Genomic DNA, 564280 nt, shown 5'->3' on the forward strand with positions numbered 1-564280 from the left:
ACTGTAAACTAGTTCAACCATTGTGGTAGACAGTGTGGCGATTCCTCAAGGATCTAGAACTAGAAATACCATTTGACCCAGCAATCCCATTGCTGAGTATATACCCAAAGGATTATAAATCATGCTGCTATAAAGACACATGCACACGTATGTTTATTGTGGCACTATTCACAATAGCAAAGACTTGGAACCAGCCCAAATGTCCATCAATGATAGACTGGATTAAGAAAATGTGGCACATACACCCCATGGAATACTACAGCCATAAAAAAGGATGAGTTCGTGTCCTTTGTAGGGACATGGATGAAGCTGGAAACCATCATTCTCAGCAAACTATCACAAAGACAGAAAACCAAACACCGCATGTTCTCACTCATAGGTGGGAATTGAACAATGAGAACACTTGCACACAGGGTGGGGAACATCACACACCAGGGCCTAATGTGGGGTGGGGGGAGGGAAGGGATAGCATTAGGAGATAGATATACCTAATGTAAATGACAGTTAATGGGTGCAGCAAACCAACATGGCACATGTATACATACGTAACAAACCTGCACGTTGTGCACATGTACCCTAGAACTTACCCTAGTATAATATAAAAAATAAAAAGAAACACGGATACTCAGGGGCCCATCCTGAGATCTATTGAGTCAGACCCTGGTGCTGTCTGGTGAGGCCCGGGCACTAGGGTATTTTTAAAGCTCCCAGATGATTCTAATGAACAGGTAGAGTTGAAAACCGCTTATCTAAAGAGTATTTGAAAAGAAGTGAATTGGTATTTCCCACCTTCATGCTTCCATTTTCAAATATACTTGTTAAAAATAATAGTATAAAATGAAAATTTCAGGCCAGGTACAGTGGCTTACGCATGTAATACCAGCACTTTGGGAGGCCAAGGCAGATGGATCACCTGAGGTCAGTAGTTCGAGACCAGCCTGGTCAACATGGTGAAACCCCGTCTCTACTAAAAAATACAAAAATTAGCTGGGCGTGATGGCACGTGCCTGTAATCCCAGCTACTCGGGAGGCTGAGGCAGGAGAATTGCTTGAACCCTGGAGGTGGAGGTTGCAGTGAGCTGAGATCGTGCCACTGCACTCCAGCCTGGCGACACAGTGAGATGCTGTCTCAAAAATTAAAAAAAAAAAAAAAAAAAAAAAATTTCATCTCAGCCCTGTTTCCTGGAACCTGCTTCTGTGTCTCCTTCCAGACAGTTTCTAGGTATGTGCTACTATATGCATCCTCCCCTCCTTTTTTTCTTGGCACAAATGGGGCAGTTCGTCACGTGCAATGTTTTGCAACTTTCAGAGCTCATTTCATAGCAGAACACAGCAGCTCATTTTTAATGGCTATATGGTACTCTGTTTTAAGTTATTTAAATTAGTACTTTAGGGGCAGAAGTTTAAGTATTTTGCTATTACAAATAGTGTTACACTGGGTAGTCTTATACATGAGACTGAGTATCTGTGTGTTTTTATGTAGGAAATATTCCTAAAAATGATGGCTGGTTCAAAGGATATTTGCATTTATTAATAACATTTTGATCATTATTGCCCTCCAAAATTGTTCTACTAATCGTATAGTTCCAGCAACATTTTATCAAAGTGCCTCTTTGCCCTCTTGCCAACACTATTTACCAAATTGATCTTTGCTACTTGGATAAATGAAAATGCTCTCTCATTTTTGTTTGTTTTTGTTTTATAGTGGTAAAACACGACATTAAATTTACCACTAACCATTTTTAATTGTATGGTTTAGTAGTGTTAAGTATATTCCACTGTGTAACAGATACCTAGGACGTTTTCATCTTGTAAAATTGAAACTATATTCATTAAACACTAATACCCCCTCCTCCCCAGCCCTTGGCAACCATCTTTCTACTTTGTTTTTATGATTTTGGCTACTTTAGATATAACCTCATGAGTGGAACAGTAATGATATTATCTTTTTGTAGCTGGCTTATTTTACTTAGCCAAGCCAATGTCCTCAAGGTTCATCCATGTTATAGCAGGTGACAGGATTCCCTTCCTTTTTAAGACTGCATGATATTCCATTGTACGTCTATACCACTTTCGCCCAGACTGGAGTGCAGTGGCGTGATCTCAGCTTACTGCAACATCCGCCTCCCAGGTTCAAGCAATTCTCTGCCTCAGCCTCCTGAGTAGCTGGGATTATAGGCACCTGCCACCATGCCTGGCTAATTTTTGTATTTTTAGTAGAGACGGGATTTCACCATCTTGGCCAGGCTGGTCTTGAACTCCTGACCTCGTGATCTGCCCACCTCGGCCTCCCAAAGTGCTAGGATTACAGGTGTGAGCTACCACACCTGGCCTTGGCATTTTTATTTTATTTATTTTGAGACAGGGTCTTGCTCTGTCACCCAGGCTGGAGTACGGTGGTGCAAACTTGGCTCACTACAACCTCCACCTCCCAGGCTCAAGCAATCCTCTCATCTTAGCCTTCCGAATAGCTGGGACCACAGGTATGTGCCACCACACTTGGCTAATTTTTGTGTTTTTTGTAGACAGGGTTTTGTCATGTTGCCCAGGCTGGTCTCGAACTGAGCTCAAGCTATCTGCCTGCCTTGGCCTCCCACAAGTGTTGGGATTACAGACGGGAGCCACTGCGCCCAGCCCGTTTTCAAAGTTGAGTATGACATACATCCATTAATTTATTCTCCTTAAAACATAAATAATTTGTGAGGTTGCTGTTTATTGTTTAAATCTATGACTTTTCTTCTGTATTGTATAACCCTTCGCAGTCTTGTTTGCTTTTTTCCGACAGAACTCATTTCCTCTTAGGCCTTGCAAAGCTGAGTCTGCTACGTTTTGCAGCTAGTGTGTTACACAAATGAGGCAGTTTAGCAAATTGCCTAACAGTATTCATTAGGAAGGTTAACCTGAGTCTGCGTTTGTTTGTTTGTTTTTGAGACAGGGTCTTGCTCTGTTGCACAGGCTGGAGTGCAGTGGTGCGATTACGATCACCGCTCACTGCAGCCTCAGCCTCTGGGGCTCAAGCAGATACTCTGATCTCAGCCTCCCGAGTAGCTGAGATCCTCCCACCTCAGCCTCCTGAGTAGCTGGGACTACAGTAGTCACTAGGCTTGGCTAGTTGTTTTTTTGTTTTGTTTTTGTTTTTGTTTTTAATTTTGTTTTGTAGAGACAGGGTCTCCCTGTGTTGCCCAGACTACTCTCAAACAATCCTCCCACCTCAGCCTCCCAAAGTGCTGGGATTACAGGCGTGAGCCACTGTGCCCAGCCCAGAGTGTACCTTCTGATGTAAAATGAGAATACTGGCTGGGCCTGTAATCCCAGCACTTTGGGAGTCCAAGGCGGGTGGATCACGAGGTCAGGAGATCGAGACTACCCTGGCTACTTGCAGTGAGCTGAGATCGCACCACTGCACTCCAGGTTGGGTGACAGAGCAAGGCTCTGTCTCAAAAAAAGAGAGAATACTATCTCAACTCCTTTGTAGATTCTTGACTCTCTCAGAGGCTTGTTGTAAGGACTGAGAATTTAAAGCACTTAGTACAGTCCCTGGCATATTGTAAGCACTCCATAACTGCCTCTTGCTCAACAAAAAAAGCTTTGGAAATGATGTTCTTTGGTTTCCTTGTGATGTGCAACATGCCATTTCGGCAAAGGCATCAAGCATATGTTAATGATTATTTCCCTGCAATGGTTTTTTGTTGTTTCATGTTTATCATCTTCATTCCTGATTCAAAAATGGATATGTGGAATTGGTCCTATTAGAAACTTCTTAGTTTTGTGAAGAATCTGGAATTCCCACCCCTTGCTGACGGGCTCTGGCACTGAAATCCGCAAATTCAGTCAACCAGACACATGGCTCATGCCCCTCTGCATCATGTTTCATGGACACAGGCAGGAGACTTCCTAATGCCCTGTTGGGGGCTTGCCCTTCGCCCGGTGTAGCCTTACTGCAACCCTGTTGGGTGGGTATCGAGTAGATCATTCCATTTGGGGCCAGGTAAGTCTTTGCTTTTGAGGACTGCCCTGTGTGTTGTAGGATGTGTGGCAGCGTCCCTGGCCTCTAACACTGCATGCCAATAGTTTCCCCTAGTTGTGACAACCAAAAACGGCTCCAGGCATTGCCAAATATTTCCTGGGAAGGAAAATTGCCCCTAGTTGAAAACCACTACGGAAACAGTCCTGGGTATCAAATGATTTACTTAGGCACATTGAGACAAGAACACAGGTCTCTGTATGTCCAAACATGGAGCTACCTGTATTCAATAGTCTTTGTGAACCTGCTATGTACTCGTCATAGAACTCCCAGAGAGCTCAGTGTCTAATGGGGGAAGTCAGGCATGGGAATGGTTTCTGTGCACTGAGCTGAGTTCTGTCCCAAACTGAAGGTCAGAGTAGCACCCCTAAGGGTACAAGCAAGAAAATACTTGGCTTGGCCCGGTGTGGTGGCTCACGCCTGTAATCCCAGCACTTTGGGAGGCCGAGGCAGGCAGATCACGAGGTCAGGAGTTCGAGACCAGCCTGGTCAACATAGTGAAACCTCGTCTCTACTAAAAATACAAAAAATTAGCCAGGTGTGGTGGCAGGCGCCTGTAATCCCAGCTACTCGGGAGACTGAGACAGGAGAATCGCTTGAAACCGGAAGGCGGAGGTTGCAGTGAGCCAAGATCGTGCCGCTGCACTCCAGCCTGGGCAACAAAGTGAAACTCTGTCTCAAAAAAAAAAAAAAAAAAAAAGTAAGAAGAAGAAGAAAAGACTTGGCTTATGGTGGCCTAGGATTCTGAAGACAGCTGCAGTTTGCCAGGAGCGAGAAAGGTGCATACCGTGTAAGGAAGAGTGCCTTTTCCAGTGGGAGAAGAGGGCTGTTAGAATGGGTCAAGCAGAGGTGTGCGGGAGGTGGGGGCAAGATACTGCGAAATTTCACTGAGAGTTCAATGTCAATGGCCTTTTGTACCTAAGTTAGGAATTAGTACTTTATTTTGTCCACCTGAGTATGTTAGGAGATTTGATAGTCTAATACAATACTCCTGGCACTAATCCGGTTGCGGTGAAAGCACTATTTCTGCCGGACCACGAAGTTCTCAAATCCCTCCTGCAGAGCCTGTCTGCAGTTACCGATGGGGCCAGTAGGTGGCGATCTTGCCCCCCTGTTTAGGGAGCTGGGCTGGACTTAAATAGAAGCTTAACTCCTTACTTACTCCAGTGCTATTCAACAAACTTGAAGAGCCGGGCGCAGTGGTTCACGCCTGTAATCCCAGCACTTTGGGAGGCGGAGGCGGGCGGATCACGAGGTCAGCCGATCGAGACCAACCTGGTTAACACAGTGAAACCCCGTCTCTACTAAAAATACAAAAAATTAGCGGGGCGCCGTGGCGGGCGCCTATATAGTCCCAGCTACTCGGGAGGCTGAGGCAGGAGAATGGCGTGAGCCCGGGAGGCGGAGCTTGCAGTGAGCCGAGATAGCGCCACTGCACTCCAGACTGGGCGACAGAGCGAGACTCCGTCTCAAAAAAAAAACCTTGAAGAGCCTACTGTGAGCCTTTGGATACACAGATGAATAAGACACAGGCCCTCATCTGAGGCTCTTTAGTTTTGGAAATTAGAGAAGGGTTTGTTTGTTTGTTTGTTTGTTTGTTTTGAGACGGAGTCTCGCTCTGTCGCCCAGGCTGGAGTGCAGTGGTGCCATCTCGGCTCACTGCAAGCTCTGCCTCCTGGGTTCACGCCATTCTCCTGCCTCAGCCTCCCGAGTAGCTGGGACTACAGGCGCCCGCTACGGCGCCCAGCTAATTTTTTTGTATTTTTTAGTAGAGACGGGGTTTCACCGTGCTCTCCATCTCCTGACCTCATGATCTGCCCGCCTCGGTCTCCCAAAGTGCTGGGATTACAGGCGTGAGGCACCGCGCCCGGCCGAGAAGGGAGGTTTTCTGGTCCTTGGTCTGTACTGGTTATCTATGAGAAGTTACCTGATACCTGAAAGCCAGTGGCAGGCAACATGGCTTGTAGAAGATTAATGTTCCCCGTGGAACCCCAACCCTACCCCCAGGTCCTGGCAGGGCCTTCGGGCTCCTGCAAGGGTGACCGGCTGCAGATCCCACTGCTGATGGAAATTGCGGGCCTGTGTTCTTCCTAGGTCTGGGAGCTCAGAGGCTTTGATGCCTTCTCCTCTCTCCTCTCTCTTCCCTCCTCTCCCAGCATAATCTCAAGGAGCTCAGGATTGAGGAGAACAAATGCCAGGCTTCCGCCTTGGAAGTGGATACTTCCAAGTGGCAGAGGAAGTACAGAGTATTTCAAGAAATTAGCCTGCCAAACAGAAATTTATCCATTCAGCAAAAATTCATCCATTCAGAAAATATGAGTGGCTGCCATGTGCCAGGTACATGACATGTGATCCTGTGTGGTAGCTGTTGCAGATACAATCCTGAACGAACAAAAAACACAGTTCCAGCAATCAAAGTTTACTCAAAAAAGTTTTGTTTACTCAAGGCAAAAAGTTTGTCCGACTAGTGAGGGACAAAAATATTAATCCTCACAAATAAATGTGTAAATACAAACTTCAGTGTGTGAAGGCAGGTTGTACAGAGCTATGAGAGCATGTAATAGGGGCAGCTGACCCATGTGGTGGTGGGACTTCCTCATGGATAGCATGACCATGTAACTTTTTTTTTTTTTGAGACGGAGTCTGGCTCTGTCGCCCAGTCTGGAGTGCAGTGGCCTGATCTCCGCTCACTGCAAGCTCCGCCTCCCGGGTTCACTTCATTCTCCTGCCTCAGCCTCCCGAGTAGCTGGGAGTACAGGCGCCCGCCACGCTAATTTTTTGTATTTTTCATAGAGACGGGATTTCACCGTTTTAGCCAGGATGGTCTCGATCTCTTGACCTCGTGATCTGCCCGCCTCGGCCTCCCAAAGTGCTGGGATTACAGGCGTGAGCCACCGTGCCCAGCATGACCATGTAACTTATTGTCTGAACTGGGATGCTTTTGAGAGGAAGAGGGAGGGAAATTAGTCTGAGATGAATAGGTGTAAAGTGAGGCTATGCTAGTCATGCCAGGACATATGGTCACTCTAGTAATAGAAATCTAAGAATAGGAAGTGATGTTTCAGCCAAAACCTGAAGTTAAGAGTTAATTAGGGGAAGCTAGAGGGTTGGGGGTGCTAGATATGTGAGTTTTCCAGTTAGAGGGAATAGCACGTGCGAAGACCTTTTTGTGCCTTGGGAGGATGATGGAGACCCCACACTGAAAGGTCTATGCAGCTGGAATGCAGAGTGAGGAGAGAGAGCAGTGTAACATGAAGCTAGAGAGGTAGGCAGGAGTAGAGTAGGCAGAGGCTTTGTAAGGCATGTTTGAAATGTCGGTCTTTAATAAGGCAGTAGGTGCCAGGCTTGATGGCTCATGCCTGTAATCCCAGCACTTTGGGAGGCTGAGGCAGGCAGATCCCCTGAGGCCAGGAGTTTGAGACCAGTCTGGCCAACATGGCAAAACCCCGTGTCTACTAAAAGTACAAAAAATTAGCCGGGCGTGGTGGTGGGCACCTGTAGTCCCAGCTACTCGGAAAGCTGAGGTAGGAGAATTGCTTGAACCCGGGAGGCGGAAGCTGCAGTGAGCTGAGATTACACCATTGCACTCCAGCCTGGGCAACAAGAGTGAAACTCTGTCTCAAAAAAAAAAAAAAAGGCAATAGGAAGCCATTAAAGGTGTGAGTGTCTTAGCCTGGGCTGCGATAACTAAATACTAGACTGGGTGGCTTAAACAACAGAAATTGATCTCTTACATTCTAGACTCTGGGAAGTGAAGCATCAAGGGGCCGACCAATTCACTTCCTGGTGAGGGCTGTCTTCCTGGCTTGCAGATGGCCATCTTGCTGTGGCCTCACATGATAGGGGCAGAATGGGGCGAACAAATTCTTTGGTGTCTCTCTTTTTTCTTTTGTGTTTGTTTGTTTTAGAGACAGGGTCTTGCTATGTTGTCCAGGCCATAGTGCAGTGGCTATTCACAGGTGTGATCGCAGCACACTACAGCCTCGAACTCCTGGGCTAAAGTGATCCTCCCACTTCAGCCTCCTGAGTAGCTGGGACTACAGACACGTGCCACTGCACCTGGGTCTTCGGTCTCTCTTTTTTTTTATTTTTTTGAGACAGAGTCTTGCTCTGTCACCCAAGCTGGAGTGCAGTGGCACGATCTCAGCTCACTGCAACCTCCACCTCCTGGGTTTAAGTGATTCTCCTGCCTCAGCCTCCCAAGTAGCTGGGATTACAGGCACGTGCCACCATGCCCAGCTAATTTTTGTACTTTTAGTAGAGACGGGGTTTCCCCATGTTGGCAAGGCTGGTCTAAAACTCCTGACCTCAGGTCGGGCACAGTGGCTCACGCTTGTAATCCCAGTACTTCCGGAGGCTGAGGCAGGTGGATCACGAGGTCAGGAGATTGAGACCATTCTGGCTAACACGTGAAACCCCGTCTCTACGGAATATACAAAAACTTAGCCAGGCGTGGGGGCGGGCGCCTGTAGTCCCAGCTACTCAGGAGGCTGAGGCAGGAGAATGGTGTGAATCTGGGAGGTGGAGCTTGCAGTGAGCCGAGATCGCGCCACTGCACTCCAGCCTGGGCGACAGAGCAAGACTCCGTCTCAAAAAAACAAAACAAAACAAAACAAAACACTCCAGACCTCATGATCCGCCCGCCTCGGCCTCCTGAAGTGTTGGGATTACAGACGTGAGCCACTGTGCCCGGGCAACGGGCTCTTCTTATGAAGGCACTGATCTCACCTGGGTCTGCACCATCATGACCTCATCTAAACCTAATTAGGTGGTGATTAAAGGCCCCATCTTCCAACATACCACACTGGGGATTAGGGAGTCAATATATGAACTTGAAGACTTCACAAATATTCAGTCCATAAGAGTGAATGTGTATGCGTGTGTGTTTTTTTTTTTAATTTTTTTTAATTTTTTTTTTTTTTTTTTTTTTTTTTTTTTTTTTTTGAGGCAGAGTCTCGCTCTGTCGCCCAGGCTGGAGTGCAGTGGCACTATCTCGGCTCACTACAAGCTCCGCCTCCCGGGTTTGCGCCACTCTCCTGCCTTAGCCTCCCGAGTAGCTGAGACTACAGGCGCGCGCCACCACGCTCAGCTAATTTTTTGTATTTTTAGTAGAGATGGGGTTTCACCGTGTTAGCCAGGATGGTCTCGCTCTCCTGACCTTGTGATCCGCCCACCTTGGCCTCCCAAAGTGCTGGGATTACAGGCGTGAGCCACCCCATCCGGCCTTTTTATTTTTTTGAGACGGAGTCTCGCTGTGTCACCCAGGGTGGAGTGCAGTGGCGCCATCTCGGCTCACGGCAAGCTCCACCTCCTCGGGTTCACGCCATTCTCCTGCCTCAGCCTCCCGAGTAGCTGGGACTACAGGCCCCCGCCACCACGCCCGGCTAATTTTTTGTACTTTCAGTAGAGACGAGGTTTCCCCATGTTAGCCAGGATGGTCTCGATCTCCTGACCTCGTGATCCGCTTGCTTCGGCCTCCCAAAGTGCTGGGATTACAGGTGTGAGCCAGCGCGCCCGGCCGTATGTGTGTTTTTAAAAAGGATTTTATTAGGGAAATTTTCACATACTTACCAAAGTAGGAAGAACAGTATAATTAAGCCCCATCTTCCCATCCAGCTCTTAACAATACACAGCCCATCTTATTTCATCTCTTATTAGCCCAACTCATTCCCCTTCCCACTTCCCATTGGATAATTTTGAAGCAAAAACAAGACTTTTTTTTTTTTTTTTCTAAGCAGTCTCACTCTGTTCCCCACCCTGGAGTGCAGTGGTGCAATCTGGGGTCACTGCAACCCCAAGCCTGCAACCTCCAGCCAGGCTCAAATGATCCTCCCATCTCAGCCTCCTGAGTAGCTGGGACTACAGGTGCACACCACCATGCCCAGCTAATTTTTCATCCCATCAGAACAAGTAAACATGTGGGCGCCACGGCTCTTGCGGGTACTGTCTCCCTCATGGTGAACAAGCCTCCTGGTGCTTCGTCCAAGAAAAGGAAGGGTGTCAGCGGAACCACAGTCCTTTTTCATTTATAAACTGCCTCTTCATGTTGCCTGCTCAAGTTTCCACGTAGAATTGCTATCACTGTGGCTCTTTTTCTTTTTCTTTTTTTTTTTTTTGAGACGGAGTCTTGCTCTGTCGCCCAGGCTGGAGTGCAGTGGCGCTATCTCGGCTCACTGCAAGCTCCGCCTCCCGGGTTCACGCTATTCTCCTGCCTCAGCCTCCCGAGTAGCTGGGACTACAGGCGCCCAACACGGCGCCCGGCTAATTTTTTGTATTTTTACAAAATACAAAGTAGAAACGGGGTTTCACCATGTTAGCCAAGATGGTCTCGATCTCCTGACCTCGTGATCCACCCACCTGGGCCTCCCAAAGTGCTGGGATTACAGGCGTAAGCCTCCGCCCCCGGCCCACTGTGGCTCTTTCTAAAAATCCTTCTATTTAACTGGCTCACTGAAATTAGTCATAGGAAACTTGTGATTTGGTGAAGAAGCATTTCTTGTAATAACCAAATGATGGGACGGTTTGCATAGCAACAGTGTTACACTTATGGGGGCCGTCTCTAGAATCCAGGAAGTCTCTGGATCTGAAGGATGAACAGTTCTTCCTGCTCTGAATGAGAGTGGACTCTTCCCCTCACCCCCAACTGAAACCACAAACACCCAGAATCTTCTGGGATTCTGACTTAAGAGTCCTTGTTATAGAAGACCTTGTTGCTATGGAACATGAAACTGTGTGTGTCAGATGGAGAGATTCCCTTAACTTAAGAGCCTTAAATAGCCCTGAAAGTACACCGGGACAGTTTGCCATGTAATTAAAATTAGAAGTGAATATTTTTAGGTGCCCTTGAAGCTTTCTGGGGACTCAAAATTATCAAGAGTCAGGGACAGTCCGGAGGAAGAACGTCTGCAAAAGTGGGTTCCTGGAAGTACAGACAGATGTGGCTTTTTGTAGAACTTGGTGGGGAGCGGTGCCTCGTGAGAGCGGAATGGCCTGGCGTAGCCAGTGCTTCCCGGCAACACGCAGCTCTGCCAGCCTCCAGAAATCCCCCGTTCTGAGCTTGATGCCCTTAGCCTGTCCCCCACCTCCTTCTTCCCCTCCCCTCTAGCCCTTTCACAGGGGTGATTGCTACCACTCTTTTCTTGGGACTAGGCAAGTTTTAGAGGAGTTCCCAACCATTGTCACGAAGCCTGTGTGCTCCCTGGGCTGGATGGCCTGGGCTTGCGTGTGGCCCGAGGGCTCTCCTGGGGCCTTTTCCCCAGTCACCGTCCAAGCCACAGTGCACTCATTGGATGTATGTTCTTAACATAGCTCACTGCTTCTCTTTCTACATTAAAAAAAAATCATTATTGCATTTTGGAAAGCAGTGCTTATCAAAAGCAACTTTTTTTTTTTTTTTTTTTTTTTTTTTTTTTTTTGAGACGGAGTCTCTCTCAGTCGCCCAGGCTGGAGTGCAGTGCCACGCCCGGCCCAAAAGCAACTTTTAAAACCTATTTCATTGTTCCTTTAAATGTTCTCTCCCGCTGAAACTGCCTTGGGGAGGCTAGCAGCTGCTCTTCCATTTCCCCACATCAGGGTATTCTCCACGTCACTGAGTGGAGATGACTCCAGGTATGTTTAAAGACTGGACAATTCACCTGTACTGTGTAGGAAATTACCTCCTTACTTACCTGGTAGAATTGTCAGCAGACATGTTCATCCGATGATAGTACTGCAGTTTTCTATTAATAATTTGCTGACTTTTATCTAACCTGCACTCATGTACAGATTATTAAAAGTTTTAAAATGTAACTGATCAGTATTGATCAATCATTATCTTGACTTTTTTTTACAGTGTATATTTCTTTTTTCTTTTTATTTTTTTGAGACGGAGTCTCGCCCTGTTGCCCTGGCTGGAGTGCAGTGGTGCAATCTCGGCTCACTGCAAGCTCTGCCTCCCGGGTTCACGCCATTCTCCTGCCTCAGCCTCCCGAGTGGCTGGGACTACAGGCGCCCACCACCACGCCCAGCTAATTTTTTGTATTTTTAGTAGAGACGGGGTTTCACCGTGTTAGCCAGGATGGTCTCGATCTCCTGACCTCGTGATCTGCCCACCTCGGCCTCCCGAAGTGCTAACAGGCGTAAGCCACTGAGCCCACCCCCTATAGTGTATATTTCTAATCATATTCTTTAAAGCCAAGAGAACTGGTTGAATGAATGTTTATTTTCCTGAAGGTATTTTTAAGATAAAGCTGCCTAATGGCCTGTAAACTTTGCATATATATGTAGTTTGATACATATTGTCACATTTGAAAATCTTGTGAGTTGTAACTGGTTTTATACAAAATATCGAATAGTGGAAATTGTATAATTACAATCATGTAATTAAACTCCCCCCCCAAAAAATACCAAAATTAGTCGGGCGTGGTGGCATATGCCTATAATCCAAGCTACTCGGGGGGGCTGAGGCAGGAGAACCGCCTGAACTTGGGAGGTGGAGGTTGCAGTGAGCCGAGATCTCACCATTGCATGCCAAGTTGGGCAACAAGAGTGAGACTCCATCTCAAAAAAATTAAAGTTAAGCCTTTAAGGAAAAAGGCTTTACTTTTCACACTTAAAAGAATTATCAGGCCGGGCGCAGTGGCAGGCGCCTGTAGTCCCAGCTACTCGGCAGGAGAATCACTTGAACCCAGGAGGCGGAGGTTGCAGTGAGCTGAGATTGCACCACTGCACTCCTGCCTGGCGACAGAATGAGACTCTGCCTCAATAAAAAAAAGAATTATCAGTATAGTAATTAGTTGGTATCATTAAACATCCAGTGAGTATCACCATCCAGTCAGTAGAGATGGGATTTCACCATGTTGCCCAGCCTGGTCTCAAACTCCTGGGTCCAAGAGATCTGCCCACCTCTGCCTCCCAAAGTGCTGGGATTATAGGCATGAGCCACCACACCAGGACTTTAAAAAAATTTTTTCTTGAATTGAGTAGTGCTTTAGAATTATCCATTAAGCTTCATGTTTATGTTTGCTGTATTTCACACACACATACAAAGTGTTGTTGTTGTTTTAAAGAAGAATGCTGTGTTTCCTTGGGACAGGTGAGGTGAGAGGAGAAACGTAGAAGGAGAAAAGTAGAGAGATGGAACAAAGAGGGCTCTGAGGAATACAAAACCTGCAAGACAAAAGGGAAAAGAGTGGCTGTGGGGGCCGTGGACCCTGAGAAGGTGTTTCCAGGTTCTCCACAGAGGGACCCCAGACCTTGCATCTGCAAGCCCACTTGAGCTCCAGGCTTCTGGAGAGGTCTCCAGAGAGCGGGACTAGAAAGGCAGCCCCAGGAGTGATGATGGTGAGCCTGCCCGGGCCAGAGCAACTCCAGGACAAAAAGCAAAGGGGCCTGGGAAGTTGGAGAAAGTTTCTTTTCATTTTCTCTTTTTCATTTGAGAAAGGCAGCAGAGAGCAGTGGAAAGGACCAAAGGGCCCCGTGTCTGAATTGTAGCACTAGTAGTTGTGTGATACTGGGTTATGATACTCCATTAAATTTTTTTTTTTTTTTACTCTCCTCTAATTTCTTTTACCAGACTCCATTAATTTTTATCTCAGCTTCATTATACAGGTTGAGTATCCCTTATCCAGAAGGGCTTCAGATTTTGTGTGTTTTTTTGTTTTTGTTTTTGGACTTTGGAATATTTGCATGTACATAATGAGATATCTTGGGGATGGGACGAAAGTCTAAACAAGAAATTCATTTGCGTTTCATATACATTTTATACACATAGCCTGAAGATAATTTTATTATGTATTTATGTATATAAACATAAAAATATATGTGTATATTTTTTTTTTTTGAGATGGAATCTCACTCTATCGCAAGGCTGGAGTGCAGTGGCACGATTTTGGCTCACTGCAACCTCCACCTCCTGGGTTCAAGCGATTCTCCTGCCTCAGCCTCCTGAGTAGCTGGGACTACAGGAGTGTGCCATCACACCTGGCAAATTTTTGTATTTTTTAATAGAGACAGGGTTTCGCCATGTTGGCCAGGTTGATCTCGAACTCCTGACCTCAGGTGATCCACCCGCCTAGGCTTCCCAGAGTTCTGGGATTACAGGTGTGAGCCACTACACCTGGCCAATTTTATATTATATTTTAAAACAATTTTGTGGCTGGGCGGAGTGGCTCACACCTGTAATTCCAGCACTTTGGGAGGCTGAGGTGGAGCCCAGCATTTCGAGACCAGCCTGGCCAACATGTTGAAACCCCGTCTCTACTAAAAATACAAAAATTAGTCAGTAGTGGTAGCTGGTGCCTGTAATCCCAGTTATTCGGGAGGCTGAGGCAGGAGAATCTCTTCAGCCTGGGAAGTGCAGTTTGCAGTGAGCCCAGATCGTGACACTGCACTCCAGCTTGGGCAACAGAGTGAGACCCCATCTCCAAAAATTAAAAAAAAAAAAAGAAGCTGAGGTGGGCGGATCACTTGAGCCCAGGAGGTCAAGGCTTTGGTGAGCTGAGATCACACCACTGCACTCCAGCCTGGGTGACAGAGCAAGACCCTGTCTCAAAAAATAAAATAATTTTGTGCATGAAACAAAATTTTGACTTCATTTGACTGAGACCTGTCATATGAGGTCAGGTGTGGAATTTTTCACTTGTGGCATCATGTTGGCACTTAAAAAGTATCAAATTTTGGAGTATTTTGGATTTCAGGTTTTGGATTAGAGATGCTCAGCTCAGCTTGCATGTAAATAATAACAATAGCCAAGCTTTATTATATGCTTACAATAAGCCAGGCCCTATAAACCTTGAAAATACGACTCATTTGGCCAGGCGCGGTGGCTCATGCCTGTAATCCCAGCACTTTGGGAGGCCAAGGCGGGCGGATCACGAGGTCAGGAGATAGAGAACATCTTGGCCAACATGGTGAAACCTCATCTCTACCAAAAATACTAAAAAAAATTAGCTGGGCGTGGTGGCATGCACCTGTAGTCCCAGCTACCTGGGAGGCTGAGGCAGGAGAATCGCTTAAACCTGGGAGGCAGAGGTTGCTGTGAGCACCACTACTCCAGCCTGGCAACACAGCGTGACTGCATCTAAAAAAAAAAAAATATATATATATATATATATATATATATATATATATATATATATACACACACACACACACATACATATATATATATATGTCTTATTTACACCTTACAACAGCCCTCGAAGGTATTATCCACATTTTACAGGTGAGGAAAATAAGGCAGACAGGTTATGTTACTTGCCCATATTCACACAGGGAAACGTAGAGCTGAGACTTGAATCCAGGCAATTGGACTCAGAATCCATGTCCTTACCACTATATTACCATTGCCAAGAGATATAACATTACAGAATTGTTTTATTGGTTATAGATAATTAATGCAAAGTACCTGGAACTGAGTGAGTATAGTCGTCCTTCAGTATGGGGGAGATTGGTTCCAACCCCCCAATACACCAGATATCAAAATCTGCAGATACTGAAGTCCCTTATATAAAATAAGCAGTACTTGCATTTAACCTATGAACATCTTCCTGTATACATTAAATCATTCTAGATTACTCATAATACTTAATACAATGTAAAGTCTATGCAAGTAGTTGTTATACTATTTTTTTATTTGTTTGTTTTTTGAGATGGAGTCTCAGTCTGTCGCCCAGGCTGGAGTACAGTGGCGTGATCTAGGCTCACTGCAACCTCCACCTCCTGGGTTTAAGCAATTCTTCTGCCTCAGTCTCCTGAGTAGCTGGGATTACAGGCGCTTCCCAGAACACCCGGCTAATTTTTGTATATTTAGTCAAGACAGGGTTTCACCATGTTGGCCAGGCTGGTCTCGAACTCCTGACCTCGGGTAATCCACCTGCCTCGGCCTCCCAAAGTGCTGGGATTACAGGCGTGAGCCACTGCACCTGCTCCTGCCTCTTTTCTTCTTAAAAATCTGTTGGAGAAAGCATTTTAGAAGAAAATGAGTCTCTGGTCTCACGTTTCGTCTGATCTCTTGTGGCTATTTTAGGACACTTTATTCCTAGACGGGTAGGTCCTGGAGGCTCATTTTTAGCAGGTTGTGAAGTCTCATGTCCTATGAAGAGAAAATGGGGGGAGGAAGAAAGAAAAACAACAACAAACAAAAGAATAATCCTGGAAAAATTGATATAGGCAACATTACTCTGAAGTCCATACATTAGTAGGCAGGTATGAAAGTGGCTTATGTATATAAATAGGTGGCTGTTATTTTCTTCTGACACTTAAATTGTCTGGCTTCAGTTCACAGGGCATTAAGAAAGCACAGTTTAGTTTTCAGTGAATCCAAATTAGGAAAAATGGGGGAAAAAGAAGAAAAAAATGAAAACAGTATTTTGAAGTCTTGTAGCTAAGAAAAATTAGAATTTGGTTCAAACTGTAGAAAACAATAAAAATTGGCCGGGTGCGGTGGCTCACGCCTGTAATCCCAGCACTTTGGGAGGCCGAGGCGGGCGGATCACGAGGTTAGGAGATCGAGACCATCTTGGCTAACACGGTGAAACCCCATCTCTACTAAAAATACAAAAAATTAGCCGGGCGCGGTGGCGGGCGTCTGTAATCCCAGCTACTCGGGAGGCTGAGGCAGGAGAATGGCATGAACCCGGGAGGTGGAGCTTGCAGTGAGCCGAGATAGCGCCACTGCAGTCCGGCCTGGGCGAAAGAGCGAGACTCCGTCTCCAAAAAAAAAAAAAAAGAAAAGAAAACAATAAAAATTGAAAAAATATTAGGCAAGACTAGAATCTAACAACAGGTGTACTATAGTTTTAAAACATAATTTTTCTCTCTCCAGTTTCCCATTTTTACTAAAGACAAATCATGGTAGGACTGGTTTGCTTTATTACACTTGGCATAATTATTTGTATACAGTGCAGCAAGAATAATCATTTTTTTAATGTAGGCTTTTAAATTGGCTTTGATGGAACTTGTTCCATAGGAGGATTCTCAGATAAGACTTTTTAAAGCCGAACCCAGTCATGGATTACAGGCATGAGCCACCGCACTCGGCCGCTTTTTGAGAAACTTTTACTATAATGGATTATAAAAATAACCACTTTAAGGACAGTATCAATAATTTAATTTTATTATTTTTTTTTGCCCCACCCCCTCTGCCTCTTAATTATTTATTTATTTATTTTTTGAGAGGGAGTCTCGCTCTGTCGCGAGGCTGGAGTTCAGTAGCGCAATCTCAGCTCACTGCAACCTCTGCCTCCCAGGTTCAAGTGATTCTCCTGCCTCAGCCTCCTGCGTAGCCGAGACTACAGGTGCACGCCACCATGACCAGCTAATTTTTGTATTTTTAGTAGAGACAGGGTTTCACCATGTTGGCCAGGCTGGTCTCAAACTCCTGACTTCAAGTGGATCTGCCTTCCTTGGCCTCCCAAAGTGCTGGGATTACAGGCATGAGTCACCGAGCCTGGCCAATTTATTTTTTTCTCCCCTTAATTTGAAATGCTACAGAATGAAAGATGTTTGTTTATTTATTTATTTATTTATTTATTGAGATGGAGTCTTGCTGTGTTGCCCAGGCTGGAGTGCAGTGGCGCGATCTTGGCTCACTGCAACATCCACTTCCTTGGTTCAAGCAATTCTCTGCCTCAGCCTCCCGAGTAGCTGGGATTACAGGTGCTGCCACCACGCCCAGCTAATTTTTGTATTTTTAGTAGAGACGGGGTTTCACCATCTTGGCCAGGCTGGTCTTGAACTCCTGACCTCGTGATCTGCCTGCCTCGGCCTCCCAAAGTGCTGGGATTACAGGCATGAGCTACCACGCCTGGCCTTGGCATTTTTATTTTATTTATTTTGAGACAGGGTCTTGCTCTGTCACCCAGGCTGGAGTGCAGTGGCACTATCTCGGCTCACTGCAAGCTCCGCCTCCCAGGTTCATGCCATTCTCCTTCCTCAGCCTCCTGAGTAGCCAGGACTACAGGCACCCACCACCACGCCTGGCTGATTTTTGTATTTTTAGTAGAGACGGCTCACCATGTTAGCCAGGATAGTCTCGATCTCCTGACCTCGCGATCCACCTGCCTTGGCCTCCCAAAGTGCTGGGATTACAGGCGTGAGCCATTGCTCCTGGCCTTGTTTATTTTTTATTTTTATTTTTTTAAATTGAGACACAGCCCAGGTTGAAGTGGTGAGATCTCGGGTCACTGCAACCTTTGCTTCCTGGGTTCAAGTGATTCTCCTGCCTCAGCCTCCCAAGTAGCTGGGATTACAGGCACTAAGTCCCTATGCTGCACACAGCACAGGAACGCTTGGCCCAGCCCACAAAACTAATTTTTCCTCCTAGGCCTCTGGGCCTGTGATGGGAAGGGATGCTGTGAAGACCTCTGACATGCACTGGAGACATTTTCCCCATTGTCTTGGGGATTAACATTCGGGTCCTCATTACTCATGCAAATTTCTGCAGCCAGCTTGAATTTCTCCTCAGAAAATGGGATTTTTTTTCTATCGCATTGTCAGGCTGCACATTTTCCAAGCTTTTATGCCCTGTTTCCCTTTTAAAACTGAATGCCGCCTGGGCACGGTGGCTCACACCTGTAATCCCAGCACTTTGGGAGGCTGAGGTGGGCAGATCACGAGGTCAGGAGATCGAGATCATCCTGGCTAACACGGTGAAACCCTGTCTCTACTAAAAAATACAAAAAATTAGCCGGGCATGGTGGTGGGCGCCTGTAGTCCCAGCTACTTGGGAGGCTGAGGCAGGAGAATGTGTGAACCTGGGAGGTGGAGCTTGCAGTGAGCCGAGATTGTGCTACTGCACTCCAGCCTGGGCAACAGAGCGAGACTCTGTCTGAAAAAAAAAACAAAACCAAAACTGAATGCCTTTAACAGCACCCAAGTCACCTCTTGAATGCTTTGCTACTTAGAAATTTTTTTCCACCGGATACCCTAAATCATCTCTCTCAAGTTCAAAGTTCCATAAATCTCTAGGGCAGGGGCAAAATGCTGCCAGTCTCTTTGCTAAAACATAACAAGAGTCACCTTTGCTCCAGTTCCCAACAAGTTCCTCATCTCCATCTGAGACCACCTCAGTCTGGACCTTATTGTTCATATCACTATCAACATTTTTTTTTTTTGAGACGGAGTTTCGCTCTTATTGCCCATGCTGGAATGCAATGGTGTGATCTTGGCTCACCACAACCTCCACCTCCTAGGTAAGTGATTCTTCTGCCTCAGCCTCCCGGGTAGCTGAGATTACAAGCATGCACCACCACGCCTGGCTAATTTTGTATTTTTAGTAGAGAAGGGGATTCTCCATGTTGGTCAGGCTGGTCTTGAACTCCCGATGTCAGGTCATCTGCCCGCCTCGGCCCCCCAAAGTGTTGGGATTACAGGTGTGAGCCACCATGCCTGGCCCATTATCAGCATTTTTGTCAAAGCCATTCAACAAGTCTCTAGGAAGTTCCAATCTTTTCCACATTTTTCTCTCTTCTTCTGAGCCCTCTAAATAGTTTCAGCCTCTCCCTGTTACCCAGTTCTGAAGTTGCTTCCACATTTTCAGGTATCTTTTCAGCAACACTCCACTCCTGGTACTAATTTACTGTATTAGTCCATTTTCATGCTGCTGATAAAGACATACCTGAGGCTGGGCAATTTACAAAAAAAAGAAGTTTAATGGGCTTACAGTTCCACATGGCTGGGAGGCTGCACAATCACAGTAGAAAGACAAGGAGGAGCAAGTTACAACTTACGTGGATGGCAGTAGGCAAAAAGAGAACTTGTGCTGAGAAACTCCCATTTTTAAAACCATCAGATCTTTTGAGACCCATTCACTATCACCAGAACAGCACAGGAAAGACCCACCCCCATGATTCAGTCATCTCCCACTGGGTCCCTCCCACATCTTATTGGAGCTACAAGATGAGATCTGGGTGGGGACACAGAGCCAAACATATCACTGCATGTTCTCACTTGTAAGTGGGAGGTAAATGATGAGAACACATTGGCACAAAGAGGGGAACAACAGACACTGGAGCCTACTGGAGGGTGGAAGATGGGAGGAGAGAGAGGATCAGAAAAAATAACTAATACTAGACTTTATACTTGGGTGAAGAAATAATCTGTACAACAAACCGCTGTGACAAGTACAAATTTGCTTATATAACAAATCTGCACATGTACCCCTGAACTTAAAAGGTAAAAAACAAACAAATGAAATCAACCCAATAGTTCCAGAGACTATTGTTTTGGATAAACATAAAAATTTATCTTTCTGGTCTTAAAGCTTGAAACTTATATTTGCTTTATTTGAGTTCCTTCATTAGTAAATGACCTTCAGGCTTCTCCCCCGCAAAAAAAAAAGTATCAATGAACTGAAACTCACCAGATCACTACATCCAGACAATGAGACTTTGGACCCCTCATTCATCATGATTACTTCCTTGGCCCTCCCTACTTCCTGTTTTCTTACACATTACATTTCTTCCCTGCTGTATAAAACCCTTGTTTTAGTTGATCAGGGAGATGGATTTGAGGTTTTGAGCTCCCATCTCCTCAGCTGCAGCACCCGATTAAATCCTTCTTCCTTGGCAATACTTGTCATCTCAGTCATTGGCTTTCTGTGCAGCTAGCTGTAGGACCTAGACTGAACCCCTGATGTTTCAATAACATATTTTGGTTCCCTGACTGGGAACATGTTGCTTGTGGCTCAGCTGCCATGGGTGGAGTCTCAGAAGCCCTCTTATGCAGCTGCCTGACAAATTTTATTTTATTTTATTATTTTATTTTATTTCCTTTGAGATGGAGTCTCACACTGTCACCCAGGCTGTAGTGCAGTGGCACAATCTTGGCTCACTGCAACCTCTGCCTCCCAGTGCTATAGGAGTCAGAAGAAATCACTTGGGCAGATAGCCAGGGTATGGGAATCCTCAGTAAGGCTTTTCTTTTTCTTTTTTAATGAAAAGCTGCCCCAAATCATTTTCTAACAAAGAGCAGCCTGAAACCTGGGAGTTTGCAAGGGTGAATGCCAGCAGGAACTAAGGAGTAGACATGTTCAAGATAGCGACTTCATCTTCCCTTCTCTGCCAGTCATGTGTACTGTAAGGAGCATACCAGATGGTGTCGATCACCTCGCCTCTACTAAAAATATAAAAATTAGCTGGGCGTGATGGTGGGCGCCTATAGTCCCAGCTGCTCAGGCGGCTGAGGCAGGAGAATTGCTTGAACCGGGGAGTCAGAAGTTGCAGCGAGCGAGATCGCACCATTGCACTCCAGCCTGGATAACGAGAGCAAAACTCTGTCTCAAAAAAAAAAAAAGAAAGAAAAAGAAAAAAAAACAGATGGTGTCGATCAACTGGAAAGGCCATTTGCGTAACAAGATTAGGGTGGGGCAACCAGCCTTTCCTGAGCACTATGTAAACGTCATAGCTGATCAAACCAATCTGTGAGCCCTATGTAAATCAAGACACATTAAAACAGTCCACACTAAATCAGACACTGCCTCCTCAAACTGGTGTCTTCACTACCAGCCAGTCCTTTCCATTCGGAGACCTCTTCTTCTATAGAGGAAGCTATTTCTCTTTTCCCTTCTACCTATTAAACCTCTGCTCCTAAACCCCTTGTGTGTGTCTGTGTCCTAAATTTTCCTGGCCCGTGACAATGATAAATATATACCCGAGGGCATATACCCCAGACAATGTAGCCACTTCACCAGGTTCAAGTTATTCTCCTGCCTCAGCCTCCCCAGTAGCTGGACTACAGGCATGCACCATGCCCATCTATTGACCAATATCAGCTGGAAGTGAGTTTCAGTTTCTCTCTGGCCCCACCATGGTCAGCCCCAACCATCCTCCTGATTGCCTTGGAAGAATAGCCTTTGAAATTGAACATCTGCATCCAGATAAGTGAGTATCCTTTGTGGGCCCAGACAGCAGGATTTGCTCCTCTCAATTTGGGAAATTTTTAAAAGAATTTTCATTTGCAGGTTGAACAAGCCCAACTGACTGAGGGAGGGAAACACCCTGACTGTTTTTATGTGGACACTCTTGGGGGCTAGTTTATAATTGTGTGTTGTGTCTGGGCAAGTGAGTGCCTCGTGTGTGTACCAGACAGCGGGATCAGTTCCTCTCAATTTGGGAAATTTCCTAAGGAATTTTTGTTTGCATTTGATCAATCCCAACCAATGAAGAGAGGAAGCACCCTGACTGTTTGAGTTTGGACACTCTTGGGGCTTGTTTTTTGCTGCAGCAGTTGGATTGTGTTTTGGTGATCATTTGTGTGTGTTTTATATAGTCATGAGAAGTTAGAATTTGGTAAACTGATATTCATTTGCAATACTGTTTGGCCCCAGTGTTGTTTGGAATCTGGCGTTTGCTGTTTGGAATCTGGAGTTTGCTGCTGAATGGGAAAGTGGGATGGAGTTGTGTGTATCCAGGCTTTTGTGCTGCTGTTCTAAGCAAGGTTGGGCCTGGCAGGTATGTGATGTTCTCCTTTGTTGCTGTTTGACCCCAATGTTCTTTGGAGTCTGAGGAGGTTTGGCCTTTAAAAATCAAACTGCCATGGAAACTACTATACCCAAAATTTTGATTCACAGCCTTCACTGAATTACCTACTGGGACAAAGTGTAACCATGTAAAACCAGTAAGCTTGTATTGCTATCTCATAGCTATAGTTCCAAGGTAAAAGCTATTGGATCTTTGTTTATGTGTGTATATTCATGTTTAGATGTGTTTATTTGTATGTACCCTTATTGGTATATGTTGTGTCTACCAAATTGGCTTATAAGTAAAACAGCACTCATAAATTAAATAAGTCAAAGCAATTTTCAAGTTCATGTGAGTTAAGTATATTTTTTTGAAACCAGCTGGCTTTAAAATTATTGGTAAAATGAAAATAGAAATGTCTTCAAAATTGTGAGCATACATTTTTGTCTGGATTTTATATTTGTCTCTGGTAGATATTTTGAGGTTTCAGGGTTTGGCATAGAAGGTTATAAAATTATAAACCCAGCCAAAACAAATGATCTTCATGAAAATTTTTTGAAAAGTAGTATTACGGGATCACTGGATGTCAATTTTTCTGGCCAGAAACCTCTGTGGCCAGTGGTGCTTTGCCTGAGTTCTTATCCTGCGTTCAGGAAGAATGAGGTACTCAGGCAAGTGAACCAGACAAAGAGGAGCTTTATTTAGTATTAGAGCAGCTCAGGGGAGACGCACAGTGGGTAGCTCCTTTCTGTTACTCGTTGTCCCAACGTCTGCTGCTCTCAGCAGAGAGGAGGCCCTGGAGAGGACAGCTCCTGTCTGCTACTGGTCATCTTGACGTATGCTGCCCTCAGCAGAGAGGAGGCCCTGGAGAGGATGGCTCCTCTCTGAAGCTGGTCCACGCAATGTCTCTTCTGGTCTCTGAAGCTCTTAGCAGAGAGGGTAGCTCCTTTCTGCCAGCTGGTCATCCCATTGTCTCTAGCTATCAGTAGGGGGAATAGCTCCTCTCTGCATTTGGTCCTCTTGTTGTCTCCCCATCCTCTGCCCTGCTGTGGCTGAGCCCAGGGCTTTTATGTGGCTCAGGGGGAAGGGAGTGTGTGCTGACTGGTCCACAGGAAAAAGCACCATGAGTTCCTCCTCCAATCAGCAGGAATGGCAGCCTGGCCCCCACACTTCAGGCCTGTCCTGGCATGAAGGTGGGGCTTCACTGGGGACTTGCCCCCTTCCACCCAGGAGCCTGTCTGCCTTCCACAGCCATCCATAGTGCCCAGGCTGCTGGCACCAAGGGGCACCTGCAGGCCAGCACCAGTCACTCTCAGCCCCTCTCAACTTCCCTTCCTGCACTCCTCAGTGCCCAAAGTCCAGAGGGGGGCAGGGCAGCAGGGGACTGGCGTGTCAGCACTGCCCTGAGCTTGCACACACCTGGCAGCACTGTGACAGCCCCTGGACTTGGCCCCAAGCCTGCTCCAAGATCAGAGTGGGCACCGGGAGCAGGGAAAGGCCAAGCAGCAGGAGCAGGGAGAGGCCAAGCAGCAGGAGCAGGCACCTCTGAGCCTACAAGGGCAAGGAGGGGGCCTTTTCAGGCCCCCCAAGAGTGCAGGGATGCCTGGGTCTGCAGCCCCAATTTGGGCGGCTGCAGCACCCCACGGCGGGGTGGGGTTCCTGCCTGCTCTGTGGAACTGGAGGCCTGTATCTGCAGCTGTGGACCAAGTTGCTGCAGCTGCACCCAGGAAGGGATGGATCCTGCCTGCTCCTGGCCCCAACAAGAGCACAGGGAGGCTCAGATCTGCAGCGAACACCTGTAGTCCCAGGTACTCAGGAGGCTGAGGCAGGAGAATTGCTTGAACCTAGGAGGCAGAGATTGCAGTGAGCTGAGATTGTGTTACTGTGCTCTAGTCTGGGCAACAAAGCAAGACTCTGTCTCAAAAAAAAAAAAAAGACTTTTGTCAACCACAATCGATGTTTTGCTTTGATTCTTCTCAAAAAGTGACTTACAATCAGCTACAGTCCAGGGCTTGCTTCTTTGGAGGAGTTCATGAAAAGGACTTTTGATTTGCAGGTTTCTGATAACTTTGGGGTTTGTGCCACTGAATTAGAGAGAAAACTTCCAGGACTGTAATTGAAAAGCTGGTGTGTTCATAAAGATTGCTAACTCAATATGAAACAGAGCAAGAGTTGATTGCATGAATTGAAACTGAAACTGAAATAGTTTTTATGGCTTTTTGTTTGAAATATTGCTGATTCTTTTTTTTGTTTGTTTGTTTGTTTGAGACGGAGTTTCCCTCTTGTTGCTCAGGCTGGAGTGCAGTGGCAGATCTTGGCTCACTGCAACCTCTGCCTCCCAGGTTCAAGTGATTCTCCTGCCTCAGCCTCCTGAGTAGCTGGCATTTCAGGCATGCATCACCATGCCCAGCTAATTTTGTATTTTTAGTAGAGACGGGGTTTCTCTATGTTGGTCAGGCTGGTCTCGAACTCCTGACCTCAGGTGGTCCACCCACCTCAGCCTCCCAAACTGCTGGGATTACAGGTGTGAGTGACCACGCCCAGCTATATTGCTGATTCTTTTTGTTTTTTCAGAGTCTGAATAATTTTTCCTTTTGAGCTGTTTATAGCCTTTAAGCATACTTTAAGTGTATTAAGTGGAGTATACTTTTTTTTTTTTTGAGATGGAGTCTCGCTCTGTTGCCCAGGCTGGAGTGCAATGGTGTGATCTTGACTCACTGCAACCTCCACCTCCTGGGTTCAAGCAATTATCCTGCCTCAGCCTCCTGAGTAGCTGGGATTACAGGTGTGCACCACCACTCCCAGCTAATTTTTGTATTTTCAGTATAGATGGGATTTTGCCATGTTGGCCAGGCTGGTCTTGAACTCCTGACCTCAGCTGATCTGCTTGCCTTAGCCTCCCAAAGTGCTAGCCACTGCACCGAGCCAAAGTGCAGTGTACTTTTTTATTTTTTTGAGATGGAGTGTCACTCTGTTGCCCAGGCTAGAGTGTAGTGGCGTGATCTTGGCTCACTGCAACCTCCGCCTCCTGGACCCAAGTGATTCTCCTGCCCCAGCCTCCTGAGTAGCTGGGATTACAGGCGTGCGCCACCATGTCTGGCTAATTTTTGTATTTTTAGTGGAGACAGGGTTTCACCATGTTGGCCAGGCTGGTCTCAAACTCCTGACCTCAAGTGATCCACCAGCCTCAGTCTCCCAAAGTGCTGGGATTACAGACGTGAGCCATCACACCCAGCTGAGTATACTTTTGTAAACAGAATTTGAGTCATATATCTCTCTCTGCCTAATTTCTCCAAAATTTGTAAACTATTTGTGAATATTCTTAATTCATGGCAATGTATATGTTTGCATATACTTAATAACAACATATTTTCAGCCAGGCGCGGTGGCTCACTCCTGTAATCCCAGCACTCTGGGAGGCCGAGGTGGGCGGATCACAAGGTCAGGCGGTCGAGACCATCCTGGCTAACACGGTGAAACCCCATCTCTACTAAAAACACAAAAAATTAGCTGGGCGTGGTGGTGGGCGTCTGTAGTCCCACCTACTCGCAAGGCTGAGGCAGGAGAATGACGTGAACCCAGGAGGCAGAGCTTGCAGTGAGCCAAGATTGTGCCACTGCACTCCAGCCTGGGCAACAGAGTGAGTGTCCATCTCAAAAAAAAAAAAAAAAAAAACCAACAACATATTTTCTTTTGTAACAGGGCACAATTGAAGGAACTGGTTTTATTATTATTATTATTATTATTTTAAAACAGAGCCTTGCTCTGTCACCCAGGCTGGAGTGCAGTGGCATGATCTTGGCTCACTGCAAGCTCCACCTCCTGGGTTCACGCCATTCTCCTGCCTTAGCCTCCCGAATAGCTGGGACCACAGGTGCCCACCACCACGCCTGGCTAATTTTTTTTTTTTTTTGTATTTTTAGGAGAGACAGGGTTTCACCATGTTAGCCAGGATGGTCTCGATCTCCTGACCTCATGATCCACCCACCTCGGCCTCCCAAAGTGCTGGGATTACAGGTGTGAGCCACCGCACCTGGCCAGGAACTGGTTATTTTCTCAGGGCTTTGACTGAAATGGTCTTGTGAGATGTTCCAGCAAAGCTGATTTGGGAGAGTCTATATGGACAATGATTCTTGCTGCACTGTGTGTGGGTAATCGGGTCGATTATATGGGACTGCAGCTTATTTTGCAGGTAGATTGGTCCTGCTGTGATTTGTCTTTGGTGGAAGCAGTGGACTGTAGAGAGATATCATGTGTCAGAAGAAACTCTACATTAGATTAACCTTTGATCCCTGGATGGCTACATGGTCACCCATGGTGTGGAGCTGCCTATGACACCCCTCCTCATTATGAAGCAGCCAGAAAGATAGACAACCAGATTCCTCATGACTGAGGAATTGATCAATAGAAAGGGGGCACTGAAACCAACCCAATAGTCCCATAGACTGTTCTTTTGGATAAACATAGAAATTGACCTTTCTGATCTTAAAGCTTGAACCTTATATTTGTTCTACTTGAGTTCCTTCCTCAGGAAAGGACGCTTAGGCCTTTAAAAAAAAAAAAAAGTAAACTGAAACTCATCAGATCATTACATTTGGATAGACTTTGGACCCCTCATTCATCGCGATTGCTTTCTTACCCTTCTCTAGTTCCTGTTTGCTTACACATTGTTACATTTCTTCCCTGCTATATAAACCCTTTGTTTTCGTCAGTCAGGGAGATGAATTTGAGGCTGAGCTCCCATATCCTGGGCTGCAGCACCCGATTAAAGCCTTCTTCCTTGGCAATACTTGTCATCTCAGTCATTGGCTTTCAGTGTGGCAAGCAGCAGGACCTGGACTGAACCCCTGGTGTTTTGGTAACACAAAAAGAAGATGGCTGACTGGAGGCATCTTGCACTTGCCTCCTCCACAAAGAAGAACCAAAATAGCAAATAGATAATAATACTTTGAATCAAGCATCTAAGGGAGACCACTGGAACTCAACAGGGAAGTGACAGGAAACACCTGAGGCACAGGAGGAGAGGGAAGCGAGACAGCCAGCTCTGCAGGCCAGGATTGGCTGGGAGGCCAAGGAGTTTCCCCAGTGTGGGAAAGTGTAAATGAGAGATCCCTAGTGATCCACATTCCCACCTGAAACCCGAGACATGGGAGAACCTCGTGATCCTTGCAGGCCCTGAGAATAGTGTAGGAGCTGCCTGGAGACTGTGTGACGTCAGTGCTCTAGAGAGGGAGCTCACACTGGGTCCCACACCCCTCCTCCATGACCCCTAAGCAGCTGCAGCATGGGACCATTTTTAGAGCTAAGCACCTATCAGACTGCATTCTGTCCTGGGGCCCAACAGCCCTTGCATCTCCACATCTCTGGAGCCTCACTGACATCCACCTGTGTCCACCTGGAGGGCTGAAGCAGCAGACGTGGTTGGACCCAGTAGAGGTTCCCTCTAATGTGGTTGCTCTAGCACACAGTATCTTGCACCCTAGGGAACAGGTAGTATAGCACACCAGGGAAGCTGCCCCTGGGGCAAACAGAGCCAAAGCACAAAGTCCCTAGAGCCTGAGGGAGATGGGTTAATGGACACAAACATACAGTTAAATAGAAGGAATAAGTTCCAATATTCCACAGCAGAGTAGGGTGACTATAATTTGCAACAATATATTGTCTATTTCAAAATAGCTAGAAGAGAGGACTTTAAAGGTTCCCAACACATAGAAATGATAAATACTTGAAGTGATTGTGAGAAACCCTCACCTGTCCAAAATCAAAGAATGGACTCAGAGACACGAAATGCAGCAGAAGCGAGACTTAATGGCGGTCTTGCAAGATCAGGTGTCCGGTAGGCAGGCATACCCGGGGCAGTTACAACAGGTAATTTATCTCCTAGCACGCAAGGCCCTCCCCCAGCTCCTCATTGGTCGAGTACTATGGGGTTACAATCTTCCTGGACATCGCCTAAGTTTCATTATCCCCTTATAAGGTTATACCCCAGTCCCCTTCCTCACTTAAGTTTCAATTTCCCAATAATGAAACTTTCTTCCCTTTTATGGGCTGACCCCTCCTCTACATACTGTTCTCTTATCGTGACTTTCTAGGTGCATGAGTCGTTCAGTTTGTCACATCTGCAGGCTGGCTGCCAGTACACACAGATTTATCATGCCTTGAAAATAGACCATTTAAAATATTCTCTCACAAATTCCCTCCTCTGTTGTATTTACTTTCCTCAGTCTCATTTTTATCTAAACCCTTTTGGTCCTGAAATTGCTCTAGAAGTCATTTACTTTCTTCCTCATAGGAGAGTGAGTTTAATTTGGTTTCTAATAGTAGTAGGTTATTTTTCTGGTAAATCATGGGCATTTGTTTATTAATAGCTGTTTCAGGCCGGGCGCGGTGGCTCATGCCTGTAATCCCAGCACTTTGGGAGGCTGAGGCAGGCGGATCACTTGAGGTCAGGCCAACATAACAGCACCCCATCTCTACTAAAAATACAAAAATCAGCCTGGCATGGTGGTGCACACCTGTAATCGTAGCTACTCCAGAGGCTGAGGCAGGAGAATTGCTTGAACCCAAGAGGCAGAGGTTGCAGTGAGCTGAGATCGTGCTACTGCACTCCAGCCTGGGCGATAGAAGGAGACTCCAAAAAAAAAAAAAAAAGAAAAGAAAAAATAGATGTTTCAGTTAATCTCTGTGCTAGTCCCCTCACACAAAGGATAATACAACATCCCACTGCTAAGACTCCTGCTACAATTATGAGAGATGTAAGGATTGAAGCTACCATGTACCATGCCTTTCCTTTTTTTTTTTTTTTTTTTTTTTTTGAGATGGAGTTTCACTGTAGCCCAGGCTGGAGTGCAGTGGTGCAAACTCAGCTCACTGCAATCTCTGCCTCCCGGGTTCAAGCGATTCTCCTGCCTCAGCCTTCCAAGTACCTGGGTCTACAGGCACACACCACCATGCCCGGCTAATTTTTGTATTTTTAATAGGACAGTTTCATCATATTGGCCAGGCTGGTCTCAAACTTCTGAACTTATGATCCGCCCGACTCGGCCTCCCAAAGTGCTGGGATTATAGGCATGAGCCACCATGCCTGGCCACCTTTCCTTTTTTTTTTTTTTTTTTGAGACAGAGTCTCACTCAGTCGCCCAGGCTGAAGTGCAGTGACGCGATCTTGGCTCACTGCAAGCTCTGCCTCCTGGGTTCAAGCCATTCTCCTCCTGAGTAGCTCCTCCTCTCCTCAGCCTCCCGAGTAGCTGGGACTACAGGCACCTGCCACCATGCCCTGCTAATTTTTTTGTATTTTTAGTAGAGACGGGGTTTCACCATGTTAGGCAGGATGGTCTCGATCTCCTGACCTCGTGATCCACCCGCCTCGGCCTCCCAAAGTGCTGGGATTACAGGTGTGAGCCACCGGGCCTGGCCCACCTTTCCATTTTTTAAACCATCTTTCTAGCCAGTCTATAAATGGGTCATCAATCCCAGCATTTTCTGCCAGTTTGTTGGCTAGGGTTGTTAGCCCTTGTAATGCCTTTGTGATAGTTCTATCTGGGGCAGTATTATTGGGAATGAAAGTACAACATTTTCCACCTAGCATAACACATACACCTCCTTTTTCTGCTAATATCATATCTAATGCAAACCTGTTTTCCTAGGCTGGTGGCATCTAACTGGCTAGCCACCCCCTTGAGGGCATCTTGAGTATAATGAATGTCTGTTGATTATAATAGATGTAATTAATCCAATCTACTTTTTTGTTAATAGTTGACCAGCAGAAGAGTGCTGACTCAAACCCCACAGCTATTTGGTTTTGGGCCTTGAATTAATTAGGCACCTCCCTGGGGACTCACTGTGTCAATGTAGATATTGGGATTAAAGGAATTTGTTAAATGTCTCCGGTTTTGGTGGCCATGTGAATTTTCAGGTATCTTATGGAATGCCAGGGTAAAGGGAACAGCCAGTTGGACTAAAGCACAAGTACCGGCCCAATTGGACCGTAACAGGTTATGGAGGTTCCTCTTCTCACAGTACCACCAGACATCAGCCCAGGGTATATGGAGAACTGAGTAATTGCCATTGCCTGACTCACCAGTGATGTTTAGGATGTGGGTACAAGTCAAGAGTTCTCCCATGGACTTATTGAACTCAGCCTCCTGCCTGGAGAGACAAGAGGAGTGGTTTATACTCCCTATAGAGAATGAGGGGATTGCTGTGGGATCCGACCTCTGCAATGCAGGAAAGAGCAATGACAGACTCTTACAAGTCTCATCTCCCCATGCATTCTTGTCCTGGTATAGAGCCAACATGCAATGCATTCCTTCAGGATTGGTATCCCATCCTAGGGGAAACGGAACCACCTGTGCTTGTGGTCATCCTGCAGCACACATGTAGCAGTTACTCTTGTTGAGGGCTTGTACCAAAAATTTGACCTATTTGACCCAGGCATTCACATCTGCTTACCCTGTCTCAATTTCTTTCGCCTTTTTCCCCCTTCTTTCCTTCCTTCCTTCCTTCCTTCTGTCCTTCCTTTTTCTTTCTTTTCTTTCCTTCTTTCCTTTCTTTTTTTTGAGATAGAGTCTCGCTCTGTTGCCCAGGCTGGAGTGCAGTGGCACAATCACGGCTTACTGCAACCTCTGCCTCCCAGGTTCAAGCTATCCTCCTGCCTCAGCCCCACTAGTAGCTGGGATTACAGGCACATGCCACCATGCCCGGCTAATTTTTGTATTTTTAATAGGGACGGGTTTTCACCATGTTGGCCAGGCTGGTCTCAAACTCCGGGCCTCAGGTGATCCACCCGCCTTGGCCTCCCAAAGTGCTGGGATTACAGGTGTGAGCCACCGCACATGGCCCCCGTCTCAATTTCTAAGGTTTGCCTTAAATCCTTCAATTATTTATATTCTTTTAGGATTATTGTTGGGTGAACTAGAGTGTTTGTTGGGGTCTGGAGTTGGAGTGGTCCCAGGCAAATGAGAGGTTGAGTTCTCGACTAACTTGAGGATAAATCGACCTAAAGGATCCCTCCCTATAATATCTGCCCCTAACCCATATACTCAAGATGCTACCTCTGGCTTTTGGTTTTAAATGACTGGGTTGTCAATAAAGATGAGTATAGCATTACATTGTAGATTCTGACAATTATTTGGTGGGGAGCCCTTGGACAGTTGTATTTTATTATTTAGGGCCCTCCAAGATGGGGTTACCTACCCCATATTGACAGTCCAACCCTGGTATTTGGTGGTCCAGCAGACATCATCCCAGCTAGGTCAGGGACTTGCCCTACGGTAGCCTTTGTCTGGTTCAGGGCAGAGATATACTTATCTGCCTGTGAAAGCTGCCTCTGGTTTTCTAAACTTCTACAGGATAAAATTTGGCAGGCATCAAACCATAGTTTGGGGTGCTATTGTTCTAGTCACATTAATCACCAATTTGATCGGGTAGGAAGGGGTCTCCTGCCAATTTCCATTTCGACCTTCCACCCTTTGTATACTAAGCCATCCCAACCACATTAATTTCCAAAAGTAGGGCCTTCCCATGGTCTTCTTTGTAAGTTTTTTTTCAGAGTCAACTTTAAAGATTTCTCGGGTAACTGATACACTTTCCACTGGTCTTTCTTCCTCCCTTCTGGGGTTTCTTTTACCAGTCTCTTGACTCATGTATAGTGAGTCCACCCCCGTTCAGCTTTTCATACAGCTGTCTTGGTGGTCAGGAGCACTTGATAGGGAACTTCCCAGCTGGGTTGGAGCATATCTTCTTTCCAAGTCTTAATCAGCACCAAGTCATTGGATTGGAAGTGGTGAACTGTGAACTCAAGAGGCAGGGTTTGAGTTAGAAGTCCTCTTAACCTAAGGGATGACAAGGTGGAGTATATGGCCAGTATATAATTTCTTAAGAATTGGTCCTTGGTTTTCATAGTAGGAAGATCTGTAGCCCTGCCCAAATATTGGAGTCGGTATAATAACTCATATGGGGACAGTCCCAAGTCTGTTTTTGGGGGCTGTCTTTACCCTAAGGAGTGCTACTGGAAGACATTTGGTCCAAGGAATTTTAGTTTAGTTTAGTTTTTTTTTGTTTTTGTTTTTGAGATGGAGTCTCACTCTGTCGCCAAGGCTGGAGTGCATTGGCACTATCTCGGCTCACTGCAAGCTCTGCCTCCTGGGTTCACGCCATACTCCTGCCTCAGTCTCCCAAGTAGCTGGGACTACAGGCGCCCACCACCACGCCTGGCTAATTTTTTGTATTTTTTAGTAGAGATAGGGTTTCACCGTGTTAACCAGGATGGTCTCAATCTCCTGACCTTGTGATCCACCTGCCTCGGCTTCCCAAAGTGCTGGGATTACAGGCATGAGCCACTGTGCCCGGCCAAATTTTAGTTTTTAAGATTAGTTTGGTAATATGCTTTTTGAGAGTTTGATTCATTCTTTCTACGTTTCCAGAGGAAGGGGGATGCCAAAGGGTGTGATAATCCCATGTAATTTGTAAACCTTCCGTAATTCCCCTTAATACCCTTGAGGTAAAATGGCTCCCATTGTCTGAATCAGTATTTTCTACCAAGCCAAATCAGGGTATAATCTGCTCTAAGATTATTTTGATCACATTCGTGGCAGTGGCTGTTGGAAGGGGAAAGGCTTCCACCCTGCTGGAAAGGTAATCTGCTATCACCAGCAAATACTTTAGTTTTCCTACTTCAGGCATTTCTGTGAAATCTACTTGAATGCTCTGGAATGGTCTCAGTCTGGGAGGTCTTCCTCCTGTGGCCTGTTTTCTAATTACCTTTTTGTTTGTCCTTTGACAAGTTACACAACTTCCACATATTTGTTTAGTGAGGGTGTCGATCCAGTTATTCCTAAGTATTCCATCACACAGAGCCTGGGGTTCCCAATGACTCCCTTTGCATAATATAGACATTAGTTCTCTCATCAGGGGTTTACTTATCATTTCTCTCCCATCAGGAAGTACCCATTTCCCATCTTTAGTTCGAGTGACCCTCTATCCTGTCTAATTCTTCTTTCTTCTCTCTGGTAAGCTGGGGTCTTCATACTACCTTAGGGATGTCTGGGATCAGGCTAAATAGTCTAATTTCTTTCTCCAGGGAGGCTTGCTTAGCAGTTTCATCTGCAAGCCTGTTTTCTGCAGCTTCTATAGTGTTTCCTTTCTGATGACCATTTATTTTTATTTTTTTTTATTTATTTATTTTTGAGATGGAGTCTCTCGTCTCCCAGGCTGAAGTGCAATGGCATGATCTCAGCTCACTGCAACCTCCACCTCCCAGGTTCAAGTGATTCTCCTGCCTCAGTCTCCTGAGTAGCTGGGATTACAGATATCTGCCACCAAGCCTGGCTAATTTTTGTATTTTTAGTAGAGACAGAGTTTTGCCATGTTGGCCAGGCTGGTCTCGAACTCCTGACCTCAGGTGATCCACCCACCTCGGCCTCCCAAAGTACTGGGATTACAGGTGTGAGCCACCACGCCCAGCCTGTCTGATGACCATTTATATGAACTATGGTTACTTCTGCTGGAAGAAGGAGGTTTCTAAAACCTGTCTGACCAGTTCCCCAAGTACCAATTCTTTTCCCTTGCTATTTATTAGGCCCTGCTCTGTCCAGATTTTTCCAAAACTGTGTACCACCCCATAGGCATATTTAGAATCAGTATATATGGCGCCTTCTTGGCCTTCAAGGAGCTTTATGGCCTGGTTAAGAGCATATAATTCACAAGTTTGGGCGGACCAGCCATTAGGTAATCTACCTTCCTCACATAAGGAGTGTTTATTTTTATTAATGACAGCATGACTGTTACGTTTCTTGGCATCTATCACTCTGGATGACACATCCACAAACAGGCTTATCCTACCATGTAGTGGAGCTTCTCTAAGGTCTGGGCTAACTTTGATTTGGTATTCTATGATATCTAAGGCAGTTATGGACTGATGCCTCTTTGTTCTTCTCTCCTTTCCATAAGAAACTGGCTGGATCCAGGCAAGTATCTGTTGTTATGACCAAATCATCTTTTTCTAGTAACATGGCTTCATATTTTAGAATCCAAGAATCCATTAACCATCTCTTGGCTTTTTGATTTAATATATTCCTGACCCGATGTGGGGTGCTCACTGTTAGGGCCCCAGCAAAGGTTAACTTTAGACTCTTGTCTGCCAGCAGGGCTGTGGCAGCTACTACTTGCACACATTTGGGCCATCCTCAAGAGACAGGATTGAGAAGCTTGGAGACAAAAGCAACAGGTTGCCTCTTCCCTCCCCAGGTTTGAGTGAGCACCCCAAGAGCCACACCCTGGTCTACTGTTACAAATAGATGGAATGGTTTCTCTAAAGATGGGAGGGCCAGGACCGGGGCTGTAAGGAGGGCCTGCTTTAGCTCTTTTGTGTCTGGAATTGGTGGGTTCTTGATCTCACTGACTTCAAGAATGAAGCCACAGACCCTTGCGGTGAGTGTTACAGTTCTTAAAGCCAGTGTGTCTGGAGTTTGTTCCTTCTGATGTTTGGATGTGTTTGGAGTTTCTTCCTTCTGGTGGGTTCGTGGTCTCGCTGGCTCAGGAGTGAAGCTGCAGACCTTCACGGTGAGTGCTACAGTTCACAAAGGCAGTGCGGACCCAAAGAGTGAGCAGCAGCAAGATTTATTGCAAAGAGCAAAAGAACAAAGCTTCCACAGTGTGAAAGGGGACCCGAGCAGGTTGCCACTGCTGGCTCGGGCAGCCTGCTTTTATTCCCTTATCTGGCCCCACCTACATCCTGCTGATTGGTCCATTTTGACAGGGTGCTGATTGGTGTGTTTACAATCCCTGAGCTAGACACAAAAGTTCTCCAAGTCCCCACAGAGCACTGATTGGTGCATTTACAAACCTTGAGCTAGACACAGGGTGCTGACTGGTGTGTTTACAAACCTTGAGCTAGACACAGAGTGCTATTGGTGTATTTACAATCCCTTAGCTAGACATAAAGATCCTCCAAGTCCCCACCAGATTAGCTAGACACAGGGTGCTGATTGGTGTGTTTACAAACCTTGAGCTAGACACAGAGTCCTGATTGGTGTATTTACAATCCCTTAGCTAGACATAAAGATTCTCCAAGTCCCCACCAGATTAGCTAGACACAGGGTGCTGATTGGCGCATTTACAATCCTCTAGCTAGACATAAAAGTTCTCCAAGTCCCCACCAGATTAGGTAGACATAGAGCACTGATTGGTGCATTTACAAACCTTTAGCTAGACACAGAGTGCTGATTCATGCATTTACAATCCTTTAGCTAGATGTAAAAGTTCTCCAAGTCCCCACCAGATTAGCTAGATACAGAGTGCTAATTGATGCATCCACAAACTCTGAGCCAGACACAGAGTGCTGATTGGTGCATATACAATCCTCCTGCTAGACATAAAAGTTCTCCAAGTCCCCACCCGACTCAGGAGCCCAGCTGGCTTTGCCTAGTGGATCCCTCACTGGGGCGGCGGGTGCACGCCTGCATTCCTCAGCCCTTGGGCGGTCGATGGGACCAGGCACTGCAGAGCAGGGGGTGGCACCTGTCGGGGAGGCTCAGGCCATGCGGGAGCCTACTGCAGGGTGGGGGCTTGGGCATGGCGGGCTGCCAGTCCTGAGCCCTGCCCTGCGGGGAGGTGGCTGAGGCCCAGAGAGAATTTGAGCATGGCACAGGCGGGCCAGCAGTGCTGGGGGACCTGGCGCCCCCTCCACGGCTGCTGGCCCGGGTGCTAAGCCCCTCACTGCCTGGGGCCGGTGGCGCTGGCCGGCTGCTCCGAATGCGGGGCCTGCCAAGCCTGTGCCCACCTGGAACTCGCCCTGGCCCATGAGTGCCACATGCAGCCCCGGTTCCCGCCCACGCCTCTCCCTCCACACCTCCCTGAAAGCAGAGGGAGCTGGCTTCGGCCTCGACCAGCCCAGAGAGGGGCTCCCATAGTGCAGCTGCAGGCTGAAGGGCTCCTCAAGCACGGCCAGTGAGGCCGAGGAGGTGCAGAGAGCCAGCGAGGGCTGCCAGCACGCCATCACCTCTCACTTTCACTGCCTGAATTTCCTCTGGGGACTACTGCAAGGGATCAGGTTCCTCTTCTTGTGACTTGAGATACAGGATCTTTGTCTTTTGAGCACATGAGTCAATCCATAACCTCCAGTAGCCAGTTAAACCTAAAAATTTTCAGAGTTCTTTCTTTGTCTTAGGCAGAGGCCCATTATTCCTGGTATTCTTTCTGGGTTTATTCTCCACCTCCCTTCATTAATCAGGTGTCCTAAATATTTAACTTATTTTTCTACAAACTGCAATTTGTTCTTAGAGATTTGCAACCCCCTTTCTCCTAGGGAATTAAGCAAGCTTATGGTGGTTTCTGATACTTTGGTCTTCCTCTCCCTAGAAATTAAAAGATCATCTACATATTGTAATAACTTGGTTCCCCTGGAAGGTTGGAATTCTTTCAGGACTTTTTCTAAGATTTGACCAAATAAGTTTGAGGCGTCTGTGAAGCCTTGTGGCAGCACAGTCCAGCAGTACTGTTGTTTTCTCCCAGTTATGGGATTTTCCCATTCAAAGGCAAGGAGATCCCTACTCCTAAAGTCTAGGGGACATCTTTTCTTTCCTGCTCCTCTGTTAGGAGGCCCATCATTACTTTTATTTGTCCTTCCTCTATTCCTAATCCTAAACCCAATCTCACAATCAGGTCTCAACTCAGGAGGTTAGTTGCCTGCTTCAGGAACATATAAGAGTGACCCCTCTATTTGTTCTGGTCCTAATCTAATTAACATTTTCTTGAATATCAGAACCTGAAATCCCTCCCCTTTTACCCCTGATACTGTCAATTTTTCCTTAGAGTCCTATACCCCTTGGTTGATTAATTAGGAAGGAGAGAGACAGCCCAGTATCAAGCAAAAAACTTCTTCCCCATCGGGTCCCACCCTCAAATTTATCAAGAGTTCCTGGTGGGACCTACTTACAAGGAACCCCTGACTCCCTAATCTTCATCAAAAGTCATACAGTGGATTACTTCTCTTCCTTTTTCCATTCTGGACATTCTCTTTTAAAATGTCCTGGTTTTCCACACTTGTAACATCCACTTACAGTCTTAGGAGTTTTTACTTGTATTTCTCTTCTGTCTTTTTGCTGAAACCTAGTATTTTCTTGTCTCCTCTGAGAGGGGTCTTGATCTAACTTCTTCCTGACTACCTCCTCTGCAGTGGAAACCATTATTTTTGCTTTTTGTTTCTGTTTCTCCTCTTCTCTTCTCACAAAGATCTTTTTGAGCTTCCCTCAGTAATTCCTCAATTGATTTTTCATTCCAACCATCAATCTTTTGTAATTTTTTTGTAATGTCAGGCTAGCTCTTAGTTACAAAGTTAACATTCAAAAGGCCTTGCCCTACTGGGGCCTCCAGATCTAATCCAGAGTATTTTCTCATCTGATCTCTGAGCCTCTGCAGGAATGCAGAGGGAGTTTCCTCTTTTTCTTGTTGAATCTTTGAGACATTTTGTGTCCTAGAAGTGAATTAGTTGATCCCTTTAATTATTAGTTCCCTGAGGTCCTGCATTTGGGCCTGGTCCCTGGGATCATTATTATCCCATTCGGGATTGACATTTGGAAATTTTTTGTTTGGCTGGCAAGACTCCTTTCCTCGGAGGATGTTGCCTCTTCCAGATGGTCATTGCCACCCTCCTAATCATTGCTCTTTCTTCTCCTGTGAATAAGATATTCATGATAGACATTATTTCAGTCCAGGTATAAAAGCTGGTCCTAGGAATTGGTACAACTGGTCTGCTAAATGAAGGGGATCCTCTAGGAGTGGTTTCATTACCTTCTTGAAATTCCTAACTTCAGTACTTGTAAGAGGAGCGTTTACAAAGCCAATCTCTTTCTGTCCTGTGGGAACTTCCCTAAGAGGGAACATGCTAGATGTTTGCTGTTTGGAGGGGATAGGGAAGTTCTCAATATCTCTTTTACATTATTCTAATTCTTTTCTTAAATTTGGATAAGGATCTAAAGGAGCAGTTGGTTCAGCTCCCCCATGGTCTCCAGGTCTTTCTTTCTCTAACTCTCCTGCTGCCCCTTGATCTCCCTGTCCCCTATTTTGTGAGACATATGGAGGGGGCACCCATGATAGGGGGTCCCAGGGCTTTTCACTGGGCAAGGGCTTTTTACTAGGCTCTTTTTCTTCTTCTTTGAGGGGGGAACATGGGGGCTAATTCCTTGATCCCACAGACAGCATAACCTATCTTCTCCTGTGCAGATGGGGTTTTATCATTCACATAGAGAATTAAAGGTTGGCACACCCAATCCTCATCTGAGCCAACCTTAGGCCAAAAGACTGAAGGCTTATGAATGGGGTCTTTGGGTTAGGTAAAACAGCAATACTTTATCAACTTTTGCTTTTCCTTGTCCCTGGCTGCAGAGTTGTCCCTCCAAACCTGCAACATTCATTCACCCCAAAGGACTATCTGGGGGAATGTCAGAGGGAGTCTCTTTGGCTCCCTCTTTCCTTTGTCCCTAGGCCTAGAATTTCTGTTTCCCATTTTTGGCCAGTCTCTGTGTCTGGGCCTTTCCCTATGTACTCAACTCTCCTACTGGAGGTTTCTTGCACACCCTGAGAATCGCTTCATCTGTCTCCTGCCGATTCCCTCGCAGGAGAATGGAACTGTGGATTGGGACTCCGTGTTTGCTTTGTATCTAGGGTATGTCTCAGTCACACACACTCAACCTCCAAAAATGCCCAACCACCAAGGTGGTACTTACAGTCTGGTTTTCCTACCTTGGCTCATGCACAAGGTTGCCTAGTTGCCATAGTGTCTGCTTTTCTCCCTATGTCACCTCTGCTGCCTGCTGAATAACAATCTCAGGTTTGTCTATGGCCTGTGTGGGGAGCTGGGACACCTGCACAGAGCGGGCCACCTAAAATTGGGTGAGATGTGTCTCCCCTCTTGGCTGGAGTCCCATTCCATGCAGGCACAGAGATCCTGGATGAGCCCCCAAGTTTGTGAGAAACCCTCACCTGTCCAAAATCAAATAATGGACTCAGAGACAGGAAGTGCTGCAGAAGCAAGACTTTTAATGGCAATCTTGCAAGATCAGGTGTCTGGTAGGCAGGCACATCTGGGGCAGTTACAGCAGGTAATTTATCTCCTAGCATGCAAGTCTTTCCCCCAGTTCCTTACTGGTTGAGTACTACAGGGTTACAATCTTCCCAGACGTCACCTAAGTTTCATTATCCCCTTATAAGGTTATACTCTGGTCCCCTTCCCTGCTTATGTTTCAACTTCCCAATAATGAAACTTTCTCCCCTTTTATGGGCTGACCCTTCTTCTACATCTTGTTCTCTTATGATGATTTTCTAGGTGCATGAGCCATTCAGTTTGTCACATCTGCAGGGTGGCTGCTAGTACATAGATTTATCATGCCTTGAAAATGAACCATTTAAATGTTTTTTCACAATGGTATATACCCTAAATGCCCTGACTTGATCATTACATATGCTATGCATATAACAAAATACCACATGCACCCCATAAAAATGTACAAATATTATATATCAATAAAAAATTTAAAAAAAAGAAAAAGGGAGAAAGATGTTGAATCTACAACCACACTTTACAATCTAAGGAAGTAGAAAAAGAAAAACAAATGGAAGCAGAAAGAAAGAAATGAAGACTAGAGCAGAGATAAATGAAATAAGAAATAGAGAGAACAATAGAGAGAATCAATAAAACCAAAAGTTGTTTCTTTGAAAAGATCAACAAAAGGCCAGGCTCGATGGCTCACGCCTGTAATCCCAGCACTTTGGGAGGCTGAGGTGGGCGGATCACGAGGTCAAGAGATTGAGACCATCCTAGCCAATATGGTGAAACCCATCTCCACTAAAAATACAAAAATTAGCTGGGCATGGTGGTGTGTGCCTGTAGTCCCAGCTACTTGGGAGGCTGAGGCAGGAGAATCACTTGAACCTGGGAGGTGGAGGTTGCAGTGAGCCAAGATAGTGCCACTGCACTCCAGCCTGGCGACAGAGAGGGACTCTGTCTCAAAAAAAAAAAAAAGTTCAACAAAATTAACAAACCTTAGGCCAGATGCAGTGGCTTACACCTGTAATCCCAGCACTTGGGAGGCCAAGGCAGGCAGATCACCTGAACTCAGGAGTTTGATAACAGCCTGATCAACATGGTGAAACCCTGTCTCTACTAAAAATATAAAAATTAGCTGGGCATGGTGGTGCATGCCTGTAATCTCAGCTACTCAGGAGGCTGAGGCAGGAGAATCACTTGAACCCGGGAGGTGGAGGTTACAGTGAGCTAAGATCATGCCATTGACTCCACCCTGGGCAACAAGAGTGAAACTCTATCTAAAAACATAAAAATAAAAATAAAATAAAATTAATGGTGGTCCACACCTGTAATCCCAGATACTCAAGAGGCTGAGGTGGGAGGATCGCTTGAGCCTGGCTGGTTGAGGCTGCAGTGAGCTGTGCCACTGCACTACAGCCAGGGTGACAGAGTGAGACCTTGTCTCAAAAAAAAAAAAAAGAAAAAAAGGCCAGGCGTGGTGGCTCATGCCTGTAATCCCAGCACTTTGGGAGGCCAAGCTGGGTGGATCACCTGAGGTCAGGAGTTCGAGATCAGCCTGGCCAACATAGTGAAACCCCGTTTCTACTAAAAATACAAAAATTAGCCAGGTGTGGTGGCAGGTGCCTATAATTCCAGCTACTTGGGAAGCCTGAGGCAGGAGAATCACTTGAACCCAGAGGTGGAGGCTGCACTGAGCCGAGATCACGCGATTGCACTCCAGCCTGGGCAACAAGAGTGAAACTCCATCTCAAAAAAAAAAAAAAAGAAAAGAAATGCCTAGAATAGGCAAATTAATACAGACAGAAAGTGGATGAGAGCTTACCAGGAGCCAGAGGGAAGGTGCAATGGTTAGTTGTTGCCTCACAAGTACAGAATTTCTGTTTGGGGTGATGAAAAAGTTTTGGAACTAGTCAGTAGTGATGGTTGTACATTATGAATGTAATTAATGCCACTTAAGAATGGTTAATGTGCACATGTACCCTAAAACTTAAAATATAATTAAAAAAAAAAAACAAAAAAGAATGGTTAAAATGGGCCGGGTGTGGTGGCTCATGCTTGTAGTCCCAGCACTTTGGGAGGCCGAGGCAAGTGGATTATGAGATCAGGAGATCGAGACCATCCTGGCTAACATGGTGAAACCCCGTCTCTACTAAAAATACAAAAAAAGTTAGCCGGGCGTGGTGGTGGGTGCCTGTAGTCCCAGCTACTCGAGAGGCTGAGGCAGGAGAATGGCGTGAACCTGGGAGGCAGAGGTTGCATTGAGCCGAGATCGCGCCGCTGCACTCCAGCCTGGGTGACAGTGCGAGGCTCCGTCTCAAAAAAAAAAAAAAAAAAGAATGGTTAAAATGGCAAATTTTATGTTATACATATTTCATCACACAAAACAAAGACACTTTGGCAGCTGTAAAGAAACAAGACTAGCCGGGCACGGTGGCTCACACCTGTAATCCCAGCACTTTGGGAGGCCAAGGCAGGTGGATCACGAGTTCAGGAGATTGAGACCATCCTGGCTAACACGGTGAAACCCCGTCTCTACTAAAAATACAAAAAATTAGCCGGGCGTGGTGGCGGGCGCCTGTAGTCCCAGCTACTCGGGAGGCTGAGGCAGGAGAATGGCGTTAACCCGGGAGGTGGAGCTTGCATTGAGCCGAGATCGCACCACTGCACTCCAGCCTGGGCGACAGAGCGAGACTCCGTCTCAAAAAAAAAAAAAAAAAGAAACAAGACTATAGGTTAAGGTTACTGAAGTAATCCAGGCTAAAGATCATCTTCTGTTTGTCCTTCCAGGTGCACACTGCCCTCTTCCTTGCTTTGTGCTCCAGGATGCTGACCTGTGTTGACTGATTAGCAGATTCTTAGGCCCTCTGGCTTCTGGTTGAATTTGACCAATGTGGAGCACTGGCAAGTGATCCGAGAGTGAGAGGAAAGTGACAGCAGGGTAGTTCCCTGGCTCCCAATCTTCAGGTTGCTGTGGGCTGCTGTATCCCTTGACCAAAGGTCACAGCTCCTGTCAGGCAGCCTTCTCCACAAAGCTCTGTCTCTGTATTGTATTAATAGTAATGGCTTGGCCGGGCGCGGTGGCTCATGCCTGTAATCCCTGCACTTTGGGAGGCCAAGGTGGGTGGATCATCTGAAGTCAGGAGTTTGAGACCAGCTGGCCAACATGATGAAACTCCGTCTCTACTAAAAATACAAAAAAAATTAGCCAGGCCTGGTGGCCGGCGCCTGTAATCCCAGCTACTCGGGAGGCTGGGGCAGAAGGGTCGCTTGAACCCGGGAGGCAGAAGTTGCAGTGAGCCAAGATCATGCCACTGTACTCCAGCCTGGGCGACAAGAGCGAAAATCTGTCTCAGAAAATAATAATAATAATAATAAAATAGTAATGGCTCCCTCCGCCATTCCTCCTAGGGGAAAAATGGCCCCAACTAGTCTAAGGCAGGGGGTAGACAGCACGGTCCATTTGTGTGTTTTCCTTTGTGTGTTTTCCTACATGAGTTTATTAGTTTAATAATTCCTTTATTAAGCTTTCATCAAATTACCCAGTTTGACCGTGCTGTCTATTTCCTGCCTTAGACTAGGATGGAAAGAGAGCACTAAATCTATGTGGAGGTAGAGCCTTGAGGTTTTGGTAGGTTGGATGGTTTGGCAAACTTGGCCCCTGGCTCTCAGAAAAGTTCTCATAAACTGGGGGAGACAAGACACATAGCTTAGAAAAAACACAAGATTCACACTTATAGCAAGTAATCATAGTGAAGTCCAGTATAGGCTCAATTTGCAAAGTGGCTGATAGCAGGTGCTTAATGCATTAATTCATCTGTTTTCCTGTGTTGGGGACAGAATTGACTCTTCTTCAAGTAGGAGAGAGGTTGGAAGTGTTTGGCTAGTTTCCACAGAAGACTCAGAATACTCAAGTGTCCCGAGAAACAGTGGAAATAGAGGTTCTTGGAAATGATCCCAGAAAACAGGTCTAATCAACTGGGTGAAGTGTCAGGATCCAGACAGTGACTTATAATGGCTCAACCTCCAAACCAGTGATCCTGAGATAAATGGGAACACCCAGCTGTGGTTGTGTGCCTACCTCAGGGTTTTTGAAGCAATACCCTGTTACATCCATCAGCTGTCCTCCTGAACCTGTTCCCTCCCTGAAGCCATGTGTGGAGCAAAAAGAGTATATTTCTCCATTACAGGCCCTGCCTCACTTATCTCCTCCATACTACTTCCCCACTTTCCTTGTTTTCCCCAAAGGCCTCTCTCCCACTCTGGCTCTCCCAGCTACACATATCAAACCTACCTCTCTGCCAGGAGGCAGGGTGTCTGTGGTAGAGGAGTGACCCACACATTTGAGATTTTCCCGGGTCACACTGGAAACCCTGGATTCCTGCCTGGTTTATTTCCCTTGGATTCAATCCATAAAACCCTGATTGGTGTGTAACTCCCATAACATGATCCTTATCTCTTGGGCCCAGGACCCATCATCTGAGGCCTGCCAGCTGTTTCAGCCCAGGCTTTCGTGCCAAGCTCTCGAATAGATGTGGCCAGTAAAATACAGTCTCCTTTTTTTTTTTTTATTTAAAGGCAAAACTCAAAAAATGTTAGCTATTATTATTATTACTAGATTTAAAAAGTACCAATATGCTCATATAATAAATATGAGCTGGGCATGGTGGCTCACGCCTGTAATCCCAGCACTTTGGGAGGCCGAGGCAGGCGGATCACCTGATCGGGAGTTCGAGACCAGCCTGACTAACATGGAGAAACCCCGTCTCTACTAAAAATAGAAAATTAGCCGGGCATGGTGGCACATGCATGTAGTCCCAGCTACTCGGGAGGCTGAGACAGGAGAATCGCTTGAACCTGGGAGGCATAAGTTGCAGTGAGCTGAGATCGCACCATTGCACTCCAGCCTGGGTGAAAAGAGTGAAACTCTGTCTCAAAAGTAAATAAATAAGTATGACCCACTTCACCAAATTTGAGTCTAAAAGGATGGTCACATTTCTCCTCTCTCTTTTTTTTTGAGATGGAGTCTCACTGTGTCACCCAGGCTGGAATACAGTGGTGCAGTCTCGGCTCACTGCAACCTCTGCCTCTTAGGTTCAAACGATTCTCCTGCCTCAGCCTCCTGAGTAGCTGGGATTACAGGCATGCACCACCACGCTCAGCTAATTTTTTTGTATTTTTAGTAGAGATGGGTTTTCAGCATGTTGGTCAAGCTGGTCTTGAACTCCTGACCTGATGATCTGCCTGCCTTGGCCTCCCAAAGTGCTGGGATTACAGGCGTGAGCCACTGCACCTGACCTCTCCTCTCTCTTTTTAAAAAATTCAAAGTTCAGTTTATTTTTATACCTGTTTTACTTTATTTTATTTATTCCTTACATAAGTAATATGTGCACCCAGAAAAATTCTAAGAAAGTCAAAAGGCCTGCCACTTTTCCCAACCCCCAAGTTTCCCTCTCCACAGATGCCCCTCTTACCAACTTCTTCCATGGACTTGAAGAGAGTCTATGCAATTACAGACACTGATATGTTTTTCCTTGTACAAATACAAGTTATATATTTTGGAGAGTGTCAATTCTTATTGAGTTGCCTAATTCTTCCATTTAATTACTCCCAAACCTATTGAGGTATGTGTGTACTTTCCTTTTTTTTCTTTTCTTTCTTTTTTCTCTTTTTTTGAGACAGAGTCTCACTGTGTCACCCAGGCTGGAGTGCAGTGGCATGATCTTGGCTCACTGCAGCCTTGACCTCCTGGACTCAAGCAGTCCACCTGCGTTGGCCTCCCAACAGGCATTAGCCACCGCACCTGGTGAGGTATAGTTTTCTTTCTTTTTTTTTTTGAGATGGAGTTTCGCTCTTGTTGCCCAGGCTGGAGTGCAATAGAATGATCTCGGCTCACCGCAACCTCCACCTCCCAGGTTCAAGCGATTCTTCTGCCTCAGCCTCCCTAGTAGCTGGGATTACAGGCACCTGCCACCATTCCCGGCTAATTTTTGTATTTTTAATAGAGACAGGGTTTCTCCTTTATTGGTCAGGCTGGTATCAAACTCCCGACCTCAGGTGATCTGCCCGCCTTGGCCTCCCAAAGTGCTGGGATTATAGGCATGAGCCACCATGCTCAGGGAAGTATAGTTTTCATAAGGTAAAATTCATCCATTTTAACTTTACAGTTTGATAGATGTTGGCAATCGTATACTGTCATGCAACTGTCACTACAATTAAGATATAAAATGTTTCCATCACCCTAAAAAGTTACTTCCTGCCCTATTACAATTCAATCCCCTCACCTAACAGCTCTAGGCAACCACTGACCTGCTTTCTGACACTGTAGTTTTGCTTTTCCTAGAATTTCTTATAAATGGAATCCCACGATATATTTTTTTATGCTTGACTACTTTCACTTAGCATAACGTTTTTGAGATTCAGCCACATTGTTGTACATATCAAGTCTCATTTCTTTTTAGTACAGAGTAGTATTCCATAATAAAGAAATTGTTCATTCACTTACCAGTTGATGGATATTTGGTTTGTTTCCAGTTTGGCCCTATTATGAATAATGCTGCCGTAAAAATTTGCATACCAAGTCTTTAAGTAAGCATGTGTTCTCTTTTGTTCTTGGGTAAATACCTGAGAGTAGGATTGCTGGGTCATATGGTAAATAAAGTATTGTTACTTTCATAAGACACTGCCAAACTATTTCCCAAGTGTCTATACTATTTTGCAAATCTCACCTACAATGTTTTAGAGCTCTAGTTTGCCTCATTCATTGTAACAGCTGGAATGTAACTGCTGGTGGAAAAGAGCAATAAAGCAAATGTGGCAAATGCTAACAATTGGTGAATATAGAGTATGTGGATGTTCATTTTATTATTAATCCCATTTCTTTTTTTGAGACAAGTTCTCATTTTGTTGCCTAGGCTGGAGTTCAGTGGTGTGGTCATGGCTCCCTGAAGCCTCAACTGCCCAGGCTCAGAGGATACTCCTGCCTTAGCCTCTGAAGTAGCTGGGACTATTGATGCATACCACCATGCCTGGCTAATTTTTTGTACTTTTAGTAGAGACGGGGTTTCACCATGTTGGCCAGGCTGGTCTCGAACCCCTCACCTCAGGTGATCAGCCCGCCTTGGCCTCCCAAACTGCTGGGATTACAGGCGTGAGCCACTGCACCTGGCCTACATTACTAATTTAAAAATTGTGGCAAAATATATATAAAACATAAAATTTATCATTTTAAGTGTACAATTCAGTGCATCAGTTACATTCACAATGTTGTACAATCATCACTGCTATCTAGTTTCAAAACTTTTAATCACCTCAAACAGAAACTCTGTACTTATTAGGCAATAACTCTCTATTCACCCCTTGCACTAACCACTTGCAAGCTGTGGTCTACTTTCGGTATATGTGAATTTGCCTATTCTAGATATTTCATGTAACTGGAATCATACAATATTTGTCCTTTTATGTTTGACTTCTTTCACTTGGAATAATGTTTTCAAGGTTTATCCATGTTGTAACATGTATCAGAGCTTCATTCATCCCTTTGTATGGCTGAGTAATATTCCGTTGTTGAGTATACACCACATTTGGTTTATCCAGTCATCTGGTGATGGAGACTTCTGTTGTTTCCACTTTTTGGCTATTGTGAGCAAAGATGCTATGAATATTCACATACAAGTATCTGACTGAATCTTTGTTTTTAATTCTTTTGGGTATATACATAGGAGTAAAGTTGCTGGGTCATAAGGTAATTCTATGTTGAGCTCTTTGGGGAACCATCAGACTGTTTTCGATAGCAGTTGCACCATTTACATTTCCACCAACAATGCAGAAGGGCTCCAATTTCTCCACATCTTTGCTAACATTTGTCTTTTTCCTTTAAGAAAAAAAATAGCTATCCTAGTAGGCATAAAGTGACCTCTCACTGTGTTTTTGATTTGCATTTCCCTAGACTAAGGATGTCAAACACATTGTGCTTATTGGCCAGTTGTATATCTTCTTTGAAAAAATGTTTATTCAAGTCATTTGCCCTTTTTATTTATTTATTTTTGAGACGGAGTCTTGTTCTGTCACCCAGGCTGGAGTGCAGTGGCGCGATCTCAGCTCACAGCAAGCTCCACCTCCTGGGTTCACGCCATTCTCCTGCCTCAGCCTCCTGAGTAGCTGGGACTACAGGCACCCGCCACCATGCCCGGCTAATTTTTTGTATTTTTCGTAGAGACAGGGTTTCACCGTGCTAGCCAGGATGGTCTCGACCTCCTGACCTCGTGATCCGCTTGCCTCGGCCTCCCAAAGTGCTGGGATTACAGGTGTGAGCCACTGCGCTGGGCCTTCTTTTTCTTTTTCTTAAGTTATAGGAATATGGTACATTCATGTAATGAAATAGTACACAGCTATTCCAAAAATGTACTAATATGGTACACTCTCTGAGACAAATTTAAAAAGCAAGGTATAGTCTGGGTACAATGGCTCATACCTGTAATCCCAACACTTTAGGAGGCTGAAGCAGGAGGATTGCTTGAGCCCAGGAGTTGAAGATAAGCCTGGGCAACATAATGGTATCTCATACCTATTTAAGAAAAAAAAAAAGCAAGGTATAAAATAATATGGAAACCCACACACCTACAGTGAACTCATTTTCGACAAAGGTGCCAAGAACATACACTGGGAAAAGACAGTCTCTTCAACAAACGGTGCTGAAAAAACTGAATATCCATATGCAGAAGAAGGAAACTAGACCTGTATCTCTCACCATATATAAAAATCAAATTAAAATGGATTAAAAACTTAAGTCTAATACCTCAAACTATGAAACTACTACAAGAAAACATTGGGAAAAATATCCAGGACATTGAACTGGGCAAAAATTTCTTGAATAGCAACCCCAGAAGCACAGGCAACCAAAGCAAAAATGGACAAATGGGATAATGTCAAGTTAAAAGGCTTTTGCACAGCAAAGAATATGCTCAACAAAGTTAAGAGACAACTTACAGAATGGGATAAAATATTTTCGAACTACCCAGGTGACAAGGGAATAATAACCAGAATATATATGAAGCTCCAACAACTCTATAGGGAAAAAAATCCAATAATCTGATCAAAAAATGGCAAAAGATTTGAATACACACTTCTCAAATTAAGACATACAAATGGCAGACAGCCACATGAAAAGGTGCTCAACATCACTGATCATCAGAGAAATGCAAATCAAAACTACAATGAGATATAATCTCACCCCAGTTGAAATGGCTTATATCGGTAAGGCCATAACAAATACAGGCAATAACAAATGCTGGTGAGGATGTGGAGAAAAGGGAACCACTTTACCACTGTTGGTGGGAATGTAAATTAGTACAACCACTATGGGGAACAGTTTGAAGGTTCCTCAAAACACTAAAAATTGAGCTACCATATGACCCAGCAATCCCACTGCTGGGTACCTGAAAGAAAGGAAATCAGTGTATCAAAGATATCTGCACCAGGCACGGTGGCTCATGCCTGTAATCCTAGCGCTTTGGGAGGCCAAGACAGGTGGATCACCTGAGGTCAGGAGTTTGAGACCAGCCTGGCCAACATGGTGAAACCCTGTCTCTACTAAAAATACAAAAATTAGCCAGGCGTGGTGGTGGATGCCTGTAATCCCCGCTACTTGGCAGGCTGAGGCAGGGAGAATTGCTTGAACCTGGGAGGTGGAGGTTGCAGTGAGCAAAGATCTCATGACTGCACTCCAGCCTGGGAGACAGTGAGACTCTGTCTCAAAAAAAAAAAGGCGATATCTGCACTCCTATGTTTGTTGCAGCACTCTTTATAATAGCCAAGATTTGCAAGCAACCTAAGTATCCATCAACAGATGAATGAATAAAGAAAATGTGGTACATATATACAATGGAGTACTATTCAGTCATAAAAAAGAATAAGGTCCTGTCATTTGCAACAACATGAATGGAATGGGAGATCATTATGTTAAGTGAAATAAGCCATGCACAGAAAGACAAACATCACATGTTCTCACTTATTTGTGGTATAAGTGAGAACAAAACAATTGAACTCGTGGACATAAAGAGTAGAATGATGGTTACCAGAGGCTGGGAAGGGTAGTGAGGGGCTGGCTAGGGGAGGTGGTGATGGTTCATCAGTACAACAAAACAGAAAGAATGAATAAGACCTATTATTTGATAGTACAACAGGGTGCCTATAGTCAATAATAACTTAATTGCATATTTTAAAATAATGTAAAGAGAGTAATTAGATTGTTAGTAACTCAAAGGATAAATGCTTGAGGGGATGAATACCCATGTTCCATGAGGTACTTATTTCACATTGCATGCTTGTATTGAAACATCTCATGTACCCCATAAAAATATATGCTTACTATGTACCCACAAAAATTAAAAATGAAATTTTAAAAAATTTTCTTTTTTCTTTTTTCAAGACAAGGTCTCACTCTGTCACCCAAGCTGGAGTGCAATGGCGTGATCTTGGCTCACTGCCATCTCTACATCCTGGACTCAAATGATCCTCCTGCCTCAGCCTCCCAACTAGCTGGGACTACAGGCAAGCACCGCTATGCTTGGCTAATTTTTATATTTTTGTAGAGACAGGTCTTGCCATGTTGGCCAGGCTGGTCTCGAACTCCTGGACTCAAGTAATCTGCCTGCCTCAGCCCCCCAAAGTGCTGGGATTACAGGCGTGAGCCACCACGCCCAGCCCCCAAAAAAATTTTAATTAAAAAAAAATATGAAGGCTGGGCACGGTGGCTCACGCCTGTAATCCCAGCACTTTAGGAGGCCAAGACAGGTGGATCACGAGGTCAGGAGATTGAGACCATCCTGGCTAACACGGCGAAACCCCATCTCTACTAAAAATACAAAAAAATTAGCTGGGCGTGGTGGCGGGCGCCTGTAGTCCCAGCTACTTGGGAGGCTGAGGCAGGAGAATGGCGTGAACCCGGGAGGCGGAGCTTGCAGTGAGCCAAGATCACGCCACTGCACTCCAGGCTGGGCAACTGAGCGAGACTCTGTCTCAAAAAAAAAAAAATATGGAAACATGCTACCGCTTAAGAAGTTATATACAAACATACCCTTTTATGCATAGATGATATTAGAAAGGGTATGTAGGAGACAGGTCATTGCAGTGCCTCTGGAAGGAGAACACTGAGGACAGCAGTGGGAGACAGTTAATTTTATCAGTTTACCTCTTCTTCTTCAAAAAAAATTTTTTTTTTGGGGGGACAGAATTTTGCTCTTGTTGCCTAGGCTGGAGTGCAAATGGCACAGTCTCGGCTCACTGCAAACTCTGCCTCCCGGGTTCAGGCGATTCTCCTTCCTCAGCCTCCCAAGTAGCTGGGATTACAGGTGCCCTCCACCACGCCTGGCTACTTTTGGTATTTTTAGTAGAGACGGGGTTTCACCATGTTGGCCTGGCTGGTCTCGAACTCCTGACCTCAGATGATCTGCCCACCTCCGCCTCCCAAAGTGCTGGGATTACAGGTGTGAGCCACCGCACCCGGCCTATTCTCTTTAAGTTTTTTTTACCATTCACTTCAATTTCACGTGTATGCGTGTGTGTGTGTGCACATATATGTTAGTAATGGAAAAAACACCATTTTTCCTTTCTTCTGATTAATTTCAGAAGACTTTCTGGACAAGGAAAGGATAATTCTAAAGTATTCAGAAGAGACAGGTTTTTCCTAGCTATGGGAGAGGGGAGAGGCTTAGGACAGGGCTTCAGAATAAGTTTTGAGGGTCATCAAAAATGGTAGAACAGGCCGGGCGCAGTGGTTCACGCCTGTAATCCTAGCACTTTGGGAGGCCGACGCGGGTGGATCACCTGAGGTCGGGAGTTTGAGACCAGCCTGACCAACATGGAGAAATCCCATCTCTACTAAAAATACAAAATTAGCCGGGTGTGTGGCACATGCCTGTAATCCCAGCTACTCGGGAGGCTGAGGTAGAAGAATAGCTTGAACCTGGGAGGCGGAGGTTGCGGTGAGCTGAGATCGTGCCATTGCACTCCAGCCTGGGCAACAAGAGTGAAACTTCGTCTCAAAAAACAAAACAAAACAAAACAAAAGTAGAACAGGCAGCTTCAAAACCCCAGTCTTCCACTAGGGCAATGATTAAGCTGCAAAAACTGTCAGAATCTACTTTTTTGGAATTCTGGAATCTAATAATAAAAAACCTGACAACAACCAGAGGAATTCTTTTCTTTTCTTTCTTTCTTTTTCTTTTTTTTTTGAGACAGAGTTTTGCTCTTGTTGCCCAGGCTGGAGTGCAATGGTGTGATGTCATCTCACTGCAACCTCTGCCTCCTGGGTTCAAGCTATTCTCCTGTCTTAGCCTCCCGAGTAGCTGGGATTACAGGCATGCACCACCACGCCAGGCTAATTTTGTATTTTCAGTAGAGACGGGGTTTCTCCATGTTGGTCAGGCTGATCTCAAACTCCCAACCTCAGGTGATCCTCCCGCCTCGGCCTCCCAAAGTGCTTGGATTACAGGCCGGGCGCGGTGGCTCACGCCTGTAATCCCAGCACTTTGGGAGGCCAAGGCAGGCGGATCACGAGGTCAGGAGATCGAGACCATCCTGGCTAACATGGTGAAACCTCACCTCTACTAAAAATACAAAAAATTAGCCGGGCGTGGTGGCAGGAGCCTGTAATCCCGGCTAATCAGGAGGCTGAGGTAGGGGAATCACTTGAAACCAGGAGGTGAAGGTTGCAGTGAGCCGAGATCGTGCCACTGCACTCCAGCTGGGCAACAGAGCGAGACTCTGTCTCAGAAAAAAAAAAAAAAGAAGAAGAAGAAGAACCAGCATTAAAGAGGTGGAAAGAAGGGGAAGAAAATCTCACAAAGGCACAGCCAGAAATATCAAGAAAAAAACAAGACAGTAAAATACCGGGGAAACGATGAGTTTGGGAGGAATGCAGGATCCCAGGGTAGGGAACCGGAAGCAGAGAAGTCAATTAGTGACAGAGCACATGTAAAAAAAAAAAGACTTCAATCCAAGATATTTCAATACATTTATTATTACTTTTAAACATTTACTCATTATAAGAATAATTTTAAAATTCTGCCATTCAGAGACAAATTCCATTAGCATCTTGGTATATTTCCTTCCAATCTTCTTTCTCTACGTGGTTTTCTTGCATATTTTTTCCCTACAAAAATTTTACAAACATTCTTCCCATCTGAATTGCCTCCACATTTTTAGTCAACAAATTTGAGACCATACTATACATATCGTCTCATATCCTACATTTTGAAACTTAACATAATATTCTGAGCATTTCTTATGCCATTAAAAAGCATTATTTATTGGATGCAAAGCATTCCAAAATGTATCTATCAGTTTTAAAACAACATGAGAGAAAATTTAAAATACTTCTAAGTTTATGCCTATAATCTCACCCACACCATCAATTGATTTCACATTTTAGTGCTTCTTTTCAACTTCAGTCTTTAGGAACATTATTGCTTTTAGATATTTGAGGTAATAGGAAAGGTATGGTTTTGAATATTGTTTTTCTTTCACATTATTTTGGAAACATAGTTTCACGTTTCTTCATATTCTGATAGATGCAAGCTGTTCTGTGATGTTAGTTCAATGTTTGTTGCGATGTTAAATTCAGTAATTATCCATCAGTGGGTTGTTTCCAGCTGTCTTTTTTTTTTTTTTGAGACAGAGCCTCACTCTGTCACCCAGGCTGGAGTGCAGTGGCTTGATCTCCACTCACTGCAACCTCTGCCCCCCAGGTTCAAGCGATTCTCCTACCTCAGCCTCCGGAGTCGCTGGGATTATGGGTGCGCACCACCACGCCCGGCTAATTTTTGTATTTTTAGTAGAGACAGGGTCTCAACATGTTGGCCAAGCTGGTCTCAAATTCCTGACCTCAAATGATCCACCCACTTCAGCCTCCCAAAGTGCTGGGATTACAGGCGTGAGCCACCGCCCGTAGCCTTCCAGCTTTCTATTATTTTAAGTCCCACTGACTTAATATGTGACTTAAAATATGACTTTCAAATATATATATATTTTTTGTTTGTTTTGTTTTGTTTTCAGATGGAGTGTCACTCTGTCCCCCAGGCTGGAGTGCAATGGTGTTATCTCGGCTCACTACAACATCTGCCTCCCAGGTTCAAGCAATTCTCCTGCCTCAACCTCCGGAGTAGCTGGGACCACAGGAGCAGGCCACCACGTTCAGCTGATTTTTGTATTTTTAGTAGAGATGGGGTTTCACCATGTTGGCCAGGCTGGTCTCGAACTCCTGACCTCAAGTGATCCACCCACCTCGGCCTCCTAAAGTGTTGGGAATACAGGCATGAGCCACCTCACCTGGCCTAAAATATACATTTTAATAATGGTGACATAATTTGGTAGCCAAAGAAACTGCTTTGAATGTTCCAGGCTATTGGGCCATTGATGGGGAATTAAAGTAGATTGAAATTTAATCAGTTGATATTACTTTGTAAGGCTAATTTTTTTCCTTTTTGAAATGATTTCATTAATAGCTGACATATTTATTTTGCAACAAGCTACTTACAATAAAGGAATAATAGTCTATTTATGTATTACTTGTGATTGACCCTTTACTGCAAATAACAAATGCCACTAAATGCAAGCATTTACAAAAGGTTTACAGTCCAGTCTACAATCATCAGAAACCTGCTCTACAAATCACTGCTTTTTTAAAAAAGTATTTAATCATTTTTTTAATTGACAAGTAAAATTGTGGATATTCATGGGGCAAATAGTGATGTTTTGATACATTATAATGTATACTGATCAGATTGGGGCAATTAACATCCATCATCTGGAACATTTATCATTTCTTTGCATTGGGAACATTCAATTTTTTAAAAAAGCTGGTTTTCATGGGGAAGAAAACCACACTTATTAATATTTTCTGTGTCTAGTCAAGTACTCTTTATATATAATTAACAGTCTCAGCTGGGTGCAGTGGCTCATCCCTATAACCCTAGCACTTTGGGAGGCCAAAGAGGGAGGATTATTTGAGCCAGGAGTTCAAGACCAGCCTTGGCAACATAGCGAGAACTTATCTCAAAAAAAAAAAAAAAAAAAAGCTGATGTGGTGACACATGCCTGTCATCCTAATTACTTGAGTGGGTGGATTGCTTGAGCCCAGGAGGTCAAGGGTGCAGTGAGCCGTGGTTGCACCACTGCACTCCAGCCTAGGCTGGACAGAGTCTTGCTCTGTTGGGATCTCCACTCACTGCAGCCTCCACCTGCTGGGTTCAAGTGATTCTCCTGCCTCAGCCTCCCAAGTAGCTGAGATTACAGGCATGTGCCGCCACACCTGGCTGATTTTTGTATTTTTAGTAGAGATGGGGTTTCACCACGTTGCCCAAGCTGGTCTCGAACTCCTGACCTCAGGTGATCCACCTGCCTCGGTCTCCCAAAGTGCTAGGATTACAGGCTTGGGCCACCTCACCTGGCCTTTTTTTTTTTTTTTTTTTTTAGTCTTCCCAGACACTGATAATAGATAGGCATCTTTCAAGCTGATCCCCACTCGAGTTTATAGGTGGTTTGACAGCTGCCTCTCCTCAACGTTGCATCTGTTATGATGGTTTAATTGTTGAGTCAGAGCCAGTGAACATTTATATTTCCTACCAACTACCTTGAAGTAAATATCTTGGGAGCTGCTGACCTGGAAAGGTTGTGAGAAGGCTCCTGGCTTCTTCTTTGTCTCACTTAACATTTATTTTAAGGTCAAAGCAATATCTGCACACTACTTTCTCTTTGGTCCTCCAGATACAGTGAGCCCCTTGGTCCAGTCCTCTCCATGTCCCATATGTAGTTTCACCCTAGATCAGATTTTGTGTCTTGGTTCTCAGACCAAAACGGGAACACTGCATGATTGTTTTCTGGAGCCCATCCATCGTGGATGCCAGCCTTGTCTCCACATAGGAGTTGAAGCTCCTTTTGTATTGTATTTCCTGAATCACCACTAAGCGAATACAGTCTTTTCTCATCTAGGCTGAGGATGTTGAAAATGCTCAGCCTTCTATAGAAATTCTTAAGTTCTCATTAACACATTTCACAAAAGGAAATGAGTATTATTTGACATGGTTCAGATGGTGTTTTAATGGTCAGCATTTGAATAAATACTTGCATTATAATTTGTCCCTTTAAAAAAGTTGTAGCTGAATGTAACTTATTAAATGTTCAGTGGAATGTAAAAATATATATATATTAATACATACAGATTTTTTTTTCTTTTGGATTATTTCACTGCGTTGAATTCCTAGGTGAGACACTGGGTCAAAGCATACCAGCTCTTGCTAAATGTTGCCTAAGTGTGTTTCTACAAGGATTATATCAGTTTACTTGGCCACTAGCCAGGTGTGATTGCACCTGTTTCCCAAAGCTTTGACTGGCATTAGGTATTTAATTGCTGCTTAGCTATTAATTGGGACCACACTATACATACAGTCTTTAATTTGCATTTCCTTAATTACTAAGAAAGTTGAGTCTTTTAAAAAAATGTTTATTGTTTGTATTTCCTCTTAGGTGCCTACTCAATTCAAAGCAACAGACATATTTTGAGTGCCCACTATGTGCCAGGTAGTATGTGCTACCCTCAAGGATGAGTGACCTAGTGAAAATGACCATTTGGGATAGGGTGAGGGAGCCAGAATAGTACAGAAAATATATGACTGACTGTCCTCCACAAGTAGAAGCACAATACTGGCAGGCAGTTTGGGCAAAGTTTTTTGAATGAAAGACAAAGAAGGAAGGGCCTGACTCTGAAATATATTAGGCTTTTGCAGGGCAAGTGACTTTAGAGCTAGAGCTAGAGTTAAGATTTGTCCAGGTGAGAAAATGATGTATGGGGGGAGAGGGAAAGATGCGTAGAGAGGTAAAGGGGTAAGTATGTAGAGTTGTCCATTATGGCTACAATGCGGAATGCTGGGGGGAGAGGGAAAGATGCGTAGAGAGGCAAAGGGGTAAGTATGTAGAGTTGTCCATTATGGCTACAATGCGGAATGCTGGGGCTGAGGGATGGTGGGATTTTGGCTGGAAATGAATGGTCAGGGCTAAACTCAGGAATCTGATCTTTGTCCTGAGGATTATTTTTGTTCTTAATGAGGAATGACATGAGCTCATGTGTTTTAGAAAGACCTTTCTGGCAGCAAATGAGAGGCAGATTTGGAGACACTGGAGTGTATGAAATGAGCTTATTTGTATCCTTAGCCATTTACCAAGGGTCGAAGATAAGACTATGAATAAGATTTTTGTGTAGTATGCACATTAACCCTTTATCTGACCTACTTAAAACAACATTTCAGGCCAGGCACAGTGGCTCACGCCTGTAATCCCAGAACTTTGGGAGGCCGAGGCGTGTGGATCAACTGAGGTCGGGAGTTCGAGATCAGCCTGGCCAACATGGCAAAATCCCGTCTCTACTAAAAATACAAAAATTAGCCAGGCGTGGTGTTGCACGCCTGTAATCCCAGCTACTCTGGAGGCTGAGGAAGGAGAATCGCTTGAAGCCGGGAGGTGGAGGTTGCAGTGAGCCGAGATCGCTCCACTGTACTCCAGCCTGTGCAACAGGAGCGAGACTCCATCGCAAAAAACAAACAAACAAACAAACAAAAAAAGAAGGTAAAAATGTCGCTTTTTTTGTAAATAATTACTGATGCTTACTCAACTCTTTACATTGTATAATGCTCTTTATTTATTTATTTTTAAATTGAGACAGAGTCTCACTCTGTTGCCCAGACTGGTCTTGAACTCCTGGCCTCAAGTGATCCTCCTGCCTTGGCCTCCCAAAGTGCTAGGATTACAGGCATAAGCCATCATGCCCCGCCAATGCTCTTTAACATATATTATTTCATTTGATCCTCATAAACATCCTTCTGAAGTAGTTATCTCCATTGTACAGATGAGAAAGCTGAGGCCATGATATGTTTGATGATGTCTTCGCCAAGGTTACCTAGGTAGTAGGTGGCAGAGATAAAATCTGAATATAGGCATTCTGATGACCATGCCACCTCCAGAAGAAATGACAGGACTTTGTGTCCTATAGAAGAATATAACTTGACCTCACAATTTCTAGCCTGAAAAATTATATAAATAGTGGCTGGAAAAATCAGCCTATTTTGGAGGTAGATAACAAATTCTTTTTGGGGTGTGTATTGCTAAGGATGCTAGCAGAACATACCAGTAGAGATGTCCAACAGGCAGTTGGAAATAGGGAGAGAAAGAAGTTGGGTTGAGAACCCATAGACACAGAAGGCAGCTACTTGGCACCATGTAATACAAGTGATTGGTGTTCTATAAACTTCCAAAGCCTGCTCAGTTATTCATCTGCTCACACCATCCCATGCTTACTGCTTCTTCCTCTATGTTGAGGCTTTCAGGAGGGCTACTGGGGAAAAAAAAACAAAACAAAACCAGTGACCACACAAAAGATAGGCTTGGAGTATTTATCCTGGAGAATAAATAATGTCACTCAGGTTTACATGCCAAGGATTTCATCCATTCAATCACTTGCGCAACAAATATTACCTGGGTTATGCTCAGGGTTAGGAGAATGATGAAAAAAACAGACATATTCCGGCAGTGGCTCATGTCTGTAATCTTAGCACTTTGGGAAGCTGAAGTGGGCAGATCACTTGAGGTCAGGGGTTCAAGACTACCCTGGCCAACATGGCGAAACCTGTCTCTACTAAAAACACAAAAATTAGCAAGGCGTGGTGGCACACATCTGTAGTCCCAGCACTCAGGAGACTGAGGTACGAGAATCGCTTGAACTCAGGAGGCAGAGGTTGCGGTGAGCCAAGATCAGGCCACTGCACTCCAGCCTGGGCGACAGAGCAAGACTCTGTCTCACAATAAAAAATTTTAAAAAATAGACATAGTCCCTGCATTCATGGAGCTCAAGAACTAGTAGGAAAAACAGGCATTGATCAAGAAATCACAAAAACAACTAATTATAAACTCTCACTGAAGAAAAGAAATACCATGCTCTGAGAATAGTTTATATAAAATAAGGGTACCAGACCAAGTCCAAGGGTCAAGGAATGTTTCCTCTAGAATATAATTTCTGAAGATTTTTCCTCTTTTTTCTTTTTTGAGACAGAGTCTCGCTCTGTTGCCCTGGCTGGAGTGCAGTGACACAATCTCTGCTCAGTGCAACCCACGCCTGCCAGATTCAAGCAATTCTCCCTGCCTCAGCCTGCCAAGTAGCTGGAATTACAGGTATCCGCCACTACACCTAGCTAATTTTTGTATTTTTAGTAGAGATGGGGTTTCACCATGTGGGCCAGGCTGGTCTTGAACTCCTGACCTCAGGTGATCTGCCCACCTCAGCCTCCCAAAGTGCTGGGATAACAGGCGTGAGCCACTGCACCCAGCTTTTTTTTTTTTTTTTTTTTTTTGAGACAGAGTCTCACTCCAGGCTGGAGTGCAGTGGTGTGATCACAGCTCAGTGGCACGATCACAGCTCACTGCAGCCTTGACCTCCCTGGCTCAAGTGATCCTCCCTCCTCAGTCCCTGAGTAGCTGGGACCACAGGTGGGCGCTACCATGCCCAGCTATTTTTTGTACTTTTTGTAGAGATGGATTTTCACCATGTTGCCCAGGCTGGTCTCAAATTCCTGGGCTCAAGCAATCCCCCCACCTCAGCTTCCTACAGTACTGGGATTACAGGCGTGAGCCACCGTGCCCAGCCCCGAGTGTTCTTCTTTCCCTCTTCCACATACACCTCCTCCAAGCCTCACCATTAAACCTCACAGGGAAAGACAATGTTAAATATCTTCACAGAGAAATCCAGGACTGAGTATATATTCTCCATATGCATTTGTAAACCTCCCATAATGACTCACCTTGCCATTTCCATGTGTCTAGTCCACAGTATCATTTTATCTACATTATCTGGCTTGCATACTAATCCCAACCTTGTGACATAAGCAGGCGAGTATGACTATATGCATTTTTTTCTGAAGTAGAATGTGACAAAGGCTAGGTAACTTGCCTAAAATCACATGGCTCATTAATGGGGGTGCTGGGACTTGAACTTGGGTCTTGTAAGACCTAGATGGCATTATTCTTGTAATATTCATTCTTTTATTTATTCATTCATCCATAGACATGTATTGATCACCTTTTGATTAGCTGTCAGGCTATATATGGAGCCATCAGGAACCACTGAAGGTTTTTTTTTTTTTTTTTTTTGAGACGGAGTCTCACTCTGTCGCCCAGGCTGGAGTGCAGTGGCACGATCTCTGCTCACTGCAAGCTCTGCCCCCCAGGTTCACGCCATTCTCCTGCCTCAGCCTCCCGAGTAGCTGGGACTACAGGCACCCGCCACCACGCCCGGCTAATTTTTTGTATTTTTTAGTAGAGACGGGGTCTGACGGTGTTAGCCAGGATGGTCTCGATCTCCTGACCTCATGATCTGCCCGCCTCGGCCTCCCAAGGTGCTGGGATTACAGGCGTGAACCGTGCCCGGCCGAACCACTGAAGGTTTTTAAGCAGGAAAGCAGAGCTGTTTTCTGGATAAGCAAACAGAAAGTAGTGGTTTTCCAAGTACAGTCTGAGACAACCTATAGGACCAGAATCTCTGCAGTTGAGGCTCAGGAATCTGGTAATCAGCCAGGTATAGGAACTCTTTTCTGATTGCAATGCAGTGAAGAGCAGAAGCACTGTATTAGAGAAAGAGGCAGTGCAACCAGGTAACGTGACCAGGTGAGAAGTGATGAGGTACAGAGACAAAGAGATGCACTTTTGAGTCACTTAGATGGCACTGATAGGACTTCCACTACACCCTCGCATAGACAGTGGCTGAGGTTCAGGAAATAGAGCTGGGGTTCCTACTTGGATCCTCTGGCTCTAGAGCTTTACTGCACATAGCCATTTATACCCACATCTTGATTTTAATTATTTTATATCTATGTTTCTTAGCACTTTTTGCAAATTTCCACCTTATCTCAAACTGCCCTCAAGCCTTGTATTTCTCCTTCGCTTTCATAAAACCTAGGAAAGAAATAAGGGACAGCCAAGTAAAACTTTTAAAAGTTTTAGAACATTTATTTCTTTGGGGCTGGTTACACAGGCGAGAAAGGAGTAGATTTGGTTAGGGAGAGAAAACAACAGGCCTTGGGGAGATACACTGGCTCTCCCCCTCCCTAAACCCTAAGAGGCCTCCAGGAAACCTGAAGACAATAATTCCAGAAGCCCAGAGGGTGACCCCATTTCCTCTCTCCATGGTTATTACTGTCAGTCTGGAGCAGTTCAGGAATTCAGGAAACTATAAAGAAACCACAACAGCCTCAACAACCCAAACATCAACATCAACAACCTCAACAATAAAACTCCTTAAAATTCATCTCCTTCCACCCACTCACAACCGCAGACTCGAAGCTAGGAGGTGGAAGGGACTACAGAAGCTCTGCGTTGCCCAGGTTAGTATTTGCTCATCACAGGCCTGGGTTTCCCAGGATCTCAGGGAGCCTGGAAACTGACGCCTCCATTTCTGGGTGGGAGCACCAAAGCCTAAGGACACCTTTCCTCTCTTCTCACTGCTAAGCAGGTCAAGATTAAAGCAAACCGAGGCAAAGGCCACGGTTGACAGTGCCAAGGGAACCCGCAAGGCCGCACGGGATGGGGTGGACGTTTTACGGGAGAAAAGGCTGGGGAAGTGGGCGGGCGATGGCCTACGACGGGACTTGGGGCGGGGTGTGCGAAACGCCTGGCAGGCGGGCCCTTGAGTATGACCAATCAGAATGCGGACTGCGTCCCAGGGGCGGAGCAGAGGCATATCTTGGTCGAGATTGGATAGCGGCGGGGCGCAGGAAAGAGGTCGCGCGCCGCCCGGGCAGGCAGCTTTTCAAGTCCGCGTTATATATCGCAGTGGCTGCGCCCGGGATAGCTGGCTGCGCCGCCGCGCACGTGCCTAGGTCCGACGCCCTCCTCCCTTTGCCCAGGAGTTCCTTCTGTCCCGGCTCTGTTCCGTCTCGCCCCGAGGTTCACGCCATCCTCGGAGCCCCAGCCTTTCACCCAGCGCCTCCAAGCTTTGGACCTTGACTTCTGCAAAACTAGATGGTCACAGCCATGAATGTCTCACATGAAGTAAATCAGCTGTTCCAGCCCTATAACTTCGAGCTGTCCAAGGACATGAGGCCCTTTTTCGAGGAGTATTGGTGAGACTTCGGGAGAGGGAAAGGCCATGCCAGGGCCCCGGGGCCGGGGCGCGAGGGGGTGGCATTGAATGCCCACAATGATTTTCTTACAGAGCAGAGTTATGGGACTCCCTCGTACTGGCTTCACACTACCTTTGTCCGAGGTGCAGGTAGTATGTGGCACCTCAAAGAGATTAGAGCTGAAAGCAAGCAAGCAGAAATAAGAGGATGAGGGAGAACGTGGAAACATACAGAAGTCAAAGAGAGCGTGTAGTGAGAAGGGTCTTGGAGGCGTGAGGTTGATCTGAAGCCTTACTAGATGACTTCCCCGTCCTTTGTGGCTGTGTGTGCGCGCGTGTGTGCACAGTGCAGGGCCCGGGGGACAGCCTGCCCTTTACAATTATCCCATCGTTCCCCAGGTGCTCCACCGTTCCTGCTATGGAGAAGGAGGCGAAGTCAGAGAGCTCTTCCAAGCTTTCCCCAGGAAGAGCTCTCTGGCTTTGCCTTAAAGCTCCCCAGAGGTTTTGGGGGCTGACTTTATGCTCCAACCAATTTGCCATACCCCAGCCAGGGAGAAGCTATTGCCACATTCTTCTTACGCCACAGCCCTGGGCTGCTTCTAGGAGCCCCAACCAGGGAGAAGCTATTGCCACACTTCTTACACCACAGCCCTGGGCTGCTTCTAGGCGCGGGCCAGACAGCCATCACCCACCTCTAACCCCACTGAGAGAGCAATAATCACAGAAACCTTGGACATAGCTCCTGCCCTGTGCTAGATACTTTGTATACGTTAATACCCCCAGGAGAGATGTAGTATTCGCGCTCTACAAATGAGGAAGCCAAGGCTCAGAGAATTAAGTTGGTTTTTCCAATGTCACATAGCTAGTAAGTGGCAGAACTGAGACTCCAACCCAGAGCACTCACCTGGAGAGATGAGTGGGCATTTCTCTAATCAGCACCCACCCATGAGCCCATCCCTCTGCCTTCTGCTTGCCAGGGCAACCTCATTCCCCATAGCCCTGATCTACCTGCTTCTCATCCCTGTGGGGCAGAACTACATGAAGGAACGCAAGGGCTTCAACCTGCAAGGGCCTCTCATCCTCTGGTCCTTCTGCCTTGCAATCTTCAGGTAAGACCCCATCCCACTCCCTGCCTCTTCTCTAGATCTTAGACCACCATTCTATCCCTTAAAGCTTTCCCGATTGCATCAACCTCCATCCTGTCCCCAAGTTGCCCTGTAACACTCTCCCCATCTCATTCTCAGCTTTAGTTCCCCTCCCAGCCTTCACCCTCTTCTGTTATATTATCCTGTTTTCCTTCTCTTTTAGACCCCTACCTGGTGGTCTCTGCTTTGTCCCTCTTGCCTTCATAGAGTCTGTACTCGCAACTAATTTCTCCAGCCTCTAATAGTGTCACCTCCTAACACCCTCTCTCAAGACCCTCCAATAACTTCCCCATATTTTCTCCCCCAAACTCCTTCAGTCTTCCCCTATCCCTCTACACATCTCCTCCCAGGCTCCTAACCCCTCCCAAGAACCCCATTCCTTAACTCAACTTTCAGTCCCATCCCCCTGCATTCCCTGATCTTTCTCCAGCCCTCATCTCCTCTAGACTACTGATTGGATCTACCAGATTGGCTTCAGGATCTCAGGAGCTTTGACCCACCCCCTGTGGACAGGTGGGGAGGTGGTAGAGCTTGGAACACAGTAACCTGGCCAAGCCGGGGGAAGGGTGGATTATTGGTGCCTGGGGTGACACTTACACCATCTTCCTTTGTCCCATTTCAGTATCCTGGGGGCAGTGAGGATGTGGGGCGTTATGGGGACTGTGCTACTTACCGGGGGCCTAAAGCAAACCGTGTGCTTCACCAACTTCGTCAATAATTCCACAGTCAAATTCTGGTCCTGGGTCTTTCTTCTCAGCAAGGTCATAGAACTCGGTGAGTGGCAAAGCTTTGTCTTTCTGGTGCCTTGTGAACTGCATCCTTCCTCAGGGCCCTCCCTTCACCCATCCCATGGAGGGTCTCTTTCCTACCCTTGGGTCCCAATAATACCTCTCACCCAAGCCCCTCTACAGATTCTCTGCCACAAAGACCCCCTTCCCTCCCCTGAGAATTTCTCCCGTGTCCCTACATCCAGTGCAGAGGGTGGTCCCAGCACTGGGTGGTATGCCAACTATGACTCTCCATCTCCCAGGAGACACAGCCTTCATCATCCTGCGTAAGCGGCCACTCATCTTTATTCACTGGTACCACCACAGCACAGTGCTCGTGTACACAAGCTTTGGATACAAGAACAAAGTGCCTGCAGGAGGCTGGTTCGCCACCATGAACTTTGGTGTTCATGCCATCATGTACACCTACTACACTCTGAAGGCTGCCAACGTGAAGCCCCCCAAGATGCTGCCCATGCTCATCACCAGCTTGCAGATCTTGCAGATGTTTGTAGGAGCCATCGTCAGCATCCTCACGTACATCTGGAGGCAGGATCAGGGATGCCACACCACGATGGAACACTTATTCTGGTCCTTCATCTTGTATATGACCTATTTCATCCTCTTTGCCCACTTCTTCCGCCAGACCTACATCAGGCCCAAGGTCAAAGCCAAGACCAAGAGCCAGTGAAGGTTTGGAGAGAACAATGAAGCTCCAGGCTCTCTCTTCTCCAGGGCACCAAGAGGCTGGGCTTAGTTTTGGGAGAATGATTAGGTTGCCTTACCTGCATGGTTTCCCCAGAGGATGTGTGCCCCAAGGTGGCTGGAATTTTTGACAGACAAGAAGGGTGACCCTGGGATGGGGGTGTGGTCTGTTACTTTAATGTTTCTGTTTTTAATGTGAAGGCCAAGCAGGCCCTGGGATGGGAGTGGGGCGGAGGAGGGTCCCAAGAGCTGATTATTTAATTTCTATCCAGAAATCTTTCTTCTTCTTGCTCTGTTTTTTTAAATTAAAGATTTCAACAAAATTTTGAGAGTTGGGGGATTTGGGGGAAAAGGGCTGCTGTGATGGCAGGAGGCTGCTACCAAGGGGATGATCTGCAGGTGGGACGCCTGAGGGTGTGTGGAAGGGTGAGAGGCACACACACAGACACTGAAAGAATCCTAGGCCTGGTAGGCACTTAACAAATGTCTGTTACAGACCAGAATTTTATTGCTGTTAGAGACCCAAGCCCCTCATAGGAACAGTGAGAAACAGGTGCAGAAAGGCGGAGTAACTTTATCTAAAGTCATAGGCTCCCTCAATAGCAGAGCTGACACCTACAAGGAAGCGTTGGAGACCAGATCTACCAGCTAGCCTCCCTGAGACCACGAGGTGGCGCCGCAGCACCGGCTGTGGCCGATGCCAGCCAGGTAGCCGGTTTCCCACGTCCCCCGCACGCACGCACCTCTTTGCTGCAGGAATCCCGGGCTGCCCCGACCTGGAGTAGGGGGAGGGTGGTGAGTGGGACTGAATCCCTAGAAGCCTGGACCCTCACTTCGTTCCTGTACATCCAGCTCGCCTGTAGACAGTGGGGGAGGATGAAGGGAAGAGGACTCAAGCGCAACTCTGAATCATCACGCCTTCGACAGTCCGCGCACGTTTATTTCATTTATCTTTGAAAACGAGGGAGGGGAAGCCTGGAGAAGGCGGGATGGGCCAAGGGTGAGTTGGCCCCCGGGGAGCTGGTCCCTGTTCCTGGCTTTAGTCCCAGGGGCGCGGTCTGTGTGTAGGGCCTAGTCCACCCCTCAGGGCTGGGAGGGGAAGGCCCTCTCCTGAGCCGGTGCCCCCCAGCTGCCCAAACACCCCTTTCAGACCCTGGGGCGGGAGCAAGCCAGTCAAAATGACCCCAGTCCGCGGAGGCTGTGAATCGTTGCCCCCGCCCTCGGGGATGATCTACGGGCGGGGCCGCTCATACGGGCCTTTCCACGGCGTACTGGCACGGACTAAGGTTGGCTGCCGGGGGCGGCCCGTGCACAGCGGGGTAGCTGAAGGAGGCGTGCTGTTTGGCTTTGAGCCGCAGGCTGGCCAGGCTCGAGTTACACGGGTCCCGATAGACGTAGGGGGAAGAGGCGGCAGCCGCGGCGGCGGCGGCGGCCGAGGCATAAGGGCAGGACACGGCCCCGGAGGACACGGCGGCCGGAGCCAGCCCGGGGGGGCCCCCGCCCAGGCCCTGCAGGGCCCCAGGCCCTGGCACGGTGCCCGGGGCAGCCGCGGCGGAGGGCACCATGGAGGCGGCGATGGAGCTGGGTGGCGAGAAGACGGGCTGCGAAGCCAGAGGCCCCACGTTGACCGAGTTGAAGGCGAATGGAAAGGTCTTGGCGGCGAGCGGCGGGGCAAGCGCCTTGGGCGGCCAGTTGCCGTACGAGTAGCCGGGGTACACCTCCTCGTAGGGCGGCACCAGCCCCCCGAGCGGCGCCGCGAAGCTGCCTTTGCATAGCTCGGCCTGCTGGCTGCGCTCGCGCTTCCGCCATTTGGCGCGCCGGTTCTTGAACCACACCTGCGGGCACGGGAGAAAGGCGGTCAGGGCCCGGGGCCGGGTCCCAGCGGCTGAAGGGCGGGCCACCCCGACGGGGCTTCCAGCCGGGGCCATGCGGTCAATAAACGAGATGAGGTGGCTAGAGACGGGGTGGGAGGGAAGGAGCGCACGGAGTCCGGGGTCGGAGAACAGAAGGCGCGGGCGGCAGGACCGAGTCATCGGCGCCAGGGTCTGGCGGGACAGTAGGATGGGGTTGAGGAGGGGTGGTGAGGGGAAGGAGAGACGGTGTCAGGGCCGAAGAAGCGCGCGGTCCGAGTAGTAGGGAGCAGTGGGAGCAGAGGCTGGAGGTTGGCGAGCAAGAGACCGCGTGGGGCTGCGGCCGGGAGCCAGGGTCCGGGATCCGGGGTCCGAGGGAGGGGGCAGGTGGGGTGGAACCGCTGGCCGCCGGGTCGCAGGCTGAGCGCGGAGGGCCCGCGCGGGTGCGAGTCGCGGGTCTGGAGAGCATACCCGCACGCGGGCCTCGGTGAGGTTGGTCCACACGGCGATCTCCTCGCGCGTGCTCATGTCGGGGTAGCGGTTCCTCTGGAAGGTCGCCTCTAGCTCCTGTAGCTGCTGGCTGGTGAAGTGCGTGCGCTGCCGCCGCTGCTTCTTTTTCAGCGAACCGTCCTCTGGGGAGCCGCCGGGCAGCGAAGCCGAGGCCTTTTCTGAGTCTGGGGGCCAGAGTGGGGGCAGGTCACAGAGCGCCCAAGCCAGCGCATATTCTCCGGCTCGGGGACCTCCTAAGCCACTCGCTGGCTCCCACCGGGGCTGCCCAGCCGGGGTCCCACCCGCACTGGGGATGAAGCTGTTATGTCCTGCACCCCCGGAAGGGGGCGCGCTTACCGCTGTGCTCCTGGCCCTTGCAGCCGTGCTCTGGGAGCTGGGGGTGCGGAGTGCCAGCGTCTGACAGCGACAGGGCAGGGCTCCGGGCCTCTGCCTCGCTGAGCAGGCCGAACTCCATGGAGGGAGGGCTCTGGAGGCGAGAGAAGACACAGACCAGGGTAATGGGGGTAAAATCTCCGGCTTAGCTAGGTCCCAGCAGCGTTTCCCCGTAAATTCCCTGGCGCCTTTCTCAACCCCAGCCGTAAAGCTGGGGCTGCGTGGGGCTCCTTAGGATAGAATCGGGAAATAGCATCCTAAGGACGCAGAGGTGCATGCTGAGAGGTTCTCTGCATAGATATATAAACTAGACTTCGTTTCGTTTACTGCTGGGAACTAGAACTGTGCCAGGTATACAGTTGGGGTTCAATATTTATTGAATTAATAAAAATGTAGACTATAGGCCGGGCGCAGTGGCTCACGCCTGTAATCCCAGCACTTTGGGAGGCCAAGGCGGGTGGATCACCTGAGGTCAGGAGTTCGAGACCAGCCTGGCCAACATGGTAAAATCCCGTCCCTACTAAAAATACAAAAATTGCTGGGCGGGGTGGCACGTACCTGTAATCTCAGCTACTCGGGAGGCTGAGGCAGGAGAATCGCTTGAACCTGGGAGGCGGAGGTTGCAGCGAGCCGAGATGGTGCTACTGCACTCCAGCCTGGGTGACAGAGCAAGATGCTGTCTCAAAAAACAACAACAACAAAATCTACACTATAGCACACTACATACCCTATACTACATCTGCAAAAACTTAAAATCCTTCTCACCTGAATGCTTAGTATCCCCCTATACTCATACATGGTCCTCAGCCAATCATACCTGAGACACAGACCAGATGTCTGTTACCCATTCTCCTTAGGACAGATTGTATTTTGAACCAGACCTGATATTTCTCCCTTAAGAATAATGTATACTTACTGTGAGCCTTTACCTCATTCTCTCTCCCCTCACAAGAATACGTCAAGTATGATCATCCTTTTTCTGCTGAGGAAACTGTAACTTGAAGGAACTTGATGAGGCTCACAGAGCTTGTAAGCAGTGGGATTGAGATCTGAACTAGGTCTGTGAGACTCCTAATGCTTTTTCTTTGTTTGCTTTTTATTTTTCTTTTATTATTATTTTATTTTTCTGATCCAGTCAACTCAGAACGCTTGTTTTCTCACACTGTGCTTTCTGGGGCCTTCCCTTGAGATTCGCTCAGGGACTCAGCTGCGGTTCTAGCCTGGCCTTGCTTGGGTCGGCTTCAGCTAGGGCAGCGCTGCTTTGATCTGTTTCGTTTATGACTTCTTTCTTTTTTTTTTTCCTTCTTTTTTTTTTTTTGAGATGGAGTCTCGCTTTGTTGCCCAGGCTGGAGTGCAGTGGTATGATCTCGGCTCACTGCAACCTCCACCTCCAGGGTTCAAGCTATTCTCCTGCCTCAGCCTCCCATGTAGCTGGGACTACAGGCACGTGCCACCACGCCCGGCTAATTTTTGTATTTTTAGTAGAGACGGGGTTTCACCATGTTGGCTAGGCTGGTCTCGAACTCCTCATCGCTGGTGATATGCCTGCCTCGGCCTCCCAAAGTGCTGGAATTACAGGTGTGAGCCACCATGCCCGGCCTGTTTTGTTTATTATTTCTGAAGAGATTTCATTTGAAAGAAGGTAACAAGATCAAACACAAGTATAAAAACCACTGGGTGCTTGGGCCGGGCCTGGTCTCATGCCTGCACCGACACACACTGCATCCCACCAGTGACTGCTCCACTCATGGACAGCCTCTACCAAGCCTGCTCCAGGCCATAGGCAGGAGCTTCATTAGACCACCTTCCTACTCATACTTCCTTTCCCAAACCTAGCCTCACATTGCCCAGGAGCCTCCCAGGGTCCTTCTCCAAGTTTCCCCCGCAGGGTCCCCTTTTCTGCCTGCTCTCCCAGGACCCCTCTGCTGGGAGGAAGGGAAATGGGCAATACTGGGGCTCAAGACTCTGGGTGCCTTTTGGTTGGAGGAGAACAGAAGGAGGCTAGGGACAGAGGGAAGGGGTAGAGAGCTGAGTGGGAGGGGCCTCTCTGCCTCTCTCACCCCTTCCCCATTAACAGGGGCTTAATGCAGGCTGCACAGGATGGCATTAATGTGGTGGATTAGCCTAGATTGAGATGTGTGTCACTTGGCTGCTCTGGATTTATTAGGAGCCTTTCTCAGGGAGGTGCAGATGGGCAGCAGCCTGTATTTGCACATGGTAATGCCCCCTTCAACAGCTCAGAGATCACAGCTGTGCCCCCACTCCCCACCCCACCTCTCAAGCCAGGTTGGGAGTGGAACCGAGGTCAAGGCAGGAGGTTGAGAAAGAGTCCCTGCTCTTTCCACAGGCAGAGGGGTCTAGATCTTGGACCTTTTATTGGGTGTGAAGAGACAGGGCTGGAGGGAACCCAGGACAGGAGAAAAGTCAGGCCAGAACTGGAGGTGTGCTCAGCTTACTTCCCCTTCCAGGTCGGGTCAGGTCAGGGGGTTTGGAGCTGGAAAACTTTGGCCAACAATGCTCTGATGGAAGGGAGATGTCCCTGAGAAGGAACTATGGTAGCCTTGGCTGGGAAGATGAGGGAGGAAGGGTTAGAACTGAGAGTTGGAAAAAGGGGTGCTCTGAAGTCTCCCCTTACTTCATACCCAAGATGCCCTTGAAATGCAAATCATCCCCCTGACTTTTCCAGAGGCCATGGAAGCAACATGGAGCTGGGAAAAAAACCCAGAGAGGGGTTTACCTGTGGGAAAAGCAGTCCCACCCTTGCCACCTAGCCTTCCAGTCAGCTTTGGCTCCCGACTTGCAGTTTTCCAAATTACCCTGTCCCCAGCGTTCCATACCTGCATCTTGCTTTCACTTTATTTCAGCAGAGGGAGGCAGGGTGAGAAGGGATATGGGCGAGGAAAAGCCGAGGCCAGAAAGCCGAGTTCAGGCTGCGTGTTCCCAGAGACAGACAGACACATGTGCAGACACACACAGGCCCCCACTCAGACATAATAAGCACTTGGACTTGGAGCTAGGGGCACACAAACACACACTCTCCCACACATGCGCTGCCACATCCAGGCAGACAGACACGTACCGTCACACAGTCTCCTCTCTGTGACAGGGACAGCTGCCGGGGCTGTTTTGGAGCTAGCCATTATTACCCTTCCCCCACCCCACCCCCACCGCCTCCCTGGCCCCTCTGAACCTCAGCTCTCAGTCCCAGGAGCTAAGGACTCTGTGTGGGGGAGGAGCAGGCCAAGGGGCCAGGGGAGTGTTCTGCACTGGATGCTGCTGAGTGAGGAGAAGGCATGAGAATGCTGGAGCTAGAGGATGGGGTGGGGAGGAGGGGCAGAAAGTGCCCAGGCCCCTCTCAGGAAAGTCATCTGGTATAGCCCAAAGAAATTAGGTTTAGAGTCAGCAGATCTAGATTCACGTCCTGGCTGTACAACTTACTAGCTGTGTGTCCTCGGCAAGTTACTTTACCTCTCTGAGCACATTTCTTCATCTCCGAAAGGAAGTTCATGATCCCTTCCCTACTTGCCTTCAGTGTTGTTATAAGGTTTAGATAAAAACATAAACATGTAAATATGAGTAGGGATAAAACTCTACCTGAGTAGTTTTTTTTCCTCACTCATTAAACAAATGTTTATTTAGCACATTCTATGAGCTGGGCATTGAGTTAGGCACTGAGGGTGGAGTGGTGGCTAAGATCTCATCCCTGTGTCTGCCCTTCCTTGAGTGAGTCATCTGCCCAGACTCTGTATCCTCCAGTGAGGTGTTTCCCTGGTGAATGAAGGTGAGTACGCTGCATTACTGAGAGATAGGCAACACATGCTGCGAACACTCTGTCCTGAGCATAGATGACCCAGTCAACAAGGTAACAGCAAAATGGGCAGAGTAACCCAAGCTGGGAGCCACTTTGGGGACAAGGGGACTGGTAGAGGAAAGAATGAAGCCTTTAGGCTCTTGCATGGGCTAGTAACAGCAGAGAGAGGAGCCACAGCTGAGAAGGGACCTGACCGTGAAACTGAAGAGAGAAGGAAAGAACAGTAAAGCCAGGCAGGCAATAGAGAGATGGAAGGGTGGGGGCATAGACCTCTAGCCGACTCACGTCCGGGTGGGCTGGTCAGGCAAAGGCTGGGGGCGCCAAGCTGTTGTCTGAGCTGGAGACAGGCTGGCTGAAGATTAAGCTCCCCCAAACTGCTGGAGGTCAGGAAGCTAGGGAGTTGGGACTGAGGCCAGGGACTTCGCCTCACTCAGTGGATAGGGAAGAACAAGCAGTAGGTCTGGAAGCCGCAGGATTGGTTGATGCTAGTAAGAAATGCCCAGGCAGGGACAGAGAGAGTCAGAAGATAACAGTGATGGTGAGTCCAGCTCTGGAAGGGGGCTGCCGGCCCCACCCCTAGACTTTTTGCCACACCCTGCTAGGGATGTGAGGGATGTGTGGCCCAGTCCCACTGGTATCAGGGTGGCAATCCCAGGCACAGGGAGTACAGAGGGCCTACAGGTATGCTCTGATTCTGTAGTACAGGCTGGAATTACAGGAAGCCTGGTCATGGACTGCAGCAAGAATGAAATATCCAGGACATATGAAGGTGGAGAGCAGATCCCAGGCCAGGGAGGCCACAGTGGGGAGGCCATGGTTTCCAAGAGACACAACCCCATGGCAATAAGTCAGCTGTCATGTGGACCCACTTAAGTCCTGAAGCCAGAGAGGTAGACCAGGGACATAGTGAGAGCCCACAATCGGTTGCAATAATAATGCCTGAGGCTGGAGGCATAACCTGGAACTCAAATAGGAGAAAACCTTTCTCTTTCAGGGGCTAAATGGAGAGGAGATGAGAGGAGCTGGAGTTGTGATGTTTTCATCTTATAAACATGAAACTGAAGTGAGGTCCTTAAGTGGACATGGCTGCATGTTCATTAGGGACGCTGAGCACCCAGACTCTATGGTTTGCTGAACTGCAGTGTGCAAATGGGAGCAAATCGAGACACATTTGCAGCAAAGATTTGAAGCACTCAAGTTATTAAGGGACGATTCGGGGATCAGAGAAATGACTCCACAGTCTTCCTGCTCTTCCTTGCTTCCTTCCTTCAGCAAGTATTAGGTGTTAAGAGGGATCCCAAGAACAGTAAGGCAGAGACCCTATCTTGTAGGAGTCTGCAGTGTAGGGAGGCAAACAGAGCACAGGATGGAAAGATGGACCGCATGGGTCTGACTCCCAGACTGTGGGAGATCAGAGAGAGGGAAGCCCATGGAAGGTGGTACCAAGTGTTGGGAGCTCAGAGAATATAGGCATGTGACTGAATTGGGAGTTCAAGAGGCAGAGAAGGGGTATGGCATTCTAAATAATCAGCAGTGTTGGGAATAAGCTGGCAGGCCGGGAGGGCAGTGGTGAGCCTAGGTTAGTCAGAGTCTCAGTGTAGGCCACGGGAGATCTGCAGAGAGAAACGAGTCAAACCGAGGGGGCCTCCAATGGGGGACAAGGGGCAGTGGTTCAGATTTGACAAAGTCTAGGCTACAGTATGTCCAGCTTTTTCATCAAAAACCCCTAAGATTCACACTGAGCAACAGCCCTGAATAAAGAAAAAAACCCTAAGACCAGTCAAAAACAACATCTACTAGAAAACAGAAGCATGACCTGAAACAGCTGCCACTAGTATGAAATTGTTTTGAGGTCACCAGCTTTATGTTAAAAATGCAAACAAATTTTTCGTTCTATTCCATACTTTAGTCATGGAATATGAAATATTTTAATATAAAAATAAAGCTTTTTTTAATATAAAACCCCCCAATCTTCAAGTGATATCGCCACACCAGGAAGATGGGCCCTGTTTAGACTGTGTGTCATGCCTCCTCCACTCCCGTACTGCCCTCCTCCCCCCCCCCCCCACTATGAGAAGCAATGCACCAAGCAGTAGGGGTCACTGGAGGCTTGTATCCAGGGGTGTGACAAAAAACAGCATCTTTGTGACCTTTATTTGACCATGGTGAGCAGAAAGGGTTGGGCAGGGAAGAAATAGGAAAGGAGAAACTATTAACTGAAAGGTGTAAAAAAGGCCCCGGGGCAGGACAATGGGAAAGGAGAGATAGAGTTTTGAAAGTTATTCCTCTCTGTCTTCCCCCAACTCTTACCCCACTGATGATCTTTTCCTTTTCCTCCCCATCATTCTTTTCATGAGTCCCTGGCAGTGGCCATGGACACCCTAGACACCCCAAAGCTCAGGACCTAATGGATCCTTCAGGTTAGTTTAGGAGGCGTCATTTAGTGTGAATGGAGAAGAAAAGATTCTACTGGCCCCATCCTTCAGTCACCACAAGTCAGCTCTAGCCTGCTGCGTTTGCCCTCCCGTCCTGAACCTGAGTCCTGGGCCAATGTTCCCATCCCTGAGCAGGAGGCAGGCAGAGATATTTGGCCTGGTAGACAGGCTGAGCATTTGGGGAGCTCCCCAGAGTTCTCAGACAGAGGCAGGGGTAGTGGCCAGCATCTGAAGTCCGCGATAGGGTGGCCCGTCTGTCATTAAGATCCCTCCTATGGCTGCATCAGGGATGAGATTAGGCTGCTCTAAGTCTCAGCCCCACTTTTCCAAACAAAGATTCTGCAGCTTGGGCATAATAATAGCAGTGCTTCTTATTTCTATGATGCTCCTCCATTTGCAGAGGGCCTTCACAGACATAATTTCATTTAACTCGCACAACTGCCCTGCATGGCTGGAGTGCCTATCCCCATTACACCTCTAAGAAGGCAGGATGCAAGGTTACACAGTTTGAAGATATTTGAAGAGATTCAAACCATCTAGTTCTGCTCTTTCCATGCCTCACTCCCTCCACCCTGTAGCCATTTGTGACTCTGACATGTGCTGATCCTTCCAAACCCTGAAGGATTCCATTTCTACTTCCTGCCTCTACCATCTCTCTGGAAATGAGCTCTGGAAGTATGCTGCCCACTGTGTGCCAAAGAACATTTTTCTATTCATCCTGAGCTTGCATCACTCCAGTTCTAAAAGGCCCCCTCATCTCCAGTTTCAAGATTTGGGGAGCAAGCAATCCTTCTGCATATCTAGGTCTTTTATTATGCTGTAGATTTCCATCCTGTCTCACCTTCCAGAGGACTAAACTTTGAAATTTGCCCTCGCCAGCAACCCCTGGCTCCCCATTCTGCCAATCATTCTCTGACCCTACTCTAGGCCCATGACATTCTTCCTAAGAGCCAGTGACCAGGCATGCGTTCAGTTACAAGGCTTTATGCAAGGGTGGGAAAAGGTTCTGTCTTTTGTTTCCAATCACCTTCATTATGATACCACCTCTTTGGCCTTTTTGGCAAAAGCCAACTTTGAGCTAAAGTCTTCAGGGAACCATCTGTAATGCTTTCCCTGTTCCTTTCCTGACACAGAGCCCTTCATTTCACCTATAATTTCAGTGATTTTATGGGAGCACAGCAATGGGAGCACAAGCCCCTGAAAAGTGTATCAGAATGTGATGGGGATAATTGTGGTGTGTCTTTATATTGATCAAAATAGGGCAAATGAAAAACAAAAGTTGAGAATCCTAGCCAGTAATAAGCAAACTTTAGAACTGAGGAATGGACATGGGAGTGTGGGGAATACGTATTATATGTCACTCACAGGTGAAGGGTAAGAAAGGTTGAAACCACTGTTTAGATTACTCATTGCTAAATACAATGCCTTGCACTTGTCCTTGTGAAAACTCAGTCCCCAGCTGGGCTATCTCGCTCACTTATATGGACTCGTTCTCCCTGTTCTGTCCTCTTCAGCATAATTGAGCTGTGGTTAGAATTGGGGTCAGGGTGGATGGTCACTGTATGGGCCCAGCAGAGTCAGGGCTGTATCCCAGCTGCAGGGAAAGTAAATCCGGCTGTTAGGTAGGGCCAAGACATCCTTCCCAACCAGACTGAGAGGGCCAGATAGCCCCCTGTTGGACTCCAGAGTCTGGATTCCATGAGCCTCCTTCCCACCTCCGCTCAGCCACCAGAGTGGTGTTGGGACTGGTAGGGCTGAGGAAGCAAAAGGGAAACAGGACCACAGGGTTTGCTTTGCTAATGGGGCTGTAGTTTTCTCTTCTGGCCTGGGCTCCTGCCCACTGTAGGGAAGGAACCATTGGTCGGCTGATACTCCAGCAAGGAGTCTGGGGGGTGTCTGGTTAATTGTATTGGAATTAGGGGGCAACTGAGGCTGCCAGGGGCTTGTACCCAGCTCCTTCCTGTTTTCCCATTGCCTTTTGTCACCTATTCCTTCCTTTCCTGGTCTTGATTCCCACTAGCAGGCTCCTCATTGGCCTTCTGTCCTCAAATTTGGATTCTGGAAGTACAGAGTGATGCTCTGATCTATTCTGAATTGAAGGGGGCATGTGTCCCAGCCCACCTCACCCCAAGGCCAGGCTGCAGCCTTTACTCTCGCTCCCTGCTCACAGCTTCGCAGCCCGAAGGAGCTGAAACAAGTTTGCAAAGTGTGAGCTAGGATTTGAGGTGACCCACCGCAGCCGACCCCATCGCACACGCAGCAGCTGGGCAGGCGCTGCTGGGTAGATGGACATGCCACCCAGCCAGGGACATTCTGTCCACCACTGCCAGACACAACTCCCGCTCCGGAGAGACCCACTTCGCTACCCGGACATTCTGTCCGCTCCGAGCCCCATGCACCGCGGACATTCTGTCCGATTCTGAGGCGGCCTCAAGTCAGGACCCTTCTGGGCCCAGACACCCCAAGCCAGATCCACTATACCCGCCGCCTGGTCACTCTGATCCGCACAGCGGCCATCTGACTCAGTCGCGGCCGGGCTCTCACAACACAGCTCCTATTCCAACTGCGGAGCAGCTGGGAAGAGAAGCGTGTGCGACCAGGCGCACCCCGGCTCCCAGCCCCAGGAGTCTGAGCCTAGGCCGAGGGGCATCGGGCACCGTCAACTGCCCCCACACTGGGGGCCGCCCCGCCAGCTCCCCCGCTGGCCAGGGCCTCTGTAACCCCTTTCGCTCCCTGGCCGCCTGCCCCGTGCCCTGGGATTCCAGGGCGCTTTCTGGTAATGGTTTCCAGACTCCCTACTCCCTGCCTCGCGAAGCCCCTATCCTGGTTTCAAGTCTCCGGCTTCGTTCCGGATCCTCTGAGTCTCCCCCTTCCCTATCCCCTGGTTCTTACCCTGAGTTTCCCTTTTCCCAAGTCCTGGCCCCAGGTCTGCAGTCCGCCCTCCCATTCTCGACCTGTTCCCGAGGCACCGGAGTTCAGCTGCCCCAGGTCTCGTTTTAGGGATTCCAAGGTCCAGCAATAGCTCCTCGGCCCCATGAGCCCCTGTCCTTAGAATGGTCAAACACTCACAGTGCGTCCTGCAACAGGCAGACTCCCAGTAGCGGCGGCTGCGGCGGCGATCTAGAGGGCAGGCAGGGGCCAGGGGCCGGGCACCCGGCCGGAGTGGGGGCCGCCCCCCTGCTCCCGGGCCGCCTCTCCGCTCGGGCGCTCCTGGACTCTTGGAGGGAGTGAGCCTCACCGCGTACTGCCACCCCCAGCCGGCGCCCATTCACTTTATGGCAGACCAGGGCGCCCCCAGCCCGCCGCGGCGAGCCGCGCGCGTCAGGCCCCGCCCCTTTCCAGCTGCGCTGCTGGGGCTCCGCCCTTTCCAGCTGTGGATCTCCAGGCCCCGCCTTTGGGGGAGGGGTCTGGCCGGCGAGACGCCAAGAACACCGCCCTCTGGCCAATCAGAAGCGCTCTTCAGCAACTCGGCCGCGCCCCTCCCCACGTGGCAGAGACCGCGCTCCGGCTAGGACGCTTAGGCAGAGCCAAGTGGGCGAGAGTAGAGTGGTCCCGGTAGCCACGGGTAAAAGGGATCGGCTGGCAGCGAAGTGGGTTGGGCCGCTACCCCGAGGAAAGTGGATCGGCGCCAGGTGGGAAGGCGCACGGGGCCGCCGGGTCTCAGCGCTCAGACTTCTCTGCCACTCAAGTTTCGCCGATTTTCTCCACTTGTCGCTGTCCGTCTCTCCTCCCTTTTGTCTCTGTTCCAATCCTCCCACGTCTCGCCTTTCTTTCCTCTTCTTTCTCCTCAGCCGCTTCGCTCCTGCTGTTTACCATTCTCCTTCCTCTGCCACTTTAAAAGACTCATTTCTCTTTCTCTCTGCTCCTCTTTCCTCATATCTTTCCTCTTCTTCATTTCCCCCTTCTTCTCCAAGGAAGGTGACTTCGTGGAGACAGCAGGGTTTGGAATGATACAAACCAAAGTAGTATTCCAACGCTGCCACGAACTGCACCATCACTGAGTGAACTTGGACGAGTAACTATCATCTCCCTCCCCGCGCAAAACAATTAAGAGGAGGTTCCTGCTGGATCTCAGGGCTTGGGCTGGGCACTCCAAAGGCATTGCCTTTCAGTCTGTACCCTTGTCTTGCTTAGGCTGTGCTCTCCCTCCTTCAGCAGGGCTGGTTTCCCGCTGGTGGTACCAGGTTAAGTCCTGTGGGCAAGGTGTGGCCTTGGTGCCTGCTGGTTAGGAATTTGCAAGGGACAGGACAGATGACCAAGGAACATCCTGGCAGACTGTGACTTCGGCCCTCTCTGACTTAGGCCTCAATTTCCAGGAAACAGGCTCCTTCTCTTCTCCCAGTTAGGCTATGTTGCTTGGGTGCTCCTAAGAGCCTAAGCCCAGGCCGGACACGGTGGCTCATGCCTGTAATCCCAGCACTTTGGGAGGCCGAGGCGGGCGGATCACAAGGTCAGGAGATTGAGACCATCCTGGCTAACACGGTGAAACCCCATCTCTACTAAAAAATACAAAAAATTAGCCAGGCTTGGTGGCGGGTGCCTGTAGTCTCAGCTACTGGGGAGGCTGAGGCAGAAGAATGGCGTGAACCCAGGAGGCGGAGCTTGCAGTGAGCTGAGATCGCGCCACTGCACTCCAGACTGGGCGACAGAGCAAGACTCTGTCTCAAAAAAAAAAAAAAAAAAAAAGAGCCTAAGCCCAGTCACACACAATATGCCCCTAAGGCAAATCTGAGCAGTCATGTCTTGACTGTTCAGTGACTCCCATTGCCCTTAGGATAAAGGTCAAGCTCCCTAGCCTGGCATACAAGACCTTCAGGACCTGACCTTGTCTTCATCTCCAATTTCCTAGTAGTGTCCTGCACACCTCTGGCCCTTCCTGTGAAAGTAACCCATCTTTATATTGTCAATTCCTACTCCTCCAATGTTCCACTCAAGCCTTATTTTCTCTGGGAAGCCTTTTCTGAACTCTCAGTTTAGCCCCTTGCTCTCATGACCCTCAGTGTATACCTTCTATTACACCACCCACCATATTGAAGGGATCAGCTTATGTGTTGTTTGCTATGATAATAAAATTTAGGAGGGTAAGGACCATGTCTATTATTCCCAGGCATAATGTAGAATCTCAATAAATGTCACACTGAAATCTATGAGGAAGATGTTCTGCCTGGTAAGATGATGATTAGTGGTTAGGAGGGACTAGGGAATTGTCATCTCTCTCCTCCCCATCTCTATTGCACAATCACATGCTTTTAGAATGATGAATTTCTGGAGGTATGTAGAAGTAGATATTGGCGAGCAGAAATTTTTGGCCCACTTAGAGGATTTTCCAATCGGCTTTCCAGGACCTCTCAATCTGAGACAGGCCCAGGACACCAACTCTCAGTTTTCAAATGAAGAGGAAAATGGCTCTGAGGTAATGTGGAAAGAGGTGCTATGATGGTATATCCTCTTTCCCTGACTCTCTGGGTGATAGAGGCTAGATCTTCAGCTGGACCCACCGACCAGAAGCCCAATGTGCAGGTGTAGGAAGTTACTGAGGGGTTCTTCACGTCTGATATCTGATGGGTGCTTTACACTAGAGCATCGTGGCCAGGTGTGGTGGCTCACACCTGTAATCTCAACACTTTGGGAGGCTGAGGCGGGTGGATCACCTGAGGTCAGGAGTTCGAGACCAGCCTGTCCAACATGGTGAAACCCCATCTCTACTAAAAATACAAAAATTAGCCTGGTGTGGTGGCAGATGCCTGTAATCCCAGCTACTTGGGAGGCTGAGGCAGGAGAATCACTTGAACCCAGGAGGTGGAGGTTGCAGTGAGCCAAGATCACAGCACTGCACTCCATCCTGGATGACAAAGCAAGACTCTCTCAAAACAAACAAACAAACAAAAAACAAAAAAACAAAACAAAACAAAAAAATAGCACATCGTAGCACACGGATGGTCTTTGGATGTCTGGTTTTGAGACTGCTTTCCTATGTGGTTAGTTATAGAGCTTCCCTGGACTTGGGTCGTCCATAATTGGGAGGATGTATGGAAAGAATTAGGTATTTTTTTTTCACTGCCTCCCAGCAGCTTCTCCAGGTCTGCAGGGACACTGGGGCTCTAGTGTCCCAAATAGGCTGGGAATTTCATGATTCAGTCTCCTAGGAGAAAACCCATCCTCTTGTCCTCTTCTCACGCATTCTCACTTCCAGGTAATACAGGTAATTCTAAATAGCTTAGTAACCTCTATCATCTCTTGCAAGGGGAGGAGGCAGCTGGGGGCAAGACAGTGAAAACAGGTGGGCATCCAACCCTCAGGCCCCTTAGCGTTTCTAAGGCAAACAAGAAAGACTTCTGTTTCCTATCACTGATGAGGTGGGCTAAGCTGTGTATTTAGCCTGGTGGATAAGGCCCGTCAAAGGCTTGGTATGAAAGGCAGACCGGGAGTCAAAGCCCGATATACTAAGGCATAAGAGGTGACAAAAGGCGATGAAAAGAGTTGGCCTGGGGGTGAGGAGACCCAGGGGTTCGTCTCTCTGCTCTGCTATTTACTAATTATGTGAACATGGGCCCAGCCTTCCACCCTGGGGCTGTTTCCTATAATGTAAAATGAAGAGACTTAAATTAGATATCCAGGGCTTCTGCTACGTCCCATTTTCTCTATTTCTGGATGATGGGAGTGGGGCAGAGGACGCTGAAACAGAGTTGGGACGTGACAGACATAACTGTGAGAAGCCACGACAGGGAAGGTGGACAAGAGGGCGAGGAGAGCAGGGTGTGGAATAGATCGCTGGACTTGTTTTTAGAATGAAGGGAGCCCAGAGCTGCCTCGAAAAGGAGTGATTCCTCAAGGGGCATGGTCTTGGCCCAGGTAACTTTGATAATACGTGGACGGGGAGTAGGGATGCCCGCTCAAGTTCTCAAAGCGGACCCCGCCCCTTTCCAGCCAATTGTAGCCTTTCTCCCCATAATGCCCAGCAGCCACTGCCAAACCGCGCACTGCAACCGAACTCTACCTAACTCCACCTCTCTAGCCGCCCAGCCCAGTTCCTCATTTTTTATTGGTTTTTTAAACTGTCACTCAGAGAGTACTCGTATCCGTTGGTTGTCCCCTAACATACCCTTTCTTTCCCTTGTAATCTCGCCTCTTTAGGCACTACCCGCCTCCTGAAGCCAATTTCCTTTACTCGATTGGATAGTCGGAATGCTACTTTTCACGGTGCAAAGCTATGATTGGCTGCGCGCGGCAGGGCTCGCGCAGTTACCAGGCAGCGGGCTAGACTGAGGCTAGTTACCACGTCAGTGAGCTGACAGGGAAGGTACCCGGCTCTACTGCCCGTCCCGGCCGACTCATCCTGGCGGACTGTGCAGTCCCACCCTGACTTCGGCCTCAATTTCCAGGAAACAGGCTCCTTCTCTTCTCTCATCTGCTACCAGAGCCGGGAGAGCTGCTCGGAGGCGCCTCCGGGGTGCGGGCTGGACATGAGCAGCGGCTGCCGGTCCTGGGACTAGGCCCCGCCATTTTGGATCCGCTGACAGGTCAGTGAGGTCTCTTCCTAGAGTTCCGGTGTCGTGAAGGCCGCCCTGACATCGCAATAGGGAATTAGTGGGAAGGGCCCTTAAATTGGGCGAGCCAAGGTGGGCTAAGGACGCAGCGGACAGGAATAAGACGAGGGAAGGGTTGTTGTGGGAGGGAACAGGGAGGTATGCAGGGGCAAAGGTCATGCCTCTGCCGCAGGAGGGGCGATTTCTGCTCTCATTACTGATCCTTTGCAGGTGCCCAAATCTTCTGTTTTCCCAGGCTTGACCTAGTATTTAGCTTCTCCTTTCCAGCGCTTTCTGCATCCTGAAGAGCCCAGTACTCAAAAGCTGAAAGCAAACCTAAGGAGCATTGTGTCTACTTTTATGGGTTTTCAGACTTTAGATGTGAAAGTCTCTCTAGATTCTGTACAGCGTCTACTTCTTTGTGATTGCCTCACTAATACAAAGGAACTGCTTCATTAATACTGAATGATGAACTAGTGCACCCTAGAATCAGGTTGTCAGCAGAGGGACGTGTGGAAGGCTTGAGGTTATAGCAGCACAGGGAACTGGGCTATGAGAAGGCTTCCCTCTTACAGGACAGCTCAGCTGCCAGTCTGGGTCTGTATGTAAACACTAGACTTATCTTCTGGGCCTGTTTGTTCCTTTATACAATCTTTCACAGGCATTCTTTTGTAGTGTATGTTTTTGTTGACATTTTTCTCTCAGATCTTCACTAAGGAGATGAGGCTTAATCATAAGGAAACCACTCTATTATGACATATTTGACTGACAGCAGAGAGAGATTTGAATACTGGCAAAGTTTGGTATTGTCGGCCTATTATGTTTAGTGGGCAAAAAGAGTCATGAGAGATTTTCAGCCAATTGTAGGGTCAGAGCCCCAGAGTGAATGATGGAACATAACCCTAGAGAGTAGTTTATGGCACTGTGATGACCTTTGATAAACTGCTGTGTTGTAAAGCTATAAAAGTCCACCAAGGGTAACGAATGCTTATAGAAATAAGGAATAGTGTAGATGGTGTTTTTTAATGCACAATGTGGAAACTTGTGCATTAATTCAGGTATAAAAGGCACTCTAGGCCCTGTGGAGGATACAAATGGAAAGGTCTGCTTTGGGACTGCTCAGTTAATGCACTTCTTAAAAGTAGTAGCATGTATGTGCAGTGGCCTAGCTAGAGCATGTAGTAGGTTAAGAGCAGGATCAACCTAATACCTTTTGGTATGTAGTGGGCACTCAATAAACGTTATCTCTATCTGGGATTAGTTTCAGTATGTGATCAGGACTTGTGGCCTGCTTTTGGCCCTGGCAGTCAGGAACACTTTGCACTTTTGCATGATGAGGTAGTAACAAGGAGGATCAAAACCTCATAGTGTCAGAAGAGAAAACTATTTAGGATCTTGGAATGACTAACTCAGTTTTTCCTACCTTTGTCCTTATGAAATTGAAATTTCATAATTTCCCGTTTCCCTTCCTACCTTCGTCCTTATGAAATTGAAATTTTTGTGTGTGTTGGGAGAAGGGGGATGGCATTATTTATGCTTCACGTGTGTTGATTTAGATGGAAATGGTACAGGAAACTATTTGCATTTTAACTTGCTGATCTAAGTTGTAGAATTCCTCCCCTCTCCCCGCCCCCAAAAAAGTAGTTGAACGCAGCAAATGAAATGACATACCTCAGGAGGTACCCAGGTTTGATGATCCTGCCTTGCTCACTTGGGCCATTGCGCTGTTGAGTTGATATGCTTTGCATAACAGGCAATCTAGTCTCTGGGTAGGCAGTGTGATCAATCCAGGATCCAGTCATCCTCAGTTGAGCCTAAGGGTGACTATAGAGGCATCAAAACGTTTTCTCTTTCTCTCTCTTTCCTTTTTTTAATTCTAAATGTCATTTCTAGATAGGAATAATTTTCTAGATAGGAATAATTCCCACTCCTACCCACAAATCAGAAAATTCATCCTTCAAATACAAGTCCCAAGCTTGTATTTGAGCTTCTTTTTAATGGTGTTTGTAGACAGTATGTTCCAGTCTTGACAGTGATGCTCATTGGCACAGTGGGAACTCAGGCTATAGACATATCTCCTCAGTAGCTGGGCACCAATCCCAGTTTCAGCTCAGAGTTCTCAAAGTTCCACTACTATTTTATTTCCCTCTTTTCCAGAAGTCAGGATGACTGCCATTTTCACATAATAACCTCATTGATAGGGTACTTAGACTGGCTGCTGTGGGCAGCTAAAGAGGAAGAAGACACAGCTCTTGCTTTTGAGGAGACTCTATTTATAGAGTACTCACTGCAAGGATCACCCTAATCTTTGTATGACACTTCTCATTGATTGATCACACACTATATCCCTGTGGCTCTGTGTGACTGATTAGAATGATTCTGTTGTTGGGTTAATGGTGGGATTGAATTTAAGGGTGTATGTTTTTGTTGACATTTTATCCTCAGGCTAGAAGAGCTATGTAAATATAATGAGCTGCTGTTTAGCTGTTACTCTTTTTTTTTTTTTTTTAATATTTCAGTATGTTCAACTGCAGTTGTTTAACTAAATGAAAATATAATAAAGCAGTGTGCTGATTTGGAACCCCAATAATAATAGAGGTGATCATAGAAGTGATTATTTGTTCTAGTAGTAGTGGAAATTACCATAGATGCAATAGTAGTGTAAATGATCATGGAAGTATGATGGCAAAGTAATGGTTTGCCAATCATATAAACCAGGGGTTACGAGCTCATGTGCCTAAATGCCAGGCAGGTAATGTAAATGGGTTAATTGAGTCCCATGGGAATGTATTAGGATTAGTGGGGACTGTTGTGTACTGGACAACCCATGCCTTTATTTTTTTTTTTTGTCTTCAATTTTAATTTCTTTTTATTGAGACAGGGTCTTGCTCTGTCACCCCGGCTGGAGTGCAGAGGAGCGATCACAGCTCACTGCAGCCTTGACCTCTGGGCTCAAGTGATCTTCCTACCTCAGCCTCCCAAGTAGCTGGGACCACAGATGTGCGCCATCATGCCCAGCTAATTTTTTAATATTTTGTAGAGACAAGGTCTCACTGTATTGCTCAGGCTGGTTTCGAACTCCTAGACTCAAGCAGTCCTCCCACTTTTGCCTCCCAAAGTGCTGGGATTTTAGGAATGAACCACCATGCTCAACCCATTCCTTTATTTAGAAGAGCCAACTGCTCCTTTTTCAGCAGATTGTTACTGTTTTAGAATGCAGGCACAGAATGACCACTCTTTCTATTTTTCAGGAGAAACTGGAAATTTAGATCATTGTGTTTTCTAATTGTTGGAAACTAGTTAAAAGTATTTTTAAGCCTTTTTCAGGCCAAACAAAATATGTCTGTGGACTGGATTCTGCCCAATGGTTACTGGATGATGACCCTCAATAAACAAAATGGGCAGGCCTTATGAGACTTAATCACTGCAGTTCTCTATGCATAATCACATAGACTTTTTTTCTTTGTCCTACTCTGCCAGCTGTCACCTTTATACCTTGGGTGCCCTGAGTGGCTAAAAGATGGAGTGAGATAGAGAAGGTTTGTTTTATTTTTCATCTCCAAGCTGGCAGAAGGGACAGCTTTGGACATATTAGTAGCTTACCTTGTAAACGGTTTTTGAGATACTCTCAGAATCTCCACAGGGGGAGGAGATGGCATGCTAGAGCTGAGGTACCCTGGTCACCCGATTATCAGGTCTGGGAGGATTTTCCAGTGATGCATTGTCAGGGCACCAGCTTTTTTCCCAGTTTAACCTTCTTTTACTTCCACCCTTTAAGTAAATTTCTTGAGCTCAGTAAGTTGTTTCCTAGTTTAGTAACTTTGGTTATTCTCAATAAAGCACAGAACTATGATGTGTTCCTAGGCCAGCTCTGGAAATATTAAAAGCTCTGCATCTTTATTGTTTCTCTGGCTTTTTTTTTTTTTTTCTCTGATGGAGTCTTGCTCTGTTGCCCAGGCTGGAGTGCAGTGGTGTGATCTTGGCTCACTGCAACCTCCGCCTCCTGGGTTCAAGCAATTCTCCTGCCTTAGCCTCCCAAGTAGCTGGGACTACAGGTGCGTGCCACCACACCCAGCTAATTTTTGTATTTTTAGTAGAGATGTAGTTTCACCATATTGGCCAGGCTGGTCTTGAACTCTTGACTTCGTGATCCGCCCGCCTCGGCCTCCCAAAGTGCTGGGATTATGGGTGTGAGCCAATGCGCCCAGCCTTCTCTGGCTTTTAAAGGGATTGAGTGAACATAAACCTTAGAAGGGCCTATTGCTGGTCCTTCAGCTCCCTACTACCATCTACCTTTTCAGAAAGTCCATCAGTTTTCTTGGTTTGCCCAGCTCTGTATTAGACACAAAGGCATCATGAAAAAGAAAAACAAAATTGCGCTTTTGCCTTTGGAGAATTTATTTGCTAGTTGGATAAGAATAATTTTTTTTTGAGACAAGTCTCTCTCTGCCACCCAAGCTGGAATGCAGTGGTGTGAGATCTCGGCTCACTGCAACCTTTGCCTCTCAGGCTGAAGTGATCCTCCCATCTCAGCCTCCTGAGTAGCTGGGACTATAGGTGCGTGCCACCACGCCTGCCTGATTTTTGTGTTTTTTGTAGACACAGGATTTTACTATGTTGCCCAGAGTCCAGTGGTGTCATCATAGCCCATTGCAGCCTTGATTTTTTTGGCTCAACTGATCCTCTTACCTTAGGCTCCCTAGTGGCTGGGACTACAGGCATGTATCACTATGTCCCACTAATTTTTTTTTTTTTTTAAATTTATGTTGCCTAGGCTGGTCTCTGACTCCTGAGCTCAACCATTCCTCCTGCTTTGGCCTCCTAAAGTGCTGGGATTAAAGATGAGAGCTACTGCACCTGGCCAAGGAAATGTTTAAAAGTGATTAAGAGGCCGGGCGTGGTAGCTCATGCCTGTAATGCCAGCACTTTGGGAAGTCAAGGGAGGCAGATCACCTGAGGTCAGGAGTTAAAGGCCAGCCTGGCCAACATGGTGAAACGCTGTCTCTACTAAAAATATAAAAATTAGCTAGGCGTGGTGGTGGGCGCCTGTAATCCCAGCTACTCGGGAGGCTGAGGCAGGAGAATCACTTGAACCCTGGAGGTGGAGGTTGCAGTGAGCCGAGATTGCGCCACTGCACTCCAGCCTAGACGACAAGAGCGAAACTCCGTCTCAAAACAAACAACCAAACAAACACAAAACCAAACCCCATAAAAGTGATTAAGAAAAAAAAACCACTTAAACACTAGTGTACTAAAACAGCTATTTAGAGCCAAAGAAAATAAGACATATATGAAGAATTGACAGTTACATTAAAAATTATATATTTCACAAAAATGTGAATGTGCAAATAACACTTAAGGAGATGTCAGGAAGATAGACGTGAAAAAAGAAGCATTATGATATGGCTGGTAGGTAAATGTGGGTTCTTTTTACCTGTATGGAAGGTTTGTAACTTCTGGTAGAGAAGCAAATATATATTATCAAAAAAAGGTTTGCCAGTGTGGCTCAGAGTTATTGTCTTCTATGAAGTCATTTTTCTCATGAGGTGGATGTGTGCTGTACCACTCTTGAAGAGTCAGTCTTGATGTTATTTCATTTGTTCATCCAGTATTTATTGATCATTTTTCTTACTATGTGTCAGGCTTTGGAGATAAAAAGGTAAATAAATCATGGTCTTTCCCCCTGAGATAGAGCCTGATAGTCCCATGGTGGTGATACACTAAATAAATAATTATAAATTAGTATAAGATGTGTTTATTTTTATTTTCATTTATTTATTTGAGGCAGAGTCTCACTCTGTCACCCAGGCTGGAGTACAGTGGCACGATCATACCGCAAGGCAACCTGGAACTCCTGGGCTCAAGTGATCCTCCTGCCTTAGCCTCCCAAGTAGCTGGGACAACAGGTGTGCGCCACCACACCTGGCCAATTTTTCTTTATGTTTTGTAGAGACAGGGTCTCACCATGTTGCCTAAGCTGGTCTTGAACTTCTAGGCTCAACTGATGCTCCCTCCTTGGCCTCCCAAAGTGCTGGGATCACAGACATCAGCCACTGTGCCCAGCCAAGATACGTTTAGAGATAACTACAAAGTGCTGTGGGTGGCCGGGCATGGTAGTTCATGCCTATAATCCCAGCACTTTGAGAGGCCGAGGCAGGCAGATCACTTGAGGTCAGGAGTTTGAGACCAGGAGTTTGAGACCAGCCTGGCCAACATGGTGAAACCCCAACTCTACTAAAAATACTCTGCTAAAAAAGTGGAAAAAAGGGCTGGGCGCAGTGGCTCACACCTGTAATCCCAGCACTTTGGGAGGCCGAGGTGGGCAGATCACCTGAGGCCGGGAGTTTGAGACCAGCCTGACCAACACGGAGAAACCTCGTCTCTACTAAAAATACAAAATTGGCCCGGCATGGTGGCGCATGAATGTAATCCCAGCTGCTGGGAGGTTGAGGCAGGAGAATCGCTTAAACCTGGGAGGCAGAGGTTACGGTGAGCCGAGATTGTGCCATTGCACTCCAGCCTGGGCAACAAGGGGGAAACGCTGTCTCACAAAAAAAAAAAAAAAAAAAAAAAGTGGAAAAATAAATAAATAAATAAATAAATAAGTGGTTTTAAGATTGTTCTTAGAACCACTGTGATATTCTGACTCCCTCATTGACTTTTGGATGGAATGAGTAAGGGTTTATCAGGTGGACAAGAGTGAGAAAAAACATTCAGAATAGAAAGGGAGCTTCATATGCAAAGGCAAAGAGGCAGCAAAGACCATGACTTTAAAAAGTAGGAATGATGTGGCGTGGTGGCCCACACCTATAATCCCAGCATTTTGGGAGGCCAAGGCAGGCAGATTGCTTTGAGCTCTGGAGTTTGAGACCAGCCTGGGCAACATGGCAAAATGTTGTCTCTACAAAAAATACAAAAAAATTAGCCAGGCATGGTGACTCATGCCTGTAGTTCCAGCTACTTGGGAGGCTGAGGTGGGAGGATCGCTTGAGCCTGGGAAGCAGATACTGCAGTGAGTCAAGATTGTACCACTGCACTCCAGCCTGGGTGACAGAATGAGACCCTGTTTCAAAAAAAAAAAAAAAAAGGAACTTTTTAACTTTTTAGGGTCTTTTATTTTATTTTATTATTATTATTTTTTGAGCCGGCGTCTTGCTCTGCTGCCCAGGCTGGAGACCAGTGATGCAATCTTGGCTTACTGCAACCTCCACCTCCTGGGTTCAAGCAATCCTCCTGCCTCAGCCTCCTGAGTAGCTGGGATTACAGGCCCCTGCCATCATGCCCAGCTAATTTTTGTATTTTTAGTAGAGTGGGGGTTTCAGCATGCTGGCCAGGCTGGTCTCAAACTCCTGACCTCAGTTGATCTGCCTGCTTTGGCCTCCCAAAGTGCTGGGATTACAAGCATGAGCCACTGCCCCCAGCCGAGGGGCTATTTTAGACAAAGAATATGTGTAGCTTATATGGGGCACCAATGGCTGCCACCCAGCTTGAAAAACAACATCACCAAAACTGAGGCTGCATGTATGTATGCCCTTCCCTGTTAGTTCCCCCACACTCCCTGCCCCTTGCCACTATTCTCAATTTTTTTGTGTGAGCTTCTCTGGGGTATAGTCCTAGAAGTGGAATTGCTGAAATATAGGATATGAAGTGCTTTAGCTTTGTAAGATAATGCCAAATTGTTATTCAAATTCATATTAATTTAGATACATACCAGCCACTTGGTCTGCATTTTTTACCAACTTAAAAACAATTTTTTTTTTTGAGACAGGGTCTTACTCTGTTGTCCAGGCTGGAGTACAGTGGTGTGATCGTGGCTCACTGCAGCCTTGACCTCCTAGGCTCAAGTGATCCTCCCACTTCAGCCTCTCAAGTAGCTGGGACTACAGGCACATGCCACCATGCCCTACTAATTTTTAAATTTTTTGTAGAGATGGAGTTTTGCTATGATGCCCAGGCTGTTCTCAAACTCCTTGGCTCAAGTGATCCTCCTGCATCGGCCTCCTAAAATGCTGGATTATAGGCGTGAGCACCTGGCCTTTTAAGTATTATCAGATTTAAAGTGTTTTGCTATTTCAGGAATGTAAAGTGGCATATCATTATAATCTTATTTTGTAATTTTCCTGATTATTAATGAAGCTAATAATCTTTTCATATATTTATTTGCTGTTTATGTTTCCTATTCTGTGAAACACCTATTCATGTCTGTTGCCAATTTTGGGGAGGGGTTATATGTCTAGTTCTTATAGTTTTGTAGCAGTTATTGTATACTCTGGATATTACTCCTTTATATTAGTTATATGTGCCTCAAATATTTTCTTCTGGTTTGTGCCTTATCTTTTCCCTCTTTTTTATGTTGTCTTTTGAACAGGCATTTTTAATTTTAACATGGTTGAATTCACCAATTTTTTAAAGAGGTTTTGCTTTTTGTTTCTTGTTTAGGTACTTCTCCCTTATGCTGAGTTTATAAAAATACTGTCCTGTAGCCAGGTGCTGTGGCACACACCTGTTGTCCCAGCTACCCAAGAGGCTGTTGTGGAAGGATTGCTTGAGCCTAGGAGTTTGAGTCCAGCCTGGGCAACATAGCAAGACCCTATCTCTAAAAAAAAATCAAAAAGAAAATATTCTCATATATTAGCTTCTAAGAGATTTCAAGTTTTGCTTTTCATATTTAAATAACCTGAGATATATTTTTGGTATTCCATTAAATAAGAATACAATTTATTGTTTCTTTTTCTCCTGCTTTTGTTGGATATAGACAGAGTTGCCAAGTGATACAGTGACTCCTCTTTGGATCCTGTTGAGGTAACTGGGATGCCACAAAGCACTAGGGGAATGTTCTAGACCCAGCTTTAAATGGACAGTGGTTTCAAGGGTACATGTTACTCAGAGTCTCTGGGCCAGTGGCTTATCTGGCTAAGGGTGTTAGTTGGTATTTATTTAGTTGTTCCCTCTCTTATTTATTTTTTTCTATTAATTTTTCATTTGTGTGGGTACATAATGAATGTATTTCTCTTGTTATTTCTGACACAAGATAAATCTTAAGTTCGTTTCTACTATACTTTTATGAGGTTTCTGCAGGGCTTTATGACCTTGTGACAAGGGATTTCTTGGCCATTGGCTACCAGGCAGCAAGTGGTTCATCAGTTTCCCATCTGAAGCTGAAGGGCACAACTGTTTGGAGATTCCCTGAGTGAGGGGACATACTCAGAGACCTAGAAGGAGATTAGGCAGCTCTGCATAGTACTTGAAAATAATTCCTCTTCATTCCCTAGATGTTTCTTTTTTTTTGAGACAGAGTCTCACTCTGTTGCCCAGGTTGGAATGCAGTGGTGTGATCTCGGCTCACTGTAACCTCCACCTCCTGGGTTCAAGTGATTCTCCTGCCTCAGCCTCCCAAGCAGCTGGGATTACAGGTGTGTGTCACCACACCTGGCTAATTTTTGTATTTTTAGTTGAGGCGGGGTTTCACCATGTTGGCCAGGCTGGTCTTGAACTCCCAACCTCAGGTGATCTGCCCACCTCAGCCTCCCAAAGTGCTGGGATTATAGGCGTGAACCACTGCGCCCAGCCCTAGATGTTTCTTTTTTACAATGATTTTTTGCTTAGACCTTTGCTGTCTTAGAAAGTGGTTACTTCTTTTCTAAAGGGCTTATTCATTTTTAGTCAATCAGCTGATTAAAATTTAAAAGTAGTTAATAGGTAATATATGTTTGTGACACAAAATTCAAAAGGTAAAAAAGAATATACAGAGAAAAGTTAGTCTTCCTTTCACTCCTCCACCACTCAGTTCCATAGTCATCCAGTTTCTTTCCCTGGAGGCCGTAACCTCTTAGCATTTTCTTACAAGTCCTTCCAGAGACCTAGAGCATATTCATCTTGCCTACATAATTTAAGGAAAGGGAAATACCAGGAGAGATTTAATCTTTTCTCTTCTGATACTTTAAATCATTTTTGAATATATCTTTCTTCTATTTCTAAGTTCTCCTCCTCCTCAGAAGAGAGCGTGGTTGTACATTCATATCATTGACACTTCTCAGAAGAGAACATTGTTGTGTTCCTAGAGCATTTGGAAAGCAGATAGTCTTCTGAGATTAACCTAGTTTTTTAAATTGTCATTAATATAAATCTTGTGTTGGATTCCCTTGTGGACTGGGGAGCTGTCATGGGCATGGACACATTATTATTATTATTTTAAGACAGAGTCTCGCTCTGTTGCCCAGGCTTGAGTGCAGTGGCACGAACGCGGTTCACTGCAGCCTCAATCTACCGGCCTCAAGCAATCCTCCCACCTCAGCCTCCCTAGCAACTGGGACTACAGGTGTGCACCACCACACCTGGCTAATTTTTGTATTTTTTATAGAGACGGGGTTCACCATGTTGCCAAGGCTGGTCTCGAACTCCTGGGCTCAAATGATCTGCCCACCTCAGCCTTCCAAAGTGTTAGGGATTACAGGTGTGAGCCACTGCGCATGGCCCCTGGACAAAATTTGTACCAGTTTCTTTTTCCTTTATCATGGTGGTTTTCATGCTTTTCACTTTCTTGGGGGGCCTCATCTTATGCAAAATATGCAAATTGAGCTACTTGCTAGGTACATTTCTTTCTCTATTATCTCTGGCTGTGTCTCAGTTTTTGTATCTATTCCACTAAACTGTATAAATGCCTCAAGGACATAAATTATATACCTCTTATCATTATTAATGTTTAATTATATTGATAGTACAGTAATACATTCTCTTTGTAAAAAAAAAATTTTTTTTTTTGGGGGATGGAGTCTGGCTCTGTTGCCCAGGCTGGAGTACAGTGGCATGATCTCGGCTCACTTTAACCTCTGCCTCCCAGGTTCAAGCGATTCTTCTGCCTCAGCCACTCGAGTAGCTGGGATTACAGGCGCTCTCCACCACACCTGCCCAATTTTTGTATTTTGAGTGGAGATGGGTTTCACCATGTTGGCCAGGTTGGTCTCGAGCTCAGGTGATCTACCCGCCTTGACACTCCTGAAGTGCTGGGATTACAGGCATGAGCCACAGTGCCCGACCTTCTTGTAAAAAGTTAAAATATTACAGATCCAGCCTGGGCAACAAAGTGAGACCCCATCTCTACAAAAAGTACAAAAATTAGTTGGGTGTGGTGGTGTGCGCCTGAAGTCCCTGCTACTCAGGAGGCTAAGGCAGGAGGATTGCTTGAGCCCAAGAGTTCAAGTCTGCAGTGAGGCATGACAGTGCCACAGGACTCCAACCTGGGTGACAGAGTGAGACCTTGTCTCAAAAAAACCCCAAAAGACAAAACCATTACAGATAAGGCTCAAGTATCCTCTGATTGCACCCTGTTTTCACAGCACCTTCTCTAGGAATAATTATGGTTATAAGTTTGGGTATATTAGCACAGACCTTTTATTTTATATTTACCTATCATATTAATGCTTTCTTGCTGTCAGTTAATATGAGTTTTCAGAACTTTTCAAAGGTCTTGTCACTGTCACTGTCCAGTTTTCTGGAGCTGACTGGGCAGATTGGATGCAGTCATTTGTTTATATTTATATTTATATATTTTTAGAGATAGTGTCTTGCTCTGTGACCCAGGCTGGAGTGCAGTTGTGGGGTCATAGCTCACTGCAGCCTCGAACTCCTGAGCTCAAGTGATCCTCCCGCCTCAGCCTCCCCAGTAACTAGAACTACAGGTGTATGCCACCATGCCTGGCTAATTTTTTAGTTTTGTTTTTTTGGTAGAGACTGGGTCTCACTGTTTGCCCAGGCTGGTCTCAACTCCTGGGCTCAACTGATTCTCCTGCCTTGGATTCCCAAAGTGCTGGGATTGCAGGTGTGAGCCACTTCACCTGGTCTGGATGCAGCCTTTACGCTGACATTGCAACTGTGGTTCTAAACCAACACTATGCTTCCAACAACCTTTATTCTTTTCTTTAACTTGAATCTTTAAATTCAAGTTAAATTTTTATTGAGTAGATTAAAAAGAACAAAGGGAAGACTATATATTTAGGAGAGAGCGAGAGAGAGTGTCTCGATATGCTGCCCAGGCTGGTCTTAAATTCCTGGGCTCAAGCAATCCTCCCGCCTCGTCCTCCCAAAGTGCTAGGATTATAGGCATGAGCCACCATGTCTGGCCAGAAATATTGTTTTTAACAAGCTGACATTACAGTTGTATCTGTGTACTTAAAGGCATCATAGGACTTTGGGAACAATTGACTTTGAAGAATTTGACATGCTTCCTGAGGATTGTTGAGGTGCCTTTGAAAAGTGTTCTGGATTGACTCACTTTGAGTTGTATCTTGAACTACCTTGAACTTCTAAAGACCCCCAGGAGAGCCAGATAGTTGGATTCATAACATAAGATGGACTTCATCTCATTTTAGTATTACAGATTTTTTTTTTTTTTTTTTTTTTTGAGGTGGAGTTTCACTCTTGTTGCCCAGGCTGGAGTGCAATGGGGCAATCTTGGCTCACACAACCTCTGCCTCCCAGGTCCAAGCAATTCTCCCATCTCAGCCTCCCGGGTAGCTGAGATTACAGGCATGCGCCACCTCGCCTGGCTAATTTTTTGCGTTTTTAGTGGAGAGAGGGTTTCTCCATGTTGGTCAGGCTGGTCTTGAGCTCCCAAACTCAGGTGATCCACCTGCCTCTGCCTCTCAAAGTGCTGGGATTACAGGCCTGAGCCACTGCACCTGGCTAACAGATTTTATGAGTATAGAAAATCTTGGTACTGGTCAGGTGCAGTGGCTCACGCCTGTAATCCCAGCCAGCACTTTGGGAGGCCCAGGCGGGCGGATTACCTGAGGTCTGGAGCTCGAGACCAGCCTGACCAACACAGAGAAACCCCGTCTCTTCTAAAAAATATACAAAATTAGCCAGATATGGTGGTGCATGCCTGTAATCCCAGCTACTCAGGAGGCTGAGGCAGGAGAATTGCTTGAACTCGGGAGGCAGAGGTTGTGGTGAGCCAGGATCACGCCATTGCACTCCAGCCTGGGCAACAAGAGTGAAACTCTGCCTCAAAAAAAAAAAAAAAAAAAAAAAAGAAAGAAAGAAAGAAAGAAAATCTTGGTACTGAAAAGTTAAATCACAATTCTAACCTTATCAGGTACTGATTTTTAAACTTGGGTATGCTTTGGGTAACCAAATATTAACCAGACTATTATCTTAACTGTTTCGGTAGGTTTGCCAAGATGGTGGATAAGAATATTTACATCATTCAAGGGGAGATTAACATTGTGGTTGGGGCCATCAAACGAAATGCCCGATGGAGCACCCATACACCACTGGTAAGTGGGAAATGGATAAATAGCCTGGTCACTAAGTTTTTATAGGGGATCTGTTGGCATGGTTAAAAGAGTAATCAAATTCCTAGTAATAATGAGAATAGTAGGAATTCAGAGTTGTTCTTGATATCTTGTTTTTTTGTATCCCAACTAGCATCAGATATATAGGCTATCTTTTTTTCTCTGGGACCCAAAAGATGACACCATTCTTCTTCTAAATATTTTTGTAAACAGCTTAAGCTAGTCCTGTGCTTGGGACCTCTTTAGTATGCCTAAAAGTATCAGAAAGATTCCTTATTTTCTAATTCTTTAGGGCTATAATTAGCTATCAAATTTATTTAAATCAGCGTAGTTATTGATACATAGAACATGACTTAGTGATGGTACTCCTTCTTGGGGGTTCAGCAAACTTCCATATATAGAGTAGGCCATATCTTACCAATCAGATGAGTAAGAAACTTACCTGTTATACAGTTGGCTTTCTTTGCTATATATGTTTGAGGATTTTTTTTTGTAGAATTGTGTAAAACAATTTTTGGCCCAGTTGTAAAAGCAAGTTTAGAAATTGCCAACTTGGGAGTTTATATGAACATAGTTGGTAAGTGCATTTGGAAATTTCTCAAGTTCTTTCATAAAAATGTATTGATTTAAAAGTGAGAATGGCATCAGGAATATCTTTGAAATGAATATGTATGATGACATAGTGGGTATGAAAAGGGAGAGAAGACAGAATAATACACATATAAAGGACCTGGCAATCTGTAGTAGCTTGAGTGTTATGGTGATGATATAGATTAGCACTTAAGAATTCACTATTTTATATAAGCCCAGAGTATCTCTACGAAATAAGAGATTAGGGTACAGAAAAATATGAACTATGGCTAATTTTCTTTTCCTCAGAAGGAAAACTTAAATGATTTTCTGATTGGATTCATAGAAAGAGCCCTTGATCTGTCCTTTATTTTCCTTTTCCTCTTTTGGCCCAATAATGACTTACTTTAATCTATGTGTTCTACAGGATGAAGAACGGGATCCTCTGCTGCATAGTTTCGGTCATCTAAAGGAGGTTTTAAACAGTATAACAGGTAAGTCTCCATATGTATGTGGATTACTAATCTTGGTAAAAAATATGTGTTTGATTTATTGAAAGGATAGACAAACTTTTTGTATAAAGGACTTTATAGTAAATAATTTAGGCTTTGTGGGCCATACACAACTGTGCAACTACTTAACTCTGCCTTTGTAGCTCAAAAGCAGCCATAGATAATATATAAATGAATGAGAAATATATATTTTCTTTTTGTTTATTTTATAGAGACAGGGTCTTGCTATGTTGCCCAGGCTGGTTTCAAATGCCTGAGCTCAAGCAATCCTCCTGTCTTGGCCTCTCAAAGTGTTGGGATTCCAGGCTTGAGCCACTGTGCCTGGCCTATATTTTCCTTTGTGTTTTTTTTTTTTTTTTTTTGAGGTAGAGTCTCTGTTGCCCAGGCTGGAGTGCAGTGTCATGAACTCAGCTCACTGCAACCTCTGCCTCCTGGGTTTAAGCCAGTCTCCTGCCTCAGCCTCCTAAGTAGCTGGGATTACAGGCGCGTGCCACCACACCCGCCTAATTTTTGTATTTTTAGTAGAGACGGGGTTTCACCATGTTGGCCAGGCTGGTCTCAAACTCCTGGCCTCAGGTGATCCACTGCCTCGGCCTCTGAAAGTGCTGGGATTACAGGAATGAGCCACTGCGCCTGGCCTATATTTTCTTTAAAAAAAAGAATCTGCAAGCCAGATTTGGCCCATGGGTGCAGTTTTCCAATCCTTGGTTTATTGCATTGGTTTCAGTCTTCATGATCTTTCAATCTTCATGTGTTCTAGAATCATTTGTCCCTTTGTTTGCCCCCTATTTTCCTAATCACGGTAACCTTATATAATATATTCATATGTTTAGAATTTTCAAAGCCATTTTCACATTTATTACCTTATTGAACTTTTATACAACCCTGTGAGGGAGGCATGGCAGCTATTGTCCCCTTTTTGTGAAAGAAGTTAAAGCCCAGAGGAGTTTAAAGTGATTTAGCTGAGGTCACACTAATCCTAAGAGGTGGAGTCAAAACTAGAATTCAGGCCTCTGTTGCCTGGTTTAGGGCTCTTTGCTCTATATTGCTTCTGTACATGTGATTAGAAGAGAATGTACACATTAAGTACCTTATATTTGTGTGTGTGTGTGTTTATTTTATGTATATACATACACACACACACACACACACACACACACAGGCAGGAAAGGAGGAAAGTGTCAAAACCAAGGGGATGTAGATACAGACTGAAAGGGAAAGCCTCAGAGCTATGTTCCTTTGTTGACCACAAAGGGCTCCTGCAGTGTATAACCCTGGAATGCTTTTGGCTAGTGACATATGTCAGACTGTAATTGGATAGTGTTTAGGCTTCTGCAAATTAAACAAACAATAAGAAAATTTCTTCTTTTCATTAGAAATATGGGAGAAGATCTGGAGAAAAATTCTATTTTACTTTCCTAAACATGGGCTAAAGTTATCTAAGAGTTCCCTACATATTTTCTTTCTTTCTTTCTTTCTTTTTTTTTTTTTTTTTGAAACAGTGTGTCTCTCTGTTGCCTAGGCTGGAGTGCAGTGGTGTGATCTCGGCTCACTGCAACTGCAACTTCCGTCTCCCAGATTCAAGCGATTTTCGTGCCTCAGCCTCCCAAGTAGCTGGGATTACAGACGTGCACCACCACACCCGGCTAATTTTTGTATTTTTACTAGAGACGGAGTTTCACCATGTTGACCAGGCTGGTCTCAGACTCCTGACCTCAGATGATCCACTTGCCTTGGCCTCCTAAAGTGCTAGGATTACAGATGTGAGCCACCGTGCTCAGCCCATATTTTCTTTTTGTGCAGTGGCGGGATCTCAGCTCACTGTAACTTCTGCTTCTTGGATTCAAGCAAGTCTTCTGCCTCAGCCTCCTGAGTAACTGGGATTATAGGCGTGTGCCACTATGCCTGGCTAATTTTTGTATTTTTAGTAGAGATGATGTTTCACCGTTTTGGCCAGGCTGGTGTTGAACTTCTGACCTCAAGTGATCCGCCCACCTTGGCCTCCCAACCGTATTTTCTTTAAAGGAGCAAATTTCACTCAATTGAAACAGCTTGGAAATGTTAGCTAAGAAGGATCAAGTATAGAGGAGGCAATTGTTGACTAGTTAGCAGGGCAAATGCTGCTACTAGGTGGCATGTTCTTATTTTATGGCCTGTACCGACTGGTACTTGAGTGCTTTAGAATGTTGGCTACTTGCACAGATTTTTTTTTTTTTAATTTTACAGATAAAGCTTACATATCCCAATTAGAAAGGAAATATAATGAATGGAGATTTACAGTTCTTTTTGTTTGGTTTTGAATTCAGAGTACTGTCTTCTTAAGAGATATTAAGAGGATCAAACAAGTTAATATAATTGGAAACACTTGGTAAACATCTTATACACAGTGAAGGATTGTTGTTATAAGTGACTGGGAATACCCTAAAATGACTGAGATCACCCTGGCCTTGTAGGCCTTTTGGTCATTCTGCAAACCTTGAGGAGCTGAGGTGGTGCTGCTATCCTGACAGAGCCACATTTCCTGCCTGCTACTGAATCCAGATCCCATGCTTATTTTCTTCATGCTAACATGTCCCAAGATTTTACCTCAGAGACCATACCTGTGGTGAATGATGCAGTCTAGGAATTGTAGACTATTTAAGAGCTATCAAAGTTGAGTCTGACGCCTGATTTCCTTATGTCCTTGGGTCAGAAATCCAGCCAGATTATCTGCTCTTGGAACTAGTAAAACCAGAGTGTGTTCAGGAGCCATTTCTCTCATTGGTGGTAGGAACATCTCTGGGTGTTGCTAAGCTTTCCCCTGGAGTGAGAGGGAAGGGAGTAGTGTTTTCCAAGGCCAACAGCTGTGGCATGTCTTGAAATGGTGCCTGCCAAGGTTGCTACATTGTTCTTGGTTTTTAGCATATTACCTGCCTGAGAAAATGACAGAATAGACCTAAAATAGAGCATTTATGGTCTTCATATTGCTTCTGACCCCACACACAGTGCTGGCTCCCAGGAGCAGGTTTATGGGTCAGCTGTCCCTGTGGTCCTGGACTCTGCAACCCATGACTAATTTCTTGTTTCTTTTACGGAAACAAACAGATTTTTCTGATTGGCAGTGTCAGGAGGACTGCTTTCCTGGAAGCTTATTAATGGTAGGAGGCTGGGAAAGGGTTTTTAACTTGGAGAGAAAACTGAAGGGAATGTGCTTGTGTTAGATGACCAGTTAAGGTGTACCACTTAGATTGGAGGAGGGATAGCAGGAATTCTAGGACTTCTACCCAGGTTCTCATGAAACTGACTTGGACATGGTCCTTTTTTGCAAAGGGTTTCTGTTTGCATTTTTCTAGGCTTTCTGCTGGCTTGATTGGTAAGACTATCACTGTTGGAAATGGGTGGTTCATTGGACATTGTCAGTAAACCAAAATGATTTTTTTTTCCTCTTTTTGTAGAAAGAATCTTTAAAATGTATAAGTACTACCTACACTACTCCTCCAGGAATATTATCTCATTATTGTGAAGGAAATAAGTCCTTTTCTCCAGTAAGGTTGGCTAAGTCCATACTAGTTTTTCTCACAGATGTATGTCATTGGACCACATTTACAGTCAGTATTTGCCTAAACTGTATGATGACTACAAGGTCTATAGCATTTAGAGTAATAAGATATTCTAATAATACCAAATTTGAAAAGAGGGTTGCTCTTGGAAGAAAAAGGGTGTCCAAGAGCAAAGTTTGCATACTGTTACTTTGGATAAAGCTTTAGCTTACCACCAGTGAGAGAGACTTGACTGCTGTCCCTCATTTGGTCTTGAAGTCCTCTCAGGACTCCTTTTAGATTATTCTGAAGGAGTTAAAACAGATGTGTGGTTACCAGGGGCTGGGAGGGGGTATGGAGAGTGACTGCTAATGGCTACAGGGTTCCTTTTTGGGGTAATGAAAATGTTCTAGAATTAGATAGTAGTGATGGTTGCACAACTTTGTGAGTATACAAGAAATCACTGAATTGTATACTTGAAAAGGGTAATTTTATAGTATGTGAATCATATCTCAGTTTATAAAGGAGGCAAATGTAGGCTGCAGAAGTGATGGATTTGCCAGTTTTTTTCTCAGGTCTCAGCGCTGTGGAGGGAAGTCTCTGTAGTCACTGCTGTGCTTTGGACCCATTACCCAGCAAAGGCAGCATAAGGCTCTGTTCAGCTTCTGGCCCAGTTTGTCCTTTTATGTCTCTCTCATTAACTCAAGGAAGCACATGGCTTTTATATTTAAATTTATTCAAACTGTAATCTTTGACATTTGAGTTAGCTTTTAGTACAGTTTTGCATTTATAGTAATATATATTATGTATTTTCTCTATCCCCAAAGAATCCGTTTTAATCTTTTCCGGATGCAAATTTCAGCCTGTCTTGTCCCATCTCCCCTCTCTTGCTCTCTTTCCCCTCCCCCCACGGAGTGTGTTTGATCAGGTGTGGCAGGAATATCCACTGTCAAGCTGCGCCCTTTATATTAGTCAATATTATCCTTCTCCCCCCTCCCTGTCTGTCTGCCCCTTTGGGCTTTCCCAGTTGATTTATAATTTTGGAATTCTCATTGGAGTCTGTAATACAGTTTGTTCATTATTTAACCAAAACCTGTTTAATGAGCAGAGAGAGGCAATGTAAATGTTAGGCATGTTGCAGTGATGTACCTTTGTGCTTCTCAGAGCGGGTGGGTAGTTAACTCTGTGCTGCCTGCAGGGCTGGGGTGTCCTGGCCTTAGGGGCAGAAGGGCCACTGCCTCTCTCTTACATCTGCCCAAGCCCTGCCATGGGTTTAGATTCCAAAGACACATTTCCTTTTATTCTTCTAGGAATCTTTTGGGGCTCTTGCATATGGGAGTTATCTTCAGTCTCGCAGCTAGACCTTGTGGTAGGATCTGTGGCATGGGATGGGGCATGGAAGGGAAAGTGAAATATCAGGATACTTGATATTGCTCTTGGTTTTAGATCTGACAAGAGTAGACAGTTTATAGGAATGCTTCTAGCCAATATGGTCTGTGGTCTTTGATCTCTTTGTTCCCAGACTAGATAAGTTCTTGCAAGCCTTAGTTCCCTTCATCCAGTATAGCTTTATGGAAAGGGCTATAGTCATTTGTGAGTTGTGGTGTTTGGTTGTAGTCATTTGCCTCCAGATATAGTCTGTCTTTGTCCTTGGTCTTTAAACTTAGATCATTACAAAGAGATTCTTTTCCAGAAAATTTTTGGTTTAAAGCAGGAGAGGAACAGTCTAAAAGTATCACAACCAGGCTAGGTGCAGTGACCCACATCTGTAATCTAGCACTTCGGGTGGCCAAGACAGCAGGATTACTTGAGGCTGGGAGTTCGAGACCAGCATGGGCAACATACCAAGATTCCCCCCATCTCTACAAAAATAAAAATAAAAAAAATTAGTTGGGTATGGTGGCGTACAACTGTAGTTCCAGCTACTTAGGCTGAGGCGAGAGGATCACTTGAGCCCAGGAGTTCGAGGTTACGGTGACCCATGATTGCGCCACTGTACTCCAGCCTGAGTGACAAGAGTGAGACCCTTTCAATGAATGAATGAATGAATAAATGAATGAAAGAAAGTATCACAACCAAAATCTTCTCTTATGGGATCATCTTTTAATGACTTACTTTAAAGCCTTCAGGGCCAGGGCTTGAGGAAGACTTCTTAGGGTGTGCGTGTGTCTATGTGCGTGTGAGGGTGTGGTGGTGAGGAGTTTGCCTTTGGAGATTTAGTCCCAGGTCTTTTTAGCTCTGAGGACCTAATGTCCAGTTTTGGTTATCAGGACTGGGGGTTCTCAGTGTAAGACTAAGGTGGAGGGCCGGGCGCGGTGGCTCACGCCTGTAATCCCAGCACTTTGGGAGGCCGAGGCGGGCGGATCACGAGGTCAGGAGATTGAGACCATCCTGGCGAACACGGTGAAACCCCGTCTCTACTAAAAAAATACAAAAAATTAGTCGGGCATGGTGGCAGGCGCCTGTAGTCCCAGCTACTCGGGAGGCTGAGGCAGGAGAATGGCCTGAACCCGGGAGGCGCAGCTTGCAGTGAGCCGAGATCGCGCCACTGCACTCCAGCCTGGGTGACAGAGCGATACTCTGTCTCAAAAAAAAAAAAGACTAAGGTGGTCTTGAGGCCCAGTATAGGTACCCATATTAACTATAACATTGTTCTAGCTTCTTAGACCTTTTCTTTTGGGGATTCTCCAAGATTTGGATTCCTTCAGGGCCTAGCTTATTGAGTTGCTTCTAACTGATATTTATTGACTATCTGGTATGTGCCAGGCATTTTTCTTAGGTACTTAGGAAGTGGGTCTATAATGGTAAACAATCAGTCAGACTTCCTGCCCTCATAGCCACTGGTTTGACAGGACTAATGACTCTAGCTGATCATTCCAAAGCTAACATTTTGTAGCCTCTACTTTATGCTATATGGTCCCTATCAGGCATGGAATGGATGACCATGAGTGAGAGCAATCTGCTGCCAGCTTTTCTTATTCCTGCTCTTTCCTTAAGGAACAAGCCAAAGAAATAAGTAAAAACAATAGCTCATATTTGCTTATTTGGCTTTCACATGTAAAGCTGTTATGGCCAGAGTTTAGCTATTCCCAAAGACATTGGTGGGTTGCATAGCGTAATTCTGGGGGATAGGATATTTCTTTACAGAGCTTACTGGGACAGCAGGTTATGGCGTGCTTGAGTTTAAGAGGGAGAAGCACGTGCCAGGAGAAAGTGGATGTGTCAGGAGTTTATTTAAGTATAGTTTATCCTGGACAAACACACCTGTAGGGTACTGTCTGTCTCAAGCTTTGTGAATTCAGAGTCTGAGCTAGGAGGTTTGAGTCCATCTAACCTCCAGAGGTTTGCAGAGAACATTTAAACAGAGTCTGGAAGCCAACCTGGGAGGAACTATGACTTAACACCTGTCTGGCCTGGGCCTCTTAGCAGTAGCCGCTTAGGTAGAAAAGAAACTGTTTGAGAATGCCTGATACCTCAAGTTTAATCTGTTTCATTTGGAAAATGGGGAGGTGTAGAGAAAAGAGATTTTAGTAGTCATTGTCAGGAAAAAGATTGAATAAGAGTATATTATATGTGCCAGGCATGGTGGCTCACACCTGTAATCCCAGCACTTTGGGAGGCTAAGGCGGGTGGATGACTTGAAGTCAGCAGTTCGAGACCAGCCTGGCCAACATGGTGAAACCCTGTCTCTACTAAAAATACAAAAATTAGCCAGGTGCAGTGGCGCATGCCTGTAGTCCCAGCTACTCAGGAGGCTGAAGCAAGTGAATTGCTTGAACCCAGGAGGTGAGATTGCAGTGAGCTGAGATCGTGCCACTGCACTCCAGCCTGGGTGGCAGATCAAGACTCCATCTCAACAACAACAACAACAAAAGCGAGTATGTTATATGAAAAAAATTTGCTGGAGTCCTATTGATTAAGTGCCTACTTTTATTTTTTCCTACAGGGGTCTATAGTTTAGGGAGTAAGTAATATATCATTATTAATCAGCATGAGAAGAAGGTTGAATGGGTCATCAGCTTTTGTTCCACTTGGAATTGAGCTTGTGAATTGTTCAAGGCCTAAGTAGAAACTAAAAGAACCAAATGTGATAAAATTTGGCAGACAAATTTTGTGAAAGGCTGAGTGTTAGGAAAGGCAATGGGCACACTTAAAAGTATCCATTTCCTGTGCCCTGTTTTACTTTCTTGGTTTATAATATAAAACTATAATTGAGTAATACATTAGAATGTGACTTGAATTTGAGTCAGACTGACTTTGGCACCTTAGAATCTCTGTAACTTGAGTGGCCACAGACTTGTAGACATTTCAGCACAGTTAGAGTGAATAAAGGTACTGTGATTCTTTTTTTCCCCAGGGACTATTCATATTAAAAGGGTAGCTCCAAGAGGCCTATATTTTGATGACTTGATTTTGCCATTTCTTTTTACTGGGGCCTTCCCCAGATGATTTATGAATGCTCTTCATTTGACACTTTTAAACCAAGAAGTTCTTCCAAACATTTGTTTGTACTCAAGGTTAGAAAATGAAGACTCTTGAGAAGAAACAGCTCTGCATAATCTGTCTTCTCATGGGTTCAGCTCTCTCTTTTTCTCTTCCTCATACCCAGGCACACTTAGCCATCAGAACTAGTTTGCTGGCTGTTGAGGGGGCACATTTTCTACTGCATGTATCAGAAAAGGAATTGTGTAAAAAGAGGAAAAAGCATTCTTAATAGTTTAGCTCTCAAAAACAGAGAAACCTAATTTCTTTGTAGCAAAGGTTAGGGGGCAGTGTAACAGTGTGGTTTGTGGTGGATATCAAAGTTGCTGGCGTTTTTATTGCATTTGTCCTCTTTAGCACAGCTACCTCTTGAGGCCTGAAACTTCTGAGTATATGCCCAACTTACCATGACAGCAGTCAGATAAGTAAAAAGAAAGCCAGCTGCTGTTTTTTTTTTCAAACAAGGAGGCAGGCAGAGTCCCTTCCTGCTTTTCCACCCATTCAAACTCAGGACAAGTGCCAAAAGGGTTTCAGAAGAAGCCAAATGCTTGAAATTCAATGTGTTGTTTTGATTAGGAGAGATAGTGAAGAGTTTGTCTCAGCCTTGCCCCCCTCTGACTATCTCTCTATGTTCATAGATACTTAGTTGATAACCCAGTTTCTGAAGTGATAGTGGATATGTTTATGGAAAGGGTGAGTACATTTGTCTTTTCTCTCCTGGCATCTGTTAGAAGATGGAGTTGGCTATAGAGCAAAATGGAGATAAGATCATTTCAGCTCAGATCACTTCATTAAGAAAGGGTAATAGATGGAGAGCAATGACTACTTTAGGCTCTCAGTTTTACTCTAGGAAACCAGGAGATAATTTGCACCTCACCAGTTTAGGGGCCTTTATTCCTTTCCTTTATTCTTTGAAGATCCTAAAGAACTTAGATGGACAAGCACTTCTGGCTGTCTGTTGGCTGGGTTCTCATGGCATGTCTCTTCTGTAACATCAGCATTCTGTTACCACTGTTACCACTGTAGGTCGAGTTGTGAAGGGCTGCCACATGTGCACAGATCACAACTGACCTTTCCTTGTTCCACGCTTATTGAGCAATTACTTGCCCGTTTGTGGAACTCACATTATTGTCTTGCATTTCTGGCCCAGTGTGAAGTGGGGGCATCCAGGAAGTGGCCTAATGGACTGTACATCAGAGGGCAATAAATTGGCATATGATTTGGTGGAAAGGCAGGGCCAGATGTAGTGTGGGAGCTAGGGTTTTTCTGCAGTCAGCCATGCAGCTTGCTTCCAGGTGTCCTGGAAAGCAGCTTGGGAACTAGAGGGTAAGAGTAGTTGAGGACATTCACTGGGGAAGAAAAGGATCAAAAGCACTTCAGTGTTATCTGGGATTGGCCCTGAATTGAAAAAAAATCCTCTAAAAGTAGAGGGACAAATGAGATTTCCCTGACACTGACAGGGACTTTTCCACAGATTATTTTTTGTTTTCAAGTAAAGTGAGTTATTTTAAGAAAAAAAATCTAAAATTTGAGAGACCCTTGACAAGAGGATGTAGAATGAGAAAGCCTCATTCCAAATGAGTTTTTGCATTTAAGAAAACTGGTACCAAATTGATTAAATGAAATGAGAGCTGATATGGTATTACAACTGCCCTGGGCTACAGTGGTGTTTTTCAGACTGTAGGTTGCTTTGCATTAGTGAATTACATCACTGTAATGGGTTGCATGGCATTCTCTCCAATTTTTTTTTTTTTTGAGACGGAATCTTGCTCTGTCACCGCGGCTAGAGTGCAGTGGCGCGATCTCAGCTCACTGCCAGCTCTGCCTTCCGCGTTCACGCCATTCTCCTGCCTCAGCCTCCCAAGTAGCTGGGACTACAGGCGGCCGCCACCACGCCCGGCTAATTTTTTGTATTTTTAGTAGAGATGGCGTTTCACCGTGTTAGCCAGGATGGTCTTGATCTCCTGACCTCATGATCCGCCCGTCTTGGCCTCCCAAAGTGCTGGGATTACAGGCGTGAACCACTGCGCCCGGCCTTTTTTTTTTTTTGAGATGGAGTCTAGCTCCGTCACCCAGGCTGGAGTGTAGTGGCACAATCTTGGCTCACTACAACCTCCGCCTCCTGGGTTCAAGCAATTCTCCTGCCTCAGCCTCCTGAGTAGCTGGGATTACAGGCACGGGCCACCACGCCCAGCTAATTTTTGTATTTTTGGTAGAGACAGGGTTTCACCATGTTGGCCAGGTTGGTCTCGAACTCCTGACCTCATGATCTGCCCACCTCGGCCTCCCAAAGTGCTGGGATTACAAGTGTGAGCCACCGTGCCCGGACTGCTCTCCAGTTTTTTATGATGAAAAATGTTAAACTTAGCAAAAATTGAAAGAATACCATAATGATTACCCATATTTCACATTTAGAGTCAAAATTACTAACATTTAGGCATATTTGCTTTATCCGTATATGTGTATTATCATTTTTTTCATGATCCATTTGAAAATAAATTGCAAACATGTTGACATTTCACCCCTAAATACTTCAGCATGAATCCTAAATAAAGATGTTCTCCTACATAATACCATTATCACAACTAAGAAACAATAATAATTTGCCAATTCTAGTTAATATCCAGTTCATATTAAACATTTTCCGTTTGTCCCCAAACTTTTATAGCTATAGTTGGTTTTAGAAACCAAAATCCAAGCACAATTCTCATTTCATTAGGTAGTTATGTCTTTTTAGACGTTTTATTTTATTTATTTTAGAGATGGGGGTCTCACTGTGTCACTTAGGGTGGAGTGCAGTGGTACGATCATAGCTCCCAGCAGCTCAAGCGATCCTCCTGCCTCAGCCTCCTGAGTAGCTGGGACTACAGGCGCATGCCACCATGCCTAGCTAATTTTTTATTTTATTTTATTTTATTATTATTATTTTTTTTTTTTGAGATGGAGTCTTGCTCTTTCGCCCAGGCTGGACTGCAGTGGCGCTATCTCGGCTCACTGCAAGCTCCGCCTCCTGGGTACATGCCATTCTCCTGCCTCAGCCTCCCAAGTAGCTGGGACTACAGGCGCCCGCCACTGCGCCCAGCTAATTTTTTGTATTTTTAGTAGAGATGGGGTTTCACTGTGTTAGCCAAGATGGTCTCAATCTCCTGACCTCGTGATCTGCCCGCCTCGGCCTCCCCAAGTGCTGGAATTACAGGCGTGAGCCACTGCACCTGGCCCATGCCTAGCTAATTTTTAAAATTTTTTGTAGAGACAGGATCTTGCTGTGTTTCCCAGGCTGTTCTCAAGCTCTTGGCCTCAAGCAATCCTCCCACCTTAACCTCCCAAAGTGTTGAGATTACAGGTGTGAGCCACTGCACCTGGCCCTAGGCTTTTAAAAGACAATTTTCTCCACCTTTTTTTTTTTTTTTCTCTTGCATTGGCTTTTTGAGGACACCAGCCCATTTATGTTTAGAATGTTCTACATTCTGGGTTTGTCTGTGTCCTTGTGGTATCATTTAACTTGTTCCTCTTTCCCGTATATTATGTACTAAAAGGATTAAAAGCTTGATTAGATTAAGGTTAAATATTTTTGGCAAGAGTATTTTATAGATGATACTATGTAATTCATATTATTATTATTATTATTATCATCATTACCATTATTTTTTGAGACAGAGTCCTGCTCTGTTCCCCCAGGCTGGAGTACAGTGGTGTGATCTCGGCTCACCACAGTCTCCACCTCCTGGGCTCAAGTGATCCTCCCACCTCAGCCTCCCAAATAGCTGGGACTACAGGTGCATGCCATCGTGCCCAGCCAATTTTTTGTATTCTTTGTAGAGACAGGGTCTTGCCATGTTGCCCAGGCCTGTCTTGAACTCCTGAGCTCAAGTGATCCACCCACCTCAGCCTACCAAGGTACAGGGATTACAGGTGTGAGCTATTGCGCCCAGCCTTATGTCATATTATATCACCACAGGAAGCACATCCTGTCAGGTTGTCCTGCAATTGTTGATTTTTTTTTTTTTAGACGGAGTCTTGCTCTGTCACCCAAGCTGGACTGCAATGGTGTGATCTCAGCTCACTGCAACCTCACTCCCAGGTTCAAGTGATTCTCCTGCCTCAGCCTCCCCAGTAGCTGGGATTACAGGCACCCACCACCGCACATGGCTAATTTTTGTATTGTTAGTAGAGACAGAGTTTCGCCATGTTGGCCAGGCTGGTTTCGAACTCCTGACCTCAGGTGATCTGCCTGCCTTGGCTTCCCAAAATGCTGAGATTACAGGCATGAGCCACTGCACCCGGCCGCAATTGTTGATTTTAACAGTTTTGTTACTTGCTTCTTATGGTGACTGCCATATCTCCTAATTTTGAAATACGTTAATTTTTCTTTTTGTAATTTTAAGTAATCTGTGAAGTAATATTTTTGCACCTTGTAAATATCCTGTCCTCTAATATCCTTTTACCTAATGGTTATCCACTGATTAATATTTGACTGAATCTTTTATTTCACTGGTCACAGAATGATTTTTCTAATTCTGTCTTTTTTTCTACATTTATTAGCTAGCATTTTCTGTAAAGAACTATTTTCCCTCATCAACTGGAGGATAAACCAATTTCTTCTAAAAAGGCAGGATAAATGCTTAATTCATTCCCTTTAATTGGCAGTTTTCAGATTCAGAAGTGAGTGTTGATAATGATCACTAGTGGTGGCAAATGTGGGTCTGCCTCCTCCTAGGGGCTTGTGAATATTTTTTAGTGTTTTACAATTAATTACAGATATGTTTTTTTCCATTGTTATTTTTGGTGCTCACATTATTTCAAGTTTGGCCAGTGTGCGTCCCCTTCAGACTGGTTCCTTTGTCTTTTGACATGACATCTTTGAACACTTCCTTGCTTTCTGGTACAATCAACCAGCAATAAAGGGGAAAAAAGAATAGAATAGAAATTATCAGTGTATCTGGCCGAGCGTGGTAGCTCATGCCTGTAATCCCAGCACTTTGGGAGGCTGAGGTGGGCGCATCATGAGGTCAGGAGTTTGAGACCAGCTTGGCCAACATGGTGAAACCTTGTCTCTACTAAAAATACAAAACTTAGCCAGGCATGGTGGCACGTGCCAGCTACTCAGGAGGCTGAGGCAGGAGAATTGCTTGAACCCAGGAGGCAGAGGTTGCAGTGAGCCGAAGTCGCGCCACTGCACTGCAGCCTGGGCGACAGAGCAAGACTCTGTCTCAAAAAAATAAATAAAATAAAAAATAAAAAAAAGAAATTATCAGTGTATCATACTTAAGAAAGATAAGTATTGTTTTTCGCAACTTGTTTTAGTTAGAAACCTGTATTTTCTGGGTTGTAGCGTAAGCTGTATCTTCTTCTATCCATCATGGTCAAAAAAGTTTGAAAGCACTGGTAGAAAGTTTGTGATGTACTCCTGTTCTAGCACTGGTTTGAATTTGTCTGTCTGCAATGTTATTTCATGGGCAAGGAGTCAAGGAGGATATTGAGTCAGGGTGCCCTTCTCACCATTTTCTTGACATTCTGTGAAGGACTCTCTGAGGCACCTTAGCCCCCTTGACTTTTGGGAATTAGTGGATTCTTCATCCCTATCAACTTTGATTTCAGTAAGACAGTTCTATGTAGATGGTTGTTTCTGGATGAATCAGCTTTTGCCAGGCAGAGATTAATTTGAGCCTATTTGAGTCGTTATAATCCTGGAAAATATTAGAGTAAGTATTCTTCCCCAAGGAAATAAGAATTGTGGAAGTAATTATGACTGATTAGTCACTTTGCACCTTATCCCTTTTATGTGATGCTATACAGATTGTTTAGACATATCATGTTAGACATGGCCACCCTTTTGAATCATCTTGGTGAGCTGAGGGAATCATTTGTCCTCGAAAGACTCCAAAAGAGCATCTTCTCCAGGAACTTTTCTGTTAGTGGAAGTTCAACAAATATTTGTTGATTACTTACTATGTGCCAGGAATGGAACTAGGTTCTAGGGACCTAGTTTTCAAGGAGACTGACACAGTTCCTGTTCTCACAGTTTATGGTCTAGTGGGCTGGTGATTTGAGAAGCTCTGGAATTTGAGCAGACAACTGGGCACTAGTTTGAAGTCTGCCAGTTTCCACATGTAACCTCAGGAAATTGTTGTATGCTTTGGTTTGCTGAAAGAGGTTCTAGGATGGTCAAAAGAATAGCATTGGTGTTGTCCACATTGTCCGTCCCACCCCCACCCTCTGCCCTAGCCCTGCCTGCTTGGCAGTGACCCTGGAAATTCTGTGCATGGCAGCTTCATTAGCTGCTTTTAGGGCCTTGAATGTCTTATAGTTGATTAGTCTATTAAAAAAATTTTTTTCACCTATAATATGTTCTATGATATGATTAGTCTCTTTATATTGGCCTTTGATTAATCAGTCTGTGCATCACAGACTGACCACATCACAGACGGACCACAACTGACCACAGTTGAACCATAGGATAAGTTATCAATGGCTGATTGTTTTTTCTAATAAAATTCAACTTTGCATTTGAGTCCTCTTTGGCTTGGGCTTCTGACACAATTTTTAGGACATTGAAGTCTACAGGTGCAAAACAAAGATTTTTTTTTTTTTTTTTTTTTTTTTGAGAGGGAGTCTCACTCTGTCGCCCAGGCTGGAGTACAGTGGCGTGATCTTTGCTCACTGCAACCTCTGCCTCCCGGGCTCAAGTAATTATCCTGCCTCAGCCTCCTAAGTAGCTAGGATTACAGGCACCCACCACCACGCCAGGCTAATTTTTGTATTTTTAGTAGTGACAGGGTTTCACCATGTTGGCCAGGCTGGTCTTGAACTCCCAACCTCAGGTGATCTGCCCGCCTTGGCCTCCCAAAGTGCTGGGATTACAGGTGTGATCCACCGTGCCAGGACTTTTTTTTTTTTTTTTTTGAGACAGAATCTTGCTCTGTTGCCCAGGCTGGAGTGCAGTGGTGCAATCTCCTGCCCTCAAGTGATCCACCGGCCTCAGCCTCCCAAAGTGCTGGGATTACAGGCATGAGCCACTGCACCCAGCCAAAAACAGATTTTAGTAGCTGTTTACCTTATGTTGCTAAAAGAATGAGGAAAGCTGTTTTTTCCAGCCAGGGTCTAATAGTCCCAGTTCACAAATAACAAAAGTGTTTTTTAGTAGCAGCCTACTACCTTTAGCCCAAGGGTCTCATGTGAGGAAAGTAGTACCAAAACCCTTGTAACTTTGAACAGGATTTAGCTTCATAATCAATAGGACATTTCATCATATATTTGTCTTTTGAATCCCAGAGAACGCACCTAGAAGTAGCCTTTGGGAGCATTGAGACCTCAGAGAGACCGTCCCCTTGTGTAGGAATAGTATTCCTAGGATTTTCAAGGGTAGAAAGAGGTGGTGAGGCAGTGAAACAGTTAAACAGTGGTTAAGAACTCTCTAAAAGAGAAAGTTGGAGTGAATGTTGGAGTACAAATGTAGTCCACAGAAAGACCTGTGACCTGTCATTTGCTTGAATGGCTTATCGTGTTCTGAATTTAAAGTGCAATTCTTTCTCCTTTGCCTCTTTTTTTCTGGGATGAATCTATATCCAAGTTACATTATTTAATACCTACTATAGCTAAATACTTTTTGTGACCAGAATCTGTTGACTCTGATAGGATCCTTGTTCCCTCTGGCCTGGGAAAAAAAGTTCTTGGTTCAGTCCACCTGGACAGAAGCATTGTAGGGAAAATAGTCAAAGGAAAATGGACTTCGGTTCTCAGACTCCAAGTAGGTTTCATTAATCCTCCCAAGTGAGCCAAGACTGCATCTTAATCAGTTTCATTTCAGGGGTTTTAAATAATGTTTCTGGGCTGGGCGTGGTGGCTCACGCCTGTAATCCCAGCACTTTGGGAGGCCGAGGCAAGTGGATCACCTGAGGTTAGGAGTTCTAGACCAGCCTGGCCAACATGGTGAAACCTCGTCTCTATTAAAAATACGAAAATTAGCCGGGCATGGGTGTGAGCACCTGTAATCCCAGCTACTGGGGAGGCTGAGGCAGGAGAATCGCTTGAACCTGGGAGGCGGAGATTGCTGTGAGCTGAGATCGCACCACTGCACTCCAGCCTGGGCAACAGAGGGAGACTCCATCTCCAAAAAAAGGCCTGGCGCGGTGGCTCATGCCTGTAATCCCAGCACTTTGGGAGGCCGAGGCAGGCGGATCACAAGGTCAGGAGATCGAGACCATCCTGGCTAACGCGGTGAAACCCCGTCTCTACTAAAAAAACAAAAAATTAGCTGGGCATGGTGGCGGGCGCCTATAGTCACAGCTACTCAGGAGTCTGAGGCAGGAGAATCACTTGAACCTGGGAGGTGGAGGTTGCCGTGAGCTGAGATTGCACCACTGCACTCCAGCCTGGGCGACAGAGCTAGACTCTGCCTCAAAAAAAAAAAAAAAAAAATGTTTCTGTTGCCAAGGTTCTATAAGGAAGAAAATGAGTAGTGCTTGCCTTTAGTAGAACTGCTTTTTATTTAGAGAATGGGAGATGGTGCCAGGGTCCTAAGTAATCCTGGGTAGGCCGTAGGCTCAATAGTCAACAAAATGGGTTGTGTGCATGTAGTAAAGGAAGGTAGAGAATGGGAAATATTTGGGTTGGTAATAGTCTAACAAAAGCTCCAAAGGGAAGGAAAAAGTTGGCTACTAGAGGTTGTTTTACTGCTATTTAGAATGCGAATTCATCCCTATTTCCTTTTTACCTAATTGGTATCAGGACATTGAATCAAATGAACAGATGGTGAATTTTCTTGAATTTTTATTTTGAAATAATTTCAAATTTAAAGGTGCAAGAATAATAGGTCTCCCATATGTCCTTTTGCTACTTACACACACACACACACACACATACACACGCACACACGTATGTATGTATGTATAGACATAAATTTATTTTTTGGCTGGGCACAGTGGTTCACATATATAATTCCAGCACTTTGGAAGGCCAAGATGAGAGGATCACTTGAGCTCAGGAATTTGAGATTATCCTGGGCAACATAGGTAGACTCCATCTCTACAAAAAATTAAAAAGCCAGGTGTAGTGGCATGTGCCTGCTGTTCCAGCTACTTGGGAGGCTGAGGTAAGAGGATCACTTAAATCTGGGAGGTGAAGGCTGAAGTGAGCTGTGATCATGCCACTGCATTCCACCATGGGTGACAGAGTTAGACCCTGTCTCAAAAAAAGAAAAGTACATAAATAAATAAATTTTTCTAAATCATTTGAGAGTAGGTTATATACATTGTGACTTTTTTTTTTTTTTTTCAGACAGTCTCGCTCTGTCACCCAGGCTGGAGTGCAATAGCGTGATCTCGGCTCGCCTCCCGGGTTCAACCGATTCTCCCTGCCTCAGCCTCCTGAGTAGCTAGGATTACAGGCGCCCGCCACCATGCCCAGCTAATTTTTGTATTTTTAGTAGAGACAGGGTTTCACCATGATGGCCAGGCTGGTCTCGAACTCATGACCACAGGTGATCCGCCCACCTCGGCCTCCCAAAGTGCTAGGATTACAGGCGTGAGCCACCGCACCCAGCCTATCATGATCTTTTATCCCTTAATACTTCAGTGCATATTTCCTAAGAACAAGGATATTCTCTTACTAATATAAGTATAGTTATCAAATTCAAGAAATTTAGCATTGATACAATAATTTACTATTCATATTCCAATTTTGTCAATAAACTTTTATTATTTGTTTTTTTTTCCCCTTCAGCCAAGGATCACAAATTACATTAGTTGTCATGTTTCTTTAGTCTCCTTTAATCTGGGACAGTTCTTTAGCTTCTCTTTATGCTTCATGACATTAGCATTAAAAACATTTTTTTAAAATTTTTTCAGCCAGTGGTTTATGCCTGTAATTCTAGCGTTTTGGGAGGCCAAGGCAGGAGGGTTGCTTGAGGCCAGGAGTTTGAGACCAGCTTTGGCAACATAGTGAGAACTCATTGCTTCAAAAAATAAAAAAAATTAGCTGGGCATGGTGGCATGTGCCTGTAGTCCCAGCTACACAGGAGGCTGAGGTGGGAGGATTGATCGAGCCCAGGATTTGGAGGCTGTGGTGAGCTATGATCATGCCACTGCACTCCAGCCTGGGTGATTAAGAAAACAAACAAAAAAAATTAAACAAAAACACTTTTTTTTTTTTTTTTTTTAGAGTTATGGAGTTATCTGTAACTCCATAACTGTTTACAGAGTCTGGTGATGGGATCGTAGCTTACTGCAGCCTAGAACTCCCAGCCTCAACTGGTCCTCCTGCCTTGGTCTTCCAAAGTGATGGAATTACAGGCATGAGCCACCACAGCCAGCTGACATTGACATTTTTTATAACTACAGACCAGTTCATGTCTGTGTTCTTTCTTTTTAAAAAATTGATCCATAATAATTATACTTATTTATTGGTTACATGTGATATTTTGATACATGAGTACAATGTGTAATGATTGTATTTAGGATATCCATCACCTCAAACATTTGTCATTTCTTTGTGTTGGGAGCATTTCAAATCTTCTCTTATAGCTATTTGGAAATATACAGCAAATTATTGTTAACTATAGTCTCCCTAATTTATTTATTTCTTTCAAGAATATTTCTCATTTTGGGTTTGTCTGATGTTTTCTTATGGTTAGATTCAGGTGGTGTGTGTCTATCGTGAATCTGTAATATATACCACTACTGATATAGGGTCCTTCTCAGGGTATCACAACTGCAGGTGCTGTTCATTGGTGATACTAATTTTGATCATCTGGTCAAGTGTTAATCTGATTTATTTACTGTGTAGATGTTATTTCCCCTTGCAACTAATAAGCAATCTGTAGGGAAACATTTGAAGATCATACTCCTCTTTAAACTTTCCCTCTAATACCTAACATACATTGATAATTCTTGCCTGAACCAATTTCTGGTTGCAGTTATGGTGAAATTTGAGTGGTTGCTTAAAATACTTGTTCTTAGGTGGACACAAACTGTCTTTCTAGCTTGCTTCTGTTCGTTTCTCTTCCTATAAGAAACACAATTGCATACCCTAAAGATCTATTTTTTTTATGTCTAAATCTAATAACTAGAAAGAGTTGAAAATTGGAAAAAGGTTTGGCTCAATGAGGCTTGACTTGGAACTTGGTAATTTCCTAGAATGGCCACATCACCCAGTGGAATTTGTTCTCCACTCAACCAACAGCATAAGTGCTTTTTCTCTAAGCCAGACTGACAACAGCCATGTGAAGTGGATTCTTTTTTTAAAATTTACTCCCTCTTTTAATAAGTGGGATTTGCTATGAATTCATCATTATATTTCAGCTTTTGTTCTCAAATCTATTTTAATAGCTTGATTCATCTTATTAAGAACTTCCACTTAAGCTTTAACAAAATCCATAAAGTTTGGAAATGCCCATTGTCCAGGAGCTTTAAGAGAGAAAAGGTTAGGAGAAACGTTTTCCTATTCTCCTTTTCTATCATTTTTTTCTTTCCTACCCTCTTATTTTTCTGCATTTTTTCCTTGTGCCTTTCCTTTCATTCCTTTGAAGCATGATTAGGATGCATGACTGAGCCTCCAAAAGCAGAGAGAAAAAGAAGTATTGCTTCTTGAGACTCAGGTTTTTTCTTGTTATTACTACGGAGAATAGGCTAATGATATGATAACTATGACCATTACTAATGAATGCCTTATCAGCTATCAGTTGTTTCTTCGAGGGAACCTTGCCCTCAAAAAAAGTGGCTTACGCCTGTAATGACCAGCACTTTGGGAGGGCGACGCAAGAGGATTGCTTGAGCTCAGGAGTTTGAAACCAGCCTGAGTAACTAGTGAGACCTCATCTCTACTAAATTTTTTTTTGTTTTAATTAGCCAGGCATGGTGGCACACACCAGTAGTCCCAGCTACTTGAGAGGCTAAGGCAGGAGGATCTCTTGAACCCCAGAAATCAAGGCTGCAGTGAGTAATAATGGCACCACTGCACTCTAGCCTGGGTGACAGAGGAGTCCCTGTCTTAAAAAAAGAGAGAGAGAGAGAGAGAAATAAGTAGAGACAAAAGAAAACAACTAGAGAGTCAGAAAGAGGAAAGGGGCAGAAGCAAAGAACTTGGGGATGGGGAGGCAAGGGTAGGAGAGAAGGACAGAGAATACAGAACTCCTAAAATAGGAAAATGGGAGTCAGCTCTAACATTTACCTTTACCCAGTCCAGTGTGTGGGTTTTCCCCTTTCAGTAGAATGTTCTATGAGATAGGATGAGATGGGGTGAATGAAATTGTCCCATCCTTGACTCCTTGGATCTGTTTACCTGGAACTGAAGGTTTTACCCTGTAATGTGACTTGATAGCCTGATCCTAGTGGGTTGGGTAGGAAGAGGCTATTAAGTGATGTTTTTTGGCTTGCTAGCATTAACAGAGTTATTTTTAACCTCCCATTTCAATCTCTTCATTGTTCAGGTTCCTCTGCTGGCTACCATGAGAGCAGTCAAAATTAGCAACTATATAAAATGAAGTACCTCTTGTCTCCCCAGTCACTTCCAAAATAAACAGGGAGTAATACTGTCCATATTTTGTCTCACTTTACTCTGAAGGCTAGCAATAGAGGAAGCATGGATTAGTGTGTAGTGATTTCCAGGCTCTGCCCTCTGGACAGATTCCCCTCTGAGTGCTCCAGTTGAGTGACAGGACCATGTGGCAGGAGTGCAGCTGGAAGTATATCATCGGCAGATTTGGGTTGGGTAAATATAGCAGGAGCAGGATGTCAGTGTGGGAGATGGATTGTTCTGGGAAAGGAAGTGTTGTCTTTCGTCTGAGAAACAATTTCCTGCACTTCTGGGACTTTTGCTCTCTTCTTTTTCTTTTTTTTCCCAGGGCAGAGCAGGAGTTGGCAGGGGATGGGTACACTTGCTGAATTCTATCTCTGGATGTCTGCATGTTTCTACATTTGAAGTTGGGAGTAGAGATCAGATCTGTTTCAGCCAGTTAGGAAATGGACCTAATAAATTATCGTACCCATGCCTTAAGTTTCACTTTTTGAAGTTTTAAATTAAAGCACCTATCTGCTTAAAGCCTCTTTTTAAAAAGTTACTGTTCTTTTAGTGAAATAGACGGGTTGAGAGGCAAAAATAATTACGTAAAGAAAATCAACTCTATTGCAAGTCAGACATGAGGCACCAGCTGGCAGGAAACAGCTGGGATATTTCTGGGGGCTAGACTCTTCCACACCAGCACTTAACTCTTCAAGTGATCTCTGTTATCTCAGCTACTTAAGATAGCTACCTACCTTACCAACAATCTGCATAAAATACTAAATCTACTAAATTATGTGATATTTTACAATTGACTAGAACTTTATAATTTATAAAGTGGTTTTTCATTATAGCCTTTCAATTTTAGAATCTATAAAGCACATAAATTATCATCTATAAATTACATTTATATAAATTATCTATAAATTATATTTATATAAATTATTATATTATAACTTAGACTCATATATAATCTATAATAGATTATTTCTATAAACATATTTATAGAAGAGTTGTAAAGAAGTTCTCATCTATCCAATGCCCAGTTTCCCCTATTATTAACATCTTACATTAATATGACACATTTGTCACAATTAATGAACAAATATTGATTCATCATTAATTAAAGTCCATACTTTATTCAGATTTCATTAGGTTTTTACTTAATGGCCTTTTTCTGTTCAAGGATTCCATCTAGGATACCACATCACATTTAGTCATCACATCTTGTTAGGTTCCACTTGGCTGTAACAGTTTGCCTGTATTCTTTTTCTTTTCTTTTTTCTTTCTTTTCTTTTTTTTTTTTTTTTTTTGAGACAGAGTCTCGCTCTGTCGCCCAGGCTGGAGTGCAGTGGCGCGATCTTGGCTCACTGCAAGCTCCGCCTCCCAGGTTCATGCCATTCTCCTGCCTCAGCCTCCCGAGTAGCTGGGACTACAGGCGCCCACCACCACACCCGGCTAATTTTTTTTTTTTTTTGTATTTTTTAGTAGAGATGGGGTTTCACCGTGTTAGCCAGGATGGTCTCAATCTCCTGATCTTGTGATCCACCCGCCTCGGCCTCTCAAAGTGCTGGGATTACAGGTGTGAGCCACCATGCCCGGCTGCCTGTATTCTTTTCAAGTTTCACAAAAACTCACAAGATAGACTGTACCTTTATTAATATTCCCCTTTTACAGATAAAACTCAGGTTCCAGAAAAATTAAGTAACATTTTCAAGGTTATACAGTAAAAGCTTCTTTTAAAGTGTGATTATGATTTGGAAAAAGGCGATGAGGTTATTTATTTGCTTTTCACGTGAATAAGGGCAGACTTACAGCTAACCTTCAGGTGGGCCATTTGCTGAAGAGGAACAAGAGACAGAGGTGAGTCTAGCTTGTTCCTGGACTCTTCTGTCTTGCTGGAGACAAATTAACATTATTATTTTAATCACAGTTATTTTGGGAAAACCCCTTTCTCTTTGATTCTGCTATGTCTACCAAAGGAACTGATGGCAGAAAATCCTGAGTTAGCCTTGTTCCCTGGCAACAGACTTCAGGCTGCTTACTGGTCCCTGTTGTTGGATACCAGGTTCAGTAGGAAAGTCTGCTGAGAGTATAGCATGAACACTAACCCAACTAGCCTATTTCCAGCACATGTGGTGTTAACTATCTGGGAATAGGAACATGAGTTTTTAAATTCCAGTCTCTAATTGGGTAGGCTGAAATTCTGGCTTGGAGTAAGGAGATTCACAGAACTGCAGTGCTAAGAGATAGTAGAAAAATTTAAAAATTCAATAAGACATGGCACTTAACTGACTCTGAATGCTCTGTCCAGAGGGATGAGTAAAGGGGAGAGGTGAGAGGAGGTAAAGTAGCGGGTTACTAATGATCCTAGATACTATTAAAATATTATCACAAGGAGGTGGAAACTATTGAGGTACAAACCATCAGATCTTAAGGTAAGGAGTCACTCATCTTGCCCAGAGAAGTAGTAGTGAAGATAGTACCTGGATCCTAAAAGGTAACTTTTAAAGTACTTCAACCTAAGATGACAGAGGGTAGGCAGTTTATTGATACCCTTAACAACCACTTGTTAGTAGAGCCATTTTAATTAATGGGAAAGGGGATCATTCTCCGTTTATGCTTTTATTATATGTAGCTATGAGCATAGAAGCTGTGTTTGGACCCTCTGGTGACTATTGCCCTCTTCTAGTTGTGTCCAGGCACAGGTAAATTCTTGAGGCCAGGAAGGGCCTGGCTTTATCTCCAAAAGGAAGCTGTGGAAATAGCAATGAGCAAAACAATGAGAAAGAGCTTTAGAAAATTTGCAAATATTGTGTATCTTCATGGCATGATGAAGTGGGATTAGGACAGGGGAGAAAGTATAAACCACCAATTATAGGAGTCTTTAAGGGCTTGGGTGACTGAGGCCTTCTGCTAGGAGGCTGGGAGGTTGTTGATGACAGCAAAGATGTAACAGGTATTGAATACTAGAGGATAGACCTCATACTCTGAAAATGCTTTTGCCTCAACAATTTGAAAGAGAAATATGAAAGACAAAGTGACAATATGAAGAATGACTATTCAAAGTGCTTCTACCAGTAAGTCTTGTCTGTTGGCAAGTTTTAACCTGTAGGTAGGGGAAAAACGTGGGAGGATCTCTTATTCAGAATGCAAAACAGGAGACAGTGAAGTACCTGTGTTTCCAAAGAACTCCGAATTGAGCTGTGGTGGAAGAGGAGGAAATTTCTTACTGTGGTCTTGTATAATGTGAAATCTTTGTGAAGTCTCAATAGATGTTAAGTCTCCAAGGAGGGGAGACTTTTTAGCTGCTAAAGAAGCTTAGGTTCAGTGAGCCTCCAGTGGGAATACAGACATAGACGTCCACTGACATTTCTGCAACCAGTTTTGGTGAGTGGAAAGCAACTAGGTAAGTTTCACTTTTTGCAGGAATCCCAAGTGACCCTTTGTACTATGGACTGAGGTACCTGCTTGTCTCTACAAAAACTATAGAGGAGACACGACAGGCTTTAACTGGAAATTGTTCATGGTTTCTTAGAAGAGAAGCTCATATCCTGTTAAAGCACTTTAGAAAAATAAAGTCAAATTAGAGATAAGAGGATCTTTACTTGCATTTTCAAGAGCTTTTTTAAAAAACTGAAGTGAAATGCATATAACATAAAATTAACCATTTTAAAGTGAAACAATATAGTGGCATTTAGTACATTCACAATGTACTCTATCTAATTCCAAAACATTTTCATCGCCCCAGAAGGAAATCCTGTACCCATTAAGCAGTTGCTCCACACTTTCCCTTCCCCTCCAGCCCCTGGTAGCCATCCATCTGCATTCTGTCTCTGTAAATTTACCTATTCTGGATATTTCATATAAATGGAATCATATAATATGTGACCTTTTATGTCTGGCTTCTTTCTCTTAGCATAATGTTTTTGAGGGTCATCCATGCTGTAACATGAATCAGCACTTCAATTCTTTTTAGGATTGAATAATATTCCATTGTGTGTGTATACCACAATTTGTTCATCCATTCATTCGTTGATGGACATTTGGACCATTTCTTCCTTTTGGCAATTATGAATAGTGCTGCTAGGGACATGTGTATTACGTGTATTTGAGTATCTGTTTTCAATTCCTTTGGATATATACCTAGGACTGGAATTGCTGGGTTGTATGGTAATTCTATGTTTAACTTTTTGAGTAACTGCCAAACAGTTTTCTATAGCAGCTGAACCATATTACATTCCCACCAAGAATGCAAGAGGGTTCCAGTTTTTCCGCATCCTTACCAACACTTGTTATTTGTGTTTGTTTTGTTTTATATAGCTTCAAAAGCTTTTGAGACTGGATAGGACTTTGATGATAAAGCTCCTTTCAGGTCTTATGGATCTTCTGACATGCTTCTCTCCTGAAATAACTGGATGGCTCTTCTGGGCCAAATAAGGTATTGAGGTTTTAGCTTTTATACTAAAGGATTACTTTCTTCCAAAATTTCCAGTAAACAGCGAACACAGATTTTACAGATTTTACAGGTTGCCTAGACAGGGTCGAATTCTGACTTGCCAAAAGAAGAGCGTCAGTTACACTTTGGGTCTTGAAAGTAGATGATGGTATTTCTGGTTTCATTTGCCATCAGAATCCTGGACCAGGCAATAGGCTAGGTCTTGCTGACTATACAGGTAGCTCAGTTTGCTTACACATTACCAGCTTATCTTCCTGCTCACAGAATAACCTTCTGGGGAGGGAGTTAACTCTAATTCCTGATAAATGACTGGCTCTTTTTAAGGTGCTATATAAACTGAATTTGGATGTTACTTTGCCACTACTTACAATGATATTATGTACAGATATTAAAACTCTAATGTTCCCATCTCCTTACTGTGTGGCTGGGTGGTTTCTTATTTTGATGTCTTCTACATCCAACTGTTGAGTTCCTAAGTGTTCTCTTCTTACCCCTCTCTTTTTTAGTCTCTCAGTTTCTACTTCTTGCATCTATATATTTTGTGATTTGTCTAATAGTCACTGTGATTAATGTTTTAGTTTGTTTTTCTTTTGTGAAAATTATTTTCTTCTTGTGAAAGGTGAAAATTAGTTTCTTCTTGTGAAAGGAGAAAACTGGTACAGAAATCTAGGATGCTGGAACTTCTAGCTCTCTCCGTTTTTTCTAGAATTGTAGCTTTCCTTCTTTTTTTTTCTTTGACTGTTTTCTCCAGTTTATATGTTGAGTGGTAGGTTTTTCTAACTTTTAGAAAAAAATTATTTTGCTATTTAATGTGTTTGCTGTATTTCCTTGAAATATTATAAATCAGAATACATTTTAGTGTTTATTGCTGCCATTGGTTGCTTTAAAAAAAAAGGTTGAACCTGTTTTCAAAGTAAACAGAAAATTGTAGCCTCTGCTTACCTTCCTCCTTTCCCCACCACAATACACAGTGTTGTTGGGTTTGCAAATTCATCCTAACCATTTGATCAAAGTCAGGCTTTGAACAAGGCTTTATAGTGAGGTGTGGTGAATGACAGGTATGTCTGGATTTGGCCTTGAGAGATTTGGGGATGTAAAAGCATAAGGGTTTTTTTTTTTTTTTTTTTTTTTTTCTGTCTTTCTTTCTCTTCTCCTAATGTACTGTGGTCTATAATAGGTTGAGTTGTAACATTCATTAAACCACTCCTCGCATTCCCTGTTTTCAAAGCTTATCAGGATGACTTTGATTTAGTTATTTGGAACCAAAAAGGCAGTTTGTGGAGCCTGGTCTGGAGCTGTGTAGCAGTAATATATCAGAGATCAGACTTAGGTCCCAGTGGGATTATTCCTCGGGATTTATTTGCCTGGAAGTACACACAGGAGCCAAATGGTATGTATGGAAAGCTTTGCTGGAATGCAAATTGGACACATTTTGTTGGGACCTGTAGGGGATTTTCACTGCTTCATAATTTTTCAAAGGTTTGTTATACATCAGACAGTCACTGCCTCTTCTTTAAATCTTTAAATCCCCCCTCTTTTTCCTGTTGTAAAGGTCAGATTTTTTTTGACAACTGTGTGCAGGAACAAGATTTGCTAAATCCCTTCATTTTTATTCATACAAATATCGGAATTCAGTGAGCATCAGTTATTCCAGCATTTAGAGGTAAGGAAAACTCAGGGAGAATCTTGTGAATCTCAGCTTTGTGCTAGACATATATCTCTGGGGATAAATTTGCTGCCTCAACTTTAACCCCTTGACTGCTCTGATGTGAGACGACACCCTTACAGTGGCTGCCTTGTATGTGAAACCTACCCTTAACTAACCCCCATTTATGGCTGTAGGATATGTAATATAATTACTGGGAGGGGACTGTGTTGGACTCTTCTGATGGGGCCTTTTTGGCTGTGACAAGCCTTAGATTAGTGTTGGAAGAGAAGGACAATTCATTCCCTCCAGTGGAGCCCCTTCTTTAGGCATATTTAGCTTTTAATGGTATCATAGGCAATAACCACTTTTAATTTGCAGATGATTCTTTCTCAACCAGTAGATGAAATAATGATATCAAATGGTACATTTCCCCATCAAACTTGCTTAGTTTGATGTTATGTTATTATGTTATCTATTGCTGGGTAACAAATTACCCCAACAAATTACCTCTCCTACCCATCTATCGCTGGGTAGCAAATTACCCCCCAAAATGTGGCAGCTTAAAATTAAAAAACAAAAAAAATTTCACACAGTTTCTTTTATTTTCTTTTCTTTCTTTTTTTTTTTTTTTTTGAAATGAGGTCTCACTGTGTTTCCCAGGCTAGTCTCAAACTCCTGGGCTCAAGTGATCCTCCCACCTTGGCCTCCCAAAGTGCTGGGATTACAGGCATGAGCCACTGCACCTGGTCTATTTCACACAATTTCTAAGGGTCAGGAATCTGGGAGCTGCTTAGCTAGTGGTTCTGGCTTAGGGTCTCTCAAGATGTCAGCCAGGGCAGCAGTCATTTGAAGGGGTGGGCTGGAAGATCCATTTCCAAGTTCATTCATGTGGTTGTTGGCCAGAGGCCTCAGTTCCTCACAATGTGGCCTCTCGATAGGACTGCTCACAGCATGGAAACTAGATTCTCCAGAGGTGAATGATCTGAGAGAGAGCAGAAGCCACACTTTGTTTTCTGACCCAACCTCAGAAGTAAACCTCAGGAGTAACCATCACTCCTGCTATATTATATTAGTCACATAGACCAACCTAAATACATAAAGATGTAATCATTGGGGACATCACTGGGAGTCATCTTGGAGGCTGGCCTTGCAGGAAGTTAAATGGAAATTTTTAGATGTTCACTGGGACTTCAAGATTGATTTTTTTAATTTGAAAAATTTTGTTCTCCCCAGTCAGCCCTGTCTCCCTGTCTTCTCCCAAGCCTTTATGTCTCTGAAATTGTCCAATATGTATATGGCAAATATCTCTTTCTCTTCCTTTGCTGTCTCAGCCATAAGCGCTAGTAAAAACTTTCCGTTTTTCTAAAGCAAGCCAGTAAGCATGATCGATCTACCTCCTCTACCCGTTTTGCTGGGACATCCATGGCAGCTGGTCAAAGGAGGCTTCTGCTCATGAGAGCACTTCAACTGGATTCAGATAATCCTTTGTGGTTTCTCCACCTATTTACTACTGATCCTCTAAAATTTGGTGCAAATGAACTAGACTGACTAGAGTTACAGTGTTACCATGTTTTTTTCAGACTGAGATATATAATGATATGATATGAGCTCTTTTTGGATTCTATCCAGGATCTCCAAAATGGAGATAAAGACCTAATGCTCGGGAGTGATTTAAAAACGAAATTACTTGTCACTAGATAGATTCATCTGGTCCTTTGTATACCAGTCAGATAAGAGCCTTAGGAGTTGGCCGCATGTGGTGGCTCACGCCTGTAATTGCAGCATTTTGGAACGCTGAGGCGGGCGGATTGCTTGTGGCCAGGAGTTCGAGACCAGCCTGGCTAACACAGTGAAACCCCATCTCAACTGAAAATACAAAAAAATTATCTGGGTGTGGTGGCACACGTTTGTAATCCCAGCTACTTGGAAGGCTGAGGCATGAGAATCACTTGAACCCAGGAAGCAGAGGTTACAGTGAGCCAAGATCATGCCACTGCACTCCAGTCTGGGTGACAGAGCAAGACTCTGTCTCAGAAAAAAAAAAAAAAAAGCCTTAGGAGTTATTTACTATTCTTCACCTTTCTAGGACAAGCAAGTCGATAGCCACAGTGATGAGGACTGCACAGGCAGACCCTAAAGCTAACCAGGGACACTGTCCTGCCTCTGTGTTTGGTAATCATTCCAGCTATGCAGTTTCATTGATGTCTTTCCCTCCTTGGTACATACCTTACTCTATACCTGATAATAGAAATCCTTGTGAGAATATACTTATTCAGCTCTTGGTGACAGGAGGTGGGTGGAAGTGTGGGGCAGAGAACAGGGGTGAGGTTGTTAAAATGGAGAATCAGTTTACTTTTTCAAAAATTCTGGAAGCCAGACATGGTGGCATGCACCTGTAATCCCAGCTACTTGGGAGGCTAAGGCAAGAGGATCATTTGAGCCCAGGTGTTTGAGACTAGCCTGAGCAACATAGTGAGACCCTATCTCAAAACAAACAAAAATTCCAGAGCATCTTTGGCTTCCTAGGAAATAGCCTAAGGCTGTAAATAAACCCTGGCCTCATATTCCTGTTGTCATTTACTGGCGTAGTAGACAATTCATAACTGGGAAAATCCTTTGGGTGTTTTTTTGATTTAGGTTTTATAGAATCAGAGAGGTTCCAAAATTGTGTTTAACTGATTCTATAGAAGACTATAAAAGTAACAAAGCAGGCAAACAAGAACAAAACCCTTTGTGCCATAAAATCACTATTTAGGCCAGGTGTGGTGGCTCATGCCTGTAATTCCAGCACTTTGAGAGAGGCCTAGGCGGGAGGATTGCTTGAGCACAGGAGCTCAAGACCAGCCTGGGCAACATAGTGGGACCCCGTCTGTACAAAAAAAAATTTTAATTAGCTGGGCGTGGTGGCAAGTGCCTGTAGTCCCAGCTACTCAGGAGGCTGTGACAGGAGGATTGCTTGAGCCCAGGAGGTCAAGACTTCAAGTGAGCCATAATCATGCCACTTTCCAGCCTGGGCAACAGAGTGAGACCCTTTCTCAAGAAAAACACAAAAATCACTGTTTACCTTCTCTAACCCTTATCATTATGTAAACATAATTTAATAGTTTAATCAGTATGCCTTATTATTATTTTTTCCTTTTATTCATTTAGTATCATTTTTTAAAGTATATTTTTATAGGCACTCTAGAACCTTGCTGAAATTGGCTGAGGATACTCTTCAGTGGGGCCAGAAGTTCTTAGCATTATTTCATACAGAATTTTCCATGCATTTACCTAATATATTTATCATCTTTAATGACATTATAAAAATACATTGAACCAGAATGCCATAGATTAACTATCCTTTTTAAATTTTGATTCATTATATGTAGTAGAACCTTATCTCTGTATTGATAACAGTTTTTCTTTTTCTTTTTTATATTTTTAATTTTTAATTTAATTTAAATTTTCAGACAGGGTCTCTGTCGCCCAGGCTGGAGTGCAATAGTGTGATCACAGCTCACTGCAGCCTTGACTGCCTGGGCTTAGGTGATCCTCCATCTCAGCCTCCCTGAGTAGCTGGGACTACAGGTGTGTGCCTCCACTCCTGGCTAATTTCTATATATTAATATTTTGTAGAGATGGGTTTTTGCCATGTTTCCCAGGCTAGTCTCAAACTCCTGGGCTAAAGCAATCCACCTGCCTGAGCCTCCCAAAGTGTTGGGAGTGAGCCACCACACCCAGCCTGCTTTTCTTTTAAATTATTTTCTCGAAGTAATAGTCCCATAAGTAGAGTGGGTTTTGTAGCTATGCTGCATCCTATATTGAGTTTTCTAACTTCTCTTTAATTTTGCTAATTTAATTGACAAGGTGATGATTTTATAATTTGTTTCACATTTCTTTAATTACTAGCATTTTCTCAAGTGTTTTACTGTTTGGGGTTTTTCCTACTGAATTATCTGTTCTTATCTCTTGGCCACTTATTGGACAGAAGTTGGATAGGAACCTTTCGGATTTGTATTACATGTATCAGGTTCTTTCATAGCTGGATAGTGTGTTTTTTATTGCCAAGTCTCTTTTTTTTCTTTCTATTACTATGAGCTATTCACTGCTTGTTTGTTTGTTTGTTTGTTTGTTTTAAATAATACCCAGACTGGTCTGAGACTATGGGCTATTTCAAACCTAAATAGGTAGTGGTATTTTTTTATCCTTACAGAGAAGTGCATCAGCTAGTTTATTTGCATTTGAAGTGCAGAAACGAGAGGTCCTGGCTGAACTTTTGGCATGGGAGCAGTGTGTGTGTGGAGAGCAGGCTGTCCATGATAGGAGGGGAGTTGAGGACAAGGCTGACACCAGGCCTATAAATACCCTAAGGTTTAGCTTTGTACTTTGAAATAGGAATTAGGTCACTTTTATTGTCTTCCCCAGACTTTTTACTGGTTGGCTGTGGAGAAAAGGCATCAGGACTTTTAGAGGAAATGTTACTGTTTCCAGCTCTCAGAAAGGTGGAAAGTGCTGATATTGGTCAGCTCTTACTCTTGTTTTCTCATTTCTGTTAGACTGAGGTGACCAAATGGAAAGCGTGGGAGTGGAGACTTGATATTCGGCTTCCTAAGTAAGAAGTGGAATTCTGAACAGCGAAAGGCCTTGCCTGTATCCCTTTGCCGTGGCACCATGCCTTGGACAGATGGATGGGGAGCTAGTTACCCAGCATCTGTCATTCTCCTTACCATTGACAAAGGTTCTCTTTTACCTTTATCATAGGCTGCTGTGTCCAGTCATTCTAACTGGGCTTTCTGCAGAGGGACCCAAACCCCTAGAACTTTTCTTTTTTTTTTTTTTTTTTTTTTTGAGAGGGAGTCTCGCTCTGTCGCCCAGGCTGGAGTGCAGTGGCACAATCTCAGCTCACTGCAAGCTCCACCTCTCGGGTTCATGCCATTCTCCTGCCCCAGCCTCCTGAGTAGCTGGGACTACAGGCACCCACCACCACGCCCAGCTAATTTTTTGTATTTTTAGTAGAGACGGGGTTTCACTGTGTTAGCCAGGATGGTCTTGATCTCTTGACCTCGTGATCTGCCCGCCTCGGCCTCCCAAAGTGCTGGGATTACAGGCGTGAGCCACCATGCCCGGCCCTAGAACTTTTTCTAAGGTCCTAGTTTCTAGTATTCTCTTTGGCCTTTCCATTTTCTTCTCTAAAATAAGAAAATTCTGGAATCTCTGGGACAAACAGAAAAGAAAAAAAAATTTAATGATAAAAAAAATAAGAAAATTGGACCAAACGATCTCTCAAGTATGATGTATGTATGTACTTGTTAATTAAAGCAGGGCCTTGCTGTGACGCCCAGGCTGGAGTGAGTTGCACAATCATGCAATACTTCACTACAGCCTTGAACTCCTGGGTTCAAGCAATTCTGCTTCAGCCTCTCCAGTAGCTGGGGCTACAGGTGTGTGCCACCATTCTCAGCTACTTTATTTTTTCATATTTTTAGAGATGGGTTCTCGCCAGTTCTGCCCAAGCTGGCCTTGAACTCCTGCCTCAAGTTTTCTTCTCACCTTGGTCTCCTAAAGTGCTGGGATTGCAGGCGTGAGCCACTATGCCTGGCTCAAATGATCTCTAAAGTCCCTAAAGTCCTAAGATTTTTTGGAGTTTGATGTCTTCCCACACAAGTTTGGAAACACTTTCAGAGGGATTCTATTCCATATGAATGTCATTACAATTTTAATGAAAATTTTGATGTAGCAATATTATAGAATATATTTTAAAGAGGTAAATATACACAGTCTTCTGTGCATTTTGAGATAGTCTAACTTTATAATTTTCCTTTGTCTTTCTGTTGTCCAGTTGTCAGTTTTCAGATAAATTCTGCTTCAAACTTGTTATGTAAGCTTCTATTGGGCATTTAGTTTCAAATTACTGTTTCCAAAATCTTTGTATTTCTTTAAATTTTCAATCATTCTTAAAAATAGATTAATATTGCATGAATGTCAAGAGAACCTCTTCTATTTTCATTTTAAAATTTTAATCATTAAAATATACTGCAGTGTCTCTATATTAATTTATCTGAAGATGCATCAGTGTACAGTCAGGTGCTGCATAACAACATTTCGGTCAACAATGGACCCCATACATGATAGTGGGCCCATAAGATTATAATGGAGGTAAAAAAATTCCTATCACTTAGTGATGTTGTAGCCATCATAATGTCATAGTATAACATATCACTCGTGTTTGTGGTGATGCTGTTGTAAACAAACCTGTGCTGCCAGTCATATAAAAGCATAGCACATAAATTATGTACAGTATATAATACTTGATAATAAATGACCATTACTAGTTTATCTATTTCATATATTATATATCATTGTTTTAGAATGTACTCTTTCTACTAATCAAGAAAAAGAGTTAACTATAAAATAGCTTTAGACAGGTCTTTCAGGAGGTATTCCAGAAAGCATTATTATCATAGGAGATGACAGCTTCATGGGTGTTATTGCCCTGAAGACCTTCCATTGGGACAAGCTGTGGAGGTGGAAACCAGTGATATTGATGATCCTGACACTCTGTAGGCCTAGGCCAATGTGAGTGTTTGTGGCTTAGTTTTTAACAAAAAAGTTTAAAAAGTACAAAATAAAAAATTTAAAAATAGAAGAAACCTTATATAATAAAGATATAAGAAAATATTTTGTACAGCTGTAGTATGTGTTTTTTTTTTTTTTTTTTTTTGAGATGGAGTCTCACTCTGTCGCCCAGGCTAGAGTGCAGTGGCGTGATCTCTGCTCACTGCAAGCTCAGCCTCCCGGGTTCATGCCATTCTCCTGCCTCAGCTTCCCGAGTAGCTGGGACTACAGGCACCCACCACCACGCCCAGCTAATTATTTGTATTTTTTAATAGAGACGGGGTTTCACTGTGTTAGCCAGGATGGTCTCGATCTCCTGACCTCATGATCCACCCGCCTCGGCCTCCCAAAGTGCTGGAATTACAGGCATGAGCCACCATGCCCGGGCTGTAGTATGTATGTTTTAAGCTAAGTATTATTATAAAAGTCCAAAAGCTTAAAAAAATTTAAAAGTTATAAGGTAAATTATGGTAAGCTAAGGTTAATTAATGAAGAAAGAAAAATCTTTTTAAAAATAAATTTAATGTAGCCTAAGCATAGTGTTTATAAAGTTTGCAGCAGCATACAGCAATGTCCTAGGCCTTCACATTCACTCACTATTCACTCACTGACTTATCCAGAGCAACTTCCAGTCCTGCAGGGTCCATTCATTCTAAGTACCCAGCACAGGGTTGCCATTTTCTTTTTTTTCTTTTTCTTTTTTTTTTTTTTGAGACAGAGTCTTGCTCCGTCGCCCAGGCTGGAGTGCAGTGGCGCAATCTTGGCTCACTGCAACCTTCGCCTCCTGGGTTCAAGCGATTCTCCTGCCTCAGCCTCCTGAGTAGATGGGACTACAGGCGCCTGTCACCACGCCCGGCTAATTTTTTGTATTTTTAGTAGAGATGGGGTTTCACCGTGTTAGCCAGGATGGTCTCGATTTCCTGACCATCTGCTCACCTCGGCCTCCCAAAGTGCTGGGATTACAGAAGTGAGTCACCATGCCCGGCCCATTTTGTATCTTTTATGCAGTATTTTTACTGTACTTTTTCTGTGTTTAGATATACAAGTCCTTACCATTGTGTTAAAATTGCTTACAGTGTATAGTATTCAGTACAGTAACAGGCTGTACAGGTTTGTAGCCTAGAAGCAATAGGCTGTACCATATAGCCTAGATATGTAGTAGGCTATACCACGTAGGTTTGTGTAAGCATACTCTATGATTTTTGCACAACAATGAAATCACCTAACAATGCATTTCTTAGAATGTATCTCTGTCCTTAAGCAATGAATGCATATCAGTTAAGCCTGTGAGGTAGGCCTGAGGATGTGGAATAGCAGACACCAATATATCCTAATCCCAAGAGGCAACTTCTTTCATCTCTTTTAGTAGATTCTTTTGGAATTTACTCCCATATTTCTAATTAACAAGTGTGTATTGCTGCTTCTTAGTTTTTCAGATTAAAGGATAGAGCTCCACTCATTTGTTTTGTTTCTCTGTCAATATTTACAAGAGTCAAGTTATCTTAGAACTGGAAGAGACTTCAGATCCTCCAGAGAACTAAACTCAAAAACTGTCAAGGGCTTGGCAGATAACTTAAATGAAAAGAATAGGGAGTAGTATGGACTGTGGCAGACTAGAATTCTGTGCCATCTAAGGACATTCAATTCAGTTTTAACTCTGCACATATCAAACAGTTGCAATATATGGACCTTGTTTGGATAGCGATTTATACAACAAACTATCTTTAAAAGTTTATGGCAGTTATAGAAATTGAATAATTACAAATTGAGCACTAACTAAAATTTTTATATTAAAGCAATATTACTCTTTTAGATGTGATGATAATGATATTAAGGTTAAAGATGTATGAAATGATATGATAGGCAAGATTTGCTTCAAAACAATATGGGAATAGAAGGGAATAGAAGGGAAAAAACAAGATAAGCCCTAAGTTGCTAATTATTGAGGCTGGGTTTGGGGTATTTGGGCGTTTGTTAGTCTATTTACATAATTTACATTTATATAATTTTGAAAATTTTCATAAGCTTTTTTTAAAAGACTTATGTGGGTAAAACCTTGTCTCCTTCAAAGAGGAATATTAGAATGAGGAGAAAAGGAATCCAGATTAAGCGAGAATAGAGGCAGTTCTGTTAGCTATACTGATTAAGGGTTGTCACCAGAACCTTACTAGTATATTCCATTGAATAAATATGTATTTGTTATTATACATATTTATTTGTTTGGCATATTCTGTTAAGTTTATTTGTATACTCAAATAAATACTTATATCTTAAGTAGCGGACAATAACATTCATTCCAAAATGTGGTTTCACTTATTCTCAATAAACTCATTTATTGCTATTAAAAAAATAAAACACAACATAATACTAAGCAAAACACATCTATGGACCAGCCCAAATTTGTAAGCTGGCTTTCAGTTTGTGATTTCTGAGTCTATTCTCACCAGCTTGTTTCACAGAAGAAACTAAAACATTAACCAAGGTCACATAGCTTATCAGGGGGAAAGCTAGAACTCAGGTCTCCTGATTCCCCATTCATTGCTGCTGCTTATGAAAAAAACTGCCCAACTGACTTAAATAAGAAAGAAGGGTTATGGTTTTGCCTGGCAATTGTCTCCTGTTTCCTAACCTTGACTATTTTTTTTAGAATATAGGTTTGAGATTTGTCTTCTCTCTTTTTGTAAGATGATAGGGATAAGAGATTCAGCCTTAAACTTCTGGTAGAAATCCAGGTCTAAGGATAGTTATATTTCTTTGAATGATAAAGAATTGTAGGCCAGACGCGGTGGCTCACGCCTGTAATCTCAGCACTTTGGGAGGCCGAGGCGGGTAGATCATGAGGTCAGGAGTTCAAGACCAGCCTGGCCAAGATGGTGAAACCCCATCTCTACTAAAAAGACAAAATTAGCTGGGCGTAGTGGCGGGTGCCTGTAATCCCAGCTACTCAGGAGACTGAGGCAGATAATTGCTTGAACCCGGGAGGTGGAGGTTGCAGTGAGCTGAGATCATGCCACTGCACTCCAGCCTAGGCGACAGAGTGAGACTCTGTCTCAAAAAAAAAAAAAGAATTGTAGGCCAGGCACAGTGGCTCACACCTGTAATTCCAGCACTTTGGGCGGCCAAGGTGGGCGGATCACTTGAGGCTAGAAGTTCGAGATCAAGCTGGCCAATTTAGTGAAATCCCGTCTCTACTAAAAATACAAAAATTAGCTGGACCTGGTGGCGCGTGCCTATAATCCCAGCTACTTGGGAGGCTGAGGCACAAGGATCGTTTGAACCCGGGAGGCAGAGGTTGCAGTGAGCCTACGTTGCACTACTGTACCTCCAGCCTGAGCAACAGAGCGAGACTGTCTCAAAAAAAAAAAAAAGGAAAAAAAAAGGTAATTGTAGCATTTAAGCAAGTTATAAGCATAAGACTTAAGATGAGGCAGGACTGGAAAAATGAACCCCTTGGTTCTATTTGGTCCCCAAGTGACATTTCACTGCCACTAAAAATTGCTGCTGTGTGTGGGCTTTAACATTTATTTTTAAAATTTAATTCTTTTCTCTAAGTCCAGAGCACTAAGCAAGCAGCATAGATGTACAGACTTGCCAGCTATTGGGGATGTGTTGCTAAGCAGCTGTGACAGCCTTCGTAAGATGCTTTGCTGTACAGTTATCACTAGACTTTGCTCCCAGGTCTAATTGGGAAATAAGGATTCAGGCAGTTTTGTTTTATGTATGTTTTGTTAGCATGCTTAATTTAAAAGCCTAATAAACCTGAGCTGACTTTTGAAAAACCATTTCTGTACTAGCAAAGATTCACATAGCAAACATCAGTTGAGGAGAGATTACTAGAAAGCACCAGAAGAAATTAGAATGACTCTTGTAGATAGATTTGAATAGTCTTTCTACTATTCCAGCTTATTCTCTTCTTTTTTACCTTCTTACACTACTCCTTTTGTTTATATATTTTTCCACTCAGACCAAATGGAAGCAGAAGGGAAAGAAATGATCTTATTGAATTCCTTTGGACATAGAATTTGAGTCCTTCTGGACCTTTTCATAACCCCTTTGAAGTATACTCTGTTTTCCTAAAGAACTTGAAAATTTTATAAACCAATCACTCATCAAGTAGTACAAAACTCAGGCCTTTTATGGAATTTTTTTCCTTTCATAGGTAAAAAGTTGTTAGAACAAATACCACTTTGAAATTGATGCAGGTACCTGGAATGAAAGAGTTGAAACTAGTAGTTTTGTTTTTTGTTTTTGGTTTTGGTTTTTTTGAGACAGAGTCTAGCTAGCTCTGTCGCCCAGGCTGGAGTGCAGTGGTGCAATCTCAGCTCACTGCAACCTCCGCCTCCTGGGTTCAAGCGATTCTCCTGCCTCAGCCTCCCGAGTAGCTGGGATTACAGGCGCCCACCACCACGCCCAGCTAATTTTTGTATTTTTAGTAGAGACGGGGTTTCACTGTGTTAGCCAGGCCAGTCTTGAACTCCTGACCTCGTGATCCCCCCGCCTCAGCCTCCCAAAGTGCTGGGATTACAAGCATGAGCCACCATGCCCGGCTGAAACTAATAGTTTTAAAAATGTATTCTAGATGTCGACTAGTAAAGGCTTTGCTGTTATCTATACCTAGGTAATGTTCTAGACTAGATGACAAGTCGAGTCCACACCTGAGTGTTGATTTGGACTTTAAAAAATTAAATAGAAAGTTAAAGCTATTGGCTAAAATTGTGAGTTTATCTCTATATTTGTAGATCCAGTCACACAGTTTAGCATCATATTATATCATGACATTAGTTCTACTTTTAGAAAAGTGTATCTTTTAGCTAGAATATGTGCTCTTTGTAGTCAGGGACCATGCCTTCTAAATCTTTCAGAGATTAATAAATACTCGTATATTTCGTAAGCATTTTGGCCTCTCTTTTTGTCTCTACTCAATATAGGTGGTAATAATACTCTGTATCAGGAACTTTGTATGTATCATCTCATTGAGTTCCCCCAAGGATATTTCAAGGTAATATTATCCCCATTGTATAGAAGAGGAAACAGAGGTTCCAAAAAGTGAAGAACTTGTGTAAGGTCACATACTTAGTAAGTCACAGAAATGGGACTGTAAACCTAGGCCTGTTTCACTGATTATACCTCCTACTCTTACCTCTACATCAAGATCCCTTGAGAGCTTTGGAATTGTCACTAGAAGTCTTGACTATTCTCATCCTCATTTTTGGTAAATATGAAACTCATTTGTTCTGTTGTTCTAGAAAAGCTCTTAATGTTTAAATCAGGATCATGGACTACTATCCCCCTCTTCTAAGAGCTTAGATTAATAGGGGCAGTATAACATAGTGGTTAAGAGTGTATATAGGTTCTAAAGCCATGCAGACTGGCTTTGAATACTGGCTTCACCTTGATGACCTTGGGCAGGTTGCATAACCTTGCTGTACTTTTAAGTGCCTTATGAGGCACTTACCATAAAATGAGGATGGTATGGAATGCTACTCAGCAATAAGAAAGAACTATTGATACATGCAATAACCTAGGTGGATCTCAAAGTCATTCTGCTGAGTAAATGATTCCAGTTACATAGCATTCTGGAAAAGGCAAAACTGTGGTGACCAGGAACAAGCATGATTGCCAGGGGTTGGTGGTGGGGAAAGGGTGTGACTACCATGGGGTAGTATGAGGTGATTGTTGAGGAGATGAAACTGTTCTGTATCCTCATTGTGGTAGTGGTTACATGAGTTAGTACATGTGTTAAAACTCATAGATAATACGCTTCCCCAAGGAATCCATTTACTATACATTAATTTTTTAAAAAAATAAATGTAAAAAGGGCCAGGCGCAGTGGCTCATGCCTGTAATCCCAGCACTTTGGGACGCAGAGGCGGGTGGATTACCTGAGTTCAGGAGTTCGAGACCAGCCTGACCAACATGGAGAAACCCCGTCTCTACTAAAAATACAAAATTAGCAGGGCATGGTGGCACGTGCCTATAATCCCAGCTACTTGGGAGGCTGAGGCAGGAGAATTGCTTGAACCCGGGAGGTGGAGGGGTTGTGGTGAGCCAAGATCACGCTGTTGCACTCCAGCCTGGGCAACAAAAGCGAAACTCCGTCCCAAAAAAATTAAAAAATAAATGTAAAAAATGGGGCAGTAACAAAACCTACACATACCTGTGTAATACCTACTATACAGTACATAACTATATACTAAATTATTTTTATTATTGTTATTTTATCATTGTTATTAAAAGTATGATATTAAATATGGTGACATTCATTTAAGGTAGGATAGAATAAACTTTCACACCATCTGCATGGGTATGGTCAGTAAATGTGAGAAAAATGAGTAACTGTTGAGTCAGGTGGAGTATGTTTTCACATGATTTGGCAGGGGATCTGAGGTTTTCTGGACGGTGGAGGCTTAGGCCTAGTATTTCTGGAGTATCTTGCAACTGACTTCTTGTCTGGCTGCATATACAGTTCCCTTGATAGTATTCTTCAACAAAATAGCTTTGGTCTTAGAAGCCACAGCTCTTTTCACTGGCTTCAGATTAGATCTGAAATTTGGACTGAGCAAACTGGTCAAAGAAGGAGCTGGAAGTGGTTCTCATACTTGGAAGATGGTAGCTGTTCTGTATAACAGCTGTGGCTTCCAGAGCCATTTCCTCCTGCCAGCCATAGTCTCTGGATTAGACAGTGATAGCAGTAGGGCAAGCATTATTCAACAGCTAAAAAAAAAGTTAAGGTCGCAGTGGCATTGTAGTTACACTAGCAGTGAAAAAGAGGTTCTAAAGTGAAACCATGACCTTTCCATCAAGTGGGGTGGTGCTTTTGTAGAGGAACTCACAACCTGAATCAAAACAAGTTAAATAAATGGTAAAAAGGATTCTGACCTTAGAATGCTTGCTATGTTAGTTGGCACTTACTGGTCTGTATATTCATTTTTATCTAATGACGCCAGAATTCAGGAAGCAGGGGGGAAAGGGGAATGTTTGTGGTTCCTGGTACAGGGCATTGGTTTAGCAGTGACTTAACTTTTCCTAATTTCTTTACAACAGTGACACTAAATTTCAAGCAAAGCTCCGTCGTCATTCAGTTTGCTTCTTTTATAGCTTGTTGTACATATGTGACTAAGTTATTGATTGCTGTTGAGGAACATCACTCTTTTGTGGCTTTGAGGAGACAATGCCAAATTCACTAGCCTATTTTTTTATTTTGGTTTTGTGTTTTAGTTCTCGTTAATTATGCTAAGAGTAGTTTGTTAGGACAGTGGTTTAAAATATATAAGAGAATCAGTATTTTCTTTTTTTTTCTTTTTTTTTTTTTTAATATTTATTGATCATTCTTGGGTGTTTCTCGCAGAGGGGGATTTGGCAGGGTCACAGGACAATAGTGGAGGGAAGGTCAGCAGATAAACAAGTGAACAGAGGTCTCTGGTTTTCCTAGGCAGAGGACCCTGCGGCCTTCCGCTGTGTTTGTGTCCCTGGGTACTTGAGATTAGGGAGTGGTGATGACTCTTAATGAGCATGCTGCCTTCAAGCATCTGTTTAACAAAGCACATCTTGCACCACCCTTAATCCATTTAACCCTGAGTGGACGCAGCACATGTTTCAGAGAGCACGGGGTTGGGGGTAAGGTTATAGATTAACAGCATCCCAAGGCAGAAGAATTTTTCTTAGTACAGAACAAAATGGAGTCTCCCATGTCTACTTCTTTCTACACAGACACAGCAACAATCTGATTTCTCTATCTTTTCCCCACATTTCCCCCTTTTCTATTCGACAAAACCGCCATCATCATCATGGCCCGTTCTCAGTGAGCTGTTGGGTGCACCTCCCAGATGGGGCGGCTGCCGGGCGGAGGGGCTCCTCACTTCTCAGACTGGGCGGCTGCCAGGCGGAGGGGCTCCTCACTTCTCAGACGGGGCGGCCGGGCAGAGACGCTCCTCACCTCCCAGACGGGGTCGCGGCCGGGCAGAGGTGCTCCTCACATCCCAGATGGGGCGGCCGGGCAGAGGTGCTCCTCACATCCCAGATGGGGCGGCGGGGCAGAGGCGCTCCCCACATCTCAGACGATGGGCGGCCGGGCAGAGACGCTCCTCACTTCCTAGACGGGATGGCGGCCGGGAAGAGGCGCTCCTCACTTCCCAGACTGGGCAGCCGGGCAGAGGGGCTCCTCACATCCCAGACGATGGGCGGCCAGGCAGAGACGCTCCTCACTTCCCAGAAGGGGTGGCAGCCGGGCAGAGGCTGCAATCTCAGCACTTTGGGAGGCCAAGGCAGGCGGCTGGGAGGTGGAGGTTGTAGCGAGCCGAGATCATGCCACTGCACTCCAGCCTGGGCAACATTGAGCATTGAGTGAACGAGACTCCCTCTGCAATCCGGGCACCTCGGGAGGCCGAGGCTGGCAGATCACTCGCGGTTAGGAGCTGGAGACCAGCCCGGCCAACACAGCGAAACCCCGTCTCCACCAAAAAAATAGGAAAACCAGTCAGGCGTGGCGGCGCGTGCCTGCAATCCCAGGCACTTGGCAGGCTGAGGCAGGAGAATCAGGCAGGGAGGTTGCAGTGAGCCGAGATGGCGGGAGTACAGTCCAGCTTCGGCTTGGCATCAGAGGGAGACCGTGGAAAGGGAGAGGGAGAGGGGAGAGGAGAGAGGGGAGAGGTCAGTATTTTCAAAAATCATCATATAGTACGTGGTTACACAACTCTGAATATACTAAAACACATTGAATTGTATACTTTAAAGGAGTGAATTATATCTCAATATATAAGGGGTGAGTTATAGCTCAATAAAGCTGTTAACAACAAAACAAAAATGCCATACCAAAAAAAAAAATCATCATACTGATCTGTGACCTTCCAATGGAAGGAATTAAACTAAACTTTTCAAAATGGGGCTACTGGCCCTTAGGCAAGGTCCTGAGATTATCCTAAAATTATGGATTTAGAGTATTTAATGACTTTTCTGAAGAGTTCTTAGAATTCATCTACTAAGCAAATAACCATTCATGTAGTTATGATGTAGTCATTGTCAATTTTTACAAGGGAGGAGGATAAGGATCATCACTAAGACTAAAACAATGATTCTGAACTGGGTGATTTTGCCCCCCAGAGGAAGTCTGGCAATATCTGGAGACATTTTTGATTGTCATATCTCAGGCATGCTACTGGTATCTAGTGGATCAAAGCCAGGAGGGATGCTGGTAAACATCCTACAATGCATAGGACAGCCCCCATGATGAAGAATTACGTGGCCCAAACTGTCGTTAGTGCCAAGGTTGAGAAACTCTGGTACAAAATGTACATCTGTGTTTTCTTTCAAGAGTTTTAGCTTTTACATTTAGATCTTTGATCCATTTTGAGCTTTTTTTTTTTTTTTTTGGAGACAGAGTCTCACTCTGTTGCCCAGGCTGGAGTGCAGTAGTACGATCTCAACTCACTGCAACCTCCGCCTCCTGGGTTCAAGTGATTCTCCTGCCTCCACCTCCCAAGTAGCTGGGATTACAGGTGCATGCCACCACACCCAGCTAATTTTTGTATTTTAGGTAGAGATGGGGTTTCACCATGTTGGCCAGGCTGGTCTCAAACTCCTGACCTCAAGTGATCCACCCACCTCGGCCTCCCAAAGTGCTGGGATTACAGGCGTGAGCCACCATGACCAGCTTTAATTTTTGTATATGATATGAGGTAGGGGTCCAGTTCATTGTTTTACATGTGGGTATCGAGTTGTCCCAGCAACATTTGTTGAAAAGGCTATTCCCCATTGCATGGTCTTGGCACCCTTGTCAAAATCAATTGACCATAAATGGCCCTGGTGTAAAATGGCTAATGTCTGTACCTATTTCTCCTAGAAAAAGCCTTACACAGCCTCCCTGAGGTCTTAGAAAATCTTGATGACTTTCTACTGCTATGGCTGCCTAAAGAATAATTCAGGTTGTTTCCATATGAATACTGCTACACCTGAGTGAGAACAGGTTAAGGATTACGGTGTCCGTAAGCCTCCTGTCATATATTCAGGCAGCTCATACCGCGCAGCTTCAGTTCTCCAGGCTAAGGCATGGCATTAAAATTGTGAAGGACTTCAAAAATTTAATCCGACTTTCTACCAAGTACTCTAAATTATCTCAAATATTATTGTTGTTTTATGATAAATCTCAATATACAAAGCAGGTACCCTCTCAGTACTTACTTTTTCAAAAATTTCCTTAGCTATTCTTATCTGAATGTTTTAAATACGTTATTTTGTTTAATTATCAAGCCGAGGAGGTAGGGTTGTGCTATTTTCTTTGTCATTTTACAGATGCAGAAACTGAGGCTTAGAGAAGTTTATTTGCTATGGTCGTACCAGGACTGGGATTTTAATCTAGTTTTTTTTTTACTCCAAAGGCATTGCCTTTAGAGAGCACATAATGAATTATATGTGAAGTCTCCATCTTCACATATAATTAAGTTCTTCTAATAGGAATAAAATAACTGCAAAAATATATCCAAACAGAAAAATGGTACATAAGGTTTAAGCTTAAGCCAATATATACTTACGGGGAAAATCTAAACTATATTTGAGATTCATTGGCCTTTTATAATCTATATTCTGACTTAGAAAGGGGATATGGACCGTTCTTTGAATACTTACTTGTTTTATAGCTAAAGAGGTCCTCACAGTCATGGGCCACATCGTATGTAATTTTGAAAACATTACAACATGCAAAGACTTCGAATGCCGTATGTGGTTCTGGTTGCAGCATCTAAGAAAGAGATATATATATTTTAAATCTGAGAAAATTTCGGAGTGGTAAAAGAAAATACTTTCCAGTCTTAGAATATTAGGATTTAGGAACATAATCTTCAAGGTGAAATTAGGTAAAAGGGGCCGGGCACGGTGGCTCATGCCTGTAATTCTAGCACTTTGGGAAGCCAGGGTAGGTGGATCACTGAGGTCAGGAGTTAAAGACCAGCCTGGCCAACACAGTGAAACCCCATCTCTACTAAAAATACAAAAAAATTAGCCAGGTGCGGTGGCACACGCCAGTAATCTTGCTACTAGGGAGGCTGAGGCAGGAGAATTGCTTGAACCTGGGAGGTGGAGGTTGCAGTGAGCTGAGATTGTGCTACTCCACTCCAGCCTGGGCAACAGAGTGAGACTTCATCTCAAAAAAAAAAAAAAGAAAGAAAGAAAGAAAGAAATTAGGTAAAAGGAAAAGTTCTTCCTTATGTAGTAGTAAGTAAATTTTTAAAATTTTATACAAGCCGGGTGTCGTGGTGCAAGCCTGTAGTCCCAGCTACTCAGAAGCCTGAGACAGGAGGATCGTTTGAGCTCAGGAGTTCAAGACCAGCCTGGGCAACATAGCAAGACGCACATCTCTTAAAAAAAAAAAAAGAAAGAAAGAAAGAAAGAAAAAGAATAAAAAATTAGCTGGGTGTGGTGGTTCATACCAAAATAAAAATTTTATGTAAAACATTGGTTCAAGAAGGATTGAGATCAGGCATTCTGATCTGGGATCCAGGAATGGGCTTCAGGAGATTAATGAACCTTCTGAAATTATATGCAGATTTGTGTGTGTGTGTGTGTGTGTGTGTGTGTGTGTGTGTACTTGATCACCTCAGTGAAATAATATTAAGAGGTGAAATAATATTAAGAGGTACCACTGTACTTCTAATTCTGGGCAAATCTTTCTCCTAGCTATAGAAATTGGAGTCCTGGCCAGATGCAGTGGCTCATCCCTGTGATCCCAGCACTTTGGGAGGCCAAGACAGGCAGATCACTTGAGGTCAGCAGTTCAAGACTAGCCTGGCCAACCTAGTGAAACCCCATAGTGAAAAATACAAAAATTAGCTGGGTATGATGGCACGTGCCTGTAGTCCCAGCTACTTGGGAGGCTGAGGCAGGAGAATCACTTGAACCCAGGAGGCACAGGTTGAAGTGAGCCAAGATCATGCCACTGCACTCCAGGCTGGGCAACAGAGCAAGACTCCATCTCCAAAAAAAAAAGAAAAAAGAAATTGGAGTCCTTTCACTGTGTTTCTTTTGAGACGGAGTTCCGTTCTTGTCGCCCAGGCTGGAGTGCCATGGCGCAAGACTCTGTCTCCAAAAAAGAAATAAAGAAATAAATTCGAGTCCTTTCATTGTGTTTCTTTCCTAAAGAGTCATTTCAATAAATTTGTATTGAATATCTTTTGTATACCAGACACTTGTGGGTGCTTTGTGTAATACAAACATGATCACTTTAAATGAGTGTGAAGTACTGTTCTGGGCAGGTGAAGGGTAAAAGGAGAGCATCCCTCTCAAAATGATGGAAATAGGATGATAGGTTTGGGGGAGAGCAGGGATCTCCAGAGGGAGAGAATGATGAATAGGTAGGTTGGATTCATGTTGTGGATGCCCTTAAATACCAACTGAGCAAGGTTACTATATATATATACAATTAAAGGATACCTAAGCAGAAGCCTGAAGACTTGAGATATAGACTGGGCTTTATCATAATTAGCTGTGTTACCCTTAGGTAAGTGATTTTACCTCTCTTGACCTCAGCTGCACTACTCAAACACACACATAAACACAAATGAGACGGGAAATGAGCTGGGTGTCTGTTTCCTTACAGCTCTAAATTCTGTTATTCCCCTTAATTCATTTTTAATAGAAGTGGGAAATCATTCATTGAAGGTTTCTGAGCATGGGAGTTCTCATCAACAGAATTACTGCTGTTTCACTACTTGGTTGCTCTATTTATTAATGCTCTTTCTTCCACCCTTATGTGATTGCTCTGGGAGGGACTGTCTCTTTATTTGTTTTTTGTTTTTTTGAGATGGAGTTCTGGTCTTGTCGCCCAGGCTGGAGTGCAATGGCGCAATCTTGGATCACTGCACCCTCTGCCTCCCAGGTTCAAGCGATTCTCTGGCCTCAGCCTCCCGAGTAGCTGGGATTACAGGCGCCTGACACCAAGCCTGGCTTATTTTTGTATTTTTAGTAGAGATGGGGTTTTGCCATGTTGGCCAGGTTGGTCTTGATCTCCTGACTGCAGGTGATCTGCCCACCTGGGCCTCCCAAAGTGCTGGGATTACAGGCGTGAGCCACCACACCCAGCCAGGGCTGTCTCTTTAGATAGTTACTGATGTGGCCAAGGAATTGGCCATTATTATTAGCTTATATTATTGAGAACATGGGGATGGTCAGGTATCTATTCTTGAATTAGATCTGAAGCTGGTCTTGTTTCCTCATGTTATCAGTCACTGACCTGTGAACTGGTCCATGTGTCCACAATGTGGGCAGCAGGTAAGTGCTGACATTTTGATGGCCACATCATATTTCAGGGATCTATGAGAAGGTCTGTAATGACCATGGAAAGCCAGCCAAGAATCTCCTTGCCATGGACAAATGGGAGAAGTTACTAAATTTAGCGGACATTAAGCTGTAAATTATTTGAAAGGTGGAAAAGGATTCTATTCAGAGACTATCCAGAATTTCCATTTACTAATCAGGCCTTGTGCTGTAGAGGCTTTCATCCCAGGAAAAGTATTGCTTTCTCTCTTCCTCTTTCCCCACACTTTTGTTCCTGTTATAGTGGGAGGATGGTTTTCAGCTCTTACTATAACATGGACTTCAGTGCATGTTGCTATTAGATGCCAAGAGCCTCAGGATGATAAAATCTGAGGATTCTGATTCTGATTCTGCTATTTAAAAATTAGAATATGAGCTGAGTTTGAATTTTTTAACTACAGAATGATAGAGACATATATGAAATACAGTACATTTTTGCTTTTTGAAAGGAATTGTTATAGTGATGTTCACAAATCACCAACCTTGGCAAAAAAAAAGGTCCCTGTGTGAACCGGTGTAAATCAATAAGAAAAAAGCAGATTTCCCAGCTGGGCGCGGTGGCTCACGCCTGTAATCCCAGCACTTTGGGAGGCCAAGGCAGGCGGATCACAAGGTCAGGAGATTGAGACCATCCTGGCTAACACAGTGAAACCCCATCTCTACTAAAAATACAAAAAAATTAGCCAGGCATGGTGGCGGGTGCCTATAGTCCCAGCTGCTGGGGAGGCTGAGGCAGCAGAATGGCGTGAACCCGGGAGGCAGAGTTGCAACGAGCCGAGATCGCGCCATTGCACTCCAGCCTGACTGAGTGACAGAGCAAGACGCCGTCTCAAAAAAAAACAAAAAAAACAAAAAAACAGATTTCCCAGTAGGAAAATGGGAGAAAGACTTGAACAGACATTCACAATAGAGGATACCTAAATAATCAGTAAACATAAGAAAAGGTGCTCAACTTCATTAGTCATTAGGGAACTTCAAAACCACCATAGAATACTACTACACATAGAGCAAAATAGCAAAAATGAAAAAGATACACAATATCAAGTGATAGCAAGGACGTGGAGTAACTCAGACTTTCATACCCTAAGGGTAAATAGGGTAAATTGGAAAGCTGGCTGCATCTACAAGAGCTGATTTGCCAGCAATTACATTTCTAAGAATATGCCCAGCAGGTAATCATATATATGTTCACCAAAAGATGTTTATGAGAATGTTTATAGCAGTGTTGTTCACAGAAGCTAAAAAAAAAAAAAAAAAAAAAGAGGAAACTGCCCAAATCTCCATCAGAAATAAAATGGATAAGTAAAATGTGGAATATTCTCATAGTGGAATACTATAAATAAATGAGAATTAGTAAACTACAATATCTTACAACACAGATGACTTTCTCCAGCATAATATTGAGTGAAAGAAGCCAATCCATACCCAAAAGACTATAAATCATGCTGCTATAAAGACACATGCACACGTATGTTTATTGCGGCACTATTCCCAATAGCAAAGACTTGGAACCAACCCAAGTGTCCAACAATGATAGACCGGATTAAGAAAATGTGGCACATATACACCATGGAATACTATGCAGCCATAAAAAATGATGAGTTCATGTCCTTTGTAGGGACATGGATGAAATTGGAAATCATCATTCTCAGTAAACTATCGCAAGGACAAAAAACCAAACACCACATGTTCTCACTCATAGGTGGGAATTGAACAATGAAAACACATGGACACAAGAAGGGGAACATCACACTCTGGGGACTGTTGTGGGGTAGGGGGAGGGGGGAGGGATAGCATTAGGAGATACACCTAATGCTAAATGATGAGTTAATGGGTGCAGCACACCAGCATGGCACATGTATACATATGTAACTAACCTGCACATTGTGCACATGTACCCTAAAACTTAAAGTATAATAATAATAAAATTAAAAAAAAAAAGAAGCCAAACCAAAGGAGCTTCTACTTCATGATGCCATTTATGTAAAGTTCAGGCAGAGAAAATCAGTGGTTTAAGAAGTTAGAATAATGATTATCTTTGGAGGGATTGCAACTGGAAGAAGTCATCATTGGGATTTCTGGGTCCTAATAGTGCTCTGTGTCTTGATCTGAGTGCCGACTACATGAGTGGTTAGGTTTGCAAAATTCATTGAGTTATGCACTTAATGGTGTTGTCTTATTAGAGCTGATGGAGGAGAGAGGGCTTCAATTTGCACAACTGAGTAATCAGCTAGGCCCAGTCACTAGGTGAACAACTTACTGCTACCAATCAGCCTTAGAGCAGGAATCAAACTCATGTCTCAGAAAAGTTATTAATTACAGCTTGTCTTGGGACTTCCTTCAGAGTCACTCTTGAATAGCTGAAATAGTAAATGTTAAATCTGTGGATGCAAGTGTGTAAATTATTTTAGTCATCAGCTCTAATAAGATGGCCTTTGGGGAAATGAGTATAAGATCATGAAAATGAAATGGCAAGAAGGAGGTCTACTATTTCTCCTGTAATACTGATTTTTACCCCATCAGGGTCAGTCCCCAGAGGTTGTAAATGTGAAGCTTGTTCTTTTTCTTTAGTAAGCTGAGTTTGTGGCTTTTTAAAGCTTTGCTTCACTGTTCTCATTTGTAAGTGAGATATTGCTTGTTCACCTCCCATAGCTGATGAGGAGATTCTTGTGCACTGTATTTGTTGAGATAAGGCTGGTTTGGAGTTTTGTTTTCATCTTTGTTTTTTAGTTAAATCATAACCTAGTTATGATTTTTGTGTGTCCTTGTTTATGGATCTGGAATTTAATTCATTATTAGTTGTAGAATGAAAGGTAAGATTTTGTTTTACTCTTCTCCTGAATTTTCTCCCCATTCTAGATCTGTTGGCATAAAATTTTAACCAGAAGCTAATTTAGTGATGCTGAGTTAGTCCTAGAAATTAGTTTCAATTCTAGTGTTAATATAGTCTGGGTTTCTAAGTTGTAGAAAAATCTCATTTTTTGGTTCTTGGTTTTCATTTGTATAATTTAGGGAAAATACAACCAACTGTATTTTAAACATATATAGGCCTCATCTTTTCTGTTGGGCTTGAAGAGTTGTACTGGGTATTATGGAACTGGAAAGAAGCCATGTGGATAGTTACGGGATTTAGGTGGATTTGTTGTTGGTAGAAGTGGTGAATTGGAAAAGTGATAGGGTACATATGTTTCACCTTCAAGGCAAGTCTATTCTTACTGTTTGATGTCAGAGTAAAAAGTGTCAGTAGCTGAAAAAGACAAAAGAATCTTGACAGAGTAGGAAAAGTCGTGCCTCATGTTCTATTGATCAAAAGGAGGTTATATTTTCAAACTAGCTTCCTAAGATGAAATTGAAGCTGTACATATGCCCTACTTATCCTTGTTTTTCCTGATTTTTGGTTTTTCAGATTATTCCTATTAAACATGATATGCTGATTAGCACTGAATATTTTAGGTCTGCTACGCCTGTATTAGTTGAGATTCCTCTTAATTTGTGTTAGATCTCTGTTAGGTCATTTCTACTGCTGGCATTCCCTAGAATAGAGGCCTGCATGCACATTTGTATTCTAATGAGTATAAGCACTAGGTGTTCTTGGCACTAAGAAAACCTTGCAGCATCATTAACCTAGGAGAGATTTGGGGTTTACACATTAACTATGGGAGGTTGATCAGTTTGTGGCCTATACACCAAGACTGTTCTTTATCACCCCCAAGCCACATTTGAGCAGGGGTTGAGGAAGGGGTTGATTTTTCTGTTTATTAGAGGTGACATGAGCAGTGGGGCAGCGGCAAAGAGGCCATGTTGCTCTTGCTAAATATACATCCCTGACAGTTGGATAATAGGTTCCAGGAAGTTCAGTGGAAAATTAAAACAAAGCAACATTTATAGCTGATTGAACTTGAAAAGCCATTTTGGTGTTGAATGGCAAATATGTGGACTTCAGCATTCCTGGAGCCTGATGCATCCCGCTGGATGGCCCTGTTCCTGTGTACATGATGGCCTGGGGACTCAGCAGTGTGCAGGGTACTCTCCTTTAGAGGGTGCTTTGAGGAAAGAAGTTTGCTGCCACTTACAGAAGTCCCCTTCCCATACAGTGATATAACACAAGTACCCCATGTCCAGGGAGCATCTTTCTTCTGATGGCTTGAGGACTTATTTATTAAAAGGACAGGAATGTCTGGCAAGAAACAGAGGAGCTCTTAAGTACTGTAAATACTCCTAGTCACTCTGCATCAGGGCTGCAAGTTTAAGCAGATTGCTGTGGTGTATACACATGATTTTAGCATGATAACACTTCTGTTTAATGTCCTTAGTTGTTCTGGGGCCACCACTGGCGTGAGCCTTAAGAAAGGCTAACGCGGCTGTGAAGAAAGGGCTTTATAGTCTGTGTGTGGAGTGGTTAATTTTCTTAGAACTAAAAGAGAAGCTGCAGGGGATGGGAAGGGAAAATGAAGTCATGGTACAGGAAATATAGGTGAAGAGAGAATTGAGCCATTTGCAAGTATCAAGAAAAGTTGCTACACATTCCCATCTTTTTCTCCAGGATGATCTTACGCCATTGCTTCTATGTGTTTGTCTTTTGAGAAGCAAGGCCAGGGTGTCTGATGGGAACTTACGAACCTTGGTTTGCTAAGGGTGATGAGAAAACCTCTGTCATTTGACCCTGTCAGTCCCTTGGTGACTTCATCCAAACCAGCTTGGCTGTCAGGAAAATATGAATTGTGGCTATGGGCCTAATTTCTTCTGTTCCCACTCAAGTGAACTGCCTTTGCTAGCTGTAGAATCAACTATTCCTATGCCCCATGAATTTCCCCAAAGTTGAACTACTCCAGTGGAACTGAGGGTTTATTGGTTCCCTACCATTTCAGGGCATTTCCCCAGCAAATAAGAGTCTTTCATCCCTTGTGTTTTAACTGAAAAACAGAGACCCAGCCATAACAATTCCCTCAGCTCCTCCTTTACTTAATGAAGAGCTTGAGTAGGCCCCACTTTTAAATATCTCTTCTATAAGTATGGTGCATTGTCCACAAACTTAGAAAATGTTAAATCTCGCCGGGCGTGGTGGCTCACGCCTGTAATCCCAGCACTTTGGGAGGTCAAAGCAGGAGGATCACCTGAGGTCAGGAGTTTGAGACCAGCCTGACCAACATGGAGAAACCCTGTCTCTACTAAAAATACAAAATTAGCTGGGCGTGGTGGCGCATGCCTGTAATCCCATCTATTCAATGGAGGCCGAGGCGGGAGAATCGCTTGAACCTCGGGGGTGGAGGTTGCGGTGAGCTGAGATCTTACCATTGCACTCCAGCCTGGGCAACAAGAGCGAAACTCTGTCTCAGAAAAAAAAAAAAAAAGAAAGAAAATGTTAAATCTCTCTCTGCCCTACTCTGCTGTGGGGTTGAGGAACAATCCACTTAATGGGTCTCTTCTCTTTTGCTTAGCTGTAGCCACGGCAGCTCTATGTGTAGGTTGGTTGGCACGCATTTATAAACTTTGGATAACCTGGCACCCAGCCCTTGGTTCACTTATTTTAATGCTACTAAAGTTTAGTTTTCAATTCAATAATCTTTGTTGGTAGGGCCTAACTATTCTAGTTAGCAATTCCCTCCGTTGCAAGGGAATGCTGACAGCTGACCTGCTGTCGTCTATGCAGGTTAAAAGATCTTAGTTAAAAGATCTTAGTTGGAGTAAGCCTATACTTTTGGTGTTCCCAGACTATGAAACTGCTGCAGGTAGAAACAACTGTTTGTTTTGGTTTCTTCAGCAGATAGAGCTTTTCCCATGAGACACTGCTCCTGGTGTTTGCCTCGGGTACCTGTAAAGTCACTGAGGAAGAAACAGATCTTCCAGTGAATTGAGCTTAATTGTGGTCTGTTGCTTTCTCTGTCTGTGTCTCATACTGGCATCATGAGTTTCCTTTCTGAGCCAGTTAAATCTGAGCTGTGCCTTGTCCTGTGGAAATCTAAGGCTTGGCTAGGCTCATCTTGATGGTCTCCAAATGGTGAAATTGGGGCTAAGGTGTGTGGAAATGCACACCTTAGCCCTGTGTGCAGGGCTGTGGTGTCTTATAGATACAGTACTTTCTAGTGAGTGCTCACTTAGGCAGGGCCAAGAAAGTAGTTCTGAATGGGAACTCCAGAGGCCTAATCCAGATATAGCATATTATAGGTGCTAATGAAGAGGAATTGTGCTGCTGAGCAAAGGAAAGCTTTTGTGACTTGAAAGCACGTTCTGTGTATCATGGAGGCTGGGTTATTTTCCCAGCTTTAGGCAAGTGGCACTAACTACAAGTTTCATATTCTTCTGAGTACACATGAGTCGGTACTGCAGTCAGTATACTTCTTTTCCTGAAATAAGAAAGTGATTTACGAGGTGTGGGCCCTTACGTGAAAGAAAACAAAACCAGCCGCTCTGTGGGCCTGTAAAATTCCTGTGCCATCTCAGTGGTGTGGGTTACAGGAGGAGAAGATGGAGAGGGCTAGCTGGCCCTCCCTTGCTGGGGCTCAGCTGCCCCAAATACTTGTGATATTGCAGGTTATTTATGAGCTCGTCTGGACTGGGATTCACTGCCCCACACCCTGGTAGGTGAAGATTTGCAGGCAGAATGTAGAAGCCCTCATTAATCTTCCTGGTCTTGTTGAGGATTTCTTGTCGGCCTGAGCTCCTGTTGGAGAATGAACTGGCTTTTCCACTGAACTACAATGGCTCAGATTAATATTAATCCCCTTAATGCTGCAGTTCATGATATAGTCATTAGGTGACTTGGAACTAATCCTGTCCACCTAACTAGTGTGATTTATTAAATACACATGGAGATCGAGTCTGAATACAGCTAGGCAGAATCAGCAGCAAATAAATACCTCTGTGTATCTGTATTAATGCTGGTTGATTGGGACACAGTTGCAGGCTGGGCTAGGGAGAAACAAGGGCCAAAAGGAGGCTGAGCTCTCTTAATCAACAGTATTTGCCCACCTCTACCCTTTAATTTAGATGGCAGAAACTATTAAACTCTTGGTAACAGTTTTAGGAGCAGTGATGAGAGCATATGTCAGGAACAGGGATTATAAGTAATCCAGTTCTGTGCATGTAAAGTCAAAGAAGAGAAAAAAAGAAACCATATATGCATTTGAAAAAATGTAAAGACATAAGCTCAAACTAAGGAAGAAGAAATCCTTTAAACATATCTTTTTTTTCTGGAGTCAGGATTACGCTCTTTTGCCCAGGCTGGAGTGCAGTGGTGTGAAAATGGCTCACTGCAGCCTCAACCTCCTGGGCTCAAGTGATCCTCCTGTCTCAGCCTCCCAACTAGCGGGACCATAGGTGCACACCACCACACCTGGCTAATTTTTAATTTTTTTTGTAGAGACAGGGATCTTCCTACGTTGTCCAGGCTGGTCTTGAACTCCTGGGCTCAAGCAGTCCTCCCGCCTAGGCCTCCCAAAATGCTGGGATTACAGGTATGAGCCACCGCACCCAGCAACCTATCAATTATTTGAGTGACTTTTCCTCCTATACTTTCTTCCTTTAAGTTTTAAGAGTAACGGTTCAAATGGAGCTTTCTCTACAATTTAACTTCCTTAGCTTCCTTTAAATTCTTAATCAGTAGACACCCTAGGCCAGGCACTGATCTCACTGTTCTATTACTTCTCCTGGCTTCAAGGCTTGAATTTTTCTTTTTGAAATGGGTAAGGAGATGGAGTAGCCATGCCTGCCATATAACAGTTCTCTTCTCTGAGATCCTTGCCCAAGTTAGCAGAAGCATAATTTCTTTGGTAAATAATTGATGTTTATCGTTTCCCTTTCTCAAACCTCCTTTTCTTCCCCTTTCAGCAGAGATGGCATTAATATGAAAAACATCTACCTAGCTGGCTTCATTTAATCAGGCAAGTCTGACATTTGTGAAACCTCTCATTAACATTTTCCCCAAAGAGCACAAAATGGCCTCCCCTCCAAATACAGCCACCTCAAAGTTTAGGCTTCTTTCCATCACCATTGGCAGGCTGTTCTCAGAGATGTTACTTCTCTAAACTCACACTCCTGGCCAACAGCCACTGGTCACATATGGGGGGACCTTCTGTTCAGGTGCTGCCCTATTCCTTGTAAACATCGCTTATTACCAATTTTCCTGGAAATGACAAGAAATCTTTGATAGGAATACTGGAGTATAGGTTTCTTCAGTACTTACATAGGACCTTTCTCCACCAATTCAGAAACATCAGTTGAAGACTACTATGTTCATGGTCCTCTACTTCAGGGGGTCCCCAACCCCCTGGCCACGGACCCGTTAGGAACTGGGCTGCATAGCAGGAGGTAAGTGGTGGGCGAGCAAGCATTACTGCCTGAGCTCTGCCTCCTGTCAGTTAAGCTGCAGCATTAGATTCTCATAGGAGTGTGAACCCTATTGTGAACTGCACACATGAGGGATCTAGGTTGCGTGCTCCTTATGAGAATCTAACTAACACTGTAGAACATCGGTTCCCCAACCTTTTCAGCACCAGGGACTGGTTTCATGGAAGACCATTTTTCCACAGACAGTGGGGCTGGAGGGCAAGGGAGGTGTTTGGGATGAAAGTGTTCGACCTCAGCTCATCAGGCATTAGATTCTCATAAGGAGCACCAACCTAGATCCCTCACATCCCTCACATGTGCAGTTCACAATAGGGTTTGTGCTCCTATGAAAATCTAATGTCGTCGCTAATCTGACAGGAGGCAGAGTTTAAGTGGTAATGCTCACTCGCCCGCTGCTCACCTCCTTCTGTGTGGCCTGGTTCCTAACGGGCCACAGACTGGTAGTGGTCCATGGCCTGGGGGTTGGGGACCCCTGCTGTAGGTAACAGAAAAGCAAAGAAGCCTTGTCCCTTTCTGCTTTCCAGGAGCTTGCAGACTACAATTTAGCAATTCCATAAACTAGAATATGCTATACTAAAGCAACAGAACTCTATAGAAGTTCTAAGAAGGAAGAAATTAATTCTGATAGCAGACTATATAATACTAATACTAGTAATAGTACTAATATAGTACTATTAGTGCTATATCCTCTTACCAATTCATATCAGGATGAGGACAGTAGTCTCTGTCATTTACCTTTCTGTTTTCCTTCCCTCCACTTTTTTTTTTTTTTTTTTTTTTGAGATGGAGTCTCACTCTGTCGCCCAAGCTGGAGTGCAGTGGTGCAATATCAGCTCACTGCAACCTCTGCCTCCCGGGTTCAAGCGATTCTCCTGCCTCAGCCTCCCATGTAGCTGGGATTACAAGCGTGTGCCACCACACCTGGCTAATTTTTGTATTTTTAGTAGAGATGGGATTTCACCGTCTTGGCCAGGCTGGTCTTGAACTTCTGACCTCAGGTGATCCGCCCGCCTTAGCCTCCCAAAGTGCTGGGATTTACAGGCATGAGCCACCGTGCTCGGCCTTCCCTCTACTTTTTGACCTGTCTAGTTTTTGACTGAGTACAGTTTAAGTAAGGACATGGATTGCTTATACTTCTTGGTAATTTTAGTAGTCCTCTTCCTCTTACCTGTTCTCCATCTCATCACAATATTAGTGTCTTTTTAACAAGCATTAGGAACAGAACCACCATTTAGGTCTTCAGTGAGTCACAGATATAAAACTGTGCCACAGTTAACGAGTAGAATACTTGGCATGCCTGACAATCAGAAATCATAGTCATTGAATTTCTGAGCCATATGGCCATTTCCAGTCCTATCCTTTTAGATAGACAGACAGATAGACCAACTGATAAAATAAGACCCAGAAAATTTGAAGTTTGGCTGTGGTCATAAAAGCTAGTGTAGTCTATAGTCTGTAAGCAAGACTTTGGATTATTCTTCTTTGTATATCCAATGGCTAGCAGTGCCAGGCCCACAGAAGGTACAAAATAATATTCACTGAAGGAGAGGATGAGGGATTTGAATGCAGGAAGGCCAGTATTGTTTCAGTAATCCTATAAATGCCATTTTAAATAATTATTTTAAATTCCCTAATAATGGGAGATTATGCTAAACAATCATTTTTAGCTATTCATGAACAACAAAGCAGTGCTCATATTAAGTTTTGGGAAGTGAGTTTTACTAAAACTTAGTAATAATAGTCTTCAGACTCTGTGATTTAGGCTGCCCAGTGCCCCCTTTTTTTTTCTAACTAGCTTTTTAAAAATAACATTTAGTAGTAATATAAGCCAGGCACAGTGGCATGTGTTGGTAGTCCCAGCTACTCCAGAGGCTGAGATGGGAGAATCACTTAGCCCAGAAGTCCAAGTCTAGCCGGGGCAACATAGTGAGACCCTGTATCTAAAAAATAATAATAGCCCATGTCTACATAGACTATTATATAAATTTAGGAAGATACAAAAAAGTTTAAAGATGCTGGGCATGGTGGCTCACGCCTGTAATCCCAGCAGTTTGGGAGGCCAAGGTGGGTGGATCACCTGAGGTCAGGAGTTCGAGACCAACCTGGCCAACGTGGAGAAACCCCATCTTTACTAAAAATACAAAATTAGCCAGGCATGGTGGCACATGCCTGTAATCCTAGCTACTTGAGAAGGCTGAGGCAGGAGAATCGCTTGAACCCAGGAGGCGGAGGTTGCTGTGGCCAAAATCACGTCATTGCACTCCAGCCTGGGCGACAAGAGCAAGACTACATCTTTAAAAAAATAAAAAAGTTTAAAGAGATGGAAACAAGAACCTCCATAGTCCAATCACCCAAAGATAACTATTATTTTATCTTTTTTTAGTGCACGCAAACACAATATCACCCTTAGCAAAATGGGAATCATATTCTATACATTTTTGCCTCTTCTTTTATCATGTTATGGGCATTGTCCCACATCATTACACATTAGAAAATAAGATCTAATGATATTATTCATTGTATGAATGTTACAGAATTTATTTAAGAGCTTCCTGTTGTTGGTTATTTATTTATTTTTTATTTTATTTTATTTATTTATTTATTTATTTTGAGACGGAGTCTCGCCCTGTCACCCAGGCTGGAGTGCAGTGGTGTGATCTCAGCTCACTACAAGCTCTGCCTCCCGGGTTCACGCCATTCTCCTGCCTCAGCCTCCCAAATAGCTGGGACTACAGGTGCCTGCCACCACGCCTGGCTAATTTTTTGTATTTTTAGTAGAGACAAGGTTTCACCGTGGTCTCGATCTCCTGACCTTGTGATCCACCCGCCTCGGCCTCCCAAAGTGCTGGGATTACAGGTGTGAGCCACCATGCCCAGTCTATTTATTTATTTTAAGATAGTGTCTCACTTTGTTGCCTAGGCTAGAAGGCAGTGGTGTGGCTCACTGCACCCTCAACCTCCTGGGCTCAAGTGATTCTCCTGCCTTAGCCCCCCAAGTAGCTGGGACTACAGGTGCGCATCATCACACCCGACTAATTTTTGTATTTTTTTTTTTTGTAGAGACGGGGTTTCGCCATGTTGCCGAGGCTGGTCTTGAACTCCTGGGCTCAAGCGATCCACCTACCTTGGCCTCCCAAAGTGCTGGGATTACAGGCATGAGCCACCGTGCGCAGTGGTTATTTAGATTATTCCCAGTTTTTCAATATTATAAGCAATGTGGTATAAATATCTTGGTACACAAATTTTTGCTTATCACTCTTAAGGATCCTTACAATAAATTCCTTCTATTATTTTTATTTCTCTTTAGGTAATACATGTACATAGTTTTAAAAAGTCAAATTGTGCTGCAAAGTCCAACTTCCCCCCCTTTCAAGGTCCCCTCCCTAAACTCTTTTAGCTGTTTATTCAGTTATTTTCTTTTCTATTTCTAAATAATATGTTGATACTACATTTTTAAATAGGATTTTTACATTTTAAGCATTATCTATTGACTTCCTACTCCTACATGTAGATATAGCACATTTGCAATACCCATCACCCCTATTCTCCTTTCCTCCATCCTCCCAATATAATTATCACCCCATTTGGTTAAACCAGTACTCATTCTTTACCTTATTAAGACCTTATAGCTGGGCACAGTGGCTCATGCCTGTAATCCCAGCATTTTGGGAAGCCAAGACAGGAGGATCTCTTGAGGCTAGAAGTTCAAGACTAGCCTGGTAGGCTGGGCGCAGTGGCTCATGCCTGTAATCCCAGCACTTTGGGAGGCTAAGGCAGATGGATCACGAGGTCAGGAGATCGTGACTATGCTGGCTAACATGGTGAAACCCCGTCTCTACTAAAAATACAAAACAAAATTAGCCGGGCATGGTTGCAGGTGCCAGTAGTCCCAGCTACTCGAGAGGCTGAGGCAGGAGAATGGCATGAACCCGGGAGGCGGAGCTTGCAGTGAGCCGAGATCGCGCCACTGCACTCCAGCCTGGGTGACAGAGTGAGACTCCGTCTCAACAACAACAACAAAAAAGGCTAGCCTGGGTAACATAGCAGGACACCTGTCTCTAAAAAAAAAAAGATCTTTAGTATTATTCATTTGAATTCATTATTCAAGTTTTCCCCTCCTTTTGAAAATATGCTGTTTTCTGTTACTGTTACTGTTTCTTCTCAAATTCTACAAGTTTTAAAAACTGAATATTATTTTTCCACGTGGTCAAACACACAGCTCTTCTCTTCCATTTTTATCTCTTCCTAAAAACTCTTTCTCAGAGCCTCCCATCCTCTTCTTCTATTCTGTATTGGTTACTCTCTAGACCTCAGGCACAGCTGTCCTTCTGGAACTTCCCTTCAGTTTTCTCTAGATCTCCTTTTTCTTGTTTATGCTATGTCCATTTCTTTCTTTTTTCTTTTTCTTTCTTTTTTTTTTTTTTTTTTTTTTTTTTGAGACAGAGTTTCACTCATGTCGCCCAGGCTGGAGTGCAGTGATGTGATCTCGGCTCACTGCAACCTCCGCCTCCCAAGTTCAAGCAATTTTCCTGCCTCTGCCTCCTGAGTAGCTGGGATTACAGGTGCCTGCCACCACACCCAGCTAATTTTTATATTTTTAGTAGAGATGGGGTTTCACCATATTGGCCAGGTTGATCTCAAACTCCTGACCTAAGGTGATGTGCCTCTGCCTTCCAAAGTGCTGGGATTACAGGCGTGAACCACTGCACCTGGCCCATTTCTTTCTTGATTTACTGTCTCACGTTGGTTTTTTATTTTTTATTTTTTACGTCATCCAGTAGCTTCTAGGAAAGGACACCTGGGGATGTATGGTTTTTTTAGACATTGCTTATCTGAAGCTATCTTTTTATTCTATACTGACACTAATTGAAGGTTTTACCGGATATAGAATTCTAGTTTGGAAATAGTTTTCCTTCGAAGCTTGATGGCTCTGCTTCTTTTTCTTCTCATTTCCAGTGTTGATCTTGAGTAGTCTGATGCCATATTGAATCTCAGTCCTTTATATTTAAACTGGAGTTCTTACAATTTCTTTATCCCCATTATTCTGAAACACTTGGTGTGGGTCTCTTTTAGTTATTCTGCTAGGTTCTTAGTAAGGGTCTTTTTGATCTGCAAAATTATATCATTTGATTTTGAGAAATGATCTTATATTAGTTCCTCAATAATTTCCCCTTTTCCCCCTTCTCCATTTTTTCTGTTTTCTCAATTAGTCCCCCTGTTTTCTGTTCCATGTCTCACCTTCTACCTGGTGCCTCCTTCCAGAGCTTGTTTCTTATTGGTACTTCCTTCTAAAGCGACTTGCTCTTCAGCCTTTTCTGCTCTGCTTATATTTCCTTTTCTTCTGCTAAGAATCTGTTAATGAATCTATGCTTGATTTTAGCTGAAAGGCTGAGAAGCAATCTGTTAATGAATCTCAGACAGTTTTCTTTTCACCTCAAGGTCATTTTATTCTACTTATTATATATTTTAGTTTTTAATTCTTTTTTTTTTTAAATGGAGTCTGGCTCTGTCGCCCAGACTGGAGTGCAGTGGTGCAGTCTCGGAGTCTCGGCTCACTACAACCTCCACCTCCTAGATTCAAGTGATTCTCAAGCGTCAGCCTCCCGAGTAGCTGGGATTACAGGTGCGCACCACCACGCCCGGCTAGTTTTTGTATTTTTAGTAGAGATGGGGTTTCACCATGTTGGCCAAGCTGGTCTCAAACTCCTGACCTCAAGTGATCCACCCACCTTGGCCTCCTGAAGTGCTGGGATTATAGGCATAAGCCACGGTGCCCAGCCTATATTTAATTCTTAAACACTCTGAACACCTTGTATTTCTTCATAGCACTTACAATTAGTGTTAAAATCATAACTTATAATTAGTCACAATTATAATTAGTTAATTGTGTGATCCCTTGCCTAATGTCTTTCCCACTACACAGGAAACTCCATGAGGACAAGGATTATGTTGCATTGTTCACCATCATATATCTATTATCTAGCCTGGTAACTGGCACAAAGTTGGCACTCATAAATATTTAATAAGTGTATTAATTTGCATCTTTAATCAATATAATTTATTCTGTCAAGTGGACTGAAATAGGAATTTAACTTTTCCCACCTAACATCCCATTTATTGAATGCTCTTTATCATATATCATATACTACATATTGTCCTACCTATTCTTTTGCCAATAGTATACTGATTTATTTGTTGTAGGATTATAAGACATTTTAAAATGATACTGCAGACTTCCTGAAATTAGTTTTTTGTTTGTTTTTGTTTTGAGACGGAGTCTCGCTCTACTACCCAGGCTGGAGTGTAATGGCACGATCTCAGCTCACTGCAACCTCCACCTCCTGGGCTCAAGCAATATTCCTGTCTCAGCCTCCCGAGTAGTTGGGACCACAGGTGTGTGCCACCACACCTGGCTAATTTTTTGTAGAGACGGGGTTTCGCCATGTTGCCCAAGCTGGCCTTAAACTCCTGAACTCAAGTGATCTGCCCACCTTGGCCTCCCAAAGTGCCAGGATTACAGGTGTGAGTGAGCCACTGCACCCAGCCTGTTTGTTTTTGAGACAGGGTCTTGCTCTGTCACCCAGGCTGGAGTACAGTGGTGCAGTCACAGCTCACTGCAGCCTCAACCTCCTGGGCTCAAGCAATCCTCCCAGCTCAGCCTCCAGAGTAGTTGGGACTACAGGCCTGCAACACCACGCCCAGGTAATTTTTTGTATTTTTTGTAGAGACAGGGTTTCACCATGTTGGCCAAGCTGGTCTTGAACTCCTGGGCTTAGGCAATCCACCCACCTCGGCTTCCCACAGTGCTGGGATTACAGGCGCAAGCCAAGCCACCATGCCTGGCCTCATTAGTTGTTTGAAAAAATATTCTGGCTATCTTCATCTGGTTCTTCTTTCACATGAAGTACAGAGTCACTTATTCAAGTTCTTTTTCAAAGACCTTTAGGATTTTGATTCAAAAACATAAATTAGTATGGAGAGAATTGACATCTTTATAATATATTTGGCCTCCCTAACCAGGAACATGTTATGGCTTCTCCATTTAGTCAAGACTTCTCTGGTGACCTTGGTAAAGTTTGTAGATTCTTCTTTCCCCAGTTTATGTCCATTTCTTGTTAGATTTATTCCTAAATATGTGTATGTTCAATTGCTAAAGGAAATAGGATTTCTCCCCACTATAAATTCCTTTTATCTCACCTAAAACTGGGTAAGTTTTCCTTTATTCCTACAATACAGTTTACATTATATGCCCATGACAAAATACTAGTGTTAGTAGTTCTCCTTACATGTGGTGTCTCATGCCTGTAATTCTAGCACTTTGGGAGGCCGAGGCAGGAGGATCTCTTGAATCCAGGAGTTTGAGACCAGCCTGGGCAACATAGTGAGATCTCATCTCTACAAAAAAAAAAAAAAAAAAAAAAATTGCTGGGTATGGTGGTGCATGTCTGTAGTCCCAGTTTCCTAAGTTAGCTTCATTTTTAATAACAGCCAGCTGTTTCAGCAAGAATCGCTTGAACCCAGGAAGCAGAGGTTGCAGTGAGCTGAGATCACACCACTGTAGTCCAGCCTGGGTGACAGAGCAAGACTGTCTCAAAGTAATAATAATAATAAGAAGAAGACAAAGAAGAGCCAGCCATTTCAATGATCTATTACTATGTAACCATTTCCAAACTTTGTGGCTTAAACCGACAACCATTTTATTATATCACAATTTTGTGGGTTGTCCAGGGCCCAGCTGAACACCTCTTCTCACAGTCTCTCCTGTGGTTGCAGTCAGCTGCGGCTATGGTTTGGATGTCTGGTACCATGTGGCTTCCTTTGACATGATACCTCAATCTCCAGGGCTTTTCCTCATGACCTAGCTCTCCTGCAGGGTAGCTTAGACTGTGTACATGGCAGTTTAGATCTCCAAAATTGAAAAAAAAAAAAAAAAAAAGAAGAAGAAGAAGCTTCAAAGCCTTTTTAGTGCCTGGGCATGGAAGTCCCAGATTGTCATTTTCTCTGCATTCCGTATGTCAAAGCAGTCACAGACGAGATTCAAGGGGAGCAGACACAAGCTGTACCTCTTGATTGGAGGAGGAACATGTGAGGGGTGGCACTGTAAGGGACTACCTTTGGAGATTAACTGCCATAATGGCATTTGTTCATTGGCCCTTGTCTTCTTCCTTTTCTTCTTTTATTCCAGGTAGCTACCCTAGACTTCAGTGTAGACTAAGTTCTTTTAAGCATGTTTGCACTTTTTTTTTCTGTCTTTTTTTTTTTTTTTCCTTTATGTGGAGAACGGGACCTCGCTATATTGCCCAACTCCTGGGCTCAAGTTATCCTCCCATCTCTGCCTCCCTAAGAGCTGGGATTACAGGCATGAGCCACCATGCCTGGCCATAAGCTTGTTTAATCCAGTCAAATTTCAGTACCAAATAACTATATTCATTGTCATAAACAGGAATCTGAAGGGGGTAGCAAGGGAAGCCTTTCTTTTAATGTTTCCATCTTCACATTTGTTTTCCTGGATGAGGTTTAACTCTTATGGACAGAAATACAGAGTTCACTTAAGCATGAAATACCAGACAAAGAGTCAGGTGTAAATTGGCCCTGTTCTTCTGAATCCTGCCTGCCTACTTTCTAGGAAGGCTAGCCTCCCCCTCTTTTCCCCAGCATAAGTCCAACCCCTTCCCTCATTATGGTTTGTCATAAGAACTCTCTCTTATACTGGTGCAAGTGGAAAAAAGAGAGTATTATTCCTTTTCTTTTTTTCACAAAATACTTCTTCCTACCCTGGATTTGCTAACCTCTGGCTTAAATACGCACCAAGCAAAGATGTATAGTCTTCCTCCCTTCCTCTCCCTCCCCTTAGTCTGAAGGAAAGCAGCAGGTGATGGAATGCATAAAGGATGGGGGCAGGGCTAGAGTCTTTTCTCACACACTATGGACGTTGCTCAACAGAATGGGTGTGAAATTTAGTCAGAGCCACAGCATGTGTTTCAGTTTTCCAGGGAATTTCCTCTTCCTAACTGTAGGTTTAACCCTTTCTTCTGTGTAGGGAATGCCAGGGGCTACCCGAGAAATATGAAATGAGTTATTTGTAAGAAGGAAAAAATGCCCGGCTTTTACCAGGCTCCTTTGGGATCTAGGATCTCCAACTTACTTCTTGCTAAATGATTGTGGAAAAAGACATAGACTTTGGAGTTGGATAGACCTGGCTTCATATCCCATCTCTACCATTGGGTGGTCTTGGGCAGTCATTGGTGGCAGTTACTTGATCTTTTTTTTTTATTTGAGACGGAGTTTCGCTCTGTCACCCAGGCTGGAGTGCAGTGGCGCAATCTTGGCTCACTGCAGCCTCCACCTTCCAGGTTCAAGCGATTCTCCTGCCTCAGCCTTCTGAGTAGCTGGGATTACAGGCGCCCGCCACCACGGCTGGCTAATTTTTGTATTTTTTAGTAAAGACAGGGTTTCACCATGTTGGCCAGGCTGATCTCAAACTCTTGACCTCAAGTGATCTGCCTACCTCTGCCTCCCAAAGTGCTGGGATTACAGGCGTGAGCCACTGTACCTGGCTGATCTTTTTGAATCTCCATTTTCTCATCTGCAAAATAATGTAAAAACTTGCCTTATAGTATTCTTGTGAGAATTACATGAGTTGATGTGTACAAGGTGCCTAGTACAATGCATACCCTCTCCGCAGTATGCACTCTACATATGATTATTTTCTTCTCCAGTCTTTACCTCTGGATTCTGAGGCTATCTACTCTTCTTTTGTGCCATGCCATGTTGGGTGTTTGCCATGGTAGCAGCTTTTCACTAAAGTTTGTTGCTTTTCTCCCTGAATCTAATTCCCTAAGTGCGTTACAGGGAGGAGTTATTTCACATGATATGCAGAATCCCTCTTGGGGTCCTCATTAAGCTAAAGGACAAGTCTCTATAAGAATGCTGAGAAGGGCTGGGCCCAGTGGCTCACGCCTGTAATCCCAGCACTTTGGGAGGCCAAGGCAGGCGGATCACGTGAGGTCAGGAGTTCAAGACCAGCCTGGCCAACAATGGTGAAACCCCGTCTCTACTAAAAATGCAAAAATTAGCTAGGCGTGATGGTGGGCACCTGTAATGCCAGCTCCTTGGGAGGCTGAGGCAGGAGAATTGCTTGAACTCAGGAGACGGAGGTTGCAGTGAGCTGAGATTGCTCCACTGCACTCCAGCCTGAGCGACAGAGCAAGACTCCGTCTCAAAAAAAAAAAAAAGAAAAAAGAAAAAAGAAAAAATGCTGAGAAGGACTATAGGGCTTTCCTTGCCCGTCTCATACTGGAACCCATATGAACTTACAAAAGTTTTTTTTGTTTTTGTTTTTTTTTAAGACACAGTCTCACTCTGTCACCCAGGCTGGAGTGCGGTGGCACAATCTTGGCTCACTGCACCCTCCGCCTCCTGAGTTCAAGCGATTCTCGTGCCTCAGCCTCCCGAGTAGGTGGGATTACAGGCACATGCCACCACACCTAACTAATTTTTGTATTTTTAGTAGAGATGGGGTTTTGCCATGTTGGCGAGGCTGGTCTTGAACTCCTGACCTCAAGTGATCCACCTGCCTCGGCCTCCCAAAGTGCTGGGATTATAGGTGTGAGCCACTGCGCCCAGCCTACACTTATAAGAGTTCTAAAATCATACAGTGTTAGAACTGAAATGAAGTATAGAGGTCACCTGGCCTATTTTATACGGAAAGAACTGTGGCTCAGAAAAGGTCATGTCATGCAAGGCCTCATAACGGAGTAGTGGCAGCTCTGGAACTAAAGATCTGTCTTACTTGTCTATTACTATGGTTATAATTTAATTTTTTTGAAGGCTATCTGAGTTCTAAGTGCTCAGGGCCTAATATGCAAGTTTACGCCAAGTATGTAAACTTGCTTCTAAATTGGAATGCTGATCATACTTTTAGCAATGGGGAAGTAAACACTGTTGAAGACATTTCAATATCATTCCCTTGGGGAGTAACAGGGCTTCATTGAGAATATTATAAGCTACCACCTGAAAACCTCATTTTTCTACAAAGGTTGCCCAAGGGGCACTGAGGTGGCAGTTCAGCTGGCTGTTGAGTCTCTGCTCCCAGACTGGTGAGTTGGGAAGCAAACTTGTTTCTTCTGTTCTTTCTTCATTCTCCCAAATAATACCAAGTAGGGGAAGCTCACCCCAAGCCCCCATCTGGCTTTCCTTTTTTTTCAACTTGAGGTATAATTAACATACAATAAAATATGCAGATGTTAGGTGTTCAGTTGGTAAGTTTTGATAATTGTATAAACCATGTAACTAGCATGAATAAAGAATACACAGAACATTTCATCTCCCCAGAAATATCCCCCATGCCTCTTTGAGTCCCCCAACCCCACACATATATACAAAACTATTTTCTATCACTATGGATAAGTTTTGTTTTTGGATTTCATATAAATGGAATCACACAGGATATACTCTTTCATAGCTAGCTTCTTTTAGCTTAGCATGTTTTTGGAATTTATCCATGTTGCATATATCAGTAGTTTTTTTCTGTTTTGCTTTTCTGAGTGGTAGTCAATTGTGTGGATATATAAGGAGAAAAGGTAGAGGTTGGTGAAGGGCTTTCATCTGGCACGTAGCCTGACTACCCTTTGCTCAAGAGCATTTGGACCACCAGAGGCCCCCCTCCTTAAGATTAAGATGTTCACTTACCTGCTTTAAATGTACCACGTCACAGCATATACACTATTATGTAGCTATGTCTTGTAAAAGTCTCTAATCGGCATCCATTAGATGAGCCGAATTCTCCTGGCCAAGCCTTAGCCTCTCAGGGGGCTGGCACCAAACAGGGAGGCTGGAGTAGGGTTTCAAACACCTGTTTCAGCTTTTTAAGTGTCCGATTCAGGCCACTGTGCTCTGGCAGCAGGGATCCTCATGATGTGGCTTCTTCTGTCTCTCCTGCCAAATCCTCAACTTAAAGAACCTAGGCCCTTAGGGGAGGAAAATATAGAGCTGGTGGAGAGGGGAGGGGTGTGCAGCAACATTGAAGAACTGTTTCTTTTAAAGTTAAACGCACATCTACCCTGTGGCTGAGCACTTTCGCTCTTAGGTATTTAGTCAAGAGAAACAAACACATTTACAAAGAGACTTTTATAGGAATGTATACAGCAGTAATAGTAAATAACTGGAAACAACTCAAATATCCTTCAATAAGAGAATGGATAAATTCTTTGGGAGTGAAGGACTTACAGAGGATTCTCTGGCGGCCCTCCTCTCTTTCTAGGAATCATTCTTGTTTCTATCCTTATTTCTTTCTGGATTTTTCTGAATTTGGTTGTGTTTTAAATGCCATGTAATGGAATACCCATTATTTGTAAGTTGATTGAGCATAAAGTATTTTATTATAAAGTGGTCATCCATCACAAGAAGGCATGTGGCTGTAAAAAACATTAACTCTGCACTCTGGGCTGGAATGCAACTTTACCAGAATAATGGAGCTTTTGTATTAAGTGTGCAGTTGGGATAAAACAAGAGACAGACAGACAGACAGTGTTGGGGAAACAGGTGTTGGCTGGGCCCAGCTTCTGTCCCATGTTTTGTGAAATTGTTTTCCAACCCTTTGAGGATTGCTGCTCCAGATTCAGCTGTCTTAAAGGTTCTGTCAGCACCTTTCGAGCAAATAAGGTGTGACTTTTCAGGGTACTGCTGCTTCCATAAGCTTTATTTGTTTACTGTCCAGCTCACAGACATGTCTAGAGACAGCAGTGGCAAGTGATTACCATACTTATCCTAGCTCCATCTATTTTTGATGCTTTTGTTTTCCCCATCAGTAAAATGGGAAATATCCCTTATCATAAAGTTCTTGAGCCTTTTAGCATGAGGGTGGCTGAAACAGCATAAAGACTTCTTAATCTGGCTGGGCACAGTGGCTCATGCCTATAATCCCAGCACTTTGGGAGGCCAAGGAAGGAGGATCACTTGAACCCAGGAGTTCAAAACCAGCCTGGGAAATAATAGCAAGACCTCATCTCTACAAAGAAAAAATTTTTTTTAATTAGCCAAGCGTGGTGGCACACGCTTTAGTCTCAGCTACTTGGGAGGCTGAGGTGGAAGGATTACTTGAGAGGTTGCAGTGAGCCGAGATTGTGCCACTGCACTCCAGCCAGGGTGACAGAGTGAAACCCTCTCTCAAAAAAAAAATAAAAATAAAAAGACCCCTTAGTCTTGTTGTCACTAAGAATTTATGATATGCTGCTGTAGTAACTATTTCCAGCTCTTGGGAAAACATTAACTCTGTACTCTGATAGTACAGTAAGTGAGAGTGAATAAGTAAGGTCCTATACACTGAAGGGATAGGGAAAGGTTACTTATCAGTCCTGTTATTGAGACTGGGGATTGTCTGATTCTTCTCCAGGAGCTTTGACTATTATCTCTTCAGGCTTTTTCATCATCTGTAAACTTTGCTAATGTCAGTTCAGAATTTAGTTCTTTTTAATTTCCTCTTTGTCTTTTTCAGGGCTGGTAGAGAAGACCTGACATAGTTATAATTGATAATAAACGTATAATGCTGCTGTTGAACAATGAAATTTTTTACTAGACTCTGAAAGGAATTTGTATTGAAAAAGCTGCTCCAAGTGTAATGACTGCATAAAGCTGGGGTAAATTGTTCTGTTGTCAAGTATACCAACAGAAGTTTTTAATTTCTCCTGGGCTTTCAGATTGCCTGCTTAAGTTGGGGCTTGGTCTTCTACAGTGCATGCAGAAAACAACAAGGCAGAGTGAAGGGCCACAGTAGCTCTGGTTTGTCTGTATGCTATAGCGAATTGCTTGCCTTTCAATATGTGCCAATTTCCTCTAGAAAGAAGAGAACTAGTATTTAGGGTTGATACGCATCAAACTTGTGCTTTCAGTAAGACAGATGGATCAGTCTGTCCTTGGGTCTCTGAGATATGATTGAGGCCAGTCCCTGTGGGCCTCATTTATCCCTGCCAGCCTTGTTAAAGGGGCCTCACTCTCCCTCTTTGGATTAGGAGGGAACCTAGGTAAACTTGACACTTAATTTGTATGGCAGTACTACAAGCAATAACTAACAATGTTTAGTCACTGGTTAGGAGAAGGAGAGGTGCAGCAGAAACTTCAGTTCTGGGATGGTTGAGTTTTAAATTTTTTTGTTTTGTTTTGTTTTTGAGACGGAGTCTTGCTCTGTCTCCCAGGCTGGAGTGCAGTGGCACAATCTCGGCTCACTGCAAGCTCCGCCTCCCGGGTTCACTCCATTCTCCTGCCTCAGCCTCCCGAGTAGCTGGGACTACAGGCGCCCGCCACCACACCCGGCTAATTTTTTGTATTTTTAGTAGAGATAGGGTTTCACCGTGTTAACCAGGATGGTCTCAATCTCCTGATCTCATGATCCACCTGCCTCGGCCTCCCAAAGTGCTGGGATTACAGGTGTGAGCCACCAAGCCCGGCCGAGTTTTAAATTTTTGTCATCCAAGTCATGCAGTTAATATATCTAGTAGTAAACTTATACAATAGGCCAGGCACAGTGGCTTATGCCTATAATCCCAGCACTTTGGGAGGCTGAGGCAGGAGGATCATTTAAGGCCAGGAGTTCAAGACCAGCCTGGGCAACATAGCAAGACCCCCTATCTACAAAAAATTTTAAAAATTAGCTGGGCATGGTGGCACATGCCAGTAGTCTTAGCCACTCAGGAGTTGGTAGTCTTAGCCACTCAGGAGTCTGAGGCAGAAGGATTGCTTTTGAGCCTAGGAGTTTGAGTTTGCAGTGAGCTATAATTGCACCATGGTACTCCAGCCTGAGCAACAGAGCAAGACTCTGTCTCAAAACAAACAAACAAACAAAAAGCCCCCTGTACCATAGCATGGTATAATATTGAAGAGTATAATACAGTGGCTTTGGAGTCACAATAGACCTGGATTCAAATTTTATCTCTTCCACTTGCTGTGTGACCTTGGGTAAGTCACTTAATCTCTTAGAGCCTCGGTGTCCTTATCTGTAAAGTGAGGACAGTAACACTATTTCCCAGGTTATTGGGAGGATAAAATAAAATTATATATGGTAATTATGTTTAATAATATAATGTAGCTGGCCGGGTGCAGTGGCTCACACCTATAATCCCAGCACTTTGGGAGGCTGAGGCAGGCAGTTCACCTCAGGTTAGGAGTTCAAGACCAGCCTGGCCAACATGGCGAAACCCCGTCTCTACTAAAAATACAAAAATTAGCTGGGTGTGGTAGTACGCGCCTGTAATCCCAGCTACACTCAGGAGGCTGAGGCAGGAGAATCGCTTGAACTCTGGAGGTGGAGGTTGCAGTGAGCTGAAATCACGCCATTGCACTCCAGCCTGGGCAACAAGAGCAAAATTCCATCTCAAAAAAATAAATAAATAAAAATAATATAATGTAGCTGTTGCTGATGTCTGAGGCAAATTAAGGTTGTTGTTCTGGCAATGAAATGGGATTCTTGTGAGGGTGGTAGATAGCAGCTCCTAGCAACAAGTTAATCTGGCTATTTAGCAGGAATGCCCAAGGTAGGAAACTCATTCCTCTTCTAATCAGGATTCATACATCATATTGGACAAAATCATACAATAAACTATTTTCCCATGTGTATGCTGCCTTTAAGTGCCTGTCTTATCTTTTGAAAGTGGAAGCTAAATCTGACCTCAGGCAGACCAGGGTAGTCTCACTCAGCAAGGAGACAATGGCAAAAATGACGATTTCAGGAGCAGAGATTTACGGAAAGCAGCCTGCTCTGAGATACACATGCTGTTAGGGATTTTGACCCTGAAAAAATATATCCTCTTCCTATCCTCTCTCTAAGGAGAGGTTGAGCTGCTATAGGGATGGAGATGGGGGCAAGGTCCTGACAAAGGTGTTCAAGCCAGAGAGCATATATAGATGGCAAAAATAATTTTCTGTCATGGTCATCTTGAATCTTTTTGCACCAGGTATCTAGGGAGGAGGAGTTCTTACATAATCTCTGGGTTAGGTTGGGGCCTCATGAACATGATGTTCCATAAAGTACTTATCAGTGGCAGTTTTGGAGAAAATATAAAATTATGATTTCTAATCCCTGGGGTTTTCAGACTTTAAATGTAACCTCAAGGTGTATACATTCAGGAACTCCTCATGTTTAATCAGAGAGTTAAGGTTTGGGGTTTTGATTCATTAAAAAAAACAGATTGGGGCTGGGCACGGTGTCTCAAGCCTGTAGTCCCATCACTTTGAGGGCCAAGGTGGGTGGACTGCTTGAGCTCAGGAGTTCAAGACCAGCCTGGGCAAGAGAGAGAGAAGAAAAACAGGGTGGGTTGACCTTTGAGGGATTGATCAGCCAGAAAAGTGAACACTTTCCAAAGGGTTTGTTTTTGTTGTTGTTGTCTTTTGAGACAGGGCCTCACTCTGTCGCCCAGACTGGAATGCAGTGGTGCCATCATGGCTCACTCCAGCCATGACATCCCTGGGCTCAAGTGATCCACCCCACACGTCAGCCTCCCTAGTAGTTGGGACTACAGGCGCACGCCACCATACCTGGCTAATTTTTTTTGTTTTTTGTTTTTTGTTTTTTTGTTTGTTTGTTTTTGTTTTGAGACAGAGTCTCGCTGTGTCACCCAGGCTGGAGTGCAGTGGCGCAGTCTTGGCTCACTGCAACCTCTGCCTCCTGGGTTCAAGCGATTCTTCTGCCTCAGCCTCCTGAATAGCTGGGATTACAGGCGTCTGCCATCACGCCCAGCTAATTTTTGTATTTTTAGTAGAGACAGGGTTTCGCCATGTTGGCCAGGCTGGTTTCGAACTCCTGACCTCAAGTGATCTACCCGCCTCTGCCTCCCAAAGTGCTGGGATTACAGGCGTGAGCCACCGCACCCAGCCTTCCCCTATACTTTAAATCATCTCTAGATTACTTGTAATGCCTAACTCAATATAAATACTATGTAAATAATTATACCATATTTAGGGAATAATGACAAGGGAAAAAGTTTGTAGATGTTCAGTACAGATGCAACCATCCACTTAATTTTTCTGAATATTTTTGATCTGTGGTTGATCGTGTACACTGATGTTGGATCCACAGACACAGAGGGTCAACTGTAATTTGCCTTTTTTTTTTTTTTTTTTTTGAAACAGAGTCTTGCTGTGTCACCCAGGCTGGAGTAAAAATGTTATGATCTCGGCTAACTGCAACTTCTGCCTCCCCGGCTCAAGCGATTCTCGTGCCTCAGCTACCAGAGTAGCTGGGATTACAGGTGCGCACCACCATGCCCAACTAATTTTTATATTTTTTGTAGAGACAGTGTTTCACCATGTTGGTCAGGCTGGTATCTAACTTCTGACCTCAAGTGATTCGCCCACCTTTGCCTACCAAAGTGCTGGGATAACAAGCGTGAGCCACCAAGCCCAGCCTAATTTGCCTTTTTCAATGTAAGTGGTTGGTACCATTATCTTCTACTGCTGGCCCTAAGTGGATCTATGGATCCTGATTTTTACCTGGATGCAGCAATGATTAAGCCATAATCATACTTTGTCTCTTAAAAATCATAATGTCAAAGTTCTAGCCCCCTAAGTCTAGAAGCATCCTGAGAAGCTAAGAATGTGTTTGATAAAAAGAAGCAGATCTGAGAAACTGTTGTGTGATAGCTGAGAAAAGAGCCACTGTGAAGAGCTTAGACAAACAAACAGGACTTGCCTTCCCTCCAGGCTAGACTGTCTGCATTCGTGTGCATTTACTTCCAAATGGTACTTTGCATTTAGAATCATAAGTTTTAGGGACCTAAAGGGGCCTTAAAGAATCTAGTTAAATTACTATCACCACCACCACCTTCCCCAGGAAATCCCAATGGATGAGGAGAAACTATGGCCCAGAGAAATGAGGTGTTTTTGCCCAAGGTCACACAGTTAATGACAGAATCAGAATTGGGCCTAGTGCATTTCTTTATTTCATATCTCCTGTTGTATAGGGCAGGGTCTATCTGGGTTTGACCCTTAAGCCCAGGCTAGGAAATACAGGTATGGGACCTGTCCGTTGACAGTGTTTTCTGGAATCCGTTCCTGAACCAAGCCTAAATTCCCACCTGTCCATTCATAGGTCTGGAAAACTTTGAAGCTGATAAACGAAGGTATGGGAGGTTTGGCAGTTATTCCAGAGGCTTCTGGCTTTGCCAAAGTTTAGCTTTGATTATTCTTTGGACCACTACCCCTCTTTTTTTTTTTTTTTTTTTCTTTTTGAAACAGGGTTCCACTCTGTTGCTCAGGGTGGAATGCAATGGTATGATCAGGGCTCACCTCAGCTTCCTGAGTAGCCAGGACCACAGGTGCGCATGCCTGGCTAATTTTTTCATATTTTGTGCAGCTGAAGTCTCACTATGTCGCCCAGGCTGGTCTCGAACTGCTGGGCTCAAGTAATTCTCCCACCTCAGCCTCCCAAAGTGCTGGGATTACAGGTGTAAGCCACCACACCTGGCCTGGACCACTACTCTTGATGTCCTCTAGTGACCAAAAAGAACACAGCTTCTTCCTACTGAGCTTACCATACATCAGACATTTTTGTAGATCGCTATCAATCTTGACTTTTGCAAGAAATATATTCCTGGGGTGTACAGCATAGTCAGAAAAGTAGCATATGAGACCTAACACTTTCTCCTAAAATGGAATGTACAGATATAGACAGAAAAGCCTAAAACCAAAAAGCTTTTGTTGTCTGTCTCTGGATACAGAAATGTTAGAGGGGTAAATGAACTAATTTCTTTTTTTGTCATGCTATGATTTATTAGTCTGTTATACATGATCCATCTTGTGAATGATGGCATTCTGTCTCCAGGAACATGGGCCAATATTTGCAGGATAAAGAACAAGCATGGGAGCAGGCTGGTGACCCTCTAGAAAGCAAGAAGAGAGAAGTAGACTCTGAGGGCAAAAAGGTCGAGACAGGCATTTCTGAAGCCAAATGGTGTTGAAATAACATACCGCAGGCCTTTTTCCTTGTCAGCGTAATCCAATTGAGAATGCCCAACTGCCCCTGATAAGAGTCACTCAGGAGTGAAGAGCTTTGCTACCAGGGAAAGCAGCTTATGTGTGCATTTTGGCTCAGGAATGTGCCAGCCCAATGCTGGCCAAATGAGAAAAGGCTGCTGCGGCCTGGAGAACACAGCCTCCTGGGAGGATGGTGGCTGTTCCCTTGTAGCTTAGGAGAGTATTCTGTTTTGTCCAAGGGCAGTGCTTGAGGCCACATGTTGAGGCCTTTGACATAGATTATCAGAGATGGTAGCAGCTCTGACATGAGAAGAGAAAATAATGTCAAAATTCAGCTGGGCGCAGTGATTCATCCCTGTAATCCCAGCACTTTGGGAGGCCGAGGCGGGCACATCACGAGGTCAGGAGAACGAGACCATCCTGGCTAATACGGTGAAACCCCGTCTCTACTAAAAATACAAAAAATTAGCCAGGCGTGGTGGCTTGCGCCTGTAGTCCCAGCTACTCGGGAGGCTGTGGCAGGAGAATTGCTTGAACCGGAGAGGCGGAGGTTGCAGTGAGCCAAAATTGCACCATTGCACTACAGGCTGGGTGACAGAGCGAGACTTCGTCTCAAAAAAAAAAAAAAAAAAGTCAAGATTCATCCCCGTTTTGGAGAGGTCACTTCATCATTTGGGAAGACAAGAGGTGTGGGACATCTGCAGATTCTCAGACAGACATTGGGCCAAATTGACACTTCTGTTTTAATGTCATAATATGGGGAGTGAAGCACCCTGCCCAGTCGTATTGAGTACAGTATGAGCAGACCACCACCAAGACATCTCCAAAGGGCTTCACTTTGCTTTGGGTTGAAGTGACTCATGAGCCTCTCCAGAAATAATTTAATAATTCTTGTTGTAATTTGTCACTGACTGTCCAGAAATTGGATCCGGATTTGATTCTGGAAGGATCCAAAGTGTTTTCTCCAATGGGGGGTTAGATTTCCCCTCCTTGTGCCCTTTTTCCCCCAGATGACTGGCTCATCTTAGAACATGGACCAGCCACCTTCAGAGCACCCCTCTACCTAATCTGCACTCTGTGTTTACTGGACTGTTTGTGCCTTGAGGTTGACAGTCTTCCAGGGCGGGAATTTTGGCTGCTTGGCTGGGGTGTCAGATGTCTCCTTGGTTGTGAAATTATTCAGCCTGCTTACTATGAGCAGAATCATGGCACTTTTCTCCTGAAGGACTCAGGCAGTTTTCACTCTTCTGGAGAAGATCCAGACAATTGAATCTCAGTTCCCAGCCAGGCTGAACCGTGAGATAGGACACCAGAAACCTTTCTGTTCTAGCCTTGTAGGAAGCAGTAAAGTCGGATGGCTACGAGCAGAGCTTTTGGAGTTGGATGGACCTGGATTTGATTCCTGTTTCCACTACTAGCTAGTGCTATGATCTTAGCTGGTGGGGACATCTCGTTATCCTTTCTAAGCCTCATTTTCATCTTCAAAATGGGGTTAATTATGAAGAGTGAAGGTATGTAAAGTGCATAGCACTTGGCATGGCGCACGTAATAAATGTTAATGAGTACTTTAATAATTCATTTTATTAAAAGGAAGCCTGTTCTTTCTCTGATACCTTGGAGAAAGCTGAAGCCCTCAGAAATTAAAAGTGCTATCCCAAATTGTACCGTAAATATCAACCACCTGTTATCTCAGTATTTATCCTTAACTTGTATTCCTTTTATGGTTTAGGAGTCAAAGGTAGAATTTTTATATATATATTTACTTAAATCTTAAGAAATGAACTGGTGGCCGGGTGCAGTGGCTCATGCCTGTAATCCCAGCACTTTGGGAGGCCGAGGCAGGCAGATCACAAGGTCAGGAGATCAAAACCATCTTGGCCAACATGGTGAAATCCCATCTCTACTAGAAAATACAAAAATTAGCTGGGTGTGGTGGCATGTGCCTGTAGTCCCAGCTACTCGGGAGGCTGAGCCAGGAGAATTACTTGAACCGGGGAGGTGGAGGTTGCAGTGAGCCAAGATCACTCCACTGCACTCTAGCCTGGTGACAGAGCGAGACTTTGTCTCAAAAAAAAAAAAAATAGAAAAAAAAAAAAGAAATGAACTGGTATACAATATAGAGAACACTGGACTGCTGTGACTCTAGAGCTAAAAACTAGAACAATATCTTAGTTATCTTTATTATACACTTTATTCCATGCATTGTACCAAGTATTTTACATGCATCAAATGAGATAATGTGTGTAAATTGCTTAATACTATGCCTGGCACATAGTATATGCTCAGTGAATGTTAGTTGCTATTATTATTTATTTTAAATGTAATTTATTTAAATTATCTAATACCCATTTACAAGTAATAAAATTAGAGACCCAGAACACTTAAGTAATTAAAGTCACATAGCTATTAAGTTGCAGAACTGGGATTTGAATCGTCCACGAAAGCCCATGATTCTACCTAGAGCCCTTAGCTTCTAGTCCTGGTTCCAATACTAACTGGCCTTGTACAAATTACTTAACTTCCCTAAATCTCAGTTACCTCATTATAAATTATTTTCAGGCCCTATTTTAGCTATAATATCCTAGGATTTGGAGGATTTTCCTGAATGATCAGTCAAAAATTATGACTTATTTTTGTAGGGTACGGTTTAATCTCTGAGTAACAGTTCCCTAGAAAACTGATGCAGCCTACAAACTGCTGCTTATACACAAAGAGATATATACAGAAGTTGAAAGTATTTTAAAAATTTTATAACAATGTGACAGTAGTTACATGTATGTTGATTCTAGTAATAAAAAAAATTGGACTTTATGTTTTTAAAATTTTTCTAGTAATTAACTGTATTTTATAAAACTATGGGTCTGCACGGGCTGGGCAAGGTGGCTCACGTCTGTAATCCCAGCACTTTGGGAGGCCGAGGTGGGCGGATCACGAGGTCAGGAGGTCGAGACCATCCTGGCTAACGCGGCGAAACCCCATCTCTACTAAAAATACAAAAAGTTAGCCGGGCATGGTGGTGGGCGCCTGTAGTCCCAGGTACTCGGGGGGCTGAGGCGGAAGAATGGTGCGAACCCAGGAGGCGGAGCTTGCAGTGAGCCAAGATCTCGCCACTGCACTCCAGCCTGGGCGACAGAGCGAGACTCCGCCTCAGAAAAAAAACAAAAACTATGGGTCTGCAGTGGATTGACATAAAGAAAAAAAAACTGCTCTTCATCACAGATAATTTGACAAGCGCTATTCTAGATAACCATCTGAACATCTCACCAGGATTATAAATTCAAATTTGTTTGTTTTTAAATTACATGTTTACAAAAAGTTACCCCTTAAATTAGAAATATCCTTACTAAAGGCTGGACGTGGAGACTCGCGCCTGTAATCACAGCACTTTGGGAGGCTGAGACAGGTGGACCACCTGAGGTCAGGAGTGCAGTTTGAGACCAGCCTGGCCAACATGAAGAAACCCCATCTCTACTAAAAATATAAAAATTAGCTGGGCCTGGTGGTACATGCCTGTAATCCCAGCTACCTGGGAGGCTGAGGGGGAATCGCTTGAACCCAGGAGGCAGAGGTTGCAGTGAACCGAGATCACACCACTGCACTCCAGCCTGGGTGACAGAGCAAGACTCTGTCTCAAAAAGAAAGAAAGAAAGAAAGAAAGAAAGAAATATCCTTACTAGTGATGCCCCACTAGGAGTTCAACTTGCCCCCAACCCCACTTGTTGCAGAGTTGCTCCTGTTAGAGCTTCTCTTATGCTCCTGGCAATCAACACTTGAACCTAGAGAGCAAAACTCTTGTTCTCCCTAGACAAAACTCTTTAAGGAAAGTTAACTTTATATATCATGATTCTCTTTTTTGGAAGAGGTAGGGAAGTGACATGATAATGAAGGTTCCTGGTGGGCTCATTAAAAAGTTTAACCCTTCTAGTTTTTCATCAGTAGGTTTCTATAAAGCACTGACTTACCAAATGAAAGTACTGGAATGAACATATCTTAGCAGTCATAGATTCCAACAATCTTCTTCTTCTTTTTTTTTTTTTTTTTGAGACAGAGTCTCCTTCTGTCACCCAGGCTGGAGTGCAGTGGTGCAGTCTCGGCTCATTGTAGCCTCTGCCTCCCAGGTTGAAGCAATTCTCATGCCTCAGCCTCCAAAGTAGCTGAGATTACAGGCACGTGCCACCACACCAGGCTAATTTTTTTTGTATTTTTATTAGAGACATGGTTTCACTATGTTGGCCAGGCTGATCTGAAACTCCTGACCTCAAGTGATCCACTCACCTCGGCCTCCCAAAGTGCTGGGATTAGAGGTGTGAGCCACTGCGCCCAGCCGATTTCAGCTATCTAATTTGACAGATGAAGGTCTTGGGTATCATATATCTGGCTATTGATAGGAGTGAGACTAGTCCATTGACTGAATTGTATGCTGTGTGAGGGTTACACACAGAGCCTCGGCTGGGTGCGGTGGCTTACACCTGTAATCCCAGCACTTTGGGAGGCCAAGGCAGGCGGATTACCTGAGGTTGGGAGTTTGAGACCAGCCTGACAAACATGGAGAAACCCCGTCTCTACTAAAAATACAAAATTAGCTGGGCGTGGTGGCGCTCATCAGTACAGTGATGAGAGAAACCAAGAAGATCTGAATAATGGAGAGACATACCAAGTTCATGAATTGGTAGGCACAACATAGCAAAGATATCATGTCTCCCCAAATTGATCTATAGACTCAATGCAATTCCTTTCAAACTTCCAACAAGGCAAGTTTGTCTTAAATTGAAATGGAAAGACAAAGGAATTGGAACACTGAATGATATTGGAAAAAAAAAATGAAGTTGGAGGAATCACACCACTGTTATTAAGACTTAGTATAAGCCGGGCATGGTGGCTCACGCCTATAATCCCAGCACTTTGGAAGGCCGAGACGGGTGGATCACCTGAGGTCAGGAGTTCAAGACCAGCCTGGCCAACATGGCAAAATCTCGTCTATACTAAAAATACAAAAATTAGCCAGACGAGGTGGTGTGTGCCTGTAATCCCAACTACTCAGGAGGCAGAGGCATGAGAATCACTTGAACCCGGGAGGTAGAGGTTGCAGTGAGCCGAGATCATGCCACTGCACTCCAGCCTGGGTGACAGAGCGAGACTCTGTCTCAAAAAAAGACTTAGTATATATCGGCCGGGCACAGTGGCTTATGCCTGTAATGCCAGCACTTTGGGAGGCTGAGGCGGACAGATCACAGGGTCAAGAGATCGAGACCATCCTGGCCAACATGGTGAAACCCCGTCTCTACTAAAAGTACAAAAAAATTAACTGGGCATGGTGGCACGTTCCTGTAGTCCCAGCTACTCAGGAGGCTGAGGCAGGAGAATCGCTTGAACCCAGGAGGCAAGGTTGCAGTGAGCCAAGATCGAGCCACTGCACTCTAGCCTGGGTAACAGAGCAAGACTCCATCTCAAAAAAAAAAAGACTTAGTATATATTTATAATAATTAACACAGTGTCGTGTTGTCAGACTTAGACACATAGATCAATGAAACAGAACAGAACCCAGAAGAGACTCACAAAAATATGGCCAATTTAATTTTTATTTTTTGGAACAGGGTCTTACTCTGTCACCCCAGGCTGGAGTGCAGTGGTATGATCACAGTTCACTGCAGCCTCAGCCTCCCAGGCTCAAGCAATCCTCTCACCTCAGCCTCCTGAGTCGCTGGGACTACAGGCACATGCCATCATACCTGGTTAATTTTTTTTTTTTTTTTTGAGACAGGATCTCACTTTGTCACCCAGGCTGGAGTGCAGTGGCACGATCTCAGCTCACTGCAGCCTCTACCTCCTGGGTTCAAGATATTCTTTCACCTCAGCCTCCCCAGTAGCTGGGACTACAGGTGCGCGCCACCATGCCCCACTGATTTTTGTATTTTTTGGTAGAGATGGGGTTTCACCATGTTTGCCAGGCTGGTCTTGAACTCCTGACCTCAGGTGATCCACCCACCTTAGCCTCCCAAAGTGCTGGGATTATAGGCATGAGGTATGAGCCACTGCTCCTGGTCCATGCCTTTTTTTTTTTTTTTTTGAGACAGAGTCTCGCTGTGTTGCCCAGGCTGGAGTGCAGTGGCACGATCTCCGCTCACTGCAAGCTCTGCCTCCCAGGTTCACGCCATTCTCCTGCCTCAGCCTTCCTGAGTAGCTGGGACTACAGGCTCCCGCCACCACGCCTGGCTAATTTTGTGTGTTTTTAGTAGAGACGGCGTTTCACCGTGTTAGCCAGGATGGTCTCGATCTCCTGACCTTGTGATCCGCCTGCCTCGGCCTCCCAAAGTGCTGGGATTACAGGCGTGAGCCACCACGCCTGGCCGTTTTTTTAATTACTTTCTGTAGAGATGATCTCACTATGTTGCCCAGGCTGGTCTCGAACTCCTAGACTCAAGGGATCCACCCACCTCAGTCTTCCAAAGTGCTGGGACCAGTGCCCAACCTGGTCAATTTATTTTTGACAAAGGTGCAAAGACAACTTAATGAGATATGTTGGAAACAGTAGGAAATTCTTAGGCAAAGGAAAAATGAGCCTCAATCTAAACCTCACACCTTATGCAAAAATTAACTGAAAATAGATCATAGGTGAAAAACATAAATCTGTAAACATTTTAGGAGAAAATGGGAGGGTGGAAATCTTTGTGACTTGGAATTAGGCAGAGTCAATTTAGACATTAAACCAAAACACAATCCATAAAATATTAATAAGTTGGACTTCATCAAGAGTAAAAGTGTCTGTTCTATGAAAGATGTTAAGGGAATGAAAAAATAAGCTTAAGACTGGGAGAAAATACTTACAAATAACTGTATCACTACTGAAGGACTTGAATTCAGAATAAAGAAGTCTCCAAACTCAATAGTAAGAAAACAATTTAGTTTAATAATGGATAAAAGACTTGAGCAGACATGTCACCCAAAAGGATATACAGATGGCAAATAAGCACATGAAAAGATGTTCAACATAATTAGTCATTAGAGAAATGCAAATTTAAACCACGTGGAGCTACTATTACATACATACATGAATCGCTTAAGTAAAAACACTGAAATACAAAGTACTGAAGAGGATGTGGAGAAACTAGAATTCTTATTGCTAGTGGGAATACGAAGTGATAAAATGACATTGGAAAAGAGTTTGACAGTAAAGCTAACCACACCTTTACCTTTTGACCCAGGAATCCTACCCCTGGGTACTTACCCTAAAGAAGTGGAAACCTGTGTTCACACAAACACTGATACACAAATGTTTATAGCAGCTCCATTCATAATTGCCCCAAACTGGAGATCCCACATGTCCTTCAACCAGTGAATGGATAAAGAAACTGTGATACATACAGGCAATGAATACTACTCAGCAGTAAAAAGAAACAAGCTATTGATATATGCAATAGCTTGGAAAAATTTCAGTCATCATGTTGAATGAAGGAAGCCAATCTGAAAATTGGCTGTAAAATTACATGCTGTATAAATCATTCATTTAAAGAAAAGAATTAATTTTACCAAATTAGCAAAAAGAGGCTAAATGCACATCACCCTAGAAGTGCGGACCCCATATATAAAACTGCCCTACTCTTTTACCGTGAAGGAAGACGTGAAGCAAGTATATAGTTGTAGCAACTAATTGAAATCACAGAAAATCTGTACCTGTCCCGATTCTCAAAGATTTTTTTCCTCTAGACTTTTATATGTCAAATATACCTCTTGACCACTTTTAAGATAACAAACCAAATTGTACATAATTCATGTTCCTAAAGCAGCAAGACTAGATGACTTTACATTTTTTTATGTGCTTTTTTTTTTTTTGAGTCGGAGTCTTGTTCTGTCACCCAGGCTGGAGTGCAGTGGCGTGACCTCAGCTCACTGAAAGCTCTGCCTCCTGGGTTCACACCATTCTCCTGCCTCAGCCTCCCGAGTAGCTGGGACTACAGGTGCCCACCACCATACCCAGCAAATTTTTTTGTATTTTTAGTAGAGACCGGGTTTCACCATGTTAGCCAGGATGGTCTCGATCTCCTGACCTCGTGATGCGCCCGCCTCGGCCTCCCAAAGTGCTGGGATTACAGGCATGAGCCACCGTGCCCGGCCCTTTTATGTGCTTTTTAAAAGTACGTTATGTATTTCAGTTTTTCACACACACACACACACACACACACACACACGTTCTTCTCTAGGTTTTTTCTGTAAATTTTACATCTCTAGGTGGGGGTAGTAGGGGAAGAGAAGCAGGTTTTTTTTACAGCTGATGTGATCACTGTACAGACAAGCTTGGAAAATGCTACCCAATCTGCCAATTAATTAAAGCATTAATCTGAGGAGCAGCCGGCCCAGGGAATGTTTACCCAGGGAGGAGTGGGGGTGGTAGGAACCGAGTAGGCAGCTCCCTATATTTGCATGAAAATGAAGGTGCTTAGGAAACCCTGCTTCCTTTTGTCTCTAAAGTTGGGGCAGCCTAGATCACATCCCTAAACACTTTTGGTCTCTTTAGGAAGCCTTTTAGGGAGCTGGTCTCTGAAAGATGAAAGCACAGCACAATCTAGAAAAACAAATTTAAATTCTGGGCAGAGTAAGGTAGGGAGTAAGTACAGTGTAGTATTCTTTGACCTAGAATGGAATCTTCTAAATTCAGGAGTAAAATTTCATCTATTTAGGTAGAATAGATGAAGGGGTTTTACAAGTTTTAGAACCACATAGGCTGGGTTCAAATCCCAGCTCTGCATATTAGTTGTGTGATTTGGGACTAATCATGTATCTTATCTGAGCCTTTTCTCATCTGTAAAATAAAGATTATCAATTGCCCCTTCATCTCAGAGCAGTTAGTTCTCTGCTAACTCTAGGCAGGAAACAGGCCGGACAGTGGTTACGAACTTCCAAGATTACAGACTGCCTCCATGACTAAGAGACTGCTCAGCCTTTTGTTCTTGTTAAACTTTTTTCTCAGCAAGGGATTATAAACCTCAGAGTTTTCTCTCACCCTCCTGGAATATGCTGCACTCTTTATCTAAGAGAAGTGACCCTGACCGTAACAGCAAAGGACATAAAGACAGGAGCCCACCTTGGGACCTAAGGGTCGCATTGGCTCTACCCAAGATGACGTTACCTATTTATATCACAGGGGAGGGTGGTGAAATGGGCATGGAAAATTGACTCACAATATTTGATGATGTTGAAAAATTATTGTTAATTTTTAAAAATTGTGATAAAATACATATAATGCAAAATTTACCATTTTAACTGTTTGTTAACTCTTTAAGCATAATATTGTGGGCCAGGCACGGTGGCTCGCGCCTGTAATCCTAGCTCTTTGGGAGGGCAAGGCAGGGACAATTGCTTGAGCTCAGGAGTTCGAGACTAACCTGGGCAACATGGCGTAACCCCATCTCTACTAAAAATACAAAATTAGCCGGGCACGGTGACAGATGCCTGTAGTCCCAGCTACTGAGGAGGCTGAGGGGCTTGAGCCCTGGAGGTGGAGGTTTGCAGTGAGCTGAGATCATGCCACTGCACTCCAAAGCAGGACTCTGTCTGACAAAAAAAAAAAAAAAAGATAATATTGTGTTTTTGTTCTTTTTTTAAGATTCCTAATCTTTTAGATCTACATGCTGAAAATTTTACAGATAAAATGATACAGTGTCTGGGATTTGATTCAAGGTAATCCAGAGGGAAGAAGATTGACCCAACAACAAAGACCTCTAGCCTCATGACATAAACAAGAAACTTTTTCCAGGGTTTAGTTTTCTCTTAGATGATACCTCTTCATTTCTGTGTATTTTCTTGCAGAACTCTCAGAAATTGAGCCCAATGTATTCCTTCGACCTTTTCTGGAAGTGATTCGCTCTGAAGATACCACTGGCCCTATCACTGGACTGGCACTCACCTCTGTCAACAAGTTCCTGTCCTATGCACTCATAGGTAAGAGCTCAGGCTTTGTTGCATGACCACAGCACTTCATTTCCCACCTTTCCTGGGGTGCCCAGGCCTTAGGCAATGAGCTGGTGATAGTGGGAAATTTTTTCCAGTCACCTCTTTTCTTGTAGAAGAGAAATAGGATTGTTGTTGGTTATTCATCATGCTAGCTGACTCACGTTGTACAGGGTGGGAAGGGCAAGAGAAGAAGTTTTCCTTGGCACTCTGGCTTCTCTATGCTTTGGAAAGAGTTAAGGGTATGGTACCTTACTCTTGGAAGTTTGGTTAGGTTTGTTTGTTTGTTTGTTTGTTTGTTTAGTTAGAGATGGAGTCTCGCTCTGTCGCCCAGGCTGGAGTGCAGTGGTGTGATCTCGGCTCACTGCAAGCTCCACCTCCCGGGTTCATGCCAGTCTCCTGCCTCAGCCTCCCGAGGAGCTGGGACTACAGGCGCCCACCACCACGCCCAGCTAATTTTTTGTATTTTTAGTAAAGACAGGGTTTCACCATGTTAGCCAGGATGGTTTCGATCTCCTGACCTCATGATCCGCCCGCCTTGGCCTCCCAAAGTGCTGGGATTACAGGTGTGAGCCACTGTGCCTGGCCTGGTTAGGTTTATTTTTAAAGTTATTTTTTCAGACATAATGCATGCACATTATAAGAAGACAGACAATAGAGATGTTCAAAAGAAAAGTTAATTGTCCTTCCTGTACTTTCTCAATGTTCCTCCTCCTTCTTTAGGCAAATAGTGTGAACAGCCTAGTTTGAATCTTTATGTTTTTCTATGTCTTTATAAATGAAGTACCATTCCTTTTTAAAATGAAATAAGGCCGGGTGCGGTGGCTCACGCCTGTAAGCCTAGCACTTTGGGTGGCCAAGGCGGGTGGATCACGAGGTCAGGAGTTTGAGACCAGCCTGGCCAACATGGTGAAATCCCGTATCTACTAAAAATACAAATATTAGCCAGGCATGGTGGCGGGCTTCTGTAACCCCAGCTACTGGGGAGGCTGAGGCAGGTGAATCACTTGAACCCGGGAGGCGGAGTTTGCAGTGAGCAGAGATCGTGCCACTGTACTCTAACCTGAGCAACAGAGCGAGACTCTGTCTCAAAAAAAAAAAAAAAAAAAAAGAATAGAATAAAATGAAATAAAAATAGGATTATGTGCTACATATTTTCTTTTTTCATTTAATGGTATTAACTTGACCAGGCACAGTGGCTCATGCCTGTAATCCCAGCACTTTTTGAGGCCGAGGCGGACGGATCATGAGGTCAGGAGTTTGAGACCAGCCTAACATGGTGAAACCCCATCTCTACTAAAAATACAAAAATTAGCCAGGCATGGTGGTACGTGCCTGTAATCCCAGCTACTCAGGAGGCTGAGGCAGGGGAATCACTTGAACCTGGGAGGCGGAAGTTACAGTGAGCCGAGATCACACCATTGCACTCCAGCCTGGGTGACAGAGCAAGACTCCGTCTCAAAAAAAAAAAAAAAAAAAAAAAAAGCAAATAGTATTAACTTAAATGTACATGATATAACTATTCATCTGATTTATTCTTTTATATTGTAGAAAATATATATAAAACTTGCCATTTCCATCAGTTTCAGTTTACAATTCATTGGCATTAATTACATTCACAATGTTGTGCAGCCGTCACCACCATCTATTTCCCAAACATTTTTATTACCCCAAATAGAAACTTAACATAATGGGGAGTTAACATTAACCAATAACTCCCCATTTCTCTCTCCCCTCAGCCCCTTGTATGATTTTTTTTAGTAGCTCTATAATTTCCATAGTGTAATATAGATATAACACAATTCATGTGCTCATTCTTAATATTTAAGATTGTTTCCTATTGAAGTCATAAATAATGCTAATATAAGCATCCTTGATCACATGTCCTTATTAATAATTTTTTTAATTTTTATTTTTAGTAGAGATGGGGTTTCACCATTTTGTGCCACCACGCCCGGCTAATTTTTGTATTTTTAGTAGAGACAGGGTTTCACCATATTGGCCAGGCTGGTCTCGAACTCCTGACCTTGTGATCCACCTGCCTCGGCCTCCCAAAGTGCTGGGATTATAGGCATGAGCCACCATGCCCGGCCCCTTATTGCTAATTTTACTCTTGTATGAAAGATTTCTGAACTTGGGATTTCTGGATTAAAGACCACGTGCATATTGCATTTTTATAGCTATTACCAGGTTGCTTCCCCAAAAGGTTACATCATTTATACTTCCACCAGCAGTGATTGAGAATTTCTACTTCCCTACCCTGTCATCAGCACTGAATATTATCAGTTTTATTTGTGCCAACTTGGTAAGTAAAAAATGATATTTTGTTTTTATTTTTTGAGACAGGGTCTTGCTCTGTCACCCAGACTGGAGTGCAGTGGCACAATCACGGCTCACTGCAGCCTTGACCTTCGGGCTCAGGTGATCCTCCTACCTCCGCCTCCCAAGTAGCTGGGACTATAGGCACACGCCACCACACCCAGCTAGTTTTTGTACTTTTAGTAGAAGTGGAGTTTCTCCATGTTGCCCAGGCTGGTCTTGAACTCCTGAGCTCAAGAAATCCACCACCTTGGCCTCCCAAAGTGCTAGGATTACGGATGTGAGCTATTGCACTCAGCCTTTTGTTGCTTTTATTTCCTGGAGGCTGAACATTTGAATTTCCTGTCCTTCACTTCTTTTTTTAATTGAGTTGGGTTTGTTTTTCATGTCAGTTTGTAGGAGTTCTTTGTATGGTAGGAATATTAACCCATTGCCTTTCATAGCATTACAATTATTTGCTCCTAATCTAGGCCAAATATTTCCCTTAATCTGTAGTTTATCTCTAAATTTCTTCATGGTGTCTTTCTTTGGATTTCTTTTTTAGTTGGTCTTGACACTCAATTTGGGAATTCATTTTCCCCGATTGGCAGCCCATGTACAAGGATGAAGAATATAGAAAACAGGCAGCTGTCTTTGTTTCTTAAGCAGGGAGACAAGAAAAGATAAGGCTCAGGCTTTAGCTAGCCAGAAAAGAAAATAGTCTTCAGTTCAGAGCAAGAAAACCCTTTATTCTAGAAATGTTGGATTTGCTTAGCTGATGCATTCAGGATCCTGAGCAGGAATCCTGGGTACCAACTAGCTTCTGAACAGTTGCATCAGCCTCTTCGACACCCTAGTCCCAGCTTCATACTTTTCCTAAACAAAATCAGGCCCAGCCACTTCCAGCCTTGCCCTGAGCACCACCTGCAGGTCATCTTTCTTCACAGCCTCCAGTGGCTGCCGCTGCTGTGACTTTTCCCTCTGCTGTCTTGTTGGTGTTACTCTTTCCCCTTCCTGGACTTGGCAGACAGGCTGGTCATTGGAGACCTCAGGCCAGCTGGTCATTGGAGTTTCCTGTGGTGGGAAAGGAGAATGCTGGAGGTGGTGATTGCAGTGGGCATGAGAAAAGGAGCAGGAAGGAGTGTATGAAAGCCAAGAAAGCAAAGGAGATGGGATTGGCAGATTTCCCTGAAGTTGGTTCCAGAGTAGCCAGAAGAGGAGGACATTTTAAAGAAGGGTTTAGGCTGCTCTTCTAGAAGAAAACTCCTGTCTCTTGCTCCTATGATCCAAGGTTTCAGGGATTATTTTAGATCCTCCAAGGACTAGCCTTTTGTTTGGCCCCATACAGCTGCCAGACCAGAATTTTTGTGCCATGGATTTCATGGGTTGCTAGCAAGCCTTGCCTATGGTTCTTGTCAAAGACCTGTCACTCTAGTCTGCCTTTTTATTTTTATTTTTTGTTGGTTTTTATTGAGACAGTTCGCTCTGTTGCCCAGGTTGGAGTGCACTGGTGTGATCTTGGCTCACTGCAACCTCCATTTCCTGAGTTCAAGCAATTCTCATGCCTCAGCCTCCCAAGTAGCTGGGACCACAGGCATGCACCACCACGCCCAGCTAATTTTTGTATTTTTAGTAGAGATGGGGTCTCGCTGTATTGGCCAGGCTGGTCTCGAACTCCTGAGCTCGGGCAATCTGCCCACCTCAGCCTCCCAAAATGCTGGGATTACAGGCATGAGCCACCGTGCCCAGCCCATAACTGCCTGTTTAGAAAATTAACTTTGCTACTTCATTCAACCTCAGGGGACAAGAACTACAAAGAGATCAGTAGAGCTTAAACCCCGTTAATGGAGTCTCTCTGAATCTATTCTGGTTGGGGGATGGAAGGAGTGTCTGATTCAAAGTAATAATTTAAAAGACACCTTAACAAGAGAGATTACTGAAAGAGAGGAAGAAATGGATCCCCAGGAGCCTTGTGAGATGGGAACAAGGCTACTATTCACTTATCTCTGAAATGCTACACAACACTGAGAAGGACCTGGGTTTCCTATGTGGGCCCTGGTGGCCTGGGTAGGGACTGTCAGGCAGGGCTATGAGATAGAGGCCCTGAGAGTATGGGATTTTTTTGTGCTGATCGGGAGAAACGTGGAGAGGTGGTGTGATAGGAGGAGCTGGGTCACCCCATTTTACTATATGTCATGAAACTGGCTTCCTTCTGCATGACCTCTAAAGTAACTACTCCCAGTGCTGAGTAGAAGGACACTGTAAATAGGACAAAGAAAGTCTTGATGTGGTGTCGGAGGCTAATGAGGACAGAAGAAAAAGAGGAAACATTCACAATTAGTAAAAGACTTCTGGCTTATCATTGCAAGAGAAATGTTTGGGGGCCAGGCACAGTGGCTCACACCTGTAATCCCAGCACTTTGGGGGTCCAGGCAGGCAGATCACTTGAGCCCAGGAGTTCAAGACCAGCCTGGACAATATGGGGAAACCCCATGTCTATAAAAAATACAAAAATTCTCCTGGCATGTTAGCACACATCTGTAGTCCTAGCTACTAAGGAGGCTGAGGTAGGAGGATCACTTGAGCCCCAGAGGTCGAGGCAGCAGTGAGCCATGATTGCACCACTGCACCCCAGCCTGGGCGATAGAGCAAGACCCTGTCTATTTAAAAACAAAAAAAGAAAAAAAAAAAGTTTAGGTTCTCAGCCATCCCCTGAGCTTTAGGCTCAGGAACTCTCTGATTTCAGGTACCAAGAAAGAGAAAATGGGCTGGGCACAGTGGCCCAAGCCTGTAATCCCAGTACTTTGGGAGGCCAAGGTGGGTGAATCACCTGAGGTCAGGAGTTTGTGACCAGCCTGGCCAACATGGTGAAACCCCATCTCTACTAAAAATACAAAAATTGCTGGGTGTGGTGGCAGGCACCTGTAATCCCAGCTACTCAGGAGGCTGAGGCAGGAGAATTGCTTGAACCCAGGAGGCAGAGGTTGCAGTGATCCGAGATCATGCCACTGGACTCCATCCAGCCTGGATGACAGAGTGAGACTCTGTCTCAATTCAAAAGAGAGAGAGAGAAAAAATAACAACAATCTTATAATTCCTGTGACTAAAATTAGGGGGTGTTCCTGCATTACACCATGCCACCTCTGGAGCAACTTTCTCTGTCACTCACAAAGCTTTTTCATATGCCTGCCCTTTCCCCCTACTTAGGCTCCCCCTTTAGAACTAAACAGCTCTGGAAAGGATCCTTCAGAGCAGACCTAGGGCAGGAGCTAGGCAAGACCCTTGATGGTGACAACTTATTTGGCTATTTCTCGTGGCTATTTAATACATGAATGGGAGCTGAGTTCCCTGCTTAATAGCATTTGTGTTCATTTCCAGCGTGGTGCCGGTTGTCTGACCTCTAGCTTCTCCCCTCTTATTCTGTACAGCTGAAATTCTCCCTCCTGCCTAACCCCCAGCTAGTCAGCCTCCAGTCCTGTTTAGTTTATCTTTTTTCTCTCCTAATGCCTGTTAAGCTGGAAACAGGATTCTTGCTCGTCGTCATATTATTTTAAATAAGAATGAAACTAAAGAAGAGGTCTTTGGGCCAGGCATGGTAGCTCACACCTGTAATCCCAGCACTTTGGGAGGCCGAGGCTGGCAGATACCTGAGGTCGGGAGTTCGAGACCAGCCTGACCAACATGGAGAAACCCTGTCTCTACTAAAAATACAAAATTAGCCAGGCATGGCGGCACATGCCTGTAATCCCAGCTACTCAGGAAGCCTCAGGCAGGAGAATAGCTTGAACCTAGGAGACGGAGGTTGCAGTGAGCCAAGATCTCACCATAGCACTCCAGCCTGCCAACAAGAGCGAAACTCCATCTCCAAAAAAAAAAAAAAAAAAAGTCTTCAATCTGCTGTGATGTGGCACTCAGATATGAGTATTGGTGGCAGTGAGTGTTCGTTTCCTCCTCCTGCTCCCCTAATTCAGTTGCGCCTGAACACAAAACTCCAAAAGCAACCAGAGAGAGAAGCTGTGTTGAAAGATGAAAGGAGAAAAGGCCACAAGCTTTGGCCCTACCTGGTTCTTGTTCTGAGTCAAAAACTCTTGTTTCCAGGCCCCTCGTCTATGAAATTAGTAGATTTATACTAGTGATTCCCAGAGTATGGTCCCCTGCTCGGTGGTGTTTAACTTCAACTGGGGTCTTGTTAGAAACAAATTCTCAGGCCCCACTCTGGGCATACAAAATCAAAACTTTGTGGTATGGGTCCAGCAATTGAGAACCACAGTTTTACCCAGTGGATTTTGTGTTGAGCTCGTTAAAACCAGTTATGGGGCCGGGTGCAGTGGCTCACATCTGTAATCCCAGCACTTTGGGAGGCCGAGGCAGGTGGATCACCTGAGGTCAGGAGTTCAAGACCAGCCTAGCCAACATGGCAAAACCCCATCTCTACTAAAAGTACAAAAAAAAATTAGCTGGGCATGGTGGTGGGCGCCTGTAATGCCAGCTACTCGGGAGGCTAAGGCAGGAAAATCTCTTGAACCCAAGAGGCGGAGGTTGCAGTAAGCTGAGATCACGTCATTGCACTCCAGCCTGGGCCACAAAGTGAGACTCTGTCTCAAAAAAAAAAAAAAAAAAAAAAAAAATCAGTTGTGGGCAAAAATTCTCAGGTAGCTCAAGGAGCCACGGGTTAGGGAACTGAAGAGGAAAAACTGTCTCTCAAAGCTAGACAGGCTGCCTTACCTTTTATCTCTCTCCTCTCCACATCACTTAATCTTTCCTTTTTCGCTGGAGCAGATCCCACCCATGAGGGCACAGCAGAGGGCATGGAGAACATGGCAGATGCTGTCACCCATGCTCGTTTTGTGGGCACGGATCCTGCCAGTGATGAAGTTGTCCTGATGAAAATCCTTCAGGTAAGCGACAGGGAAATAGCAATTAGGCTAATGGCCAGGGGCTGGTGCCGCAGACTCTACTTACTCTGCCCACAGCATGAAGCTGTGTTTTGACTCCACTGGGGCTTAGGGGAGCTACTTTGTTTCCAGACAAGCAGCTGGGGTACCCAAAGTAAAAGCTTTTTCTAAGGAAAATCAGTAAAAGCTTTATATGAAGTGATGTCAAATACCAGAAGCCTTAAATACACTTGTACCTCTGGCAGACTGTATTTGTGCCGTCCATCTCTTGGGCTCATGGGCTAGGGCTAGAATGAGTTCTGAAATATGTCAGGGTCATAAAAAGTGAAGAAACAATTCCAAGGACAAGCTTCTTGGAGACCTCTCTACCAAGCTGAGGTGAGGTCAGCATTCTTGCTAACCCCTCTCTCTTACCCTCGAGTACCTCTCAGTACCTTGTTTATCACAGTAATTCCTTTTTCTTCCTGATAGGTTCTACGGACTCTGCTGCTAACCCCAGTGGGTGCCCACCTAACCAATGAATCTGTGTGTGAGATTATGCAGTCTTGCTTCCGGATCTGCTTTGAAATGAGGCTCAGTGGTAGGTGCTTGGATATTAGCCCCTTCACCATTCCTGGGGCCAGTGTCTGAGTATGAATACAGGAGGCTGTCTTCCCAGAGAGATGGAAAATTCAGGACTTCTCCATCATCTATCTCATGCGATCATAGGGGTCTAGAAGAAATGTCTGTACTTGGCTATTGTGAAGCTAGAATAGAGACCTCAGCCCGTTATGCCAGGGCAGGAGTTGGGATGGATCCCAGATTGACTTAGCCCAGGCACCAAATCACCCTCTCTTGGGGTTTCTGGGATTGACACCAACCTGCAACCCCCTAGAACACATCTATACCTCCCCTTTTTTCCCTGACTCAGTAGTGCCACCTAGTGGGCCAGTGAAGTTCTGGCTGCCAGGCTGAGCTGGAGCTGGTTTTAATAAGTTTGGCATAATCCTTGGTAAACAAGGTTTGGAGGGGAGTCTGCTCTGAGAACCCTCTTGATAATAGCACAGCAAGTAATGACACCTGTGTTATTTGTTTTTGCCTGTGCAGAGTTATTGAGAAAATCCGCAGAGCACACTCTCGTAGACATGGTGCAGCTGCTCTTCACAAGGTAAACCTGCTGCTGTTTGCTTCAGCCCGGCTGCCCAGGCCTCTTGAGTCTGCCTGCTTCTACACAGCCACGTCAGGGACCTGGCCAACCCCACAGCCGCATCAGAGGCCACTGGGATTATGGATGGGGGGTAGTTCTCTGGGCCCAGGGTTACTGAGCAAGGGAGAAGGAGGAGGGAGCTGATTTGGCCTCACGGGGAGGCAGAGGGTTATTTAATATAGGCCAGCAGACCTCATTCTGCTTCCCAAATTTGTGTCTGTTTCTGTGCAGGTAGCAGCTGGGAAAGGGAACCCAGAGAGGAAGCCAAACTCAAGGGATCCTGATTTCTGTGGGAGAGGGCCAAAATTAGGGTGACTAGCAATTGTGAATTGCCTGGGACTGTCCTGATTTCAGCACTAAAAGTTCTGCATCCTGGCAAACCCCCCTCAGTCCCAGGCAAACCAAGATGGTTGGTTACCCTTCGGTAAGGCCCTTAGCCTAGGGCCTAGGAGGCCTTTTCATACTAGGCCTGTTTCCTGCACCTCCTTTCAACAGACTCACAGAAGAGCTGAGGCAATGGCTTTAAACCTTCCTCTGGGATTTCCTTTTGCTCTCAAATCTATAGATAATAATCCTTATTATCTACAGACTAGACTGCCCTTGGATCCTGCTGCAAAGAATTTTTTGCTCCTCAGGCTCAAATTTACTGGTTTCAAAACTTCAACCTGCCTGTTAATTCTTCTCTTTTGCCCACTCTCCTAGGGTTTTGATAGACTGCCCTCCCCCCATCTCTTGGCAGCAGTATTTGCCAAGTAAATATAAGCAGGAAGGAATCAGTCTCAGGATAAAAAGAGCCTCCACACTCCAAGGGCACTTACCTTGCTCTCACAACTACCTCCTTTTGTCCATGTCACACATCCCCCGATTCCTGTGGCTCTTTGATGAAGCTCTGAAAAGGATGAAATTAGTCTGCTTCTCTTTTGTAGCCTTTTCTAAGACACAGGGCATGCTCTGGCTCAGAGCACCTTTGGTTTGTGGCTGGCATGGAGGGAGACATTTGTCATTATCCCTAATGACAGTTGATGGATTTTCTATCTTATAGGTTACCTCAGTTTAAAGAAGAACCCAAGAACTATGTGGGGACCAACATGAAGAAGGTATGATCTGAGAGCTGATCTGCTGTCCCTCATCCAAACCTTAATCTCCCAACTTCAGTGCCTTGGGGTAACCTTGCTTAGCAAAGATATGCTTTTGCCTAAACAGGTCTGCTTGGAATCTAGAAGTAGCTCTCACTCCTTTAGTGAGAAATGTATTCTCTTCCAGATATATCCCTTCCTCAGCTTTTCTGCTCTGGCCTATCTCTGAACCACCATGTAAGCTGGTGAGCCAGTTCTTCATGGAAACTGCATGGTACCCATCAGTCTTGGCTAAAAATGTCTGTTGACAAAGATGAAAGTCCTGCCATCCCCTCAAGACTTAGCCTTATCCGCAGGTAGAAGGCCTAGAGAGGCTATGTCCCAAATCCTACCTCAATGCTGAATTAGACTGGGCTCTTGCTTGTGCTAGTCTGTATTGAAGAGATTAGTCAAGTTAAGAACCAAAGGGTTCTTAAACTGCTAGGAGAAGAATAGTGGTCAAAAGAATGGCTTCTTTCTATCTTGAACTGAAGCCCTGGACTTCACGGGCCTCTGATGAGGATTCCGCTTGCAGCCCTAAGAGGGTCTACCTATGGAGATGACCCTTAGCTGTGTGATGCATGCACCTGACCTTCTCCTCTCCCCTGTCATCCATCCCCATTCCTGCCCTGTTCCCTGTTGGTATGTGTCTGAGTTTATTTCACTGTTAAATCGTGCGTTTGCCTGTCTTTCGCAGATATCTCCATGTCTCCTCAACAAACTGGAGCTAAGTAGTGGGGAGCAGACCAAAGCCCTGAACCAGTTAGAGAGGGTACTACTCTTTAAGAACCTCAAGGTCTCTCTCCCTCTCTTTCCCTTCCCCTTTTTATTTCTTTCAATGTTTAGTTTTTATATATAACACCTGGGTCCCATTTCCATTGTGTAGAGCACAACTTACCCCTCCCTAGTAACACAGCACGGCTTTGGAAGAGTTGCACGTGATTGTAGCTTTGCAGTGTTGGGAATTCTCCTGGGGCATCTGGTTGCCTGGATACAGGAGAAGGAAGACTTGAACATCACATAGTTAGCCTAGAAAGCCTGGGGTCTGCTGTTACCTTGTGGGGAGGCTTAAGATCTACCATTTCTAGGGAAACTGTGAGGGACCTTCAAGCAAGACCCTTCCCCCTTCTACCTTATCCTTGTCTCAGAGCTGGCATAGAGAGCTTAAGCACAGTCCTCAGCTCTATCTGGATTACCTGGACTGGGTTTGGAGGGAAAGGGTAGTCCATCTAGTTGGGATCTTTTTTTTTTTTTTTCTTGGTTACCATTAAAGAGGTCATTCCAAGGATTAGAACTCTAGATTGATGGAAAGAAGCCAGGTGCCAGGATAGCCCAGGACACTGGGAATACTTTGGGATCTGTGAAGATGCCCTCTGTCCTCTAAAAGTCAAGGTATAGGGGAGCTTAGGGGAGGGATCCAAGCTAAAGATTACCCTAATCTGCATATACCTGCCTTAGGAAGAAAGGGGAGAGAAGGAGGTGTGGGCTGTCTGGGCTGTCCATCACAAGAGTGTGCATGCTGAAGGTGTGGTTGTGGACATACAGGTCACTGAAAGTAAAAAAACTCTGTGTATGTACACCTAGCTAGATAGTCCATTGGCCCATGTTCTCTTTGAATGCATTGTGTCATTTCATTTGTGTGCTTGCACAGTCTCAAGCTGCAGCTCTCATTAGTGGCTATCCAGCATGTTGCCATGATTATTAACCTGGGACCTGCTCCTTTTTTGTAAAGCTTACACTGTCCTTTGGAATACAGAGTCATACAGATAAGGTGGCGTAGAATTCCATGAATACCTACTGCCCACCCCACACCTTCAGACCTTAGGAGAGGGAGAATAGCTATACCTTTTAAGGGCTGAGGCATTCGTGAGAACTGGCAGCCTCTTGGCCCCTACTCCAGCCAGCAGGCTGAGAACACTAATTGAAATGATCAGGTTGGAGCAAGCTTTGCAGAAGATAGAGAAGGAAACGTGAAAAACTGATCCTCGTATGGGAAGGAATCTCAATGACTGACTGGCTTCTCGGTGGAAGTAGGACTGTCTGGAGTCCCTGAAATGGGGGAGCCTCCTGGAGAGAAAGGCTACCTCATAAAAGTAGATCCAGTTCTTAGTACTTTTGGGAGCTCAATGATAACTGCCAGTAGAGCCAGGAGGTCTCTCATTGATCTCTTGGCCTCTTGCCCTTTTGCATGTTTGGCGGACTCTTCTCCCATAACATTTTTTACTATGAACTTGATCCAGTTGAGCTCCAGTGGTTCCTGGGGAGAGAATCCTTTTGCTTCCTCCTTAGCTATAGCGGTCAGTACACCTGAAGCTCAGTTCTAAGCATATGACTGCAGGCATTTTGGAGATGGATCATCTAGAAGTATAAATCCAGTATGAGGCTGTTGCTATGTTACTAAGAGCTGGGGGAAGGAAGGGCTCAGCTGTTCAGCCTCATCTTTATTGGAAGGAGCTATGGGTAGGAATGGAAGAATTGTGTGGTTTCTAAGCAAGGAATCAAAGATTACCCAGGTTCTGAGAGCTTGGGGGAGCTTGAGGAAGGGAGTCAATCCCTCACTATCAAAAGGAATTGAACAGGCCATGGACAATAGGATATATTCAGCCTTTAGGAAGAGGCAGAGAGAAAAAGTGCTTCTGCTCTCTTTAGAGTCATTCTAATGGTTTCTGGAAGAGTGTTGCCATTGCCCAATCCAGGAATGGTCCAATCCAAGAATGGTCTATCAGTCTAGGAATAGTTTAGAATGACTTTGTAGAGGGACTGAGTTCAAACCCAACTGAGAAAACATCAGGGTTTAAAAAACAAATTGGGCCGGGCGCAGTGGCTCACACCTGTAATCCCAGTACTTTGGGAGGCCAAGGCGGGCGGATCACGAGGTCAGGAGATCGAGACCATCCTGGCTAGCACGGTGAAACCCCGTCTCTACTAAGAATACATAAAGAATTAGCCAGGCTTGGTGGCGGGCGCCTGTAGTCCCAGCTACTCAGGAGACTGAGGCAGGAGAATGGCGTGAACCCAGGAGGCGGAGCTTGCAGTGAGCCGAGATCACGCCACTGCACTCCAGCCTGGGTGGCACAGTGAGACTCTGTCTCAAAAAAAAAAAAAAGGGGGGGGCCTAAACAAAGTAACTTTGAACTTAGAATGGAGGAAATACATAAAAACACAGATCCTAGGGAATAGTTAACAGGTGATAGAGATTGTCCCTTGCCACTAAAAGTAAGCTATAGGAAGAACAGAAATACAACAAGAGGGGAGTGCAACAGAGCAAGGAGTCAAGGAATCAGTGGCCTTACCATCTGACAACATAAAACTGCATCTGGAAAGACCAATAGTGAGAGGGCCAGAGGGACAGGTGGTCTCATTGATATAACAAATTGGGAGCAGCAGAGAGCACAGCAGCAGCGTGACATGACCTTCTATCCTGAACTCCACAAAGAAACTGGGAGGCCAGTCCTTCCTTAACTCCAAGGAATGAGCTTTTGACCAATCTGATACAGAAATTCCAGAGAGTAAGAGATATGTTAGCTGGGTGCAGTGGCTCACACCTGTAATCCCAGCACTTTGGGAGGCCGGGGCAGGCAGATCACCTAAGGTCAGGAGTTAGAGACTAGCCTGGCCAACATAGTGAAACCCTGTCTCTACTAAAAATACAAAAATTATCCAGGCGTGGTGGTCCACACCTGTAATCCCATTTACTCAGGAGGCTGAGGCAGGAGAATCACTTGAACCCAGGAGGCAGAGGTTGCAGTGAGCTGAGATCGTGCCACTGCACTCCAGCCTGGGTGGAAAAGCTAGACTCTGTCTCAAAAAAAAAAAAAAATATATGTTTATGGCTTAGGCCCAGCTCACATACCAGTAAGAAAACCAGGACAGGAAGGAATAGGCTCTTATAGTTGGATAAAACTACAAGTAGGAGGCTGCTCTACAAGCTAGTTGAGGAGGAAAGCCGGGAGACCATGCACCTGTAGAACTGAGTGTCAGGGCAAAGGAAACCCTGCCCTTACACTTTCTGCAAGAGGGTCATGCATCATCCATAGGACTCAGGATTTCCTGCTTAATGTAACACTCAGGACCCAGAGAAGCAGAGTGATAAGTGTGAGGACTGGCCCTACCAATGACCAGCCCAGAAACAGAATGTCACCTTCTACATGGAGGCTGCCATGCCAACCTGTGAAGTGGTAAATGTAGAAGCCAAGTTAGAAGAGTAGGAATGTGAACTGATGGTCTAGAGTCTTACTTTAGCAAAGATATGGGGTATAGCTTGTTTTCTAGAGATCAGCAGGACTAAATGAAGGGAGATTAATAGGGATAGAGTCTTAGTTTGAATACCATTGTTAATGGGGTATGATATTTCCAGCTGAAAATGAGAGCCGGAGGCATGAGTGATTCATCCAAATGGAAGAAACAGAAGAGATCCCCTCGGCCCCCACGCCATATGACCAAAGTCACACCAGGTTCAGAGCTGCCCACTCCCAATGGAACCACCTTATCATCTAACCTCACTGGTGAGTGCCCTGGACTACTTCCTCTGATTAGACAAAAGAAGAGCTCCTTTCTCTCTTAGGGATTTTGAAATTGAAGACCAACCGAGGGGCTTTGGTTTTGGTGCTGAGAACAAAAAGGGAAACTCCAGGTCAAATCAGAGTGTGACCATTCAGCAACTATGCAGTGACTTAAGGTTGTTCTCTGACAACTTTAGAGACCAATATATGCAAAGATAAGCATGTAATCTGGGAAACAGAGACCCTAGTACCATAGAGGGTTTGTTTTGCCCACAGCCTCTTTCTTCTCCTTCAAGCGTCACATACTTTTCTTGGCAGGCGGCATGCCCTTCATTGATGTGCCCACTCCCATCTCCTCTGCAAGTTCAGAAGCTGCCTCAGCAGTGGTCAGTCCCTCTACAGACAGTGGCCTGGAATTCTCCTCCCAAACCACTTCCAAGGAAGACCTTACTGATCTAGAGCAACCTGGCTCTCCAGGGTACAGCACAGCTACAGAGCCTGGAAGCAGTGAGCTAGGTGTTCCCGAGCAGCCTGACCTCCAGGTATGGCTTTGATTTTTAATGTCCCTCTTCAGTATTCCAGTGTGGGAATTGGCTTGATCCTTTGGATCCTTTATGCAGGACTTGGCTCGAAAGAAGCTTGGGGTAACTTCAAAAGAAGCTCTGATCTTTCCTGCTTCTCAGAATTGGTTGTACTGCCTTGAAAACCCACAGCATGACTCACTGTGAGAGATAGCTCATGAGATTTATCAAGTTATACATATAGGTAGTACTTGACAAAAGGGAAGGAGCTGGCCATTGCTTTTTCTGGAAGGTAATGATCCAAATCCTAAGCCTGTGAGAGGCTCTGTGTCTCTAAGATTCTAGTCATTGTAGGTCAGTGAAGCCTCAGGAGATGTTTTTCTGAGTCCTTCATCATACTCCTACCTGAGCCATCTTGCGGTGATTCATAAACCACTGAGTTGGCCCTACATCTGTAGCCCATTAGAGACAGCTTGGAAGACAGCTACTTCAGGGTAGTAAGTTCCAAGTTGCTCTTGCCTCATCCCTCTTCCCATATCTCCCTGCTACTGGTCATAGCAGGAAGGGACCCATGTGGAAAAGTCCCAGTCAGCATCTGTGGAGTCCATCCCTGAAGTGTTAGAGGAGTGCACGTCCCCTGCCGACCACTCTGACTCTGCCTCTGTCCATGACATGGATTACGTCAATCCCCGGGGCGTGCGCTTTACACAGTCCTCCCAGAAAGAAGGTGGGTACTCTGGTAGGCTCTGCCAATTCACCTCCCCCATCCTACCTACTAAGCTGCCTGAGCCTAGACCGTCTTAAACCAAGATATTGGACTACTGCCTGTTGCTCCAAGTTCTAGGCTATTTTCTAGTCAGGAAATGGAGTCAAGCCATAGACTGTTGGCATGGAGGGAGCCCTTCCCTAACTTATACTACAGGGAGGAGGTTTGATGGGCGATAGGAAGCAAGAAGGAAGGATAAAAAGCTTAGGACTTTTAACAGAAAGGTAGGATCATCAATTCTGATTTCCTCCAGAAGTAGATTAGTCCCCTCATGTCCCCAGGAAAAAAAAAAAAAATCCTTTTCCTTTTTTTTTTTTTTTTCCTGTCGCCCAGGCTGGATTGCTGCAGTGGCACAATCACAGCTCACTATATCCTCGACTTCCTGGGTTCAAGCAATCCTCCCACCTCAGCCTCCCAAGTATTTGAGACTATAGGCATGCACCACTGCACTTGGCTACTTTTAAAAAATCTTTTGTAGAGATGGGGTCTCTCTGTGTTGCCTGGGCTGGTCTCAAACTCCTGGCCTCAAACAGTCCTCCCACCTTAGTCTCCCAAAGCACTAGGATTACAGGCATGAGCCATCACGCCCAGCCCTTTTCTTCAAAGAGAATCACTTACCTAAAATTGCCTTGTGTAATGCAGAGCAGGCTAGGCAAAGCCAGCAGACTAGTTGTTTTATAGCAGTCTCACTCTCCTCCTGGCCTTCCCCAGGCACAGCTTTGGTCCCCTATGGTCTTCCCTGCATCCGCGAGCTCTTCCGCTTCCTCATCTCCCTCACCAATCCACACGACCGCCATAACTCAGAGGTTATGATTCACATGGGACTGCATTTGCTGACAGTGGCCCTTGAGTCAGCCCCTGTAGCCCAGTGCCAGACCCTCTTGGGCCTCATCAAGGATGAGATGTGCCGTCACTTATTCCAGGTAAGACAAGATTGCTAGAGGGTCTCAGAGTCTCTTTCAAGGGCCAGGGGAACACAGGGAGGTCTGGCTGATTACGCAAAGAGTATAGGACCTAGGAAAGCATCTCCCTCCCAGTTGGCCAGTAGTTTTAGTAAGAGGGTTCCAGTAGTTCCCCAGGGACTCTGGCAGCCAGAGAGAAATATAGGAATGGCTAGATGTAGAGTTCCCTGGAAGCAATGGACCTCAGTGACACCTTCACTCAGTTTGCCTCTTCTGCCTCTCTTGGTTGAGCCATAGTCAGCTTCAGAAACCTCACAGCCGGGCTGGGTGCAGTGGCTCACGCCTGTAATCCCAGCACTTTGGGAGGCCAAGGCGGGCGGATCACGAGGTCAGGAGATTGAGACCAGCCTGACCAATGTGGTAAAACCCAGTCTCTACTAAAAATATCAAATTAGCTGGGCATGGTGACGTGCGCCTGTAATCCCAGCTTCTTGGGAGGCTGAGGAAGGAGAATATCTTAAACCCAGGAGGCAGAGGTTGCAGTGAGCTGAGATTGCGCCACTGCACTCCAGCGTGGGCAACAGAGTGAAACTCCACCTCAAAAAAAAAAAAAAAAAAAAAACTCATGGCCTACCCTGCTCTCATCTCCAGCTACTCAGCATAGAGCGACTAAACCTTTATGCTGCTTCCCTGCGAGTATGCTTCCTACTGTTTGAGAGCATGCGAGAGCACCTCAAGTTCCAAATGGAGGTGAGTTTCTTGATGTGGAAAGAAAAAGGGGAAAAAAAATAGGGAGATATATGGCATCTTCAGTGGGGCCAGCTCTATCATGCTACAGGGGTAGGATTTAGGGACTTCCTATAGGAGAGTCCTTTTAGCCTCCAGAGTTTGGTTCAATCAACTGGCCTCTTTTGTGGAAAAGTTAAAAGGAGACCAAAGGAGACTGGCTGACCCCAATATGAGAACTGCCAGGTAACCTTACCATGAATAGGAACAGCTCTTCTGCCCAGCAGTTACTCTGCAACACAGGCAGGTAAGTCAAGCCAGCATTGTCACTAAATTGCTAAAAGGAACTCTAAATAGGACCAGGTCATGTTCACATAGCACAGAAGGGCAAGAGGCAACTTGTCTGGGACCAGGTATGTGGTAGAGAGCCAGGCCTTATCCCCCAACATGGAGGCCAAAGAAGAGATATATTTAGGGGATGGAATACCTTTGGGTGTCTCTTAATACATGCCTCTAGGCTGGGCTTCTGCATTCTGTTTAATGTTTTTCCTGTCTAATTTTTTCTCTTCCTATCTTGAATCCTTTCCCCACCCAAATGGCAATTACTGGGTTATTGCCAGATGTACATCAAAAAGCTTATGGAGATCATCACTGTGGAGAACCCCAAGATGCCTTATGAGATGAAGGAGATGGCACTGGAGGCCATTGTGCAGCTCTGGCGCATCCCCAGCTTTGTCACAGAGCTCTACATCAACTATGATTGTGACTACTACTGTTCCAACCTCTTTGAGGACCTCTCAAAGCTGCTGTCCAAGGTGCTGAGCACTATAACTGGCCTCTAGGAAAAAACGCATTATAAAGGAAATCTCCCTGGTGGTAGTGAGGATGTTACATACAGAGAGGGGAACACTTGAGAGCTGGGAAATAGAAGAAAGGCATTTTCTTTTCTTTTTTTTTTTTTTGAGACGGAGTCTCACTCTGTTGCCCAGGCTGGAGTGCAGTGGCGCGATCTCGGCTCACTGCAAGCTCCACCTCCCGGGTTCACGCCATTCTCCTGCCTCAGCCTCCCGAGTAGCTGGGACTACAGGTGCCCACCACCACGCCCGGCTAATTTTTTGTATTTTTAGCAGAGACGGGGTTTCACCATGTTAGCCAGGATGGTCTCGATCTCCTGACCTCGTGATCCACCCGCCTCGGCCTCCCAAAGTGCTGGGATTACAGGCATGAGCCACCACGCCCGGCCAGAAAAACATTTTCTAAGGGCAATGTACAAGTTAGAAGAAGTTTTGGAAATTTTAGAAAATGATCAAAGTGTAAAGTGTTCTCCTAACTACAAGTCCAATTGATCTGTTTACTTTCCAGAATGCCTTCCCTGTGTCTGGTCAACTCTATACAACACACCTACTATCTCTTGATGCCCTATTGACAGTGATTGACAGCACCGAGGCCCACTGCCAGGCTAAAGTCCTCAACAGCCTCACCCAGCAAGAGAAGAAGGAGACAGCCAGACCAAGCTGTGAGATAGTAGATGGCACCCGAGAAGCTAGCAATAGTGAGAGGCATTTCTTTCTTTGATGAACCCAGTGTTCTATGCTTATCCCTTCTCTACTCTCTGAGTCGTTTTTCCTGTCCCCATATCACTTCCCCTGGGATGCTCCCAATTCTGTTTCTGGGCTTTGGCAGTTTAAATCACAGGCCAGTCAGGCAGATTAGTAGAACTCATAGCCTTCTCCCTTTTTCCTCCTCCCCACTTTGGTTTTTTACAGAATTATTATTTCTTTATGGCAAGAGAAGAGAACAGAGATTAAAGAATATAGGATTTCTGTCTCTGAAAGCTCCAGGTCCCACCGTCCCTCATCCCCAATATCTGCCTCCACTCTAATTAGTCCTCTCTAGCTCCCCCTTGAAATTTGAGGTTGCAGAAGATCAGGGAAAGTGACTGGGTAATCTCTTCATTAAATTAGAGAATCTAATGCTTGGCTGGGACAGGGACTACTTATTTTGGCTTGGGTTTGTCCTGCTCAGGGCTGGCGCCCTGTGCAGGAACCATGCAGGTCTTCTGGGCTTGGGATTTGATCTATCCTGCAGCTCTGCTTGGCTTCATACCCTGTAAGTCTTCACATATCTTCTTCTCTCTTACCAGCTGAGAGAACTGCCAGCGATGGGAAAGCTGTAGGCATGGCCTCAGACATCCCAGGCCTGCATCTGCCAGGTGGAGGGCGGCTGCCACCAGAACATGGGAAATCAGGATGCAGTGATCTGGAGGAAGCTGTTGACTCTGGGGGTGGGTACTGGGTGTCCATGACCCTAAGCTCCTCACCTGGAGGGCCTGGTGAAGAGCAGAGGGAGGGAGCAGACACCTAGGATAGTAACTAAGCAAGCCTTGGTAGCCCGCCTCGCCTTCAGACTCAGAGAGAGGGAGGCAAACATATGGACCCTCAGTTGATAGGACTTCCACGGAAGTAGAAGACTGGTGAGGACAAGATTTCTGAGGCTCCTTCTTGAAACTGGGGAGTATATTGGTGACCTTCCAAAAGTCCTTATCTGGGTAAAAAAAGGTCTTACAGATTTTTCCCCCCTCTTCTTCCTACTCCTAGCTGACAAAAAGTTTGCCCGGAAGCCACCCCGATTTTCCTGTCTCCTGCCAGATCCACGGGAACTAATTGAAATTAAAAACAAAAAGAAGGTACATACATGTATTCCCCAGCCTCTGTCCACCTCTGTCTGGGTGTCCAGTGTTGTAGGGTTTCCATCTCAGAAGATGAAGGAGAGTCTAGCACCTCATTGTACAGCTTCCTGAGGCCAGTCTTTGGGCTTGTTGGGACTTCAGCAACTCCCATTTGAAGCCCTTCCCTTACTCCTAAGCTATGTAGTTGAGCATACCCTATGTATGCCCCTGCGCAAATGCTGTACCAATTGAGAGCCAAGTGTCACTAGTGGCAGTGACAGGAGCCTTGGGAGTTGGTGTCTTGTGGGTCATTGAAGGTTACTGTCATCTCCAGCTCTTGCAAGATGATTGGCAATAAAGGGAAATTGATATTCATTCTGGTGCTTTAGTAAGGTTCAAATAGTAAGGTTCAAATAACTGTTTGTACTTTGGATTTCTTTTCTTTTTTTTTTTTTTCAGACGGAGTCTCTCTCTGTTGCCTAGGCTGGAGTGCAGTGGCATGATCTCAGCTCACTGCAACCTCCACCTACCGGGTTCAAGCAATTCTTCTGCCTCAGGCTCCCAAGTAGCTGGGACTACAGGCGTGTGCCACCATGCCTGGCTAATTTTTTGTATTTTTAGTAGAGACGGGGTTTCACCATGTTAGCCAGGATGGTCTCGATCTCCTGACCTCGTGATCCACCCACCTTGGCCTCCCAAAGTGCTGGGATTACAGTCGTGAGCCACCATGCCTGGCCTGTACTTTGGGTTTCTTAACACAAAGAAAACCTAACCCTTTCTGGCCAGGCGCAGTGGCTCACGCCTGTAATCCCAGCACTTTGGGAGATCGAGGTGGGCAGATCACCTGAGGTCAGGAGTTTGAGACCAGCCTGGCTAACACGATGAAACCCCGTCTCTACTAAAAATACAAAAATTAGCTGGGCATGGTGGTGCATGCCTGTAATCCCAGCTACTCGGGAGACTGAGGCAGGAGAATCAGTTGAACCTGGGAGGCAGAGGTTGCAGTGAGCTGAGATCACGCCACTGCACTCCAGCCTGGGCAACAGAGTGAAACTCCTTCTCGGAAAAAGACAAAAAAAACCTAACCCTTTCTTTCTCTTATTGCCAGCTTAAATGACTTTGGTTCATGTGTGCCCTTGAGTACATGGCCGTGACTGGACATACAGAAATATGAGTTGCCTCCACAGTTAGTCCACTTTGTCTTTCAAACCCAGGGCATTAAGCTAGGCAACCAAAGAAGCTAAGCTAGGCTAAAAACAAGAGGCTGGCTATCAACAAATGTCAGGGATGGATATAAAACTGGAGAGAAGAATTATCTAGTTTCTTTCTTCTACTTTTCCCCCGATCCTAAGTTAGAGAAGAGGAACTGTTTTATGTATCTTGAGCACTCAGGAAAGGAGTAAAAAAGAGCTCGTAAGCCAATTCAATTAGACATGAAGGTGGGGGAAGCTAAGGCCATTATGATCTAGCCTTAGTTCTGTAATCACTAAGAACCACATCCTAGGAGCTTTTTAGCTGACCAACTGTGGGTGGGCTATGGTGGACTCCAGGCTGGCCTTGTCTAATTTAGAGGCAAAGTAGCTTCTATACCTCTAGTTTTTCTCATGCAGCTGCTAATCACTGGCACAGAGCAGTTCAATCAGAAACCAAAGAAGGGGATTCAGTTTCTGCAAGAGAAAGGCCTCCTCACCATCCCAATGGACAACACAGAGGTTGCTCAGTGGCTCCGAGAGAACCCTCGGCTGGACAAGAAGATGATTGGAGAGTTTGTGAGTGACCGCAAAAACATTGACCTGTTGGAGAGCTTTGTGAGGTGAGGAAGCTGTAAGAAATGTGGGATATAGCCAGGTATGGTGGCTCATGCCTGTAATCCTGACACTTTGGGAGGCTGAGGCAGGCAGATCACTCGAGCTCAGGAGTTCAAGACCAGCCCGGGCAACATGGTGAAACCCTGTCTCTACAAAAAATACAAAAATTAGCTGGGCATGGTGGCATGTGCCTGTAGTCCCAGCTGTTCAGGAGGCTGAGGCAGGAAGATCACTTGAGTCTGGGAGTTCGAGGCTGCAGTGAGCTGTGATCATGCCACTGCACTCCAGTCCGGGTGATAGAGTGAGACCTTGGCTCAAAAAAAAAAAAAAGAAAGGTGGGACATGGTTAGTGATCAGTTTAAAGGGACAGAACATCCCTACCTCAAAGCGGTCTCTATAAATTTCTTCTGGAGACCCTAGCCAATGTTCTTCCTCTACCCATCATTTATATCTATTGGACCTGAAAGGGACTCCAACGAGATAGTTTGGGGAGCCCCCTCCATTCTGCATGGAGTCCATTGCAAAGGGGTAGAGCAGGGTTCCAGGGGGTGAGGGTTCTAGGCAAGAGTCCGTGGATGTGAAAAGTATTAAGGCTAGGGGTTGTGTTAGGGATGAACAGGAGATACTGCCCCTTTGCTAGAGACCTCAGCCTCCTCTCTTCCAGTAAGAGTAGGTTAGGAGGACAGTGACTAAAAGAGCCTGACATGTGCAGCTTACACATTTTCAGCCTCTTCTTCCTTTCTTTCCCTATAGCACCTTCAGTTTTCAGGGTCTGCGACTGGACGAAGCCCTCCGCCTCTACCTGGAAGCCTTCCGTTTGCCTGGGGAAGCACCAGTCATCCAGAGGTTGCTGGAGGCATTCACAGAGCGTTGGATGGTGAGTTTGAGTGTCAGGGGCTGAGCCCAGGATCCAAGGTCAGTTTGACTGAGGGCTGAAGAATCCAGCTGCTGTCTCTTTTTTTTTTTTTTTTTTGAGACAGAGTCTCGCTCTGTCACCCAGGCTGGAGTGCAGTAGCGCAGTCTCAGCACACTGCAACCTCCACCCCCCGGGTTCAAGCAATTCTCCTGCCTTAGCCTCCTGAGTAGCTGGGATTTCAGGCACCTGCCACCAAGCCTGGCTAATTTTTGTATTTTTAGTAGAGATGGGTTTTGCCATGTTGGTCAGGCTGGTCTCGAACTCCTGATCTCGGCTGATCCGCCCACCTCGGCCTCCCTGAGTGCTGGGATTACAGGCATGAACCACCGCACCCAGCCTGCTGTCTCTTAAAAAGTCAGAGAGCAAAATTAGTGACCTTTCCACAAAGAGATCAGCTTCTGTTAAGGAGTTGGCAAGAGACTGGCTGCTTTCTGGATGGTACCTCTCCTCTGTACTAGCACTGACCAGTGGGTTGGTAGTGAGGGTTTAATTGGCCAGAGAAGGGCATTGACACAGGCGGGATCTTTGCTTTTTCAGAATTGTAATGGCTCCCCATTTGCCAATAGCGATGCCTGCTTTTCCCTGGCCTATGCTGTCATCATGCTTAATACTGACCAGCACAACCACAATGTTCGTAAACAGAATGCACCCATGACCCTGGAGGTAAGCTTGGGTCCCAGTCAAGGCAAAGAAGACCCAGCACAGCTTGGGAGGTAGCAGGAAGGACATAGGATTTCCAGTGGGCATGATGGATGGGGTTCTGTCCAAGGGAATCAGGAAGGGCTGGCCAACCTAGAAAAGGGACTGGGGTGGGGAAGTGGGTTTTTTCACTTACTTTTTCCTAAGTCCTATTTACTGAAAACCCAGGAGTTCCTTGGGTGGGGCTTCAGTGTTGACACAAGGGGAAAAAACTTACTGGCCTGTCTCTAGGAGTTTCGCAAAAATCTGAAAGGTGTGAATGGAGGCAAGGACTTTGAGCAAGACATCCTGGAGGACATGTACCATGCCATCAAGTGAGTATACATAGAGAATAGTGCAGTATCTCTGTTAAGAAGAAGCACATTGCTTCCTTTCCCAGTTTTTAGAGTCATGTCAGACTGCAGTGACTCACATGCCCTGGATTTAGCCTCAGGACTTAGTTGGGCAGCCCCCTCTCTGCCAACTGTTTCTTCCTTAAAGAAGCCCAAATGATATTGGGACTCTAGTACTCTAAGCCAGGGTCCAAAGTGCTGCTCTTAAGTAGGATATCATGGCCCCATTTTCTGAACTTAAAACAGGTACATTTTCCTGTATAGATTACAAGATGCTGGCTGGTAGAGAACCCAAGATGGGCACTGGAGTGTGAGGCCTAGGTTACAGGTCAGAAATGGGCCACTTAGTTTTTTACTGTAAATCAGAAAAGGTAGAATTGTTCATTTTATCACACCTAGTAAGAATGTGTGATCTTACTATAGAACTAAAGGCCTCACTTACAGATAGGGCTTTGAGATTATGGGACACTTCCTTTCTTTCTGTCTGCTCCCACTGGTGGGTGGAAAGCAGACCACTGAGCTGCAGTTCTGATGACCTCTCATCAGTGGAGAGTGCTAGTATGGATGAACTCCTAGTCTTGGTTTGGAACTAGTCAGGTTCAAAGCAGTGCAACTGCTCCTTCCCTTACCTCCTGACAGGAATGAGGAAATTGTAATGCCTGAGGAGCAGACAGGCTTGGTTCGGGAGAACTATGTGTGGAATGTGCTGCTTCATCGAGGTGCCACCCCTGAGGGCATATTCCTGCGTGTGCCTACTGCCAGCTATGATCTTGACCTCTTCACCATGACCTGGGGCCCCACTATTGCTGCTCTCTCTTATGTCTTTGACAAAAGCCTTGAGGAGACAATCATCCAGAAAGCCATCTCAGGCTTCAGGTAGCCCAGCTTTGGCCTTGGTCTTCACCTCCCCCTACCTCTGTGAGCTAACATGGTTTTCTCCATGCCTCTCTGACTCCTACTGTTACGTCATTAGAATGGGGTTCCCCCTGAGTTTTTGGAGGGAGGCTGAAGCTTGGGTAGGCTCAGTCTTAAACAGAAACAAAATTAAAAGGTTTCTTCCTGGGACTGACTGGGGAAGAGCCCCATGCAAGCTCAGGGACTTCGAAGGGCTGCTTGGCCTTCCAGTGACTCTGTTTCTGGGATGGGGGGTAACATTACAGGAAGTGCGCCATGATCTCCGCCCACTATGGCCTCAGCGATGTGTTTGACAATCTCATCATCTCTCTATGCAAATTCACAGCTCTCAGCAGTGAGGTGAGCAGGTGCAGGAACTGTGTACTTGGAGCTCCAAAGGAGGACCTCTCTTTTAGCCATGGATCTACCCTTATCAACAGACCTGGTTGCCCTCAGCATCTTCCCTCACTGCCCCCACTTGAATATACCAGAGCTTAGGCCATTTCTGTCTTGCACACTCTGGGATAAAACTAGTGTTACTTCATGTAATGGGGATGGGAAAGGAGATACAGGAGTGGGGAAGGCCTTAACTAGGTTAACCCACTCCCACCAGTATTATGGGGGATTGAAGCAGAGCCAACAAAAGGACCTGAGGGAACCATCATAGGCAGAGACCTAAGAGATTTTCCTTTCCAGACATTAGCTCGGCCTTAAGTCTGTTCTCATCCTCTTTTCCAGTCTATTGAGAACCTGCCCAGTGTATTTGGAAGCAACCCTAAAGCCCATATTGCAGCCAAGACAGTATTCCATTTGGCCCATCGTCATGGTGACATCCTGCGGGAGGGCTGGAAGAATATCATGGAGGCCATGCTGCAGCTCTTCCGAGCCCAACTACTGCCCAAGGCTATGATAGAGGTAATTCTTAGTAGGAGACTAGTGAGCGATAACAAGGCAAGAGCTGCAACATTGTATGCTATCTGTACATAGAAGTAAGTGGTTGAGAGTAATGTTGGGCCTGATGCCTGCCGCAGCTCACCAGGAATGCCTCAAATGTAAGACCACAGATCTTGGGGGATAGCTGTAAAAGAAGGCTGGTAGATGCCATTGCCAGTCACCAATTGGCACAATAGCATAGGGGCAGAAGACTAGAGGAGGAAATCCAGAGAACTTTGGTGGGTGGAGGCAGGGGCACAAATGCAAAGGACACATGGAAAGAAATTATTTTGACTTACTTTTCCAGGTAGAAGATTTCGTGGATCCCAATGGCAAGATCTCTCTACAGCGGGAAGAGACACCATCAAACCGGTAAGAGCAGACCAGAGGCTCAGGGGCTTGGGGAGGGAGAGTCAGAACTTTGGGGCTCACCAGGCCATATGCCCTTTTTCTACAGAGGAGAGTCAACAGTGCTGAGCTTTGTGAGCTGGCTAACACTGAGTGGTCCTGAGCAGTCTAGTGTTCGGGGCCCATCCACTGAAAACCAAGAGGCCAAGAGAGTGGCCTTAGAGTGTATAAAGGTAACTGCCCATCCACCCCTGGTGAGAAAGCCTAAACACCTTCCTATTAGATGCTACCTGGTGAACTGAAGAATAAATCATTCAGGATTTGTAACCAGGGCTGACTCTGCCCTCTCCCCCTGGCTCTTGGGGACATTCTGTTCTCTTCAGCCTTTGTCAAAGACCCCCTCTCTCTTTTGCCCTCTCTAGCAATGTGACCCAGAAAAAATGATCACAGAAAGCAAGTTCCTCCAGCTGGAGTCACTACAGGAGCTCATGAAGGTAAAGGATGAAGAAAGGAAACATGGAACAACTGGCTGAATCTGGGAGGGGTGACAGGGACAGTATTATTTCTGTCAGGGCAGGGCCAGTGGTTGGCTTCTTTTCCATGCCTACTTTCCTGCTGCTATTCCCCTTTAGGCTCTGGTCTCAGTGACACCAGATGAAGAGACATATGATGAGGAAGATGCTGCTTTCTGCCTAGAGATGCTGCTAAGGATTGTGTTGGAGAACAGGTAAGATGAGCGTAGTCTTTAGGCAGACCCCATGCTGGGCTTGTGCCAAAGGGATGGAAGCCATCTTGCTGAGTGGGCTCTGGGGAACTGTAGGCAGCAGGGGAGAAGCTTACTCATCATACCTGTCTACTTAGGGTATAATACCAATGAGTCCTGAAAGGCCTAGGGGACCTGTTGCCCAGTGGCCCCTCTGGCTGAGACTATCTTCATTCCTTTATGTCTACACAGGGATCGTGTGGGCTGTGTGTGGCAGACTGTTCGAGACCATCTATACCACCTCTGTGTTCAGGCACAAGATTTCTGCTTCCTTGTGGAGCGGGCAGTGGTGGGGTTGCTACGCCTGGCCATTCGGCTTCTCCGGAGAGAAGAGATCAGTGGTCAGGTAAGCAGAATGCATCTTGGAGAGTGGGCAGGTATGCAAGGGATTAAGGCCACAGTTGTCAATTATGAATATGGCCTGAGACAGAGAGTACATTTAGTGCCCCATAGCATGAGTCCAGTGACCAACCACAGGGCTGGTGCAGTCTAGCGGGTGGTACTGGGAGTGAGCCTGGAATGGCCTCAGGCATGGAGCTTGTGTTTGGCACCTCAGCCTCCTATGAATCTGCTTTGTAGGACTGGCCTGCTACTGCCTTATAATAGTCTCAGCCCTATACCTGGTTTCCTGTCATGCTTATGACCCTCTTGAGATCTCTTTGCTTAACTACAAAAAACAACAAGCATAGAACTAGTAAGTGGATTCAACAAGGTCACAGGATGTGAGATCAATACACAAAAAGTAATTATATCTCTACATGCTAACAATGAACAATATGGAAACTGAAATTTAAAATACAATACCATTTACAAGTGTTCCAAATAAAGTGAAATACTTAATATATAGCTGACAAAACATGTATAAGATTTGTATGATGAAAACTACAAAACTACAAAATAAATTGAAGAAGATGTAAATAAATGAAGAGGCATACTATGTTCATGGATTGGAAGGCTCAACATAGTAACTTTGTCACTTCTCCCCAAATTGATCTGGAAATTCAACATAACTCCTATAAAAATCCCAGAAAGGTTCTTGTAGACATAGGTAAGCTTATTCTAAAATTTAGATGGAAAGGCACAAGCTCTAGAATAGCTAGAAAGAATAAAGTGGAAAGAATCACTCTCTCTGGGCCGGTTGCTGTGGTTCATGCCTGTAATCTCAGCACTGCGGGAGGCCACAGCGGGCAGATCACTTGAGGTCAAGAGTTCGAGACCAGCCTGGCCAACATGGTGAAACCCCATCTCTACTAAAAACACAAAAATTAGCAGGGTGTGGTGGCACACACCTGTAATCCTAGCTACTTGGGAGGCTGAGGCAGGAGAATCGCTTGAACTCAAGGCGGAGGTTGCAGTGAGCTGAGATCGCGCCACTGCACTCCAGCTGGGTGACAGAGTGAGATTCTGTCTCAAAAAAAAAAAAAGAATCACTCTGGTATTAAGACTTACTGTCCACTTTGGGAGGCTGAGGCGGGTGGATCACGAGGTCAGGAGATCAAGACCAGCCTGACCAACATGGTGAAACCCCGTCTCTACTAAAAATAGAAAAATTAGCTGGGCGTGATGGTGAGCGCCTGATTGCTACTCGGGAGGCTGAGGCAGGAGAATCGCTTGAACCTGGGATGCGGAGGTTGCAGTGAGCCAAGATTGCGCCACTGCACTCCAGCCTGGGCAACACAGCGAGACTCCATCTCAAAAAAAAAAAAAAAGACTTACTCTCGGCTGGACACAGTGGCTCACGTCTGTAATCCCAACACTTTGTGAGGCCAAGGCAGGCAATCACCTGAGGTTGGGAGTTCGAGACCAGCCTGACCAACATGGAGAAACCTCGTCTCTACTAAAAATACAGAATTAGCCAGGCATGGTGGGGCATGCCTGTAATCCCAGCTACTCAGGAGGCTGAGGCAGGAGAATCACTTGAACCTGGGAGGCAGAGGTTGTAGTAAGCCAAGATCACACCATTGCACTCCAGCCTGGACAATGAGCGAAACTCTGTCTCAAAAAAAAGACTTACTGTATAGCTATAGTAGTCAAGATTATGTGGTGTCAATGGAGGGACAGACACGTAGATCAATGGAAAAGAATAGAGAGACCAGAAATAAGCTCAACACAAATATGTTCAGTGGATTTTTTGACCAAGATGTAAGAACAATTCAGTGGAGGTGGAATAGCCTTTTCAATAAGTGGTGGAGTGATTAAAATCCATAGGAGGAAAAACCAAATGAACCTTGACCTAAACCTCATACCTTACAGGAAAATTAACTCAAATGGATCATAGATTTAAATGTAAAGCTATAAAAACTTTAGAAACAGGAGAAAATCTTCAGGATCTAGAGCTAAGCAAAGAATTTTTAGCATGTTTGGCAGTCCTGTGGATCTGTCTCTTGCCTCAACACTGTCTGGATGGAATAGATCCGGGGGAGACTTTCTTTCAAAAAAAGTAATAATTTTTAGACTTGACATTAAAAGCACAATCTAGAAAAGGAAAAATTGATAAGTTGGGCTACATTAATATTTTTAAAAGTTTTGTTCTATGAGAGCCTATGTGAAGAGGATGAAAAGACAAGCTGTAGACGAGGAGGAAATATTTGCAAATCACATATTTGAAAAAAGGTATCTGTAATATAAAAACTCTCAAAACACAACAGTGATAAAACAATCCAATTATTAATAGAAAATGGACAAAACATAGGAACAGATGTTTCACCAAAGAACACATACAGATGGCAGATAGGCACATGAAATGAAGATAGCATCATTAACCATCAGAGTACTGCAAACTAAAACCACAATGAGGCTCACACCTGTAAGCCCAGCACTTTGGGAGGCTGAGGTGGGTGGATCACCTGAGGTCAGGAGTTTGAGCCCAGCCTGGCCAACATGGTGAAACCATGTCTCTACCAATAAATACAAAAATTAGCTGGGCGTGGTCACACACACCTGTAGTCTCACCTACTGAGGAGATTGAGGTGGGAGGATCGCTTGAACCCAGGAGGTTGCAGTGAGCTGAGATCGTGCCACTGCACTCCAGCCTGGGTGACAGAGCAAGACTCCAAAAAATAAAACCACAATGAGACATCACTACCCACTTTGCAGAATGGCTGAAATAAAAAGTAGTGACAATACCAAATGCTGAAAGGATGTGGAGAAACTGGGTCATTCATATATTGCTGGGTGGGAATGTAAAATGGTACAGCTACTCTGCTGGCAGTTTCTTATAAAATGAAACATATAATTACCATACAACCCAGCAGTTGCACCCTTGGACATTTATCCCAGAAAAGTGAAAGCTTACTTTCTCATAAAAACCTGTACATGAATGTTTATAGAAGCCTTAGTTGTAATAGCCAAAAACTGGAATCGGCCCAGATGACTTTCAATAGGTGAATAAACTGTGGTACATACACACCATGGAATACTATTCAGCAATTTAAAGCAACAGACATCTCCAGGGAACTATGCTGAGTGAAAGAAAAGCCAATCTAAAAAGGTTGTGTAATATATAATTCCACTTATATAACATTTTTGAAATGACAGAACTTTAGAATTTGAAGACAGGCTGGGTGCAGTGGCTCACACCTGTAATCCCAGCACTTTGGGAAACTGAGGCTGGTGAATCACTTGAGGTCAGGAGTTCGAGACCAGCCTGGCCAACATGGTGAAACCCCATCTCTACTAAAAATACAAAAATTAGCCAGGCGTGGTGGCTCGCACCTGTAATCCCATCTACTTGGGAGGCTGAGGCAGGAGAATCACTTGAACATGGGAAGCAGAGGTTGCAGTGAGCTGAGATCCTGCCTGCACTCTAGCCTGGGCAACAGAGTAAGACTCCATCTCAAAAAAAAAAAAAGAATTTGAAGACAGATTGCTAAGGATTAGGGATGGGGGCAGGAAGGAAGAGGTGGGTGTGGTTATAAAAGGGCAACATGAGCTGGGCATGGTGGTGCATGCCTGTAGTTCCAGCTACTCTGGAGGCTGAGACAGGAGGATCACTTGTGCCCGGGAGTTTGAGGCTGCTGTGAGCTATGATCATACCACTGCACTCCAGCCTGGGTGACAGAGCAAAACCTGTCTCTAAAAAAAGAAAAAGGCAACATGAGGGATACTGTTGTGGTGGAACTGTTCAGTATGTTGTTTTGTGGTGGATACCCAAACCTACACAGGTAATAAAATTGTATAGAAATTAATACACACAAAAATGCAAGTAAAACAGGAAATCTGAATAAGATCAGATAGTATCTTGATTATGATATTATACTATAGTTTTGCATAATGTTACCATTGGGATAAACTGGGCAAAGTGTATAAGGGACCTTTTTGTATTATTTCTTTACAACTGCATATGAACCTATAATTTTCTCAATAAAAATTTGTATTTGAGGCTGGGTGCAGTGGCTCATGCCTATAATCCCAGCACTTCAGGAGGCTGAGACGGGAAGATCACTTGAGCCTGGGAGTTCAAGACCAGCCTGGGCAACATAGCAAGACCCCATCTTTCCAAAAAAGAAAAAAAAAATTAGCCAGGTGTGGTCACATGCACCTGTAGTCCCAGCTACTCCAGAGACTGAGGCAGGAGGATCACTTGAGCCCAGGAGTTTCAGGTTGCAGTGAGCTGTGATTGTGCTACTGTGCTCCAGCCTGGGAGACAGACCAAGACCCTGTCTCAAATATAATTAATATATTTCTATTTGAAAAAAAAAAAAAGACCAGAGTAGTATCCTAAATTGGGTCCTAGCCAAACTGTCTTCACTGGCCTAAGGAGACTGGTGGGAAAGAAAACTAGACAGGAAGCTGTGTGCCCACACAGCTCCCCGCTTCCCCGCTTCCTGCCCTAACCCCACTCCAGGTGCTGCTCTCCCTGCGCATTTTGCTACTGATGAAGCCCAGTGTGCTATCCCGAGTCAGCCACCAGGTTGCGTATGGGCTCCATGAACTCCTGAAGACCAACGCAGCCAACATCCACTCAGGTGATGACTGGGCCACACTCTTCACGCTGCTGGAGTGCATCGGCTCAGGTGTGAAGCCTCCAGCTGCTCTGCAGGCCACAGCCAGGGCAGATGCACCTGATGCCGGTAAGCCCTTTCCCAGGGAGACTCAGGCTGGCAGATAAACAGTTACACCCCAGGAGTTGGGACAGGAAAACAAAACACAGGTTACTGTGTTCAGCAGATTAAACAGCCCTGGCTTCTGCCATCACTTCCAGAGCTTCCAGTGCCCGCTGGCTAGTACCCATAAGTTAAATAGCATGAGGGCAAATAAGCAATGCAGATGGCTGTGAAGCAGGCTTCCTACTGTCCTGAGGACTGATTTGTCCTGAGGACTGTTTCCCAGTTTCTGTTTCTGAGCTGTCCCGAGGACTGTTTTCCCAGAATTCTGGGAAAATAGAATTCTGTGAGCAGACTTTATATCACTAAATCGATACATCACTAAATCCCAGAAACTGGGAAAACAGTCCTCAGGACAGTGGAAAGCCTGGCTTCATAGCCTTCTGCATTGCTTATTTGTCCTTGCCACCACTCCCTAGAGTGGTGCTACAGCTGCCACTAGATGCCATCAGGAACCCAGATTAGCCTGCCACCTTATTTGGTCAACAGAGAAACTGTTCCGGCCATCCTTTGGCCCTCTGGTGACAGAAATTAAACTATGCCAGAGAGAGGGGAGGCCAGGCCTCAGCATCTTTTTTCTGAGAGCCTGATTTATCCCTCATCCCAGTGCCCCATCCCCACCCTGACTCTGCCCTTCTCCCTGCCTACCATAGGGGCCCAGTCAGATAGTGAGCTCCCATCCTACCATCAGAATGATGTGAGCCTGGATCGAGGGTACACTTCCGACTCAGAGGTCTACACTGATCATGGCAGGCCGGGCAAGATACACCGATCAGCGACAGATGCCGATGTGGTCAACAGTGGTTGGTTAGTGGTGAGTGACAATATGGGCAGCAATTGAGTCTCTCCTGCTTGACCTGTGGGAAGAATTCCTGGTCCTCTGCAAGGACATTCACACAGGGGCCAAGCCTGTGTCCCCAGCTCCTCTGTGTACTTTACAGGTCGGGAAGGATGACATTGATAACTCCAAGCCAGGGCCCAGCCGCCCAGGCCCTTCACCCCTGATCAATCAATACAGCCTAACAGTGGGACTGGATTTGGGGCCACACGACACTAAGTCTCTGCTTAAGTGTGTGGAATCGCTGTCCTTCATCGTGCGTGATGCTGCCCACATCACACCTGACAACTTTGAGCTCTGCGTCAAGACTCTCCGGATCTTTGTGGAGGCCAGTCTGAATGGCGGTGGGTCAGCTGATGAGGGCGCAGCTGGGGAGTAGCCATGCAATTATACAGGGGAGAGGCTGAGAGGGGAGAAAGGGCAGGGTATCTATGCCTATATAGACACAGAAATGTGACCTGAGTCTGGCTCTGCTCAGGATGCAAGTCCCAGGAGAAACGTGGCAAGAGTCACAAATATGACAGCAAAGGGAACCGCTTCAAGAAGAAATCCAAAGAGGGATCAATGCTTCGCCGGCCTCGAACCTCCAGCCAACATGCCTCTCGGGGCGGGCAGAGTGATGATGATGAGGACGAAGGCGTGCCTGCCAGCTACCATACGGTGTCTTTACAGGTCAGTCAGGACGTAAGTATGGCACCCTTTACTTCCTCTCCTCCCCTGCACCTGATACTGGGAGCCTGGGGCGGCCAGGGAAAGCCAGGGCTGAGGGGAAGGGCCCATGTGTGCCAGCCCAGGCCCTGGACCACCATCTTCACAATATTCCCTTACCCAAAACCTTACCTGTAAGTCTTTATTTGCTTAAATTTATTTATTTATTTATATTTTTATTTATTTATTTATTTATTTTTTTTTTGAGATGTAGTCTCTCTGTCACCCAGGCTGGAGTGCAGTGGCGTGATCTCGGCTCACTGCAACCTCCACCTCCTGGGTTCAAGCGATTCTCCTGCCTCAGCCTTCCAAGTAGCTAGGACTACAGGCGCGTGCCACCATGCCTGGCTAATTTTTTGTATTTTTAGTAGAAACGGGGTTTCACCATGTTGGCCAGGATGGCCTTGATCTCCTGACCTCGTGATCCGTCTGCCTCGGCCTCCCAAAGTGCTGGGATTACAGGCATGAGCCACCGCACCTGGCCTTTAAATTTATTTTTAAACTAAGATTTACTTATTTTTTGAGTAGGTTCAAAATATACAAAAGGGTAAACTGATAAAACTAAGTTTCCAATCCATTCCTGTCCCCAGCTTCTGAGTTCCCCTCACTAGAGGCAGCCACTGTCACCAGTTTCTTGTCTATCCTTCCAGAGTTACCCTGTGTCTATTCAAAGGCATATAAAATTAATTCTGTGAGCAGAGTTTATACCACTAAATTGATGGAGAACCAATTGCCTTAAATAGAATAACCATACAAAAATGACAAAAGTGGCTGGGCTTGGTGGCTCGTGCCTGTAATCCCAGCACTTTGGGAGGCCGAGGCGGGCAGATCACGAGGTCAGGAGATGGAGACCACCCTGGCTAACACGGTGAAACCCCGTCTCTACTAAAAATAGAAAAAATAGCTGTGCGTGGTGGCAGGCGCCTGTAGTCCCAGTTACTCGGGAGGCTGAGACAGGAGAATGGCGTGAACCCGGGAGGCAGAGCTTGCAGTGAGCCGAGATTACGCCACTGCACTCCAGCCTGGGCGACAGAGCAAGACTCCATCTCAAAAAAAAAAAAAAAGAAAAGAAAAGAAAAATAACGAAAGTAAAAATGTATTAAATCTGGCCAGACACTATTGCCCAATCAAAGCCTCTGAGCCTGAGGTTTTCTGTTTTAAAAATGAGATTAACAGCCAGGTACAGTGGCTCACACCTGTAATTCCAGCACTTTGGGAGGCTGAGGCGGGAGGATCACTTGAGGCCAGGAGTTCGAGACCAGCCTGGGAAAAATAGCGAGACTCTGCCTCTACAAAAATAAAAATGCAAAAATTATCCGGGCATGGTGGCACACATTGTAGTCCCAGCTACTGGGGAGGCTGAGTAGCTGAGTAGGTGGGAGGATTTCTTGAGCCTAGGAGATCCAGGAGGCAGTGAGCCATGATGGTGCCATGCACTCCAGTTTTGCACAGAACAAGACCCTGTCTCAAAAAATAAAATAAGAAATAAAATTAGGCCGGGCATGGTATAATCACACCTGTAATCCTAAAACTTTGGGAGGACTATTGCTTGGGCCCAGGAGCTCAAGATCAGCCTGGGCAACATGGCAAAACCCCATCTCTACAAAAATACAAAAAATTAGCTGGCTGTGGCAGCGCACAGCTGTAGTTCCATCTACTCGTAAGGCTGAGGTGGGAGGATCACCTGAGCCCAGGAGTTCGAGGCTGCAGTGAGCCGTGATTGTGCCACTGCACTCCAGCCTGGGTGACAGAGTGAGACCCTGCCTCAAAAAATAAAATTAAATTAACAACATGAGGCTTTCTCTGTCATCAGCAGGTTTGAAATAGAATTGAAAAGAAAGTATCTTTCTCACTGTGAGTAAGGATTGTGAAATACTCAGTCCACACACCTCCTAAGGCTCTCTCTCTCATGAGTAATCTCTGACTTGGAGAGTCCTTTACAAGGACTGGAACAACCAGGAAGTCAAGTCAAGGGAAAGAGTAGCAAGGGGGTGAGGTATGGCATGATTGGTGCTAGGGACACCTTGAGGACTTAGTTAGGGACAGTGAGCGGGGAGGGGGAAAGGGATCCACGAGACCTAACCCCACTCACATCCTGCCCCCTCCTGTGATCCTAGTTGCTAGACCTGATGCACACCCTGCACACGCGGGCAGCCTCTATCTACAGCTCATGGGCGGAGGAGCAACGCCACCTGGAGACAGGTGGCCAGAAGATTGAAGCTGATTCTCGCACCCTCTGGGCCCGCTGCTGGTGCCCTTTACTGCAGGGTAAACCAGGAGGGGCAGAGGTAGGGAGTTTGGGGAGCATCAGGATCAAGATGCCTGAAGGATCCTGACCCTGCTCTTGCTCTCAGGTATTGCCTGCCTGTGCTGTGATGCCCGGCGCCAGGTACGGATGCAGGCACTGACCTATCTGCAGCGAGCACTACTTGTACATGATCTGCAAAAGCTAGATGCCCTGGAATGGGAGTCCTGTTTTAACAAGGTGGGACTTCCTACTGGTCTTAAGATAAAGTTCAAATCCTAAGAAAAGGAAAGCCAGGCAGCCCGAAGAGCCCCTAATGTGAGTCTTCAGCCTGCATCATACCTTCCCTTCAGCTCTATGCCCATCCAGTTCCTGGCTTCCTTGGGGCAAGGCTGCCTAGCTGACCCTCATAGGGAGACATTGCACATTTACCCCCACCAGGTGCTGTTTCCTCTACTTACCAAGCTCTTGGAGAACATCAGCCCTGCAGATGTGGGTGGGATGGAGGAGACCCGGATGAGGGCTTCCACATTGCTCTCTAAGGTACTGCTCACCACCCTATACCCACCCTCTCTCCCATACCTGCCTTTTCCCGAGGAGGGAAGCCAGGGCGCTTCTGGCAGGACCTAGAGATGCACTGTAGGTGCTCACAACCCCCCAGCTATGGACACTAAGCAGGACCTAGGGACCTGAGAGGATTCTGAATCTTAAATCAGAGATTCCTCCATCTCTGATCTAAGATTCTCATGCAAGATAGGACAGGCTTAGCTACCCAGCCTCAGAGAGGGGTCCAGAGGCTCCTACAGTCCCCTCAGCTGAAGGGGGCTGGTGGGCCATAGGTCTTCCTGCAGCACCTGTCTCCACTGCTGTCGCTCTCTACCTTTGCGGCCCTCTGGCTCACCATCTTGGACTTCATGGACAAGTACATGCACGCAGGCTCCAGCGACTTACTGGTATGTTCTACCTCAGCTCTGCTGCCTGCCTCCTGTCCCACCTGTTGGAAGGACTTGCCCTTTCCCCCTTGGTAGCTACCTCCCTTTACCATACTCCCCCCATGCCCTCTTTCCTATTCTCATGGTCCCACTGCCACCTGCAGTCAGAGGCGATCCCTGAGTCTCTGAAGAACATGCTTCTGGTGATGGACACAGCGGAGATTTTCCACAGTGCAGATGCACGGGGAGGCGGCCCCTCGGCCCTCTGGGAGATCACCTGGGAACGCATTGACTGTTTTCTCCCTCACCTACGAGATGAACTCTTCAAGCAGACCGTCATCCAGGGTAGGGGGCTCAGCCCAGCTTTATCAAAAAGAGTCTCCTGCCTGGGCACAATGGCTCACACCTCTAATCCCAGCACTTTGAGAGGCCGAGGTGGGTGGATCACCCGAGGGCAGGAATTTGAGACCAGCCTGACCAACATAGTGAAACCCCATGTCTACAAAAAATACAAAAATTAGCCAGGTGTGGCGGTGGGTGCCTGTAGTCCCAGCTACTCAGGAGGCTGAAACAGGAGAATCACTTGAACCCGGGAAGTGGAGGTTGCAGTGAGCCGAGATCACAGCCTGAGCGACAGAACGAGATTCCATCTCAAAAAAAAAAAAAAAGTCCCCAAAGCTGAATTTATTGTCTGCCCTGGGTGGGTAGAAAGGCTGTTGGGTAGCTAGGGCTCTGCTGGAGAGAGAAAGCACTAAGAGGTGCCATCTCAATTCTCTACCGTCTCCAGACCCCATGCCCATGGAGCCTCAAGGCCAAAAGCCTCTCGCCTCAGCCCACCTGACTTCCGCTGCTGGCGACACCAGGACACCTGGCCATCCACCGCCCCCAGAGATTCCATCTGAGCTGGGGGCCTGTGGTGAGTCTCTCTAGTCTAGCCTGATAGGCACTGAGTAGCAAGCAGGGGGCCTAAGAGGATGCCCAAGGGGGCGTGGGAATGCTGCTGAGCAAGGTCTGTGAGCCGAGGGAAGAAGGCCACTAGAGAGAACTGTTGCCGCTCTTCCCATGGGAAATGACAGGACCATAAGCTATGAGGAACTAGCTGCTTGCAGTCTTCAGGCTTGGGAAGAGAAGGCTGGGTCAGGGACTTGGAATGAATTTGCAGAGGTTTCCTTTCAGGGATTCTAGTAGAGAGTAACCTGGCGGCCAGGCGCAGTGGCTCATACCTGTAATCCCAGCACTTTGGGAGGCTGAGGCAGGTAGATCACCTGAGGTCAGGAGTTTGAAACCAGCCTGGCCAACATGGTGAAACCCCGCCTGTACCAAAAAAATACAAAAATTACCTGGGCGTGGTAGTGCACACCTATAATCCCAGCTACTGGGGAGGCTGAGGTGGAAGGATCGCTTGAACCCGGGAGGCAGAGGTTGCAGTGAGCTGAGATCATGCCACTGCATTCCAGCCTGGGCGATAGTGAGAACCTGTCGCAAAAAAAAAAAAAAAAAAAAAAAAAAAAAAAAAAAAGAGTAGCCTGGCAAAGGAGATAGAAGGTAGCTGAACATTGAAATGAGTTTTGAGGGGAGACTCCCAACTTTTTAGGCTGGTGGGGGGCCGTGTTGCTTACTGGAACAAGGAGGAACAGAGACTCTATAAGCAGCCAGCTGGGCAATGTGAGAGTTGTCTTGTACCAACAAGGGAATCTGACTGTAACCACCTTGCTTTCCCTACAGACTTTGAGAAGCCCGAGAGCCCCCGAGCCACCAGCAGCAGCTCCCCAGGATCACCAGTGGCCTCAAACCCCAGCAGGCTGAGCCCCACCCCCGACGGGCCTCCACCCTTGGCTCAGCCCCCACTGATCCTGCAGCCCTTGGCCTCCCCACTGCAGGTGGGCGTGCCACCTATGACTCTGCCCATCATCCTCAACCCTGCGCTCATCGAGGCCACCTCACCAGTGCCCCTCCTGGCCACACCCCGCCCCACAGATCCCATACCCACCTCTGAGGTCAACTAAGGCAGGTCACTCAGAGATCAAGACCAGTGCTTCCCACCAGGCTTTCCTTGACCCCACTTCTGGCTGTCCTGCGGGCCACAAGCTCTTCAGGCCAAGTCAGAGCTGCTGTTGCTGCCACTTGGATGGGGACCTGAAAAAGAGAACGTTGATAGCCCCAGCTAAGACCCCCCAATCAGCTGTGGGACCTTTTTCCTCCTCTGCGCTCCATTCCTGGGGGTTCAGCCTGAGAGTGAACTCAGCTGTCATCTGCAGCCTCTGCCTCCAGCCCGGCAGCTCTGGGGAGGCATCCGTGTGCCGGCCCTGCAGTGCCTGCCCACGGTCAGGCATTGAAAACTAAGCCCAACCACTCTGCACTTTGTTTCCCACTCCCATTAGCCCTGGGCCACCTCCTCCAGTTCTTCCTCTTTTACTAATTAGTTGGTCAGTTTGGAGAGTTGACTGGCACCATGGAGGGTAGGCAGGTGGGGGCTGGGTGGGGGACTGCCCACAGGAGCATGTACATATGGAAAAACAGAACAACAATGGACTTTTTATGATATAATAAATGTCTTAGTACCAGCATCATTGTCTCTCCCTCCGGTTTCCTTCTTGAGCTTGTGGGTCAGGGCACCATGTTATCGGGTGCGCAGGGCTTGGACTTGGTGTGAGCAGAGGCTGAGCCTACCTAACACCACCACCCCCCTCCCCCACCCCGCCAGATGCTAGGCCGGGGGTCAGGATTCCTTCACTGCTGCTGACCCCTGCCCTGCCACAGGGTGTACCCTTGTCATCACAGGTGTGCCCAGGGGCTTGGGCAGTGGCTCGGGCAGTTGTCGTAATCTTCCCTAACAACTGTAACAAGGGAGACACGTGAGACAACCTGGCCTAGGTGAGAGGGAAGAGGAGTGAGGGCTGAGTTGTAGTTATTCAGAAGTCTTCTCTCAGATGTGAATCACCATCCAAGAGACCAAAACAGCTGTTGGGGTTTCAGAGGAGCCCAAGAGTTCGAGGCTGCAGTGAGCTATGATTGTGCCACTGCACTGGAGCCCCCCTCTTGTCACCCAGCCTGGCGTGCAGTGGCACAATCATAGCTCACTGCAGCCTCAAACTCTTGGGTTCAAGCAGTCCTCTCACATCAGCCTCCCAAGTATCTGAGACTAAGGTGTGCACCACCACACTTGGCTAATTTTTTGTGTAATTTTTATAAAGACAGGGTCTTACTATGTTGCCCAGACTGGTCTTGAACTCCTGGGCTAAAATGATCTTCCTGCCTAGGCCTCCCAAAGTGCTGAGATTACAGGCATGAGCCACTGCACCCAGCCCTGGGAAGGGTATCTTGCCCACAGCTGCAGTCATGGGTTTGGAGCCCAGGGCATTCATTTTGACCCCAAACTGAAAAGGGGTAACTTTTCCCAGCCCCACAAACCTCAAACCTCACTCACTGCAGCATGATTACAGGACCCCTCTTCTCCTTTCCCTTGGCATCAGGGTAAGACAGGTGGGAAGTGTGTATGGGGCAGGCTGTGTGGCCCCTGCAGGGTGGAGGTGCTATGGGTGTGTGATACTGTGAAATAGATATTTGGTCTTCACCCCGTTTCCTGGCATAACTCTTAAAATCCTTAGAATCTCCAAAGTGATGTCCTTTAATATATGATTGACTGATAGCTGGCAGCCCCTATGTAGCTGCTGGATGGGGGCTGGTCACCAAAGCAGAATTAAAGGGTTGGGACTTTCAGGCTCAGCCCCCAACCTCCAGGGAGGGAAGAGGGACTGAAGGTTAAGTTGACTGTCCAATGGTTTAATCAACCGTGCCTATGTAAGGAAGCTTCTCTAAGAACCCAAAAGGGCAGGGTTTGGAAAGCTTCCAGAGAGCTGAACATGTAGGCTTACAGGAAGCCAAACGAGTACATCCTTGTGCCAGAGGGTGGTGCACCACAATTCCACGGGGACATCACTCCCGGGCTCTGGACCCTTTCAGACCTCACCCTATGTATGTCTTCATGGCTGGTTATTTGTATCCTTTATAATATTCCCTGTAGTAAACTGGTAAGTGTGTTTCCTTGAGTTCTGTGAGCTACTCTAGCAAACTAGTTGAACCCAAACCCAAGAAGGGGGTCATGCGAAGCCCAATTTGTAGCTGGTCAGTAAGAAATACAGGAAAAACCACCTGGGACTTAACAATTGGCATCAGAAGTGGAGGCAATGACCGGGCACCATGGCACATACCTGTAATCCCAGCACTTTTGGAGGCGAAGCAGAAGGATCCCTTGAGGCCAAGAGTTCAAGACCAACCTGGGCAACATAGCGAGACCCTGTCTCTATTTAAAAAAAAAAAAAAAGCATTTTTGTAAAGAAGTAGAGTACAGTCCTGGGGAATGAGCTCTCAACCTATGGGACCTGGCACTATTTCCAATTAGATAGTGTCAGAATTGAATTGGAGGCCACCCAGCTGGTGTCTACTATAGAGCTGATTGCTTGCCTGGTGTGTGGGGGTTTTCCCACACACACACATTTGGTCACAGAAGTCTTCTGTGTTGATTGTTTTTGAGTGAGAAAATAGAAACACTTTGAAGGTGTTTTCCCCTCTCATGGTGGGATACAAAATGCTGGGTATTAAGCTTTCCCAAGTGAAGCATCCACATCATCTTGGTTTCCACCTCCGCAATGGTGCCTTCCCTTCCCTGGGGCACAGAGAACAGTGTGGCCCTGTTGTACTTCCAGCTGGCCTCCATCACAGAGAGTTAGGAGCACTCACCCCCTGCACTGGGGCCCAGCTGGCAGTGTGATTCTCCAGCACCAGGCTTCCCTTTGCTCAGCACATGCACATGGCTGGGCATTTGGACCTCTGCAACGCCTCCCTCAGTGTAGAAAAAGGCACCTCAGAGTGGGAACAACCTGAAGTGGAAAAATACTGATATGAAACCGGAAGCTCTTAGGCTAATTTCTCCCTCTTCCTTTCCTTCTTCCTGAAGTCCAGGCCATGCCTGGTTTGCATACTAACCAGAAGTCTTGCCCAACCCTGCCCCTGGGAAAATTAGGAGGGGCAGAAAGCTCTATGTGTGTGCAGAAAAGCCTGGATCTACAGCCAGCTAGATACTGGGGCATTTGGCTTCAGCTGTGGTGTCTCTGTTCTCCCATCTGAGCCCCACAAGCTCTGCCTTTGGAAGCTTCCATGTGTTTCCCTATGGGAGAAATAGTGTTGACTGCTGCAAATAAGTCTGAAGGCCATCCTATGAACAAAGAAATAGGACAGCTCTAATGTTCCTTATAAAACCAATCTCAAAAATTAGGAAAGAAGTGGGAACAGGAGTGGGGTGGGGTGCCGTGGCTCATGCCTGTAATCCCAGCACTTTGGGAGACTGAGGCAGGAGGATCGCTTGCCCAGGAGTTCAAGACCATGTATCTGTGGCCTAGCTACTTGGGAAGCTGAGGCAGGAGGAGTGCTTGAGCCTGGGAGGTTGAGGCTGCAGTGAGCTATGATGGTGCCGCTGTACTCCAGCCTGGCAACAGAGCAAGACTCTGTCTCAAAAAAAAAAAAAAGCTGGAGCAATTGCAAACTGGCCGTCTCCCTGCTGGGAAGCAAAGAAAAACATTTGCTGGAAGTTGCATTCTGTTATTAAAAAGTAGCTGAGGCCCGGTGCTGTGGCTCACATCTGTAATCCCAGTACTTTGGGAGGCTGAGGTGGGAGGATCACTTGAGGCCAGGAGTTTGAGATCAGCCTGGGCAACATAGTGAGACCCCCATCTCTATTTTTAAAAATATTTCAAAAATATATTTAAAAAACAAAAGACCATCTGATATGCGTGATTTGTATTATGGACAATCTTGTCTCAGAAAGCAAAGGAAGCTGCAAGAGGAACTAATAAGTAAGCCTTAATCCTGACCAACAAAGAAGAATGGCTTGGTGATGTGGAAGTAACCAAACCTTGGGGAAAAGTAATAACATAGTCTGGAGGGAAATGCTGGTCTTAATGACATCTCCCACCAGAAATCCAGGATAGCAGATAAAGTCAGGAGGAAAGGTAGAGATGGTTCCATGACCTAAGACCCTAACATAGAGCACTGGCATCGCTAGAGCGCCTATATGTGTCAGTACTGAGTGCCTTGCTCAAACATTTTATTTTTATTTAATGTGGGGAGGGGGATTTTTTGTTTTTTGTTTTTTGTTTTTTTCTGAGACAGAGTCTCACTGTGTCACTCAGGCTAGAGTGCAGTGGTGCAATCTTGGCTCACTGCAACCTCCGCCTCCTGGGTTCAAGCAATTCTTGTGCTTCAGCCTCCCAAGAAGCTGGGATTACAGGTGTGCACCACCACAACTGACTAGTGTTTTTGTTTGTTTGTTTGTTTTTAGATAGAGTCTTGCTCTGTCACCCAGGCTGGAGTGCAGTGGCGCGATATCGGCTCACTGCAACCTCCACCACCCGGGTTCAAGCGATTCTCCTGCCTCAGTCTCCTGAGTAGCTGGGATTACAGGTGCGTGCTACCACGTCCAAGTAATTTTTGTAATTTTTGTAAAGATAGGGTTTCACCATGTTGGTCAGGCTGGTCTCGAACTCCTGACCTCATGATCTGCCCGCCTCGGCCTCCCAAAGTGCTAGGATTACAGGCCTGAGCCACCGCAACTGGCACTGGCTAATGTTTTGTACTTTTAGTAGAAATGGGGTTTCACCATGTTGGCCAGGCTGGTCTGAAACTCCTGGCCTCAGGTAACCCACCCACCTTGGCCTCCCGAAGTGCTGGGATTACAGGTGTGAGCCACTGCACCCGGCTGTTTTTGTTTTGTTTTTTGAGATAGGGTCTCCCCCTGTTGCCCAGGCTGGAGTGTAGTGGCACAATCACAGCTCACTGCAGCCTTGACCCCCAGGCTCAAGTGATCCTCCCACCTCAACCTTCAAACAACATTTTAGAGGCATTTTCTCCTCTTACAGATGAGGCTATAGGTTCAGAGGCCAAGTCATGGAATTTAGGGAGCTGGGAATCAAACCCAAGTCAGTGTCACTCTAAACCTTGTGTTATTTGGTATGACACTTTTTCCATTCAGAAGTAGTGATGGTGAGGCCAGGTGCAGTGGCTCACACACGTAATCCCAGCACTTTGGGAGGCTGAGGTGGGCGGATCACCTGAGGTCAGGAGTTTGACACCAGCCTGGCTAATATGGCAAAACCCTATCTCCACTAAAAATACAAAAATAAGCCGGGTGTGGTGGCTCACACCTGTGATCCCAGCACTTTGGGAGGCCGAGGCAGGGGGATCACGAGGTCAGGAGATTGAGACCATCCTGGCTAACACGGTGAAACCTATCTCTACTAAAAATACAAAAAAAAAAAAAATTAGCCGGGCATGGTGGCACACGCCTGTAGTCCCAGCTACTCAGGAGGCTGAGGCAGGAGAATCGCTTGAACCCAGGAGGTGGAGGTTGCAGTGAGCTGAGATTGTGCCACTGCACTCTAGCCTGGACAACAGAGCGAGACTCCCTCTCAAAAAAAAAAAAAAATTAGCCAGGAGTGGTGGTGGGCACCTGTAATCTCAGCTACTCGGGAGGCTGAGGCAGGAGAATCGCTTAAACCTGGGAGGCACAGGTTGCAGTAAGCCGAGATGGCACCACCGCACTCCAGTCTGAGCAAGAGCGTGAGACTCTGTCTCAGAAAAATAAATAAATAAATAAAAGTAGTGGTGGTGGTGGAGGAGGTATAGAAACCCTCCAAAGCTAAACACATTTTCTGTAGCTTCTCATGTGAAATAAAACGCTAAGTACCTGAGGAAACAGGTTATTACCTAGTGAGCTCAGAGTTTAGTAGGAGTTTATAAAAACTGGAAACAGATGCCCACAACCAAGAAAAATATGTGAATTTTCTACACACATAATGATATGAGAAAGAACAAAATATAGAATGAGCTACAATGGGTATTCCTCCCTGCCCCGCCACCAAATAGAAAAAAATACTAGGAACAACAAAAGCTGTGGTTATTGGAGCCATGGGTAATTACCTTTGTTGAGGGCTCACTGGTTGGAAGACAAGTGGCTGTGAATGAGCAGAGTCACTCAGCCCCAGGGCTCCCGTTGAGAGGGGCCTGTAATCCCAGCTACTCAGGAGGGTGAGGCAGGAGAATCGCTTGAACCCGGGAGGCAGAGGTTGCTGTGAGCTAAGATTGTGCCACTGCACTCCAGCCTGGGCAACAGAGTGAGACTGTCTCAAAAAAAAAAAAAAAAAAAAGGCTGGGCACGGCGGCTCACGCCTGTAATCCCAGCACTGTGGCAGGCCGAGGCGGGCAGATCACGAGGTCAGGAGTTCAAGACCAGCCTGACCAACATGGTGGAACCCTGTCTCTACTAAAAATACAAAAATTAGCCGGGCGTGGTGGCGGGCGCCTGTAATCCCAGCTACTCGGGAGGCTGAGGCAGGAGAATCACTTGAAACCGGAAAGCGGAGATTGCAGTGAGCCGAGATGGCGCCGCCGCACTCCAGCCTGGGCAACACAGTGAGACTCTGTCTCAAAAAAATAATAATTAAAGAGAAATAAAAATAAGTAAAAGGAAAAATTCTTGATACCCCCTACAAATCTGCTCCTCTCTCAGTGTGCCCCACATCACTAAAGGACAATTCCATTCTTTTTATGCCAAAACCCCCTCTTTTCTCACATCCTACATCTAATCTTCAGCAAGTCTTGTTACTTCTATCTTGAAATCTATCTAGAATTGCGATTACTTCCCACCACCTTCATCATCCACTAGCACCCAAGCCTCAGCCGCTGTCTATTGGACTCCTGGTCTCCCTCCTTCCTCCTAGGTCCTTGCATTCGATAGTCTTTACACAGCAGCCAAACGGATCCTTTTTTGTTTGTTTGAGACGGTCTCGCTCTGTTGCCCAGGCCGGAGTACAGTGGCACAATCTAGGCTCACTGCAATCTTCACCTCCTGGGCTCATGCAATTCTCTGACCTCAGACTCCTGAGTAGCTGGGAATATAGGTGCATGCCACCACACCCAGCTAATCTTTGCATCTTTTGTAGAGAAAGGGTTTTACCATGTTACCCAGGCTGGTCTCGAACTCATGGGCTCAAGCAATCCTCCTGCCTCGGCCTTTCAAAGTGCTGGGATTACAGGCATGCAGCCCAAATGGATCCTTTTAAGACACATTATACCCCAGCCTGGACAACATAGCAAGACCTTGTCTCTAAAAAAAAAAAAAAAAAACTACAAAATAAAAATTTAGGCTGGGCATGGTGGCTCACACCCATAATCCCAACACCTTGAGAGGTCAATGTGGGCAGGTCACTTGAGCGCAGGAGTTGGATACCAGCCTGGGCAACATGGTGAAACCCATCTCTACAAAAAAATGCAAAAATTAGCTGCACATGGTGGCAGGTGCCTGTGGTCCAAGCTACTCAGGAGGCTAAGGTGGGAGGATCGCTTGAGCCCAAGAGTTTGAGGCCGCAGTGAGCTATGATCACGCCACTGCACACCACCCTGAGTAACAGAATGAGAGCCTCTCTCAAAAAAAAAAAAAAAAAGGATACATTATACAATTTTCACTCCACTGCTCAGAACTCTCTAACGGCTTTCCATCTTGATCAGAACAAAACCCAAAGTTATTACTTTATTCCACCTACTAACCTTCTTGCTGTTCCTCAAATATGCCAAACACTTGTATCAGAGCTTGGCCCTACTGTTCCCTCCACCTGGAACACTCTTCCTCCAGATATTCCCCATGACTCACTCCCTCACTTTTTCAAGTCACTGTTTAATTGTTACCTTATCAGAGAGTCCTGCTTTGACTGATACCTAGAAAGTCCTTGTCACTCTCAATCCCTTACCTACTTAATTTTTCTTTGTAGCACTTATTACCAACTGATATATATCTGTTTGAGTTTTGCCTGCAAGCAGCGGTGTTGTTTAATGGAGTGGGCTCTCACTATTTATCGGTAAATGAATGGAATAAATTAGTGGTGCATCTGCTCTGGGCTAGGCATTGTGCTAGGGCTGGGTGCGGAAACAGATGATCATTAGGATGAAAATTAGTGTAACATGCAATGAAGAAGTTTCTTTCTTTCTTTTTTTTTTGAGATGGAGTCTCACTTTGTTTTCCAGGCTGAAGTGCAGTGGCATGATCTCGGCTCACTGCAACCTCCACCTCCCAGATTCAAACGATTCTCCTGCCTCAGCCTCCCTAGTAGCTGGGACTACAGGCGCCCACCACCACACCCTGCTAATTTTTGTACTTTTAGTAGGGACAGGGTTTCACCATGTTGGCCAGGCTGTTCTCAAACTCCTGACCCCAAATGATCCACCCGCCTTAGCCTCCCAAAGTGCTGGGATTACAGGTGTGAGTCACTGTGCCCAGCCTAACGAAGAGGTTTCTTAAGCCCAGATAGATGAGGCTCTAGCAAGTGACAAGCTATTTTGAGTTAGTTTAAATCTCCAGGCTAACATGCATTAGGAATTGTGGAATCTGACAGAGGGGCACACGAGGGCTCATTATACTATTCTCTCCACTCTTCTTTTTTTGAGACAGCATCTGTCTGTCACCTAGGCTGGATGGAATGCAGTGGCACGAACATGGCTCACAGCAGCCTCAATTTCCTGGGCTCAAGCAATCCTCCCACCTTAGCCTTCCGAGTAGCTGGGACTACAGGCACTCACCATCACATGTGGCTAACTTAAGTAGACATGAGGTCTCCCTATGTTGCCCAGGCTGTTCTCAAACTCCTGAGGTCAAGTGATCTGCCTGCCTCAGCCTCCCAAAGTGAAAATCTTTGTATGTTTGAAATGTTCTCTAATAAAGGTCTTGTTTTGTTCATCTTTAGATAAATTACGCCTTAGACTGTTGTAACTAAAATAGCTCAACCCTTAGGGGTGCTTTTAGAGATGTTGTGGAGACTCAAAGAATCCGTGCTGATTTTGGTGGCAATTTATGAGCACTTTGAAAGGATAGATGTGATCAGTGGTAACCAGCACGGGTTTACTAAGCTAGAGTATACCAAGATGAATTTACTCCATTATACATTTTATTTTTAAATTTTTATTTATTTATTTAGAGACCTAGTTATGAGACAGGCTAATTTTTGTATTTTTGTGGGGAAAAGCAAGAGAGATCAGATTGTTACTGTGTCTGTATAGAAAGAAGTAGACATAGGAGACTCCATTTTGTTCTGTACTAAGAAAAATTCTTCTGCCTTGAGATTCTGTTAATCTATGACCTTACCCCCAACCCCGTGCTCTCTGAAACAAGTGCTGTGTCAAACTCAGGGTTAAATGGATTAAGGGTTGTGCAAGATGTGCTTTGTTAAACAAATGCTTGAAGGCAGCATGCTCCTTAAGAGTCATCACCACTCCCTAATCTCAAGTACCCAGGGACACAAACACTGCGGAAGGCCGCAGGGACCTCTGCCTAGGAAAGCCAGGTATTGTCCAAGGTTTCTCCCCATGTGATAGTCTGAAATATGGCCTCGTGGGAAGGGAAAGACCTGACCGTCCCCCAGCCCGACACCCGTAAAGGGTCTGTGCTGAGGAGGATTAGTAAAAGAGGAAGGAATGCCTCTTGCAGTTGAGACAAGAGGAAGGCATCTGTCTCCTGCCCGTCCCTGGGCAATGGAATGTCTCGGTATAAAACCCGATTGTATGCTCCATCTACTGAGATAGGGAAAAACCGCCTTAGGGCTGGAGGTGGGACATGCAGGCAGCAATACTGCTTTGTAAAGCATTGAGATGTTTATGTGTATGCATATCTAAAAGCACAGCACTTAATCCTTTACCTTGTCTATGATGCAAAGACCTTTGTTTGTCTGCTGACCCTCTCCCCACTATTGTCTTGTGACCATGACACATCCTCCTCTCGGAGAAACACCCACGAATGATCAATAAATACTAAGGGAACTCAGAGGCTGGCGGGATCCTCTATATGCTGAACGCTGGTTCCTCGGGTCCTTTCTCTATACTTTGTCTCTGTGTCTTTTTCTTTTCCAAGTCTCTCGTTCCACCTCACGAGAAACACCCACAGGTGTGGAGGGGCAACCCACCCCTTCAATTTTTTGAGACGGGGTTTCACCATGTTGCCAAGGCTGGTCTCGAACTCCTGGGCTCAAGTGATCCACCAGCCTTGGCTTCCTGAAGTGCTGAAATTACAGGTGTGAGCCACCATGCCCGGCCTTAGTCCATTTTAATTTAAGGTTAGGAATCTGACTTACCAGAGAAACGTAGTAGACAACATATCTGGATTTCAGCAAATTGTTTGGCAGAATCTTATGATATTTGTTTGAGAGGCCCACAGTAAGGTGGAAAGGGCTGCTTTGTTTTATATAAACTTAGGGGAGAAAGCTTCATCCTGGAGTCAACAGATTGGGTTTGAATCCTGGCTCTGTCCCTTTCTAGCTGTGTGTTTGGTTGTTACTCCACCTCTCTGAGCCTTAATTTCTTCATCAGTAAAGGTAATATTCACCTCCTAGGGTTGTTGGGAGGGAGAATAAGAACTTCTAAAGTACCCGAACCTAGCAACTAGGACACTATATTTGCAGGCAAGATGAAGAGGGGTGGGGAAGTAATAGGAAACAGCCCAAATCGAGAGCCATAATAGTCTCTCTTTACTTAGTGCCAGTGCAGGCCTGTGATTCTGTTCTTAAAAACGTCTGGGGCAAGCTGCAGGAAAGACCCGAGATAGCTTATGTTCTACCATAAGCCTAAGGGAGGAGGACTCCAGGCAGGGAGATTACTCATGGCACCTGCTAAGGAGAAACGCTACTGACCAGAGAGAGGTCCAGTCATGTACTCCGTGCTTGGTGAATTTCTGTCCTGACCTCGCTGCCTCTAGAAGTGTTCAGGTGGAAATTGGAAGGTCTATAAGAGGCAATTCGGCAGCATACAGTGGCTCACGTCTGTAATCCAAGCATTTTGGAAGGCCAAAGTAGGAGGATCACTTAAGCCCAGGAGTTTAAGACCAGCCTAGGCAACGTAGTGAGATCCATCTCCACTAAAAATTTTAAAATTCGCCAGGTATGGTGGTGTGCACCTGAGTAGCCCCAGCTACTCAGGAAGAGTCAGAGAATCGGCGCACCCCGGAGTTCGAGGTTGCAGTGAGCCATGATCACGCCACTGTACTCCAGCCTGGGTGACAGAGCAAGACACTGTCTCAAAAACATAAATAAATAAATAAATAGGCCGTGCGCAGTGGCTCACGACTGTAATTCCAACATTTTAGAAGGCAGAGGCCAGCGGATCACCTGAGGTCAGGAGTTCGGGACCAGCCTGACCAACGTGGTGAAACCCCCAACTCTACTAAAAATACATAAATTAGGCGGGCGTGGTGGTGGTCGCCTGTAATCCCAGTTACTCGGTAGGCTGCAGCAGGAGAATGGTTTGAACCCGGGAGGCAGAGGTTGCAGTGAGCCAAAATCCCCTCACTGCATTCCGGCCTGAGACTAAAAAAAAGAGGCGATTTCCCACATCGGTGGAAATTTGAGCTGTTTAAACTCTGGATGTCTTTTTCAGTTCTAATATTCCAGATCTCCTTGGTGGATAAACACTTCATTTCCCTTCTCCTGAGCAGAGCTCCTGAGCCCTGGCCCGCTGGGAACCTGTCACTTCTAAAAAAGTTCGAGGTCCGGACTGTCTCTCCCGGAGCCCTGAGGCTGATGAGACGGAGCGAGAGAGGGGCCCGGGCCGAATGGAGTCTACTCGCGGGCCCAGGGAGGCCGCCAGAGGGCGCCCGGGACCGGCCGCAAGAACAACTTCCTTCCTCTTCCGCTAACTTCCCGGCAGCGCGCCGCTCAGGGTGGGGGCCCCGAGGGCTGGGGCCGTCGGCTTCCCCCTGGGGTTCCCCCGCTTCAGAGAAAGCCAAGCGTTAGGCGCAGCCAAAGCCGAGAGGCAGCGGAAGCTCCCGGCCCGGGGTGGCGCTGGGTCAGCGGGTACCTTCTCGGCGGTCCCCTGGCCGGCCGGACTCGCGCCTGGTGTCCTGTCACCCCGCTCCCCGCCCTGAGTGAGCCTGTCCCCTCTCAGGGGCGCGCCCGAGTCGCTCCGGGTTGGCTGCGCCAGTCCAGAGTTAAACTTTCAGCCAATGAAAAAGGGCGCGAGGCGTGACGCACGGAAACGTCATGGGAATTCCCCCCTCCGGGGGGCCGAGAAGGGGCTTTCCCGGCCCTGAGCCCTGCTGGCCGGCGAGGTGTCGCGACCGGTCCCAGGTGGGTCGGGCGCGGAGAGAAGCCGCAACCAGAGCCGCCGCCACGGTGAGTGGCTGGATTCAGACCCCTGGGTGGCCGGGACAAGAGAAAAGAGGGAGGAGGGCCTTTAGCGGACAGCGCCTGGGGCTGGAGAGCAGCAGCTGCACACAGCCGGAAAGGGCGCGCAGGCGACGACACTCGGATCTACGTCGACACCGTTGTACAAAGATACGCGGACCCGTACGTACACCTGTACCTGTGCTGGCGCACACACGGCAGCGTCCGTGCAGTCGCACTCGCACACACATGCACACGGAGACGTGCCCACCGGTGCACTGGTGCCTGCACCCACACCCTTCACGCACAAACTCAAGATACGCTCACCCGTGTCTGTACAAGACAGGCGCTGACACACACCCACACTGAGAAGCTCGGGATTCGCCTATCTACACACATGCTCGCTTGCACACTCATGTTGACGCCATGGACACACAACATGCAACCAAGCACTACAGCCGAAACACACTTGTGGAGCTGTGATGGAGACACACTCTTGTATTGGGGGGGGGGGAGCGTGCAGAGATCTCCCTGTCGCCTGCGCGCCCAGAGCCGGTGCGGTGTGGGACCAGCTGCTGTTGTGAGGTTTGGGAGAGAGAGAAAAGAGCCCACTCCGAGGAGGAGACACTTTTCCCGCAGCCCCAGAATCGCGTTCTCGGGGCAGAACCCCGGGGCCTCCCACAGGAAAGAGCCCCCGCCTACAGGCTGTTCGAAGGGGAGGCCGTCCGACAGCAGGAATGTCCCCCCAAAAGCCCCCGGGGTTTATCAGCCGTGGCCTCCCTCCTGGCAGAAAATCCCAAGGTTGCTCCAGACCGGGGGAGGGGAGCGGGAGGCGGACTTGGCCCCAGACTGCCAGCCTCCTCCCGGCCGTGAAAGACCCTCCTGTTCCCTGCCCTGGAGGGAGGAGGGGGCTTAACCCCCACCGGGGCTTCCCGGATATTCCTAGCCCTCTGCCCGCTGAAAAGCAGCGGGAGCCCGTAGACTGGCGAGGGCCTCCCGCCCCTCCCGTCGCGAGGGCGGGGCCAGTGGCGTCATTTCCAGGCCCGCCCCCTCCGGCCCCGCCTCCCCTTGGTATTTTCGGGACTTTCCTAAGCTGCTCTAACTTTCCTGCCCCTTCCCCGGCCAAGCCCAACTCCGGATCTCGCTCTCCACCGGATCTCACCCGCCACACCCGGACAGGCGGCTGGAGGAGGTCGGACCCTCCCCCAAATCTGGGCCCCCATCTCCCGCCCACCCCCATTTAGATCTGACCCCCTCCCCCACGCCACTCCTCCCAACTTTAGGCGGGCGTCTAAAATTCTGGGAAGCAGAACCTGGCCGGAGCCACTAGACAGAGCCGGGCCTAGCCCAGAGACATGGAGAGTTGCTACAACCCAGTGAGTCATGCCGCCTGCCCCTGACCCGGCCGGCCGCCCCTCGTGTCTGTCCACCTGTCTGCCCGAGCCCCCTCTGCTGCCTTACACCTGTATGCTCGCAGATGCTCTCAGCCTGCCAGTCTGTCCATCTGTCTGCAACTCTGCCTCCAAAAGGAGCTTTCTCTTGGGTCTGAGGAGGAGGGGGGAGTGACCACTGAGGACTTGGAGATGGGAGGTGGGGCTGTGGGGGGTGCTGAGAGTCGGATGCCACCACCAGTCTGTCTCCAAACCAGGGTCTGGATGGTATTATTGAATATGATGATTTCAAATTGAACTCCTCCATTGTGGAACCCAAGGAGCCAGCCCCAGAAACAGGTCAGCAAGTTCACTAACCTCCCCTAGTCCTAAAGCGGGGGAGGGAGAGCATGTGCCCTCTCTCTGGGGGAGGGGCTGGGAGATCGTGGCTCAGCAAGGTCTCTCTGTCCCCAGCTGATGGCCCCTACCTGGTGATCGTGGAACAGCCTAAGCAGGTGAGTGAGCAAAAGGGAGGGTGTGGAATGGCTTCAGCTTTGGGGACAAATGGGGTAGTGGTAGCTGGCTGGCCATGGAGGAGCCATTGCCCAAGGAGGCCACAGGGGATTGGATGGTCACTGCTGCTGATCAGAGTGCTGTAGTTGTGGTTCAGGGCTACTACCAGGCACTGCGGTCACTGCTGGCCTGGGTGGTCTTCCCTGATCACAATGCTACTATGCCCTTGGACCTTCAGAGAGGCTTCCGATTTCGATATGGCTGTGAAGGCCCCTCCCATGGAGGACTGCCCGGTGCCTCCAGTGAGAAGGGCCGAAAGACCTATCCCACTGTCAAGGTGAGCCAGGATGGTGCTGGAGGGTGGGCTAAGTGGACAGCATGCCCAAGGCCCTGACTGACAGTCCCTGCCTCTCCTAGATCTGTAACTACGAGGGACCAGCCAAGATCGAGGTGGACCTGGTAACACACAGTGACCCACCTCGTGCTCATGCCCACAGTCTGGTGGGCAAGCAATGCTCGGAGCTGGGGATCTGCGCCGTTTCTGTGGGGCCCAAGGACATGACTGCCCAGTAGGTGCCCTCTACGCCTGGCCCCCACTGGTATGCCCCTGTCTGCCAGTCCCAGGCCCCAGCCTACCTCCATGAGCTTAGCATCTGACCAAGGGGAAAGATGTAGGTTGGCCCCAAACCCAAGGGCCCAAGTAGAAACTCCAATGGCTTCCTTGAGGAAGTAAGGCTGAGCTGAGCCCTGGCAATGGGAAAGGTGCCTCAGGAAGAAAGAACTGCATGGCCAAAGGCCTCCGATTCTCTCTTCTCAGATTTAACAACCTGGGTGTCCTGCATGTGACTAAGAAGAACATGATGGGGACTATGATACAAAAACTTCAGAGGCAGCGGCTCCGCTCTAGGCCCCAGGGCCTTACGGGTATGGCTGCAGGGGGTGGGTCGGGTATGGGTGCAGGGGGTGGGTGGGTCATGGGAGGTGCTCATGGAAGGAGCAGGGAGGGAGAAGCCCAGGGGTCACACATGTACCCACTGCCCAGAGGCCGAGCAGCGGGAGCTGGAGCAAGAGGCCAAAGAACTGAAGAAGGTGATGGATCTGAGTATAGTGCGGCTGCGCTTCTCTGCCTTCCTTAGAGCCAGTGATGGCTCCTTCTCCCTGCCCCTGAAGCCAGTCATCTCCCAGCCCATCCATGACAGCAGTGAGTATCCTGATTGCCTGGGGTGCCAGGCCTGGTGGCAGAGGTGGCATGAGGGGTGACCTCAAGCTGTGCAATCAAACAGACCCAGGTTTCAGAACCTGGCCCTGCCACATATGAGCTGAGTGATCCTGAGCAAGTCATTTCCCCCCCTGAAGCTTCTGTCTTCAGTAAATGCGAATATTGGGTGTTTCCTGCAGCTCCAGGGGTTGCTGAGATAAGGAATACAAAGCCCCCAGCTTCTTAAATGTGGCCTTGGCTATTGCATCATCTCAACTAATCCATATCCCACTCCATAGAATCTCCAGGGGCATCAAACCTGAAGATTTCTCGAATGGACAAGACAGCAGGCTCTGTGCGGGGTGGAGATGAAGTTTATCTGCTTTGTGACAAGGTGCAGAAAGGTGAGACTGGAGCCCACGCTGGGCACCAAGGACATCGAGTATAAGACTGGGGCCAGGGACGCTCTAAGGTAAATGGCCCCAGAGATTCCACCGGGAGCTGTGGCCAAGCTTCCGTTTTCCTTGTAGATGACATTGAGGTTCGGTTCTATGAGGATGATGAGAATGGATGGCAGGCCTTTGGGGACTTCTCTCCCACAGATGTGCATAAACAGGTACCCAGGGCTAGGGCCCGGGTCGGGGGCTAAATTAGGCTAAGGACTCACTGACACCCTGTGTCTCCCTGCACCCCCCAGTATGCCATTGTGTTCCGGACACCCCCCTATCACAAGATGAAGATTGAGCGGCCTGTAACAGTGTTTCTGCAACTGAAACGCAAGCGAGGAGGGGACGTGTCTGATTCCAAACAGTTCACCTATTACCCTCTCGTGGAAGGTGGAGCTGGGCTGAGGACCTCAGGGTGCTGGCGGGGGGCCAGGCTGGGCTAGAAGAAGGTCCCAAGAGCTAGATGTGGGGATGCATGAGCCAAGTCAGAAGTGTGAGGGTCCCAGGAGGTGCTTCCTAGGAGCCGGCCCTGAGGGCTCTTCTGGGAAGGGCCCCTGAGGCATGACACAATAATTGGGCTCAATCTCATTTTCCTCTGCCCCCAGACAAGGAAGAGGTGCAGCGGAAGCGGAGGAAGGCCTTGCCCACCTTCTCCCAGCCCTTCGGGGGTGGCTCCCACATGGGTGGAGGCTCTGGGGGTGCAGCCGGGGGCTACGGAGGAGCTGGAGGAGGTGAGGGGGTACTGATGGAGGGAGGGGTAAAGGTAAGAGAAGCTGTGGAGGAAAAAAATCTGGGGGAGGCCGGGCGTGGTGGCTCACGCCTGTAATCCAGCCCTTTGGGAGGCCAAGGCAGGCGGATTACCTGAGATCAGGAGTTCAAGACCAGCTTGGCCAACAGCGTGAAACCTCGTCTCTACTAAAAATACAAACATTAGCTGGGCATGGTGGCAGGCGCCTGTAATCCCAGCTACTCGGGAGGCTGAGGCAGGAGAATCGCTTGAACCCTGGGAGGTTGCAGTAAGCTGAGATCACACCACTGCACTCCAGGCTGGGCAATAAGAGCGAAACTCCGTCTCAAAAAAAAAAAAAAAAAAAAAATCTGGGAGAGTCATGGCTGGTGCCCGCTTCCCACAGCCCTGCCTGTATCCACAGGTGGCAGCCTCGGTTTCTTCCCCTCCTCCCTGGCCTACAGCCCCTACCAGTCCGGCGCGGGCCCCATGGGCTGCTACCCGGGAGGCGGGGGCGGGGCGCAGATGGCCGCCACGGTGCCCAGCAGGGACTCCGGGGAGGAAGCCGCGGAGCCGAGCGCCCCCTCCAGGACCCCCCAGTGCGAGCCGCAGGCCCCGGAGATGCTGCAGCGAGGTATGGACTCCGGGGCACGGGCGGTCGGGGCGCCGGGGCTGAGGACCTAGCCCTGACCCACGCCCTCTGTGGCCCGTAGCTCGAGAGTACAACGCGCGCCTGTTCGGCCTGGCGCAGCGCAGCGCCCGAGCCCTACTCGACTACGGCGTCACCGCGGACGCGCGCGCGCTGCTGGCGGGACAGCGCCACCTGCTGACGGCGCAGGACGAGAACGGAGACACGTAGGCAACAGAGGGCCTGGCGGACGCGGCGCGGGGTGGGGGCAGGAAAGGGACCGGCACGGAGGCGGGCTCTGCAGTTTTCGGACACGCCAGGCTTCAAGTCCGGCCTCGGTGTTCACAAGCTCTGTTCAAGATGCTTGGTCTCTCCAAACTTCAGTTTGGTCGACCGTGCAAGGGGTACAGTCATAGCACTTACCTACCTCAAAAGGTGCTGCGAAACGTTAAGTGCAGGCGCAGCGATGCCCTGGGCCACGTGCTGGGTTCCATGGGCCCCAGCGAGGGAGACTATGAGGGCGGTGGGGCCTTGAAAGCGAAGGATGCTCTGAGTGGCTGGGCCAGACTCTCGCTCCCCAACCCCCAGACCACTGCACCTAGCCATCATCCACGGGCAGACCAGTGTCATTGAGCAGATAGTCTATGTCATCCACCACGCCCAGGACCTCGGCGTTGTCAACCTCACCAACCACCTGCACCAGGTGCGGGGGCGCCTACTGGGGAGGTGGGAGGGGTTGGAAGGCAAGTGGGTCTCGGGCCTGGCTCACCCTGCTTTCATCCCCAGACGCCCCTGCACCTGGCGGTGATCACGGGGCAGACGAGTGTGGTGAGCTTTCTGCTGCGGGTGGGTGCAGACCCAGCTCTGCTGGATCGGCATGGAGACTCAGCCATGCATCTGGCGCTGCGGGCAGGCGCTGGTGCCCCTGAGCTGCTGCGTGCACTGCTTCAGAGTGGAGCTCCTTCTGTGCCCCAGCTGTTGCATATGCCTGACTTTGAGGGTGAGCTCCCCATCTCACCTGACTAAGGGGGCAGGCGGGGACCAGGGAGGCTATCTGGCCAGTGCCCAGAATGGACTATGAGGTGTCGAGATTGAATGGTCAGGGCTGGCCCAGGGGCTGCCTTAAGGGTCACAGCTGCAGGTTGAGCATCCTGCATCCTTAGGACTGTATCCGGTACACCTGGCGGTCCGAGCCCGAAGCCCTGAGTGCCTGGATCTGCTGGTGGACAGTGGGGCTGAAGTGGAGGCCACAGAGCGGCAGGGGGGACGAACAGCCTTGCATCTAGCCACAGAGATGGAGGAGCTGGGGTTGGTCACCCATCTGGTCACCAAGGTGGGACTGAGGATTGTGGAAGGAGTGGGGCCAAGGGTGGTGGAGGGGCCAAAGATGGTGAAGGGTGGGGGCTGGCCAAGGGGACCATGCTGTGGTGTCAACTCTCGCTGCTCGCACCCCCAGCTCCGGGCCAACGTGAACGCTCGCACCTTTGCGGGAAACACACCCCTGCACCTGGCAGCTGGACTGGGGTACCCGACCCTCACCCGCCTCCTTCTGAAGGCTGGTCAGTCTCACCCTCAGGGGCACTTGAACAGGGTGGGGGGAAGGGAGAGAGGTGCCTCCCAGTCCCCCCACTTTGCAGTCCTTAATGTAGGCCCCCACCATACCTCCCCATGACGGCCTCCCTCTCCCAGGTGCTGACATCCATGCTGAAAACGAGGAGCCCCTGTGCCCACTGCCTTCACCCCCTACCTCTGATAGCGACTCGGACTCTGAAGGGCCTGAGAAGGACACCCGAAGCAGCTTCCGGGGCCACACGCCTCTTGACCTCACTTGCAGCACCAAGGTGAGGCCAGCCCGGGACTAGAAGTGCTCTGAGTGACGGGGTCCAGAGTATCTGGACTTAAAGACACAGGCTTAAGGACGAGGTGGGAGGTAGTCAGAACTGCGGCTGTCTCCCCAGGTGAAGACCTTGCTGCTAAACGCTGCTCAGAACACCATGGAGCCACCCCTGACCCCGCCCAGCCCAGCAGGTGAGAAGCATCAGGCATCCCCAGCCCGACTCCTCTGACTCCTCACAGAGGTCTCTTCTCCTTCAGGACCTCTGAAGGAGGCCTCCCTTTCTCTACCCTCAGCCCCGTCCATCACCCCTCATGGTCCTGTCTGTCGCTTACCTTGGGAGAAAGGCAGTGTTCAGGTGTCCATGTCCCCACCCAACTCTGGAGGTAAATGACATGTCCATATGTGTGTCCCCCTAAGGGCCGGGACTGTCACTTGGTGATACAGCTCTGCAGAACCTGGAGCAGCTGCTAGACGGGCCAGAAGCCCAGGGCAGCTGGGCAGAGCTGGCAGAGCGTCTGGGGCTGCGCAGCCTGGTGGACACGTACCGACAGACAGCCTCACCCAGTGGCAGCCTCCTGCGCAGCTACGAGGTGGGTTGGCCTGTGCCTGCCCCCTCCCCAGCCTCCTTTCCTGATCTGAGTCCAGGTGCCTCCTTGGCCCCAGGGCTCCCGAGCACATACCCTAACCATGACTCAGACCTCATCCCTCTGTCTTCTCAGCTGGCTGGCGGGGACCTGGCAGGTCTACTGGAGGCCCTGTCTGACATGGGCCTAGAGGAGGGAGTGAGGCTGCTGAGGGGTCCAGAGACCCGAGACAAGCTGCCCAGCACAGGTAAAGGGGCCTCCCTGGAAGGTGGATCTGGACTTGGAGGGCCGGAGGCCTGAGGCTTTGACTATCCCATTCCTGTCCCCATTTACCCCCAGCAGAGGTGAAGGAAGACAGTGCGTACGGGAGCCAGTCAGTGGAGCAGGAGGCAGAGAAGCTGGGCCCACCCCCTGAGCCACCAGGAGGGCTCTGCCACGGGCACCCCCAGCCTCAGGTGCACTGACCTGCTGCCTGCCCCCAGCCCCCTTCCCGGACCCCCTGTACAGCGTCCCCACCTATTTCAAATCTTATTTAACACCCCACACCCACCCCTCAGTTGGGACAAATAAAGGATTCTCATGGGAAGGGGAGGACCCCTCCTTCCCAACTTATGGCAGCCCCTGATGTGACTCTTGTCCCTGGAACCAGCTACCCACCCTGCCCACATGCCAGGCATGGTGAGAAGAGAAGGAGGAGGCCCAGCCAGCAAGTCCAGAGCAGTTTTAATGGGGGTGGAGGCTGTACAAAGGGCAAGGCCCACTGAAGCGGGGGAAAGCCAGGCCGTGCTGCCCCCGGCCCAGGTATGGGGCCTTGGCATGGACGCCCTTCCTCCACCTCCAGCAAGAGAAAGAGTAAGCCCTTGGGGAGGACGGAGGGGAAACCAGCTCAGCCCCAAATCCTGGTCTCTGTCCAAGCCAGGCCCCAGGACAGAGGGGGACTGATGGTGTCAGGGTGGGGGTGGTCTCAGCAGAAAGCAGAAACGGCATCAGGCCTCTCCCACACAAAAAAAAAGCATCAAAAGTTCAGGGGCGCTAGCCCCTCCCGCCCCCGCCCACCCTGTACGAAAAAGTGCAAAACATTATCACAAAAAGGGGCTCTCGGAGGTGCCCCTAGCCTAGGCTCCTGAGGCCCAGGCCCCAGCCCTGCCCTGCCCCGGACACCGCGTCCGGCGCGGTCGGGCCCTAGGCCGGGAGGCCCTCGTGGGTGGCCCGAGGCCGGCCCGGGCTCAGGCAGGGCCATGTCATCCTTCAGGTGCCCAGCAGGCACTCCCCACCCTAAACCTCATCTCAGGGCTTCCGCCGCCCACTGCCTGCCCCTGGCCGAGGCTCTGAGCTGTGACGCTGAGCCCGGGGCTGGCTGGAGGGTTTGGGCTGCAGGGAGGGACTGGAGTGAGAAGGAGGGAGTCCATCCTCCGTGCTCCCGGCCTGGGCCAGTGCTGCCTCCACTGCATCCAGCTCCTCACTGCCTGCCTTCAGCTTGACCCGAAGCAGCGCTGCATAGGTGCTGTAGCGGGATTTCTGAGGTAGAGGGGCAGGGGCTGTGAGAGCCTCTTCTCTGCCTTCTGCCCACCCCACCATCTGGACCAGGGAGGGCCGCCAGCAGGGCAGAAGATGGCAGGTGCCCACCCAGGACTGTGAGATGGTCCCATGCGGGCTGGTGCCCCCTCTGGGCTCTCCTGGGACCATCATCTATAACCTAATGTGTCTTGAGCCTTTACTAGAGCTGGGGAAATGGCACGCTTGACACATGCCTCACCTCGAGACCCCAGTGGATGTCAAATGTTATCCTTGTTGCACAGAGGAGGAAACTGAGGCTTAGATTAAGCAACCTGCCCAAGGACCTCCGGCCGGTTCCACTGTTAGAGTTCATGCCCTTCACCCTAGTATGGGCCTGCGTGTGTGGACAGAGGGGCAGACAGGGAGGCTCACCTCAAACTCCAGGTAGGCCTCCTTCTGCCGCTGCTCTTCAGCCTCCTTGCCCCGGCCCTTCTTGCCCAGCTGGGCGGCCCGGTGCTCCCGCAGCTCACTTGCCATGGCCTTCAGCTTGGCCTCGTGGGTCCGCACCTGCTCCTCCTAGCGGCCAGGGGGAGGCATGGTCATGGTCACTCTGCCCTATACAGTGCCTCTGCAGATTTTTAAAAAGATGCCCCTTCCAGCCGGGCGCAGTGGCTCACGCCTGTAATTCCAGCACTTTGGGAGGCCGAGGCGGGCGGATCACGAGGTCAGGAGATCGAGACCATCCTGGCTAACACGGTGAAACCCCGCCTCTACTAAAAATATAAAAAATTAGCCAGGCGTGGTGGCAGGTGCCTGTAGTCCCAGCTACTCAGGAGGCTGGGGCAGGAGAATGGCGTGAACCCGGGAGGCGGAGCTTGCAGTGAGCTGAGATCGCGCCACGGCACTCCCACCTGGGCAACAGAGCGAGACTCCATCTCAAAAAAAAAAAAAAAAAAAAAGATGCCCCTTCCTTTGGACAAACAAAGCACTATGTTTGGGTTCCCAGCCGGCAAGCGGGACCCAGTGGGGGCTGGATTTCAGCCCCTGCTCACCCCTGTGGCCAGCATCCTGGTGCAGGGGACATCTCCACGATCACATGCAGCAGCCTTGAGTGCAGTGGGCCTGAGCCTAACACCCTCCATCCCACTGGCACTAGGTGGACAGAGCTTGGGCTACCTGGGAGAGGCGGGTGGCAGCGCTGGGCAGGAGAGGGCGGCTGAACTTCTTTTGGGAGCTAACAGCAGCTGGGAAGGGGGGCGCAGAGAACATAGCGGCTACTACATTGATGCGAGTGATCCAGGACTGCATCTGCTCCAGGCTCCTGGGGAGAAAGCACAGCCCTTTGGGACCTGGGCCCAGGGTTTCTGTCCCAGGATGCCAGTCCTGGCTCAAGTGTGGCCTGAGAAAGAATGAAGAAATCCAGGGACAGGGAGGGGAGCAGGATGGGAGGTGGGGGAAGGGGTCCGGGATGGGCAGGAGGAGGGCACTCACGGGGCCTGGAAGAGGAAGACCCGCCAGTCAGCTGTGCGCAGGTAGAAGACGTGGGGCCTCTTGCTGTAGTCACTGGCACGAGTGGCCAGGGCATGGTGGATGCTGATGGCATTCTTGAGCTCCGTCTCTGAAAGGGCCTTCCCAGGCTTGTACTCCTCCTGCAGGGGTGTCCATCTTGTCCTGGCTCCAAATGCAGCCTGGCCCAGCCCCTCCTATTCCCACCCATCACCCCACACCCACCAGCCAACTCAGTCCCAGCCCCAGCCCCCTGGCCTGACCCCGCACCTTCTGCAGGTAGAGGATCATGCCCTTGAGGATCCCGTGGAAGCTCTTCCAGCCCCGCTTGCCCCGAGGTGCTGCGGGGAGAGAAGACAGGTCAGGGGGCCCTGGAACAGGCCCACTCCCATCCATCCCCTAGACGCCCGCCCCCCGCAGCTCGGCCACATACTCTTCCTGCAGTCAGGGTCTGCGTGCACCTTTCGCACCAGGGCCCCGTGCTTGTAGACGGCAGCCCCAGGCTCGGGAGTCAGGTCCAGGAAAGGGCTGGAGCCACTGCCACTGCCCCCGCTGATCCGCTTGATGACCTTGGGGTTGGGGTCGGCCAACTCAGACAGAGAGCGTCTCAGCTCCTCCTCGTCTCTGCAGGTGTGATCACCTCAGAGGGGGCTGGCCATGGAGCCGCGACCCCCGCTTCAGTTCTGGCCTCTGCTCGCCCTGGAAAAGCTCCCCCAGTGTTTGTGGCTTGGGGGGCTCAACCTGAGGGTCCTGCCATGTCTCCCGTCTCAGATCAGGCCTCCACAATGTGTAGCTGTGCCTCCTCAGAGCAGGGCACCTCCCTCAGAGCTCCCCAGCCTAGAGCCACCACTGTCCCTTCCTCCCAGCAAGTAGGGCCAGCACTATCCTCTCCATTGCTGCACACCTGCAGCCCTCACACCCTTCTCCACCAGGACAGCCCCGGGCCTGCCTCCGCTGGCTCAACCACATCCAGCGCCAGGCTTTGCTCACGGTTTGTGGGCTAAGTGGTAGGAGATGGAAGAGGTAGTTTCCTAGTGCCGCCCCCACCCCAACCCCATACATCCTGGTCTACAGGCTCAGTCAGATACAAAATTTCGGATTCTATCTTGTCACTCCCTTGCTCAAGAACCTGTGGTAGTTCCCTGTTACTTCCCATGTGGAGCCTACACTGCATCTCCCCCAACAGTGTTTTTCTCCGTCCCAGCCAGGCCTGCCTCCCTTGGTCCCCCACCCCATACTCATTTCATCCACCACACCTTTGCCTCCCAAATTCCAGCTTCCCCTTTCCTCTTCCCAAATGTTGCCCCAACTTCATGGCCCCAGTCTCAACCCTCCAAAAACCTTCCCTGATCTCCCCCTGCACCCTAATCCTGAGCTGCACCTCCCCTGAGATCTCCAATGACTGGGAACTCCCAGCTAACTGGACAGTGAGGGAGTCTCAGTGGATAACGGCAAATTTGAATGATCTATGAACTGTGAAGATAAGGCCTCTACCCTCAGACTGGGGACCCCAAGGCCCAAACTGGATTTCTTCCCTCAGACTAGAAGACTAGGCTCTTCCAAGACTTACTTATGAGTCTCTGTGTTTCTTTTTTCTTTTTTTTTTTTTTTTTGAGACGGAGTCTCTCTGTCACCCAGGCTGGAGTGCAGTGGCGGGATCTCGGCTCACTGCAAGCTCCACCTCCCGGGTTCACAGCATTCTCCTGCCTCAGCCTCCTGAGTAGCTGAGACTACAGGTGCATGCCACCACACCCAGCTAATTTTTTGTGTTTTTAGTGGAGACGGTTTCACCGTTTTAGCCAGGATGGTCTTGATCTCCTGACCTCGTGATCCGCCTGCCTTGGCCTCCCAAAGTGCTGGGATTACAGGCGTGAGCCACCTCGCCTGGCCGAGTATCTATGTTTCTATTGGAGCCTTCCAAGAACAGACAGCATGGTTACTTGTTTTGTTCTGTGACATCTGGGCTCCCTAGGACCTGTGTGGGCCTCTTGTGCTGCTGGTCAAGGCCCTGCTTCCAGAGGCTTCTGCTTTCCCACTCAGGTTGCCAGGGGACCTCCCTTTGATGTTTCAGCACCTCTCCTCCCACCCCAACCCACTTGTCATAACAACCCAGCTAGAGACAAGATACAGAACCCCAAATCCAGGCAGACATCTCCAAAGAAGGAAGTGAGGCAGCCTCACTGCCTCTCATGGCCTCTCACTCCCCTCCCCTACCCCCACCCAGGGCCTACCCCAGCTCTCTCAGCCTCCCCAGGCAGCCCCTTCCCCATGCTCCATCCTAGCCCCACCATGCAGCCCCGGGACTCACATGGCCCACTGCAGCTTCTCATTCTTGATGGAGCTGTACAAGGCCTGGGGGGTGGGGGGAACAAATTAGGGGGTTGTGGGTCAGTACCGCAGTGTCAGAGCTTAGAGCCTTCCCCTCTAACTTGAGAGATGAGCCAGAACTAAGGGGAAAGGGCAGCAAGATATAATGACCAAAAATACAGGCTCCAGAATGGAGACCCAGACCCGGCTCCACCACCTGAGCTGCATGACTTCGGGCAAGTATCCATGGAGAGGAACAAACGTAGTAACATGTGGGCACAGGCAGTTAGCACAGGGCATCCCAGCACAAGGCTGACGCACAGTAAATGGTTGTTGCTATTATTATCTTTATTGTTGTTAAGGGGCTGTCCTGCTCAGATCCTGGGCTGGAGAAGCACAGCCCTGGAGGGAATGGGAAAAGCAGCCCAAGAAATTCCCCTTCCCCCAACCACGCGCTCTGGCCTGTTTCCACAGGATGAGCCCACACATAGCATATGGGGAAACTGCGACCCCAGGATAGGGGACTCGCCCTCTCAGCACTTTCCTTCGCTAATAGAGAATACACTATCATGGCTCCCAACACCAAGACAAGCTGAGGTCTCCCCCTAACCCTGACAGCCCCACCAAGCCAAATGCCAGGGTGGTCCAACGCCCTGCCCACGTGCACACTTTGTCACTGGAGAGTGAACACTCCTCTAAAAAGCAGTGATTTTAGCTTCCAATCCCTGCATAGCCCAAACTCTGTGCGATGTGAACCAGCCACTTCCCCTCTGTGCAGTTGGCCTGGGGACATTTGGGGGTCCTGGGGTGGTCAGAAGAGAGAATAGGCTCCAGGAGTGGCATGGGGTCCCCTCTTCTCCAGAGTGGTCTGGAACATGGGTCCACGCCAGCACCTCCAACTGTGGGGTACTTCCGTCAGCCTGTCCGTGAGTGGGTGTGTCCCCAGCATGTGCATGTTGGGCTAAGTGTGTGGCGTGTGATGCTGCCTGCATGTGAGCTGGGTGCAGTGGTGACGTAGGCACCTTCCCTGTGATGGGACACAGCCTCCCCTTCACTCCTCCCAACAAACCACAGTCTCTGACTCTCTCACTGCCCACAGCCATGCCCAGCCACAAGGCAAACCAGGCATCCCAACTGGGCACACACTGTTCACACCCTATCTGGGGATGGGTGTACCCCACAGCCTCCAACCCCCACTCCACCGCCCCCAGCACAACCAAGGCAAATCAACACATAGACCTTCCAGCACACACCCAGACGAAACCCAGCATGGCTCAGACCCTTAACCCTCACTCCCCAACTCTCTGGCCAGAAAGCGGAAGTGGCCACCAAGATCCAACCTGCAATCCTTGCCTCCAGCCTTCTAGTTCATCCCCTGCCCTGTCTCAGGACCCCCTTCGGCCCACCATCACACCTCATTCGAGGGCCCTGAACCCCATCGGTGGGCCGCAAGTCATATTCAATCTAGAAAAGCCTCTTCGGTTTTTGAGGCCCACCTTGGCCCCAGGGTCTGTGCCCTCCCTGCCCCCCCAGCCCGTGCCCGCCTCTGGCTGCCCATGACCTCTGTCCCTACCAGGCTCCGCCCTCGGTTGGCACCGCCCTCGGTGCCTCCCACAAGCCGCCCCCTCGGTCGCCCCCCAGCCTGGCGTGGGCCGCGGCCCCAACGCCCTCACCGCCTTTTTCTTCTTGCGGCTCTGCAGGCGGCTGACCACCAGGTCGGTGTAGAGCACGGGCTTGAGGCTGCGCGAGCGCTGCGGCCAGCCGTAGCACAGGGTCTCCGCGCCGCGGTGGGTGCGCCCGTAGCGCACGGAGCACAGCGAGCGCGAGCGCAGCCGCCCGGCGCTGCTGTGGATGCTGTTGACGCCGATCATGCTGGCCCGGCCGGCGCGCCGCGGCCCCCGGCCATGCCCCCGTCCGCCCTCGGCCCCCGGGCCGCCCGGACGGCCCGCGGACCGCTCCCCCGACAGCCAGCGCGAGCGGCGCGGCCCGGCCCGAGCCGGCCCGGCTCTCACGGACGCACGGAGTGCGCGGCGGCGGCGGCGGCGCTGTCTGCTCTGCGGCTTGGCTAGAGCGGGATGGGGGCGCCGACGGGAAAGGGAGGGCGAGGGCTGGGGGCGGGGACCGCATGAAATGGAGGCGCCCGATCGCGAAGGGGGCCCTCCCCGCGCGGCCACGGGGAGGAGCCTGGGGAGGCCAGCGTGGGTGGCAGCTCCAGGGAGGCTGAGAGCGCCGCTAGGCCTGGGGCTGTGACGCTGGGCGGACCCGGCAGGGTCTGGAACTCCCTTCTGGCTGGTCTGGGTTGGGGTGGTGGGAGGGGAGAGGTCGGACCGCTTCCCTGCAGCCCTTTTCCACTGAGCCAAGAGGGGCCTCGAGGGAGGACGGAGGCAGGGAAGGAACAGCCCTGGCCTCATCCAGCTCACCCGCGGTTACCCCACCCATATATAGATCTGAAGTCACGTAACACACCTCGATTCTGACATACACCCCAACAAACCAGACGCACCAGTTCACGGTCACCCCAACTCGCAGACACTACCCATTCAGATGGACACTTCAAAACTTAGAATCTTTAGCTCACAAAGATACACCCCCTACTCAGAGGCATATGGCATACCTCAGACACGGCCAATTCGAAGATGTACACCCCACCACACATAAACATCCAGCCTACACCCCAACTCAAACACACACTCTGAATCGTAAGCCCTAAAGCACAAACACACCAAGCCATACAAACCCTTGATTCACGACGCCCGGGCACACAGATGCAACTCAACTCAAGCACACACCCCAGCTCACCATGGACGTTCCCTCTCAGATATACCCCAAACTCAGAAGCCCAGCACCCCAAGCTCACAGAAACGCCCTAGGACAATCCTGTGCTGTTACATGTATGTAGTGGAGCAGAGACACCTTTGTCCTAGCCTGGGGGTTTCTTCAAGTGAGTCCAGGCCTCTCTAGATAAACTACCACCAGATCGGGGAGAGGAGTGAACCCACTGGACGAGCCACTCCCTTCTCCTACCGGCACCAGCCCCTACGTATCTGAGCCCTCGGTTGCGGGCCATGGAGCTGGCGCCTGGGAACGGGACCTGCTCACAGGGAGCCAGAAAGCAGTTTCTAGCTCCAGCTTTGCGCTAACTCGCTGCCAGACCTTGGAAAAGCTTAGTCCCTCTCAGGCCCCTCTCCCTCCGGGTTCCTGCAGCGCAGCAGCACCGGGAAGGTCTTTTTGGCTGGCCACCCGGCGGGGGAGCAGTGTGGAGTGTACCCCCATCCAATCCCTGTCCCGTGCAGGGACCCCCGCAACTCCCGCCTTCCACCCCAGCGCACACTGGAGGAGGGGAACTGAAGGCAAACGCAGGGGCCGGGGCCGCCTGCTCGCGTTTTCCAGAGCCGGGTCCCCTCCCCCGCCGTGCGCAGTCGCGACCGCACGCATGTGCGCATGTTCCGGGAGAGCCTGCGCTTGGGGCCTGGGGAGGGGGCGGTCCCCAGGCTGAGTCACGAGAGCCCGGGCTTCCGTGGCAGGAGCCGGGGGTCGGCAAGCCCCAGCCCTGCCCTCCCTCCGACTCTGGACTCCGTCGCCGACTGGGTCCTCCATCCTTCCCCTCCAGCGACTTCTACCCTGCCCCGCCCCCCACCTTGAGCAGCTCCCTAGGGAAGTCGCCGCCATCATTGAGGCCCTCCAGGTTCCCGATGAAGTCCCCGCAGGTCATGCGCTTCCCGATGTTCTAAGGAAGGGAACGGAGGCCTGTGAGTTTGGAGGGCCCTTGGCCTCCCAGGTCCTGCATGTCTGGCCAGGGGTTTGTTTTCCGGCTCCTGCCCGCCCGCCTCCACTCACATGGCCGTGGAGATCCGTGTTGAGCAGCATGAGCGCACAGGTCAGCGTGTGGGCGCCGTCTAGGGGAGAGCTGACTTTCAGCCTTGGCTGCCTCCCAGGGACCCTTCCCACAGCCATCTTCCCCAACCTCCCATTTCATCCCCACCCCCTTTGGCCGGCAACTTCCTACCTCCTGAACCCCGCTAGTGAACCCTCCCCACAAAGAGCTCCTCTTCCAGCAGATCCGTCAGCAAGGACCTATCCCTCTTCTCAGGACCCGTCCCTGGCTCCCTCAAGTACTGAGGACTAGTTGCCCCAACGTACTAGTTGCCCCAACGTTCCCTTGCCTCTAAGCCTGGACCACGAGAAAGTGAACCGCAGCACAGTCCTGTAGACCAGTGCAGCCAAACAGAATCCCCTCTCCAGCCAAGCACTGGCCTGCACAGGCATGCAAACTCCTGCCTCTTCACAACACACTCAACCCTAGCAATATGCCTGCCCACATGTATAGTTCCACATACATGCAGCCATGACAGCGCTGTCTGCACACATTCAAGTTCACATGCCTACACGCATGTACATCCATTCCCTGCTGTACACACACTCATGCTCCTGTACACACACACAGGGCCCAGCCCATTTTGCCACTGTGGCCAGCTAAGGACACCCCTGCTCTCGGAACTCCTCACCCTCTGAGGACAGGGCTTCAGGATTGCACTGGAAGTATCGCTGGGAGAAGTGGGCCAGCACGCGCTCTCGTTCCTGGGTCTCACCCATTAAGGCCAGCTCCTTCAGAAACACCCTGGGGAAGGGGCAAGAGAGGGTTGCCTAGCAACCAGGAGTTTCCAGCCTCTGTCTCTGGGGTGACAGGTGGCTTTGAGAGTACAGCAGCTGGGGTGGGAAGGGGAGGAGAGAAAGGGGATGAGGGTATGCACCCTGACCCTTCACCCATCACCCCTACCCAAGGTCCCTTTACCAGGCAGCTCTGGCCCTTGGCCATGCCCAGCCATCTTGGGAAGGGTGATGTCAGGACGGCTTGTGGGGGACAGAGGGGCTCAAAGGAGGCATCCTGGGGCCCTAACACGAACCCCGGAGAGTGGGGGCTGTCCTCCAAGGGGTCAACACCCACCTGAGAGCTTGGTCCAGAGTCATGCCCGTGAAGACAAAGAACTTGAGGTACTCCCCAGCCACCAGTTTGCTGAAGTCATTGCTGTGGGCAGGGCAGAGAGACAGGTAGGGTCTCAAGGGGAAGTGCAGGGGGTCAGGTGGGGATTACCCAATGACCAGGGGACATTAGATGGAGAGCTGCCTTCAGGATGCATTCCCTCTGCCCCCATCCTCAGTCCCAGCCTAGTGGCTTTACTTCTTGCCCAGGTGCCGGGCCACATCGGCCTTCCTGAAGCCATCTAGTCGGTACAGCCTCTTGGCCAGGCGCTGCGCAGCCTCCAGGTCCGCTTTCTGCCCATTGGACAAGGTGTCTGTGCTTCCCAGGGCCAGCCGCTCTGTGCTGTCCAGCTCTGAGTCTGAGTCGGACACCAGCTGGCTCAGGGGTGGTTCGCTGCCGGGGTAGAACACCAGCTCAGGCTGGGGCAGGGTCCTTAGGAGCCATCCAGACCCTCCTTCTGCCTCCAGGCCCAGAAGATGGAGAAGGGGAGGGAGTGGAGGGACATGGGGAAAGCATTTTTCTTTTTTCCAGGGAAGGAGATTAGATTCTCTCCATCAGCCTACTCCATCATTACCACCTCTCTGTGGAAGTCCTGCCTCAAATCTAACCCACATCCGTCTTGCTGCTGTGGGAGTTCTGGCTGCTTCCTCAAGCTCCCAGGGGCCTACATTTGCTATTAGACATAGATTATCTGTTCCCACCCTGGCCCTACACAGAACATAGTCCTTTGTCTCTTAGACTATGGACAAAGCTGGAATAGATGGGCTACCACGGAGGAACTGTGGAGGGCCAGGGAAAGATTTGAGGGCAGCAGGGATACTGGTCCGAAGGCTTTCCCCCTCCTGCTTTTTAGGGAGAGGAGCCTCTCCTTGGTGCTCCCCCTCTGCCCACACAGAAGCAGGCTCTGGAGTTAGGGGGTTAAGGGTCGGGGTGCATACCCTCATTCCCTTTCTTTCCTCCCCTTCCCACCCCAGCTGCTCTATTCGCAAAGCCACCTGTCACCCCAGAGACAGAGGCCGGAAACTCCTGGTTGCTAGGCAACCCGGTCTCCCTGGCCACCCCCTCCTGTTGCCATGGCTTCCATGACTGAGAGGGTAGCTGGCAGAGGGGAGAGCAGAAAGGTTAGACTGTGAAAGGACTTCCTGGAGCTGGACGAGAGATGCCTGATTAGGCAGGGGTGACATGGGAGGGAGGCAGTGGGAGAGGCTGGTGGCTGCATCTTTGGTGAAGCCTTCAGGCTGGGTGAGGGTAAGGTCACAAGAATTCTGAGCAGGCTAAAGACTCTGCCAAGGGAAGATAGGGCCCTCCAGGAGAGCAAGAAGGGTATTCTCCTGGGATCCTTCAATGCTGAATCATGCTTTCTCAAGCCACTGGACTTGAGACCAAGAGGGATGCTGTGAGGGACTCTCCCTCACAGCTAATGGCAGTAGTCCTCCAAATAGGAAAACAGGATCTGCATCCCTTAACCACCCCTACTCAGGGGTCAGGAATATAAACCAATCCTCACACTCAGGATCTGTCCCTTACAGCAGCTGTTTCTGGAGCCCTGGGGGCCTCAAGTCTGAGGGACAAAAGGAATTACTTACCTGCCAAGGGGTGCTGCCCCCAGCCCAAGGCTGTCCTCTGAGTGGCAGGGACTAGGGGGCTCCCTCCCTGGGGCCAGCTTGGCTCTGGCCTCTGCCTCCTCCTCCTCCCCTCTCTGTGTCCAAGGACCATCAGCAGCAGAGCTGGTACCAGAATCCGGTTCAAGAGGGGCAAGTGGGGCAGGAGCTGGTGGGTCGGGCCGGGGTGCAGGGGGTTGGGGAGGCAGCTCAAAGGTGAAGAAGGGGCTCTGGGTTGGGCCAGGTGAGGCCAAGGCCTCCAGCGAGGCGAGGCTGGTATAGGAGGTGCCTTTGGCCCGGTGTGACTCCAGGATGGCTTCGAACACACAACTGAAAGAGTCAGGCCCATCAGCCGAGGGGCTGGTCCCAGGTAGAAAGGGCACAGGCGACTTGAGAGGCATCCGGCTCCCTGGCCTGCAGGGGCAGGGAGAATCTCTGATTAGGGGCCCAGATCACAGGGCTGGGGCAGGATTTCACTGAACTCTCACACTGACTCTGCTAAGGGGATTATCATCCCCTTTTCACTGGCTCCAGCCCACTAACAAAAAAGAGCCTCTAGGGTAGGGCGCCAAGCTATTCAGTGCCCCCTGGGGCACACCAGCCCTACCAGTCCCCAGCACCCCATCCCCTCCCTCCCTGCTAATCTCCCTTTCTCCTCCTTTTCCCTGATCCGCTTCCCTCCTGCCATCCCATTTCTATTTCTAGCAACATCTTAGGAGAAGATGAGGCTCCAAGCGACACTGGGGTGTGAGACGGAAAGGAATGTCCCCACACTCCCCACTCTCCCACCAGGATCCAGGATCCGGACTCATGCTCCTGTGTTCCTGGGCTTGACTGTGGCCTCTGGCCTCTCACCCTGCCCCCTGTTCTGCTAGAACCCCTGGCCTCTTTGCTCCCCACATCCCCAGTGTTCTGCCAAGCCTCAGGCCTCTGTCTAGAATCTCCTGCTATACACACTGCCCCGCCAGCCCCATACCCATCTCTATCCCAGGCCCTTCGAGCCCGGCTCTGCCTGTGGGCCAGTGCGAAGGAGCAAGCCGCTTCCCTCTCCCACTTCCCCCTCCCACTTCCCTACTCACCGGGCCCCTTCAGAGGCCTCAAACACCTCGTCGTCCACATCTTCTTCCCCACCTGCCTCATCGTCGTCCTCATCCTCATTGCCACTGCCGAGGCTGGGATGAGGGCCAGGGCGTGGGCCGGGCCGTGGGGCAGGTGGGTGGGCAGTGCCTGGTGGGCCCTCAGAGCTGGGCTGACTTTCGATGGCCGAGTCGGCCTCCTCCCGCTCAGCCAGCACCTCATCGATGTCAGTCTCGCGGTAGCACCTCAGGGGCACCGTGTCCAGGTCTGTCTCGGAGTACTTGGCTGCTCGCCCCACAGCCACCCCAGAGCCCTGCCTTGAGCCCACCCCAGGTGGAGATGGGGGGGCCTGCTCTGGGGGCTTAGCACCTGTAGTGTGCATAGGCATCCAGGTCAGGAGGTTATCCACGTCAGCTCCCTGTCCTAATTCTGCTCTAGGATCTCTGCCCACTGCCTCATATTGACAGGAAGTTCTTTCACTGTCTAGCCACCATTCCTCCTGCTACATACTTAGCTTGTTCCTGGTGCCAGTGGAGCTCATTTTAAATCAAGTTCTTGTCAAATGGCTTTGAGGAGCTGGGGGAAGACCAGCCTTTTTCTTTCTTTTTTATTTATTTATTTATTTTTTTTGAGACAGGGTCTCACTGTGTCACTGAGGCTGAAGTGCAGTGGTGCAATCATAACTCACTGCAGCCTTGACTGCCTGGACTCAAGGGATCCTCCCACCCAACCTCCCCAGTAGCTGGGACTATAGGTGCACACCACTACATCCAGCTAATTAAATTTTTGGTAGAGACTTGCTATGTTGTCCAGGCTGGTCTTGGACTCCTGGCTTTGAGCAGTCCTCCTGCCTTGGCCTCCCAAAACACTGGGGCCACTGAGCCCTGCTGAGCCTCTTTTCTACTCCATGGAATGCCCCTCAATATCCTTCTGTCCCCTCCCTCCATTACTCAGCTTCCTCCAGGTGCCCCGCCCAGTCCTATCCTCCAGCCTCCCATCATAGCGCAGATGGAAAGATTGAGGCCTGGGGAGACATTGGCTGACTCAAGAGCCAATTCCAAGGATTGGGGGAAGTTTGAAGGAGGGCTCCCTACTGAGCCTCAGCTGCTGTGGGGAAGGCCCTGCCCTGTTCTCCCTGCCTCAGTCCCAGGCCTTACCTGAGCTGGGGGGGTCCAAGGAGCCATAGAAGAATTCCCATTTGGCTCTAGCAATTCTCTGGGCATGAGAGGAAACTTCCCGGGGGGAGGACCAGGTATCCCCCTGAGCCAACGAGGGAGACACAGGCACCCAGAGATAAAGCCAGACATACAAGGACACAAGAATATGGGACAGAAACAGAAATTAAAACATGCATCGACAGAGATGGAGGTTCAGAGACACAGAGACAAACACAGAGGGCAAGAGAGAGGCAGATTTAGAATAGATTAAAGGATTCAGAGTGAATAGCAGACAAGCCCATGTCTGACAGGAGGCTGAGCCTTGCCCCTTCACTGGGGGCCCAGGGAGCCCAGGGGAAGTTGCATACCTGGTTCAGGAATCCAGTGTCAGCAGGTCCTCCGAAGAGTGTGGCCAGGCGCTCAGGGGGGCCCCCCAGCCCATTGGGGAGAGAGGAGTAAAGGCCATCTGCTCCAACCTGGGGTGGGGCTGGCGGCCCATGTACAAGGTTCCGGCTGCCAGGTAGGGCCGAGCCTCCTCTGGCGGGGAGTGGGTCTGATGTGGATGCTTCCAGCCGTAACTTCCGGTTGGAGCCAGGCCCAAGGGCTGGGGTGGGCCTGGGAGGAGAAACCCCACCCAGATCCCAGCTCCGACTCAAGCCCCCTGGAGCAGGTAGCCCATTCAGTGGCCTCACACTGGCCTTCTCCACAAAGCGGAAGATGACCACAGAGCTCTGGGCCCCGGGTGGGGGCTGCCCAGTGGGTGAAGAGGGTGCCCAGGGTGAGGGAGCAACACGGGGTGAGGGGGGGCCACGCAGAGGTGTACAGGGTGCTGTCACACGTCCCAGTTCCCGGCCTCGAGGACCTGGACCTGCCACTCGCCGTAGCAAGGAGCCTGTGCTGCCATACATGCTGGCTGGGGGGCTCTGGGGCACCGGGCCTTCGGGGAGCCAGCGGCGTGGGCATCGTGGTGGGGAGATGGCACAGTCGCCTTCCGAGCAGAAGCGCATGGCACCCTGGGCCATGCTGGGGCCGGGGGTCAGGCTGGGGGGGCAGGGATGGCGAGGCCAGGCGGGGAGTAAGGGGGCTGCATGCTCTTCAGACAGGCCTGTAAGAGAGGAAGGGGAGCATGGGGTGAACTGCCAAGGAGTTAGATGGATAGGACAGCAGAGATAGGGAAGGGAAAGTTGGCTAGGGCCTCTGAGTATCAGGGACCTAGCTCACCCTGGTAATATGGGATCATTGATCCCACGCCTGGGGACTACTTCCATAGAGGCCTGACGAGAAAAGACTTATACACCCAGTGGGCCCCTGGCTCCTTTCCTTCTGCCTGAGGCCCTGAGCATCACCCTGGGAGGAGAGAGGAAGCAACTTCAGAAGTTGAGTGAGCCCGGAGTTCTTATGGCACTTTGGAGCTACTTCTAGAATAGGGGAAGTTGGTACCCCACCCTCTGGAAAAGGGGTGTCAGCCAGCTGTCACCATCATACAGCCCTGTGACCCCTATAGTCTCTCTTATGGAGGCCCCTCACTCAGGGAAGGGAAACTCAGGCCTCCTGGAAGGAGAGGGAAGAGGAACAGGTGTTTATATAGGGATGCTGAAGGGCTGAGAGGCACAGCATGGAAGTGGGGAGAAAAGCCTGAGCAGAGGCTCCTACCCCCAATATATACATACTGAGTGGGAAAGGGACATTCTTCTTTTTTTTTTTTTTGAGACGGAGTTTCGCCCCTGCTGCCCAGGCTGGAGTGGAATGGCGCTATCTCAGCTCACTGCAACCTCCGCCTCCCAAGTTCAAGTGATTCTCCTGCCTCAGACTCCTGAATAGCTTGGATTACAGGCGCTCAGCACTACGCCTGGCTAATTTTTGTATTTTTAGTAGAGACGGAGTTTCACCATGTTGTCCAGGCTAGTTTCGAACTCCTGACCTCAGGGGATCCACCCACTTTGGCCTCCCAAAGTGCTGGGATTACAGGCGTGAGCCACCGCACCCGGCCAGGGACATTCTTTTCTTCATACAGGTACAGACAGGCACCTACACACACACACACACACACACACACACACGCGCACACACACATACATAAGGACAAATATGTCAGTACACAGTTAAACACATTCATAGGCAACACCCTCTGGCACACACACACACACACACACACTGCTCAAAGACACACCCTCATGCACTCACAGTCATAACAAGTATGTGTGTAATGAAAAGGCACATGCTTGTTTTACACACACACCATCATCAAACAGGAACACACAAAGAGGTACCCAAATATATACACAGGCTGTCATTCTCCAGTGCACACAGAGGTCCAGGTGTATCAGACACTCACAGAGACCTACTGCTCACAGTCACATACACATACAGATGTACACATACAGATGTACACACTCAAGCAGGGACACATACCGTCCCCTCCCCCCCACCTACTGGGGTCTCTTGAGGGGAATCTGCACCATATTCCTCTCCTCTCCCTCTCTCCCCAGGGGTAAGACAGATCCCGCCCAGGAGAGACCATAACCAGGTAAAGGGGCCTCTGGTGGCAATGCAGGGGAGGGGCACATGTCAGGAGTAGCAACCCTGCCAGGCAGGTTCCGGAAGCTCAACGGGGTCCCAGCGCATACCCGGTGCAGCCCCAACTCAATGCCACCTCAGTACTCACCGCTGCTCGCCCAGAGCTGAGACCGAGGAGAGACAGAGGAGAGGCTGGGCCCAGCTGAGCTGTGAAGGCAGCGCGGCTCCCGTTTGCTCCAGGCCCGCCCGCCTCTCAGTCCCTCCCCCTACCCCCTACGCGCCGCTCAGGCAACGCTAATCCCCCCCACCCCCCGCCCTCTCCCAGGGCCCAGAGCCCCGGAGGCTGCCAGCCCCCCTTGTCGCTAGGTCCCCGCTGGGCTCTCCCGCCAACCTAAGACCCGCCCCAGACAAGGAGGAGGGCGCATGGAACCCCTGGTTCTATTCCCCAGACCCTCACGTGCCCCACCCCACTTGTGTCCACGTCTCTCTCGCCCACCGCCCCTTGAGCCACACGTAAGGCCCGGCTGCACACGCGTGTCCCGCTCCAGACCCCACGCGTGTCCCTAGGAGGCTGCCACATGACCTGTTACATGCCACACGCGCTCCCGCCCCCACGAGCACGCGGCCGCGCCAAGCACACGGTATGGGTGTAGACTGGACCCGCCCCCTAAATCCAGGAGACCATCAACTATGTAAAGGAGATCTAGGGAACACCGTCTTGAACCCGCCAGGGGTTTTGAGTCTCGGACCCAGGAGATCCAACCCTGACCACCCTCCCAGGATGCAGCAGGGGGATGTTAAATCAGACTTCAGGAAGAACTTCCTTGCTGCCTGAGTTAGGTGTCGTCACGCCTGCCCAGGGGTAAGAGGTTAGACGGGATGAACTAGGGACCGGAAGACGTGGGGGACCGGCAACCCTTGTGCCCTTGGCCAGGGTAGAAGGGGGCCCTGCTATTTTAAGAAAGAGCCGCTGGAGTTACTATGGCAACTACTCTCTTTGGGAGGGCCAGGGCGGGCAGATGGTGACCTCGGAAGGAAGAAGGGGTCTGTTCGGGCAGTCAGGGGGCGCGAGGACGTGCGAGGCGGGGGCGCGCGGGGCTCACCGCGGGGAGGGGCGGCGCGGACTCCGCGTGGTGCTGAAGGGGACAGCGCCAGATTTGTCGCACTGCGCAGGCGCAGAGACGCGAACAAAGAGGGGAGGGGGACGAGGCGCGCGGCCGGAGGTGGTGCGCGCTCACGTGGCTCTATCTTTGCAGGGGTCTGTCCTCCCAGCTACCCCCTCCCTAAGCAGGCTGAGGAAGAAGAGATAGCAAGCCCTCACCTAACTTGACCCCTTTCTTGTCTTTCCCCGCTGCTAGCTTCTCCCTTCTCGCTGCCTTGCGGGGTGGGGAAACGTGGAAGGAATTCTGGGAAAACCAGATGTCTGGGTTCTCTATTCCCGTCTGGCTTGATTCTGGACAAGGGGCTTCCTCTCCAGGGCCTCGGTTTCCCCATCTTTAAAATGGAGTGATAGCATAGACCTGCCCACCTTTCAGAGGTGCCCGAAGCCTTGACGAGATAACAGATGAGAAGTGGTTTTCGTTGTGATGAGCCAGCTGAAGCGGTTGCACCGAAGGAGCGCCAGACCGTCAGCGGTGCAGTGGCTCTCGCGTCCTTCACATCCCCCCACACCCATCCCGTGGATGATGGGGGAAGGCGCTACTCCTGGGGTTCCCCGAAGCGGATCCTGGGACTGGGACCTGGGGACGCGGTGAGAGGCAGCCCTGAAGCTGAGTCCAGAGGTCTGGGGCGTCATTGTCCCAGGGCGGACCCAGCCCCAGACCCTACAACTAAACCCAAGGCCAGCCGAGAAGCACTACCCCTGGCGGGCTGAGCTGAGCTCTCATTCTTCTTAGGACTCTGGACCTTTGGAGGAAATGAAAGGGACCCAGTTGGAAATATAGTCTTTCTTCGCGCCCCCTACATCTCTCTCCCCCTGCGGAAACGCGGCCCAAACTGTTACGAAGTGGTAGAGGCTGGATAGCTCTTCATAATTAATCAGGAATGGGAGGTTTGAGCAGGTTTACTTGATGAGGGAAACATTATAGCCTCGCCAATTCATTCATTATTTCAACAATTACTTATTGAACACCTGCTACGTGGCAGACAGTAAGAGCCTGGATAGTTTCTCCCCGTTTTTCAAAGTCGCTAAACGCGACCAGAGGGCAGAGGAGAGGCCGGTAACCTAGGAGTCCTGGCTCCGCCCCCTCCGCGTTGGGCCTTGCCTGCTCCTCCCACCACCACTTCGCTCAGAGGCGGCTACTGGCTCAAGAGGACGACAGAAGCCAGTCTCTGATGCCCACCGCATTCTCCAGCTTCAGGCCTCAAGCCCTGTAGCCGAGAAGGCAAGGCCTAATGTTACACCACCGGTCTGTTCCGCCTCCGTTTCGGGGTCCACCCGAAAAGCTTTCAGATCGGATCCTCGGTGAGACGGCACTCGATTAAATAGGTCTGTCTCTACAGGCCAAGGAGGCGGGTTTGGTGCGGCCACTCCAAGGCCAAAGCGAGAAAATCTTACTGCGCACGCGCAATAGACAGCCGATGGAGCCACCGATGGAGCCGTCCGGAGGGGAGCAAGAGCCCGGAGCCGTCAGGTACCGAGCACCGGAGGGGCCGAGAGGGAAGAGGAACCTGAGGGAGGGGAGCCGAGCCGGGGCTGGGTCTGGGGGCCGCTCTTGGGAGCTGGGGCGCAGGAACATAACGGAGGCGGACTCGCAGGTAATAGTGGCCCCGGGACGCCAGTGCCAACGCCCCTTTACTCGCAGGTTCCTGGACCTGCCCTGGGAAGACGTGCTGCTCCCACACGTCCTGAACCGGGTCCCGCTGCGCCAGCTGCTCCGGCTGCAGCGCGTTAGCCGGGCCTTCCGGTCGCTGGTGCAGCTTCACTTGGCCGGGCTGCGTCGCTTCGATGCCGCGCAGGTGAGCCGGGGGCTGAAGCCCCGCCCCTGCCTAGGTACCGCCCCGCCTCTAGCCCAGCCCCCAGCCTCGCAGTATGCCCTTCTGGACCCCCTTGGGCCGCCGGGGCTGCCCGGGAAGGGATCCACGCACCAAAGGGCAAATACTGGGTAGCGACTCAGAGGGAAAGTGGGGTCTCTCCTGGGAGAGCAGGAGGCTGCCAGAAAAGAACTCAGGTCAGGGGTGCATAGGCGGCTGAGGAGTGCGGGACGGGCTGAGAGTTGGGGTGCCTCCCCGCCCGCAGGTGGGTCCGCAGATCCCGCGGGCCGCATTGGCCCGGCTGCTGCGGGATGCCGAGGGGCTGCAGGAGCTGGCACTGGCGCCGTGTCACGAATGGCTGTCAGACGAGGACCTGGTGCCGGTGCTGGCGCGGAATCCGCAGCTGCGGAGTGTGGCGTTGGGCGGCTGCGGGCAACTGAGTCGCCGGGCGCTTGGGGCGCTGGCCGAGGGCTGCCCACGCCTGCAGCGCCTGTCGCTCGCGCACTGTGACTGGGTGGACGGGCTGGCGCTGCGCGGCCTCGCTGATCGCTGCCCGGCCCTGGAGGAGCTGGATCTCACCGCCTGCCGCCAGCTCAAGGACGAGGCCATCGTGTACCTGGCGCAGAGGCGCGGCGCTGGTCTCCGCAGCCTCTCTCTGGCCGTCAACGCCAACGTGGGGGACGCCGCGGTTCAAGAGTTGGCTCGGAACTGCCCAGAACTCCAGCACCTTGACCTCACCGGCTGCCTCCGCGTCGGAAGCGACGGTGTCAGGTGCCTGGGCCTGATAGGGCGGGAGGAGGGCACTTAGCCTCTGCTGGTATGGGGCGGGCTGTAGGTGTTAAAAGGCCGGACTGAGGGTTCTGAATCTTCCTGCAAACCACAGCACCCCCATTCTGAACAGAAAGGGCCTCTAGGATTGCCTAGGCCAGAGAGCCCATAGTTTAAAAACTTTTTTCAACCAATGTTTACACATTGGGAGATTTCACATGGAAAGTCGACTTCTGGCTTTTCTTCAACAAGGGGGAGATCTTGCAATCCTAGGCGGAGCTGAGGGCCAGGTTCCCCCCTTAAATGAGACAGGAAGTCTCCAGCTCACTGGAAGCCAATCCAGGCGCCTCCCTTGTGTAGGGACGGAAAAAGTATGCCCCTGCCCCGAGCTGGAGGGAGACCGGGATTTTGCCGGAGCCAGTCCGAGGCTGAGTGAGCCCGGGCCTCCACCTTACCCCACCAAAGGTATGGTGGCCTCATGTCCCTAGCCTCACCCTGCTCCTCCCTCAGGACATTGGCCGAGTACTGCCCCGTGCTGCGCTCGCTGCGGGTGCGGCACTGCCACCATGTGGCGGAGTCCAGCCTGAGCCGCTTGCGGAAGCGCGGCGTGGACATCGACGTGGAGCCGCCGCTGCACCAGGCCCTGGTGCTGCTGCAGGATATGGCGGGCTTCGCACCTTTTGTCAACCTGCAGGTCTGACCCGCCTGCCAATCGGAGCACAGCTGGACTGTGTGGCTGGGGCCTGACACTGAGCTGTAGGGAAACTGAACTGTGGGGACCTCTGGTGAGAGGCCAGTGCCCTGCCCCACCCTGGAGCTTCAAATAAAGAGCTTTTTACCCCCTCTTGCCTGGTGCTGCCCTGTTGAAGATAGGGGATTCGAGGTTGGGGAGGAAAGGTCAGACAGGCATAGTATCCCAGTTCTGAGGCAGAAATGACCAGAATGCACTCACACCTTCCTTGGGCCACCTTTACTGTGCCCATGGAGGCAGCTCCGAGAGTAGGTTAACACTATGGAGCAAAGGAGTACAGAAGGGGGACAGGAGTTAGGGGGCCCCTGTGTAGGGGTATAGGGCTCCTGCATCCCTCTGGGATCTGAGCCTAGAAGGCTCGGGCAGAGTCCGGCGAGTGCCTCAATGGAAGCGGTACTTTCTGGCTGGCTTGAGGTTGATGTATGTGGCCTTCATCTCCTCGGCCTCAGGGTTCCGCACATCTTTGAATCGCTCCCCTTTGGTGCTCACTACCTGGTTGTCGATGTATCGGATCAGCTTCTTGGGGGCCTGTCAGGCAATCAGCAGTGAGTGGCAGAAGCCAGGAGCCAGTCCCACCCATTCCGCATCCCCAGCAACCCTTAACTCTCTCACCTCCTTGGGAGCCATGGGCCGGTGAATCTTCTGATCCTCTGCGCTATCCACCATCATGTACCTGTCAAAAACTGGCTGGGTGAAGCTCCTGTCACCCTGGGAAGACCCTCTAGGGCCCAGCCCAGCCCAGCCCAGACTCACTTCTGCAGGATGAAGGACTTCAGCTCATCCTTTTGGGGGCCTCTGAGGCGTCTGGGCAGGTCCTGCAGAGAGGGGAGGCCTGGTCTAGGCCCAAGGGCACCAGCAGGGGAAACAGATGGGGATAGGTAGGGGTTGGGGCTTAACACCAAGGTGGAATGTAGCTGAGGCTACATGGTAGAGGGTGCTGGGAAAAGATACCTGGTTGGGGCCCTCCCAGGCTGCAGGCCCCTCTTCCTTTCCCTCTACCAGCATCTGCACAGCTTCTTCCAAGTCCCCCCGAGCTTTGGCCAGCACCCACTGGGCCTGCTCCACCGAACAGGTAGGGAACACCTCCAGGAGTACATCCACCCCTGGCAGAAGCTCCTCCTCAGCGCCAGTTGCCTAAGGGTACAAACGTTAACAAGAGGCAATACTCCCCCCTTTCCAGCCCCCTGGGTCCCTCATTGGTACCCTCCTCTACCAGTACCTCATCTTGGGTGTCTGCAGCAGCAGCAGCCGAAGACCGAGTCTCTTCTTTGAGCATTTCGGGCCGCTGCAGGGGCTCTGGGGAGATGGGCACCTGACCTTGGACACCAGAGCTCTGCGGTTGCAGGTTCTCTTAAAGAGGCAAAGAGAGCATCAGGTTTGCCAAGGCTCTGGGGAGCAGGCAGTTGGGGGAGCGGGATTATGAATCACTCAGGTGCCCAGAGCCCCAGACTCACCTTTGTTCCTGGCATCGCTCAGCTGCCCTGAGAGCTTCTGCATCATGTCCCCTATTGTGCCCCTGAAAAGATGAGGGCAGTGAGAGGATGACTCTGCCCACCCCATAATCAGCCAGCCCCTTCCTCCTCCTGGCCCTAGCCAGAACCTACCTGGGGATGTGGGCGAAGCCAGGCACATAGGCCTCCATCATCTCAGTGAAAGCCTCCATATCGAAGTTCTCCTCTGATGGGCCCGAGGGGCCCAGGTCCTCCAGGACCCCAAGCACATAGGAGAAGATGACCTCATCCAAGCCACTGCAGGAAGGGAACAGGACAAGCCCTGGGTAGGACACTGGATGCCTCCAGCACCCCCACCTATCCTGAGATTCCAGCCCTCAGCTTCATGGGGTCTATGAGCTAGACCTTTATCTTTAAGGCCAGAGAGTATAACCCCCTCCCTCAGAGCTATGGTTTCCCATCTGCCCAACAAAGGTGACAGGGACAGGATGAGAGGTAAGGCCTCTCAGCAAATCCTAGTCAGCCCTCCTGCTGTCTTTCCATCAGCCAGTACCCATAGTACTGCCCGGCAGCGGCAGCTCCAGCTCCAGCACTGACATGAGCCTTCCGGGGGACCCGTCTCTACCTGAGGTCGGCCTCCGGGAGGTGTGTCTGGACAAAGGCAAGGAGGGCTGCACTGACGATCCTCTCCAGCTCCATGCTCTCTCTTCTGAAGGGACACAGACAGGATGGCCAGGCCTTCTTCTGCCTGCCCCCACCCACTGGGCCTGGGGGCAGTGGCTCCTCCCTCCTGGCCTGCTGTGGAACCATCTGTTGATGCTGCCCTCTCTGTTCCCCCAAGTAGAACCATGCCCCCTCCTCCGCCCATCTCACCTCCTTCAGCCTGAGACAGGACCGGGCACTGTGTCTGGAGACAGCCTCTAGAGGAGGCGCCCCCCCACCTCTCCCCACCCCCCTACCTCTCCCCACCCCCCTACCTCTCCCCACCCCCCTACCTCTCCCCACCCCCCTACCCCATTCCCCAGCAGCAGTCCCAGACCTTCTGACAAGGTCTTGGGGTCACATGCCTCCTGGCTCAGGAATCCCATCACTGAGGGAGCCCCTTGGCCCCCAAGTCCAATCACAAGGGGCCCCATTGTCCAGCCCCTCAAGGCTCAGCCTCAGGACCAAGCACAGCCCTTCCCCCACCCAGAACAGGCCACCCACCCTCTGCACAAAGGGGCTTTTCTGGCTCTGGGGCCCAGATAGAAGGGGAAGCCTTTCATGGATTCTCTCTTCTCGCCCAGTCCCTGCCCTTCCTGCAGCTTAGGACTATCTGCACAGCACTTTCCATCCTCCTCCCCAAGGCCTGAGGAGCCCACAGATCTGGCCCTCTCCCAGCTCTCCAGCCTCCCCAGTCCCTCCTCCCTGGCTCGCTCCCGCCCCACCTTGCTGTCCCTCAGACTTGCTGAGCTTCCTCCTGTCTGTGTCCTGCGGGACATCCATGGCTCATCCAGTCACTCCTCAGGGCTCCGCTCAAATGTTACCTCCTCAGAGAGCCCTTCCCTGACTAACCTATGGCAAGTAAGTCTTCTCCATGCCCCTTAACCCTACATAGCACTTACTACCATTAACATTATTTTGTGCTTATTTGCCTATTGTCTGCCTGCCCCCATAAAATGGAAGCTCCAAAGCAAGGTGGGGATGAGGGGGACACTCTGTCTTATTCATGAGTGTAACCCTAGCACCTAGAAAAATGCCCATACTGGCTAGGTGCTGAATACATACCTGTTGACATGCTCCATTCCCATCTACATGCTTTTGACTCCCAAAAGTCTGTTTGGGAGTCAGGAGCATGTGGGTGGTAATGAATGGCTCCAGACCCATAGGTCCAAATGCCAGCTCATCATCCCACTCAGAAGGCTCCGAGGCACCACCAGTTCCACGCACCTCACACTCATCATAGACTACTGATCTGCGCACATCCCCCTCCAAACACACATCTGCTTCATCAGCTGACACCACTCACTCAGCTGCCAAAGCTGAAACCTGGGGATTACCCTTGATTTTGCCCTCTTTCACCCCTACCAGTCAATCACCAAGTCTGTCAATTCTACTTCCTTCTTTCCTTCTTATCTGCATTGTATCCACTTCTCCCTATGCTGAGTCTGGCTTCTGCTCCAAAATCTCCACCAAAATTTCTTCTTTTTCTTTTTTTTAGACAGGGTCTGGCTCTGTCACCCAGGCTGGAGTGCAGTGGTATGATCTCGGCTCACTGCAACCTCCATCTCCCCAGCTCAAGCCATCCTCCTGCCTTAGCCTCCGGAGTAGCTGGGACTACAGGCACACGCCACCTACTAGTTTTTTGTTGTTGTTGTTTGTTTGTTTGTTTGTTTGTTTTAGTAGAGATGCAGTTTTGCCATGTTTTGAGTCCAGGGTTCGAGACCCAGGCTGGTCTCGAACTCCTGGGCTCAAAGCAGTTCGCCCACCTCAGCCTCCCAAAGTGCTGGGATTACAGCCATGAGTCACCGTGCCCGGCCTCAAAATTTCTTAGACTGAGGTCATCAGTTACTTTTTCCAGGTTTTAGTCTAATTAGGTTGAACCATATGAGCTTGCCAATTTTGTCTGGTTTTGATCTACAAAAAAAGAGGGGGAATTTCTCATGATTTCACCTTCTATTTGCCCTTTCAGCAGCTCCAACTTTGGTTTCTGAGATGCCATTCTTTCCTGGTTTCCTTCTACCTCTCTGGCCATTTCTTCAAAGGCCCTTTCTCTGTCCCCTTCTCTGCTCCCCTCTAAATGTGGGAGTTCCTCACATGCAAGGCTGCCTCTCCTCACTGCAGCGCTCTCTCTCTCTCTCTGGAAGATCTCATCTGGGCCCACATCTTTATGTACCAATGCCATGTCATCAATTCCCAAATGCCCAGTCCTCTAGTCCAGTCTCCTCTGAGCTACAGGCTTGGACATCTACCTCTCTAACACTGCCACGTGTATGTTTTACAGGCATCTCACAGTTAGCGTGTCCCAAACTAATGTTCTCTCAAGTGCTTTACTCCTCCAAGGCCATTCTCAGTAAATGCATGTCCAGGCACCCGGCTGTTCCTGCCACAAATCTGGGAATTATCCTTGACACCATCCTACCCCTTGCTCTCCCTCGTCCAATCAGTCGCCAAGCCCTAATCATTATCTCTTGCCACATCTATTTCTCTCCATCTCTACTCCCACTTTTCTCCATCTCTTGCCTGCAAGACCTTCCTAACCCTTCTCCCCACTCCATCTTCCCCCCAACAACCTATTCTCCACACCACAGCTGTGTGATCTTTACAAAAAAATCACATCTTTTCCTGCTTAAAATCTATCAATGCCTTCCTGCTACCCTTCAGGGAAGTCCAGAATCTTTTCATGGCTTTCCATTGCGGTCCTTACCCTGTCTATATCTCTCTCCAGCTTCACCATGCACCATACCTTCCTGGATCATTTCCCTCCCTCCACCCTGGCTTTGTTTTTTGTTTGTTTTGTTTTGTTTTTGAGACAGCCTCACTCTGTTGCCCAGGCTAGAGTGCAGTGGTGCCATCTTGGCTCACTGCAACCTCTGCCTCCTGGGTTCAAGTGATTCTCCTGCCTCAGCCTCCCAAGTAACTGGGATTACAGACATGTGCACCACACCTGGCTAATTTTTGTATTTCTAGTAGAGACAGGGTTTCACCATGTTGGCCAGGCAGGTCTTGAACTCCTGACCTCAGGTGATCCACCTGCCTTGGCCTCCCAAAGTGCTGGGATTACAGGCATGACAAAGCACCCGGCCCCACCCTGGCTTTCTTTCAGTTTGCTAACACTCAAACTCTTTCATGGCAAGGTAGTGTACCCTCTGAGCCTTCTGCCTCATCATCTGAGTGGGACAATGAGCTGCCATTTGGACCTATGGGTCTGGAGCCATTCATTACCACCCACATGCTCCTGACTCCCAAACAGACTTTTGGGAGTTAAAAGCATGTAGATGGGAATGGAACATGTCAACAAGTATGTATTGAGCACCTAGCCAGCGCGGACATTTTTCTAGGTGCTAGGGCTACACAAACTATTTCCTCTGCCTGGGCACCCTTCTGCCTCCACCCCTTTACTTACTGTCACTCTGATCTTTTGGGTCTCATTTTAAAATTCCCTTCCTTGGCTGGGCACGGTGCCTCATGCCTGTAATTCCAGCACTTTGGGAGGCTGAGGCAAGAGGATCGTTTGAGCTCAGGAGTTTAAGACCAGCCTTGGCAACATATCAAGACCCCATCTCTCTTTTTGTAGAAAAATATTTTTAGGCCAGACACGGAGGCTCATGCCTGTAATCCCAGCACTTTGGGAGACCCAGGGAGTTGGATCACGAGGTCAGGAGATCAAGACCATCTTGGCTAACACAGTGAAACCCCGTCTCTACTAAAAATACAAAAATTAGCTGGGCGTGGTGGCACGCGCCTGTAGTCCCAGCTACTCAGGAGGCTGAGGCAGGAGAATGACATGAACCTGGGAGGCGGAGGTTGCAGTGAGCCGAGATTGCACCACTGCACTCCAGCCTGGACGACAGAGTGAGACTTTGTCTCAAAAAAAAAAAAAAAAAAAAAAAAAAAAGAAAAGAAAAGAAAAGAAAAATATTTTCAAATAAAAATAAAATAATTCCCTTCTTCCTCAAGGGACATCACCCCTGACCTAGAACTCGTTTGGGCCCTGCCATATTACACTCTCTATGCAGGCTGCAAGTTTTCTGACTAGCAGCACCTTTCACAGCCATAATTATTATTTGGACAATGTTTAATGTTTCTTCCAGTTGTCTCATGAAGCAGGGACTAAACACCGGGCTGACATTCACCAGTGTATACTCAGCATCTCTCATGAAGTGGGCACTCAATAAACAGTTGAACCCCAATTTACCTATGAAGAAATGAAGTTCAGTGTGTTTAATGACTTGCCCAGAGTCACCTGGCTTGACTGCGGTAGTCAGATTTAAATCCAGGTCACCTAGTTCAGCATCTATTCTAGGGGCTACTCTGGGGAAGGGAGGATATCAAGACTTTCAAGTGGGTTGGGACAGGGCTACCTTCTATGCTTACAGTTGCCTGGTCCCCTGAGTGGTAACAGAGTTGCTCATAGCACAGGGGTCACTTTGGAAAGCAGGACTGAGAAGCCCCAGCCTACCAGGGGAGTTCATACCACCTGCGCCAGAGCCCTCATGGGCCCTGAGGAAGAGCAGAATGGCTCAGCCCAGGCATACTAGATCCCATCATGCAGCTCCCTCAGGGTAGAACCGCCTCCAGGGACCTACCTCGACCCTGGGTTACATCACCCTCGAATCCTGGGCTGTCAGTTGCATGGTAGCCTCTACCGGGACAAAGGCCCATGGCTGCTGCATGAAAGCCCAGTTTCTTTCTTTCTTTTTTTTTTTTTGAGACGGAGTTTCGCTCTTGTTGCCCAGGCTGGAGTGCAATGGTGTGAACCTGACAGGGTCAAGCGATTCTCCTGCCTCAGCCTCCTGAGTAGCTGGGATTACAGGCGCCTGCCACAACGCCCAGCTAATTTTTTGTATTTTTGGTAGAGACGGGGTTTCACCATGTTGGCCAGGCTGGTCTCGAACTCCTGACCTCAGATGATCTGTCCGCCTTGGCCTCCCAAAGTGCTGGGATTACAGGCATGAGCCACCTGTGTGGTGGTGACTGAAACTTGGCTGAAAGCCCAGTTTTTCTTTTTTTTTTTAATTTTATTTATTTATTTATTTATTTATTTTATTTTTGAGACAGAGTTTCACTCTTGTTGCCCAGGCTAGAGTGCAATGGCGCGATCTTGGCTCACCGCAACCTCCACCTCCTGGGTTCAAGCGATTCTCCTGCCTCAGCCCTCCTGAGTAGCTGGGATTACAAGCATGTGCCACCATGCTCGGCTAATTTTGTATTTTTAGTAGAGACAGGGTTTCTCCATCTTGGTCAGGCTGGTCTCGAACTCCCGACCTCAGGTGATCTGCCCGCCTAGGCCTCCCAAAGTGCTGGGATTATAGGTGTGAGCCACCGTGCCCGGCCTGAGAGCCCAGTTTCTAGGGAAGAAGCTTCTCAGGGATGTGTCTCATGCTTCTGGGTTTTTAGCCAAGGCCTGGGGGCCAGGGAATTTTTAGGAAACTCTTCACTGTCCCCAAATAAAAAGACTTGCTCCCCCAAGCTTTTCTCTAGTTTGTATTCCAAGGGAACATCCTCCCTCCCTCCTCCTGTTTTTGGTCTACCCAAACTTCACCCAGGCTTCTAAGCTCTTTTACCCTTCCCCATCCCCGGTAGCCTTCCTAAGTACATCCTTCCTGCTCAGGGGCTCCTAATACTTCTTCCCGCATAGCCCCTGAGTTGGGGAAGATCTGGTCTGCCAGACTGGTTTCCTAAGTAGCACCTAAGCAGCCAGCCTTCTCCAGGGTAAGAACATGATTTCCATGAGACATTTCAAGTTCCAGATGTAGCCCACAGAACCCCATTACTTCTTGGGGGCCGCAAATTAGAGATCATTGGTTGATGGTGTCTACCAAATGTGACTGTCATCCTGTCATGAGTCCTGCCTAAATGCCTCCGATGATGGTAATATTAGCATTTATTGCCTCTGCTTACCAGGCATTGTCCTAAGCACTTTTACATGTATTAACTTACCTAATCCTTACAATAACTCTAAAATGTAGATACTGTTATTCTCCCCATTTTATTTTATTTATTTTATTTATTTATGTATTTTTGAGATGGAGTCTCACTCTGCCATCCAGGCTGGAGTGCAGTGGTGCGATCTCAGCTCACTGCAACCTCCACCTCCCTGGTTCAAGCAATTCCCCTGCCTCAGCCTCCCGAGTAGCTGGGATTACAGTCGCATGCCACCATGCCTGGCAAATTTTTTTTGTATTTTTTAGTAGAGACGGGGTTTCACCATGTTGGCCAGACTGGTCTCGAACTCCTGACCTCAGGCAATCCACCCGCCTCGGTCTCCCAAAGTGCTGGGATTACAGGCATGAACCACCGCGCCCGGCCGTATTATCCGCATTTTACCTGAAAGGAAATGAAGGCACTATGAGGTTAAGTAACTTGCCCAAGGTCACAAGGCAAGTTAATGGCAGATTTACACCCAGGCTGTCTGGATCCAGAACCCTCACTGTTAACCACCACACTACATCACCTCTCACGATGCAAATTGTGTGGCCCCATCCTATATTCTGAATCTCCTCTCCTGCCTGGCTGGCTATATTGTCTATTTCAGAATCTTTGCTCACACCACTCTCCCAGCCCAGAGCATCTTTCCCTCTGCCTCTCCAAATCTCATTCTGCAGGACTCCCTTTCTGCAGCCAACCCTAACTGCCCCACCTTCACTGCTCCCAGCTAGCCTGGGAGCTTCCCAAGGGCAGCACAGGCCTGGACCCACCAGATGCTAGATAGAGACACTGTGGACAAATTTAAGTGAGAGTGGGGTAAGAAGTACTATGCTGCTCCCTTGGGGTGGGGAGGTGCTTAAAGTGGAGGGAGAGCAGGCCATGTGGGAGGAGGAATCCTGGGAGCTAGTGTGAAAGGAGTCCTAGCGAACTTCTCAGGGAGGCAGCAAGGGGTCTAGCATGGAGGTCTTCAATGCTTCTCCCAGCCCCTGTGAAGCCCGGTTCCTGAGGCCCTGGACCCATAACGCAGGCCCCAGAGGATATCATTGTCCTCTGATACCCAAGTCAGACCTTAGAGGCACCAAGGGCATTGAGGGGAACAAGGGATCCCTGCATCCAAAGTCAGGCGGGAGCACAAACAGGGAGGGCGAGCACAGGAAGTGGGACCGCGATGATGGACGACCCCTGAAGCAGCAGCTCCCTAAACCCGCTAGCGGGACACCCATAAGCGTCCAGAATAGTGGGCCCGAGGGCACAGGGATGCGGCTGTGGCCTTGGAGGACACATGACGAGGCAGGCCTGAGCAAACTGGTTGTGCCTTGATACAGGCCACGGCGAGAATCAGAGATGGGGGTCCGACGGGCCCCGGGGGGGGGGGTACCGTGGGGGAACACATCGGACGGGTACCCTGGGTCAGCGCTCTCCGCGACTCTCCTAGCCCTGGGCCGGGGGCAGGAGGGGAAATCACCTGCTCCGTCGGGCGCCGCCGGCGACTTGTCCCGCGCGGTGCAGCTCTCATCCCCCAGCCCCACCAACGAGATCAAAGGCGGGGCCCAGAGCGGTTCCCTTCCAGAGGCGCCGTGGCGGCCATGTTTGAGAAGGGCAAGTTGCCCACAACAGGGCGGAGCTTCTGCTCTAATTCTCAAACGTCCCAGGGCTATGGACGGGCTCCCGTGGCGGCCAGTTTTGTTGCGCGTAGGGAGGCGTTAGGCGTGAAGGTCTTGAGAGGGGATGGAGTTGAAGTGGGTAGGACTGCATCCCCGTCTTGTTCCTTCTCATCCGTCGGAGACCCGAAACCTTTCTCTTTCTTTCTCTCTCTCTTTCTCTCGTCTCTCTCTCTCTCTCTCTCACTTTTTTTTCCTTTTCTTCTTCTTCTTTTTTTTTTTTTTGGGAGGGAGCCTCGCACTGTCTCCCGGGCTGGAGTGCAGTGGCGCCATCTCGGCTCACTGCAACTTCCGCCTCCCGGGTTCTAGAGATTCTCCTGCCTCAGCCTCCCGAGTAGCTGGGATTACAGGCGCGCGCCACCACGCCCAGATAATTTATTGTATTTTTAGTAGAAACGGGGTTTCACCATGTTGGCCAGGCAGGTCTCAAACTCCTGACCTCGTGATTCGCCTGCCTCGGCCTCCCAAAGTGCTGGGATTACAGGCATGAGCCACCGCGCCTGGCCTCTTTTCTTTTCTTCTTTCTTTATTTTCCTTTCTTTCCCTCCCTCCCTTCCTTCCTTCTCTTTCTTTTTCTTTTTTTCTTGCTGTTACAGCCCCAGGCTGGAGTGCAGGTTCACGAGTGCGAACATGGCTCACTGCAGCCCCGACCTCCTGGGTTCAAGTGATCCTCCCATCTCAGCCTCTGGAGTAGCTGGAACCACAGGCGCGTGCCACCACACCCAGCTAATTTTTTTTTTTTTTGTAGAGACAGGGTTTTTGCCACGTGGCCCAGGCTGGTCTCTTAGGTACTGACTTCCCCACCCTGTCTGTACCTTTTGCATTCCCTTAACAGCAATGTCTCCCCTAGATTGGGGTGAGCTACAGGTCTGTGTCTCCGGAGGGTGGAGCCTGGGATTTTGGACGTGGTCTGGGAGAGGTGGAGTGGTAGCAGGTATCAGGATGAGGATCCACCTGAGCCCTGTCATGGACAGCCTGTAGACCATGCCTACCCCCCGGGGCCTTCATCCCCCATGTTGGCAGGGCTGCTTGTCTAGGACAGGAGAGCTGAACTCCAGGGCCCAACAAGACCTCAACTTCCTCTTTTTGTTCCTGCTGCCACAGATTCCCGGTGCTGCCCTGTGGGGAAGCCCCACAGCCCTCCCCTCTTGGGAACCCTGAAATGGGTCACAAGGGGAAGAGTCCCCTTCAAGGATAAAATTTCCCATCCCCCATCAGCAGGGATGAGCCCTTTTTAGTGCTAGTTCCCTCGTGGGGTGCTGGGGACCCGGAAGCTGTCCCTGCCCTCAGGGAGCTCACAGTCCAAGAGAGAAGTCCCATCTTTCCTCTCTCCTAGGGACTAAGGCAGTGCCAAGATACTATGCCGCAGTGGCTCACACCTGTAATTCTAGCACTTTGCAAGGCTGAGGTGGGAGGATCGCTTGAGCCCAGGAATTTGAGACCAGCCTGGGCAACATGGCAAAACCTCGTCTCTACAAAAAATTTAAAAAATAAAAAATTATCTGGGCATGGTGACACACGCCAGTAGTCCCAGCTACTCCAGAGACTGAGGTGGGAGGATCATTTGAGCCCCAGAGGTCAAGGCTGCAGTAAGCCGTGATTGTGCTACTGCACTCCAGCCTGAGTGACAAAGCAAGACCCTGTCTCAAAAAAAAAAAAAAAAAAAAAAAAAGAAGAAAAGAAGGAGAAGGAAGAAGAAGAAACTATGGAGAAAACGGGATGACTGCTTATTGCTTTCTCTTCCACCTCTGGTCCTCACAACAGCCTCCTTCCTCTTCTGGCCTCAGAGACAGCAAGATGTTGGCTGCTTGGGGGAGGTAGCAGGGAAGGAAGGGGCACATTCGGCGTCGCTTTGCCCATAAAAACACTGCCACTCCAGCCTGGTGATACTAGGGTTAATGAGGGGTGGGGTGACAGCGACTTTGAACTCTGGCCGGGCAGGCCCCTAGGAAGGGGGTGATGGGCAGCCCACAGCCCCAGGCCTTTGCCTGTCCTCCAGAGACCAGCCATCCCTTTCCTCCCCCGTCCCCTTTCCTGCTTCCCCCTGTCCATTGCACAATACTGATGACTCTTCTCTCCCTACCACCCTCCATTCCCGGAACTTTCAAGTTTCCTCAGTAGAGCTGCCCTGAGTTCTGGCCCAAGACCCCTGCAAGCCATTTCTGACTGTGTGCCTTCCCGTCTCCCCTATCCCCTGTTTGTTGGATGGCAGCTGCATGTGACTTGGTATCAGAAAGAACTTCCTGAGCTTTCAAGGGAGGAGGATGGAAAAGACTTCTTAGGGGGAGTCCCTCCTTTCCCAACTCAAACTCTGGGGAGTCCCAGCTCTGTGCAGCAGGAGTCAAGTTCTGGGGGGTCGAGGACAGAAGGTGGGCTGAGGAGAGGGAACCCCACAGACACAAGGACACACACATACTGTAAGGTAGGGGCTCCCGGGATCCCTGCCCTGAGGGATTCTGAAGCTGGCTGGAACTTCAGCCCCTGATTTTCTTTCCCCTCAGGTCTCAGTCTCTCTCTCCCCAAAATGGGAACAGACTCCCTACTGCCCTTTGGTACTGCTTGAAGCCGCACAGAGCTAAAGGAGGCAGAGGGATGCCTTTTCACCGCCATTCCTTCCAGTGAATTTTGCAGCTGGTGTTTGGGTGCCTGGATCGCCTTAGCTGGTGGGAAAAGCTAGAAACCTACGCTGAAGCTTCCCCTAGCACCTCCATTCCCCATCATCCTGCTTCAAAATGAGAAACTGGACTTGAATTTGGCATAAAGGGCAGATTTTTCAGGCAGAGTAGAGAGAGAGCCCAGCGGGCTGGTCTCAAGGGGTGGGAAGAACTCAGAGACCAAGGTGAGGAAGGGGAAGCTTCAAAGAATGGCGGGGGCGGGGTCCCGCTCTGGCTTGAGGTTAGAAAGGGCTCTCTGGGCAGGGTTCCTGGCCCTCCCACACCTTCCTCCTTTCTCAGAAGAGCCAGCATGGGGCGGGGGCGGGAGGCGGCTGGGGCGGGGGTGGGGGCCTTATTTAAGGAGCACCGGCTGAGAACATCGTTGCAGATCCAGCCCCAGGAGCCATAGAGAGGAGGTTTCGTGGGTAAGTGGCGGTCCCTTTCTCTGGATTCAAGCAGGGGTCGGGATGGGGTGCCCTTGAGGCTCAGGCTTGGCTTTCCCTCTCTGGGATAGGCTGCAGCTTTGCCATGTGAGTGAGGGGAGCACCCAGCCCTCGGCTGAACTCTCCAGAAAATGAAAGTGTGCTTCAGGGAACTCTTTCTCCTCCACTCCACTATCCCAGGTACTTCAAACCTTTATTCAGCGTTTTGGGGAGATTTCTGGGGAGCTAGGACTCCTGGGCTGGGCTCCTATCTTGGGGATCCATATCTTGGGGACTCCCTTTAGCTCAGAAAGCCCCTTGGTTTGCATAGAGATGCCCTTCTCAGTGTGCGTGTTCTGGCTGTTTCCCCAGCCCCTCACCCCTCCAGCCCCACATCAGGCCCCACCAGGAACACATCTGGGCAGGAAGCGACAGATGGATCCCTGCCATGGCCCTGAGCCCCCTCCCCTCTTAACCTACTCCAATTCCTGTTGGAATTTATGGAACTCCTGTCCATTTCCTTAGCTGTGGGCCCCCATTTTCAGCTCCAAGCTCAGACCCTCCCTGGAATAGGAGTTCTCTTGGTATCACAAGTTCCTTATGTGACCCATCCTGGGCCTCAACTTACTCATCCTGGGAACGGGAGACAATTCACAGAAGAGAACATGCAAGAGCAGCGTCCAGGCTGAAAGGACTTTGGCCACCTGGCACTGAGAACTGAATTCCATAGGCTGTGAGCTCTAGCAATGCCCTGTGGACTCAGTTCTGGTGCCCGGCAGTGCTACAACATCAATGCCAAGGCCGTGGGGCAGCTGATGGTTTGGGCTCCCAACTTCCCAGCCAGGTGCTTCTGCAGGCCCACATCTTGCCCACTGGCCAAACCTTTAAATAACTTTGACCCGGGCTACTCTTATGCTCAAAGACGTCAGGGGCTCTCCCAAATCTCTTTACCCTGCCAGAAAGTCTTCTATAGTACAGCCTCCACTTAGCTTTCACGCCTGATCTTCCATCGCATCCTGCTCATAACCTGCCACTAGTGAACCCCTGCTGCTCCGGCTCCACACTTCTCATGCTGGTCCTTCCTCAGTGCTCCTGGGGACACCTCTTGCCTGTCACTGTCTGTTGGAATCCTGGACATTCTTCAAAGCCTCTCTCAGATGCCTCTTCTTTTTTCCTTTTTATTTATTTTTTTTGGGATGGAGTCTCGTTCTGTGGCCCAGGCTGGAGTGCAGTGGCGCAATATCAGCTCACTGCAACCTCCACCTCCCAGGTTTAAGTGATTCTCCTGCCTCAGCCTCCCCGAGTAGCTGGGACTACAGGCGTGTGCCAACACACCTGGCTAATTTTTTTTTTTTTTTTGGAGACGGAGTCTTGTTCTGTTGCCCAGGCTGGAGTGTAGTGGTGCAATCTCGGCTCACTGCAACCTCTGCTTCCCGGGTTCAAGTGATTCTCCTGTCTCAGCCTCCCAAGTAGCTGGGATTATAGGCACACACCACCACGCCTGGCTGATTTTTTATTTTTAGTAGAGATGGGGTTTCACCAGGTTGGCCAGGCTGCTCTTGAACTCTCGACCTCAGGTGATCCGCCTGCCTTGGCCTACCAAAGTGCTGGGATTACAGGCGTGAGCCACTGTGCCCAGCCAGATGCCTTTTCCAAGAAGCCTCCCTCAACTCCCCAACAGTGCATATGATCTCTTACAGATCCTCCACACCCCTCTTCATGAGCCCTGTAGGGTCTAGTCCAGCGTCCAGCATATAGTAGCTGTTCAATAAATATTCCTTGCATTTTTGTTGAGTTTGTCTCCTGTATGAAGAGACAGTTTGACCTACAGGTTAAGACTGCGATCAGTTAGCCAGGCATGGTGGTGCGTGCCTATAGTCTCAGTTACTCAGGAGGCTGAGATGGGAGGATGGCTTGAGCCTGAGAGGCAGAGGTGGCAGTGAGCCAAGATCATACCACTGCACTCCAGCCTGGGCCACAGAGCAAGACCCTGTCTCTCTCTCAAAAAGAAAAAAAAAAAAAAAGAAAAGAAAAGAAAAGAAAAAAAAAGATAAGAAAATTACAATCAAATTTCCCAGGGACATTCTTGGGGTATAGCCTTGGGTAAGTTGTTAACATCAATGGCCCTCAGTTTTCTCATCTGCAAATGGGAATGATAATTGCATCTATGGGATGTAATTATATCCACATCAAGGTTTTGTGAAGATTAAATTAAATGTGTTGATAGTTTCTGTTCAGGGCTTTAACGTGGTGCCTGGCATAGAGCAAGTTCTCATAAGTGTGTAACGTTATGATTCCTATTTTATTCCCTTGAGTAGAATGTGAGCCAGACAAAGGTAAGGTCATTGCGGGGTGGAGGAGGGCTTGAAATTGGTCAGTCAGGGCTTGTTGACTGAGGGGGTCCTGACAAAATGGATTGGGCGACAGGTAAGGCTGGGGCAGGGCCAGGAGGAGGAGGCCATCAGGTCAGGGCTTGGAGGCCCAGGCCCCGCTGGGAGCTAAGAGTCCTGGATTCCTGCCTACAGTTTGAGCTCCGGTGAAGCACTCCTTCTTGATGGCTCTGGTTTCCCAGCATAATGTAAATTGAAGAGATCGAACCAGATGAACGGCAAGGTCCCTGGCAGCCCAGATGTTTTGTGAGTTCTGAGCTTCTAAGTTAATTTCAAAAAAAAAAAAAGATCAAACAAGGAAGCATCTGTGCTTCCTCCAGGGCTCACATCAACAGGGCCTGGAGTGAAATGGGATGCTGGACTCAGTGAGTGGTAGCACCTCCTTCAAAACGCCTGCAGTCAGGGGCCCTCCTCCCTCACTGGGGCTGGGGCTAGGGGTAAACTGTGTGCAGTCCAGGGCCACTTCCAGAGAATGCCCCAGGGAGGAATGGCTAAGAGAATGCAGATCCTCAGAGGTGGGGGACATTGAGAGACTTCAAGACCCAAGAGACTTCAAGACCCAAGACTTCTAGGCCGGGCGCAGTGGCTCACGCCTGTAATCCCAGCACTTTGGGAGGCTGAAGCGGAAGGATCAGAGGATCACGAGGTCAGGAGATCGAGACCATCCTGCCTAACACGGTGAAACCCCATCTCTACTAAAAATACAAAAAATTAGCCGGGTGCGGTGGCGGGCGCCTGTAGTCCCAGCTACTTAGGAGGCTGATGCAGGAGAATGGCATGAACCTGGGAGGCAGAGTTTGCGGTGAGCCGAGATCGCGCCACTGCACTCCAGCCTGGGCAACAGAGCCAGACTCCGTCTCAAAAAAAAAAAAAAAAAAAGACCCAAGACTTCTGGACCCAAGAGGACAGAGAGGGAAGTGAATACACAACACACCTTATGCTGGAGTGGGACTCATCATTTATTTGAAGCCTGCATTGTTTCAAAAAAGGATTTGAGAATGCTCACCAGCATGCACACAATTCTCCAACATTAAAAAGTAAAATCAGGCTGGGTGTGGTGGCTCACTCCTCTAATCTCAGCAATTTGGGAGGCCCAGGTGGGCGGATCACCTGAAGTCAGGAGTTCGAGACCAGCCAAGCCCACATGGCGAAACCCCATCTCTACTAAAAATACAAATAGAAAAATTAGCCAGGCATAGTGGCAGGTGCCTGTAATCCCAGCTACCTGGGAGGCTGAGGCAAGAGAATCACTTGTACCTGGGAGGCAGAGATTGCAGTGAGCCACGATCATGCCACTGCACTCCAGCCTGGGCAACAGAATGAGACTACGTCTCAAAAAAAAAAATAAAAAAAAAAATAAAAGTAGGCTGGGCGCAGTGGCTCACACCTGTAATCCCAGCACTTTGGGAGGCCGAGGTGGGAGGATCACGAGGTCAGGAGATTGAGACCACCCTGGCTAACATGGTGAAACCCCATCTCTACTAAAAAAATACAAAAAATTAGCCAGGCATGGTGGCGGGCGCCTGTAGTCCCAGCTACTCGGGAGGCTAAGGCAGAAGAATGGCGTGAACCCGCGAGGCGGAGCTTGCAGTGAGCCGAGATCGCGCCACTGCACTCCAGCCTGGGGGACAGAGCAAGACTCCGTCTCAAAAAAAAAAAAAGTAAAAAAAAAAGTAAAATCAAAGCAAGGTGCGGCCGGGCGCAGTGGCTCATGCCTGTAATCCCTGCACTTTGGGAGGCCGAAGCGGGTGGATCACGAGGTCAGGAGATCAAGACCATCCTGGCTAACATGGTGAAACCCCGTCTCTACTAAAAATACAAAAAATTATCCGGGCATGGTGGCGGGCGCCTGTAGTCCCAGATACTCGGGAGGCTGAGGCAAGAGAATGGCTTGAACCTGGGAGGCGGGGCTTGCAGTGAGCCGAGATCACGCCACCGCACTCCAGCCTGGGCGACAGAGTGAGACTCTGTCTCAAAAAAAAAAAAAAAAAAAAAAAAAAAAAAAGCCAGGTGCATTGGCGAGGGCTTGTATTCCCAGCTATTCAGGAGCCTGAGGCAGAAGGATCACTTGAGCCCAAGAGTGTGAGGCTGCAGGGAGCAGTAATTGCACCAGTGCACTCGAGCCTGGGCGACAGAGCAAGATCTGTCTCAAAACAAATAAATAAAAATAAATAAATTATTTTGAAAAAGTAAATACTGTCTAATGTTAGCACTATGTAAAAAAGAGGTTTAAAAGATAAGCTCGGCTGGGCGTGGTGGCTCACGCCTGTAATCCCAGCACTTTGGGAGGCTGAGGCGGGTGGGTCACGAGGTCAGGAGATCAAGACCATCCTGGCCAACACGGTGAAACCCTGTCTCTACTAAAAACACAAAAATTAGCCGGGCGTGGTGGCGGGCGCCTGTAGTCCCAGCTACTCAGAAGGCTGAGGCAGGAGAATTGCTTGAACCCAGGAGGTGGAGGTTGCAGTGAGCTGAGATGGCGCCAGTGCACTCCAGCCTGGGTGACAGAGAGAGACTCTGTCTCAAAAAAAAAAAAAAAAAGCTCACTCGTGCAGTGGCTCACGCCTGTAATCCCAACACTTTGGGAGATCAAAGCAAGTGGATCACTTGAGTCCAGGAGTTCCTTTGAGGCCAACCTGGGCAACGTGGTGAAACCCTGTCTCTACTAAAAATATAAAAACTTAGCTGGGTGTAGTGGCACACGCCTATAGTCCCAGTTACTAGGGAAGCTGAGGAGGGAGGATTGATTGAGCCCAAAAGGTCGAGGCTGCAGTGAGCAATGATTCTGCCACTGCACTCCAGCCCTGGGCAACAGAGTGAGACCCTGTCTCAAGGGGATTTAAAAAAAAAAGCTCATTGGCTGGGTCCCAGTACAATGACTCATACCTGTTATGCCAGTGCTTTAGGAGGCTGAAGTGGGAGGATCCTTTAAGACCACCTGGCAACATCTCCTAGACCCTGTCTCTATAAAAAATTAAAAACAAGGCTGGGCACAGTGGCTCACGCCTGTAATCCCAGCACTTTGGGAGGCCGAGGCGGGCAGATCACGAGGTCAGGAGATCGAGACCATCCTGGCTAACACAGTAAAACCCCGTCTCTACTAAAAATACAAAAAATGAGCCGGGCGTGGTGGCGGCCTGTAGTCCCAGCTACTCTGGAGGCTGAGGCAGGAGAATGGCGTGAACCCAGGAGGCAGAGCTTTCAGTGAGCCAAGATTGTGCCACTGCACTCCAGCCTGGGCGACAGAGCAAGACTCCATCTCAAAAAAAAAAAAAAGAAAGAAAGAAAGAAAGAAAGAAAGAAAAGAAAGGGCTGGGCATGATCTTATCCCCATGGCTGAGCATAATCTATAGTTCTTATTCAAATCTTGCTACTTGTCCCAGTAATGTCCTTCGTAACAGGTTTTATTTTGGTTCAGGATCCAATCCAGGATTATGCATTGCATTTAGTTTTCATGCCTTTTTAGCCTCCTTTGAATCTGAGACATTTCTCAAGTTCCCATAGTCTTTTTTTGAGACAGGGTCTCACTTTGTCACTCAGGCTGGAGTGCAGTGGCATGATCACAGCTCACTGCTGCCTGTACCTGCCAGGCTCAAGCGATCCTCCCACCTCAGCCTCATGAGTAGTTGGGACCACAGGTGCACATCAGCATGCCCAGCTAATTTTTGTATTTTTTGTAGAGATGAGGTTTTTCTATGTGTCCCAGGCTGTCCTCGAACTCTGGGGTTCAAGCGATACACCCACCTAGGCCTCCTAAAGTGATGAAATTACAGGTTTGAGCCACCGCGCTGGGCTGGTGTCATAGTCTTTTATGACATTGCCATTTTTGAGCAATACAGACAAGTGGAATCATCTCTCCGTTTAGGTTTATCTGAGGTTTCCTCATGACTGCATTACTGCTGAACTGATGTTGTGTTTTTTAACATATCAGGAAGCTTATGATGTTGATTTGTCCCCTCTAATGATAATGTCAACTTGTTTCATCCTGCTGAACCCACAGTTGGAATCACCCCAAAAGCCTTAGCAGGGGAGTTTCCACAAGGGAGTGCCCCAGACCTTTTCCAGGTGGGGCCAGTTGGGATTCCAAGGGAAGTAGCACTTAGCACTAAATAAACAACAGGGTGATCAGTCCAAAGCACTTATTTATTCATTTAGACAGGGTCTCGCTTGCTCTGTTGCCCAGACTGGAGTGCAGTCACACAATCATAGCTTACTGCAGCCTCAATCTCTTGGGCTCAAGCGATCCTCCCACCTCAGTCTCCCAAGTAGCTGGGACTACAGGCAGACACCCCCACACCCAGCTAATTTTTTTTTTTTTTAGTAGAGAGAGGTCTTGCTATGTTGCCCAGGCTGGTCTCAAACTACTGAGCTCATGCCATCCTCCTTCCTCAGCCTCCCAAAGTGCTAGGATCACAGATGTGAGCTGCCATGGTCAGCCAGTCCAAAGCATTTATTAGGGGAACCTTACGTACAGAGTGCTACAGCAATCCTCACGACAGACAGTAACAGAAAAGCGGTGATCCCCCTAGGTATATCCAAGCAAAGTGGTCAGGGGATAGAGTTTATGTGAGCCTTTAAGGCATTTGGCTCAGGGCTGGGGCTTGTTTCTTTCTGTTTTGGTAACAACCTAGATAATTTTATCAGTGCCAGGAAATGTTCAAGACCCCAGTGTGGGTTCAAGCCTTCAGGGTAAAACATGTTGGGTCACAGAGGGATCAAAAGGACTCTGTGATCTTTGGGTCAAGACACAGAAATAGGGGACAGACACTGGGGGACCCTACAGCTTTGATAACTTAGTTAAGGTGATATACACCAGTTTTCCCTATTATACGACTAGCTTACTCTTTTTCGCTTTGTAATTAATAAATATCTTATTGGAACATATTTTGAAACTAAACTAAATAAATATCCTGTTTTTATTCAAATTTGTACTCATTAGTTTTATTATCCATGAGTGACCTGAATCCATTTAGTATCACCTGAATCAATTATTACTATGATGGCTGGGATGGGAATGGCAATTTTCTTTTCTTTCCTTTCTTTTTTTTTTTTGAGAAGAAGTTTCGCTCTTGTTGCCCAGGCTGGAGCGCAATGGCGCGATCTCAGCAGCTCACTGCAACCTCTGCCTCCCGGGTTCGAGCAATGCTCCTGCCTCAGCCTCCCGAGTAGCTGGGATTACAGGCGCCCGCCACCACGCCCGCCTAATTTTTGTATATTTAGTAGAGACGGGGTTTCACCATGTTGACCAGGCTGTCTTGAACTTCTGACCTCAGGTGAACTGCCCACCTCGGCCTCCCAAAGTGCTGGGATTACAGGCGTGAGCCATGGCGCCCAGCCTTTTTTTCTTTTCTTTTCTTTTCTTTTTTTTTTTTCCCCGAGATGGAGTTTCACTCTTGTTGCCCAGGCTGGAGTGCAATGGCTGCGATCTCAGCTCACCACAATCTCCGCCTCCTGGGTTCAAGCAATTCTTCTGCCTCAGCCTCCCGAGTAGCTGGGATTACAGGCATGTGCCACCATGCCTGGCTAATTTTGTACTGTTAATAGAGATGGGGTTTCTCCATGTTGGTCAGGCTGGTCTCCAACTCCCGACCTCAGGTGATCGATCTGCCCGCCTCGGCCTCCCAAAGTGCTGGGATTACAGGCGTGAGCCACCGCACTGGGAATGGCAATTTTCTAATTTTATTATTCCTTCTACTGTAAGGATTAGTTTTTCCTTCATATTTATTTATTTAGTGATTATTAGTATGGACTTATGGATTCTTATTTTTTTCAATGAGTTATAATGAATTACTGTCATTATTTGTTTTGATGCTTAAATTGTCCCTAATTTGGCCAGTGGAAGTCCCTTGAAGCTGGCTTCTTTGTACTTTTGACTTTTTTTTTTTGAGATGGAGTCTCACTCTATCGCCCAGGCTGCAGTGCAGTGGCGCCATCTCGGCTCACTGCAAGCTCCACCTCCCAGGTTCACGCCATTTTCCTGCCTCAGCCTCCCGAGTAGCTGGGACTACAGGCGCCCGCCACCACGCCCGGCTAATTTTTTGTATTTTTAGTAGAGACGGGGTTTCACCGTGTTAGCCAGGATGGTCTTGATCTCCTGACCTCGTGATCCGCCCGCCTCCGCCTCCCAAAGTGCTGGGATTACAGGCGTGAGCCACCGCGCCCAGCTGTACTTTTGACATTTTTGAGCAGTCCTTTATTTTTTGGAATAAGTTGTTCTAGGCTCCTCATGTACCTTCACTGCCCCAGACCTGGAATCAGCCATTTTCCCAAGGACCCTCATTCCTTTTAGTTGGGAATGGAATTTAGAACTAAAGACCTGAAGCGGCCGGGTGCGGTGGCTCACACCTGTAATCCTAGCACTTTGGGAGGCCGAGGAGGGCCAATCACGAGGTCAGGAGTTCGAGACCAGACTGGCCAACATGGTGAAACCCAGTCTCTACTAAAAATCCAAAAATTAGTTGGGCATGGTGGTGGGCGCCTGTAATCCCAGCTACTCAGGAGGCCGAGGCAGGAGAATCGCTTGAACCTGCGAGGCGGAGGTTGCAGTGAGCTGCTGAGATTGCGCCATTGCACTCCAGCCCGGGCGACAGAGTGAGACTCTGTCCCCCCACAAAAAAAAAAAAAAAAAAAAAAAAAAGAACTGAAGACCTGGATTTTGGTCATTCTTATTGCTACTAGCTGTCATTGTTCAGTGATTCAGTTTCCATCTCAAAGACTTTACATTCGACAATTTAATACTTGTATATGTGAACAAAGATGCATATTCAAGGACATTTATTTTCTCATCACCCTTACTACTTCCAAATAAAACGAAGTCATCTCTTCTATTTCCTGTATTACAGTCATGTATTGCTTAATGATGGGGATACATTCTGAGAAGTGCATCATTAGGCCATTTTGTCATTGTCTGAACATTCTAGAGTGTACTTACACAAATCTAGATGGTAAAGCCTACTACACACCTAGGCCATATGGTAGAGCCTATTGCTCCTAGGCTACAAACCTGTACAGTTTGAGGCTGTACTGAATACTGAAGACAATTGAACACAATGGTAAGTGTTTGTGTATCTAAACATAGAAAAGTTACAGTAAGAATATAGCATTATAATCTTAAGGGACCACCATCATATATGCGCTCCGTCGTCAACTGAACCGTCATTGTGGGGTGCATGACTGTACTTCAAAGCCTAACTGCCCCCCATTTCCATGATGACCCCTCTATAGTCTCTTTTCCACATAGCAGCCAGAATAATAATAATTTTTAAATCTGATAACATTACTCCTATGCTCATAACCCTCCACCCACTAATAATAAAATCCAGCCGGGCACTGTGGCTTGCTCCTGTAATCCCAGCACTTTGCGAGGCCGAGGTGGGTGGATCACAAGGTCAGGAGTTCGAGACCAGCCTGACCAACATGGTGAAACCCCATCTCTACTAAAAATACAAAAAATTAGCCGGCCATAGTGGTGCGTGCCTGTAATCCCAGCTATAGCTACTCAGGAGGCTGAGGCAGGAGAATCACTTGAATCAAAGAGGCGGAGATTGCAGTGAGCAGAGATCACGCCACTGCACTCCAGCCCAGCCTGGGCGACAGAGTGAGACTCCGTCTCAAAAAAAAAAAAATAAATAAAATCCAAAATTCTCAATACAGCTTCATTGCACCACAGGTTCTGCTTAATCTCTTATCACATGTGCTTGCTCACAGGACAAGGACACTCATCCACAGGGTGGTCATACCTGCTTTTCTTCCCCAGGTACTCAAATGACTTGCAAAGGTCTTTATTATGACTATACTCAAGTCACCTCTTGGGAGAAGCCTCCTCAATCCCATTTAAAACACCACCCATCAATTATCACTATTTGACGCTATATCACATATTCACCTAATTGCTTGTCAGTCTCTCCTCCTCTGTTACACCTCTAATGTAAGATCCATGAGGGCAGAGACTTGTTTGGTTTTCTGCTGTAGCCCCAGTACCTGGAATTCTGACTGGCATATTTGGGCTCTCAATGCCTGTTAAGTGAATGAAGATAACTTTCACTCCTTAGGGCTTCTGCACTCACCATACTCTCTGCCTGGCTTCCCCCTCACCCTTCTCTGCATGGTTAACTTTGCATTCTTTAGATCTCAGTTTAAATGTCACCTGCTCAGAGAAGCCATCCCTGATTATCTTATTCTAAAGTAAGTTCTGACACTTATTTTCTAAATCAAAAATAAAAATAGACCGGATGTGATGGCTGACACCTGTAATCTCACCACTTTGGGAGTTTGAGGCGGATGGATTACCTGAGGTCAGCAGTTTGAGACCAGCTTGGCCAACATGGTGAAACACTGTCTCTACTAAAAATACAAAAATTAGCTGGGCATGGTGGCACACACCCATAATCTCAGCTACTTTGGAGGCTGCGGCAGGAGAATTGCTTGAACCCGGGAGGTGGAGGTTGCAATGAACTGAGATTGCCCCACTGCACTCAAGCCTGGGTGATGGAGCGAGACTCCGTCTCAAAAAAATAAAATAAAATGAAATAAGAAATAAAAATAAAAATAAAGCCTGGGTGGGGTGGCTCACGCCTGTAATCCCAGCACTTTGGGAGGCTGAGGCGGGTGGATCACTTGAGGTCAGCAGTTCAAGACCAGCTTGACCAACATGGTGAAACACTGTCTCCACTAAAAATACAAAAAAATTAGCCGGGCATGGTGGCGTGTGCCTCTAATCCCAGCTATTTGGGAGAAGAATTGCTTGGACCCAGGAGGCAGAGGTTGCAGTGAGCTGAGATGGCACCATTGCACTCCAGCAGCCTGGGTGACAAGAGCGAAACTCCGTCTAAAATACATACATATATATATATATATACATACACACACACACACACATATATATATATATTTTTTGTGCATAGAAAAATAGTAGATTGGACCTCAATGATCATTAAGGGGTGAGGGAAATCAGAAAAGAATTTAACTTCCTATATCACATATTTCTGTATTGCAAACTATGTTTAAATCAAACACTGGCCAGGTGCAGTGGCTCATGCCTGTAATCCCAGCACTCTAGGAGGCTGAGGCAGGCAGATCACGCGGTCAGGAGTTCAAGACCAGCCTGACCAATATGGTGAAACCCTATCTCTACTAAAAAAAAAAAAAAAAAAAAAAAATACAGGCTGGGCGTGGTGGCTCATACCTGTAATCCCAGCACTTTGGGAGGCTGAGGTGGGTGGATCACGGGGTCAGGAGTTCAAGACCAGCCTGGCCAAGATGGTGAAACCCTGTCCATACTAAAAATACAAAAAAATTTGCCAGGCATGGTGGCGTGCGCCTGTAATCCCAGCTACTTGGGAGGCTGAGGCAGAGAATCCCAGGAGGCAGAGGTTGCAGTGAGTCAAGATCATGCCACTGCACTCCAGCCTGGGAGACAGAGCCAGACTCCACCTCAAAAAAAGAAAAAAAAAATTAGCCGGGCGTGGTGGCACATGCCTGTAGTCCCACCTGCTTGGGAGGCCGAGGCAGGAGAATCGCTGGAACCCAGGAGGCAGAGGTTGCAGTGAGCCAAGATTGTGCCACTGCACTCCAGCCTGGGTGACAGACTGAGACTCCATCTCAAAATGAACAAACAAACAAACAAACACTAACATTTTAGCACTTAACACATGCCAGGCACCGTGGTAAATGCTTTCTGTGCACTGTAGAAACACAGATATCATGGCATCTTCTCAATAACCTCATGAGATAGGTTTTTGTATCATCATCCCCATTTGGGATGGGGAAACTGTTTCATGGACATTAATTTGCCCAAGGTCACACAGCAGACCCATCACACTATGCCACCTCACCTTCTTGTGTTTTATAATTTTTTAAAAAGGAAAAATAAGGTGAAACTAGGGATAACAGAGTTCAGGATGCAGGTTTTATATAAAAGACACTAAGCAGGCCGGGCACAGTGGCCATGCCTGTGATCCCAGCACTTAATGAGGCCAAGGCGGGCAGATCACTTGAGGCCAGGAGTTTGACACCAGCCTGGCCATCATGGGAAAACCCCATTTCTACTAAAAATACAAAAATTAGCTGGGCGTAGTGGCACACACCTATAATCCCAGCTACTTGGAAGGCTGAGGCAGGAGAAGCGCTTGAACCAGGAGGTGGAGGTTGCAGCTGCAGTGAGCTGAGATCATGCCACTACACTGCAGCCTGGACAACAGAGTGAGACTCTGTTTCAAAAAAAAAAAAAAAAAAAAAAGACACAAAGCAAATTTGGCTCTGAGCTCCTTGGAAACCAGGACCAAAAGAAAAATATGATCAGTAATGAGATTCGTAGCGCTTAAAAGACAAAAGCAAACCACTGATCAGGAGAAACACCTTTTCCAAGGGCTGAAGTTTGAGACAACTTCTCCAAGAAGCTCACAAATACAGCAGTGCCCAATCAGCTGGCCTACAGCTTCAATAACTCACCTGTGTATACCCAGGTAACTATTGGTCAGTTACAAATGGAAGTTCAGTAAAAGAAATTTCTACAGCTGGGCCTCAAATCTGGCTAGATCCTAGTTAAAATTGGCTATGTGGCCTAACATTCCAGAAAACTCCTAGAATATTGCAAACCTCAGCCTATTAAGAATTAACGATTATTAGCAAGAATTGGGAGACAAGAAGATACATTCATCTTTTTTTTTTTTTTTTTTTTTTTTTTTTTGAGACGGAGTCTCGCTCTGTCGCCCAGGCTGGAGTGCAGTGGGGCCATCTCGGCTCACTGCAAACTCCGCCTCCCGGGTTCACGCCATTCTCCTGCCTCAGCCTCCCGAGTAGCTGGGACTACAGGCGCCCACCACCTCGCCCGGCTAATTCTTTGTATTTTTAGTAGAGACGGGGTTTCACCGTGTTAGCCAGGATGGTCTGGATCTCCTGACCTCGTGATCCGCCCACCTTGGCCTCCCAAAGTGCTGGGATTACAGGCATGAGCCACCGCGCCGGGCCGAGACATTCATCTTAACTTCCAATTAGGCTGGGTTACTTTTACGCCTCTTTTACTGAAGAAGAAACTGAGAGTCAGAAAGCCTTAAGTTACACAGGTAGAAAATGTCAGAGCCAGCCCTAAACTCAGGTCTCAGACATCCCTTTCCTAGTGAAGCCTTCCACACTTCAAAAATAGAGCTTATGCCCTCAGCATCTCGGCGGGTGGTGGGCCAAAGGACCAAGGAGAGTTAGAAGGTGCTGGCCTGCACACTTGGAGGGAGATGGTGAAGAGGGCAGCTGGGCCCAGCGATCAGACACATGCTTTCTCCAGAGGGCCAGTTCAACTTCACGCCCCTCCACCCTACCTTCCTGTACCCCAGGGTGGGCGGTAAGACTCCCATTAAACAGATAAACAGATGGAGAAACACCACCCCAAAACATAACAATGATCTCGCAGTGTATACTTGACTTCGATCATTTATTTATTGTTTTTGTTTGTTTGTTTGTTTTTGTTTTTGAGACAGGGTTTCAGTCACCCAGGCTGGAGTGCAGTGGTGCGTTCACGGCTCCTTGCAGCCCCGCCCTCTCGGGCTCAGGTGATACTCCCATCTCCGCCTCCCGAGTAGGTGGGACTACAGTAGTGTACCAGCACACCCGGCTAATTTTTGTTTTTTTTTTTTTCGTAGAGACAGGGTTTCGCCATGTTGCCTAGGCTGGTCTCCAACCTGGTCTCCTGGGCTCAAGCGATCCGCCCGCCTCGGCCTCCCACAGTGCTGGGATTCCAGGCGTGAGCTACCGCGCCCGGCCTATTTACTTTTCTTACTAAGCTGGGGATCACCGTCGCCCCTCGGCTTGGCAGGAAGGCGGGGGTAGGGGAGCGGTGGGAAAGGGGGGTGGGCGACGACTCTGATAGAGGGAAAAGAGGAAGGGAAAGTTGGGGCTTACTGCAGGGCAAGCTCCTTAGGAGAAGGTGGGGAGGAGGAAGGAGGGAGGTCCAGGCCCTTCTTCCATTCCACGTCCTCCACTTCCCAAGGTGCAAGAAGGAAAGAGGTACAGAACACCCAGAGGTGCCCTCGATTCCGTCTTGCACTTGCCCTTCTCCCACCGTCCAGCAATGAAGCGAGAGAAACAAGTGCAGGAAACTGGCAGGCAGTCATGGGAGAAGCCAAAAAGACAGGTGAGCAGCGCGTCCGCCTCCCGCGCACAGGTGAGGGCTCACTTCTGCCTGTCGGCGGCGGCACACACAGGAAAGAGCCAAGCGCGTGCACGCGGGCCGGCCCCTAGGCCTTGCGGCGGCTTCAGCTCAGGCCCTTGCTCTTCCTGGTGCGGCCGCGCTCCGCGGCTTCCCGGGCTGGGCTGCTGTCGCCGCTGTCGGGCCGGCGCCGCACGCGCCACTCCACGCGGTGGTCGGGCTCGAGCACGCGCGGCGTCGCCTGCAGCAGGAACTGGCCGCGGCGCTGGGTGACGCGCACGTCGGCGCGGGGGTAGGTGCCGTACGCGCGGCGCAGCTCCCGGCGCACGAAGTCCGGTAGCTGCAGAGGGGGGCCACGCGCGCGCTCCACGAGGCCCCAGCGCAGCTCGGTTTGCAGGCTCCCGCCCTCGGGCCACGGCGCCCAGCTCTCGGCCGCCGCCGCGGGCGCCTGCAGCGACAGTCCCGAGATGCCGGCGGCGGCGCAGGGCCGGCGCAGGGTCGTGGCGTAGGCCGGAGGGCAGGCCCACCAGGGCGGCGCGGCCTCGGGTGGCGCGGCGGGGCCGTAGAAGCGGTGGTATTCCCGTGGGGCCGCCCACTCGCCCGCGTGCAGGCTCCCGGGCCGGCTGCGGAAGCTGTGGGCCTGGACTGGGGGCAGCAGCAGAGGGGCGGCCAGGTAGGTGCAGGTGAGCAGCTGCGGCGGCGGCGGCCAGACACCCTGTTTGGGCGGCGGCCAGCTGTACACATACATGGTCGGCCCCCCAGGCGGCTGCTGTTCTTACTGGGGGCTCCTGCGGATCCAGACCTGCGGCGGAGGAAGGGATATGTAGACAGACTTTCTACTTAACCGCCTCCTGTCCCTGTGGGCCGGTTCCCCGGGACGCCGGTTCATGGCTTTGGGGGAATTCATCCCAAATCGAACATTCAGCTCCCCGCCTTGCCTCTTGTCCCAAGGTCGGGCAGAGCCTCAGGCTCCCAGCAGACAATAAGGAGCCTTTTCAAGCCCTCCGCCGGGATGCTCTTCCCAGTGACTCCCCACTCACTTGTCTCCTTCAGCCTTGGGGAGCCGGCGGGATCCAGAGCGGGGCTCCTCTCCGCACTTTGTAGCTGCGTTGCTCCGCTCCATGCCCTGCCTCAGCCACTCCTCCTGGTTACCAGGCAAAAGGAAACACCTTGAGCTGGCCAGGAGCTACCAGCGTCTGTCTACACCTGGGTGAGCCGTACTGGTCGTAGTGGCCCCACCCTACAAGGATGCCCTTCCTACAGTATTACTGATGGCTGTCTAATCTGGTTAGCTCCCAGTCACTACACCCCAGCCTCCCAGCGCCTGCAGGTGGATTGGGTTATCCTCACATTTGAGTGAAACTCCTGCACACCAGACACTGAATCGAGTTGTCTGGGAGCATCTAACTGCAAGTTATGTCGATCCGAGGAAGGGGGGTACTGATATTACCCCTGCTTTCCATAGCAAAAAGCTGCTTGCCTCACAGTTGGTGTCCAGTGTATTCAGTGACTGGAGCTTATGTAGGTTAAATAACTCATCCCAACTCACACAGCTGGCTATAGTAAGGGCAAAATTCAACCCCCAGTCTGTCTCAAGACTCAGGCTCACAATGTTGGTCTTATTGCCCACCTGTGCAGGAGCTTCTCGCAGACTGTCTCGAAGTCCTCCCACTCGAGAATGTTAAATAAGCGCTTTAATTTTTTTTTTTTTTTTTTTTTTTTGAGATGGGGTCTTGCTCTGTTGTCTAGGCTGGAGTGCAGCGGCATGATCTCGGCACACTGCAGCCACCGTCTTCCAGGTTCAAGCGATTCTCCCACCTCAGCCTCCCGAGGAGCTGGGATTACAGGTGCACCACCACCTCCTGCTAATTTTTGTAGTTTTAGTAGAGACGGGGTTTTCACTGTGTTGGCCAGGCTGGTCCCGAACTCCTGACCTCAGGTGATCCACTCTCCTTGGCCTCCCAAAGTGCTGATTTTACAGGCGTGAGCCATCGCGCCCGGCTGCTTTAAATTCTTTTCTTCCTTTTTTTTTTTTTTTTTGGAGACAGAATCTTGCTCTGTCGCCCAGGCTGGAGTGCAGTGGCACGATCTTGGCTTACTGCAACCTCCGCCTCCCAGGTTCAAGCGATTCTTCTGCCTCAGCCTCCCAAGTAGGTGGGACTACAGGCGTGCCCCACCACACCTGGCTAATTTTTGTATTTTTTAGTAGAAATGGCGTTTCACCATATTGGCCAGACTGGTCTTGAACTCCCAACCCCGTGATCCGCCCACCTTGGCCTCCCAAAGTTTTGGGATTACAAGGATGAGCTACTGTGCCCGGCCTACTTTAAATTCTTAATAGCTATGTGAAGTGCATAGTGATGTCATGCTCTTTTAGTAGATAAGGAACCAGAGGCTCAGAGAAGTTAGGCCACTGTCCCAGGTTCACACAGCCTGTAAGTACCACGGTGGAATTTGAACCCAGTCCAACTGATGTCAAAGGCCAGAAGCCATTTGAATGAAGGCAGGAAGATTGCTTCATCCAGATGGGGTGAGCCCTGTCTGAGTTCCAGTCCCTTCTGGTGTGGGTCACAACCCCTGCACCTCTTCCTTCTTCAGTGGGGAGAGTGGTAGTTATGGATGATTAAAACTGAAACCGTCTCCCAGCTGCAGGGCTGCCATGTTGCCACACTTTCCTTCCCCATCTCCTGTTGACTGAAGCAGTATCACCAGCAGCCCTGACAGAAAGGTTCTTCTGGGTTCTCAGTATCCCTCAAAACTCAGCTACCCTCTGGTGGTGGCCACCATTTGGTGACTCACCCTGGTGATGTCATGCTATTCGTGACTGAGCCACTGCTCCAAGTCTTAATTCGGGCCAGTCCTTTTGAAGGCAGGTGCTGTGGCTGGGCTGTGGATGGAAAAAAGGGGCCTGGTTAGGGTTTCATTTGGACTCTAACACTGTCATAGAAACCCAGATTCAGGCTGGTGAACCTGATGCACAGCTAAGGCCAAACAGTGGGAGATAGAGAAAGGTTTATTTGATTTGGCCAAAGTGAGAAGGCGGGAGAGCAAATCTCTCAAATCCCTATTAACAGAAAAAAAGCAGCAGGGTGGCTTACACCTGTAATCCTAGCACTTTTGGAGGCTGAGGCAGGTGGACTGCTTGAGCTCAGGAGTTCGAGATCAGCCTGGGCAACATGGTGAAACACCGGCTCTACAAAAAAAAAAAAAAAAAAAAAAACCAGGCATGGTGGCATGTGCCCGTAGTTCCAGTTACTTGGGGCGCTGAGGCAGAATGATCACTTGAGCCCAGGAGGTCAAGCCTGCAGTGAGCTGTGTTCATACCACTGCACTACAGCCTGGGTGGCAGACTGAGAGCCTGTCTCAAAAAGCAGCAGGGAGTTTTTATGTGACTAAGGAGTGACGGAGGGGGCATTTCAGGGAACCCAGGGTAAAAGTCTGTGTTTCTTCAGTCTCAGATAACCCCTTGAGCCACCAGACTTCTGGGCATCAGCAGCTGGTCACAACGTCCTTCAAGGCATTCATTCCTGCAATTTTTTTTTTTTTGAGACGGAGTTTTGCTCTTTTTGCCCAGGCTGGAGTGCAATGGCGGGGATCTTGGCTCACTGCAACCTCCGCCTCCCGGGTTCAAGCCATTCTCCTATCTCAGCCTCCCAAGTAGCTGGGATTACAGGCATGCGCCACCACGGCCAGCTAATTTTTTGTATTTTTAGTAGAGACGGAGTTTCACCATATTGGTCAGCTGGTCTTGAACTCCAGACCTCGGGTGATTCACCCACCTCGGCCTCCCAAAGTGCTGGGATTACAGGCGTGAGCCACTGTGCCCGGCCTGCAATTTTTTTTCATGACCACAAAGTTACCTCTTCCTGCTTGACCAAGAAACAGCACATCAGCAGTTTATATTGTGGGAACAAGGAATATTGGGCAAAAAGTGAGTGGTTAGCACGTGCAAGCAAGCATCGGCCTGATCAGAATTTTTTTTCTTTTTTTTTTCTTTTTGACAAGGTCTCATTCTGTCACCCAGGCTGGAGTGTGAAGGGGTGGGTTGCCCCTCCACACCTGTGGGTTTTTCTCGTTAGGTGGAACGAGAGACTTGGAAAAGAAAGAGACACAGAGACAAAGTATAGAGAAAGAAAAAAGGGGGCCCATGGGACCGGCGTTCAGCACACGGAGGATCCCCCCAGCCTCTGAGTTCCCTTAGTATTTATTGATCATTATTGGGTGTTTCTCGGAGAGGGGGATGTGGCAGGGTCATAGGATAATAGTGGAGAGAAGGTCAGCAGGTAAACACGTGAACAAAGGTCTCTGCATCATAAGGTAAAGAATTAAGTGTTGTGCTTTAGATATGTATACACATAAACATCCCAATGCCTTGAAGAGCAGTATTGCTGCCCGCATGTCCCACCTCCAGCCCTAAGGCGGTTTTCCCCTATCTCAGCAGATGGAATATACAATCGGGTTTTACACCGAGACATTCCATTGCCCAGGGATGAGCAGGAGACAGATGCCTTCCTCTTGTCTGAACTGCAACGAGGCGTTCCTTCCTCTTTTACTAATCCTCCTCAGCACAGACCCTTTACGGGTGTCGGGCTGGGGGACGGTCAGGTCTTTCCCTTCCCACGAGGCCAAATCTCAGGCTATCACATAGGGAGAAACCTTGGACAATAATACCTGGCTTTCCTAGGCAGAGGTCCCTGCGGCCTTCCGCAGTGTTTTGTGTCCCTGGGTACTTGAGATTAGGGAGTGGTGATGACTCTTAACAAGCATGCTGCCTTCAAGCGTTTGTTTAACAAAGCACACCTTGCACAGCCCTTAAGCCATTTAACCCTGAGTTGACACAGCACATGTCTCAGGGAGCACAGGGTTGGGGGTAGGGTTACAGATTAACAGCATCTTAAGGCAGAAGAATTTTTCTTACAGAACAAAATGGAGTCTCCTATGTCTACTTTTTTCTACACAGACACAGTAACAATCTGATCTCTCTTTCTTTTCCCCACAGGAGTTCAGTGACATGACCAGGGCTCACTGCAACCTTGATCCGGGCTCAAGTGATCCTCCTACCTCAGCTTCCTGAGTAGCTAGGACCACAGGTGTGCACCAACCACACCCGACTAATTTTTGTAGAGATGAGATCCCACTATGTTACCCAGGCTGGTCTTGAACTCCTGGGCTCAGGTGATCATCCTGCCTTGGCTTCCCAAAGTACTGGGATTATAGGCTTGAGCCACCGTGCCTGGCCTGTGATCAGAATTCTCATTTTTTTAGTCACTAAAAATGCTGGGGGGCACTCCATTCTCCATTATGTGATTAGTTCACATTGCATGCCTGTATCAAAACATCATATATACCCCACAAATACATACAAAAAACTTTAAAATTTTAAGTATTAATTGCTCAGGAAAAAATTAAAATGCTGGGGTGCTGAAATCTCAAGGGCCCCATTACAAAACTCCTTGGGAACCTCACCCTCTCTCTGCTGTAAGGACTGGTTCCAGAATGAGAGAATTTAAAAGACATTTCCCCCCCCAAAATGTTCATAATGTCACCCCGGAAACCTGCGAATATGTTATATTACATGACCAGGGAGAAGTAAGGTTGCAGAAGGCAGTAAGGTTGCTAATGGGCTGACCTTAAGATAAGGAGATGATCCTGGATTATCTGGGTGGACCCAATGTAATCACAAGGGTCCTTAACTGTGGAATAGTGAGGTGGCGGAGTCAGAGGCAGAGTGATGCAATGAGTGAAAGACTTAACCAGCCATCACCGGCTTTGAATACGGAAGACGGTCATGAGCCAGGGAATGCAGGCAGGCTCTGGGAGCTGAAAAAAGCAAGAAAATGGATTCTCCCCTGGAGCCTCCAGAAGGGATGTGGTCCTGCCAACCCCTTGTCAGTGAGCCATTTCAGATTTCTGACTGCCAGGACTGTAAGAAAATAAACTTGTCTTGTTTTCAGCCACCAAGTTTGTGGTGATTTGTTACAACATCAGTAGGAAACTAATACACCTCCCTGCTCCTGTTTATAACTTCGTCCCTGTCCTAAAATCCCAGCACCTGGGAGTATTCACGGCTATCCATGGACTGACCACACCCCAGCCTGGAGTTCAGTAGTGGACCCATGGCACTGGCCAGGTTTTCCATCTCTTCTGGGTGGAGAGTGGGGAGCAAGCAAGACGAAGCTCAAGTGGAGCCTGGGAAGGAAATTTTCAGGCAAAATGAGAAAAATAATGGCCAAGCTGTGAGTTTCTCAGTATTTGTTCACCCTGATTCCAGTGCCAGTCCCCAGTATTTTGAAGTCCCACACCTTATCTATTCTCAGGAAAGTAGTTCTGGTGGAGTTGAATCTATTGTATCCTTAGGTTTGGGTGATTTAGGGCTAAGCCTTTCAGCACAGCCATCCCTCTGGCCATAGTGATTGACTTGGGCTAGCCCTTGACATGATATGGGCCAATGCAAGGCAAGCCTAGGACTTTATTTTCTTGTTGGGTGGAGAGGATTTTTTGCTTTTCCCAGGACAGAAATCAGAAAGGGTCCTGGACTTAACTTACACAGGCCAGTAAATTCCTTCTTTATTTTAAGCTAGTTTAAATGGTCTATCGCTTCCACCAATGATACACCCCAGGATATTTCCTAACCGCCCCCCACCCCCCGCCAGCACTTTGTTATGAAGAAAATTTTTTTTTTAGACAAGAGTCTCTTTCACCCAGGCTGGAGAGCAGTGGTGTGGTCATAGCTTACTGCAGCCTCAGCCTCCTGGGCTCAAGCAATCCTCCCACCTTAGCCTCCTGTGTAGTTGGAACTACAGGTGTGCCTCACCACATTCCACATAATTTTTAAATTTTTTTTATTTTATTACTACTTTTTGAGACAGAGTCTCACTCTGTTGCCCAGGCTGGAGTGCAGTGGCGCGATCTCGGCTCACTGCAACCCCCCGGGTTCAAGCGATTCCCCTGCCTCAGCCTCCCGAGTTGCTGGGACTATAGGCGTGTGCCACCGTGCTCGGCTAATTTTTTGTATTTTAGTAGAGACGGGATTTCACCATGTTGGCCAGGATGGTCTCGATATCCTGACCTTGTGATCCGTCCGCCTTGGCCTCCTAAAGTGCTGGGATTACAGTTGTGAGCCACTGCACCCGGCCTGATTTTTTTATTTTTTGAAATTTTTTGTAGAGATGGAGTCTCACTATGTCGCCCAGGCTGGTCTCCAACTCCTGGGCTCAAGCGATCCTCATGCCTCAGACTCCCAAGGTGCTAGGATTACAGATGTGAGCCACTGCATCTGGCCATGAAAAATTTCAGTATATAGCAACCTGAGAAGCTTTTGCTCAGGGAAGCTTGCGATCAGAAACTCACTTGAGGGCAAAATGGAGGACAGATTAGAGAGCATGGGGGTGGAAGCTAGTCATGGAGGAGGTTCTCGTGTTAGCTTAGGAAAGCTGAGAACCAAACAGGAGCAAGGGATGGAAAAGACAGATGGGAGTAGGATTCACCTGGACTTGATCCAAGATGGTGGTTTTGATGAAGTGCGTAGGATGGAGGGTGGATGCACATGTTTCCGCCTTGGCCACCTGGATGGACAGTTAAGGCAGTCCTGGAGGTAGAAAATGCTGGAGGGAGATTGGAAGTTTAAGGAATGGTGAATTCGGATGGGCCATTCTGGATATTCTCTTCAGGTTGGACATGGGAGGTGTGGAAGTAGTCATGAAGGAAAAGGTACTAGGTGAAATTACCGTAACAGCTGCCACCCTGGGCTTGTCTCCATCTGGTCCCTATCACACTATTGACATCTTGGCTGCCAGCTTGTTTGGACCCCACTCAACGCCTCTTGCAGGTAGCTATCTTGTTTTTTTTATTTTTTGAGACAGAGTCTTGCTCTGTCAACAGGCTGGAGTGCAGTGGCGCGATCTTGGCTCACTGCAACCTCTGCCTCCCAGGTTCAAGCGATTCTCCTGCCTCAGCCTCCTAAGTAGCTGGGATTACAGGCATCCATCACCGGGCCTGGCTAATTTTTTGTGTGTTTTTTAGTAGAGATGGGGTTTCACCATATTGGCCAGACTGGTTTCGAACTCCTTACCTCAGGTGATCCGCCCACCTCGGCCTCCCAAAGTTCTGGGATTACAGGCGTGAGCCACCGCACCTGGCCAGCAATCTTGTTTTTGAAGTCCCCTTTACCTCACAGCCTGTGGCCTGGCATGGATTAAAAGTTTGAGTGAGTATATGAGTATTCAAGATGGAAACCTGGGACACCCTCCCTTTTCCTTTAGAGGCCCTGGGAGAAAGTGCCGCAGTGAAGGGGACTGAGGAGGAATTATTAGGTAGGAAGAGAACATGGCAGAAACTAGATCAGAGAGGTGGGAAGTAAAGGGAGGAGAGAATTTCAAAGACAGAGAGTGCGCAATCTATCTGTCGCATGGTCCAGGGACTCCGGTATGGCTCAATGAGTTAGGGAGGTGATATGGCCTCTAGTTCATTGCATTTCCCCTCCCAGTTAGCTCTGTGACTGGCAACCAGAAAGAGAAATCAGACAGAATCACAAGGCTCTGCCCTGATGCTGACATAAAAGGTAACTGGCTACGTTGTCTATATAATCAGAGGGTTGAGGGGCCTCAGAGTGTAACTGTTGGGCATTAAGTGCAACGTGAGAGACCAAAGGTCTTTTCTTTTTTTCTTTTTTCTGTTTTTCTTTTTTTTTTTTTTTTTTGAGCCAGAGTCTCACTCTGTCGCTAGGCTGGAGTGCAGTGGTGCGATCTTGGCTCACTGCAAATTCCGATTCCCTGGATCAAGCAGTTCTCCTCCCTCAGCCTCCTGAGTAGCTGGGATTACAGGCACACGCTACCACGCCCAGCTAATTTTAGTATTTTAGTAGAGATGGGGTTTCACTATGTTGGCCAGGATGGTCTCGATCTCCTGACCTCGTGATCCAACCACCTCAGCCTCCCAAAGTGCTGGGATTACAGGCGTGAGCCACCTCGCCTGGCTGTGAGGGACCAAAGGTCTTTTCTCCTGGGTCACATCCAGCTCTGGCCCCTGCCAGCCCTCCCCATTTCCATTTCCCCACTGGACACCCAGGGAGGGCTAAGTAAAGACTCGGGTTTGCTTTGAAATAAAAGCACATGCTGGCCACAGATAGAAAGGCGGGGAGACTCCTTTAGCAAATGTATGGAGATCCCAGTGTGCCGGACCCCAGGCTGAATGCTGGGTTTTCTGTTCTCACAGCCAGGAAATCACAGATGGAGGTAAGAGGTGAGGAGAGGGACAAAATGATCACCTGTCTTCTACTCATGAGGCTTTCTGGATCAGGAGGAGTTTCAGCAGTTGTCTAAGTCTAGAAGAGAGATGGTTGTATGTATGTGTGTGCGTGTATGTGTGGCTTGGGGTGACATGGGAAGTGTGAAGGGTGTCCGAAAGAGAGAGATTGGGAAGGAGGGAAATGAGACAGGTTAGTGGGAGATGGATTCTGGGGGCAAGGTTCATGGCATCCCTGGGGGCTCCCCAGGAACTGGTTGAATAAGCTGTAGCCCCTGGACACTAGGCGTCTACATTGGACCATTTGCTGTGGTTGTTAGGAGGAGGACAATACTCCTGTTGCAGGAAGTTAGCCGACAACCATCAATGAAGGTCATAAGGATGAGCAGTTCACAAAGCTCCTACACCCTTGTTTCTCATTTAATGTCTGAAAAATCCCTGTAAAGCATAAAACAGACTCACAAAAGGAGGGTCCCAGCCAGGTGCAGTGACTCACGCTTATCATTCCAGCACTTTGGGAGGCTGAAGCGGGAGGGTCCCTTGAGCCCAGGAGTTCAAGACCAGCCTGGGTAACATAGTGAGACTCCATCTCTACAAATAATTCTAGAAATTAGCCAGGCATGGTGGAGTGAGGTGGTGGTCCCAGCAACTTGGGAGGCTAAGGTGAGAGGATCATCTGAGCCAGGGAGGTGGAGGTTACAGTGAGCTGAGATCATGCCACCACTGCACTCTAGCCTGAGCAACAGAGCAAGACCCTGTTTCAAAAAATAATAATAAAGAAGTCCCTTAGCAAAGAAGTGTTGGAGCTAGGGGTTGAGTTCCAAGTCCCCCATAAGGCAAAGGCCACAGGCTTTTTGCCCTGTGTCCCAAGGTAGGGGAACCAGGCAGAGCTGGAATGTGTGCTGTTTGCTTGCCCAAAAACCTATCCAGGCTTACAGGCCAATTGGGAGAAAACATAAAACATCCTCCACAGCCTACATTGAGCAAAACAAAACTTGATTTTGAGGGATTGTGCAGGTGTGGGAAGAGGAAAGACTCTTGTTGTGGGAGTCAGGATAGCGGGTTCCACCTCGACTGGGCCCTTGCTGTTTGCGTGTCATTGAATCTCTCTGAAATGCAGTTTCTTCACATATAAAATGTGGATAAAAGCGCCTACCTCCTAGGAATGATGTGAGGACTCAACAAGAGAATGCACGTGTTGTTCTGAATGTAGTACGGGGCACATAGCAAGCACTCAGTACTCCTTATGTTTTATTATTACCGTTATTAATACAAAGAGGTTGTGCTGCATGGTTGCTCATTCAGGCCCTGGTGGCTGTTTCCCACCTTCAGCCCTGGCTCCTGTGGCTAGAGCCCTGGTGCCCACAGCTCAACCTGGACCTGTCCACCCTTGAAGGGCTCATGATGCAGCATCAGGGAGTCCCAGATCGAGCCGCTGACACCTCCAAGTCGGCTGCAGCTGTGCATCCGCTCAGACCACAAGACTCAATGGAGGATGCTGACCTCTCTTTGTTCTCCCAACGAGTACTAGGCAAGGAGGGAAGGAAGGTGAGCGCTTAGAAAAAACGTGTTGGTTTCAACTGAAATGACATTAAGCTATGGTGGAGGTAAAGGAGAGGGGTTGAGCCGGTCAGGAATCCAGGCAACCTGACCCTATTTGCCAGTGTCCACTTTTAATTTTGGTCGCTAAGGGCAAGCGCCCGTGACAAACATGGCGGCGGCACCCTCAGGCGCGGTCACCTGCCGGAGCTGCGCCCGGGGGCCGCGCGGAGCCAATCGCTGGGCGGGGGCGGAGGGAAAGGCTGGGGAAACCCTAGAAGTGCGCGCAGGCGCACTGGCTCGCACCTGGCTCCCGCCAGCCGTGGGATTAGGCTTCGCCGGCTACGATTGCGGTGAGACGCTGGCCAGAGGCCGGGGCTCGCGGGCAGGAGCGGGCTGGGCTGGGGCCGATCTGGCACAAACGACAGACCCGAGGGGGAGGGGAATGCTTTGCGCTCTGGGAGTCATGGGGACTATCTGCGGGGGTCTTTGGGGTGATCATATTGTGGATTGGGAGAGTTGTGTGGTCCGGGCGGAAGAAGCGGGGTTCAAGGGGGCAAGGGTGGAATCCTCGCAGAAAGGCTCTCCGGGGGTCTGGAGGAAAGGGATGCAGTGGGTCAAATAGCTCCCTGGTGGTCTGGGATCGAGGGATGCACTGGTCAGGCCGGGATCCGTGCCATTAGCATAAAGGCATTTAACCCTGGTGGCATTTGGGGAGCTTTGAAAAACACCGATGCTGGGCCCGCCCGAAGAGATTCCGATTTAACTGTTCTGGGTGAGGCCTGGGCCTCGGTATTATTGCACAGCTCCTCAGGTGATTTTAACGTGCAGGCGGTGGGGAGCAGCCCTACACGTGTTTCAGCACCAGCTATTGAGTGAAGAGCTCCTGGGCTGATCCCAAACTCCTCAGTGGCTTGGGAGGGGTGGGTGGTCCTGAGGTGAAGCTGTCGCCTCTTCTGGGACCTGTGGGGGAGGGAGAGGGAGAAGGTCCCCATCTCAACAAGTTGAAAGCTCATTTCCAGCCGGAGGAGGAGGATGGGCCCCCACCCCCCAACCCTGGTGCTAGACCCTGCTGTGGGGAGACTGGGCAGGAAGACAAGACCCCGAGAGTGAAACAGGAAACACAGCAGACAATTCAGGGGTCAGCTGCCTGTTGAGAAAAGGGCACATATTATACCTTTCATGTTCATTTGTTCATTTGGTATTCTTGAGGATAGGCAGAGAATGGAATTGTTTTCTCTGCTTCACAGATGTAGGAATAGACTCAGAGAGTAAGTTAAAGATAATGTTCACACCTGACCCAGGGCTCCTGACTCCAAATTATGCCTCTTCTTAGCTTTTACCTCTGCACTAATGTCTCTTGTACAGTCTGATACCTCTCACTCCAGGGGCCCAGTTCGGCATTCTTGGTTTCTGCCACTAAATTCATCAACCTCCCCAACCCACCATAGGTTGGTTCAGAAATCAGGGAGATGTTGCTGCTTCCATCCCTTTCTAGTCTTTACCTACCAGGGGCCTGGTAGGGTGAAGGGGAAGAGTTTTGACACCTGCTAGAGGGGCTTCTTCCAAACAGATCTGTCACTTCCCCACCCCCAGCTCCCCACCTGTTGTCCTCAGCATAGAATCTTGCACAAGGTTTACAAAACCCTTCCTGATGTGGCCCCTTTCTCCCTCGCTGCTCTGAGCTCTCTTCCCAGATTGTTTCTGTGTCTCTTAGCACAGTGCTGTGCACCCGGCGAAAGCTTAATAAATGTTCCTCTGTTATGATCACTATTCTTCTTTGTACCTGCTGCCTTGCTTTAGTGTCTTACTCAGAGAGGCACATCAAGCCTCCCAGGCTGCCCCTTCTCTCTGACTCCCACAGTTAAGCAGAACACAGAGCTAGGAGGGGCACAGTGGGGTCTGAGGATGACAGTTTTCCTATGACTGCTGCTGCTGTTCCCTAGGGCTGAGGATGTTGTTGATATTGACCTTTTAGGGGCCAATCGACCCAGCAGGGATTGACTGAGCACGCTGAAGGAGCCTGGTGGAGGCAAAGGGCAGGGATCAAGGGCGGGACTAACCCAGCCCTGCTTTTTTTTTTTTTTTTTTTTAAGAGACGGAGTCTCACTCTGTCCTCCAGGCTGGAGTGCAGTGGCGCGATTTCGGCTCACTGCAAGCTCCTCCTCCCGGGTTCACGCTATTCTCCTGCCTCAGCCTCCCGAGTAAGCTGGTACTATAGGCGTGCCCACCACCACGCCTAATTTTTGTATTTTTAGTAGAGAGGAGGTTTCACCGTGTTAGCCAGGATGATCTCGATCTCCTGACCTCGTGATTCGCCCGCGTCGGCCTCCCAAAGTGCTGGGATTACAGGCGTGAGCCACCGCGCCCTGTATCAGCCCTGCTTTTAAGAAGCCTGTGGGCTGGAGGAGGGGAAGGGAGGCATTTGGATGCCTGATAAGGGGGAAAACGGGAGAGAACACGTGATTGGGTGTGCTTGGGAAAGCCGTGACACTGGATGAGCAGGATTTGGTAAGATGGGGGCAGGGTGTGGGGGGGATGATGAAGTGAGAACGCTGTTGTTTTAGTCAAAACCTGTTTTGAATCTTGACTCCAGCACCTACTAGCTTTGTAACTTGGGCCTGTTATTTAATCTTCAGAGCCTTGGTTTCTTCATGTACAGAACGTGAATGCAGATAGTAACAGAGCTGTAAGGGGTCTGATGATGGATATAAAAGCCAAGCATACCCTGTATGGCTGAGGAATAGTATATAGTTATCCTAGGGTATCTTAGGTGACAGGAACAGCATGAACAAAAGTGTGGAGGTGGCATTTAGAAAGGAATTTGATGGATGGCAGACAAGAGGGGCTAGGATATTCCAGGTGGCAAAAAGCATAAAGCTTGGGTGCTGGAAAGACAATTTCAATCATGGATTTGGCAGAAAGGTCAATGATTTTTATTTTTGATTGATGTTGCCCCAGCTGGTCTCTAACTTCTGGCCCCAAGTAATCCTTCTGTCTTGGCCTTCCAAAGTCCTAAAATTACAGGCATGAGCCACAACACCCCACCTAGTGACTGATCTTTAAAGATCATGAAACCACACGGTGGCTCTCGCCTGTGAGCCAGCACTTCAGGAGGCCAAGGCGGGCGGATTGCTTGAGGTCAGGAGTTCAAGACCAGCCTGGCCAACGTGGCGAAACCCCGTCTGTACAAAAAATACAAAAATTAGCCAGGCATGGTGGCGCACGCCTGTGATCCCAACTATTTGGGAGGCTGAGGCAGGAAAATTTCTTGAACCTGGGAGGCGGAGGTTGCAGTGAGCCAAGATCCCACCACTGCACTCTAGCCTGGGTGACAGAGTGAGACTCCGTCTCAAAAAAAAAAAAAAAAAAAAAAAATCATGAAACCAAACTTCAAAGAAATGGAAAGAAAATGGCTACTGTGGGCCGGGCGCAGTGGCTCATGCCTGTAATCCCAGCAGTTTGGGAGGCCAAGGTGGGTGGATCACAAGGTCAGGAGTTCAAGACTAACCTGACCAACATGGTGAAACCCTGTCTCTACTAAAAATACAAAAATTAGCTGGGCGTGGTGGTGCATGCCTGTAATCCCAGCTACTCGGGTGGCTGAAGCAGGAGAATTGCTTGAACCTGGGAGGCAGAGGTTGCAGTAAGCCGAGATTGTGCCACTGCACTCCAGCCTGGGCAACAGAGCGAGACTCTGTCTCAAAAAAAAAAAAAAAAAAAGAGGAAAAAGAAAAAGAAAATGGCTACTGTGGGCCAGGCATAGTGGCTCACACCTGTAATCCCAACACTTTGGGAGGCCGAGGCAGGTAAATCACTTGAGGTCAGGAGTTCAAGACCAGCCTGGCCAATATGGTGAAACCCCAGTTCTATGAAAAATACAAAAATTAGGCCAGGTGTGGAGGCTCATGGCTGCAATCCCAGTACTTTGGGAGGCCGAGGCAGGCGGATGACAAGGTCAGGAGTTTGAGACCAGCCTGACCAGTATGGTGAAACCCCGTCTCTACTAAATATACAAAAAAAAAAATTTGCCGAGTGTGGTGGCGTGCGCCTGTAAATCCCAGCTACTCAGGAGGCTGAGGCAGGAGAATGGCTTGAACCCAGGAGGCAGAGGTTGCAGTGAGCCTAGATTGCGCCACTGCACTCCAGCCTGGGCGACAGAGCAAGACTCCATCTCTACAAAAAGAAAAAAAATTAGCCGAGTGTGGTGGCAGGTGCCTGTAATCCCAGCTACTGAGGAGACTGAGGAAGGAGAATTGCTTGAACCCGGGAGGCGGAGGTTGCAGTGAGCTGAGACTGAGCCACTGCACTCCAGCCTGCGTGACAGAGCGAGACTCCATCTTTAAAAAAAAAAAAAATAGCTGCTGTGTATTGAGGGTCTTCCACGTAGCAGGCACTTGGCTTTAAATTCCTTTTGCATTTCAGCCCACAGCCATCTAAGAGGTTGACATTAACATCCCCACTTTGTGGGCGAGGAGCCTGAGGCTCAGGGAGAGGGAGTGACTGGCTCAAGGCCACCAGCTGGGACCATGAGGGTGGGTCTTGGAAGGTGCCAGGGAGGTGGGTGGAGTTGGTTGCAGGTTACAGGATTTCTCACCAGCTTATGCAAGGAGGCTGGTGTGGGCTCCAAGCTGTTCTTCCCTGGGAGAGGTGGGGCTGCTGTTCTCTGCTGGGGCAGATTGAGGGTGGGGAGGGCAAGTGGGGGAAGGCTGTTTCCCAATGGAGGAGTGGAATCTGGAAGAGAAACCATTAAAAGAGTAACCCTGCACACTCCTGCCTCAGCTTCCTCTCCAGGATGGCTGTTTACCTGGACAAGTTGCAGTTGGCACAGGTCTACAGGGGGCCAGGGCCAGTTTGTCTTTGGCATTCTCAAACATTGTATGTGTTCCTGCTCCTTGCAGGCCCCCATCTTCTGACTTTTCCTCGTGTGACCCATCTTTTCAAATTCCCTTACCTGAGGAAGGAGCCCGATTACAAGGATATTTCCCTGCTCCTACCCTGATCTAGGTGAGCCCAATAAAAAGCTACTTTCTGAGCATCTTCCGTGTGACAGCACGGTGCTCTGTGCTTCCTGGACATTTGTTTAATCCTTTCTGTACCCCTGTAAAGATAGGCATTATTGGCCAGGCGCGGTGGCTCACACCTGTAATCCCAGCACTTTGGGAGGCTGAGGTGGGTAGATCACCTGAGGTCAGGAGTTCAAGACCAGCCTGGGCAACATGGTGAAACCCCATCTCTACAAAAATACAAAAATAAGCTGGGCATGATGGCAGGTGCCTGTAATCCCAGCTACTCGGGAGGCTGAGGTGGGAGAATTGCTTGAACCTGGGAAGCGGAGGTTGCAGTGAGCCAAGATTGCACCATTACACTCCAGCCTGGGCAACAGAGCAAGACTCCACCTCAAAAAAAAAAAAAAAAAAAAAAAAAAGATAAGCATTATTACCTGATTTTATAGATGAGGAAACTCCGGCCCAGAAGGGTTGAATTGCCTGAGGTTACACTCTTAGTAGGAAGTACAGTTGGGATTTGAACCCAGGCCCTGCTGATGGCAAAGGTCATACCTGTTCCATCTCATTAACCTTTGAGGTTTTCTTCTACCCAGTGTGGGTGCAGGGAGGTGGCTGGGGGAGGCTGGGGACCTTGTGTTCAGGGCTCACCTTCTCCAGCAACAAGGACAAATCACTGGGCATCTGGGTAGGCGTGGGGAGCCTTCACTCCATTTTGACAAAGGCAGGAGAGTTCTGAAAGCCCTGGAGGAACTGGAGTAAGTGACCCTGCTAAGGATAGTAACAGAGGTGGACATTGTGCTTTACAGCCCTAAGCACCTTTAGAGAGCATCTCATTTAATTCCCACCTCAACCCTGTGTGGCGGGCATGGGGCCTCTCCATTTTAGGGAAGGACTGAGAGGTTGGATAGTAATGATCTGTAAAGCTTTAATGCTCACCATTTTTAAACATTTATTTGTATTTATTTCTTTTTGAGGTAGAGTCTTGCTCTGTCGCCCAGGCTGGAGTGTAGTGGCATGTTCTGGGCTCACTGTAACCTCCACCTCTGGGGTTCAAGTGATTCTCCTGCCTCAGCTCCCCAGTAGCTGGGATTACAGGCGCCCGCCACCACGCCGGCTAATTTTTGTATTTTTAGTAGAGACGGGGTTTTGCCATGTTGGCCAGACTGGTCTCAAATTCCTGGCCTCAAGTGATCTGCCCACCTTGGCCTCCCAAAGTGCTGGGATTACAGGTGTGAGCCACTCCGCCCAGCCCCATATGTCTTTTTAACATACGTTACTCAGAAAAGCAGTGTCGAGGGAATGTAGGGTGATGGATGTGTTCATTATCTTGTTTGTGGTTATGATTTCACAGATACATGCATATGGTAAAACTTATCAGCTTGCATGCTTTGAAAACTGCAGTTTAGTGTTTGTCAATTAGACCTGAATAAAGCTTTGAGGAAAAAAAGAAATGCATTTTCTTCAGGGGGTTCAAGGGCCTCAGGGAAAGGCCATCCTCCTGCCTTGGGACAAGATAGGATCACTGTGGCCCACGGGGGTGGTGGTGGGGACTTGCAGGCTTAGAGTGCTTCTTCTTTTTTTCTTTTTGAGACTGAGTTTCGCTCTTGGTGCCGAGGCTAGAGTGCATTGGCGCAATCTTGGCTCACTGCAGCCTCTGCCTCCCGGGTTCAAGCAATTCTCCTCCCTCAGCCTCCCTAGTAGCTGGGATTACAGGCATATGCCACCATGCCCGGCTAATTTTTTGTATTTTTAGTAGAGACGGGGTTTCACCGTGTTGGCCAGGCTGGTCTTGAACTCCTGACCTCAGGTGATCCGCCCACCCCGGCCTCCCAAAGTGCCTTATTACAGGCGTGAGCCACGGCACCCGGCTGGGTCTCAGGGTTTTTATAAGCATAGGATGGGGCGTGGTGGGCCGGGTGGTCTTGGGAAATGCAACATTTGGGCAGGAAAAAAAAAAAATGCCTGTCCTCACCTAGGTCAGGCCCAGGGGTGGAGCCCTAGCCAAGGACCACGCCCTCCTCTACCCAGCACTTCCTTTCCCTGATTCCATATCATTTAAAGGGACCACATTCTTCCGTTTCTGGCACTTCCCTTCCCGTCTTCCTTATCAATACCAACAGTGAGTGCTTTCTGTGAGTTACCTTGTTTAATCCTTATGATTTGCAAAATAGGCATAATAATCTCCTTTTACCTTTTGCAGAAGAGGAAGCTAAGGCCTGGGTTGGGTAACTGCCTGACGTTTTACTGTAAGTGCATTGTGTGCCCAAGCTCAGGGTTGTCCCGTCTAGACCATTAAAGTCACACAGTGCAATTTAAGAAGACACTGAGGCCGGGAGCGGTGGCTCACACCTATAATCTCAGCACTTTGGGAGGCCGAGGTGGGTGGATCACAAGGTCAGGAGATCGAGACCATCCTGGTGAAACCCCGTCTCTACTAAAAATACAAAAAATTAGCCGGGCGTGGTGGCGGGTGCCTGTGGTCCCAGCTACTCGGGAGGCTGAGGCAGGAGAATGGCGTGAATCCGGGAGGTGGAGCTTACAGTGAGCGGAGATCTCACTACTGCACTCCAGCCTGGGCAACAGAGCGAGACTCTGTCTCAAAAAAAAAAAAAAAGACATCGAGCATCCAGCCCTGGCACGCGACCTGGCTCAGCACTTGCTGGGTGTCTGCCGTCTCTTCCCACAGGCTCTCTGTTTCCTCGAGTCACTCCCAGATTAGTGGTGTCTAGCTCAGCACTGTTTCTGTTATACTTCATTCATAATTCCCAGCGCTGTTGTAAGTACAAACTCTCTCCTGTTGGAAATGAGTTTTTAAATGATTCAGAGGTCTGGGGTTAAGAGCAGAGCTGGCTCTGATCCCTGTTGCTCACTGGTTCCTTCTTCCCCAGGGATGAGGATGGGAAGACCGCCTGTGGCCATGAGCCCTCCCCGGTTCTCCTGGGGCTAAGGCTGGGGCTGCAGCCATGGGGCTGGGTCAGCCCCAGGCCTGGTTGCTGGGTCTGCCCACAGCTGTGGTCTATGGCTCCCTGGCTCTCTTCACCACCATCCTGCACAATGTCTTCCTGCTCTACTATGTGGACACCTTTGTCTCAGTGTACAAGATCAACAAAATGGCCTTCTGGGTCGGAGAGGTAGGGCCAGTGCTGGGTGGCTAACATGGAGGAGGGGGTGGGGTGGAGACTAGAGGCTGCCCAGGCTGCTGGGCAGATTGCAGGTGCCTGGTCCCACCCAGTCAGAGGCCTGGGCAGTCCAGGTTGTTCACCAAAACTCATCAAGAAAAGCTGTGGAGGCCTTGATGACTCCTCCTCGATGGGGACTAGACTAGCTTTCCTGGCCACTGTCTTACATAGTTGCTGTTCTGTGTACTCATATATATAATATGTTCACGTATATGAATTTATCAGCTGCATACATTTACCAGCTGGGCCCTGGATGGGTGGGAGTTTGAAGGGGGCAGTGGTTTGACTGGCAGAGTAGGGTTTTTTGTTTTTTTTTTTGAGATGGAGTTTCACTTTTGTCTCACAGGCTGGAGTGCAATGGCGCAATCTCAGCTCACTGCAACCTCCGCCTTCGTGGTTCAAGTGATTCTCCTGTCTCAACCTCATGAGTAGCTGGGATTACAGGCACCCGCCACCACGCCCGGCTAATTTTTGTATTTTTAGTAGAGACAGGGTTTCGCCATGTTGGCCAGGCTGGTCTCAAACTCCTGACCTCAGGTGATCCACCTGCCTCGGCCTCCCAAAGTGCTGGTGTGAGCCACCAGCGCCTGGCCAGAGCGGGTTTTAGCAGAGGAACTGACACCAGCAAAGGTTTGCAGGTAGGAAAGAAAGCTGGGGCCATCTTTGAGGGGTGGTGAGCAGGCTGAGGGGGGAGGAGCCCCGGAGAGGATGCTGTCTAGAGCCCACCTGCCTGTCTCCCCTCTGCCTGCAGACAGTGTTTCTCCTCTGGAACAGCCTCAATGACCCCCTCTTCGGTTGGCTCAGTGACCGGCAGTTCCTCAGCTCCCAGCCCCGGTTGGTGTATTGGGAACAGCTCGTAATTGGTTCAGTCCCACCCTACTGCTACCCAGGAGGGAGGACCCCTGCCTGTGTTTGGGGTGGGGAAGGAAGGGGAGACTATTTCAGTGTTGCCCATGGCTCTTCCCTTACTGGGGTCCAGGGTGCTCTGTTTGGGTTGGAGAGGTGGCCTTGGACGTACACTTGCCTGGCTCGGCAGGGGAAGAGATCTACCCTGGCTTGGCTTGGCTGGCCCCTCTGGACTGTGGACTGCAAACACCCTCTGCTGCTTCTGGAAGATTCCTTTGCCCCATCCCTGCTTGAGCCCATCATCACCCCCAACCTTGAGAAGTGGGCATCCCATTCCCTTTGGCCATCAGCCCGACAGGCTAATAAGGGGGTGGAAATTGGGGCAGAGGAGGAGAGTGTACCCACTGGTGAGTTGTGCTTCCTAAGTTGCAGACTGGGGACTTAGGGGACAGTGGGACCACCCTGTTGTGAGTCCCACACCCTGGGCCTCCATCCCTCCCCTGGGGCCTGGGCAAGGGGAACTTCAGCCTGCCAAGTCTGACACGGCATCTCCCAACAACTCTCCTTTCCCCGGCAGGTCAGGCGCCGGGCTCTCCTCAAGGGCTGTGGTGCTGGCCCGGGTGCAGGCCCTGGGCTGGCATGGGCCGCTGCTGGCGCTGTCGTTCCTGGCGTTCTGGGTGCCCTGGGCCCCAGCTGGCCTGCAGTTCTTGCTGTGCCTGTGCCTCTATGATGGCTTCCTGACGCTCGTGGACCTGCACCACCATGCCTTGCTGGCCGACCTGGCCCTCTCAGCCCACGACCGCACCCACCTCAACTTCTACTGCTCCCTCTTCAGCGCGGCCGGCTCCCTCTCTGTCTTTGCATCCTATGCCTTTTGGAACAAGGAGGATTTCTCCTCCTTCCGCGCTTTCTGTGTGACACTGGCTGTCAGCTCTGGGCTGGGCTTTCTGGGGGCCACACAGCTGCTGAGGCGGCGGGTTGAGGCGGCCCGAAAGGACCCAGGGTGCTCAGGCCTGGTTGTGGATAGCGGGTGAGTGGCCAGCCCCGGCTCTTCAGGTCCTCACCAGCAACCTTCTAAGTCTGATTTCGGTGCTGGGTCCCCGGCTGATGGGGGCTGCCCTGGGATGTGTTGGGGGATAACTCTGGCCAGCCCCAGGCAGTTCTCCACTACCTTCTGCCCCATAGCCTGTGTGGAGAGGAGCTGCTTGTGGGCAGTGAGGAGGCGGACAGCATCACCTTGGGCCGGTATCTCCGGCAGCTGGCACGCCATCGGAACTTCCTGTGGTTCGTGAGCATGGACCTGGTGCAGGTATGGGGAGCAGCTCCCGGCCCCTCTACAGCTGGGCTGGACTTCACTCAAGGGGACAGACTCCTCAAGAGCTGGGAACTCGGCCACGCATGGTGGCTCATGCCTGTAGTCCCAGCACTTTGGGAGGCTGAGGTGGGTGGATCACTTGAGGACAGGGGTTCGAGACCAGCCTGGCTAACATGGCGAAACCCCATAAAAATACAAAAATTAGCTGGGCGTGGTGTAATTCCAGCATATCTGTAATTCCAACTACTTGGGAGGCTGAGGCAGGAGAATCACTTGAACCCAGAAGGCGGAGGTTGCAGTGAGCTAAGATGGCACCACTATACTCCAGTCTGGGCAACAGAGTGAGACTCCTTCTCAAAGAAAAAAAAAAAAAAGAGCTGGGAACTGAGTTCTGGGCCACCCAGGAGGTCTGCTGGGCAATTCGATGGCAGGAATGCAGGTTGAGTAGTCAGGAGGCCTGGATTCTAGCTCCCTCTGAGCTTTTCCCTCCCTATGTGATCTTAGGCAGGTCTCAGGCTCTCTGGGTAGCCCTGTCCTCTCCTGTAAAGTGAGGATATGAGACAGAGATGCCCCCTTTGGGGACCCTCTAACAATCTTTTTAAGACAGCAACCGCTGCCAGGTGCAGTGGCTCACGCCTGTAATCCCAGCACTTCGGGACGCCAAGGTGGAAAGACCGCTTGAGCCCAGGAGTTCGAGGCTGCAATGAGTTATGATTGCACCACTGCACTCCAGCCTGGGCAGCAGAGAAAGGCTCCATCTCTAAAAAAAGAAGAGCTAAGTGCTGTACCTAAAACATGTAGTATATAAACTAGCTGAACTTAGAAATAAACTGTTTTCATGTTATGAAATTTGTTTCAGTAATGTGTTTTCTTTTCTTTTTTTTTTTCTTCTCACTTTGTTGCCCAGGCTGGAGTGTAGTGGCATGATCTAGGCTCACTGCAACCTCTGCCTCCTGGGTTCAAATGATTCTCCCACCTCAGCTTCCTGGGTAGCTGGGATTATAGGCATGCAACACAACACCCGACTAATTTTTTATATTTTTAGTAGAGACGGGGTTTCGCCATGTTGGCCATGCTGGTCTCAAACTCCTGGCCTTAAGTGATCTGCCTGCCTTGGCCTCCCAAAGTGCTAAGGTGCTAGGATTACAAGTGTGAGCCCCTGTGCCCAGCCTCACTAATGTGTTTTCAATTAAAAAGAAAAAGCTTTTAATTGCTCCAGTACTATTTTGCCGTGGCTTCTAACTTTTTAGCAAAGTTAGATAGCACCAGGAATGTGGTTTTAGGTTGTGTTCTGGCATGTTCTGTGTTTAGGGACATGGGGAAAAAGGCCTGCTCTCGCTCTTGCTGCTCTGAGGATGGGGAGTTGGGGGGGATGTGTGTTCCCCTGTTGGCTTCTGGCCTTGTCAGCTCTCCTCCCCCTGGAAGCCTCCTCACCATCCCTGTCGGGTTGCAGGTCTTCCACTGCCACTTCAACAGCAACTTCTTCCCTCTCTTCCTGGAGCATCTGTTGTCCGACCATATCTCCCTTTCCATGGGCTCCATCCTGTTGGGTGAGTGTGGACCTTGGGTGCTTCATGCAAGCTGGAAGGAGAGAGACCTGTATTTTTAGTAGAGATGGGGTTTCACCGTATTAGCCAGGATGGTCTCCATTTCCCGACCCAGTGATCCACCTGCCTCTGCCTCCCAAAGTACTGGGATTACAGGTGTGAGCCACTGCGCCCAGCCAGGGACAATCTTTTTAAGACACCAAGTGCTGCCGGGTGCAGTGGGCATGGGGGGCAGGGTGTGGTGGGTGTTGAGGGGGGCGGAGGCTATGCTGGTGTCGGTCCTCTTGGAGATGGTGGCACCCTGAGGGGGTGCGGTGGCTGGTTAACACAGAGGAATATCATCTGATGGGCCTGGGTGTGAGTCTTGACTCTGTGCTCATCTGGTGGGCAGCCTCAGGTGGGTTAGTTCATCTTTTTGGGCCTCTCTTTCTCATCCGTAAAGTGGGGATGATAATAGTACTCACCTTAAGGGGCTGTGAAGATGAACTAAGACAGTGAAGCTCTTAGCACAGAGCCCAGTGCATCGCTAGTGTACAGGAATGCAGTTGGCTGTGAAGCTGATGGCGCTCACTGGCACTGCAGCAGTGCCCTTGACAAGGTGGCTCCCCGTCTTCCTCCCCAGGCCTCTCCTATGTCGCTCCCCATCTCAACAACCTCTACTTCCTGTCCCTGTGCCGGCGCTGGGGCGTCTACGCGGTGGTGCGGGGGCTCTTCCTGCTCAAGCTGGGACTTAGCCTGCTCATGTTGTTGGCCGGCCCGGACCACCTCAGCCTGTTGTGCCTCTTCATTGCCAGGTATGCCCCTGCCCACGCTCCCCGCAACACCTCCATCCCATGCCTTCATTCCTGCCTGCTCTCTCCCTCTACTGCAGCAACCGCGTCTTCACTGAGGGCACCTGTAAGCTGCTGACCTTGGTGGTCACCGACCTGGTAGACGAGGACCTGGTGCTGAACCACCGCAAGCAGGCAGCCTCGGCACTCCTCTTTGGCATGGTTGCCCTGGTGACCAAGCCAGGCCAGACCTTTGCCCCGCTGCTGGGCACCTGGCTGCTCTGTTTCTACACAGGTGAGGGCCTGGTAGCAGGCAAGGGCTCTTAAGGCTCCAGGGGGCACAGCTTACCTGGCACACTGGCTGGCAAGCCTGGGCTCTGGGTCCAGTGACAGAAGGTGGCAACTGGCGTCCCCTCAACATGGCTAGAGTCACTGGGTCACCGATTCCGCCATGCTTTCTTAGTTCATTCATTTATTCATTCATTCAACAAATATGTACGGAATCCCTTCTCTGCAGGTCCTGCTGTGGGTGCCAGGGAGCTAACCATGAATAAGATAGACAAAGTCTTTGCCACCACGGAGCTTGTATTCTAGTCAGGGGTGGGCTGGGGTTGGCAATAAACATCCAAACAAGACATTATCAGGTAGTAATAGTGTTATGGTGAAATTAAGGTGATGTGAGATGGCGTGACCAAGAAGCTATGTAGTATTATCAGGGAAGGCCTCTCCGAGAAGGTGCCCCTCAGGATGTGAGCTGAATGGCAAGGATTTGTCTAGAAAAGGTCTCAGTGAATCGCAGGCAGAGGGAACAGCAGGCGCAAAGGCCCAGGGTGTCAGGGGTGATTAGGAAATGTGGCTGGAAAAGCGAAGAGGACTTTGTTGATCAGGGCAGTGTTGGAAGCAAGCTGTTGGAGGGTTTTATTTTTATTTATTTATTTATTTACTTTTTGAGATAGGGTCTCCCTGTCACCCAGGCTGGAGTGCAGTGGCACGATCTTGGCTCACTGCAGCCTCGACCTCCCAGGTTCAAGTGAGCCTGCCACCTAGCCTCCCAAGTAGTTGGGACCACAGGCGTATGCCACCATGCCTGGGTAACTTTTTGTATTTTATGTAGAGATGGGGTTTTGCCAGGTTGCCCAGGCTGGTCTCAAACTCCTGAGCTCAGGTGATCCACCCACCTCGGCCTCCCAAAGTGCTGGGATTACAGGCATGAGCCACCACGCCCGGCCAGGGAGGGTTTTAAACAGGGAAGTGACGTGGTGTGATTGACTTTTTAACAAAATTCACTCTGGGCTGGGTGAGGTGGCTCACACCTGTAATCCCAGCACTTTGGGAGGCTGAGGAGGGCAGATCACCTGAGGTCAGGAGTTTGAGACCAGCTTGGTCAACATATAGTGAAACCCCCGCCTCTACTAAAAAATACAAAAATTAGCTGGGTGTGGTGGCGCGTGCCTGTAGCCCCAGCTATTTGGGAAGCTGAGGCAGGAGAATCGCTTGAAACTGGGAGGCTGAGGTTGCAGTGAGTGGAGATCGTGCTACTTCACTCCAGCCTAGGTGACAGAGCGAGACTCCCTCTTTCCAAAAAAAAAAAAGTTCACTCTGGCTGCCATATGGACAGCAGATCATAGGGAGGCCAGAATGGGGACAGCAGGGAGATCTTTGGGAGACTGGCAGAGGCCGTGGAGACTTGGGCCAGGGTGGTGGCAGGTGGGATACGTTTTGGAGTTGGGGGGAGATGAAGGATTGGGTGTTGGGGAGTGATGGCGTGAAACCAACCAGGGAACTGAGGAGGACTTTGAGGTTTTGGGCCTGAGTTATTGGGTGGATGGTGGTGCCCGTCACTGAGATGGGAAGAGTAGGAGAGGAGTGGGTTTGGAGGAATCAGGAGTTGTGGTCTGGACACGTCCATGTGGTGTCTGAGATGTCACACCATAGACTTGGAGGGCACCAAGGCTTGGAGGACAGTGGGCTGACCATGGTCTTCCTGTGCTCTCTTGTCCTAGGTCATGACCTCTTCCAGCAGTCCCTCATAACCCCTGTGGGGAGTGCCCATCCCTGGCCAGAGCCCCCAGCTCCAGCCCCTGCACAGGCCCCGACGCTCCGCCAGGGCTGCTTCTACCTGCTGGTGCTGGTGCCCATCACCTGTGCTCTGCTGCAGCTCTTCACCTGGTCCCAGTTCACGCTGCATGGGAGACGCCTGCACATGGTCAAGGCCCAGCGCCAGAACCTGTCACAGGCCCAAACCCTGGATGTTAAGATGGTGTGAGAGCTGTGGCAAGGTCACCCCACTGAGGATGCTGCTGGCAGCCTGGGGAAGGAGCCAGTTTTTTTTTTTTTTTTTTTTTAAGGATTTCATAGGTTTTTTTTTTTTTTTTGGAGATGTTGCCCAAAAAAATGGATCTGTTGCAGTGGTGCAATCTGGGCTCACTGAAACCACCACCCGGGTTCAAGCAATTATCCTGCCTCAGCCTCCCGAGTAGCTGGGATTATAGGAGCGTGCCACCATGCCCGGCTACTTTTTGTATTTTTAATAGAGACAGGGTTTCATCATGTTGGCCAGGCTAGTCTCAAACCCCTGACCTTAGGTGATCAGCCCGCCTCGGCCTCCCAGAGTGCTGGGATTACAGGCGTGAGCCACTGTGGCCAACCTAATTTTTGTATTATTTAGTAGAGACAGGGTTTCACCACATTGGCCAGGCTGGTCTCGAACTCCTGACCTCAAGTGATCTGCCTGCCTTGGTCTCCCAAAGTGCTGGGAATACAGGCATGAGCCACCGCACTCGGCCAGGAGCTAGTTTTACCAGCATCCTGCTCCACTGCCTTCCTCTAGTGCAGCCTGGAAGACATGGCAGCGGGTAGCTCCTGGGGCTGAGCCAGAAGCATCACTGCAGTGAAAGTCTCTGCTTACCTGTCTGGCTCAGCTTGGGCAAGGGCTGGGCCATATGTGCTCAGGGACGTGCTTCTCTTGTAAGGCAGGAGGATAGAAGAGGACCAAGAAGGGAGGGGGCTGCCCTGTGGTGCACACGGACCTGCCATGGGGCGTGGGAGCCCATCCCGCTGCCTGACCGGAGCTGGCCGCTGTGGTGGACTCAGGAACCACTTTTAATACTGCAACTGCTCCCTTTTGCCCAGTCAGGGAAAGCTGACTGTAAGTCCCACCTCCCCCTCGGTCCACCCTTCTAGTGGTTTCTCTGAGAGGTTTCTCTGCTTCAGCTGTGCTTGAAGTGGCATGCCTCCTCTGCTGCAGGGCTCCCCCACCCCCACACGGCCTCTAAAGATGTTTATTTCCTTATAGACTGATTAAAGTCAGCCATTCTTTTTCCTCAAGTCTGTGCTGTGTGAGTGAGTGGTGGGTTGCTGGGGTTGAGAACCAGGATTCCTTACTGACTAGAAAAAGCCCCCGAGAGCATTTTTCTGAATAAGAGTGGTAGGTAGGCCGGGCGCAGTGGCTCACGCCTGTAATCCCAGCACTTTGGGAAGCCGAGGTGGGTGGATCACCTGAGGTCTGGAGTTTGAGACCAGCCTGGGCCAACATGGCAAAACCCCATCTCTACTAAAAATACAAAAATTAGCCAGGTGTAGTGGTGTGTGCCTGTAATCCCAGCTACTTGGGAGGCTGGGGCAGGAGAATCGCTTGAACCCAGGAGGAGGAGGTTGCATTGATCGCGCCACTGCATGCATTCCAACCTGGGCGACAGAATGAGACTCCATCTCAAAGAAAAAAAAAAACCCACCTTGGTGGGTTACCAAGGTGCCAGGGAGAAAAACATAGATTGGTAACTGCATAGGCACTCGGGCCCAAAATGACCATTAGGCCTCAGTGCATTTTCCATGTATCACTGCTGGACATGGTAGTCAAAGAGAGAGGAGCCTCTTTTAGGCCCGAGGTTCTCAGCCTTGGGGTCCCCTGGGGAACTTAAAAAATACTGACATCTCAATTCCATTTCTTGGGATTCTGACTTAATGTGTCTGGGGTATGGCCTGGGCAGTAGGATTTTGAACATCTCTGTAGGTGATTTTATCATGCAGCTGGCACTGAAAACCATGACTCTCAGCCACAATTTCTCAACCTTGGCACTAGCACTGGAGATATTTGGGGCCAGATTGTTCTCTGTTGTAGACATTTAGCACCCCCCACCCCACCCCACATACACACCAGTTGCGACAAACAAATATATCTCCAGGCATTGCCAGATGTGTCCTGGGAGGCAAAATTGGTTCCAATTGGGAACCACTGCTCTAGGCCAATGGTTTTTTACAGGCTGCATGGTGATTAAAAATGTAGGCTGTAGGTTCTATGGCCTGGGTTTACATTCGGGATTAAGAAAGGCCAGCACTGGGCACGGTGGCTCACACCTGTAATCCCAGCACTTTGGGAGGCCGAGGCAGGCAGATCACCTGAGGTCAGAAGTTTGAGACCAGCTTGGCCAACATGGTCATATTAAAAATATGAAAATTAGCTGGGCACAGTGGCAGGCACCTGTAATCCCAGATACTTGGGAGGCTGAGGCAGGAGAATTGCTTGAACCCAGGAGGCAGAGGTTGCAGTGAGCGGAGATTGAGATTGTGCCTCTGTACTCTAGCCTGGTGACAAAGTGAGACATGATCTCAAAAAAAAAAAAAAAAAAAAAGGCAGAACTTTGGAAAATTGCTTAATCTTTCTGTGGCTCCAAATCCTTATCTGTAAAATGGACAACAAAAGCACATATATTTTGTAAGGTTATTGGGAAGATTAAATAGTTACCATTTGGCAAAGACCTGGCAATTTTCCTCCCAAGTGCAGGTTTTAAACGGAGAAGTGATTAATCAGGATATCTGAGTATGGGCCCTGGAAACTGCACTGTAATAAGCTCCTGGCCTTCTTTTTTTTTTTTTTTTTTGAGACAGTCTTACTCTGTCGCCCAGGCTGGTGCGATCTCAGCTCACTGCAACCTCTACTGCCTGGGTTCAAGCGATTCTCCTGCCTCAGCCTCCTGAGTAGCTGGGATTACAGGCGCCTGCCACCATGCCCGGCTAATTTTTGTAGTTTTTAGTAGAGACGGGATCTCACCATCTTGGCCAGGCTGGTCTTGAACTCCTGACCTTGTGATCCACTTGCCTTGGCCTCCCAAAATGCTGGGATTACAGGTGTGGCGTGAGCCACCGTGCCCAGCCAAGCTCCTGGCCTTCTTATTCACTTGACAGTTTTGAGAATCTTTGATTTCAGGGATGTTGAGAGCTGCTCCTGTCATCTGGAGTTGAGTCTCACCCATGGGCTACAGTGTACACAGGAGTGGGACCTTCTGTTCTTGAACTTAGGCTGTGGTGTGATCACCCTTTTCTCTGCATCCACCTGACAGGCTGGGACTTGGGCTATGCCCTGGACAAGGCTGGCTGGTGCAATGATGCCCTCTAGAGGATGGATCAGGCCCAGTCACCACCTCAGATTCAGGGCCTGCTGCTCTTCCTCTTTCCACTTGGCCCTGGTGACAGACAGATAGAGGCCCAGCTGATGTGTCTATCGGAACGACTTTATTTCAGTACACTGGGCCCCACCAGGCAATGTGGTTTGTGCGAGGCTGTGCGAGGGACAGGCTTGGGCTAAGAGAAGGGAGGTGAGTTGGTTAAGCGCACTGCAGTCCGCGGGGCGCTACGTTGCTTTCACACATACCTGCTGCTGTGGCCCACACCTGGCAGGGGCCTTTGGTCATAGGACGGCGTGGGGGAGAATACTGTGTGAAGTCTGGGATTGGGGTGGGTCTTGGTGTCACAGGTGAGGGTGCCGGTGAAGACAGGCTGGCCCCAGCTTTGCACCATCTAGGCTGAAGGCCTTTGGACCACTCCTAGGAGTCAGGCCTGGCTCCATTAGCTCCTGGCACTCTGGTCTGGCCCACTCCCTCCTTAACCAAGCAGGTCCAAGGTCAAGAATGGCACAAGATCAGCCCAGAGGGGGCCTTCCCACCCTCTACAACCTAGTCCCCTGGTCAGCTACAGTGGCAAAAGGCAACTTGGTAAATTGCAGCTTTCTCCAGTCTTAAGGGCACTGGCTCTCCAACACCCCTCCCTTGCTTAGGGGCCTCTGCCAAAGAAAAATTTTACCTCCTGTTTCATAAAATCTAACCAGCAACCAGCCTGTTGATTCCAGGGCAGTGAGCAAGAGGAAAAGGGAGAAAGAGCCTGGTGGGAGTATCTTTGAGTGTAGCTTCCAATCTCAAATGGTCCTGCAACCTGTGGACACTGTCAGCTCACCATCAGCTGGGAGAGGTGGGGCCCTGGAGGCTAAGCTTAGGTGCTGTAAACATTAGTGTAGCAAGGCAGGAGGCAGCAAGCTCCCTCTCTCCAGCCCCTAACTGAACAAACACTTCAATAAATAAAACGGTTTGAAGATGGCATTGCAACAAGAACAGATGGAAAGCGAGGTCCTGGAACCAGCAGGTGCCTTAAACTCTCCCAAGGCCCCCGAAAGGGGACTGGGCTGGGAACATTAACTCTGCAGCCATTCAGAGGGAGGACTGCTCCTGCCCTCCTCCAGTAGCCGGTGTGGTCCTGTTCCCTGGTGAACATGAGGGCCTCCTGCTCTCTCCTGACTCCAGTCTCTGTAATAGCTCTTGGGGTGCTTTTCCAGCCTCCCAAACCAAAATGGCAACAAAACCAGACAGAACTCAACCCCAGTCCCAGTCCTCAGTGTGCAGTCAGGAGGCATTGATAGTGGAGGCAGCAGCTGCCTGGGGCCTCAGGGCACCCTGGGGGTGGGGGTGAGGGTGGGGCCAGCCCAGCCTAGGATGGTCAGCAGCAAGGTCTCCCGGGGGATGGCTTACCTCCCTCTGTCTCCCTGTGGTAGTAAACGGAGTCCCCCACAGCCAGCCAGAGGCCACCTGAGGAGGGAGCACAGCCTCTGCCAGCGCTCTTCCCTGTCAGGAGCCAGTTAGTGGTCAACCCCAGGCCTCAGGCCATCACCACTGCGGGTAGTTCATCGTCCTTTCTGGGCCCAGGGTCCCAGGGCCACACGGCACTCGCATGTGCGCACACACTCATATCCACACACGCACTCACACACAGGCAGTTCCTCGCAAACACTCCGACTCAAGAAAGCGAGTTTTAAAGTGGAGTTAACTTCAGAGAGAGGTGAAGATGATGTCCCGACATTAGAAGGTTTTTCTGTGGATGGATCGGGCACCGTCTTCCTCATATTCCTTTTTGGAGACCCACATCTTCTTAAAGGTGTCCAGGGAGGCAAGGATGGAGCCCCTGGAGGGAGGAAACCCAGAGGAACCGTGTGAGAGAGAAGTGGCTGTGTGTGGAGCCTACCAGTCCCCTGGGGCCAAACCAAATCAGGCTTTTCTTTAGAGGGTGCTGAGGGGTTATCAGTGCCATCACTTCCTGTTCTGTTCTTACTCCTGGAAGAGCTACTCACCCAATCCACGTGGAATACAGTCTCTCCTGAGGTGCAGATATCTGCAAAGGTGGGGGAAAGAGGAATCTGAGACTTCCAGCCCTCCCGCTCCCTTTCCCTACAATGCTCCTCTTTCTGCCCATGGCAGGGGATACATTTTACACAAGCCTGAAGCTCTGGCCTCTCTGGAGGGCACTGTGGCCAGCCTGCCACTCATCTGGGGAAGCAGGTTTCCAGTCCCCACAGGTCCCAGGGAAGCTGGGACTATTGGGGGGGGCAGGGAGAAGCAGACTCCATGGCAAGAACTGTACTCCTTCCTTTAGGATCCCCGCTCTCCTCAGACAGCCAACCTCCTTCACCTATCACTAAGGTGTCAGACTGTGTGACAGGGGAGCCACCTGGGCAGGGGGCACAGCAACAGTAAGTCAGTCTCCTCTTAAGATTATAGTTTCCCTGAAAGATCACGCAGGGGGCCCTCTACCTAGTACCCTGCCTCATCTGGGTATTAGAACTGCCTGCCTTTGGTGTGAAGAGGGAGAATGAGAACTCAGCCTCCCTGTGGCTGACCTAGACCTCAGGGTCAGTGTACAGGCTGGGAACCTGGCGCTGCTTGTAGAGCCACGGCTGCTTGAAGAGCTTGGGCAAAGCTAGAGGGAAGCTACGCCAGGTGGCACTCTGTCCATGGAAGCCTAGTTCCACCCAGGCCAGGCCCCACCATGCTCCTACCCTGATCTTCACATCTTTTGGAGCTAGTTTCTTCACTTCACTCAGGAGCCTGTCACCAAAACCTGAATGGACAAAGAGGAGAACTTCAAGTCAATTCTCAGGGTGCCTGGAGCCAGCAGGAGCTGAACACTTCCAGGGGAAGGGCTCCAAGAGAAGAGACAAACCTTTGAACAGGGTAGAGCCTCCTGAGAGGACAATGTTGGAGAAAAGCGTGCGCCGCAGGTCCATGTCTGACTTCTGAATGGCGAACACCAGGACCTCGTGGATGCCTTCACTCTCCTCTCCAATCAAATCTGGCCTGAAGAGCAACTCAGGGGCCCGGAATCGGGAAGGACCAATCTGCAGGTAGTAGGGCCAGCTGAAGAGGTCGGAGCTGGGACCAAGGTCCCTTTGGGAGTGGGAATGGAAGACGCCCCTCTGCACGTCACTTAGTAACTGGGTGGCTATGAAGGCCAGGCTCAAGACAGACTCTACATGTCAAGGGCTTAAAGGAACAAAGATAGGCCTCCTGGAAACTAGTGAGGGGAGGCTCCTATATTTCCTTCTCGCTCTGGCATTTTCCAGCCAAGAGGTCTTTGGCATCAGTACATGGATTTATTTGCTCATGGAAACGTCTTCCTAGCAATGGGGGTTCAAGGGAGTGGTAACTCACCCTACACTGCACCTAGGTGTGGTGAAGGATGGCACTAACCATCCCACTTCCTAATCTCATACTGATGTGGGACAATCCCTTAGGAGCTTCCTCCCCTCTAGCGGGAGGGAGCAAAGTTCTGGCTGCCTCCTCTGCAGGAGACAGGGCCACTCATGCTCAGGAGCTCTGCTGCTCCAGAGAGAGGGTGTAAGGCTGGGGTGTCCAATCTTTTGGCTTCCCTGGGCCACATTGGAAGAAGAATTGTCTTGGGCCACACATAATATACACTAACACTAATGACAGCTGCTGAGCTAAAAAAAAAAAAAACTGCAAAAGAATCTCATAATGTTTTAAGAAAGTTTACGACTTTGTGTTGGGCCTTACTGAAAGCCATCCTGGGCCACGTGCAGCCCATGGGCCAGGGGTTGGACAAGCTTGGTGTAAAGGGACTGGCCTGCCAGACTCCAGACCCTGATGGAGAATTCTGGTTGGGCCCAGAGCTTTTGTGGACCTAAGGGGACCGAAGAAAGAAGGCAGGCCACCTACCTCAATGGTGCTGCCATCAGGCAGGTAGTACTGAGCTTTCTCTGTCTCTAGCGTCTCATCCTTTTGGGGGTTTATGGATAGGTAACAGGCTCTCTGCAGATCCAAGCAAGACAGTCAGGCTGGCAGGAAATCTGGTGCACATCCAGTCAAAGGCCCAGGGGAGGAATGTGCTGCTGCACAAACCTGTCTAAACGTTGTGATGGCCCCAATGGTCACTATAGATGCTGCCCAGAAGCAGGGGCAGTGAGGTCTCTGTTGGCCTTCACTGGGTGGCATTTAGCATATGAGTTCTTAACCGCTCCACCTTCCTGATGGGCAAGCTTGGAAACTTGGCCCCTGGATCCTAGGTCTGAGACCACAACCTAAGTTCAGCCCAGGCCCAGGCATCTTTCTCCTTCTACCACTCATATGGTTCTGGTCCTACCCAGCTCGAGTTTTCCCTATAGCCACAGGTGGCAGGAGGTTTCAGTTTACTTACAAAGACAAATGTTTTAAATGTATTATGACTTCTTCAAGGATGTTAAAAAAATAAAAATAAAAAAACCAGGAGTGGGCGCGGTAGCTCATGCTGCAATTCTAGCACTTTGGGAGGCTGAGGCGGGCAGATCACTTGTGGTCAGGAGTTTGAGACCAGCCTGATCAACATGGTGAAACCATGTCTCTGCTAAAAATACAAAAATTAGTGGGGTGTGGTGGCAGGCACCTATAATCCCAGCTACTTGGGAGGCTGAGGCAGGATTCAAGTGATTGCTTGAACCCGGGAGGCAGAGGTTACAGTGAGCCGAGATCACACCATTGCACTGCAGCCTGGGCGACAAAGCGAGACTCCATCTCAGAAACAAAACAAAATGAAACAAAACCAAACCCTATGTAATTTGCATATAAGGTATAAAAAACATACTGAGCCCCTATGTAGCCAACACCCAACTGAAGAAATGGAAGCAGCTCCCTTTCCCCCAACAAGATGGCAGCACGTCAGGAAGGCGAATCTGTCAGTGTGACGTAGGGGAGACCTGGCTGGGAAGAGCAAGGCCTCACCAGGGACCCCCAGGCAGGTGCTTTGCCTGGCTTCACTGGCAGGTCACCAAGGTCCTGGGTGCTATGCTCCCAACCCCCACTCCATCCCTAGGCCCAGGGGGCAGCACTTACTTCTTTTATGGCCTTGACAATCTCAAACTCAGAGGATGAGTGGAAGTCGTAGCCCTCCTTACGCAGGTAGAGGCGCAGGAAGCGAGAGACGTCCCGGCCCGCGATGTCGATGCGCATGATGGAGTGGGGCATGGCAAAGCCCTCATAGATGGGCACAGCATGGGTGACTCCATCCCCAGAATCCAGCACCACCCCTGTGGTCCTGCCTGTAGCATAACTGAAGCAAAGGGGCAAACCGTCACTCAGCACTGCCTCCTCACGCTGGGAAGAAATATACTTCTTTATTTAGGGTTCAATGTCAGCTAAACTAAAGCTTGGGCCTGCCTCTCTCCAGGGTCTGTAGAATGGACTGGGTACTAAGGAAGCCCGGGTGTTGGAGCAAGCCATGAAATACCTGAATGGAAGGAGCTGATCTTCTCCAAGTTCCCTCCCCGTACCCAGAAGAGCAGGCCTTCCTGTCTGAGATGGCCTGGCCTTCAGCTGCTTCAGAGACCCAGCCTAGGGGCCAGTTTTAACTCTCTAGACAAAAGGCAAAAACCCTCAAATGTCAACAGGGGCCAGGCAGGAAAAGTAAGAGTAAAGAAAAATAAGAATATTTTTCACTTCCATAAAAAACAAAGGCAGGAGAAGACCCCGCTTTACTGGTTTGAGAGCCCGGGGACCTTTGTCAGCCTCCCTCCAAAAAAAGGCAAGTGAGGCAACTGACCCCCTGCTTCAGTGCGGAGAGGCCAACAGAGCATGGACACGCTGTGGGGAGGGTGGGCTTGCCAGCCCCATCTCAAGTGGCAGCCGCTCTTCAGCTCCAGCTGATTTTTGCCCTGTGGGAATGTGTGCCCGACATTCCCAGATCTTCCCATTTTTTTCAGAGAAGCCAAAAATTTGGGTTTTGATGGGACACCTCTTGATTTTTAAATGCTGGCTCACAGTTTGTTAATGGGGTCAAATAAATCCCACGTGTAGGTCACTTGTGGATAATCTCTGCCGTAGACCTCACTCTGGTGTGAGGTGGGGTAGGAGTGTGACAGGAGCCATGGGGGATGGGAACAAGGACTGTGGTGGCATTCGGATCATGGTTGTCTCACAGCCTGGCAGAGCAGCTGGCCACAGTAAGTGCTGAATAATAAGTGGACACATTACGGGGGCCTCCGGGAAGAGCTGCTGCAGCATGTGGCTGCCTCGGCAGGCCCAGCCAAGGCCTTGGGGACCAAACCCACTAGGAGTCCTGACACTGGGATATGGTCAATAGCAGCCACATGTCCTCCTTTGCTTTCAACTACGAAGCCTCAGTGCTCAGTTTCAGCAAAAGCCTCTCTCTCTTTCCCACCATCTTTAACCTTTCCCTAGCAGAGGGGGCTCAAGTTACTCTGAACCATTCCAGAGGAGAGCCAGCCTCAGCTGTGCCAAAGGACTGCTTTCCCCGCAGGGGCCGGGCTAGCCAGCTGCTACTCACAGGCTGAGTACAGCTTGCATGGAGATGAAAAGAGCGGGCACATTGAAGGTCTCGAAGAAAACTTCGGCAGCTCGTTCTCGGTTTTTTCGTGGGTTTAAAGGCGCCTCAGTCAGGAGCACAGGATGCTGGTGAAAGGAGCCCGGGAGACAATGAGGCCAAGGCCAGATTTCCATCTTCATTAGTCTTAGGGGAGAAGACCCTGCCTTGCTGGTTTGAGAGCCCGGGGACTTCAGTCAGCCTCCCTCCAAAAAAAGGCAAGCTGTGCCTGTCAACTATCCCTGCCCAAGTAGTTTTCTCAACTTTTCAAGTTAATGCCCACTTTAAAATTTCATTCTGTCCTCAGCTGTGCCCCCCAACTCCCCTCCTTGTCCTCCAAGATTGTTATACAGGCCCCTGTGTCTACTGTGTATCTCCAACTGTCAAGAAGATTTTGTGAAACTCTAAATTCCTGCCGCAGACCAGTTCCAGTCTGTGACCTGTTAGGAACCAGGCCGCACAGCAGGAGGTGAATGGCAGGTAAGCGAGCATTATTGTCTGAGCTCCACCTCCCATCAGATCATCCGAGGCACTAGATTCTCATAGGAGTGTGAACCCTACTGTGAACTGAGCATGTGAGGGATCTAGGTTGGGCACTCCTTATGAGAATTGAATGCCTGATGATCAGAGGTGGAACAGCTTCATCCTGAAACTATCTGGCCACCCCAAACCCCGACCCCCATGGAAAAACTGTCTTCCAAGAAACTAGTCCCTGGTGCCAAAAAGGTTGGGGACCACTGCTTTAAAAAAACTGTCTGAAAACAGCCGGGCATGGTGGCTCACACCTGTAATCCCAGCACCTTGGGAGGCTGAGGCGTGCGGATCATCTGAGGTCGGGAGTTCGAGACCAGCCTGACCAACATGGAGAAACCCCGTCTCTACTAAAAATACAAAATTAGCCGGGCTTGGTGGTGGTGCATGCCTGTAATCCCAGCTACTCAGGAAGGCTGAGGCAGGAGAATCGCTTGAACCTGGGAGGCAGAGGTTGCGGTGAGCCGAGATTGCGCCATTGCACTCTAGCCTAGGCCACAAGAGCGAAACTCCATCTCAAAAAAGCAAACAAACAAAAAAAACCAAAACTGAAAACATCCCACCTGCACCTGGAAATTGATACACCTAGTCTGCACCTCTCTGCATTTTCTTTCTTTCTTTTTTTTTTTTTTGAGACAGGGTCTCACTCTGTCACCAGGCTGCGAGTTCAGTGGTGCGATCTTGGCTTACTGCAACCTCGATGCCCCCAGGCTCAAGCAGTCCTCCCACCTCATCATTTCAAGTAGCTGGGACTACAGGCACGCACCACTGTACCCGGCTATTTATTTTTTCATATTTTTAGTAGAGGTGGTGTTTCGCCATGCTGCCCAACTTGGTCTCAAACTCCTGAGCTCAAGAGATCCACCCGAAGTGCTGGGATTACAGGCATGACCCACAGTGACCAGCCTCCCTTTACATTTTTGAATGGAGAGTTACTTCCTTACAAGTTAATAAGCACAGGCTGCACAAGGTGGCTCACGCCTGTAATCCCAGCACTTTGAGAGGTGGAGGCGGATAGATTGCCTGAACCCAGGAGTTCGAGACCAGCCTGAGAAACATGGCAAAACCTTGTCTCTACAAAAAATACAAAATTTGCCAGGTGCCATGGCTCATGCTGTAATCCCAGCTACTTGGGAAGCTGAGGCAGGAGAATCATTTGAATCCGGGAGGCAGAGGTTGCAGTGAGCCTAGATCACGCCATTGCACTCCAGCCTGGCCAACAAGAGCAAAACCCCACCACACACACACACACACAATTAGCCGGGCATGGGGGGGGGGGGTGCTGAGATGGGAGGATTACTTGAGCCCAGGAGGTCGAGGCTGCAGTGAGCTATTGCACTCCAGTCTGGGTGAAAGAAGTTAATGAGCACAGGCTTTGAATTCTAAAAGACATAGGTTTGAATTCCATCTCTACCCTTTGTTCACTTGGTGACCTTGGAAATACCACTTGGCTTTTCTTTTTTTTTTTTTTGAGACGGAGTCTCACTCTGTCACCCAGGCTGAAGTGCAGTGGCACAATCTCGGCTCGCTGCAAGTTCCGCCTCCTGGGCTCACGCCATTCTCCTGCCTCAGCCTCCGGAGTAGCTGGGACTACAGGCGCCCGCCACCACGCCCGGAGAATTTTTTGTATTTTTAGTGGAGACAAGGTTTCACCGTGTTAGCCAGGATGGTCTCGATCTCCTGACCTCGTGATCCACCTGCCTCGGCCTCCCAAAGTGCTGGGATTACAGGTGTGAGCCACCGCGCCCGGCCACGACTTGGCTTTTCTGAACTTGTTCCCTTGTTTGTAAAATGAGATAATACTACCTATATCTCATAGGAATGGTGTTAAGATTAAATCTGAATATGCCTGAAAATCAAATGGCTCCAGCACTCTTGGCAGTGATCATCGTCCTCCTCATCATCTCTAGGGTAGGAGTTTGACACAGCTTTGCATACCCTACAGGAGTGCCCTACACACAGGATCCTCACCTCCTCTGAGAAAGTCTGCAGCTGGTCCTTAGAATAGACATATTGCCAAATGCGTTCCATGTCGTTCCAATCCTTGACGATGCCATGCTCCATGGGATAGCGGATTGAAAGCAGCCCTCGGTGCTCCTGGGAAAAGAGAACAGGACTTACGACTGCAGTCAGGCTCCACCCAGGACCCTGCTCTCCCAAGACTAAGCAGTGCAAGCTGAATCCCTTGCAAAGAAGCCTCAGCTTCCTGAGCTCCCACCCTGCTGTCCTTGCCCAGGGCTAAGGGTGGGCACTCATTCTCCAAGGCTAAATACTGTTTGCTGCAAACTGCCCTCATTCCCGAGGAGCCGGCAAAGCAGGGGCTTCTGCATTTCCATGGCCCCTCAGGTGCCTCTAGGGCAAGTGGCAGGAGGCATCTTCCTCATTGCCTGGTTCCAGGACACAATCTCCTGGCTCCCACCTCTGGGCCTCAGCACTTGAAGCCAAGGATGGCAACAGCGATTCTGCTATCTGCTTACAAGAGGCTGCATGAGGGCTCTGACAAAGCTGTGTGAATTAACTCATCCCTAGGGTACCCCAGCCAGGATCTCCCCACTGAATATTTTTTGTGAAAAAAATAATAAACACAGTAAATTTGATCACTGACAAGGCAGTGACAGGATGCAGAAGACAACAGCCCTGTTTCCTAGACTGGTCTCAGTGTGTCCCAAAGTGAGGTCCCAGGTATTTTCTTCTCCAAGACCACAGGCTGTTCCGGGGAAAAATAAACCACCTAAGCCTAGGATGAGAGAATCAAAAAGGAGATTTTCAGAGAAAGTTGCCCCTTTTACTTATGGGTATGTCCAAATGTTAGGACATGTTCCATGTGGTGAATAATGAAGGTCCTCTGCTGGCTTAAGGCTTGTTCTGTAGGCCTGGGAATTACCTCAGCTTTGGGGCCAATGAAGATGTCGCCTTCAAGGGCTCCTGCCATGACACGAACGTGCTTGGGTCGGCCCACACTAGAAAAGACAGTGAGGAGGACCATCATTTTTCATTTCATGACAGAACACAGGAAGGATGTATAGATGTACATACACACTCAAATTCTACTGAGATTATCTTCGAGGAGTGAAGTCACAGTTGATTTTGATTTTCTTCTTTATACTTTTCTGTATTTTCCACAATTTCTAAAATGAACATGTATTATTTATATATTATTTCATATTTTATATTTATTATAAATTATGAAAACAAATTTTTAGAGTATTCAATACCTCTAGTTCTTCTCTTTCTGCAGTGTATGAACAGACCAAGAAAGATGAGGAAATGAGAATTTCTAAAGGAGTGATTAACTCAAAACATTTTAGTGTCCTTAGTCCCCTTCCCAGGACCTCTAAGTAAAACTGATGCTGGGCTGGGCTCGGTGGCTCACGCCTATAATCCCAGCACTTTGGGAGGCTGAGGCAGGTGGATCATTTGAGGTCAAGAGTTTGAGACCAGCCTGGCCAACATGGTGAAACCCCATCTCTACTAAAAATACAAACATTAGCTGGGTGTGATGGCACATGCCTATAATCCCAGCTACTTGGGAGGCTGAGGCACGAGAATCGCTTGAACCTGCAAGGCAGGAGTTGCAGTGAGCCGAGATTGCGCCACTGCACTCCAGCCTGGGCTACAGAATGAGACTCCGTCTCAGAAAACAAAAAAAACTGTGATGCTATAGATCGGACAGATAGCCTCTTCCTTTCCCTCCCCCTTTAAGCCCTTCCTGTAAGCCTCTGTGCTCTTCTCCTGCCTGCAGTCTCTCTATCTTAGGAAAGTTCTGAGAAACTCCTCATTAAGATGGTAGAAGGGCTGTAATCCCAGCACTTTGGGAGGCCGAGGCAGGCAGACCATGAGGTCAGGAGATCAAGACCATCCTGGCTAATACGGTGAAATCCCATCTCTACTAAAAATACAAAAAAATTAGCCAGGCACGGTGGCGGGCACCTGTAGTCCCAGCTACTCGGGAGGCTGAGGCAGAATGGTGTGAACCCGGGAGGCGGAGCTTGCAGTAAGCCAAGATCACACCACTGCACTCCAGCCTGGGCAACACAGCGAGACTCCGTCTCAAAAAAAAAAAAAAAAAAAAAAAAAAAAAGATGGTAGATGGGTTAAATGTTAATCCCCAGCCTGGGTGATAGGAGAATTTTAAAAGGAGGGCTCCACCAAGAGGCAATCCTCCAAAGCAATAAGTTACCAATGATAAAATTTGTTAGCATCAGATAAAATTGGATTTTAAAAAAGAGGCCTCTTATCTGTGTCTCTCAAATTGTACCATGTAGACAACTGTTTTCCTTTGTTGACTCCAAACCCGGCTCCTGTCCCTTATAGGGCTGGGCCTGTAACAAAGCTGATGAGCCTCCAAAACGTCTAAGCTACAGAATGACTTACTAGTTTGGAAAGCAGTATTTGGGAATCTGATCACCAGCAAAACCAGCTTTAATCACACCGGATCCCTGAGGAAAGAGGAGAGAGAATGAGGAGTCAGAACTATCACAAATACAAAAGGAAAAATACATTATATGGTACCATTTTTATTTAAGAAAAGAAAGCGGCCGGGCGCAGTGGCTCACACTTGTAATCCCAACACTTTGGGAGGCAGAGGCAGGCGGATCACTTGAGGTCAGGAGTTTGAGACCAGCCTAGCCACCATGGTGAAACCCTGTCTCTAGTAAAAATACAACAATTAGCCGGGCATGTTGGCAGGCACCTGTAGTTCCAGCTACTTGGGAGGCTGAGGTGGGAGAATCACTTGAATCTGGGAGGCAGAGGTTGCAGTGAGCCAAGATTGTGCCACTGCACTCCAGCCTGGGTGACAGACTCTGTCTCACAGGAAAAAAAAAAAAAAACAAAACTAATATTTGTATATAATATATACATTTATTTGAACCTAGAAAAAGGTAAATGCACACCAAAAGAAGGGAAGTGGAAATAGGATGGTGAGGAGGATTCTCACTGTATACACAACCGTATGTGTGATTTTTCTGTAGTCTCTGACTTTTCTACATTGAACATGTTTTGCTTTGGGAATTAAAAACACTAGTAATAAAGGGAAGAAAAAGACAGAAAACCTGGGGAAAGAAGAAAGTACCTAGAAGCATCAAAGCAGCCAAGTTCAGGAACATAAGGTAGGAAAAGCACATGACTCCTTGTTACACCACCCTGGGGTGCTTTTAACCTACTTTCCCAGCTCAGGCCTGAACTCTCCTAGCTTCCAGGGCCTCTGTGACAGACACCGCCATGAGCACTGTCATGCTTGAAATGGACTCCCATGGAACACGTGCTGTCTGGTTCTTATTGCAAGGGCAGAGCACGATGCTTTGGGAGATTTTTGTTGTTGTTTTCTTTTTAACTATGCTTTCCTTTTACTCCTTGGTCTCCTGATGGTAAAGAGAAGCAAAGACTAAAGCCTACTCTGAGAATAGAAGAGAACCACAGTCCTGCTGCTCCAACACTTGGTATGTCGAGTTAGGTGTCCAGAAAAGAATCTGAGTTCTCCCAGCATCTCACGTACCACCCAGGGCCCAATCAATGTAAACAGTGACTCTAGACACAGAGACCAACCCTGTGCAGGACAGATGTCAAGGCTTAGTATTGCTTGTAGATACACCCTGTCCTCTTCCTTTTTTTTGAGATGGAGTCTCGCTCTGTCGCCCAGGCTGGAGTGCAGTGGTGCAATCTGGGCTCACTGCAAGCTCTGCCTCCCAGGTTCACGCCATTCTCCTGCCTCAGCCTCCTGAGTAGCTGGGACTACAGGTGCCCACCAGCATGCCTGGCTAATTTTTTTTTTTTTTTTTTTAGTAGAGACAGGGTTTCACCGTGTTAGCCAGGATGATCTCGATCTCCTGACCTCGTGATCCACCCGCCTTGGCCTCCCAAAGTGCTGGGATTATAGGCGTGAGCCACCGTGCTCGGCCTTTTTTTTTTTTTTTTTGAGACAGAATCTCGGTCTGTCACCCAGGCTGGAGTGTGGTGGCACAATCTCAGCTCACTGCAACCTCCACCTCCTGGGTTCAAGCGATTCTCCTGCCTCAGCCTCCTGAATAGCTGGGATTACAGGCGCGCACCACCATGCCTGGCTAATTTTTGTATTTTTAGTGGAGATGAGGTTTCACCGTGTTGGTCAGGCTGGTCTCGAACTCCTGACCTTGTGATCCACCTGCCTCGGCCTCCCAAAGTGCTGGGATTACAGGCATGAACCACCGCGCCTGGCCTCTTCTTCCTTCTTAACTCTTCTACCACCACACCTGATACCCTCACCTTTCTAACCCAACATGGTTTGCAGCTGCACCCGTAGCTGGGGCAAGCCTTTTCCTGCTGCCTGTTGACCACTCTCCTGGGGTGGAGTGTGGTATTTACTGACCTCATTCTACAAGCACTGAACACACCTGGAGACTCTAAGTAGCCAAGGTTATCTGCACCAAAGGCTTCCCAGCAACATGCCTGCTTCCCTCCTTGACTCTCTTATTCCTGCTCTTCTGCAGGAAGAGGGGGAGTGAGACTGGCCATCTGGTGCTTGCCTTTGGCAAGACAGAGGTTGGTGGAGGAAGCAAGTGGTTGAAGGAAGCCAGGCGTGGTGGCTCACGCCTGTAATCCCAGCACTGTGGGAGGCCGAAGCGGGGCAGATCACATGAGGCCAGGGAGTTCAAGGCCAGCCTGGCCAACATGGCAAAACACTGTCTTTACTACAAATACAAAAATTAGCCAGGTGTGCTACACGTCTGTAATCCCAGCTACTCAGGGAGGCTGAGGCAGGAGAATCACTTGAACCCAGGAGGTGGAGGTTGCAGTGAGCCAAGATCGCACCACTGCACTCTAGCCAGGGAGACAGAGTGAGACTCCACCTCAAAAAAAAAAAAAAAAAAAAAAAGAAGTGGTTGAAGGGCAGAGAAAGTGGTATGAGAGGAGAGCAGGGCAGCCAGTTCTCTAAGGGAGCAGGAATCTTTGCCAACAGAAGAGAGTGAAAACAGAAGACAATGTGCAAACTCATTGGACTGGGCAGTACAACAAGGAGCCTGGAAAAGGTGCAGCTGTCAAGTGAGCTGAAAGACTGGGAAGGAGGGGCAATTTGCCTACAAACCCAAGGGCTCTGAGAGCAAGGCACGGACAGGCAAGAAGGGAACTCCTAGAACTTGTTTGCTCAGGCTTCCAATGATTGCTCACTGCCTTCATCTGGGTGTGGTGATGCCAACAGACTAATTGGGTCTCCCGGCAGAGGTTAAAAACAAGAGAGGATGAGATCTGTCCTTCAGACCCTGGATATTTTTAAGAGATTATTTTCCTGGGTATTTTATTTTTAGTTTACTAGCAAAAGGACTAGAGTCTGGGTAAACAGGCAGATTATGAAGTCAGATTTGTTTTTTCTTCTCTGTCCTTCCTAGCAAAGAGTATAAAAAGCCCAGTTCAAATATCATCACCTTCCTCCTGAAGAAACATCCCCAGTTGGAATGAATGATCATCTTCCTATTATCTCACAGCAAATTTCCATTACCTGTACCACGAGGTGGCATGCACTTCATTCTGCTTTTTATTACAATGTAAGGTTTCCACTTTCATCTCTTTTCAGTTGAAGTTCCTTAAGGCTAAAATACATTTCGGCAGTATCTGGCATTTGCTGGGTACTCAACAGATGCTGGCTGAGTAAAATTAAAATCAAGTGCAAATGACTGGCAGATAGAACCTAAAGTATGGAACCTGAATGACCAGCTGAAATGACAGAAGCCCCAGGCAGAGGCGGTTCAGGAAAGGGGAAAGCAGCACTGGGAGTGATGCACAAGGTGGAACCAGACCCAGCGTGTCCTTGCAGCCCCCAAGCAGGCCTGCCATGCCAGTCATAGGGTGATGAATCAGTGGAGAATGAGGAGCAGCTGAGCTGCCTCAATTCTGCTCAAGCCACACAAATTCTGCTCAAGAGCATACAAAAGGGTTATGTCCATTTCTTTAACAGTATTTACAACTAGGAACTGTGTACCTGGCAAATAAGCTGCCACTGTCTTTGTTATTCACTCTGGCAAGGCCAAATGAAAAAATGCCTGGTAGAGGCTTCTTGAGTAGTCTTGGCTGGGTGTGGTAACTCATGCCTATAATCCAAGCACTTAGGAAGGCCGAGGCACGCAAATCACTTTGAGGCCAGGAGTTTGAGACCAGCCTGGCCAAAATGGAGAAACCCCATCACTACAAAAAATACCAAAAAATTAGCCAGGCATGGTGATGCGTGCCTGTACTCCTAGCTACTTGGGAGGCTGAGCTAGGAAGACTGCCTGAGCCCGGGAGGTCGAGACCAGCCTGCACAACATGGCGAAACCCCGTCTCTACAAAAAATACAAAAATTAGCTGGGCATGGTGGTTGTGTGCCTGTGGTCCCAGCTACTCAGGAGGCGGAGGTTGGAGGATCACTTGAGTCTGGGAGGTCAAGGCTGCAGCAAGCTGTAATTGCACTGCTGCACTCCAGCCTGGATGACAGAGTAAGATAAGACCCTGTCTCAAAACCAACCAACCAACCAAACAAACAAACAAAAAGTATGGCTGGGTGCGGTGGCCCATGCCTGTCACCCCATCACTTTGGAAGGCAGATGAGGGAGGATTGCTTGAGGCCAAGAGTTCGAGAGACCAGCCTGGGCAACATGGCAAAACGCTGTCTCTACAAAATATTTATTTTAATTTTAATTTTAATTTTTTTGAGATGGAGTCTGGCTCTGTCACCCACCTAGAGTGCAGTGGCACAATCTCGGCTCACTGTAACCTCCGCCTCCTGGATTTAAGCGATAGTCCTGTCTCAGACTCCTGAGTAGTTGTTGTTACAGGCGTGCGCCACCACACCCGGCTAATTTTTGTATTTTTAGTGTAGAGGGGGTTTCACCATGTTGGCCAGGCTGGTCTCGAACTCCTGATCTCAAGTGATCCACCCGCCTTGGCCTCCCAAAGTGCTAGGATTACAGGCATGTGCCACCACACCAGGCCTACAAAATATTTAAAAATTACTCGGGCGTGGTGGTGCGGGTCCATAGTCCTTGCTACTTGGGAGGCTGAGCCCAAGAGGTCAGGGCTGCAGTGAGCTGTGATCTCGCCACTGCACTCCAGATTGGGCGATAGAGTGAGCCTCTGCCTCAAAAAATATATATAAAAAATTCAAAATAAGGCCAGGCGCAGTAGCTCACACCTGTAATCCCAGCATTTTGCGAGGCCAAGGCGGGCAGATCACGAGGTCAGGAGATTGAGACCATCCTGGCTAACACGGTGAAACCCCGTCTCCACTAAAACTACAAAAAATTAGCCGGGTGAAGTGGTGGGCGCCTGTAGTCCCAGCTACTCTGGAGGCTGAGGCCGGAGAATGGCGTGAACCCAGGAGGCGGAGCTTGTAGTGAGCAGACATTGCGCGACTGCACTCCAGCCTGGACGACAGTGCGAGACTCCATCTAAAAAAAGAAAAAAATTAGCCGGGTGTGGTGGCACGCGCCTATAGTCCCAGTACTCGGGAGGCTGAGGCAGGAGAATCTCTTGAACCCACAAGGGGGAGGTTGCAGTGAGCCGAGATTGCGCCACTGCAATTTAGCCTGGGCGACAGAGACAGCCTCCGTCTCAAAATAAATAAATAAATAAATATACAAAAAATTTTTTTTTTTTTGATACGGACTCTTGCTCTGTCGCCCAGGCTGGAGTGCAGTGGTGTGATCTCGGCTCACTGCAAGCTCCGCCTCCCGGGTCCAAAGCCATTCTCCTGCCTCAGCCTCCCAAGTAGCTGGGACCACAGGCGCCTGCCACCACACCTGGCTAATTTTTTTGTATTTTTATTTTATTTTGTTTTTGTTTGAGACGCAGTCTCGCTCCGTTGCCCAGGCTGGAGTCCAGTGGCGAGATCTCGGCTCACTGCAAGTTCCGCCTCCCGGGTTCATGCCATTCTCCTGCCTCAGCCTTCTGCATAGCTGGGACTACAGGTGCCCGCCACCACGCCTGGCTAATTTTTTGTATTTTTAATAAAGATGGGGTTTCACCATGTTAGCCAGGATGGTCTCGATCTCCTGACCTCGATAAATACACAAATTTTTAAAAATCAGAATATCTGGCAACACTAGGCCGGTATTCCTGCATGGGGACAATTGGATAGAAAGGAGAATCAGTTAACATTTTGGTCAGGCATGCTCAATTCAATGCACCTTTCAGATTTCCCAGCCTGGAAGAGGTGCCTTTCAGGCTATTCTCTCTCTTCTCTTTTGAGTATATTTCCATTCCTGCTTGGCCTCTGCAGGCATTGAATTTGAAATCCCTATTCTAGGCATTTGCAGCCACTAATTGGTGATGTTTCTTCTTCCACATGGTATCTGATTTCTTTTTTACCCTCACAGGACTTAGCTCAGTGTGAAGCACATCCTTGGCTTGCAAAATATACATAATTGAACAGTGAAAATATCTTTATAAGTCACCTCTTCTTCACCTTTTCTGTCAAGCTAGGGATGGATTCTTGCTGAAGCTGTACAACCAACAGCCTGAATATCACACTGTAAGTGACAGTGTTAGATAAATACATTGACTTCATTTCCTCAGCTAATTCTAGTGTCCCTAAAAACTTAAGTGAATCAGCATTAGTAGGATCAGAAAAGCTGATAACAAATTGTAAAAGAAAAATTTTTTTAGACAATTAGTGAAATCTGAACATTGACTAGATAACTGATAAGATTAAGGGGTTCTTGTTGATTTGATTAGGCATGATAATAGTATATTGATTATGTTTTTAAATGAGTGTGGGGCTGGGCGTGGTGGCTCACACCTATAATCCTAGCACATTGGGAGGCTGAGGCGGGTGGATCCTTTGAGGCCAGAAGTTCGAGACCAGCCTGGCCAACATGGCAAAACCCCGTCTCTACTAAAAATACAAAAATTAGCTGGGCATGGTGGTGCATGCCTGTAGTCCCAACTACTCGGGAGGCTGAAGCAGGAGAATCGCTTGAGCCACGGAGGTGGAGGTTGCAGTGAGCATCACTGCACTCCAGCCTGGGCCACACAGCAGACTCCATCTCAGGGGGAAAAAAAAAAAAAAAAGAATGTGGGAGAGGGAAATGGGCAGGAATGTAGTTGAAAAGATTGGCCAAGAGTTTGATAACTGTTACAGCTAGGTGAACGTATGGATGTTCCTTACACTATTCCTTCTCCTTTGTATGTTTGAAATTGCTATAATAAAAAGAGATAACAGTAGGATGATAGCACTTAAGTAAACTTTCAAAACACAAACAGCACACTCCCCTGCCAAACTTAAAATGCATATGCACATAAAATCATGGATGGATCTAGGCATGGTGGCTTGCTCCTCCTATACTCCCAGCTACTTGGGAGGCTGAGGCAGGAGGTTTGCTCGAGCTCAGGAGTTTGAGGCTGCAGTGAGCTACGACTGCAGCACTGCACTCTAATCTGGGTGATAGAGTGAGACCTCATCTCTAAAAAAAATTTAAAAACAAATAATAATTAAAAATTAAAAAAATCATAGGTGGAAAGGAGCACAATTTTTTTTTTTTAAAGAGATGGGGGTCTTGCTGTATTGCCCAGGCTGGCCTTGAACAACACAATTCTCCTGACTTATCTTCCTGAGTATAAAAGGAGGACAATTTTATGATGATGGTTGTTTTGCGGGTTATTTGTAAAACAGAGAGAAAGGATAGGGTTGCCAGGCACAGTGGCTCATGCCTGTAATACCAGCACTTTGGGAAGCTGAGGTGGGAGGACTGCTTCAGCCCAGGAGTTCTAGATCAGCCTGGGGAACACAGGGAGACCCCATTTCTACAAAAAAAAAAAAAAAAAAAAAAAAGGCTGAGCAGGTGGTACACGGCTGTAGTCCCAGCTACTTGGGAGGCTGAGGTGGGAGGATTGCTTAAGCTTGGCAAGCTGAGGCTGCAGTGAGCTTTGATTGTGCCACTGAGCCCCAACCTGGGCAACAGAGTGAGACCTTGTCTCAAAAAAAAAAAAGATAGGGTTGTGGAGGGGTACAAAGAGTCTTCAATTATATCTGTAATGTTTTATTTCCTTAAAACATGAAGGTGGATGGGAACACTAAAGCAAAAAAAAAATACTGAAGCAAATATGGCAACATCAATATTTATTAAATCTGGGTAGTAGACACATGCTACCTGGGTGCTTGTTATATGCCACACCGAATTTTTCTGTGTGTTTAAAATATCTCTCTCTCTCTCTCTCTCTTTTTTTAAAGGGGGCTGAAGCAGCACAACATCCAAAGCAAAACAAACAAATGCTTAGCTTATTGTTGAACTTCTGAAGAGCCTGCATTTAGGTCCATATAGTCACAAAGACAGTTTTAAGTTTGACAAGAATGTTGATCCATTTTAGGTTTAGGCAAAACTGTAAACTTAGAGTTTTTTGTTTTTGTTTTTAAATAGGCTGGAGTGAGGTGCACGATCTCACTGCAGCCTCAAACTCCTGGGCTCAAGTGATTCTCCCATCTCAGCCTCCTACAGGTGCATGCCACCAAGCAAGCCTGGCTAATTTTTTTTTTTTTTAAAGTAGAGATGAAGTCTCACTATGTTGCCCAGGCTGGTCTCCAATTCCTGGGCTCAAACGATCTTCCAGCCTTGGCTTTCCAAAATGCTGGAATTACAGGAGTAAGCCACCACATTTGGCCTGGATCTTAGGAAAAATTTGAGTTTCAGAATAAACATGGTATTCTGATCAAAGTGTAGTCCTCAAAATGTGGCCTAGGAGCTGCTCCTATCTTACACTATTCTCTATGTCTTTGGGAAGAAATGACTTATATTTGGTTTTAAAAAATATCTATCATCATAAAGCTTCTTGGGTGATTAAAAAATACCTATCACTTTATTGTTGTCATTAAAGCACACACCTACCTGCCCCTCCATTTTCCTCATTAAATTCTGATGAAATGACTTGATGCCAGAGTAAGATGAAAGAAGTGGTCACAATTGTCTTATGATTGGGAAAGGCTGTGAACTTAATGGGGCTCTTTCCCTGCTTTCTTTCTCCTGCATTCTTTTGATTATACTCTTCTGCCCATAAATAAAGTGTAGCAACATGTTAAGCTATGGAGTTAACATAGCTAGTGATACATTATTCTCATTATATGTACTAAGTTGTCTCAGGTATTTCAAATAATGTTTCCTATACATCTACCATCTTGAAAATAATAAAAACAAAATGACCCCCCAAATGTTAAACAACAAGGACTACCTGAGACCCCACATGTAAAAATGTGGCAGATTTTCAGCAAATACTAATAGGAAAATGACTTAAGTTTCTCCTACTTCACCTTTTGGCAGAAATACTGGCATAATAAAGGACATGTTTTCCCAGAGGGGGAAAAAAAAAGACAAGTCAATTCTTTAAATCTTGAAACTAAAAATGCATCACTGCTGTAATGCATTTCGAAACATACTACCAGGAAAGAGAAAGAAAAAAATTAAGACGCATTAGTGTAAGTGATATTAAAGAAAATGGCCGGAGATGGAACTCCTGCCTAGCAATTCAAGAAGCAAAGGAGCTGGTGGGATAGACAGGTTGTTCCTTCTGCATTGCTGATGAAAACAGGAAATTGAATTTCTATATATTTTTCCTTTTTACAACTAAGAAAAAGGCAGAAGAAGCACAAAGAGCCTGGCTAAAGACAGAAATCATAGTGCTCTCTGAAAATCAACATCAAGAACAAAAAGTCCTACTCAATTATCTGCAGTAACTAACTAGAGAAAACTCCCCATCTTTTCTTTATTTAGGAATATCTTTGTTACTTTGATAGAGATATTCAGTCATTCATCCAATCACCCATCAATCCAATGAAAAAACATTTATTGAGCACACAGAGGTGCCAGACCCTAGGTATACTGTGTGTGTGTGGAGAGAAGTGGGTGAAGTGAGACTAAAGGAATATCATCTTTCTTAAATTTTTTTTCCCAACACCACTAAACCTGTGGGAGAATATCATCTTTTTCCACAAGGATTTAATAGTCTAGTGAGGGAGACAAAAAGATCCTCTCAAAAATGAAGTATCTGGGCTGGGTGTGGTGGCTCATGCTTGTAATCCCAGCACTTTGGGAGGCCAAGGCGGGTGGATCATTTGAGGTCAGGAGTTCAGGACAAGTCTGGCCAATATGGTGAAACCCCATCTCTACTAAAAATACAAAAATTAGGCCGGGCGCGGTGGCTGACGCCTGTAATACCAGCACTTTGGGAGGCCGAGGTGGGCGGATCACGAGGTCAGGAGATCGAGACCATCCTGGTTAACACGGTGAAACCCCATCTCTACTAAAAATACAAAAAATTAGCCGGGCGAGGTGGCGGGCGCCTGTAGTCCCAGCTACTCGGGAGGCTGAGGCAGGAGAATGGCGTGAACCCGGGAGGCGGAGCTTGCAGTGAGCCGAGATCGCGCCACTGCACTCCAGCCTGGGCGACAGTGAGACTCCGTCTCAAAAACAAACAAACAAACAAACAAACAAAAAACAAAAATTAGCCAGGCGTGGTGGTGCACATCTGTAATCCCAGCTACTTGGGAGTCTAGGCTGGAGAATCTCTTGAACCTGGAGGCGGAGGCTGCAGTGAGCTGAGATCGCACAATTGCACTCCAGCCTGGGTGACAAAGCGAGATCCTGTTCCCTCCACCCCCCCACACCAAAAAAAGAGGCGTCTCTGCCAGGCACGGTGGCTCAGGCCTATAATCCCAGCACTTTGGGAGGCCAAGGTAGGGGAATCGCAACAGCCCAGGAGTTTGAGACCAGCCTGGACAACATGGTGAAACCCTTCCTACAAAAAATACAAAAATTAGCCAGGGGTGGTGGCGCGTGCCTGCAGCCCCAGCTACTCGGGAGGCTTAAGTGGGAGGATCACTTGAGCCCAGGAGGTTAAGGCTGCAGTGAGCTGTGATCGCGCCACTGCATTTCAGACTCAGCAACAGAGCGAGACCCTGTCTCCAAAAAAGAAAAAAAGAAAAAAGAAAAGAAAAAAAAATGAGCTGTCTCATTGAGCTCAATCCTGCCCCTTTCTAAGGGGGAATAATAAAAACAAAATACCCATGGAGAGAAGGAAAATTTAATGAAAACAACAACAAAAATATATTGGAAAAAGCAAGCAACTTGGAACTGGATCTTAGTCTGATGACTGGCTCCTCAATTCCTAAACTGGATGGTTTGAAATCTGTTATTTAACATCCCTGCATACACTGGGGATAGTAATTCCTATCTACCTAACAGAGCTGAAGCTTAAACGAGAACATTGTAATACACCTAAGGTCCCAAGAGCTGAATCAACAAAGGGAATCTGACAGAGTCAGCTTACAACAGAGGGAACTGGTAGTTTTGCCTCAATGGAGGGACCTACAAGGGACACAGACAGGGATCAATCTCTGTGGGACCAAAGCTTTGAATCGAAGGCAGAAATGCAGTCGTTTTACAATTTTCTCCTTTCCCCCCAAAATAAGAGCAGTATTTAGATTCTTTCTATTGGTCAATATTGATGCTTCTGCATGGTGGTGCTGGCAAAAGGGATGACGGATAAAGTACTGGATTTAGGGCACCTCTGCTATGTGACCTTGGGCTCACGTTACGTCTTCGCGCTTCAGTTTTCTCATCGGTAACACGAAGATCAAAGTTTCTTTTAAACTATGCGTCCAGTTTTTGTGAGGATCCAACTCGAATGTATGTGAAAACGCCCTGGAAGCGCTAGAGCGCCAGGCAAATATGAAGTTTGGTAATTTTTTCCCCGTAAGAACTAGGCGTTCCAAAGAGGAGGACAACCTCTCTGCTTGCTTTGTCACTCTCCTTTCTTCTCGACCTTTACCAACTTTGTAATTTATAATCACAGTAATAGCTGACATCCTACAGCAGTTTCTGGCACCAGATTCTCGGGCCCCACCCAGATCCACACCACCAAGCCGCAGCGCCGGCTGAGACCGAAGGAAAACTTAGCCGTTCTCCACCCGCGGGCGGGCACTCGCCTTTAGGCCCCACCACCCAGAGTCCTGGAAGCCAATCCCCACAGCCCTGGAGCACTGCCCCGCCCCTTCAAGAGGGAAAACAATATGGCGGCAAGGAAGAATGGCAGGGGCGTGAGCCAATCACCGCAGAGGCCTAGCCTCATCCGGCAAGGCTAAGAGGCGGTATCATTGGCTAAGATGGACAGCCAGAGCAACCAATAGAGCGATCGGAAACGGGGGAGAGGGCGGGCGACGGGAATCTCACACAGCGGTTAAGGCCCCTAGAGCCAAGGGCCCAAGGACTGGCTTGGACTATAACTCTTTCCTTTATCCACTCCAGAGTTCTCCATCCCACTTTTGCTGGCTGGCCGCCTTGCCTGCGGACTATGTGATAAGGGGAGGAAGGAGGCGGCGGTGGCTGAACGCGCCTGACAGGCCGGGCCAGTGACAAAGAGCCGGCGGCTCAGGCTGAACCCCGGGAAGCGATCCTTTCGAGGAGGAGAGCCCAAGTCCCCTTATAGATAGGAAAGACGCAACTCACGTTGTCGATCACGACAGGCTGGTTGGCGATCACATCGTAGGACTCCATGGCAGAGGAATCTCTCCTTCTGGGGAAGGAACTGCCCAGCCGGGTCCGCCGCTAGCGCCACTGACACGCATGCGCAGTCTAGCCGCCGGTTCAGGGCGGCGAGGGAGCGGCCCGACCTCGCCTCTGAAGAACTACAATCCCCAGCAAGCTTTGCGCCTGGGTTAGCGATCTAGCTTGCTTTGCTGCCCGCCTAGTTTAAGACTGGGAGTCGCATTTCCAATGCACAGTACCCTGGGATTTGTGGTCTCCCTAGATTAAACAGCCAGAGACACAGGTTGATGGTCATGTTGCATGCCTGGATCTGTAGTCCCTTTGAAGGAGTTCGCAGTGCATGCTGAGGTATGTAGTCTTCTCGAGTACTTGTCTGTAGTTCGGTTTGGATTGGTCGTAATTCATGGATGTTTGGATTTTGCAGATCAGCCCTGCCACTCCCCCCGACGTTCCCTTAGACAATATAAGGTTCTCATGTTTTTATTTGGGTCTGTAAGACTTTAATAAACATCTCCTAGCACCTCACACTCTAACAAAAAGGAAATGTTAACACACGTACGCGAGAGGACATATTCCTACAACAAAGGAAAACAATTTAAATTGCATAAAATTAGCTTTAAGTTTAAAAACCTGTACATTGTCGTTGCCTTTTGCATTTTCTTTTTTTCTGCATAACAGGCTAACATTGATCCGAAGATTGGCAATTGGAACTACTGGTATAGGTAATCTTTTGGTCATTAAAACATCATCTAAGGGTTTCAGAAACTGCTCTAGTATCTCTTTAATTTTCATAACGAGCTAGAATTGACACTGATGGTTGAGAAAATGGAGGTGAAGAGAGGTTATGTGTCACTGCTTTCAAATGAGCCCAGTGCATTTTTTTCTCTGGATTATGTTCTCCCCCAGCCCCCTTGAAATTTCAGGGACCTTTTTGTCAATAGCCCTAGAAAACATTAGATTTATTATCATCTATTAATACTAACGCCCCATGGATGAATGAATTAATCCATTGTCAGATTTATGTTTAAATCCTAGTTAGCAGCGCGTCAGCAAAACAGTAACAAATCCTTTGTTGGCGCACTTCTCGGTGCTTTCGTGGGACCTTAGCACCTCAGAGGGTGCTCAGCATCTCTAAACTTGGGTTCCTCCTAACACTAGGGGGAGACCAAGAGCCTTGGGACACTCCCAACACAGGGAGGGGAGGCGGGGCCTATTGTCAAGTCACACCTTCCCTGCCTGTGACTGGCACAGACATTAGCCAATGGGTGCTTGGATAGGGCGCGCCGGCGCCCCGCCCCCCTGAGCGCCCCGCCGCCCCGAGGCACCCTCTGGCAGACTCGGCGGCGGCGACAGCCTGGGCGGACAGTGCGCCGTGCGCAGGCGCGGAGCTAGACCTCGCTGCAGCCCCCATCGCCTCGGGGAGTCTCACCCACCGAGTCCGCCCGCTGGCCCGTCAGTGCTCTCCCCGTCGTTTGCCCTCTCCAGTTACCCCAGTGCCTGCCCTACGCACCCCGATGGCGGAGCTGCGGCCTAGCGGCGCCCCCGGCCCCACCGCGCCCCCGGCCCCTGGCCCGACTGCCCCCCCGGCCTTCGCTTCGCTCTTTCCCCCGGGACTGCACGCCATCTACGGAGAGTGCCGCCGCCTTTACCCTGACCAGCCGAACCCGCTCCAGGTTACCGCTATCGTCAAGTACTGGTATGCTCTGGGCCGCGGGGAGACGGACAGGCGCGGGCTGGAAAGGGTTAAAGCGCCGAGGGCGAAGTAATTTGTGGGAGGTGGGAGGAGGAGTAGAGAATGGTTAAAGCACTCAGAAGGAGGGCTTCCTGCTGCGAGGGAAGGAGTTAAGGCTCAAGTTGGGAATGGGGACAAAGGGGTTAACGGAGCCCGTGGGTACTGAGGGGTTAACCGGGATTAGGAGAATAGAGTGAGGACTGGGGGTGTGTGTAGGAGCAGAGGGGGGAACGGCAGGAGCGAGGGAACTGTAAACGTGGTGAAAAGAGGGGGCGCCTGTAGGGGGTCATTAGTGGGCGAGGGGAAGCCAAGCGGGGGCGGCCGAAGTGGGATGGGAGAGGCGAGGCGGGGCCTGGGGAGCATTTGAGAGGGCTTTGGAGGAGCGAAGCCGAAGAAGCTCAGAGGGCACGAGACTGCATAGAATGGGGGGTTCGGGGGGCCCAGGGCTCTCCTGTGGTGGGTAGGAGGGCCAAAGATGATGGCCTGGTGCTTGTGGAGAGAGGAGGAGGTCTCCTTTTGATACCTTCCCGATTAGCTCAGACGTCGTATCAGGGCAAAGCTTTTGCTTTTGAAGTTTGACGGAGCAGCTCTTCCTGATAAACTTTTTGCTTACTCTGCACTGTTCTCTTTCTCCGTGCAGAGCTTCCTCCTAGCTCTGCAGTTGCTTTGCTTTAGGGCATTAGGTAGAGAGAACCATGGTTTGGCTTAGGATTGAAGGGGCCCACAGCTTCCCACCTCCAGTTGGAAATAAATGATGGAGACTCTGGGACCCCAGCAGGGAGGAATTGTGCAGTGGGACATTAAGAGGAGCTTCTCGGCCATGGCCTGCAGTTTCTCCGGGGAGCTGAGAGTAACCCTCAAGTAGCTTTAGGGTAGGAATGGTCTTTTCTAATTTCCCATTCCTGTTTGCAGCCTGTTTCTTCCTTCAGCATTTGGGCAGAACAGATGTTCTGGGGACTCTGGAAAAGAACCTGTCCTCAAAGTCTTGCTGGACCAAAAACTGAGATATTGGTTGAAACTGTCCAGGACCACATTCATGCAGGCATTGTGTAAGATGATCTTCAATGAGTCTTGAAAGACTGTTCTGCAGCTGCTTGGGGGTGTGGCCAAAGAGTAGACCTGAAGGGGCAAGTGGACATCTTTGCTGGTTACCTCTCCTTTTAGGACTGAGTTTTCCTCCTGGTGAAAACCTGTTGCTTCCCCTGGACATCGGTGTCAGTAGGCTGTGCAGGGCTGAGGCCAGGTGCCTGCATCAATGGGAGGATGCCAAGAGGCCAACAGCGTGTAGAGCCTGGGGACCAGCCACCTGCTGTCTAGGGAGGATTGTAGGGAACAGCCTCCTCTGTCAGAGTAGCCGGGAGGAGGTGGAACTGGTGTCGCAGTCCTCTCTCGCTGGCGAACTGTTCTCTGGTTGAGAGGAGTTGTTGAAGAGCGCTTCTGAGTGGAAAGCAGCTCTTGCTAGCTTAATGACCCATTCTCATTGTGCCTTTATATTTAACTATGTGTTGTGATGAACTTGTTGTCATGTGTCAGGAGAAAAGTGGGCCTGGGCTGGGCACAGTGGCTCATGCCTGTATTCCCACCACTTTGGGAGGCCTTGAGGATCCCTTGAGGCCAGGAGTTCGAGACCAGTGTGGGGAGCGTAGCCAGACCCTAACTCTGTTATTTGGAAAAAAAAAAAAAAAAAAAAAAAAAAAGAAGTGGGCCTGGCTCTGCTACGCTGTTTGTTCAGGCCTCATTTGAGTGTGAGGAGAAATCCCTACACAGATTCAGGCAACTATTTTTATGTCACCCAAGTAGCCATAAAGGATAGAATTGTATGTAAAAGGTATGAAAGCATGTGCAAAGGACTAAGGGCAATTTTTTTTTTCCTTCCTGCTGCAAGCTTGTTAACAGCCATATCTTCAGAGATGGGCCAACATGTGATAATGAAGAAAAGGGATTATACAGCACTTTGTGAAAGCCCTTCCTAGATGCAGAAAAGTGTAAAGAGAAACAGCACAGTGACTGGTACTTTCTCTTTTTTTTGAGACAGAGTTTTGCTCTGTCACCCAGGCTGGAGTGCAGTGGCACGATCTTGGCTTACTGCAACCTCTGTCTCCCGGTTTCAAGCGATTCTCGTGCCTCAGCCTCCCAAGTAGCTGATATTACAGGCACACGCCACCTTGCCCAGCTAATTTTTGTATTTTTAGTAGAGGCAGAGTTTCACCGTGTTGGCCAGGCTGGTCTCGAACTCCTGACCTCAAGTGATCAACCCACCTCGGCCTCCCAAAGTGCTGGGATTACAGGCGTGAGCCAGTGCGCCCAGCCATCAGTGACTGGTACTTTCTAAGATGCGCAGGGGTTTGCAAAAATAAGATCCTGAAATTCATTTATATTCCTCACATTTGGGATCCCACGAGGTTTCTAGCAGGATGACTGACCCAGGCTGTCTGGGTCTGTCTGTGGCCCAGGGTAGCTTGGGATTCATTTTGCAATAGCAGTGTGGCTCTGTGGCTGGTGATCCCTGAGTAGTGGGGACATTCTAACTGAAAGCTGAGACTTTGGTGAGCAAGGATCAAAGCAGAGAGGCAGAACCTGTACTCATGGCCCACTTCAGTCCTGCAACTGCCCTGCAGAGAGAAGTTGGGTGTTCAAGGAATTAAGTTGAGGGATGCCCTGGGACCTTGGATAACATAATTTGCTAAGTGTAAAATGCGATTTTTTTCCCACATACTCATCTGGCCTCTGAGTAGTAAGTAAACAGAATACTCTGTGCTTGGGGACAGGGTTAATTTTAGCTGACTCTTGGTAGTTCCTTGCAGTTGGAGTTTGAAGGTTAAGCTTCTCTCCTTGATGTGACACCTTGTGGGAGACTTGGTGAGAAAGAGGGCTGCAGGGATGCTGCAGATGGAGCAGAGAATGGTAAACACAGTTTTGCAGCTTGGTGCAGGATGGACCTAGGCTGTAGCGGGGCAGGTTTGGAAATTTGCAGCAGGAAACTGGAGCAGGTATGGGGCCTGTAGTGGCTCTCATCTGCTCTGGAGTTCTGTAGCTCTAATGGGGTCTTTCCAGGGATCTCTACTCTTTTCTTTCTTCCCTTGCCCCACAAACTTTTCTAAATCCAACCTGTTGTAGAATTAGTCAAGTGATTTGTTGAAATCAGTTAAGGCAGACATGGAGAGTTGTCCCTCTTCCTCTGTTGAGATGCTAAGCTATTTGTAGCAACTTTCTTAAAAGTTCTATAAATAACTTAGCATTTCCTAACAGAGAATAGGGATTTCTACAAAGGCAAATAATATCCTGGTGAAAGAGGACGAAACAAGACCAACTAGTTTTAAATAGTGTTTAAATTGCCTGGTGCTGGCACCATTGACTGGGATCACTTGTAACGTGTCTTTTATTTGGTTGTTAGCTTTCCACCAGCATGCTATCCCAGTTGCAAAGTGTACTCCATCGATGTCCCAGGGGCAGGTGAAGCTTTTACAGTCTGTGGAATGGTCAGATGTTTGAGGCAGCTCAAATGCCGTGTTTGTGGGCTAAATGCAGACTTCCTTCCACTGATGGTTTCTATTTGGTCTATTTCTCTAGCTACCAAAATTTCTTATCCATTTTTTTTTTTTTTTTTTTAGACAAAGTCTCACTCTGTCACCCAGGCTGGAGTGCAGTGGCGCAATCTTGGCTCCCTGCAACCTCTGCCTCTGTTGTTCAAGTGATTCTCCTGCCTCGGCCTCTCAAATAGCAAATAGCTGGGATTACAGGCACCTGCCACCACACCTGGCTAATTTTTTGTATCTTTAGTAGAGATGGGGTTTCACCATGCTGGCCAGGCTAGTCTCAAACTCCTGACCTCAAGTAATCCACCCACTTCGGCCTCCCAAAGTGCAGAGATTACAGGTGTGAGCCACCGTGCCCGGCCAAAACAGGATTTTTTTAAAAAAGCACTGATTACTAAAGGGAACTCTTATTGTATTAAATCCTCAGAGTGAGATAATAACTGAATCTCTTCCGCAACTCCTTCTCAGTTGAATGGTGGGGGAAATTTAATGTGGTCCTGAGAGGCCCCAAATCATTTACCATCCCAGCTCTACCTTTGATGTGGCAGTCTCTCCTGGGATCATTTTCTGGGTGCAGATGCTCACAGGGCGCAGTTTGACTCCTTCTGCAGTTCTCTGTGCAGAACTAAGTTAAGCCTAAGTTTGGCCTTTGTCACTTGCAATGATAAGAGACCAGCTTTGGTCTATGGGGTGCAGGCTGGTGTCTGCACAGACTAGAGGCTTTGGGTTTGTTTAGAACAAACTGTAATTAACATAGGGCACAATATAGTCTTTCAGGAATTAGCTGTCTAAGAGGCTGGAGTGGAGCAGAGCCTCCTTCCAGGAACAATGCCCATTGGGGATGCTTGGGATGGTCTTTCAACAGAGGCCAATTGATTGACTGATGTACCTCTTGCCTTGAAGCTTGGCATGTATACAGGCACCACAGAAGAGAGACAATCCCTGCCAATCTCATTTGGGATCGGTAATTTGAAACAGGAGAAAGCAAAATGGGTAACCACCCAGTCTGCTTTATTTCTAAAAGAGGCCCAGTCTTTCAGGGGTAGGAGAAGGGAGCCTCTTGGGCTTGCAGAGTTGGGCAGCCTTAGCTGTCCATCCCTTAGTCTCATTCTGGAGAGATGTGGCCTCTCTTTAGTTACCTTTCACCCAGGTTCCTCCAGGATGGGTCCTTTAGGTTTACAAAGTAGAGCGCCTTAGCTTGACATTGTCTGATTTCCAGGTTTACACTAACACCCCTGTGTTTTGTTTTTTGCAGGTTGGGTGGCCCAGACCCCTTGGACTATGTTAGCATGTACAGGAATGTGGGGAGCCCTTCTGCTAACATCCCCGAGCACTGGCACTACATCAGCTTCGGCCTGAGTGATCTCTATGGTGACAACAGAGTCCATGAGTGAGTATATGTCACCTGTTCTTTATCCAGAGCCTTATTCCTGAGGTCTTCCTGAGCAGGGGTGACAATGTCATAGTGCTGTGAGCATGGTACTTCTCCGTGGAACCTCTGCATTTCTGCCCTCTGACTATATCTACTCATGCCAAGGTGGTCCTCGTTAACACCTGATTCCTGCTTATCTAGTGCAGGAAAGTCTTGATGAGCAGGATTCCCAAATCAGGTTTTTCTAAGCTTGCCCTGGAGTTTGGGCTCATAGGACAGGAAGGTAGCATGGTTATGACTCAGAACTTGGGCTGATGCCTTTGTGTCTACTTCCTTTTATTCCCCTAGCTTATTATGAAACATTTTAAACATAAAGCAAAGTTGGAAGGATTTTATAGTGAACACTCATATACCCACAACCCAGATTCTACTGTTAACTTTATACTTGCTTTATCACAAATCTGTTCATCTCTTATCCTTTATCTATCTTACCTACTTCCTTTTAACCTGTATTTATTATTTTTTTTATCTTAGTCTGCTTCCGTTTGTTGCCCTATATGTTTTTTTTGGAGATAGGGTCTCACTCTGTCATCCAGGCGAGAGTGCAGTGGTATGATCATGGTTCACTGCAGCCTCGACCTCCCTAGGCTCAGGTGATCCTCCAACCTCAGCCTCCCGAGTAGCTGGGACGACAGGCAAGCACCACCATGCCCCGCTAATTTTTGTAATTTTTTTGTAGAGACAGGGTTTCACCATGTTGCCCAGGCTGGTCTCAAACTCCTGGGCTTAAGCAGTTCTTCCACCTCAGCTTCCCAAAGTGTCGGGATTATGGGTGTGAGCCACTGTGCCCAACTCAGAGTTCATACTGTTAATGACTGTATTCTCTTGCCTTTTGAGCAATTATATCATGTACTCCAATAAGCTACCAACTATTTTTTTTAGAAACAGAGTCTCGCTTTGTTGCCCAGGCTGGAGTGCAGTGGGGTGATCTCGGCTCACTGCAAGCTCCACCTGCCGGGTTCACGCCATTCTCCTGTCTCAGCCTCCTGAGTACCTGGGACTATAGGCACCCACCACCACGCCCAGCTAATTTTTGTATTTTTAGTAGAGACGGGGTTTCACCATGTTAGCCAGGATGGTCTTGATCTCCTGACCTCGTGATCTGCCTGCCTCGGCCTCCCAAAGTGCTGGGATTACAGGCGTGAGCCACTGTGCCCGGCCTGCTACCATCTATATTTTAAAAAGATTTTTTTTGGCTGGGCACAGTGGCTCATGCCTGTAATCCCAGCACTTTGTGGGGCTGAGGCAGGCGGCTCACTTGAGGTCAGGAGTTCGAGACCAGCCTGGCCAACATGGTGAAACCTTGTCTCTACTAAAAATACAAAAAATTAGCCAGGCATGGTAGCATGTGCCTGTACTCCCAACTACTCCGGAGGCTGAGGAACGAGAATCACTTGAACCTGGGAGGCAGAGGTTGCAGTGAGCTGAGATCGTGCCACTGTGCTCCAGCCTGGGCTACAGAGTGAAACTGTGTCTTAAAAAAATAATAATTAGGCTGCGTGTGGTGGCTCACGCCTGTAATCCCAGCACTTTGGGAGGTCGAGGCAGGCGGATCACCTGAGGTTGGGAGTTCGAGACAAGCCTGACCAACATGGAGAAACCCTGTCTCTACTAAAAATAATAAAATTAGCCGGGCGTGGTGGCACATGCCTGTAATCCCAGCTACTAGGGAGGCTGAGGCAGGATAATTGCTTGAACCTGGGAGGAGTAGGTTGCAGTGAGCCAAGATTGTGCCATTGTACTCCAGCCTGGGCAACAAGAGTGAAACTCCATCTCAAAAAAAAAAAAAAAAGTAATAATAATAATAATGAAAATAAACAAAGTTTTTTTTATTTATATTCTTTTGATGGAGAGTTTTTCTTCAATTTAAATGTAATCTTTCTATGTTTGTATTCTGTCAATTAAAAATAAAATAAATAGTCTTCCCTCAACCTCATTAGCATGGTTAATCAAGAGCTGATTTTATTTGTATTGTCATATCCTCTTCTGATTTTTGCCTTTTGTACTTTTTTGCCCCTTATACCATGTCTTTTCTATCTTGGTGGTGGCTGCTTAACCTGGGCAGGTTGAAAGAGTAGCAGGACTCATCCTGTCCTGCCTTTGCATAGCGACCAATTCTGGAGATGATGATGGTATCATAAAGAAGATGATGATAGCCTTTTTCCCCTTTGTTTAGTACTTACTGTCTTCCATGTCATTGTGTTAAATGCTTTACAATCTTATCAGGGTCTCGTTATTCCTATTTTATAGATAAGAAAAATGAGTCTCTTGAGGGGTTAAATGAATTGCTAAAGTTACAGATCTAGGGGTAAAAGAGCTGGGATTGAATTGGGCTGTTTGAGTCCAAAGTTTGAGCTTTTTTGTTTTGTTTTTTGAGACAGGGTCACGCTCTGTCACCCAGGCAGGAGTGTAGTGGCTCAGTCATGGCTCACTGCAGCCTCAACCTCCTGGGCTCAAGTAATTATCCCACCTCAACCTGCCAAGGAGCTGGGACTACAGGCATGCACCACCACACCTGGCTAATTTTTCAAATTTTCTGTAGAGTTGAGGTCTCACTATGTTGCCCAGGCTGATCTCAGATGCCTGGGCTGAAGCGATCTTCCTGCCTTGGCCTCCCAGAGTGTTGGGATTACAGGCGTGAACCACTGTATTCAGCCTCAGAGTTTGAGCTTTTAACCACTGGGCTATTCCACCTCTCTGAACACAGGCCTAACCCAACTTCCTCTTCTCTCTTGTTAAGCTCAGAGGCCCAGGTTTCATCTCTTCACTGGTCACGTGTTGGGAGCAATGTCTGCAGCTGCCTTTACAGCCTTCCAAATGGATTCATTGCAGTGTCAGCAGAAGGATTTGGGAACAGGGAATTAATCTTGCCTGAATGGGGACCCAGCATTACAGTATTAATAATGGAGATAGAATAGCAAACAGATGTGGGGAGTAAAGAGACTATGCTGGACCTTAATTTATATTTTTAATAAGAACCTGCAGAGAGTATTTAGTGCAGCTAGCCTGTACCTTTTTGTTGACAGATTTATTCTGGTTAAAAGAATATCATTTCCTATGTGGCTTAAGGATTCTTCCAGTCTACCTGCTAGGTATAGGCCCAAGGCCCAAAATAACATGAAGAATGTGATTGAGCAAGCCTCATATTTCAGAAGGGGCAACCTCTTAATTTGAAATAGGACCTTTCTTATTGTTTTTTTCTGGTTTAATACTATCCTCTTACATGTGTTTCATTTCTACATGGTACAGCACTTTGTATTCATATGTCATTTATGACAAGAGTGAAACCTCTATTTGGGTTTTCATGTCACCAATCAAGCCTAGTATTTTCCAGTATTACATCCTGGCACTAGAAGAATGTGGAAGGAATGTTCTCAGATATTTACCCAGTTCTGGTCTATGTTGCAGAAGTCAAAAGTACTTCTATAGGCTGGGCATGGTGCCTCATGCCTATAGTCCTAGCACTTTGGAGGTCAAGGCAGGAGGATTGCTTGAGCCCAGGAGTTCGACACCAGCCTGGGGAACATAGTAAGACCCTCCCCCATCTCTACAGAAAATACAGAAATTAGCCAGACATGGTGGTGTGCATCTGTAGCCCTAGCTGCTTGGGGGGCTGAGGTGGGAGGATCACTGGAGCCTGGGAGTTTGAAGCTGCAGTAAGCCATGATTGCACTACTGCGCTCTAGTTTGGGTAACAGAGCGAGACCCTATCTCAAAAAATAAAGAAAGAAAAATAATAAAACACAAATAGGTACCTTTATAATTGGCTTTGTACTGGGATGACTGGTTTCTTTTTGATCCTGTTAAGTTTCTTGAAGAAAAATGTGATTTTCCACACATTTCGTAATGGTGGGGCCTCTTTAAAATGACTTAATGAATACTCATTTAAATTAGTACTCAAAGCTAGGCCAGAAAGGCAAGTGTTCTGCCATCCAGCTTAAGTGCTAAGGGGCGCTGGGTTGGAATGATGGCAAATGGATCTCTGGCAACAATTCTTCCACTGTCTGTGTCTTCTCTTCAGCAAAAAAGGAGCAGAAGCATTGATTCATTTTTTCAGCACACATTCATCAAGCACCTACTTTGTATCAGACACAGAACATCGTAATAGATGTCTTGGGGGATAAAATAGCAAGACATAATTCTTGTCTGAAGGAGCTCATGTTCTAGAGGGGAGATAAACATGTAAAGATGGTTATAGTATTGAGTAATAAATGCTACAGTCCATGGGTGTAAAACACGGTCTGGGAGCAGAGCAGAGGGAGTAACTTCTAGTGAGGCTGCTGAATTGCTAGAGGCTGCAGTGAGGAGGTAGTGTTTGAGAGGAACCCTGTAGGAAGGGGCCTGGGATGCCATCTGCAGCCTGACGCGGTAACAACAACGCTTTTAGGAGTGAGAGGGACTTGAAAAACCTTCTAGCTCAGTATTTCAAAAACTAGTGCCACTTTCATAATTGTTGCCGCTTGTAGTATTATTTACTTCATGTTCCTTTTAAGTTATCCTCTCCTTTTTTAAACTGATATGAATTTATTTTTATTTTTATTTTTGAGATGGTCTCGCTCTGTTGCCCAGGCTGGAGGGCAGTGGCGAGGTCACAGCTCACTGCAGCCTCAACCACTCTGGCTCAAACGATCCTCCTACCTCAGCCTCCCAAGTAGCTGGGACCACAGGCATGCACCACCACACCCGGCAAATTTTTTTTTTTTTATTGTTGACACGAGGTCTCGCTATGTTGCCCAGGCTGGTCTCGAACTACTGGACTCAAGCAATCCTCCCGCCTTGGCCTCTCAAAGTGCTGGAATTGCAGGCAAGAGCCAGTGCTCCTGGCAACGGCATTTATTAAATGCCTGCTGTGTACCTCCTCCTATTATGATCTTTCCTTCTCCTCACAGCCTGTTGAGGGGTAGGGACAGGCAGAAGCGAGGGGTCCTCTGCATTTCTTCTTGCTCCTGGCAGGCATGCTTCAGGGGCAGGAGGGGATGCCCACCCTGGTAACCCTAAAAGGGATGAAGAGTATGATGATTTGATAAGCCTTGGGATGGCCATTTTCATTCAAGTTCTTTCCTTATTCACATTCACTAAAGGAAACCAGGCAAGAGAGCACTTGTTTCGATCAAGATTCTTAAGAAGCCATTTCTGAAGTTGGAGAGATGGAACAAGTTCCAGGTCTGGGCAGCCACAGGAGAGAACAGAGTGCTTTTCTAGGAACCCCAAGGCTGCTCCCAACTGACCTGAGTGGAGAAATTGTCCTGTGGGACTCTTCCCTGGGACTTGGGAGGTGTCAGACAGCTGAGCCTCAGCTGCCAAGTGCTGTCGGAGCTTGCAGCTCTGGCCTTCCCCTTCATGGCCAGGCAGCTGTGGACTGGAATGTGGGGATCTATGCGGCTGTAGAAGTGGTTTCAGCATCACTCTGTGAGGATTTCTGGCTGCCCCTGGTACCACCAACAGCTCTGGCTAGACAGAGCCTATGGGGCCCTAACCGAGGCTGGAAGGCTGGGTAGTTGGAGAGTGCATTTGAGAACTCAGGCAGACTTCCCTGGTGGGATTTTCCCAGGGCAGGTCATCTGCTGTACAAGTCGGGCTGGTTCCAAAGACAGCCTTTGTGTGGAGTTGGCCCAAAAGCATGTGTCATGCCCATGCCTCACCACCATGGGTGATCTAGGCTCTGTCTCACAAATGTGACTTCTTGGCGCACATGTCCAATGGAGTTTGGAGCAGTTCTGCACCCCCCGTGGGGTCTGGAACTGCCGCTGACCGGCTTTCTGGGGCTGCCTCCACCCGGTTGGTGGAGAGCCTCCCTTTCCCTTGTGTTCTTCTTAGCTGGGCTCTGCACCTGCATGAGTTATTTATTAAAACACTGGATACAGATTAACTTTTCCACTTGTTGTTTAGTGTGGCCTCCATCTCCTGCAGTTGAGAAATGCTAATTTTTCCTCCTCAAAGCTTAGTTTGCCGGAACTTTTTTTTTTTTTTTTTTTGAGACGGAGTCTCGCTCTGTCACCCAGGCTGGAGTGCAATGGTGTGATCTCGCTCACTGCAACCTCCACCTCCCTGGTTCAAGTGATTCACCTGCCTCAGCCTCCCAAGTAGCTGGGACTACAGGCGCATGCCACCATGCCTGGCTAATTCTTGTATTTTTAGTAGAGACGGGGTTTCACCATGTTGGCCGGGCTGGTCTCGAACTCCTGACCTCAGGTGATCCACCCACCTCAGCCTCCCAGAGTGCTGGGATTACAGGTGTGAGCCATCCCGCCTGGCCTGCAGGAACTTTTTAACATGTCGTTTCCAAGAGAGATCCTTTCTTTGCCATACACATCTGTACTGGGAGCTTGGTCCCTCCTCTGGTTGGACCTTTGCCCTCCTCCTAGAGCTCTCATGAGGCTGGCAACCAGAATGCCTCCCTAAGCCACTGGACCCAGCCCTGGCTAAGTTTAGCAGGCTAAAAGAAGTGTTCTGCAGGCTCATTGGGGGGCACACCTCCCTGAAGCCTGGTCCCTCTGCCTTTCCTCTCAGGGATGTTCAGTGTCAGGATGACTATTTGCATGAGATGGTGGAGTTCCCTGCTAAGAACAGGTGATCTGGACCACCAAGCAAGCGTGAGGCGTCCTTTGTCATGGCCCAGTGTGGGGCAGGGCCCAACAGGGACTCTCCAGAGCCCTTCCTGAGGCCAAAGCTTTCACTTAGGGTTGGAGTTCAGGCCCCAAATCTCTGAATTTGTGAATTTTTAAATGTTGAGGAGAATTTCTTTTCTTTTTCTTTCTTTCTTTTCTTTTTTTTTTTTTTTGAGATAGAGTCTTCCTTTATTGCCGAGGCTGGAGTGCAGTGACACGACCTCGACTCTGCTGAGATTATTTATAGGTGTGCGCCACCATGCCTGGCTAATTTTTTATTTTTATTAGAGATGGGGTTTTACTGTGTTGGCCAGGCTGGTCTCAGACTCCTGACCTCAAGTGATCTACCCGTCTCAGCCTCCCAAAGTGCTGGGATTTCTTTTCTTTTGTAGCTACAGGAAGACCTGTATTGTGGGGGTTCCCAGCAGATGTCTGTGGGTGTATGGCTTCATCCTTTATAAAGCATTTCATTTGCAGCATGGATTGTTTCTTCCTTCATGGGGTAAGGGTTACAAATTCTCCAATTCAGAGAGTCCCTCAACAGTTGGGAAAAAACTTGTCCAGCTGGCCCAGTTAAACTCAATTTTCTTTTTTTTGAGACAGAGTCTCGCTCTGTTGCCAGGCTGGAGTGCAGTGGCACGATCTCGGCTCACTGCAACCTCCACCTCCCGGGTTCAAGCGATTGTCCTGCTTCAGCCTCCCAAGTAGCTGGGATTACAGGCGCCCGCCAACACGCCCAGCTAATTTTTGTATTTTTAGTAGAGATGAGGTTTCACCATGTTGGCCGGGATGGTCTCGATCTCTTGACCTTGTGCTGGGATTACAGGTGTAAGCCTCTGTACTGGCCTAAACTCACTTCTAAAAAGCCTGTAGCTGGGCATGGTGGCTCACATCTGTAATCCCAGCATTTTGGGAGGCTGAGGTGGGCGGATCACCTGAGGTCAGGAGTTCGAGACCAGCCTGGCCAACATGGTGAAACCTGTCTCTACTAAAAATACAAAAATTAGCCGGGTGTGGTGGTGGGCACCTGTAATCCCAGCTACTGGGGAGGCTGAGACAGGAGAATCGCTTGAACCCGGGAGGTGGAGGTTGCAGTGAGCCGAGACTGCTTCATTGCACTCTAGCCTGGGCAATAAGAGTGAAACTCCATCTCAAAAAAAAAAAAAAAAAAATTAGCTGGGCATGGTGGCACACACCTGTAAACCAAGCTACTTGGGAGGCTGAGGCAGGAGAATCGCTTGGACTCGGGGGCCAGAGATTACACTGAGCCGAGATCTCGCCACTGCACTCCAGTCTGGGTTAAGGAGTGAGACTCTGTCCAAAAAAACAAAACAAAGCAAAACAAACAAACAAAAAGAACAACTGAGTGGTGTGGTATTGTAAGTGACTACCAGGCCAGAGTGGTGCCAGGTAGGTCAGCGCTGGGAAAGTTCTTCTCTTCCTCAAGAGACTTGGAAGCCTTTATGGGTTTGATGCAATCTGATCTCTCAGTCCCGGGATTTTTCCCTGTTCAGCCCACCCTTTTGGGCTCTCCTCTTCCAAGCTGTGCTGTTATCTATTTTGAATGCTATTCCCCATACCTCTCATGTCCTGGGTCTGAGTTTGCTAGCCTCTCCCTTATCCACCTTTCTGATTCAGGGGTCCCAACTCTGGCCTTTGGCCCTTGACTCCTGAATTCATTCATGTATCTTGCCTCTGAGGTATTCAGTGCAGCTCCATTTCTTGTTTCAGTTCTGATGTTGTTCCTGAGATGTGTCTGGTGGGATCTTATCCTCTATGACCTCAGCCCTGAGGAATGGTATCCTCACCCGTCCAACTAACTTTGCAGCTTGCTGTCCTGCCTACCAAGCTCTTGAGGACCAGGCTGTGCAGCACACTCACCAGCAGAGCTATCTTGAGTCCCCTGTACAGGCAGAACATTGGACAAGATGATGTGTTTGAGTGTGGAGACAATGAAGAATCTGACCGAGCGCCTGCCCTTAAAAATGCAGCATGTGCTTGGTAGGAGATGGTGAGGTCCTTGAGAAAGAAGATGACAGTGAGGATTGGGACTGGGAGCAGCTTCCTGTCTCCCTGTGACTTTGAGGCTCTCTCCCCTCATCCTGTGATCTTCAGTGTTCCAAGAAACTTTAAACATATAATTATTATTACAAACAATTATAGCCCTTACTCTGTATAAGGCACTCTTCTAAGTGCTTTATATTTAATCCTCAGAACAACTCTATGGTGTAGGACTTATTATCCTTATTTTACACATAAGGAAACTGAGATGCAGAAATGTTAAGGAACTCATCCACCCAGCCAGTGAATGCTGGAACTGGGATATAAACCCAGGCAGTCTGGATCCAGTAGTCACCACCTCCTTTTTCTACCTCCTGCAGAGAGCTGGAGAATTCTATTCAGAATTATGCTGCTAAATTCAAAGTTATCTTGGATTAATGGAATGAAATGATCAAGACTGAGTAGAGTTAACCAGAAAGTGCTTTGTGGGGGGAAATGTTGAGCTGGATGTAGAAGCTATCTATCTAACTGACTGACTGTCTGTCTGTCTGTCTGTCTGTCTATCTATCTATTTATTTATTTATTTTTGACACAGGGCCTGGCCCTCTCGCCCAGGCTGGAGTGCACTGGCTCCATCTTGGCTCACTGCAACCTCTGCTTCCCAGGCTTAAGTCATCCTCCCACCTCAACCTCCTGAGTAGCTGGTACTACAGGCATGCACCATCATGCCTGGCTAATTTTTATACTTTTTGTAGAGATTGGGTTTTGCCATGTTGCCCAGGCTGGTCTCAGACTCATGAGCTCAAGCCATCCCAAAGTGCTGGGATTATAGACGTGAGTCACCGCACCCGGCCTGGAAGCAGCTTTTAAAGAAAGGGTCTGGCCGGGTGCGGTGGCTCACACTTGTAATCCCAGCACTTTGGGAGGCCGAGGCAGGCGGATCATGAGGTCAGGAGATCGAGACCATCCTGGCTAACACCCTGAAACCCCGTCTCTACTAAAAAAATAGAAAAAATTAGCCGGGCGTGGTGGCAGGCGCCTGTAGTCCCAGCTAGGCGGGAGGCTGAGGCAGGAGAATGGCATGAACCCAGGGGGGCGGAGCTTGCAGTGAGTGGAGATGCGCCACTGCACTCCAGCCTGGGAGACAGCGAGACTCTGTCTCAAAAAAAAAAAAAAAAAGAAAGAGTCCTTCAGGGCAATGGCAGGAGGGTAAAATGGGACAGCAGGTGACAGGTGTCATCTCTCAAGTCAAGACTTCACCAACCAGGCTGGGCATGGTGGGCTCACTCGTGTAATCCCAGCACTTTGGGAGGCTGAGGCAGGTGGATCACCTGAGGTCGGGAGTTCGAGACCGACCTGGCCAACATGGTGAAACTCTGTCTCTACTAAAAAAAACCACGAAAATTAGCCGGGCGTGTTGGCGGGCACCTGTAATCTCAGCTCTTCAGGAGGCTGAGGCAGGAGAATGGCTTGAACCCACGAGGCAGAGGTTGCAGTGAGCTGAGATCATGCCATTGCACTCCAGCTTTGGCAACAAGAGAGAAACTCTGTCTCAAAAAAAAAAAAAAAAAAAGACTTCTGCAACCTTATCGTAGTCATTTACAGTAAGTTGCCAGGAAAGTCTGCAACTTTTAAAAACATAAAAATTTCTGGCTTAGATGGCAAGTTCCCATGGTCATGCTGCTGCTTCTGTGGTCAGGGATGTGCCCAGCATCTCAGTGATCCTTATATCAATGCAGATAGTCATTTAAAATTTTTAAAATTCCTTTAATGATTTATTTTTAATCAATAGACTTTATATTTTTGTGGGGTTTTTTTGAGATGGAGTCTCGCTCTGTCGCTCAGGCTGGAATGCGGTGGCATGATCTCAGCTCACTGCAACCTCCGTTTCCTGGGTTCAAGCAATTCTCCTGCCTCAGCCTCCCGAGTAGCTGGGATTACAGGTGCCCACCACCACGCCCAGCTAATTTTTGTATTTTTAGTAGAGAGGGGGTTTCGCCATGTTGGCCAGGCTGGTCTTGAACTCCTGACCTCAGGTGATCTGCCCACCTCGGCCTCCCAAAGTGCTGGGATTACAGGTGTGAGCCACCGCGCCTGGCCAGTTTCCCCTATTATTAACACCTTGCATTATTGTGGTTTATTTGTTATCATTGGGGAACCAATATTGATACTTATTACTACCTTAAGTCCATAGTTTACCTTAGGGTTCACTCTTTGTGTTGTACAGTTCTTTTTTTTTTTTTTTTTTTTTGAGGCAGAGTTTCACTCTTGTTGCCCAGGCTGGAGCACAATGGTGTGATCTCAGCTCACTGCAGCCTCTGCCTCCTGGGTTCAAGTGATTCTCCTGCCTCAGCCTCCTGAGTAGCTGGGACTACAGGCACCCGCCACCACGCCCGGCTAATTTTTTTGTATGTTTAGTAGAGATGGGGTTCTACCATGTTGGCCAGCCTGGTCTCGAACTCCTGACCTCAGGTGATCGGCCTGCCTCGGCCTCCCAAAGTGCTGGGATTACAGGTGTGAGCCACCGTGCCTGGCCAGTTCTTGGGTTTTGACAAATGCATGTCATGTATATACCATCACAGCACCATACAAACTAGTTTCACTGCTCTAAAAATTCCTTGTGCTCCACCTGTTCATTCCTCCCTCCCCCGAAACCCCTGGCAACAACTGTTTGGTTTTTTTTTACTATCTCTATAGTTTTTGCCTTTTCCAAAAGGTCATAGAGTTGGAATCAAATAGTATGTAACTTTTGCAGACTAGCTTCTTTCACTGAGTAATATGCAGTTAAGATTCCGCCGTGCCTTTTGGTGACTTGATAGCTCCTTTCTTTTTATCACTTGATACTATTCCATTGTTTGTTATGTACCACAGTTTATTCTTTCACCTTTTGAAAAATATCTTGATTGCTTCCAGTATTTTTTGGCGATTTTTAATTAAGCTTCTATAAACATTTGTATACAGGTTTTTGTGTGGACATACGTTTTCAACTCATCTGGGTAAATCCCTAGGAATGTAATGCTAGATCGTATGTTAAGACTATGTTTAGCTTTATGAGAAGCTGCCAAACCATTTTCCATAGTGGCTATACCATTTTTCATTCCCACTAGCAATGAATGAGAGTTCCTATTGTTTCATGTCCTCACCAGCATTTGGTATTGTCTGTTTTTTGGATTTTAGCCATTCCAGTAGGTGTGGAGTGGTATCTAATTGTTTTAATTTGCAGTTCTCTCATGACATATGCTGTTGAGCGTCTTTTCATATGCTTGTCTGTCTTCTGTATATCTTCTTTGGTGACATATCTTTGTTTTTCTTCCTAACCTCCAGCCACTCCCCATTCTACCTCTGCCCATACATACCTTTTTCTCACATCATGGGTTCAGACCATGGGGCTAATTATGCTTTCTGGCATATTTTTCTTTTGGTCACTTCTCAAGCCGTTAAATGAGTTAGATCCGCTGAGTAGGTGCTGGGCTTACCTCTGAATTCCTAAGTTGCTGTTGGTTTTAACTGGGGGTGGCTCATGAGTTCTCTACCTTATATTCTCCAATGATGGTGTCTTCCATAAAGTGTAGCTGCTACTGAGATTTGCAACCTCAATCCTAAGGTTTGAGATTGATTCTGCCCTCCAGTACAGACTGTAGAAAGACTGGTATGCAGACTTGTCCATTCCATACCCTATTGGGCTTAACCTTGCCTTTGATGAGAAATGCATATACCATGCTCCTTTGAAGCCCCAACCAGATCTCAAACTCTCATAGTTGAACCAGCATCAAGAAGACAAAGTCTAAAACTTTCCTGGCCTGGCCTTTTGCTGTTAAATTCGTTATTGTTATCCAATGTCTTAGTTGTAATTTTGCTTTTTTTCACTTATAAAAACAGTTGAACCATTTTACTAAAAATGTTGGGAATTAGAAATGGGAGAAAACAATTACTGATAATCCTATCACCTTTTGTTTACAATTCTATGTCTGTTCTTATGATGATTTCTGTAAATGATTCTGTAAATAACTGGGAGTGACGCTGTCCCAGTTGTGCACAGGGCTTTTGCTTTGTGTGCATCTCATCTTCTTAGTGAGGACTTAACATCTTCTGAGGCTTCCCTGCTACCTGCTTAACGCTGTTGTCTGAATTCAGCTTGCCCACTGTTGCTGGGGTTTCTAGATTCTGAAAACAGCACATTTGCTTGGGAAGATAGCTCTTACCCACTGCCATGTTACATTAACGATATTCCCATTTTTCCTCTTTGACGTCTCACAGCAGTGAAGAGTGGTTTAGGTAGTATATGTATGAACTGTGCTGTTTGCCTACTTCTCAGATCACAGCTTTACTATCACAAATGGTGGTAGCTGTCCTGAGGGGTTGTGTTCTTCCAGTTGTTGCTTTTATTGTTATTTTCCCCTTAGAACAGTCAAGATTTGGTGATCAGTGTCACCTGGAATAAATACCACATGCCTCCTCCTTTCTCCGTTTCTTGGGTGCGTGGGTACAGAAGACTGAGATTGGCTTACAGAGTGCCCCAGGGTCCTCGTACTCGAGGGACACAGAAGGTTCACAGGCATAAGCACAAATGCCTAGAGCTCCTTTTCAGGTAATTGCCTGAAACAAATGGGCTACCATTTAGGGCTTCTGTCACACAGGAAGTCAGATAACTTAATACTACTGTATGTTTGCAGCAGGACTAGATCTAGAGATCTAGAGAAGGAGTGGCCCACTGTCCTTTCCTAGCACTGGGTTGTGGGTAAGCAGGCACACTTAGTTCCCATCCAACGTTGATCGCTGTCCTCTCTTCTTTGGAAGGCCAGACGTTAATCTGCTCCGTAGATTGTCATCGTTGGGACACAGTTCTGGGCATGAGGCTTGTAGTAACAAGCAACATAAACCTGGTCCTGGTCCTCATTGGGCTGAAGGGTCCTTGAGCTAGAAGACATTGTGGGGAGGTGGGCCTGATACAGTTTCACAGCCTTAGGTTATCACCTGGTGCCTCTTTGTCTCCTCTTCTGCAGTCCATGGCTTGAGGCCTAGTGGAGGGCTCTTGGCAAGCAGGAGTCCTGAGGCTCATTTGTGACCAGGCCTGAGTTTGAGGCTGAGACAGTTGTCCATTTGTCAGCAAGATCATAGCTTCACAGCAGCTTCTCAGAGAGGTGTGGTTCACTGGACTCCAGGCCCCTAGCATGTTAGTAAAAGATAGTGGCCCTCACAGATCCCTTTCCTTCCTACTCCTATGTTACTCAGTCTCTTGGAGTCCCTGGTCATAGAATCAGCTTAGCCACAGGAAGGCCAATCAAAGAGATGTTTTGTTTTTCTAGTACTAACCCTCATGTGATACCTGGGGCCTCTTGGAGCCCTGCCTCCGACCACCAGTTTCTCTTACTCTGACCTCAGGCCTTTCAACATGATGTCAGGCTGCCCACGGCCATGGCTATGGGGAAGAGTAACTGCTAGAGAATGGGACTTGGCCCAGGCTACCAGTCCCAGGGGGGTCGAGCTGGCTGGCTGTGCTTTTGGCCTGTGATGGATTTGACTCTTCAAGGCTTCTGACAAAGCTTGGTTGGTTAGAGGAAAAATGTAGTGAAAACCTACAGGCAACACCATGGCTTGCCCTAACCCTCTCGTTTTCCTGTTCTAGCTTTTCCCATATATCAGGTTGCAGACATGCTGAATTCCCACCCTCCTGGAGCCAAGCTGGCAATTTCTCATTCCTGTAACCAGTGGTTTTGTATAGATAAAAGGCCCAGAAGGAAGATGGTCGCTGAGCAGGGAGCCTTCGGAGTTAGACCTTCTTTAGCCAGGGCCAGTGGACACTCATCTCATGAATCATGCTCAGAACCATCCAGTGGCTTCATGTCTCACTTGAGTAAAGGCCAAAGGCCATCACCTTTAAGGTCCTTTGTACTCTACTTCAATCGGCCTTCTCTCTGACTGCTCTGCTCTTCCTATTCTGCCCCCCTTGCTTTTCCTCTGAAGTGCCAGGCATTCTTCTACCTCAGGGCCTTTGCACTTACTCTCCCTATGCCTGCAAAGTTCTGCCTGCAGATAGCTTCATACCTTACCTCACTTCCTTAGACCCTTTCGCAAATAACTTCTCTCAGTTAGGCCTTCCCTGACCTCCTTATTTAAAAAGGAAATCCTGCACCCTCCTCCCACAAAGCAGTATCCCCCTTTCCTGCCTAATTCTTCTTTTTAAAAAGTTATATATATTTGTATAGTCAGGGTCTCACTATGTTACCCAGGCTGGTCTCGGACTCCTGGACTCAAGCGATCCTTCTGTCTTGCCTCCTAAAGTGCTGAGATTACAGACATGAGCCACCGCACCCAGCCTAATTTTTCTTTTTCTTTTTCTTTTTTTTTTTTTTTTCTGAGATGAAGTCTAGCTCTGTTGCCCAGTCTGGAGTGCAGTGGTGCAATCTCGGCTCACTGTAACCTCCGCCTCCTGGGATCAAGCGATTCTCCTGCCTCAGCCTCCCAAGTAGCTGGGACTACAGGCACGTGCCACCACACCTGGCTAATTTTTATATTTTTTGTAGAGACGGGGTTTCACCATGTTGGCCAGGCTGGTCTCAAACTCCTCAAGTGATCTGCCTGCCTCAGCCTCCCAAAGTTCTGGGATTACAGGCGTGAGCCACTGTGCCCAGCCTATTTCTTCTTTAAAACACTTATCACTTCTGCGATGTCTATTATGCTTTAAGAAATTTTTTTTTTAATTACCATCTAGCTTATTTTACTTACTTACTTATTTGTCTTGTTTATTGTCTGTTCCCTCTCCTTCCCACTAGAACATAAGCTCCCTGAAGATAAGGATGGAAATGTGCTTTATCCATTAATGTTTCTCCAGTACATCAGTAAATATTTGTTGAACAAATGAATAAAATGGAGGAAGCTCTTGCTTTGGGGTTTTTCCGACTGTTGGAAAAATATTCTCACCACTGGAGACGGAGAATTCTCCTGGCCCAGCACCAAGCCCGACCTTTTAGCTCATTCAAGAGCACTTCTTCAGTTTGGACCCTTATTCCCATAGGAGAGGAGACATTCCAAGGGCATTTTCATAGGAGTCAGAACCCTTCTGTGGGAGGAGGTATGTGATTTTGGAAAAATTGTCTGAACCTTGCTTTATTTTATTTTATTTTTTATTTTTGAGACGGAGTCTCTCTCTGTCGCCCAGGCTGGAGTGCGGTAGTGTAATCTCGGCTCACTGCAACCTCCACCTCCTGGGTTCAAGTGATCCTCCTGCCTCAGCCTCCCAAGTAGCTGGGATTACAGGGCACGCTACCACGCCTGGCTAATTTTTGTATTTTTAGTAGAGATGGGGTTTTGCCATGTTGGCCAGCCTGGCCTCAAACTCCCGGCCTTAAGTGATCTGCCCACATCAGCCTCCCAAAGTGCTGAGATTATAAGCATGAGCCACCGTATCTGGCCTGAACCTTGCTTTATGAGGTGAGGGAGTACCTCCATCCCAGCAACTGGCACAGTGCTTAGTATGTGTCAAGCACTTAATTTATTTTCTTTTTTTGTTTGGTTTGAGATGGACCCTTGCTCTGTCGCCCAGGCTGGAGTGTAGTGGTGCGATCTTGCGATCTCAGTTCACTGCAACCTCTGCCTCCTAGGTTCCAGCGATTCTCCTGCCTCAGTCTCCTGAGTAGCTGGGATTACAGGCGCGCAGTACCATGCCCAACTAGTTTCTTGTATTTTTAGTAAAGATGGGGTTTTGCCATGTTGGCCAGGCTGGTCTTGAACTCCTGACCTCAGGTGATCCACCTGCCTCGGTGTCCCAAAGTGCTAGGATTACATGCATGAGCCACTGCACCTGGCCTATTTTCATAAATTTTTAGAGCACATTACCTAAATATCCAGTGCTTTCTTAGTGCTGAGGATACCATGGAAAGCAAAGCAGGCAAGGTTTCTGCTCTCATGAATCTTATGTTCTTATTGGAGAAACATGAAAAATTTTATATAGTTTTAGATAGTACAAGTGCTGTGTTGAAAATAAAGCAGGGCCCCAGCTACTCAGGAGGCTGAGGTGGGAGGATCACTTGAGCTCAGGAGTTCTGGGCTATTATGCACTATGCCAGTCAGGTGTCCACACTAAGTTCAGCATCAATATGGTGACCTCCCAGGAGCGTGGGACCACCAGGTTGCCTAAGGAGGGGTGAACTGGCCCAGTAGGTCAAAACTCGTGTGCTGATCAGTAGTGAGATTGTGCCTGTGAATAGCCACTGCACTCCAGCCTGGGCAACATGGGGAGACCCTGTCTCTTAAAAAAATGAAAGTAAAGCAGGGCGCCAAGTGTGGTGACTCATGCCTCTAATCCCAGCACTTTGGGAGGCCACGGCGGGGTGGGTCACTTGAGCCAGGAGTTCGAGACCAGCCTGGGCAATGTGGTGAAACCCCATCTCTACAAAAAATACAAGAATTAGTCAGGCATGGTGGTGCGTGCCTGTAGTCCCAGCTACTTGGGAGGCTGAGGTGGGAGGATTGCTTGAGCCCAGGAGGCAGAGGCTGCAGTGAGCCAAGATCGTGCCACTGCACTCCAGCCTAGGTGACAGAGTGAGACCCTGTCTTAAAAAAATAAATAAAATTAAAAAAGCAGGGATGGTACTCTGGAGCTTACCTGGGTAGAAGTAGTGGTCGAGGTGGGTGGGGAGGATGCTGTTAGCAGTAATCAGTGATGGCTTCCTTGAAAATTTGAACTGAGACCTCAAAGACCGGTGGCAGCCAGGGCTGTCACATTGTACAACTCTAGGGCCACCGTTCACATTATTCTGTGCAATTGCTGCCCCCTGGAGTTGTACAATGCTAGGAGTCCTGATGAAGGTCCTAGGCAGTGAAACAGCTAGTATAAAGGCCCTGAGGGCAGCACGGACCTCGAAGTGTTTAAGGAAAAGAAAGAAGGCCAGTGCATCTGAGGCTTGGTAAGAGAGAACAGTGGAACAAGATGAGGTTGCAGAGTTTGAAGGCAATGTAAAGAATGTGAGATTCAATAAATTATAATTATTATTATTGTTTTTTTTTTTTTTTTTTTGAGATGGAGTCTCGCTCTGTCGCCCAGGCTGGAGTGCAGTGGCAGTGGTGCGATCTCGGCTCACTGCAAGCTCCGCCTTCTGGTGTCATGCCATTCTCCTGCCTCAGCCTCCCAAGTAGCTGGGACCACAGGCACCCACCACCATGCCTGGCTAACTTTTTGTATTTTTAGTAGAGACAGGGTTTCACCGTGTTAGCCAGGATGGTCTCGATCTCCTGACCTTGTGATCCGCCCACCTTGGCCTCCCAAAGTGCTGGGATTACAGGCGTGAGCCACCGCGCCCGGCCGACATTCAATAAATTATTTGTTGACTGATGAGGAAAGAAAAAGGATGATATGATGGAGGCTGGAGTGGGGTTTTAGAAAGCATTCCAGTGTGGGACCTCAGCTTTAGTATGAAGACAGGAGAACTGAGTTGAGTGACGGTTTTATTTCCCCAAAAAGGAAATAGTAGCAAAAGTGGCTCAAAGGAAATACCATTAAGATATATATATATATATATATATATGTATATTTATAGTACATCATGACATTCAAAGCCATGAAGATATTTGAATCTACTTTGATAGTGACTAAGAGGGAGGCACATTGCTTTTTAATACCATCTTATCTTGTTGAATGTCTCGGCTTGATTATCTCTTTGGGTGGCAGTGGGAATATTATTACCATTTAGCATTGCTCAGCCATGACATGATGTATTCATGTACAGAACACACAAAAAGTACAGTCCTTGCCCTTGGGGAACTGAAATGCCAAAAAGATTTGTTTCTTCCCATTGCCCTGTTTAGGTTTCTTGATCTTCTGGGATGGCTGGCTTCCCAGAGTTCTGGAGGAGAGTGGGTGGACAAAAGGCCCTTGGGTAGATGCCTTGCCTCTTGGGTCAGTAAGAAGTCCCCAAGCTGCACACTTAGGCACAGAGGGCACCTCGCTTCCCAAATCAGACTGTGATCTTGTCGCCATTGGCCTAGCCTGTCTTTTTTTATTTTTAAGAAGACCTTTGTAAAGGTGTTGCTTTAAGCCAAAGCCAAGAGTGGGAGCTACCATATTGATGCCAAGAAACCCAAGCACTGGGCTTCTTCCTTGGCCCAGAATTCCTGTAGCGCTCCAGGCTGGCTTAGGAGTCCCCTGGGGGCTGGCTGACCTTTGAGTTTGGGGGTGGTTGGGAGTAGATGGAAGAAGGTGCAACAGATGTCCAGCAGGGGATGGTTGAATGTGAGCTTTTACCACCCTGCAAGAAAGGGTCTGGTGCCCTTGGCTTAGAATTTCTAAAATTCAGTATCTTGGCTGGTACAATGGCTCACACCTGTAATCCTAACACTTTGGGAGGCCGAGGTAGGAGAACTGCTTGAGCCCAGGAGTTCAAGGCCAGCCTGGGCAACGTAGTGAGGCCTCATTTCTACAAATAATAAAAAAAATTAGCCAGGCATGGTGGCATGTGTCTGTAGTCTCAGCTACTCGGTGGCTGAGGTGGGAGGATTACTTGAGCCCAGGAGATCAAGGCTGTAGTGAGCTGTGATCACGGCACTACACTCTAGCTTGGGCAACAGAGTGAGACCCTGTCTCAAAAAATAAATAAAAATAAAATTCAGTGTCTTATTCCAGGAAACCCTTTGCTCACTGAAAGCCCAGGACAGAGTTAAGCTGCCTGAAGTGTTGGGAGCCGGAAGAGTTTATTTGGCTGGATTCTCAGCCGAATCAGTGCTGGGAGCCACTGTTTTTGAACTTGAGGAATGCTGTGGGAACATGGTCTTTGGCTCCCAGCAAAATGTCTCAGGAACCATCTACTTGAGTGAGGCAAATGCATTCCATGAATCTGGTTGGTTGGGGTATAGCGCAAAGAAAGCTTCTATAACCCAGAGTTGCAACTCAAAGGTGGCTGCTGCACTGTAGCCTTATTGGACTCCCAGGTCAGAGTATGAGAGTGCAGTCTTCGCTGATGTGGCTTTTTTCCTTTCTTTTTTTTTTTTAAGATTATACAAAATTGATTAAATATAACTGGAGATTTATGGGTTTTTTTTCTATTAGTTTTTATAACTGGAGGCTTAAAAAAAAGCTTAGCTATATCAGAATATTATCATATAAACATATTTCGAAAGTTATTTTTACAAAGTTTTGCTACATACAGTAGTATTTGTGTTGTCACCCAACACCATTTTCAAATGTCTAATAAAGTATCAGTAATTTTGAATTATAAATAAAAAATAATCTCTGCAGTTGTTTATTTAGTAGTTGTTGACTGAATTCTGTTGTAATGGCTGTGACTCAAAGCATCTCACAAAGGAACTCTCAGGTCTGGTTAGAAGGTTCTGGGAGGGACCCAAGGTCAGGAAATTGGGTGAAGCTGAAAGACTCGGGCAGCTTTTGAAGGACTGGGCTGATTAAGATCCAGAGCCCAGAAGTTAGGGAAGCTGGAGGCATCTGCTGATATTTTAAAGGATAAATGATGAGCAGAGTTTGCTTTGAGTGAGTACTAAGAAAAGGAAAGTTGCAGCCAGGCTCAGTGGCTCACGCCTGTAATCGCAGCACTTTGGGAGGCCTAGGCGGGTGGATCACGAGGTCAGGAGTTCGAGACCAGCCTGGCCAATATGGAAGGCCGAGGCAGCAGTGAGCCATGATCATGCCACTGCACTCCAGCCTGGGCAACAGAGTGAGACTTTATCTCTACTAAAACCCCATCTCTACTAAAAATACAAATATTAGCTGGGAGGCCAAGGCGGGCAGATCACAAGATCAAGAGATCAAGACCATCCTGGCCAACATGGTGAAACCCCATCTCTACTAAAAATACAAAAATTAGCTGGGCGTGGTGGCATGCACCTATAGTCCCAGCTACTCAGGAGGCTGAGGCAGGAGAATCGCTTGAACCCGGGAGGCAGAGGTTGCAGTGAGCCGAGATCGCGCCACTGCACTCCAGCCTAGCGACAGAGTGAGACTCCGTCTCAAAAAAAAAAAAAAAGAAAAAGGAAAGTTGCACACTAACTGCTGTGGAAGGGCACTTGCTAGGTGCCAGACACTGTGCTGTCACACTAAAACCTCCCACCCTATGAGATGAGTGTTCTTCTCCCAGTTTTACAGATGAGGAGCCTTGCACACATGGAAGTTAACTTGCCCACCAGTCAGCTAGAGAAAGGTGGAGTTGGGGTTTGATCGGCTCAGTTGCTTCCACAGCCTGTATTCTCGTCCACTTCGCTGGGCTCCTCTCTGGCATCTTATTGGGATGCTGGAGTAATATGTTAATAATTTCATGCAGTTTCCACCTAAGTCCACCCAGAGACCTCCAAAGGGTCCAAAGATCGTGAGACTAAGAATGTCTGACACCTGCCTTCCTCACTTCCCAACTTCCCTGTCTCTAAGCCAGGCTCAACACTCTGCCTAAGTCCTTCAGCCCATAACCTTGGGCTGGCATTTAGTTTCTCTTTACCTTTGTCCACTATTTTAAATCTTTTTTTTTTTTTTAATGGAGACAGGGACTCACTCTGTTGCCCAGCCTGAGTGCAGTGGCACAGTCATAGCTCACTACAGCCTCAAACTCCTGGGCTCAAGTGGTCCTCATGCCTCAGCCTCTTGAGTAGATAGGACTTCAAGTTTGTGCCACCATGCTTGGTTAATTTTTAAATTTTTTATAGAGATGGGGTCTCACTATGTTGCCCAGACTGGTCTTGAACTCCTGGGCTAAAGCAATCCTACTGCCTCGGCCTCCCAAAGTACTGGGATTACAGGTGTGAGCCACCGTGTCTGGCCTTCTGTGACTCTTAATCCCAAGGAAATAACCCAAATATGGGAAGGAAACGAGGTAATATGCACAAAAATATTTTCCAAGGCATAGCTTTGGAAGCAACCTTATGTCCAACAAGAAAGCAGTGGTCAAATAGAGGACTATATATGGTTTTCCTGGTTTTGTAATAAATGATAATAGTAATTATCAAGAAAATTGTAGTTTCTTGGCTGTGCATGGTGGTTCACACCTGTAGTCCCAGCGCTTTGAGAGGCTGAGTCAGGAGGATTGCTTGAGCCCAGAAGTTTGAGACTAGCCCAGGCAACATAGCAATACCCCATAACCCATTTCTACCAAAAAAAAAAAAAAAAAAAAATGTAATCAGGTGTAGTGGTGCACACATGTAGTCCCAGCTACTCAGGAGACTGAGGCAGGAGGATCACTTGAGCCTGGAAGGCTGAGGCAGCAGTGAGTCACGATCATGCCACTGCACTCCAGCCTGGGCAACAGAGTGAGACTTTATCTCTAAAAGAATAAAAAATAAAAATAGTAATTTCTTAATTGTGTAAACTGACAGATCAAAAATTGGAGAGCCTTGGAGTCTTAACCAAGGGGCCAGGCACCCCCAGAGTCAACGTCAGAAGCTCAAAATTGCAGGACTGGTTCAGCCTCATTACTCCCATCGCCCAGCCTTTGTAGTCCCAACTGGCTTTGCTGGACAGGTCACCTTTCTTGTTGAGCTGATGCCCATTCCTTTGTTCGGCTGCTTTCACTGAGCACTCCTGTGCCAGTCAGTGGGGGTGTACAAAGGGGTAAATCCTGTCCTGATGGGAGAGATAGGCAGCTGCAATACAGCAAGGAGAGTCCTGTGATGGAGGTTTGCACAGGGGTAAGGAAGAAGTGATGAGAGCCCTCTCTTGGTCAGGGTCCCAATAAGGGATTGGTGCCTTCAAAGTAGGATATTAGAGGAAGGTATATTTATAAAGGAATAGCATAGGGGATAGTGATGTAACCCAGGGCTAGTGGTTGGCCTGGCTGTCACTCTCCTAAGGCTGAAGGGACCAGAAGAGGGAGTGGGATCCAAGAACCTAGAGGAGAAAGTTGTGTTGAGTGTTCTTGAGAGTGACTGTTAGCAGTGACCTTCAATCAAGGGGCATAGCACCTCGGGCAATCCCAAAGGGAGGGAACTCTAGCCTCACTCTCCTCCGTTCTGCTGATTTCCTGTGAGAACTTTTTTTTTTTTTTTTTTGAGATAGAGTCTTGCTCTGTTGCCCAGGCTGGAGTGCAGTGGCATAGTGGCATGATCTTGGCTCACTGCAGCCTCTGCCTCCCGAGTTCAAGCAATTCTCCTGCCTCGGCCTCCTGAGTAGCTGAGATTACAGGTGCATGCTACTATGCTCAGCTATTTTATTATTATTATTTTTGGTAGAAACAGGGTTTCACCATGCTGGCCAGGCTGGTCTGGAACTCCTGACCCTCTAGTGATTCTCCCATCTCTGCTACCCAAAGTGCTGGGATTGCAGGCGTGAGCCACCATGCTCCTGTTAGAACTTTCACTGGCTGAACCCAATTAGATGCCAGAGGGCCCAGGAGCCCCACACAGGCCAGCCCTCTAGGGCAGGGAGCAGGGTGGACATACTGGTTTTCTGTTGCTGCAAATCAGCAGCTTACAACACACATTTGTTCTCTCACATCTCCTTTGCACCAGGAGTCCAGGAATAGCTCATCTGAGTGCTATGCTTAGGTCCTCCTAAGGCTGCGGTCAGAGTGTCAGGCGGGCTGCATCCTCATCTGGGGCTCCAGTGGGGAAGGATCTGCTTCCCAGCTCCCTCAGGTTTGTGTTGGCAGAATTCCTTTCCTTGGAGCTGTCAGGGATCTGTCTTGCACAGTGGGGAATGGAAGGGCAAACAGAAGATACTCAGAGAAGGTGACACCTGAGCCTTCCTGAAGATGAGCAGAGGGCAAAGAAGAGAACACCTGCGCAGAGTTTCGGAGGCAAGGGAGTCATCAGTGTGTCCACAGATCTGCCAGTCCATTCATTTGGCCTAGAGTATAAGGCAGAGGAGGTATAGGACCTGGTTCACGGTGGCCTAGTGAGACTTACTGAGAAGTCTGGACTTTGTTCTGCAGATTGGGGATAGGGATGGGCTTCGGAGGATTTTTAAGCAGGAGAAAGGTGTATCGTTTCCATTTTGGGAACAACACTGAACAGCAGGAGGCAGGAGATCAGTGAGGAAGAGGTTGTTGGCCACCCGAGTGAAGGATGCAGAAGGCTAACGCATGGTGTGGCAGTTGAGATGGAGAGAAGAGGACAGATTGAGGGCCACTGAGAAGGGAGGGGGCAGAGTTGCCAGAACTCACTGACTGTCTGACCAGCTGCACATGGGGAGAGGGAGGACTGGAGGATAACTCTTGGGATTCTGGCCTGGTGGATTTTTTAGTTCCTATTGCTGCCATAAAAAATTACCACAAAATTAGTGTCTTAGAACAATATACACTTATTGTGTTATAATTCTGGAGGTCAGAAGTCTAACATGTATCTCACTGGGTCAAAATCAAGGTTCCAGGCTGGGTGCGGTGGCTCACACCTGTAATCCCAGCACTTTGGGAGGCTGAGGCAGGAGGATGGCTTGAGCCCAGGAGTTCGGGACCAGCCTGGGCAACACGGTGGAACCCCATCTCTACAAAAAAAAAAAAAAAAATTAGCCAAGCATGGTGGCCTGTGCTTGTGGTCCCAGCTATTTGGGAGGTTGAGGTGAGAGGATCACCTGAGCCCAAGAGGCTGAGGCAACAGTGAGCCGTGATCATGCCACTGCACTGCAGCCTGGGCAACAGAGCAAGACCCTGTCTTGAAAAAAATCAAAGTGCCTGAGGGAGAATTCGTTTCCTTGCTGTTTCCAGCTTCTAGAGGCCATGTCCATTCCTTAGCTCATGGCCACTCCCTCCATCTTCAAAGTGAGCAACAACAGACAAATTCTCACGTCACATCTCTCTGATCTTTTACCTGTCTCTTTCATTAAGGATTCATGGATTAGATTGAGCCCACCCAGGTAATTCACTGTAAGATCATCCCCATCTCAAGATCCCTAACTGAATTACATTTGCAAAGTCCCTTTTGCCATTTAAGGTAGCATATCACAAGTTCCAAGGATTCGAATGTGGGCATTAGGGAACATTTATTCAGGCTACCACAGTGGTGCTCTTCTTCAAGCTAGGTAAAGATGGAAAGATCAGGTTTGGTAAGATACTGAGTTTGGATTTGTGTAGACTGAACTAGAAGTATCTAGGTCTGGTTCTTTGCTTGGGTATAGATTTGCGAATCCTCAACAGAGGCGTGGTGGCTGAAGCCATTTCATGAGGTTGCTGAAGGAGACTGTGTGGTGAGGAGGGGCGGAGACTGAGTCCTGGAGAAAGTGGAACTCTGGGCCAGGCGCGGTGGCTCACGCCTGTAATCCCAGCACTTTGGGAGGCCGAGGCGGGTGGATCACTAGGTCAGGAGATCGAGACCACCCTGGCTAACACAGTGAAACCCCGTCTCTACTAAAAATACAAAAAATAAGCCGGTGTGGTGGCAGGTGCCTATAGTCCCAGCTACTTGGGAGGCGGAGGCAGGAGAATGGCGTGAACCCGGGAAGCGGAGCTTGTGGTGAGCCGGGATCGTGCCACTGCACTCTGGCCTGGGCTACAGAGCGAGACTCTGTCTCAAAAAAAAAAGAAAGTGGAACTCTGACTTTGTCCCTCTTTCCCCACCTAGGAAGTCCCCTAGGGGACAGGCGGAGGCCACGCAAGGGGAAATGCTCACATTCTGCTTTCCTAGTGAAGAGGTTTCCAATGACGGCCTCCCTTCGCCAGACTGTCGTTCATCCTCTGCATAGGTGTAAGGGGCAGAGCAGTGGCTAGTCCTGGGGCATCATGGGGCTTGGGCCAGCACTGAAGGTCTTAGAGCAGATTGACAGGAAACGGTACAAATAGGAAAGGCAGCTGGTACTCCAAGCATGTGCTGGAGTTTGGGTGAGTGGTCCTTGGACTTGCTTGGCATTGCCCTGGGATACAGAGAGATTGTAGAGAAGCTGCAGGCAGCCTCTGTGTAAAGCCCTAGAGCAACAGGAGGTCTGCGGTTTAGGTTTCTCTGTAGTCTCTGGGTCCAGCTGGGCCTAAGGCTGGGCTTGTCCCTATGCCTGTTGGAGACATGCATGGGAAATGTGTATGTGTGTGCACTTAGAGGGAGGCCACTGAAGGAAAAGGTCTGCAGGTCTATACCACCCATGCCCACCTCCACCCCCTACCCCCTGCACAGGATCTAGGTCCATTCTTCTGGAGGGAATAGCTAGCCCAGTAAGGTGAGAACTCAGCCTGATTCCCAAGGAGAAGGGCTGGTTGGAAAGGAGGACTAACCCCAGGATAAAGGATGGGTCTGCCCAGTTCTCCATCCAGCCTGGGACCAGGAGGAAGGGGAAGAGGAAGGGGGAAAGAAAGAGACAACAGGGCCGGGCGCGGTGGCTCACGCCTGTAATCCCAACACTCTGGGAGGCTGAGGCAGGCGGATCATGAGGTCTGGAGTTCGAGACCATCCTGGCCAACATGGAGAAACCTCGTCTCTACTAAAAATACAAAAAATGAGCCGGGCATGGTGGCACACACCTGTAGTCCCAGCTACTCAGGAGGCTGAAGCAGGAGAATCTCTTGAACCTGGGAGGTGGAGGTTGCAGTGAGCCCAGATTGCACCACTGCACTTCAACCTGGTGACAGAGTGAGACTCTGTCTCAAAAAAAAAAAAAAAAAAAAAAAAAAAAAGAGAGAAAGAAAAAAGAAAGAAATAACAAGAGCTTTTGTAGGGGAAGAAGTGACATCACCCCTGGTTCTGGAGTTGGACTGGGCTGGCCTCCTATGCCATGTGTTTCCGGAGGCACATAGTCCCTTCTTCCCTTTCTTCTGACACCATCACTGGGCTTGAGACTGAGCCATAATGCCTAACCCTGGTACCTTTGCAGGGTCAGTAGCCACCGTGGCTGGCCTGGCATTCCTTGCTTCAAAGACCAATGGAAGCATCCAGGCCACCCCCAGAGGAAGGGGCCTGACCTTGGGCCTCTCTTGCCATGTCCTTGGCATATGCATATGAACACTTAGCAACAGACTATGTGAAGACTTGCACGCTAGACCTGCAGATACAGTAGTGACCAAGATACAACCCTGCCCTTGTGGGGTTTATAGTCTAGGCTGGAGATGATGATGATGATGATGATGATGATGTTGTTGATGATGATTTTAAGACAGAGTCTTGCTCTGTCTTGCTTCGGTTAGAGTGCAGTGGCACCATCTCAGCTCACTAGAGCCTCTGTTTCCTGGGTTCAAGAGATTCTCCTGTCTCAGCCTCCTAAGTAGCTGGGACTACAGGCACCCACCAACACACCCGGTAATTTTGTATTTTTAGTGGAGACGGTTTCACCATGTTGGCCAGGCTGGTCTGAAACTCCTGACCTCAGGTGATCCACCTGCCTCGGCCTCCCAAAGTGCTGGGATTACAGGCGTGAGCATGAGCCACTGTGCCTGGCCAGGAGATTATAAATGGTAGAAAACTTTGGAAAATACAAAGAAGTTTGAAAAACAAAAATTATACTGTAGTAGCCACTATAATAATTTTATTGCCTTTTTTTTTTTTTTTTTTTTGAGACAGAACCTCACTCTGTTGCCAGGCTGGAGTGCAGTGGTGCAATCTCGGCGCACTGCAACCTCCGCCTCCCGGGTTCAAGCAATTCTCCTGCCTCAGCATCCCGAGTAGCTGGGACTACAGGCGCCTGCCACTACACCTGGCTAATTTTTGTATTTTTAGTAGAGACAGGGTTTCACCATGTTGGCCAGGATGGTCTCGATCTCTTGACCTCGTGATCCACCTGCCTCGGCCTCCCAAAGTGTTGAGATTTCAGGCGTGAGCCACCACGCCTGGCCTGCATTTTCTTTTTCCCTTATATATTTTACTCACATTTAAAATTTCGTATATACATAAACATTTTGAATCATACTTTATGTTGAATTTTGTTTTGTGTTTTTTCATAACTACTTATTTGTGGCATAATGTACATAACTTATCCTTTTCTTAAATTATTTTTTTTTTTGAGATGGAGTCTTACTCTGTTGCCCAGGCTAGAGTGCAGTGGTGTGATCTCAGCTCACGGCAACTTCTGCCTCCTGGGCTCAACTGATCCTCCTGCCTCAGCCTCCCGAATAGCTGGGACTGCAGGCATGTGCCACCAAACCCAGCTAATTTTTGCATTTTTAGCAGAGAGAGGGTTTCACTGTGTTGGCCAGGCTGGTCTTGAATTCCTGACCTCAGGTGATCTGCCCGCGTTGGTCTCTCAAAGTGCTGGGATTACAGGCATGAGTCGCTGCACCCAGCCTACATAATTTAAATTTACCTTTTTTTTTTTTTTTTGAGTCAAGGTCTTGCTCTGTCACTCAGGCTGGAGTGTAGTGGTGCAGTCACAACTTACTGCAGCCTGGACCTCCCAGACTCAGTGATTCTTCTGCTACAGACTCCGAGTAGCTGGGACCACAGCTGCACACCACCATGGCCAGCTAATTTTTAAATTGCTTGTAGAGATGGGATGTCCTTATGTTGCCCAGGTTGGTTGCAGACTCCTGGGCTCAAGCAGTCCTCCCACCTTGGACTCCTATAGTGCTGGGATTATAGGCATGATCCACTGCACCCATCCCAAAATTTACCATTTTAACCATTTTTAGATTTACAGTTTGGTGGAATTAAGTACATTTACATTGTTGTGCAACCATAACCACCTTCCACTTTCAGAAACACTCTGTACCCCTTAAACAATAACTCCCCCTTCTCACTTCCTCCAAACCCTGGCAACCACCATCTTATTTCTGTCTCTATGAATGTGACTACTCTGGGTACTTCATATAAGTGGAATCATATGATATTTGTCCCTTTGTGCCTGGCTTATTTCACTTAGCATAATATCTTCAGGGTTCATCCATGTTGTAGCAGATGTCAGAATTTTCTTCCTTTTTAAAGGCTAATATTCCATTATATGTGTATACCAATTTGGCTTGTCCATCCATCTATTGACTGACTCTTGGGTTGCTTCTACCTTTTGACTATTGCTAATAATGCTACTCTGAACATCAGTATACAAATTTCTATTCAAGACCCTGCTTTCAGTTCTTTTGGATATATACCTGGAAGTAGAATTGCTGGATCATGTGGCAATTCTATGTTTAATTTTTGAGGAACCGCCATACTGTTTTCCATAGCAGCTGTATCATCTTACATTTCCACCAGCAATGTGTAAGGGTCCCAATTTCATGACCATTGTGAAAGGAGTTTATTTTTATGCTATAGTGAATAATAGGTGAACAGAAAACATTAGAGGCTATAGAGTGGGGTTCTGATGTAAAGTTCCTGTTCCTCTTTACCAGTAAGAGGTGGAAAGAGAACCCCTCACCTCTCAAAGATTAGTCCTTCTGCTTTCAGAACCATTGTTTTTAGTGACTTGTAATGTCCTACCACATAATGTGCCAGAACTCATATAATGCCGCTACTTGTAGAACAGTTAGATTGTTTCTAGATTTTTTATTCTTATAAATACTACTGAATATACTTATGCAAGAGGCTTTTTTTTTTTTCCAAATGTAAGATTATTCCCTTAGGTAAATTAGCAGAACTGGAAACTGCTACTGTAAGTAATCACTGACACTAAGATCTACTGTGTTCCAGGTGCTGTTCTAAGTGTTTTCTATATTATATGTTAACTCATTTTAGTAGCTACCATATGGAAACTACAATTATCTTCGTTTTTGAAAAAAGACTTTTTTAGAGCAGTTTTAGGTTCTCAGCAAAATTGAGCAGAAAATACAGAGAGCTACCACACACCCTCTGCTTACCACACGCATGCATGCACACACACACATGTATGCAGCCTCTCCCGCTGTCAACATCCTTACCCAGATTGGTACATTTGTTACAGTCAGTGAACCTACGTTGACACATCATCACCACCCAAAGTTCATAGTTTACATTAGAAGTGAGAAGGTATATAAGTGAAATGTAGATAGGAAGAGAAGTAAACTCTTCTTATCTACATTTTACAGATGAAGAAACTGAGGTACAGAGAGGCTAAGTGATTTGCCAAGGGTCACACAACCAGGAAGGGTGGCAGAGCTAGGATTTGGGCATAGGCAGCCTGGCTTCAGAGACTGTGCACTGGCACTGCTGACATTTTGGTGGCTCTTGATGCATATTCAGTGCTTTTTAAGTGTGGCAGTGTTTTGCTTTGTGTGGGTCAGACAGTGGACACTTCAGGATCGGTTGACCAACTGTCCCCATTTGCCTGGGCTTTTCCTGGTATGTGGGGCTTTCAGTTCTAAAGCCAGAAAAGTCCTGGGCAAACAAGACAAGTTGGTCACCCTGCTTCAGTGACTCCAGAGTCTTTTTTAGTAACTTAATTGTCACATCTCTTAGATGCCTTCAAATGTTTCCTCAATCTTTCTGTTTTTCATGACCTTTTGAAGAGTACAGGTCAGTTATTTTATAGAATGTCCTTCAATTTGGATTTATCTGATGTTTCCTCATGCGTAGGATCAGTGCATGTATTTCTCCATAGGAATATCACAGACATGTTGTGCCCTTCTTAGTGATCATATCAGGAGGCACTTGATGTTGATTTGTCTAATTACTGTTGATGATGTCTAATTACTTTGATTGTTTGGTTAAGGTGGTGTCTGCTAGGTTTCTCTTCTGTATAGTTACTGCTTTTCCATTAATAATTAATAAGTAACTTGTGGGAAGGCATTTTGAGGCTATGTCAGTATCTTGTTTCTCATCAGATTTTTTACCCACTGTTTTTACCACCAGTTGATGATTCTTGCCTGAATTATTATTACAATAGTTGTCAAATGGTGACTTCTCATTTGATAATTGTTTCTACATTCATTCATTGATATTGAGATTTTACTGTAAGGAAGAGTCTTCTCCATATTTACTTACTTATTCATTTATTTATATCAATGTATTAGGGCTCTCTAGGAAAAACAATTGGAGATGCACATCCACATGTCTATATATTATCTATACACATAATATAAATACAAATCTATAAAGAGATTTAGGAGAAAGAATTAGCTCATGCGATTACAGATGCTGGCAAGTCCAAAATCTTTAGAGCCAGTATCACTAGGTCCATTACAATCAGTGTGGACTCATAGATTTTTATTTTAATTAATAGATTATAATTTGTTAGGATGCTTTAATTTAATGCTCAGATTGTTGTTGATTTGGCCAGTGAGAACCTTGAGTTTGGCTTCTCTCTACTTTTGGCATGTTCCCATCATTCTCTGAACCACTTCCTTACTTTCTGGCACAGTAGGAAATTTCAGAATCATTTTGTACTTTGCCAGCCCAGGAATCAGCCATTTATCCAGGAAGCCCTGGTTTTATTTAGTGGAGAATGGTATATAGAAGCCATGATCCGGAGGCTAGGTATTATCATTGCTCTTGGAGTGTCACTGCTCCCAGTGGCGAGAACTAGGAAACACACACGCACATATACACATACCACTCTATTTCCATATTGGTTTCTCTCTTAAATACCATGAATTCATACTGATACCTCCAATTCTAAAGCTATACCTATGGGGGCCTGGTGCAGTGACTCATGCCTGTAATCCCAGCACTTTGGGAGGCCGAAGTGGGTGGATCACTTGAGGTCAGTAGTTCAAGACCAGCCTGGCCAACATGGTGAAACCCCGTCTCTACCAAAAATACAAAAATTAGCCAGGTGTATTGGTGCACACCTGTAGTCCCAGCTGCTGAGGAGGCTGAGGCAGGAGAATCACTTGAACCTGGGAGGCAGAGGTTGCAGTGAGCCGAGATCACACCACTGCACTCCAGCCTGGGCAACAGAGCAAGACTCTGTCTCAAAAAATAATAACTAACTAACTAAATAAATACTATACCCGTGGCATTCATTCCTGCCTGTCTTTTAAAAAATATATATATATATATATATTTCAGACCAGGCACAGTGGCTCACACCTATAATCCTAGTGCTCTGGGAGGCCAAGGTGGGTGGATCACTTGAGGTCAGGAGCTCGAGACCAGCCTGGCCAACATGGTGAAACCCTGTCTCTACTAAAAATACAAAAATTAGCTGGGCATGATGGTGTGCGCCTGTAATCCCAGCTACTCGGGAGGCTGAGGCAGGTGAATCACTTGAACCCGGGAGGCGGAGGTTGCAGTGATCAGAGATCGCGCCATTGCACTCCAGACTGGGTGACAGAGCAAGACTCCATCTCGAAAAAAAAAAGTTACTTGGGTTATATCTTTTTTTCCCCCTTTCAGTGTGGTTATATGGTTGATTTGAAATACTGTTAGGTTCATTAATTTCTGTTTGTATTATATTTTAGCATTTTCTCCCTCCTCATTGATTCTGTTTCATTTATTTTGAGTATGTGAAAGCATTATCACGGATCCAAAACCAAAAGTGAGAACTATACAAAAAGGTATATTCAAATAAATGTTACACACCTCCACACCCTGCAGTGCTTTCTACCGCCTTCCCACCTACTGCATGTAAGAATCCATCTCATTCATTTTTGGTTTATCCTTCCCACATGGCTTTCTACAGAAATGAGTAGGTAATGTATATTTTCCTACTTTTCTTTCTTTCTTTTTTTTTTTTTTTTTGAGATGGAGTCTCGCTCTGTCACCCAGGCTGGAGTGCAGTGGTGCGATCTCGGCTCACTGCAACCTCTGCCTTCTGGGTTCAAGCGATTCCCCTGCCTCAGCCTCCCTAGTAGCTGGAACTACAGGCATGTGCCACCACGCCTGGCAAATTTTTGTATTTTTAGTAGAGACGAGGTTTCACCATGTTGGCCAGGCTGGTCTCCAACTCCTGACCTCAGGTGATCTGCCTGCCTCGGCCTCCCAAAGTGCTGGGACTGCAGGCGTGAGCCACCGTGCCCGGCTTTTTTTTTTTTTTCCCTTTTGAGACAGTTTTGCTCTTGGTGCCCAAGCTGGAGTATAATGGTGTGATCTCGGCTCACCGCAACCTCCACCTCCCAGGTTCAAACAATTCTCCTGCCTCAGCTTCCCCAGCAGCTGGGATTGCAGGTGTACACCACCATGCCCGGCTAATTTTTTTTTTTTTTTTGAGACAGAGTTTCGCTCTTGTTGCCCAGGCTGGAGGGCAATGATGGTGCGATCTTGGCTCACCGCAACCTCTGCCTCCTGGGTTCAAGCAGTTCTCCTGCCTCAGTCTCCCGAGTAGCTGAGATTACAGGCATGCGCCACCATGCCCGACTAATTTTGTATTTTTGGTAGAGATGGGGTTTCTCCATGTTGGTCAGGCTGGACTTGAACTCCCGACCTCAAGTGATCCACCCACCTTGGCTTTTTTTTTTTTTGAGATGGAGTCTCACTCTGTTGCCTGGGCTGGAGTGCAGTGGCGTGATCTCGGCTCACTGCCACCTCTGCCTCCCGGATTCAAGCGATTCTCCTGCCTCAGCCTCCTGAGTAGCTGGGATTACAGGTGCACGCCACCACTCCCAGCTAGTTTTTGTATTTTTAGTAGAGACAGGGTTTCTCCATGTTGGTCAGGCAGGTCTTGAACTCCTGACCTCATGATCCGCCCACCTCGGCCTCCCAAAGTGCTGGGATTACAGATGTGAGCCACTGCGCCCAGCCTATATATATATATATTTTTTTTAAGTAGAGATGGGGTTTCATCATGTTGGCCAGGCTGGTCTTGAACTCCTGAACTCAGGTGATCCACCTGCTTTGGCCTCCCAAAGTTCTGGGATTACAGATGTCAGCCACCATGCCTGGCTCCTATCTTCCTTTCTTTCTTCCTCAAAAACATACTATAATATCCTTTTGCTCTTTTTTTTTTTTTTTTTTGAGACTGAGTCTCCCTCTGTCACCCAGGCTGGAGTGCAGTGGCGTAATCACAGCTCACTGTACCTTCTGCTTCCTGGATTCAAGCAATCCTCCTGCCTTAGCCTCCTGAGTAGCTGGGACTACAGGCACGTGCCACCATGCCCAGCTAATTTTTGTACTTTTTGTGGAGGCAAGGCTTCGCCATGTTGCCCAGCCTGGTGTCGAATTCCTGGGCTCAAGCAATCTACCGGCTTTGGCCTCCCAAAGTGCTGGGATTACAGGCATGAACCACCATGCCCAGCCTCTTTTGCTTTTTTTGCCTAACAGTGTTTATACCAATTTGTAGAGTTCTTCATTCTTTCTTACAGCAGCATTTTCTTACAGCACTTTGAGTCATTCCCCTATAAATGGGCATTTAGGTGATTTCCAGTATTTTGCAATTATAAGTTCTTAGAAGTGGGATTGCTGGATCCAAAGGTATAAACCTATATGTAGTTTTATTAGGTACTGCCTAATTCTCCTCCATATAAGTTGTACTAATTTATATCCATACCGGCAACATATGAGAGTGTCTCTTCCCCCACAACCTCAGCAACAGAATATGATGTCATACTTAAACTAATTTTTGCCAATCTGATAGGTGAGAATGGTATCTCATTGTTTTCATTTGCATTTCTTTTATTATGTGTGAGGTCAAACATCTTGTCTTATGCTTAAGGGATATCTGTATATCTTGTTTGTGAATTTTTTCTATCAGGTTTTTGAGTTTTTTCCAAATTAAAAAATAAATGAATAAAGCATTTATTGATATAATTAATGTAGCATACAGTTCACCCATTTAAAATGTACGCTTTCATGGTTTTTTGCATATTTATAGTTATGTAACCTTCACTACAATCTAATTTTAGAACTTTTTCTTTACCTTGAAAAGAAACTCCATCCATATTCATTAGCAGTTACTCCCCATTCATCCCCACTACCCCAGTCCTAGGCAACCATTAATCCACTTTCCCCATAGATTTGTCCATTCTGGACATTTGATGTAAGTATAATTTATATTATATATTACAAATTATACAATTTTTCCTGTAATATAAATAAAATCATACAACATATGGTCTTTTGTGACTGGCTTTCTTCACTTAATGTAAGTGATATAATGCTTATAGTGTTCTAAGTACTGTTTCCAAATGTTTAATCCCCAATAACAACTCTATGAAACAGTTACTGTTATTATCCCCATTTTATAGATGAGGAAACTGACACACAGAGAGGTTAAATAGCTTGCCTCTGGTCACACAGCCATAAGAAGATAGACTTAATTAGGCCAAAATAGATTAATTAGGCACACACTTGTAATTTCAGCTATTTGGGAGGCTGAGGTGAGAGGATCTCTTGAACCCAGGAGGTCATGGCTGTGATGAGCCCTGATTGTGCAGCTATACTCCAGCCTGGGCAGCAGAGTGAGACCCTGTCTCACAAAAAAAAAGATGAGCTTTGGAGTTATACAGACTTCAAGTTCTACCTCTATCACTTGTTCTGTGATTTATGGACTATTACATAAACTCCATCAGTGTTTCTCATTTGTTTGTTAAATGAGTATAACAATGGCTGAGTCCTAGAGTTATAGAGAGTTAAATGATATGATATCAGGTATACCTGAGATGCCAGCTTTTTAAAAATAAATCATATACCATGAAATTCACCCTGTTAAAGTGTGTAATTCATTGGTTTTTAAGTATATTTATAAGGTTACACAACCAGTACATTATCTAATTCCAGAACATTTCCATCTCCCAGGCCAGGCACGGTGGCTGACGCCTATAATCCCAGCACTTTGGGAGGCTGAGACGGGCAGATCACTTGAGATCAGGAGTTTGAGACCAACCTGGCCAACATGGTGAAACCCTATTTCTAGTAAAAATACAAAAATTAATGGTGTGGTGGCACACGCCTGTAGTCCCAACTACTTGGGAGGCTGAGGCAGGAGAATCGCTTGAACCCAGGAGGCAGAGGTTGCAGTGAGCCAAGATTGTGCCACTGCACTCCAGCCTGGGCAACGGAGTGAGACTCTGTTTCAAAAACAACAACAACAAAAAAGAATTTCCATCATCCCAAAAAGAAATTCTGTACCCATCAGCAGTCACTCCCCATTCCGTCCTCACCCTAGTTTCTGGCAACCACCAACCTACTTTCTGTCTCTATAGATTTGTCTATTATGGACATTTCATAAAAATAGAATCATACAATAGGTAGTCTTTTGTATCTGGCTTCTTTCACTTAGCATGATGTTTTCAAGGTCATCCATGTTATAGCGTATGCATACTTCATTCTTTTTTATTTCCAAGTTATATTTCATTGTACAGATATACCATATTTTGTTTATCCATTCCTCAGTTGATGGACATTTGGGTGGTTTCTACTTTTTGGCTACTATGAATAATGCTACTATGAACATTGATGTATACGTTTTCATGTGAACAGGTTTTCTTTTTTCTTTTTTTTTAGACAAGGTCTTACTCTGTCACCCAGGGTGGAGTGCAGTGGCACCATCAAGGCTCACTGCTGCCTTGACCTCCCTCGGCTCAGATGATTTTCCCACTGCCTCAGCACCCCCACCCTGGGTAGCTGGTACTACAGGTGTGAGCCACCATGCCTGGCTAATTTTTTTTTTTTTTTTTTTTTGTAGAAACGGGGTTTGGCCATGTTGCCCAAGGTGGCCTCAAACTCCTCGGCTCAAGTGGTCCATCCACCTCGGTCCCCCAAAGTGCTGGTATTACAGGCATGAGCCACTGCATCCAGCCAGGTTTTCAGTTCTCTTGGGCATATACTTAGGAGTGGAATTGCTGGATCATATGGTGACTCTGTTTAACTTTTTTAGGAACTGCCAAACTCTTTTTCCAAAGTAGCTCCGTCATTTTATATTCCCCCTAATGATGTGCAAGTATTCCTATTTCTCCACGTCCTCTCTAACACTTATTATCTCTTAGTTATGATAGAGGGTGTGGAGGGGCAGTAGCTCACTGTGGTTTTGATTTGCATTTCCTTAGTAATAAATAATGGGCTGGGCACAGTGGCTCACGCCTGTAATCCCAGCACTTTGAGAGGTAGAGGCGGGCAGATCATCTGAGGTCAGAAGTTCGAGACCAGCCTGGGCAACATAATGAAACCCTGTCTCTACTAAAAATACAAAAGTCAGCTGGGTGTGGTGGCACACACCTGTAATCCCAGCTACTCAGGAGGCTGAGGCAGGAGAATCACTTGAGCCCGGGAGGCAGAGGCTGCAGTGAGCTGTGATCGCACCACTGCACTCCAGCCTGGGAGACAGAGTGAGGCTCCGTCTCACATATAAATAAATAATGGTGTTGAGCATGAGATGCTGACTTTCAGCAGTCATTTTGGGCTCTTGGATGCTCACTGATACCTTCTTAGTGAGGTACTCTGGGGGAGACCTTTGGGTGAGTTCTGATGGTCAGGCTGTTGTGTGTCTAGGATTCAAGGCATGTGTTCTTGTCTTCTGGTTTAATGTTACTCTTGGGGCTGGCACAGCCATCAGGCAGACTTGCCAAACTGCTGGGACAAAGCCAGCCTTCCCCCGGACACCCCCGTGAACAGGATCCAGGGTCCTTGAGCAGGAAACAATCTTGAGAGTCTTATCTCATCCTTCCTTTTGCAATAAGACAGTTAGAACCCCTTACCCCCACTCTGCCAGCCTGGGAAGAATTTTTTTTTTCTTTTTTTAATTTCTGTAGGAAGAAATTCCACTGGCCCCATTTACCACCAGCCAGTATTTTAGTAGACTTCTGTGTTAGAAAAATGCTTTGCTCTGACCCAGATCCCACCTTCTGCAGCACATGCCAATTTCCCCTTATACTTTCCTTTCTTGGAAGATGTGAGAGACAGCCGCTCCCTAGGAGGGGCTTCATTCTCTGATCAGACAAAACCACTTTGGCTAGAGAAGCCCTCATGTGAGGAAGTCCAGACCAAGCCAGGCCCCTCCAGGAGACTTTAAAGATGGAATGACCTTGTCACTTGGTGATTGCTTGGGCAGCCTGCTTTGAAAAAGAGAACTTCTGACAGACTTCAGGTCGTGTGTTTATCCTGAGGCTGGGCCATTCCAAACTCATGTTTCAGAGTTTAGAGGTTGCGTCCAGCCAGCCCGTGGGTGGTAATCAAATGCAGGTGGAGACCATCTGGCCGGGCCTGTCCCTCCCACCCAGCCAAGTAAGGGCTGGCCTGCCCACCACAGAACTGGCCCAGAAAGCACCCTGCGTGGAGGCAGATGGTGGACACATGCGTGTGCACGCATGCACACCTCTAGGCGTGTGTGCACACGGACCCTCCTTAGTGAAGTGGTGCTGTGTGGATGCATCTGATCCAGTGATTTCTTTCTCTGCATTTGAGGGTTCTTCCCATTGTGCAGCCGAAGAGGAACAAGTTTCTTTTAGTCTGTTTCTCAAGTTTTTGTGGTTAGAAATCATGTACGTTTCTTGGCCCAAGATGAAAGCCCTGGAGTAATAGTCTAATACATTTTACAAAGCTGCCTCTAATTGGTGGCTGCTTAAAATCTTCCGTTTGCCCTACTGACCCATCTCCCTTTACAGAGTTTTAACTCTAGTCAATCTTGCATTACTCCATGTTTTCACACCCCTCCCAAACCTGCAGCTCCAGGGAGGTAGCTCTTCCAACTTCAGTTTGATAGCTGTTCCCTCAGCCTGCCTGCACTGAATTGACCTCAAACAGGGTAATTCAGCAAGGAAATAAAATAGCTTACAATGTGTTGTCCAAGCATCTTCTGCTGGCCTGGTCTCCAAAATTCCACGTGTGTACCCTCAAAATGGATTCTGTTTCCCACATTGCTCTAGATACCTGGGGAAAATGCAAACCGTGGATACTTCATTTAAACATAGTTGGGCCAGGTGCTGTGGCTCTTGCCTGTGTTCCTAGCACTTTGGGAGGCCAAGGCGGGAGGATTACTTGAGCCTTGGAGTTCAAGGACTAGCCTAGGCAATGTGTTGAGACCTGTCTCTACAAAAGTTTTAAAAATTAGCTGGACATGGTGGTGCACACCTGTGGTTCCAGCTACTTGGGAGGTTGAGGTGGAAGGATTGCCTAAGACCGGGAGGTCAAGGCTACAGTGAGCCATGTTCACACCATTGTATAGAGCAAGATGCTGTCTCGGAAAGAAAGAGAGAGAGGCGGGGGGGAGAGAGAGAGAGAGAGAGAGAGAAAGAAAGAGAGAAAGAAAGAGAGGCTGGGCATGGTGGCTCATATCTGTAATCCCAATACTTTGAGAGGCTGAGGCCAAAGGATTGCTTGAGCCCAGGAATTTGAAACCAGTCTGGGCAACGTAGGGAGACTTTATCTCTACTAAAAAAAAAAGAAAGAAATTAGCCAGGTGCCAGGTGCCAAGATGTGCCAGCTACTCGGGAGGCTGAGACAAGAGGATCGCTTGAGCCCCCAGGAGTTCACACATGCAGTGAGCTGAAGATCACGCCACTGCACTCCAGCCTGAGTAACAGAGCGAGACCCTGTCTCAAAAAAATACATAGATGATAGATAGATAGATTGATAGATACATATGTACATACATACATACATACATAGAGTTTGATCATGATAATTTCTAATGATACCTTTTCAGTCCATTGGAGAACTTAGCTTCTCAGAGGTGATCTTTCCCTGCAAAGTGCAGGAGGGCTGGGTTCACCCAGGCACAGAAAACTAGGACAGATGTCAGCTTCTGAGACTTGGGAATCTCTTTCTATCCCATCTCCTGGCCTTGCCTCTCGGGGTGATGATGATGATGATGAAGAAAAGATGCCACGTGGAATTCTAGGGTTGGGCATTGACTGCATCATCAGCCCTTGAGAATTCTCACCTCTGATCACCTGTTTCAGGAGCTTGGTTGGCTGTCATCTTAGTTTATGGTTTGTGTTTGTATGCTGACGAGTTTACATGTGTATAATCATTGTGGCTTATGTTTGTACAAGATATAATTACTGAAAATTATATCATGAATGTATTTTAATTTTAACCTTCCCATGCTGGCAAGCCTCATGTAGCTCTCCCTGGATGCTTCCCTTACCTGGGGAGGTGTGGCACCCCGCCAGCCAGGCCCAGCTCTCTGATCCACATCACTGCCCTCTCTGATGGAAGTCCCTTTCAGGGACTTCCCTGAGACTTGGGGCTCCTGAGTGTTTCCTACAAACAGGGAGGCAGGGATTCCTGCTTTCTCTCATTGTCACTTTAATGAATTGTGGCCACAGAAGCAGTCATCCTCATTATTCTGGGTCACTGAGGGATGGGAAGGGAGGGCAACCCATGCATCTCTAGGGTTCCAGCAATTGAAGAGTACATGTGGAGTGCCAGGTTTCAGGAAGAGCTTGTGCTAATTGAGGAGTGTGTGGTGGGTGCTGAGTTTCAGGAAGAATATGGGCCCACCCAGTATTTGGAATCTGCCTTAGGACCTGTCCACAAATGCTGAGTCTGGAGGCCAGCCAGTGCCACCCAAGGTTGTACCCTTGTGGGCAGAGTGGAGGTGGGAGTGGAGAAAGGGTCTCATCCTCACAGAGTGTATTAATCCATTCTCACACTGATATAAAGACATACCTGAGATTGGGTAATTTATAAAGAAAATAGGTTTAATTGACTCACAGTTCCACATGACTGGGAAGACCTCAGGAAACTTACCATGTTGGTGGAAGGAGAAGAGGGTGGCAGGCACAAGAGAGTGGGCAAAAGCAGAGAAAACTGCCTTATAAACCCATCAGATCTTGTGAGAACTCACTCACTATGACAAGAACACTGTGGAGGAAACCACCCCTGTGATCCAGTTATCTCCCACCTGGTTCCTCCCTTTACATGTGGAGACTATGGGGATTACAATTCAAGATGAGATTTGGGTGGGGACACAGAGCCAAACCATATCACAGAGCATATAGCCTTGTGGCTCACAGGACATGTATCCTTAGCAAACAAAGTAGATGCCTATTAATAGCTTGAAGGAATAAGGAGCATGAACAAGGGAGATTTTCAGCAGTGTTGCCTCAATCATCCAGGAAGGAATGTTCCAGAGCCACAAAATTTGGAACTCATAATTCAGAGTGCCAGCAGTAGAATTTGGCCAGGCCGAGGTCACATCCACATACCCGCAGCTGGCAGGAGGACGAGGCAAGAGTTCTGGTTCCTTATGGGCTTCTCAGGTTCCCTCCCCACAAGGCTCACATCCTGGGATACTCCTCTGAATGGGGGATTTGGATACTGAGGCCACCATAAAAAGGGGGAGAACTTTAGACTTTCAAGAGAGTGTTTTTCCTAAGGTAATTGAGCTTAAAACACTTGCTTTTTATGTCTTTCAGGTTTACAGGAACAGATGGACCTAGTGGTTTTGGCTTTGAGTTGACCTTTCGTCTGAAGAGAGAAACTGGGGAGTCTGCCCCACCAACATGGCCCGCAGAGTTAATGCAGGGCTTGGCACGATACGTGTTCCAGTCAGGTAGGAGGCCAGGGCTGGCTGCTTTGCTGGTCCTTTTGCCATGAGCCTGGTTGACTTTGAGTACTAGCAGCTATATTTTGATGTTTGTGGAGTGGCCTTTCCTGGGAGTACTATGCCCCAATTCTACCATGAGGATGGCTTGTTTTGCCTGGTGTTTCCTGGTTGGAAAACCAACTGGGCCATGGCAGAGAGGGGTACTCCCCTGTGCCCTCCAGCAGCAAGTTCTGTGTTATGTTGTGCCACCCTGCACCCTTGTCGTGTTTTATGGAGGGTTTCTTTCATGTCATCTGATATATGTTTCTCTGTGGCTAATTGCTCAGAAGCATTTCCCATCTGATCTCAGATTTTGTTTCTTTGTTTTTGTAAGTAGCCTTCAAATGAAGGCCAAGATACTTTTCCCAACCTTTTGCTCTTGAAATATCACAGATAAAGTTCAGAGCAAGCCATGGTCTCTCAAAGCATGGTTCTTATACCACCTGCCTCTGAACTACCTGGAGAGCTTGTTGCAAATACATATTCCTAGGCCCCATTGCAGATGTCTGACTCAGAATCTTTGAGGGTGATGTTCCTTGGTGCTTCTGGTAGAGACTAAATTTGGAGAACCATAGATCTGGTAGCTTCTGTAGTTACAGTGACTTTTTTTTTTTTTTTTTGAGATGGAGTTTTGCTCTTGTTGCCCAGGCTGGAGTGCAATGGCGCAATCTCGACTCACTGCAACCTATGCCTCCCAGGTTCAAGCGGTTCTCCTGCCTCAGCCTCCTGTGTAGCTGAGATTATAGGAATGCGCCACCACACCCAGCTAATTTTTTTGTTTTTTTAGTAGAGATGGGGTTTCTCCATGTTGGTCAGGCTGGTATCGAACTCCTGACCTCAGGTGATCTGCCCGCCTCGCCTCCCAAAGTGCTGGGATTGTAGGCATGGGCCACCGCACCTGGCCAGTGACTTCTTTTTTTAAACCTTGAGTAGGTTATACATTTGGGGTACAATAGACCTGTCTAGGTTGAACCCCTCTGCCCGCATTTCACACCTGTGGGAGCCAGTTGTTGGCACATGAGGCAGATCCATAACTACCACCTACCACTGTATGCCCTGTGGAACAGTCCCCTCATGGAGGCTACAATGGGTCTTCTCTAAGCAGGAGTTCCTAAATCTGGCTGCCCATCAACCCCTTAGAGGAGCTTGTCAACACACTGATTTCCAAACCTTCCTGTGGGGCTCCAGTTGAGTTGGCCAGAAGTGGGACTAGGGCAGGCCAGGCACAGTGGCTCACGCCTGTAATCCCAGCACTTTGGGGGGCCGAGGTGGTTGGATCACCTGAGGTCAGGAGTTCGAGACCAGCCTGGCCAACATGGTGAAACCCTGTGTCTACTGAAAATACAAAAATTAGCCAGGCATGGTGGTGGGCACCTGTAATCCCAGCTACTTGGGAGTCTGAGGCAGGAGAATCGCTTGAACCCGGGAGGCAGATGTTACTGTGAGCCAAGATTGCACCACTGTACTCCAGCCTGGGCAACAGAGCAAGACTCCATATCAAAAAAAAAAAAGTAACAATCACAGTAGTTGTGAAACAGAACAGCGCTAATAATGGAAAAAATTATTATTATGTGCCTTCTTTTTTTTTTGGAGATGGAGTCTCACTCTGTCCCCCAGGCTGGAGTGCAGTGGTGCGATCTTGGCTCACTACAAGCTCTGCCTTCTGGGTTCAGGCCATTCTCCTGCTTGAGCCTCCCGAGTAGCTGGGACTACAGGTGCCCGCCACCACGCCTGGCTAATTTTTTGTATATTTTAGTAGAGACGGGGTTTCACCTTGTTAGCCAGGACGGTCTCGATCTCCTGACCTCGTGATCCACCCGCCTCAGCCTCCCAAAGTGTTGGGATTACAGGCGTGAGCCACTGCGCCCGGCCTTATTATGTACCTTCTTATGTGTTGCAGTGTGAGGTATGTAACATCAACTATGTAGCATTTTCCCAAAAATGTTTAACCTGAATCAAATTATAAGCAGACAAATACAGATTGTGAGACACTTTACAAGACAAATGACTATATTCTTCAAAAATGTCAATGCTCTAATCCCAGCAGTTTGAGAGGCTGAAGCAGGAGGATCACTTGAGCTCAGGAGTTTGAGACCAGCCTGGGCAATGAAGCAAGACCCTGTAAATTAAAGATTAGCCAGGTGTGGTGGCATGCCTATAGTCCCAGCTACTTGGGAGGCTGAGGTAGGAGGACCATTTGAGCCCAAGAGGTTGAGGCTGCAGTGAGCCATGATTGTGCCACCACATTCCAGGCTGGGCGACACAGTGAGACCCCACCTAAAAAAAAAAATACACACACACACACACACACACACACACACACACGCACCCCAGTGCTATGAAAGACATAAAAAGGCAAGGGGCAGGGACTGTTCTACATTAAAGGAAACGTGGCAGTTTAAATGCATTGTTGATCCTTGATTAGATCCTGAATTGAAAAAAAAAGGTCATTTTTTAAGGACAATTGGAAAAATGTGAATTTACACTGTGTATTAGTTAATAGTACTGTATGTGAAATTCCCTGGATGTGATTATGGTATTATGGTTATACAGGATAATGTCCCTGTTGCTAGAGATAAAGGCTAAAGTATTAACGGTTAAAAGGACCTGATGTCTTTAACTTAATTGTCAAATGATTCAAATGATTTAACTTAATTGTCAAAAAATAAAACATCTGTGTATGAAGAGAAGCTAAAGCAAATGAGGCGAAATGTTAACAACTTGTGAAGCTGGGTGAATGGTATTTGGGTATTCATTGTATCATTCTTTTAACTTTTCTGTAGGATTGGAAATTTTCAAAATAAAATAAAAGTTGTGGCTGTTTGTTGAGTATACATTGACTAATATGTGCTCTGAGGCCCTTTCTGTACCTGATGGCCCCACTTATGGTCGTTATAATGTGCCTGCTGTAGTTTGTGTCTGCAGATCACTTTAGGGACGTCAGAACGGGACAGGGTGACTACACTCCTAAAAGTGTAATACTTGACTTTCTATTTTCCAGATTTCTTGTAATATGATTGTATTATTTAAATAACAGGTAAAACAAATCTACTTTAAATTTTTTTTAGAACATGGTAGGAAATAATAGTAAATTGTTTAAATAATGGGAAAATGATAAAGAAAAGTAAATGGTAACTGATTTAAGATAGGAGACCATGGCTATGGGCCTAAATGGTGATGGGAATGACTAACATTTAGACTTGTGCTCTGTGTGCCATTGAATATGTGAGGTTAGGGACTGTGATATACCAGCTTTTCAGTTGCAGCAAGCAAGACAACACAGGTTGAGCTGCATGTTCAAGATCACACATCTAGTGGGTACAAAGGCAAATTTTTTTTTTTTTTTTTTTGAGATGGAGTCTCGCTCTATCACCCAGGCTGGAGTGCAGTGGTGTGATCTTGGCTCACTGCAAGCTCTGCCTCCCAGATTCACGCCATTCTCCTGCCTCAGCCTCCCAAGTAGCTGGGACTACAGGCGCCCGCCACCGCGCCCAGCTTATTTTTTGTGTTTTTAGTAGAGATGGGGCTTCACTGTGTTAGCCAGAATGGTCTCCATCTCCTGACCTCGTGATCCGCCCGCCTCAGCCTCCCAAAGTGCTGGGATTACAGGCGTGAGCCACCGCGCCCGGCCACAAAGGCAAATTTTAACCCAGACAGTGTAGCTCTGAATGGCAGCTCTTGGCCAGACACGGTGGCTCATGTCTGTAATTCTAGCACTTCAGGAGGCCAAGATGGGAGGTTGGCCTAAGCCCAGGAGTTCAAGACCAGCGTAGGCAACATAAGGATATTCTGTCTCTACAAAAATTTTAAAAATTAGCCATTGTGGTGACGCGTGCTTGTGGTCCCAGCTACTCAGGAGGCTAAGGTGGGAGGATTACGCATAAGCCTGGAAGGTACAGGCAGCAGTGAATGGTGATTGCACCATTGCACTCCAGCCTGAATGACAGAGTGAAACCCTGTCTCAAAAAACAAAAACAAAAACAAAAACAGGTCAGGCGCAGTGGCTCATGCCTGTAATCCCAGCACTCTGGGAGGCCGAGGTGGTTGGATCACCTGAGGTCAGGAGTTCGAGACCAGCCTGGCCAGCATGGTGAAACCCCGTCTCTACTAAACATAGAAAATTTAGCTGGGCATGGTGGTGGACACCTGTAATCCCAGCTACACGGGAGGCTGAGGCAGGAGAATCACTTGAACCTGGGAGGCAGAGGTTGTAGTGAGCTGAGATCACGCCATTGCACTCCAGCTTGGGCAACAAGAGCAAAACTCTGTCTCAAAACAAAACAAAGCAAAAAAAAGTACACATAACTGTACAGCTTGATGAGTTTTCACAAACCACATACACCCATGTAACCAGCACCTAAATTGAGAAACAGACCAGTTCTCTAGAAACCTCCCTTACGTCTCCTTTTAGTCAACACTCTTACCGTCTCCTGACTTCCAACATCATTCTTTTCTTTTGTTTGATTTCACTGCATAGTTAGATCCTTAGCACTATGTGTCTGAACTCATTGCTAATAGCTTAAGTAGCTCCCCATCCCCACTCCTCTTGCCTGAACTGTTCTCCATCTGCCTGTGACTGCCAGATCAAGGCAGCAGCATGGTGTGGTGGTTTAAGAGTGTAGCCTCCTGACCTAGATAGCCTGCATTCATATTGGCTCTGCCAGTTACTGCCTCCTTGGGCAACATGTACATCCATTTGCTCAGCTATAAAGCAGGGATAATAGTAACTGCATGAAGTTATCGAGAGGTAAATTAATACCTGTAAAACACTTAGAATGTGCCTGGTACGCAGTAAGTACTATGTTTTACCTGCAATCATTATCATTATTCAGTCTTTAAAAACTTTATATGGATTGGCCGGGTGCAGTGGCTCATGCCTGTAATCCCAGTACTCTGGGAGGCCGAGGCAGGCAGATCACGAGGTCAGGAGATCAAGACCATCCTGGCTAACACGGTGAAACCCCGTCTCTACTAAAAATAAAAAAAATTAGCCGGACGTGGTGGTGGGCGCCTGTGGTCCCAGCTACTTGGGAGGCTGAGGCAGGAGAATGGCATGAACCCAGGAGATGGAGCTTGCAGTGAGCCGAGACTGCGCCACTGCACTCCAGCCTGGGCGTCAGAGTGAGACTCCGTCTCAAAAAAAAAAAAAAAAAAACTTTATATGGATCAAGATGGACACCTTGGTCTTTTTTTTTTTTTTTTTTCCTCAATGACAGACCCTACTTAACAGCAAAACTGTATTAGGAAATGTCTTGCTCGTCCCTGAATCAGATATGCAGCCTCAGCTGACATGATGACATTTGGAGGCATTATCTTACTCACACGGAAAATCAGTAATATTGATACAAATAAAATTACCTCGTTTTGTACATCATATTATATAGCTGAAAACATTCAGTTCAGGTGTGGCTCCTTGGTTTTTTGTAGTTGATTTATGTAGTTGCCTGTGAAGTCTTAGGCAAATCAAACCCTATTCTAAGTCCAGTAGAGCCTATGCAGTTTAGTGGGACCTTGTAGTAAATCCCTTAATAAGGTGAACAATCTTTATATAGTGTAAGTAATTGCCCCTTATTGTAAATATTTTGTAAGATTGGGTGTAGGTCTATCAGGTTTTCTCAGAGCAGATCACTCAGCTGCTGCTGCAGAGCACCTCCTTTGTGACTTGTAGGCATTACTCTACCCCTGTGTGGTTACACGCTACAAGAGTTACATGCATACGTACTGTACAGAACGTGTGTCATTTATGTTTGATGTGTATACAGATATACCTGCCTACGTACATAGTATTGTAATTCTGTTTGATGGTCTTGCCTCACTTGTGCTGTCCACCTTAAACTTAGTGAGTTTATGGGGAGCACTCCACCCACCCATTTGCACGTGAGAACATGCTCAGCAGTGTAATCAAGCAAGTGAACTGTTTAGACCTGCTTTTCCAGATCTAAGTGACATCCACAGTCCTACAACCCAGCCTTGGAAATAGCATCAAGGCAGTGGGAGGCGAATGAAAGGGGAACGATGAGGCTCTGGTGGGTGTGGGGGCGGGGGTGGAGATGCCCACAGCCAGCCATGGAGCTGTATGAGGCAACCTTGGAAGCCTGCTCTGAAGCATGACTCAGATGGCTTCTATAACAGCCCTGACCTGCTGGCAGACAGCTACCCTCTGGGAGGTTTGCGCAGAGGTGGAAGCTGAGCTGGAGAGAAAAGGAAGTAGAAATGGGAGAGATCTGAGAATGAAGAGCATCCAGAGGCAGTGAAGGCTTCCAGATGTGGCTAGATATAGACAGATTAGGGTGATTTAGTTAGGATTCTTCTAGTTATAAGAAAATGGGCCAGGCGCGGTGCCTCAGGCCTGTAATCCCAGCACTTTGGGAGGCCGAGGCAGGTGGATCACCTGAGGTTAGGAGTTTGAGACTAGCCTGACCAACATGGAGAAACCGTGTCTCTACTAAAAATGCAAAAATTAGCCGGGAGTGGTGGCACGTGCCTGTAATCCCAGCTACTCAGGAGGCTGAGGCAGGAGAATCGCTTGAACCCGGGAGGCGGAGGTTGCAGTGAGCCCAGATCGTGCCACTGCACTTCAGCCTGGATGACAGAGTGAGACTCAAAAAAAAAAAAAAAAAAAAGAAGGGAGGAAGGGAGGGAGGAAGGAAGGGAGGAAGGAAGGAAGATGGGTGGGGCACAGTGGCTCATTACTTGTAATCCCAGCACTTTGGGAGCCTGAGACAGGCAGATCACTTCAGGTTAGGAGTTCGAAACCAGCCTGGCCAACATGGTGAAACCCTGTCTCTACTAAAAATACAAAAAATTAGCTGGGCATGGTGGTGCACATCTGTAATCACAGCTACTCAGGAGGCTGAGGCAGGAGAATGGAGAATCACTTGAACCTGGGAGGCGGAGGTTGCGCTACTGCACTCCAGTCTGAGCAATAGAGCGAGACTCCCTCTCAAAAAAAAAAGAAATTAGCTTGATGTGGTGGTATGCACTTGTGGTCTCAGCTACTTGGGAGGCTGAGTTTGAGCCCAGGAGGTCAAGGCTACAGTTAGCTGTGATCATGCCACTGCACTCAGCCTGGGTGATAGAGCAAGACCCTGCCTCTAAAAAAAAAAAAAAGAAAAAGAAAATGGCAGAAACCCAACTGAAACTACCTTAAACAATAACAGGGCCAGGCGTGGTGGCTCACACCTGTAATCCCAATACTTTGGGAGGCTGAGGCAGTGAGGCGGGCAGATTGCTTGAGCCCAGGAGTTTGAGACCAGCCTGGGCAACATGGTGAAACCCCACAGGGGTAGAGTGAAAAGATTGAAAAAATTAGCTAGGCATGGTGGCATGCATCTGTAGTCCCAGCTATTCAGGAGGCTGAGGTAGGAGGATTACTTGAGCCAGGGAGGTCGAGGCTGCCTTGAGCCAGGGAGGTCGAGGCTGCAGTGAGCCATGATCACACAACTGGACACTCCATCCTGGACAGCAGAGCAAGACCCTGTCTCAAAAACAAAAAACAAAGAAAAACAATAACAGACTTTATTGGCTTAGGTGACTGGGACAACAAGGGTTTCAGGTGTGGCTTGATCTGTATGTTCAAATGGGGTCCTCTGGGCTATGACTATAGCTATGACTCTCTGTATGTTGATCTTGTTCTGCAGACTCTCCCCATGTGCCACCATTGGGGAGATGAGCACCATCATTCCTAGTTTCAGTTTCTCTCAGTTTGTAGTCCCAGCAGGCACAGGGCTTTGTGCTTTTAGCTTCGGTGTTTTGTTTGTTTTTTACTGATTTTTTTTTTTTTGAGACGGAGTCTTGTTCTGTTGCCCAAGCTGGAGTGCAGTGACACAATTCCAGCTCACTGCACCTCCGCCTCCTGAGTTCAAGCAGTTCTCCTTCCTCAGCCTCCCGAGTAGCTGGGACCATAGGCATGCACCAACATGCCTGGCTAACTTTTGTATTTTTAGTAGAGATACAGGGTTTCACCATGTTGGCCAGGCTGGTCTCGAACTCCTGACTTCAGGTGATCCACCCGCCATGGCCTCCCAAAGTGTTGGGATTACAGGCACAAGCCCCAACACCTGGCCTGTTTTTTAATTGATTTTTGAGACAGGGTTCTTGCTTTGTCACCCAGACTAGAGGCTAGAGTACCATAGCACCTTTTTAGTTCACTGCAGCCTCAAATTTCTGGGCTCAAGTGATCTTCCCATTTCAGCCTCCTGAGTAGCTACGACTACAGGTGCACACCACCACCCTCAGCTAATTTTTAAACTTTTTGTAGAGACAGGGTCTCGCTGTTGCCCAGGTTTTAGTCTTGAACTCCTGGGCTCAAGTGCTCTACCCACTTTGGCCACCCAAAGTGCTAGGACTACACATGCGAGCCACTGCGCCCAGCCAAGGCTTTAAACTTTGGACATTTCTACATCAGTTCTGGGGTAGGACACAGATTAGTTCTGTCTGGCCATGTGACCACCTTGGTTGGTGGCAGTGGTCCAGATGGACCACCAGGATTTACGTTGAAAGTCTTCCCTCTGCTCATCACTTCCAAGCACATGGAGTAGGAGGGAAGTCCTCTAAAGCAAAGGCTAACCACCAGCAGAAGAATAGCACGGCTTTGCATAGGCAAAATCAGTTGCTGCCACGGGACTGGAGGGACATCTCTTACCTCAGTAATCATGGTGTACAGTTAACACTTGGAAGTCAGATTATTAGAGGAGATGTCGATGGAGCGGGCACTTTCTGTTCTGTCTTGTATGTGTTGGGATGGTTTTGACTACAAGTAATAGAACACCCTGACCAGAGTGGCCTAACAATAAGGGCACTTACCTTACATGGCAAGCCATCTGGAGGAGGGGCAGTTCCAGGGTTGGCTGCCATCTGTTCAGCGATATTGTCAAGGACCTGAGTTGTTCTTAACTTCTCTGCCTTCCTTAGCACTTGGCTTGTCTTTTTAAATTGGTTTCCTCATATTCCAGAGATGGCTGCCATGATCCTAGCGTCCTGATCACCCTTGACAGAGTCTACAGGCAGTAAGAGAGACATTTCTGTCCTATGTCCTTTAAAGATGAACCAAAACCTCCACAGAACCGCCCTCGTTGGTGTCCCCTTTGCATCTCATTGGCTAGAGTTAGGTCAAGGATGATATTGGCTGGGAATGGGCCTGGCTCGCAGAAGGGAATGGCCAGGAAAAGGCAGAAAACCAAAATTGGGGTTCTGTTAGTAAGGAGGGGAATGCCCATCGTGTGGGCAAAACACTCCCACCTAAGAAGCCCCAGCCCTGCCTGGGATCAGAGGAACCTTGCCTATTGATCAGGACACTGGGCCTGGGAAGAGAATGTTCCAGTCACGAGGACAGGATGGCTGTCATTTCACCTGCTATGGCAGATTTACAAACAAATCTAGCCTGTGGCATGAGTCGTTTGGAAAGTTTTGCAATAAATGTATCAGTAACTTCACCAGTAGACACTTCCGTGTCTGTCTGTCCTACTTTGCAGCCAGTTTTTCTTACTTCCCTGTTCCCCTTTCATTTTACGATCAGTTTATTCTTTTCAGATTGCCAGTTACTCTTCCCCTGCCCCCCATCCTCTGGGTTTCATTAGAAAGAAACCATTCCCCAACTCAACAGGGCTTGATTTCTGAACTGTGCTTTAGAATTCTGCTGGAGAGGCTATCTGCTCTCAGTTCTGCCATTGGTAGGCTTTAACCACAAATTCCAAGGCAATTTCATTTGCGTTTTTAGGAAAAACGTATCTCCCCAACCTTGTAACTGACACTGGAAATTGAAGTGCCTTCACTTGCTGCTGTTTAATGGCAACCTCATGACATGTGCTCAGTTGGCTCGATTTGTGAGTGGCTCGATTTCTGAGTGCTGGGATGGCACTGCATGAGTAGGGATCTCTCCCAGGCCATCAGAGCTCATGGCTGATCCAACCCTGTGGTACTGACAGACTCTAATGCTAACAGAGATTTTTTTTTTGTTTTCACATTTTCTTCCCTTTCCCCTGTTTATAAAAGAAATACTTGCTCATTATAAAATTGAAACTTAGAAATTTAAAATCTGACACAGAAGGTGAAAGTCCTTCATAATTCATTCCCTCACAGAGAAAACTTTGGTGTTCCTCTTTCCAGGTTTTGTTTGCCATGCGTATGTCTGGATAGAATTTGCAGTATTTTGACCAGGCGCAGTGGCTCACACCTGTAATCCCAGCACTTTGGGAGGCTGAGATGGGTGGATCACTTGAGGTCAGAAGTTTGAGACCAGCCTGGCCAACATGATGAAAGCCCATCTCTGCTAAAAAAAAATACAAAAATTAGCCAGGTGTGGTGGTGCATGCCTGTAGTCCCAGCTACTTGGGAGGCTGAGGCACGAGAATTGCTTGAACCTGGGAGGCGGAGGTTGCAGTGAGCTGGGAGCATGCCACTGCACTCCAGCATGGGTGATAGAGCAAGACTCAGTCTCAAAAAAAAAGAACTTGCAGTATTTTGTAAAAATGGACTATGCTTTTCATACTGTTTTTCACCTTGCTTTTTTAACTTACTATCATTTGGACATCTGTCAGGATGTTCTTTTTAACGTGACACTTTTTTAATACCTACATATACTGTACTTTATTTAACCAGTCTTCTATTGTTAGACATTTGGGTCATTTCTAATTTTTTCCTTTCACAAAGCTGCAGTGAGCGTCCTCGTATATGTACATCTTTGTATTCTTACCGAAGTATTTCTTTTTTTTTTTTGATGAGATGGAGATTTACTCTTGTTGCCCAGGCTGGAGTGCAATGGCGCGATCTCGGCTCACTGCATCCTCCGCCTCCCAGGTTCTCCTCCCAGCGATTTTCCTGCCTCAGCCTCCCGAGTAGCTGGGATTATAGGCATGTGCCACCACACCCGGCTAATTTTGTATTTTTAGTAGAGACGGGGTTTCACCGTGTTGCCCAGGCTGATCTCGAACTCCTGACCTCAGGTGATCCGCCCGCCTTGGCCTCCCAAAGTGCTGGGATTACAGGCATAATCAACTGCGCCCAGCCTTACCGGAGTATTTCTTCAGGATAAATTCCTTTAAATGGGATCACTTAGCCAGGTGTGGAGAAATTAACCTTTACATGTTAATAACCATTGCTAAAGGATTTTTAAAGTGAGGAGGAATTAGATAAATGAATATGTTATTAAAATAATACTATTGGGGCCATCCAGTAAATGTTATCGTTATTTTCAACAAACAATAGAAGGATCATTATATAAAAGTGGTTGTTTTTGTTTGTGTGTTTTGTTTGAGACAGAGTCTTGCTCTGTCACCCAGGCTGGAGTGCAGTAGTATGATCTTGGCTCACTGCAAGCTCCACCTCCCAGGCTCAAGTGATTCTCCTGCCTCAGCCTCCTGAGTAGCTGGGATTACAGATGTGAGCCACTGTACCGAGCCTAGTGTTTTTATAGCAACAAAATACTTTACTGAGTCCTTGAGAATAGGTCCCCCTTCTTAGGTTCCTTGGCCAGAGAGATTGGTTCATACACACTGTGGCATGCATTTAGGGTTAGGAAAGACCAGCAAGCTTTTTTTTTTTTTTTTTTTTTTTGAGATGGGATCTCACTCTGTTGCTCAGACCGGAGTCCAGTGGTACGATTATGGCTCACTGCAGCTTTGACCTCCCGAGCTCAGTTGATCCTCTTATCTCAGCCTCCCAAGTAGCTGGGACTACAGGTGCATGCCACCACACCCGGCTAATTTTTAAATTTTTTGTGGAGACAGGATTTCGCCATGTTGCCCAGGCTGGTCTTGAACTCCTGGGCTCAAGTGATCTGCCCGTGTTGTCCTCCCAAAGTGGAGGGATTATAGGCATGACCCACTGCGCCTGGCTAGCAAACCTTATACAGTGTGTTGCACAGTTTAGAGTTCCAGGAATCCATCCATCATGCTTCCTGTCTCTGAAGTTGGAAGTGCTGAGGGACACAGCCTGCCTCTGTAAGTCAGAGAGACTTTTCCAGATATTGACAGCAAGTCATGTTTTACATAAGGAACCTCAATGCATTGTAGAGTTTTCTTGGGGTTTGCCTCCTCTTGCCTTCCCAAAAGTTAACAGATGTGATTTAGTCTTTTCCTGTTGAGGTCCTTTTTTAAAACTTGCTTTTCTATGCCAGGTGCGGTGGCTCACGCCTGTAATCCCAGCACTTTGGGAGGCCCAGGTGGGTGGATCACGAGGTCAAGAGGTTGAGATCATCCTGGCCAACATGGTGGAACCACGTCTCTACTAAAAATATAAAAATTAGCTGGGTGTGGTGGCACGCACCTGTAGTCCCAGCTATCGGGAGGCTGAGGCAGGAGAATTGCTTGAACCTGGGAGGCAGAGGTTGCAGTGAGCCGAGATCGCGCTGCTACAGTCTAGCCTGGGCAACAGAGCAAGACTCTGTCTCAAAAACAACAACAACAACAACAACAACAGCAACAACAAAACTTGCTTTTCTATAGTTAAAAGTAAGTAAATAAAACAGTAGGTATTGGCTGGCTGTGGTGGCTCACACCTGTAATCCCAGCACTTTGGGAGGCTGAAGCATTTGGATCACTTGAGGCCAGGAGTTCAAGACCAGGCTGGACAACATGGTGAAACCTCATCTCTACTGAAAATACAAAAATTAGCTGAGAATGATGGTGCATATCTGTAATCCCAGCTACTCAGGAGGCTGAGGCATGAGAATTGCTTGAACCTAGGAGGCGGAGGTTGCAGTGAGCTGAGATCGTGCCATTGCACTCTAGCCTGGGCGACAGAGTGAGACTCCGTCTCAAAAAAACAAAACAGTAGATATTGAGCACCAATATCTTAGGTACTTACCTTCTCTTATTTAACCTGTGCGGTGGGTAGCCTGGTGAGGAAGATACTGGTTCATATTGCCCCTTTTCAGATGAGGCGATAGGGAGGTGATGGGCCCTGGAGAACTTCCTGTAGCTGCTGAGTGGCAAGAGCAAGCCTCCAGGGACAGTCTAACCAGCCTGCTCTGCGTGCTCCAGCCTCTCAGCCGCCAAGGGTCCATTTTAGATGAAGAGAGAGGACTTGGGGAAAAGGAGCTTTTTCATCAGTTATATTTATTTTATTTAAGTGCCTGCGACACACCAGAGGCTCTGTCAAATGCTAGGTAAGCTGTGTGGAACAAACTTTCCACTGCCTTTAGCTAGTAGAGACAGACATTGAAAAAATAAGCAAATATTTGATTCCATAAGATCACTAAAAGGGAAAGATGAGGAACTGAAAGAAGGCTTATGTAGCTGGAGGGAGGTGAGGGAGAGGCGAGGGCTCAGGAAAAGCTGGAGGCCTGGCAAGAATAGGAAAGTGCTGGGCTTGAGGCAAGTCATGGTGCATTTGCCTCAATAGAGTCTTGATTCTAAGGGTAATGGAAAGCTACGAAAGCATGTTAAGGGCTGGGTGTGGTGGCTTATACGTGTACTCCCAGATACTTGGGAGGTTGAGTGGGGAGGATAGATTGAGTCCGGGAGGTTGAGGCTGCAGTGAGCCAGGATCATGCCACTGCAGTGAGCCAGGATCATGCCACTGCACTCCAGCCTAGGCAACAGAGCAAGACCCTGCCTCAAAAAACAAAAAAAGAAAAGAAAATGAAAGCATGTTAAGGAGGAAGGTGAAATGGCCAGTTTGGGGAGTGAAGTCCTTTTTTTTTTTTTTTTTTGTTAAATTAAGATGTACTTGGATTTGAAGTATTTGAGACTCTAGCTGCATTTTGAGAGTGGCTCTTACGCAGAAGGGACAGGCGCTGCTGCAGCAGTTGGAGCGCAGCCCTCAGGGTCATGGATACTTCTCAGCTCTGCCATTCCAGTCCCTGGGGTCTTGAACTCAGCAGAATCCTGTCTCAAGCCTGCTCTATCCTGAGGCTCTCCAGCCTAAGAAGGGGACCCTCTTATCTTGGGGGTGTTAGCAGCCTCAGCATTGCTGTGCTCAGCAGCACACCACAGGGCTATCTTCTCAGATCCAAGAGGGAGATCAGGCTTTGCTTCCTCTTCCCTGCCCTGCAGGTGAATAAAGGAAGTCAGGAAGGTTGAGTGAGGAGCTCAGAGTACGTCCCCAGGTAAGATGTTACTAGGCTGCAGGCAGCTTCTCATCTACAGCTCACCTGGCTTTCTTCTCTCATGTCCCAAATGTATGTGGTCTTCATATCTTTTCCTCAGGTAAAGCTTTCTGGAAAGAGGTGCTCCATCATTACCAATGAGAGCTGTCAAGCTGTCTCTCTCTTTTTTGGAGACAGAGTCTCACTCTGTCACCCAAGCTGGAGTGCAGTGGTGCGATCTCGGCTTACTGCAGCCTCCACCTCCTAGGTTCATACTGTTCTCATGCCTCAGATTCCTGAGTAGCTGGGATTACAGGCGTGCACCACTACACCCGGCTAATTTTTGTATTTTTAGTAGAGATGAGGTTTCGCCATGTTGGCCACGCTGGTCTCCAACTCTTGGGGTCAAGTGATCCACCCGCCTTGGCCTCCCAAAGTACTGGGGTTACAAGCATGAGCCGTCGCACCCAGCCTCAAGCTCTCGTTTCCTGGTTTCGCTAAGCTGCCTATTGCCCCAGTCAGCTAACTAAAGCCAAATGGAGCTGCCTGGTTATATTCATATCATTTTTCTCCCTCACACTCTTTTTAATTTTCCTGACATTTTCTTTGCCTCAACCTGATTCATCCTCTTTTCTGGTTGCTGTGGATCTGTGAAATATTTTCACTTTTATCAGTTAGTAATACTGACCAACTATAAGACAAAACAACTCTTGATTTCTCTGCACTTTCCTAAGATTTTAGATTAATAGTTGAAAGATTGTGTTCCTACTGCACTGAAGAAAAACAGGTCAGTCCCTCAGAAATGAGTTTGTGCCCTAAAATTTAAGTGATTTAGCCAATATATAAATCTGGGTATTTTTAGGGAAAACTTAAACCCTGAGAGCACAGGTTGGCAAGTACAGCCTGCAGGCCAAATCCTGATAACCACCTGTTTTTATAAGTAAAATTATATTGGAACATAGCCATACCCATCATGGATTACCTGGGCTTCTTTTGTGCCACAGCAGTGGAGTTGAGTAGTTGTAACAAGAATGATATGGCCCTCAAAGCCTGAAATATTTTATCTCTGGCCGTTCACTGCAAAAGTCGGCCGACAACTGACTTAGAGAATGTTTTCCACTTCTGAATAACAACTCAGGTGGAGAGAGGTAGCCATCTCTGTGAGATTTCAGAGGTCCTGAGAAATGAGTTGCCTTAGCTGGGTCCTGTGCTCTGTGGCCTGTGGTAGAGGAATCAATTACAGTACCTAGAGTTTGTTGGGGTTGGGGGGTATGCATCTCCTGCTGTGTTGCTGAAGGATTTTCTTTAGCAAGTTCCTTTAGCTTCTATAGGTCTGTATCCTACATTGGAGAACTACATTAAATGACTTGAAACTTTTAGTAGAAAGAGTCTATTTATTGTTTTTGAGACGGAGTCTCGCTCTGTCGCCCAGGCTGGAGTGCAGTGGCGCGATCTCGGCTCACTGCAAGCTCCGCCTTCCAGGTTCACGGCATTCTCCTGCCTTAGCCTCCCGAGTAGCTGGGACTACAGGTGCCCGCCACCACGCACGGCTAATTTTTTTTGTATTTTTAGTAGAGATGGGGTTTCACCGTGTTAGCCAGGATGGTCTGGATCTCGTGACCTCGTGATCTACCCGCCTCGGCCTCCCAAAGTGCTGGGATTACAAGCGTGAGCCACCACGCCTGGCCGAAAGCATCTATTTGATACAGGCATTCAGCTAGGATAATTCACCCTCGGACAAGGTCTCTCATCTCTGGACCCCTGTGGAGTTTTAATTGGTTGGCTCTTTCAGCGGAATGTGGCCCTTTTGTCTCTAGCACTTGCAATTCAGGGATGCTTTCTGCAGGGGGCAGTGAAGCCCACTGGCAAGCAGAGATTGCCGCTGGAGAGTTAGGACAGTAGAACTAGCATCTCTGCAGGAGGTAAAGCACTTTGATGACTGGAAACTGCTCATGATAGAGTGTTCAGCGAAGAGGGCTGGAAAAGAACATGGCTGAGAGCAGGAATCCAAATGGCAGGTTGCCTGGGTTCAAATCCTAGTTGGGCCATGTAGGACCAAAATTGAACATCTCTAACAGTTGGTTACTTCATCTGTGAAACACAGGTAATAGTAATATCTACTTCATAATATAGGTAGTGTTCCTAATGCAGACCCTGGCATTATACATAGAAACAATCAATATTATTTATGGCTGGGTGCAGTGTCTCACGCCTGTAACCCCATTACTTTGGGAGGCTGAGATGGGTGGATCACCTGAGGTCAGGAATTCGAGACCAGCGGGGCCAACATGGTGAAACCACGTCTCTATTAAAAGTACAAAAATTAGGTCAGGCGCGGTAGCTCACGCCTATAATCCCAGCACTTTGGGAGGCCAAGGGGGCGGCTCACAGGGTCAGGAGTTCTAGACCAGCCTGGCCAACATAGTGAAACCCCGTCTCTACTAAAAAATACAAAAAATAAACCAGGCGTGGTGGCGGGCGCCTGTAATCCCAGCTACTTGGGAGGCTGAGGCAGGAGAATCGCCTGAACTTGGGAGGCGGAGGTTGCAGTGAGCCGAGATTATGCCATTGCACTCCAGCCCAGGCAATAGTGTGAGACTCTGTCTCAAAAAAAAAAAAAAAAGTACAAAAATTAGCCAGGCATGGTGGTGGGCACCTGTATAGTCCCAGCTACTCAGGAGGCTGAGGCAGGAGAATCACTTGAACCCGGAAGGCGGAGGTTGCAGTGAGCCGAGATTGTGCCACTGCACTCCAGCCTGGGTGACAGAGCGACTCCATCTCAAAAAAAAAAAAAAAAAATTTATGTTGTTGTTTAAGAAGCACATTGCAAAAGAAAAGGAAACAGGCTCTTTTTTTTTTTTTTTTTTTTTTTGAGACAGAGTCTCGCTGTGTCGCTCAGGCTGGAGTGCAGTGACACAATCTCGGCTCACTGCAACCTCTGCCTCCCGGGTTCATGCCATTCTCCTGCCTCAGCCTCCCTAGTAGCTGGAATTACAGGCGCCCACCACCATGCCCTGCTAATTTTTTGTATTTTTATTAGAGACGGGGTTTCACTGTGTTAGCCAGGATGGTCTCGATCTCCTGACCTCGTGATCCGCCTGCCTCGGCCTCCCAAAGTGCTGGGATTACAGGCGTGAGCCACTGCGCCCCATCCAAAACCTGTCAAGAAAAAAAAAGGCCAGGGCAGTGGCTCATGCCTGTAATCTCAGCACCTTGGGAGGCCGAGGAGGTGGGTCGATTGCTTGAGCCCAGGAGTTCAAGACCAGTCTGGGCAACATGGCAAAACCCTATCTCTACAAAAATTACAAAAATTAGGCAGGCATGATAGTGTGCATCTGTAGTCCTTCCTAACTACTTGGGAAGCTGAGGTGAGAGGATCACCTGACCCCCATCTGGGGAGTTAGAGGTTGCATGAACCAAGATTGTGCCACTACACTCCAGCCTGTGTGACAGAGTGAGACCCTGTCTCAAAAAAGAAAGAAAGAAAGAAAAAGAAAAAACCAGATTGCAACACTTTATACAGTTGGATTCCAATTCTGTTAACAATATGTACATGCCCACATAGATCACTGGCAGACACATGTGAAAATATTCACCAAAGGCCATCTTAGGGTGATGGAGTTATATGTCATTGATATTTTCCTTTTTGTACTTTCTTGCCATTTTGAAATATTTTTTTGCATACAGCATGGGTTTTATTATCAGAAAAGAAAAAACATAACTATGACTGAACTTTTTTTTTTTTTTTTTGAGATGGAGTCTTGCTCTGTCGCCCATGCTGGAGTGCAGTGGCGCCATCTCGGCTCACTGCAACCTGTGCCTCCCGGGTTCAAGCAATTCTCCTATATCAGCCTCCTGAGTAGCTGGGATTACAGGTGTCTGCCACCACGTCTAGCTAATTTTTTTTTTTTTTTTTTGAGATGGAGTCTCGCTCTGTCGCCCAGGCTGGAGTGTAGTGGCACGATCTCTGCTCACTGCAAGCTCCGCCTCGTAGGTTCACACCATTCTCCTGCCTCAGCCTCCCGAGTAGCTGGGACTACAGGCGCCTGCTACCACTCCCAGCTAATTTTTTGTATTTTTAGTAGAGACGGGGTTTCACCATGTTAGCCAGGATGGACTCGATCTCCTGACCTTGTGATCCACCCACCTTGGCCTCCCAAAGTGCTGGGATTACAGGCATGAGCCACTGTGCCCAGCCAATTTTTGTATTTTTAGTAGAGACAGGGTTTCACCATGTTGGCCAGGCTGGTCTCGAACTCCTGACCTCAAGTGATCCATCCACCTCGGCCTCCCAAAGTGCTGGGATTACAGGTATGAGCCACTGGGCCCAGCCAAATTTTTCTTTTCTTTTCTTTTCTTTTTGAGGCAGGGTCTGGTTCTGTTACCTGGTCTGGAGTGCGGTGGTGCAATCACGGCTCACTGCAACCTCCACCTCCTGGGGCTTAGGTGATCCTTCCACCTCGGCCTCCCGAGTAGTTGGGGCTACAGGTGCACACCGCCATGCCTGGCTAATTTTTTCATTTTTTGTAGAGCTGGGGTTTCCCCATGTTACTCAGGCTGGTCTTGAACTCCTGGACTCAAGCCGTCTGCCTGCCTCAGCCCCCCACATTTCTGGGATTACAGGCTTGAGCCACCATGCCTGGCCACATGACTGAATTTTTAAAAGAACTTCTCAGAGGCTGGGGACAGTGAGTCCTGAGACGCAATCTAGGCCACAAGTGCAGGTGTGGTCAGGTTACCACTTCAAGGTATGCTCTCTGGTACTGAGGAGAATGTGTTTATTGGAACAGCTTTGGATGAGATACAGTGATCTGCTTTCTTACTCAGTTTCTTCATAGCTCTCTCAGTGGAAGATGACTGGCGCCCGTAAGCCATACACAGTACTGCTTGAGATTCCCTGGGAGTGGGTCTCCACCGCCAGGCCTGTCTTCTTGCCTTGCAGGGCAGACATGAGGACAAGCTTGTTGTTTAGGTTCTTCCCAGGACTCAAGGACCAAGAGAACAGAATGGCCCTCCCTCGAGGGTTCTGATGAGGTTCAAGCAGCATTTCTGACTCCTCACAGAGCCCTCTCTCTGGACAGATGACAGTTGGAGCTTGAGCCAGGGGAGGAAGAGAAAAGGGAGGGAATTCGGGTGCTTTTAAAGAGGGATTGCAACACACTCAGGCAGTGGATTGTTGTTTTGCTGGCATGCAGCAGGTAGACTCTGAAACAGCAGTGGGGGTCCTTCTCTGCCTTGTCCTGCTTGGCCCAGTGGAAGCTGCATACCTGGGGCACTGTGCTGGGCAGGGAACGCATCTCTGGGAGAGGCTACAGCCCAATATCCCCTAGCCCCAGGCCTAGCTCCAGCAGCCTATTTTGGCTTTGAAGATTTAGGAAGAACAGGACACTATCAACCTGCTGGGCCAACCGGGCATGTCTAGGTCCTCCTGTATTGAGTACCGTGGTGATCTGAACACAGGAAAACCTTGTCCTTTGCTTCTCTTTACTGGGCCACTCACATCACACATTCATTGTCTTCTGTCCTTGGCTGGTACACTTTTATTCCCCCAAACAAATATAACATTATTGTTTTCCTAATTACAAAAAGGACATTAAAAAAATCCAGGCAACACTGAAAACATAAAGAAACCTTGTCGCAGAACAATGGGTAGAGTGGAGTTTCATTTTTACTTAAAAAAAAAAAAGTATGACTTTGATTATACATGCTGAAAAGAAAGTCTTAAAGACTGCATATCAGATGTTAACAGCAAATGTTAATAGCTGAGAAATGGGACTGATGGGAAAAGAGATTTTCATGTTTTACTTTATACATTTCTTTGTTGTTTGACTCTCTTATAATAAGCCTATGTTACTTTGTAACTTAAATAAATATATGTTGAAAACAAAAATAAATATGCTGCTGAGACAGCCATTTTTATTTGGTTACTATCCTTCTAGATATGTCTCTATACAAAAAAAAGGCAGTTTTACTAAGTACTGTATATATTAACATGCTTTCTTCACACAGCATCATGTCATGGAAGTCTTTCTAGCTAAGTAACTATAGTTCAGCCGGGCACAGTGGCTCACGCCTGTAATCCCAGCACTTTGGAAGGCCAAGGCAGGTGGATCACCTGAGGTCAGGAGTTCAAGACCAGCCTGGCCAATGTGATGAAACCCTGTCTCTGCTAAAAATACAAAAATTATCTGGGTGAGGTGGCGGGCACCTGTAATCCCAGCTACTTGGGAGGCTGAGGCAGGAGAATCACTTGAACCTGGGAGGCGGAGGTTGCAGTGAGCCAAGATTGCACTATTGCACTCCAGCCTGGGCGACAAGAGCAAAACTGTCTCAAAAAAAAATATATATATATCTATATATATATATCTATCTATATCTATATATATATAGATAGATAGATAGATATCTATATATCTATAGCAGTGCTTGTAATTGTATGGCATTTCATTGTATGATACTAACATAACAGGCCCCTCTAGGATAAATAGACCCCTCTGGATGAACTTGCAGATAGTTTCCAGTTTTCCCTATTTTAAACAACACTATAAGATTGTTGCCCATATATGAACATCTTGGCAACTGCGTCCAATTATCTCAGGATCAGTTTCTAAAGTGGGATTGTGGGTCACAAGGTCCGCAGATTTTACAGTTTGGCACATATGCCCAGCTCTCCTTTTGAAGGTGATTCCACTAGGCAGGGTGGCCCCTGCCGCGGCTGCCACTGTGTTCTCACCTGTAGTCATGGCCATTTGGCAGTCCAGGCACTGAGGAAGCACTGTGTAGTCTTTCAAGTCCGTAAAATAAGACACAGGACTCTTCCCACTCTTGGTAGCTTTAAAGCTGGCCGTACTCCAACATTAAGGAAGTTCTTTGAGGCTGGAGGCCCACAGGCTACTCAGACTCTGTGGCTCTTGGAAAGCCCTGCACTACCTGAGTTCACCCTCACAACTCAGTCCCTTCTCTATCTCTCCAAGCAGGTAGAAATGTCCTGGAAGAGTCTGGCCTGAACACCAAAAGGGTTCACTAATGATTTATTGCTATCTCTTCCTATAATCAAATCACCCAAAATTGGTTATCTATAACCCCCTTCCTGTATCTGATTGGTAGGGAAACTTTGAAATTTGGGCAGGTACATAGACAGCTGAGGGGCTGTTCTTTACACAGATACTCAGAGGTAAGTGCCTGCCTCATGTCCCGCCTCTGACCCAACAGCCCCTTCTGGGTGCAACATTCAACAAGGGATTTAAACCAATCAGAGTGTGTCCAGAGAATGGTGGCATTCAAACTGGCAAAACCTTTCAAAACTGTCCATCTATGAGGAATGACTATAAAAGTGAGGTAACTGGAAACATTCTAGTTTGAAGACGAAAAGACTTTGAGATGGAATATGTAGGGAGTTGAACTATGACCCACAACAGGTATTTAAAAATAGCTGAGGTCTTCCCATATGGAAAAGGGATTTGACTTTTTGTTACTCAGAATAGAGAGCTAGAAAGCTGTTAACTCTTCATTGGGATGTAGAAGAATTTCCAAATGTGGATAGGCACTGGGAGGCAGTAAACTCACCATCCCTGAAGTTTTCCTAGTAGTCTGGGCAGTTGCTGGCCCAGGCGCTTGTAGAGGGGATTTAAGCGCTGGGTGTGGAGTTGGTGATTTGGGAATCTAGATTGCCGAACCGAGAGAATATTTATTTATTTATTTATTTATTTATTGAGACGGAGTCTTGTTCTGTTGCCCAGGCTGGAGTGCAGTGGTGCAATCTCGGCTCACTGCAACCTCCGCCTCCCAGGTTCAAGCAATTCTCTTGCCTCAGCCTCTCAAGTAGCTGGGACTACAGGCACACGCCACCACGCCTGGCTAATTCTTATATTTTTTAGTAGAGACGGAGTTTCACCATGTTGACCAGGCTGGTCTCGAACTCCTGACTTCGTGATCCGCCTGCCTCGGCCTCCCAAAGGAGACCATTTATTAATGCTGGGGTTTTTTTAGTTTTTTGTTTGTTTGTTTGTTTTCTAATCGGTATTTTTGTGACCCCTTCTTCTGTGTTCCAGTCTGGTTTCTTGCAAACAAGTCCTTCCCCCTTCCTCTTCTCGATGCTTCCCAGGTCCTCCAGGTCTGACCCAGCTGGGTGACTTCTGAGAACATCCATAAGTACTATAGCTGTGCTTCTTGGTGTAAACTAAGGCAGGAAGAAGGGAGTTAGTTTCCTAAGCTGAAAATTAGAACCGTGGCTCCTCGAAGAAACCATCTGCTCTTCCTATGTGGGTGGATTCTATGTCTGTGTCTCAGTGCTACTGGATCCTTCTGTCTTCATTTCTTTTTGTGTAAATAGTGGCCATATTTTCCAGTGGTCAGATCTTTCAAATGAATAGCAACTGTTTAATTTGTACAGTATTTTCAGTACACAAGGCAATTTTTACATATTTTGTTTTCTTGGATTCTAAAAAAAAAACCAAAACCTTCAAGGTGTACAGTATATCATCACATCATGTTTTGGTAGGTGAAAAAACAGATGCAGAGAAGTTAAGTGGCTTCTTCAAGGTTACACAGTAAGAAAATCATATCAGAGAATAAAGCTAAGAGAGGAGACTCTTAACTAGAGGATCTGATTTTGTCTTGAACAGGAGGGTATACATAATACATTTTGGGTGACTATTTGCACCCATGACCTGGTAGAAGAAAAATAGTCAGTACTAATAAGTAACGGTTTCACCTTACACTAAGATGGCCAGTGACTGAGCTAAAGAGAAGTTAGTGTTTCATTAATTTATCTTTTTTTGGATTGCTGGGGATGAGGCCAACCAAAATTCTCTCTGGGTTAAAAGTTGATGTTTAAGGAGGCCGGGCACAGTGGCTCACGCCTGTAATCCCAGCACTTTGGGAGGCTGAGGTGGGTGGATCACTTGAGGCCAGGATTTCAAGACCAGCCTGGGCAACATGCCGAAACCCTGTCTCTACTAAAAAACAAACAAACAAACAAAACAAACAAACAAAAAATTAGCCAGGCATGGTGGTGCACACCTGTAATTCCAGCTACTTGGGAGACTAAGGCAGGAGAATCATTTGAACCTGGGAGACAGAGGTTGCAGTGAGTCAAGATTGCGCCACTGCACTCTAGCCTGGGCGACAGAGCAAGACTCTGTTTCAAACAGCCACCGTGCCTGGCCAGGACTACGAGTTTAAAACCTCCTTAGTCCCTTTGGCTTTAAGAACAAAGAGGCTGGTGGCTCATGCCTGTAATCCCAGTACTTTGGGAGGCCGAGGCGGGTGAATCACGAGGTCAGGAGATCGAGACCATCCTGGCTAACATGGTGAAACCCCGTCTCTACTAAAAATACAAAAAAATTAGCTGGGCGTGGTGGTGGGCGCCTGTAGTCCCAGCTACTCGGGATCGCGCCACTGCACTCCAGCCTGGGCGACAGAGCGAGAATCCGTCTCAAAAACAAAAACAAAAACAAAAAACAAAGAACAAAGAGGCTTGGGGCCAGGCATGATGGCTCATGCCTGTAATTCCAGAACTTTGGGAGGCCGAGATGGGTGGATCACTTGAAGTCAGGAGTTCGAGACCAGCCTGGCCAACATAGTGAAACCCCATCTCTACTAAAAATACAAAAATTAGTCTGGGTGCAGTGGCACCTGTAACCCCAGCACTTTGGGAGGCTGAGGCGGGTGGATCATAAGGTCAAGAGATTGAGAACATCCTGGCCAACATGGTGAAACCCTGTCTGTACTAAAAGTACAAACATTAGCTGGTCATGGTGGCGCATGCCTATAGTCCCAGGTACTCGGTAGGCTGAGGCAGGAGAACTGCTTGGACCCGTGAGGCAGAGGTTGCCGTGAGCTGAGATCATGTCACCGCACTCCAGCCTGGCGACAGAGCAAGACTCCGTTTCAAAAAAAAAAATTAGATGGACATGATGGTGCGCGCCTGTAATCCCAGCTGCTCGGGAGGCTGAGGCACGAGACTTGCCTGAACCTGGGAGGCAGAGGTTGCAGTGAGCTGAGATGGCACCGCTGCACTCCAGTTTGGGCAACAGAGTGAGACTCTGTCTCAAAGGAAAAAAAAAAAAAAAAAAGAACAAAGAGGCTTGGGCTCTGCCTTGTGTGTAGGTGGCAGGCCCTCGTGCTGGTGAAGGAGAGAGGAACAAGGGCAGGTCTTGCTCAGTTACAAGCTTGTGGGCAGAAGATTCTGCCTTCTCATGCTGACAGGTGTCTAAACAGATGGAGCTGCTTAAAAAGAAAAGTGAAGGCATCTGCTAGATTAGGACTTCAGGCTCTCTCTAAGGGGTAAGCAAGGACCTGTGTACTTTACAGGTGGGCATAGCATATATGGGTGAGTAAATGGGGTTTGACTAGTGACAGCTACAAGCTGTGGCCAGGTGAACCCTCCTGAGCTCTGTGGGCAGTCAGGGTCCTCACCCTCATTGGGGGGAGAATGAGGCTGTCTGCTGTGTGCCCTGCCCATGTGGGCACAGGGTGAGTGTCGGGTCCACAGTCTATCTCTAGCTAGCGAAACTGCATCAGTCCAGTTCTGAAAGGTTTGCAGCCCCCTACACTCGCTTTGGGGTGAGAACCTGCAGGGTCTCTGGCAGCCCGCCAGCCTCCCACCTCCCCTGCTGTGACTTGTATTCCAGTTTACTGAGCATCTCTGCTTATAAAGGGATTTCCCTTACACTTCACTGTTTGCCTTTATGATTGTGGCTTTGAGGGACAGGAAGGAAGCTGAAGAGCGGGAGGTTCTGGAGAAAATGCATAGGGAAGCAGTTTTGAGTCTCCTTTGGCTAGCTGTGCGATTCCTTTGATTCCAGGCAAAACCTGGAAGGAATAGCCTTTACATTTCCTTTCAGTTTTGCAAGAGCAAATATGTCTTCTCTCAGTCTTCTTTAATCAAGTGGGACTGCGTATTCATTTCCCGTCTCCATGTCTTGCAACCACATTTAGCCAAATTAATATCAGACAGAGCTAGCTGAGGGAAGCTCTCAAACCAAACACTCAAATGAACTTTTCAAGTGATAAAACTGCATCCAGAACTTTGAAAAGGTAGGTGGGTGAGGGTAGGGGTTAATTCTTGCTTCTACCACATGACCAAGTTGGGAAACTCTACAACTGGTCACCATCTGCGCCATTTGACCAGCTATGAAGAACTTTACCTTCTAGCCCCAAGAGCTCCTCAGCCACATGTACAGAGAATCTGTTTTGGGTCTCCTCCCCTGCACCCCCCCCCCCCCCCAGTTTGTTTGCTTTGTTGTTTTTTCTTTCTTAAAGAGAGTTTCTGTCTTTCCCCTTCTTTGGAGTTTGATTGGAAGCCCTGCAGAGGGGCTGTTGAGCAGTCAGCCGTGTTCCTGGGATTATCCTTCCTTTGGAGCATCTGTCTGCTGTGCACTGTGTTGGGAGAAAGGCAGGGGTGCGAAATTCTGTTGGTTTGTAACAAATTGTAGCTTCTGAGCTGGGGAGTATCCCATCTTTTCCTCTCCTTGCAGGAGGTCCACTGTTAAAGGGGAATTACGCAGGACGTGTTTATTTTTTTTGCTCCTACGCTGTTTATACATCATTGTATTCAATTTCTGTCCCAGTTCCTAGTGTGGGCCTTGTCTCAAGACTCTGCTGCAAGGTTTCTGTCCTAGTTCCTAGTGTGGGTCTTGCGTCATTACTCTGCTGTAAGGTTCTTTGGCTTTGGCTTGGGGAGGGGGTATGGAGCCGGGTAGGCAGGGAAGTGGAGGGAGGTGCTCACTCTCAGCTTTATTTGGATTCCTGGAGGAAGGAGAGTTGCTGTTACCGGGAAAAGTCAGTGTTGATCAGACAAGAAGAGGATCTGCTGCCTTCCTTTGGTGGGTGGGTACTGTTAGGTTGAGGGAGAATTTGCCTGGAGGAGGCTCTGTGTCTTCCTGAGGGCAGTGCCCTCTGTACAGTGCCTGGGGTTACTCCTCCCTAAAATGAGGGTAGCATTGTGTGGGTGTGCTAAGGGCTCCAGAAATGTCATTTGTGGTTGTGCTACACCCTGTGGCCTAAAACTTTGTAGGCTTTTCATTTCTGGCAATAGACTAGGCACACACATCCCTATTCTCCTCTCTGGTCTAGAAATTAGGCTTGGGCTGGGCGTGGTGGCTCACACCTGTAATCCCAGCACTTTGGGAGGCCGAGACAGGTGGATCACTTGAGGTCAGGAGTTCAAGACTAGCCTGGCCAACATGGCAAAACTCCATCTCTACTAAATACAAAAATTAGCTGGGCATGGTGGTGTGTACCTGTGGTCCCAGCTACTTGAGAGGCTGAGGCACGAGAATCACTTGAACCCAGGAAGTGGAGGTTGCAGTGAGCCGAGATTGTGTCATTGCACTCCAGCCTGGGCGACAGAGAGAGACTCTGTCTCCAAAAAAAAAAAAAAGAAGAAGAAATTAGGCATGGGTTTTAGAAATTAGTATGGGCTTACAGAGAGATCCAGTGGGGGCAGTAGGCAGACTGAGTGGCCCCCATTAGGAGCATCTGGGCTGGGCAGAAGCCAACAGGACTAACTTTGAACTTTATTTCCTTCACTGCCTCAGCCAGAGATGTTTTGTTCAACAAAAACTCCAGATTTTCTCCTCCTCTCACTGGGGAGTCATGAAGCTCCCAGGCCTGTGTGGACCTGTAGTTCTGCCCCCGTAAATATATTTCTGCTCGTGGGCCTTCTGTTGACTTGAGAAGGAGCTGTCTTCCAATCTCAGAGGAAGCCTCCTCTGGGCCCAGCTCCGCTGCGCAGTCCACCATGGCCGCAGCAGTAGCAGCTTGAGCCTTCTCAGGAAGGAGGGCGGGTTAGGCAGTTGCCAGAGTCTCCCCACAGGTGTCGGCTTCATCCTGGGACTTCCAGATATGGGGCATAGGCTAACTGAACCTTTCCTCCTCAGCAGTCTGTGTTACTGGGGACATGTCTGGCACATCTGACATTTTGGGAAAGAACTGCTAAGCCCCCCTAGGACCAGCTCCGGGTGTTCACAGAAGACACTTAAGCCCTGGTTATCAGAATGATTTGTGAACACCAGAAATGCAAGAGGAGTGGAGATTTTTTCTTGAGAGATTATGATGGCTGTGCCATTGTCAAATATTTGACCTCCAAGTTGACAGACCTGAGTCTCCCAGCCTGCTTTGGGTCACCTCCCATTTTCCTGCTCTCTCAAAAACACCTCTTGCAGACTAGCCACTCCTGTGACACCTGGCACAGTCCCGCTGCGTTTCCTCCCCTTGTTCTCTGTCCCTGGAAAGCACGGAATAATCTCAGAGCACGCAGAAGAGCACCTGGAGAAAAGGGGCATTTGGCTTTCACAGCGCCAAGCTTCACGCTCCTGGGCTCCCAAAGGGAACATTAGTCCCCGCTCCACAGACCAAGCATGTTAATTCTGACCCTGGGCTGGGGCGTTAGTTTCCAGGCTATTATGTAGAACATCACGGGGCCTGTACTTTTGCACAGAAGGGAGGCAGGCTGGCACTGTCTAGAGTTAGGATGAATTAAGAACTCTTGAAGAATGTATTTGTAAGAACTCAAGGAATGTATTTGCTTCTATGTTTCAAAGGCAGCACTATTTTACAAACAATAGCTGTTTTCTTCTGCAACCCCTCTCCCTAGATTTTGCTAGCTTATTATATCCGGGACAGTCCAACTTCAAACCACCATAACTGAAGCTGGATGTCAGGGAGGTGGGGGTGGGGTGATGGCCAATTGGAGGAGCCAGTAGGATTCTGTGCGCCTGTTCAGCACCCCCCACGTTTTCAGAGTTCTTGCCCAGGAGTTGTTTGTTAATGGGGAATGAGACGTGGAGGAATGAAATCTTTCTCCCAAGTGAGCAAGGTGTAGAACCGTAACTAGCATTTTTGGCGGGGAGGGGAGAGACTCCTTTTGCTATCCTGGAGTGGTATTTCCCTTCCAGTGAATTTGCCAAACAACATAAAAGTCGGGTAGCTGAGGGAGGTTTCTCCTGGTACCCGGGGGCAAAGCTCCAAGGAGGGAAGGGAATAGAAAGTGTCTACCCAGCCCTTACCTGGAATGGCGACGTTCTTTCAGACACTGGGTGCGGGGGAGCCTCTGCTGTGTGGTTTAAGTGGAGGTCTCTGGGATTTTCACCCTGACTTTTCAATGAGGATACCTTGGGGAGCAAGAGAGAGGAAGCCAGCTCCTGTAACCGCTGGACTGAACAGCTGGGCCTCTAACTGAGACATTATTAGCATTTGAAAGCCCCTCTGAAGGGGCCAAGAGCTTCCCAGGGTGGGCGCAGGGGCCTGAGTGCTGAGACCCCACAGTGGCTCCAACAGAATGGGGCTGAGCATCCAGGGCATAAAGACCAGACCGGACTCAAGAATGAACTCATTGTGGCTTTGTCCCATGCTTGAAAACTGTGACCAGGGCTCTTTCATTGTTAAGAAAGACCATTTCTTGTCCACAGAAGAGCTCATAAGTCTAGTTCCTTCATCAGGCAGAGCTGCGGAAGACCCTGCCCCTCACTAGAAGTTTCTGTTAGTGTCCTGCTCTCCAAGCATTTCTGATGGAAGTTGCACTTTCTGCTCCCCACTTTAACTCAGGAGTACCTTTGGCCAAAGCCTGATCACACATGCTCAGGGTGGAACGTGTTGATCCTAGAGCAACACCTGGGCCCGACTCCCTTTTCTTGCCTTAGAGTCTCCCTTTCCCAGCTGCCTAAATTAAGCCCCTTCCCAAGTTATTAAGCCTGCACAAAGTGCTTTTTGGTCATTCTGGTTCAAACAGTTTGGGTTTGCACAGTATTTTAAAATCATGTTAATTCTGGTTAATAAAAGGTCAAAGGTCATGGCTCCAAATCTTTCCAGCCTTTTCCCTGTTTCCAGCCTAAATAAATCCCCACCCGGTTTGGGGTATGTTTCTTTTTCTTTTTTTTAAATTATACTTTAAGTTTTAGGGTACATGTGCACAACGTGCAGGTTTGTTGCATATATATACATGTGCCATGTTGGTGTGCTGCACCCATTAACTCGTCATTTAACATTAGGTATATCTCCTAATGCTATCCCTCCCCCCTCTCCCCACCCCACAACAGGCCCTGGTGTGTGATGTTCGGTTTGGGGTATGTTTCTACAGACTAGACATCAGATAGGGATGCAGAGCTCCAGGGAACTGGCCCATCTGTTTCTTAAACCAGGAGCAATGGTGCCACCTACTGGGCACTTGCTGGTAGCGACAAGCTCTGTGGCCAGTCCTGTTTTCTGGTGACTTGGGTGAGAGTATCTGTACTGTATTCCAGTACACGAGTAATAACATACTGCAGTAGAAAGCATATTGAGTAGGCACGCTATTTCCTGTTAACAGGCTTAGATACTGTGTTTGGGCAAGTTGCCCAGGGTCACATCCAGTTAGGAATGGAGGCAAATAGAAACAGGGCCTTCCCAACTCCGAAGTTCACCACTAAGCCAGGGTTTGCCAAAACCAGCAGGCGATTTCAGCTGGTAACTGCACAAGAGTGGTAACTGGTAGCATGAATAGTGAAGCCACTTTTCTCTCTTTGGTTCTCTTTGTCTTTTTTTTTATTTAAGATGGGGTCTTACTATGTTGCCCAGGCTGGTTTTGAACTCCTGGGCTCAAGAGATCCTCTCACTGGGCCTCCCAAAATGCTAGGATTACAGGCATGAGCCACCATGCCCGGCCCAGTTTGTTCTCTCTCAGTCTTGGTGATTTTGTCTCAGCTCTATATGACTCTTTAAACCTTGAACAGCTCTTTGACCCTTGTTTATTTCATTTTTTAAACAATTTTAGGTAGGCAACAATATCAGTTAGAAATTAATAACATTTTGTTATATTATCCTGAAGTTACCACTTGAGGTAAGCAACACTAATTTGCCATTTATTTTCCTTATTTAGTATAGTGATATGAAGTTGCCTTTTCAGAGTAAGTTTGTTTAGGTTAAAAAAAAAAGGCAAGTCAATTTTAGGGGGAAAAATACAGGTAAGTAATGGTACAGATGGTGCACAGATATGGCAAACATGCTGATGGGTGTTGTGGATGAGCCCAAAGTTTGGAAAGTGTTGGGCCATGCCCATCATCACTGACGTACTGTGAGACTGTGGGCAATCTCAAGCATCCTTTTCTCATTTGTAGAAAAGAACATGTTAGTAGGTGATTGTTCAGGTCATGTAGACATACACAGTGCTGTGATGTCTCAGCATTATGGGTCAGGTTTCTCCCAGGCCAGGCTGCTGTGCCTGGGGTGGTGGGAACAAGGAATTTAGAGGCTTGGCCTTGCTTCCCCTACTTTGCCTGTGCCTCAAGATTCCTTCCTTTTGCCTGCTTTATTCTTTCTTTTTTAATAACAGATTTATTGAGATACGATTCACATACCATGTAATCCACAGTTGTGAAACCATCACCATAAAAAAAGAACCTCATATTGGTCACTCCCTATTCCCTCCAACCGTCACAGCCCTAGACAACCACTAATCTACTATCTGTTTCCATAGATTTGCCTATTCTGGACATTCCATATGGATGGAATCATATAAGGTCTATTATGACTGGCTTTTTTCACTTAGCATAATGTCTTTAAGGTTCATGTTGTAGTATATATTAGTATTTTGTTCCTTTTTATTGCCAGATAATACTTGTAATTGCTATCTTTTTTGTTTTAAACATTCTAGTGGATATGAAGTGGTGGTGTCTCATTGTGGGTTTTTTCTTTTCTTTTCTTTTCTTTTTTGAGACAGGGTCTCAGTCTGTCATCCAGGCTGGAATACTACGGTGCGACCAAAGCTCACTGCAGCCTCCACATCCCGGGCTCAAACAATCCTCCCACTTCAACCTCCTGAGTACCTGGGACTACAGGCTTGGGCCACCACACCCAGCTAATTTTTGTTTGTTTGTTTGTTTTTTATAGAGATGGGGTTTTGCCATGGTTGCCCTGGCTGGTCTCAAATTCCTGGCCTCAAGCGATCCTCTCACCTTGGCCTCCCAACACTTTGGGAGGCCACTGCACTGGCCTCATTGTGGTTTTGATTTGCATTCCTCTGATGGTTAATGGCATTGAGGATCTTTTTATGTGCTTATTAGCTATTTGTATATCTTTTTTTTTTTTTTCCGACAGAGTCTCACTCTGTTGCCCAGGCTGGAAGGCAATGGCATGATCCTGGCTCACTGCAACCTCTGCCTTCCGGGTTCAAGCAATTCTCCTGTCTCAACCTCCCTAGTAGCTGGGATTACAGGCTCATGCCACCACACCTGGCTAATATTTGTATTTTTAGTAGAGACGGGGTTTCACCATGTTGGCCAGGCTGGTCTTGAACTTCTGACCTCAGGTGATCTGCCCGCCTTGGCCTCCCAAAGTGCTGGGATTACAGGTGTGAGCCACCATGCCCGGCCAGCTATTTGTATGTCTTCTTTGGAGAAATATATTCAGATCCTTTGCTCATTTTTAAATTGAATTATTTATCTTTTATTATTGAGTTGTAAGAACTCTTTATATATTCTGGATACAAAATACTTAATATATGCTGGATACTTATTAGATATATGATTTGCAAATATTTTCTCTCATTCTCTGGGTTTTTTCTTTTAAAATGTGATTAAGCCTGGGCACGGTGGCTCACGCCTGTAATCCCAGCACTTTGGGAGGCCGAGGCGGGTGGATCATGAGGTCAGGAGATCGAGACCATCCTGGCTAACACGGTGAAACCCTGTCTCTACTAAAAATACTAAAAATTAGCCGGGCATGTTGGCGGGTGCCTGTAGTCCCAGCTACTCGGGAGGCTGAGGCAGGAGAATGGCCTGAACCCGGGAGGCGGAGCTTGCAGTGAGCCGAGATCACGCCACCGCACTCTAGCCTGGGTGACAGAGCGAGACTCCGTCTCAAAAAAAAAAAAAATTGTGATTAAATATATGTAACGTAAAATTTATCATTTTAACAATTTCTAAGTGTACAGTTCTGTGACATTATTAAGTATATTCACATTGTTTTGCAGACATTACCACCATCCATCTCTAGAAGTTTTTCATCTTCCCCAACTTAAACTCTGTACCCACTAAGCAATAACTCCCCACTCGCTTCTCCCCCAGCCTCTGACAACCACCATTCTATTTTCTGTCTCTATAAATCTGCCTACCCTAGGTACTTCATGTAAGTGAAATCATGCAGTATTTGTCCTTTTGTGTCTAGCTTATTTCACTTAACGTAATAGTATCAAGTTTCACCCATGTTTTAGCATTTGCCAGAATTTCTTTTTTATGGCTGAATAGTATTCCATTGTGTGTAAATACTACATTTTGTTAATCCATTCATCTGTTGATGGACATTTGGGTTGTTTCCACCTTCTGGCAATTGTGAATAATGCTGCTGTGAACACAGGTATACAAATATCTGTTTGAGACCGTGCTTTCAGTTATTTTGGCTATATACCCAGATGTGAGCTTGCTGGATCATATGGTAATTCTGTGTTTAAATTTTTTTTGCAGAACCGCCGTACTGTTTTGCACAGTGGCTGCTTCATTTTATATTCCACCAGCAATGCACACGGACAAATTCTTTGCATCCTCACCAACACTTGTGCACTTATTTTCTGTTTTCTTTTTTTTATTAATAGTCACCCTAATGGGTATAAAGTGATATCTCAAAAGTGATTTTGCTTTGCATTTCTTTTTACTTTCTTGATGGTATTGTTTACAGCACAAACAGTTTTTTTTGTTTTGTTTTGTTTTGTTTTGAGACGAAGTCTTGGTCTTGTCACCCAGGCTGGAGTGCAGTAGCGTGATCTCGGCTCACTGCAACCTCCTCCTTCCGGGTTCAAGCAATTCTCCTGCCATAGCCTCCCGAGTAGCTGGGATTACAGGTGCCCACCACTACGCCCGGCAAATTTTTTTGTATTTTTAGTGGAGACGGGGTTTCACCATGTTGGCCAGGCTGGTCTTGAACTCCTGACCTCAGGTGATCTGCCCACCTCGGCCTCCCAAAGTGCTGGGATTACAGGCATGAGCCACTGCGCCCAGCCAGCACAAAAGGTTTTAATTTTGATGAAGTCTAATTTACCTATCCTTTGTTACTTATGCTTTTGATATTGTATGGAAGAAACCTTTGCCTAATCCAAGGTCAAAAGATTTACTCCAATGTTTGCTTCTAAAAGTTTTATAATTTTAGCTATTACAGTTAGGTCTGTGATCCATTTTGAATTGACTTTTGTTTGTGATATAAGAAAGAGCTCCAACTTTATCCGTTTGCGTGTGAGTATCCAGTTCTTTTAGCAGCATTTGCTGAAAAGACTATTTCCTTTATCGAATTGTTTTGGCCCCCTTGTTGAAAATTAATGCCCACAGGCTGGGCGCAGTGGCTCACGCCTGTAATCCCAGCACTTTGGGAGGCCGAGGCACGCGGATCACAAGGTCAGGAGATCGAGACCCTGGCTAACATGGTGAAACCCCATCTCTACTAAAAATACAAAAAATTAGCTGGGCGTGGTGGCGGGCACCTGTAGTTCCAGCTACTCGGGAGGCTGAGGCAGGAGAACGGCGTGAACCTGGGAGGTGGAGTTGGCAGTGAGCTGAGATCGTGCCACTACACTCCAGCCTGGGCGACAGAGCAAGACTCTGTCTCAAAAAAAAAAAAAAGAAAAGAAAAGTAAGTTAATGCCCACAAATGTGAGAGTTTATTTCAGGCCTCTCAATTCTATTACATTGATCAAATGTCTATCCTTATGCCAGTGCCGCACTGACTTGGTGACTATATCTTTGTAGCAAGTTTTGAAATCAGGAAAATTAAGACCTTCAACTTTGCTCGTCTTCTTTAAGAATGTTTTGGCTATTCTGGGTGTCTTGCATTTCCACGTGAAGTTTTGAATCCGTTTGTGAATTACTGCAACAGGATACCTGGCATTTTCATAGGGATTGCACTGAACCCGTAGATGGATTTGGGGATACTGCCATCTCAACAACACTAAGTCTTCCGATCCATGAATGTTGGATATTTTTCCGTTTATGTAGGTCTTCTCGAATTTCTTTCAATGATGTTTTGTAGTTTTCAGAGTATAAGTTTTCATTTCCTTTGTTAAATGAAGCATTGTATTATATTTGATGCTACTGTGAAAGAATTGTTTTTCTTACTTTCATTTTTTATTTTGTTTATTTATTTATTTATTTATTTATTTATTTTTTTGAGACACAGTCTCACTCTGTTGCCCAGGCTGGAATGCAGTGATGTGATCATAGCTCACTGCAACCTTCAACTTCTGGGCTCAAGCCATCCTCCTGCTCCAGCCTCCCAGATAGCTGCAGCTACAGGTGTGCACTACCATGCCTGGCTAATTTGTGTGTGTGTGTGTGTATGGAGATGGGTGTTCTTGCTCTGTTGCCTAGGCTGGTCTCTAACTGCCAGGCTCAAGCAATCCTCCTACCTCGGCCTCTGAAAGTGCTGGGATTAGAGGCATGAGCCACCATGCATGGCCTTAGTTTTATTTTTGGATTGTTCCTTGCTAGTATATACAAATACAAATAACTTTTGCATATTGCTTTTGTACCCTACAACCTTGCTGAACTTGTTTAATAGTTCTAGTAATTTTTAGTACATTCCTTAAGGTTTTCTGTATACAATATCATGCTATCCATGAATAGAGGCAGTTTTACTTCTTCCTTTCCAATCTGGAAGTATTTTCTTTCTTTCTTTCTTTCTTTTTTTTTTTTTTTTTTTTTTGAGACAGTGTCTTACTCTGTCACCCAGGCTGGAATGCAGTGGCATGATCTCGGCTCACTGCAACCTCTGCCTCCCAGATTCAAGCAATCCTCCTGTCTTGGCCTCCCGAGTAGCTGGGACTACAGATGCATGCCACCACGCCTGGCTTATTTTTGTATTTTTAGTAGAGACAGGGTTTCACCATATTGGTCAGGCTGGTCTCAGACTCCTGACCTCAGGTGGTCCACCTGCCTCGACCTCCCAAAGTGCTGGGATTAGAGCGTGAGCCACCACACCTGGCCTTTTATTTTGTACTTCTTTTTCTTGCCTAGTTGTCCTGGCTTGCACTCTAATACAGTGTTGAATAGAAGTGGTGAGAGTAAGCACCTCTGTCATGTTCCTGATCGTAGAAGGAATTAGTTCAGTCACTTACCATTAATCAAGTATGATGTTAGCTGTAGGGTTTTTTGTTAATGTCCTTTATCAAGATGAGGAAGTTCCATCTATTCCAAATCTGAGTTTTTTTTTTTATCATGAAAAGGATCTTGTCAAATGCTTTTTCTGTGTCTATTGACATGATGATGTAGTAATTTTTATAATCTGTATTACATTGATTTTCTTGTGTATAACTAAACTTGCATTTCTGGGATAGATTCTACTTGGTCATTGTGTATAACCACCTCACCCCCCGACTTTTTCTTTTTTTTTTCTTTTTTTTTTTTTTTTTTGAGACAGAGTACAGAGTCTCACACTGTCGCCCAGGCTAGAGTGCAGTGGCGCAATCTCTGCTCACTGCAACCTCCACCTCCCAGGTTCAAGTGATTCTCCTGCCTCAGCCTCCCGAGTAGCTGGGATTACAGGCGCCTTCTACCACGCCCTGCTAATTTTTTGTATTTTTAGTAGAGACGGGGTTTCACTTTGTTGGCCAGGCTAGTCTTAAACTCCTGACCTCGTGATCCGCGTGCCTCGGCCTCCCAAAGTGCTGGGATTACAGGCATGAGCCACCACACCAGGCCTGTATAACCCTTTTTATATGTTGCTGGGTTCTGTTTGCTGGTATTTTGTTGAGGATTTTTGTTTGTATATGCATAAAGTATATTGGTCTATAGTTGTTTTTTTTCTTGTCTTACCTTTGCTTTTCATATCATGGTAATATTGGTTTCATAGAATGAATTAGAAATTATTTCTTTTATTTTTTGGAAGAGTTTGCAAAAAGTTGATATTAATTCTTCTCTAAATCTTTGGCAGAATTTACCAGTGGAGTCATCTGGTGGACCTGGACTGTTTGTATTGTGTATGTTGTTGGTGGGGGTTAATTACTTATTCATTCCTTTTACCTGTTGCATTGTTTCTTGCTTGCAGAACATGCAGGTTGCTTGTAGAAACACACTTACGTAAAAGGAGAGAGATTCTGGGAAGAGTGGGCCTAGCAGGAATTTGGAAATTTAGGGGTTTCTAGTTGGCTCTACCTGAAGCTGTGCCTTCTCCTCTCCCCTGTATTATCACATCTCAGATGAAGCAGTCTTCCTTCTCCTGCCTGAATGAACACTATTGAGGTTAGGACCAATAACTGAAGCCGTATCTTGGATGGAAAAGGTGTGTCTGTGTGTGTATGTGTGTGTTCTGCCTTACCTTAAATATTGATAAAAAGTGAAGAAAGATACCTCAACTGTTGAGATTCTGAGATCATGAATGACAGACCATAGTGAACTCTGGAACAGCCATTTAAAGAATGAGATAGCTCTCCATATGCTGAGAAGCATTGATCTCTGCTGGGTGCCGTGGCTCATACTTGTAATCCCCGCACTTTGGGAGGCCGAGGCGGGCGGATCACGAGGTTGGGAGATCGAGGCCATCCTGGCTAACACCGTGAAATCCCACCTCTACTAAAAATACAAAAAATTAGCCAGGTGTGGTGGCACATGCCAGTAATCCCAGCTACTCAGGAGGCTGAGGCAGGAGAATCGCTTGAACCCGGGAGGCGGAGGTTGCAGTGAGCAGAGATCGCGCCACTGCACTGCAGCCTGGCAACAGAGCGAGACTCCATCTCAAAAAAAAAAAAAAAAAAAGTGATCTCTTGCTCACTTCAGCAGCACATATACTAAAATTGGAACGATACAGAGAAGATTAGTATGGCCCCTGAGCAAGGATGACATGCAAATTCGTGAAGTGTTCCATATTAAAAAAAAAAGGTGCTGTCTAAGATATATAATTAAATGAAATCTGCAGAATAGTGTGCTTCCATTTGTGTAAGGACAAAACATGGAAGGGAGCCTGTGGATGCATAGGCTGGACATACAGAGCACCTTGGCACCCACGATGAGAGTCAGAGCTGGTGAGAGACTTAGTACCTTGTGGGGTTGTTTTCCCTTGTGGTTATGTGGCCTTAAACAAAACTCTCTCTAAAGTAACGTACCTGCTTGAAGTGCAGTGGTGAGCCTGTGTGTGAGGAGGCTATGCCCTCATGGCAACAGCTACCCTTGGCAGAATCTGAACATCTCAGAGACATGGCCTGAGGATCCTCATGAGTTGTCTCTGCCACGGTGTGGGAGGCACTATTTAGACCTCCATTTAGTTGAAGCCTAGTGTTCCTCAGGAATTCCTACATCTACCTGTGGGAAAATGGTGATAGATTTCAAAGGCTCTCCAAGGTTCGATGTTTCCTTCTGAGTGCCGTTTCAGCAACATAGAAATTTCGGTCTGTTTCTCCAAGGTGAAGGGCTTTCATTGCCCTGTTGCCTCTCTGTGGACTTCTGGCCAGGTGGCCCTACAGAAAAGCACCTTATTCTTTCTTGGCAGATCCAGTCATGGCTCCTGCCTCCCACCATGAGTCGGGATATTGGGGAAGCGAAGCAGATGCCAGAAGTCTTTCGGGTTTCCCAGGCCGAAGGAGCTTTCACACTAATAGCCTGTCCTTTTCCATTTAAGTCTGACAGAATTGGCAAGCAGGAACAATTTAGGTTTTTGGAAATATCCACAAACTCTTTGCTTCCATCCGGAGTGAATGCTTCTCTTCCTTCACAGAGGCTACCCTAAGAGGCTGGGAAGCCTCCCAGCCTGGGCTAGTGAGATCCCAGCCCAGATTCCAGGCCTGGATCTGGGGCCTTGAACAATGAGGATCCTTGTGTCTCTCCCACAGAGAACACCTTCTGCAGTGGGGACCATGTGTCCTGGCACAGCCCTTTGGATAACAGTGAGTCAAGAATTCAGCACATGCTGCTGACAGAGGACCCACAGATGCAGCCTGTGCAGACACCCTTTGGGGTAGTTACCTTCCTCCAGGTGAGGCACAGGTTGGACGCTGGCTCAAGCCTTCCTGTGGGAAGGGTCCTGGGAGGACAAGGAGGCTTGAGGAGGGGGAGTGAAGGGAGTGGGAGGTTTCCTTTGGCCTCTTCCTGATTTCTGTTTCCTCTGATGGTTTGTCAGGTAGATTCAGATGGTCTGATTTAACCTGCTGAGATGGGAGAAGGGAGAAAGGGAAGGAGGCATTTGGTTGGGAGAGAATGGCTGTAGCTGAGAGGGAGTAATGGGGTGGCGGGTATTCTTTGAACAGTGAAGACCCAGTCTCAGGAACAGGACTTTCCAGCAGGAAGCCAGCTCTGGGTCGTCCTTGCTCTTTGCCAGAAGCTGTGGGAACCTGCCCAGCTTTGACCAGTGCTTGTTTTTGGTCACGAAGTCTATGTGAAGGTTCCACTGATTCCCTTGATATTTACACAAAGGCCTATCCCCTAATAAGGAAGGGAGGAGTTTCTCTGCAGGCTGCTATGACCTATTGGTGGTGGTTCCAAGCCTGATAGGTCTCAAAGTCTCTTGTTTACATTCCCCATGATACCAGACTGGGTAGGAATGGCTCCCTGAACCTCCCCTACTTCCAGAGACATGGCCTGAGGACACATCTTGAGTTGCTCAGGCCTTGGTTTTCTCCTTTGTAGCTAAGAGCTAGACTTGGTGTCATCCAGACACAGCAAGGGCAAGGGTCAGGCCTCAGGGCCCACATGTGGACCCAGCCATTTCCCAGCCAGGCAGCCACTCCATCCTAAGGGAATCATCCAATCTTGGCTGCACCAGCTCCTGAGCACAGATCCTGCCTGTGGTCTCCCAACTGGAGGTGACTCAGAGAGCCTGGGTAGCTGACCTTCTTGGGGTGGGGGGTGGCCATTAACACACAATGGGCTTTCTATCCTGGGCCTCAGATCGTTGGTGTCTGCACTGAAGAGCTACACTCAGCCCAGCAGTGGAACGGGCAGGGCATCCTGGAGCTGCTGCGGACAGTGCCTATGTGAGTACCCATGCAAGGTGGGAGCGCGGCTCCCTGGGCCTGGGGGTGGGAGTCCCTCCACTACCCTCCATGTGGGGCTCCCTCTTGCGTTGTTATTTCAGACCCTGGTTTTTCACATCAGGGCTTCCTGACGACTCACTCCCTGACAGTCCCTGACCACGAACTATTCCCCTGTGTCCTAGGCCTGGGGCAGCAAACAGGGCAGGCTGTAGGCCCAGCCCATCAGCCCCAGACCCTCAGTTACCATCGTATCCCCTTTCCTTGTCCACAGTGCTGGCGGCCCCTGGCTGATAACTGACATGCGGAGGGGAGAGACCATATTTGAGATCGATCCACACCTGCAAGTATGTCTTGAGTGAGGAAAACCTTTCTAGCACGCTGTGCCTAGGCCTCTTCCAAATAACACTGGCTTTCATCCTGGGAAAACAGAGGACCTTTATGTGTGAGTGAGTAGAAATATGGCATCACTTGGAACTTGTCCCCTGAATTCTGCAGAGCACGTAGGGAGCAGAGGTTTCAGCCCAGGAAAGCTAGTCCTCAGACATATGTATTTTGGCATTTTAAAAGGATATTTTTATTGTATGTAAATTATATATTGGCTTAAAAAATTAGATTGCCAGCAATAAAAGATAAGTGTAGTGGATATTGCTTGCTTGCCCAGTATTCATTCTCCTGCCTCCCAGACTTTCTTTTAGGGAGCCACCACGGCCACCACTGCCCTGTACCAGACAGTAGTGTAGGTGATACTGACTCCATGGCCCAGCTGCAGGAGTGAGTGCTGATTGGTCTAACGGTCCTATCCCCATTTTTGCCACATTTTCTATCTTGGACAGTCAGATGCAGAGCTCCTAGCCTGGAAAGATTGGCACCTTAGACACACAGGCTGGCAGCTGCCCACTCCCTGTGGCCCACCTGGACATTGTTTCAGTGTCATCTTTGCTGTTTTAGAAGCATTCCTTTGTCATGCAGGTAAAGTTTGAAAGCCACAAGAACGTAACTGCCTTTTCTTTTTTTGAGACGGAGTTTCGCTCTTCTCACCCAGCCTGGAGTGCAGTGGCGCAATCTCGGCTTACTCCAGCCTCCGCCTCCCAGGGTCAAGCAGTTCTCCTGCCTCAGCCTCCCGAGTAGCTGAGATTACAGGCGCCCACCACCACGCCCAGATAATTTTTTGTATTTTTAGTAGAGACAGGGTTTCACCATGTTGGCCAGGCTGGTCTCGAACTCTTGACCTCAGATGATCCGCCCGCCTCGCCTCCCAAAGTGCCGGGATTACAGGTTTGAGCTAGTGCGCCTGGCCCATAACTGCCTTTCTTATGGGCTTCTCCTGAAGCAGGAGCCACAGACAGCTAATAATGTTACCTGCCCGGCGTCTGGCTCCTTCTACTCCCCTGACCAAATGCAGGTCATTGCCATCTCTAAACCTGCCATGCTTCTGTAAAATATCTGGTAGGCCACAGGCAGTTGCCGGGAGTTCCATGTGTTAGAGCAAGAGAAAGGTGGCAGATGGACATGTAGCCAGCAGCCCCTGAGTTCTTCACTGTAGACTTGTGAGTTCTTGGGAATAAATCCTCTTCATTCACAGATGATGCTCCTCTGTTTTCCTAGTGCCTTTAACACTGAACATTTCAAACTGCTGCCAGGATCCTCTGTTCTCTCTACTTTAAACTTGGTTTCCTTGTATCTTCTGCATATGCAAGAACCAGGAACCAGGAAGGCTATCTTTCCCTAAGCCCTTGTTCTGTAGCCACACTGGGATCCAGCATGGGGCACTGTGGGCCGTTGTTTGGCCCCTGTCATAAGTGCCAAGTACTAAGAAAGAACCTGGTCCTTTGCACTACTAGGGTAAACAGCTGTCCTTCCATGCCAAGGGCTGTTCTCCTTCCTAGTCTGCAAGCTCCCCTGAGAGCAGCCCACAGGACCCGGAGCACCTAGTGGTCTTTGAAAGCAAACCAGGGTCCCACAGGAAGAAAGGACAGCTTTCTTTCCTGGTGGCTCTGTGCACCAAGTGTGAACTCCTCTGTATTCACTGTGCCTTTCTGGGGCCTGCTTGCTATCAGTCTCTTTAGAGCTGGCATATATTCCTGTGATTCAAGCTCTACACTAACCAGCTGTGTGCCCAAATAAGTCCCTCGCCTTCTGGGTCTTAACTTTTTCTTTTTACTTATAAAGTAAATAGCCCAGACAAGTTGAGCCAAGAATTATCTGTCTGCAACTCTTTACCTAAGTGAGGGACCCCAGGGCAGCCAGTGCAGAGGAAAAAGCTCAGACTATCCCCTGAGCACACCAGGGTATACATGCTCCCTGCCTAGAGTACACAGAGCGCTTCCCTGCTTAGCCTCTTCCTGCTCGGAACCCACAGCTTTGCCCAGGCCAGCATTAGCACTTGAAAGGAGGAGATGACTGATGGGAAGGAGGCGTCTGGGGCAGAGCCACTTGCTGACTGGTCCCAGGAAATAAGGACAGTACCTGTACTTCTCCCAGATGGGGCTTCTGGGCTGATCAGCAGGCCAGTGTGGTACCTGTGGAGCCGGGAAGCACAGATTCTTGTTGAGATGCTCAGTCACAAGCTTGATTTGGCCCACACGGACATAGAGCCTTCCAGGTGACTTTTAATTCAAGGTCCAGCATCAATGAACTGTGTTTTACCAGAAAATCCAGGGATGTTTTGAGTACAACTCTTCCTTGAAGCCAATTTGGAGAGTGTTTGTACTCAGCAGTACCAAGGCCTGCACAAAGGCAGGGTCTCGATGGGGAGAGAAGGGTGTCTGCAGATAGTCACTGCACTCTAGGCCCCCATTTCAGTCTAAGAAATGGGAAGGAATCTCCATCCAGAGTCCTTTGCTAAACAAGGGAACCAATGCATCTAGGGAAGTCCAGCCTTTGCTCTCCAGTGGCTCTTCCCTGTGTGACCACACCCTCTAGCTGTTAGAAGGGGAAACTGCAGGTGTGGCCTGTTGCCTGTGGCAGGCTTCCACCCTGTTTTCTATAGCAGTGACTGGGAGGTTCTGCCTGAAGATCGGGAGGAGAGGAAGGATCACACCTCTCCTCAGAGAAGTAGGCTCTCTCATGGCCACATCAGCCCCACCAGCCAGCCTGGCGGGGACAGGTTTGGGGCTCTGAAACAGGTAGAGGCCATTGTGCTGGAAGGCTGATGGTAGAAGAGATGTTTCCCTTGGGATTTGCATTCCTCCTGGCTTCCCCTAATCCCTGGTTCCCCTGGAGGAGTCCAGGAGCTGGCAGAGACCATCATGCATTGGTAGCCAGGGCAGAACAAGGTCAGAGATCCTGCTCTCCAGCATTTGTCCCATGCTCAGCACCACAGGGGCTCAGTAAATACTGTAAGAGCGGTGGCTGAAAGGGTGGTCACCTTGGGTCACCAGTTCTCTGAAAGAACTCTGGCTCTTTGGTTCTTTTCAAGCAGGAGAGAGTTGACAAAGGCATCGAGACAGATGGCTCCAACCTGAGTGGTGTCAGTGCCAAGTGTGCCTGGGATGACCTGAGCCGGCCCCCCGAGGATGACGAGGACAGCCGGAGCATCTGCATCGGCACACAGCCCCGGCGACTCTCTGGCAAAGGTGGGAGCCATCACTCAGCATTCCCCAAGCCTTCCTCCTTCCTTTTCCCCAGGGCCTGGTTTCCAGGCTCTCTAGGATGGGTCTCTAACAAAAACAACCCATTCAATAGTTTATTTCCTGGCATGATTTAAACAGCAAGTGAAGTCTTCCAGCAGGGCGGAATTAAGGGAGCTTTATTGGCCCATTCCTAGTTGTGTTTCCTGTGTGTATTTCAAATGCATCACCAGCAGGCACCATTGTGTTTTAGATTTGCCCTTTGCAATCTGAGGTCATGGAGGTGAGTGGAAGCCTCAGAACAGTTACAGGAAAAGTCCATAGTCCACCCAAGTGCAAGAGAAAAGTGTCGGCCACCCACGGAATTGACACAGGGCCCAGCTCTGGCCTGAAGGCCATGCCAGATCCAAGGATCACTCTGGCCTCAGGCCCTCCCAGGCCTTCAACAAGTGAGGCCTGAGTGTGAGGCTGGCTTGCAAATTGCCCACCTCCTGTCATATAGATACAGGGTTAGGGGCTGTGGGCAGGGCCTCTGGACCTACCGTGTTCCGGATGGGGTCTTTGGGAAGGAGGATGTGGCTGTCCTGTTGGAATCTCCCTGTGCTGATCTTGGCTACAGAAACAGTTGTGGTTTTTAGTAGAGGGCGTCCCCAGCTAACTGCAAAGGAAAAGCAGCCACTTACATATACATGTGTTGACAGCTTCTTTGTCTACTTCCTTTCTTCATTCTTCCATCTTTTCTTTTTTTGAAGAGTAAGATGTCTACAGCCCTGAATAAAATCCTTACATATATGATAACACTTATAAAAGGTTTTTGTTCGTTCTGTAAAGGAAAAACTTAAACTCCTAGTGCAAATATTTGAGCCCTTTCTTTTTTTTTTTCTTTGAAACAGGGGTCTCTGTTGCCCAGGCTGGAGTACAGTGGGTTGATCTTGGCTCACTGCAACCTCCGCTTCCCAGGCTGAAGTGATTCTCCAGCCTCAGCATCCCAAGTAGCTGGGACTACAGGCGTGAGCCACCAACGCCCAGCTAATTTTTGTATTTTTTTGTAGAGTCAGGGCTTCGCTGTGTTGCCCACGCTGGTCTTAAACTCCTGAGCTCAAAACAATCCACCCGCCTCAGCCTCCCGAAGTGCTGGGATTACAGATGTGAGCCACCGCACCCGGCCAAGCCCTTTCTTTCCTTCCTGTTTGTTCTAATGGCATGCCAAGCCTATTGGAGGCTCAAAGAGAGGGTATACAGTTATTGGAATCATTTGGTTGCTTTTGACAAAAGAGGTGATTTAAAGAGGGAGTCATAGTCTTGTCTAAAATTTCAGTCATTATTGGCTATTTTTAAAAATTGTAAAAGTAATCCATCCCACTGTAACAAGTCAAATAGTTAGAAAAGTTAGTATTCATCTCCTTCCCACTCTAAGGCCACTCTTTGAGCAACTAATTTTAATTTGCTTTTTTGTATCTGTTTACAGTTTGCAGAGGTAAATTTAGATCCAAATCTCAATACAGGGGACCAGACTAGTAAGCTTCATCCCAAAGACCAGCAAAGCACCTTACAAAGAAATAATCCCACCAAGGGAACTCTTTCACTTCCTGGCCCTTGCCTCTCCATGGAGAGGCAGAGTTTCCTGGGATAGACCAAGGTGGAGAGATGATCTTAGCATCTCACTGACTTGAATGCAAGGGGAAGGGATGGCGGGACCAGATGCTAGTTGACTACCCAGAACCCAGAAAGGTGTGTGAGAGGCACCTGCCCATTCATGGCAGGGTGCTTGCAGCCTTAACTCACATCCATTTCAGTGGGCAGAATCCCCAGTAGTCAGTCACTGTGTGGAGCCACGTTAAGGGTAAACCTCGGGCCTGTGACACAGGAAAGAAAAGGATGGTGGAGAGCGCTCTTCTGAACTCTAGAGGCTGCCCCTGGCTTCTATAAGAATGGTACTCTTGCAACCCAGAGCTTCTTAAGAGCGCGGTTGTCCCCTCGCAATCTGTACTCACTCAGCGCTTACATCTGGATGCGTAGAGTGGGCTCAGGACTGGCCAGCGTGGTAGTTTTTCTTAGCACCTCTGCTGAGCCAGGTTTCAAGAGCGGGGTGAGAATTGCTGGGAGCCCACTGGGCCACTGGGCAACTTAGTGGTGTCGTTGCAGACACAGAGCAGATCCGGGAGACCCTGAGGAGAGGACTCGAGATCAACAGCAAACCTGTCCTTCCACCAATCAACCCTCAGCGGCAGAATGGCCTCGCCCACGACCGGGCCCCGTAAGTTCCCCAGTGTCCCTGGGCTGGAACAAGAGGACGATTTTGTTCTGAAGGGCCTGTCCCTGTGGATTGCATGAGAGAGAACAATGCATATAGCCCTTGCTGGATGGGCCCAGGATCTCTAGGCTTAAGGGCAGGCATGGTCTGGGGCACACAGATCTATCTGTGGGTCATAGGAGAGGGCCTCAGAGGGGACCCAGCAGACCGTGAATATAAACATCAGTAAATATTTACATGAGCCGTGTGAACAGACAGGAGGCCAGGTTGGGGCGAAATCTGACTTGGGGCCTCCCAGCCTTGTGGGAGCCCATTGTGCTGAGCACGGTTCCCTCCTTATCTCGGTCTCGGCCAGAGTTGCCCTTCCTTCCTTCCTGGAGCCTGGTCTCCGGCTGATAGCTGCAACCCTGGGGGCCTCCCTCTCTGGCCAGCCCCATACTGGATGCCTGTGGCTGAGGCCCTTCTTCCTGCCTCTCTTCCCTGGGGCCCAGGGAAGGGAAAGGAAGTCTTTTGCAGGCCTCTGCTGCCTGTCCAGGGGCCCCTGTAGCCCTCCGGAGAGACTGTGGCCACCCTAGAGGTCAGATCCGCTTCCTGCTAACCTCTCTTCCTCTGATAGAGGGGATGAGTGACAGGCAGGGCTGAAGCTGGGCACCCCCCTCTGCCCTTAGTCCCAGGGCAGCTCTAGGGAATAGCTGCTGGCAGGAGATACCTGGGGGCTGGCAGCCCAAAGCAGGAACCTTGCCTGCCAGGGAGGAAATTGCTGTGCCTTGGGCTGAAAGGGAGGTTGATCATCCTGCAAGACCAGGGTGATCTAGCCTTCTTCTATGAAGTCTTTATTACACATTTGCTGTCTGACAAGCTCGGACCTAGGGGGCCATCTAGGGTGCACAGGCTCTTCCTTTGGGAGAACATGAGTGAAACAGTTACCTTTTAATGGTGTGCATCTGGCTGTCGATGTGATTTGTTGGAAATGACTGCTTCTCTGGATTCTAGCTCTAGTTGCTGATCGTGTTTCCCAGAAGTAGTAACACTTCAGTGCACTACAGAAAAGACAGGTCCGCAGGATCTGGGGTAGTTAGGGAGGGCATCTTGGAGGAGGAAGAACATAGCATCGACCTTGAGGGCGCCTTAGAATTTTAATAAGCAGGGGAAGGAACTCAAGAGGATAGCACAGGGGAGGCCTGGCTGGTTAAAGTTGAGGCTGCCTGCTGGGACCTGACTGGAACTAGAGTTACTCTGGGAACAGGGCTGTACTGAGAGTTGAGCTCTTTGGCAAAAGCCTGGAGAAGTCTCCACCGCCACCTCAGAACAGCTTTTAACTCCGGCCTGTAGGTTTCTCCAGCCGGCTGCCCTGAAGTAGCTGGCTCGAGGCATCCTGATCATCCCCTGGCAGCAGCAGATGGCCACACCAGGTCATACGACATATGGAAGCTCTCTACCTGTGAGTCTGGACCCTGTCCCGGGTCTACACTCCTTCCCATTCCCTGAGCTTGGCTTCTCGCTTTGGGCCTCCTTGGCACTGTTGGCAGGCCAGAGGTACTGGAAGGCCTATAACATGGACACAGTCTCAGTCCAGATGGCTCTCTGCCTCTGGAAGCCTGGGGTTTCTAGGCAGAAGGGCACAAGCTCCTGCAGAGATACAACCTTCTTGCCCCGCTTGTGTATCTGGAACAGGCCTGAGATCTCACTCCCTGGCTTGGGGGCACTTCCAGCTACTGCACCCCCGGACATTGCAATGGGGCACAAGGCTCTGTGCTCCTAGATACACACATAAGCCGAGACTCTCAGCCTACACCCTAACTGGGCAGTCGGGTATTGGTTCTGGCCCAAGGGTTCTCTGTAAACATAAGGCAGAGAGGCTGCAGCTTCTACCCTTTGGCTTGAGTTGGCTGAGATACAGAGAGATGGGTGAGAATAGATTCGAGGTGCCGGGGTTGTCTCCCCTTCCTGAAGGTTTAGTGCCCAGTAAGGTCTCTAAAGCACCAGGACCTGCAGTCTGAGGGGAATAGAATGTTTCCTCTGAGGCTGTCAGTATTGGTTACCAATTTGTTAGCAATTGGTTGAGAAATGGTTTCTCCTCCTCCCTTTGCCAAGAACATTCCCCAACACACCCCTCAAGCCTGTCAGACTCAAGTTTCCTGTTATCTCAGGATCGATGATGATGGACTCAGTTCAGATCAGTGAGCGTGACGGTAATATCTGTGCTGCCCACTCTGGGACCTGACCCCATTTCACATACACCACATGGATTGCAACTGAGAAAGCTGACCCAAAATGTGCTGGCACCAGTGTTTGCTCCTCTCCCTGTGGGGGGGCAGCCAGCGTGGGCCATATTTTGTCTGCGGGTCTGATTTCCCCTTAGTCAGGACTTCTGGGCCAGGGAGCTCTTATGCATGGGTCTTCGCGGGTTTGTCTGTGGTCTAAGGAAGATACAGAGCTAAATCAGAGGCTCAGAGCAGCTGATCAAGCCTGGGCAATAGCAGCCGGGTGCCGGCCTACTTGGGGGTGTCAAGCACTTGCTCTTTTCACACTTCAGCAGCAGCTAAAACCTTATTAGTGCTCATTCTGTGCTAGGTAATGTGCCAGCTACTATGTGCTGCCATTCATTTGTCTTATCCTCATAGCCATCCTGTGGTCGATAATCTTACATATTCCCCTTTAATGGATGAGGTACAGAGAGGCTAATAAGTATCTTTTCCAAGGTTGGAAAGGGGTAGAGCTTAGTTACAGCCATCTATCAGCCATTAAAATGGATGTAATCTTCCTTACCCCATTCTCAGGGACCCCATGGGGGACACATCAGACTGTGTCTCTGAGAAAATAATGACCCTTACTGGTAGAATTCATCTAACTAGTTGCAGCATGAATCAGGACCTCTCACATGGCACTGAGGACAAGGCCAAAGCCTCATATTAGAAGCTTATTGGGCTTATTTAACTAAACTCTAGGGGAGTTAAATAACTCCTATGAGATGCCATGAGCCTTGATGATTCCAAATCCCAGAAATAACAAGCTATGTCATAATTGGCTCATTTATACCAAAATTATTTTGTGACACAAGGCCTTACTTTCTTCATGTGCAGAAACTAAAACAGCCCTCTCTCTGGTCCCTCTACCACCTCAGGTCTAGGGGATTTCTTTCCATTTTGAGGGTCTATTTCTTCCTTTCCAGAAAGGCAGGCCCCCTGGGTAACCCGCTCCTCTCCTACTCTTCGTTGCCAGCCCTCCTCCCACTGCCTTCCCGGAAGGAGAGTCCTTGGCCCTCTTTGGGGCTTCTTCAGCATTTCACAACCCTTGCATTCCAGCCATGAAATCTGTATCTGGCTTTTCCCAAGATGATCAGTTGAGAAAAGCCTCCTTCAGCTTGCTGGCGCCTCCCTTCCCACTGCCTGCTCGGGTGAGTTTGGGAAGGATGGGAAGCAGTTCCTTTGTGCCGCATGAGGACAGCCTGGCTTAAAGACTGTGCCTGCCAATATCTGTAGAGATTTGAGGAGGGAAAAGTTCCTGGGCATCCTCTCTGTCTGAGGTCACCTGGTCAGACATGGTCTACGGAGTCTGGTCTCTCTACAGTGCACAGAAGATATGTGTGGTCAGGTGAATTGTGTGTAGAGGTTTTCTTTTATTTATTTCTTTTTTTTAGACACAGGGTCTCCTTCTGTCACCCAGGCTGGAATGTGGTGGCAAGATCATAGCTCACTGCAGCCTCGAGCTCCTGGCCTCAAGTGATCCTCCTACCTTGGCCTCCCAAAATGATGCTGGGACTACAGGCATGAGCCACCACACCTGGCCTGTATTTCTCTAAACTGTTGCTCAGATGCTGGGAACCTGCACCAGTATTCTAGGGCCACCTCCTCCCTCAGCCAGTGACTTACCACCTGAGGCTGGGAACTCTTAGGAAGCTCTCTGAGTTGTGTGCCCTCCCAGAGAGGGACAGGGCACATGCAGGTGTGCACACTTATGTTAGAGGGGAAAAGTTCCTGACTATGGGAGAAGCACTTTGTAGTTGAGGCACCTCTAAAAAGCGAACTCACCATCACTGCTGAGTTTCTCAGTCTTCTAGAATCACACCAGCAGCTTTTAAGACCTTTAAAAATTTTTTTTTGCCTTAATTTCCTGGAGAATTAAGATTCTGTACCATGAATTCCTCTGCTGTAACATTCTCATTTGCAACACCTCCCCAACATACACACACACACATATACATAGATTTCTCTCTACTCTTAGGAGTGTCTCTGCACTTGTCTGTTTGGCCTTTGATTGGGGTGACTTTGCTGCCTCTAATTCCCATCTTGAATACCTTGTAACCTGGCCAGGGAGTCATCCTTTAGAGAAAATTGTGTTTCGTTTTGCTCAGCCTGTGAGGTCCATGAAGATTAATTAGAGGAAGAAAATATCTTGTTTGCATCCAACCTACCAGTGAATTGGGGTGAAGGAAGGTGAGTTTCCATCTGGGGAAACAGCTGGGCTGTGGCTGGTGCCGCTCGCATGAAGGGCAGTGTTGGGTAACCCTGCTTCAAGGGGTCTCTCTTGTCAGCGCAGTGGCCAGCCTGGAGCCCTCTCTGTCACGTTGGCTTCCCTCACACTCCCACGCTGGGGAAGTACAGTTGCTTGCACTGGAAAGAAAGCCCAGAAAGAAACAGCCCTTCTCTTAGGGCCCCAGCCAGACTCTGCAGGGCTGATGAGAGGAACAGCCCAGGCCTCTCTGCTCCCTGCGTCCTGGACAGCAGGCTCCTTTTTGCCTCCCTCACTGTGATCCATGTTGTCATGCCAAGTGCCTTTACAGGCCTTTCTCAGAAATACACATTTGAAAGGGCAGAGCAAGGGGCTCCACAGCAAGTCTGGCATGGGTAAATTTCTGTTTTAACTCCGTTCTTTGCTCCGCTTCCCCAAAGAGATGAAGCCACGGCCATTGTTAACACCTGAACTTCAGAATTCCTTGCTGGTGCTTGAATTCTCAGTCCAAACGCTGCATCCCCCTCCCTCGAGTTGCACAATCAGGAGTATTTTTATCGCCCATCCTTGATCCTTGGTGTCACCCAACACTTCAGCAGTGAGTCACTTCTCCAGGGAAGGGAAAAGGAAGGCTCAAAGGTAAGAGCTAGAGAAAGGAAATGACTCAGTGTCTCAGAAAAAGGAAAGCTGGGGTTCTGGCTAGAGTAAGCTCATTCAGGAGAGTAGGGGTCCTAATCTCCCACTCAAGTCAGAGTGTAGGGCTGGGGATGGCGGCCCCTGGTGCCCAGAGGAGTTAATAGTTGACTAGGAAATCCCCTAACCTTGATGCAGATTTTATTCACCCTGACTTCTTTAGCCATACTCTGTCCCACCATTTCATGATTTCATGATCACATTTTACCTTTGGGATATTCCCGATGAAAATATTGCCTTTTTTTTTTTTTTTTTTTTTAACACGAGGTGAAGTCTCACTCTGTCACCTAGACTGGAATGCAGTGGCACAATCTCGGCTTACTGCAACCCCTGCCTCCTGTGTTCAAGCGATTCTCCTGAGTAGCTGGGATTATAAGCACACACCACCACGTCCAGCTAATTTTTGTATTTTTAGTACAGATGGGTTTTCACCATGTTGGTCAGGCTGGTCTCGAACTCCTGACCTTATGATCTGCCCGCCTCAGCCTCCCAAAGTGCTGGGATTACAGGCATGAGCCACTGTGCCCTGCCAAATATTGCCTTTTTAAACTGGGTGTGGTGGCTCATACCTGTAATCCCAGCACTCTGGGAGGCTGAGGCAGAAAGAGCTCTTGAGTCCAGGAGTTCGAGACCAGCCTGGGCAACATGGCAAAACCCCATCTCTACAAAAAATACAAAACATTAGCCAGGTATGGTAGCACATGCCTGTAGTCCCAGCTATTCAGGAGGCTGAGGTGGGAGGATTGCCTGGGCCTGGGAGGTTGAGGCTGCAGTGAACCGTGATCACACCACTGCACTCCAGCCTGAGACCCTGTCTCAAAGCAAAAAAAGAAAATACTGCATTTTGTCATTTGGTTATTGGTGTTTACTATTCACCTTTTGTGGCCTTTTACTCCTATATTGTCCTTATAAGAAAATTTGTCAGAATAACCAGGTTATAAAGCCTTGTGCTTAATAAGAACTTCAGAGGTGAGCTGGTCCCCTCTCCCTCGATCCCACAGCCACACCCTTTTCCAGTTCTGCCTTAAAGGGAGACCTGCAGGTGGTTCTTTCTCTGGAAAGTTCAGAGCTTTCGTCAGCAATCAGAAAGCAAAAGGAAGAATCTCCCAGGCAAGGGGCAGAAGCCAGAGGTTGGGCTGGGCTCAGCAGGCCAAATCCACTTCACTTGTGAATAGTTGCCAAGCTTGATGCCCTGGTTCCTGTTCCTGGGCATCCCCAAGGAGAAGGCCCCAAGTCGTGTGTCCACTGCAGACGTCATGACTCACAGGACTGGGATTGTGGCTAAAAGGAGTCTCAATGGTTCAGCTCCTCTCCTTTCCACCCATGCTGCCACTGACTGAATGGGACCAATGCCCTTTAGGCGAATGTGAAAAATTAAGACTTTTCCGTTCAGAGAGACCAGGGTGGAGGGGAAGCATGGTTGAGACTCTGTTGGTCTGTTATGTGTAGGTAGGGTGATCAAGGCATGTACTATGAACTGTACACTGCTAGAAGTCAGGAATCTACCTTGACACTGGAAGGAGAGGGTGTATTAGGATCTATAAAAAGTCACCTTATGCAGTGAGAAATACAAGTATAGAATGTGTTATATAGACAGGTGGTAAAGACGAAATAGATCAGTTTAGATCAATTGCACCTCTAAGCCATCCCATAAACCACCCCTTGGTGTGGTGCTCTCAATATAGAAGGAATCCTGGGCTGGTCCTCGCGGCTGAGTGGGCAGTTTTTATTGTGCATCACCTTGTGCCAGGCCTTGCATCGTGGGATGCCCTTGTTCCTGTCTTGTGACTTAGAACACTGAGACTTAGCCAGGTTGTAGAACTTATCTAGCATCAGACTGCAGGGATTAAGTGTCAGCCAGGATTTGAACCTGGGTGGTGTGACTCTAGATCTGAGCCTCTTCACTGAGTATTGCCTGTAAAAGAGGATAAAGGTGGAGGGATACATGCCAGTTCACCAGAAAACATAACTGGAAACAGGGTCTTTGATGCCTGCATGCCGGTGCACAGAGGAAAGCTGGTATTTTAGTTTGCCTGGAAACCCCTGAAGGTGGCAGTTCAGGAGAGACCATTTAGCTGAGAGAGGCATACTAAAAAAATAAAGTGAAATCAGCTAGAGGATACACTCCATCCAAATCTAAGTGAGGAAGACATATGCGGGTAGGAAATGGATTCAACATGAGAAAGAGACAAGGAGAATCCGGGGTGAATGGGAGAGTGATCCCAGATGACAACGGTATAGCAGGAATGAAAGGCAGCCAACCCAGGTGGGAGCGGGTTGGAAGGATCCTCTGGAGAAATGTCTCCAAGAAAATAAAATTGATAAATACCTGATGTATTTGAATGTCCTGGGAGGAGGATGTGTGGACCATTGGTAAGAGTAATTTTTTTTTTCTTTGAGACGGCGTCTGACTCTGTCGCCTTGGCTGGAGTGCAGTGGTGTGATCTCAACCTCTGCCTCCTGAGCTCAAGTGATCTTCCCTCCTCAGCCTCCTGAGTATCTGGTACCACAGGCACATGCCACCATGCCTGGCTAATTTTTTGTACTTTTGGTAGAGGTGGGGTTTTACTGCGTTGCCCAGGCTGGCCTTGAACTCCTGAGCTCGATCGATTTTCCCACCCGGCCTCCCAAAGTGCTGGGATTACGAGCATGAGCCGCCACGCCCAGCCAATAATAGTAATTCTGATTTAATTGGTGATAAGCACATAGAAAACTAAGACAGGTATTAAATCCAAGGAAAATAGAAAATTATGACAGAAAGGAAAAGTATATTAATATAATACATGGCTCAACTGTAAACAGCATTGATATAGTCATAATAATTTAAACACACCAGTCCACACAAACTGATGGTGCAGTTATCCTGAAAAGGTGGGAAGGTGCATGGAAGAGAGCTAAAAGCTCATCTTCCCTAGTGGGGAGTCAGCAGGTAAAGCCTGAAAAGGAAATGCCAGGCCAGGTGTGGTGACTCACACCTGTAATCCCAGCACTTTGAGAGGCCAAGGCGTGCAGATCACTTGAGGTCAGGAGTTGGAGACTGGCCTGGCCAACATGGTGAAACCCCGTCTCTACTAAAATACAAAAATTAGCTGGAAACGGTTGCGTGCCTGTAGTCCCAGCTACTCGGGAGGCCGAGGCAGGAGAATCGCTTGAACCCAGGAGGTGGAGGTTGCAGTGAGCCGAGATCTCGCCACTGCACTCCAGCCTGGGCGACAGAGCAAGATTCCATCTCAAACAAAAAAAAGAAAAGAAAGAAAAGAAAAGGAAACACCAGGGAAAGTTTATTTAAAATATCAAGGATGGGAGGCCGAGGTGGGTGGATCACCTGAGGTCAGGAGTTCAAGACCAGCCTGGCCAACATGATAAAACCCCTCTCTACAAAAATATAAAAATTAGCCAGGCGTGATGGTGGGTGCCTATAATCCCAGCTCTTCGGGAGGCTGAGGTGGGAGAATCGCTTGAACCCAGGAGTTGGGGGTTGTAGTGAACCAAGATAGCACCATTGCACTCCAGCCTGGGCAACAGAGCGAGACTCTGTCTAAAAAAACAAAAAAAAATTTAAGGAAAATGCAAAAGAATCATCTACAGAGGTGACAGTTGTCTCCGAGGAGGGGAGCATGGGAAAACAGTGACTATTGTAATGACCCTCATGAAACCGTTTGACTAAATGCTAAAAAAGAAAAAAGAAAAAGATATTGTATGAGCTGTTACAGTTTACCCTGCCCAGTGAAAAGAAAGGATGATGTGTGCCAGGTAAAAAGCACACAGTTAGTGCCAAGGCAAGCCCAGGGGAACTTCAGCTTCCCCAGCCTCAGGCTGAGAGTTGAGGGTGAGCCGTGGAGAATCATCTGACAGCCCCCTGAAAAGTGTCTGTCTCAGGGGCACAGAAGATAATGGGGGGGAACTTGGCTGTGGACCCAATTCTGACCAGCAGGGAGTGTGAGTCCTGTGAGAAAGCAGCTTGGGCAGGCAGAGTTCAGGAGGGAAAACCCTGGGCCAGTAGTCCCTAGAGGAGGTCCCCACAGCGTTTTAGGGGATTTTCTTGGGTGTTCAGCTAAAAGAGGGTTCTCTGGCTACAGTTGGAAAATGCTGGCTTACACAAAATGAAACCGGTACATTTTCCCTCTGTCCTCCTCAGAGTCCAAAATGCCAACATTTTGTGAATCTCTAATCTGAGATGGGACATATTCCATCCACCTTTGCCACACCTGTTTTTCTAGAGGCTTCTCTTAAAATTCCATCGAATACCTTTTGGGAAGTCCTGCCCTGTCTTCCAGGAAGGCAGTTCTTTTAAGAATTCAAGGAAAAGATAGATATGTCTTCATAGTCTTGAAACCCCGGAAGAAAAGACCACTCAAAAGAGATGGGAGTTTCTTAAGGAGAAATGTAGAAATATTATAGTTACTTTCGGGGTTTTATCTCAGCTCTTTACTCATTGTGCGATCTTGGGCTAGTTATTTAAGTCTCTGAGTTTCAGTGTCTTTATCTGTAAAATGGGGAAAATAATGCCTCTTTATAGAGTTGTGATGGAAATGAAGGGAAGCAAAGTACACAAAGGATTTAGCATAGGACCCAGCACCACAGTCTGTGCTCAATAAAAGATGTCTCTTATTATTGTGAATAGTCCCCTGAAAACCAAAAGGAGGTCTATTACCTCCAGGGACCAATATAGGTCTGTAGAGAATACTTCACACAACTCAATTTGGAAGAATTTGAACAAATGCTGGAAGGAGAGAGATGTTATGTCAGCATAGACTTTAAAGAACAGGGTCAAGAAAAGCTGAAACTCAAGAACTGAGTCTTGCAAAAAAAGTGCAATGACCAGCAAAAAGGACATTATTTTTGTACTTCTCTTTGGAGCAAGAAGAAGAAAACCTAGACCCAATTGTTTGGACAGAGTAACATTTATCAGTGGCAGAGAGAAAGCAAAATTTGCTCAAGTTCTGTTATGGTTCCATATTAAAGCAAATGGTTATCAGACCAGGAAGGGTCCCACAGGCATTGACAAGAGGGTTGAATCTATTATTTCAGCTCTCCTGGCTCACATGTATTGTGCCTCCAGAACACCAGAATTGGCAGGCGAGAGTCGTGAAGCTGGTGTCAGCAATCTTTGAGGGAATGGGAGAGAGGTGTTGGCAGACTGGAAGTACTCGGAAGTTTCAGGATGCAAAAAGCATCTTGCACTCTCTAGACTAGTGAGCTTGGTGTCACTCTCAGTGAAAATTCTGGACTAGATTATTCAGCAAGTAGGCTGTGAACACTCCAAGGGAAAGAGCGAGTCCTGAGAGTCAGAAAGAGCCAGGCTTGCCAGACCATCCTCATTGCCTTTTTATTTATTTATTTTTAATTTTTTCCAAAGACCGCTAAGTGGACTCAACATCGTCGTTGCCTTTTTAGAAATGCTTACCTGGCTGGGCGCGGTGACTCACACCTGTAATCCCAGCACTTTGGGAGGCTGAGGCAGGCAGATCACTTGAGGTCAGGATCACTTGAGGTCAGGAGTTCGAGACCAGCCTGGCCAATATGGTGAAACCCCGTCTCTACTAAAAATACAAAAATTAGCCAGGTGTGGTGGTGGGCGCCTATAATCCTAGCTGCTCGGTAGGCTGAGGCAGGAGAATTGCTTGAACCTGGGAGGCGGAGGTTGCAGTGAGCCGAGATCACACCATTGCACTCCAGCCTGGGCGTCGCAGCGAGACTCTGTCTCAGAAAAAAAAAAAAAAAGAAAAAGAAAAAAGAAATGCTTACCTGCCCAAGTAGACAAAGGAAGTGCTGTAGACCTTATATAGGCGGGGTTTAGCAAGATGTTTTGAGAACATTCTGACAGCATTATAGGCAAAACAGAAATGTCCAGAGAACATCCAGAAGGGTGAGGGCCGTGGCGATGGGAAGGTTGGGTTGATTTATAACTGGTTGGATGAGCATACCCAAAGAGTAATGATGTCAGTCCGTCAGCCTGTCTGCCTAGCCCTTTCCTGTTTACTTTTTAATCAAAGCCTGGGATGAGAACATCGATGACGAATTTATCAGTTTTGTCAGTGATCTGAAGTCAGGAAGGAATGCCAATATGATGGATGCCAGAGTCAGGTTTCAGAAATACCCGAACTGCCGGAACACTAGCCAGATAGCGCAGAGTTCTTCTGCTCCTAGCTCCATGTAATCAGCCAGACATATGGGGGAGAACGGGTCCCAGGGCATCCCGTGGGAGAAAGCCCGAGGGAGATTTCGTTGACAGAGGGAGTGCAGTGTGAGTTGGTAGTATGAGGAGGTTACAAAGAGTAGATAATTCGATGACAGTTTTAATAGAAATAAAATGTCCTGGACAAGAGAGATCATAGTCCCTCTGTGATCTGCACTCGTGAGGTCACATACTATGTTTATTGCCACACACGACACTTCACTTCTGGATGGGACATCAAACTTTGACAGGTTAGAATGAGCCCAGGGGAGGTGACTTGAATGGATGGAGGATTTCAGAACCTTGTCAAGAATCTAGTTAAAAGTTAGAGCCACAGATAGTAGAAAGAAACTTGGTGGGATGTGAGAGCAGCCTCAGGGATTGGAAAGTCTGTTATGGGAAGATGGATTCAGCTCGCTCTGGGCAACTTGAAGAACAGTGGTTTGAGAATTGCAGGAAGGCAGCTTGTGCTCTGTAGAAGGAAGAGAGCCCTGGCGTCACCTCCCTCAGTAGAGCAAAGGCCTCAGTGTTTCTGTTGGACTGTAGTTGGGCCTTTCCAGAGCACCAGTGGTTGACCAAAGCCTGCAGGGTCCACTCAAGGAGTCAGGAGCTCTTTCAAGCCCCATCTCAGAAGTACCCTCTCCCAAGCTCCAGGCAAGAACCTTTGTTCAGCAGGGAACTGGCCTGGCCAGAGGCAGTTGTAAAGGCAAACAAGTTTTGGTTAAGCCATTGACATTTTTACAGGAGGAGCAGATAGACTTTTAGAGGCAGCCAGCTAACGTCAACACATTAATGCACTTGTCAGATATATTATGAGCACCTACTACATCCCAGGCACTATTGGCCTTATCTGAGTCATCCCATTTAGTCATAATGACCTATTGTTATTTATTCTTGTTAAGAGGATACCAAAGCTCAGAGAGAAGTTAAGCCCAATGTCACATAAAACTGGAACCCAGAACTTAAGCTGTTAGCCACTCTGCCTCCTGGAGCACAGCCTTGGCCCCATGCCCCTGGCAGTCCCCAGCGGGTATGAGCTGTGCCTCCCTGAGAGCCCCTCTCCCTTCCAGCCCCCAAAGCCATGCCTTCCCCTCCACTGGGAACTCAGGGAGAGAACAGCCCAGCTGAAAAATTAGGCCATGCTGCCGAGCACACTACTTATTTTTTATGACTAAGATTAAGCTGACAACCATGCAAAACATTGCAAACCTGTGTCGGCTGCAGATTTAATACCTCACCTAGCCCACACAAATAATTCATGCTTCTGCATCGATGTCCAGAAGAAACAAATCAGCAGAAAACTGGGTTCTTGTGTGTGTGTGTGTGTGCACGCGCGCGTGTGTGTGTGTGTATAGCAGCCGCGTTTCCATCGAAGCAGCATGCCGGAAATACCCAAGCTCCAGGACTGCAAATCTTGCATTTTGCAATTTTTTTTTTCTCTTAAAAGATTAAAGTACAGTTTCAAATGATTGAAGGTTGGTGGGAGGTGTAAATGTGGGCACTTGTCACATTAATTCTTCAGATGATTAAGTTCTTTTCCATTTCTTTAAGGCTGTTTGCAGTTGGGTTTGATGTCCTGGTTCTGGGTGAGTGTGTTGTGGCAGTTACCAAGGTGACTTTAGCTGACTTTCAACAATTTATTTTTCCCTCCAGCTTGAGACGTCTCTAGCCCTGTGTGCTGTTGATTCTTTTCTGCAAGCCCCCACCCCACCTCCCATTGCTATTCATGAGCATTTTTGCCTGCACCATAGAGGCTGGGATTCTCTAGCAGGCCCTGCCTGGACAAGCCAGGCCTCAGCCCCTTTCAGGAGGACAGTAGTGTGTCTAGAGGCAGGAACCGGTGGTCAAAGATGGCACAGGGGAGTGATTGTGAGAGTCACCCCCTGGTCCTTTCGCTTTAACTCACTCTGAGCCCTTCGGCTCGTCACCTCACCTCCCTAAGCCTCAGTTACCTCCTCTGTGAAAGAAGGCTTGACAACAGAGCCTACCTCGTGCTTGCTGGGAGGAATCAGCGAGTGAACCTATGGCCTTAGCAGAGGGTTGGCGCAGAGTAAGGGCTCAGGAAACATGGCTCAGGAAACACTGCTTCCTGAGTTCTGCCCTTGTTTGGGCCCTGAGGGCACCCTATGTCTCCACTGAGCCCTCACCTGTCACTGCTGCCTTCCTCAGAAGGAAGGGAGGTGCAGTGGCCCTGGTGGAAGGGAAAGAGAGTTGGTCGGAAGTCTGAGGCTTCGATCAGAAGTCTGACGCACGGTGAGCGGGGACGCGTCACCCACTCTCTTTTGTAAAGGAAAGAGGTAGATTAAACAACCTCAGAGTTTCCTTCCAGTCCTGAATACTGTGACCCTCTTGGCCATAACATTTGTCTCCCTCACAGGTCTTGCGCAAAGGCGAAGCCAGGGGAAAAGGCAGTTTTAGAGCTGGCTTTAGGAAAGCAGAGGAAGGGACCGCTTTGTGAAGGAACAGTCAGATCCAGGAATGAGTCCTCACAAGGAGAAGGCCAGCAGGCAGGCACGGCCCATGACCTCAGGGGCACGTCTAACCCGCTGCTGCCACAGGGCCATCCTCTGTCTTTGGCCTGCGGACCCTACACCTTCCCCTGGGGAGGTGCCCTGCCTGTCGGGGTGCCACCCTGGCTGCAGGCCCCAGCACCTAGCCCCGCAACGTGTGAGGAGGTTGGGCCTGCCCCTCAGTGGCTGTCTGGCTGTCATCCTGGGTGGCTCCTGCCTGCCACTTGAATGATAAATGACTAGAGCTTCTCACCCAGTTTTTGATGGACACTTGGGGAATTGTTCTGAGATTCACAGCCCAAACCAGGATCCGGCCTTTTGAATGGGATCAGTGGGTAACTCTTATTTCTGGCTGAGGCAGGTTTGAGAGGTTGTCAGTGGGGGCAGCTGAATTTGAAAGAGCAAATCTTAGAATGCAAAGGGACCCTGTGTCCCAGCCGTGGGCCGCACTTTTGGTGGGGAGCAGGAGGGAGTGTGGGGCAGCAGTGACAGCTCACCGTGCCAAGGCCACAGTCAGGAGGAATCTGGTACAGGCTCCTGGGGCCTTAAAGCCCAGCAGGGCGGGGGCCCGGTTCTGCTTTCCAGCCAAGCCCACTGGTCTGACTCCTAAGAGCCCAGCTTGTACTCAGCAGTACAGATTGTATCATCATCTGGTTAGATGAAGGGTGTGAATGTCCCTGCAGCTCCTGGCTGTTGGCGGAATGTGCATCCTCAGAGCCTTCAGGGTCAGCTGGACAGAAACTCTTGGAGCCGCATCTCATGGTGCTCAGAGCTAGGGCTCAGAAGCTCCAGGGCAGGAGAGGAAGGGCTCCCAGAAGCTCCTGCTGATCACAGGGACAGACAAGCCACTGTGCCATAAACTTTAATATAGAATGTTGGGGCCAGGCACGGTGGCTCATGCCTATAATCCCAGCACTTTGGGAGGCCGAGATAGGCAGATCACCTGAGGTCAGGAGTTTGAAACCAGCCTTGCCAACATGGTGAAACCCTGTCTCTACTAAAAATACAAAAAAATTAGCTGGACATGATGGCAGGTCCCTGTAATCCCAGCTACTTGGGAGGCTGAGGCAGGAGAAACGCTTGAACCTGGGAGACGGAGGTTGCAGTGAGCCAAGATCGTGCCACTGCACTCCAGCCTGGGTGACACGGCGAGACGGTATCTCAAAAACAAAACAAAACAAAACAAAAACCAAAGGCTGGGTGCAGTGGCTCACGCCTATAATCCCAGCACTTTGGGAGGCCAAGACGGGCAGATCACCTGAGGTCAGGAGTTCGAGACCAGCCTGGCCAACATGGTGAAACCCCGTCTCTACTAAAAAGACAAAAATTAGCTGGGTGTAATGGTGGATGCCTGTAATCCCAGCTACTCGGGAGGCTAAGGCGGGAGAATTGCTTGAACCCAGGAGGCGGAGGTTGCAGTGAGCTGAAATCGCACCACTGTGCTCCAACCTGGGTAATAGAGCGAGACACCATCTCAATTAAAAAAAAATATATATAGAATGTTGGCCAAAGATGCAGACTTTATAGAACCAGACCTGCCCGAGACCGGATCTCAACTCTGCCCACTCCCTGGCTGTGCAACCTGTGCAAATTACTTAGCCTCCCTGTCCCCAGTTCCTCCTCTGTAAAAAGAGACAATGGTGGCAGCCACCTCTTGGGGGCATTGTGAGGAGTAGCCAGTCAGTGAGAAGTGCTTGGTGCAGTGGCTGGCGCTCGCCAGGCATATACAGAATGATGGCTGTCACCATCATTATCATCAGTCACCATTATTGTCTTTATTACTCAGGAGCCCAGCTGGAGACTCCCATCTTGCTCCTCCCTGAGCTTTTCACCTTGTGCCGAACCTTTTCCTGTGCTTGCTTCACAGGAGCCGCAAAGACAGCCTGGAAAGTGACAGCTCCACGGCCATCATTCCCCATGAGCTGATTCGCACGCGGCAGCTTGAGAGCGTACATCTGAAATTCAACCAGGAGTCCGGAGCCCTCATTCCTCTCTGCCTAAGGTGAGCGAGACAGCCCTGCCACACAGTTTACCCCACAGCACCCAGCTCAGCCTCCAGGGGGCACTTCAGAGCCTCCCCAGCCCCCTCCCCCAGCAGGCGTCCTCCAGGGCCTCCAAGGAGCCACCAGGCCCGTGCTTGCCGTCTCCCTGTCTCCCTGATGAGGGTGAGGTGCCTGTTGGCAGCCTACACACCTAAGCAGGCTGGGTCTTAGGGAGGGAAGAGAGCTACTCCACTTGGGGCCTGTTTAGGAGCCTGGGGACTGTGAACCAGCCAGTCGCCCCCATGTCACTGGGCCATGCGGTGTTCTCCTTGCCCAACCCTCTGGCTGGCCTAGGTGGTGAGAAGTCTGCCATGCTTCCTAGAGCGGGGCTCTCTTATCTGCATCTCCTATCTAGCCCAGAGCAGCAACAGTCCCCAATGCGCCCAGCACTGTGACCAGAGAGCCCCACTGGTCTCCGATTGCTTGTTTGACAGACCTTCCTCGTTCGCAAGTTCTGGAGTCAGAATCCACAGGGAGAAGTATTCCTCAGCCCTGCTCCCCTTAGGAAGGCTCTGTGACCCAGGGAGTCTCAGGTGCCCCCAGCCACCGACAAGCCCAGGGCAGGGATGGCAGGGTCCCCAGTAGCACTGGTTTGTCAGGGTGGGGTTGGGTGGGTTGGGCTCTATTTTCTCCTGCTTGCTGCTTTTCCCATGCAAAACACTCAGTTCTAAAACCTAGTGGCCAGCCCAGCAAACTCCTTGAGGGACCAGGAAGCCCAGCTGTGTCCCTTCTGCTTCTGTCCACAGTGCCAAAAGCCCAGCCCTATGGCCAGAACTCAGCTCTGTGCTCAGGGCTGCTGCACAGCTGCATCTGCTACAGCTGGCTACCCCACAGCCCAGGGGCTCCACCCACACTTTGAGCAGCAGAGTCACCAAGAGTAATTCTAAACTCACAGAACAGTGACAGGGAAGAAGAACTTGCACACTTGGGGACTCCCCACTGTCCCCAGCACCTGGGAGTGAGTTTGAAGGGTAACTAGCCTTGGCCAGCCACCCTGGGCAGCAGACAGAGAGCAAATGGCCAGAATGAACAGGACCTGGAGGGGCCCACTGCCACCCCACAGCCACATCCTCCCCAGCCACTTCTCTGGCCCAGGCCCAGGGCCTTTCAACTGGTGAAGGGTTAATTGGAGGCAGCCTGAGAAGGCAGAGGGCAGGTTCCACTTCCTTTGCTGATGAGTGGCTCTGCCCATTAGCTGCCCCTGCCTGCCCCTGCCCCAGGTGTATTTCCAGACTAGGGATTAACAGTAACTTCTGTGGCTCCCTGAGTGACCCCACTTGGCTTCAGCTTGCTTGCTTGCTTTTTTTTTAAAGATGTGCTGTGGCCTTTGGGCCAGCCACTTGAATGTTATGGGAAAGCCCAGGAGCAGGTGGAAGATTCTGCCCTGGACACTGAAGGGTCCCACTGCGGAGGCACTATCCCATCGTCCCAGGGAAACTTGTCTAGACGCCACTTCACCTCCGTCCCCTAAGGGGGGATGTGACCCCCCTCTTACCTCTGGGCGTGACCTTCAGCACATTGCTACCTTCCCTCTCTGCCCTCAATTTTCCTAAGGGAGGTGAGCTCCAGGATCTCTGCAGGGCTTTTGAACTCAGTGTTTTCTGCTAGCTTTGAGCACTTTGGAAGGATGATGTTAGAGAACTTGTGAGAGGAGCTTCTCTTTGAAGGTGTTGAAATGAGCGTGTTTGGATACAGTCCCCTGTTGATGGGCAGGTGGGCAGCCAGGAGGGCATGTACCTGGCCCGCGGACCATAGTCCCCACTGTCCCAGAGCCTTGGCCAGGCCTGCTGCGCTTGGAACTGTTTCCAAGCCCAGCTCCTCACTGTCTCCATGTTCCATCTCCAGGGGCAGGCTCCTGCATGGACGGCACTTTACATATAAAAGTATCACAGGTGACATGGCCATCACGTTTGTCTCCACGGGAGTGGAAGGCGCCTTTGCCACTGAGGAGCATCCTTACGCGGCTCATGGACCCTGGTTACAAGTGAGAAGGCCCTTTTTCTTCTCCCTCCTTCCTTTCATAGACTTCCTTGCCCACCCCTCCTCTTCTCCCTTGGCAGCTCTTGATGGCACCCCTTCCTGGGGGGCTGGTCATGAACGCCTCATGGATTCAGGGCCTGGGGCCTGTGTGTAGGTGTGGAGTGTGGATGCTGCTACCCACTCCAGCAGCTTAGGAGCACTTCCTGACCTTCTCCCCCTGTCACCTGAGACACAAGTGTTAACTCTCCAGGCCCTGGCTCTTGGTAATTCTGGTTCCCTGTGGAAATCCAGGTTGGAGGGATATAAGACTTTCTGCACCCTGGGTAAACCAAGGTACAAGAACTCAAGGATGAAGCAAGATGGGAGGATGTGTGGAGGCCACTCTCCAATGGCTACATGGAAATCCCACCAGAATTCAGACAGTGGCATGTGTGCCTGGACCAGGGCTGGGCAGGCCTCAGTGGGAAGAGCCTCCCCTTCTTAGCCTACCCCCATCTGACAGCCCTCCCGTTCCTCCTGAGTTTGTGTGACCAGAGACCTGCTGGCTTATCCGGAGCACTTTGTCCTTCCTTTGCTCTTCTGGCTGGAGCGAGCTTCAGAGCTGTTGCCAAGCAGGGTACCAGGGCCTCAGAGCCATAGGCCTCCTTCCAGTCCCCACCCCGTCCCGGGTCTCTAACAGGTGCTCAACCTACTCCACCACACTCCCGAGTGTCTTGGAGGGACAGCATCCTTTTTTGGCATTTGTTTGTTGGGGGTGGGGAGAGGATTGAACCCTTAACCTCACCTCGCTCGCAAGTATCAAGAAAGGGAACCTGACCCTAAACCTAAAGGTGGCCATACCCGGTTTGTGAATGTATTGGAGAGGCATGCAGCATTACAGTAGAGGGGAAGAGAATGATGCTGGGTTTGTGAGTTTCACCCAGTCTGGGGAGTCTGTGAAGCATATGTAGTCGATACAGACACACTTTTTGTCCCTGCATGTCTACAGAATTTCTCCTCCTTCAGGCCAGGCCCCTCTTCTCCCCCCACCACCAAAATACTAACCCTTAATTAAAACAAACAGCAAACAAAGGACACCAACCACACTCCCCAGACTAAGCCGAGATAGAAATGGAAGCTAGTGCTTTAGGGATATTGTGTTCCATAAATTATCTTGCCTTTTTCCACTGTTGTTATTATATCGTTTCATAACAAAATTACTTTGAACCATAAAGTTATAAATACATTTTAAAAGTCCCACTTGGTAACATTAGATTTCTGTCCATGTGGTGTTGGTAGTTACTGTAACAAAAGCTCTGAAGTGTAATATTTGAAATTAGCCCAGCACAAGTGGAAAGGGCCTCCCTCCATTCCCTACCCCCAGCCATGTCCCAGGCTGCTGTGTCTGACCCTGTGGAGAACAGGGAGGGAGCAGGCCTGTCTCCTGGGCGGAGCTGCTGAGGAGGCTGGAGGTAAGGACAAGCCCCTGAGAGTTCACAGGTCATCATTCCCAAGTGTCCTCAGGTAGCGCGTGTGTGTGTGTGTGTGTGTGTGTGTGTGTGTGTGTGTGTGTGTAATGTTCAAGCACGTTTTCCTGGGACAGTCGGGACTGGGGCCTCCCCAAACTGCAGAATACATTCTACCCAGTTATGTTTGACATTCTCAGCTCTGAACCTATCCTCGGAGCTCTGCCCTCCCCTCCTGGAACGTCTTTCTGCCCTGAGGAGAGGGTAGTCAGCATCTCCAATTTTCAGCAGCTCAAGAACCTTGGCCCCCACAGGACTTCGCAGATGTCACATTGCCCCTCAGTCCCCTGAATGCCCTTCAGACCCAACCCCAATTCCCCAAGCCCCTGACCCCCTAGCTGCCGGGGTTCCCACTCCCAGTGCCACAACCCCCTCACCTCCCTGGCAGCCCCTCAGCGAGCCTGAGGCCCAGCACCCGCTGGCTCCCCAGCACATGGTCCCCTCCCATGGGCTGTTGCCCAGGGAACCGGGGCGCGGTGGGAACGAGCTGCTGGCCTCGGCATGTTTCAATAAAGTTGCTGTGCTGGGAGCTACTCAATCAAAGGCCTGTGTTATGGGCTCATTAGTGTGGTCCACCACGGGGCCGGCTCACAGGAGAGCTCCTGGGAAGGCTGGCGGAGGCCCCACACCCCAAGCACCCACCCTTGATCACTGAGGGGTTTCTCAGGCCCTTTCCAAGGAGCCCTGGGAAACCCTCTGACCCTGCCCCCAGCTGGATTCTCAGCAGTGGAGCCAACACCCACACCAGCCCTCCTCCCCCTGCCAGGCAGTCAGCACTTTCTCCCTCTGACTGCCAGCCAGCCGCCCCTGTTAGGGTCTTGCCACTGTGGTCACAGGCAGCTCCCTTGCTTGTGGGAACCTGGGCTTGTAATTACTTGTGGGCCTCTAGATCTCCCTCTGGGGCTGGCTGTCTCCCTGGGAGTCTGCAGGACCTCCTAGAGGCCTGGGGTTAGACTTGCAGTCGCCAGTGAGGGCCACTCCACTGGGCCAAGGAGAGCCATAGGTCCCTCAGGAGGGGACCCCAGCACAAAGAGGCCCACCCTTGCTCCCTGCAGGCATCTCTTGCTCACACCCCCAGGGTTCCGAGGTGTCTTCTTGGGCCTTGTGTGCCCAGGCCTATTGGAGGCAGAGGAGTAGGAAGGAGTGAAATCCAATAGACCCAGGACATGACGAGACCCAGTCTTCTGTTCTCTTAACTGCTGCCGGAACTCTCCCATTGGTCCCAGCTGAAATGGAGGGGCTGGGATGACTTTGTTACAGCAGCCTTGGAAGCCCTCACTCCCAGCCTTGGCACCTTGTTCTGGCCACCAGCCCAGCCCAGGCCTGTTATCTCTTGGGAGAAAGCGTGGCAGAGACATCCTGCAGGGGGAAGAGTGACAAGGAGAGGCCGAGAGGAAAAGGCAGAAGGTTTAGGAACCCGAGCCCCTTTCCGGAGCCTGTGGAATGGCCCCAGACAGGCCTCCACACCCACCTGCTCCACAGCCTTCCACCATCAGTCCAGACCCAGGAGAGTCAGGGCCCCAGCATGTGGCAAAGCAGGGCTGTCTGCAGCACCAGGTGGAGCACAGTGGACACTCCCTGCTTTATGGAGGATCTGGGGGTGCAGGAAGCCAGCTCCAGTTCCACAGGCTTTCACTTTCTGGAGAACAGCACCTTGACTCCTCCGTCTGCCCTGCCATTTGCTGTTTTCATCCTTGCTGAGACTGTAAAGCTTATCAGCCAATTCCGGGGCTGTGCAGGAGGCTCTTCAGACCCTGGGAGGGGGCCTGCCAAGGTCTGCTCCTGCACCTCCTTCCCCCAGCATTCCTCATCCTGGTGGCTTTAACAAGCCTCTCTCCCTTGAGCCTGTCAACACTGGGCTGTTAGTCTTCTGAGCAGGAGCCCGGCCCAGAGCTGAGTTGTTCATCCGTCCCCAGCCAGGGTTGATCTGAAGGGGGATAAGTCTCAGCCCCAGCGGTCACATAGGGGTCACATCACCAAATATGAGAATATTGTTTTAGGCCCCGCAATGCTTTCTCAGCTGTGTGGTGTCTGACAGCTCACCCAGGTTGCGCCCCTAGTCCCAGCCATTCTCTGCCAGTCCTGATGGGAAGCCCCAGGCGTGGGCGAAGACGCCCAGCAGCTGTTCCAAGTGGGCTCTGCTGCTCCAGGCCAGGCTTGGGAAGGTGCTGCCGAGCTCTCCTCTGGGCAAGCCCTGCCTTCTGCTACCCATTTGGATATTGTGTAGAAGATGACTTGGGAATCCCCAGCCCATGCCCTGGGCACCTCCTCTTTGGTGCCTCTACTGTTCCTCCTTCCACGGGTGAACCCAGGCATACTTATTCTCCCTGGAGACCTTTGCTTGGACTGCCCCGAGACCTTGTTGTCCAGGGGGACACCCATTAAGGTTTAGAGCCCAGCAGTGCGCCTGGGGAAGTACCCTCCCTTGTAGGAAAGGACTGTGATGCCGCACTGTGTCCCTGGCAGCCCACAGCCAGAGCAGGAGTCTGAGCCCGCTTCTGGCCACCAGAGCCAACTTTTCACTGCCCACTAAGAACAGGAAATGAGCGAGACCTGTGCCCCCACTGCAGCCCGCTACCTGCCGCACCACACGCCTTTGTCCCTGACCTGGGTTGGGGGTGTTCTCCAGGCTGTTTTCTGGCTTTTGTCTGGCCCGTGGAGTGGGGGTGGGAGGGAAGGGATGCAGACAGGACTGCTTCCCCGTCCCTGCCTCCTCCACTGCCATCGTGGGTGCCAGAGCAGCTCCTTGGCAGGCTCTTCCACTGTAAACAACACATTTCCTTCCCTGAGAGGAGGAAAGGGAGGGAAAAGAAAGCCATGTTGGGAAGCAAGTACAACGTGTCAACATGAAGAACAAACAATGCCCTGGACAAAGTGTGGATTGTCATACCAAAGGGAAGGAGTGGGCATTGTCAGCCACTCTTTGCAGACTCAGAAATATCATTGACCACAGACATCTGAATCGGCGTCAGATCTGCAGCAGCTGGGCCCCTGCCTGCAGTGCAGCCTGGCTTGCCCAGGGCAGGCACTGACACAAGATCACTTTTCGGGTTCCTTTCTGGAACTTGCTGGGGCCTGGGGAATTGGGAGGTTGGTGACAGTCCTCCCTCACCACCACCCAGCCAAGCTGGTTAAAGCAGCTGGTGTGAGCCCACTGGAGTAGCTGCTGGCCTAGATTCCAAGCCCCCCTCCCTGGCCAAAGGTGGGAACTGGGGGTAACCAAGATCCATTGCCCCCCTCGCAGCTCAGCCAGTTTGATGGTGGTGAAGCTACAGCCACCAACTCACCCCTGTTGGTTAAGCCTGTGCCCAAACCCCCTTTCCCTGTGGGCCTGAGTATTTCCCCAGCAGCCCCTCACCATGATCTCCTGGGGCACCACTTAAAAATACAAGTGCTGGCCAGGTGCGGTGGCTCATGCCTGTAATCAGTCCCAGCACTTTGGGAGGCTGAGGTGGGTGGATCATCTGAGGTCGGGAGTTCGAGACCAGCCTGACCAATGTGGAGAAACCCCATCTCTACTAAAAATACAAAATTGCCAGGCACGGTGGCTCACACCTGTAATCCTAGCACTTTGGGAGGCCGAGGCAGGCGGATCATGAGGTCAGGAGATCGAGACCATCCTGGCTAACACAGTAAAACCCCGTCTCTACTAAAAATACAAAAAATTAGCCGGGCATAGCGGCGGGCGCCTGTAGTCCCAGCTTGTTTGTCTGCTGTTAAACAGCAGACAAAACTCCAGCCCCTGGCCGGGCCCAGTGGGTCATGCCTGTAATCCCAACACTTTGGGAGGCTGAGGCAGGAGAATGGCATGAACCCAGGAGGCGGAGCTTGCAGTGAGCCAAGATCATGCTACTGCACTCCAGCCTGAGTGACAGAGTGAGACTCTGTCTCAGAAAAAAAAAAAAAAAAAATTAGCTGGGCATGGTGGCAGATGCCTGTAATCCCAGCTACTTGAGAGACTGAGGCAGGAGAATCGCTTGAACCCGGGAGGCAGAGGTTGCGGTGAGTTGAGATCGTGCCATTGCACTCCAGCCTGGAAAACAAGAGCAAAACTCCGTCTCAAAAAAAAAAAAAAAAGCATGGGCCTTGGCCTTACCCCAGAGTATTCTGACTCAGGAATTGTGAATGGGGCCTAGCATCGCCATATTTTCAGAAGCTTCCCAGGGGAGTGTGCTGCTCAGATTGGTTGAGGGTCTTCCTCTCTTACTAGAGGGTCTCCTCCCTCTGAGGGCTGTTTGTGTACAAACATAAGTGTTTTCTGCCTGGCTCTTGGTAAGTGCAAATATCAGTGAGTGCTGTTATCAATATTATTTCTACTGCTACTTTCTGGGCTAGAGAACTGTCAAGATGTATGTATTCACTAGGCTGGCCTGGGAATTTGCCCCACCGTCCCCACTTGGGAACCATCTCTGGGCATTGGTTTGCCTTCCTTTTCATTGGCCAGTCTGGTTTTTTAGCAGTGTCTGTGACTCTCAGGCTTCTAGCCCTCTTAAGTTGAGCAGGTGGCCAGGAAATGTGTGGCTGGTGGAGGTTGGGACTGCTGATTTTCCAGGTCATTGGTAAAAACCAAAGCTACCTTCACTTCCCTCATCAGAAGACAGAGAAGTTATCCCCATCTATATAGGCTTCTACAGTTGGGGTGTCTTCCCCAGACAGGAAAAGAGCATCCTCTATCACCATGAGATCAGATAGCCGTTCCTCTAAAGTCCAGAGCCTTGAGCCAGGTGTGGTGGCTCATGCCTGTGATCCCAGCACTTTGGGAGGCCAAGGCGGATGGATCATTTGAGGTCAGGAGTTCAAGACCAGCCTGGCCAACATGGCAAAACCCCATCTCTACTAAAAATACAAAAATTAGCCGGACATGGTGATGGTCACCTGTAATCCCAGCTATTCGGGAGGCTGAGGCAGGAGAATCGCTTGAACCCAGGAGGCAGAGGTTGCAATGAGCCAAGATTGTACCACTGCACTCCAGCCTGGGCGATAGGGCAAGAGATTCCATCTAAAAAATAAAAAGAAAAGTCCAGAGCCTTGTCTCCTCTGGGTACCTACCCTTGGGCAAAGTGGGGATGATAGTCACCTCCCTAGCAGAACTGCCATAAGGATTCAATGAAATGACACTGATCAAGCTCTTAGCACAGCGCCTAGCACATGGTGGAGGTACTGCTTCTGCTATTGGCCATTTTTACTGTCATTTTTATCATCACCATTCCCATTATTATTCGTGACAGAGCCAAGCAGCTCTGTAGGGACCCAGTGAGCCTCAGGAGTGCCAAGCCCCAGAACTGCACAGGCTTTTCCCACAGTTGCATCACAAGGGCAAGTCTGTTACTCGGGAGAGCTCCCAGGAGCTGCCCCATCTTAGCTGTCTATCTCCAGTGTCCTGTTGATAAGATCTGTTAACATTCTCAGCTCCAGGTCTGAAATATACAAAGAACAGGGCCTGTTTGTTCAATCCAACCTTCTAAGGTTTAACTCCCAAAGGAAATTAAATTAGGTGCCTGGAGCTATGACAGTCTGTCGTGTTTCTTTGCAGAGAATGTCACCTTTAATATCATGTAGATCTCATGTATAATTTTTCCCCTTTAATTCTTTTAAAATAACGTGAAGTTTCCAGCGGGAACCAGCAAATCACCAAAAGCAAAAATGGAGGAGCAGCTAGGGTTTGTCCTCATTTTTTATCTGGCCATCCCCTCCCCCAGCCGAGTCCAAAATAAGTCCACACACAGATGGTGCCGCGCATGGTCGTTGCTCTACTAAAAGCCACCATAACTCACCCTCTCCTTAGCACCAGTTCCAGACCTTTGTCAGGGGAACCAGCTTAGAATTGAACTCAGTGTTGGTGGCATTACGTTTCCTTGAAGAATAACTCTGGCGTCTCACTGGGTGGCCACAGCCCCTGTGAACCCTTGCCCCTCTTCCTGTCCTCCCTCCACCCCATCTCACCCCCAGCACTTGTTATAGTCCCACATCTATTTACTGATCTGGCAGAAAGCCCCTCCCTCCAAGTTATTTGTGAGTTAGAAATTAGCCCAGCCCGGCCCAGACTGGAGCCATTGTAATATAATTGGGTTTTAGGTATGCTTGTGTTTGTGCTAGCATTTGCAGAGATGGCAACGAGCCCCGGAAATGCCAAAAATATGAATGTAACTTTTGTATTGCTTGAGCAGACTGGTGATAACTGGTGGGGAAACTGAACTTTTGGGGAGGACACCCCTGGGATAAGAGAGTAGGAGGAGCAAGGGCTTAGGCTGTGAGAGGGAGTACGTGTATGGCTGGAGTCTGTGGGCAGAGTCGGCCAGTCCCACTTTGGGGAATTAGGAAGAACTATAGGGGTGCACCTCCCCGAATTTTGCCAACTTTGCCTCTCCTGCTCTGTCTCTAAGCCTTGTCTCTGTCCTTGGTCGGGGCCCTAGCTCCTAGAACAGAGAGTTTGGTGAGGAGACGTGGACCAGTGGTCAGAGTTATTTTGTTCCTGCTATGGGCTTGGAGCCTGGGAAGGCTGGGTCTCTTGTCTCCCTGCCAGCCAAAAGAGGGTGCTTGTCCTGGTGGGAAATGGGCTGCCTTCATGCCTGTGTCCCTGGAAGGATGAATGGATGAGTCAGTGTCCTGGGGGTGAGAGTTCAGCATTCGGGAGCAGTACTCCAGGCACTAAATTGAGAGTCCAGACATGACCAGGATATGGTCTTAGCCACTCACAAGCCGTGTGACACTGAGCAAATTACATAACCTGCCTGTGCCTGTTTCCTCCACTGTAAGGAGACATGGAGATGAGCAGTTAGCATGCCCGGTATGATGGCGGCTTTTCTGCCCACTTGGGGGTAGTGTTCTTATTTCTCACTCCCTCCTCCACCCCGTCCACTTCTTGCTTTAGAGACCTCCGTCCTGTGAGCTCCTGAGCCGTCCTGTGTGCTCACCTTCCTGTGTGCACACCTTCCTTGTTATCTCACAGCGTGGAAACTTTTGTTCTTGGCAGCTGACAATTCCCAGGGGAAACCTGGTGGGTATTTTTTCAAGTTCTCAATTCTCCTCCTCACAGGGAGGGTTTCCCCTCAGAGGAGCCCCTCACCTGGATCTTCACCCCATTATCTTTCTTCCTTTGTGCCCTACCTGGGTGCTCAAGGTGTACGGGAGAAGACAGGTGGAGCTGTGGCCTGGGGGTACAGAAGGGTCTGCAGTGGAGGGAGGCTGGGAGGCCCTGGGGACAAGGACAGGGAGGGGGAGGGGTGAAGGAAGGGGTCACAGTTGGAAGAGGAAAGACACCCTCACCCAGGGCGTGGTGGGGTGCAGACCTGGGATCAGCTTGGCCTGGCTCTGCCTAGCAGCCTGACGAGAGGGGTGGGTGGGGAAGAATGGCCCAGCAGATTGAGGAAGGCCGGTTTTAGAGGCCCTGAGAGCCCTTGGACGTTGGTATTGGCTGTGAAAACTTCTTTAGCGGATGAAGTTGGTGTTTGTGCCAGCCAAATAGTGGGGCCAGACTCAGCATCAAAGCGAGAGGCAATGAGGTGTCAGACTAGAACAGCAACGTGGAATGCTGGGAGGTGACCTAGAGAAGAGGAACCTCAAAGAAGGCTGGAGGAACTCAGTGGCTGATTGAGCACAGCAGGTCAGGGGCTTGGGAGCTTCCAGCCTGGGAGGATGTGGCTACTGTGAATGGGAATGGAAGTTGGGAGTCCCTTTGTCATCTGTAAAATGAGATGTTGGTCCACAATCTCCAGATTCTCCAGCTCAGACATTCTTGGATGTACCTTCCAGGGCACTTCCAGATTCCAGATAGGGCTTGTATTCCAAATCCAAACAGATTCCTTTTGTCCTTCTACGGTGAGGGGCAGAGGGGGACACTAGAGCCTGACTGGGCAGCAGCTTTAATTTAATTTTTTTTCCTTTTAATTTTTCTTTTCTGTTCCTTTTTCTTCCTGAGATTCCTTTTTACCAGCCCCACCAGTGTTCATCTCCCTTCTGGGAGCAGCATTCCCAGCTCTCCCAATGTCCTCCCTCCCCTCCCCATTGTCCCCTGACCCCTTTCCTTCTATGCCTCAGTCTGATATTGCAGGGAGGTGAGGGTGTGGGGGGAATGACAGCTGGGGACAGGCCTCAAACACTTCCCTGTGTCCCTTGAACAGATCACAGTGAGCTCATCTCTCCTCCATGGTCAGAAGAGAGGTATAACGCTTGGTGGTTGGCAAAAAGATCATACATTTAAAAAAAATAATAAAAGCCTGCCTTGTGCCTTCACAGATTCTGTTGACTGAAGAGTTTGTAGAGAAAATGTTGGAGGATTTAGAAGATTTGACTTCTCCAGAGGAAGTAAGCTTGTTTGACTTTCCCTGACAACAGGTCCCGTCTCTGGGACCATGTGTGTGTGTGCACGTCTGTGCATGCATGTGTGCGTGTGTACCTGTGGTGCGTGTGTGCTTGCATGTATCTGTGTGGCTGCATCTGTGGGCTCCTCCCCAAGGTGCAGGGATAGGCTGGAGAGGAGACTGTAGATTTCTCTTCTGTTTCTATGCACCCTCACCATCCCCTGCCCTACCCCCAGCCCTTGTAAGGACACCCAGCAAATCGTCTGAATTGCCAGCTCCTGAGAGCCTCATTGAAGAGGAAGCCAGGGCCTTCAGGCTAGTACGAGTTCTCCCCAGCCCCTGCTGTTCCCTGGCAGATTCTGAACAGAACGCCCATGTCTGTTGCCAGAGAACATTCCGCTGGGGAGTTCTGGTGGGCAGCAAGGGACTCCTGCCCTCGCCTCGGGCCACCCAGGAGCCACTCTCCCTTCTTCGTCCTCCAGCCATGAGCTGTGCCTCTTAGTCTCCCTCTTCCAGCCCTGGCTCAGAGCTGGAGGAGCTGGCAGGCCAGCTGTGGCTGTGCCTTCTTTAGCTGCTCCTCTGGGGTAGAGGAATGGAGTCCATAATCCCCTTTGTTTTTTCTCCCTTGTTCCCGGCATCCTTATTTGCGAGGACTTACCTCATCCTGGAAAATCCCTTCCCCTCCCCCGCTCCTGCCCGCAGCACCCCAGTGGGATGGGAGCTTTCCTGGCCTCAGTGCCCCATGGGTTAGTGAACTCTAGCAGGCTGGCCGGGCCTCTGGAGAGCTCTCCTGGGCCCTGCCCTGCCTGTGGCAGAGGCAGACCCTTCCCTTGTCCTGTCTGCCGGGAAATGTGCTTGGGGGAGAACTCCTTCGCCTCCCAGGGGCCAGGCTTTCTACCAAGAGGGAGGCCAGGCGGGAGCTAGGTTCCAGCCAGGGCTGGAGCTTCCAGCTTCCAGGGCTCCCTGGGCTGCAATAGCCAGGACACAGGCCTCTGGTGTTTAGGAAGCTGAGGGGAGTGCACAGGGCGGGACCGTCCAGTCCAGGTCTCCAGTTGGACAGGAACTCCCCAGAGCCAGGGTCACCCCAGTAGAGCAGGGTCTCCTCTGTCCTCTGGGATGCAGCTTGAGAAATTTGTTCATTTATATATTCCAAAGCCATCAAGCACCCAGTCCATGCCAGCCAATCAACCCCCACAAGTCACTGGTCCCTGAGTCCCAGCTCCCCATTCAGTCAGACCAGAGCCAGCTGCCCAGAAGCGCTTCCGGAGAGGCCTTGTCGCACTGGGATGGCGCTGTGCCAGGCTGCTGCTTTGAGCTTGGGGGTAGGAGGGGGACAGTCCAGGCAAGAGGGACAGAAGCCTGGGGGAGCAGAGGAAAGTAGGTCACTAAAAATGACTTTTTTCTTTTTTTCCTTTTCTGTCCAGAGGCTGTCCCTACACCCTGCCTCACTCGCCACTTTGGTCCTGGCAGAGACAGTCCCCCAGCAGAGGGAGCGAAGAGGGAGGCAGCCAGGAAGGGTCAGGCTCGTCTGCCTCCAGCCCCAGACCGAGGCAGGCTGAGAACACTGTTCTCTCCTTTCCACCCTGCCCTGACTTCCGGCCTAGCCAAATTAGAAAAGACAGACCCTGGGCCGGGCGCAGTGACTCATGTCTGTAATCCCAGCACTTTGGGAGGCCGAGGCAGGTGGATCACCTGAGGTCGGGAATTCGAGACCAGCCTGACCAACATGGAGAAAACCCATCTCTACTAATAATACAATAACTAGCCAGGCTTGGTGGTGCATGCCTGTAATCTCAGCTACTCGGGAGGCTGAGGCACGAGAATCGCTTGAACCCGGGAAGCAAAAGTTGCAGTGAGCCGAGATCGCGCCATTGCACTCCAGCCTGGGCAACAAGAGCGAAACTCCGTCTCAAAAGAAAAAGAAAAGACAGACCCTGTGTCTAAGTTCCGGTATCAGTCCCAGGCAGTGAGCATTTATTGAGCTCCATCTGTGTGCCAGACTGCATGCAAAGTTCTACAGTAAAGAGGGAATAAGAGGCATCAGCCTCTTCCCCTTCCCCTACCAGAAACTCCCAGGTGAATGGGAGAAACAGAACTGTAGGCAAATCAGTGTATCCTGGGATGGGGTGGGAGACATTTGGCTCTCCTTGGCCACCACTGGGACCACTCTGAGGCTGGTAACCCTGGGAAGTGGTGCGAATGAATACAGGGAGCAGGGTGGGGATTGGCCCCTCTCAGGCCCAAGGGATCACCTCAAACCACACTTGTCCCACTCTTCTGCTCCCACCAAGGCCGCAAGTGTGGTTCTGACTTTGGGGCCGAACTGGGGCCTCCTTCCCTTTGGAGCCTTTGGCCAAGTATACAGAGGACAGGTTTCCAGGGTTCTTCCTGCACTAGCCTCTGAAAGAGAGGCCATGGCAGTGACAGAGCTCAGGCCACTTCCCCATAGCCTCCAGACCCTCCCCCAGCCCCCATCCTCCAGCCCCAGGGCCTCAGGGAGCAGATTCTTTACATGCCTGTGGCCAGAGGCAGAACCAAGGAAGTGAGCAAGAGGGAGGTCAGCTTAGTGGAGAAAGGAGGAGAAAACGCCCTCCTCCAACCTGCCTCATTATTGACAGGCCGTGGGGAAAGAAGGGGTCACCAACTCCAGCCATTTGAGCCCAGCCTGCCACCTGGGTCTAGCATTTGAGAATGAAGCCACGCCTCCCGCGGCCTGTCCTATCCCTAGCTCCCCGGGGACAGGCCTGGGCAATCTCTGGAAAGACCACGGTGTATTCTGCTAACCACTCACACTCCTGGTCTGTGCTTGCTCCCTCCACAGTTCAAACTTCCCAAAGAGTACAGCTGGCCTGAAAAGAAGCTGAAGGTCTCCATCCTGCCTGACGTGGTGTTCGACAGTCCACTACACTAGCCTGGGCTGGGCCCTGCAGGGGCCAGCAGGGAGCCCAGCTGCTCCCCAGTGACTTCCAGTGTAACAGTTGTGTCAACGAGATCTCCACAAATAAAAGGACAAGTGTGAGGAAGACTGCGCAGTGCCACCCCGCAGCCCAGTGGGGTGCCATGCACAGGCCACAGGCCCCCCACCTCACCTCCAGCTCAGGGGCTGCACCCCGCCGCTGGCTAAGCCTTGTGACCCATCAGGCCAGTGAGTGGGCAAATGCGGACCCTCCCTGCCTGCAGCCTGCACAGATTCTGGTTTGAGGTTTGACTCTGGACCCTGGCTGTGCCCCTAGGTGGAGACAGCCCTCTTTCTCACCTACCCCCTGCCGCACAGCCCAGCAGGAGGGAGGCGGACAGCCAGGTGCAGAGCGAGTGGATGCACTTCCCAGCTCATCTCTGGAAGCCTTTGCTACTCAAGCTCCTCTGGCCGCGGAACAATTCCTCTGATCATGTTTGGTTTTCTTCTTCCTTATTTTATTTTGTAGAAACCGGGTGGTATTTTATTGCTCTGCAAAGATGTCCAGAAGCCATGTATATAATGTTTTTTAAACAGAACTTCATTCCCCGTTGAACTTTCGCATTCTCTGACAGAGGCCTAGGGCTGTATCTCTCCCTGGGCTGCCACCAGAGAAGGTGCTTGGTGTTCGCCTGCCAGCCCAGAGCCCTGGAGGAGCCGGCTGCACAGAGAGGCTTTTCTTCCCAGCTGGGCCTGGTGGAGCCCGGGGCAGGGGGAGAGTAGAGACACTCCCTTGTGCAGCTTTGAGCCTAGTTTAGCTGGGGCCAGGGAGGGGTGCTACTGTTTTCCAAGTGAATGGGTCTCAAAGACTTGGTGACCCCAGCCTCATCTTCTAGGCCTTTTCCACCCAACCAGGCCTACCTGGGAGAGGGTGAGGTTCAGCACATCACACACCATCCCCACTGTCATTCAGGGCCTGGGTCTCCAGCTCTGTAACCAGTCCTGTCCCATTTCCTCAGTCCCTGGGCCTCCCAGCCTTCAGGCTGTAGGGCTGCCTTACTAAAACTGAAAAATCCACCTCTTAACATCTCTTTCACTTTGGTTTTGCTAACACTGCTCTCTGCTGCCCTCCCATCCTCCCTGTATCCATTCATGCCCTATCTTTCATTCTCCACTCCTAATCCCTCTCCTTTCTGGCATCCTGGCCTCTCGTGGTCCTCAGCCCCTCACCCCCAGTACTGCAGATCTCACAGTTTGCCTTCCAGAAGCCAGCCTATCTCTAGCCCATGGTTTTGGAGTTCCTCTCGGGTTATCTCCCACTCCTGACCTGGAACCAGCAAGCCCCTTTCCTGCCTTCTTACCCCCAACTCTAGGGACGGGACTGTTATAATACTTCAAGATCACTCTTTACACCTCTTCAAAGCAAAGTCATGACAATGCAGGGCTCCTCATTGCTCCCATCTGCCTCTGCTGCACACACAGGCACCAGCAGGGATGCCACAGGAGTGCCCACAGGGTGCAGGACTCCGCTGATGAGAGATCCAGCCAAAGAGCTGCCCCCAGGGGTATGAGGGCACCAGCTGGGTTCTCCAGGGAGCAGGAGTTGGACCTCCATGGAGCCACTAGGCCTGGCCTCCTCTACACATCCCCAGGGCTATCTGGTTAATTCCATCAAGCTCAGAGTTAAAAGGCATATCAGCCTGGAGTATTTGGGAGAGACTGGCTGCAGGTCCCCGCCAGCCAAGATGCAAGCCACTTGGGATCTGATGTCGGCAGCTGTGCCTCTACTGCCCTGAGGACTTACCAGAGGGAGCCCTACTGGCCTTCCCCCACCACAGCAGCCCTGCCTGTGAAGCTCTTGCTTCTGACATTTCACAGGCAGAGAGGTGCCATCAGTTCGCCTCCATTCCTTGCCACCATGACCAGCCTCTCCCTGAACTCTCTCTTGCTCGGGACCTGCCTGAGGGCTCCCTGCTGCAGCTCGCCGTACTTCCATCTGCTGGGTGCCTCCATCGTTGGTTGGGTGGGGATGGGGCATTTTCTGAGCTAAGCTTTGTCATTAGTTTGTGAAGCACCTGGTCAGCAACCTGCCCCAGACCTGGAGGGTCTTTGTGGACTGAAGGTAGACACCAGCCAGCATGGTGGCCCTGTTCTGGGGGAGCAGGGTAAGGCAGGAGGAAGTGGGTGAGCTCCGAGATAATGAGCACATGAAGCCTGTGGCCCCTTCGTACCCGCAATATGTCAGGAGCCTCACGCTCACCCAAGATCCTGCAGGGGCCAGGCTCCATCTCACTGGCTCTGAGGGCAGGACAGGGTATCACACATTTCTGACCAGGCCTCCTTTCCTATGGGCATTGGTGCCTCCCAGAGGTTTCTTGGGCTGCTGGCTGGTGAGAGAGGACCCTTAAAGAAGATCAAGCCAAGCTGACCTTGGACCCTGTCCAGCACAGCTTCTGGCACAGGATGCTTGGTGAATGTACCCTTTCTTTCCCTCCCTGCAGCTCTGAGGGAGCCCCTGACCTTGTAGTGGGTGGAGGAGGTAAGGGGCCTCCCTCCCTAAATCTGCCTCTTCTGCAAGCTACTTGGAGACTTGCCTAGTCCTACCCACCCCTTCAGGTCCCTGGTGCTAGAGCTTCTGAGAAGGGCCTTTCCCTTTGCTCTTTGCCTGCTATATAAGGCAGGCTCCTGTGGCTCTGCTGGCTCAGTGTGGGCTGCAGGAGGACTGCAGACTCAGCTGCAATTCTGAGGGGGGTTTGGGAGGCTTGTGCGAGGTCTCAGGCCTGTGTGGGGAGCTGGTGCCTCTTCCTGCCCGTATCTTTCTCTTCCAAGGGCAGTGCTCCAAGGCAGGGACTGGAGAAGCCGAGGGGAGAGTCTAAAAGGGCTAGAGCATTTTTAAAAATAGACACAGGGTCTTGGGACTGGGGTTTCGGATTGAGTTGCAAGCAGGGAGAAAACCTGAAGGTCGGTGCCCCTATGGGGCTGACCAGTAGAGAATTTCCTTTACTGTATTTTTGTATCTGGTCTTCCCTCTCTGGCTTCTAGGACATCCATGCCAGGTGAGGTGCCTGGGTCCCTGTTACAAGTCAGGAGCCCTGTAGGGAGACCCCTCCTTTTGTACAAGTACCTGAATGCTGCGACAAGCAGATTTTTGTAAAATTTTATATTAGTTTTTAATGTCAGTGGCGACTCGGTTCCTGGGGCTGCAGCCAGCCTGGGACTTTCGTAAGAATTTTTGGGTGACTCACTTAGATGTCGTTTCCTTCTTGCCCCCTCTTCCTCTCTGTAATCTAAGTGCATTAAACATCTTTGCAGAAGTGCCTGGGTTGTGTGCTCATTTCTGGCTGCCTGAAGTAGTGGAGCCGGAAGCCCGGGGCCCTGGCAGAGGGAGTGGGTTGTTGTTAGCCACTTAGAAGCCAGGATGGAGGGAGGCCCCCAGGATTGTTGTCGAGAGTGGAGGAGTTGCCAGAGAGTGGGATCACACAGCTGGTGGCTCTTCAGTCATGAAGAAATGACCTTGCAAGGACAGGCTCTCCCTCACTGGTCCTGAATTCCTCTAAGGTCAAGGGGGTAGGAGCGAGGAGCAGTCTGGGGAGATGAGGCGGTGGGAAAAGACCCTCTCCCTGCCACTACATCCCTCTTCTATCCTCCTCTCACCAAAAACCCCTTTTGCCTTAGGAAGAGGGGCCCGGACAGGTGAGGAGGGCAGGCCCTCCTCATCTCCTTTGGGGTCCTTGCCCGGCTTCCAGCTCCTCTCACATGACATCTAAATTCCACCTCCTAATCCAGGGCCCAGGGGCAGGATCCAGATAGAAGGGCAATTCAGAACCGGTGGCACCCACTGGGTGACACAGAGGCCAGCCCACCCGCCCTAGCAACTCCACTGGGCCTGGCAGTGGAGGGAGGTATCAGGTATATCTTCCTTTCCTGGACTGCCCAGCTCCTGCCTCTCCAGGGCTGGGAGGCAGCAAAACAGCCCAACGCCCAGTGTGGGGAGGCACTGAGCTGGGGGAGAAGGCACTAGCCTGGCAGGCAGGATAAGGGCTGCGCCCAGACAGAGTTCTTGGAACCTGTGACCACCTGGGCCCTCACATATTCATTCCCTTCTGGTTTTCTATCCTGGATAGTGGCAGGGGATTTGGCTGGGGCTGGGGGCTGGGGCGGAGGTCCTAGGACATCATAAGCAAGGGAGAGGGGGTGTCAGCTCCTATGAGGGGGCTCTTATGTCCTGTCCCTTCTGTGAGACCTAGCCATGTGGGGGGCGTTTGCTGAGAGGTCCACACTCCTTCCCCTGCAGCCTCTTACTGAACTCTCCAACGGAGCAGTGCAGCAGGTCCTGTCTGGGGCCCTCATGCCCTTTCCCTTTTCTCCCCGGAGACTGGGGGCTGGGGGAGGTATCCTCATCTGACTTTAGCCTACAAGGACACAGTATCAGGGTGAAGTTCTTGCCCCAGAGAATGCAGAATAGCAAGATCCTCTGCTTAGGTGGTTCTGCAAGATACCAGGCTGACGCTGTTTCTGGAAAGAGAAGGACTCCTGGGCCTAGGGCAGAGACCCTAGCCCTAGAATTAGGGAGGAGAGAGATCTGCCATGCCATCTGTAATATCTCCTACAGAAAGTCATGTGCCTTCCTCCCAGGTGTCTGCTTTGCCTCATCTGGGGGCCTTGGGGAGGGAGTCCCACAGGTTTCAGGGGGGCTGGGGAGCCTGAGAGGTTTGCCAAACTGGCCTGACCAGAAGAAGAATGCAAACTACAAGTGACTCAACCCAGCCTGTCAGGCACGGAGGCAGCAGCAGGGTGCAAGGGGGTAGGTGGTGGGGAGGCCGGGGTGGGGTGATCTGCTGTGCAGAAGGGGGAAGCCTGCAGGGGCAGGTCTGGATGTGGTCTGAGAGGGGCAGCCATCTCCAGGCCCCTTCCAGGGGACATGGTGGGACTGACCCGTTCCCTCCTTTCCTCCTTATTGCCAACAAGTCTGGGAGGTGAGGACAGCATGAGGGAAGAAGCAGCTGACTGCTGGTGGGTGTCCATGGCTTGAATGAGCATAACTCTCCAAGTAACTCGTAGGACGAGGGAAACTTTGAGGGGGTTATGATGAGAGTAGTGGTCTTACTGGGGCCAGAGAACTGGTCTTACTGGGGCAGAGACCCTCTTCCTTGTTTTTCCAATTTCACCCACACCCACCCCACACCCATTTCAGTACCACGAGAGCACTGCAAGGACGGAGAATGGAGTTTTGGGTCTTAACCTTTACAAGACAGATGAAGGCCAACCATGCATTGTCCAGCCTCTACAATAACACTGTGGGAATGAACTAGAAAACATTCCGTTGTTCTTTCAACAAGTGTGTGCCAGGCACTCTGTTATATACTGGGACGCTGGACTCAGGCCCTGCCTTAAGAGGCTCAGAGTGTGGTGAGGGGAAATAGACAAGGAAACAGATACTTATGAGGAAGAACCATCAAAGAGGAAGGCAGTAAGCTGCTTCCTGTCCTACCCCAGCTCCACCACTTATCAGGGTGACTTCAGACAGGTGCCTAACCCCATCTGCGGAGATTCAAAAAAACTCCCTGAAGAAGTGACATCTAAGCTAAAACCTAAAGGATGCTTAAGGATGAGTTGAGCAAAACAAAAGGAAACTTTACTTTCATAAGCTCTCCAGGCAGTCAAAACAACAAGGGTAGAAGCCTTAAAACTGCTTGGGAACTAGAGTGCAAATTGCCTGGAGTATATGGTTTAAGGCATCAAACTTTCATTTTAGGATCATCTCCTTGTCTGCTGGATGGAGAATATTTTGAAAGGGAGTAAGAGTGAAGGCAAGGTGACCAGTGATGCTTGGATTAGGGTAGAAGCAGTAGGGATGGAGAGAATGGGATTCATTTATTGATTCGACAAATATTTATTGGGGATCTACAATGTGCTAGGTCCCATTCTAGGCACCAGGGATACAGCATTAAAGAAAATACCTCCTTTGACAGATCTTACTTTTTTTTTTTTTTTTTTAGACAGGGTCTCACTCTGTCGCCCAGGCTGGAGTGTGGTAGTGCGATCTCAGCTCACTGCAACCTCCCAGGCTGGAGTGCACTGGCGCGATCTCGGTTCACTGTAACCTCTGTCTCCCGGGTTCAAGAGATTCTCCTGCCTCAGCTTCCCGAACAGCTGGGACTACAGGCACGTGCCACCACGCCCAGCTAATTTTTTATTTTTAGTAGAGACGGTTTCACCATGTTGGCCAGGCTGGTCTCGAACTCTTGACCTCAGGTGATCCACCTGCCTCGGCCTCCCAAAGCGCTGGGATTACAGGCATAAGCCACCGCGCCCGGCCTCACAGATCTTACATTTTAATGATGGGCGACAGATAATAATTTCTTTTTCTTTTTTTTGAGACGAAGATTCGCTCTTATTGCCCAGGCTGGAGTGCAGTGGCGCAATCTCGGCTTACTGCAACCTCCGCCTCCCAGGTTCAAGCAATTCTGCCACCTCAGCCTCCCAAGTAGCTGGGATTACAGGCGTCTGCCACCACGCCCAGCTAATTTTTGTACTTTTAGTAGAGATGGGGTTTCACTACGTTGGCCAAGCTGGTCTTGAACTCCTGACCTCAGGTGATCCACCTGCCTTGGACTCCCAAAGTGGTGGGATTACAGGCGTGAGCCACCATGCCTGGTCAGATAATAATTTTCAAAAGGAGGATATATCTTACTTAGAGACCCATGCTATGGAGAAACAGAGGAGGAGGGATAGTGGGGCTGGAGGAGGGATGCATTTTAAATAGAGAAGTCAGGTACGGCATCACAGCATAGGTGACATTTGAACAAAGGATAAGGATCTCAATTACTGGAAGAAGTGTGCCATAGGGCTATCTGGGGGAAGATGGGCCAGGGAAACTGAAGAGCACCTGCAAAGGATGAGGGAGTCAAGAATAAACACACCGGGTGTCTTTGAGAAGCACCAAGGAAGCCAGTGTAGGTGCAGCAGAGTGGGAGAAGAGAAGGCTAGAAAATTATGCAGAGGCCAGACTGTGCAGGACCTCGGAGGGAATTCTAAAACTTTCACCTTTATTCTGGTTGAATTGAGAAGGCATTGGAAGATTCTGAGCAGAGGAGTGACATTTTCTGATATATATATAATATATATTATATAACTATATATTATATATAATATATGATTATAAAATATAATCATATATAATATATGATTATAAAATATAATCATATATTATATATGATTATAAAATATAATTATATATTATATATGATTATAAAATATTATATATTATATATGATTATAAAATATAAATATATATTATATGATTATAAAATATAAATATATATATTATATGATTATAAAATATAATTATATATATTATATGATCATAAAATATAATTATATATTATATGATCATAAAATATAATTATATATATTATATGATCATATAAAATATATAATCTATTATATATGATCATATAAAATATATAATCTATTATATATGATCATATAAAATATATAATCTATTATATATGATCATATAAAATATATAATCTATTATATATGATCATATAAATATATAATATATTATATATGATCATATAAATATATAATATATTATATATGATCATATAAATATATAATATATTATATATGATCATATAAATATATAATATATTAATATGATCATATAAATATATAATATATTAATATGATCATATAAATATATAATATATTAATATGATCATATAAATATATAATATATTAATATGATCATATAAATATATAATATATTAATATGATCATATAAATATATAATATATTATATATAATATATTATCCCAAAGTGCTGGGATTATAGGCATGAGCCACCATGCCCAGCCATTCTGACTTATGTCTTTAAAAAACTGGCCGGGGCCTGGTGTGCTGGCTCACACCTGTAATCCCAGCACTCTGAGTCCAAGGTGGGCAGATCACTTGAGGCCAGGAGTTCGAAAACAGCTTGGCCAACATGGCAAAACCCAGTCTCTACTAAAGATACAAAAATCAGCTGGGTGTGGTGGTGCACACCTGTAATCCCAGCTACTTGGGAGGCTGAGGCAGGAGAATCGCTTGAACCGAGGAGACAGAGGTTACAATGAGCCAAGTTCGTGCCACAAAAAAGATTACCCTGGCTACTACATTGAGAATTGACTCCAGGAGTTAAGGGCAGAAGCATGGAAACCAGTTAGGATACACTGAAATAATCTAGGCAAGAGATTATGGTGAAGTAATGGAGAGGTTAAGAAGTAGTCAAGATTTGCTGGCTGGACACAGTGGCTCACACCTGTAATCCCAGCACTTTGGGAGGCCAAGGCAGGTGGATCACTTGAGCTCGGTAGTTCAAGACCAGCCTGGGCAACATAGCAAGACCCCATCTCCACAAAAAGTACAAAAAGTGGCTGGGTGTGGTGGCATACACCTGTTGTCCCAGCCACTCTGGAGGCTGAGGCAGGAAATCACTTCAGGCCAGGAGGCAGACATTGCAGTGAGCCATGATCACACCACTGCACTCCAGCCTGGGCACTACAGAGACCCTGTCTCAAAAAAAAAAAAAAAAAAAAAAGATCTGCTGAAGGGTTGGTTCACCAAAAAGCAGAATACGGCAGCAAGAACAGGTTTAAGAGGGAGCAGAGATTAGTATCCTTTTGGACATGCTGAGTTTGAGATGTTTGTTCTAACCACATGAGGATGTCATGTGAGCAATAGATATACAAGTGGATGATCGGAGAGATTTAAGAGAAGGACCTATAGGACCGGATACCTGATTGAATGGATAAGGGGTCAGGGAGGGCAGTAAGGGACAGACAGCTGTCAAGGTTGTCTTCTTCATCCTCAGCTTGGTAATACATTTTTGAAGTCCAGGCGCGGTGGCTCACGTCTGTAATCCCAGCACTTTGGGGGGCCGAGGAAGGCAGATCACCTGAGGTGAGGAGTTTGAGATTAGCCTGGCTAACATGGGCAAAATCCTGTCTCTACCAAAAATACAAAAATTAGCAGGTGTGGTGGCACGCACTTGTATTCCCAGATATTTGGGAGGCTGAGGCAGGAGAATCGCTTTAACTTGGGAGGCAGAGGTTGCAGCGCGCCACTAGCACTCCAGCTTGAGTGACAGAGCAAGACTGTCTCAAAACAAAAAACAAAAAACAAAAAACAAGTTGTTGATAGGTCCACCAATTGAGATGGGGAATGCAGGAGGAAGAACAGGCTGGAATGTGAAGATAATGAGTTTGGCTTCCAATACATTGAATTCAAGGTGCCTGTGGGACATCTGTGCAGACAGCATAGCCAGTTACACAGATCTGCAACCAGGAGGTGAGGATTTAGCCTGGAGATACTGACTGGGGAGTCATCAGCATGTAGATGGTAATAAAGCTCAGGAGTAAATGAGATAGCCCCAGGGTGTAGATTGGTAAGAGAAGAGGATGGAAAGCAGAACTCTGAAGACTGCCAACATTTATGAGATGGAAATTGGAGACATCTATGATTAGAAGATAAGAAGAAAACGACAAGCATGTGATATCTTACAAGTTAAGGGGAGTGTTCAAAAAAGACAAGAAGTGAGGAATTGTTTAGATTGTTTATCCTGGAGGTCACTGGTGAGGAGGTCAGAAAGGGCCCTCCAACTGCTTCCAAGCTAGACCTTCTTTCTTTGCACCATCCTTACAGCATGGAATTGAGGATTAAGGCTTAGAAGCCACTTTCTCCTTGTTTGTTCATTCATTCATTTATTCACATATTCACTTGCCCTGCATATAACCCCCCATGTGAAGAGATACAAAACACTAAAGACAGGCTCTGTCATCAGAGGATCAGGGACCCAGGAGTCATACTGAACTAGATTTCAATCTCAGTTCTACCATTTAGAACATAATCTTTGATGACTCCAAAATCCCTATCTCCAGGACAAACATCCCCACTGGGCCTGTATATACAATTGTCTCCTAACATTTCCATTGGGATATGAGCCAACTCAACTTAGAAAATCCCTTTACTCACCAGTCTGGGCAACATGGTGAAACCCTCACTCTACAAAAAAATACAAAAATTTAGCTGGGCTGTTTTGTGAGCTTGTAGTCCTAGCTACTCAGGTGGCTGAGGAGGTAGGATCACCTGAGCCTGGGAAGTTGAGGCTGCAGTGAGCCATGATTGCGCCACTGCACTCAAGCCAGGGCAACAGGGTGAAACCCTGTCTCGAAAAAAAAGAAAAGAAAAGAGAAAATAGAGAAGAAAAGAAAATACCCTTACTCAAATAATCTAATCCTATTCAATTTTCCCCTTTTTAGTAAATGGTGCTACCATCAGCCTTTTGTTGAGATCCAAATCCTAGGAATCATTTTTAAAACATTTTTGGAGGATAGAAGGGAAAAATATAGAGTATAAATATTATAGTATAGCCTGGCACGGAGGCTGACGCCTGTAATCCTAGCACTTTGGGAGGCCAAGGCAGCTGGATTACCTGAGGTCAGGAGTTTGAGACCAGCCTTACCAATATAGTGAAACCTTGTCTCTACTAAAAATACAAAATTAGCCAAGCGTGGTGGTGTGTGCCTGTAACCCCAGCTACTCAGGAGGCTGAGGCAGGAGAATCACTTGAACCCTGGAGGCGGAGGTTGGAGTGAGCCGAGATCACGCCATTGCACTCCAGCCCGAGCAACAAGAGTGAAACTTGTCTCAAAAAACAATAATTATAGTATATATAATATATGGTATATTATAGTATATATAATATATGGTATAGTATAGTATATATAATATATGGTATAATATATGGTATATTATAGTATATAATATATGGTATAGTATATATATGGTATAGTATATATAATATATGGTATGGTATATATAACATGGTATATTATAGCATATATAATATACACTATAAATACATATAATACATATAGTATATTTATACTATATACTTATCACCATATACTGTATATCCGATACTAGATATAATATGTACTATATATAATAGTATACTATACTTTTATAGTGTACTTATAATATATAGTATCTTATACTATACTTATATAGCACACTTATAATAAACGTACTATTATATAATATATAATAGATATATAAGGAAGGCCCTGTGTGTTCTGGCCCCTACCTTTCTTCCTGGACACATGGCCTTCTTTCTGTCCTGGAACCTGCCTGTTCTATTGCTTTTGCATTTGTTTTTTCTTCCGACTGGATCGCTCCTCCCCCAGGTTTCACCTATCTGACTCTTTGTGTGCATTCAGGTCCCAGCTCAAATGTCACTTTTTCAGAAAGCCTTTGTGTGAGCCTGTTATTCTCTATCACGTAAATTGTCCTCCGTGTATTTACGTTAAATTTTTTGTACGTTTTTCTGGGAATTCTCAGGGCCTAGAAAAATATTTTGTTAAAGATTTATTGACTGACCATTGACCTTGGCAAATTTTTAAGCCATGGTTTCCTTATTAACAGAGGAATAAATGCCTATCTTGCTAGGTAGTTTAAAGTGCCAGGGATGAAGTTAAAAGTATTAAGGACATCGGGAAATCTCCCCACACTGAACCTTTGCATTTCCCTGCTCAGTTCCACCGGACTGCTGAGCAGACCGACAAACGCTCCTTTCCCTCTGGGTAAAAAGAGCCACGGGTCTTCACTTCAGGCCCAGGAAGAGGTGGTCCCACTACGCCGTGGCATCATCGCTTTTTTAACAAGCGCGGAAAACCCCCTCCCATCCCAATGTTTAATGTACCGAAGTTTGTGAGAGTCACGTGAGACTCTCGGGTCTGCCCCGCCTTAGGGAGGTGGAGCCTCAGCTTGTGGGCCAATAGCAGGAGCAGCCTCCGGAACAGCCCCAACGCAACAGGGAAAGGGGGAGGAGCCGGGCTCCCGGCCCTGTAACTGTACTTCCGGAAAGCACGCCCCGCCCCTTCCCCCCCACCGCGCCCGTTTCTTTCGCCAGTGCCGGGTGGGCCGAACCGGCGGGTGCCGATTAAAGGCGCCGCCTGCCGCTTTCTCCTCGCCCCCCAGCGCCGCAGCTCTCCGACCCCTTCCCGAGTAGCGGGACCGGCCTTGATGTAGGGACACCACCCCCCGTCTCCTTCCGCCCCAGCCCGGGAGCTCGGCTCGCTGCAGCCCCTGGCCCTCCCGTTTCCCCACCCTGCCTGCCCCGCTCTGCTCCGAACCCATAGTATACGGCCGGCTGCGGACTCCCAGGCCGGGCCGTGGCGGGGGCGCCGGGACCCCCGAGTGCCCCTCCGGCTGGTCCCGCGGGCCGCGGCGGCGGCGAGGGCGCCCTTTCCTCCCCGCGCGGGTGACGGGGACGCACCCCCACCCCGGGGCGCCCCTTCGCGGGGGGAGAGCCGGGCCCGAGCAAGTCGAGGCAGGAAAGGGCCGCCACGGACTGCCCGGCCCGCCGATCGTTTTTATTATCGAGATTATTATTAAAAGGGGGCGGGGACCCCAGGACGCAGGGGAGGGGCTGGATACGCAGGTATTTTTATTAAACAGATTATTCCTGAAATAATAATACGCGCAAGATGGCTGAAGGTGGCTGTGATGAGAGTGTTGGGGTTGGGATTTTTTTCTTCCTCTTTTTTCTTTTTTGATCTGAGGATAAAGCTCTGAGGCGACAGCGGCTGCGGAGACCCTGCCCGAAGCGCCCTCCCCTCCCTTGAGAAGCCGCGGGCAGACAGACGGACCTCGGACCGAGCAACGGGCGCGGGCCCGCCCCGGACGCGTCGCCTGGGCAGCAGCCGGGGACCGCGGGCTCTCGCCTTTCTGCCGACTTCTTCCAATTCTCATCTTTTTTTATTTTTTGGACAGGACCGGGGTGGGTGGAGCAGAGGTGGAGAGAAATCGGGACTTGGCATTTTCTCCCTCTCTCTCTCCTAATTTGTTGGAGGCCGCCAGCCCTCCCCTTGGAAAAAAAAAATCCCACCAAAAAAAAAAAAAAAAAATCAGGAGCGAGAGGACGCCGCGGGGCCCTCAGCGAGCGCGCCCAGACCCCGGCCGCCGCCGCGGAGCCCAAGATGGCTGGGCGCTGAGGGTGGCGGCTCGGCCTGGCCCCGCCGCCGCAGGCTGGCTCCGACCGCAGCCCCGAGCCTTCCAGGCCCCAGCAGAGGCCGAGAAGAAAAGAAAGTGGGGGGGAGGGGGCCGGGGGGGCGAAGGGGGAGGGCCGGGGGAGGGGAGGGCCGGGAGCCGAGCCTCCTGTTCATTAGCAGTTGAGAAAAATTCCTTTCTAGTTTGATCAATCCTTGTTTTCCTCGGCAGAGCCCGGGCGCCCGCCCAGCGCGGAGACGGGCGCGCGGGGTCTCTCCGCGGCGGGGGCGCCGGGCCTCGGGGGAGCGCAGAAGTAGCCGCCCGGGGGTCAGGCCGGAGCGCCGCCGGGGCTTCTCCCTCCCTCCCTCGCCGGTTGCCTTTTTTTCCACTTCTCTCCCTCCCCCTTCCGTTTCTATTTGTGAAAGGAGGAGGAAGGCAGAGGCGGGCTGGTGTCTCTGGCCGGGGACTGGAATTTCATCTGAATGACTGCCCCTGCGCGCACGCAGCGCCCCGGAGTCGGCCCGCCCGCGCCCCGCAGCCCGCGCCCAGCCAGCCAGCCGGGGGACGCCTGCACCGTGGCCCGGGGACCGCCGGCCCGCCCCTCCCGCCCCGTCCGGATCTAGCAGCCCTCGGCGCGGCCGCCCTCGCCTCCTGGCCCCGCAGACCCCGGGCTCCGGCCCCTGCGAGGGAGGTGCGGCGCCGACGAGCCAGGCAGGAGCCGCCGCTGCCGCCGCCGCCGGAAGAAGTGTGCTGCTCCCAAGCTCCGTCTGCCGCGGGGCGCGCCCCAATGTCAGCCGCGGGGACGAGCGCAGGCCGCGGGCCGCCACTGCCCTAGCCGCGCCGACGGGGAGGCGGCCTCTTATATGGAATTTGGACCCCGGCGCTCCCCTCCAAGGCTGGAGTCCCGGCCGCGGCCCTGGCGCAGTCCGCCGCCTCCCGCTAGGCGCTCGGGAGGAGGAGGAGACGCAGCCCGCTGCGCGCGCGGCGTGAGGACCGCGGCTCCCTCCTCCGGGGGGCGGGCACGCGGAAGGCGCTGCTGACTGAGCGACCGTCGGGGCCGGCTGGGGCCGGAGCTCGGGGCTCGGTGGGCCTACAGCGGCTCCGGACGGACCCCCGGGGCTGGGGAGTCGGGGAGGCCTGCCCCGGCCCCCTGCCCGCGGCCGCCATGGCGGAGAATTGGAAGAACTGCTTCGAGGAGGAGCTCATCTGCCCTATCTGCCTGCACGTTTTCGTGGAGCCAGTGCAGCTGCCGTGCAAACACAACTTCTGCCGGGGCTGCATCGGCGAGGCGTGGGCCAAGGACAGCGGCCTCGTACGCTGCCCAGAGTGCAACCAGGCCTACAACCAGAAGCCGGGCCTGGAGAAGAACCTGAAGCTCACCAACATCGTGGAGAAGTTCAATGCCCTGCACGTGGAGAAGCCGCCGGCGGCGCTGCACTGCGTGTTCTGCCGCCGCGGCCCCCCGCTGCCCGCGCAGAAGGTCTGCCTGCGCTGCGAGGCGCCCTGCTGCCAGTCCCACGTGCAGACGCACCTGCAGCAGCCCTCCACCGCCCGCGGGCACCTCCTGGTGGAGGCGGACGACGTGCGGGCCTGGAGCTGCCCGCAGCACAACGCCTACCGCCTCTACCACTGCGAGGCCGAGCAGGTGGCCGTGTGCCAGTACTGCTGCTACTACAGCGGCGCGCATCAGGGACACTCGGTGTGCGACGTGGAGATCCGAAGGAATGAAATCCGGGCAAGTACCCTACGCGCGCGCGCGCGCACACACACACACACACACACACACAGTCCCTTCCTCTCTCCCGCCCCGGGACCACCCATCCCGACAGGCTGACTCTTGTGACATCAGGCCAGTGGCCCCTGGCCAAACTCTTCTCTGAAAGTTTGGGGACAGGGTCCTGGGAAGAAGGGCCCCGGGTCGCTACTTGGTACATTCTCGCACCTGTGCGCACAGGGTCCGTCTTCTGAGTGCTTTATGGGATTGGGGTGTGGGACCGTCAGGGGTAGAGTCTGGGTGTTGCTTTTCTGTGGTGCGCAGCTCCCTCCCCCAGTCTTGTTGCTGTAGGCCCTACGGGAAGTCACCGAGGCAGTGACCCCGGTCCTGCCTCTCCAGCTGCTGTTTATGTAATGAGTGTCCCGGTGCCGCTGCTGTGGCTGACATGATCCATGATGCTGGCATACCAATGAGGAAGTAAACAAAAGCAGCCATGTTAGTTTTCAGCGCTATTGGAAACACATTGCGGGGGGGGTGGGGGGAGTTTCCAGAGGGAGAGCAGAACTCCGGCCGTCTCTCTGGACAGCGCCTGGGCAGCCAGCGAGGCCCCGACAGCGGCTCCGCTATTTGGATTCCTCCCGAGAGCCGGCTCTCCGTGTGTGAGAATCGCTGCCCTGTGTGCCTGTGTGTCGCACGGGCCGCATGAACAAGCCTTCAAGTATCTGTCTTCATCATCCTGGCCCTTTCGCCTAGCACAGCCCTCTCGCCGCCCTCCCACATTTGGGGAGGGGAAGTGGAAGACGGAAAAAGAATCCTGTGGGTTTAAGGTTGAGCCGCCTTGAAATCTGGTTTCAGGCAGCTGGCTCCCCTGGGCTGCCGGCTGGGTGATTACGGAACCGCGTCCCCTCCCATTGTATACACCCTGCGGCCGCGGCCAATGTCAAACCGCCTCCCCCCTCAGGCCTCTGGGCCTGGTTTTGGAGCTGGACTGAGGCAATACTTCCGTCCCCTTCAGTGGAGGGGGCTCCTCCTAGGTCCCTCCCCAGTCCTCTGGCTTTCAGGGTTGAGTCATACCAAAATGAAGGGGTTGGCCTGACACCGAGGAGTCCTCTCTGAAGCCCCACCTTGGGGCCTGGGGCCTGGGTGTGATATCTGGGGGCTAGGCTGCACTCTGGTGGGACTGGGAGTGTCTCTGGGTGGGGATCCCTGGAGGTTAGTGGAGGCCAGTGCGGAGGCTGGCTATGAGGAAGCTCTGTTCAGGGCATGATTGGAGATGGGGCTGTTTCCTGTGTGGGGGGACCAGTCAGAATGAGTCACTGTTTAGCAATTAAAAAACATACACATACAACCAACAAAAGGCAGGAGGGCCACCACAGGCTGGGGCGGGGGCAGCAAATACGATTTGCTGTATAATTAGTTTCCAATCGGATGGACTAGCCCTGGGTTTGTGTGCCAGGATAGGCCTCTGGTTTCTTAAAGGAAGTGTGTCCTCCACCCCCTGTGTCCTCCATCCCTGTTCAGGGCAGGCACAGCCCACACTTTCCCCAGTATTGGGAAGCTGCTGCTATTAATAAAGATGGAAGGGCTGGGGGAGGAGGCCGGGAAAAGTGCAGAGGCAGGAGAAAGGAGGGCTGTCCAGTTCTGTCCTGGGATTGGCAGTGGAAAATGAGAGGAGGGGAAAGGAGATGTGGCTGAAAGGAACAGGGGAGGGGCAGCAACCTGGGCGATGGGCGGATGCCTGCCCGCACCCACAGTGCTGCTGTAGCTGGTCTGAGTTGTAGGGATGTCTTTAATTGGGGTGGGGGAGAAAACGTCATTATACCTGACTTGGTGTAGGAGGATAGCTTTAGGTGTCTGTGTTTTTGAATGTCTTTGAGACTGTGTGCTTCGCCCTCCAATGCACCTGTCTCCTGTCTCTACAGTTCAGGGCACAGGCAGGGGTGGGTGGGTGGCATGTGCATGCAGAGTATTCCCTGGGGTGCCCCCCAGCAGGCCCCTCATCTCCAGACTCGTGGATTGGATGGAAGCAGGCACTGAACTTTGTCGGCAACTCCGCAGGGTGTGTGTGTGCGTGTGTGTGTGTGCGCGTGCGCGTGCTTTCTTGTGCCTGGTGTGGGCAGGCTCAGAAGTAGTGGGTTGCATCAGGGCCAGATGTGCAATTCTGTGCCTTCAGCAGCTGTGCCCTGCAGTGGCAGCCTGAGCCTCATCCTTCTCCAGGTTCCCCCTCCCCAGGCCCCTGATTCTTTCTGGTGCCCCAGGCCACTGGGGTTGGAAACCCTTCAGTAGCCCAGTGTCACTCAAGTATGAGTTTGACTTATTGAATGTGGAGGAATAGGGGCCCTGCCTGCCCTCCCAGGAGGGAGAGGAGGGGGTGAGCCATAGGAACCTAAATGGAAGAACCCTCTGCACTCTCTGTAGGCCAAACAGGGGGAGTGGGTGGAGCGCTCTTCCTTGGCCCCTTTTCTCTTCCCGGAGGGAGTCTGCCTTAAAGGGCCTTTGCTGGTGTTGTGGGCGAGGGCCACAGAATTCCCCAGGATACAGGGGCAGAAGCACAGAGACCTGGCACCTGCCTTAAAATCTAGGCTCTGCTTCTTGTGCGTCCTCTTCTGCCCTCCCAGGGGGATTGCTGACATGCCTGTCAACTGGCTAGAAATAGGAAACTCTGATTAACCCCTCCCTGGTGGCCTCACCCTCATATACTTACAGCATTCACAGGTGCACATGGGCCATAGCCTAGAGCAGGGACCCAGCAGGAGGGCAAACAGGTCCTCCATCCATCCTGGGGAACTACAAGGGGGACTCTCAGAATCAGGCCCAAGCAGGTTGTTGCCCTAATCTTCCATTGGGAAGCCAGTGTATCGGCCACATTGCCCTGAGGCCTGGATACTCACTGGATGATCCCGAGACCATTGTCTAGGATGTGCCTAGATCCTAAATGTGCTCTCCCATGAGGCTGTGGGGAAGCTAAGGGCCCAAGATTTGGACATCCAGGTGGGCTCAGGTCTGGCAGTCCTGAGTGGTCAGACCCCTCCTAGCCCCCAGGTTCAGGGGTTCATCTAAGCATTGAAGGACTGGTGGGAGCTGGGGGGCATCCTTATCTCATGACCCCCCATGACATGGAAAGAAGACCCAAGAGCAGGCCTGGTTGCATGTGTGAGGGGCCTGCAGGTATGTGGTGCGTATGTGTCTATGCAGGTGTATCTGCTTGAGTCTTGTGCAGTTACGGTTGTGTTTCTGCATCGTCCCTGGTGTCCCAGAGCAAGGCTGGACATGTTGCTAGGACCCTGTTCCTTGCATTTTCAGAGGTTCAGAGTCAAGAAGAGGTTCTCTGGGGGAGGAGATCCCACTGCTTGGGCCAGTGTGGGGTTTGCCCCTGCTTGGAGTGAGGGTATCCTGTGCGCATTGCCGGTGGCTGGAGGGGTCACCCTGAGACCCTGGAGGGAATCCTGGGTTTCCTCTCCATTTATCTGTCTCTGAGTACGCAGTGAGAGTGAGGGCTGGCTCTACTGGGGCTGGTGCTGAGGCTGGGGCTGCAGCCTGACTCCAGCAGTGCAAACCTCACTGCTCCCTCTCCCTACAGCAGACCATACTCCTGCAGGGGTATGTGTGTGTGCACGCACATGTGTTTGTGGTGTGACGGTCATGTGGCCCCTTCTTTGGCCACCCCCGAGTCTTCGTGGAAGGAGGCCCTGGCTTGGCTTTCTCCGTTGCCCGTGAAAGGGAGCCTCAGGCAGAGGCCCAGCTGCCCACCCCTACCCCAGGATCCTGCTGACATGGCCAGGCACCTGTCATGCACACACTATTATTACTCTGCCTCCTGCGTCCCTGGGTGGCTGCACATCCGTGTCTGTCTGCAGGTGTGTGTGTGTGCGTGCATGTGTAGCCAGCACGTCTGGGTCGTGTATCTTGGATGTGACTGATCTTTTTGCATCTCACATGGGTGTCTCTGAGAAGGCGCAGCCTGCCTGACTTCAGTCCCTAGTTGCGCAGCCGTGTCTGCCTGCCGGGCTTGCTGAGTGCCTGCGAGTTGAAGTTGAGTGTGCCTTCCTGACAGTTGGCAGCACTACTGTGCTGCTGTGTGAGTGCCCGCTCAGGTGATCCTTGCTTGGTGGCTGTGAGTTTGTCAGGGGTCCTGGGACTTCCCCCTGTGGTGGGGTTGTTGGGGAAAGGAGGGAAAGATGGGCTTCCCCTTGGGGTGAGCCTGTGGCGGGTATTGGAGGTAGGAGCTGAAAGGGTCCTGCGCTGTTGTGTTGGGTGCAGTCTGGCGAGGCGGAGCAAGCCCGGCTTGGGCCCCTGCCCCGGGCCGAGCAGGCTGGCCTGGCTGGCCTCCTCCCTGGCTCTGGGAAATCCTTCCTTTCCCGGCTGGCCTGGCATTCAAAGCCAGACAAAGGGGGGCTTTCTCTCTCGCCTCTTTGTTCTGCTGCCCCAGAGCGCTGCTCTCTGCATGGCAAAAGCTAATTCCACTCTGCAGCTGGGAAGCCCTCTCTGGGGTCTGCCGGGCTCGCATCTGAGGTGCTGCCTCTCTCCTTGCCCTGGCGCCTGCCCTGGAGCCCCTTCCCTCTGCAGCTTGTGGTTTCCCCAGCCTGGGGTTCAGTTCACATGATAGCCCAAGGCAGTGGCTTGAGGCATGGAAAGGGGGTTTAGGGCAGGCAGAAGCTTTTCTGAGGAAAGGGGAGAGTGCTATGGGCGCAGAGACCCAGGGAGAGATGGGGACAGGGACCAGGGGGAGGAATAGGGGAGGGTTAGGATGGGGTGGCTCTGAGAAGGGGGCTGGAGCCAGAGCTGGAGCTGGCCGGACAGGGACCTAAGCAGGAAGAGGCTGCCCAGCCCCCTCTTCTTGCCCCTCCCTGCCCTGCCCCTCCCACCATCACAGGGGCTTCTGGAGCTAGCCATGGTCTTGTCTGAAAACCTAGGGACTGCCTCTGTCCCAGTCCCTGGGGCCCTGTTTCCTCCTGACCTTGTTTCTCTTCAAGGTTGACTTGAGGGTTTTATTATTATTATTTATTAACTTTTATACAGCCCAGAGTCCCCAAGCCTCACCCGTCTGCCCAGTCTAGTCTGGCATCAAAAATGGCAGCTGGCCTGGCCAGTCAGTCTCCAGAGGGACATGAGGCTTTCCTGGGGCAGGAATGTAGGGGCTCAGGGTTCGCTGCTCCAGGCCGGGAGGGGAGTCAGAGGAAGCAGCGGCAAAGCTGAGGAGTGGGGGCCCAGGTGGTGGAGGGTGGGAATGGCGGCTCCTGATTCTTCATGCTTTTGTCCTCACAGGCCCCGGGCAGATCACCAAAGGCCTGAGGCCCGACAGGCAGGGCTGGGGGTGTGAAGGTCCTCCCTGGGCCCCACCTAGTCCCAGTCTCCCTGGTGGCCTGGGGCCTCCAGAGCTTCTAGCCCAGGCCACGTTCCACTCTGCTCTGCTCCTGCGTGCTCCAGTGTACGCAGTCCAGGCCATGCACTGCTGTGGGGGGATGGGGCGGTGGCATGTGTAAGGTGCCTCCAGCCCACCTGCCTGCGCAGAGTACTTGCTCTGAACTGAGCTGGGAAATCTGGTCGGATCTCAGCTATGGGTTTTTCCCAGGTGGGAAGTGGGGCCTTGGCTCTTAGCCATTCCCTGGGGAGGCAGGTGGGGGTTGGGATGGAAAGGAGGCTGCTGGTGGTGGGGGGTCTGGGCCTTGCTTCCTCTGCTCCCTGTCTTCCAGCATTTTCTAGTGTCTTGGCAACCTGATTTGCTCATTCGGTGAACTGGGGTGGGGTCGTGAAGGGGACGGCAGGCAGGTATTTCCCATCTTCCTTCCAGTTTCCCAGGCTTGAAGTGGCAGCAGCTCCCACTGTTCTCCCAGGCGCTGTCTGTAGCAGGAGTTGGCCCTGAGGGAGAGCAGGCCAGGCCAGTGCAGCCCCCCGGACTCCTCCCTGGCTGGCAGCCCCCCGGACTCCTCCCTGGCTGGCACCCCCTGGCCAGCCTCCTTCCTCTTCCTGCTCTCACTCCAACCCCTGCAGCAGAGACAGGAGCCCAGTGGCCTCAGCAGCAGGAGGGGGAAATGAAACCCTCCCACCTGCTAGGGACTGTGTGGCCTGGGCTGGTGTCCCACCCAGAGTGCCTGGGACAGACAGAAGCTTGGGAAGACCCTGCCGGCTCCCAGGGTAGAAGTGCTGCCAGGGGAGACTGAGGAAAGCCCGGAAGAAGAGGGAAGGGGCTGAGCCCCACCCCCCCAGGACTGGACAGGAAGGCCCTCCCTCTGCTGTGCCCTGAGGGGTCACTCCCTGGGCATCAGCAAGGGATGGGGCAAACGGGCACCCACCAGCCTGCGGGGTGGGTGTGGACAGCTCAGTTCCTGTCCCCAAGGAAGCTGCGCTGGGACCTTGGAGCTGCCTCTTTCCTACCCCTCCCCTGGGACTCACCTGAGTCCTCCCTGAACCAGCTCCTGGTGGGTTTGGTCGTGGAGAAGCAGCCATGCAGTAAGCCCGTGGTGTGAGATGTGTGGGGCCAGCAGGGCCTTTCAGATGTCCTGGGCACTGGATGGAGGGATCAGCCTGGACTCTGAAGAGCACCTGGGGGGCCCTGTCCTCCTGAGGGTGGGCTTGGGGCAACCAGCAGGCAAGAATTTGAGGGCCAATTGTTCCAGGGGAGGTCAGCGGGCCTGATGTTCCCAGAGTGTCCTGGCCACCTCGCCATCGTGCCAGGCCTCTTGCCATTGTCTGGGGCCTCCAGGAGGTCCAGCCTTCCTGTGAGGGGGTTGGGTCAAGTGCCTTTGCACCTCTGGCTGTGCCCGCCAGCATACCTGAGGCGGGCTCGGGGCTCAGGTGGCAAGGTATTCCCATGTGCGTGCGCAGCTTTGTGCCAGGTGCCCCTGCGCCTGCCCACTTATGCTGTGTGTGCTGTCGGGCTCTGACCCTTGGGCTGGCAGCAGATTCCTGTGCCTCTTGGTGCTTCTGGGGGCAGGGCAAGGTCTCCCAGGCCTGATTCTTTTAGAGGTCCTGTCCTGGGTCACTGAAAGGTTAAGTTGTGTGTGGGCCCCCTGCACCCAGCTTATAAGGTGAAAGCCTCACCCCCACACTTCCTCCTGCTCCCAGGGTTCTGGTTTTTTCCACAGTAGCCTCCAACACAAAATAGGGTCAGGCTGAAGTCTGTGGTGGGCCTTGGTTTGCCCCTACGTAAAATGGGCTGGCGGGGTGAGGAAGGGATTGATGGCAGCTTGTCTTCGGGGAGCCAGCTGGGAGTGGCTGGGATGGGAGTCATGGGGTTGAACTGGAGGGTTACTTTGAGGCCCCCACAGAGGAAGAAAGAGAACCACTCCTTGCAGCATGACAGTTACTGTGAATGTCTGTGGTTACACAGAGCTGCTTTGCAAATTTTAGTTTGTGTATGGAACCCATGGGCTTATTGAGTGAATTTGTTATGCATCTCAGGCCGCCCAGGCCTTTGTGTGGCCTGCCTCTGAAGGAAGGTGGAGAAAGACAGCAGCAAATCCCCATTCTTAAGAGGCCCCGTGTCTTGTAGGGAGATGAGACCATGGTTTGTGAGGCAATTAGAAGACTCCAGAATAGTGCTGTCTAATAGAACTTCTGCATGATGGTAACATTTTGTAACTTTAGTATCTGAGACTAGTGATACGTAGGTACTGGGCACTTGAAATGAGGCTGGTGCATGAGGAACTGATACTTTAACTTTTTTTTTTTTTTTTTGAGACAGACTTTCGCTCTTGTTGCCCAGGCTGGAGTGCAATGGCGCGATCTTGGCTCGCTACAGCCTTCGTCTCCCGGGTTCAAGTGATTTTCCTGCCTCAGCCTCCTGAGTAGTTGCAATTACAGGCATGCACCACCTTGCCCAGCTAATTTTGTATTTTTAGTAGAGATGGGGTTTCTCCATGTTAGGCTGGTCTCGAACTCCCGACCTCAGGTGATCCGCCTGCCTCGGCCTCCCAAAGTGCTGGGATTACAGGCATGAGCCACAGCACCTGACCTTATTTTTTATTTTTTGTTAACTTGGACTTAAATAGCCACATATGACTAGTGGCTACCATATTGGACAGCACACCTGAAAGGGAGGGCAGAATGGGACAGCCCCACCCCGTAGCCAGGACAGGGAGGGACCTGCACAGGCTCAGAGCAGGGGTCATGGAAAGTTTCCTAGAGGAGTGGGGACTTCAGTTGGGCCTTGAAGGATAGACAGGGGAGGGAGGAGGCACTGTGGGCTGCAGAAGAATGTACCTAGAGCTACAGGGAGTTTCCATGTGTGGAGGGTTGGGGACAGGATACCAGCCCAGCTGGCTGGAAGAGTCAGGGTGTAAAAGAGCCTTCATTGCCATGCTAAAGTAGTTGATAGGACGGAGTCACGGAGAGTTTTTGAGCAGGGGAGAGAGCCTGTCTAAAAAGGCATATCTGGTGAGAGGAGGGCAGGAGAGATGGAGTGACTGGCAGGAAAGGGGTTGTGGGGACAGGAGATTATGAGCTGAGAAGAGCACTTTGGTCCAGCACCTTCCAGCAGCCTGGCCTCAGGTCTTAGGAGACCTCAAATCTCCTTTCTGCCTGGGTCCCACTGAGGGGGCTGAGGGAGCTAGCCAGGACTCCAGAGTCCTAGCTCTCAGTCTTAAGAACAAGGGAGGGGGTGACTGGCCTGATGCCCCCTAATGTAAGGCGAGGGTAAAGTGAGATCTTTGGACTGGGACAGAGGTTCATGTGGCTATGGAAGGGAATTTGACCCCCTGCATCTTAGGGTACTCATCTCTTAGAGGATGCTCCCCAGGGAGAGGCAGCACAGCCTGGGTAAGAACGGACCCTGCTGCCAGATCACCTGTGTTTGTGCCCAAGCTCTGCGATTTACAAGCTGTGTGACTGTGGACAAATTACTTAACCTCTCTAGGCCTCAGTTTCCTCTTCTGTGAAATGAGAATAATGATAGTACTTATCTCATGACATTACTGGGATGATTAGATAAATCTGTACAGGAAAAGTGTTTAGAACAGAGGTTGGTGTAGCCCTGCCCTCAGAAAGCTCAGGGTTTAAATATGCATGGGGGCTGGGCATGGTGGCTCACGCCCATAATCCCCGCACTTTGGGAGGCCGAGGCGGGCAGATCATTTGAGGTCAGTAGTTTGAGACCAGCCTGGCCAACATGGTGAAACCCCGTCTCTACTAAAACTACAAAAAAATTAGCTGGGCGTTGTGGCGCACGCCTGTAATCCCAGCTACTCGGGAGGCTAAGACAGGAGAATCACTTGAACCGGGGAGGCGGAGGTTACAGTGAGCCGAGATCGCACCACTGCACTCCAGCCTGGGCAACAGAGTGAGAATCCATCTAAAAAAATAATAAGATAAATAAATATGCATGGGAAGCTATTCTGGGGAGAGCTGGGAATAGGCCCCTGGGATTGGAGGGGGGCCAAAGGGGCTGGGTAGCAGAGGCTTGGTGCCATCGGGTCAAAGGATCCATAGGATGCATGTGTTGTGTAGAGGGAAGCATGGGTCAGGGTTGGAGCCGCAGTCCCTCTGATACTCCCACCCAAATGTCCCTGCAGAAGATGCTCATGAAGCAGCAGGACCGGCTGGAGGAGCGAGAGCAGGACATTGAGGACCAGCTGTACAAACTCGAGTCAGACAAGCGCCTGGTGGAGGTAGCTAAGCCCAAGGCCATGCTGCGGGGTGGGGGTGGCTTGAGCGCAGGGCTTTGGGTGAGTTCCTTACTAAGGATTGATTGTGTAGCCCTATGCCAGAACCACTCCATCAGTCATTCAATCAACTGCCCGTGATGCCCACTGGTGCCAGGGGATGCTGGCCCAGAGCCCTGTGCTACCAGTGGGGAACTGGCAGGTCAGACCTTGCCCTTGGGAGCCTGGGGCAGCCTGGTGACTTAGGGTTCTAGGATGTGAGATGGGTAAGAGGGGGGGAAACCAAAGGTTTCCAGTGCTTACCTGCCTGCCCACTCCTGCCCTCTGTACTCGCAGGAGAAAGTGAACCAACTGAAGGAGGAAGTTCGGCTGCAGTACGAGAAGCTGCACCAGCTGCTGGACGAGGACCTGCGGCAGACAGTGGAGGTCCTAGACAAGGCCCAGGCCAAGTTCTGCAGCGAGAACGCAGCGCAGGCGCTGCACCTCGGGGAGCGCATGCAGGAGGCCAAGAAGCTGCTGGGCTCCCTGCAGCTGCTCTTTGATAAGACGGAGGATGTCAGCTTCATGAAGGTGGGCTGGGCTCAGGACCAGGCTGGTGGCACCCAGAGGGCCATTTCCAAATTGGGATCTGCAGTTTCCTGCACCTGTAGCTCACATGCCCTTACCTTTGGAGCCAGCATGCATGGGTTCAAATCCACCTGCCTGCTCTTTCTAGCACTGTGACCTTGGGCAAGTCATAGGTACATCCCGGGCCTTGTTCCCTCACCTACGAAGTGGTGTTGATGATACAGGTCTACTATTCTTTATCCACAATTCCACATTTATAAACATCTCTGGAAACTAACAAATTTTGGCATCTAATTTAACAGCAAAAATTGACCTAAACTGATGTTAGGCAATTTATGGTCTTTATCTTGCTTAGTATGAAAATTCAAACATTTTGCTGCAGAAATGTTGATGTATTAGATTGTTGTGTCTTGCTGGGGATGATAATGTAATATATGATACAGGCACTGTATTCTCCGTCTAAAATCCAAAAAATTCCAAATTCCAAAACACATCTGGCCCCAAAGACTTGAGCTAAAACAGTGTGGGCCTGCAGAGCCCTTCTCCTCGGGTATGGATGAAGTTATGGATGCACAGAAAGCACTTACAATGCCTGGGTCACGTGGCAAGAGCTCAGTAAATGTTAGCTCTTCTTCCGCAAATGGCCACCCCCACCCCTGCCACTTTCTGTCCAGAATGAGAGGATCCACCCAGCCTGGGGGAGGCTCAGGGGGGGCAGCTTTTGTCTTCCCCTCTCCCCGGGCTCTCCCTGGACTGCCTTTTCCACTGACTTGACTCTTTTCTCTCCCCAACAGAACACCAAGTCTGTGAAAATCCTGATGGACAGGTAAGCTGAGGGCCCTAGCCCTCCCGGGGGCACATCCTGGGGAGGGCAGGGGGGCCAGGCCCATGGCAGGGAGGTAGGGCGGGCTCACCGGTGATGCCTCCTCACAGCAGATGCCCCGTCCACTGCCCCCAGGACCCAGACCTGCACGAGCAGCAGCCTTTCCCCCCCTAAGATCGGCCACCTGAACTCCAAGCTCTTCCTGAACGAGGTGGCCAAGAAGGAGAAGCAGCTGCGGAAAATGCTAGAAGGTGAGGGTGGGGTGTTCCGCCGAAGGGAGACAGGGACCTTTGGGGAGGGGTTCAGCGCCACAGCCTTCCCTCCAAGAGGCAGTGTGGCCCAGTCTGGGAGACCTGTCCTCATATCCAGGCTTTGCCACTTGTAGCTGTGGGACAGTGGATAAGCAACATGACCTCCCCAGCCTCCATTTCTTCAGCTTAAAGTGGGGATATAACTATTCTGTACCTCCTAGTGGCAGAGGAGCAAGCATCATCTGAGATATAACATTCTTGGGCCTCTAGGTGTCAATGGTCCCCAGGTCCAACCCAGGGAGAGGAGGCCTGGGTTGCTTGGGGTGGGAGCTTTGGCGACTTTTGCCCCAACTCTCCACAGGCCCCTTCAGCACGCCGGTGCCCTTCCTGCAGAGTGTCCCCCTGTACCCTTGCGGCGTGAGCAGCTCTGGGGCGGAAAAGCGCAAGCACTCAACGGCCTTCCCAGAGGCCAGTTTCCTAGAGACGTCGTCGGGCCCTGTGGGCGGCCAGTACGGGGCGGCGGGCACAGCCAGCGGTGAGGGCCAGTCTGGGCAGCCCCTGGGGCCCTGCAGCTCCACGCAGCACTTGGTGGCCCTGCCGGGCGGCGCCCAACCAGTGCACTCAAGCCCCGTGTTCCCCCCATCGCAGTATCCCAATGGCTCCGCCGCCCAGCAGCCCATGCTCCCCCAGTATGGCGGCCGCAAGATTCTCGTCTGTTCTGTGGACAACTGTTACTGTTCTTCCGTGGCCAACCATGGCGGCCACCAGCCCTACCCCCGCTCCGGCCACTTTCCCTGGACAGTGCCCTCGCAGGAGTACTCACACCCGCTCCCGCCCACACCCTCCGTCCCCCAGTCCCTTCCCAGCCTGGCGGTCAGAGACTGGCTTGACGCCTCCCAGCAGCCCGGCCACCAGGATTTCTACAGGGTGTATGGGCAGCCGTCCACCAAACACTACGTGACGAGCTAACGCCACGCAGGCGGCGGGGTGCTGGGGAATCTTCCTCCCCAGCCCCCGGGCTCGGGAGTTATGCATCCAGAGACCTGCCCTTCTACCTTCCTCGCCTCCCCTCTTCCTCATTCCATTGCCCCAGGTCTTTTCCTTTTGGATTTTGTTTTGGTTTTGGCTTTGTTTTTGATTTTTTTTTATTATGAATCTCCTGGACGCAGAGGTTTGACAGTGGGAGCTGGCCTGGGCCAGGACCGCAGGTGGCCCTGGAGATGGGAAAGTGTCTGTGTCGAGGCGCTGAGCTCTCTCTCTGTTTCTCCTTTTTTCCTCTACTCCTTCCCCTTCACACCCCCGTGGCTGGAAGGAACCTCGGCTTCCCTGAAAGCTTGGGGGTCCCACCCTTCTTACCCCACCCGGGAGGAACGCCCAGGGCCCCGGGCTTGTTTCTCCTCTTGTTTTCCTTTTGGGCAGTTTGATCACTGATCGAGTAAGGAATGACCTTTAGATTGTGCGACTTTTGTTTTTGTTTTTTTAAATTTTTTTAAACCAAGAATGATTTCTCCTGCTTCCTTCTCCTCACCATCTTCCCAGACGGAGTTCAAAGGCCACTTCTCAAGCAGCTTTTGGCACCTTCAGCCTCAGAGTGGAATCTTTTAAAGACAGGACCCCTATGTCCAGGAAAGGGGAAAAGGAACTTTGCCAATGATAGTGACCACAGCAAAAGCAAATAATAATAATATTAATAATAATAAAGAGAAATAAAATAATAAAATAAAAAACAATAGCACAGCCCTTGTTGAGGTCAGCAGGGAGGAGGGGCTGCCCGGAGTTGGGTCCTTGCCTGGATTTTGACACAGCACCTTCCTGTAGTGAGCACTTTGTATGAATCGTGGACTTCCTGTTCTCAAGGCGCAGGTATTTATTCTGTATCTGTCTAGAGCACACACCAAAATCCAACCTTCTAATAAACATGATGGCGCAGTCCCACTCCCTGCCTCGCCTGTTCCCCTATCCCCCCCAGGCCTGGGATCTTCAGGCATCGGTGTGGGGAGGGGCCCCTGCCCTCCTTGCCTTGATTTTGCTCCCCTGGGTCCAGCTGGTTCCAGGCCTGTGAATGTCAGTTCGTCGGGCACTGACTCCGTCTGCTCTTGGCCTTGGGTTCATTTGACAAATATTTGCCCAGGGCCTCCCAGGCCCAGCCCCATGCCACCTGGGCCCCGGCATCTCTTTGAGGTTCTGCCAATGTGCTCTTAGCTGAGGACAAAGGAGGAACACCTTTCTATGAGTCTTGCAAAGTTTACCTCCTTCAGGCCACAAATATTTGAGTGCACACTACGTGCCAGGCACTGTGCAGGGCTGCAGGCATAGAGACAGAATGTAATCTAGCTGGGCCTTGGACCCCATAGGGAGAGGGGACCACTCAGGTCCATACTTCCTTTGGTCTTGGGGCTTTGGCCTTGGGAGGGGTGGAGGTGGGGTGGCAAGATGAAAAAGACATCCTGCCCCCATCCACTTCGGCAGAGCTTCTCAAAGTCTCAAGCATGTCTTGGGAGCTTGTTAAAAGGGCTGATTCCTTGCTGTGGCTCACGCCTGTAATCCTGACATTTTGGGAGGCCAAGGCAAATTGCTTGAGCTCAGGGGTTTGAGACCAGCCTGGGCAACATGTCGGAACCCTGTTTCTACAAAAAATACAAGAATTAGTTGGGCGTGGTGGGGCACACCACACCTGTGGTCCCAGCTACTCTGGGACTGAGGTGGGAGAACTGCTTGAGCCTGGGAGGCAGAGGTTGCAGTAGGTCTAGATCAAGTCACTGCACTCCAGCCTGTGCAACAAAGCAACAGAGCAAGACCCTGTCTCAAAAAAAAAAAAAAAAAAAAAAAAAAAGGGTAAGGGTGCTGAGTCCTGAGGCCTAGCTTAGACTCATTGGGAATCTCTGAGAGCCCAGGAATTTGCATTTTTAACTCTATTCTCCCATATCCTGGGTTTAGAGAAGTGCTGCCATTGTGGTGGTCAGGGTCCTCCCTGCTGCTTGTCACAGAGGCCACTGCGGGGAGAGGAAGCTGGGACACCCCAAGGCCCTTCTCTGGAGAGGGGCCTCACCTTCAAAAAGGCTCCGGTTGTTGCCTGATGCTCTGCACAGAGCTGTAAGTCTGCAGCCCATGCACTTCTGTAATCTGCTGGGTGCCTAGTTATCTTTCTTCTTGTTTGGGCAGAATCCGGGCCTGAATGCCACCCACCCCAGGAAGCCCAGGACAAGGCAGACAGCCTTATAAAGTCCCATTCCTGCCAGGCGCGGTGGCTCATGCCTGTAATCCCAGCACTTTGGGAGGCTGAGATGGGCGGATCACCTGAGGTCGGGAGTTCGAGACCAGCCTGGTCAATGTGGTGAAATTTCATCTCTACTAAAAATACAAAAATTAGCCAGCATGGTGGTGGGCGCCTGTAGTCCCAGCTACTCAGGAGGCTGAGGCAGGAGAATCGCTTGAACCTGGGAGGCAGAGGTTGCAGTGAGCCGAGATCGTGCCACTGCACTGCAGCCTGGGTGACAGAGCCAGACTCCATCTCAAAAAAAAAAAAAAAAAAGTCCCATGCCAGTGGTCCAAGCCTCACTGACCCCTAGCCACCCCTCCCCTCAGAAAAATAAAGGCTTGCCGAGCACGTTGGCTCATGCCTGGAATCCCAGCAGTTTGAAAGGCCAAGGTGGATGGATCACTTGAGTTCAGGAGTTCAAAACCAGCCTGGGCCACATGGTGAAACCCCATCTCTACTAAAACGAAAAATTAGCCAGGCGTGGTGCCACGGGCCTGTGGTCCTAGCTACTCTGGAGGCTGAAGTGGGAGGATTGCTTGATTGAGGCTGGGAGGTGGAGGTTGCAGTGAGCTGAGATCTTGCCACTGCACTCCAGCCTGGGCAACAGAGCAAGATCCTGTCTCAAAGAAAAAAAAGAAAAATAAAGACTTTGGGGCTGGCCAGACCAAACCATAGCCTTGGTCTTGCTAACTGCCTCCGCCTTCCTGCCCTGAGGGAGTAGAGGATGACTCGGGTGGGGTGGTGGACCCTTGCTTCATCGTTCCCCTTCCCAGTGTGGCAGGGAGCCAGGAGCAGTATGACAACAGCTGGCCTCCCCCTTCCCTCCCCGTGCACCTGTTTGGGGCTAAAGGGAGTGGGGAAATGACTGGAACACAGTGCCCCTCCAGCCCAGGGTGCAGGATGCCTGGGGGCAGGTGCCGGTGGACAGTCACTTCACTCCACTCACATCTGCTTCTGTCTCACTGTCCCTTTCTCCAGTTCTCAGGAGCCCTGAGACATCCCCCGTGCCAAGAGTTGGAAGCCAAGATAAAAAGCTGCCTAATTTCTTTCCCACTTGGCCTAGTTTTGTTTTGGCTGAGGGGAGAGGCCCTTTCCCCAGGTGCGTCAATCCACTGAGATGTGGAGGGGACATTCTGGTGGGAATGGGATGGGCTTGAGCCCCTCCATGTCCCAGCTTTGAAGCCCAATCCAGACAATGACACGCTCAGGCACACATCTATAGGTGAAGCAGCAGCTGCCCAGAGTTGGCTTGGGCGGGGGTCCCTAGGCAGCCAGGGAAGCAGGGAGACGCTAACCCACCCAGCTGTCCCCAGCCACCCAGCTGTCCCTGGCTTTGTAGGAGCAGCTGTCACCCAGCTCCCAAAAGGGTTGGGGCAGAGGAGGCCCAGAAAGAGCTGGGGCTGCCCCAGGGAACAGGCTTATTCAGAAGTCATCGGAGGGGCCTTCTCTGCCCTGAACTGGTGGCCCCTTGGAGGGCTGGCTGCAGCCACAGGTGCCCCAGTGCCCAGCCCTCCCCTCCTGCCTTCCCCCAAAGGCCATCACGCCTCCCCTTTCTGGGAAGGGTTGGGGATCTGACCACGTCTCCCTACCCCACAGACTGGGGCCGACAGCTCCTGTGGCCCAGATGTGCTGAGCCCACAGCGAGGCCACCGCGAGGGAGGGGGTGGGGGTGGTTTCCTCTGCTGCCTGCCCGCCCCAGCTCTTTCATGTTGCCGCCCTCCCCATCCTAGCCCGGAGCCAAGCAGCTGGGCCGCTCCTGCCCCCTCCCTCGGCCTCGCTCCCAGCTGTCTTTGGGGTGGGGCAGGGCAGCTGGGGAACAGCTGCAAGGCAGGAGCCTGGGGGGTGATGGGTGCCCCCTGCAACTGCCGGAAACGGTCTTTGGGCCAAGAAGGGAGTCTGAAGGGTGGGGGTGGAGAGGGCGAGGCCTAGGGGATGATCGGCTCCACCCCTTCTCCCAGCGCATCTGGCCAGGAGACCCCAGCTCAAAGCCCCCTCCAGCTTCAAAGGGCACCCTGGGGTGGGAGGCAGGAGACGAGGGTGGATGCCCTGACCCACTGAGTCCGCACCCCAGGGCCCCTCTCTCCAAGCTGTGACCTCACCTCAGGGTTCTTAACAGGCCCTGCTAACACTCTCCCACTCAGATCCTGTCATTGTCACCATGGCCTTCCTAAGACACCCTCGTCTTCTCCCATCCGAGGGTGGGGGAGAACCAATTCGATTCGCAACTTCAGGACCCAGGACCCATCTAGCCGCCTGGGGGATTCCCTACCCCACCTCTGCAGCCTGTAAATTCTGGGGGAGGAGGCCCTGGAGGGAGGATCAGAGGCATGTCCTTCCCCAACCTCCCACTCTGGCCTACTAAGAAATGGGAGCAGGGCTGACCCTATGAAAGTGTGGGAGGTGAAGGAGCTGGAGTCGTGATCCCTGGGTATCCCCAGACAGACATCACCACACTACAGCCCCTCTTCTAAGGTGATCCCAGCACTTTGGGAGGCTGAAGCAGGAGGATCCCTTGATGAGACCAGCATGGGCAGTATAAGGAGATCCTGTCTCTATAAAAAATTAAAATATTAGGCTGGGCGCGGTGGCTCATGCCTGTAATCCCAACACTTTGGGAGGCCAAGGCAGGCGGATCACTTGAGGTCAGGAGTTCGAGACCAGCCTGGCCAACATGGTGAAAGCCCAACTCTACTAAAAATTAAAAAAATTATCTGGGCCGGGCACGGTTGTTCACACCTGTAATCCCAGCACTTTGGGAGGCCGAGGCAGGCAGATTACGAGGTCAGGAGATGGAGACCATCTTGGCCAACATGGTGAAACCCTGTCTCTACTAAAATACAAAAAATTAGCTGGGCGTGAAGGCACATGCCTGTAATTCCAGCTACTTGGGAGTCTGAGGCAGGGGAATCGCTTGAACCTGGGAGGCGGAGGTTGCATTGAGCAGAGATCGTGCCACTGCACTCCAGCCTCGGGACAGAGCAAGACTTCCTCTCAAAAAAAAAAAAAAAATTATCTGGGTGTGGTGGTGGGCACCTGCAATCGCAGCTACTGGGGAGCCTGAGGCAGGAGAATCGCTTGAACAGGGGAGGCGGAGGTTGCAGTGAGCCGAGATGGCGCCATTGCACTCCAACTGGGGTGACAGCGCGAGACTCCATATCAAAAAAAAAAAAAAAGGTCAGCACGGTGGCTCACGCCTGTAATCCCAGCACTTTGGGAGGCTGAGGCGGGAGGATCACGAGGTCAAGAGATCGAGACTATCCTAGCTAACACAGTGAAACCCCGTCTCTACTAAAAATACAAATAATTAGCCGGGCGTGGTGGCCTGCACTTGTAGTCCTGGCTACTCGGGAGGCAGAGGCAGGAGAATGGTGTGAACCCAGGAGGCAGAGCTTGCAGTGAGCCGAGATCGTGTCACTGCACTCCAGCCTGGGCCACAGAGCAAGACTGTGTCTCAAAAACAAAACAAAACAAAACAAAACAAAAACCCACAAAAAATTAAAAATTTAACCTGACGTGCTGGCATGTGTCTGTGGTCCCAGCTACTCAGGAGGCTGAGGCAAGAGGATCACTTGAGTGCTGGAGGATCCCTTGAGCCTGGGAGGTCAAGGCTGCAGTGAGCTGTGATTGCACCACTGAACTCCAGCCTGGACGACAGAGCGAGACCCTGTCTCAAGTAAATAAAATAAAATAAAATAAAATAAAATAAAATAAAATAAAATAAAATAAAATAAAATAAAATAAAATAAATAAAATAAAATAATAAAATAAAATAAAAGGCCTGGCATGGTGCCTTATGCCTGTAATCCCAGCACTTTGGGAGGCCGAGGCAGGTGGATTGCCTGAGGTCAGGAGTTGGAGACCAGCCAGGCCAACATGGTGAAACCCTGTCTCTAGTAAGAATACAAAAATTAGCAGGGCATGTTGGTGGGTGCCTGTAATCCCAGCTACTTGGGAGACTGAGGCAGAAGAATTGCTTGAACCTGGGAGGTGGAGGTTGCTGTGAGCCGAGATTGCGCCACTGCACTCCAGCCTGGGTGACAGAGCAAGACTCCGTCTCAAAATAAATAAAATAAAATAAAATAAAATAGTCTCCCTGTGTGTTTTTGGAAAATTCTTCCTTGGAGGAGCTTTAGAAACAGTGGTCTCCAGCACCCGGATTCTGGTGCTGGTTCTAGAATCCTCTGGGTCCTGTTTGTTTTTGTTAAGAGGGCAAGGAAGGAAATTGAGAGCACTCTTAGACGGCCTTTGTCTTTTTTTTTTTTTTTTTTTTTTTGTGGAGACGGAGTCTCGCTCTGTTGCCCAGGCTGGAGTGCAGTGACGATCTCGGCTCACTGCAAGCTCCGCCTCCCGGGTTCACGCCATTCTCCTGCCTCAGGCTCCCCAGTAGCTGGGACTATAGGCGCCTGCCACCACGCCCGGCTAATTTTGCCCGGCTAATTTTTTTGTATTTTTAGTAGAGACGGGGTTTCACTGTGTTAGCCAGGATGGTCTCGATCTCCTGACCTTGTGATCTGCCCACCTCGGCCTCCCAAAGTGCTGGGATTACAGGCGTGAGCCACCACGCCCGGCCCTAGATTGCCTCTGTCTTATACTCTGTGCAGAAGAGCTGGGGCAGGGCCTGGGGTTCAGGCTTTTCCAGGGCTAAGCTTCCAGAATCTTCTTTGGAGGCTGGGAGAAATGGGAAATACTTCACAGTATGGGGCAGAGGCTGCTAGGGTTGAGGGGCTTATGGTGAGAAGGGATCCGCCTGGACCAGGAAGGGGCTGGCCCCAAGAACATGAGCTTCTTCCTTCAGCTTTAGCTTCCGTCTTTCTTTCCTAACACTGTCTCCTTCCACCTGAATCCCAAAGTCTGTCTTCCTTTCCAGGATAGCATGTGTTCCAACCCTGCTGGAATTCCTAACATAGCCCACAACCTCAGGATGTCACTGTCACAGTGAAAGTCCTTCGACATAACCAATAGAAAGCTGATGGACAGAGCTGTGGTCTCTACCATATCCATTCTCTCTCTTTTTTTTTTTTTTTTTTTGAGACAGAGTCTTGCTCTGTCATCCAGGCTGGAGTGCAGTGGCCTGGACTTATCCCAGAGCTCTGCACTAGGGGGGTCTTCGAATGTTTCCTTCACGAGAGACCAGTTTTCTTTCACTGTTGTGTGGTTAATGCCTCTCAACTGTAGCAAACTGGGATATTTATGACTTCTCCTTGCACTAGATCTTCAATAATTGGCTCTTTCTTGAGAAAGGACCCATCTGCTCTGTGATACAGATTTTTAAAATTATTATTATTTACACTGAGGCAAGCAGGGGGCGATACATGAGGTGGTATGCAGCTTGTAGCATGGGGGCTTAGAGATGGCACAGAATGGCCGGGTGCACTGGCTCATGCCTGTAATTCCAGCACTTTGGGAGGCTGAGGCCGGTGTATCACCTGAGGTCGGGAGTTCAAGACCAGCCTGGCCAACATGGTGAAACCCCGTCTCTACTAAAAGTACAAAAATTAGCCAGGAGTGGTAGCAGGCGCCTGTAATCCCAGCTACTCAGGAGGCTGCGGCAGGAGAATCGCCTGAACCCGGGAGATGGAGGTTGCAGTGAGCCGAGATCTCACTACTGCACTCCAGCCTGGGTGACAAGAATGAGACTTTAGTCTCAAAAAAAAGAGATGGCACAGAATTCCATCTCAGAAGTAGAATGCGGGGAGGGGTGTTCCAAGAACTGGGTGTAAGGGTGGTATGAACTTCTGGTCCACCTGGAAAAAAAAACAGCAGTGAATCATTTGACGTATAAATGTCCTGGGCCAGGCGCGGTGGCTCACACCTGTGATCCCCGCACTTTGGGAGGCTGAGGTGGGCGGATCACCTGAGGTCGGGAGTTCGAGACCAGCCTGGCCAACACGGTGGAACCCCATGTCTACTAAAAATACAAAAATTAACCGGGCGTGGTGGTGGGCGTCTGTAATCCCAGTTACTCAGGAGGCTGAGGCAGGAGAATTGCTTGAACCCGGGAGGCGGACGTTGCAGTGAGCCAAGAGCGCATCATTGCACTCCAGCCTGCACAACAAGAGTGAAACTCCGTCTCAAAAAAATACATAAATAAAAATAAATGTCCTGGCTGCCTGGTTGTGAATTGGTTGTTGCCATCAGACACTACCCATGTGCATGCCTGCTGCAGGGCACTGAGCTGGGAGGGGGCATGGATGCAGATGTGCAGCTTGTGGCCTAAGAGGGACTTACCAGCCACACCAAATGCCAGTCCCGCCCGCTGCAACTCCCTAGTCTCCACCCAGCACACCATATGCTGGAAGTCACTCTGCCTGCAACCTCCGTGCTTCCATGCCCCACTGGCTTTGGACTTGCTGACCCTCTGCCTGGACTGACTCTCTAGCCTCAAAGTCTCACCTCTGTGCAGCCCTCCTGGCCCCCGCCCCCTCTGCAGAGAGTGGCTAAGGGGTAATGAGACGATGCATATGAGTGCCAGGTCTGGTGCTGGCATAGGCGACTTTCAGGCATCCGCAGCTATCACAATGTTTATGTTCCTTTGGGCCAGCCATACTCCCATGCACTTCGCTCCCTCACTTTGGATTTTAACTAATTGTGGTTCACAGGTTAAGTTGCAAGCTGCCTGGCTTAATGTCCAACTAGGCTGTGAGTGCCTGGAGGACGTGAATGTGAGTCAGCTCTGATTTTTTTTTCAGGGCCTAGCACAATGCCTGTATGTTTGTTTCATTCATTCATTCATCCATCCAATAAGTCATTATTGAGCTCCTTCTTGTTCCAGGCATTGCTTCAATGTCAGGGATATAGCAGCGAACAAAACAAACTCTGCCATCTTGGAGCTGATCATCTGTGGGGAAGAGCTAGACAATCAACCCTAAAGAAGTCACCATGAGAGGCCGGGCCTGGTGGCTAATGCCTGTAATCCTAGCACTTTGAGAGGCCAAGGCAGGCAGATTGCCTGAGCTTAGGAGTTCGAGACCAGCCTGGGCAACATGGTGAAACCCTGTCTCTACTAAAAATACAAAAAAATTAGCTAGGCATGGTGGCACATGCCTGTAATCCCAGCTACTCGGGATGCTGAGGCAGGAGAATTGCTTGAACCTGGGAGGCGCAGGTTGCAGTGAGCCGAGATCACACCACTGCACTCCAGCCTGGGCGACAGAGTGAGACTCCATCTCCAAAAAAAAAAAAAAAAGTCACTGTGAGGCTGGGCGCAGCACTTGGGAGGCCGAGGTGGGCAGATCACCCGAGGTCAGGAGTTCGAGACCAGCCTGGCCAACATGGCAAAACTCCGTCTCTACTAAAAATACAAAAATTAGCCGGGCGTGGTGATGCATGCGCCTGTAGTCCCAGCTACTTGGGAGGCTGAGGCAGGAGAATCACTTGAACTCAGGAGGCAAAGGTTGCAGTGAGCCGAGATCGTGCCACTGCACTCTGACCTGGGCAACAGAGCAAGACTCCGTCTCAAAAAAAAAAAAAAGGCCAGGCACGGTGGCTCATGCCTGTAATCCCAGCACTTTGGGAGGCCGAGGCAGGCGGATCACGAGGTCAGGAGATCGAGACCATCCTGGCTAACATGGTGAAACCCCGTCTCTAATAAAAATACAAAAAAATTAGCCGGGCGTGGTGGCGGGGCGGGCACCTGTAGTCCCAGCTACCTGGGAGGCTGAGGCAGGAGAATTGCTTGAACCTGGGAGGTGGAGGTTGCAGTGAGCCGAGATCGCGCCACTGCACTCCAGCCTGGGCAACAAGAATGAAACTCCATCTCAAAAAAAAAAAAAAAAAAAGTCACCATGAGTTGGCGATAAGTACAGTCCAGGAAGGCAAAGCAGGTGGGGGCACAGGGGATACCAGAAGGGGAGGGGGTGTGGAAGTGTTTACAGGGAGGACTGGGCAGTCTGGCTGAGGAGGTGGCATTGAGCAGAAACCTCAAGAATTTGGGGGGGCAAGATCTGGGGGATACTTGGAGCTAGAATGCTTCTGGCAGAGACAACCAGTGCAAAGGCCTCAGGCAGAAAATGTTGTTTCAGGAAGAGTCAGGGGGCGAGGGCAGCTGGAAAGAGTTGGGGGTGGGAGAGAGTAGCAAGTGATGAGGTCAGACAAGGCAGTGAGGGGACAGGGCAGGGCACAGGCTATGGGAGGGGTTTTGCTTCTGCTCGAGAGATATTTGCTGGATGAAGGGTTTCACAGGGAGAGGGTTAGAGGGTACCCGGCTGTCCTCTTAGGGAGGTAGGACTTGAAGCACGCCCTAAAGGAACGGAAAGCTCAAAAGAGGGGGCAGACATCCCAGGGAGGAGGTCGCTGTGCACACAGGTGGGAAAATGAAATTGTTGGGATTGTGCTTGGGGGAGTAGTGAGGAGAGACTTGGGCACAAAGGCTGTGTGGAGTCCATGGCTGATAAGTCCATTAAAAAGGTTTGGGGTCAGATCAGCAGGGCCTTGAATAACAGGATAAATGGTTTGGCTGGAGGGACCCACAGCAGCAGGGCCTCTGAAGGCATCTTAGCAGGGTACTGCATTTTAATAATGGCGCTAACCCCTCAAAGGAGGATCAGGCAGGGGAGTCCAGACCAAGCTGGGAGGCAGTGGGAGGGCCAAGGGAGAGACAGGTGGGGTTCAGGGTGCACCCTCAACCCAGTCTAAGGAGTGGGAAGGCAGGTGACTGGGTGTCCAGGTCCTGCTGCTCAGCTAAGGGATGGAAGCCTGGATCAAGCTTTCCCCTTCCCTGCCAGCTAGCCGTGGGCCCCAGAGTCAGCAGAAAATCCCGGCTCCAGGGAGGAGGCGGCGTGGAGCCAGAAGCTGCTGAGGGAGCACTGGCAGCAAGATGCCATTGTACATCCGCAATCAAGATGCTTCAGAGGAAATCAAAAGCACCAACCGGGGAAATGATGTGTGCACTCTCTTTCTCTCAAACACACATACAAACTTCTGCCTCCAAAATGGGTCAAGTGAAGGCTGTGGGCGTGGGTTGGGGAGGGAGGGCTGGGAGAAGTGGGGGCCTGGGAGCCCAGGAGCAGGCTGGGCCCTGGTGCCCACTCACCCTCCTGGCATAGGGGATGGCAGCAGCTGCAGGGTGGGGCGGGATGTGAGGATAAATATACACCTCCCATGCATATGGATCATGCTCACAGCTGCCCTGCTTGCTTAGTGTTCATTAGGACCAACTGTTTCAGGAGCAGTGGCAGGCGGGCGGGAGAGGGTGATGTACCCATTCACAGACTGGGGGTAGGGGGGCTGCCTGCAGCTGTGCAGATGCCTCCCCCACTGCCTGGATCAGCATCTCAGCCCCTGAATGCCCCTTCCTCCTGCTTTTTCTTCTTCCGACCTGCTGCTATGCCAGATCTGGAGGTCTCAGGGTGGGAAAGGGGCCTGGGGCATGAGTAAGGATGAAATCCAGGCTGCATCCCCATAGGAGCTGGGGAGAGTGAGGGAAGAGTTGGGCTGGATTGGATCCCTTGGTCCAGGATGGGCTGTTGTTTACAAACCAAAGCTTCTTATCCCCATCTTCCCAGAAGCCATCTGTAGCATTCCAGCAGGAAAACGGCTTTGGCACTGTCCCCTGGAGGCTCGAGGGAAGCCCCATTCCTATGTGACAACCCTAGACCAGGCTTGCTCTGTGCCTCCAAAGGGAATCCAAGGGGTTTGAGGTTGGTGGACCAGCATCATTCTGCAGGATTCTGATGTCCTGGCAGCAAGGAGGGCTAGGGAAGGAGAACGGTGGGCTCCAGCCCGGGACCAGGTGCTCTAGGTGGGCCTGGGCCTGGGCTGGGGAACAGTGCTGAAATGTAGGCCCAGGGAAGGGTCTGGCTGGTGTCACAGGCAGGGCCAAGTGTAGCTGTACAGCTTGTGCCCTACCCAAGGGAACTGGCTGAGGGGCTTGCAGCTGGTGCCACGCCTTGTACTCTGGTGTGGGGCATAATCTCCCACATGAGTCAGTGGTGGCCTGGGTGACAGGCCTCTCTAGTGTTAGGAATGTGGCCAAGAGGGCCTGCCTGTGGACGGAGCCCGTGTGTCTCCTATGGTGAGCTCTTTCTCCTCCTGCTCCAGCGGTCTTGGGGGGCTCCTAGGGCTGTGCCTCCAGGGGCTGGCACAGGGGCTTCTGAGTCCTGGGTGGAAGTGGAGGCAGCTGATCCCAGGCCAAAGCCCCAACTACAACAGCCTCCCCAGGCCCTTTCCTTGGTTGTAAGGGTGGGGCTGGGCACCTCCTGCCCCCTCTACTGGTGGCATCCAGAGCAGCAGCTGACTCTGGGACCCCAGGGCAGGGTCTTCTGGATCCTGAAAACAGGGTGAGTGGCAAAAAGCGAGGGCCGCCTCTCACCTACCTCCCTGGGGTGGCATCATGGAATAAAATGGGCTTTCAGCAAGTGGGCTGGCGGGAATCACAGTCAAGCCATTTCCTAGCTGTGTGACTCTGGGCAAGTGACTTAACCTTTGTGAGCCTTGGTTTCATCATCTGGGAACTAGGGACAGTAAACGGCTATCTTGTAGGGCGAATCAAAGGATGAGACCCACTAATGACTCAAAGGAGAAGCAGTTGGCTTAGCTAAATGGGATTCTGACCCCAACCCTGTACCTCTCAGCTTCAGGTATCCAAGCAAATTCTCCCTGCCCCCTCCTGGACACAGCTTGCTTTCTGCAGTTCTGTCATTAATATTTCATTTCTTTAGCAAAGGCTTTTTGTCCCTGGGACACTGCTATTCGCTCTGGAGAAGAAACTGTTCCGTGTTCCTTCGTGCAGAAGGATTCCTTAGCTCCTTTTCTGAGAGCAGAGCATTAGGAGCCAAAAGCAAACAGGTATTGTGGTATAAATTTGGGACCCAGCAGTGAAACAGGCCTGAGTTCAAATCCTGACTGTGCCCAGTTCTTCCTGTGCGATCATGGGCGAGTGATTCAAATTCTATGAGCCCCATCCCCATACTGTGAATGACAATACCTACAGTTAACAGTGTCTTTGCGAGGATTAAATAAGGTAACTGTGAAGTACCTGGTGCAAGTGGCTACCTCCTTAACTCTTTTCCCCGGTTCTGACACTGTGGGGGACTGGTTGTTGGCTGCACTTCCACGCCTGTGTGTGGTTGGTTCTGGACACACACACACACCAGTGCTGGACCAGCAGAATGACTGCAGGGAGCCAGGGCTCTCTTTCTCTCCTCCCTGCCCTGCTCCTGGTGGCTGCAGCTTCTCTGTGTTCTGCAGTGTTGGAAAAGGAAATTACAGAACAGATTGCAATTAAGGGGGATGAGGGGGAGACAGGGACAGAGGCCCTGAGATGCAGCTTGACTGAGCACTAAACTGTGTTTGCGCCTGGAGCCAATCAGGAGCCTCTGATAAGAGCCTTTCCCACTTACAAAGCTAAGCAGGAGGTGTGGTTGGGGTGGCCCTGGGAGTCCCGAAGGGAGGGGGCTGCTGGCCTTGAAAGTCACAGAGCCACATGGGAGGGAAGGTGGGAGGTAGAGGTCTTAGGGGCCTTGGAAAGCCTGGACTCCAGACTTTCTGCCAGCTGTTATATTTGCTACCATTGATTTAGCACCTACTACTCACTGTACGGACATCTCATCTCATCCTCTTGACAACTGTGCAACATGATTATTGCCTAATTTTGAAGATAAGAAACTGAGGGCCAGGCACGGTGGCTCACGCCTATAATCCCAGCACTTTGGGAGGCCAAAGCACGTGGATCATCTGAGGTCAGGAGTTCAAGACCAGCCTAGTCAATATGGTGAAACCCCATCTCTACGAAAAATACAAAAATTAGCTGGGGATGGTGGCACATGCCTGTAATCCCAGCTATTCGGGAGGCTGAGGCAGGAGAATCGCTTGAACCTGGGAGGTGGAGGTTGCAGTGAGCCGAGATCGTGCCACTGAATTCCAGTCTGGGCAGAAGAGCGAAACTCCGTCTCCAAAAAAAAAAAAGAAAAGAAAAAGAAACTGAGGCATGGAATGTTCCTTATATGTGCTAGGTATTGTCCTAGATCTAGGCACTTTGTTTACATGAGATCTCTTTTAAATCTCCCTGTGCTGACCTAGTCAACATGAAAATGCTGGGATTACGGGCATAAGCCACCGCACCCAGCCACACTTTTTAATTGCACTGCGCTGTCCCTTTTTTGGGCAGGGAGTGCTGGGAAGGGTTTTGCCAGCTTTATCAAAACAAAACCAAAAAGCTAGGATGGCCAGTTAAATTTGAATTTAAGGTAAACAATGCATTTTTCGAATGTTATACTGATGTCCCAAATATTGCATGGGATATACTTGAATTAAAAACTATTCATTGTTTATCTGAAATTCAAGTTTAACTGAATGTTCTGTAATGTATCTGGCAACCCTAATTCTTCTTTCTCCTGCTTCCAGCTACCAGCTAGTTCTGCCCACAGCTTGCTCTTTAAAGGCCGGGCGCAGTGGCCCACGCCTGTAATCCCAGCACTTTGGGAGGCCGAGGTGGGCAGATCACGAGGTCAGGAGATCGAGACCATCCTGGCTAACACGGTGAAACCCCATCTCTACTAAAAATACAAAAAAACCCCAAAAGTTAGCCGGCGTGGTGACAGACGCCTGTAGTCCCAGCTACTAGGGAGGCTGAGGTGGGAGAATGGCATGAACCCGGGAGGCGGAGCTTGCAGTGAGCTGAGATTGCGCCACTGCACTCCAGCCTGGGCGACAGAGCGAGACTGTCTCAAAAAAAAAAAAAAAAAAAAAAAAATTAGCCAGACATGGTGGTACATGCCTCTAGTCCCAGCCACTTGGGAGGCTGAGTTGGGAGGATGGCCTGAGCCCAGGAGGTTGAGGCTGCAGTGAGTTGTGACTGTGCCACTGCACTCCAGCCTGGGTGACAGAGCGAAATCCTGTCTCAAAAACACAAAACACACACACACATGCACAAATGGTGAGGCCCTTTGGGACCAGCTGTGCTGCTGTGTCTCTAGCCTGCTGAAGGGACAACGAACTCTTCTGCTCCAGAGGGCAGAGCCCGGGACAGCTGCCAACTCTGCACCTTCCATGTAACACTGGGCAGGTCTGTTCCCTCTCGGAACCCTCTGTAAATGGAAGATCCAGTATTAGGTACTATGTAACTCAAGTCTCCCTGAAGGCCCTAACTTTGCTAATTATTTCTTCTCCCTTTTTCCTGTCTGTTGGGCTGGACCTGGCCAAGGATGAAACCCAGTCTATGGTTGTACTGTATGAGCAGAGGACACCCAACACCTGGGGCAGGGAACCCAGGGGAGCAGTGCTCGTCAGAGGCTGAGGGGAGGAGGCTGGACAGAAGGAGCACTCAGAGGCTGGGGGCGCTGAGGCTGCTGGGAGATGAGCCATTGACAAATTTTTTTTTTTTTTTTTTTTTTTTTGCGATGGAGTTTTCTCCTGTTGCCCAGGCTGGAGTGCAATGGCACGATCTCAGCTCACTGCAACCTCTGACTCCTGGGTTCAAGCAATTCTCCTGCCTCAGCCTCCCAAGCAGCTGGGATTACAGGCATGTGCCACCACGCCCGGCTAATTTTGTATTTTTAGTAGAGACGGGGTTTCACCATGTTGGTCAGGCTCGTCTTGAACTCCTGACTTCAGGAGATCTACCTGCCTTGGCCTCTGAAAGCGCTGGGATTACAGGCGTGATCTGGCCTTGCCATTGACTGTTTTTGTTCTCCAGAGGCGGCAGCTTGCTGAGCATTGAGACCCAGGCTCCAGGCCCCACCTGCACTTAAAGGCTCTGTGATTTCAGGCAAATTCCTTAACTGGGGCAAATGTCTCAATGTCCTCTGCTGCAAAGGGGGACTAATGCTCACCACGATGTATCTAAAGTGCCCAGCACGTAGGAGGGGCTTAATGAAGGGCTATTATTGCTATTGTTGGTATCCTATTTTATATATATATCCTTCTGGAAAAAACCTCTTGAAGAAAGCTAACCCCTGAAAGGACAAACACATTTCAGGCCCTCTCTGAGCTTCAGCAAAGAACACAACACATTCCAGGCTGCCTTCGTTCCAGCTAAATTTTATTTGTCGGATTTTTGACAGACGTCTAAATTATACATTGAGTTTTCCACATGACCAAACACCACATCTCTTCCTTTGATTATCATTTTCAAAAGGGATTATAAAAAAAGAACCTTTTGATGGATCAGACTGAACCCTGAAACCACATGGAGTGCAGAGCTAAAAATAAAAGGAAGTAAGAACTGGTCCCCAAGAAGGAAAGGAAAGGGAAATCAAAGCAAACTCTGACGGGAATGGAGAGACGAGTCCTGGTGAGGGTGACATGGTGTCACCCTCCAGGCCAGGCCGGATAAGGAGCGGCCAACAGTGAGGGTGGGGCGCAGAGTGGCACAAAAATAGCCACTACTTTAGTCCAGAGGGGAATAAAGAAATTTGTCAAAAGCAAGGAGAGAGAAGTGGAGACGGAGGGAGGGAGGACGGAAGGGGGCAGGACCATGTCCTCCCAGCAGCCGTGGGAGCTGCGGACTCCTTTAACCCTGGCACATTTCTAACCGCCGGCATAATCGCTGACTTTCAGCTGTGCACCGACATGTTCCCCAGCTCAGCCCACATCAATGACACCCTTGTTTCCATAGTAACCAAGGGAGAGTGAAGGGGAAAGGGTGTGTTGCACTGGGTGCAGGGAATCCAGCCAAAAGCAGCCACACGGGGTAGGTCGGGAGGAGGGGAGGACTCGAGTTTTTCCCACAACTGGCTTGAGCACTTATCACGAGCACCCCCCGGGCCTTGCCTGCCCTCCGGCCCCCAGCCCTCTCCCCCGCACATTCAGATGCAATTGTGCGCAGGGCAAAAGTCTCGCTAAGACTCACTGGGGACAGGAGGAGGGGAAAAGGGGTCTTCCCTTTCCAGCTTCAAATTCTGTCTTCTGGTCAGGGGGCAGGAGTGGGCAGGGAAGAGGCAAGAGGGCTTTAAAAAGTATTTTGTTTTTAAATGGGAGCTTTCAAACTCTGCCTTTTTCAGGCTTCTCTCATCTACCCCAGAGCCCCAGGAGGGTTCAAAAGGGCTCAAAGGGAAGATGAAAGCGTGTGACATCTGCAGTGTCTCTGTGTCTCTGCAGCTGAGAGCAAATCAGAACATTTACAGAGGCCGTTATCAGAGGAGTGGCTTCTGCCTGCTAGGAGAGGCCTTGGGATGGCTCTTTAAAACAGTCCCCTAAGTTGGTGGTAAAAGAACAAAAATATTTTACAGACCCTCCAATGCCAAAGTTCCATACTGCAGTGTTCCAAAATTGCAGACCTCCAAGCAGGCATTTTGCCCCTCAGATAACTTGTCCCTGCTGAACTATTCGGAAGAAAAAACAATTTTCAAGTGCTAGAGCCACATTTGCAGCCTGGTAGAAGGGGGATTTCTGATTCCTTATAATTCTGTGTTGCCTCTGTAAGGGAGGAGCTTGGGTGAGCCAGAGAAGCCAGTGGAGGAGGCTGCAGAGAGCAGCTAGCTCTGCGGTTAAAAAAACCCCTCACTTTCTTTTGTTTTGCAAGTCCTTACAGGTCTGTCCACAGCAACTCTGGGGCACCTTTTCACGGCTGGCTTTGTTAATGACTTTCATGTCAGACCGCTTTTGAAGCTGGCTATGCCTCAGTCTCTGCTGCACTCTTAGCCAGAAGCAGCTGGGTATTGAGGGCCAGGGGCTGCAGCGGCCCCTTCAGTCTGCTCACACGCCCTGATGGGCTTGGGAAGGGCCACCTCCCAGGATGAGAAAGCAGCTGGCCCCCAGGGACCCACCAGTCACTGGACAGTCTCTTATTCATTCTCTGAAAACCCCTGAGCTCAGGCACCAGAACAGAGTTTAATTCAGGAGCTGGGCAATGCTCTGGCCTGTTTCCCCATGTTTGAAGCTGAGGATTTCTGAGGTTCAGGGAAACAAGCTCGTTTTGCAACGAGGGGCGGGAGAAATGTTCTGCTATTCCTCTCCAATCAATCAACAGAGGACGGACATTCTGCTGCAGAGAGGCAGAGGAGCCCAGCAGCTGGGGTGACTCTTGATTCCTTGGACACGACCCCTGCAGTCACACACACACCCATGTCCTCCCCAGCAGCAAACCCTCTCCATCCAGGAGCATCCCACACCACCAAGTTGCCAGCACTGTAAAAATTGATCTAAAAATCGATCTGCCTGGCTTTTCTCAGTGGAGCAGGTTCATGGTAAAGCTGCATTTATTTCTAAAATCTGATAGCAGCGGCCTATTGTGATCGTTTAAACACAGAATTCTTTGAGCTTTAGAAATCCTGTCTATAGGATGGCCGTGGAGAAGCCAGCTAATCTCAGAGTCGGCTGCTCACTGCTCCACTGAGCTGGAGAAAGCCTGTTTACGCTAGCCTGAGCCCTCGATGTGAGAGCTTTTTAAGGACCTTGTAATTTTTCTGGAATTAAACCTCCCACCTCTCCTTACATTCCAGATGTCATTACAGTCAAAAGTCATAAGAATTTGCTTCTCTGTGTGGCTGGCCGGGGCGGGGGCAGGGGTGGGTGGGATGGGGTATGTTTCTGTAGTGACTTGTCTGCAAGAAAGACTTTTTTTTTTTTTCTGTCCAAAGAGTGAGGATTACATACGTAGTCTCCGACCTGCAAGACGATGAGATGGTTTAATTATCTGCCTTTTCTCCCCCCACCCCCACCCAGCAGCTTCCTGTCGGACAGACTGAAGCCTGGCTGGGCTGGTGACGGTAAAAATCACTGACAGCACCAGCAAACACTGTCTGTGGTTTCAAAACCATGGAGGGAATGCAAGGGACGGGTCAGTAAATAAATGAACTCAGCAAAGCTGCTTCTTCCTCTTTTTCTTTTTTTTTTTTTTGAGAGGAAAAAAAAGCCCACTGGAATTGTCTAAACTGCAATGCAATCTCTTGCTCATTTAAAAGATCTCATTTTCTAATCATGTGCTTTGAGACATTTAATACTATTTCAATTATGCAGAGGAAATAATATAATTCCTTTATTTGAAAAATGATACTGAACCTCAGAGATCAGTTAAATCTACTGCTGGAATGTGGATTCTTTCTAAACTGTGTTGTTCCCTCTCTTCAAACAGCTGGAGCTGTACACAGATGGAAAAACATGTGGTCAGAAAGCAGCAAATTAGTGTTTTTCAGGACCGAATTCGGCTCCCGCAGCTCCTGCATCTCCATTCGTCTAGATTTTATTTCTTCTTTGCATTGACATTTTTGCAGACCCAGTTCATGCCATCCTTTGAGGGAAATGGGCAGAGAAAGGCAGTGTTAGTTATAAGAAAAGCACCACACACTCCAGCCTGGAGGGGCGGGCGGTGGGGGTCCCAGGCCCTCCCTCCCAGACCGCCAGCTTTAGGGAGTTTGCTTGGCTCAGGGGCCCACCTGGGTGACCAGGGACAGTGACCTCCCAGGAGGAGGAGGAGGGAGGTCTCTGAGAGCATAAGAGGGCGATGGGAGGGGGATGCCCAGCGCCTGAACTTGAGATGGGTCCTCAGGAACTCCCTCTGAAAAAATAAACACATCTGCCTGCATCCAAAGCCTGACTGAAGAGCTATCAGGAAAGATTCCAGCCATTTTTGGCTTTTTCTAAAAGGTGACCTTTGCCAGGGCATTAAATTCAATAAGCCACCCTTTTGGTGCCCCATGTGTTTACAGTGTGACAGTGTACACTTGGGTTAAATTAAATTTCTTTTTGGAAAAACAAACCTACTGCAGTGAGTGTTTCGAGGCACACACCAGGGCGATGTGCATTTACTTCTCTTCCTGCAGCACTCCAGATAGGTTTAAAAGGGTCTGGCCCGCTTCTTATAGCTTTAAGCACCAGCATCCAGAGGGACTGGGGAGAAGGTTCCCTTAAAGGCACAATGACCTTGAAAGTGCCCTCTCTTAGAAGGCTGAAGAGGGACCAAGGTAAAAATCACACAATGCCTACAGCCACCTGGCAGGCGGCATAATTCCTACGGATGCCAGGCCTGTCAGAGGTGAACTCCTTCCCAACCCCCTTTGGAGCCAAACCTGGACACTCTCCCCTTCCCTAGAGTCTCCCCAACCTTCAAGAGTGTGTGGAGTTCCCTCAGAAGCCCTGAACAAAATCCAAGGCAGCTGCTGCCATGAGTCCTTCCCCTTGCATCTGTAACAGAGGCTCACGGAGGTCCCAGCTACATCTGCACACATCAGCCATACTGGACATGCCACCAAGTCCCACATTTCCTGTGGCCATGGATCTAGCTGCCGAACCTGAACAGCTGAGACAGCTTACAGTAATAAATATCAGCTGACACCCTTGGCCATTCGGAACATTAATCCCATAAACAATATACATCAGTGCAAAAAAACAACCAGCAGGCATCCTCTCTCCTGGCTCATCTGACCGTCACCTGAATTTACAGTGATTACAACTCTGCCAGTTGCTGTCAGTGCACTTGGGCAGCAGAACTAGATAATCTGATGGCTGTCCCAGAGCCAACATCTGACCTTTGCCAAGATGAGGCTGGTGGCGCCGAAAGCCTGAAGGTGGACAGCACCTGGCAGCAGCAGGGGGAAGGGCAGAGGAATGCCGAGGTGGGAGAAATGAGGACTCCAAACGCATCTCTAATTACAATGGGGTCAGCTACTTACTCTGAGAAGCTAAGGCCAATTTTAAGACCATTTTATGAAAAGGATTAATTTAAAGAGAAGCATGTTTAATTTTAGTAGCTAATTGGTTTCCAGGAAAAGAAAAAGATCACCTGTCAAGAGACAAAGAAGATTTTACAAATAAAAGAGGGATGAATAAGATAAGCATCTTCTCTCGCCTGGGAAGCTGAATAGCTCAGCACTTACATAGCACTTTCCACCTTCAGGGGCTCACACAAACACTCAAAGGTGGGCACCTCAACACTCTCTCCTCTACGGAGGCTCACACTCAAACCATCTTCTCAGAGAAATCAAGGACAGTGTGCTCACACTATGTCAATAGCGCTTTGCCTTTTCCTTGCTTTATGGCTGATTAAGGAGAGATTATTGCATATAACTGAACATGAATGCAGGCAAAGAGATAGGAAAAATATTTACTCAGCTGCAGGAGCCCAAAGCAGAAGGTGGAGGGTGTGGGGTGGTTTTATGCCGGGTCTCTGTTATGGAGGCAAAGGAGGGTTCAAACGGCAGAGCCCTGCTGAGGGACAGTGTCTGGTGTCTCCAGGTGCCTGTGAGGGCCAGCAGTGGCGAAGCCCTTCCAGCCACTGTCCTGCCAACAGAGGGCGCACAGAGGCCAGTCCCTGCCAGCTGACCCCCGGCCTGGGCCCCTGCAGCTGCCGCTGCAACCCTGAGTGTGGGAAGCACAGGGAGAGTAAACAGGGGACCGAGCCCTGTGGCTGCCCTGGGCCCGGGAGGCCCCTCTAATCTGAAGCGGCTAGTGCTTGGGGAGTGGCATCTTTCTTGTGCTGGGCAGAAGAGAACTGGGCTGGAGGTGGGAGGGGAGGGAAAGGGAGGCATTGGCCAACAATGGTACCTCCTCAATCACGTGGCCATGGATCTAGCTGGGGCAAGCTTTGTCAATCACATCGGGGCAAGCTTTGTCAAGCTGCCTCCTGGAAAGGAAAGGCAATGGTGGTGCCCAAGCTCCCCTAGGGGAGGCTCCCATCAGACTTGCTGGAGATTATATTCCCAGAACCTAACATGATGTCTAGCCCACAGCCCACTTAATTCACATCTTTTAAGTCAATCCTTGTAGAAGCCTGCAAAGTAGGTGCTAGTGTTATTTCTCTATCACAGCTGAGGAGATGAAGGCACAGGACAGAGCAGGGCAATGGCAAGCTGTGGTGCCCAGCGTGGTGCTCCAGAGCTGCTTACCAGTTCTCCATGGATGTGGGTACCTGCCGGGTGAAGGGTTCTGCCCCAAGCTTAGAGAGGAGCTGGGAAGCACCCTGAAGATGGGAAAAGGAGGAATTCTGGTTTTATCCTCCTTGTGACTTCCGCTGAAAACAGGGGCCTGAGACTGGAGTAGCCCCAGCCAAGCCTCCCTGCAGCTCCGATAGTGCCAGAGGTTGTTATGGGCCATTCAGTTCTCAAGATTCCTGGGCTGTGGGTATCTGTATATGCAGAGGCCTGGTTATCTGCCTGGCTGCACAATCCTCACATATGAACCATGCACCCAGACCACCTCCTCCAGTGGAAATGCTACATTTAGAGAAAACATACTTGCAAGAGGAGGAACCTTCTGCTTCTTATGTTTAAATAAATGTTCCATACCACTCTTGCTTTCACCTGGCAAGGAAGGCTTTTTTTTTTTTTTTTTTGAGACGGAGTCTCGCTCTGTCGCCCAGGCTGGAGTGCAGTGGCATGATCTCGACTCGCTGCAAGCTCCGCCTCCCAGGTTCATGCCATTCTCCTGCCTCAGCCTCCCAAGTAGCTGGGACTACAGGCGCCCGCCACCATGCCCGACTAATATTTTTGTATTTTTAGTAGAGACAGGGTTTCACCATGTTAGCCAGGATGGTCTCGATCTCCTGATCTTGTGATCCACCCACCTCAGTCTCCCAAAGTGCTAGGATTACAGGCGTGAGCCACTGCACCTGGCCGAATCTTTATTGTTAAAAACTGGTTTGACCAATTTTCTGTACATTTGATCTTCATTATGGGGATGACGATCTTACGGTATGAATAGTCCTCCCTTCCTTCCTTCCCTGGACCCTCCCCTGACCAATCTTGCTGAAACTGAATTTGAATTGATTAGCTTCAATTCAATAACAGAGACTAAAGAGAGACATGGAATTTCAAATACTGAGCTTTGTTTGGCCTCCTAGAGAGGAAATAAAGTTTCCTATGTCACAATATTATTCTCCCCTATAACCACTGGGAGAAACAGCAGGCCACCCCTAAGCATACAGGGGAAACTCACTCCTCCCAAATCTCTGCATCCCAGAAGTTAAGGTGCACTGCTTCTTTCCAAAGGAAGAGTGGTCTCTGACTACGCTGCTCTCTTAAATTTGATCTCTGTACATTGCATCCATCACTGCTCGGTAGTTGGAAGGAAGCGGTGGCAGCCATGGCTGTGTGGGCCTGGTTTTTAGAGCCATGCTGGTTACGTGGTCACAGCAGTAATTGCTTTAAGATGATGAGGTGTTCGGACCCTTGCTGAGCAATGCAGCCTACCTCATTGTGCCATCAGGCCCCCAGGGTCAAGAAGCAGCTGGATGCTGCTTACATCAAATATGGCTCGCTATTAGTAGTTTTTTTTTCTGGTGACAAAGGGCATTGCACCAGAGAGGTAGTGAAATCGCATGTCCTGAGACTGCTTTCTTAGTCTCCAGAAAAGTTTGAAAATTTAAAAATAAACCTGAGGTCTGACTCACAGATAAGCAGTTCCATATACACCTGGAGTCAACAATAACTGATGCCAGGCCTAGAAAGAAGTGGTAAATTTTGTTTTTCAAAATATCGGGCCAGGCGTGGTGGCTCACGCCTGTAATCCCAGCACTTTGGGAGGCTGAGGCAGGAGGATCACCTGAGGTCAGGAGTTCGAGACCAGCCTGGCCAACATGGTGAAACCTCGTTGCTACTAAAAAAAATACAAAAAATTAGCCAGGCGTGGTGGCGGGCATCTGTAATCCCAGCTACTCGGGAGGCTGAGGCAGGAGAATCGCTTGAACCCAGGAGGTGGAGGTTGCAGTGAGCCAAGGTTGTGCCATCGCATTCCAGCCTGGGCAAGAAGAGCGAAACTCCATCTCAAAAAAAAAAAAAAAATTAAAATTCTGTGGCATATTAGGGACAAGTCCCCCAAATCAAGGAAAAAGAAGCAAAACCAAGAAATGGGCGAGTGAGCATTTAGTGTTCCTCCGGAGGCTGACTCAGGCACGGATCACAGCTCGGCGCTCGGACTGCTCATGGCCCCTTTTGTGGACACAAGGCAACTGAAAGCCTATGTGACCTGCTGATGGCTCCTGTCTCCAGGAGGAGGAGAGGAACGTGGGGCAGACATCACAAGAAAAGGTGAGCATGACGGGGTGGCCTGGAGAGCAGCACCCAGGGCACGATCTGCTGGCTTAAGGTTATGGGAGGAGGCAAGTCTCCGTGGTGACCATGGCTAGAGGTCAGGTTAAAACTTCGGATCTCTGCTTTGAGAGGAAATTCAAAGCCAGTATCATTTTAATTACACATACCACACACACATGCACACTCAGAGTATTTTAGAGAGAAAATGTCTTCAAATGCCTGGAACTGTAACAGCAGAAAGAGCTGTGGTTTGGGGTTCAAATTCAGGTCTGTGGGTGGAGGAGGGATGGATTTCTCGATACCTTTCTCTGGCTCTAAGCCAGATCCTTTGTTCACTATTTTCTAGACACCCAAGGAGGGAAAAAAAAGACTGAGAGTCCCAGTGCAGAATGTTTCATCCTAGGAGGGGCCCTGGTAACCTGGGCCTGACCTCGAGGGCGCAGAGTGACACTTCCTCCATGTTGATAATGGAGTCTGGCTTCGGTTCTCCCTCCCAGACATTTTTCAGTTTCTCCTCTTTCCGCTTTCATCCACTTGACATAACTGGGTCTCTCCTCATCACTCCCCTGGACAGTGGGCCTCTTGGCACGACAGAGTTTCTGAGATTGATGATCTCCTTCTGCTTCTCGTGCCCTTTACCTACTCTCTGCTCCTGATGGTCTCCCGTGAAAACCTGCTTTAATCATACAATGGGCTGGCTTCCCAGTCAGCACCAATGAGGAAAAGAAACCCCAGTTCCATCCTCTCTCAAAAGTCAGTTTCCACACCTGAAGCAGAGGCTGGTGAACAACACGTGGTATTTCCCACCCCTGTAATGGCTTCGTATGTGCTGCCTTTAGGACACCAGGTGGAACGGGACCCTGAAATCCATCCCAGGAATCACTAACTTCCATAGTCTCAAATCATGTGTTTAAGCTACTCCACTAATGAGAAGTGATGTACCTGCCCTACTTCATCCACAGAGGGGCGTGGCTCGCCATCTAGCAGCTCCGTGGCTGTTTCCTTAACTCGCCCCCGTGAGGCTACCTATTGTTAAGCAGTACAAGACAGGTCTCTTAAATATGTTTTGATTAAACACGTACGATGTATGTGTCTGTCTTTAAACACTTGAAACTGCAACAGAAATTCCAGGTCCTTTTTTTATTTTTAAACCTTTGTACATTTTCTTTCAGAGTTGTTAGAATCAGATGTCACCTGACTTGCCTATTCAGTGCCTAATCATTTGGGCCAGCTTTTGGGGAGGTGGGGTGGGGTAGGGAGGAAAAAAACAGGAATTTAGGGCATTTCAGTAATTATTGCACAGTTTTCATGTTTGAAAGTGAACCTCAAACCATAAGATCTTTATTGATATTTTTCTAGTAAAGTCTTTCAGTTTTAGAATATTTTTAGCCCTAATAAATAAAAATTACTAAAGGCCTGTACTTCAACTAAGCAATGCTGGAAAGGAATTCCACTTAAGTGACTCTTTTTAAGGCAAAAACCAGGAAGCTGGTGTGTGGACAAGAGCTTGGGTCAGAGGCACCACCTTAGGGAGGTACACGGTCAACCAGTGGCTCACAGTGAAAAGCGTTTCCACAGCAAAACTCCATGACCTTTCTCTAGTCCCCAAAGGTTACCAGGAAAGGACAATAGACAGCAGATTCCCTTCTTAATTAACATTTTTATTAAATAACCCATTTCAAATAATGGTTAAATTCTCTAAATTTATATCATTCTATTAACCATAATCTAATCTCATTAACCTTGAAATCCCAGTCTTAACTACCCAATTCTATACACCATGGTACTATCTACTAAACTAAATTAAGTGACCTTCAAACTATTTCTCCTCCATACAAAAATCATTTTTTATTTTTTGCTCATAGTTTTTTGTTGGATCTCTCTTGATATCATTTCCTGTGAACTTGGTTGCTGAAGGCCCCAATCTGGGAAGAACTTTCTTATCAAAATCAAATCATATATAATAATCTCACTTTACTCACTCAAACTGGTTTATTTTGCAGCACTCCCCTGCCTGTCCCCAACCCCACCCTCTAGCTGCCTAGTAGCTTGCTGCCTCTTTTGTGGCCTAAAGATCCCGTGAAGGGCACTGTCTACGGTGGTTACACAGCCAGGAGCATGGAGTTCTATCCTTTAATCTCCACCTGATGGGAGTTGGGGGAGGGCTGGGGGTTGGGAAGAAAATGACAGGAGATCCCTCTCTACCTCCAGGCTTCTCTGAAGCAATGTCCTTGACTTTAAATGCCACGGCTCTAAATACTGATTCTAGATTACTCTAGTTCTCCTTTTTCACATCGCTAAGGCTGGTGGAAGATACAAGAGCCTTACTGTTAATTCTCGCTTTGCTTTTTCTTCAACACTCTGGTCAAGCAAAAGAAAGATTCCAGAGCTGTACTTGCACTTTCTTACGAATATGCACACAAACTGTATTGCTTTTCTTCAGCCCCACCTTCATAATAGCCCCCAACCTCAAGATGCTCTCAGCTTTCTCTCTCTTTTTTTTTTTTTGAGACAGAGTCTCACTCTTTCGCCCAGGCTGGAGTGCAGTAGCGCAATCTCAGCTCATTGCAAGCTCCGCCTCCTGGGTTCAGGCCATTCTCCTGCCTCAGCCTCCCGTGTAGCTGGGACTACAGGTGCCCGCCACCACACCCGGCTAATTTTTTTGTATTTTTAGTAGAGACAGGGCTTCACTGTGTTAGCCAGGATGGTCTCGATCTCCTGACCTCGTGATCTGCCTGCCTCGGCCTCCCAAAGTGCTGGGATTACAGGTGTGAGCCACCGCAGCCGGCTGCTCTCAGCTTTCTAAATTTGTGATCTAAACCTTTTAGACAGGCTCATGCTGAAGTGGTTTTCAGAAACACAAGAAAATTACTATCTTTTCTTGGGTCTCATCTTCATCAAAATAACCTTAGGCCTTATGACTGCCATCCTATGTGCAATCGGAGTAAAATATGTTAGACAAATTTTGATTGTTTATTTTTATTTATTTATTTATTTATTTTGAGAGAGAGTCTTGCTCTGTCGCCCAGGCTGGAGTGCAGTGATGCGATCTCGGCTCACTGCAACCTTCGCCTCCCAGCTTCAAGCAATTCTGCTGCCTCAGCCTCCCAAGTAGCTGGGATTACAGGTGTGCACCACCATGTCCGGCTGATTTTTTTTGTATTTTTAGTAGAGACGGGGGTTTCACCATGTTGGCCAGGCTGGTCTCGAACCCCTGACCTCAGGTGATCCACCCGCCTCGGCCTCCCAAAGTGCTGGGATTACAGGCGTGAGCCACTGCACCCGGCCTTGATGTTTTAAAAAGCAGCCAGGGCCGGGCAGGGTGGCTCATGCCTGTAATCCCAGCACTTTGGGAGGCTGAGGCAGGCAGATCACTTGGGGTCAGGAGTTCAAGACCAGCCTGGTCAACATGGCGAAATCCCGTTTCTACTAAAAATACAAAAAATTAGCTGGGTGTGGTGGTGAATGCCTGTAATCCCAGCTACTTGCAAGGCTGAGGCAGGAGAATCACTTGAACCTGGAAGGCGGAGGTTGCAGTGAGCCGAGACTGTGCCACTGCACTCCAGCCTGGGCAATGAGAATGAAACTCCATCTCAAAAAAAAAAAAAAAAATTAGGGGGAGCCTGCTTTTCCGGTACACAGTTCCTCAGTACAAAGCATGGGGCTTTCTGTCAGCAGAAGCCTCCCAGTGGGAAACCAACCTGAAGTAGCAGGAAACAGACACCAACCCTAGGGGCAGGGAAGATAACCAACAGAAGAAACAAAAACACTTCTAGGATGACTAGTACGTGTATGGTTATTGGTGGCTATCACCTTGGAAGTACAGGCATTTTAGCATCCGTAATATCAGACACAACACAAAACCCCAATCCAATCAATCATCAAAGAATCCTAGAGTTAGAGACAATCCTCAGTCTTCTGTTCTCACATCCCTCCCAAAGGGGAAGCTTGCTGCACATGTGGGGTGGCTTACCTGGGGCACTGTTGGGGCACCTCATGATATCTGATTGGTTGCTAAGCAGAAAAGAACCAAATTCCTCCATGCCCTTCATATCTTGGAATGGCTCATCTGCCCATCAAGATCAGCCCAAACAATGAGACAGACCACCTCGGTTAGCTGTCATGTTGCCAGGTGGCCAAGCCTTCCTGTAATCTCACCTGAACGCCCTCTCCTGTGAGAGCTGAGCAAGACTGGATCTGCCAGACTCGGTCGCGGATGGTATGCAGGTTCAGTCCTTCTGCAATTTCAGAGGCAGGGGCTGCTGTGAGCAAATCCTGCTTATTAGCAAAGATGAGCACTGGCACACAACTTAGTTTTTCTTCCTCCAGTAATTCCGCTAGTTCCTGGATTTTGAGAAGGGAGAGGGAGGGAAGGTTAAAATCTATACATCTATGATATTTAACCATACACTACTTTTTTTTTTTTTTTGAGACAGAGTCTCACTCTGTCACCCAGGCTGGAGTGCAATGGCGTGATCTCGGCTCACTGCAACCTTCGCTTCCCAGGTTCAAGTGATTCTCCTGCCTCAACCTCCTGAGTAGCTGGGACTACAGGCATGCACCACCACACTCAGCTAATTTTTGTATTTTTAGTAGAGACAGGGTTTTGCCATGTTGGGCAGGCTGGTCTAGAACTGCACACCTCAGGTGATCCACCCACCTCGGCCTCCCAAAGTGCTGGGATTACAGGCGTGAGCTACCATGCCCGGACAACCATGCAGTTCTAATCAGAAAAAAAATAACAGTTAAGCTGATCAACTAGCAACTTTCAAGAGTAGTGATTCTCAAACTTTTTTCTTTCTTTCTTTCTTTTTTTTTTGAGACAGGGTCTCGCTCTGTCGCCCAGGCTGGAGTGCAGTGGCGCAATCCCGGCTCACTGCAACCTTTCACCTCCCAGGTTCAAGCAATTCTCACCCCTCAGCCTCCTGAGTAGCTGGGACTGCAGGTGCACACTACCATGCCCAGCTAATTTCTGTATTTTTAGTAGAGATGGGTTTTCACCATGTTGGTCAGGCTGGTCTTGAACTCCTGGCCTCAAGTGATCTGCCCGCCTTGGCCTCCCAAAGTGCTGGGATTATGGTGTGAGCCGCCGTGCCCAGTCTGATTATCAAACTTGAACCTGTATAAGATTCCCCTGGCAGATTCCTGGGCCCAACCCAGAGATCCTGACTTTGGAAAGTCTGAGCTAGGGCTCAGGAATTTACTTTTTTTTTTTTTTTTTTTTGAGACGAGTCTTGCTCTGTCGCCCAGGCTGGAGTGCAGTGGCGCGATCTCGGCTCACTGCAACCTCCGCCTCCCAGGTTCAAGCAATTCTCTGCCTCAGCCTCCCAAGTGGCTGGGATTACAGGTGCCCACCACCACGCCTCGCTAATTTTTTTTGTATTTTTAGTAGAGACGGGGTTTCACCATCTTGGCCAGGCTAGTCTTGAACTCCTGACCTTGTGATCCACCCCCCGCCCCCCCGGCCTCCCAAAGTGCTCGGATTACAGGCGTGAGCCACCGCGCCCGGCATAGGAATCCACATTTTTAGCAAACTCCTGAAGTGATTCTGCTACAGATGATTCACAGATCACTTTTTTTTTTTTTTTTTGAGACAATATCTCACTCTGTCATCCAGGCTGGAGTGCAGTGGTGCGATCACAGCTTACTGCAGGCTCAACCTCCTGGGCTCAAGCAATGCTTAACTTAGCCTCCTGATCAGCTAGCTGGGACCAAAAATTTTTTTTGGCCAGGCGCGGTGGCTCACCCATGTAATCCCAGCATTTTGGGAGGCTGAGGTGGGCGGAGTTCGAGACCAGTCTGACCAATATGGTGAAACCCTGTCTCTATTAAAAATACAAAAATTAGCTGTGCATGGTGGTGGGCACATGTAGCCCCAACTACTTGGGAGGCTGAGACAGGAGAATTGCTTGAACCCAGGAGGCAAAGGTTGCAGTGAGCTAAGATCATGCCACTGCACTCCAGCCAGGGTGACAGAGCGAGATTCTGCCTGGAAAAAAAAAATTTTTTTTTGTAGAGACAGGGTTTTGATATATTGCCCACGCTGGTCTTGAACTCCTGGGCTCAAGGGATCCTCCTGCCTCAGCCTAACAAAGTGCTAGAATTATAGCGATGAGCCATCACACCTGGCCCATAGAACACTTTTGAGAAAATCATTCAAGGGAGAAGATAAGAAGTGGTTTGAGATTCAAAACTTACCCAAGGTTATTACCTGCAAATAACTTTCAATGCGTGTGTGTGTGTGTATGTGTGTGTGTGTATGAAATTTAAACTGAAAATGACAATTACTTTAGAGATAATTCTGTTTCACCAATCTCTATCTCTAAAACATGCATGCACATGCTTCACATTTCATCAAACCTACATCCTAAAATAACTTTATTGGTCCATCTGGCAAGGTCCCTGATATTTAGGTTATAGGTTGGGGTCTAAACTATATGTGATTTTGTTTACAAAAACTATAGGAAAGGGTGTATATGTACTTAAATGATAGGCCCCACCTTTTCCTCATTAAATCCACATTTTAGCTACTTAAAACACATGGGCTTTCAAGGAGAACTGTATGGATCAAGAGGCAGATGACTACATAGGACCCCCTCCACCTCCAAGCTCATTTCACATGAGTGATAATCCAGAAATCATCAGGGTATGGAAGGGTGGTGGGTTGTTTCCAGAAGTCTGGAGAGTTCTCAACTCAATTTCAAAAAAAGGGACATAAACATGAGAACTGCTACCTTTGGAAGGCCACCTGTGGTCATTTAGGACACAGGCCAAGGACTCTGCAATGATAACTTTTTAAAAAACTTTTTTTTTTTTTTTTTTTTTTTGAGAGGGAGTCTCACTCTGTCACCCAGGCTGGAGTGCAGTGGCACAATCTCGGCTCAGTGCAACCTCTGCAGTGGGTTCAAGTGATTCTCCTCCCTCAGCCTCCAGAGTAGCTGGGACTGTACAGGCACGTGCCACCACACCTGGCTAATTTTTTGTGTTTTTAGTAGAGACAGGGTTTCACTGTGTTAGCCAGGATGGTCTTGATCTCCTGACTGCAAGTGATCTGCCCACCTCAGCCTCCCAAAGGGCTGGGATTACAGGCGCGAGCCACCGCACCCAGCCCTTGGCATGTGCATTTTTTCCTGTCCTTTCAGATTTGTCAAAGTTACCCCTGAATCAATTAAGTAGGTATTGAAAAATGTAAATAAAAATGAGAAGTGACTTGTTCCTCTGGGTTCATTTTCACATGGCCTGGGAAAAAACCTGAAGAGCCTTTGGGCATGGTGCTAAGTTCCACTTGTCTGTATCTCATATATTCAATTTGATTAAAGCTAAAAAGCTTTAATTAGAAAACTGTTTAGGCTGGGCATGGAGGCTCACGCCTGTAATCCCAGCACTTTGGGAGGCTGAGGTGGGTGGATCATCTGAGGTCAAGAGTTCAAGACCAGCCTGGTCAACATGGTGAAACCCTGTCTCTACTAAAAATACAAAAAAATTAGCTGGGCGTGGTGGCACACACCTGTAATCCCAGCTACTTGGGAGGCTGAGGCAGGAGAATCACGTGAACCTGGGAGGTTGAAGTTGCAGTGAGCTGAAATTGTGCCATTGCACTCCAGCCTGGGTAACAAGAGTGAAACTCCGTTTTGGAGGGGGGAAAAAAAAACTGTTTAAAGAACTCTCAACTAATTTCAGACAACTGGTATTTTTGCCTGCTTGCTAGAATAACTGTCTTGTTTGAACTGTAAAGGTTAACAAACAAAACAAAACAAAAACCTCCCTCACTCTCACACATTTATAAGGTTGATTAATGAATACCCAGTTATTTGGGAACTATCTCAACAGAAGAATTAGTATTTAAAAAATATACTAGGCTGGGCGTGGTGGCTCACACCTGTAATCCCAGCACCTTGTGAGGCTGAGGCGGGAAGATCACCTGAGGTCGGGAGTTCAAGACCAGCCTGACCAATGTGGTGAAACCCTGTCTCTACTAAAAATACAAAATTAGCCAGGCGTGGTGGTGCATGCTAATTCCAGCTACTCGGGAGGCTGAGGCAGGAGAATTGCTTGAACCTGGGAGGCGGAGGTTGGGGTGAGCCGAGATCATGCCATTGCACTCTAGCCTGGGCAACAAGAGCAAAAACTCCGTCTCAAAAAAAAAAAAAGTACATATATATATATATATATATATATATATATATATATGAACTTTGATATAAAAAAGAATTATTTACCTGACCCGTCTCTTCAAATCTTTTTCTGTCTGCACTGTCAATTACATATATCTATAAAGGAAAAGAAGAAGGTTATTTCAGTGAGCAGAGATGGAAAAGACAGGGCAATTTCTGCAAAAGGAGCAGGTGATCCCCAATCAGCATATTCCAATTAGCACAACATACAGAAATTGACTGGTGAGTCTCATCTCATTTATGAAGGCCAAACAAACAAATACACAAATTAATTAAATAGGGATGCCCAGAAAATACCTTCAGCAATGCTCCAAAGTCTAGGATTTAGGAAAACCAAGTGGGATAAAATAGCTACATTTAATGGGCACTTGATGTTGTCACTAAACATTACTAGGTCTACTCTATTAACCCTCATTACAACTCTACAATATAGATTTCACTATTTTCCTTTTTTTTTTTTTTCTTTTTTGAGACAGAGTCTTGCTCTGCTCTGTCACCCAGGCTGGAGTGCAGTGGCATGATCTCGGCTCTGGGTTCACCCCATTCTCCTGCCTCAGCCTCCCCAGCAGCTGGGACTACAGGCGCACGCCACCAAGCCCAGCTAATTTTTTTGTAGTTTTAGTAAAGACGGCGTTTCACCATGTCGGCCAGGCTGGTCTCGAACTCCTGACCTCAAGTGATCCACCTGCCTCAGCCTCCTAAAGTGCTGGGATTACAAGCATGAGCTACTGTGGCTGGCCTACTTTGTTTAAATTATGTTAAGTTTAAACACAAAGCTGATATTAATAATAATACAGTAAATGATTAGTAGTAACATGAATATATCTTGAAAAGACATTTATATCTGGCCTACTTTGTTTAAATTATGTTAAGTTTAAACACAAAGCTGATATTAATAATAATACAGTAAATGATTAGTAGTAACATGAATATATCTTGAAAAGACATTTATATCTGTCAAAAGGCTGTTATTATTTCTCGGCCTAAAGAGAAATGGAAGATACCCTATCCCCTCCCTTCCATCACACTTCAAGTTTTATTTCTTAGACAAACCCTCAAATTAATAAAGCTGATGTCAGATGTTCTCAATGTCATCTTCCCTAAGAATAACTCTGGTACTTCTAGGAGTTACTCTTAGTCTTTCAAACCTCTTTTTTTTTTTTTTTTTTGAGATGGGGTCTTGCTATGTTACCCAGGCTGGTCTCAGACTCCTGGGCTCAAGGGATCCTCCCACCTCAGCCTCCTGAGTAGTTGAGATTACAGGCATGCACCACCAGACACAGTTTAGAGAACCATTTAATTTAATACTCCAAAGCAAGGGTAGGCAAACTTTTTCTGTAAGAGGTCAGCAGTCAATATTTTAGCCTCTGTGGCCCATACAATTTTTTTTTTAAATTATACTTTAAGTTTTAGGGTACATGTGCACACTGTGCAGGTTAGTTACATGTGTATACATGTGCCATGCTGGTGCGCTGCACCCACTAACTCGTCATCTAGCATTAGGTATATCTCCCAATGCTATCCCTCCCCCCTCCCCCCACCCCACCACAGTCCCCAGAGTGTGATATTCCCCTTCCTGTGTCCATGTGATCTCATTGTTCAATTCCCACCTATGAGTGAGAATATGCGGTGTTTGGTTTTTTGTTCTTGCGATAGTTTACTGAGAATGATGATTTCCATACAATCTCTTTCACAACTCTTGAACACTCCTGTTATTGTTAGAAGGCAACCACAGAAAATCTGTAAACAAATGTATGTGGCTATGTTCCAAGTAACTTCATGGACACTGAAATGTGAATTTCATATAATTTTCACATGTTGTGAAACATTATTCTTTTGGCGTTTTTCTCCCCAACCACTTAGAAATGTAAAAACCACTCCTAGCTTGAAGGCTGTACAAAAACTGGAGGCAGCCTGGATCAATTTGTCGACCTGCTCTAAAGCAAGATTTGATTACGGTACTCTAGAGATAATGGGAAAGAATGAACCAGGCAACTCTTGTGTCAAGCCTCAAGCCTGCTCTTCTAGGCAGTGTGGAGTCTAGCGTAATAAGTCTTTTTCAACCAACAATGGAAGACTATTAAACATAGACAAATATAACCCATCCACCTCCTTCACTCTAAGCTGCTACAAAACTGGCAGACAGGGCTGTGAGTCACAAGGCCTTAGAATCTAATCCCAGGGACTCAGTTGCTCCCCCAAACTTGTTTAATCTCAAACAGCACTGGAAAATAATGAAAGGTTGACTCTCGATCCAAAATATTATCTTGTACTAGTGTCAAGTACAAGGATGCAGCTGGAGGAAGCTTCTCTAGTGTTGCTGTGAACCGATTTTTGCTGGATTGTACGTTAATTCTCAGGTACTCTCAGATCACGTGAATGTGGAATCCAGGGTTACATTATATTACAACCAACTTGCAGTCTGCCCTCAAGCTGTTAGAGCTTATGATTTAAAATTACCCTTACCTGGAGACCAGAAAGTTTCTGAGACCTCCTTATGGAGACTTACAATCATTAATGTCTTTATATACTTCTCTTCCTTGGGTATTTCTTTCAAGATACCTTAATCCAGCAGATGAACAGATAGGAATGTAATTTCTCTCAGCCACCTGCTTTTTCCTAACTCATGATTGAAAGAGGAAAAAGGAGTCTATAGCTTTTGAAACATGTATACACTTTTGTTTTTTTGTTGAGACGGAGTCTCGCTCTGTCACCCAGGCTGGAGTGCAGTAGTGTGATCTCGGCTCACTGCAACCTCTGCCTCCTGGGTTCAAGCGATACTCCTGCCTCAGCTTCTCGAGGAGCTGGGATTACAGGCACGTGCCACCACACCTGGCTAATTTTTATATTTTTAGCAGAGATGGGGTTTTGCCATGCTGGCCAGGCTGGCCTCGAACTCCTGACCTCAGGTGATCCACCCACCTCAGCCTCCCAAAGTGCTGGGATTACAGGTGTGAGCCCTCCGTGTATTTTTTCTTTTTTTTGAGACAGAGTCTCGCTCTGTCACCCAAGCTGGAGTGCAGTGGCGCGATCTTGGCTCACTGCAAGCTCCATCTCCTGGGTTCATGCCATTCTCCTGCCTCAGCCTCCCTAGTAGGCTGGGACTACAGGCACCCGCCGGCACGCCCAGCTAATTTTTTGTATTTTTTAGTAGAGACAGGGTTTCACCGTGTTAGCCAGGATGGTCTCGATCTCCTGACCTCGTGATCTGCCCGCCTTGGCCTCCCAAACTGCTGGGATTACAGGCATGAGCCACCGCACCCGGCCCCTCTGTGTCTTTTCATGACTTGATAGCTCATGTATTTTTATCATTGAACAATATTCTACTATACGGGTGTACCACAGTTTGTTTATCTATTAACCTATTGAAGGACATCTTGGATGCTTCCAGGTTTTGGCAATTAGGATGCCATAAACATTCCTATGCAGAATTTTGTGTGGAATATCAATTTCCAACTAACTGGGTATATATCTTGGAGTACTGCTGGACTGTATGCTAAGACTATGTTTAGCTTTGTAAGAAACTACCAACTGTCTTCCAAAGTGGGTGTACTATTTTGTATTTCCACCAGCAATGAAGAGGAGTCCCATTGCTCTACATCTGTATCAGCATTTGGTATTGTCAGTTTTTTTTTTATTTTAGCCAGTCTAGTAGGTATTAATATGTAGTACCATATTATTGCTGTTTTAATTTGTAAATCCATAATGACATATAATACTGAACATTTTTTATATGCTTATCTGTTTCTTTGATGAGGTGTCTGTTCAGATCTTTTGCCCATTTGTAAAACCAAGTTGTTTGCTTATTCTTGAGTTTTGAGTTATTTGTATATTTTAGATATAACTACTTTAACATATATGTGTTTTGCAAATATTTTCTCCCAGTCTGTGGTTTGTCTTTTTATTCTCTTAGCAGTCTCTTTTGCAGAGCAGAAGTTTTATTTTATTTATTTTTTTGAGATAGAGTCTCACTCTGTCACCCAGACTGGAGTGCAGTAGTGATCACGGCTCACTGCAGACTCAACCTCCTGGGCTCAAGTGATCCTTCCACCTCAGTCTCCTGAGTAGCTGGGACTACAGGTCCACATCACCATGACTGGCTAATTTTTTTTTATTTTTTGTAGAGACAGGGTCACAGTATATTGTGCAGGCTGGTCTTGAACTTCTGGACTCAAAGCATCCTCCCACCTCGGCCTCCCAAAGGGCTGAGATTACAGACATGAGCCACCAAATCCAGCTTCCAGAAGTTTTATTTTTATTTATTTTTTTTGAGATGGATTCTTGCTCTGTCGCCCAGGCTGGAGTGCAGTGGTGTGATCTCGGCTCACTGCAAGCTCTGCCTCCCACGTTCACGCCATTCTCCTGCCTCAGCCTCCTGAGTAGCTGGGACTACAGGCGCCTGCCACCGCGCCCGGCTAATTTTTTTTGTATTTTTTGTAGAGATGGGGTTTCACCGTGTTAGCCAGGATGGTCTCGATCTCCTGACCTCGTGATCCTCCCGCCTTGGCCTCCCAAAGTGCTGGGATTACAGGCATGAGCCACCGTGCCCGGCTGCTTCCAGAAGTTTTAAATTCATTTAAGTCCAATTTATTTCTTTCATGGATTATGCTTTTTGTGTATCTAAAACCTCATCACCAAACTCAAGGTCACCTAGATGTTCTCCTATGTTGTCTTCTAGGAGTTTTATAGTGTTTGGGTTTTACATTTAGGTTTAAGATCCATTTTGTCAAGGGCTCTAGGTCGAAGGAAAAAAGAATCTATTTTAACATTTTAAGTTAAGGGGTAAGGATGGGTCTAGATTCTTTTTTTTTTTTTTTTTTTTTTGCATGTCGATGTCCCATTATTCCAGCACCACTTGCTGAAAAGATTATCCTTCCTCCCTTGAACTGTCATGTTCTTTTGTCAGAGAGAGTGGGCCATATTCATGTAAGCCTATTTTGGGGCTCTCTATTCTGTTCTGTTGATCAATTTGTCTACTCTTTCTCTAATGTATGCTGTCTTCTTTTTTTTTTGAAACGGAGTTTCACACTTGTTGCCCAGGCTGGAGTGCAATGGTGCAATCTCGGCTCACTGCAACCTCTGCCTCCTGGGTTCAAGCGATTCTCCTGTCTTAGCCTCCTGAGCAGCTGGGATTACAGGTGCCTGCCACTACACCCGGCTAATTTTTGTATTTTTAATACAGATGGGGTTTCACCCCATTGGCCAGGCTGCTCTTGAACTCCTGACCTCAGGTGATCTGCCTGCCTCAGCCTCCCAAAGTGTTGGGAGTGCGGGCGTGAGCCACTGCGCCCGGCCTATGCTGTCTTGTTTACTTGCTTTACAGTGAATCTTGATGTCAGGTAGTGTCAGTCCTCTAACTTGTTCCTTTTCAGTACTATGTTAGCCATCTAAATCTTTTGCTTTTCCATATAAACATTAGAATCAGTTTGTCAATATCCCCAAAGTAACTTGCTGTGATTTTGATTGGGATTCTATTAAATCTATAAATCAAGTTGGGCATAACTGACATCTTAATAATACTGAGTTTTCCTATCCATGAGCACGGACTGTCTCTTTATTTACCTAGATCTTCTTTATTAGTTTTGCAGGTTTCTTCAAGTAGGTCCTGAATGTATTTTGTTAGATTTATGCCTAAGTATTTCATTTTGGGGGTGCTAAATGGTATTTTGCTATTAATTTCAAATTTCAATTGTTCACTGCTGATATAAAGGAAAACAACTGACTTGTACATATTAACCTTATATCCTGCAGCCTTGGTATGATCACTTATTAGTTCTAAGTGTTTCCTTGTTGATTTAAATTTTTTTTTTTGTTTTTGAGACTTGTTTTTTGTTTTGAGACTCTTGTTGCCCTGGCTGGAATGCAATGCCATGATCTTGGCTCACCGCAACCTCCACCTTCCGGGTTTAAGCGATTTTCCACCTGAGTAGCTTACGGGCATGTGCCGCCACGCACAGCTAATTTTGTATTTTTAGTAGAGACGGGGTTTCTCCATGTTGGTCAGGCTGGTCTCGAACTCCTGACCTTAAGTGATCCACTTGCCTCGGCCTCCCAAAGTGCTGGGATTACAGGAATGAGCCATCGCACCAGGCCCGATTTAAAATATTTTTAATTATTTTTATTTTTTTGTTTTTTTTCTGAATTAAAAGAATTTTATCTTACCTCACCTTATCTTATCTCATCTTATCTTAGAGAGAGTCTCACTCTTGTTGCCCAGGCTGGAGTGACCACCATGCCCGGCCTTATTTTATTTTTTATTCAGATAGAGTCTCACTCTGTCACCCAGGCTGGAGTGCAGTGGCGCAATCTTGGCTCACTGCAAGCTCCGCCTTCCAGGTTCATGCCATTCTCCTGCCTCAGCCTCCCGAGTAGCTAGGACTACAGGCGCCCGCCACCATTCCTGGCTATTTTTTTGTATTTTTTAGTAGAGACGGAGTTTCACCGTGTTAGCCAGGATGGTCTCGATTTCCTGACCTCGTGATCCACCCACCTCGGCCTCCCAAAGTGCTGGGATTACAGGCGTTAGCCACCGAGCCTGGCCAACAGTTTTTTTTTTTTTTTTTTGAGACGGAGTCTTGGTCTGTCGCCAAGGCTGGAGTGCAGTGGCGCAATCTTGGCTCACTGCAACCTGCACCTCCCTGATTCAAGCAATTCTCTGCCTCAGCCTCCCAAATAGCTGGGATTACAGGCGCCCGCCACCACGCCTGGCTAATTTTTTGTATTTTTAGTAGAGATGGGGTTTCACCATCTTGGCCAGGCTGGTCTTGAACTCCTGACCTTGTGATCCACCTGCCTCAGCCTCCCAAAGTGCTGGGATTACAGGCGTGAGCCACCGCACCCGGCCAACAGTTTTTTAAAATGCAAAAATTCCTGTCCTCACGGAGCTTACCTTACAGTGCAAGAGAAAGCTAATAAATAAAAATATGTCTGATGGCAATAGGTACAAAGAATCTGCTGATAGATCAGATGAGGGGAGTGAGGAGAGGGAGCCAAGGATGATTGCATTGTTTCTGGAGGAATGGGACTACCATTTACTGAGAAGACTGTCGGAAGAGTAGGGTTGAGTAGAACAGGATGAAAACAGGAATTTGGTTTTAGACATGTTGAGGCTGAGGGACTTACCAGCCCCTGAAGTGGAGATGTCAAATAGGCAGCTGGCTTATATAGTCATGTGTTGCTTAATGACAGGGGCATGTTCTGAGAAATGCATTATTAGGCAATTCTGACATGGTGCCAACATCATACAGTGTACTTACACACACCTAGATGGTCTACTACACACCTAGGCTGTATGGCATAGCCTATTGCCCCAGGCTACAAACCTGTACACGAAGTTACTGTATCAAATACTGCAGGCAACTGTAAAACAATGGTAAGTATTTATGGATCTAAACATATAAAAGGTAATGTGTTATGACAGCTATGTCACTAGGTAATATAAATTTTTCAGCTTTATTATAATTTTTTTTTTTTTTTTTGAGAAAGAGAGTCTCGCTGTGTTGCCCAGGCTGGAGTGCCGTGGCGCAATCTTGGCTCACCGCAATCTCCACCTCCTGGGTTCAAGCAATTCTCTTCCTCAGCCTCCTGAGTAGCTGGGATTACAGGCATCCACCACCATGCCCAGCTAATTTTCATATTTTTAGTAGAGACGCAGTTTCACCATCTTGGCCAGGCTAGTCTTGAATTCCTGACCTCGTGATCCACCTGCCTTGGCCTCCCAAAGTGCTGGGATTACAGGCGTGAGCCGCTGCACCCGGCAGCTCTATTATAATCTTAAGGGACCACTATCATTTATGAGGTCAGTCACTGACCCAAGTGTCATTATGTGGCACATGACTGTATATGAAACTCAAGTTCAGGGGAGAATTCCAGGCTAGAGATGATAGTTTGAGATTCATAAGCATCTAAGTGGTCATTAAATCCTTCAAATTAGACGAGGTCACCTAAGCAGTGACTCAGAGAAGAAAAACACAAGGACTCCGGGGCTCTCTAACATTTGGAGGTTGGGAGATTAAAAAAAATAGCAATGGAGATTTAGGAGGAGTAGCCAGTGAGGAGGAAAACCAAGAAAGAATGGTGTCTTGGAAGCCAAGAAAAGACAATGTTTCAAAGAGAGCATGACCAATGTTAAATGGCCTGATAGGTCAAGTGAGATGAGTACTGAAAACTGAACCCTACTTTTAGCAATGTGGAATTATCAGTGAGCCTGAAAAGAAGGCTCAAGAGTAACTGGGAGGAGATAAAGCAAAGACAGAGAACATAACAAACTCTTTCAAGGAGTTTTGCTATAAAGGGAGGCTGAGGAATGGGACAGTATTGGAGGGAGATGCATGGTCAGGAGGAGTTTTCTGGGGCTTATTTTTTCTTCATTAAGCAAGAGAAGCTACAGGATATGTTTATGTTGATGGGAATGATCCAGAGGAGAGAGACACTTAGGAAACAACAGCAGAAGGTGAAGCTGTTTGAGATGCAAGATGATTTCTTTTTTTTTTTCTTGTCTTGAGACAGAGTATCACTCTGTCTTCCAGGCTGGAGTGTGGTGGCCCAATCTCAATCTGGGCTCACTGCAACCTCCGCCTCCTGGGCTCAAGCGATCCTCCCACCTCAGCCACCCCAAACTGCTGAGATTACAGGCATGAGCCACCACACCTGGTCTAGATGATTTCTATTCGTAATAAAGACATAGATATGGCTGCTATTATTGCAGTTTATTGCCTTTCATCATAATTGATGTAAACGCAAACTTTTGGTTAGAGGTTAGTAAAAGTGACATGCAATTTTTCTCCCATCTAAGTTCATGAGCCCCCCTAGTTTTAGGGTATGATTATGCAAGTATGTGGCTGAGGTAGAGTAGATGACAAGACCACTGAAGGAGGGCTGGTGAAGGAGCTGAGAGGCTGAGGTTTTGTGGAAATCATGTAAGTGGACAGTGAAATCTCCAAGAGTTCTGAAACCGTGGTGGTCCTAAAGGAAGTGACAGCGAGCTGGGAGCTAAAATCTCGGCCTCCACTTGAATGAACGCTCCCTGAGTCAGGGTATTCCCAATGCACGAGGCAGCTTCTCCTACTACTGGACGATTGTAATTATAGGAAACTTCTTCCTTAATCTGAATTACATTCTACCACCTAACATTCCCCATCTTGCTCTTGGCTCAGCCCTCTAGAACTATTCAATCCCTCTGACTTAAGATAATTCTTGAAGCAGCCTAGACAGTTCCCAGTGTTCTCTTTTCCAGGAAGAACATTCTCAGGTCTTTCAACCACTCCTTATACATCATGGTTTCCAGTACTTTCACTATTTTGCTTGCTCTCTTTACAATACACTTGATTCGTTGTCTTCCTAGGGGTGACAGTCAGTGGCATGATCTTCTGACTTCCCTTCTGCTATTCAAATCACTATGGCAATTAATAACACTTTATTTTGCCAAGATGGGTGTGGGTACAACACTGTTACTGAGCGACAGCAAAACATCTTATACAAGTTATACAAAGATGTTTTTCCTTTATAATCTGTAGCCTTCTGCTATCCCTGCTAAATTCACAGTGATTAATGTTATGGTGGTGGAATTACTGACAAGAAAGAATGTTACAGTGTCCATGTTTCTAACACATGGCAGAAAATACTATGAATTAGTGCGTCAGAAGGAGTACTTACAAGAATATCGGTATTTTCAAAATAATTCTTCCAGTATGGTCTGATTTTCCTCTGTCCACCAATGTCCCATACATTCAGTTTAAAACCTTGTGATTGTACACTTTTGATGTTGAAACCCTGAAACAGGGACAAAAACATCAAGTTTTATTAAACTTTGGGATCATAATTCTGACAAAGTTACATTTAATAGCTATGTTTTTTATTAATTCTAAAGTACTCTGCCATATGTGATACTGGTAATGCTGAAAATGATTTGTTGTGACAGAGAATAAAGAAACATTTATACATGCTTGTTTCATCCAGGTTGTGGAGTCAGTGTTAATAATGTCAGGCTAACACAATGTTTTTCTACAATGAACATATATACATATATAATTACTGAGGATAACTCCAAATGAGAATAGCTCTAATTAACCAACACACATCACATGCCCATGAATCTTCAGGATGGTAAAATTTAACAGGACATTTCACGTAACTAACAACAAAAAAAAAAGCTGAAGACTCAACAGAAAAGAACACAAGCTAAATTTAAAGAGGCAAAAGCTACAAATCTAGAGGATTAGATTCTTCAAGAGCAGCTCAAAATAAATTTCCTACAGGGATTAATCAGGAAAAAGAGCAGAACTGAGGATGCTATGGGGGAGGCTGGGTTTGTAACTCGAATATATCAGCCCAGTAGGGAGGTGGAGCCCTCAGTTGCAGACACTGATGGAAACAAACAAGTGGTCAGTTAACATTGTGCTTTCAGGCTGGGTGCGTAGCTCACGCCTGTAATCCCAGCACTCTGGGAGGCCGAGGCGGATGGATCAGGAGGTCAGGAGTTCGAGATCAGCCTGGTCAATATGGTGAAACACCGTCTCTACTAAAAATACAAAAATTAGCCAGGCGTGTTGGCGCATGCCTGGAGTCCCAGCTACTCAGGATGCCGAGGCAAGAGAATCACTTGAACCCCGGAGGCAGAGGTTGCAGTGAGCTGAGATCATGCCACTGCACTCTGGCCTGGGCGACAGAGTGAGACTCCATCTCAAAAAAAAAAAAAAAAAAAAAAGTGCTTTCATAGGGAACTATGATGAACTTGAACTTGAAAAGGAAGTCTTCATTTTTTTTTGAGACAGAGTCTCGCTCTGTTGCCCAGACTGGAGTGCAGTGGCATGGTCTTGGCTCACTGCAACCTCCGCCTCCCAAGTTCGAGTGATTCTCCTGCCTCAGCCTCCCGAGTAGCTGGAATTACAGGCGCCTGCCACCACACCCGGCTAATTTTTTGTATTTTTAGTAGAGACAGGGTTTCACCATATTGGTCAGGCTGGTCTCAAACTGCTGACCTCGTGATCCGCCCACCTTGGCCTTCCAAAGCACTGGGATTACAGGCATGCACCACTGTGCCCAGCCGGAAGTCTCTCTCTCTTTTTTTTTTTTTTTGCAGAGTTGTGCTCTCGGCTCACCGCAACCTCCACCTCCCGGATTCAAGCGATTATCCTGCCTCAGCCTCCCGAGTAGCTGGGATTACAGGCATGCGCCACCATGCCTGGCTAATTTTGTATTTTTAGTAGAGATGGGGTTTCTCCATGTTGGTCAGGCTGGTCTTGAACTCCCGACCTCAGGTGATCTGCCGGCCTCAGCCTCCCAAAGTGCTGGGATTACAGGTGTGAGCCACTGCACCGGGCTGGAAGTCTTCATTTTTAAGACAGTTACTTGAGGTGAAACTTGGAGGAAGGTGAGCAAATCAGGGACAGGCAGAATTGCCAGGTGGGGGTCAGTGTGGAAAGAAACAAATTAACGAGCCCTTTGGGGTTCCCAGAGAATGTATTTCATGAACAAGAATTTTTTTTTAAAGTCTTCTTGCAAAAATTACATAGGGAAACCAGGATTTGAAAAACCCAATCAACAGCTTGCTACCACAGAAGAGACATTTCATCCAGAATAACTGGAGTTAGATAGGTTTGGAGATGCCTCCACAAACATTTGTTTCATGTGGTAGCCTGTCAACACTGCTGCCTGGCACAGAAGGAGAAGGCACAGTGCAATAGGACAGGAACATTGCCACCCAATTTCCACTGAGGATACACAGTCTCTGGAGGATAACTGGGGATCCTGCTGACTCTCACTTCTCTAACACGCCAATGACTGAATACATTAGAAGTTCGAGAATTCTAAAGGGAAATGGCTTAAGCTTATTGAAAAAAGTTTCATTGTGACTCACTGGCAAAACTACTTTAGTGTATTTAAAAATTCCACACTCAACAATGATATTAAATGTCAAACTCAGTAATACTGAATCCTTTCTGGAATAAAGCAGAAAATAAATAACAGTAAATCTTGGAATACAAGTAACAGTAAATCTTGGAATTTGACCATATGTATCAATGGGCTTAAACAGCTATAAGTCATGAGACCCAACAAATCTAGGAATTTATTCTGAGGAAATAATAATGATGAATGGGCAAAAACATTTAGAGATGTATATTACATAAGTATTTACATATATAATAACATAGAAAGATGTTCATGATCTATTATTAAGTGAACAAGAGGAGACAGGTTCAGTGGCTCACACCCATAATCCCAATTTTGGGAGACTGAGGCGGGAGGACTGCTTGAGCCCAGGAGTTCAAGGCCAGCCTGGGCAATGTAGTGAGACCCCATCTCTACCAAAAAAAAAAAAAAAAATTAGCTGGGTGTGGTGGCACATGCCTGCAGTCCTAACTACTCAGGAGCCTGAGGTGGGAAGATTGCTTGAACCCAGGAATTTGAAGCTGCAGTGAGCTATAGATGGTGCCACTGTACTCCAGCCTGGCCGACAGAGTGAAACCCCGTCTCTAAAAAAAATCTGTATCTAGATATAGATGATACAAGCTAGTATATCCTCTATGAGCCATTTTTATTTTTTATTTTAAATATACCCATCATATATATGCATAGAAAAAAACTTGATACATTCCTAAATGTGAACAGTGGTATGTCTGACTGGGCATTATAGGTGACTTTTAGTTTCTCAATTGTATTTATTTATACTTCCTAAATTTACTACAATGAGCATTTATTACTTTTTCTAATATAAAACAAAAAACATAATAAAAGTTTGTTTTTAAAGAATATGAAACCTTGACACAATATAATATCAGAGTCACCTATAACACATCAAACAAAGCCTGAAGGTTAGAATGAGAACTTTGGGTTCCTAACTTTGAGTTTATTTCTGTGTTTGCAGTGTGGAAGTCTTCACGTTAGTGTTCTTGAGAGAGACAGTTTATTGCTAATACTAAAAAAACAAAAACAAAAACAAAAAACCCCCACAAGCGCATGCACACAAAAACTAGTGCTTCTTTTTCTGGCAGAAATCTTGACACACTAATATGTGTTTTCAGCCCTTCTAGGCTAGATTACTGTAATTTGCTTGGGCTATACATTCAATTTGTTCAGAAGCTGTAAAACTGTTCATTTGGTAGCAGTTGAAATGACTTTTCCATAAAGAGTTGTGAATCAGTAAGACTCATGGGCCGTGAAGTATGCATGCACGCCAGCACAGCCATTCAAACCTGACACCAGGTTCTTATCACGGTACAGTGATGGAAAATAACTCTGGTTTTGCTAAAACCTCTAACCTTTAATGCTCAAACACTTTAAAGTGACTAAGACCAACAAGCTCTCCCTGTTGGCTTAGCCAAAGGTCAGGCATTCTTAGGATTTCCTACAGGGAATGAGTTCTAAGAAACCCACTACAGTTTTTCCAATCAGGTCTTGTCTTTTTTTTTTTTTTTTTTTTTGAGACGGAGTCTCACTCTGTCGCCAGGCTGGAGTGCAATGGCACAATCTCAGCTCACTGTAATCTCCGCCTCCCAAGTTCAAGCCATTCTCCTGCCTCAGTCTCCTGAGTAGCTGGGATAACAGGTGCACACCACCACATCCAGCTAATTTTTGTACTTTTAGTAGAGACAGGATTTCACCATGTTGGCCAGGACGGTCTCCATGTCCTGACCTCATGATCCACCCACCTCGGCCTCCCAAAGTGCTGGGATTACAGGCATGAGCCATGGTGCCCAGGACTTGTCTTTTTTTTTTTTTTTTGAGATGGAGTCTCGCTCTGTCACCCAGGCTGGAGTGCAGTGGCATGATCTCGGCTCACTGCAAGCTCCACCTCCTGGGTTCACGCCATTCTCCTGCCTCAGCCTCCCAAGTAGCTGGGACTACAGGTGCCCACTGCCACGCCCAGCCAATTTTTTGTATTTTTTAGTAGAGATGGGGTTTCACCATGTTAGCCAGGATGGTCTCGATTTCCTGACCTTGTGATCTGCCCACCTCGGCCTCCCAAAGTGCTGGGATTATGGGCATGAGCCACCGCGCCCGGCCCAGGACTCATCTTTAAACCTCCACGCTGTGAGCACTATCATTCCCTTATCCTTTATGCTTTGCTTGCTTGCCCTTTTCAGGAAAGAGGAAGGTTGATGAGACTGGATTTAAAAAGGCAGGTAATTGGCCGGGCAAGGTGGTTCACGCCTGTAATCCTAGCACTTTGGGAGGCCGAGGCAGGTGGACTGCCTGAGCTCAGGAGTTCGAGACCAGCCTGGGCAACGACGGTGGAACCCTGTCTCTACTAAAATACAACAAATTAGCCAGGCGTGGTGGCGTGCACCTGTAGTCCCAGCTACTTGGGAGGCTGAGGCAGGAGAATCACTTGAACCCAGGAGGCGGAGGTTGCAGTGAGCTGAGATTGCACTGCTGCATTCCAGCCTGGGAAACAGAATGAGACTCTGTCTCCAAAAAAAAAAAAAAAAAAAAAAAAAAGGCAGGTAATTTTTTTTTCTTTTAAAAATTGATACATATTTGTATTTATTAAGTCTGAAAAGTATACGGTAAAATATTAACCATGATTTTTCTCAGAGTTTTCTCCTTTATACTTTCTCTGTGTTTTCTACATGCACTACTTTCATAATAAGAGAAGATAAAGCTATTTTTTAAAAAAGAATAGGCTGGGTGTGGTGGCTCACACCTGTAATCCCAGCACTTTGGGAGGCTGGGGTGGGTGGATCATTGAGGTCAGGAGTTTGAGACCAGCCTGGCCAACATGGCAAAACCCTGGCTCTACAAAAAAATACAAAAATTAGCGGGCCATGGCGGTGTGCGCCTGTAATCCCAGCTACTAGGGAGGCTGAGGTCCAAGAATCGCTTGAACCTGGGAGGCGGAGGTTGCAGTGAGCCAAGATTGCACTACCACACTTCAGCCTGTGTGACAAAGCAAGACTGTGTCTCAAAAAATAAATAATTTAAAGAAATAAAATAAAAATAAAAAGAATATAGGTACTCAGATCTGCTGGATTTGTCTATATACACACAAACACACATGTGTATATATGTATATATATATTTTAAGTTGTAACATAACACGTACAATATGCAGCTGCTGAGGACATGTGTGGGTGGGGAAGGAGGGGCACAGACGGAAGAGGGGTGCATGTGCTGAAAGGTGCTGTGTGGAGGCTGAAGCCCAGCGGGATGCAGATGCTGCAGTGGGGTGGCCTGATGAAGTGGGTACTGTGAAGTGTGTCTGCGTACACATTTTAACGTTATAACATAAAACGTACCATTTCAGCCATTTTAAAGTGTACAGTTCCATGGCATTAAATACATTCACACTGTGGGCCGTTACCCACAGAACTCTTTCCATCTTGCAAAACTGACTCACTGTACCCGTTAAACAATAACTCCCCATTCCCCCTCCCCAGCTCCAGTAACCACCATTCTGCATTCTGTCTCTATGAATCTGACTACTCTAAATACCTCATGAGAATGGAATCTCTTACATATTTTTGAAATCTGGTTATCTTTAGATTGTATAGACTTTTCTCAGAGACAAAACTTGGAAGTGGACGAAACTGTATTTCCCATTTTGTCTTTCACATTGCTATTATCGTCTTCCTGTGTCACACGGCATCTGGAGCCAAGGCAGTGCTCACCTGTGTAGGTGTGATGTGGCTGATGTCTTCAGATGCAAGCTGCTTCAGAAGAGTGGTCTTGCCAGCATTATCCAAGCCCAGGAGAAGTATTCTCACCTCCTGGTCTGGTGCACTTTTCAACTTGCGCAAAATTGAGAGCAAGCCCTTGAACAACCACAAAGGAGACAGATTACTCTGGGGGCACTGACTGTGATATTAACTGGATATGAGAATAATTTCTCCTTGAAAAAAGTTATTGGTTATGGAGAGCTTATGTTATTATTTTTCATTCTAATGCCACTTATTCCATTTGCTTCCTCTTTCCAAGTTTCGGTAGAAGTGCTACAGTAAATTCAGCAACTTAATAAGTAGCAGGGCTTATTTCTGCTCCTCCAATCAATCTAGCTTAGCAGTCACCCCAAATCTCCTGGGAGTGTGAACTCTACCCCATCTGTGTTCCTAAAGCCCTTTACATACACTTAGAGCAGAACATTCATCATATCAAACTAGGTAACTGATGTTTGTATTTTTCTCCTTTACTAAAGTTTCTCGTGGTAAGGGCTATACTTGTCCCATAATGGCTGGCACTTATCAAACAGACACTAGATAACACTTGTGGAATTAAATAGGATGACACACCCAAGTTAACACACGATTTTAAGGTGTTATACAAAAATATATAAAAAGGCTATATAAAATTATAGTTGGGCTTCCTGTTAATGATTTTATCTATTTCATCATTTCACATTGCATGCCTGTATCAAAACATCTCATGTACCCTATAAATATATAACACCATGGACCCACAAAAATTAAAAGGAAAAAATTTTTAAAAAAGATTTTATCGCCGGGCACGGTGGCTCACGTCTGTAATCCCAGCACTTTGGGAGGCCGAGGTGGGCGGATCACGAGGTCAGGAGATCGAGACCATCCTGGCTAACACGGTGAAACCCTGTCTCTACAAAAAATATAAAAAATTAGTCGGGCGTGGTGGCAGGCGCTTTGTAGTCCCACCTACTAGAAATGCTGAGGCAGGAGAATCGCTTGAACCTGGGAGGTGGAGGTTGCAGTGAGCCGATATTGCACACTGCACTCCAGCCTGGGTGACAGAGCAAGACTCCGTCTCAAAAAAAAAGATTTTATGTATTTCAGCACATCTTCAAGACTTCTTCATTCAAAATGTTCTACTATCATCTTTCACAAGACCCTACAGGATAGGTGCATGGTATAGATAATCTGTGTTTTTTAGATGAAAAATTTGGTACAACAGAGAAGTTAAGAAATCACAAAAGGCATCCATGAAGCAAAACAAAACAAAACAAAACAAAAACCCACCAAAATTAACCAAGGAATTTTTTACTGTTAATCTAATATTTCCCTCTGTCACCCAGGCTGGAGTGCAGTGGTGCGATCTCGGCTCAACTACAACCTCTGTCTCCCAGGTTCAAGCAATTCTTGTGCCTCAGCCTCCAGAGTAGCTGGTATTACAGGCATGTGCCACCATGCCTAGCTAATTTTTATATTTTTAGTAGAGATGGGGTCTCGAACTCCTGGCCTCCAGCGATCAGCCCACCTTGGCTTCCCAAAGTGCTGGGATTACAGGCCATGAGCCACCTCTCCTGGCCATTATTTATTATTTTTTATGGATAGAAATATAAAGCATGTTGCTGGGCATGGTGGCTCACACCTATAATCCCAGCACTTTGGGAGGCCAAGGCAGGAGGGCTGCTTGAGCCCAGGAGTTCAAGACCAGCCCTGGCAACATAGTGAGACCCTGTCCCTACAAAAAATAAAAAACAAATAAGCCAGGCATGGTGGCGCAGGCCTGTGGTCCCAGCTACTCAGGAAGCTGAGGTGAGAGAATTGCTAGAGCCTGGGAGGTCGAGATTGCAGTAAGCTGTATTTGTACCACTGCACTCCAGCCTGGGTGACAGAGTGAGACTCTGTCTCAAAAAGAAAAAAAAAAGAAAAAAGAAAAAGAAAACAAAGAAAAAAGAAATAAACCATGTTGATTTTTAGTTAAGAACATAAGAACATCTTTATAGGAAAGTTATTTGTTCTGTGCTATAGCTGATGATCTTGTTCTAACGACACATGGCTAGAAGAAGAGTCAAAGAATCCCAGAGTTTAAAGGGCATATAATTTAATCTCCCAGCCCAAGAAGAAATTCCTTCAAACTGAGTCTTAGAATTATGCAAAATGGTTGTATTTGTTATTCACATTGTACCAGGCAATAATTCAAACCAGTTTGTTCACTAAGATCAAAGGATACTTCTGAGAAATAATTCTCAACAACTGCATCTTTGGACAATCATATGCAAATATGCATAATTATTAAGAATTCCTTTCTGCCTCAGAGACTCTTTGTTTACCACTTCTAGTACTGTATCTGTACTGACTTGCTAAGGACCACATTAACCTTTCTATGCCTCAATTTTTTCCAGCAGTAAGATGGAAGGTTTAGTCTAAGCCAGACAAATTCTATGCCAAAAGATTTGGGGGACAGAGATTGAATAGATTGGAAACAAACAAAAGTCTGGCTTTTTAAAAGGCCAGACTTTTTTTTCCTTTTTCTTTTTTTTGGGGGGACAGGGTCTTCCTCTGTGGCCTAGGCTGGAATGTAGTGGCGTGAACACGGCTAACTGCAGCTTCGACTCCCTGGGCTCAAGCGATCCTCCCACCTCAGCCTCTCCAGTAGCTGGGACTACCGGCTCACACCACCACGCCCCACTAAGTTTTGTATTTTTTGTAGAGATGGGGTTTTGCCATGTTGCCCAGGCTGGTCTTGAACTCCTAAGCTCAAGCGATCCACCCAAAGGCAAGATTTTTTTTTTGCTGTTTTTATCTCATCTGGTCTTGAATACTTTGACAGCATTCCTTCTTAAAACTATATTTACAAGAAGTCTCCCTGGTTTCTATTAGCTATATTGCAATCACTCATTTATAATATCACCTTTCAGAAAAGTAAAAATTAAAATTCTGAGATCCTTAGGGGACTGGTGACATAAAAAGGCTAAGAGGAAAACCCATTTTACTACTCATCCTGAGTTCCTGATTGTAAGTGAAAAGAAGAGGTCTCATTACCTCTTAAAATAAATTATAAAACATCTGGAATTTATCAAATTAGTACATTAAATGACATATAGGCAAAGTTCTTCTCATGCATTTTCTGCTTAGTGCAGAAATTATGAAGGAAGATCTGTTTCCTATTTTAAAAAAAATTTTTTTTGGCCGGGTGTGGTGGCTCACACCTGTAATTCCAGCACTTTGGGAAGCCGAGGTGGGTGGATCACTTGAGGTCAGGAGTTCGAGACCAGCCTGGCCAACATGGCGAAATCCCGTATCTACTAAAAATACAAAATTAGCCGGGTATGGTGGCACATGCCTGTAATCCCAGCTACTTGGGAAGCTGAGGCAGGAGAATTGCTTAAACCCAGGAGGTAGAGGTTGCAGTGAGCCAAGATCATGCCTCTGCACTCCAGCCTGGACAACAAAAGTGAAACTCCATCTCAAAACAAAAACAAAAAATAAAACCATATATACATACATATATATATATATATATATATATATATTTTTTTTTTTTTTTTTTTTTTTTTTTTTGAGACAAGGTCTCACTCCTAATGCCAGGCTGGAGTACAGTGGTGAAATCATGGTTCACTACAGCTTCAGCCTCCCAGGCTCAGGTGATCCTTCCACCTCAGCCTCCGGAGTAGCTGGGACTATAGATGTGTACAACCACACCCAGCTAATTTTGTGTATTTTTAGTAGAGACAGGGTTTCACTATGTTGCCCAAGCTAGTCTCAAACTCCTGGCCTTAGGCAATCTGCCCGTGACGGCCTCCCAAAGTGCTGGGATTACAAGAGTGAGCCACTGCACCCGGCCTATAAAATATTTTCAAAGTTTAAAATTAATGTTTTGGGTTTTTCCTCATGTGTCTCTTTTAAAGAAATTACTAAAAATACTGTTTTTTTTTCAGGCAGAGACTTGCTACACACTCATTACATTTGATATTAAAGAATTAAGAGAAAAACAAGGCCAGGCACAGTGGTTCACACCTGTAATACCAGTGCTTTGGAAGGCTGAGGCAGGAGGATAGCTCAAGGCCAGGAATTCAAGATCAGCCTGGGCAACAAACACGAGACACATATCCCTGCCAAAAAAAAAAAAAAAAAAAAATTATCCAGGTGTGGTGGTGTGCACCTGCGGTTCCAGCTACTCAGGAGGCTGAGACAGAAGGATGGCTTGAGCCCAAGAGTTTGAGGCTGCAGTGAACTATGGTCGGGCCACTGCATTACGGGCTAGGTGACAGAGCAAGACTCTGTCTCAAAAAAAAAAAAAAAAAAAAAAAAGAGACAAACGTAATGTTTATTCACCTTAAAAGGAGAGGAGCAAAGCACAGATAAGAAAGAAAAAGAAATCATTCTAACTATAAGGCTGAGTGCAGTGGCTCACGCCTGTAATCCCAGCACTTTGGGAGGCTGAGGCTGGCAGATCATTTGAGGCCAGGAGTTTGAGACCAACCTGGCCAACATGGTGAAACCCCGCCTCTACTAAAAATACAAAAAATTGGCCAGGCATGGTGGTGGGCACCTATATTCCCAGCTACTTGGGAGGCTGAGGCAGGAGAATCGCTTGAACCTGCGAGGTGGAGGTTGCAGTGAGCCGAGATCACACCAGTGTACTCCAGCCTGGGCCACAGAGCTAGACTGTTTCAAAAAAAAAAAAAAAAAAATTCTAACTATAGATAAACTTTATTAACCTAATGGTGTAGAATACAGTGCTTCTACATTTCTAATGAGTAATTTTCCTTATTAGGAAATAATAACTTCAGATACTTCACCTTTGAGTGAAATTACAGAGAAATGCAAAGTTCAGCTAATGTTTTCTTCCAGCAAAATGATAAATGGCATTTCAAGCATAGTCTAGGGAAGACAAGTGCAAATATAATACAGCATCATATTAATCCAACTACTGAGGATGGGATCACAGGATTATCAGGGTTTGCTAAATAGGGAAGAGGATATTTATAGAGATCAGGGTTCTGCCTGAAAGGTACAAAGTAAGCTGATTTAAGAGGCTGGATGAAAGAGACCAGAATAAGTCTATTCTGTGCATCTATACATATATGCCCATATTTTATTTTAACTGTCAAATGAAGGGAGACAGCGATTAGAAGTTAAATTTATCATAGGGCTGAGTTTTGCAGTATAAATACAATGACAGTAATTTTTAAAGTGCATTTTTTGGCCAAAATATCCATTCACGCAATTATCATTAAACACCCTTAATGTGCCCCAAGTACAACAGTGAGCAAAACGGGCATGATCTCTATGTAGGATTTATATTTCTGTGACATTAAATAAAACAATTTAAGAAACATGAACTTCAGTTAAAAGTATATTGTGTGTTACCAGCATGTGTGTATACAAGTTATCTACACCCTGGTGGGCAGAAGTGGTCTGACTCAACCACAAAACATTTAAACAAACTTTTCTACAGTCAAATCATGAATAGATGTGCTATGGACTACAGACGTTTTATCTGCCTCGAAATCAGCTTAAACTATTGGCAGAGGCATGGTGCCCTGACCTAAAACAATACAAACTAGGTCATTCAAAGAAACCAGAGTGGTGGAGGGAGAAGGAATGCGTTGGTATATGGAAAATATATGTGGTTGTGAGGACCAGCTAAAATTTGAATTCTGAAATTACGAAGCCAACCGTCAAGTACATACGGTCCCCATAACTAGCTTAAATATAACTGACTTCCATTTGTTTTTACGTCTTTCAACTGAACTCCTATCAGCTTAAAGCTCAAAATTGAGAACTTAATCCAAACTGTGTCTTCTTTCTCATCACCCTCTCCTAAATAAATACAAACAATGTTTCCTAAGGAACAAAGTCTGAGCATCTCCTCAGGAAGAGTGGGTTCCCACTTCACCAGAGTCCTAATGAAATGAATGTTATGGGCTTTAGAATTTCACAGACTTGTATTCAGCTTCTGTGTGTGTGTGTGTGTGTGTGTGTGTGTGTATATATATGTATGTATATGTATCTGTATATATATATGTATGTGTGTGTGTGTTTTTATATATATATATGTATATACATAACACTGCACACAGTTTCAGCTAGAAAATAGGAACGGGCCGGGCGCGGTGGCTCACGCCTGTAATCCCGGCACTTTGGGAGGCCGAGGCGGGCGGATCACGAGGTCAGGAGATACAGACCATCCTGGCTAACATGGTGAAACCCCGTCTCTACTAAAAACACACACACACAAAATTAGCCGGGCGTGGTGGCGGGCGCCCATAGTCCCAACTGCTGCGGAGGCTAAGGCAGGAGAATGGCGTGAACCCGGGAGGCGGAGCTTGCAGTGAACGGAGATCGCGCCACTGCACTCCAGTCTGGGTGACAGAGCAAGACTCCGTCTCAAAAAAAGAAAAAAAAAAAGAAGAAAACAGGAACAATACTTACATCTCAAGAGATGATGCTATGAGGATGAAATGAGGTCATGTATGTAAAGCATGACACATAACAGCCACTGAAAAGACTACCCTCGTGTTTTGTTTATTTTTTTAAAATAATTTTTCACGGGCCATTTTCTAACCAGAAAACATAAGTAACTGTTGGGAACAATCTTCAAATGTTGAACATGCTTGAGAACGACCACAAGCTCCATATATGTAGAAAGTGCTCCATAAATAATTACTGAATGAAGGAATCATATGTTAAATATAAGTGGTTAGTTACGTGCTAAAATTACTGTCATTTTAGTATTTTAGTAATTCATCAAGAACCTGGCACTGTAAAGCAGGGGTAAAATAGCTGACTCTAAATGTTCAGAGAAACCCATATTTGGGTTTTTGCCACAGTTACCCAAATTTGAAAAAAAATATGTATTTGTCACAGCTGAAGTTTAAAACAAAAACCAAAAAAAACTTGGGGTTCACGCTTCAGTTGTACAGTTAACCATGGGGGCTCATGGGATACCAGATGGGATACACTTAAGTCACACGACTGACTAAATTCAGTGTTTCACTTCAAGTTTTAAGAACAGCTCACGCTTTTGGAGATAGAAAAAAAATGTTTTTGGGAAACCAGATAAAGAATCCGGAATAATTTGTCTTAATTTCTTAGTGTTCATCTTAGGAAAAAGGAAAAAAGAAAAACAAAATCTGTTTTCATCACTGAACACAACAGTTGTATACAACAGTGTTGTATATACACTGTAAATTTGTTGTATACAGTGCCAATTTGCACCTGGAAACATGGGCAGTGGTTAATTTACTGTGGCCTGTAATTATAAATTAAACAATCATGGAATTACACAGTACACTTAATTGATAAACAAACTGGGAAAAGTTAGCCAACTCTCATGCACTTCTCATCCATAATGACGAATCTCAATCTCTGTTGGTTCGGCATGCCCTTTTCATTCCAATTCTAGCTATTTTCTGGGTAAATATTTATGTTTGTACTCATTTGTTGAGAAAAACTTTAACTTTAAAAGGACAGCTCACGTATAAATGATTAAGAAAAAGAAACAGTTGTAAAAATCTGTTTAGCCTGAGGTTAAAAAAAAACTGCAAGTGTAGCAAGTGTGAAATGTGATTGGCAACTTCAGATCAAATAACCCTACTTCTTTAACAATCTGACAATGTAAAATCAATTGAGATTTTTTTTTTCCTTTCTAAATCTACTCACTGGATAATCTGACCAAACATACATCTATTTTTTTTTTCCTGGGCATCTAGTTTTTTTTTTTTTTTTTTTTTTTTACTTCTTAAATCAACAGAAATGGCTCAACATTTCTAAAAGTCAAGAAAGGAACTAGGAAGAGAGGTGGAGCAGTGACTATAAGTTTGATGACAGGCTCTTTGCAGCCAACTAACCTGCTTTAAGTGTTCAAAATCAATTTTTCTTTGATAGCTCTAAAATTACTCAATTCCATTTTAACTCCCTCCAACTAACTGTACAGACATTAACAAGAAACAGAGTGTCAACGGTCAGATCTGTCACAACCATAATTTAGAATTTGGGAAAGCTTTAATTGGGACTGACAGAGAAAAGCCTTGCCCCAGATTGAAGTTCGATCTCCATTTTTAACTTCTCGTTCTTTTCAGTTTGGAGACCTCAAGCTAGGATTAAGATCTTTTGGTCCTGGTATGGTCACACGCAAGAGGAGATTGCAAAAGGTTTCGAAGGAAATTCTAGAGACGGAGCAGCTAATATGTCTTCATCAACATGGATTAAGTATTGAATGAAAAATCGGTCATCACCAACAATCAGATCCTGCAAAACTCTCAGCAAATAACTAAATAATTCGGGACTGAGGAAGCGCACCCGCCACGCAGACACCAAGACGGCGTAAAATCCACCAGGCATCCCTTCCAAGCGGCACCCCTTTGTGTCGTGGGACTTACTCCCCTACCCCCCAGGGGCCCGCACAGCGCGAGAAGGAGGAGAGCTAGGCTACCATCTCCCCTGCTACCGCCAGGGCGACCTCAGAGCCAATGGTGCCGGCCTTCTCTCCGCTTCTGGCCGGGCTCCAGACGAACCCCACTTTACTGCAAAGCCGCGAGACCGATTGCCCGGGAAGTCTAAGCCTGCTAGCGAAAGCTGCTCTCCGCAGTTCCTGGGATCCGCCCTCACCCCTGTCCCCAGAGTAATGATGGAGCCCGGGCTCCGCACCCGGCCAGCCGCGCACTCTGCCAGCCCCTTCCCCAAGCCTCGGACCCGCTGCAAGCCCTGCCTTCCTCTCCAGGCCCAGGCCTCCCTCCAGGGCCCACCCTCGGGTCTCCCCGCCGACCCCCGAAATCAGTCCAGAACCCAGATAGCAGTCTGAGCGACGTCCCATTCCCTCCTTGGCTTTAAGCGCAGTGCTCCGCCCTGGGCCTGGGGACGGGAGGGGGATAACCTGCCGGCTCCAAAGGGGCCCAGGCCCCCACACTCACCATCCTCCCGCCGAGTCCCTCCTCCTCCTCCTCCTCCTGCTGCCTCCCCCGTTACCAGGGGCAACTGCTGCGGCGCCGCCCCCGACGTCCCTCGCACGCACAGCTGAGGAGCAGAGCAGCAATACGGGGCGGGGTGCAGCTCCGCTTTCCCCAGAGTGCGCAAGTGCGCTAAGGCGCCCGCCCACGCAGTGGGCGGGCTACGGGAGCTGCAGAGGCCGCCGCCGGCTGGCCTGGACCAGGGAGTGGAGAAAGCCTGCCCACGTGGCTGGCGGGAGCCTCCCGGCCTGGGATTGGTCGAAAAGGAGGGGCGTGGGGCGGGCGTGGGGGCAGTTCCCCAGCCCAGGTCCTCCTCTCACCCGGGCCGGTTTTCAAGGCGGGCTGTAACTGGTGGCATTTGTCCCGGGACCAGGTAAGGGGCCTTGGGACAATGGCGCTCGCCCTGTCTACCTCCAATCCCCACATCTCGGGTGGGTGCTGAGATTGCTGTCCTGACTGCCCAGGCGGGGCTGCAGCGCGGGCTGGACTTCCACCTGCAGAAGCCACGTGGCGCGAAGAGCGCCCTGGGGCTGCAGATGGGCCCCTCTGCTCTGACCCCCATTGCCTAGGAGTGCCAGGCCGAGCGGCTGGGGCGTTACGAGCTGTCCGGGATGGGGGAGTACCGATGGGGGGAGGCCGTCTGTCGGAGGGCAAGAAGCAGCCTGGGGGCTGGCCCTGAGCCCTGAGGTGAGCTGAAAGCACAGGTGAAAGGCGTTTTGGGGATCGGCCCGGTTTTTGTTTTGACACAGGGTGTCGCTCTGTCGCCCGGGCCGGAGTGCGGTGGCGCGATCTCGGCTCACTGCAGCCTTCGCCTCACAGGCTTAAGCGATTCTCCCGCCTCAGACTCTCGAGTAGCTGGGATTGCAGGCGGGCGCCACCACGCCTGGATAATTTTTTGTATTTTGTTTTTGTAGAGACGGAGTTTCGCCATGTTGCCCAGGCTGGGCTCGAACTCCTGGGGTCAAGCGATCCGCCCACCTAGGCCTCCCAAAGTGCTGGGACTACAGGTGTTCCAAAGTGGTGAGCCACTGTGCCCAGCCTCTGGCCGGTTTTGCTAAGCTGCTTTGGACAGGACCGCGTACCATCTGTAGTCCTGGAGGAGGCAAAAATGAGCCTGCATTTTTAGCCAAGGAAGAGCAAGTGGGACACTGGGGTGGGTTGGGAAGTGCTACCTCCCATCCCTTTCCCGATGCAGAGGACTATAAGAAGAGTTTACACAAACGTGCTAGGCCCTGTTCTAGACGCTGGAGACACAGCAGTGGACAAAATCAGCCCGTATAGAAATTACATCCTTCCTAATGAAATACATTTCATACCAAATTTCATTTTCACAACCCCTAGAAATTGGTAATTGCGGCCAGGCGCAGTGGCTCATGCCTATAATCCCAGCACTTTGAGAGGCGGAAGGGGAGGAAGGCTTGAGCCCAGGAGTTGGAGACCAGCCCAGGCAACACAGTAGGACCCTGCCTCTACAAAAAAAAAAAAAAAAATTTAATTAGCCAGGTTCCGTGGCGCACTTGTAGTCCTAGCTACTCGGGAGGTTGAGGCTGGAGGATTGCTTGAGCCCAGGAGCTATTATCACATCACTGTACTCCAGCCTGGGTGAAAGAGCAAGACCTTGCCTCAAAAAAAAAAAAAAAAAATGAAAACAAAAATCAACATCTGCTGCTTGCATACCTGCTTCAGATCCTTGGAGAGAAAAGCAGTTCAGAGCCTTGACTAAGGAGGTGATGAATGGAGGTGATATAGGAGCACAAACCCCTATAATCTACTCATCTCCAGACTGTTGGCCCTTTTGTGAAAAAGGCAAGGGAGGTTGCTCTTTCTAAGTTGTCTGGTGCCTAACAGCCCACTTGCCTTGGAGTCAGACGAGTACCCATAAGCCTATACCTGGGCCTGCTCTTGTAATTATTACCCTCATTTTCCAGCTTGCTCTAGGCAGCCTTGACCCTAATCCTTGCCTGTCTCAGTGGTCTTTGTGTCTGACCTTCTGGGGTCTTTGGCTACCTTGATCTTCCTCTGATGTGAGTACCAGCGATGATGTTTCGTTTTTCTACCTACCTGGGGCTACAAACAGTAATCTTGTGCACTTCTGCTTGTAAGAGGATACCTCAGAAGGAATTTGGAAGCTTGTTTTCTGATCTCTGATACCATTTGCCAGAGAAAATCTGCTCTTTCTGGGAAGGATGAGCATTACGTCAGAGGTGGCAGTAGTCTATTTCTTTTTTTTTCTCTTTGTTTCCCTTTCTTTCCTTTTTTTTTTTTTTTTTTTTTTTTTTTGAGATGGAGTTTCACTCTTATTGCCCAGGCTGGAGTGCAATGGTGCGATCTCGGCTCATCACAACCTCCACCTCTCGGGTTCAAACGATTCTCCTGCCTTAGCCTCCCAAGTAGCTGGGATTACAGGTATGCACCACCACGCCTGGCTAATTTTGTATTTTTAGTAGAGACGGGGGTTTCTCCATGTTGGTCAGGCTGGTCTTGAACTCTCAACCTCAGGTGATCTGCCTGCTTTGGGCTCTCAAAGTGTTGGGATTACAGGTGTGAGCCACCGTGCCAGGCCTCGGAGTTGGCAAGTAGGCTATAGTGGATAGAGGACCTTGGGGAAGTAAGGCCTTAGCTGTTGTCCAATCTTTGAGGACTGGATCTGTTGATTGTTCGTGTTTATATCTGCTGCAAGCGCTTAGTGCAGGGCCAAGTGTATCAAAAATGCCCACTGTGGTGGCCCAATCCATGTGCACCTTTCTAGGCTTCAGTTTCCTCTTCTGTAAACTGAGATCTTAGATCACATGTCTTCAGGCTGTGACATTCTCTCTCTTTTTTTTTTTCTTTTTTTTTTTTTGTGGAGACGGAGTCTTGCTCTGTCACCCAGACTGGAGTGCAGTGGTGCGATCTCGGCTCACTACAACCTCCGCCTCCCGGGTTCAAGCGATCCTCCTTCCTCAGCTTCCTGAGTAGCTAGGATTACAGGTGCGTGCCACCACGCCTGGCTAATTTTTTGTATTTTTAGTAGAGACAGAGTTTCACAGGGTTAGCCAGGATGGTCTCGATCTGACCTCGTGATCCGTCTGCCTCGGCCTCCTAAAGTGCTGGGATTACAGGCGTGAGCCACTGTGCCCGGCCTCAAGCTGTGACATTCTCTAATCCTAGGAGGGAGATATCATTAAATCGCTGGTCTGATTTTTACTCCTACTTTGTTCCTAGTAGTGGGACCATACAGAAGTGGGGCTACCCTGGACATGATGATGACCTTTTTAGGGAAGACTAGATGTGGCTTGTGTGGGAGGAGGGACAGTAACTGTAGAAGAAAATTTAGAGACCAGTATGACTTAGTACAGGCAAGGTAGACAGTTTTGCAACTTCATGAAAGAAAGCATGCTCTTAATTCTGTAACCTAGGCAGGTTCTAAGTTTGACTTAAAAGAGGTGACATCCTTGATGCCAAGAGACCCAAGAAGAAGTTGGAATGCATTTCAGGTAAGCAGTAAATATTCTTCGAGGGCATGTGAAACATGTAGCAGTAAACATCACAGACATGATCCCGATGCTTGTGAGCCTTACAGTCTGTCAGGGGAGGCAGACTTTACACAAATCACAGTCAATGACAAGAAGGTGACAATCACAAACGCCCAGCATGCTGCAAAGGACAGGATGCTGTAGGAGTATATATCACAGAAGGATTTGAGTTTGTCCTGAAGGAGTCGGGGAAGAGTGCCCATTGGGGGACAATGGGTGTGTGGGGAGAAATGTTCCAGACAGATCCTTTAGTGTTTTTTTTGTTTTGTTTTTGTTTTGGCTTTATGTTTTATTTAAGACAGGGACTCTGCAGTTTCTATCCTGACTTCAGTTAAGAAGGCAAAGGCTCTTGCATAATTAGCAAATGTTTAGATTACCCCTTGATGATAGTCCCTCCATTCTGAGAAGCAGAGGACTTTGCAATGTTGCGTTAAGGTGAACAGAGATGTCAGAGAAGGTCTGGCTCTGTGTGTATGTGTGTGCTGAGGGGGAGGCATAGCATTTTGCTCAGTCAGGCTGTCTCCAGCGTGTATGAGCCTGGGGCTCTGTAAGCCAAGGCAGCGTGTGTTCAGCCAGCCAAGCTGACTCCTTTTAGGTTCATGTAGAGCCTGGGAAAGTGAACTCTTTCCCCTCCTCCCACTCTTGCTTCAGCTGGGACTGAGATAAATGCCTTTGGTCTTTGAAGCAGCCTGCAGGAGGCCAGGTGGCAGGGGAGAGGGGAAGTCTGTTTTGGCAGTGGACTCTTTCTGTCTGCCTTCTGACTTCTCTGGAGATTGCCGCTTCAGAGAAGCATCGGGGCCAGGCCAGGGCGCTGTGGATACTCCATGTTGAGCCTCTCCTCTTGTCCCTGGTCTTTCCTCTTAGGAAATGGCGTACCTCCAGCATATCAGCTTTCTGATGTCTCTTCCGCCTTAACGAAAAATCTAAAAATTGACCACTGCTCTTCCTTCCCCAACACTGTCCCTTCTGCCTCCTTTCTTGAACTTGAACTCCTGGCCTCCCAAAGTGCTGGGATTACAGGCCTGTGCCTGTCTCCACCTCCTTTCTCTCTTCTTTCTGGTGGTTCTTCCCATCTTTGGGGGCTTCCTTTTCTCGGCTTCTTTTTTATTTTTTATTTTTTTGAGACAGGGTCTTGCTATGTTGCCAAGATGGAGTGCAGTGGCGCCATCTCGGCTCGCTGCAACCTCCACCTCCCGGGTTCAAGTGATTCTCCTGCCTCAGCCTCCCAAGTAGCTGGGATTACAGGCGCCTGCCACCACGCCCGGCTAATTTTTTGTATTTTTAGTAGAGACAGGGTTTCACCATGTTAGCCAGGCTGGTCTCAAACTCCTGACCTCGTGATCCGCCCGCCTCAGCCTTCCAAAGCACTGGGGTTACAGGCATGAGCCACCATGCCCGGCCTCAGCTTCTTTTTTTTTGAGACAGAGTCTCACTCTGTTGCCCAGGCTGGAGTACAGTGGCACAATCTCGGCTCACTGCAACCTCCGCCTCCTGGGTTCAATCAATTCTTGTGCCTCAGCCTCCCGAATAGCTAGGATGATAGGTGCCTGCCACCACGCCCGGCTAATTTTTGTATTTTTTTTTTATTAGAGGTGGGGTTTCACCATCTTGGCCAGCCTGGTCTCAAACCCCTGACCTCAGGTGATCCACCCGCCTCGGCCTCCCAAAGTGCTGGAATTACAGGTGTGAGCCACTGTGCCCGGCCTTGGCTTCTTAAATGTCCTGATTTTTCAGGGTTTGTCCTCAGCTCTCTCCTCTTCCCATTCTGTGTGTTCTCGCTGGAAAACTTTATCGTAAATCACCTCGATGCTGCTGACTCAGTTTTTTCCTTCTAGCTCTGACCTCTGTTTTCTTTCAAGCCTGAATACCCACAGGCTGATGAACTTCTTATTCAGCAAATACTTGAATATTGTGCTAGGCACTGGGGTGACAGTCGTGAGCAAAATGAACATACCACCTCACTTCACAGGTGAATTATTTAACTTAGCTAAGGCGCTATTTCCAAGAAAAAAACAAAATGACCTAGTAGTAGAAGCTATAGAAGTAAATCTGAAAATTATTTGTACAAAAAAATAAAAGGACAAATAGGTACTATTTAGTGAAGAGAGGAAAGACTAGCTTTTGAGTATTGTGTTTGGAAAGGACCTGAGACAGGAAGAGGCCTATTGCATTTAAGAAAATCCCGGCCGGGCTTGGTGGCTCACGCCTGTAATCCCAACACTTGGGGAGGCCGACGCGGGTAATGGGTCACGAGGTCAGGAGATCCAGACCATCCTGGCTAACACGGTGAAACCGCGTCTCTACTAAAAATACAAACAATTAGCTGGGTGTGGTGGCACGCACCTGTAATCCCAGCTACTCAGGAGGCTGAGGCAGGAGAATTGCTTGAACCCAGGAGATGGACGTTGCAGTGAGCCGAGATCGCACCACTGCACTCCAGTCTGGGTGACAGAGCAAGACTCCCTCTCAAAAAAAAAAAAAAAAAAAAAACCCATGGCAGGACCGGGGCTGGTAGCTCACTCCTGTAATCCCAGCACTTTGGGAGGCTGAGGCAGGTAGATCCCTTGAGCTCAGGAGTTGAGACCAGCCTAGCAACATAGGGAGACCCTGTCTCTACAAAAAATACAAAAATTAGCCGGGCATGTTGGCACATGCCTGTGGTCCCAGCTACTTGAGAGGCTAAGGTCAGAGGATCGTTTGAGCCTGGGAGGTGGAGGCTGGAATAGTGAGCCATGATCATACCACTGTACTCCCACCTGGGCAACAGAGCAAGACCCTGTCTCAAAAAAAAAAAAAAAAATCCCATGGTATTTGAAACTCAACATGCAGAAATCAAGCTTACTATTAATATTTTCTCCCTCAAAGCCAATTTTTCTGTGCTCTCTCTGTTAGCACCTATCGCCCAAGTCAGAAACCCTAGGTATCACTCTGGATATTTGTCATGTGTCAACTTGGCTAAGCTAAGCAAGACTCCCGGGATTCCCTCTCTGGTATATTCCAGTTATAGTGGCTACCCAGGAGCACACACACACCATCTTCCAGCTCTTCAGACAAACAGTAATCTAGGTGCTGCTGTGAGGGGATTTTGCAGACCTAATTAAATCCCTCAATTGTTTGGCTTTAAGTTAATCAAAAGGGAGATTATCCTGGGTGGCCTGACCTAATCAGGTGGAAGCCCTTTAAAGGAGGGCTAGAACACCCCTGAACCCCCTCTGAGGTTCTGGACTCTGAGCCATTACCCGCGTTGCTCCCTCTCCCCTGGGATGGTCTGTTGCTGGCCGCCTGCCCTGCTGACTTCAGGATTGCCTAGCCAACAGCCACAGTTATGTGAGCCAATTAGCTAATTCCTTGTGATAAATCAATTTCTATATTTTATCAATATTATATTACGTCAGCATTATATATATTTAGGCCAGGAGTGGTACATGCCTGTAATCCCAGCACTTAGGGAGGATGACATGGGAGGATTCCCTGAGCCCAGGAGTTTGAGATTACAGTGAGCTATGATTGCACCACTCCACTCTACCCTGGGCAACCAGCTGAGACCCTGCCTAAAAAAGGAAAAAAAAATTATAAAATGTATATAGATAGATCAATATATATTTATAATATATAAAGTTATATATTTATATATGATTTTGTATAGCTATATGAATTATGTTTATATATTATTTTTATATGTTATATTTAAACATAATTCATGTCTATATAAATAAATTTATATATAAATTTATATATTATAAATATATGTTGCTATATCTATAAATTTAAAAAATTATATATTTATATAGATATATAATTTATATATTTATAAAATATAATATATATTATAGTATACAAATATATTTTAGAAATATATAAAATATGTATATGTATGTGTCATAGCCAGGTGCAGTGGCACACACCTGTAATCCTGGCACTTTGGGAGGCCAAGGCAGGCAGATTGCTTGAGCTCAGGAGTTAGAGGAACTCCATGTTGCCCCATGTTATGTTTTGGTATCTACCTGTCTGTCTGTCTGTCTGTAATCTACTGATTCTGCTTCTCTGGTTGAACCTTGACTGATGAAATGTTCCTCTTATACCTATTGCTTAGCAGACCCTAACATTCCGCTTCTTTGAAAGATTCTCTCCTGTTGGTCTCTCCTCTGAGTGCACGTGGGTTCATTTGAGCCCTACCTCTTCTTGCCTGGATTACTGGGGTTCTCGTCCAGCTGGTCTCCCTGCATCCCGTGAGGTCCATCCACATCCTGTTTATTCTCATGACTACCCAGTTTGTTCTTAGTAAACTACATATCTGATCTTGTCACTCTTCTTCTTAAAGTCTTTCAATGACTTCCTGAAGCTTTCAGGCAAACATTTAAAAGCGTCAGCTTTTTTTGTATGACTCCATTTTCTCTCCTCTCTTAGCATATCAATTATACTTCTTTTGAAAACCTTTTTAGTGGTTGCCCAGGAGTTTGCAATGTACATTTATGACTAATCCAAATCCACTTTCAAATAACACTATACCACTGCATGGAGTGTGCAAGTACCTTAGAATGGAGTCCTCCCAATTCTCCCCTCCTGTCCTTGATATTACTGCTGTCATGGATTTCTCTGATCCATAAACTGTAATCACCAAATACATTGTTGCTACTATTTTAAACAAACGTATCTGTTTGTTAACTGTTAACAATTCAGAATGAGAGAAATAAAGATTTTTATTTGTTTGTTTGTTAGTGTTTTTTCCCAGACAGGGTCTCACTCTGTCGTGCAGGCTGGAGTGCAGTGGCACGATCACAGTTCACTGCAGGCTTAGCCTTAGCCTCCCAGACTCAAGCAGTCCCCGCACCTCAGCCTCCCAAGTAGCTGGGACCACAGGCACATGCAACCACGCCTGGCTATGTTTTTTTCTTTTTTAATTTTTGTAGAGACAGGGTCTCACTATGTTGCCCAGACTGGTCTCAAACTCCTGGGCTCAAGCGATGCTCCTGCCTTGGCCTGCCAAAGTGCTGGGATTATAGGTGTGAACCATCCCACCTGACCAGAAGAACTTCTTTTAACATCTTGTAAGTCAGGTCTGCCAGTGACAAATTTCCTGTTTTGTTTGTCCAAGAAAGTCCATTTTTTTTTTTTTTTTTTTTTTTGAGACAGGGTCTTACTCTGTCACCCAGGCTGGAGTGCAGTGGCTTGATCTTGGCTCACTGCAGCCTCCGCCTCCTGGGCTCAAGCATTCCTCCCACATCAGCCTCCCCAGTAGCTGGGACTGCAGGTGTGCACCACCACACCTGGCTAATTTTTCTATTTTTTGGTAGAAAAAAAAATACAAAATGAGGTTTCACCATGTTGGCCAGGCTGGTCTCAAACTTTTGACCTCAGGGGGTCCACCGGCCTTGGCCTCCAAAGTGCTGAGATTACAGATGTGAGCTACCATGCCTGGCCAACTAGAAAGTTTTGTTTTTTTTTTTGACAGAGTCTCACTCTGTCACCCAGGCTTGAGTGCAGTGGCGTGATCTCGGCTCACTGCAACCTCTGCTGCCCAGGTACAAGCGATTCTCCTGCCTCAGCCTCCCGAATTGCTGAGATAACGGGCACCTGCCACTGCGCCCGGCTAATTTTTGTATTTTTAGTAGAGATGGGGTTTCACCATATTGGTCAGGCTGGTCTCAAACTCCCGACCTCAGGTGATCCAACCGCCTCGGCCTCCCAAAGTGTTGGGATTACAGGTGTGAGCCACTGCGCCTGGCCCCAACTAGAAATGTTTTAAGGGATATAAAGCAGTTAGTACTTGAGATGATTCTTCTGTAAGATATGGGATAGGTGGAAATGGGTAACGACTAACAGAATCAGATGGTATGCATCCCCAAATAGTAATTCCAATGATCTAGGAAGACCAACATTCCCACACCATCCCTACCACCACAGACTCAGTGTTTCTCAATGAGAGACAGAATTTGTGTATGGAGGATCTGAGTCCAAGCCGTTGTATTAGTATAATTGCATTAATATTATTTGTTTCTTTTTTTTGTTTTAACTTTTACTTTAGATTCAGGGGTACACGTGCAGGTTTGTTACATAGGTAAACTTGTGTCACTGGGGTTGTACAGATTGTTTCATCACCCAGCTACTAAGTTTAGTACCCATTAGTTATTTTTTCTGATCCTCTCCCTCCTCCCACCCTTCACCCTCAAGTGAGCCCCAGTGGGGTCTGTTGCTCCCGTTTTTGTGTCCATGTGTTCTTATCATTTAGCTCCCACTTTTAAGTGAGATATTTGGTTTTCTTACTTATAAATGTGATATTTGGTTTTCTGTTCCTGCATTAGTTTGCTAAGGATAATGGCCTCCATCTTCATCCATGTCCCTGCAAAGGACGTGATCTCGTTCTTTTTTGTGGCTGCATAGTATTCCATGGTGTACATATACCACATTTTCTTTATCCAGTCTGCCATGGATGGGCCTTTTGCATTTGGACAATTTCTACTGACACATGTTCAGGCTCACTGATTCTTTCCCTGGCCATGTCCAGTCTACTGATGAGTCCATCCAAGACTTTCTTCATCTTTGTTATAGTATTTTTGATTTCCAACATTTCCTTTTGATTCTTTCTTAAGAGTTTCCGGCTGGACGTGGTGGCTCATGCCTGTAATCCCAGCACTTTGGGAGGCCGAGGTGGGCGGATCACGAGGTCAGGAGATCGAGACCATCCTGGCTAACATGGTGAAACCCCGTCTCTACTAAAAATACAAAAAATAGCTGGGCATGGTAGTGCACGCCTGTAGTCTCAGCTACTTGGGAGGCTGAGGCAGGAGAACCACTTGAACACAGGAGGCAGAGGTTGAAGTGAGCCGAGATCGTGCCATTGTACTCCAGCCTGGTGGCAGAGCAAGACTCCATCTCAAAAAAAAAAAGATTTTCCATCACTGCTTATGTTATTTGTCTGTTCTTGTCTGTTGTCCACTTTTCCCTTCAGAGTCCTTAGAATATTAACCATCGTTGTAATTAATTAATTAATTAATTAATTTTAACCATAGTTATTTAAAATTCCTGGTCTGATAATTCTAAAATCTCATATCTAAATCTGGTTCTGATGCTTGGCCTGTTTCTTCAAACTGCGTTTTTTTTTTTTTTCTTTTTAGTATGCCTTGTAATTTTTCACTGAAAGCTGCACATGATGTACCCTGTGAGAGGAACTGAGGGGTGAGGTTTTGTTTATCTAGGCTATGTTTACTGTTTGCTGTAGCTATAGGTATAAAAGGCTAAATTTTCTTCTGGTGTCCTTGTTCTTATCTCCCTTGCTGTCTATGGGTCTCTAGAGGCTTCTTAAATAGGGCCTAAGACTTGTTACTCTTTTTGTTATAATCCTTGTAATGATACAGGAGCCCTGCTGGTGCAGTGGTGAGGTGAGGGAGTGGAGGATCTACAGTCCTGTGATGAGGTCTCAGTCTTCTGGGGAGCCTGTGCCCCTGAACCTTCACAAGAGCTTCTCAGCCTCCCCTTGTCCTCTTTAGGTGAGGCAGGAAGGCAAGAGGTGGCTGGAGTTCTCTTTCCCCAAGTCACTTAAGTTCTGGTACAACCCAAGATGGTTAGGCTCTGGTAAAATAGTTTCCCTCAAGGGTAGACCTTGTTAAGAAGAATAAAAGGGCTGGGCATGATAGTGCATGCCTGTAGTCCCAGCTACTTGGGAGGCTGAGGTTGGAGGATTGCTTGAGCCCAGGAGTTTGAGGTTGCAGTGAGCTATAATCATGCCTGTCAATTACCATTCACTCCAGCCTGGATAAAATAATGAGACTCTGTCTCTAAATAATAAAATAGGCCAGATGCGGCAGCTCACACCTGTAATCCCAGCACTTTGGGAGGCCGAGGCAGAAGGATTGCTTGAACCTAGGAGTTTGAAACCAGCCTGGGCAACATAGCGAGGTGCCATCTCTACAAAAAATACAAAAATTAGCCAGGGTGGTGGTATGTGCCTGTAGTCCCAGTTACTCAGGAGGCTGACCTGGGAGGTAATAGTTGCATTGAACCATGATCACACCACTGCATCCCAGCCTGGGTGAGAGAATGAGACCCTGTCTCAAAAAAAAAGTAAAATTAAATAAAAAAAAGAAGTACAAAGGGCTTTGGGTGTTTTTTTGTTTGTTTGTTTTGTTTTGTTTTTCCCCCCAAGATGGAGTCTTGCTCTGTCACCCAGGCTCAGGCTGGAGTGCAGTGGTGTGATCTCAGCTCACTGCAACCTCTGCCTCCTGGGTTCAAGCAATTCTTCTGCCTCAGCCTCCTGAGTAGCTGGGATTACAGGTGCCTGGCACTGCGCCCGGCTCATTTTTGTATTTTTAGTAGAGATGGGGTTTCACCATGTTGGCCAGGCTGGTCTCAAACTCCTGACCTCATGATCCCCCTGCCTCGGCCTCCCAAAGTACTGGGATTACAGGCATGAGTCACTGCACCCAGCCGGCTGTTTTTCAAAATGGCTACTTTTCCCATCTCCCCTGCCAGAAACACCTGGGGGTATTATACTATTTAATGGGTGGGCTTTTGTTCCCAGAGCTCCCCAAGCACAGGCACTGTATTGTCCCCTTTTCCAGTCCCTCCTGCTGTATGGTCAAGCACAGAGCTGGCCACCAGCAGGCCCTCAGGAAACACATGTTGGTGCCCAGTTGCTCAATCTGATGACCATTCACTTGGGCCCTCCCAAGCTGAGTCAGACGATGCCCAGTAGCTGGTGAGAGCAGGCAGTCTGCAACAGTGGGACGTGCTCAGGTCCTCTGTGGTGGGCTTTGATTTAGGGGACAGTCATCTTCTTCCTTTGTCTCTTAGGTCCACAGTTTTATGTGTGAGCAAGATGGAGGCTGACCTGTCTGGCTTTAACATCGATGCCCCCCGTTGGGACCAGCGCACCTTCCTGGGGAGAGTGAAGCACTTCCTAAACATCACGGACCCCCGCACTGTCTTTGTATCTGAGCGGGAGCTGGACTGGGCCAAGGTGATGGTGGAGAAGAGCAGGTGAGGGGTCGGGGAAGGGGCTGGAAGTAGTAGGGTAACATTGATGGGGTCCTCTTGGGAGGAGGTGGAAACCGAAGGTGAAGGAATAGGCAGAAATCTCAGGGCTGGGGGCTGGAAGAAGTGAGAGTGGGGAGACTGGGAGACATTGATCAGGCAGGATGGTGACTGCCTGCTGTCCTTGGGTGGCAGGATGGGGGTTGTGCCCCCAGGCACCCAAGTGGAGCAGCTGCTGTATGCCAAGAAGCTGTATGACTCGGCCTTCCACCCCGACACTGGGGAGAAGATGAATGTCATCGGGCGCATGTCTTTCCAGCTCCCTGGCGGCATGATCATCACGGGCTTCATGCTCCAGTTCTACAGGTGGGACCTGGGGGCAGGGCCGTGGGAGGTACAGCTGCCTGGATCTGCTGGTCAGGGAGCCATACTATGATAATAATAATAGTTCTCTTGATTGGTCACTTACCAGATACCAGGCACTATGCTACATTCTTTGCACGTATTGCTTCATTTAACCCTCTCAACAACCCTACACTATAGGTACTATTATTTCCATTTTATAGATGAAGAACTAGAGTTCTAGAGAAGCTGAAGAACTTGTCCAGGTTTAAACAGGCAGGAAATATGGGTGCCTGGATTTTAACTGAGGCAGTCCTGTGTAGAACCCTCAACAAATAAGCTACCCCAATTCCCTCTTTAAAAAGTACTTATTCCACAATGATTTTAATTATGTAACACCCAAACAAAACAATAGGAAGTCCCTTTCTTGGCTTGGTTGGGGAGAGAATAGACTGCCTCTGTAGCTGCTGGATATGTGACTCTTCTTCCTACCTCTTCCTTCCTCCCCTGCGTCCCCCACCCCACGCATTGATTGGTTCAGCTATTGAGCTGGGCTTTGGGCCGGGTGTTGGGAATGTGAAGGCTTCAGTAACCTCCCGTCAAGGAGCTCCCAGTTTTGTTGAGGAGACCAAGAAGTAAACAGTTACAGTACAGCTTGGTAAGTGGTAGGTTGGAGGAAGAACATGGGGTTGTGGGAGCAGGAGCATGGAGTGACTTACTCTGTCTCAGGAGGGGCAGGGGAAGGGTCGGGAAGGCTCCATGGAGGAAGTGATCCCTCTCAACAGGGCAGGGTTGGCCATGTATGGAAGGAGGAGGGGGAGATATTTGAGGCAGAGGGGCCAGCCTGCGCAGAAGCCCAGGTGCATAAAACAGTATGGGAACAAGCTGGGCGCGGTGGCTCATGCCTGTAATCCCAGCACTTTGGGAAGCCAAGGCGGGTGGATTACCTGAGGTCAAGAGTTCAAGACCAGCCTGACCAATATGGTGAAACCCCGTCTCTACTAAAAATACAAAAATTAGCCAGGCGTGGTGGTGTGTGCCTGTAGTCCCAGCCACTTGGGAGGCTGAGACAGGAGAATTGCTTGAACCTGGGAGGCGGAGGTTGCAGTGAGCTGAGATCGTACCACTGCACTCCAGCCTGGGTGACAGAGTGAGACTTGGTCTCAAAAAAATAAAAAATAAAAAACTAGTATGGGAACAGTGTGGGGACCTGCAGATCATGTGCTTTGACTGGCATACCCTCAGGACTCCCTGCCATCTGACTTCTCTCTGCCTCTCCTGGCCTTCCTCACTGGTAGGACGATGCCGGCGGTGATCTTCTGGCAGTGGGTGAACCAGTCCTTCAATGCCTTAGTCAACTACACCAACAGGAATGCGGCTTCCCCCACATCAGTCAGGTAGGAGACCTGAACCCCAGGCTGTCCTCGTGTCTCCCCACGAACAGCTTTTCTAAAGGGTTCTGGGCTGTCAGTCCTTCCTGGGTAGCACCTGCACTGAGCAGGTGACCAAGTCACCCTTTCCCAGGGTTTGGAAATATTTTCTCAAGCTGAGTAGGGGTGGATCTTCTTCCTAGACCAATTCCAAATGTGTTTATTCATTCATTCTCTAAATATTTCTTCTTGAGTGTGTCTTATGTGCTGGGGATGTGCATGGTTCTAGATGCTGGGATACATTGTTAAGACATGTGGTTGGGCCAGGCACGGTGGTTCACACCTGTAATCCTAGCGCTTTGGGAGGCTGAGGCAGGCAGATTGCCTAAGATCAGTCTCAAAACAAACAAAAAAAACCACCCAGAAAACCAGGGTTGCAAGGCAGAGAACAGCAGAGCGGTGTCTGTGTAGTTAGGCCACTTAGAGCAGTCCCATCTGTGAAGACGACATTTCAACTGTCCTGAAGGATGAGGGATGAATGACCCAAGAGCCCAGGGAACACCTCCGCGCATAGGGAGCAGCCGTGTGCAGAGGCTCCGAGGCAGGGAGGAACTTGGCATGTTCACAGTACTGAAAGAAGTCCAAGGGGGCTGGGGCACTGTGAGTGAGGGGGAGAGGGTCAGAAGATAAGGCTGGGGACAGATCCTGTGCGGTTTTCACGCACGAAGCCTCGCCAGCCGACTTTCTCCCTCAAGCCCGTGGTTTGGCCCTCAGCCGGCAGGGGCCCCACTCCCAAGCATCTCTCTCCTCCCCCAGGCAGATGGCCCTTTCCTACTTCACAGCCACAACCACTGCTGTGGCCACGGCTGTGGGCATGAACATGTTGACAAAGGTATGGTCTGGGGCCGCTGCAGCATGGTGGCCACGCGGGGGCAGCAGAGTCCTAGGGAAAACGTCCTTTCCCCAGGGACAGTTCCCCAGGCTGGGTGAGTTGGGAATGGCCAGAGCCCGGCTGGCCAAGTGATGAGAAATACACCAGGGCTGTCCCCAGATTGGTTCTTCTTGGGCCTTTGAGGGAGTTTGGGGTTCCCAGACTGGGTGTCTGGATGTGTGGCGGTAGCAAGGCCTAGTTTTCTTTTTTGTATTCTAGTCGTTCAGCCCCCTCCCCTCCCATCTTCCAGCGCTTCTGAACAACTCCTACTGTTCTCTTCCCCCAACAGAAAGCGCCGCCCTTGGTGGGCCGCTGGGTGCCCTTTGCCGCTGTGGCTGCGGCTAACTGTGTCAATATCCCCATGATGCGACAGCAGTGAGTAAAGGCCCCTTTTTCTCCCTACAAACCACAAGATTAGCAGAAAAGGGGCAAGAAACCAAAGCAGTGGGCGGCTTCTGGGGACTGCGGTGGGCATGGGGAGGGCTGCTGGGCTGAGCCTCTGAAGGGCCCTGGGATTGGCAGCTCCCATGGTGATGGCCCGGGGAGTGGTGGGTGACTTTGGGTTAGGCCGTGTGTTGAGTCCCGTGGGAGTCCTCTCCTGGGTGATGTGGGATGGGAAAGACAGGGTGGACCTGTGGAGTTTTACACTGGATCATGTCCTTTTGGACCTGTGTTAAAATTGTGAACTCCTCCTACTTCCCAAGCCCTGGGGATGGCATACAGAATGAAATGTAGCAGGCTGAGGTGTCTAAAGATAGCACAGAACCCAGAAGCTTTGAAAGAAGCCAGAGGAGTAGACAGAAGTTTTCCAGGCACCCAACTCTAAGCTTTTCAGGAGAAAAGGTAAAGGAGAAACTCATTGTGTCTCACAGTTCTTATTTCTTGACTAGAGAAATCTCTGTTATGAGGTTTTAATGACGTAATATATGTAAAGCACTCAAAATAGCACCTGGAACATAAGAGATGCTACATAAGTGTTCACTGTTATTTCTACCATTGTCATCATCATCAATATCTACAAGCCACATTTTCTTGGGACTACCAACAAATGGAAAATGTTCACACTAGTCTTTGTAGAAGAAGCACTACCAGAATAGTTGTGCACACATGCTACTCCATTCATCTTTCCTTCCCTATCCAGTGGCCCTTTCCTAACAGGAGAATGAGTCCCTGCCACCTACCGGGGCTTGAGTTGAGTGCTGTCAAGAACTGGCCTGAGAAGAACAGCTGGGGTGGGCTGGGTGCGGTGGCTCACGCCTGTAATCCCAGCACTTTGGGACGCTGAGGCAGGAGGATCACCTGAGGCCAAGAGTTTGAGACCAGCCTGGCCAACATGGCAAAACCCCATCTCTACCAAAAATACAAAAATTAGGGCCAGGCGCGGTAGCTCATGCCTGCAATCCCAGCACTTTGGGAGGCTGAGGTGGGCGGATCACGAGGTCAGGAGATCGAGACCATCCTGGCTAACACGGTGAAACCCCGTCTCTACTAAAAAATACAAAAAATTAGCCAGGTATGGTGGCGGGTGCCTGTAGTCCCAGCAACTTGGGAGGCTGAGGCAGGAGAATGTTGTGAACCCAGGAGGCGGAGCTTGTAGTGAGCCAAGATCGCACCACTGCACTCCAGCCTGGGTGACAGAGCGAGACTCCATCACAAAAAAAAAACCAAAAAACAAAAACAAAAATTAGCCGGGCATGGTGGCGCATGCCTGTAATTCTAGCTACTGGGGAGGTTGAGGCAGGAGAATCGCTTGAACCCAGGAGATGGAGGTTGCAGTAAGCCAAGATCATGCCACTACACTCCAGCCTGGGTGACAGAGTGTGATTGTCTCAAAAAAAAAAAAAAAAAAGGAATAGCTAGAGTAGCTACTGTTTGTGGTGGAGTGATCATACTGTGTGTCAGGTGCTGGACCAAGTATTTCACAGCCATTATCTCATTTAATCCTTACCAGGTCCTGTAAAGTGGGTGCCAGGATGATCCCCATTTTGCAGATAAGCAAAACTGAGGCTTTGGGAGGGTTAAAGACTGTGCTCAAGGTCACACACATCCCCTGCAGTTTCAGGACTCAACCCAGACAGTTCGGGCCCAGGGCCACCGCTCTCAGCCACTGCCCTAGATCACTCCTAAGATACTGCTTATTGGAGTGCAGAAGGAAGGTCAAAGGCCCAGGCTACAGGAGGTGGCTTCCTGGAGCTTAAGTGGCCTGGCCTTGGTCCCCTGGCATGTCATGTGGCTGGCAGGCTTCCATCACCCCTTTCCCAAGTCCAGTAACTCCTGTCTGTGTTTAGGGAGCTCATAAAGGGAATCTGCGTGAAGGACAGGAATGAAAATGAGATTGGTCATTCCCGGGTGAGCAGAGGCCTCCCTTTGGGGTGGGAGGAGGGAATTCCCTCTCATACCCTGTCCCCTCCTTAGTGGTCAGAGTAGGCACCAATATAGGATTGAGAAGCCTTTTCTGGCTCCATCCTCACTCCCTATCAAATTTTCCCCATGTTTCTCTGTTCAGAACAGGCCCCTTCTCTCTTTTCTCCATCATTTCTGGTCCATAAAAACCTGGCTAGGTGGGAGGGGATAAAGTGAGGTCACTCAGCAACTGGAGGGTCCTTCCCTTCCCCTTTACCATCTCAGACTTGGCCATGATGCTGACCCAGCCCCCTGGTGCAGCACATGTACACTGGATACATCATTTCTGACAACTTACTATTTTCTGCCCTCAGAGAGCTGCGGCCATAGGCATCACCCAAGTAGTTATTTCTCGGATCACCATGGCAGCTCCTGGGATGAGTAAGATGGGGAAGCCCTTCCATCCTGGGGAAGCCTGTGACGCAGGGTGGAGGTCTCAGCCACACTCAGCTTTTGGGTGGGAGGTGGGGCCCACCTTCTACAGCCATGCTTCTCAAACTGCTTTGCTTGATTGCTGTAAGCCTAGAAGAACCACACTAGTTCCTAGAACATCAGTTCATCCAAGGTTTGGGGTAGAAAGTTATTTTCATTTTATTAATACTTGTCAAGCCCTTGTGTTTAATGTTAGACACAGTGTGGGGTGCTAGGGAGAGTGATAGAGAAAATAAATTCCCTGCTTTGGTTTGCTTCCAGCAGGGGGTGTATTGCAAAATTTGTTTGCACGAACGTACAAATACATTTTTGAGTTTTGAGAAGGTAGCTTTGGACCTAGCAGCACATGTTTTCCTGATATTGCAAGTGTGCAGGTTGAGAAGCTTGGGAAGCACTGTTCTGCCAGGACTTTGGGGAGAAAGTTTGGGGGTGGTCATGCCTACTTGCTCTTCTGTTCTGCCTAGTGGTAAGTATTTTCTGGAGCTTCTGCTGAAGGAGAGGGAACCACTTGGTTCCTGGTCTGACTTCAGAAGGAGTCCTGGGGAGAGCCTCCCAGCCCTCCCCTCAGCTTCTCCCTGGTCTCTTCCAGTCTTGCTGCCAGTCATCATGGAAAGGCTTGAGAAATTGCACTTCATGCAGGTATGTAGGGTTTGCTTTGGCATTTTCCCTGCCCAGAGTGCCTCCAGCCACATCTGTCCCTGGGGACGCCTGACCTGCCCTCCCCCACCCATCCTTCCCTTTAGCTACCATGCTGTCATCTCACTCAAGCCCACACCAGTCTCCACTGACCTCCTGTTTAGATATACCATGGCCAGTTTCCTTACCTGGTCTGCAGAGAACAAGGCCTTCTTTAAGGGCCAGGGGGTCCTTGCCTGTGGGTTTTTCTTTTTTCTTTTGAGATGGAGTCTCGCTCTGTCGCCCAGGCTGGAGTGCAGTGGCGCGATCTTGGCTCACTGCAAGCTCCGCTTCCCGGGTTCATGCCATTCTCCTGCCTCAGCCTCCCGAGCAGCTGGGACTACAGGTGCCTGCCACCACGCCCGGCTATTTTTTTGTATTTTTAGTAGAGACGGGTTTTCACTGTGTTAGCCAGGATGGTCTCGATCTCCTGACCTTGTGATCTGCCCATCTCGGTCTCCCAAAGTGCTGGGATTACAGGCATGAGCCACTGCGCCCAGCCACCTGTGGGCTTTTCTAGCTGGCTGATCCATGGCAGAGCAGGGTTGGGGTTCACCTTAAGGCATAGAAGTACCATGTGGATCTGTCTTTTGTTTGTTTTTATACAGAAAGTCAAGGTCCTGCATGCCCCGTTGCAGGTCATGCTGAGCGGGTGCTTGTAAGTATCATATTTTGATGATTTGGGTTCTGCGTGGCTGAAGCACTCAAGATGTGTCGTCTTGTCTAGCCCGTGTTGGAGAACGTGTACTCCTTTACCTGACTTTAAAAGTGGTCAAGCTCAGAATACCTGTGGTCCATCTGGAAAGCTCTCACCCCATCTTTTGTGAGGGCATCAGGCTGGCTAGACTTTATGCACGTGTCCATGTAGGAAGTCCAGTGCTGAGGTGCCCTCCCATCCCAGGGTCTCTCCTTTGACCTTAAGTCTGGAGCAATTTTTTTGTTTTTTGCTTTTTTTTTTTGAGATGGAGTCTCGCTCTGTCGCCCAGTCTGGAGTGCAATGGCGCAGCCTCAGCTCGCTGCAACCTCCACCTCCCAGGTTCAAGCAATGCTCCTGCCTCAGCCTCCTGAGTAGCTGGGATTACAGGCACGCACCACGATGCCTTGCTAATTTTTGTATTTCATCATGTTGGCCAGGCTGGTCTCGAACTCCTGACCTCAAGTGATCCACCTGCCTCGGCCTCCCAAGTTGCTGGGATTATAGGCATGAGCCACTGCGCCTGGCTGTCTGGAGCAGTTTTACAGAAGAGATAAGAACGAGGAGACATAGCTTTGGCTGGGACTGTCATGTGTCCCAGACTCACACAGGAGGGAAATGCCACCAGTCACGTCAGGGTTCTTAGGTGTATCTGCCATTAACTGGAGATGTCCTAGCGTTCACCATGCATTTCAGGGCCACGAGACTAATGACAGCATCACTAACAGCTAACATTGACTGTATATTTTCTCTGTGTCCCCACTGAACCCAGTGTTTCATATCTATAATTTCACTTAATTCTCCCAGCCTTAGAAATCTACATATTATTATCATCTCCTTTTACAAATGAAGAAACTGAGACTTAGACAGAGTAAGAAACTTGCCCAAGGGT

General features: G+C 48.1%; 14 protein-coding genes, 2 long non-coding RNA genes and 2 other non-coding genes across 88 annotated transcripts in view; 11 read left to right on the top strand and 7 right to left on the bottom strand.

Moving 5' to 3' along the window:
• Nucleotides 1-58894: 58894 nt before the first annotated feature.
• ELOVL3 (ELOVL fatty acid elongase 3) lies at nucleotides 58895-64604 on the top strand. 2 transcript variants are annotated; one of them, XM_001171055.5, is made up of 4 exons: nucleotides 58895-61665; nucleotides 62642-62773; nucleotides 63432-63583; nucleotides 63840-64604. In XM_001171055.5, the coding sequence occupies exons 1-4, from the start codon at nucleotides 61565-61567 to the stop codon at nucleotides 64265-64267; spliced, it is 813 nt and encodes a 270-aa protein (XP_001171055.3). In that variant the 5' UTR covers nucleotides 58895-61564; the 3' UTR covers nucleotides 64268-64604. The 2 variants fall into 2 exon arrangements, with proteins under 2 accessions (XP_001171055.3, XP_009457400.3); XM_009459125.4 differs by having other exon boundaries at nucleotides 61582-61665; nucleotides 62697-62773; nucleotides 63840-64596.
• Nucleotides 64605-64772: 168 nt separating this feature from the next.
• PITX3 (paired like homeodomain 3) lies at nucleotides 64773-76508 on the bottom strand. Of its 2 annotated transcripts, none has more exons than XM_521591.6 (4): nucleotides 76329-76508; nucleotides 66978-67107; nucleotides 66603-66805; nucleotides 64773-66116 (listed from the first exon to the last, which is right to left on the bottom strand). In XM_521591.6, the coding sequence occupies exons 2-4, from the start codon at nucleotides 67093-67095 to the stop codon at nucleotides 65529-65531; spliced, it is 909 nt and encodes a 302-aa protein (XP_521591.2). In that variant the 5' UTR covers nucleotides 67096-67107; nucleotides 76329-76508; the 3' UTR covers nucleotides 64773-65528. The 2 variants fall into 2 exon arrangements, with proteins under 2 accessions (XP_521591.2, XP_054516423.1); XM_054660448.1 differs by lacking the exon at nucleotides 76329-76508 and adding an exon at nucleotides 67572-67661.
• Nucleotides 76509-80495: 3987 nt separating this feature from the next.
• On the top strand, nucleotides 80496-217581 carry GBF1 (golgi brefeldin A resistant guanine nucleotide exchange factor 1). Of its 16 annotated transcripts, none has more exons than XM_016919211.2 (41): nucleotides 80496-80779; nucleotides 93954-94059; nucleotides 95075-95141; nucleotides 178774-178905; nucleotides 185992-186110; nucleotides 186579-186687; nucleotides 187194-187254; nucleotides 188336-188390; nucleotides 189106-189204; nucleotides 192766-192913; nucleotides 193229-193452; nucleotides 193993-194158; nucleotides 194909-195120; nucleotides 195751-195849; nucleotides 196446-196640; nucleotides 197188-197377; nucleotides 197969-198109; nucleotides 198423-198511; nucleotides 200104-200306; nucleotides 201055-201178; nucleotides 201755-201880; nucleotides 202148-202230; nucleotides 202888-203124; nucleotides 203409-203502; nucleotides 203881-204057; nucleotides 204383-204447; nucleotides 204533-204656; nucleotides 204846-204917; nucleotides 205056-205150; nucleotides 205379-205532; nucleotides 210033-210258; nucleotides 210945-211105; nucleotides 211233-211473; nucleotides 211608-211813; nucleotides 213955-214105; nucleotides 214192-214322; nucleotides 214524-214625; nucleotides 214922-215035; nucleotides 215179-215359; nucleotides 215802-215930; nucleotides 216740-217581. In XM_016919211.2, exons 2-41 carry the CDS (start codon nucleotides 93964-93966, stop codon nucleotides 217018-217020), a joined length of 5679 nt encoding a protein of 1892 aa, XP_016774700.1. In that variant the 5' UTR covers nucleotides 80496-80779; nucleotides 93954-93963; the 3' UTR covers nucleotides 217021-217581. The 16 variants fall into 16 exon arrangements, 12 of the variants coding, with proteins under 12 accessions (XP_016774700.1, XP_009457401.2, XP_521592.4 ...); XM_063781116.1 differs by lacking the exon at nucleotides 189106-189204 and adding an exon at nucleotides 167128-167246 and having other exon boundaries at nucleotides 80518-80779; nucleotides 193990-194158; XM_063781117.1 differs by lacking the exon at nucleotides 189106-189204 and adding an exon at nucleotides 167128-167246 and having other exon boundaries at nucleotides 80518-80779.
• Nucleotides 181941-189397, bottom strand: LOC107966821 (uncharacterized). 2 transcript variants are annotated; one of them, XR_001706815.4, is made up of 4 exons: nucleotides 189307-189397; nucleotides 188112-188271; nucleotides 185938-186104; nucleotides 181941-182286 (listed from the first exon to the last, which is right to left on the bottom strand). It is a non-coding gene; the product is annotated as an uncharacterized LOC107966821 (long non-coding RNA). The 2 variants fall into 2 exon arrangements; XR_001706814.4 differs by having other exon boundaries at nucleotides 188112-188182; nucleotides 189307-189396.
• An 11131-nt stretch (nucleotides 217582-228712) lies between the features above and the next one.
• Nucleotides 228713-237121, top strand: NFKB2 (nuclear factor kappa B subunit 2). 6 transcript variants are annotated; one of them, XM_054660453.2, is made up of 23 exons: nucleotides 228713-229215; nucleotides 230490-230582; nucleotides 230855-230936; nucleotides 231051-231091; nucleotides 231328-231426; nucleotides 231507-231658; nucleotides 231907-232013; nucleotides 232132-232290; nucleotides 232587-232691; nucleotides 232818-232903; nucleotides 232985-233123; nucleotides 233339-233464; nucleotides 233885-234094; nucleotides 234174-234315; nucleotides 234677-234791; nucleotides 234875-235088; nucleotides 235252-235421; nucleotides 235545-235647; nucleotides 235778-235929; nucleotides 236047-236116; nucleotides 236343-236515; nucleotides 236645-236756; nucleotides 236849-237121. In XM_054660453.2, exons 2-23 carry the CDS (start codon nucleotides 230562-230564, stop codon nucleotides 236971-236973), a joined length of 2703 nt encoding a protein of 900 aa, XP_054516428.1. In that variant the 5' UTR covers nucleotides 228713-229215; nucleotides 230490-230561; the 3' UTR covers nucleotides 236974-237121. The 6 variants fall into 6 exon arrangements, with proteins under 6 accessions (XP_054516428.1, XP_016774715.1, XP_063637194.1 ...); XM_016919226.3 differs by having other exon boundaries at nucleotides 228725-229215; nucleotides 236852-237121; XM_063781124.1 differs by having other exon boundaries at nucleotides 229110-229389; nucleotides 236852-237121.
• A 94-nt stretch (nucleotides 237122-237215) lies between these two features.
• On the bottom strand, nucleotides 237216-254891 carry PSD (pleckstrin and Sec7 domain containing). Of its 7 annotated transcripts, none has more exons than XM_016919220.3 (18): nucleotides 254681-254764; nucleotides 253301-253359; nucleotides 251004-251740; nucleotides 250636-250738; nucleotides 249481-249847; nucleotides 248387-248815; nucleotides 246999-247193; nucleotides 246765-246845; nucleotides 246325-246437; nucleotides 245657-245715; nucleotides 245457-245546; nucleotides 241821-241864; nucleotides 239946-240136; nucleotides 239783-239853; nucleotides 239498-239655; nucleotides 239183-239327; nucleotides 238439-238582; nucleotides 237216-238027 (listed from the first exon to the last, which is right to left on the bottom strand). In XM_016919220.3, exons 3-18 carry the CDS (start codon nucleotides 251655-251657, stop codon nucleotides 237797-237799), a joined length of 3075 nt encoding a protein of 1024 aa, XP_016774709.1. In that variant the 5' UTR covers nucleotides 251658-251740; nucleotides 253301-253359; nucleotides 254681-254764; the 3' UTR covers nucleotides 237216-237796. The 7 variants fall into 7 exon arrangements, 6 of the variants coding, with proteins under 6 accessions (XP_016774709.1, XP_016774705.1, XP_016774706.1 ...); XM_016919216.3 differs by lacking the exon at nucleotides 254681-254764 and adding an exon at nucleotides 254474-254646; XM_016919217.3 differs by lacking the exon at nucleotides 254681-254764 and adding an exon at nucleotides 254256-254323.
• FBXL15 (F-box and leucine rich repeat protein 15) lies at nucleotides 253130-257738 on the top strand. Of its 6 annotated transcripts, none has more exons than XM_054660458.2 (5): nucleotides 253130-253162; nucleotides 255655-255785; nucleotides 255957-256110; nucleotides 256391-256896; nucleotides 257404-257738. In XM_054660458.2, exons 2-5 carry the CDS (start codon nucleotides 255733-255735, stop codon nucleotides 257591-257593), a joined length of 903 nt encoding a protein of 300 aa, XP_054516433.1. In that variant the 5' UTR covers nucleotides 253130-253162; nucleotides 255655-255732; the 3' UTR covers nucleotides 257594-257738. The 6 variants fall into 6 exon arrangements, with proteins under 6 accessions (XP_054516433.1, XP_001171202.1, XP_009457406.1 ...); XM_001171202.7 differs by lacking the exon at nucleotides 253130-253162 and adding an exon at nucleotides 253819-254014; XM_009459131.5 differs by lacking the exon at nucleotides 253130-253162 and adding an exon at nucleotides 254281-254902.
• Nucleotides 257739-257848: 110 nt separating this feature from the next.
• On the bottom strand, nucleotides 257849-267373 carry CUEDC2 (CUE domain containing 2). 4 transcript variants are annotated; one of them, XM_054660459.2, is made up of 10 exons: nucleotides 267191-267273; nucleotides 266038-266124; nucleotides 259721-259804; nucleotides 259249-259392; nucleotides 259099-259160; nucleotides 258864-258994; nucleotides 258596-258778; nucleotides 258398-258459; nucleotides 258257-258317; nucleotides 257849-258172 (listed from the first exon to the last, which is right to left on the bottom strand). In XM_054660459.2, exons 3-10 carry the CDS (start codon nucleotides 259792-259794, stop codon nucleotides 258026-258028), a joined length of 864 nt encoding a protein of 287 aa, XP_054516434.1. In that variant the 5' UTR covers nucleotides 259795-259804; nucleotides 266038-266124; nucleotides 267191-267273; the 3' UTR covers nucleotides 257849-258025. The 4 variants fall into 4 exon arrangements, with proteins under 4 accessions (XP_054516434.1, XP_063637195.1, XP_016774721.2 ...); XM_063781125.1 differs by having other exon boundaries at nucleotides 267130-267258; XM_016919232.2 differs by lacking the exon at nucleotides 266038-266124 and having other exon boundaries at nucleotides 267191-267373.
• Nucleotides 267374-271166: 3793 nt separating this feature from the next.
• On the top strand, nucleotides 271167-271238 carry MIR146B (microRNA mir-146b). The gene has a single exon (NR_035678.1). It is a non-coding gene; the product is annotated as a microRNA mir-146b (primary transcript).
• Nucleotides 271239-284433: 13195 nt separating this feature from the next.
• Nucleotides 284434-290952, top strand: LOC104008284 (uncharacterized). Of its 3 annotated transcripts, XR_008537609.2 has the most exons (5): nucleotides 284434-284668; nucleotides 284833-284976; nucleotides 286045-286201; nucleotides 286717-286838; nucleotides 289991-290952. It is a non-coding gene; the product is annotated as an uncharacterized LOC104008284 (long non-coding RNA). The 3 variants fall into 3 exon arrangements; XR_010146708.1 differs by lacking the exon at nucleotides 286045-286201; XR_010146709.1 differs by lacking the exon at nucleotides 286717-286838 and having other exon boundaries at nucleotides 284533-284668; nucleotides 285943-286201.
• C10H10orf95 (chromosome 10 C10orf95 homolog) lies at nucleotides 284975-286129 on the bottom strand. The gene is made up of 2 exons (XM_001171398.7): nucleotides 286032-286129; nucleotides 284975-285793 (listed from the first exon to the last, which is right to left on the bottom strand). Exon 2 carries the CDS (start codon nucleotides 285737-285739, stop codon nucleotides 285098-285100), a length of 642 nt encoding a protein of 213 aa, XP_001171398.4. The 5' UTR covers nucleotides 285740-285793; nucleotides 286032-286129; the 3' UTR covers nucleotides 284975-285097.
• A 5094-nt stretch (nucleotides 290953-296046) lies between the features above and the next one.
• Nucleotides 296047-311766, top strand: MFSD13A (major facilitator superfamily domain containing 13A). 4 transcript variants are annotated; one of them, XM_016919248.4, is made up of 11 exons: nucleotides 296047-296126; nucleotides 300675-300780; nucleotides 303469-303558; nucleotides 303671-303913; nucleotides 304713-304795; nucleotides 305385-305837; nucleotides 305993-306116; nucleotides 307576-307672; nucleotides 308292-308463; nucleotides 308541-308734; nucleotides 310443-311766. In XM_016919248.4, the coding sequence occupies exons 4-11, from the start codon at nucleotides 303746-303748 to the stop codon at nucleotides 310703-310705; spliced, it is 1554 nt and encodes a 517-aa protein (XP_016774737.1). In that variant the 5' UTR covers nucleotides 296047-296126; nucleotides 300675-300780; nucleotides 303469-303558; nucleotides 303671-303745; the 3' UTR covers nucleotides 310706-311766. The 4 variants fall into 4 exon arrangements, with proteins under 4 accessions (XP_016774737.1, XP_016774738.1, XP_016774736.1 ...); XM_016919249.4 differs by lacking the exon at nucleotides 303469-303558; XM_016919247.4 differs by lacking the exons at nucleotides 300675-300780; nucleotides 303469-303558 and having other exon boundaries at nucleotides 296059-296126.
• A 2162-nt stretch (nucleotides 311767-313928) lies between these two features.
• On the bottom strand, nucleotides 313929-337457 carry ACTR1A (actin related protein 1A). Its single transcript, XM_024346571.2, has 11 exons — nucleotides 337323-337457; nucleotides 325255-325319; nucleotides 323765-323840; nucleotides 322852-322977; nucleotides 320314-320438; nucleotides 318864-319080; nucleotides 317715-317807; nucleotides 316702-316876; nucleotides 316538-316599; nucleotides 315833-315873; nucleotides 313929-315666 (listed from the first exon to the last, which is right to left on the bottom strand). Exons 1-11 carry the CDS (start codon nucleotides 337368-337370, stop codon nucleotides 315564-315566), a joined length of 1131 nt encoding a protein of 376 aa, XP_024202339.1. The 5' UTR covers nucleotides 337371-337457; the 3' UTR covers nucleotides 313929-315563.
• Nucleotides 337012-463463, top strand: SUFU (SUFU negative regulator of hedgehog signaling). Of its 24 annotated transcripts, XR_010146703.1 has the most exons (15): nucleotides 337623-337709; nucleotides 338847-339057; nucleotides 340006-340142; nucleotides 343885-344019; nucleotides 384653-384789; nucleotides 422631-422773; nucleotides 423685-423770; nucleotides 424042-424114; nucleotides 427189-427345; nucleotides 429485-429596; nucleotides 445294-445428; nucleotides 447314-447452; nucleotides 457189-457257; nucleotides 458678-459329; nucleotides 460075-460762. XR_010146703.1 is itself a non-coding variant. In XM_063781127.1 (13 exons), exons 2-13 carry the CDS (start codon nucleotides 338876-338878, stop codon nucleotides 460162-460164), a joined length of 1455 nt encoding a protein of 484 aa, XP_063637197.1. In that variant the 5' UTR covers nucleotides 337045-337709; nucleotides 338847-338875; the 3' UTR covers nucleotides 460165-463463. The 24 variants fall into 24 exon arrangements, 15 of the variants coding, with proteins under 15 accessions (XP_054516445.1, XP_063637197.1, XP_063637199.1 ...); XR_010146699.1 differs by lacking the exon at nucleotides 340006-340142; XR_010146701.1 differs by lacking the exon at nucleotides 340006-340142 and having other exon boundaries at nucleotides 427192-427345.
• On the top strand, nucleotides 421569-421675 carry LOC112204736 (U6 spliceosomal RNA). The gene has a single exon (XR_002938386.1). It is a non-coding gene; the product is annotated as a U6 spliceosomal RNA (small nuclear RNA).
• Nucleotides 463464-474139: 10676 nt separating the features above from the next.
• TRIM8 (tripartite motif containing 8) lies at nucleotides 474140-488073 on the top strand. The gene is made up of 6 exons (XM_016919254.4): nucleotides 474140-474919; nucleotides 484408-484503; nucleotides 484834-485067; nucleotides 485859-485890; nucleotides 486023-486138; nucleotides 486500-488073. The coding sequence occupies exons 1-6, from the start codon at nucleotides 474350-474352 to the stop codon at nucleotides 487105-487107; spliced, it is 1656 nt and encodes a 551-aa protein (XP_016774743.1). The 5' UTR covers nucleotides 474140-474349; the 3' UTR covers nucleotides 487108-488073.
• Nucleotides 488074-506285: 18212 nt separating this feature from the next.
• ARL3 (ADP ribosylation factor like GTPase 3) lies at nucleotides 506286-544159 on the bottom strand. Of its 2 annotated transcripts, XM_024346574.3 has the most exons (6): nucleotides 544021-544159; nucleotides 535082-535225; nucleotides 529128-529244; nucleotides 519519-519569; nucleotides 515458-515643; nucleotides 506286-506564 (listed from the first exon to the last, which is right to left on the bottom strand). In XM_024346574.3, exons 1-6 carry the CDS (start codon nucleotides 544021-544023, stop codon nucleotides 506517-506519), a joined length of 549 nt encoding a protein of 182 aa, XP_024202342.1. In that variant the 5' UTR covers nucleotides 544024-544159; the 3' UTR covers nucleotides 506286-506516. The 2 variants fall into 2 exon arrangements, with proteins under 2 accessions (XP_024202342.1, XP_024202343.1); XM_024346575.3 differs by lacking the exon at nucleotides 519519-519569.
• A 70-nt stretch (nucleotides 544160-544229) lies between these two features.
• Nucleotides 544230-564280, top strand: part of SFXN2 (sideroflexin 2) — a 24700-nt gene continuing 4649 nt past the window's right edge. Inside the window, exons 1-11 of one of the 5 annotated variants that reach the window (XM_063781134.1) lie at nucleotides 544375-544429; nucleotides 546365-546462; nucleotides 556362-556547; nucleotides 556737-556907; nucleotides 558182-558280; nucleotides 559070-559145; nucleotides 559474-559559; nucleotides 561473-561533; nucleotides 561902-561968; nucleotides 562609-562658; nucleotides 563303-563352. In XM_063781134.1, the coding sequence (XP_063637204.1) occupies nucleotides 556387-556547; nucleotides 556737-556907; nucleotides 558182-558280; nucleotides 559070-559145; nucleotides 559474-559559; nucleotides 561473-561533; nucleotides 561902-561968; nucleotides 562609-562658; nucleotides 563303-563352 (821 nt within the window). In that variant the 5' untranslated portion in view covers nucleotides 544375-544429; nucleotides 546365-546462; nucleotides 556362-556386. Of the gene's footprint in view, nucleotides 544430-544970; nucleotides 545077-546364; nucleotides 546463-556361; nucleotides 556548-556736; nucleotides 556908-558181; nucleotides 558281-559069; nucleotides 559146-559473; nucleotides 559560-561472; nucleotides 561534-561901; nucleotides 562369-562608; nucleotides 562659-563302; nucleotides 563353-564280 lie in introns of those variants that run through there. The other 4 variants (XM_001171786.8, XM_063781133.1, XM_054660472.2 and 1 more) reach the window with 4 other exon arrangements.

This window comes from Pan troglodytes, chromosome 8 (genome assembly GCF_028858775.2).
Source record: "Pan troglodytes isolate AG18354 chromosome 8, NHGRI_mPanTro3-v2.0_pri, whole genome shotgun sequence".
Classification (NCBI taxonomy): Eukaryota; Metazoa; Chordata; class Mammalia; order Primates; family Hominidae; genus Pan; species Pan troglodytes.

Excerpts from the sequence above, each read along its gene's own strand:
- ELOVL3 (XM_001171055.5), top strand. The coding sequence starts at position 61,565 with ATGGTCACAGCCATGAATGTCTCACATGAAGTAAATCAGCTGTTCCAG. Across the intron at positions 61,666-62,641 it reads CCCTTTTTCGAGGAGTATTG|GGCAACCTCATTCCCCATAG; the intron begins GTGAGACTTCGG and ends TCTGCTTGCCAG. Across the intron at positions 62,774-63,431 it reads TTCTGCCTTGCAATCTTCAG|TATCCTGGGGGCAGTGAGGA; the intron begins GTAAGACCCCAT and ends GTCCCATTTCAG.
- PITX3 (XM_521591.6), bottom strand. The coding sequence starts at position 67,095 with ATGGAGTTCGGCCTGCTCAGCGAGGCAGAGGCCCGGAGCCCTGCCCTG. Across the intron at positions 66,806-66,977 it reads CAAGGGCCAGGAGCACAGCG|ACTCAGAAAAGGCCTCGGCT; the intron begins GTAAGCGCGCCC and ends TCTGGCCCCCAG. Across the intron at positions 66,117-66,602 it reads TCACCGAGGCCCGCGTGCGG|GTGTGGTTCAAGAACCGGCG; the intron begins GTATGCTCTCCA and ends CCGTGCCCGCAG.
- GBF1 (XM_016919211.2), top strand. The coding sequence starts at position 93,964 with ATGGTGGATAAGAATATTTACATCATTCAAGGGGAGATTAACATTGTG. Across the intron at positions 192,914-193,228 it reads CTTATCATCTAACCTCACTG|GCGGCATGCCCTTCATTGAT; the intron begins GTGAGTGCCCTG and ends TTTTCTTGGCAG. Across the intron at positions 215,360-215,801 it reads CAAGCAGACCGTCATCCAGG|ACCCCATGCCCATGGAGCCT; the intron begins GTAGGGGGCTCA and ends TACCGTCTCCAG.
- NFKB2 (XM_054660453.2), top strand. The coding sequence starts at position 230,562 with ATGGAGAGTTGCTACAACCCA. Across the intron at positions 230,937-231,050 it reads GGAGCCAGCCCCAGAAACAG|CTGATGGCCCCTACCTGGTG; the intron begins GTCAGCAAGTTC and ends CTCTGTCCCCAG. Across the intron at positions 233,124-233,338 it reads CTATTACCCTCTCGTGGAAG|ACAAGGAAGAGGTGCAGCGG; the intron begins GTGGAGCTGGGC and ends CTCTGCCCCCAG.
- PSD (XM_016919216.3), bottom strand. The coding sequence starts at position 254,646 with ATGGGGAAACCGAGGCCCTGGAGAGGAAGCCCCTTGTCCAGAATCAAG. Across the intron at positions 253,360-254,473 it reads CAAGAAAGGGGTCAAGTTAG|CTCAGCTGGGCCCAGCCTCT; the intron begins GTGAGGGCTTGC and ends CTGCCTTCACAG. Across the intron at positions 239,656-239,782 it reads TGATCCTCTACCTGCAGAAG|GAGGAGTACAAGCCTGGGAA; the intron begins GTGCGGGGTCAG and ends ACACCCCTGCAG.
- FBXL15 (XM_009459131.5), top strand. The coding sequence starts at position 254,717 with ATGAGAAGTGGTTTTCGTTGTGATGAGCCAGCTGAAGCGGTTGCACCG. Across the intron at positions 254,903-255,654 it reads GACTGGGACCTGGGGACGCG|GCCAAGGAGGCGGGTTTGGT; the intron begins GTGAGAGGCAGC and ends CTGTCTCTACAG. Across the intron at positions 256,111-256,390 it reads GTCGCTTCGATGCCGCGCAG|GTGGGTCCGCAGATCCCGCG; the intron begins GTGAGCCGGGGG and ends CCCCGCCCGCAG.
- CUEDC2 (XM_016919232.2), bottom strand. The coding sequence starts at position 259,794 with ATGGAGCTGGAGAGGATCGTCAGTGCAGCCCTCCTTGCCTTTGTCCAG. Across the intron at positions 258,779-258,863 it reads CTGCAGACACCCAAGATGAG|GCAACTGGCGCTGAGGAGGA; the intron begins GTACTGGTAGAG and ends TTGTACCCTTAG. Across the intron at positions 258,460-258,595 it reads CCTGGGAGGGCCCCAACCAG|GACCTGCCCAGACGCCTCAG; the intron begins GTATCTTTTCCC and ends CCCTCTCTGCAG.
- C10H10orf95 (XM_001171398.7), bottom strand. The coding sequence starts at position 285,739 with ATGTATGTGTACAGCTGGCCGCCGCCCAAACAGGGTGTCTGGCCGCCG.
- MFSD13A (XM_016919248.4), top strand. The coding sequence starts at position 303,746 with ATGGGGCTGGGTCAGCCCCAGGCCTGGTTGCTGGGTCTGCCCACAGCT. Across the intron at positions 304,796-305,384 it reads TTCCTCAGCTCCCAGCCCCG|GTCAGGCGCCGGGCTCTCCT; the intron begins GTTGGTGTATTG and ends TTTCCCCGGCAG. Across the intron at positions 308,464-308,540 it reads TTGTGCCTCTTCATTGCCAG|CAACCGCGTCTTCACTGAGG; the intron begins GTATGCCCCTGC and ends CCTCTACTGCAG.
- ACTR1A (XM_024346571.2), bottom strand. The coding sequence starts at position 337,370 with ATGGAGTCCTACGATGTGATCGCCAACCAGCCTGTCGTGATCGACAAC. Across the intron at positions 322,978-323,764 it reads TCATTGGCCCCAAAGCTGAG|GAGCACCGAGGGCTGCTTTC; the intron begins GTAATTCCCAGG and ends CTCTTTTCCCAG. Across the intron at positions 320,439-322,851 it reads TGCAGACTTTCTCAGAGGAG|CATCCTGTGCTCCTGACTGA; the intron begins GTGAGGATCCTG and ends TCCTTTCACCAG.
- SUFU (XM_024346569.3), top strand. The coding sequence starts at position 338,876 with ATGGCGGAGCTGCGGCCTAGCGGCGCCCCCGGCCCCACCGCGCCCCCG. Across the intron at positions 447,453-455,824 it reads CTCATGGACCCTGGTTACAA|AGACCTCCGTCCTGTGAGCT; the intron begins GTGAGAAGGCCC and ends TTCTTGCTTTAG. Across the intron at positions 455,951-457,188 it reads CAATTCCCAGGGGAAACCTG|ATTCTGTTGACTGAAGAGTT; the intron begins GTGGGTATTTTT and ends GTGCCTTCACAG.
- TRIM8 (XM_016919254.4), top strand. The coding sequence starts at position 474,350 with ATGGCGGAGAATTGGAAGAACTGCTTCGAGGAGGAGCTCATCTGCCCT. Across the intron at positions 485,068-485,858 it reads AGGATGTCAGCTTCATGAAG|AACACCAAGTCTGTGAAAAT; the intron begins GTGGGCTGGGCT and ends TCTCCCCAACAG. Across the intron at positions 485,891-486,022 it reads GTGAAAATCCTGATGGACAG|GACCCAGACCTGCACGAGCA; the intron begins GTAAGCTGAGGG and ends CACTGCCCCCAG.
- ARL3 (XM_024346574.3), bottom strand. Across the intron at positions 529,245-535,081 it reads GCCACATCACACCTACACAG|GGTTTCAACATCAAAAGTGT; the intron begins GTGAGCACTGCC and ends TCCCTGTTTCAG. Across the intron at positions 519,570-529,127 it reads TTGAAAATACCGATATTCTT|ATATATGTAATTGACAGTGC; the intron begins GTAAGTACTCCT and ends TTTCCTTTATAG.